The sequence below is a fragment of the Mercenaria mercenaria genome, chromosome 4, assembly GCF_021730395.1.
Source record: "Mercenaria mercenaria strain notata chromosome 4, MADL_Memer_1, whole genome shotgun sequence".
Lineage (NCBI taxonomy): Eukaryota > Metazoa > Mollusca > Bivalvia > Venerida > Veneridae > Mercenaria > Mercenaria mercenaria.
In genome coordinates, this window is record NC_069364.1 from 84,935,799 (window position 1) to 85,508,561 (window position 572,763).

Here is a 572,763-nt window from a genome sequence, read left to right on the forward strand (position 1 = left end):
TACATTAATTTATTAGTTTCTCATGCAATCACATTAAAATTAATGAAAACACAATCTTTCAACTGAATTCCCTTAAGTCATTTCGCTTTCAACCTTTTATAATGAAACAATTTCTATTTAGTTTGTAGCCTACAGAAACTGTTATAAGGAAATCCTGTCCTGTATATTCACAGAAGTTAAACAAGTCATAATCTTTAATTAACGCATGATACATATAATTGCGGAGATACTCAATTTCTTCTTTGTTTCGTCTATGACCACGTCTTGGCTGATTTTACTAATTACTAGCCAATTTAGCTGTAACTACTCTTATACATTTATTATAACAATATAATGCATTTATTGTGTCATGAAAATGAAGCTGATGATAATTTAACGTTTCATTTCCATTCAAAAGTAGGTACTAAAATATATAATTCAAGAGAGGTATCGGGTTTTTGACAACTTGTTAGTCGTTTTTATTTTGGCCCGCCTCGGCGGGACGATATAACGATATAGGAATTTTTTAATGAATATCTAACTTGATTAAAAGGTTCCCGCCAAGGAAAACGTTCTTTGCATCGGACCAGCAGTTGTGATTAATTGTAATAGGAAGAATAAATTTTCGAACCAGAGCTCTGCAATGCTTTATCGTCGTCTTAAGATCTATGGAATAAAGTCTCTTCGCTGGACCAGCTACTCTGCCTAAGTGTGACCTCTCTGTCTCTGTCACTTTGTCTTTCTGTCTCTCCCTCTCTCCAGTGGGGCTCAAATTCTCGATCCAGAGGCGAATGCTCTACAACTGAGCTATCATGGTACACGATTCCACTTTCAGTGAAGTAACTTTGTCTAATGGGAGAGCGTCCGCCTCCGATGCGGAGGGTCATGGATTCGATCCCCGGTCGCACACCAAGGACGTGAAAAACGGTACAGTTGCTCCCTTAATATGCTCAGCATTATGCGGATGAACAGGCTCTTCTATCAAACTCAGATATACGATCAGATATACATGTACTATTTTCGTGTTGATTATACACGTCAAGGGAAGCAACCGTCTGACATGTTGTAACTTCGATGAGCGTCGAAAAAATCAAGCAACATAAAATTACATTTAAGCGAACGTTCTGAAAGTTTAAAACATGTTAAAGTAACTATTTTCACGAAATTAAATCGACAACGAGCCGCATAATAGCTTATTTTACAAAGCTAAGATTGTATAGCGCCCTTTCCGTGAAAAGCACGTTAAAAAGCATTTTATTGTAAGGGCAGCATTATGTTTTTCTTACAGCACAGAAACGGAGCGATCTAACCGGAGGGACAGAGCAAGAGAAAAAAAAAAAACAGAACAAACAGAGAGCTATTTCAGATACAAGCAAGTTCAACTAACTTAGCCTAGCTCTTCGCGAATAAACAATCTGGTTCTTTCACGTGTTGTGTACAACCGATTAGAACCAGTTCTGGGCTCTTAGTTAGGTGGGAGACACGCAAGAGTAACTCTAATGCAGCTTTGATATCAGTACCTAGCACAGGAGGATGAACCAGATAGCGAACAGTTCAAGACTCTATACAAATCTTATGAATTAACCACCGACCATAGCTTAATTGGGGGAAAAAATGACGTATATTAGGAACCAACGTTTAAAAAAATCTCAGTGACAGATTTATTGTAAGTGCACTACTTGTATATCACAAAGGGCTCATCACAAATCGCATAAAATGTAAGACTTACGTACGGCATATATGTATATGATTACCCTCTGAACAAATACCGAGTTTTTTATGTTGTTTCTTGCTTCAAATTTCTTCCAAGACTGCCGCTAGAAAGGCCATATTTAACTTTGAGTTCAAAGACGTTTTTTCAAAGGCAAGTCTGTTGAAAGCCACTTCTTTGCATTTATATAACAGTAGTTTGTCAAAATTGTGCTTCCGTGGTGTAGTCGAAAGTCTCTAATAAACAGATCCTATTTTTTTCCATTTTTCTCGCATTTGCGTTTAATGGGCATTATTTCACTCGTGAAATGAACGAAAGTAGGGTGTTTATTCTGTGGACCGCTTTCCGAAATGCAGCAGTAAGAGGGTACATGACTTCAGTTACCTTGCATTTCAACACCCCTTTACTTTTCGTTTTCTTGAAGCAAATATACTCAGTTCCAAAAGAAAGTGTGCACTTTTTAAGTTTAAATATTTCAAAAATTCCCCGACGTTTTTGTTTCATTTTTTCATACACTAACTCTCAGGTATAACTCAAAATCTAAAATGCACACCACTTTGTTTAAGAACTGATTTAAATTTTGGTACAAAACATTATAAGTTTTCATGAAAATAACCGAGAAAAAATAACAGAAAACTAAGTGCACACTTTCTTTTGGAACTGAGTGTATTATATGGATAGCTTGTGGAAAATAGGTCTAAGACAGGAGTGAAAATCTAGAAACAGGGGTCCGCCCTCCCCCACCCACCTCCCCTACACACAATTTTGAGAGTGGGGTGCAGCATATGGTTTGCCCCCCCCCCCCCACCCACACACACACACTTTTAACCCCAAAAACTGATTTTCTCAGGGGGAAAAACACAGAAGATAGAGAGAAAAAAAGCCACTTTGGGAGAGCATTTAAACGTACTGATGTGGATTTGATGCGATGTCTGTTGTCACTTGTAAAGGGGAATGTTCAGGGAAAATTTGTGTAGGTTTAGCTGGCCGGTCACCTATTACCGCCTTCTCCCCCACTCTCCCTACTTTGAGTTCACTCCTACGTCACTGTAGTACTTTTTATAGTTTCAAAAGTTACAAAAGTAGGTGATCAAAGTAGGCCGTCGTTTATAAAATTGTTCACTGTACAGATAAGATATTGATTACCAATTAACAGTAGTAGTGTCGTGAGCACGAGTGCCTGTGGATGTAAGATGACTCGTGCTTTAATTAATGAATGAATGCGTATTTTATACGCTCCTATAAGGAACTTGAAATAAAAGCACCCGTTTTACTTTATTTCTTCTATTTGCTTAAAAAATCTATCACTAAATCGACTCTCGGGTTAACTTTTCCACCACAGGTTTTAGCATGATGGTAGAATAAATTGGAGTGAGACCTAGTGTTACAGTAGTAAAACCGATCCAGTCGTGTTATTTTTATGTGCTTCTATACTAAACAAATGTGGCAGGAAAAAATATCTAGTGTTACTTTAAGACCCAACTTTACCAGACTATAGGTCAAAGGGAAATAACTAACAGGGCCTTTGATTGGTTGAAAAAGTATATGGTATTCCGAGACAAATATTTAAGATTTAAAGTGGTCTCTCATTGGTGAAATATCTGTTGAATATGTTTGAAAACTGTTTTATTTCTTAAATTGAGGTTCTAAGCCATGATTAATGGAGGAAAAAATATTTGAAGATGTATTTTGCTTGAAAATTTTGCTTGTTTTAGTGATATAGTATTTCCATGAAATGTAAACAAAAATTAACTGCCGGACTGGGGGTTACTGACTTGCGGGTGAAAAAAGTGCACAAAAATGATGGTCAACATATATATTTCTGGCTGTTTTCTTTTAGGTCTTGAATAGTTCTTTCACCCTGGGTAGGTGGCATCAAAAGTTTAAATGTTAGGGAAGGGCTATAACCCAAAACATTACAATGTAAGTCTATGGGAAAACTGTTACTTCCCTTTGACCACTAGCAGTGGCTATGGGTCCGGTAGTCGGATCTCTAAACCCGTGTACGGGCTGCCTTGAAGTCTAGTAAGGTAAATTTTGCCAATAAATACTTGTAAAAAGGATTTTGGTTGTTCACAAATGCGTTATTTGAATTACCTAATTTTTCACCATCATCTTCATTAAATGTAAAACGTTCCAAATTTCAAATGTCAACGAAAAAAATCTACAGTCTAAGTATCGGGTCATCATTTTACACAAATACGGTAATAAAAGATAGGGCTTGGAGGACTGTATATAAATACTTCTGTTTTCTGTCGCCTGCCATACAGATTCCGCATAATATTGGCAATATACCTTGTTTTAATAATCCAAAATTTATTTTGAATTTTATGTAACTCGTTTAAAATTACCGTCACACTAACAACATATATCACATAACTTTAGTGTTTTTTTTTTGTATTTTTTTTCAAAAACATGCATCTTTATTTGACTTAACAGTTTTTGGTTAAGATTGGTATAGCTTCGTTTTTTCGGATATCTACTGTTCTCACCGAGTTCTTGTTATTCGGTAGGATGTTGTTGTATTTTTTTCACGATGATTTACATAAAATTGTGGGATTTCAGGAAAAGGTTTCTAGGGGCCACATTTTGAGCCATTCGTATGGCATATATCTGGTCTTGTATTAAATTATATTTCAATGTATCGACTGACTATACAATTCTGATTTCTAGCTCACGTAGGGACAATGTGAGCTTTTGTGATCGCACTTCGTCCGTCCACATGATTTCTTATGAACACGATAGAGACCACATTTTGCATTCGATTTTAATCATAAACTTTGCACACAACTTATATTGGCATAATATCTCGGTTCCTTTCGAAAACTTGCCAGATCCCATCATGGGTTCCAGAGTTATGACCCTATCTTCATAAAACTTGGTCAGAATGTTCATCTTGATGATTCCTATACCAAGTTTAAAAGTGGGTCATACAGGTTAAAAAAATAGGTCACTCGGTCATATCAAACGAAAAGCTTGTTAACACTCTTGGGGCCATGATTATGACCATATCTTCACGAAACTTGTTAAGAATGTTTATCTTGGTGATTCCTAGGCAAAGTTCGAAACTGGGTCATGTGGAGTCAAAAACTAGGTCACCACATTTAAGACCCTATCTTCATGAAATTTGGTCAGAATGTTTATCTTGATGATTCCAATGACAAGTTTAACAGGTGAGCGATATAGGGTCATCATGGCCCTCTTGTTTTTATTTTATCTTGCAAAAGATTGGCAAATAAATTTATCATGTAAAAAAATATGCGGGTGTAACAAAGGAAAAAGAAGAAGAAATTTAATAAATTGAAAAAAAGAGCATTAAAATTTGACAATACAAAAATGTACATTATGGCAAGCTTTATATATTTAGTTTACTTAGTATACATCTGATTCTTTTTAAAACATTTACTTGCTGTGCACCCTTTTTCACATATTACTATTATGAAAATCAAATATCGGCTAGCAGTCAATGTCCAGCCCGTATTTTTCTCACGCTCTTAGATATCCGTTACCCGTATGCATAGCCGCTGTCGTAATTTTACTTTTCTGAACAAACCCGAACTAGTTCCTGTATCCATTGATGAAATTACTATTGATCTGAGGGCTAAAATATCTAGAGGCTCATGTTAGTTCAATGCCGACAACTTTTTGATAAATTCATGGAAGGCGACGTGTCAATAGCCAAAATAGAGCTGAAACTATTCACAGCTATCTTTATTCGGGGGCAAATTACGCCGCCATTTTCGTTAATTTCACAAAAGCTAACTTAGAAACGAAATACACTGGTTTGAAGTAAGTATCTATATGGAGTTTTAATTGTGTATTGTCTGTGTTGTAGCAAAAATGGTCGTCTTCCACCACTTAAGCCCGAGTCTTCATTTTGGAGTCTTCTTTCGTATGTCGAATTTTTTGACCTTCACAAATGGAGAATCGGTACTCTTCAGTTTTCCGTCTGCAAAATCAGCGGAATTGTTTTAAACACACTTGTTCATTAACATGAATGTCAGTTCATGATATATGATAATTTTGCATGATTTTTTTTAGCAGATCATGTCTGGTCCTCCGGAACGTGTTTCACTTCTTTGTATCGATCAGTAAACCATTTTTTTTAGGTGAATATTGCTTAATATTTCAACAAAATTTAAGTAAATATCAGGGACCCCTAGACAACATCTAGTAGTCTTGTCTTGGCGTACAGATCCGTACAGTACTGGTAGACACTTCATAAAAATAATTGGAAGCTTTTATTGTTTTTCTTTGGACTGATGAATTAAAATAATCAGGGATTTTTTTACCTTTTAGAAACTGGGGCCCATTCATTTGGGAAAAATGGCATGTAAAACCTGAAAATTGGGAAATACAAAAAATAAGTTTTACCATCATACAACCTTTATTTCAGCATTGTTATTGTTTGATGTCATATTACAGGTCTTTTGCTTTTATACTTTTTGTCTTTTGAAAGTGTCTACTAAATTTTGTGGTATTTCTTCAGTGAGAAACTCTCAGACACTCAACGGTCAGTAAAATTTTGGGAAATTTAAACCTAAGAATTGGGAAAATAAGCAAATAACCGATTCTAGGATTACGGAAGTTCCGTATTCCTAGACAGTCCTATGAGGATAGGCTAGGATTACAGAAGTATTTAAGAGGCATCAAAAATATGTTACAACATGCATAAATGATCCTGTCAACTTACTTATTTCTTTTAAAATAACGATCCTTTTGAGCTATCATTAAGAATATAATTCTACGTTTGTCTGTTAATTTCAAAAAAATATATATATATTTAGTATGATTTCGGAGAGAAAAAAACGTATGTATATATACGGGTCTTGATTTTGCCTGTATCTTCGCGGAAAACTCTAGTTACAAGCAAAATAAACTCATAAAATTTAAAGTATTAAATTTTTTTTTTAAATCTAACTTCAACCCTCATATTTCTATAATATTTCCGCGCGCCCCCCCATTAATATAACATTTAAGATTATACTAACCCAAAATGGCAGATCGATAACACGAAATACAAGTAATACGGTAGGCATGAAAAAATCGCTATTTTCAGTTAAATAAGTAAGTTTACAACATCATTTATGCATGTCCTAACTTATTTCCATAATCCTAGCCAATCCTCGTAGAACCGGAGGCTAGGATTATGGTACCGTAATCGTAGCCACTGCCTTTCTGTTAAAATGTATCATTTTTCAGACAATATTCAGATAAGTTTATTACATTCATCTGATCAATATTTGTTTAAAAAAAAAGCCACTAGTGATTACTGTCTTTGTGTAAAAGCATTCCATTTGTCCAACTACAATAACAAATTGATTTATTGCACTTCATAAACGAATTGATTACTGGAGTGGATTCCTAGAAAAACCACTAGAGGATTGGCTAGGGGTCTGGTTACCGGACAGCAATGTGTTTTTAAAAGACATAAAATTTTGCTGATATAATTTCCAATAAGTTTGCATATTCCTTGCTTGTGAGATATTTCGGTAGGACATATTACTGACTCGCTATTGTAAGCCATTGTGAGCACCTTGCTTTATCAGTTTTGGTCCAGTGAGTAACTGGGTATTTTACATACCTCATGGTACACATTATTTTCAAATTCTTCAAAAGATGGCAGAATCATTTTTTTTTTTTTTACTAGGCTTATGTGCCGATTTCCAAGGTAACTGTTAAGTTTTGATTATGACTAAAAGATGACAAACACTACAGATAACAATTACATAAAGGAACAAAGTGATTGATTGAATAGTGCAAGGTTTGTCTGTTGTTCAACATAGTAGGAAGTATTACTGAATCTCAGTGTTTTTTTTATTACCTCCCTTTATGACTCTTTAACTGTACAAAATCGTGTGCAATATTGGATCTAGCACTTTTTTTTATATAAAGTAACTATCATGCGTATTGTCTATTTGGACGTGCTATCTATTTCTGACATGAAATTAATAGCATTATATAACTTTATGCAGTTTCAGGCCTATTTTTGGTCTCCTAGGAGATGCCATCTACAAGACGTGGGCAAGGGACTCCTAAAAGGGGTGCTCCATCACAAGGAGAACAGAAGGTTGATCAAAGGGCAGCAACCCAAAACAACAGAAATGACACTCAAGGAAATAAAATGCTTGGGACTCCAAAGACTAGTCAGGGAGTAGAGGTATGTTCCTCTGGTGATATTTGTTTTTTTTTTTAGCAGTCTGGAGAGTTATGAAGTAAAACAAAAAAATCGAACGTGTTTAAATGTCACTTTATCCTGAATTTACATATCATGCAGAAATAAATACATATTCTGAAGAGCTTTTAGTTTAAGAACATTATAACGTATTTTGTAAAATAAGATATGACTAACATAATGAAAACAACATGGAAAATACTAATCCTGTCAAAGGGTTTAAAACTGCTTAAAAACTAACCAGAGAAAAAAAAGAGACCAATATGCTATGGAATAAAACCCTCGGTATTGATCAGAAAATGCTATTAACATTTGACTCCAAAATACAACCCTGGCTTTTTTGCTGCATGTTCGTTATTACAAAACTATTGTTTGGTTTATGGGTAGGGCCTAAGTGTTCTCACAGAACTAATCAATTGGTGTTATTGAGGTGTTGAACATTTTTGGTTGGACTTGATAATTTTTTAAAGGTTTTCTAAACATTCCTGTTTCTGTATAGATTGTTAGATCAACAAGAAGATTGCAGACTGTGCCTGAGACCAGCCCGGTTATTTTAAGGAGAACCAGAGGATCAAACTTGGAACCAGTCCAGGAGAAGGAACCAGCTGCAGGAAGAAGAGCAACAAGAAAAGATGGTATATTTTTCTTCTTAAGGTCCTTAGAAGCAGGACTATTTTCTAAACTAGTCAGTACTTCGTTGCACTTCTTTTCTCACTTTTTGCAATGACTGCAAACTGGACTAGTATTTGGGTAAACTGTTGTGAAGGCTTACTGAGCACATCGTGTACAAAGCTTTTGAGACCACTCAAGATGCAGCGTCCATCTTATGTCCATCAATTCACATTTCCTTTAAATGAATTCTCTGAATCAGTTCAGTGAATGTTGATGAAACTTAGCATTAAATCATCTTAGATGGTTTCCTTCTATGTATTTATATTTGTTGGAGTTGCAAGTCAGATGTAAGACCACCATGATCTTCTTGAAAAGTGTTTTATAAGCCTTCAAGGCCTTAAATAGTACTTCTTCTGGGTTCGACAAATTATTGAAAGCAACTGACCTGCAGTATGAACTGCCTAGAATTTTCACTACTTCTGCTACAATTTGTATTCGGCCTTCAGTTCACTTATAAAATATTTGCAAACAGTGTCTATTTTTAAGTCTGTTAAAAAAGGTACATCTTGATCTGGACTACCAAGCATCTAGCTGATGTCATAATGAGGTACTCGCTACTGTAACAGAGCGGGACAGATTTTAGAGTTTCGGACAGCAAATCAACTTCCGTTTCAGATATTTAAGTTATCCAGCTTCTGCACAGCTCCATTTTAATTGGATTTATTGTCTTTTTGGTCAAATATAACACTTTCCCAGTTGGACTAGTGCACTGCTTCAGTAAGTTTCACTGGTCTGGTGCCAATTTCTACTTGAGATGATTTGTTGAACCCTGTTCTTTGCTGTTCAATTTAAAGTAAAATTATTATATATGTATTGGTACATTTTAAAGCTGATATCATTGTTTAGGAGTTAAACTATCAGCCAGTTTGAATGTTTCATTTACAGAAGTTAAGTCAGATGATACTGTTGGACCAGTAAAGTCTCCATCTACTAGGTACTCTAAACGAGCAGCTGAAAGTCCTGAAGTTGTAACAGTAAAAAAGCAGAAAACTGCTTCCATTGCTACAGTTACTTCTACAACCAGAGGTGCAGAAGCGAAAAATGACTCAGTTGAACGTGAAGACCATCAAGAGGCAGAGAAAGTAAAAGATGTAGCAAAGTCAGATGCTAAATCTGAAAATGAAAGCTTAATAGATCATCATAAAGCTGTACAAAAAAGTTTGGATAATGAGAATAAAAATTCAAAGGCGAGGAGTGGTTTGAAATCTGTGACACAGAGAGCAGGTACCACAGGGTCTGTGTCCGCAGCTGATTTGATGTCACCTAGAAGAAGCTCAAGAGCTGTGATTCCTAACAGTCGATTTAAAGACATGGTTGATCCAGGCAAAAGGAAATCTGGTAGGTATTTTAGTTTGAATTCATACTTGTAATAATCCTGGTATTATTGGTCTGAATACTTCAAAAATATTATAACTTCTGGAGATATAAATGTGATTCTCTTTTTTTCTGTTTAACAGACTTACAGCATTTGAAGTTAGATATACAAATAATTCAAAGGCTCATTACTTAAAATTTATCTTTTTTATGCACAAAACTTGCAATGTACCTTTAACTTTAAAATAGGGCCTTCAGAGCTGAATGTTGTTGGTTGGAAATTTTGCTTGTGATGTAGAATTCTTCATCCAGCTGGCTTACAGCAGGACGGTTTTCAAGTATTGGGCTCAAAATAAAGATATACATGTGCTTAATTTATTGAACCAATGTTTTAGTGTTGCTTCACAAATCCACAGGGTATGATATTATCAACATATGGATATGCTGAAAATGTAGTGAAACATGGGTATATTGATACACATTATCAATATCAACATGAAACATGAACATGATGATATGTTGACAAATATTAACATGAAATCTTGAAATATTGATGAACATGATTACTAGTATGAAGAACAGCGTCGTTGTTGTTGTTGTTGGATTTAACGTCGCACCGACACATGATAGGTCATATGGCAACTTTCCAGCTTTAATGGTGGAGGAAGACCCAAGGTGCCCCCCCATGCATTATTTCATCACGAGCGGCACCTGGGTAGAACCACCGACCTTCCGTAAGCCAGCTGTCTCCGTTGATGCACATAATTATGAATATCAGTATGACACATGGCTATGTTGATGGCCATAAAATTTATGAATATCAGCATGAAACATGTCTGTGTTGATCAACATGAAACATAGATGTAATTACATTTATAAACATAATAAATATCAAAATGAAACATAGATGTATTTATGTTGATGAACATACCGTAATGAATCTCAACATGAAACATGATTATGCTGAAGGACATAATTATGAATATCAACATGATGCATAATACATGTCTATGTTGATGGACATGTATAATTATGACTATTAACATGATACATGTCTATGTTGATGGACATACTTATGAATATCAACATGATACATGTCTATGTTGATGGACATGTATAATTATGACTATTAACTAGCTACTTTTAACACAATTTTTAACATAGATATTTGTTGATAAACACGAATGTCAACATGAAACATATGTTGTTAAAATAATTACAAATATTAACATGAAATATGTGGATATGTATTAGACAGAATGATTAAAGTGGAATTATACGCATTTTTCAAGTAAAAATCCAGCTGAAATAGATGTGTGTGTGTAAAAAGGGTGGAGGAAATTATAGCTTTTAACCCAATATACCAAACTCTTCCTGTTTCCAGTATGAAATAATAATTTTCCAAATATGACTTTTGTAATTTTGATTGGGGCAGTCTTTTTAAGAAAAGTCAAACTGCATGTAGGAGTTGCTTCCCTTCAACTTCAGAAATCTCTACCTATAGATGAGGGAGATCACAGCGTATAAGATTGAAGAAAAGAATTATTATTTTATAAATCCGATTTCTTTATTTCTAAAGCATCAACTTCAAATACTTATGCGGCATTATTTTTAATCCAACTCATTTAAATGCACAGCAACCGAAAATTGCTTTTATAAAACATTCACCAAAAAACATGCGTATAATGCCACTTTAAAAAAAGTAGTATACATGTAAATAAGTTCAAACCAGAGGGCCTGATGGCAAGTTTAACGGTTTAATTACAGTTTTACCAAAAACGTGTGGAAGAGTAGGCCTGTCTATGGTTTCTCAATTATACATCCAATATTTCAGTTATAAAGACTGAGAATGTGAAGGAAATCAGTGTTCCAGCTCCAAAGAAGCAGAGTGTTGACTATACATCAATAAATGTACAGCAACAGTGAGTATATAATTATAGACCAGCAGACTCTCAGTCACTCAATAATTTCCATTTTTTATAGGCCCGTCTCTGAAAGAGCAGGGCGTATTATGTGAACACCTGTGTCGGCGGGCTGGCGGGCATTCGGCGTCCAAAAGCATGTCCGCTCTCTAGGTCAAACAGTTTTCACCTGATCTTCACCAAACTTGCTGACAATGTTTGTGGGCATAATATCTTGGCCAAGTTTGATAAACAGCCAAATCGCCCTAGGCACTCTTGGATTATGGCCCTTGAATTACTCGAAATCTGCAAATTTAGCCTTGTCTGCCCTCTAAGTCGAACAGTTTTCATCCGATCTTCACCAGACTTGGTAACAGTGTAAGTGGGCATAATATCCCGGCCAAGTTCGATAACCACCCAAATCACCCCAGGCACGCTTGGATTATGGCCCTCGAATTACGCGAAATCTTTTTGTGATACGTTACTGAATATTTAGACGGGCATATTTGTGACAGTCTGGCACTCTTGTATACTTGTTCATTGAGCTTTTTTCCTGTACTTTCTACATATTTATATATATGTTTGATAATAGAGGTATTTAAGTGAAAATCTTTTTAATGCTTCTTTCCTTTTCTGTTATAAAATGTGTCCAAAATCTCACTTCAAAGAATTGTTTACTAAAAGGTAGGACAAAAATCATGCTTCTCAAATTTCAAATTTCCCAGTTTTGCAAAGGCAAAGAATCTTCTCAAATATAACAAAAACAATCTTTGTTTTAATTGAATAAATTGTTACAATGTATTTGAAAGATCCAGATACTCCAGGCATCACAGATAGAATGATCATGGCCGTGGTTAACATTTCGAAACATGAAATTGTTTGTTAATTTTGTTACAGTTTTAGCCCGCCCGCTTAGCTCAATAGGGAGAGCACAGCTCTACGGATCTCGGGGCAGTGAGTTCGAGTCCTGGGCGAGGCGTATGTTCTCCGTGACGATTTGATAAAAGACATTGTGTCTTAAATCATTCGTCCTCCACCTCTGATTCATGTGGGGAAGTTGGCAGTTACTTGTGGAGAACAGGTTTGTACTGGTACAGTATCGAGGAACACTGGTTAGGTTAACTGCCCACCGTTATATAACTGAAATACTGTTGAAAAACGGCGTTAAACCCCAAACAAACAAACAAACAAAATGTTACAGTTTTATCAGGCAGATTTATTTTAGCAGGAGTGTTGGTTTTGTCTTTCAAATCATGAAATCATGTTGTTATATGTAAATTGAACAAAGCATATGTTTTTCATAATCAGGGTTCGCACATACCTGTCCACGAATTTGCTGCTAATCCTTGAAAATGACTTAAACCCTGGAACTTGAATTTTAAAAATATTGCTTGCATGTTGCTCAAAACTCCCTGAAAAGTGCTCTGCCATCAATTTGCTTTGGGTAAAGAATAAATTTGATAAAAAAAAATGAAATTGAATTTAAAAAAAGAAAATATAGTATTTTGCAACTAAACGATCTTTGTGTGCACTGCTAGCAATTAATGACTATATTTTATTGTACTCACAGTACAATTTCTACCATGACAACAGTTTTGACGTTTCCATTTTACAATTGTAAATTAAAATTGGCCGTAGTTTTTTAGAAAATAAGTAAAGTTACGATGATTAGGAAAGTCAGAAGTATGTTCTAGATTACATGAAATGATTAACATCATAAACCTCGGCTAAAGACATATTGCTCACAAGAGCAAAATGCATGTGTTCCATATTTGACAAACTTTTAAACATAAAGTGTTAGAAATGAGGGAAAGTTTGCTAAAATAACAGCATAAATCTTAAGAGTTAATGATGTGATGTTTGGTTAACCTAATGTGAATCATGTACATTTTACAATGAGTCATAAATAAAATCTTTCCAAAATAGTTCATAAATGTTTAGTCTAGGATTTCAAGACACAGTTTCTAGAAAAATTGTCTTTGAAAATTTGAGAAATGCTTGAAAGTCCTTGTTTAGTCCTTCGATTTTGTCTTGAATGTTCTACATGAAACTTATCCTGGTTCCAGATTTAGTCTAACTTTGTTGTAAATAAACTTTGTTGTTTTTCAGAGGTGAAACTAATGAAATTATGGAAGAAATCATAACTGAAGAAACAAAAATTGATCCACTTGCTCAAATGAATTTAATGGACGACATGCTTGTTTTACCTTCAAGTTCAGTTGGTATGTCAGAAACAATGTCTGTTGAAACTGAAGCTGAGAGAAGTAACATAGGCTCAACTAGTATCAAAGTGATGAAATACCCTAGTGCTAAAGTAATAAGGTATCAGATTGATTCGAAAGGTATCACCAGTGTAGGATCTGATGTCATGGCTGAAACTACTGAAGAGACGGAAGACGAAACTTCTGGGGAAAGATCAGGCTTAACCCAGTCTGGTGATGATGATGTAGCAAAAACTCAGAATAATTTTTTACCAGAGGAAACTGTACCAGCGCCTCAAGTTATTGTTCTCCCAAGTGATACTGGTATGAGGAAGATAATCATTCCAAAAGACCCATATAGAGCAAGGCTTGAACAAGCCTTTGAAAAGAAAGGTGGTTCAATGGTGATTGGACCTAGCATAGGGAAAACGAGAGCAAAGAAATTAATTGTAACGCCTACTCATCAGCATGTTTCGAAGAAAGAAGCATATAGGACTAAAATGACAGAGCATGGAGAAAATAGACAGGATAAGGAATCAGTAGTTGGAAAGAACTTGGGGAAATCTGGCGTCACTTCTGTGATATATCCATGGATGCAGAAGCCAGGAATAAGCACTGGACAGATAATACACACGCCAGAAAAACGACAGAGATATACAGTGCTACCAAGAAAAGAACATAATAATGTGACAAGTGTGGAAGTCAATCCACATGGTGAGGAAGATTCCACAGAGTTAGCTGGTGGTTACTCAGGACTTAGTGATGGTAATATATCTACTGTATCATCTAGTGCTGTTAATGCAGCAAAAGTACCAAATGTTAGAGTTGTTTATGTTAAAGCTAAACAGAAGGCTGCACCTACTACCGTTTCTGATTCGGGTAAGAGGTCTGAACAAGAAAGTAATGACAGGTCTGATGATAATAGTGCTTTAAATGAACAGATTGAAAGAACACAAGAGTTTGATAAAGCTGATGATACCAGAATAGATAACTCTGAAGAGAATAATAGAGAAATTGATAAAATTGGACATTCAGACATAGAGCATACAGATAAAGACTCAGAAGAGAAAGAAGGTACAGATTCCAAAGAAGAAACAAAAGCTACTGAAGCAGCTGAAGAGATGACAAGTGTGCCTGTTGAACAAACAATCGCAAATTCTCTATGTCAGGTTATTGAATACAAACAACAACCACAGACTGCTATAGAGTATGTGCTGCTTGATAACAAAATGGTACCTATACATAAACCATTCCAGTCTGGACATCATGGTCGAGGACATACAGGAAGGAGGACTGAAGTTGTTCACAGAGTTACCCCGGGGCGAGTGGAACCTGGTGGTCAGACAGAACAGGGTGTTGGTTAGTAAACTTTTTAAAAATAGAAAAATCTTCAAACAACATCTCCTAAACCGCTGGTCGGATTTTGAAATAATTTCACACAAATGGTCGTTACGTAACCTTCTGCCAAGATTGTTCATATTTTTCCAATTCATCAAAAAACATGGCTGCCAAGGGCGTGGTCACTTTTTCCTATATGTATGTAGTAGAAACTTTAAAAATCTTGTGTGAAGCTACTGGCCCGATTTTAAAATAATTTCACACACATGGTCCTTATTTGACCTCCTACCAAGACTGTTCAAATTATATTGATTTATCTAGAAAACATGGTTGCCAGTGGGAGTGGTCACTTTTCCCTATAGTAGAAACTTAAAAAATCTTGATATGAAACTGCTGACCCGATTTTAAAATAATTTTACACAAATTTTCCTTGTATGGCCTTCTGCAAAGATTGTTCAGATTATCTTTTCCCCCAGTAAGTAAGATATCAGCATTGTCAGCTGTTTAGAGTGCTATAAATAGAGGATATTTGTTTGTTTTGAGTGAATATGGAATATATCTCACTGAAAAGTGAGAACATTTCAAATATTTTCATGAGCGCATAGTGCGAGTGAAAATGTGAAAATTTTCTCACTTTGAGGTGAGATATTCTATATTCACGAAAAGCATACAGATTATCTTTTTATTTTATGCTTAATTAATTCTCATTAAGTAAAATAATTTGAATCGAGAAATATACTATAAAGAACAAAGTGCACCTACAATTTTCAGCCTGTTTTAAGTAAATGATTTAAAATTTATACACAATGAACAAGTAGATCAGCAAAGCTATATCATTTACAGTGAGTGATATGCGTTATATCTCACTAATAGAATACAGTATTTCATCAGTTAGCATAAAATAAATATTGTTATAACATCTTTCATTTTCCATTAAGGAAGATACCATTACCACAGCTAAGGTTGCTGTAAATGTTTTTATAACATCTTTCCCCCTAGTAAGTAAGATACCATTGTCACATGTTCAGAGTGCTGTAAATATTCTTATAACATCTTTCTGCTTCCAGTAAAGAAAATGCAGCTGTCAGTTGCTCAGAGGGCTATAGCTTTCCTTTTTCAGAAAAGCAGATACTCTTGCTCAGAGTGGCATAACTACTGTTCTAACATCTTTTATTTTTATTTTTAGCTCACCTGTCACATAGTGACAAGGTGAGCTTTTGTGATCGCGCAGCATCCGTCGTCCGTGCGTGCGTCCGTGCGTAAACTTTTGCTTGTGACCACTCTAGAGGTCACATTTTTTGTGGGATCTTTATGAAAGTTGGTCTGAATGTTCATCTTGATGATATCTAGGTCAAGTTCGAAACTGGGTCAACTGCGGTCAAAAACTAGGTCAGTAGGTCTAAAAATAGGAAAACCTTGTGACCTCTCTAGAGGCCATACTTTTCAATGGATCTTCATGAAAATTGGTCAGAATGTTCATCTTGATGATATCTAGGTCATGTTTGAAACTGGGTCACGTGCCTTCAAAAACTAAGTCAGTAGGTCAAATAATAAAAAAACATTTTGACCTCTCTAGAGGCCATATTTTTCATTGGATCTGCATGAAAGTTGGTTTGAATGTTCATCTTGATGATACCTAGGTCAAGTTGGAAACTGGGTCAACTGCAGTTAAAAACTAGGTCAGTAGGTCTAAAAATAGAAAAACCTTGTGACCTCTCTAGAGGCCATACTTTTGAATGAATCTTCATGAAAATTGGTCAGAATGTTCACCTTGATGATATCTAGTTCAAGTTTGAAACTGGGTCACATGCTGTCAATAACTAGGTCAGTAGGTTAAATAATAAAAAAACCTTGTGACCTCTCTAGAGGCCATATTTTTCAATGGATCTTCATGAAAATTGGTTAGAATTTTTATCTTGATGATATCTTGGTCAGGATCAACACTGGGTCACATGAGCTCAAAAACTAGGTCACAATGTCAAATAATAGAAAAACGATGTCATACTCGGTTTAAAACTGGGTCATGTGGGGACAGGTGAGCGATTCAGGACCATCATGGTCCTCTTGTTTTTAAAAAGAATGCCATTGACAGCAGTATAGAGTGCTTTGACAACTGTTTGAACTTCTTGAATTTTTCAGTAAAGAAGATACCACTGTCAACAGCACAGAATGCTATAAGTACAGTTATATCACAGATTGAAGATGGTCAAATCCAGCATGTACGCTCTGTACCTAAAAGTCATATCAAATACACAATTGCTTCTAGACAACAGGTTAGTATTGTTGTGGTGAAAAGGTTAATTTAATACAAGTTTTATGATTCTATCCAAAGTGTGCTTTCCTCATAAAGGCAACATTCAGAGGGCACAAGTCAAGTCATTAGGTCCAAGTTCAAGGTCACACAGGTCAAAGGTCAAAAAGCTCAAAATTGTGTCCGCTTTGTCTTAATCAGTGGAAGGATTTTCATAAAACAAGTATCAGTTGTTTACATCATCAAGAAGACTTGCAGAGTACACAATCCAGCTCATAAGGTTCAAGGTCAAGGTCATACTTGAAGGCCAAAGGTCATGGTAACAACATTTTACTTACCCTGTATCAAAGCAGCATCAAGGTTTAAATTCACCTTAATTGATAGCTCTAGTTTATGAATAAATACGTAAATGCACACACTACTATGATGAAATAGAGCTTTAAAAGAAAAGAATTTGTTGTATTTAATTTCTGCAGTTATTTGTAATAGGATATAAGAGGGGAAAAAATTGACTGGTTGTAGGTGTGGATGAAAATATCCAGCTCCCAGGTAATTGTTTTTGCTATTATGTGCCAGGGCTTATCACCTGAACTGTTGCTCTTGAGCCAGATATTTTAATCCATGCTTTCAACCAGTGAATGATTATTCTTTGTTCTATCAGACATATCTCCTGCACATGCACCTTGTGCCCTGACCTTGACCTTTGAATGACAATGACAGTTTTCTGCCAGAGTCTGTCATGTGACTTAAAAGATAAATGTCTTTCTGGATCATTAGTTTGCCATTGTTAGATACGATAGACCAAAATGATGTAAATATTTCAAAATGAACATTATTATCAAGCCTAACCCAGTAAGCTTATATAAATTTGGGAGAAGTTTACCAAACAGCACTGTACTTTAACTAAGTTTTACCTTAGACACATGTTACAGCTTGTGCTAATTTCAGTAACTGATTTTGGGTTTAAAATTTGTAGAGTGCAGGATTCCTTGCAACTCGGCATTTGCATATTGTTTGATCAAGTTCTTGGGATGTTTCTTTAAATGAAAAAAATTCATATCAAAAAATGTAAAATGAGCAATATACTGTAGGTTTGACAAATTCATGGGCATGCAGTATATAATTAGGCTCAGTTTGCAATATATATTTAAGTGAGAGCTATTGAGATGCCATTGGATTTAAAGTTGTTAACTCAGGAGGGATTCTTGGTATATTCCCCATTTCCTGTTCAGTTCAGCTACATATCTGAGCCTTGCTTAGTAAAATATCATTTGCTATTTCAAGACAGGGATTTTCTGTGAAATTATTAATATTTATTTGGGACTAACTTACATAGATATCGCGGTTGTGGTAATCCGCAATATAAACTACTAATGAATAATTGGAATTCCCATATTTTCACAGTTTGTAATCCAAAAATATATATCCCCCAAAAAATAGCCAATTAGGGCAATACTACAAAATTTCCTGCCCAGGAATGATTTCGCAATATAGTCATCCAGCATTAATATATTGTTGATACACTGATACAGCTGAATTGATTACATCCCTATCAAGTCGTATGTGGAACCAGAGATATATGTCTATTACAGGGAACATCTGATGAAGAGCTAAGCGAGGAGGCGAAGACAGAGGTTCAGCAACCTAGAGGTAGGCAAATGCATTTAAATGTGCTTATAGTAACTACAAAATCATTTAACCCTTAGCCTGCTAAATTTCTAAAATGGACTGTCCCATCATTCAGTTTGGGCAATACCATTTATTATTCGAAGGGGTGTTCACTGAAAATTTACTAACTGAATAGCGAACAGTGCAGACCATGATCAGCATGCACGGATGTGCAGGCTGATCTTGGTCTGCACTGGTCGCAAAGGCAAAACCAGTCGCCGCCAGCAGACTAAGGGTTAATATTTTGGGCATTAATTTTTGTGATATCAGCAAAAATGGTTGTTCTGCGGGACAGTATGTAGAATATGCATATTATTTTGTTTGCTCGACTGCATTTTTGTTTGCTAGTCTCTCGGGCAGTTATCAAAGAGATTTTAAAAGTATAAGATTTATTTTCATGAGATCTGGCACATAGATAGAAGGCAGTAAGAAGGATATGTGTACATGAACTTGTCTGTCTGTTTGCCCATCTGTTAGTCTGTCACAATACATGGATCGTATTATAACTTTTTAAACTACAAGATATTTCTTTTGTTAAATCTGATAGATAGAAAGGGCAGTATTTTTTTTGGGTACATTTTGTTGTTTTTACTTCTAAAATTGTTGTTGCCAAGGCAACAAAAGTTAAACAGAATTTATTATGATCGCACAATGTTACATGTGTTCTTTCTAGTTGGACACCTTTACTGCTGGCCAATACAGTAGTTTGGTTTCATCTTACATACTTACAGTTATTTTATTACTTCCTTTAGTTGTACATGGCTACATAGACCACCGTGTGAGAAGTGCTAGCCCTACCCAGATAGTAGAGATCAGTACTGAAGCGTTTAACAAGGAAGTCTATGGAGAAGAGGTGACCTTGGACACTGTAACAGGTATATTTTATATACACACTGAAATCTTTATACCATGAAATCTGTCTGTAAAGGCATTGGAAATTAAAAACAGTAGTTTCAGTTTATAGATGGTTAATTAATGGATGAACAGAAAGAGAAAGTAGCAGCCTTCATAGTCAGGTTTTATAGTAGTGGTCTTTATACAGAGGTGGTCCTTAGCCGAGATTTGACTGCACTCCTTTTTATGAATCCTTGAAAAGTTATCTTCTGTTACTGAGTGATTCTAATTAGTCTGACATCTGTATCACTTGCCTGTTACTACTTTGTTGGAAGCCTTACTAGGACAGAACTCTTTTTAGCTTGACTATTTGAAGAATAGTCAGTTATTCTACTCACCCTGGCGCTGATGTCAAACTTCGGTTAAAGTTTTGCATGCAAGTATCTATAGCTAACATTTAAAAGCATATAGTTTTGAAACTTATTTTTTTCTTTTTTAAGGTCAATTACCAACCTCACTGGGTCAAGTCCGATAACTCTTGACATGTAATTTGGTCAAATAATGTCCCCTTTTGGACTTGGAAAATCCTGGTTAAAGTTTTGCATGTCAGTTACAATCTCCAAAACTAATGCAGATATTGAATTGAGACTTCACATGTATCTTCAGTGTTGTAAAAAAACTATGTAGTAGTATCAAGTCCCATAACTCTGACATGCATCTTGGACAAATTATGCCCCCTTATGGATTTTAAAAATCAAGGTTAAAGTTTTGCATGCAAGTACATTTAACTGTTATTTAAAGGGATATAACTTTGAAACTTATTTTTTCTTTTTCTAGGTCAACAACTAACCTCAGAGGATCAAGTCCAATAACTCTTGATATGTATTTCTAGCAAATTATGCCCCTTTTGGACTTAGAAAATCCTAGTTAAAGTTTTGCATGCAAGTTTAAATTACTATCTCCAAAACTAATACAGATATTGATTTGAAAGTACACATGTGTCTTCAGGGTTATAAAACTAGGTGATAACATCAAGTACCATAACTCTGAAATGTATTTTGGTCAAATTATGCCCCTTTTTGAACTTTAAAAAGCCAGGTTAAAGTTTTGCATGCAAGACTTAGTTACTATCTCCAAAACTAATGAAGATGCTGGATTGAAACTCTATAGATATTTTAACACTTAGAGTAGTATTCCTACTTGTAGGAAAATGATTCAAATAGCCGAGCATCCGCTGTCTTACAGACAGCTCTTGTTTGTATGGAAGTAATCTGTCTTGCTCATGTAATGACATTTTCTGCTTAGATCCTGCTAATGTCTTTAAAGTCTGTCTTCTCCATTGAAGTTGGAAAGTAGATGTATGACTTTAGCAGTCAATCTATCTTTTAAACTTGGCAGACACTGTACAATTCAGTCTGGCTAACCACAGATTGTGGTGATAGTTTCTTCTAAGGGTCCATTTTAGATACTCTTTTCAGTGCAAAAAATTGCTGTACTTGGAAAACCATTCCCTACCTCAATTTCAGATATAACTGACAATTGGAGAAGCTGAACTCATTTAGTTTATGTATTTGGTATGGATTTAATGCCTGTTACTAACACTAGGTTGTGTAATTGTAGTTGGCATTTTGAAGTGAACTTGAAATAGAGCTACAAAACAATATTTCTGAATTACATATTGTTTATTGTTTGTGCAAATGTAGGTGAACTGATACAAGGATCTGTGGGTACCAGTCAAGTTGAGATAATTCCACTACAGACTGTTGTATCTGTATCAGAAGCTGGGACTGTAACTTTAGACAACCAGTCTGGACAAGAAGAACCTGACAACCAGTCCATGACAGAAATTACTCAGTCTGTAACAGTGAATACTGACGATGAATCTGCTGTGATTTATACAGAAGTTGATGAAGGTAAATCCTACTTAAAGTTTCAGCCTCCTAGGCAGAGATGTTAATGTTGATGACTTCAAATCTTTGTCGCCTTACTGCTGTGGGTCCAAAACCTTGCTTGGGCTGTACTATTCTTTCATGTAAGGAAGCCGGCTTCCAGCTGACATAAGGGAAAATCGATGGTTTTACACGGTTACCTGCTCATGCCTGAAGAAATTCCTGGAAGGGCACAAGGTATTTTCCGTCACCATCAAAAGCTAGAGAAAGTCACCAACTTACCTATAATTTAAAAAAAAACATGAAGTTAATAGTTTTTAGTGCTGCCAAATCTACAGAATACCAATAAATCAGTATTTTGCATGGCACAATAGATGTATACATCTTTTTAGCTCACCTGTCACAAAGTGACAAGGTGAGCTTTTGTGATCGCGCGGTGTCTGTCGTCCGTGCGTGCGTTCGTCCGTAAACTTTTGCTTTTGACCACTCTAGAGGTCACATTTTTCATGGGATCTTTATGAAAGTTGGTCTGAATGTTCATCTTGATCATGTCTAGGTCAAGTTCGAAACTGGGTCACGTGCGGTCAAAAACTAGGTCAGTAGGTCTAAAAATAGAAAAACCTTGTGACCTCTCTAGAGGCCATATATTTCATGAGATCTTCATGAAAATTGGTGAGAATGTTCACCTTGATGATATCTAGGTCAAGTTCGAAAGTGGGTCACGTGCCTTCAAAAACTAGGTCAGTAGGTCAAATAATAGAAAAACCTTGTGGCGTCTCTAGAGGCCATATTTTTCATGGGATCTGTATGAAAGTTGGTCTGAATGTTCATCTTGATGATATCTAGGTCAAATTCGAAAGTGGGTCACGTGCCATCAAAAACTAGGTCAGTAGGTCAAATAATAGAAAAACCTTGTGACATCTCTAAAGGCCATATTTTTCATGGGATCTGTATGAAAATTGGTCTGAATGTTCATCTTGATGATATCTAGGTCAAGTTCGAAACAGGGTCATGTGCGGTCAAAAACTAGGTCAGTAGGTCTAAAAATAGAAAAACCTTGTGACCTCTCTAGAGGCCATACTTGTGAATGGATCTCCATAAAAATTGGTCAGAATGTTCACCTTGAAGATATCTAGGTCAAGTTTGAAACTGGGTCACGTGCCTTAAAAAACTAGGTCAGTAGGTCAAATAATAAAAAAAACCTTATGACCTCTCTAGAGGCCATACTTTTCATGGGATCTGTATGAAAGTTGGTCTGAATGTTCATCTTGATGATATCTAGGTCAGATTTGAAACTAGGTCAGTAGGTCTAAAATTATTAAAGTCTTTTGACCTCTCTAGAGGCCATATTTTTCAATGGATCTTCATGAAAATTGATCTGAATGTTCACCTTGATGATATCTAGGTCAGATTCGAAACTGGGTCATGTGCGGTCAAAAACTAGGCCAGTAGGTATAAAAATAGAAAAACCTTGTGACCTCTCTAGAGGCCATATTTTTCATGAGATCTTCAGGAAAATTAGTGAGAATTTTCACCTTGATGATATCTAGGTCAAGTTCAAAACAGGGTCACGTACCTTCGAAAACTAGGTCAATAGGTCAAATAATAGAAAAACCTTGTGACCTCTCTAGAGACCATATTTTTCAATGGATCTTCATGAAAATTGGTCAGAATTTTTATCTTGATAATATCTAGGTCAAGTTCAAAACTGGGTCACATGAGCTCAAAAACTAGGTCAGTATGTCAAATAATAGAAAAAACGACGTCATACTCAAAACTGGGTCATGTGGGAAGAGGTGAGCGATTCAGGACCATCATGGTCCTCTTGTTTCGAATGTCGGTATCACAGTGACGCTGCAATTGTACAAAACAAGTAGTTTTCATGATTTCGATTTGATTTTAACCATTAACCATTGGAGGAAATTTTGAAGTGTTTGTTAACAGACAATGGATTTGCTGACAATATTACCAATAAAATTTTGTGGCCTACAAGTTTCATCAAATATGAAATTTGGAGGAACCCACAGCTGATAGTTGATCCACTATATTTAGTCAGGTTTTGTCACAAAATTGTTCAAGTAAAGTGAAAGTATAATAATAGCATTCTAACTTTATACATTGAAAAACTGTTACAGTCCAGGAGAATATTGTTCCTTAAAACTGAATAGCAAACCAATTCTTTATATACAGGTAAATATAACAAACTGTATGTTATGTTACAAAAAAAAATGTAATCTTACCTGATTTGGAAGTGTAACTGTTAAAAACATATACACATTTTTTTTGCAAGATTTGCCTGCCTTAAAAACACTAACTACTAGTAACTATTTCTGTATTTGGGCCAGTACTTTTTTAATTCGAGAACATTTAAAGCTTTTAATGATTTAAAGTTTTGTCTTGTATATTTAATTAGAAATCAAATGAAAAGTGAGACTTGTGTCACAATGGCCAAGTAATGTCATGTAAATTTTCACACAATTTAACAGCATGTATAGATCAAATAATTACATTTGACTGAATTGATTTTAATGTCAACAGTTAAGGTATAGGTCCATGTTTCGGAGAAAAAAGTTCGAACATCATCAAATCATAGAAAGAAAGCATTGTTTTACATGAAAATTTAACAGCGTATAAAACAAATATATTATTCTACAAAACCATTGTCAATTTACTCATATAATGTATTGAATTCCGGAAAGGGACTGCATGAAGGGGCCACACTTCTGGACAGTTCAGCGCCTTTAAAAACTCACTATTTTTTAAAAGCTGGTACATGTCTTCGTTTTGATGCATTTGCAACATCGTGCGAGTGTTTAAACTTTACATAACTAGGTAAAACATCGTTTTTGACAATTGTTTACATTTATTTCCTTACAAATGGCATTCTTATTTAAAGGGGGACAACTCATTTAGAATATTTTAAGTATCCAACTCTGTGGGACAGAACAGTAAAACATGTATTGGACAGATAAGTTGTGTGTCAATATGCTGTTCATTTACTTAAAAAATCTGTTGTTTTGTGATATACTGCTAAACCTTAACATCATTTTACAGCAACCGGTTCATATCTATTTTTTTGCCCTAAATAGAATTCTGTATAACTAAGGTTTTGCAATAACCAAGTTTTTTATACTCATTGTTTTTTTTTACATTGGACAAAGGAGGACAAAAATATAGGATTTTAAAAGTGTTTGTTATATCTGGGATTTCTATATTTGAGGGTTTTTTGGTACATACATTATCTGAGGTAAGCATGTAAGTGTCTGTATCTGTGTTCAAGTTACATAGCTGTGTTAGAAGACCAGTCTCATAGTGCTAACATGTGATTGGGTGATTCTGAATTCAGTCTTTTTTTCAAATAGCATGGCTGCTTTTTGAAACTGATTTCTTGACTCAGCTTTTTAGCTCACCAGAGCCAAAGGCTCAGGGTGAGCTATTCTGATCACTCACCATCCCGCGTTCGTAAACTTTTACTTTAAACGACATCTCCTCATAAACCGCTAGGCCAATTTCATCCAAACTTCACAGGAATGTTCCTTGGGTGAAGCTCTACAAAATTGTTCAAAGAATTGAATTCCATGCAGAACTCTGGTTGCCATGGCAACCGAAAGGAAAAACTTTAAAAATCTTTTTCTCAAAAACCAGAAGACCTAGAGCTTAGATATTTGGTGTGAAGCATTGCCTAGTGGAGCTCTACCAATTTTGTTCAAATCATGACCCCGCCCCAGGGGTCTCTTGATTTTACATAGGAAAATCTTCAAAAATCTTCTTCTCAAAAACCAGAAGCCCTAGAGCTTAGATATTTGACATGTAGCATTGCCTAGTGGACCTCTACTAAAGTTGTTCAAATCATGACCCCGGGGTCAATTTATGACCCCGCCCCAGGGGTCACTTGATTTTACATAGGTTTCTATAGGAAAATCTTCAAAAAAATTTAAAAAATAAACCAGAAGGCCTAGAGCTTAGATATTTGACATGTAGCATTGCCTAGTGGACCTCTACAAAATTTGTTCAAATCATGACTCCCGGGGTCAAAATTGACCCCGCCCCAGGGGTCACTTCATTTTACATAGGAAAATCTTCAAAAATTTTCTAAAAATAAACCAGAAGGCCTAGATCTTAGATATTTGACTTGTAGCATTGCCTAGTAGACTTCTACAAAATTTGTTCAAATCATGACCCCCGGGGTCAAATTGACCCCGCTCCATGGGGTTACTTGATTGTACATAGAAAAATCTTCAAAATTTTCTAAAAATAAACCAGAAGGCCTAGAGCTTAGATATTTGACATGTAGCATTGTCTAGTGGACCTCTACAAAATTTATTCAAATCTTGACCCCCCAGGTCAAATTGACTCAGCCCCAGGAGTTACTTGATTGTACATAGGGAAATCTTCATAAATTTGCTAAAAATAAACAAGAAGGCCTAGATCTTAGATATTTGATATGTAACATTGCCTAGTAGACTTCTACAAACTGTGTTCAAATTATGAGCCCCGGGTTAAAATTGGCCCCGCCCCAGGGGTCATTTGATTGTACATCGGAAAATCTTTCAAATAATTTCTAAAAATCATCAGTTTGACATTGAAACATGTAGCTGATATTGTAACTTAAGATAATGGGTGGCTGCATTTGCTATGCTCAATGCCTTTATGGGATTCTACTTTTTTGTTTAGGTCTTTTTATTTTCTAAAACTAGTTTTTGATAGCATATATCCCATATAGAACATCAAAAGGAACTTGTGTTGATGCATATGTTACATGATTCTTTCCAAAATAACTGAAGTGCCTACTTTAGTGATTATCCTTAAAATGTAGGTGCCTGATATTTAGATCATGCTGTATTTATTACACTTTAAACAAAAACAGACATACCATTTTTCTTTTGTAACATATCTAGAATTAAAAGTGTACATATAATTGCAGAAAAGGGCGTGGAAATCAAGACGAATGTTAAAAAAAGTGGTTATTATACACTGTTAGTTCCCACATGTGCATAGCGGTACTCCAGTTGTGAGGCATATTTCTCGAAAGTTGTTGAATATATTTACCTTTTCTTTATACAAGTTTACTCCTGGTAGTTCCTAATGTTCCGTCGTAGTTACTGTAAAATCAGCTCCCGTTTGTGAAGTGATATTTTTGGATGATTTCATTTGCTGTTCCATGAACATGCTTTGTTTTCATCAGAATAAGTGATTTGTTTATCTGAGAAAGTGAAGGCACCGTAAGTTTCATCCGTGAAATATAGGTTTAATCATATACCGTGAGTACTCAGTCATATGAATTGATGAAAATGCTGTGTCTTGGTGTATGTTTTTCTAACTTAATTTTCAAACAAAAAATAAAGAAATTAAGACCTTTTGGGCTATTGGTTGTATTAGCAAGTGATTCCTTACCAATTTTGTTCAAGCCTAGTCAATGGAAACAAATTAATATTGGACCAGTAAAAATGGTACATGTATTATAGAAATAGTTTTGCTAGACAGTAATAAAGATTATATCTTCTTTTAACAGATCGCCATGTAGAGGAGGTTACGGAATGTACAGCAGGAACAACGGTTGTATCTTCAGATGGTAATTTGTTAGTAAGCACTGCACAAGCTACAACTGAAGATAATGTGGTCAATATAGAAGGTCTTGATAGTGCCAGAATTCCAGAAAATGCGACAGTAACTGTTGAGAAATTAGCATCGGGTGGCGAGATCGTTATTATGAAGATTAAAGAGACAGCAGTCTCCGAAACATTAGAGAAAATTAAGACATCTCAGAAAAATAGCAATGAGAGTTCTTCAAACACCAGTGGAAGCAGGGTACCATCCATTGTAAAAGCTACAGTTATTGGTAAATCACCTTCTGAACAGGATAAGAAATATCAGACTAATTTGAGAATTGCACCAGTGAAGAAGCTTCCTGAAGTGAAAATAACACCAGTCCGTGCTTATGATAAATCGGAACTACAATCTAGGGACAGATGTGAAAGCTCAACAGGGGCTGTTTCCAAGACAACAGGGACAAACACAGTAGACAGTGAGGCAGAGTATGAAGAAATGGAGGATGAGGAGGAAGAGGTAAAGCTTCACCATTATTTTGTCGTTTTGACAGGTTGTTCTTGTGTAGTATCCTCACATCTAGTTCATTTTGTAACAAAGGTTGATGATAGGCTGGTTACTGGATTTTGCCTTTTAATGGTTTTAAACTGATAACGTGATTTTGTCTTTTAATGATTGCCTGATAACTGAATTTTGTCCTTTGATAGTTAGCTGATTACTGAATTTTGTCCTTTAATGGTTGACTGATTACTGAATTTTGTCCTTTAATGGTTGACTGATTACTGAATTTTGTCCTTTAATGATTGACTCTTTACTAAATTTTGTCTTTTAATGATATTTTGCGCTTAATTGGTTGACTTATTACTGAATTTTGTCCTTTAGTGATTAGCTGATGACTCGATTTTGCCCTTTAATGGTTGATTTATTACTGAATTTTGTCCTTTAATCATTAGCTGATCACTGAATTTTGCCCTTTAATGGTTGACTGATTACTGAACTTTGTCCTTTAATGGTTGGCTTATTACTGAATTTTGTCCTTTAATGGTTGATTGATTACTGAATTTTGTCCTTTAATGGTTGACTTATTACTGAATTTTGCCCTTTAATGGTTGACTGATTACTGAATTTTGCCCTTTAATGGTTGACTGATTACTGAATTTTGTCCTTTAATGGTTGGCTTATTACTGAATTTTGTCCTTTAATGGTTGGCTTATTACTGAATTTTGCCCTTTAATGGTTGACTGATTACTGAATTTTGTCCTTTAATGGTTGACTGATTACTGAATTTTGTCCTTTAATGGTTGGCTTATTACTGAAAATAGTCTTTAAATGATTGGCTGATTAATAAATTTTGTATTTAAGTGAATTCAATTAGTTGAAGCTAAATGGAGCAAGCATATCAGATTATTATCTTATAATTAAAGCTTTAATTTTATTATTGAAGGTTTACAGGCAGTTGGTTTCCATATTTTCTATTGAAATTGAAACTAGTTCAGTATGCTGGTGGTAGAAGTCAGAAGACTAATGTAATATGATGTTTCTTTCCATTTTATTAATACTGTTACAGGTGTGTCTGTGATTTAAATACCTAAACTTACATTTGATTTCAGGAGGGAATTACAGTTGAAGAATCTGGTTCCAGTAAGGTACTGTATATTTTGTTTAAAGAATAAATAAATTTATTAAAGCTTTAGGAAAATTTTTAAACAAAATAAAAAATAAATCTTATGTATTACTACTAATCTTAATGGTAAGTTATTTGATCTACTACTTTACATCAGAAAATGCAATGTGTAAGGCAGCAATTTTGGTTGAGGCCAAGTCTAGCAAACTCCCTCTTGAAATAGTGAGTCAACCTCATGAGAAAGTGCAGATTTAATATTAATGGCAATATGGTGGAAAAGCATTTCACCCACAGTTAATAGTATTGTCCTTGGTGTCAGGTTCTTGTTGTCGAGCCCGCTTGTGGATGAGAAGGCATAGTTGTCCTAATGGCTGTTCGATGTATGTGTGTGCGTCCATCCATATTTGTTTGTCTAGACCATAACTTTGACATGCATGGAGCAATCTTGTTTATATTTGGCATTAATATTAACCTCAGTGAGACGGAGTGTCATGCGCAAACCCCAGATATCTCAAAGGTCTAGGTCACAGTTACGGGTCAAAGAGCTCGACATGTTGCCCGGGGCATCTAGTATCATATTTGAAAATATTATGAACTATTTAAATGTTAACCTTCTTCCTGCCTTCCTGCATAGCTCAATAGGGAAAGAACAGATCAGCTGATCTTGGGATCATGAGTTAGATTCCAAGGCACGGCATATGTTCTCCGTGAAAGTTTCATAGAAAGCTGTATCTGAAAGCATTGGTCCTCCACCTCTGATTCATGTGGAGAAGTTTGCAGTTACTTGTGGGGAATGGGTGAGTACCAGCACAGAATTCAGTGACACTGGTTAGACTGTTCTCCATTACATTACTGAAATACTGCTGGAAAACTTTGTGTTGTATTTTTATGTGAACAACTTTGTATTGTATATTTATGTGAACTTCGCTTTTTGCAGAGTAATCCTTATCAGGAATATATTGTTGTTCGTCTCCCTGAGGGTACAGAAGTTAAACAGTTTCAGGCTAGACCAAAGATGGAAAAGACACCTCTAGGGGTTGGTTAATAATAGATTAAACTCAGAATTGTGTTGAAGTCAAAAGGTTTTGTAAAATTAACTTTCATAGCTTTGCCAAATGGTTTTGAAACTATAGTGTGATAGTTATTCACTGGGCCAAGACATCTACTAATATGCTGATTAAAGATGGCCTGGACAAATTGAGGAATAAATCAGTACTGGAATGATTTTCAATAGATATTTTCATTGTCGATTAATTTGGACATGTTTCCTAAAATGAGCTAAATCTAGTATTAGACCTTTATTGTTGACAGCACTAAAATGTTTATTTATTAATGTGCATGTACAATGAAACCTTGTAAACAAGATCCCCTGAATACTGGAAAGCTATCCAAACAGAACAAAATTGGTAGTCCTGAAATTTGGTCATCTTTTTTGTGCCCCCCCCCCCCCCACCCGCCCCCCACACACCCCATTTTTGGAGAGGGCACTTACAGTTGCCCTTGTCCTGTCCGTCTGTCTGTCCCATTTTGTGTCATTCATGTCTCAAAAAGTATTTGACCCAGAGTCATTAGATGTCACAAGATTGTTATTCAGCACAGGAAGCTTTGCACCAGGGGTTTTAATTTGAATCTCACAGTCAGACCAGAGTTAAGGCCCTTGATTTAGTCAAAAATACACATAAAAAGGGCCTAAGTTTGTGTTGAATGTATCTCAAAATGTATTTAACCCTGTATTATGAAACCTTACAGGAATATTATTCAGCATGTGAAGTTGTGCATCATGTCCTCTTCTTATCTTTTAAATCCCTTAAAGGATTTTCAAATAACTTGGCACAAATATTTTTTCATAATAAGATGTGCAGAACACTACACTCTGTCAACTGCATCTTATACATTTGTGCTTTTGTATATCAGTTCACCCTTACATCTAAATGAAGTGGGAAAAGGAGTTTTTTTTTTTTTTTTTTTTTTTTTTTTTTTCCAAGAGAAATCTACAGTATATAAATACGGTATAAATACTATATTGGATGAAATGTGTTACATAATTGTGATTGATTTTTCATCCATAAAAAAATAATCATAGCCTTCTTGTATTACAACAGGAGGATATCACTATGGATGAGGAGGGTATGTATGTATGTGTTGACTGTGGACATAAGACAGAGAATAGAGGAAACTGGTTCAAACATAGGAGAAAACATCTTGGTAAGTGAAGCAGTTTCCTGTCAATAAAAGTCATTGAAGTGTCAAGCAAGTAGGAAAACATTCAAGGTCCAGTAGTACTAAATAGGTAATCAAACAGCACTTCCGGGCTAGTCGGATAATGGCGGAAAGAAAAAATCCTCATTTTTTTTCCAAGTTAAAATGGCATTTTCATGTTTTATGTAGGCCAGTTCCTGTTTTTATTTCATTGTGGACCTATACTTGACACTTTGGTAGCATTTTCAAGGAGAGATTTTGCATTTATAGAAATGTTAATAAACTTTATTACTCATTTGTTCATACCCATATTTTAGCTGTCACCATAGTGTTGACGTGTCGGGCAAAAAATCTCTCTTTAGAAGATACATAACCCCTACTTTCCTTGATGTGTTTGGTGGTTTTAGGTTATTGAAGAACATAAGGCTAGTAATTCTTTTTAAAATGGGCCTGGCTATGTGTTACAGCTCTCAGAAGATTGTTAATTTTATGTGGAAAATACAGCAAATTTATTTACTACTCTATAGCCTCCACGTCCAGAAGATTTTGAGCATTCTTCCGAAGTAGTTGTTTTTGCCTAAACTACTAATGTACTAACAAAGTTAAATGATTTCGTTGTATGTAAAGTGTTGGGTGTGGTAGGAGCTCCCTAAGAAAAAGCCATTTTGGCCCAAATCACTTCTTTGTGATTTAAATGAATGTAATTTGATAAGTATGGTAAAGAAAATTTGTTTGATAATTAATGAAAGAACATGTAAAAACAAAAGAAATTTACTAATTGAGTAATTGCAAGATGAAGATTAAAGTGTTAATCACTGGTCTACACATTTTCATGAATATGTTACCACATAGGGTTTCCAGTCTAAGAAGTTTACTAACAGTATCCATTCAGATTGCTCATGGTGTTTCCTTTGTAGGTATCCGTCCACATGCCTGCCCGAAATGTTCGTATAGAGCAGCGACAAGCAGCAACTTGAAACGACACATGCAGATACATGATGATGTGCGTAACTTCCTGTGTGTATACTGCAATATGCTCTTCCGACAGAAAATACATCTTGAGAGGCATCTTAAATATAAACACGAGGTAACGTCTTTGAGGGATAGGGGTAGTTTAAAGATATGTGGCTACTTTCCAGCTTTTGATGGTGAAGAAGACCCCAAGTGGCATTCTGGGTATTATTTCAGACATGGGTGGGTACACTGTAGAGCCATAAAATTTCCATAGGCTAGAAGGATGGCTTGCTCATATGAAAGAATCCTACACCCAAAGCTATGTTTTGAACCTACGGCAGTGAGAGGCAAGTAATTAGAAGACCTGGGGTGATTATTCAGAAATTACAATTAATGAAATTACAACTACATTGGTTTTCAAATGTAATTATAGATTTTTCATAATGTGTACTGCAAACATGTGCAAACTCCTAGTACACTGTGTATCTTTTTAAAGTATTATCTAAAGTGTAGCATTCTGTTCTTCAGTTATTTCAGTGAGTATGTAATAGTGGATTTCTTATTAATAAAAGCCAAAATAATGTAACCTACATGTAACTTTAGTGTAATTATGATTACAGTCTGTTTTGCATTTGTAATTGATTACATTACATGTACTCAGGAGATAGCTGTTTACTGAGTTCGATCATACCAGGGCCCAGTTGTTCGAAACATTAATCGGTTGTTAAACTAACCGCCGGTTAAATTTTGATTCAAAATACTTTTATTGGTGGGAAACACTAGCATGACATTAGGACTTTACTGTAAAGATTTTCCAGTGTTCATAATTTTTAACTCACACATATGTTTTTCTAAGTCTTCTGAAATGTCAAAAAATAACCCTAAAAGTTAATCAACCGTAAGCTTAATCGCCTGTTAAAGTTTCGAACAACTGGACCCAGGTCTTATTGGAAGTCCACAACCTTAACCACTCTGCCACAGAAGCTCATTAGGAAGTAACTGCTCATTGGAAATCGGACTCCTTAGTAGAGAGTTTACTGACTATGAGTTGCTTGCCCCTGTGGGTTTGAGACTCACAGTGGTTTGACTTCTTTTGTGAAGAAGCCACTTAGCTGTCTGCAGAAATGAGATAGAAGATAGTAGCCAGATACTAGTCTAATTTTGCCATGGGTATTGGTGAGCTTTCCTGTAGTTTTCTTCCTCATGAAAACAGCTTGAAAATATCTAAAGCAGTGTGCTTCATACACCCAAACAAAGAGTTGAGCTTGCATCCACAGAATTGTAACACCATGATTGGACATGTTTGAACTGGCACCAACTGTTATGATGGTCTCATGTTGTTAGGCAGATTCTGATTTAACTGAAGTTGAATGAACAAATATCCATTGGAAGCAATAACTTTGCAAATTTATCATTGTAGTAAGATCATTATACAGAAATGATTAGGATATTTTTCTGCCAGTTTTTACCTCAATAATGGTACCACTTTCTTCGTGTTAAACAGCTAACTTGGCAAGCAGAAGTGATCATTTCAAAGTCAGTAGTAATTTGCTTGACGTTAAATTTTGATGAAATGATGTACTGATAATCTGACTTGCATTTAATTTCAAGCATGTGAATAATGCACAAGTTTTTCTTGAGATCAAAATATTGCTTATTGTTTACTTACTAGTATCCTGTGCTCAGAAGCTTGAATAATTATGTTTGTTTATTTACCATTTTTTAAAGACAAAAAATATTATAAACAAGCTCTGTTTATTTACCATCGTACAAGAACCCAACCCATTGTTCGAAAAGAGTACATGTATCTAGATTATTAAGATTTTTTTTTTTATTTTACAGGAGAAGAATGTACAGTGTCCTTTGTGTGACTATGTGTGTTCCAGCGAAAATCCAGATCTCAAAAATCATATCAAGCGTCGACACATGCCGCAGGAAGGAGCTTTAAATGCATTCACTTGCGATGTTTGTGGACTTATGACGGTCAGTAAGAAAGACTTGAAACAACATAAAAAGTTCCATAAGAATGGGCCCGAGTTGAAACTGTTTTGCGAACACTGTAGTTTTGTTACAGACTGTGTAAGCCGGTTAAGGCGACACATGTTGATTCATACGAAAGAGAGGCCATTTCAGTGTGGCCTGTGTTCATATCGTGCAACACAGAAAGAGCATGTGTTACGTCACATGAGGTCTCAGCATGGAGTCGAGGTAGAGCGGAACCAGCGGAGATCATTACTGGAAAAGAATTATAGTAATCCCCAGGAAATTCTTGTAGCTGGTATGGAGCACACTCAAGGGGCATCACTGAGTGAAGCTGCTGAAGCAGACATGGGACCTTTTGAGAAGTCGGACTACTCTAGTACAGATAAAATATTTGCTTGCAACTACTGCTCAATGAAATTTGCAAAGCTTATCAACCTATATAAACATTTGTATGCTCAACATAAACAGGTTATGCCTGATGAGGGACCAAATGATTTTCAGTGTGTTGTGTGTGACTTCCGTACAAATAATAAAAAGAATTTATTGGTTCATATGAGAAAACATAATATGCAGGACCATTCCCCACCCACTCATGTTTACTCTTGTGTTTTGTGTAGATATATAAATCCTCGCCGCAGAAACCTATTCCAGCACATGAAAAAGAAACACGGCATCGAAATTATTATGAAAGATGATGGTTTGAATTGTTACGTCACATTAGACAATGCAGCGGCACAAGTTCAGGGTCAGAATGTCAAATCAAGTGTGATGGCATTATCCGATATAGTCACCACACAGACTATGGACGATGCCACACAAATGGAATTTATCACTGAAACTGGCGATGAAAGCACAACATTTCAAGCTGAGAAAATAACAATAGACAATATCATTCCAGATGATATGGAGTCCTATGTGGTAGCTGACTCTTCACAAGAACAAAGCATGGTCTCCCCTCAGGTATCGTCAATCAGTTCAGTTCTTCATGCCTCCGTTCAGGAACATGAAGCTGCTGAGGCCATTGAAGGACTTCAGGCTTTAGCAGAACAGGCCGGAATACTCGAAACCCAAAATATTGACAACGACATGACTTCAGAAATTGTGTCATCGGCAATAGAGATAGTCTCCACAAATGTTATGAACGAAGGTGAGGTTCTGAATGCCAGTGATACCATGATAAAAACTGAAGCTCCCTCTGTTGAACATTCAGCAGAGGTTGATGAGGGTTTTGAACTATCAACTGAACAGTTGAATCAGTTAGCAACTGGAGATTATGTTGAGATTAATGGAGAAGTGTATAAAGTTGAAATTGCTCCTGATGGTTCATAAAGTCAGTGCTAATCTATCCAGAAAATTGTCTTTTAAGATACTGCAGTAGGATTGATTATATACACTATTTAATATATTGTTCAAGGCTGATTTTTTATTTCGTTTTTTGTTTGTTTATAAAACAATGGATATGCAAGAGTATTAACTTATAGACGTCTGATTTTGTTCTGTCTTTTATAGACACATTTGTTAAACTTATATCATCAAGCTTAAGCTTTTTTTAACATAAGATTTTTGAGAGCTTTCTTATCAAAAGCAATTTAAACTAGAATGCCAAACCTTGCACAATTTGCACATAACATTGGCTTATTTTTAGTATTATCACCCTTGACCCGGTAAAGGCATACTAGGGCTTTTCCTTGGTTTGGTAAAAATAGGGATTTTTGACTAAATTTAAGTTGCTCATTGATGAATCTTCAAGAAAGTTTACACAAATGTAGACCACTACAGGAGGGTGTTTCTCACTTAACCTTCATCAAGATCACTTCAGTAACCAGAGTTATTGACCTTTTATTGCTTTTCAATCTGTTAAGTCCCTTTTAACAAAGTAACTTGTTGATGGATCTTCATGAAATTTAATACAAATATAGATCACTATAGGCTGGTGGTGCATGCACATCTGTCATCAGGATCTCTTTAATACTGGCCTGCAAAGTTGTTGCCCTTTATATGTTTTAAAATTCGTAAATTTCCACAAAAGCAAAAGTGACTGATTGATGGAGCTTCATGAAATTTAATACAAATATAGATCAGTATATGGCAGTTTTTCACCTACATTTGGTATAAAATAGGAACCAACTGTCCTGTAGTACAAACATGTAACTTTTGTATATCTGAAAAGTAAATATCTTTCAAAATACAGTCTTCTTATTTACAAAAGAACTTATTTGGTTGGGGATATAAACTGAATTAATTCACTGAGTTTGCTTGTTTTCTCATTATTTGAAAAGTAGGACAGATGGTATTTGTATTAAAGAACTATAACCCTTTCTGTACTGAAAATTTGAATTTCTTCTTTAAAATTCTTGTTTAGGTTTACTTGTATTACATACTGCCAGAGCTTTGTTTATCGCTTGTTTATCATCATTAGTGAAGTTAACAGACAAATAGACATGATTTTTACTTGCGTTTTTAGAATGATGGACCGTCTCAACTTAGATAAATGGAATTTCTTTCTAAGATTTTTGTTTAGGTCTGCTTTTCTTGAACAGTATAAGAGCTATAGCTTTAAAACTCTATACATATGTTTATGATCAGTAGTTGAGTAAGAAGGCCATGAACCATAATACTTCTTGCATGTTGCCGAATGTCAGGCACTTGTTAACAAAGATTGACATCTACATGAAGAGCTCTTGTTTAAGAATGGCAGTATTTTCACGATTGTTTCAGTTAACCAATAGGAATTACGAGACACTCGTAATATGGTTATTATAGTTTTTGAATGTTTGTTCCGGTATTAATAATGGGTAATTGCTTATATCGGTATACATACATACAGTTAGAATCTTAAAGATTCTTAGACAAGTTCATATTGTTACAGTTTAGCATATTATATAAAAAGCATTTGTACCTACAAACAAAAATGATAATACACATTTTATAAAGTTTATAAATGTCAAGGAATATGAAAACAGGGAAAATTTGGAACATGTCAAGGAATTTTATTTTATCAGGCCATCAATGGTCAGTTTTCAAAAACGCTGAATAGAGGGTTAGATGAAGGCCAATATCCTGAAATTTGTTACTGTAAAATAATGATTTGGTGTACATTTTAAAATTTCATTTCATTAATGATATGATGAAAATCAAGTAGGCATCTTTCCTTTAAGAGGTGTCGCTTTGCATTTAAATTTGAAAATGGTTATTTATGTAAAATACACAAATTGTTAGGGAAATATGATATGTGTAGGAGAAACTAGAGAATTTTATGTCTGATCATTTTGTGGGAACCCTGATTTTATGAAGTCGAATGTCTTTCAAATTGCCAAGTGCATTGTGGGAAACCAGATTTTATGAATTTGAATGTCTTTCAAATTGCCAAGTGTAGATTTTTTTCAATTCATGTCAAAAGCATGAATATGAATATGTATAGCAAGGATAATTTGAATATATTTTACCTCATGATGTATATATTTAAGGCAAAGAATTGATAAACAGTTTATCAATCTTTGAGACATGAAATATGCAAAGTACAGTTGTTGAATTCTGCAAGGATTTCATATTTTTTAGTATGTATGTACTTCCTGCTTTAAAAGCTTCAATGCAACTGTAATTCCGGAAGTAGGTTCATTAAAAGAGATTTTTGCTACATTTAAGCTGTAATTGATAGTAACAGGTCTGTGTAGTAGGTCACAGCTTCTTGTATCTTTAATTTATTAATTGAAATAATGCTAGCTGAAAAATAATTTTTTCACAATGATTCCTGTGATAACCTAATTTTTTAATATTAAAGAAGAAAAAGATCATTTATTAGTTTCGGTATTATGTATGTTTCATAGATTTTAAGTATTATAATAAAACGTTAGTGAAACTAAACTGATGGTAATTGTTGTCCATGTTTACCCATTGCCAGTCTTAATCATGTTATTGATTAAAAAAATTCAGGGGTGACACTCTGTTGAAGGTCCAGTCATTTCTTATGACCCCTTCCCACCAACCCCCTCGAAGAAGAAGGAGTATATTGTTTTGCAGATGTCTGTCTGTTGGTCTGTCTTTCGGTCAGTATGTAGACCAATCCGTTTCCGGATGATAACTCGAGAATACTTTTGCCTAGGATCATGAAAGTTGATAGAGAGGTTGGTCATAACCAGCAGATGACCCCTATTGATTTTGAGATCAGTAAGTCAAAGTAGGCCAAAGGTTAAGGTCACAGTGACCCAGAACAGTTAAATTGTTTCTGGACGATAACTTGAGAACGCTTGGGCCTAGGATCAGGAGGTTAATCATGACCAGCAGATGACCCCTATTGATTTTGAGGCCAGTAGGTCAAAGGTCAAGGTTACATTGACCCAGAACAGTAGAAGCTTTATGTACAGTGACCAAATAATTTCTGTTCCCTTTGCAGTTACTGAATGCATCAAGGGAGCATTTCGTGTTCTACCAGTTCTTGTTTGTCAGTCCATCAATCATAATATCAAGTGATGGTCAAGGCTGTGCTTGGAGGCAAAAGATAAAGTGGGTTGAATTTGGTGTCTGCTCTGATGTTTGTCTAAATAAGATGACTTGAATGCAACTTTCAGTCACGTTTGGTCAAGATCTAAAGGTTTACCGTCAGATTAGGGGTCAAATAGTAATTTGTGGCATCAAAAAATCAACGACAAATCACTGGAAAGATAAAGTGGGTTGAATTTGGTGTCTGCTCTGATGTTTGTCTAAATAAGATGACTTGAATGCAACTTTCAGTCACGTTTGGTCAAGATCTAAAGGTTTACCGTCAGATTAGGGGTCTTTGTTTATAGGGAAAATGAATCGGATCGTGTTAGAATTTACATTAGATACGCGTCCATAACGTATTAATGAATAGTGGTAGTCGGCTGTCTTAGTCTATTTTGTGATACGACAGAAAACTAGCTAACTAACCAACGGTTGACGGATGATCTTTTTATCCGTTATCTAAAACATCTATTTAATTAGTCTCTAATGCAAAATAAGTTCAAACTCCCAGGTCTTAAATGTAATCGCCAAATATATATGTCAGATTTTATTTTTCAACGGCAGCATATTTTATAGATGGGAGACGCCGTAAAAATATCAATGCTAGTGCTATATAAATATAAAAGGATGTGTCTGTGGGTACGAACCTCCTTTTTCTAGAGATTACGGGTCATTTACATTTCAGATTTGGTTGAAAATGAAAAAAATAAATAAATAAAAGACTTCATCGATATTTGCCTTTAACTTGAATCTAAATGGTTTACAGATAGCAATGTTCAGCCGATTTGTTACATTGTTTTTCGAAAACATGTTAAAATATACATTCTTCTTATATAATAATATGTATGAAAATAATTTTATATGAAAATATGGTTTTTATTGCTGATAGATATGGTCTATTGATATAAAAATTAATTTAATTATTATAAAATAACATGTTAAAAATGCTATGGTTCAGAAAATTACATATTAAACATTCATTTGATAAAAATGACTTCTTTTATTTCTAATGAAAAATCCCTTTTCCATAATTTGTAACTCCAGTGATAATTCAAGCTTGTTTAATTATCTTATGAAAATCCTTCTCTTTTATTACACTTGATATTGAAATAAACATCCAGGTGACAATACCCGGAGGCAGTAGATATCGACATCGCAATACCGGTCACCTGTTACCAATATATGTTACCAATACCAAATAGCTGTTGTCTCCCCTGATATCGATTTTCTGCAATATCGGTCATGAGGTCAATTCTTCCTCATGTATATAGAGCTCCCAGTAACAAGATGACTAATGATAAACGGCAATTTCGTTTTGCATAAAAGGGAATATTTAAAGACGGGGTTTTCGTCCAGATTCATACTACTGGGTATTGTTATAAAACACATATAGTTTTGGTATATACAGAAAAACAATAACATTGTCAGAAAAAAGCTTCTATGTTTGTTTCTTATTCACGATATACTAATTTCACTGTTGTAGTTTTTTTTCCCTTAACATTTCAGTATGTCCTGAATAACATTTTAGTATACCCTGAATTTTGAGCTAGTTTTATTACTGTTGGTCGTTCACCGTGAGAGCTGATTTCTTTGTCTGAGCACCGTTTTCCAACAGTATTTCAGTTAGCAAACGGCGGGCAGTTAACCTAACCAATTTTCATTATTTCGTGCCAGTACCAACCTGCAATGTTCTCCGTAAGTAACTGCCGACTACTCCATATGGATCAGAGATGAAGAATGAAATTATGTTTTTTACCAATCGTCACGGAGAACATACGACTCGCCCAGAGAACTCGTGGCTCCGTGATCCGTAGATCTCCACAGTCTCTATATCAATTTAGCTAAACGGGTGGCTGATAAATGGTTTCATCGTTAATTGATCAATTTGCATCTTATTTTTTTCCATAATAATGATCTTTACTTATAACACATAAGAAATGTAAATAAAAATAAATAAACAATCGGTTCCTCTACAAACAAATGTAAATTTTTAAATGGAAATGCTAAACAATCCTATACGACATCAATCTGAGTAACTCTGTGTTGAAGAAAACTTAGAAAATGGCAAGTCATGCAAAAATGGCTGCGTAGGTACACATTCTAGTATCAGACTTATCAAATGATACATTATATGAAAATAATTATACAGCTTTTCTAATTAATTAATTAAGGTTTTTAGCTCACCTGAGCAATGCTCATGGTGAGATATTGTGATCACGGACGCCCATACGATTCATGTATTAGGTGGTCAAACCACTGAATGGATTTTGATGAAACTTTGCATGGATTGTCCTCTACCAAAATTATTCAAACGGTTCCGCTTGGTTGCACATAAGGGCCACCAGAGCTACAAATAGAAAAATCTTCAAACGACATCTCCTCCTAAACCAATGGTCGGAATTTGAAATAATTTCACACAAATGGTCCTTTTGTGACCCTCTACCAAGATTTTTAAATTTTACCGATTTGTCAAAAACATGGCCGCCAGAGGGCGTGGTCACTTTTCACTACATGTACGTAGTGAAAACTTAAAAATCTTCTTCTGTGAAACTGCTGTCCAGATTTTAGAATAATTTTACACAAATTGTTCTTGTGTGACCCTCAGCCAAGATTGTTCTTTTTTTCTGATTCGTAAAAAAACATGGCTGCCAGAGGACGTGGTCCTTTTTCAACAACAATTTTTCCTCCAAAACCACATACTTGATTTTGATGAAACTTTTCACAAATGATCTCTTGGTAGCCTTCTTTCAAAGTTGTTCAAATGGTTGCGGTTCATTGCACATACGGGTCTTTTTGGTTAAAATAGGTTTTCAGCTATCAGACTTAAAATCCTTTTCTCTAGAGCTTAGATATTTTGCATGTGATACAAGGGTTTGACTCCCTACCATACTTGTCCAAATTATTGCCCTAAGGTAAATAAATGGCTACGCACCTGTGCTTGACATGTATATACTATAGGCTTTTACCTAAGAAAATTTGAAGAAAAAAAAACTAATATCTAGAGCTTGATATTTGACCTGTGATATTAGATTTGTAATTTCTACCATTATTGTTCAAATTATTGCCCTAGGTTCAAAAATGTGTGTGACATGTTATAATATAGGCTAACATAGAAGAAACCTAACTCTTACTTGCAGCCTTGTACACAAGTAAGCGCTTTAGGGTCAATGACCCTCTTGTTTGTACATGTTTCAAAACTTAAATCCCATCTTGTGTGTATTGCTAAAACATTAGATAATCATTCATATGCTTGGGGTAGGGCTGCACAAGATGATCTATCAAAATCTTAGATTTATTTTGTTGTCAGTGTGGAAGGTACGTCAAAATATTTGCTTTTCACAAAATAAGTCATTGTAAAATCAAGGTGATTCCCCTCCTTTACAAAAGATAAAATTGCTTCCTTGTTGAGAGTATCAAGGCAATTTTCTAACCTTTTTTTCAAATAGTTAAACATAACATGGACAAATGACATACCTTTCCAACAAAATGTGCAAATTATGAAATGCATAATATACTTTTTACATACTTTATTCTTTATTATACATTTGTAGTCTCTTCACTGTACATCAATATACAACATAGATCATAAAAACATTAATACAATGTACAATGTCATTCATATATGAATTATAAGAGACTGCAACAGATAAAATTAACTTCTATAAAAAGCCAGGCATAATTTTAAAACATACTCATATTTACTATTACCAGTATGATCATTAATTAAAAATTCCATCATTATATTATCTAAAATCTATTTCATTAACATTTAATTATTATTTTTTCCGTTCTTAAAAAACTACTTTAATATGAAGGTGTTGTTAAATGTATTTTAATAAGGGCTGTTCGTAAGACAGCACGCTCGAATTTTCTCAGTGCTTTACTCTGAATTAAAACTTTGACATTCTAAGTTGAAAAGAGGCACAGCCCTGTCAAATCCAAAATCAGCTCTATGGGGATCTAAAACAGTTGCTTCCAATTTATATACTTGATTGTGAGGGGCGTGTGATTTGGTATTGACAGCCTATATATTGTTACAAAAACTTGATGTATTTCATATGTGTATGTATGTTTGCGACCAGCATGGATCCAGAACAGTCTGCGCATCTGCACAGTCTGGTCAGGTTCCATGCTGTTCGCTTTGAAAGCCGGTCAAAATCCATGCTGTCCGCTTTCAAAGCCTATTGCAATTAGAGAAACCATTACCTAACAGCATGGATCCTGACGGCGCAGTCTGGTCTGGATCCATGCTGGTCGCAAAACCACTATGTTGGTTTTCTCATGACGCGGCTCATATGTTTTTTTAATTCCAATCACCAAAATGGTTATCTTTCATTTTTTACAAAGGACCGTCAGAGCCTCGCATCTTATTATTTTAACTGGAAAGTCGCCATATGTGCTTAATTTTGTAAACTTAACACCAAAAACAAAAACAAAAGAAAAACAGTCATTTTTATTTTCATGAAACGCCTTTTTTGTCAAGGAGGTTAATCAGCAGTGCGTAAACACTGCATAAAGGTCTGATGCGGATATTTCGCCTTGATAAGTCAAAATGTGTGCAAAATAACGTACAGACGTCATAATCCCAGTCAAAGGAGTACAAACGTCATAATCCCAGTCAAAGGAGTACAGTCGTCAAATTCACAGTCAAAGGAGTACAGACGTCATAATCACAGTCAAAGGAGTACATACGTTAGTCCTGTTTGCAACATGTCATTTCAAATTTCATTGATGAATGACGAACAGGAAATAAGACTTAGTGTTATGTCTGGCCATTGAGTAACAGTAACTGTTGTGTGCTGCACGTGGCACACCGTCCCATTGACAGAAACATATTCACAATAATGTTAATGTAACTCCTAAATACGTGCCAAAGTTCGATTTAGATAGGAATACATTTTATTCATTCTTTTTTTTTAGCGAGAGCTGCCGGTGTGGACCATATGACACGTCTCCTCATTACAGATTTGCGTTGACAATCACTGATATTTTGTGTAAAAAAAAACTCCTACTGATATTTTGTGTAAAAAAGGTCTGTCATAACGGTAAGTATTATTCAAAATAAATACTTTGTCATGTCCAAATTATAGCCAGCATGTAATGAACAGGCTACACATTTTATCGACTGAAGCGAATGCAATGCAAGCGGCAGGTTCAATGTAAATCCGATGCTTTTAACAATTTTTTGAAGAATCTAGAGCATGCTGGAAATGAATGCAGCATTTGTTAACATTTTGTCTAGAATCCGCAACAATTGGCAGTCGCACGATATTTTTACACGTTTATTTCTTTATATTAAAGTTAAAGGTTGATGTTGTAAATATTGTAAGAAACCAAAACTTGTCTTTGTACAAATGACATGTACAGTTTTGCCGGTTTTTAAGCATAAGTATTACACACAAATTTCAATTTACTGCAATTATCTAATCACTCTATAAGAATTATTTGGTACTTATTCTTGAAGCATAATTTATCTTCATATATGAGCCGCGCCATGAAAAAAAAACAACATAGTGCGTTTGCGACCATCATGGATCCAGACCAGCCTGCGCATCCACGCAGTTTGGTCAGGACCCATGCTGTTCGCTTTCAAAGCCTATTGCAGTTAGAGAAATCGTTAGCGAACATCATGGATCCTGACAAGACTGCGCGGATGCGCAGGCTGGTCTGGATCCATGCTGGTCGCAAACGCAAAATGTTTTTTTTTCATGGCGCGGCTCATATATGTTATTTTTATTTTACCAACGTGGATGTGGATTTGTGGATGTTGTCAGTCATGTGTTCGTGTTATTATTGTTTACCGGTAGAGAAACGTTAAATATCATCAGATATTACTAACGGAATGGTACAGGAATACTGTTAGGTAAAGGAAAATATGTAGATCGAAATTTCGTGTTTCTTTAATTAATTTTCAGTTCAATGGACAGTATCGTTCTACGATAAAAAAAACAAAACAATTTCTTTTCTATTGATCTTTCTTCTTAAAAGTTTGAAGTCGCATTTTAGTTCTTCAGGCCGATAAAAAAGGACATCTGAAATCATCATGTTCTAGCCATTTTCAAAACGAGTACAAAAATATCAAGATACACACGAATGGAAGTATTATTGTAAACTCGTAAAACGCATGCTTAGTGTAAGAAGTATAGTAATATTATTATTTTAAATCTGTCGCTGCTAGTCTCATTTCGTCCATTCTCTAACATTCATTCTTCACCTTCATATGCATGTTGTTCACTATTTGTTATCACCTACATATTTCTCTCGTTGATGAATTATACTTCTCTTTCGAACAATTTCACCTTTTTCTCCGACATATTTAAGTGTTGTTTTTTTTTTTCTTTTATTTTAGTGACACAGTTTAAAGTGACCATTTCATTACATTTTTATATATCATGTTCTGGTGGGGGTGGAGCTGCGTTTGGATGTCTATTTAGATATGGTGCCACGTTCCGTACAATAGCCTCGCCAACTTCGTCATTTACTTCATTATCATCCTGTCTAATGTCTGCTACAACAGGGTGAGCCGGTCGCAAATTTCTTTCGAAAGGATGTTGCACAGGTGCGTTGTCAAGGTGATCAGGTTGGGGTGGGGCAGGGCGAGGAGGTGGACGCGGGTTCGCTACTATATCTCCGACCAGTTCACTGATACAATTATATGAGCTACTGCTCATGTAGCGTCTCCGTCGATCAATGTAATCGTTATCTGCGTTAGGTAGGTTATCACAGCGATGATATATATTGCCAAAGCAGCACTTCAGGTCCGTACTGATATCATGAAGAAATCCGCACTCTCGTAAATCATGCTGGAAAAAAGTATCTCGTTCGAGTATATATCCTCTGCAACAAGCGTATTTTTCTGTAAGAAGATGTCCCTTTATGTGGCACCCTTCTAAAGCGTGAGAAATAACTTCATTTGGAACATCTTTGTGTAACATCACATGATCTATCAAATATTGTGCTGACCATGATAATCGGACTTCCTTTGCACATTCTAGACTGATCAAATCTCTTTGACAAATTCTCTCATAAACTCGTTTCACATCTTTTCTGTCTGGTATTGTGATATCTCTGACCGCATACAAGTCAGTCTGATTATAAATTGACCTTGGTTCAGTGACTGGTATACTCCTAACGACTGGAAAGTCGGATAATTCCAAATTAATTTCATAATTAAGCACACCATCAAGACAAAGGAAGTCGTTTATGTTCGCACCGTTCACCATCGTGATAAATGTAATTTTGTCCTTCATCTTTGTTTCATCGGGTTGCCATTCTCCAAAAGGATTCGATAACATATCAACGGGATAATAAATGTAGCCGCTATGACAGAGCAAGTATTTATTGAATCTATTAATAGATGTACACTCAAATTCCTTTTCAAGATAATCGCTTAAACATATACCATTAATACTGTGTTCATGAAACACTTTGCACCCTCTGCATATAGTGTGGGAGTATACCACTTCGGTTATAATAAACCCACAACAGCAGCCGTACACTCCATCAGCTAGAATATGTTTTTCGAAACAACCACCACCAACAACATGGTTAATCGTTTCATCTGAAATGGCATATCCTTCCTTTATTAACAGAATCATATATTTCTCCTTCGCCGTTGTATACATTTTGTTTGCAGGTCTGATATCCCATGGCCTTTCCTTTTTAATTGTGTCATAAACTGTCTGCAGTGTTTCTTTTATATTGTCCGTGTCATGTTTAAGTTTAAATGATGCCATAATTCTAGTCTAGAAATAACACTTTTTAGACGAACCTATACAAAGTTATATCACAGGCATAGTTACAAAACTCCATCAAGTCAAAAAACTGTAATTTGATAGAAAACATAAATTTCTTTATAGATGAGTGAACATTTACTTCTTTGTCGTAAATAGTATTTAATATTTTTAAGGTAGCAAGCCTGTATCATTATCTTAACCCAGTTAGCAGACTACTGAAAGTAGGGAAGATTATCAATTTAATGTCCGCGGTCAACAAGTGCACAGAGGCATTACATGTAACAATAAGAACAAAATATTTTCCTATAGACTAATAATTTGTTTATGTTGACAATCAGTAGTCGATTTCATAATGAATGAAATAGTTAAACATGATGTAACAGCTTTATCAATTAAAGTCTTAATACATAGTGATCATGCCGTAGAGTTGGTAGTAATAAGGCGACTGTATTGTTGAAGTTTTGAACCATAAATGAAGCGTTTCCTTGTTATTCAGAATGCTTTTTCTTTCAAATCATATATCTTGATAATGACTTCCGCGTACCTTGTACTTATCTAATATAGTATTCAGTTATTATTACTGATTCAGTACAGTAGGATAGAATGTTGTTGCTTATCTACTTTGTGACATATCCATATAATATATACATTGTATATGAGTTTATAATACATCATTGTTTTTATGATATGAAACAGATATATTGAAAAAAGTAAATAGTATAAAGCAAAACAGTGAACAAATAAAACAACTAAGATGAGGTACAATTTTTTACACCAGTTTTAATATTTAATGCATTATCACCCATTTACAAAGTTAGTTTTTTTTTTTTGTTTTTAATAACGTCCAGCTGTATGATGTATTATTTGTTATTTCAGATTTTCTCATAACTCTCATAGAGTTGCAAAGGACATTTTTGTATAAAGTATTGTATGATGTTTTAACTGCAATTTGTTTATGTACATTCTAGCATAAAACTGCTGTTATTGTCACTTTTCGGTGGTGTTTTAACAGGAGAGAAAACGTGTGTTAACAGAGAGATTCTCGCGCTCACGTGCTGTTATAACACCTTTTTATATATGCGAGTTCCGTGGCAAAGCGTAAACGTCATTCGGCCCCAAAACGGATAATTCAAAACGAAATGACGTCAACGTAAAAAACAACTCAGACATTCCTGCGCATTCCATGGAAATTTAATGACGTTGAGGTAGAATGTATTCATTTATTAGTTTTTCCGCGTTTTATGCTAGAATAGCGTTAGCGCATGTTCATTTCATGTTAAAACATCTGCAGAATCCCTCGGGATACGTTGGTTTTTCCGCGTTTTATGCTAGAATAGCGTTAGCGCATGTTCATTTCATGTTAAAACATCTGCAGAATCCCTCGGGATACGTTGGTCAAATGTTTCTCGCCTCCCGTGTGGTGTTTCAGCGGAATGTTTATAAATTCGTCCAGAGTAGCATTTCAGGTCTTTGTTGACTGTATGATGAGAAACGCAATTTTCAACATCATGAGAGAAGAACAACTCTCGTTTAAGAATGTATCCCCTGCAACAGGCATAATTGTCTGTTAGAAGATGACCCCATGCATAACAACCGTCTAAAACATGAAATATAACTTCATTTGAAATATCTTCGTTTGACTTCATTTGTTCTATAAGATATTGCTCTTGGCATGTTAATCGGATCTGGTTTGCTAACTTTGGAGTCATAAAATCTCTACGTAAGATTCTTTCATAAATGTTCTGCACATTTTGCATACATGGACTACTAATAATTTCACTGGTTACTTTTTGTGCAGTCTGGTATTTTCTGAATCTTAGTTCATCAACTGGAATATCACTGATGCCAGTTTGGTCATAGAATTTTGAATTCATTACATAGTTAAGCATACCACCACGAAAACGGAAACAAGCGTTGGTGGCAGTCTGTCTCTTCCTTACTAAAAACCCAGAACAACAGTAATACTTGCAGTCAAGTCTGTGATAGTTTTTATCACATCCTTCTACGACATGCTTTTTCAAACCCTCAGTTAAAATCTCTCCACTTTCAATCAAATTTATCAAATATTTCAGAGTATACTTGTGTAATTCATCCTCATACCACCGTTCCGGCCATTTCTGTTGCATCATGTCGTAAACCTCCTTGATTTCCGGTTTCATGTTCGTAGTATCTGGTTGCCATTCGCCAAGTGGATTTAATAAAATATCTACAGGGTAATATATACCACCATTATGACATATCAAGCGTTGGTTGAGGTAATGAAATGACTGACACAGGAAATGGTCGCGAGGATATTCCTTTCTGGTTAGAATAAATCCAAACCAACATACGTACTTTCCATCATCAAATTCGTGAAACTTGTAACAGCGACCAACGACGTGGTTTATGGTTTCATCCGATAAATCATGTCCGTCTTTGATAAGTTCTATCATATATTTCTCCTTCGCTGCCGTATACATTTTGTTTACAGATCTAATGTCCCATGGTCTCTCTCGTTTCATTGCATTAAAAACTGTCTGAAATTTCTTTGTTACACAGTAGCTGTATCTATCAACATTTTTCTCAGATTTACAAGCCATGATTTTTAGCTCAGAATAACATAATTTATATTGATATCAAACTATTCCAAGTTATAAGACCAGTTTATACAAACTGAATATCAACCATGGCGTTAAAACACAATATTGCTACGTTAAGTATTCAGTGTATAAAATATTCTTTAAGGTAGTTTATCGGACTTGGTTTATAATGTATTCGTTTTAAAGTGAAGTACAATGATTTATAATCAACAAAACCTTGGTTTGTTACTGACTCGGAGTATTTTTAAAATGAGATTTTTACTACCAACATGTATAAAACATCGGAATAAGTTAATGTACTTTGCATTTGGAATGATAGGAAAATAAGGATGCCAATCATTTGACCTCAAGTCATCTATCAGGCAGCAATTTCGTCCTAAGTTTCAACCCTTTCTTGGTTTCCTACCGGAGTAAAGTTTTAGCTTAGAAGTAAGGCAGTCGCACATTTTTGTTTCAAGATATAAACATAATTATTATACTTTATGTTATTTCTGTCTGACAGTATGGAATTGACCTTTTTATTCCTTACATTCACAGAATATTTGAAAAGTGAAAAGTGTCATAAAATATTGATTAAATGTGATGACCACCTTTAAGTCCTTAACTGTTGTTTAAGTCACGGATCGATGACACTTGTATCTTGTATCTAGTACACCAGCTTTTTACTGCATTCTTTTGACTTCACGCTGAATAACTTTGAGAGTAATACCGTGTTCAGACTGTACATCCGTATTTTTCTATTGACGGCTTTAATTATTGGTTAAGAGAAAAAGGCCGTTTAAATTTAATCTAGTTTGCATTTACACTAGGCAATGAAATGTGGATTTTAAGTATATACAAAAACATGCAAGAGTCCTAGATATTTATTTATAAGCATAGTTGCATTATGGGAAGTAAACATGGATGTAGAAACATGGTTGTTTTGGAAAATGATTTGTAATAAAAAAGAAAACAAACAAGGAGCCGTGCAGATATAAGAAGAAGATATAGAATTCTATTGCATCCATTGTTCATAAACACTAAAGATAACAATGCGGTATTGGTAGAGCGTCCGCTTCAAGTGCGGGAGGCTGTGGGTTCGAACCCCGGCCGCGTCATACCAAAGACGTAAAAATGGTACCAGTAGCTTCCTCGCTTGGAGCTCAGCATTAAGAGGATAGTGCTAGAACTGGTCAGCCCGGTGTCAGTATACTGTAACTTGGGGTATCATGCCACGTGTCTACGGCGTGATATTCCAGTGAGGCAGCACAATAAAGTTGGCCATAGTGCACACTGCTACAATTTAGTACAAGTAGACACCGTCGCTTATATGACTGAAAAATTGTTGAAAAAGACGTTAAACCCGAACACACACACTCACCCGCCAAAATATCAGATTTGGCGGGAAAGCCATTAACAGATTTTAAAATCGTAATATTCCACATGTGTGTTCACACTAGTGGAATAAATGTTGATTATTTTAATGTAACATTAAAACTATCAGAAAATGTAACATTAAAACTACCTATAGAGGTACATGTAGTTTCAATGTTATATTAAGTTTTCTTTTTCAATCCACTTGACCTTAAAATAATCCACATTCTGAAACACATTGTTAGTGGACGCAACTGTATTAAAACAGCAGTCCGTTTTAAACTACATACTACAATATAAATATATATATATATATATATAAAGAGCAATATCGTTTATCAAACCAGTCTAAGGTGAAACAATGATAGCGTTTTGTAAAAGCTAGTCAGTGACCCGTTCATTATGCTATGTTCAATATAACCGAGTCTGAATGATCTGCGAGTACATATACCGGTATGCTGGTATACAATTGAGCAGTTTCGCAAATAGGGGAACAACTTTTATTTAGAAAGAGTCTCTTTGAGTTTAAATATAGGAAGTGGCTGGTTCTCATTTGTAGCTGCTCGCACAGAAAGCTAGGTAAAAAAAAAGTTTCCTTTTTTCAAACAAAACTGGCACGTCGAGACGAACCGGAATAAAAAAAATACCACGCCAGTTAAAATGTATTAAATAATGATGTTCCATCATGTATTTCAAGAAAGTACATCTCGGTTGTACAGCTATCAAGGCCATGGTAGATTCGCTTTTAAATAACTCTACTTTCTAATTACGATAAAAGATACAAACCAACGGTTATTTACAGCAAAAAAAAAAAAATGAAGGAAAAAAAAAAACTTACTAAAGCGTAATTTATCATTGAAACATATACTAGTACTTTCATTTGATTAACACTGCGCGGCCATTTTTGGACTGTGGCTGTGTATCTTACCTTTTTAATGGTAAAAAGGATCATTTTCGTTTCATACCTCTACGTATTTTTGTTAAGTTGTATATCATTTGTACCATTTTGTCAATTATTATTAAATGATTGATTCATTTTCAGCTTAATGTGTTGTTGTCATTTCAGGGATAAAACATAGGAAACTTCCCCTTTACGAAGTCATCAAAGTGTGAAATCTTTAAGTTAAATATACACGTTAAACTAACCGGAAGTGATGACTAATATGTTATATCCCATGTTTAACGTGATATACAGCTCGTGGTAAGTACTGTTTTCTTAATGAAGGGTAATGATTACAACAGATAAGTAAAGAACGCTATAATATAAGAACTCCAACTGGTATAAGATAATCATGTAGACTATGCATCTCATTTGGCAATATGATTGATAAAAGGTTATTTTATAAAAATGTCACACAAGTCGCGATTTCCCGTAGATATTTACTATGACCATTGTCTCGAGGAGTAATAATTTCAAATCGGTCTAACAAAACCCCCTGTTTACGGCCCTGTCCTAGAAAACAAGGTTCTACATTGAGCAGACTATGAACTTGTCGGTCATGGTTACTGAAAGTTAATTTGCCAATAAAGTCTCTCTGCATTTTAGACATTCTTCTGGTGCAGTATTGGATGTTTCAAGAATCAGCTTGTCTTTCTGCTTAACTTTTTCCATACAGGTCGCACCAGGCCCAAAAGTTGCTCTTCTGAAGAAGACATTGACCATCTGACCTTGCTTCTTAGGTTGGGTGAAATTCGATAACTAGTTCATTAAACTTGTGACATTGTTTCTGACCATTTAGGAACCCCATTTTTAAACTTCAGATTTCAGATTTCATGCAGATAAACATTTTCACAAAGATTTATAATGATCAAGCTGAAAAGGTTGCCTCAAAAGTGTTATCAAATAATTTTCTACATTTTAAACTTATGATCTAGTTTTTTCCCATATGCCCTAGTTATAAATTAACTCTGCATTTAAAACAGAAAAACATGCCGCCATCAGATGAAAATGTGACCTTTTGATGGCTTTCTATAACTTGTTCCAGTGACCGTGTGTCTAACCTAAATAGTCCAATTTCGAACCCAACCTAGATTTGAAAGAAAAAAGAAAGATTCTGATAAAGTTTTACGAAGATCAAGTAGAAAATGTATATAAGGAATTCTAAAATTTGACCTTTTGACTTACTTTCAGATCTCAGGTAACCGAGTTTTGAACCTGATCTATATATCACAAAGATAAACATTCTGTCATTTTTTGTGAAAATCATTAATAAAATGTGTACTCTAGTGTGTTAACAAGGCTTTTTTCTATGATTTGACCCAGTGACTAGTTTTTAAGCAAAGGTTAGTCAATTTTAAATTTAATCTAGAACAAATAAAAAACATTCTGACAAAGTTTAATGAAGCTCAAGATGAAAATGTGATTCTCTAGAGTGTAAACAAGGTTTTTCTTTTTCTATTATTTGACCTAGTTAAAGTCTCAGTCTCAGATAACCCAGTTTTGAACTAGAACTTTTTCTCATAGAGACAAGAATTCCAATAATGTTGTAAAAATGAAATAGAAAATGTGGCCTCTATAGCGATAACAAGGCTTTTCTATGATTAAAGCTAGTGGCCTAGTTTTTGTCCTCGGGGTAAACCAGTTTTGAACTTAACATAGAATTAACAGAGACAAGTATTCTGTTTTATGAAGATGAAGTCAAAATTGTTGCCTCTGGAGTGTTAATAAGGTTTTTCCTATGACTTTACCTGGTGAACTTGTTATAGACCTCGAGTCAATTTCAAACTTTTCCTATATTTAATGGAGACAAACATACTGAAACGATTTCAGATAATGAAGTAGCAAATGTGGCCTCTGTTGACAAGATTCGTCTGTGATTTCTTAGTTTAAAAAAAAATCTGGAAAGTAGACTTAAGGAGGTAGGTTACCATGTTACAAGGGTAAATTCAAATTAGTTGAACCGCAACGTCTTTTTGTAGTTCGTGTTATATGAAGTTTTAATTGCTAAAATCTCAGTTTCGTTTGTCTCTGTTCCTTCAAGTTCAGTTTTTATTCAGGTTTGAAGAACATGACCCTCCAAAGGTATTTCATATGGAAAGAAGAAGGAAAATACGGATATTTAACACTTTTCAGTGTATTTTAGTTTCATTGATATCCGTAGAAGTCAGCATAATCTATAATTTTACTAGTATGCACGTTAGCTTTCTAATATAAGCTTTAAATGTATATGTCGCGGGGCTCGTGTTTCCATGGTAACGCGTTTTCTCTCATTTTTAGACAGCTATGTATAAAAATAGGGGTTTTCGACGGCTTCAGTGCCATTCTGTTAATGAACAACATGGAATATTTGGGTAATATTATTAGCAAAATACCAAGCACTATACATGGTACCCTATTTTTCTTAAAGTTTAAAGTAACCATGACAACAGAGATGTTTAAAATGGCTTATATCTTGCTTTTTGTCGTAATTTCTTATAAAATAATATTGAATAAGATTATCTTTCTAGTTGATGTAGCTTTAAAACATATTATTTCTAACGTAAGTTATATTTTCGTGTTATCTGCATTTATTCAAACACATTTCTAAGCTTAGAATACTTACAGCAGTACCCCTCGTCTGGCATTGTTCATGGAAAAATCGTTCAGCAGGCTACTATTATTCTCATGGATATGGATGAAATAAAAATAAAAAGCCGAAGCTGTGTTTCTTAAATAGACTAGTGTCAACGCTTTTGAATTTTACCTTTAGATACATAGGTCACGGGCTTCGTTTCCATGGTAACGTCATTTCAATTCAAGAATCCACAATTTTCTACTGAAATTTGAACAATTTTAGATCTTAGTTTTAGTATATAAGTAACAAATTATCAACGGAACCTGAAAAATAGGTATTACAAATAAAACTGCTAGATTTTTTATTTGAAAATGGCCGTAACAAGTAACCTCTCACCTAACTATATTCCAAATAACATTGGTTACCATCATCCATTTTCGTACATTCCGCATAACATTTCAATGTAACTACATAAAAGAAGCAAAATATTGATTATTATTCAGAGCAAAAGACTCATAAAAAATATTTCAGCAAATAATGGTTATTTGAAAATAGTTTGAATAAAGAAAATGCACAGAATTACGTACTTTCAAGATAAAAGCTATTAATTTTGCGCGGTAACTGATACGTAACGTCATGACGTCAATGACGTCATTTTAAGGCAACATTGTTTTGAAGCGTTTCTGCGGCAATTTATTCATTATTTCTGCATTATTAAACCATAAAGCGTCAGATCGAAGACAGGTCTATGATTTGTTTTCAGAAGAATGAATATACAAACACATTTAGTTTGTCGTAAACGTCGTCGTAAATCGTCACGTTAGCTTCCGGTTGGACATGCGCACATACAAATATAAAGGTAACCTACCTCCTTAAGACTTACTTCAGGTTATTCAGTTTCAGACATGATCTGGCTATCGCAATGACAAGCATTCTCACACAGCCGGATTTATGAAGGATGAAGTAGAAAATGCAGCCTCTAGAGTGCTAACAAGGGTTTCCTATTAACTGACCTATTGTCCTAGGTTTTGAATCCAGATAACCCAATAGCAAATTCTTCCGAGATTTTATTGCGGTTGCATTCAGATATATTGTGTAGCTATGCACATGGAGTCATAAATAGCCATTTTTGCCAATTTCATACTTTTTCCAACTTCGTGTCGTCAATTTATGTAATATTAGGGTAAGATCATAAATTACAAAGCAGTTATTTCACACATTTGTTATTCTTCAACTTATTCATCATATCTGTGTCGAACAGCATTTCGATTTTTCGAGAATAGTCACTAATTGCGTCAAACTAGGCAAAATTACAAGTTTACCTACATCAGTACGTGAAACACAAGCACTGATCTTCGCGCTACCCATTTCGAGCTTATTCTCAGCAGGAGTTTGGTTGCAGAAAAGGAAAACAAAAACATCGGAAGTAATTTATTCAAACGACCTTGAAATGTGTCTCTGAAACACTTGTAAAGCATATCTTTCATGGAATTTGAAAAACATAAAACTATTTAATACTTCCTTCGAAAGCAAATGAACGATGCTGAATATTTTTTCTTTGTTGTTGTTGTTTTGTGTTTCCGTGACTCCGTATCATTGACTTTTATGAAACAATCAACGGATGTACAACGATTATTAAAGATATTCAAAGAGATCTTCGGAAAGGTGAATATCACAATGGTATTGTTACTTCTTTGATAAACGTATAGTCATCTACCTGGACAGACAGGAAACATCACTGTAAACACCACACGGACGCTTAGACAGATTCCAGTTAGGATATTGACGCAATATTTTACAGATAGAATACGTCCCAAATGTCAGTTCTGTTGTAATGTTTCTGAAAATCCATAGCTTCCTTTTCATCTATCATACCCGTAGATGAATACAAGTAAACTTGTTTGTCCTCATCTACTCATTGTGAAAGTACATCTCTATCATCATCTCGTTTTCACTAATATTCCCGATATAATTAGTGCTAGTGCTGTTGCTGTTGTTTTTAGACTGTTTTCAACTTTGTAACATCATCAGTTTTATATATCAAATTCTGGTGGAGGTGGTGCTGCATTTTGATGCCTATTCGGAGCCACATTTTCTACAATTGCCCCAACAGCCCCGCCATCTCTTTCATTAACATTCTGTCTAAAGTTTTCTGCAACAGGATTGGGTTGCCTATTCATTGCAACGGGATGTTGCACAGGCTGGTTGTCGAGGTGATCTGGCGGGGGTGGGGCTGGACGGGGAGGGAGTCGCGGATTTACTGTCAGCTGGGGTCTTATTTCTAGTTTATGATAACCATATGATAACCCTTTAGGTATTTCAGCATGTCGGTGATATATACGTCCATTGTAGCAGTTTAGGTCTTCATTGATCATATGATGGGAACCGCATCTCACATCATGATAGGAAAATATATCTCGTGCGAGAATGTATCCTCTGCAACAGGCATAGTTTTCTGTAACAAGATGTCCCCATGTATAACAACCATCTAGGACATGAGATATGACTTCATTTGGAATATCCTCACCCACCATCACGTTATCAACCAAGTATTTTTCTTGCCATGTTAATCGAATTTTGTCTACAAACTTTGGACAAATGAGATCTCTTTGTATGTTTCTGTCATAAATGTTCTTTACACTTTGCGGCCATGGTCTAATTGTTTCATTTGTGACTTCTTGAGCAGTTTGGTAATTTCGGAATCTCAGTTCAGAAACTGGAATCCATATAACACCTGTGTGGTCTTGAAATTTCGGATTCATAACATACCTAAGAATACCGTCGCGAAAACGATCGAAACATTTAGTATCGACAATCTGGTTCTGTTTTAGAAGAAATCCAGAATAACAGTGGTAATTGACATCAAGTATGTGGTTGTCACTGTGACATCCGTCTACAACATGTCTTTTGATATCTTCAGAAAGCGCCTCCCCAGTTTCAATCATATTTATCAAATGTTTCAAAGTATATTTATGTAATTCGTTTTCATACCAATGATCTGGCCATTTCTCTCTTATCATGGTGTACACGTTTTGAATTTCGGGTTTCATTTTCGTTTCTTCCGGTCGCCATTTGCCAAATGGATTTGACAGAATATCGACAGGGTAATAAACCGCTCCATTATGACATATCAGACGTTTATTAAGTTTATGGAATGATTTACACTGAAAATGCTCGGCTGGGTATTCCTTTTTGGATAGTATAAATCCATACCAACAAACGTGCTTTCCATAACCAAATTCATGAAACTTGTAACAGCGACCAACCACATGGTTGATAGTTTTATTTGAAAATTCATGCCCTTCCTTGATAAGTTCTATCATATATTTCTCCTTCGCGGTTATATACATTTTGTGAACAGGTCTGATGTCCCATGGTCTCTCCCGTTTAATTGCATCATAAACGGTCTGAAGCATCCTAGTGGGACAGTCGCCTTCTTTTACCAGTGTATTGTCACTTTTTCCATGTTCAATATCCATAATTTCTAATTTTGATATAATATGTATGATAACGATATTACACAGTGAAAAGTTAAAACATTAATCATAATTTCATGACCCTCCTTTATTAGTTCTATTACATATTTCTCCCTCGCAGTTGCATCCATTCAGTGTTCAGTCTATTATCACACGGCCTTACGTCGTCATTAAGTGTCTGACAGAAGATAGGTGTCGTTTAAAGATAACCAATGGGCATCTTTCTGTGAAATAGTTTATTTCAAGATACTAACTTCCTCCTATTGAAACTAACCGTGTTATATAGAGCTATATTTACAACTTATAGTCATGCATGACGGTAATTTGTTAAAAAAAACCCATCCTTTTAGTAGTAGTAGTACACACTATGCCTAGCTATACATGTATCATATATGGCCGCATAATGGCGTACTGTTTGTAACACACATACATGTTAATTTTACGTTAACATACATTTTTCACAAATTTGAGTCTGATAAATCTTCAAGTCTACAAGATTTACAAATAGATTCTAACACTGTTTATATTACCAATATTATATTACAAGCTTAAAATTCTGCCAGGACATGAAACCTTTGTACTCTCAGTAATGTGATATCAAAACACAATACTGGAAGTAGAAAGGAATGATCAATATTAAAACCCATTTTATAGGCCGTATCAATACCGAAGTAATAGATAAATATAGAGGATTAAGAATCACACACTCATTAGACTTCTCGTTTTAATATATACGAGGGTAAATCAATAGTTGGATTGTTGGAGCAGTGAGCGGAAGGCAGTGCGCTTCTTTTTTCAGTTCGAATCTTGCATCCGTCCAAATTTGGTTCGAATCTGCATTACGTACTTTGAGTTAAGTTTTTCTAATTTGTTCTCTTGTTCTTATTTTCATGTAAAATCGGCAGTATCTTTAAATTATTCAATATCGAAATTATTGCCGTTCAATAATTCTTAAAAAATGATTGTCTTAAACTAATCATTTTTGCTTTAACCCTTATCAGGCTGGACACGACTGTTTCTGCCTTTGCGACCAGTGTAGATCATGATCAGCCTGCACATCCGTGCAAGTCTGATCATGACATGCACTGTTCGTCATTCAATCAGTATCTTTTAGTATGCACCCCTATTAACCGCCCAAATTGAAAGATGGACAAGTTCATCATAGAAATTTAGCAGGGTAAGGGTTTTAAAATATCACAGGACAGTGCAAAAACATTACACCATATGTAACGCGACGTGTATAAAGACATTATTACGTGTTAATAATGACATGTTTTAGTTAGCAAAAAAGCTGTAACTAAACCGAGAAGCCTTCTTAGAACCTAATTGAAAAATAAGAAATTAGATACAGTTTTAAAAATAAAAAATGCGGATCTGGGAATCGTACTAACGACGAAAAAGTACGAAACGGAGTGTGTTACCGCTCAGCCATCGAGGAATTACTGTTTGCGCCCGAAACGTTTGATATGAACTTACACTTGTGTTATTCTTTTGTTTGTTTATATTTCAAAACGCCTTAAAATGTGCGATATCTATTGCACGCTTTAACTTTGAAGCTAAGTAGATTAGATCATATTTTATTTATATGTTAAGTCGTTTACGTAGATAATAATCAGAAAATAAATATATAAAAGAGCAATATCGTTTATCAAACGAGGTCAAGGTGAATAAAATAAAATAAAAATAATGGAAATGAGTGCATAGCTAAAATGTCCTGCTATAACTCATCTTTCCGGACAAATGTTTTGCACAATCATTTTCAAACCCCACAAAGCAAGTCAAAAGTAAGTTAAACGAGCTAGGACAGCGATCCAAAATGAACAGAATATCGTTTTACGTCATTTGATATCACGGTTTCCTTAAATCTTTGTGTGAGACTACTGGGATACGATCCGGAGTATTGAGTCCATCAGGGAAAACATTTACTCCTAAAGTTGAAAAATGCATGACAAATCAGCAAAGAAATCAGATTCTACATAAATTATCTCACTCTAGTGATACCTAGACCACTGGCACCAGACCGGAAAGAAAACGCCTCTCTACATATTATACCCCATCCCTAGGTATACTATAAGAACCGTGGTCATGAACGGGAAAGTGCACTAACCCATTTCAATCGTACATTTCTCACATAAAACGCGCAGTTCTTCCATTGTGCACTAATTACATTGTCTCAGTATTTCATATTGCAGAGATACTCAACATATTTTATGCTTTCGTCAACGTTACAGAAAATAATTGCGAGAAATTCCCTAATGAAAATCCGATCTAGAGGTCACAGCAGTGTGCGCATGTTCGGCGAAATGTAAACAAACAAAAACAGAATGCAAAATTCTTCACAGTTTTTACAATAAAATTCAATATGATGGAAGAAATTCATTTTAGAAATGACTTTGAATTCGTACATTATTATTTTAAATTTCTGTATTGTTTATTTAATTCATATTGCACATCTATGCTGCATATTCATATTTTAGCATACACGTGTAGTTAATCGACGACTGACATACATTTTCACATCAACCAATGAATCAGAATAGTTTTGTAAACTAGACCTGAACTTCAACAGGGAGGTTAACCAAGTTTTTTTTCTGCAAGTTGAAAACTATGCGTAAGAAATATTGAGGAAACGTGACCGGTACACAATGGAAGATAAATTACCACTTGTTTAATATTCATAGTACACATTTTATGGCATTAGGTATGAAACGCGCGATTGAAATGGGTAAGTATATTTTCCCGTTCATGACAATGGTTCTTATAGTATACCTAGGGGTAAGGTAAAAAAAACAAAGAAAAATATCAAACAGGGAACGCCACGCACCAAAGACGCAGCCTCCCCAAAACGAAACCCCCAGCACGCAGACGCGTGCACCACACACACACACACACACACACACACACACACACACACACACACACCCAAAGCCAACAAATAAGGACAAAACGAACAACACACACGCACACAAAGCCAACACAGAAGACGAAACGAACAAACAAAGGAACACAGTGGGGCACCGCCTTGGAACGGTCAGTGGCAAAAACACCACTGGGGAGCTTAAACCGGTTTATGGTGCACCTAACCTCACTCTTACCCCCACCATGTTCCAAAGACATGGGACAGTGTAAATAAAAGTAATCCCCTCCAGGTGAATCTCTTACACACGTAATGGAAACAAAAAGGCATGGCATGTAAAACACAAAAATGCTCGTGTATAAATATATAAAAAACAAACCTTAAGAACCCAAAACGTATGTACTCAATGCCTTTTCAGAAGACAGAGCAACAAGAGAAACACCCTTAAGGGCCCGACGAAACAGGCCAGAAGACAAATATCAAAACAGTTCAGTCCTGGTAGGATTTAAAAACTGCTTATCATAGAGTCCTCCCCCTCTTCCGTGAGACGCAATCAAAGAGGGAAGCGTAGTGTCCAACTGTAAACGGGTTGAACACTAAACATGCGGTATGTTTCAAAACAGTTGGGTCGTTACCTCTTTTAATAAAACGTTTGATAATCTTTCCAAATACATTTGGAAAATTACCGTGACCCAAGATCTTACGAAGTTTGTAAACCACATCCCCATAAAAAACGGGTTTAGAAATACCTTCTCGCAGAAGTGTCTTTAAATTACTATTGAATTTTAAAACTAAATCAGAATTACGATAATAAAATTTAGCAAAATATTTACGCAATTTGTAATAACGGTAGCCTTGCTGAAGAAGTTTACCTGTAATATATTAATTACGTTCATTGAAATGCTTGACATGACTACACGCTCTGGCAAACCGAATTAATTGAGAAATATATACCCCATAAGATGTAGCCTGAGGTACATCCCCATCCAAATGGGGAAAATTAACAATACTAAAATTAAAATCATCCCTCTTGTCATAAATTTTGGTATGTATAAAATTGTCATAAATAGAGAGATGTAAATCTAAAAATGAAGCATCAGTATCCGAATTGTTAGTTTTAATTAACTGAAGCTCCCTAGGATAAATAGTACCCACCAATTGACCAAAAAACGGATTATCCATATTAAGAATATCATCTAGATAGCGTGATGTATTATTAAATACCGTTATAATATCTGCCTGCGTATCTGGAGAGAGGCTAAACATAAAGTCTCTTTCATAACAATATAAAAACAAATCTGCGACAAGGGGTACACAATTTGTTCCCATGGGAATACCAACAACTTGTCTAAAAACTGCATTCCGAAACATGTACAGAGGCGTTTTCTTTCTGGTTTGGTGCCAGTGACCTAGACGCTCGACGTGTGTACTACCGTCGCTGAGTTATTTCTATATACAGTACAACCTCTACAGAACAGCCCTCTCTTAAGCAAAAACCTCTCTATAACAACATCATCAAAATTTCCCTAAGCTGAAATAGACTATCAAATTTATCTCTCCAGAACAACAACCTCTACATAACAGTCATTATTTCCCAATTCGCTACGCTCAAACGTTAATAAATTATTTATCCCATAATCAAAGTAAATCGAGGGAAGAAGGGAGAACAAATACATAAATGTATTTTAGGATTTGTTGTCTGCATTGTCATATATCCACATTGTTAACACATTTCAAGCTTTAAGCTTTAACACAACAAATCATGCATGAACTTTAATACTATTTTGTTTTTAACTGAGCGAAAACTGCACATATTTATATACATTATACAAATAAATTATACTGAATAAACCTTCTTTATAATTATATCCTGTTCAACTGAACTTCAATCATATAAAATATCAATTTTTTTTAATTTCTTCACGGAAAACTTACATGTATGAATATACTTTCCCAGTCAGTGTGCTGCGAGGCGGCTATTCAACCCTAACTCCGTCGTGGGAGGGGGAAGTAGAAAGATACCAAGTCTCAAGACCAGCTACCATCTTCTGGCGGCCTGACAACCCCCACCCCACAATTTATTGCCGAAAAATATTATCCTCAGTGAAGACAATGTAGTCCATAGAAGTTCAAGTGCTAGCCAAAAGCATGTACATTCATTAAATGTATGTCTTCCGAACATATCATTTCATTAAGCTTATAATATACGAGTATATATAAATTCATTTGAATGCTTACAATGTATTTATATCTTAATGAGACTGTGATAAAATCGATTTTGCACTTTTGGTAAAACACTGTCTCTATCTTTCTATCTTACAAGAAAAAGTAACTTTCTATTTTTAAAGGATCTTTAAACGAGGCAAATGTATCATTCGTGGTACGTCAGTCCATTGTAGAACAGTTCTCTATAAGCATCAATATAAAAAACACATATCCATCCCAAGAAATCTAGGCGACAATGTATCCAGAAGAACTCCTCACCTCTTGGAATTATCTGTAAAATGTAAACTAAACTGTATTATTATCAACATCATTATCAAACTGTACCGATTTTACTTAAATCAGCTGTTACAATTAAGCCGAGCAAGTTAACCAAACACATCATAAATTACATGAGGGAAACTTTCATGAAGTGCTATGTACTGTTAACTAATACTCGAAATAACGTTAAAACTCGTATTACATTTGTTTATGACGTGGCTGTCATACTCATACTTTTATGAACATAAACATATAATTTATTTAAGTTCCTAATTTCTTTCTTTTGATAATTGTTTTCTACAATATTTCAAAATTTGCCAGGAGTTTGATGATTAATTGATATACAAATTCAATTGAAACTATTATTGAATTTTCTAGTTCTGATTGCCTCCCTTTATGCATGGCTATTGTATAATTTCGTTTTAAATATTGAAATAAATGCCAATCCAACCGTGTACAAAATGCACAACATGTATATCGACCAATTTTTTAATATCATTATTATCATTATTATTTGTTTTAACTTTTATATCTTATCAAAACTTGAATATTTTATTGAAATTCGAAAAAGCTTCCAATGGGTGGGCGGGAAGGGATCCAGTTTGTATACATGTAAGTAGTGTGTGTTGTGTCAAGCAATGAAGACAACCTCGAATGACTTAACTGACTATTCAACTCAGCTATATACCAGCTGAAATTTGCACGGAATAATCGTGCAACCTACACTTCAATAACTTTTCAATACAGTAAAATCTCGATTACTTTAAACCTAGAATAAATACATTTATTTCCTAATTCGCTACGCTCAAACGTAAATAAATTATTTATCCTATAATCAAAGTAAATCGAGGAAAGAAAGGAGAACAAATACATAAATGTATTTTAGGATTTGTTGTCTGCATTGTCATATATCGAACAACAAAGAAGGAAAGGGATTATATTATAATTTTAATGTAAGATGCAACTATTGTTACACTTCTGATAACTTTTAATCGTTTCTAAACCTAAATCGACCTTTTCACTATCACTGAACAACTGACAGTCTATACAGTAAATATCGACTTCATAGCCGTCATTATATATATATTCATAAAATATATCGGAATGTCCTAAATGCACAAAACACATGTATTTTCTGATGTTAGTAAAACTGGGATGTTCAAGGAAAACTTAAGTTGTTGAAATGCACTATTGATACACATGCAAATGATGTTAAAAAAGTCAATGTCAGAAATTGTATACAGACATAACATTTTGAATGACTTTTGCTCTTTGTATGCCTTACTGCCTTTGAACACTGAACAAAGATTTAACAAACAGCCAATTTACTGACTGCATAAAGTGTAGAACACCCATATGCAACTTTATGAAATAATACAAGTGTTATCTTGTGTTCAATTATCATAATAGATAGTATATGCGAGGCCTTTTAGAACATATCGTGATTATAAGAAGCTATTGTGCAAATCAAGTATATTCAATATTCAAAAGATACCCAGATAAATGATATAATGTTGGAAATATTGATACAACAGAAAATCTAAATAATATGATTTATAAATAAATGTGTTTGCATAAAAACGTATTTCTTTGCTATATCATAATATTATTAACACAGGTAGTGTAATTGCGATAAACATTGACAAAATAACTACAGAACTCATAAATATCGCCCTTGCCCATCGGCTTGTCGTAATACAACTATAAATCTCGGGCCTTGGCGCTTGCTCTTGTCCATCGTCTTGGCGAAATACAACTTTATATTTGCTAAATCATAATCTTAAATATATGGACCGTACAATTAAGATAAAAATTGACAAAATAACTTTAGGACCATAAATCTCGCCATTGCCCAACGGCTTGGCGTAATACAACAATAAATCTCGCCCATTGGCGCTCGCCCTTGCTCTCAGCTTGGCGTAATACAACTATATATTTGCTAAATCATAATCTGATAAATATGCGTAGTGCAATTGCGATAAAAATTGACAAAATAACAATAGAACCATAAAACTCGCCCTTGCCCATTGGCTTGGCGTAATACAACAATAAATCTCGCCCATTGGCGTTCGCCCTTGCCCTCGGCTTGGTGTGACACAACTAAATATTTGATTAAGGTTGAGAATTAGGCCTTGAGAAACAAAACTCAAACAACACCAAATCATAGAAAGAAAGAGTTGTTTGGCATGAAAATTGAACAGCATGTAAAACATGTATATTACTTTACGAAACAAGTATCAGTACACTGATATAAACATTGAATTCCGGAAAAGGACTGCCTAAAGGGGCTCCACTTCCGGACAGTTTTAAACGCCTTTAAAATCTCACCATATTCAAAGAACAGTTACACATGTTCGTTTTGATGCATTCGGAATAGCGTGCGAGCGGTGAAATTTCGTATAACAAGGTGGAACGCAGTTTTCAGCAATTGTTTATCTTTATTTCTTTACAAATGGTATTCATTTTCAAAGGGAGAGAACATTTTCCGATTATTTTGAGTACAAATGGCATTCATTTTCAAAGGGGGGCATTTTTTTCCGATTATTTAAGTAATCGTCGAGAAAAAGTTGTTTCCCTTTGAAAATGAATGCCATTTGTAAAGAAATAAAGATAAACAATTGCTGAAAACTGTGTTCCACCTTGTTATGTGAAATTTCACCACTCGCACGCTATTTCATATGCATCAGAACGAACATGTTTAACAGTTCTTTGAAAATGGTGAGTTTTTAAAGGCGTTTGACTGTCCGGAAATGGGGCCCCTACAGGCAGTCATTTTCTGGAATTCAATGTTTATATCAGTATACAGACACTTGTTTCATAAAGTAATATACATGTTTTACATGCTGTTCAATTTTCATGTCAAACAAATCTTTTTTTCTATGATTTGGTGTTGTTTAATTTTTGTTTCTCAAGGCCTACTTCGTAACCTTAATCATAATCTATATAAATAATCATAATGCAGTTGCGATAAGAATTGACAAAATAACTATGGAACCCTGAATCTCACCCTTGCCCATTGGCTTGGCGTAATACAACCATAAATCTCGCCCATCGGTGCTCGCCCTTGCCCCCGGCTTGGCGTAATACAACTATATATTTGCTAAATCATAATCTTATTAATATGGATAGTACAGTTGCGATAAAAATTCACAAAATAAGTTTAGACCCATGAATCTTACCCTTGCCCATCGGCTTGGCGTAATACAACCATAAATCTTGCCCATGCCCTCGGCTTGGTGTAATACAACTATATATTTGCTAAATCATAATTTTATTAATATGGATAGTACAGTTGCGATAAAAATTCACAAAATAAGTTTAGACCCATGAATCTCACCCTTGCCCATCAGCTTGACGTAATACAACAATATATCTCGCACACTGGAGCTTACCCTTACTCTCGGCTTGGCGTAATACAACTATATATTTGCTAAATCATATAGTACACTTGCAATGAAAATTGACAAAATAACTATAGAATAGAACCATGAATCTTGCCCTAGCCCATCAGCTTGACGTAATACAACTATAAATCTCGCCCATTGGCGCTTGCCCTTGTCCTCGGCTTGACGTCATATAACTATGATAAACAGGCTGGTAACATTGCCCGATCAGGCTTTCGACATAAAAACTAATATTTCTTGAAAAATAATGAAGATATTTTCTTATGACTTGGTCCATTTATTAAGCTTTAAAATGATACAAATTGAAATAAAAATAACTTGGTTGCCTTCAGTTTTGGTAACATTATTTCCCCTTTTCAGATTTTTATGACGAATAATTTTTGAAGTCCAAAAAACATACGTTTTAATGCTAAGTTTAAAACAAAAAATGGTTCAATAGCTTTCAGATACTCTAAATTATTGCGCTAGTACATGAATGTATACATTTTATTGTGCTTTCACTTAAAACATTATAGAACAATGTTAGTTGTAAAACAATTGTTCATACAGCTGCACTAGAAACAAAGTATTAACCCTAAATATATAGAATAAAGGTCTTGGCGCACAAGTTTGGAGCAATAGAAAGCCATTGAACCCTTTTCTGTTTTAAACATTGCATTAAAACATACTTGATTTTGACTTCAAAAATTATACATCATTAAAATCTGAAAAAGGGAATTAATTCTAACAAAACTGAAGGCAACAAAGATATTTCTAACTTAATATGCATCATATGTTATGCTTAATAAATGGGCCAAGTTTGAAAGAAATATCTTCATTATTTTTCAAGAAATATTAGTTTTTATGTCGAAAGCCCGATCGGGCAATGTTATAAATAGAGAAAAGTGGAAACCTTACAGGTCGCTCAACACGACAAAAACGAAAATGTTGCAGGCTCGGATTGATTGAGCCTGTTCATGGACGGTAGTGTAATAAGCCTGATAAATACAGATAGCGCAATTGTGATAAAAATTGACGAAATAACTATAGAACTAAAAATCTCGTTTTTGCTTATCAGCTTGATGTAATACAACAATAAATCTTGCCCATTGGATTCCCTTGCCCTCGACTTAGCTCATACAACTACATATTTGCTAAATCATAATCTATAAATATGGGTAGTGCAATCGCAATAAAAATTGACAATTAACTATAAACCATAAATCTCGCCCTTGTCCATCGACTTGACGTAATACCAAATAAATCTCGCCCAACTGAGGTTTCCCTTGCCCTCGACTTTGCGTCATACAACTGTGTATTTGCTAAATCATAATGTTATTAAATTAAATAAAATTTTGATAGCGGAATTGCGATAAAAATTGGCAAATAACTATAGAACCATAAATCTCGTCCGTGTCCATCGGACTGATGTAATACAATAAATCTCGCCCATTGGAGGCTTCCCTTGCCCTCGACTTGGCGTTATACAACTATACATTTGCTAAATCATAATCTTATAAATATGGGTAATGCAACTGCTATAAAATTGACAAATAACTATAGAACCATAAATCCCGCCCTTTCTCATCGGCTTGACGTATTAAAACTTTAAATCTCGGCCATTGACGTTTGCCCTTGCCCTCGGCTTGGCGTCATACAAATATATATTTGCTAAATCATAATCCTATAAATATGGATGGTGCAATTGCGATAAAATTTAAGGTTTAGGAGTATACCACCAAAACACAAATTTTTGATAAACGAACAACATCGTTACCAATATTTTAACTGACCTTTACATGTTCTGCCGTACTGTCCCGTACATAAAATATTCTGAACAAGAGCTGTCTCCATAGGATGACACATGCCCCCGATGGCACTTTGAATGAATAGTTATGGCCGATGTTAGAGTTTAGGACCTTTGACCTACGGACCTGGGTCTTGCGCGCGACACGTCGACTTACTGTGTCACACATTCATGCGTAGTTATTTTAAAATCCATGCATGAATGACAAAGATATGGACCGGACACGCCCATCAATGCACTATCATGAAAAATGACCTTTAACGTCTAAGTGTGACCTTGACCTTTGAGCTACGGACCTGGGTCTTGCGCACGACACGTCGTCTTACTGTGGTACACATTCATGCCAAGTTATTTGAAAATCCATCCATCGATGACAAAGATATGGACCGGACACGCCCATCAATGCACTATCCTTTAATGTCTAAGTGTGACCTTGACCTTTGAGCTACGGACCTGGGTCTTGCGCGCGACACGTCGTCTTACTGTGGTACACATTCATGCCAAGTTATTTGAAAATCCATCCATCGATGACAAAGATATGGACCGGACACGCCCATCAATGCACTATCCTTTAATGTCTAAGTGTGACCTTGACCTTTGAGCTACGAACCTGGGTCTTGCGCACGACACGTCGTCTTACTGTGGTACACATTCATGCCAAGTTATTTGAAAATCCATCCATCGATGACAAAGATATGGACCGGACACGCCCATCAATGCACTATCCTTTAATGTCTAAGTGTGACCTTGACCTTTGAGCTACGGACTTGGTTCTTGCGCGCGACACGTCGTCTTACTGTGGTACATATTCATGCCAAGTTATTTGAAAATCCATCCATCCATGACAAAGATATGGACCGGACACGAAAATTGCGGACAGACTGACAGACCGACAGACCGACGGACCGACGGACCGACAGACGGACAGACGGTTCAAAAACTATATGCCTCCCTTCGGGGGCATAAAAAGTTGTCCCCCTTTGAAAATGAATGCCATTTGTAAAGAAATAAAAATAAACAATTGCTGAAAACTGTGTTCCACCTAGTTATGTGAAATTTCAACACTCGCACGCTATTGCAAATGCATCAAAACAAACCTGTGTAACAGTTCTTTGAAAATGGTGAGTTTTTAAAGGCGTTTGACTGTCCGAAAGATGGACCCCTTTAGGCAGTCCTTTTCCGGAATTCAGTGTTTATATCAGTATCCTGACAAATGTTTTGTAGTTTTTGTAATGATAGCGTATATATTACTCTACAAAACAAGTGTCAGTATACTGATTTAAACATCGAATTCCGGAAAATGACTGCCTAAAGGGGCCCCACTTCCGGACAGTCAAACGCCTTTAAAAACTCACCATTTTCAAGGAACTGTTACACATGTTCGTTTTGATGCATTTGAAATAGCGTGCGAGTGTTGAAATTTCACATAACTAGGTGGAACACAGTTTTCAGCAATTGTTTATTTTTATATTTTTACAAATGTCATACATTTTCAAAGGGGGACAACGTTTTCAGAATATTTTAAGTACGGGACAGTACGCGAAAACATGTAATGGTCAGTTAAAAGATTGGTAACGATGTTGTTCGTTTATACAATATTTCTGTGTTTTGGTGATATACTCCTAAACCTTAACAAAATAAGTATAGAACCATAAATCTCACTCTTTCCCGTCGGTTTGGTATAATACAACTATAAATCTCAACCCTAAGCATACACCGCTCCTCGTTGACGCCGGGCTGCTTAGTCTAATCGCAACTTAAACTACATAAATCGCAAAAACAATACTCATCTTTTACAAAACGTTAAGCCTGTCTCTGGACCATATAGATGAATTTGTTGTCGGTCAGCCTATGTCTCCTCACTCTCAGTTTAGACTGTGTCCAACACTTGACTCGCCGTAAATTATTTCTCATCTTCTCATCCTTGACTTTATCATACTGATGTACTGAGTTCTTGTGTACTGATTTCATCAGCAATTCCGACAAGTTTACCACTGTGACAGTCTTTGTTACAACTTTGGGTAGATCAAACTCTAGAAAATGCAACTTTTCACGAACATCTAGCTGAAATGTAAATGTTGACGAGCATTTGCTGTCATATAATTTCTTGAGAATGTTCACTGAAGCTGGTTAAACCCTTTCGCCGGAATCAAAGTTCTTTCGGCTCCACTGCAACTAAATTTGCCATCGAATTCCCTTGCGGTCGTTTGCTCACCAGCCATTATAATCCAGTTTGTATACATGTAGGTAGTGTGTGTTGTGTTAAGCAATGCAGACAACCTCGAATGACTTAACTGACTATTCAACTCAGCTATATACCAACTGAAATTTGCACGGAATAATCGTGCAACCAACACTTCAATAACTTTTCAATACAGTAAAATCTCGATTACTTTAAACCTAGAATAAATACATATATTTGTATCTTCCAAAGGGTGTTGCTCTACAAAGGTTGCACTGTATATAATGCAAATTTGTAATTCGACATGACTTTTTATGAACGGGACCGCATCTTGTTCAGACAAGTCGTCATATTGAGGAAAATGTAATTAATAATTTCAGGCCATGTAAATAGTTAGCCGAAACAAGAGCGAGTTCACAAACTCGCGCATATAGACCAAACAATCATTTTAATGATTATGCCGAGATAAAACATATCATGCTTTCTCGAGAATACAGTGCAATGTTCATAGACTCAGTTTTTAGCTCATCTGATTTTTTGAAAAAAAAAATGATGAGTTATTGTCATCACTTGAGCGGTTGTTGGCGTCGGCGTCGGCGTCTGCGTCGGCGTTGCCTGGTTAAGTTTTATGTTTAGGTCAGCTTTTCTCCTAAACTATCAAAGCTATTGCTTTGAAACTTGGAATACTTGTTCACCATCATAAGCTGACCCTGTATAGCAAGAAACATAACTCCATCTTGCTTTTTGCAAGATTTATGGCCCCTTTTATACTTAGAAAATATCAGATTTCTTGGTTAAGTTTTATGTTTAGGTCAATTTTTCTCCGAAACTATCAAAGCTATTGCTTTGGAACTTAGAATACTTGCTCACCATCATAAGCAGACCCTGTACATCAAGAAACATAACTCCATCTTGCTTTTTGCAAGATTTATTGCCCCTTTTGGACTTAGAAAATCAGTTTTCTTGGTTAAGTTTTATGTTTAGGTCAGCTTTTATCCTAAACTATCAAAGCTATTGCTTTGAAACTTGCAACACTTGTTCACCATCATAAGTTGACCCTGTACAGCAAGAAACATAACTCCATCCTGCTTTTTGCAAAATTTATGGCCCCTTTTGGACTTAGAAAATATCAGATTTCTTGGTTAAGTTTTATGTTTAGGTCAACCTTTTCTCTTAAACTGTCAAAGCTATTGCTTTGAAACTTGCAACACTTGTTGACCATCATAAGCTGACCCTGTACAGCAAGCAACATAACTCCATCCTGCTTTTTGCAATAATTATTGCCCCTTTTGGACTTACAAAATCATTTTCTTGGTTGAGTATTATGTTTAAGTCAACTTTTCTCATAAACTATCAAAGCTATTGCTTTAAAACTTGCAACAGTTTTTCACCATCATAAGTGGACACTGAACATCAAGAAACATAACTCTATCCTGCATTTTGCAAGAATGATGGCCCTTTTTAGACTTAGAAAATCATGGGTAGGACAATATTTCTATTACACAAAAAAAATCAGATGAGCGTCAGCACCCACAAGGCGGTGCTCTTGTTTATCAATACCTTCAAAATTGGAACAGTTTTGTAGTAGATAATTCTCCCAAGTGTCTAAATTATAGAATGTATAAAAATGAATTTAAGCTTAAGAAAAATTGACTTTGTTTACCAAGAAATTTAGGTATATCTCTTTGTAAGTTTAGGTGTCTCAGCTTTAATCTACCTATAGAAAAAGATAGAAACTCTGGTATTGCCAGAGAAAACAGACTATGTACACTATGTAATAGACAAGAAACAGGGGATGAATCGCACTTTCTTTTTAAGTGTGACTATTGTGTTAAAGACAGACAAACTTATATCCCGCATAATACTTTTCAGAACCCTCATTTAGCGAATTATCGAAAGCTAATGTATAGCACTGATACAACAGTTCATTAAATTAGCTCAATTTGTAAAATTAATAATGCTGAAATTTAAACACACCGTTTTCCTTATATATGTCAGTTAGCTGAAACTCCATAGTTAATATATTATATTCCATGGCTATCCAGAATTATTATTGTTATATACAAATTACTGAAATTAGTGAACACAGAACACATAAATGACCCAGGATAGCCTGGAAAAGAATTAGTTACAAAATCTATATTTTGTTCTTGACATGTTTAGTCATATTTGTTATTTTATGTTTGTATTCTCTTATGCCCTCTAAGGCCATTAGATGAAATAAATCTTTGAAATCTAGAATAAAGCTTGTTTCATTTAGTTGATGCAAGCAGATCTTCTCGAAAGAGACACACGTTCATATTAACACAATAAACGATCAAAGTCAGTTTAGTTTTGAACATAGAATAGTATTTTGACCAGTTAAGTTTGATTTTACGGAAGTTGACATTGATTCCAAAACAATTCGAAAAGTAGCCAAGATACACATGTGTGGTTTTATGACTAACTTTATTAAGTTACTATCTCCAAAACTAATGCAGAGAACTGTTGCTGCGTTTTATTTCGTTTTAAGACATGTTGTATATTCTTGTGAATCTGAATAGCTGAAAATTGTTATCAGGTTAATTGCGATGTGTTTTTTTTTTCGTGCTTTCATCTTAAATCAAACGGTATTCAATTTGAACTGGTGAACAGACTGAGCAATCAAATCGAGTTTAGCTTAATGTATCAGTTTCTGGCAATCGACGACAAATTTGAAAAATATTCAAAAGCATAAACCGGTATCCACATTTTTACCTGCTAAACAATACACCCACCCACCACCACCACCCTAACCCCCTAATCCTTTCTTGTATTTTGCTATTAATTAGAATGTACTTGTTGTTGGAGTTTTGATGCAACCCGTCTACTTACTTTTCTGTTGCAGTTTCTTTTTATACCACCACAAAACGAAGTTACGAGGTTATATTGAAGTGAACTTGTCGATCTGTCGGTCGGTCGGTCTGTAGATACGTTGGTTTTCGTGGTTTCCGGACAATAAGTCGTGAAAGGCTTGACAGATTTAAATGATTTTGGAACACAGATGTAACATCATAGATATACAGATCAAGTTCGACTTTGTAGGTCAGTAGATCAAAGGTCAAGGTCGCAATGACCTGAAACAGTTAAATGGTTTCCGGACAATAACTTGAGAACGCTTTAGCTTAGGGTCATAGATTTTGGTACACAGGTGTAACATCATAAAGTACAAGTCAGGTTCGACTTTGAGCTCAATAAGTCAAAGATCAAGGTCACAATGACCCGGAACAGTTAAACGGTTTTCGGGTGATAACTTGTGAACGCTTAGGCCTCATGAAAGCTGACAGGAAGGTTGGTCATGACCCGCAAATGACCTCTATTGAATTTGAGTTTAGTAGGCCAAAGGTCAATGTCACAGTGTCCCGGAACAATTAAACCGTTTCTGGACGCTTGGACCAATGATCACGAGACTTATTAAGGAGGTTGATAATGACCACATGACCAGCATATGACCCCTATTGATTTTGAGGTCAGAAGGTCAAAGGCAAAGGTCATAGTAACCCGTAACAGTTAAACTGTTTCCGGACAATATCTTAAAAACCATTGGGCCGAGGATCACGAAACTTTAATAGGGAGGTTTTATCATGACCACATGACCAGCAGATGACCCTTACTGATTTTTAAGACAGTAAGCCAAATGGCAAGGTCACATTGACCCAGAACAGTATAACTTTTTTGTAGCGTTGACAGATGTAACATCATAAAATATAGTACAAGTTCAACTTCGACATTGGCGTACTTCTGTGATAAGGCCGTAAATAGTGGGGTTGAGAACGCTTTAGCGAAATTGGAAATTTTGGAAATCTACCCTTACCTTTTATCTTTTAGAGCCTTGAGTTTATTTGATTCTATAATTGACCTTTCTTGCTTTATACCTGTGTTTACTATGATTAAAGATTTGCCTTGTCGTCTTTTAATTACTATGCTGCAAATAACACGAAACAAGATAATGATTTTCAACATACAGTGACTTTTCAAACGTTTTAATAGTTCTCTAACCACTGTATCACTTATATTTCTAGTTTTCAAAAAAAAATCTCTAAATTTCCAGTATTTGCTTGAACCATCTCCGCAAATCCCTGCTTAGCTCTAATAATATTATGCTTTAGGAAGAAAAGGACATATTTATGCATACCTCCATGAACAAAGCATATCCTGGTCTGAATACATATTACATAATATACTCAGTAAAATATCAAGACACACACGAATGGTAAGATAAAGAAAACATCTTGTTCGATTTCTGTTAGTTTTCTGCAAGTATCCGACTATATGTATTACTCTTCGTATGTCAGGATCTACTCATCAAGAGAGTATTATGTCATAGATCAGTAAACTGTGCTTCATGGTTTTAACAGACTCACTAATCTTTTGATATACCCGTATTTAAGTTACTAATCTTTTCACATACTTAAGTCGTTACTATTTATTGTATTTACTGTGTGCTAATCTTTCGTTTCATAATATCTCTTTTATATATCAAACTCTGGCGGAGGTGGTGCTGCATTTCGGTGCCTATTTGGTGCAACATTGTGCATAACTGCTTCTTCAGCCCTGTCATCGATTTCATTATCATTCTGTCTAATGTTCGCTATAATATGATTCGGTCGCCAATTTATTGCCCCGGGACATTGTTCGGGAAGGTTGTCAAGGTGATCTGGTGGAGGTGGAGCAGGACGACGAGGGAGTCGTGGATTTTCTTCCAACTTTAGGTACATTGGATGAAACCCATAACATGATAAGACATCATCATCATCATCATTATCAACGGACCCTTTAGGTACTTCAGCACATCGGTGGTATATCCGTCCCTCGTAGCAGTTCAGGTCTTTATTGACAGTATGATGGGAAATACACTTCGAAAAATCATGGTAGGAAAATATATATGGTTTAAGAACGTATCCTCTGCAACAGGCGTAATGTTCTGTAAGAAGATGTCCATATGTATAACAACCATCTAAAACATGAGATATTACTTCGTTCGGAATATCTTCGCTTGACATAGTGAGATCTGTCAAATATTTTTCCTGCCATGTTAACCGAATTTTGTCTGCAAACTTTGGACAAATGAGATCTCTGTGAATGACTCTGTCATAAATGTTGTTTACGCTTTGCAAACATGATATTTCGTTTTCACTGGGGACTTCTTGAGCAGTTTCGTAATTGCGGAATCTTAATTCAGGAACTGGAATGCCATTTACTCCTGTGTGCATTTGGAATTTCGGATTCATGACATAATAAAGTATACCATCACGAAAACGGAAGCAGTCGTAATCGGCAATCTGTTTCTGTTTTAGAAGAAATCCAGAATAACAGTGGTAATTGACATCAAGCCGGTGGTGATCTCTGTCACATCCATCTACAACATGTTTTTTTATATCTTCAGTCAGCGGCTCCCCATTTTCAATCATATTTATCAAATGTTTCAGAGTATACTTGTGCAATTCATCTTCGTACCAATGATCAGGCCATTTCTCTCTTATCATGGTGTACAGTTTTTGAATTTCGGGCTTCACTTTCGGTTTTTCCGGTCGCCATTCGCCAAATGGATTTGATAGAATATCGACAGGGTAATAAATAGCTCCATTATGACATATCAAGCGTTTATTAAGTTTATGAAATGATTTACACTTAAAATGCTCCATTGGGTATTCCTTTATAGTTAGTATAAATCCAAACCAACAAACGTGCTTTCCATCATCAAATTTGTGAAACTTGTAACAACGATCAACAACGTGCTTAATGGTTTCATCCGATAAATCATGTCCTTCCTTGATAAGTTCAATCATATATTTCTCCTTCGCGGTTGTATACATTTTGTTAAGAGATCTAATGTCCCATGGTCTCTCCCGTTTAATGGCATCATAAACAATCTGAAGCCTCTTAGTGAGAGAGTCGCTGTCCTTTGCAAGTGTATTGTCATTTTTTCCAGGTTTGTTACCCATAATTTCTAGTTTTGATATAATATATATGATAATGATTTTACTAAGTAAAAAGTTATAATACTAATTCTAATTTCCATGTCCTCCCTTTATTAGTTATATCACCTATTTCTTTCTCGTCGTTGTATCCAATGCAGTTTGCAGATCTGCTGTCACATGGCCTTTCGTTATAAACTGTCAGTAGATTTTCTACCATTGTTTTGGTGTGGTTTAAAGATAACCTATCATTAAATGTAGACAATCCTTGTATTGACTAAATATAGAATCTATCCGTGTTTGTATAGCTACATTTACAATTTTATACCATGCAAAATAGCCATGTGTTAACAATAATCCAGTTTTTAGTACATTTTGTAGTAGTATACATTTATGCTATGTCTAGTTATATATGTATTACATGTGTACTGTTTTAAACCTAACATACAGTCTCTAATGTTTATATAGTAGTACACAAACATGTTATTTTACATTGACACAGATGTTGTGTATCGGAGCGTGGTTTCGCGACGGTCCGCTGCATTGTTATGCAGGATAAATAGTATATTCAGCAACCTCCGCAGATTGTACTGAAATACACAAGTAAAATATACGTTCAAATAAAAAAGGTAAACGATCAAGTTAGAGTGTAAATGTAGAGTGTTGGTGTGACAAAGTAAAGGGCACGGGATAGAATCTCAGACACTGCGATATCTTTTAAATGTGATTGATGATGCATTGGAATTTAACTGAACTTTTAAGTGATTAGATTTTACACACCTTTGAACTGAGCTTGATATTTATTTTCTTTCGTTTTATGTTTCTTTTTAACTTTCATTTTTTGACTTTCTTTTTTATTATGTATTTATTTCATATTTCATCTTCGTTCCATGAAACTATCACATCTCAGAGAATACATACAATGTAATAACATTCATCTATGTCTCACTAGCCATATCTGTTGCTTCGCTGTCAGTGTTGTTTTCTCTAGAATCGACCAGGTCTATTATTAAGCGATCAATCGCAGAAGCTACGACAATATCCCGACGCCTGTAGACGTTCTCGCATTTCTGGATATACGCACAAGCAACACGCCAATCTCGTCCAAGGAGGGCACACGTCATCGAGTCTGTGTGTGGCATTGTGCAGTTAGACGGCTTAGTTCCAGATTAACTCGGTTGCATTTAGGTCTGGATGGTAAGGAGGAAGTCGAAGCACCTCGTGGCCGCTTGCCTGTACCACGTTTTCAAGGACGCATGAAGGCTCGGGTTTATTCTGTCTAATTGCTTGTAGAAGTTGGGGACGGAGAAGCTTTGAATCAAACGTGATGCCATGATCATTCAGTCATGTCTAGGACAAAGAAAAACATAAACATTTTAAGAATTCAAGAATATTATGATCATTATTATTATTATTTCTCGTTCATCTCGTGGTGATAGTCGCCAGTAGTTGCGGAGGCCTTATACACCAGGTGTGCTTCTGTGATGAAACTCGAATCTCAGTCCCTTGCCAAGAGGAGCCAAGAGGAGTGTCTGACTGATGCTCAGAAACTGCCTGTTTTTCTACCAAGACCTTTCTTTGGCTTTTCGTCTTTTTCCATTTGAAACCCAGTCTTAGGTATCAACAGTCGTGTCCGTTTTTCAGTGCACAAAGGTGTATTAATACATTTTTGTTCAGTAGCCCCATAGAGTTAGATAAATTTTAGTGTTTAAAGCGGTAAAGAGCAGAAGACATAAACATAGCAAAGGACATGTTTGTTTACTCAACGCACTGTGTCTTATCGATAAAGTCACACCTGACTGATTTCAATTTTTTCCTCCTTCTAAAATGGTGGCCTTATACAGAATATATAGAGAAACACACAAACACCTGGTCTATTCTGCTAGCTTAGACTACTCTTGATGACCTTAGATCGCTCACATGCTGCTTGCTTGAACCGGTTTGGTAAATTGTTGTATCAATAAAATGTCTGTGAAGTTATTTTGAAATATCAACATATAGGAAAAGGTGACCACACCCCCTCACTTCGGGAGAAGTACGTTCCAACGCAAGTCATGTCTCAACGATAACATGAGACGACATCTCCCCGACAGTTGTTACGGTGTCGCTCCGTACGACATTGTTGTTTCATTAATTATGTATAATAAAGCATTGATTCTACGTTTTCATAACTGAAAAGGTGTATGAGCTATATGAAGCAATTTGGAAATTAAAACGAACTCCTTACAAATAAGCATATGTAAGTAACATAAATGTTGCAAGTTCGCAACGATAACAGAAAATTTGTGACAACGTCTCACATGCAGAGTTGCAAAGTCTCAACATTATAATTACCGTTTAAAATGCAATTTCTTCAAATCGGTGATTTTGAATGATAATCTGGTATTTGTTTAAAAATTGTCGGAAAGCATGTTATTCCTATTCCTCAGCGTATTTTTAAATACTTTTTACGGTGAAAATCGAAAAGCGGGTAACGCTTTACTCAAGGTTAACTGACTGGATTATAAATAATATATTTTGAAGTCATAATACTCTTATCCCGCTATAGCGGTTTTGGTTACGACGACGGGAAAATCTCTTAATTGCCGATGTGGTCATTGGTTCGGTTTCCGACGCGGTCATCCTTTTTTTTCTTTATTTGAATTTTTTATAATATTTAAAACAAAAACTCATATCCTAATGTTCATAATAATTATGAACAAACTTCAATTTGAGAGAAAGATTGTTTTAGCCGAATCTGGAGGTCAGTGCCCTAAAATACATATTTACATATAGTTTGTCAGTAATTAAGTTTTAAAGCCTTCTTAAGAAATATAGCATTTATTTCAAGATATGGGAAAAAAATCTTGTTCTCGGACGATCTGGAGACTAGTCCCTTTAATTTTTTCAATATTATTTTAGGGTAAAATATAAATATGTATCTCGGGTCTCCTTGAAAAAGTGTCTTTTCAATTTAAAAAGTATTTAAATATTATGGATCTGTGGCCTATAAATGCATTTCTTTTTTACAATAATGTGAACTTGGATTTGAACAGTAAACAAAATTCAAAATTTATAACTTCATATCCAAATTTAGATTTTTACTTAAAAGTATTTAGACAAGAGCTGTAATAATTGTCCGTAGCCGCGGAGCAAATCAGACAACCAGACACTAATCCAATTAGTTACCATAATATACATAAATTCTGTCAGCAATCAGTTAACTTATTGTTAAAAACGCGTTATTTGACTTTAATCTTGTATGACAATATGATAGTGATGCTTGATTGGGGTTTATCATTGTACAGATATGCAATAATTACGAATAATTGCAGTCGAATAATATGTTTTCATATTTGCCGATTACTTTTAAGTGAAGTATGTGGACAAGAGTAAAACTGCAGATGTATGTTTTAATGTGAATATTACTTTCATTGTCAATGTATTTATTTACATGTACAATATTCAAGTTCAACTCTAAATACTTCTAGTAGTGAAAATTAATATCAAATGAATTATAAAATGGAATATCTTTATTTAAACATGTAATTTAAAATAACATTTTTTTATTTAATCTGAAAAAGTAATGGCATTAAACACGGAATTACATCGACACACCTGTCTATCTAATTCAGAGACGTGTACCAGTTTAACCGGTGTCATCAGTACACGTGTACTTAGGCGGGTAAAAATTTCCAAATTAGTAAAATCAGTGATATTCAAACGTTTAGGGAAGCAAGAAGACATAAAAATAACTTATAAATAAACTCATTGAAAGAAAGATTAACTTTTCTAGTTTACTTCAATAACTTAATAAATGTTGTGCGATGAGTATAAATATGAGAATATATCATTTAAAAAGACCATGTAAAGCTTAAAATCTGTCATTTCCTACAGAAATCAATGATCGGGATAAAAATTAGTTACTTATTTCAAACGCTTAGGGAAGCAAGAAGATCATATTTCATTTTATTAAAAATTATATTGAAAGAAAATGTAAATATTGCAGATTACTTCAATAACTTAATAAATATTGTCAGATAATGCTTTTGATGTCATTTGATGTGTTAAAGTTTTTTCCCTTCTATATTTCAATAGGCGCAAATTGACCGATAACGGCTAATCGATACACTCGATAAGCTGTTATCAGGGGAGACAATTTCGCCAATAAGCCAGCAAATTGGCTTAGATTTCTGGGTATGGTAGAAAATTCGTATGTACATGTTCTCTTTTCGTCGAGACCATTTCTTGGACACATTCATAAATGACTGGATGACGTCTGAGCAAGTAACAACAATTGAATCAGTATGACAAATGTATTTATTATACCTCACTTTTGTCTACAATGATAAAATCCCATTAACCGAGAAAGAGAAATTTTGACTATCAAAAACATTTTCAACCTTTTTGACATGTGACCAAGCGAAAAATGACTGACGGGTCATGTGACCGCAGTGATATTTTGAATGTCATATAAGGGCAAATAACTGCCTCAATTTTTTAGCCAAATCATGACGTGATTGCCTCCCTTCACGGTACACGTACAGTAGTGACGTCACTATTCAATGTGAACACAAAACAATCAGACGAAGATAAGGGAAAACTAGCTGGAATGATGGGGGATATTTCGAACTTGTCACATTTGTCTAAACGGTACACAAACCATTGCATTCGAGCCACATCAATATCCGAACTCGATAGAAATGGAATCGCGGCTCGACACCTAGTCCGAGTGTCTGGACACAAATCTGAAATGTCTATTCCTAGCTACTCGAGGCATTTGTGTGACGAAAAACAGCAGCACATTTCTGACACACTGGCTAAAGCCCTGCAGAAAAAGCCAAATGTGGCAAATATAAATCACCAGGCTCGAATAAATCAACAGGCTTCTTATGAAACAGCTACTTCTGGGGTTGAGATTAGCGATCTTGACTTTCTTGATGAGATTTTTCGTGATGATAATTTATTCATTGAATTAGACAACACTGGGAAGGAGAATCGTCCCCCAAATGTGCAGCCATATGTTAGTGGCAAACCCGTTGTCACACAGGAGAGTACAAAATTATTGCATTGCAACCAGTGGTAACTACTCAGGCATCATCAGTCGCTAATAGTGTATTTCAGCAAGTCCATGATAATGCAGGAATTATGAACAATCACATGCTTGCTTCCCAAATCATAAACACCCAAATTGAACAAGCAAGGCCACCTGTCAGGTACAACATCAGTTCAAATATAAGTAACTGTGGTCAAGTACATTTCCATTTTCATGGAAAATGAACAGTCAAGTACAATAAAAAAAACAGTTTTTGAAGGAATTTTCGCATAGTTAACAGTGGAATTTTGTTCTTCTTGATATATATGATATTTTGTTTACCTTGTATTTAATTTTGTTCGGTATAATAAAACAGAATGTCACCCCTCGGCTTACGCCTCGAGTGACATTCTGCCCCCGGGTTGACAATATCAGTGTCACACACGCTGCCATATGATATTTATATATTGTCGTTCACAAGCTGAACTATCATTTAACATTATAGTCTTACGCAGATTGGAATAAAAATCTTCGAAATGGATGCATACAATCATATAATTATACAATTTTAGCATGAATTAAAACGTAAAGTCAATGCTCTTCAGTTGTTCCCTATATATTAATCTAATTTAAATACCTCGGGATTTAGACTAGCCACTAGACTGATAATAACTATATTTCTGTATTTTTCCCTTTTTGACAAATTCAATTTCATAGAGACAAAAACCAGTCTATTTTAGAGATTTTCACACAGGACTGATGTTGAAATTGATATTGGACATAGGATATAGACTGGCTGAGTTCACTACATTCAATCATAAAATTGTAAAAAGATATATCACAGTCTAGGAGCTAGTCTACTCGGGATTCTGCAAGCATTGTCGGTAACGCCTACACAATAGTGTTGTTCAGCTGAAACATTACTCATACATTTAGTTTTAAAAACTGTATACATGTTCTGCATTTCAATGTTTACATTTTACGTTACAGAGCCGGTAGAGAACCTGAAACAAAAAGTGTTTAAGATTTTAAAACTTCGAAGAACACAACAATTCTATGATTATATACGTTACTGCATTTCTTTCTGCCTCGTCTTTTTTTTCTAAAACGTGCATTTACTGAAATATTTTATTATTTCGAGTTTTTTTTATCTCCCAATTTCCTTTAAAGACGGAAATTAACGAAACCTGTGCATTTTCTAAGATCTACCATACTTCTACATCTTATAGCACCACCTTTTTACTTTCTTTTTTATTTTTAAATCATGAAAGTCGTGTAGTAACTCGATTCTCTTTTTCTTTCGCGTTTTACTGAATCGCCATTTTCCTTTCGTTAAATAGAAATTCATGGAAAGATAAGCGTTTATTTTAATCTCAGACAATTTTGCATTTTACTGCCTGTCCCTTTCTCTAAAAAAACAAAATAAAAATTGATCTTTATTTCTTCCCTCCAATCTATTTTCGCAGTGACTCAAGTATTTATTCTTGACAATTTCGCTATTTAAATACATTTGTTTACTCCGCTCGCTTTTTTTAAAAGTTGAACTTACAGTTAATTAAATCGTATGGATTTACTGAAATCCCGTATAGTTTTAACATTTTCCCCTTACTTCTGGAGAAAAGATTTTGTTTCGTTGAGATATTCTTAAAGAGTGAATGTATGATCCGCAAGATCTCTAGGATTTGTATTAATTTTACAAAAATCATTTAAAAGGACATTGTATATTCTGTGCGCACGTAGTAATTTATTACGTGAAAAACTTCCGAGACCGAGTGGCCACTGGCTTGGAATCACTTGCCTTCTTAAACATGTGCTTGAAATTTCGTTTTGGGTGTGGGATTCTCTATTGTAAGAAAGCCATCCAGTCGGCTTACAGTAGGTCGTTTGCTCCAGACGTCCGTATATGAACTTATGCTCAGAGGCGCACGAAAAGCTTAAAAGCCGCATAATTATCTTTAATTGTCTCGGAGTGACGTAAAACCCTTCATTAATGTTACAGATTCTAAAGATACCTTACAATGGTAAGATTTGCAAAACGATTTCTGAATTGAGATATACCGAAGAAATTAAAGAATTCTTTTGGACAGGCCAGAGATTATTGGAAGGACAACTTGTCAGATTCATGCATGGATTTGCCCATCAGAGGCTTGTTCAAGATTTTAAAAAGGCGACTGTATGTTACTACAATGCATCGTCATCTGAAATCAGTCTTTTTGTTCCGTCAGTCAGAGTATTAAACGATTCAGACCAAAGTCAATTGCATTTGGTAGTGTTCGTAAAGAAAATAAGAGATGTTGGAAAAGTTTTGTGTTATTTGTGTTATTTGTTTACAACAAACATAATTGTGAACGACGTGTCTTTCGTTGCTTTCCCATAGGTTTCTATGTTTTCTATTAAAATCCCAGATTCTAATTCATCACTACCAAATGCATTCTTTAGTTGGCAAATCCACGCTTGAATCTGACAAATTGTCCTCCCAATAATCTCTGGCCTGTCTAAAAGAATTCTTTAGTTTCTTCAAAATTCCTCTTTTCAAAAATCGTTTGCAATAGTACCATTGTAAGGCATTTTTGAACAATTTACTTCAAATATTTGATTTGATATTTCCCAACCCATCTTAATTCTTCCAACGCTTTATCAATACCGCTTTATTTGGGACAGCATCGTACATAATTTGTAAAACAGAGTTTTAATGGCGAAAAAGTCATGTCCCTTTTCTTAAAGACGAAAAGCTGCATTTAACGAATCTTGGAGTGCAAGTAGTGCATCTCTTTTTTTAAATACACATATCCGACACCTCTTCATGCTCCGTTTATTGCACTTTCTTACATTTCGTTTTCTAAATTTAACGACCTTTTTATAGCTTAGCAAGATGAAAACAAGTCTTCAACCTAAGATATGGAAATGCATTAAATTGTTTTCAAATAATTATAAAATGAGATCGTTTTATAGAATTTAATTAAGTCGGTGTATTCAATTGTAAGCCGCGCAATACTCCCTACACACTTTCATGATAATATGACATGGTTTTTATATTGTTATTTTAAAACATCAAAGGGCCGCGTGATGCTGCAAAAATGTTCAAACCCAATCAGGACAAGTTCTGTACAAGTAACACAATCAACATGTTCCGAGAGTTGGACACTATTTTCCAAGAAAACGTTTGCGTCCGAAATTGCTTGTAGTACAAGTTTGCAACAAAAATTAGCTTGAACAAGATTTATTTGAGTATAAAACCATTTGTGAAACATGCAGAACCAATCTTTTATGAAATTCTGCACAATTAGTTGTTTTGTCTCGTTTAAGGGCCCTAGAATAGGCTAGTTTGGTCATAATAATTAAATAATCGGCAAGAAACGAGCCCGTTCAAATACCAAAACATGCACATGACCATTTTATACCTCCAATAACTTCGACAATTCGAAATCTACGACGCTGAAATGCAAAACCGTGTGTGACGTATACATCGAACTGATGCATGCACAGTTCAAAATGCCATAGAAACCCACTTACCCGATGAAAAAATAAATGAACATGGGATAATTTTAGCAAGTATACGCCATTTTTAAAGTTTTCAACCCCTCGCTTGAAGAATGTGTGCAACAACTTCACGTCCTGCCCCTTGAATATGCATTAGTTCTTTCGCGTAATAATATTGCGCTCCTAAAGTCGCGCAATATTTCTGCTTCAAAACTCGTGCATACTTCTCGATACAAATATTGTAGCCTATAATTATTTGCTCACTTTATGTTGCTTAGTTGCGTCCTGTGCTTCAGATGAATCATTTACAGACTGTATTATAATTAAGATGCGCGCACGCAATAGTATAATTCAACTCTGTGCTACAGTACATGTTGCTTTCATTTTGACTAATATATCTTGGGAAAAGCGTTAAATGGAAAAACGAAATCAAAATAAACTACTACATACTGAAAAAAAATCTGAATTTTCAATCATATTGAGACTTACTGGCATGTTTTACTCAAATATAAGTAATGAGTTTAGCCGCAATACTTCGAAGAGTGTCAGTAACGCTTGCCTATGTCTTCGTTTAGAGTTTGTAACATCATCGGTTAGAGTGAGGAACATGATATTAGATAAATATTGAGTGTTTTCGATAAAGCAGTTGCAGAAATATATTTGTGAGACATTGCATTTAATTTATCATTGACTGGTTATAACTATTGTTTTTGAAAACGTGTAATATAATTTTTTATTCTGGAAAATAGCAAAATACTTATATTTACTCAAAAACAGACGAATGTTTTTTAAAATCTAAATGTTTTAATCAAATTGTGCGATTACTTTTAGAATAGAACCTGAATACATGTTTATGCAAAGACACAAGTAAATGTAATCAAAGTAATTATTATATATGAAAATTATATCAGTCGTGACATACTGAGCGATACCGTAACCAGCCGTCGTTGAGATGTTGTCACATGATATCGTTGAGACATGACTTGCGTTGGAACGTACTTCTCCCGGAGTGCCCTAGTGGCCATGTTTTTTTGACGAATCGAAATAATTTGAACAATCTTGCTAGCGAGTCACACAAAGACAATTATTCTGAAATTGATTGGGCCAGCAGTTTCAAACAAAATGTTTTTAAAGGTTCCGCTATATGCATATAGGGTAAAATGACCACACCCTTTGGTGGCCTTTTTTATTTCATTTTTTTTTTTTTTGACAAATCAGGTTAAATTATTTCAAAACTGGACCTGCAGTTTCATACCGGAAAATTTCAATTTTCCACTACATACATTTAGTTTAAAGTAGCTATGCCCTCTTAATAGATCATTAACTTGTCAGACTGCCTACTGGCATTGTTTTGTAGTTAAGTTCCTTTATTTACCAAAAAAGGTGTTTTCAGTACCATTGTTTGACGGGCATGTTGTGAGACAGTTTGTCGTTCTTGTCTGTTTTTTCCGTATTTACGAATTGAAGTTTAATGCGAACTTAGCATACATACACTTCGTATAAAGCTGCATGCTTCCCGGGGTATGTAATACGGCGGGGAGATTTATGCTGTCTCAGATACCTACTCTATCAAAACCGTTCTGCCGATCATGTACGTACTACTAGTATATGTCAAACTCACGACAGAAACGTCCAAAACAGTTCCTCTTAGACTTGTAAGTGGTTGTAAAACATAAAGAGTTGTTAAAATCATTACTGTTGAAAGTAAACGTAAAAGGAACTAAGGTAGTTTATTATAGTGCAACTTTAACATAGTTTACATTGTACGGGCATGTCTTTTTGCCCAAGTAGAGTTTCCGTCACTGAGGGACAGACAGATTGTAAATATACCTATTCGACAGAGCCTTGTGACCACCTAAATAGTCACCCTCAAGCCAGATATTTTAATCCACACATTCAGCCAATGAAATATTCTTATAATAATGTTCAGAATTAGTACCTGATGTCTCCAACCGTCATCAAAAGCTGTAAGTTGAAATTGTGTGTCGGTGTGACGAAAAACCAACAAAAAACAGAAATTTTATTCAGTATTTAAAAATACAGTTCATTGATTAAATACGATATTTTTTGCACGTATTTCATGTTTATTTTTCACAACATTGAAGCATATTTATTATATTATCCTTCTTGTTGTAATATTTTCTAGTCCTTTGGTATAATGGTGTCAATTTAATGTTATCATTACAATAATAGAATCGGCGCCATGCGGGAAGGAGGGGATGTTGCACATAACATTACTTCTAATGAAAAGACTCATTAAACCGCGTTCGCTATTATTTTGCTTGAATGCGCTTTATAATTTCCAAGGCACTTCCTATAGATGTCGTTATGTACTTGCGTATCATTGGGTAGTCATTTCAGTTTCATTTGATAACAATAGTATGTTTTTCTTCTTTTATTGTGTTTAGAGCCCTGCTCCAGCCCCCCCCCCCCCCCCCCTCCCCCCTCGCCCTTCCCGCTTAGCTCAATAGTTAGAGCGCATATGTACGATTTGACAAAACATATAATGTCTAAAATCATTACTTGCAGAGAACAGTATTGTACCGGTACGGAATCCATGAACACCGGTTAGGTTAACTGCAGAACCTTTTATAAATGCACTAAACATAAAACGTACCGACTCACTTATTATTTTTACTTACAATGACTAGCAAACGAGTACCTTGCGTATTTCGTATTTCATAATATCTACCTGGAACCATGCTCCTTATACACTTATAACAGTAGCCTCCACATTAATATGTAATCATGGATGAAACAAATTGAATAAAGAGGTTACTATGTCACCTTAACGAAATATTGAAAATAATAAAACGTTGTATTTCAATAGAAATGAGTCTATTCGTAGTTTATGTCGTTTTGAACATTTTGGAACATTTAAGTTTAGTACTTTTAAATTGTTGAAAACTGTCGAGACAAGTTGATCACAGAAATGTAGCTTCCCCTTTCAATTTGAACTGGTATACAGGAGGCAAAGCAATGAAATCGAGTTGAGTTTCTATCAGTCGGCAACACATTTGAAAAAGTTTTGAAAGTATAATCCGGTATCCAGTACCTATTTATACAATTCGTGATAAAGACTGGAATTTCTTTGATTTTGTGACTGCCATTTCCATGTTTATAACGATCGACACTTCCAATTTTAAGAGATACCCTGTGTAATGTTGTTTTTTATCAGTATGAATTTGGAAAGCGTAAACCTACTTAATACTACATTGTATTTTTGAAGACAAACGATCGATGCAAAGACCTCATTTTAAATAAAAGTTTTATCCCATATTGATCCGTGAATCCTTATGATTGATTTTTATGAAGCGCTCAATAGAAGTTCATTCGTCAAGATCATTAGAGATATTTCCTTATGAAAAGTGACTATTTAACAAGTTTGTCTTAAGGTTTTTGTCTTATTATATATTGCAGTTGTTGTTTGGTAAGCATAAACGTACAATAGGTCATAATATTTATAAGCCGCACTTCCTTAAACTTTCCATAAGGCTTTTAATTTCATGTTAATAACAGATAAAGCAATCTGACTTAAGGCCTATGCTCTTTTGAAATTATGAATAGGTGGGTGGGGTACATGATATTATTTCTGATTAATTTCGAAGTTACTGTAAAACAAACGTTATTCCAATGTGACAATACATCAAAACCATGAAGTGCTGAACTCTTACTTTAATTTAAAAAGTAAAGTGGGAAAAGTTATCAGTATGTTCGTGTCACAATTTTCGGGGTAAGTATTCTATGTCATCGTGCATAACTGCGAAAAACTATAACATACATAATAAAGCTAAACTATCCGTGTAAATGAGCTGAGAGCTATTTTTCTATTTCCGTTTATTACTTTTCTAAAAAACACATTACAATTTACCAGGTGTTGGCAAAATTTGTCATTTTTGTGCACATGCCTTTACACATAAAAGAAGTCCGAACTATAGGTATGGTGTGCGAGAGGGGCCTGAGCGCTTACGTAGTGCTCATTTACAGGAATTGTACTGCTCAGATATATATGAATTTTATAGGTAGATAAAAATATTTATGTCATTGTTGTACATTTGGAGCAAATCGGTCCTATTCTGAAATATGTTAATTTATATACTACGGTAAAAGCCAATCAATGAATTCCTTTTATACCGTTGAACCAATCGTGAAACAGCATCTTCCTTCTTCGTCAGCATTTAAGAGTGAATAGCACGCTTCTTTCTTTAATTTTATTTTGGCTAATTTCTGGTTTTATCTTACCACCACATGCCATTCCGCCTCCTCTTTCAAGTGACAATTTTCTAATTTTGAAAGATTTCTCTTAATATGCAAATTCATCTACATTTCTTGATATGCTTTCGGCGGTTATATTCGCCCTAATATGTGAATATATATATTTTTTATGGTATTGGACTGTAACTCCATTCAGATATGAGAACATATCTATTTGTTAAGGACGGTATGTTTCGCCCAGATATGTGAAAATATAAATTTCTTAAGGTATTTTTCGGCGGTATTTTCTGCCCAGACATGTGAAAATATATATATTTTTTTAATGTATTGTTTTGCAATGGCGGTATTTTTCGCCCAGATATGTGAAAATATATATTTGTTAAGCGGTATTTTTCGCCCAGATATGTGAAAATATATATTTGTTAAGGTATTGTTCGGCAAAATAAATGTTGCCCTTTTTCAGTCAACACTTAGTTCACTCTTATATTTTCCCATACATAGTCCTCAGGGTCAGTGCTTCGTTGTGAACAGATGCACATAAATAACTTTATCATAAATCCGCAAAGTGCAACAAAAGAAATAGCAGTATTAATTTTGTAATAATATTATTTATTTACAAGGTATGTCTGACAAATGACATCGAGAATTCTAACTTTAGACAGCTGCATTTTCAAGTACCTGAATTTTTCCACTTTGGTTAAAAAGAGTTTTTTTTCACAATAGATAATTACTGACTACAGAAGGTAATAAAAATACCATTGACCTAGAGAATGCTACAACCTACTAAACTTCAGAGTTTGTTTAAAATTATATTGAACATGTTTGCTTTAATTTAAGGTGAAAAATAAACTAGAACTCTATGATAACAAGAGCTGTCCATAAGACAGCCAAGCTCGACTATTCGAAATATTGTCACAGAAGCTGGAAATTATTACCCAAAATGTTAAATATCAAAAGAGTTTTAAGTTCAAAAGGGGACATATCAGAGTTATGGGACTTGATGCTATCAACTAGTTTTATAACCCCGAAGAAACATGTTAAGTTTCAATTCAATATCTGCATTAGTTTTGGGGATAGTAACTTGCATGTAAAACTTTAACCAGAATTTTCTAAGTCCAAAAGGGGCATAATTTGCTCAAAATACATGTTAAGAGTTATGGAACTTGACCCAGTGAGGTAGGTAATTGATCTAGAAAAAGAATAAATAAGTTCCAAATCTATATGCCTTTTAGTAATAGCTGTATGTACTTGCACGCAAAACTTTAACCAGAATTTTCTAAGTCCAAAAGGGGCATAATTTGGCCAAAATACATGCCAGAGTTATGGGACTTGACCCAGTGAGGTAGGTAATTGATCTAGAAAAAGAAAAAATAAGTTTCAAATCTATATGCCTTTTAGTAATAGCTGTATGTACTTGCACGCAAAACTTTAACCAGAATTTTCTAAGTCCAAAAGGGGGCATAATTTGGCCAAAATACATGCCAGAGTTATGGGACTTGACCCAGTGAGGTAGGTAATTGATCTAGAAAAAGAAAAAATAAGTTTCAAATCTATATGCCTTTTAGTAATAGCTGTATGTACTTGCACGCAAAACTTTAACCAGAATTTTCTAAGTCCAAAAGGGGGCATAATTTGGCCAAAATGAAGGTCAGAGTTATGGGACTTGGTGCTATCAACTAGTTTTATAACCCCGAAGACACATGTGAAGTTTCAATTCAATATCTGCATTAGTTTTGGAGATAGTAACTTGCATGTAAAACTTTAACCAGAATTTTCTAAGTCCAAAAGGGGGCATAATTGCTCAAAATACATGTTAGAGTTATGGAACTTGACCCAGTGAGGTTGGTAATTGACCTAGAAAAAGAATAAATAAGTTTCAAAGCTATATGCCTTTAAATGATAGCTGTATGTACTTGCATGCAAAAACTTAACCAAGGTGTGACGCCGACGCCGACGCCGACGCCGACGCCGACGCCGACGCCAGGGTGAGTAGAATAGCTAGACTATTCTTCGAATAGTCGAGCTAAAAATCGAATAAATCATTTCGAACATGTTAGACAATGAGAAAGCAAACATATCGTACTTATTATTTAGCATGGATGATTTGAACTGTGAATATATACTTTTTACACTTAACATTTAATTCCACGAGTACACACACATATACATATATATTTACCTTAACCCTTTATACAATAGGAATATATTTGTTTTACCTGTAAGATTAAAGCATAACCCCTCGTGAACAAATAATGCATGTGGCGTTCACTGTTGATATATAATTGTAATATTATATTTTGACGTTACACTGAAACAAACAAACCCTTTTTGCATATTCATTTATATAAAACAAACAAACAAAAACGGGAACAATGTTTATTTTGTTTGATTGTGAGTTAAACACCGAAACGACACAATGAACTTTTCCCAGGTTTTGTTGGTGATGAAAGGCTCCAGGGGTCCCTCCAGACATTTTTTGAGGCTCAGACTAGTACCTAGATCGAGACACTAACCTCAGTTGGATGGCTTCCTTACGTGAAAAGTTTCACACCTCAAGTACGTGAAAAGTTTCACAACTCAAGTGGGTTTTTATCCCACGTCAGTGATGGGCGAGGAATTCGAAGCCAGCGACCATGACCATCAGTTTTTCTTTTGCAAGTATAAAACATAAATATTCAATTAAATTTTGTAAACATAACTGACAATGACATTTACCACGTCGGAAGTTACAAATGGTTTGCCGAATACACCATACTTTTAAATACAGAAGTTTACACACCATGTGGGTCGGAAAGCACGAAATTTACGTTCTTGAACGTATATGTGAATAGTTACTTTTGAAATGTAAACAAAGGCATAAAAGTAACTGTTTTCATGTTCGTGGTAAGGATCGACTTGTGATTGTCAATGTTCCCGATACGGAATATATATGAATGCATAAACACGAGCCGTTTCATCTTACAGGACTTACAAGAACATAGTAAGCGGTTGTTTATTTATTGTATTTATGTTCTAGTAACCTTTGACACTGATTTCGAGGACAGACCGGGTTTGTGACATATACATGTCTGTTGTTGGGCTGGAAAAAGATAGATCCAAAATTTATACTAAAAGCTATATTGCATAAATGTTTCGTTATTTCTGTGCATACAATTCGGTTGTTTGAAGGTTAGAATATCAGAAAATTACAGGAAATAAAACATGTCTTTGAAAAAGTACAGATCTTTCATCATTTGTTTGGTTGGCGCATGATTACAAATTTAATGTGAGTAGGCCGTGATGTCCATGAAGCCGTGTAAAGTGATAATTTTGATGACACGTTGGTTTTATTTTGTAATTGTGAGTGATCGTTAAGTGATCAGAAAGATCGGACAGTGGGATGTTATAAAAAAGCGATGTTTTATTTAGATTAGAAAGTCAATCGTACTCTACAATAAGGAAATCTAAGGTAAAATACTCTTTTTATTTCGTTCACTGAAGAAAACATGGCGGACACAGTTTTGTAAAAGAGCGGTGCACGTGTGATTCGTGTAACATAGTTTAACGGCGTTTTCTTAGAAAGCTAACGCTCAGCTCATTTACACTGACATATCATTGATTGAAGAATATATATATTGTATATATATGACAGACTTACGGTACCAAATACTTACCCCGAAAATGTCTATGCATTTTCTTCTAGTGCACTGTTGGGACATGTTTTTGAGTGTCATTGATACTTTATAATTTATTCGGAGATACATTTTCTTATAATTATTAGTTTCTTTTTGATCCCCGTGCATTTCTCGCGTTGTTACGACAATCTCAGTTTTACATACGAATTTTGCATTGTCGAAATAGCATAGTCCTTAAGTACTTGATCTTCTAAACGAAGATCTGAGAACGACCCATTCACATACGTCTTCTGTATATTTTGGATTTCCAGTATTGCTATTTTTATTTTAACCAATCAGACAACTTGTTCGAATGTCAAAGAGTAAGAAAAATTTGCAGTCATTCCAGGGCTCGAACCCGGGACCTCTCGCGTATAAAGCAAGTGGCCTACCGATTGAGCTAACCGGGTATCTGACACATTACGACATAAGAATTCTAAATATGAAAAGTCAAGGCTACAGGTAGATTTGCAAAATGTTGTAAGTTAAGCTCTGATTGGCTAGCGAAAGGGTCGTCAGAACGAGGCTATGAATAGGTCGTTCTTAGAACCTATGCGTAGCGTAATAGGAGATGTACTTTAGTCAGATTGCAGATAAAGAAGCTGTCCACTTAGATGCTATGCATAATTTCCTGATTAGAAAAGCCACACTGGATAACCGGCTATCCTGACGCCCGCTGGAAATGTAACCCAGCTGGAAATGTAATCCAGCTGTAAATCGGTAGGTAAAGTTTTTCATTTATTTCTATTAAAACGAAGCCAATTCTTGCAAATCAACTTGACAATTTTGTCAAGGAATGACCATGGCTTATATTTACAATTTCTGGGCCAAATACGATCGTTACGTTTTGAGATATTCGCTAACAATTTCTTCAGTTTGAAAAATCCAGCAAAAATCCAAAGTTTTGCACAAATTGTTTTGTTTATGAACAACCTGTGAAAACTTTTGTCATCTGGTTTAACAGATGTGTCCTTTCGGAACACCTGTGTGAAGTTTCCGGGTTATACGTTATTCTTAAAAAAGTATAATAGCCGTTAAATAGGCATGGTCGAGAGAAAAAAGACTGTCGAAAACGGCCGCTGTAATTGAAATAGGCAGTCGTTGAAGTCATCTGTCGGCTATCGAGAATACAGCTGTATAAAAGTAAAAAACTGTCTTGTAGACTTGTTATATGCCCCGTTGTGTCTCTTCTTTATGTATATTTTGTATCTGTTTAGTCTGTCTGTGTTTCTGCGATTTCTTTCATCTTTCATTTGCGTAAAATGTGTATACTTGCAGTCAGTAAACAGTTTGTATATACTTATGTATGGTCCTTATTGTCATGTCGAGTAATTCTGGTTGATTTCATTATCATTGTCCTTTTGGTTTAGAGTCTAGAAGCTGCTTTGTTCCTTTCGTCCGTCCGTCCGTCCGCCCGCAGTGTCTTGTCTATTGTGTCGTATAGTAGAACTTTTATTTTCGTGTGGTTTTATTTGATAGCCGACTGTGTAAGATCTGGAACAACTGATACATATTAGACCTTCCTGGCAAGATCGTAAACAAGCAAAGAAGAGTTCAGATCTACCTTGTTATGATTTGATACAGTTAACAGAGATGCTTTATGGACTAAATTGGTACAATCAGGTATAAGCTGTAAAATGACTAACATGCTAAAATGTATATATTGTAATGTTCAAGCCTGTGTAAAAATGTCAAGTAATATGAATATTTCTGACTTCTTCAATGTAACTATCGGTTTGAAACAGGGTGAGCCCTTATCTCCCTTGCTCTTTATACTCTTTATAAATGATATTGCTGAAAATATTAATGTTGATGCATTAACTGAAAAAGATTTTGAACTATTGTCTATGTACATGATCTTATTTGCTGATGACATAGTATTGTTCACTACTGATCAAAATAGTCTGCAGTCACAAATAGATGCTATACATCATTACTCTGTAAAATGGGGCTTAAAAATCAATGTTAGTAAAACGAAAATATGTGTGTTTGAGAAAAGGAAACAAAATGTTTATCCTGACTTTTATATAGATAATGAAAGAATTGAAATTGTTGATAATTTTGTACATCTTGGAATTAAATTCACCTACACTGGTAGCATGGTAAATGCTGTTAAAGCACTACATGATCAAGCCCTTAGAGCATATAATAATCTCTTAAATGTTTTTGATAATGTTAGTCTTGATATTAGAACAAAGTTATCTTTATTTGATTCTATGATTGTTCCTATTTTAACATATGGATGCGAAGTATGGGGTGTTTATAATTACAAAGAGGTAGATAAATTACACATTCGTTTTTGTAAATATATACTGGGTGTTAAAAGGCAAACCCCTACCTATGCTGTATGTGGCGAACTTGGACGCGTGCCTTTATCAGTTATTTGTAAGGAAAAAGCTGTTAAGTTCTGGTTAAAAATTATGAAAAATAACGAATTACCTATTTACATGTATAATGATTTATGTAATAATGTTAATACTGCTTGTTGGGCTCGCAGAATGAATTCTATCATAGATCACCTCGGATATTCGAATATCAGATTATTCTTTGATACCAGTGTAAATTATTATAATTTGTTAAAAACAAGAATAAGGGACCAATTTGTCCAAGAGTGGAGTGTAAATGTTACTGCCATTTCAAAATTAGATAGTTATTGTAAATATAAAACTGCATTTTGTTTTGAAAAGTATTTAGATGTCATATCAAATGACAACCTAAGGAAACAAATGACTAGTTTACGATTATGCTCACATAATTTAGAGATAGAGCTAGGAAGATATGTTAATGTAGAAAGGAATAACAGATTATGTAAATTATGCAATCAAAATGTCATCGAGTCAGAATACCATTTCATATTATGTTGTCCACGTTATAGTTGCATAAGATCCAAATACCTGAGCCGATGCTTATGGCCTACTGTGCAGAAGTTTAATACACTAATGTCATCCAGTAGTAAAAAATGTATATATAGTCTTGCAAAATATATTAAAGAAGCATTTACTGTAAGAAAGAATACTCTTGAAAATCTACTTGTCTTCTGATCGAATACAATTATTCTGTTTTGTTCTTTGTCTTCTGTATATATGTTCACTTTCTCGTGTATGATTGTCTTTGCCATAAGCTTTTAGCTCGACTATTCGAAGAATAAGTAGAGCTATCCTACTCACCACGGCGTCGGCGTCGGCGTCACACCCTGGTTAAGGTTTTCGTACCAGTCCACATTTTGACAAAGTCTATTGAGATAAAGCTTTGAAACTTTCAACACTTGTTTACCATCATCATGTCCAGTTATAGGCAAGAGTACATAACTCTGTCAAGCATTTTGACTGAATTATGGCCCCTTTTGACTTAGAAATCTTGGTTAAGTTTTTCGTACCAGTTCATATTTTGACAAAGTCTTTTGAGATAAAGCTTTGAAACTTTCAACACTTGTTTACCATCACCATGTCCAGTTATAGGCAAGAGTACATAACTCTGTCAAGCATTTTGACTGAATTATGGCCCCTTTTGACTTAGAAATCTTGGTTAAGTTTTTCGTACCAGTTCATATTTTGACAAAGGCTTTTGAGATAAAGCTTTGAAACTTTCAGCACTTGTTTACCATCACCATCTCTAGTTGTAGGCAAGAGTACATAACTCCATCAAGCATTTTGACTGAATTATGGCCCCTTTTTGACTTAGAAATCCTGGTTAAGTTTTTCGTACCAGTCCACATTTTGACAAAGTCTTTTGAGATAAAGCTTTGAAACTTTCAACACTTGTTTACCATCACAATATCCAGTTGTAGGCAAGAGTACATAACTCCATCAAGCATTTTGACTGAATTATGGCCCCTTTTGACTTAGAAATCTTGGTTAAGTTTTTCGTACCAGTTTATATTTTGTGTAAAGTGTTTGACATATGGCTTTGAAACTTTTATATCTTGTTCAGTATAATAGTCTCTATCAATAGGCAAGAGTACGTAACTCTCTCCTCTTTTTTGGCTGAATTATGGCCCTTTTTGAACTTGGAAACTGGTTCTGTTTTGTATATGTCCATGTTTTGTCAAGACTATTTGACATATGTCTTTTAAACTTTAAACACTTGTTTTTATTATGATTTCCATCTCTAGGCAAGAGTACATAACTCTGACAACTATTTTGACTGAATTATGGCCCTTTTTGGACTTTCAAATTTGTTCAGTTTTTCCTACAAGTCAGCGTTTTGTCAAAACTATTTGAACTGTGGCTTTGAAACTTTTAACACTAGTTTATCAACATGATTTCCATCTGTAGGCAAGAGTACATAACTCTGTCAACTATTTTGACTGAATTATGGCCCCTTTTGGACTTGGAGATAAGTTAAATTTTTCATATAAGTCCATGTTTTGCCTAACATATAACTTAACATATTTGCCATCATGGTCACACATTGCCATTTAGTGCAAGACTAATCGAAATCCACAAATACAGGAACATTTTTTGTTTAATCCATTTTTTTGTTTAGTCTGAAAATCTATGGAAATATTTTGACCCCATTCTTCAATCAATTCTTCGAATAGTCGAGCGCGCTGTCATTCGACAGCTCTTGTTTATATTTGTAAACGGCCAAAGGCAAATGTATTGCTGATTGCCAATAAACTGAAACTGAAACTGTTATATGTTAATTAAAGCTACATGTGGCTGCCATGTTAAGAAATAACTGATTAACAGTCATGTGACATTTTGCAAAGTTCTGCTTATTTAGATCTGAAACAATCGTTTTCAATCGTTTACCTTTATACATCAACAACTTGCAGTTTTAGACCATGAATAAACTGGTATTTGTTGAAAAGGTATATATGAATAAAACAAAATGGCAGATTTACATTAGGAGCAATTAAATAATTATGTATGAGCAAATAAGATTATACAACTATCAAGCACCACACTAAGAACACTTTTCAAAACAAGAACTGGCATTTGAGATTCATTAAAGATACTGAATTCTTCAAACGAAATTCAAAGGACTGACGACCAGAAGCAATCATCTGCACTTGCAAAACCCGAGGTGAAATTACTTCCTGTAGTAGCCCGGATCAAAGCTGACAAAATGGCAATATGTACTATATTGCTTCGGTGTAACTGCAAAAATTATATGGTTGGCTTTCGCATGGTGGAAAAATGGCAAGAACGCGTGAACTAGGTTAAAATTCAGCCCGGGTGTGAAGGAATATAGTCCTAAAGCCTCTTGAAATGAAAGCGCCATTTTAAAAAATAATTACGTTTCCGTCAAATCACTGCCAGTAATACGTTTTACATACAAAAGTATTCAAAATCATCGGAGTTAATGGATAGCCTATAAATGTTAACATCCGAGTTCAACGACAGCACTAGCGGCCGTTTTCGACAGTCTTTTTTTCTCGACCATGCCTATTTAACGGCTAATATACTTTTTCAGGAATAACGTAGAACCCGGAAACTTTACACAGGTGTTCCGAAAGGACATATCTGTTAAATCAGATGATAAAAGTTTTCACAGGCTGTTCATAAACAAAACAATTTGCGCAAAACGGATTTTTGCTCGATTTTTTTCAAACTGAAGAAATTGTTAGCGAATATCCCAAAACGTAACGATCGTATTTGGCCCAGAAATTGTAAATGTAAGCCATGGTCATTCCTTGACAAAACTATCAAGTTGATTTGCAAGAATTGGCTTCATTTTAATAGAAATAAATGAAAAACTTTACCAACCGATTTACAGCTGGGTTATATTTCCAGCTGGGTTACATTCCAGCGGGCGTCAGGATAGCCGGTTATCCAGTGTGATACAAACAGGCAGAAAAACATTCGTATGTTGCCGTACTACTTTCATTAATATGTATACACTTAAAGAGGCACTTCAAAATAACTGTATTCTTCTGTGTTTCCATGATGGTAATTATACATGCTTTGCATGAAGAAAATGAGAAATAACAAGTATCTAGTTACAAATTGACAGTGACATATATTAGGCCAAGACAATGTGTGTAATGTCTTAACATTTTATTGAATAACTGTAGCAATATGTACATAAATCAGTGTCTTTAGTGAAATTTCAATCACATTTTGTTTCTACAGAGTAAGATAGTTATTCATCTATGTTTTTGAAACTATACTAAAAAGAGATTGACTGAATAAGTTTGCAGATGAAGTTGTCAAAACACATTTATTCAGGAATGGCCTAAAGTGTCAACCTGAAAACTTGTATAGCTGTAATTTACCTGTATTTCAAGAATGATTTTCATGAAGTTTTTGTGGGTAAAAAAGTAGGTCACTAGGTCGTGGTATGTCTTTAAACAGTCCATAAATAGTGCACATCAAACTTCACTTGACTTAGTGCCGTTTTAATATCGATAAACATTGAAGATTTCGTTCAATAACAAAACAACAAACAAAATGATAGATGTATATAATAAAAGGGTCATAATAACAGTAATTAGATCCGGAATTTTGTATTCGGCTCAGTGGATTTTTGCCACATAGAATCTCGCCAGGAGGACAAGTATTAGTCATAACAATTGTTTTGAACGTAATTCCAAATGCATTTAAGTATATGTCAGATATGTTCGATAATTTTTTCATAGAATCAATAGATCATAATATTTTTATATATCAACCTCTTGTGCAGGTGGTGCTGCATTTGGATGCCTATTTACATTTGGTGCCACGACTTCAATTTCAGCTCCATCATCTATTGCATCATCATTCTGTCTTACGTTTGCTGCAGCAGGATTCGGTTGTATAGCAGCTGCATCAGGTTGTCGCACAGGCTGCTGGTCGAGATGATCTCGCGGGGGCGGGGCAGGAGGTACAACTTGAGCTCTGTCACGTATCACTTTACCTACATTCTCTCGGAAATGGCCGTCACATGTTTCACTGGTTCTTTCAGGCCAAGAGTGTCGTGACCAGTCCCTTGACATTAACTTAAAAGACCCTTTAGGCATGTCCGCGCAATGGTGATATATACGGCCCCTATAGCACCTCAGGTCTTGGTTTATTCTATGGTTGGATATGCACTTTCTATGCTGGAAATATATATCTCGATGCAGAATGCATCCTCTACAACAAGCATAATTTTCTGTAAGATGATGACAGTATGTATAACAACCATCTAACACATGAGATATAATTTCATTCGGAATATCTTCTCCTAACAGCAAGAGTTCTATCAAATAACTTTCTTGCCATGTTAACTTGATTTTGTCTGCAAACTTCGGACAAATGAGATCTCTGTGTATGATTTTGTCACAAATCTTATTTACATTTTGCGAACATGTTCTAATGTTTTCAAATGTGACATGTTGTGCAGTTTGGTAATTTCGGAATCTCAATTCAGGAACTGGAATTCTTATTACACCTGTGTGATCTTGGGATTCCGGATTCATGACATAACTAAGCATTCCATCAAGAAAACTGAAGCAAGCGGTATCAGCAATCTGGTTCGGTCTTAGAAGAAATCCAGAATAACAGTGGTAATTGACATCAAGTCTGTGGTGGTCTCTGTCACATCCGTCTACAACATGTCTTTTCATATCTTCAGACAGCTGCTCTCCAGTTTCAATCATATTGATCAAATGTTTCAGAGTATACTTGTGTAATTCATCTTCATACCAATGATCTTGCCATTTCTCTTTTATCATGGTGTACACGTTTTGAATTTCGGGTTTTATTTTGGCTTCCTCTGGTTGCCAATCGTCAAATGGATTTGATAGGATATCGACAGGGTAATAAATAGCTCCATTATGACATATCAAGCGTTTATTAAGTTTACGAATTGATTCATACCTACAGCATACGACTCGAAATTCAATTCTAGTTAGTATAAAGCCAAACCAACATACATGCTTTCCATCATCAAATTTGTGAAACTTGTAACAGCGACCAACAACGTGGTTAATGGTTTCATCTGAAAACTCATGTCCGTCCTTGATAAGTTCTATCATGTATTTCTCCTTCGCGGTTGTATACATATTGTTAACAGATCTGATGTCCCATGGTCTCTCCCGTTTCATTGCATCATAAGCGGTCTGAAGCATCTTAGTGGGAGAGTCACTGTCTTTTGCCCGTATATTGTCACTTTTTCCGGGTTTATTATCCATAATTTCTAGTTTTGATATATCTCAGTGAAAAGCTGTAATACTAATTCTGTAATTTCCCTTTTCGTTGTATCCATTCCGTTTGCAGGTCTGCTGTCCGATGGACTCTTGTCATAAACTGTCTGTACATTTTCCACTATTGTATCGTTGTCTTTTTAAGTCTGTATTCTATTCTAGGTTAGGAAAAAACACTATTTCTAATTTTCTAATATCCTAGACAAGGTTATGTTATAAACGCGTATACAAGTACTCTTCACATTGACAAAACTATAAAATGATACAAAACATAAATCTTTGTAGACGAGCGAATGTCATAAATATTGTTGAATTCGCAGGTACATGTAAGATAAAAGTTATACTGTTTAAAATTGACGATATATATCGCTATATCAGGCTATCGGGAGAATACCAGCCGTATGCCGATAACCAAGAAATACACATTATCTAGCATAACATTGAAAACAATATACAAATTATTTTCACAAAGAGAAACTCGATAATTTGATTATCATAATAAAAACTAGATGTGTGTTCATAGGATATTGGTGTCCCCGCTCCCTGCCACTTGTAGACAATACAAGACTTAACAACTGTAATTTAACTGTCTTATGAAAACTGTCTGCAAAATTGGAGATTAAAAATGATTTAATAAAAAGTTCTTGTGCACGGTATTTCCTCCCATTGATGTCTATCAATATTGTCTATTTAACTGAAATATATTACATGCTTTGGCTCTGAAGGACAACAGTGCTAAAAGTTTAAGTTACACTATAAGGTATGTTATTTTGTATAGTGCGGCCTGCGCCTTTGACCGAATGAACTCATACAACTATCTAACGCCAACAGGAAACCATCCTATGACTAACTACCAAAGCTTTCTTTAATTACTAGTATATAGCAGAAATTGTTTTCAGTCTGGGTCACTGTGACCTAGACGTTTGACCTACTAGCCACCATAACAAAATGGGCAATTTACTAACCACAGGCAACTATCCTACGAAATTTTGCGAGTAGGCACAAGCGTTATGTAGTTATCGAGCAGATTATGTTTTCAGTTTCAAGGTCATTGTGCATTCTAACCCCCAAAACAACAGGGGTCATGTACCGACCATTTAGTTCAGTCTGTATATGATATAAGTTCACTTCTCTAAAATGTTGAAGCCAAAAGAGCAACAATGTCGAGCCATTTATTTGTTGACTTACCACCTCAATGACTCGAACATTTCAGTCAATTGCATGTCAAAGTTATGGCCCGCCCAAGCTCTAAAATCTATGTGCCCTTGACCTTAGAGGAAGGGGTCTGGGGTTTGCGCGCGATACTCCGCCTCCTTAGCAGACGATAAAAACAAGAACGCTCTGAAATGACCATTGACCCTTATGTATGACCTTGACCATTGCTATTGAAATCCGAGGTTTACGCACGATATTCCTTCTTTTTGAGGTGAACATTCAAAGGCAAATATAAACAAGATTGTTTCTGCATGTCACAATTATTGCGCGTCCATGCGCTAACGCCGAATACCGAACAGTCATTTGGACGACTATTTCTCGCTCACCGCAAGCGGGGTCAGCAAAAGCTGTTAAAGCCTCACCTGTCACTTTTCCTACTGCTGATACAGGTAGGGAAACACTCCATTATCATTCCAGTCAAGCAATTTAGTATACAGGTACATTAATTATTTTAACCATATTTTATTGCCTATATAAACATACAAATAGGTACAAAAAATAAAACAAAACAAAAGTAAATGGGTTGGGCAAAATCTCTTATAAACAATTACATTAAACCCTTTCAAGAATTTAGTACACATAGTTGCACACTGCGGATCACTGAACAACATGGCGAGAACACAAGTATGATGTCTATATACATATATAACTATCGGAGCAAGATTCTTTGCTTGGGAACCTTGGGATAATTGCCCAACCCTTCACGACAAGTGCGAAATCACAAAACAAAACTACCCTGGATGTTCCTTTGGTAAGTTTTGTTTGGTTTGGCGTTGTTTAAGAAGTTTATACATTTCGTAGGAAACCCCATAAGTAACTGAAAATTTTATCTTATTTGTGATTAAGTGCTTTCACATCATCTATGGGACAATGTGAACCACCCCCACCCCACCCCAACCCCCACCCCGCCCAAAATCATTGTATCACTAATGAAAATTTAATTCTAGAAACTCTGATTTCTCTTATTCCTGCTAAAATCTCATTGTGTCCGCTTCAAGTCTTCCTGTAACAATGGCAAGTTTGTGGCAGAACAAAGTTTTTCCTGTTTAAAAGGATGTGATTCGTTAACTCCAACAAGAATGATATACCTGGACAACATCGAAAATATATGGCTTAAAATTTCAACATCGGACCGATACAGTTTTGCAAAGTTGGCATTACATCGGTCCGATACTGTTTCCGACAAATAGCAGTGAGGTCTTGATACCTGTCGGGCCGATACAATAAACAAATATAGATTCAATATATCACTGTTTGCTTGAGAGTTTCTCCTTAGAACTATAAATGAAATAACTTAGAAGTTTTATACTATGGATATCTGTGATATGCATGAACAATGATTCAAAAGGAAAAATATTGACTTCCACTCTTCAGAAATGAAAAAGAAGTTCAACATTCAACATACAGTTTTAACTTGATTAGTTATTTTTCCAGATTTACATTTTATATCAAATGTAGTATGAAAAGTTTTAATCCCAAATTTGAATGGGTATCTTTAACAGGCTCGCTTCTAATGTATTTCTGTCGCAGCTCACAATTAACAAGTAAGTCCCATCCTTGCAGGCTAAATGCTAATGTCATGATTCACTAATCAATGTATAACACTAATACTGGCTTAGTTCTTGATGCATCACAGATAAGTATATATTTCACGTGCACATGTCACGTGCAGGTTATACAATCAGTAATTTAATCCCATACTGTTCTGTGGTTCTGTACCATCAGTATTGCTGAAACGGAACAACAATATATTACAAGTGTAGTCACCAGTCTCTTATAAGAAAAATCCTTATCTTAATATCATGGGTACTTGGGACCAGTCGAGCTATTCTAACTGAATGAGTCTGAACCCTCAGGCCTGTATATCTCTTGGTAATATTTTAAAAACCATTTCAGTAAGATTAATCTAAGCGCTTCAATACATAACACATATAGACACAATCAGGGCATTTCATACTTATAAAATGTAAGATAAATTGTGCTAACTATTGTACATGTGATAAGCAAGATGTTGGTATTTTCGCCTTGGATACGACGAGTGTCATCCATAAACACAGCCATTTGCTCTCTAATGGAAAAACACTGTCCTAATGTATTTGATGTGATCTAAAACATGTGACACAATCATGTAGCACTATGTACTGAGGTCATTTAAAACAGCCATGAAGTGCTGCCCTCTGATCATGTAGCATGAACATGTACATCTGTGAATCTTAATCCTGTGTACTAACATCATGTAGCATAACCAGGTAGCACTGTGTATTATGATAATGTAGCACTGTATAGTACAATCTTGTAGTGCTGTAATGTACATTCATGTAGCACTGAGTGCTATTATCTTGTAGCACTGTGTACTATGATCATGTTTCACCGTGTACTTCGATATGGCAGTAATTAGTAGTAGCTCTATGCACTACGATGATGTAACACTGTGTACTACGATGATGTAGCACCGTGTACTACGATGATGTAACACTGTGTACTACGATTAAGGAGCACCGTGTATTACGATGATGTAGCACCGTGTACTACAATTAAGTAGTACCGTGTACTACGATGATGTAGCACCGTGTACTATGATTAAATAGCACCGTGTACTACGATGATGTAGCACCGTGTACTACGATTAAATAGCACCGTGTACTACGATTATGTAGCACTGTGTACTACGATTAAATAGCACCGTGTACTACGATGATGTAGCACCGTGTACTACGATTAGATAGCACCGTGTACTACGATGATGTAGCACCGTGTACTATGATGATGTAGCACGGTGTATTACGATCAAGGAGCACTGTGTACTACGATGATGTTGCACCGTGTACTATGATTAAATAGCACCGTGTACTACGATTAAATAGCACTGTGTACTACTATTAATTAGCACCGTGTACTACAATGATGTAGCACCGTGTACTACTATTAATTAGCATTGGTACTACAATGATGTAGCACCGTGTACTACGATGATGTAGCACTGCGTACTATGATTGTAGCACTGTGTATTACGATTTAAAATGAACGAAATGAACACTTTACCAGTATTCCCATTCACTGAGTCCATATCCTTCCATTCCATCTAAGAAATAGCGGGCATATCTCTCGTAGATTTTAGCATCCCTACCATCTCCAATGTAAAACTGTCTTGTTTCTATAACCTCAACTTTAAGTGTCCTCAATTTTCCACCTGCATGAAGAAAAATAAGGGGGTCATTTCTATAAATGATCATTTTTCTATTGGGTACATGTGATGGGTTTGGACATCATTTAAACGTTAATACGATGCACAAGTAAGAAATGTTGAAAAACCACTTGTTATTTGCAAATATGTCAAATCCGGACTCATCCAAGGTGAGATTCCCTCTAAGTTACAGCATCTTGCTATAAATGTGGTTAAAAAATTAAAATTTTACTAATTTATGTTCACCTATATTACAATGGCGTGATACTGTTCTGCATTGCCTGTGCTGTCGAGTCGCATGACAGATACATACAAAAGAACAATGTCTATAGTTGCTATGTAATTATCTCCCCTGATTTCTGGATCCAAAGTACATGTCTGTTAAAAGCGGAAAAAGTAAAAAAAAAATAATTAAAATCGTTAACATGACATTCAAAGCCTTAAGCTGAATACAAACATGTTGAAATTCATGAAAAAATGTTAAGTACACAGATCTACACCTATAACAAAAATCGGGTACCTGCTTTAAAATTGACAGTAAAATTGGTTGATGGTGTCCCATCATCCCCTAAAAGATGAAACTCTAAATCATGCCAAGAAACAGGGTCCATTTCCCCAGATGGATAAAATATAAAACCGCAGTGTAATCTGAAAATAAATAACTTTTAGTGAGACGTTATGGTTATAAGCCTTGAAATATTATGACAACCCCGTGTGCGCCCGTTTGCATAAACTTTAAAGAAGTCGACTATTTCAACATTTACCTAATGCCACTGCAAGTCGAATTTATTTACTTACTGTTGTCTCTACCAATTACACAAATTATATTAAAGGTCTCTAAGAGCGGTAGTAGGACCATTTTGAATTTTTGAGATATCTTAACTTGATAACGAAGAAGTATGGGTAAGAGGTAAAGTTACCCCAAATGAAACAAGTACCTTGTTGCAATGTTTCACACATGTAGAAAATATCAATCTAAGGTAAATGTATACCTGGATGTAGTAGCGGGCATAGAGATGGCTGATATACACAGGTTGGTTCCATCAGGAAAACTGGCATACTGGATGCAATACCGGTGAAGCTGGCACCAATTACGAATATTACCTTAAACAAAACAAAACAGTTAATAAAGGGTATCGAAGCATCGAATTATTTTGATATAAATGTTCCTTCACAATGTATTACCACAAAAAAGGTATGTAAGATATTAAACTAATTTTCAATTCAGTACATTTGATTCTAGAACAGCAGTATTGTGCATTCTTTAATCATTTAAAAACTGGTACAAAATATGTACAATGTATTGTAAGAGAAAAGCATAATGGACTGCAATTAGTTTTCAGTAATAGTGTAGCTAATAATTTGAAACAATGAAATGTTCAATAAGGTGAATAAATTAGTCAGAATATAAAAACTGCAGTGAGTTAAGACGACCCTGACCTGGACCAAAAGCTTTTATCAAATACAATTTAATAAATAATTGTTGAAATTGATGAATGAAATATATGGTAATTTTGTTGTTGTTTTTTTTTTGTTTTTGTTTTTTTAAAACAGCATATTATTATTTCTCACTGACACTGAACAAGAAAATATTTGAAATCAAGTTATCAATTGAAAAGACATGAAGAAAAATGTAAATGAGCCTGTTGCACATTTAAAATCACAACACATCTTAAGCGTGAACACATCTTAAGTGTTCACGCGCGATAGATCTTTGTATAATGAGACAAAAAATATCCTCTACATAATCAAGTTCTGAGAAGGAACTAAGTTCTATATAAAACAACATGAATAAGGTCACTTCCTTCAGTGTTAAAACCGATCCTTGTACATACCATATGAGTGGTCGCGGACTCCTCGTATATCAATGTGCACTGAACCATGTCCCTGAATATCCACGGTACCAGTGGTGTCCCCAAACTGCTCATAATGGGTCTGGTGTATTCTGGAAAAATCAATAAACAGATGACTTTAGAAAATACATAATTTCTTCATGATATAGAAATAATGTGAAATTATGATTTTTTGATTAAATGCTGATCGTGAAATGTGCGTTATTTCTAGCTATATACATTGGTCAGTCAACCTATCAGGTGTTCCTTGATTCTTCACCAGTATAAACCCGTTCTTCGCGAGTAAATGGCATCTTCAACCTATTGGCCGCCAATATATTTTTGCCACGCAAGTAAGTAAGTAGCAAAAACAGCAAGGACTTCTGCAGATTAAACACAAAGATTCTTATGCGTCAGATTACAGGATTTGGTTATATGATTTATTTCATACTTTTTATTTTTATTTCATTACATTTTTAAAGCAGTGAGAAGTGGAGTGCTAACACTTCCCATGGGAAACCAAATATGTCGTGTGAAACATAAATGAAGTACAAACAAACACAGACGTATGGTTTTCAATGAAGCATATACATCAAAAAAAGAAGAGTGTAAGACTTGTGCTATATACCTAATGGTATTCAGATAGCTAGCTCAAAAGACTGCGATTACATGAACTGTTGTTACATTAAGTCATTCTCATTTAAAAAGTGTATAGCATGAACTGTACTTCAAGAAAGACATGATAAAATATGCACATTATCATCGGACGACAGAAGAAGGAAAGACTACTTCAAACCTGACATATACACGTGCATAATGCATTCGTGAAACCGAATTTGTCTTCTAAAAATGTGTTTTGAATCCTTCGATTTACTTTTATGAACTTTGAAATTTTAGCTGACGTTTATCCTTGTATTAAACTACAGATGAAAGATTTTTATCTCCAATTCACAGGGACCGAGCATTCTACATCCAGATAACATGAATTTGACTAAAATCTGATATTTTGTGCATGTGTTTCCGGGACGAGACTTGGAAAATTCCTTGATAGCCAGAATTTATGGATGAACGAGTTTGAATTATTTACTACATGAAAAGTAGGCATCAATGTAGACGTATCGAAATCGTCTTGAGGTTAACACTCTCATTTGTATAGTATAAACTACTTACGTTTTTAAAGTGTCAAAGAACTGTCGAGACCAACTTTCACGTGCGATAGCGTCGCATAAAACGTCGAGATGGAGGTCAGTATCGAAATCGAAGTACTTGGTGCACGCTTTCCACGTGAGATCAAACTTTACATCCAACAACTTCCCAGTGGATACTTGTCTGTGGGAAAAAAACAGAGATGATACCAGTAAATTATATCTCAACTGTGGTATATTAGATCTGACAATCAAATAATTTTAGTGTTTGTTTCCTAGACCAGTAGCACGCGATTTGACAGTAAAGTGAATTCATGTCTCAAAAGAGACCTCTGCTTTAAAACGAAGATACACCAAGATTATAAAAAGACCTAGCATAGCATTAAACGATGCGGTCACAAGCAACACATTATCAAGTCAAAAAGGTTGAGTATAACGGCCTATCACATATGAACTGCGAAAAGATCGTAAACACAGACTGAAGACGTCATCGGACCTGCGGATACTAATAAAGTTTGTTAATGATAATGTGGCAGTTGACCTCAATACAATCTACACTGTTTATTTTCCAATACAGGCAAATCCAATTTTGCTTTACAATAGATCTATGACGGATTATCTTTGAACACCACTGGACTTATTTGAAAATTTTATTTACTTTATGTAATTAGGCCTATGTACTTAAGCTGACAACATAATTGTGCACTTACTCTGCATAAACTGTATCTATTACTATTATTTAAATCATTTAAATACTCTTGTCCATTATGACAATATTTTCAAGGACCCTGTTGGAAATAAGCCGCAAGGCTTTTACGGGTTATCCTGTGTTTTTATATATGTCATAATTGTGCACTAGTCACCAATAATATCTGTGATATCAAAGCCGTGTTAATATATTATGTGCTGTATAAATTCAATGTATGTGATAATTGTGTCAATGTGATGTATATATTTACACGAATAAATCTATCTATCTATCTAAGCTTACCTTAGTTTCCCCTCAAACTGTATACCCCATTTCTTCATCGGTTCAACCATCCGGATATGCAGCCCACCAGCAGCATACTCGTTATCCATGGTTCCGTGTAGGGAGGTATCGGGCATGGACGGAAGTTCGAGAAATCCTAAATCAGGTAGCTGTATTTTCAAATGAGAGAAGCGCGTTATTATAAGCATGAGTACAAAAAAAAACAAGAGTTGTCCGTAAGACAGCGCGCTCCACTATTCGGCGATTTGACAGTAAAGTGAATTCATGTCTCAAAAGAGACCTCTGCTTTAAAACGAAGATACACCAAGATTATAAAAAGACCCTACTACACAGAGGGGTTAAAGGTCAAGTGTGGAAGGGGTACAGACATTCTTTATTTTGATGGAATCAAATTAAATTTCTGTTTATTTTACATTTATCTTTATTGTATTTTATTTATTTATTTTATTTATTATTATACCAGATAATGATGATAAAAATACATTTCAAGTTTCAAGTCATTACCTTAAATTGTTCTAAAAAATCCAGAAAGCGAAGATTGCCAAAAAAAAAAACTTGAAGTATGAAAGGGGCATAATTCTGTCAAAAATACAATTAGAGTTGTGGGGACACATACCACACATGCAGATGATGATTATAAAGAAATATTTTTTAATTTCAAGTCATCATCATTTAAAGTACCAAAATATGTCTATAAACGAAGCTTTCGAAAAATCTAACATGAACGTAATTCCAAGTATAACACCTTGGTGACCTTAACTTTGGGTATAACGGGCCCAGCCCCTGCATATACCTTGTTTGTATGATGGGCAATGTTTATGTGAAGTTACAGTAAGATATAAGCAATAGTAACAAAGATATGGCAGAAAAACAAAGGTTGCCGAAAAACTTTAACCTTGAAAATAACATAAGTATAACACCTTACAAGGGGAAGAAGCATTTTATAGAAATAGTTCGATGGCAAGAAACAATACACATCCGTAGCCCTGACTAGCCTATAAACCGGGCCAGTCTATTCTATAAGTACAACAACACGGTTGACCCATTTAAACGAGTTGTATGTAGTATTTGCTCATGTTTTAAATTAGGATATACCCTTTATAAGATCCAAGTTACCAAGTCATGTGTCGGTCCGTCAACATGGTCACATGCATATTGTGCCTTTCTGGTATTTTTAACAGTTTCCTAACCTTTTGCCATGCATGACATACATACGTAAAATAATATTCCGCATGATCTCTGGTAAAACTTGGTTAAAATGTTGCTAATGGAACCTACCCGTAGAAAAACAATGGTCTGCACATGGTTATTATGGCGCCTCGCAGTTGCCGTGACCAGAAACTGTCCTTTCTTATTACTTCCCGTGAGGTACACAGCATCTACCGCCTGAAGTATATATTTACCCACCAGTCCAAATAGGATGTAAAGAATTATTATCAAATTAGAAAGTTATTATATATGAAAAATTAATATTAAAACTACATTTCAAAACGATACATGTCATACCAGCTGCATTGTCCAAAGTTAAGTTTCAAGTTTATTGATAAAGTCAAGGATAATAAGGGCATACGAAAACAACAAAATAATAAGGATGGCAAAATGGCCTAAAGGAAAATGAGTAATACAATGACATGGTATTCAAGTTTTATGGTACAGAATATTCCATGAGAATACCTGTATAATTTATAGGCTAAGTGGTTTAAAATACTAGAAAAATATCTTTTTTTTAATGTGTCCACGTAGACACTTGATTGATATAAAGTGTAATTCAGCTATCTAAGACAAGTCAAATTCTATGAAATTTTACAAATAAATATTACTTGTGTACTAAGTAATGGCCACCCAAATTCCAAAACACCCATGCACCATGAAAATACAGAGGTATAAAGATAAAACCAAAATACACGTTAGTACGGTCTTCAAATAGTTAGGTTAGTGATATAAACACAATTTGCAAAGTATACATTCTATGCACGACGACGCCATACTGCTTTCCCGACGTCGCCAACATTAAATCGCCAAATAAGATGCTGTACAATATACTGACGAAAGGATAGGGTTAGGTTTTACATAAGTTCAATAGTGTAAATTCAAGGCGTGCGTACACTTAAATTGTTAATGTATGAGAATTAATGCTGACCGTCTTTACATCACGTCTCTAAATGCGTTGGGTGACTTACCTTAAAGTACTGTAGACTTAGTATTGAAATAGTGAAGATAATTTCTTCGAACGGTAGAAGAATGTTCTTAGTGAATATTTTGTCATCTCAGTTTTGAGTTTTTGTCACTTATACATGTTTTGTTATGGAACGGCCCATATATGTTATAAATGGAGAATGAGAATATTTCATACATTGTATTTCCATACCGACATGAAGTGTTTACAGAAATATGACAATTTTATCAAACTGCTTCGTTTGGGAAGTTTGAAAACATTTGGATTTTTATAATAGTTCTCCTTTAAATATTTTTTCTTTCAACTGAGAAATGATTAAACTTTAAAAGATAATGAAATTCGTCACCTAAAGTATTTTGATTCCATAAATTACAAGTTTAAGATTTCTGTCTAGTTTTACAAATCTTCCTTTTTGGTAGTTCTACTGTGAGATTCGTGCATCTAAATTTATAGAGAGTATTAGACAGTACCGATGGAAAAATACTGAAATACTTTTCGAAAACAAAATCTTCTTTATAAATACGATAATTAAGGGATCTGAAAAATATATATATCAATTCATGCGGCTATCATGTAGACCTACTATTTGCCAAATGCTGTAAAAAAATGCAAGAAACAGTCAGTGAGTCTATATAAATAGTTAATACATGTATAACATCTCATTCATATAGATTCGTCTGTCATTCTGGCTAAGAATGAGACAAAGATTCACCATGTGTCAGCCGATTTTTGATGTAAGATCAAATATTTCCATTATGAAAGTAGGATAAAATACTTCAGATGTAACTTTACATTATCACCGTCCTAGATTTTAACCTTATTTTGATGAAAGCTATGTATAGCTTCGGTTAGCTTGGGCCGATTTCTTTAAAACATCTATAAAAAAGCACCTTTGGATGTTCCTTTGGCAAAGCCTGTACTCTGTCCATTTCCTCTGGAGAATTTCTCGATTTTCTGCCCATTCCGGCGTTTTCTCCAGTCACTTTCTTGTGTTGTTCACGTTTTCTTAACCATAATAAGACTTTAAACAACATAAATTTTACCCAGAACCATTTGTTTGGTTGTGAATAAACTCCATTTAGTTTTGGTGGATCAGATCGGCTTAAAAATCTGACAATTCCTAGAAAAACAAGCACACAAAATACAGCTGTCAAATCCATTTTTGTTGTGGTGCAAGTGTAATTTTCTGCTCGTGTCAAACATCCTATGTAAATAAAGATAGCTGCAGATAACGAAGTCAAGCCAGCGAATGAGACAACTAATATTTTCTCGTTTTAAACAGCTATTTCAGAATGAATATAAAATATACTATACAGTGCATTAGGGTATGGAGGATAGGTTGATAAATTTTGTATTTAGACTTGAATTGTTGTGAAACCGATCATATCTTTCTTTTACTGGCATGCAGACAGGCATTCTGACATAGCCTACATTTTAAATGGTTGTGTTATTTTTCATATGTCATCAACTGAAAATTGAGGTTGTCCTATATTGACTTAATCAGTGTGTATGTGAAAAACATCAGTGAATTAAAAGTATTTGATAGAAGTTAAATAAATAAATAAATAAATAAATAAATAAATAAATAAAATGTGTTTGAAAAGAGGATACATTATTATTCTAATTTATAGTAAAAAGAATCTTGGGAAGTTTGTTTAGAGATAGATTTTAAACTAAAAATGGAAAAAATGACTTAAGCTATCTTGTACACCCTAAATCAGCGCAATGGTATGGGGAGAAAAAAAAACAACAAAGATTTCTGTTAAAAGCAGATTTTTTTTAAGAATATCTGTTTTTTGACTGACATACAGTAAAAAAACCCAACTAAATTACATTTTTTTGAATTGGAATGCAGGAAAAATATAGTCAGCTATCTGCTATACATTATTTAAGTACTGTATTGAAGAAAAAACATGTGAAACATGCAGCACATACCTTCGCCGGTCTCGATAGGCATGGGTGTAGTCTGTCAATAAAGGTTTACTGTCTAATCTGTGATAGTTTCAAACGTTTACTGGACAAAACAATCCACCTTTATGAAACTATAAAAAACTAAATTACCTTCTTCATCTTGAATGTTCTGTTAATTAGACCCCAAATGATAAATGGTCGCAAGACCTTGACTCGACCACTTTAAGACTACTTACGATTGACTCGACAAGCCGCGCGACTGGTCACGATGTGTGACTGTTGGACGGCTAGCTTGTTGTCCCATGATTTACCTCAACAACATAAGATCAGTAAAGACTTGATGCACAACTGTAGCAAATGCATGACAACAGACTCTGGTTAATGAAAGGTTTACGTGCATCACCGGTTTTTAAGCCGAACTCTGTTATATATACATTGTATAGACTTTATGATTACCACAGGACCAGAAATCGCAACAAGAATAGGGTTTATACAAAAGAAAGTATTGGTAGCTCTAAAACTTTACCTGTCAATCTTTGGCTGGTCCACATTTTTATTATGGCCGTGGTATGGGTTACAAGTGATTTCCAGTTGAAGTCCACGTGTTCACAAGTTAAATATCAAATAATCATTCATTTTGTGTGTGTTTTTATGCAAACTCTTAGCATTTTTTTGAAACGGGCCTGTTTTTTTTTTTGAACCATTCGATATTCTTTTTTGGTAGGATTTAATGTCGCACCGACACACAATAGGTCATATGGCGACTTTCCAACTTTAATGACGGAGGAAGACCCCAGGTGCCCCTCCGTGCATTATTTCATCACGAGCAGGCACCTGGGTAGAACCACCGACCTTCCGTAAGCCAGCTGGATGGCTTCCTCACATGAAGAATTCAACGCCCCGAGTGAGGCTCGAACCCACATCGATGAGGGGCAAGTGATTTGAAGTCAGCGACCTTAACCACTCGGCCACGGAGGCCCCCATTCGATATTAGAACCATTGGCTGAACATCTCGCTTATTTGAAAGTGTACCAACAGAGTTCAACTGGTATTAATAACAGCGCCATAAGGACTGCAACGCTCAGTGAACTCTACTTACTGGGCAGTGTTCCACGAGTAAGCACTGGAACGTTCGAAACGTTGGGAGAACTATTTCATGAACAGTATCTAGTGAACACGTCTTATTGAGCAATGATCCATGAAAATGTACTCACAGAGCAGCGAGCACTGCAATGTTGGGAAAATCTTTTTCATCAACAATGAATACTTCTCAGTGAGGTGAGCAAAGTTTCAAGAGCCAGTACCGACAACACAACGAGCACAGCGCCGTTCACACTGTTGGGACAACTATTCAAAGAACAATATTCTGCTGTGTATATCTTCTATGCATAAGCGGCGTGAGCACTGCAATGTTTATAGTGCTGGGAAAACTTATCCATGAAGAATTTTCAGAGAATACTAGTCAGCGGGCAAAATTCTATTATCAAGTACTGACGGCAAAGAGAGCCCCACACAATTCGTATTGTTGGGGATAATTTCCATTAACAATATTCAGTGAACACTGCTTAGTTAAGAAGTGAATGAAGTATTGCCATGCAATACAAAGTCCCCTACTGGAATGCACCTGATTTTCTCTACTACAGTATAACATAATGAACTGATATCTGTCAATAATGTATAAACAATATTGTACTATATACATGTACTTGGATTAAAATTTGTATATATAAAAACTTACAGTTGTTTTCAGATAACATTTTTCTTGACCGATTATCAAAAAGGTATCATATAAGTTATTTATAGTAAAAAAAAATCTATACAAGTCCACACAAAACTCTTCACCAGGTAGAGATATGTCAAAATACACCTAAAATTGAATGTAACATGCATGCTGTACCACAGAAAACTGGTCTCAATTTTTCCCTACGGCCTGTAATAAATATGTTACAATATAAGCTATTTATAGCAACAACAAAGGGACATAACTCTAAAAACAAGAGGGCCAAGAAGGCCCTGTATCGCTCACCTGACCTATTGACCTAAAGATCATCAATATCAACATTCTGACCAAGTTTCATTAAGATTTGGTCATAAATGTAGCCTCTAAAGTGGTAACTAGCTTTTCCTTTGATTTGACCTGGTGACCTAGTTTTTGCCTCCACATGACTCAGATTCAAACTTGACCTAAAGATCATCAAGATTAACATTCTGATTAAGTTTCATGAAGATATAGTCATAAATGTTGCCTCTAGAGTGTTAACAAGCTTTTCCTTTGATTTGGCCTAGTGACCTAGTTTTTAAACCTACCTGACCCATATTTAAACTTGACCTATAGATCATCAAGATTAACATTCTGATTAAGTTTCATGAAGATACAGTCGTAAATGTGGCCTCTAGAATGTTAACAGGCTTTTTTTTTGATTTGACCTAGTGACCTAATTTTTAAACCCACCTGACCCAGATTTAAACTTGACCTATAGATCATCAGATTAACATTCTGACCAAGTTTCATTAAGATTTGGTCATAAATGTGCCACTACAGTGTTAACAAGCTTTTCCTTTGATTGACCTGGTGACCTAGCTTTTGCCCCAGATGACCAATATCAAAACTGCCAAATGTATGAGGTAACATTCTGACCAAGTTTCATTAAGATTGGGCCAAAATTGTGACCTCTAGAGTGTTAACAAGCTTTTCCTTTGATTTGACCTGGTGACCTAGTTTTTGACCCACCTAACCCAGATTTGAACTTGACCTATGGATCATCAAATTAACATTCTGACCAAGTTCATCACGATATGTCATAAATGTGGCCTGTAGATGTTAACTAGCTTTTCTTTGATTTGACCTAGTGACCTACTTTTTAGACCCTACATGACCAGATTCAAATTGGATATTAGATCATCAAGATTAACATTCTGACCAAGTTTCATTAAGATATGGTCATAAATGTGGCCACTACAGTGTTAACAAGCTTTTCCTTTGAATTGACCTGGTGACCTAGCTTTTGACCCCAGATGACCCAATATCAAAATCGTCCAAAATGTTAGTGAGGGTAACATTCTGACCAAGTTTCATTAAGATTGGGCCAAAATTGTGACCTCTAGAGTGTTAACAAGCTTTTCCTTTGATTTGACCTGGTGACCTAGTTTTTGACCCCACCTAACCCAGATTTGAACTTGACCTATGGATCATCAAAATTAACATTCTGACCAAGTTCCATCACGATATGGTCATAAATGTGGCCTGTAGAGTGTTAACTAGCTTTTCCTTTGATTTGACCTAGTGACCTACTTTTTGACCCTACATGACCCAGATTCAAATTGGATATTGAGATCATCAAGATTAACATTCTGACCAAGTTTCATTAAGATATGGTCATAAATGTGGCCACTACAGTGTTAACAAGCTTTTCCTTTGAATTGACCTGGTGACCTAGCTTTTGACCCCAGATGACCCAATATCAAAATCGTCCAAAATGTTAGTGAGGGTAACATTCTGACCAAGTTTCATTAAGATTGGGCCAAAATTGTGACCTCTAGAGTGTTAACAAGCTTTTCCTTTGATTTGACCTGGTGACCTAGTTTTTGACCCCACCTAACCCAGATTTGAACTTGACCTATGGATCATCAAAATTAACATTCTGACCAAGTTCCATCACGATATGGTCATAAATGTGGCCTGTAGAGTGTTAACTAGCTTTTCCTTTGATTTGACCTAGTGACCTACTTTTTGACCCTACATGACCCAGATTCAAATTGGATATTGAGATCATCAAGATTAACATTCTGACCAAGTTTCATGAAGATATAGTCATAAATGTGACCTCTACAGTGTTAACAAGCTTTTCCTTTGATTTGACCTGGTGACCTTGTTTTTGACCCCAGATGATCCAATATCAAACTTGTCCAAGATTTTATTGAGGATAACATTCAGACCAAGTTTCATCAGGATTGCACAAAAATTGTGACCTCTACTGTGTTAACAAGCTTTTCCTTTGATCTGACCTGGTGACCTAGATTTTGACCCCAGATAACCCAATATCAAACTCGTCCAAGATTTTATTGAGGGTAACATTCTGACCAAGTTTCATTAAGATTGGGCCAAAATTGTGACCTCTAGAGTGTTAACAAGCTTTTCCTTTGATTTGACCTGGTGACCTTGTTTTTGACCCAAGATGATCCAATATCAAACTCGTCCAACATTTTATTAAGGGTAACATTCTGACCAAGTTTCATTAAAATTGGGCCAAAATTGTGACCACTAGAGTGTTAACAAGCTTTTCATTTGATTTGACCTGGTGACCTAGTTTTTGACCCCAGATGACCCAATATCGAACACGTCTAAGATTTTACTGAGGGTAACATTCTGACCAAGTTTCATTAAGATTGGGCCAAAATTGTGACCTCTGGAGTGTTAATATTCAAATTGTTGACGACGGATGGACGGACGACTGACCACAGACGACAGACACAGGGTGATCACAAAAGCTCACCTTTGAGCACTTTGTGCTCAGGTGAGCTAACAAGAGTGCTTCATGGTAGTCATCATGTGTGCCAAGTTACATCAAAATCCCTCCATGCATAAGGAAGAAATGCTCCAGACAAAGTCATTCTTGAATTTGGCATTTGACCTCTAAGTGTGACCTTGACCTTAGACCTAGGGACCTGGTTCTTGCGCACAACAATCTGTCTCATGGTAGTGAACATTTATGCCAAGTTACAACAAAATCCCTCCATGCATGAAGAAAAAGTGTTCCAGACAAAGTCATTCTTGTATCTGACCTTTGGCTTCTATGTGTGACCTTGACCTTCAAACTAGGGACCAGGTTCTTGCCCATGACACTCCGTCTCATAGGGGTGAACATTTGTTCCAAGTAATATTGAAATCCTGTTTTGCATGACAAAGTTATACACTGGACAGGAAAAATGTCCCATTGACCTTTGATCTCCAATTGTAACCTTGACCTTTGAGCTTGGGGTCCGGGTTTTGCGCAAGACACCTCATCTCATCATGGGGAACATTTGTGCCAAAAAATATTAAAATACCTTCATGTATGGCAGAGTTATGGACCGGACACAAAACTGACCCTGTTCATGCCATGTTAACATTTGACTGCCAAGTGTGACCTTGACCTTTGAGCTCGGGGTCTGAAAGTCGACATGACACATCATCTTATTATGAGGTATATTTTGTGCCAAGTAATATTTAAATCTCTTCATAGATGGCAGAGTTATGGACCAGACAGGAAAAAGACTCTGTTGACCTTTGACCTTCAATTGTGACCTTGACCTTTAAGCTAGGGGTCAGGGTTTTGTGCAAGACACATCGTCTCATCATGGGAAACATTTGTGCCAAGTAATATTAAAATCCCTTCATGCATGACAGAGTTATGGACCGGACACAAAATTGCGGACGACGGAAGGATGGAAAGACTGATGGAATGAAGGACGACGGACGGACAGAAAGTGCATTCATATAGTCCCCCAAACTGGTTTTCAACCAGTAGGGGACTAATAATGTTCCAAGAGTAAGTACCTACAGTTCCATGAGTACTGCAATGCTCACAATGTTGGGAAACTAGTCCATGAACAATATTCATTCAAATTTATTTAGTGGGCAGCATTTCATTAGGAAGTACCAACAGCTGCAAGTCACTACTAGTGAGCATTGATCCAACATTACTGCCCACGCTGTGAGGGCTGCCTTTTTTACTGTGTTGGGAAGACAACTCCATGAACAATATTCATTGAACATTACTCAGTGAGCAACGTTTTATGAGGAAGTGCTGACAATTGTGTGAAAACTAATCAGAAAGCATTGGTTCAAGAGTAAATACTGACAACGCCGTGATCACTGCAACATTGTTGGGGAAACTTTTCCATGAGCAATATTCAGTATGCAATGTTCCACGAGTAAGAACTGATAGCTACATGAACACTATAGTTAGTGAGTAACTTTCAGTAAGTTGTATTTAAGGCATTAATGCTACTAACAACATAATGAATACTTTTCAATGAGATAAGTCAGAAATTTTCAGTGAGTAGATAGACTTACAAAGTCTGTCAAGATCAAGTAATCTGTAATAATGTTAATTTCTTTCTGTATACAGACACCGATATTTTCTTAGAAAACCGTTTTCTCTGTAGGCTCATCTCAACAGTCGTTAAAGACAAAGACAAGAGATATAATTTTTTTCTGAAAGTGCTATTACAGACGATTGATTTTACGGCAAGGTGCTTTACATTTACCGACTCTAACGACTGATGCAAGTCTAGTGAGTATACTATATACTCACTGCAGTGAACAGTATTCTGCGAGCCTGACTCTGTGAGATACTGTCACTTAGCCTGACTCTGTGAGATACTGTCACTTAGAATGCTGACTACTGCTCAACTGAACATTTCTCATTAAACACAAAAATGTAAATGATTTATTTACTTATTTGGGTTTGCGGCGCACCAACACAGTATAGGTTATATAGTGCCAAACAGGACTACAAATTTTGGTTCCACATCTCATTTACATCCAAATAAAAACATGAGGTATGGAATTAAAATTTGCATACCTGCTGGAATCACAGAGTTACTGCAAAACCAAGTGTTAAGACCTGAGGCTATTAATCGCCTCTTACAATCATGCAAGGCAGTGGTTCCAATTCTTTTCATACACAGATCGTCCCAGAACCACATGTAGTGTCTCCTTTTCTATGGGGAAGTGGAGATAAATTAAGTCCTTTTAGATATATCTTAAACATACTAACTATGCAAGTCTGTACAGATTTTACTGTAGGCATTCCATAAAAGAAACATACAGGGGGTGTATGCCAGGACTGCACATACATGATGGTGAATATTCATGCCAAGTTACATCAAATTCCCACCATGCATGAAGAAGAAATGCTCTGGACAAACTTCAATTACCTCTGACCTCCAACTGTGACCTTGACCTTTGAGATAGGAACATGGGGTTTTTGCATGACACTCCTTCTCATTGAGGTAAACATTCATGCCAAATGTATACAAGATTGGTCTATGCATGTCAAAGTTATGGTCTGGACAAACTTCAATTTACCTTTGACCTCCAATTGTGACCTTGACCTTTGAGATAGGAACATGGGGTTTTCACATGACACTCCTTCTCATTGACATTAACATTCATGCCAAATATGAACAAGATTGGTCCATGCATGCCAAAGTTATGGTCCGGACAAAATCGGACAGACGCACTCACGGACGCATGCACATACACAGACCGACCAAGTGATGATTATATCGAGCTCACCGCAAGCGGGCTTGACAAAAACTCAAAGTGACATTATTATGCATCACTGTTTTTCTGTGACAGTTATTACATCACCATGTACAATTTGGAATCTGATGTAACAAAAAAGCAGTGATAGGTTATCTAAGACATGTACAAAGAAAATCTTTCCTAATACCACTAAATTATTCTCTACAAGTAACTGTCAACTTCACCATGAACAAATTAATCATTTTCTGACCATAAATATACTGATCTTTATAATGTGTAGGGGTTTGTAATAAACAAAAAACAAATCATTATATATAAAGTTTTATTTCCCTCAATGAGGTGCAAAAAGTTTAAAATACACAATGACATAAGAAACTAGAGCTATCACTAAAGGCGACAATTAATACCCCACATGCCCCTTAAAATGTTGTGATCATGACCTTTGAATTTCAAGTGTGACCTTGCACTTGGTGAGCTGGGTAGTAACTAGTAAACTTTTCAAGTTGTCTTGATAAGAATGACAACTGATTCTAGTTACATTTTATGAAAATCCACACAAATTTAAGTTATTTGATCTTTCACCTCTGTGACTTTAACCTTTATTATCTAAGTTGTAACACTTTGCATGTCATCTTGATAAGTTTAGCAATTGATGCTAATTTTATGAAGATCCTTCCAGTAGTTAAGAAGATATGATGGGAAGACAAATTTAAGCTATTCTGAACTTTGACCTGTAAGTAGGATCTTGACATTCAATTTGAACATAGTGACCTAGATCGTGTGCTCTAGGCACAAAGGTGCTTTTGACCTTCAAGTGTAAACTTGGCCAAAAGTAACTGGAGCTGTGTGCTCAAGTGTCAAGTGGTTTAGACAATATGGAGTGAATGCAAAGCTAAGCATTTTGACCTTTGATCTCCATGTGACCTTGACCTTGGACACATTGACAAAGGTTGTACACTTGTCTTGATGAAGTTATCAAGTGATGCTAATTTTACAAAATCTTCCCTGGGGTTAAGAAGTAAATGAGCAGACACAACAGATGGATCGACCAACAGACATGCGTGACTCCAATGTAGCTCCTGTATACCGGTACTTTGTATCAGGAGGTATAATGATAAGCAACCATAATTATATGTAGTACAGTTATGAACAGCAATGCAATCACATTCATCCTACATCTGTAATTCATCCTTCAATATACTTTCAGAGACATCAGATTTTAAACCAGACTGAGTGCCTTTCATCTTAGTCATTGTCAAAATTAAGCATCTCCATAATGAAATATAACAAAGAAAGGTCTCTTCACAGCTACACTTTCAAGGCAACCAATGAAAATATAAATAGATTTAAAAGTAATTTATTGTTAGTATTTATTAATAATTTTCAATGTTTTACATGACTGAAAATATTTATAACTTTAATACATTTTATAGATAACTTTAATAGATTTTATTATTGTACGTAAATTCAGCAACAAGAGTTGGTGGGTTTTGAACTTCATGTATTTGAACAGAATACTTATATATACCTAAGTATTCTCAGTGTCCAAAAATGACTACATTAGTCATTAAAACAAACTTATAAACTGCTTGAAAAAATGTTAGATATGCCCATATAATTTAAGCAATGATCAGGATAAAAAAAGACATTACACAGAAAAGATTTTCTTTTGTAAATACTATATTTGTCTTAGTCATAAGACTCTCTGATTATTAACAATTACAGAATATTTCCCAGGTATTTCTACTCATATAAAGAACTTCAAGTAGAAAAAATTTACTAATTATACTATCATATTAATATCAGTTTTATGAAAGATGTATTCTACAGATTACCATAAATAGATAAATCAATAATCTAAAATTAACCATTGCACCAAAAAATACATAACACCAGAAATGACAAAATGAGTATTAATAAGGGTCAACTATATCTAAATTAATTATATTAAAACTGTAAGTCAAAAGGCTGTGTTATCAATACCTGTATGTATATGTTATGCAAATACCAACTGTGTATACATAATAAGCCCCTACTAAAGTGTTACAGGTAAATCTACACATGTAAACCTTCTACTTTTGATTTAACTAGTAGAGTTGAATGCATACAGCGGCATTTAGTAAACGGCTTAAAATGTTCTAAATTTCAACACCTGGAGACACTTCCTGTGAAGATATCTTATATATACATGTACCCATTCCTATTTGGGTATGAAATCCACATCTCTTTAATAACAACATAACATGTATATTTCCTACTTTTGATATTCTCTGGTTGACTTATAATGAAAGTACAAAGTCACATCCTTCCACAATCTGATATTGAAACATCTCGAAAATAAAAATTCTGGAGGAAAGTTTTAGTAAAAATACCAGACATACTATATTTATATTACATTCACTTCTTTTTCAAAAATCTTCACTTTCACACACCAAATTTTAAATGATAAAATTGAATTGAGACTCACCATAAGAAAACCAACTTAATGCATTTGCTAACAGCATGGAATCAGACCAGCCTGCACATCCATTGGTTTTCTCATGGCACAGCTCATATTACATTTACTTCTTTTCCAAAAATCTTCACTTTCACACACCATATTTTAAATGATAAAACAGAATTACAGAATACCATGTTAGACTTCAGTTCTACATCAATATAAAGGCAGAAGAAACATATTTGAGCCATGCCATGAGAAAACCAACATAGTGGCTTTGAGACCAGCATGGATCCAGACCAGCCTGCGCGGGTCAGGATCCATGCTGTTTGCTAACTGTTTCTCTAATTGCAATAGGCTTTGAAAGCGAACAGCATGGATCCTGACCAGACTGCGCGGATGCGCAGGCTGGTCTGGATCCATGCTGGTCGCAACGCCACTATGTTGGTTTTCTCATGGCACGGCTCATTTACTAAGCATAGCAACATGAAAGACATAGCAAAAAGCAATACCACCATATACCACAGGGTTGTGTGATAGTACCTATACATCACAATACATGTATATTAGTTCATTGTGTTATGCATTCAAAACTTGAAGAATTACAAAAACCTTTTCAACAAATATATACACAAGAATGCCATAAACTTTGAGACGACATAAGAATATAAAAATTTTATCAATATGATTAACATGGTTTTGATAAATTTCTTGTTTCATTTGAAATCATCAAATGTTAAGCTCTGCAAGGCCCTAAACAAGACAATTCAGTGCAATATTGGTTGCAACTTCTAATTTACATAAAATTGAAACTCATGCATTTTATATTTTGTACAGTTTATCAAGCTCTAAATGTTGCACGATCACATTCAGGAAATTCTCTTACATTTTTTAAAAATAAAATCAAGAACAAAATTTCATTACTCCATCAAATCTGTAAAAGAATTGTCCATGAATTGTGACTATACTTAGCAAGGTTCAGAAATAAACTATATATGATTCCAAAGGTCTCTGATGGTGGTGGTAGCAGGTAGTAAGATCTTATTTGATTTTTTAAGACATCTTTAATAATGTTGATTTTATGGCCAAAATCTATATGACTGAGCTGCACCATGAGAAAACCAAAATAGTGCATTTGCGACCAGCATGGATCCTGACCAGACTGTATGGATGCGCCGGCTGGTCTGGATCCATGCTGGTCGCAAATGCACTATGTTAGTTTTCTCATGGTGCAGCTCATAATTTTCCCTATAAAATACCAGGAAAATCAGAATCTTGAAAATTTTACAATTTTTTATACAGAAAAATATTCATTTATGCAAATTAAGATATGCTGAAAGTTTTATAAAAAAATCCATTCAAAAATAGTCACGTTGAATTTTAAAACAGTATGGTTTTTAAAAAGGCTGAAATTTTTAATGGAAAAATACTTAATCAATTTTTTTATGATAAATTCAAAACTTATCAGAAACATTTTGAAAATTAAAAATGTTCCCAAATCAAAACCATCAGAAATCTTCAGAATAATGTAAAATAACAACAGTATTGTCTCATATTTAAAGACAAAACAAGGTAAAACAAAATGTAAATGTGGATCAAACAGTAATCGCATATGTTAATAACCTTAGTCAAACTCAAGTTAAGAAAATGGCATTAATTAACTGACAAAGAAAATAAATCTATGTACAAAATCACATCTAATCAATTCTTAAACTGTCATTCAAATATCAACTGAGAAGAAGAAGATTAAAACACAACAGACAATATTATTCAACAGACAGCACTAGATAGTTTGATCATTTACACAAAGGCAAAACATAAATTTATTACCATGTTAATTTTATTTAACAGAACATTAATAAGCTTGAAGTTTATCAGTGTTGTTATACTTTTCTGGTCCTTTGGGATCATTACATATCTGTAATAGAGTTCCTCTCATGAACTGACTCAATCAAACCGAGTCTGCTATTATCCCTCTTGATTGCATTCTTTGCTTTCCAAAGGATTTTTTTTTACAGAATTTATTAAACCTGCTTAAGCAGCCACCTTTATTAAAAATATGATTACACTATTTTGGATATATTAAAGAGCTAAACAACATGGCAATTAATTGATGTCACAGATTTATCACATGTCAGAGATTTAAACACAATGATATGGTTTTACGAAGATATCTTAAGAACACCATGGCTACATACATAAAGTAATAAACAAAAAATAAATTCATCAGGAATGTAAAATAATCAAATACAACAAGTTCTAACAAATGATGCCTTAATAACATTGCCATAGGTCTGTGGCAATGAGCAGATCTATGTCATGGTTAAACAGTTACTTGTTGTCTAACATACCATTTAGCATGAATTTGCAAATTATGACTATATCCAAAGACTTTTTGTAAATATTAGCAGTTCTACATCCATGTTTCACACCATTCTGAGAAGCCTTATTCATTGAAGAGCATATCTGCAACTCTGATGGAACGTTTATGAAATTTACATTATTTTTTTTTGCACATGTAAGCCTAAAATCTATATTTCACACTATTTGTAGAAAACTCAATACTCAAAAATCTTGTCCTGTAAATAGAAATACTATTTATGTTATAATAAATATACAAATTTTTACTGTACGATTTTTTAGTTACAATGTATAGCAAAGTCAACAATTTGTGACTGAAACACACTGTGATAAACTACATGGTTGGATATACTTTCATTTACCGCCTCGATAGCCTAGTGGTAGAGCGTCGGCTTTGAGTGCAGGAGGTTGTGGGTTCGATCCCCAGCCGCGTCATACCAAAGGCGAGAAAAATGGTACCAGTAGCTCCCTTGCTTGGCGCTCAGCATTAAAAGGGAAACTGGCCTCTTCTCTCATACCCACGTGGCGATGGATTCCATCTCGAATGATGTGTCGAGAATGATTAATATGAGTTGTAGAACTTGCTTCACTATCGACCTAAAATAAATTATGTATAAACTATACTTTCATTTAGCTTTACTTATAGATATTTCTCAAAAATATCCATATTTGAAGTACACACACACATGACATTATATGAAAAAACTTCACCTATGACCTATTACCCCAAGGAACTCTAAACACTAATTTTTAACCCAACTAATAAAAAAAACTTTTTGAAAACTCGCAAAAGAATTCAAACTTTTCCCACAATATTTCACTGTTTTTGAGTACATACCACAGACATGAAAACATACATTTTAGCCTCTGTTTGAGGTACCCACATTCATGAAAACTCCTTAACAATAAACCTATTTTTATATGTTAGTTATACACATGTAAATCAAAGAAAGAAACAGCAAAAGAATGTTTCTTAAATATATATGTTCATACCTTCAACATGATTTCTCTTGTCGTAATAAAAGCTTTCATGCAGATATTTACAATGAAACCATTGTGAAAAATTCTTCAACTAACCATTGTTAATTCAGAGCATTTAAAATATACAATGAAACCCCTATAAACAAGATCCATTGAAATAAATCATTTTAAACTTCAAACCCCTTTAAGTCGAACTTTTCACTTTGGCATCTAGAATCATCAAAATCCTCTGCAAGGAACTTATATATCAAAACTCAAATATTTCAGTCAACTGTACAATGAAAATATTTGGAAAAACTACTAAAACAGAACTAAATATAATACATTTCAAAATCCCAGTTTCTGATATAGAATCTTGATATTGTCTTTTACACTCTTTAACATATGAGATATAAAAATCACAGATTTATATTGTAAAATGTTATGGTTTTTTTCCATTATATATAAACACAATGCATAAATTTGAAACACATACCTATGTGCTATTACATCAAAAAGGACTGTCTTTCAAAAGAAAGTATGAAACAAAGAGCTTCTGGAGATCATTTCAGTAAAACTTACACTCAAACCATTCTAGAAAGACTACCATTCTAGAAAGACTACTCTTGTGAAATGAAAAATAAGTGGCCTTTGCTGACAAGTATTCTTTCAACAAAGGTAAGCTTACACCATTAAGCTTTATACTCTTATACAGCTGAATTTCCCAATAAGCAGACGTAGCTTTATTTCTTTTTTTTTTTTTTAAACTTTTTTTCATAAACCAGACAACCCTTTTTCATGTGACAGCTAACATTTCTGAATAAAATCATGGGACAATTAACAGACACATCAACTAATGAGATTGTTCCCCCTGTTGCTATGCCAACAAATCTTCGTCACTGTCATCATGGTAACTGGCGGGTGTTGTTGTCACGGTAATAATTGGATCCTCTTCATTATCATCTCCCGCAGCATTTTGAACCGTAACAACCTCCTCTTCATCACCAAATACATCATCCATTGTTCCCGTAGGTAACTGTAGAAATACAGAAATGTTTGAGATTTTGGGCTATACTTGTTATGTGTATAATTATAATAGAGATCATATTTTTTGAAATATCTGTAACGACCTGGGAAATGTTAAGAAATATGAATACAGCAGACTATTGTTTTCTTGCAACATGGTATTTTCTACAAACAGCTTAAATGTAAGTACAAATGCAAAATAAAATTCTTGGTATTTTTTTCTGAGAAGACAAGATCATTTTACTGGCATGTATTAAATTGAAAACATTTTAGCCTTTAGCATGCTGGCGGCAAGTGGTTTTGCCTTTGCGGCCAGTGCAGACCATGATCAGCCTTCACATCTGTGCAGGCTGATCGTGGTCTGCACTGTTCACTATTCAGTCAGTAAATTTTCAGTGAACATCCCTTTAACAAATAGTGGTACTGCCCAAATTGAATGTTGGACCAGTCCATTTTAGAAATTTAGCAGGGTAAAGGTTAAACTGACCATGTCATGTAATTTTCAATAAGCATGACCTTGTGTTAACACAATGTCTCCAGATGTACTCAAACGTATTACCATCTAATAACGAAAACGGGTTTACCTACATTACAGTCAATGATGATTTACCCGTGATAAAAAATGAGCAGTCTGAAAAACTGAGTTATTCTTGTCCCAGTGTTTTGATTTCTGCATAAAGATATGGTCTGTACATTTTTTTGTTGAGTTTAACATAAAACCTTCACAATTATAGGTCATCTGGTGACTTTCCAGCTTTTCATGGCGGTACACCTCTAAGCATTATTTCAGGCATAGGCTGGTACCTGTGTAGAACCTACAACCTTCTGCAAGCCAGTTGGATGGCTTCCTCTTATGGAAGATTTCTTCGAACCCAGAGCGGTGAATGGTTCATACAATTCATGGTTGAGAGATATTGTTTTTTTTAAAAGTAACGGTAAATATAATAATAAAGAAAATGAGACAATAAGCTTGAACTTGGGTCAATTTGATTTGCAGCTCAGTCATGATACAGTGAACATTTGTGACAAGTTAAAAAAGAGCACTTTTTGCTGGGGCAAACAACTGCCCAATCAGGGCCCAACATTAAGCAATCTGGTTATTGTCTTACTAACTCCCTTTAAACTGATAAAGAAGTGTACCGCAATTAAGGCCAATACTAAAATAGGCATTGCTAATCAGCAAAATGAGAAGATTGGAATGACATGCAATCAAATACTAGTACATAGCAACATGTCAAAAACAGGAGGCGTAAATATTGTCAAAGTCAAGAAAGACGGTAAACTGAATGACAAAATAACCTTTCATATTGACACTGCACAGCTACTTAAATTTCATAAGCCAACAAAGCACAACCATCTAGAATCTTTATACAAATACGATTAAAATACAGCTTTTAAAGACAAGAGGGCCAAGATGGCCCTAGGTCGCTCACCTAAGAAACACACCATAACAGTGTAAAACATGTTTGACCTTGTGATTTCATGGAAACAAATATTCTGACCAATTTTCATTAAGATTGAACCAAAAAATTGGTCTCTTGCGATAAAACAAGCATTTTCTTAGATATGACCTAGTTTTTGACCCTAGATAACCCATGTTCAAACTCGACCTAGATTTTATCAAGGCAATCATTCTGACCAAAATTCATGAAGATCAATTGAAAAATACAGCCTCTATCACATACACAAGTTTTTTCTTTGATTTGACCAAGTGACCTGTTTTTGACCTCAGATGACCCATATTCAAATTCGACCTAGATTTCATTAAGGCAATCATCCTGACCAAATTTCATAAAAATCAATTGAAACAAGAGGACCATGATGGTCCTGAATCGCTCACCTCTTCCCACATGACCCAGTTTTGAGTATGACATCGTTTTTTCTATTATCTGACATAGTGACCTAGTTTTGAACTTGACCTAGGTATTATCAAGATAAAAATTCTGACCAATTTTCATGAAGATCCATTGAAAAATATGGTCTCTAGAGAGGTAACAAGGTTTTTCTATTATTTGACCTATTGACCTAGTTTTCGAAGGTACGTGACCCTGTTTTGAACTTTACCTAGATATCATCAAGGTGAACATTCTCACTAATTTTCATGAAGATCTCATGAAAAACATGGCCTCTACAGAGGTCACAATTTTTTTTTTATTACTTGACCTACTGACCTAGTTTTTAAGGCACGTGACCCAGTTTCAAACTTGACCTAGATATCATCAAGGTGAACATTCTGACCAATTTTCATGAAGATCCATTCAAAAGTATGGCCTCTAGAGAGGTCATAAGGTTTTTCTATTTTTAGACCTACTGACCTAGTTTTTGATCACAGTTGACCCAGTTTCGAACCTGACCTAGATATCATTAAGATGAACATTCAGACCAATTTTCATACAGATCCCATGAAAAATATGGCCTTTAGAGAGGTCACAAGGTTTTTCTATTATTTGACCTACTGACCTAGTTTTTAAAGGCACGTGACCCACTTTCGAACTTGACCTACATATCATCAAGATGAACATTCAGACCAACTTTCATACAGATCCCATGAAAAATATAGCCTCTAGAGAGGTCACAAGGTTTTTCTATTATTTGACCTACTGACCTAGTTTTTGATGGCACGTGACCCACTTTCGAACTTGACCTAGATATCATCAAGATAAACATTCTGACCAATTTTCATGAAGATCTCATGAAATATATGGCCACTAGAGAGATCAAAAGGTTTTTCTATTTTTAGACCTACTGACCTAGTTTTTGATGGCACGTGACCCAGTTTCGAACCTGACTTAGACATCATCAAGATGAACATTCAGACCAACTTTCATACAGATCCCATGAAAAATATGGCCTTTAGAGAGGTCACAAGGTTTTTCTATTATTTGACCTACTGACCTAGTTTTTGACGGCACGTGACCCAGTTTAGAACTTGACCTAGACATCATCAAGGTTAACGTTCTGACCAATTTTCATGAAGATCTTGTGAAATATATGGCCTCTAGAGAGGTCACAAGGTTTTTCTATTTTTAGACCTACTGACCTAGTTTTTGACGACACGTGACCCAGTTTCGAAACTGACCTAGAAATCATCAAGGTGAACATTCTGACCAATTTTCATGAAGATCTTGTGAAATATATGGCCTCTAGAGAGGTCACAAGGTTTTTCTATTTTTAGATCTACTGACCTAGTTTTTGAGGGCACGTGACCCAGTTTCGAACTTGACCTAGAAATCATGAAGATGAACATTCTGACCAACTTTCATAAAGATCCCATGAAAAATGTGACCTCTAGAGTGGTCACAAGCAAAAGTTTACGGACGCACGGACGGACGACAGACGACGGACACCGCGCGATCACAAAAGCTCACCTTGTCACTTTGTGACAGGTGAGCTAAAAAACAGTCTCTATCGCATACACAATATTTTTCTTTAATTTGACCTAGTGACCTAGTTTTTGACCTCAGATAACCCATATTCAAACTCGACCTAGACTTCATCAAGGCAATCACTCTGACCAAATTTCATGAAGATCAATTGAAAAATACATCCTCTATTGCATACACAATGTTTTTCTTCGATTTGACCTAGTGACCTAGTTTTTGATCCCAGATGACCCATTTTCAAACTCAGCCTAGATTTCATCAAGGTAATCATTCTGGCTAAATTTCATGAAGATCAGTTGAAAAATACAGCCTCTATTGCATACACAAGGTTTTTCTTTGATTTGACCTAGTGACCTAGTTTTTGACCCCATATGACCCATTTTCAAATTCGGCCTAGATTTCATCAAGGTTATCATTCTGACCAATATTCATGAAGATTAATTGAAAAATACCGCCTATATCGCATACACAAGGTTTTTCTTTGATTTGACCTAGTGACCTAGTTTTTGACCTGAGATGACCCATTTTCAAACTCGGCCTAGATTTCATCAAGGCAATCATTCTGACCAATATTCATGAAGATCAATTGAAAAATACAGCCTCTATCGCATACACAAGGTTTTTCTTTGATTTGACCTAGTGACCTAGTTTTTGACCCAAGATGACCCATTTTCGAACTCGGCCTAGATTTCATCAAGGTTATCATTCTGACCAATATTCATGAAGATTAATTGAAAAATACAGCCTCTATCGCATACACAAGGTTTTTCTTTGATTTGACATAGTGACCTAGTTTTTGACCCGAGATGACCCATTTTCAAATTCGGCCTAGATTTCATCAAGGTTATCATTCTGACAAATTTTCACGAAGATCAGTTGAAAAATACAGCCTCTATCGCACACACAAGCTAAATGTTGACGGACAGACAGACGACAGACGACAGACAGACGCCGGACATCGAGTGATCAGAAAAACTCACCTGAGCATTGCTCAGGTGAGCATATAAATGGCACAGACACATGCAATTTTTTTAGCTAACAGTGTCATAAAAAGAAACATTTATCTCTCTTATTCCATTTTCTTCCTCAACGTGGCGGACTGGGATTTCTGGTGCAACATTTACAGAGTAGGATGGTAATGAAAGGAGTATAAGCTGCAATGAAACACCTCTTGCTTGAGTACCAATGGTTCAAAAAACCAGGCTAAATTCACATAGCCCCCGGTTAAGCTCTTTTATTTTCTATGTTTGGATTGATCAAAACTTTGGATAACTTAAACATTTTGCTCATCTCATTTCAACCTCAAGCAATGTGTGTTTTATTGTATTAAGATTTTGTTCTTTAAAGCTATTGGTTCAGCCTATTTTTGATCAGAATGGGGGATGCAAAATACATATTATTTAGTATTGCCTTTACAGGAGGTTTTAGAGGAACACGAGAGGCTAGTTTGGTGAAAAATGGCTATATTTTTTTTCAAGCTTTTATACAACTTCAAGTAGGAAAATAATTGAGCCGTGCCATGAGAAAACCAACATAGTGGGTTTGCGACCAGCATGGATCCAGACCAGCCTGCGCATCCGCGCAGTCTGGTCTGGATCCATGCTGTTCGCTAACAGTTTCTCTAATTCCAATAGGCTTTGAAAGCGAACAGCATGGATCCTGAACAGACTACGCGGATGCCCAGGCTGGTCTGGATCCATGCTGGTCGCAAACCCACTATGTTGGTTTTCTCATGGCACGGCTCATTATGTGTTATATAATGAAAATATGGTAATGTCTGTGGGCAAAGACATTCAAGGATTACAACATTTACAGTGAACAAAATACATACCCTTTGATACCGCAGCTATGAAATAATGCAACCAATATATATCTTATGTGAGCAAAATGTTCATTTTAAACAGCTACCAGAAACAGTTGGTTTTGAAAGTGTGAAACAGCTCTCTTTGGGAAATAAAAAAACAGCTCAGTGTAAAAAGCTTACTTGAACTTGCTTTGAAAGTGTTAACGACTTGGAAGTTGTTTTGAAAGAATAAAGCAGCTCACACTAACTTGCTTTTAAAATTGTAAGACACGAAGTTGCATTAAAAAAATAAAGCAGCTCACTCCTACTTGATTTGGAATTGTAAAAAGACTTCAGTTGTTTTTGCAAGAATAAAGCAGCTCATTCTAACCTACTTTGAAAGTGTAAAACAGGTCACTTTAATTGTATTGAAAGTGTAAAACAGGTCACTTTCATTGTACTGAAAGTGTAAAACAGGTCACTTTCATTGTATTGAAAGTGTAAAACAGGTCACTTTCATTGTACTGAAAGTGTAAAACAGGTCACTTTCATTGTACTGAAAGTGTAAAACAGATCACTTAATTTGTATTGAAAGTGTAAAACAGGTCACTTTAATTGTATTGAAAGTGTAAAACAGGTCACTTTAATTGTACTGAAAGTGTAAAACAGGTCACTTTAATTGTATTGAAAGTGTAAAACAGGTCACTGTAACTGTATTTAAAGTGTAAAACAGGTCACTGTAATTGTATTTAAAGTGTAAAAATGTCCGCTCTTATTTCCTCATTATTTGTGCATAACCCTGAGCTCTTTACAAACACAAAAAATATACAGTCAAACCTGTGCTAAAGACCTGTAATATAGATCACATGGCTTTAAGGTGGAATGCGCTTATTTTGAAGTTATCGGGTTTCGTTTCGAAATTTTGATTAATATAAAATTCAGCATATTCCTCATAGACTGCGAATTTTACTTTTTTGATATTTCTGTAACTTTTTTCTCTGCAAACCTTCAAAAACGACCATTGACAACCATTTTTGATGAACCGCGATTCCACGTCCATCAGACGATTTTTGTAAATCGTTCTGTATATTCTACAAAAATCGATTTGCTTGCTACTCATAATATTTTCATTTAAAAATGTCTTTAAATAATTTATGGAGATCATTTTAACGTAAACGTCGATATTTGCGTTAAAATGACGTCAGAGCGACAAATATGACGTTGAGTTTTGAATAAAAATTTTACTTCAATCTTGTCTCGTGAAAAATCCAAACGATAGAATTTGACAAAAAACTAACATGATGATGAAAATTTTATTTTCTATCGATTGAAGGAATTAAATAATAGGGTCAAAGAATTCATTTTCGCGTAAAATTACATTACGCTACCCCTACCCCCAAATCACAAGATAGCGCAATTGAGTATTTTTTGCAGTATATCCTCTTTTCTTCCATAAATCTACTATTTTATTTTTCTAAGTACAATTAAATCATAATACTCTTTAAATCTCTGCTATCTTCGGCGAAATCATTTCAGTGTAGAACTCAGATTTTAATGTTTAGATTATATTCAATCATTCAGAAAATGCGACAAAATTGACACCGCATTACCGTTGCCCTGAATTACATTACTCTATCCCTATCCCAGATTTAAAAAATAATTCCTAATTCAATGGATTTTCTTGGGATAAAGACAAACGCATTTTGAGTTCTTTACAACTGTGCAATAATTTCATTTGACATTAAGATTGAAATGATTTATTTCGCAAGTTAATGGTAATACATGAACAGTCCTGTATCGATGCACATTTACAAAAATAAATAAGAAAACGATAGAATATAATTAAAATCTTTTATTTGAATTATCTCAACCTTTTAATTTTAACAATTTCCTGTACAGAATTCCATCACAAGCCGCTATTTCGGTGACATTATCTGAGCGTAAAACTGGATACATAAAGAAATGAAATTTTATGCATGTAATAGCATAGAGACAAACAAACAGAATACAACTTTAGAAAATTTAAGGTAATTTATATCATCATGTTTGAATAAACTTTATTAATTTATTTAACTTTACTACAAATTTTACGTTTGGGAAATATTTCGACTGTTTGGAGAGTAGTCGGACACCCCGATTTTGGAGAGTGGACGGACACCCCGATTTCAAATAAAGTGCATTGTCTGTGAATACCTCAGGGGAAACAGAGTATATTTGTTATATGGAGGCTGTTGCTCTGAAAAGGTTAATTTATTTAGTAACTTGGCTAGAACAGAAACACCATCCTTTGCTAAGAGGTTTTAGCTCTCCAGATAAGTGTGTAAAGAAGGTTATCATTGAATTCATAGACACGTGATAGAAACATATTCCATATGTAATTCTTTTTTCTAACAGTAGAAACCTATCAAACACCACAAATATGGGTAAACATTCTACTAAAACTGATAAATATTCCACGAAAAAAATGTTTGTTTTGGGTTTAGCGCTGTTTTGTATGTTACGGCGAGAAATAACCTAGCCAGAGTTTCTGGATTCTGTATTCTCAACAAGTTACTTTCGACTTCACCACATAAATCAGAGTTTGAGAACGAATGATTTCTGACACGTGCCTCCTATCAAGTCGTCATGCCCTACCCGGGGATCGAACTCACGATTCATAGATCTGCGCTCCTTCTATTGAGCTCAGCGGGTGGGGTAAAAGAAAGAAAGTAGCGGTTGTGACTGAGACTCTCTGCAATTCAACAGCGGTTGATTGTTAAACATGTGTAATTCTATGTTGCCATTATCTATATGTGCGACTCAAGAATCATAACTTTGTACGGAGGACTGGAGGCTCAAACTTGCCAACCCTGCTTTCGTATTTACGAGATATTGGGATTTGTACGGGCACGTGTATATGTGTAAAGTTTCACTTTTTAATTTAATAAGCATCTTAGATGTCCAAATTCAGAATGTAACGATATTCAATATCGGAAGTTTATAAGGATACACTTACGCGTATATGTAACCTAAGGATAGTATCTCTTATATCATGATTACGGAAATTATAGAAGTTATAATTTATTTCAAATAGCGCCTGTGGTATAAAATATCAAACGAATAAAAAATAAACTCTGACCTTTAAAACCGAATTCTGCCGTCGTATATATGAACATTTGCGTAGAGCAGGTAATTTGCCGGGCAAGCCCGTGGCAACTAAACTTAAGGTCATTTTATGGGATTTGTGTGCGTGCCTGCGTGCGTGCTTTCGTGTGTGCTTAGGGAGTGTTAGGGATAATAAAAAGAAAAGATTCAAATAACGTTTACTACCGTCATACGCCTGAAATAACAAACTTTAAAATATTTGAACTTGTACAATACTGAACTATGATATTTTACAATAATTATATTTCAAGTATGAAAACTCCGAACTATATATACAACTGCATATGCATATTTTTTTTTCATTTTAGCAGTGTATTACAACGGAAAACTTATTTATTGGTATTTTGAATAAGAAAAAGATGAAAAAATAAATATATTTAAAGCGATTTTTAAAAATAACATGATGAGTATTTTACGCAAAGTTGTCGCATTGGCGTATGTAAAAAATTCTGCATTGAAACCATTTCGCACCAGTCGCCAGTTTTACAGTTATAAAGACCTCTTTTGAAAAAGAAAACCCTCTTTCTCACGTACCAAGATTCGTTTCACATCTGTAGTGAGCCTCTGATGAATGAGAGTGTACAATACTTAAGATATATCAGAAAAATACGTAAACTAAGCTATGTTGTGATTTGGGGGTAGGGGTAGCGTAATGTAATTTTACGCGAAAATGAATTCGGTGACCCCATAATTTTATTCCATAAATCGACAGAAAATGAAGTTTTCATCATCATGTTAGTTTTTTGTCAAATTCTATCGTTTGGATTTTACATGAGACAAGATTGAAGCAAATATTTTATTCAAAACTCAACGTCATATATGTCGCTCTGACGTCACTTGAACGTAAATATCGACTTTTACATTAAAATGATCTCCATAAATTATACACCATTTTAAAGACATTTTTGAATTAAAATATGATGATTAGCAAGCAAATCGATTTTTGTAGAATGAACAGAACGAAAATCGTCTGATGGACGTGAAATCGCGGTTCATCAAAAATGGACGTCAATGGTCGTTTTTGAAGGTTTGCAGAGAAAAAAGTTACAGAAATATCAAAAAAGTAAAATCCGCAGTCTACGAGGAATATGCTGAATTTTATATTAATCAAAATTTCAAAACGAAACCCGATAACTTCAAAATAGGCGCATTCCACCTTAACAAGAGCTGTCTGTAAGAATGCATGCTTGACTTTTCTCAGTGCTTGACTCTGAATTAGAGCTTTGCCAGTAAAAACTTCATAAAATTTTAACCAAAAAATTCTAAGTTAAAAAGGGGCATAACTCTGTCAAAATTCAAACCAGACTTATGGGGATTGTTTCTCCTGATGTAGACTTTGATAGTAAATAACTATTTTAAGTTTCAAGTCAATAGCTTTGACAGTAACAGAGATACTTTACTTTATCAAAAACTATAACCAACGGCGATGCCGACGCCAGGGCAGGTGCAATAGCTCTACTTTTTCTTCGAAAAGTCGAGCTAAAAACCACTTCTTTCATCTTTTATATAAACATTTATGGTGTACTTTTACATGTGAATAATGACTACCTCCAAAAACAGACCACACTTCAGCTCTCCCAAGGATGGTATTTACGACAAGTTTGCCTGTTTTACAAACATGCTTTGCTATTATTCTCATTTCAACCCATAGAAGTTAATAAAGAGAAGTATTCTAAGACAGTGAGACTAACCACACATGGTTCCTGACAATATCAGGAAATGATGCTCTTTATTTGATACAGAGTAAAATGAAAAGCAACAACATAAAAAGCAACATGAAACAGTTTAAGGCTAATTGAATTTAAGACAGTTTCTGGTCATACACAAGAGGAAAAGAAAATGTTTGCCACTGTGGCTTGAACCTCTCGACCATTTGGACTAAGTTCATTAAACTTTGGAGACCAGTCTGTTATCCTGATCAATTCCACAGTTTTCCCCCTCATTTTTTTCTCCACTAATGAAGCAAAATTATTTTGGCTTTGGCCAAGATTGAAACAAGAGCTCCAACTGGTCTTCAATTTAGAAAAATCAAAATTACCTGAGAATATTCTGGCCTCCCTCTGCTAAACAGCCCCCTCATTCTCAGGAAGCATGACTCCCTGTAAAACAATGTAAAATACTTGAAACTAACAATTCCTGAAAGCACTTCTGATGAAACTGAGATTATCAGAGATATTTCAATTTTTCCATTACCGGTAATTTCAATGCAAAATCACAATAAATCAATAGTTCGTAATAAGCTGACCTAAAGAAAACAGACAGGTGAAAGAAGTCATGGAAAAGTTCATAAATTAAGACTAAAAGAAAAATTGTTTTTATTAAATTTTCTGCAGATTAAAAATCCAGTTGTTGATGAAACATAATTTCATCCCATTGATAATATATCAGGATTATAACTGATACATGCAGTAATTTTCCTTCTGCATAAATTGTTTGTGTTGGGTTTTATGTCAAATCAATACCTACGGCAACATTCCAGCTTCAATGGCAGAGGAAGACACTAGGTGTTCCTCTTGGAATTATTTTAGGCACAGGAAACTGAATACAACCACAGACCTCCTGTCTTCTGGACAGCTTTCACACATAAGAATTCTACATCAAATATTGCAATTCAACCTCACAACTGTGAGAGAAAAAATGAGCATTCTCCACCAGTACTGACTTGTATCTCCACCAGTTACCGTACTGACAACTCCACCACATGAATTAGAGGCGGAGGACAAAAGTTTTCAGACATGCTATCATGTGTCAAATGAACAAACTCGCGACCTCTCACTTTACTGTCATGTGCTGCTACCTACTGAGTTAACCAGGTGACCTATTTAACTTATTAAGGCCGCAGATTCCATTTTTGTGTTTGTTTCACCTCTTATTGATTACCGCATGTCGTATTTATCTGTCGAAAGATAATAGACATGTATGCTGAGGATCGTAGAAATGCGCTCTACGCCTGATAGTACTGTATGCCGCGTGATGTGATTTTATGTTTGTAACAGTACTAACGATAGGACTGCTGTCAAAGTCAACCAATGAAAATATTTTACACAAAAGACTAATTAAACCCGGAAGCAATCGAAACAATCAAAATATTTATTATTTGAGCATGTATTTTCAATTTATTCATCACTAAATACTATTATACTACAGTGTCTTTCTATTTGATTCAGTATTTTTAATTTTATCAAATAAAGTATAATTCTGTTCTTGCATAATGCTATTTGTTTTTAATTTTAGCAATAGATGATATCTGAATAAATATAAAATCATCAAACAATGGCTGTTTTTCTATGTCCAATTCTTCTTGAATACTACAGTTTTCCATATTTATGTTATAATTCAATTGGCCTGTAAAATGATTTTGCAAATTAAAATAATAGTAAATTTTACATCATTGAATCGGTCATAAATTTTCATATCAGTTGTGAAAATTTCAGTTTATTCATCTGTTACAAACAGATTTATGTCCATAATATTGATCAAAGGTTGCAGAGATCTTATTGATTATTGATTATCAGTGAAAATCCACAGGCATACAGAGCAGGTAAATGGATAAGTGGCTCAGGAATGTTTTGGAAAATTGATACCAGTTATTAACTCATTCTTTACGCACGACGCATTTATGCGTCGGTCAATTTTTATCTGTATACCGCGTGCCGCTTCTAGGCGGTGTTGTTACCTACATCTGGAAACCGCACGCCGCGTACATGCGTCTTTACAGTAATAGCTCTGAATTCCGCGTGACGCTTTCAGTCGTCGCATTTCATTGGTCTTAAATGAAATCTTAATATTCTCTCTAATAAATTGGACCAATCAAATCTTTTGTTTGTTAACATTTTTAAAACATAAATAAAACCGGATGTTGTGAAAAAATAAATGCTTTCGTTGAAGAAAGCTGTAAAAGCGAGCGTCGTTTGAGTTATAATTTGTGATTTCTCGAAAGCCTGAATATTATGGATGGTTCTTTATATGATCGGAACAAAAAAAAGATAAGTAAATAAATAAATGAATAAATAAATCTCATTTTCAGCCCTGTAGTTTTTGTCTAAAATAGTTAAAATATTCATCTTTTTTCATTTAATTACATCTTCATATTAGATACTTACTTTTAAGAAATTTTCTTATTTGTTGTTTAAATCCGTGCATGATAAAATTTAGCATTTTATAAATGTTGTTAAGCCTAAACAAAATCTGATGTTTTGTGTCTATTCAACAGTCTGTTGAAATGAATGTATTACACAGCTGCATGAAATTATCTTTGTTGCGTAGCTACTTCAATTTACTTACAAAGTGCAAATTCCATACCTATTAGCACATATTTGATGTCATATGTCACTAATTAACAACAAAAGCCCAAACAAAAAACTACAAAATCAATGTTATCTCTCAAAACATCTCTAGGTATTCAGGGTAGATCGGCTTATCAGCCTCCTAGGTGGCCGACAGATAAATATCAGTAGAGTAGAAGTGGAGATAACGCTTTAGGACAGAATGAGTTAAGTGGCGATATGGCTCCAGGTATTAATGAGTTAAGGGAATACTGCAATCAAGACTCACAAATTGAGCTTTCCTAAAAAAAATACTGTGAAGTAATTAATATTAATGAGGGACTAATTTTTGTGGATGTCTTTGTTGAGTGAATCAACAAAATTAAATCCAAAAGAACATGTAAATTCACAAGCATTTTATATTCTGAATTTGAATGAAATAGCCATTTGGCACAAACCTTGAAATTTTGCACCTATGAAATTTGTTTGTTCCTTGTTTTTGGTTTAAAACCAATCTTCAACAGTACTTCATTTATGTGACAGCAGGCAGTTATGTTCCTGGATTCTGTATTAGTACAAACCTGTTCTCCTCAAGTAACTGCCAACTTCCCCACAAGAATTAGAGATGGAGGATGAATGATTTTAGACATATTGTTTATCAAATCATCACGGAAAACATATGCCTTGCCCAAGGATGGAACTCATAACCTTGTGTTTTGTATGTCTGCTCTCTCCCTACTGTCAGTATTGAGCTAACCCATGAAATTTAATTATTTCACAGTCACACATTTTCTTACTCTGGCCCGAGGTTCATACCTTCTTTCCTGTTTATGGAAGACAACCAGTAAGATACATAACACAACGGCTCCTAGGAATGTTGCTACTATGCCTATTACAGTTGTAGCAGATACACCACCCTTGCCAGACAACTGTTTGGAAGAACCAGTACCTGAGGCCTGGTTCCCATTTGCAGAGTTACCAGAAGGTACAATACTGAAATTTAGAATGTATTAATTGAAAACTATTTTTAGCACAAAGACCCTAAGGTCTGGTTCCTAGTTCCAGAGCTACATGAAGAAATAATGCCAAAATCTAAAATATGTAAATACAGAAATGTTTTGTGAAACCTGGACCTGAACCCTGGGCTCAAGTTTATAAAAGTTGAGTTTGGAGACCAGTCTCAAAATTTCAACATTTGATTGATTGTTTCTGGAAATTAATTTGAAATTGACCAATGGAAATGCTGCACTCTGAGACTGGTCTCCAAACTCAACTTTGATACCCGGATCTAAAGTAGAACAAGAAGCTGCGTTCAATAAACGCTTGATGCCCCCTGTGGCATCCTTGTCGATACAAAGCAACCTAAGTCCAAAGCGAGGTCAAGTGCATGGTCAAACTGAGGTCAGGTGATGTCTTAAGATGAGGAATGGTCACAGGTTACATCTGCATTAGTATCAAGTCATTCTAGTAAGGGGTATTGATGCTAGATGAAACGGTCCCATTTGGTTAACCAAGAGATGGCCCATATAAAGCAACCTAAGTCCAAAATGAGGTCAAGGTCAAACTGAGGTCAAGTGATGTCTGAAGATGAGGAATGGTCACAGGTTACATCTGCATTAGTATCAAGTCATTCTAGTAAGGGGTATTGATGCTAGACGAAACAGTCCCATTTGGTTAACCAAGAGGTGGCCCATATAAAGCAACCTAAGTCCAAAATGAGGTCAAGGTCAAGGTCAAACTGAGGTAGGTGATGTCTGAAAATGAGGAATGGTCACAGGTTACATCTGCATTAGTATCAAGTCATTCTAGTAAGGGGTATTGATGCTAGACGAAACGGTCCCATTTGGTTAACCTCGTACGGACAGACAAACGAAAGGACAAGACAATCACTATATGCCTCCCGCATCAGTAGATGCCGGGGGCATAAAAAATAAATTAATCTTGATCTTACAAATACAATACTTCTGTCATCTGTATGAAGGAATGAAGATTATTAATAATGTCATCTTTTAGCGAGTAATCTTAAATGTTGAAAGACTTACCTTTTATATGTGAGGCATGCATGGTTTGTCTCCCAGATAAACATGAAGAAACAATCTTTTTTGCTATATAACAACCTTGGCTTCATCTAGATAAAATTAACACAGAACCCTTCTATCACATAAGAAGCAAAATAACAAAATGCATAAAATCTAAAATTCAAAAATGTAATAAATGTCAACAGATCAATTACAGATGCTGCAAATTGTAAGCACTTCTAGATGGACACTATTTTGTGGATTTCATTACCTATATCCCACAAGAGAAATAATATTCTGATTTATCTCATCTTTGAAATATTAAATCCACCAGTTCATGTCCCTATAAAAACAACTGTTATGTTCAGAATCACAGAATTTTATGCAAACGATAGTCTGCCTGACAAAGGAAAAAGTATTTGTAATAGTTTATGGAAAATGATACACAAAATATTTTAGAAAAGAAATGAAATTAGACAAGAAACGCGGCAATGCCACGAAACCAGGTTTTCAACACTTTTCATAAGAATAAACAAGAGTGCCAGAATGTCACAATATACGCCCGTCACAGTAAATTTCTTTACTCTAGCACCTGTATTTCCAGATGTAATTTTAATTTTGTGGTTGTTTAGTAATCATTGTAATTCTTTTGTTTTTCTAAGTCCACAAAAAAACTCCTTACGAGGTAGAGATACCTTAAAATACACCTAAAATTAGAAAGTAACAACTATGTTGTACCACAGAAAAGTGGTCTTGGTTTTTCCCTACGGTCAATTATAAAAAAGTTACAATATAAGTTATTTATAGTAACAACTAAGGGAAGTTAATCTTTAAAAAAAAAAAAAAAAATACAAAAAAAAAAAATTGTAAGTCCACACAGAAATCCTTACCAGGTAGAGATTGGTCAAAATACACCTCAAAATTGGATGTAACATGCATGTTGTACTACAGAAAAGTGGTCTCGATTTTTCCCTACGTCTAGTAATGAAAAAGTTACAATATAAGCTATTTATAGTAACAACAAAGGGAAGTAATTCTAAAGAAGGGAACTGCACAAGACACTTTGTGTCATGATGGTGTATAATTGTGCCAAGTTACATCAAAATCCCTCTATGCATGAAGAAGATATGCTCCGGACAAAGTTTTCATTCTTGTATCCTTTGACCTCTAAGTGTGACCTTGACCTTAGACCTAGGGACATGGTTCTTGCGCATGACACTCCGTCTCATGATGGTGAACAATTGTGCCAACTTTCATCAAAATCCCTCCATGCATGTAGAAGATATGCTAACCCTAACCCTAACCTAACCCTAACCCTATTTTTAGTAACAATGACCTTGACCTTGATCCCAGAAACCCCAAAATCAATCTCAAGCTACAACTTTATATAAGTTTTCTATACACCAAGTTTCATCATGATAGCTCATTCCTAACTTAAGTTATTGACCGAAAACCCTTTTTTTATTTTAAGTAACAATGACCTTGACCTTGACCCCAGAAACCCCAAAATCAATCCCAGCCTTTGTATTGATATAAGCTACATACATACCAAGTTTTATTCAAATACCTTTACCGAAACAAAAGTTATTGACCGGAAACACCAGTTTGACGCCGCCGCCCATCCGCCCGCCCGCCTGACCAACGACATACCCCAATCTAATAACTCAGGTTTTCGTTGAAAACCTGGTTAATAAGTTGATAAATAATGACTAAAGTCTCATACCAACTACAGATTCTTTCATGTAATACTTTATGCTTAAACAAAATATGTGTAAATATGACACAGATGTCCCTACTTAATGCCCCTGCATGCATGACTATTACAAGAATGTAGGTCAAAATCCACAACACACACCCTGCATCCCTTGAACGAAATCCCTTCTGCCCTACTTGAGCAAGGTGCACAAAATCCTCTGGTTGATTTTGTTAAATAAAACACTACAGTAACTATCAACAAGAGCTGTCTCCATAGGATGACACATGCCCCCGATGGCACTTTAAATGAATAGTTATGGCCGATGTTAGAGTTTAGGACCTTTGACCTACGGAGCTGGGTCTTGCGCGCGACACGTCGTCTTACTGTGTCACACATTCATGCGTAGTTATTTTAAAATCCATGCATGAATGACAAAAATATGGACCGGACATGCCCATCAATGCACTATCATGAAAAATGACCTTTAACGTCTAAGTGTGACCTTGACCTTTGAGCTACGGACCTGGGTCTTGCGCGCGACATGTCGTCTTACTGTGGTACACATTCATGCCAAGTTATTTGAAAATCCATCCATCGATGACAAAGATATTGACCAGACACGCCCATCAATGCACTATCCTTTAATGTCGAAGTGTGACCTTGACCTTTGAGCTACGGACCTGGGTCTTGCGCACGACATGTTGTCTTACTGTGGTACACATTCATGCCAAGTTATTTGAACATCCATCCATCGATGACAAAGATATGGACCGGACACGCCCATCAATGCACTATCCTTTAATGTCTAAGTGTGACCTTGACCTTTGAGCTACAGACCTGGGTCTTGCGCACGACACGTCGTCTTACTGTGGTACACATTCATGCCAAGTTATTTGAAAATCCATCCATCGATGACAAAGATATGGACCGGACACGAAAAATGCGGACAGACCGACAGACGGTTCAAAAACTATATGCCTCCCTTCGGGGGCATAAAAATTACTAACACAGATAAAACAACCTGTGACTGGAGACAGCGTGCTCTATTATTTCGATGCTGGATATTGAAACAGGGTACAAGTGAGGAAGCTGGAGCTATCACTGGAGTGTCTAATGACTCCAATGTGGATGACAATATTGGACAATAGTTTAAGTCTTAGTCAAATGTATTTAGTAATAACAAAAACAGAGAGAAAGTGCAAAGACTGGACACAGATACCAGGGCAAGTAGGATAGCTCTCCATATACTTCATACAATGGAGCTAAGAAGTACAATTCTTAAGATTATAACCAATCTTGTTCTAGGAAGTGGTGGGAGGGATGTCCAAATTCATCATTTTCATATTATGAAATTGTTAAATCTTTTCTTTTTTATTAATAACAGTTGTAAGTGCGATCCTATTAATATATCAAATTCACCTCTGTTTTACTACAATGAAACTGTATTATACTGGTAACATTATGACTGGACTCGTCTCCTGCACATTTTTCACCTGTTGTGTATGTTGCCTCAATAACCCAGTCTGAAAACAAAACGAAAGATTTAGAAAGAGATTTTAAAACAAGAGGGTCATTGACCCTATAGCGCTCACCTGTGTACAAGGCTTCAAGTGCGTTTGTAATAGTACAGAGTTAGGTTTCTTCTATGTTAGCTTATATTATATACATTTCACACACATTTTTGAACCTAGGGCAATAATTTGAATAATTATGGTAGAAATTACAAATTTGATGTATGCTAAATATCAAGGCCCTAGCCATTATTGATTCAGAGAAGAAGATTTTCAAAGTTTCTTATATAAAAGCCTATAGTAAGTACATGTGAGACACAGGGGTGTGGCCATTTTTTTTACTTTATGGTAAGTATGGTAGAGTGTCAAATCCTTATATCAAATGCCAAATATTAAAGCTTTAGAGAAAAGGATTTTTAAAGTCTGATTGCTAAAAACCTATTTTTAACCAAAAAGACCCATATGTTCAATGAACCGGAACCATTTGAACAACTTTGAAAGAGGGCTACCAAGAGATTATTTGTGTAAAGTTTCATCAAAATCCATTCCCTGGTTTTGGAGGAGATATTGTTTAAAGATATTGTTGATGAAAAGTGACCACGCCCTCTGGCGGCCATGTTTTTTGACGAATCAGAAAAATTTGAACAATATTTGTAGAAGGTCAAACAAGAACATTTGTGTAAAATTATTCTAAGATCACAATAGTTCACCCTGAGCATTGCTCAAGTGAGCTAAAAGACATTCCTCCATAATTATGTACATCAAAATATAGAAAACAGTAAAATAAAAACACTTACAAAATATCAAAACTTATAATTAGATATGATTTAAGTTGATAATTTATCATATAAGGCCATAATAAATTAATTCCTAGATTATCATCCAAAATTTGTTTAAAAAGGTGGGGGGGGGGGGGGGGGGGGGCAGAATCTTATTTTTTATTTTTAAAGCAACTATACAGGGGTACAGCTGGTTTCACCACCATCATTCGGCCCTTTATGATCGAGACTGCCTGAAATAAAGTCATTGTATAGGTCTAGTAACGAGTTAGCATTGGAATAATTGCACCAAAGTTATTTCACATTGAAAAAGCGCTATGATTTTTACAACAATGCTCTTTAATCGGAGGAGTACAAGTTTAATTTGCGGCACGCTTTATCATGTTTATTTTGCGACAGCATTAAAACAAATATACTGGACCCTTCCGCGGTTCGTTAATTTTTGCTTCCATTTTTTTTTTTTTTTTTTGGGGGGGGGGGGGGGGGGGGGGAATAAAAAAGGTCAGGGTGGCATAAAAAAGAGAGGGCGGGTGGGGATGATAATCTAGGAATTAATTTATTATGGCCTAAAGTACATAGCTTTAATTCCTTTTAGCAGTATATTACATTCTAACATGGCTTAATTTGTTTGTCAGTTAAACAAAGAGTGAATTAACGCATTGTATAATCTGCAATAAACAACAGTTTACTGACCAGAGATAGATCATTTTGACCTCAAATATAATCTCAAAATACATCATGATGTCAAAATGCTGCATGACTTTCGGTTCATTACTACTTTGATGCATGAATGTGCAGCATACTTTTTCTTATAATGCTTCAATGAGCATGTTAGAATGAAAGTAAAGAAAGCATTCTTGCTGTTTATCATCTTTTTAAAAACCCTTATGGTTAAATTCCTGCACATCTGAACTCTAAACCATTGTAAATCAGACATAAAACATGAATAAAACTTTTACTACATGACTAATACAGTCAAAAAAAAAGTTATTTCCGCATTTTACAAAAATCACATGTCTTATAAACAAATACAGCCTTGAGTAAGCTTTTTAATAATGCTTCTACAAATAAAGACTAACAATGGACAATGTCTTAAGATGGTCAGAATTGGCTTTGACTCTCACACTTTTGCAAAACATTTGATACCTATAAAAACTAGGATATAATTATTGTCTTTCATGGAAGTATTTCATTGTTTAACATTAACTTAAATGCAGAAAATCCTCATCAATGTTGATTAAATTTGGCTAAAATTTTTATATAAAATATATATTATGTGTATGTGTCATGTATAAACAGTGATTTGTTAAACAAGAGGGTCATGATGACCCTGGATCGCTCACCTGAGTAATATGAGCTACATGTTTCAAATATCAAACTGATGCTAAAATATTAAGAAAGTAGGTCATATTTACGGTCAATGAAAGTCAGTTTTAAGATCAGTGTGCAAAACTGTATTTGTCATCCAAATTTCAAGGCTCTATCTTAAAAAACAAAAAAGTAGGTCAAGGTCAAAGTCAAGTGACCCCTAATTACTTGGGGTCATCAGGTAATTATAATAAAACAGTCTAGGAAATATGATCAGAAAATTTTTAAAGTATTTTTTCCTGTATAACTCATATAACAAGTGACCCCCGGGGCAGGGCCTCTTATCTCCCAAGGGGCATAATTTGAACAGTCTTGTTAGAGAACCACTAGGCAATGCTACATACCAAGTATCAAAGGCCTAGGCCTTAAACTTTCAGACAAAAAGATTTTTTTTTTAAATTTCCTGTATAAGTCTATGTAAAATTTGGGACCCCCAGGGTGGGGCCATTTTTCACCCCAGGGTAATAATTTGAACAATCTTGGTTGAGGACCATAAGGCAATGCTAAATACCAAATATCAATGGCCTAGGTCTAGTGGTTTCAGACAAGAAGATTTTTAAAGTTTTTTTCCTATATAAGTCTATGTAAAATTGGAACCCCTGGGATGGGGCCTCTTTTTACCCCAGGGTAAAAATTTGAACAAGCTTGATAGAGGACCACCAGGCAATGATACATACAAAATATCAAAAGCCTAGGTCTAGTGGTTTCAGACAAGAAGATTTTTAAAGTTTTTTTCTTATATAAGTCTATGTAAAACTTTGGACCCCGGGGCGGGGCCTCTTTTCACCCCCGGGGCATAATTTGAATAATCTTGGTAGAGGACCACTAGATGATGTCACATACCAAATATCAAAGCCCTAGGCCCTGTGGTTTTTGACAAGAAGATTTTCAAAGTTTTTCCCTATATAAGTCTATGTAAACCATGTGACCCCCAGGGCAGGGCCATATTTGACCCTAGGGGGATAATTTGAATAATCTTGGTAGAGGACCACTAGATGATGCTACACACCAAATATTAAAGCCCTAGGACCTGTGGTTTTGGACAAGAAGATTTTCAAACTTTTCCCTATATAGGTCTATGTAATCCATGTGACCCCCAGGGCGGGGCCATATTTGACCCCAGGGCGATAATTTGAAAAATCTTACTAGAGGACTACTAGATGATGCTACAAACCAAAAATAAAAGTCCTATGAACTGTGCTTTTGGACAAAACGATTTTTAAAGTTTTTCCTTTCGGTTGCCATGGCAACCAGAGTTCTGCATGGAATTCAATTCTAGCGGTTTATGAGGAGATGTCGTTTAAAGTAAAAGTTTACGGATGCCGGACGCTGGACGGTGAGTGATCACAATAGCTCACCCTGAGCTAAAAAAAAAACCTGACAGTTTTTATTGGTAGCACAAAGTCACACTGTGGCTAGTTAGAATCTCACTGTGTACTATTATTAACCTGATTCATACACAGAAAAAAGTTATTTTTCATTCACATGGACGTTGCGTAAAAATTAATTTCTATTTAAATATAAAATTAAGGCATAATTATTATAACTTTAATCTATTACCATCTTCAGTGAATTTTGCACTTGCAAAACTTCCCAATGTTCTATAAATATTCTTATTCTTTATCTGACAGATGACGCCATTTTTACACTGTGTCGAGTTGCCATTCAATAAAATCTTGTATACATTCTCATTCCCACTGTCCAACTTTTGGTCCACTTCAAAACTGAAAAAAAAACAAAAACCATTTAAGGTAATTGTTCACAATAGAAGTGAAAGCTTTCACATATCTACATTTGAAGTTCCACAATATTTTTACTTTTACAATCAAAAGGAGTGAAACAATTACCATCTGTAAGAATTTGGAGAATGGAATTATCTGAAACACTATTTTAAAAATTTTGAAAACTAAATGCATTTACAAAGCTGTAAAAGCCCCGCTGATGCCTAATATGATATCACAGAGGTGTCACACCGCTTTGGAAATTAAAGTAGCCTTTTTACATAATTCTAAGCTTTTTATCATGTTTCTATACTCTGAAAATTTAAAAGCTTATGGAACTATGCTAAAGCATGGGGCTTAAAATTTATCAAAAAAAAAAAAAATCCTATAATTGAGCCGCACCATGAGAAAACCAACATAGTGCATCTGCGACCAGCATGGATCCAGACCAGCCTGCGCATCTGCGCAGTCTGGTCAGGATCCATACTGTTAGCTAACGGTTTCTCTAATTACAATAGGCTTTGAAAGTGAACAGTATGGATCCTGACCAGACTGCGCAGATGCGCAGGCTGGTCTGGATACATGCTGGTCGCAAATGCACTATGTTGGTTTTCTCATGGTGTAGCTCATATATTTACCTTTTGTTCCAAAGGGGTTTAAGGTCAACTATTAATCCAGTTTCTTTGTCCTTCAGTTCTCCATTTGACATCTGCATGCTTTCTCTGGAAAGATTTAAAAATGTTCTTCTTTTATAATGTCTCTTAAGGTTATTAAAAAAGTAAAAGCTTCTGTACAACAGTCTGAAATGAGTTTAACATTATTATTGCAAATGCTGTGAAATCATTAAATTAAAATGGCATGAAATGATGTTTGTTTGGAGTTTCACGCCATATTTCAACAAGTTTTCAGTTAAATAATGGCGGGAAGATGACATAACCAGTGTTCCTAGATTCTGTACCAGTACAAACCAGTTCTCTGCAGATAACTGCCAACTTCCCTACATGAATCAGATGTGGAGGAAGAATGATTTCAGACAAAACGTCTCTTATCAAATCATCATGGAGAAAATAATTTCTCACTTATCGGACAGAAAAATCTCTATTTTTAGAAATGCTAGAAAATCTTATCTCACATGGGTTATCCCACACTCCTGTGACGGACTACTTCATGCACTGAATATACATACTATTTATGTAAACTAATTAAAAATCAGGTACCTTTATCTTTTCTCTCCATTCCTTATAGTGTATTTCTCGATTCAAAATTCATTACTTTATGATAAGAACGTACCGTTACGCTACAAACGATAAAACTAAAGCGGAACTTTGTTATTGTGCGTCACTGAAATGTCATGACGTCACTTCTGCTTACGAACGTCAATTGCCCGCGCTTTAAATAGTTTCATATTTTCATGCTTGTTTTTATTGTTTCTGTTGTGGTAAGTGAGAAATAGAATCCATCATTGGTGTTCGGTGAAGATCGGAAATCCCAACCCTCGGGCGCACCGCTCAAGTCTTTAACTCGGCACAGCCTCGTTTAAGACTTGAGCGGTGTGCCCTCGGGTTGGGATTTTTTGATCTTAACCGAAGACCAATGACAGATTCTCTATGTCTTTGCCTGGGAATCTAACTCATGACCCCGCAATCTGTTAATGTGATTTAAACGAAATGGCTAATTTAATCTTGTTCAGGAGTTTCGACAATATGTTACTACATGGACGAAGAATGCCTTTGATGCAATATGTTTGAAAAAAGACAACTGAACCTACTAGATAAATAGATTTGCTTGCATAAACCCAAAATGCTAAATGGCAAGGTCATAACAGTTTTTGAAAGTGAAGATTTACTGGATTCTCCTCACTCAGGAACAAACAAAAAAGTTTTGTTTTTTTTTCCAGGAAAGTGACTATTCATTCATACCTTTCTACTTTGCATGCAAACTTGGTCTTCCAGTTGAATTCATATATACAAAGTTCCTTATTTTCCTCACTGAAAACAGAAGAAGAAATAAAATATACTGGACATTTACGTGTTTAAGTGTAATTTTGGATTCAAGGATTTACCACACATACTGAAATGGAACTGTTGAAATTATTACCTAGCATTACTAAGCTTTTAATGCAAAAGCTTAAATGACCCTTTGTTACAATAGTATAAATGAGCTCTTGATACAAAATTATAAATGAGCTCTTGATACAAAATTATAAATGAGCTCTTGATACAGATGACCTTTTGTTACAAAAATATTTTGTTGCCGTTTTTCAACAGTATTTCAGTTATGTAACGGTGAGCAGATATATTAATAACCAGTGTTCCTAGATTCTGTACCAGTACAAACCTGTTCTCCGCAAGTAACTGCCAACTTTCCCACATCAATTAGAGGTGGAGGATGAATGATTTCAGACACTGTCTTTTATCAAAACATCACGGAGAACATATGCCTTGCCCTAGGATCAAACTCACAACTCCGCGATCCGTAGATCTGTGCTCTCCCTATTGAGCTATGCCGGCGGGCTTACAAAGTACAAATGAACTGCTGATACAAAAGTATAAATGAGTTTTTGTTTCAAAAGTATAAATGAGCTTTTGATACAAAAGTATAAATGAGTTTTTGTTTCAAAAGTATAAATGAGTTTTTGATACAAAAGTATATTAAATGAGCTTTTGATACACAACCCTTATGGAGGGCTTTTAATACTGACTGCTTTTTATCTCACTTATTTCATGATCATTTGATAACAAATTGCTGAGGAACCACAGGACCTTGTATCTAGGGTATAATAATGCTAAAAATATTTGTTTTTTGTTCTTCAGCTGTAAATATTTATGCAACAAACCTTTCTACAAATTCTGGAGCTCCAAAAACTGATCCACATATAAAATTGATTTTTGTAGTTGCTGAACGACCATTGTTCCTTGTGCAAGGGTTTCCTTCACCATACTCCAACACAAGAGCACCGCTTGTATCTAGAATTTCAAAACAAAGAAAAACAAGTGATCAAGTATTGCAGCAGCAATACAGAAGTCCCCTACCTATGGCTTTGACCTTTAACCGACAAGCAAAGATCATGTGTTGACACATTGTCTCATCTTGGGGAATGTTTGTGTGTAGCATTTACTTGATAATCCATCAATGCACATAAAAGTTATGAAGCAGAAACACTTTTTACTTGACCTTCAAGTGACCTTGACATTTGACCTGCAAGCATAAGTCATAATAACGTGCATACGCTACATATTGCCCTCAATTACATACCAAGTTTTATGAACCTAACCTGAATACATTTTGAGTAACTGCAGGATCCAGATTTGCAGCACTATTCCTGGTATAGGTGGGCATTCATTACAACCATCCACTTTCAGCAAGCTAGCTAGATGGTATCTCTGAAGTGTTGGGTATGTGACTAAAAGGCAGCCTTCTTAGCCACTTGGTCGTGAAAGCCCTACATTTTTATATAATTTTCATCTATAAATAAATTTAACAGTCATGAAAATGTTAAACAAATGTTCTTTTGACTGAAAAGATCACATTTTGAAGTATTTACTCACTGTTCTTGTATATCTTTTTCTGTGAATTTATTGATCCCATAACATCTCCACCACCATTTTTAAGCAGGCGACATGCAGCCACTTTTTCATCACATACAGCTGGTAAGTTAGGCCCACCAACAGATGTACAAATATTTATCCAGTATCTACAGAAACAGAAAATGATTCAAAATACATCTGACTGTTGTGATATAAGTCTTTCAATAGGAAATATATTTTTCTGGTTGTTTGGAGAAAACTTCATATATTAAAATACTGTCTTTTGTACCTTCAAATCTATTTACATGTAGGTGGGAATGATACCCAGTATCAGTGCCTCTCTGTATTACTGGGCTGGCACCTGCGCATCAATGTACCATCACACCTATGCTAAAGAATACCTGTCACTAACCCCAGTTGTTTCATTTCTGACTGTAGCATCTAAAGGGTACTTAAACTTGTGAATTAATACTGACTGCAACTGAACAAGACTTAAGCACAAGGTTAACTGCAAAAGTACTGGACAAATCTTTATTAATTATTACAAAATTATTTACTATGCTCATTTTAGATACCTTAGCTGACCAAGTACTTTTAGCAAGAGCGAAAGATGGGAGTTCAATACCCAGGCCAGTCATATGTTCTCCACGATAGTTTGAAAGACGTCATTTGTTCTCTTCCTTCTGATTCATGTTAGGAACATATGGAGAACAAGCTATTCTTGGTACATAATCCAGTGACATACTTACGTGTTCTTATCTGAATCAGTAACATTCCAGGCTCCATGAATTTTCGAGAGTATAGACAGGTCATACAGGTGATTATCTAGGACAATACTGCATGGGTTCTGCCGGGTAGGGCACACATAGCTTGTGGCCCACTCAAACACAACACTACAGCCCATAGAGGCTAGCACTACTGGCACTCCCTCACCAACACTTCTATCACATACAAAATGAATAGAGCTCTGAGCCTTTGTATCTCCTGTAAATTAATATGGAAATATATATGTTCTTGTTACCAAAATCTAGCCAAATTTAAAAAAACAGTCTTCAATAATTCGAGGTTTATGTTTTGCACTGGCAGTTAATTTTTGCCACAATTGTAACAAGCAAATTCGATGAATTGGTATCCCCTGCCGAAAGGGTTTATGGTGATGAATGGCAAAACAAGAGCTGTCACTAATGGTGACAAATGCCCCCCGCAGCACCTTGACCTTTGACCTGGTGACCCCAAAGTCAGTAGGGGTGGTGTACTCAATAAGTACTATCAGCATGTGAAGTTTGAAGGTCCTGAATGAAGTGGTTTGCATGTAAAGTGCCTTCATGCAAAAAGTTAACTTTGGCCCCTGTGACCTTGACCTTTGACCTGGTGACCCCAAAGTTAGTAGGAGTGGTGTACTCAATAAGTACTATCAGCATGTGAAGTTTGAAGGTCCTGGGTGCAGTGGTTCGCGAGTAAAGTGCCTTCATGCAAAAAGTTAACTTTGGCCCCTGTGACCTTGACTTCTGACCTGGTGACCCCAAAGTCAGTAGGGGTGGTGTACCAATAACTACTATGAGCATGTGAAGTTTGAAGGTCCTAGGTGCAGTGGTTCGCGAGTAAAGTGCCTTCATGCAAAAAGTTAACTTTGGCCCCTGTGACCTTGATCTTTGACCTGGTGACCCCAAAGTCAGTAGGGGTGGTGTACTCAATAAGTACTATGAGCATGTGAAGTTTGAAGGTCCTGGGTGCAGTGGTTCACGAGTAAAGTGCCTTAATGCAAAAAGTTAACGTTGGCCCCTGTGACCTTGACCTTTGACCTGGTGAACCCAAAGTCAGTAGGGGTGGTGTACTCAATAAGTACTATAAGCATGTGAAGTTTGAAGGTCCCGAGTGCAGTGGTTCGCGAGTAAAGTGCCTTCATGCAAAAAGTTAACGTTGTGACTAACTGGTACATTAGTCACAAATAAGGGGCAATAATTCAAATGTTTGCAGTCTTAATGGGGTATAGCCTCAACAAACATTTTATGAAAAGGGTTCATTATTCTAGGCCCTATACTTTTTGAGCTATGAGCATCACAAACAAAAAATCCACTATTCTGGCTATTTCAAGGGCCATAACTCTGTAATAAGAGTAAGATTCTCAAGAAGAATGCCAAGAGTGCAAGGCCACATCATGATAAAGACTCCTGCAAGGTTTCCTGAATTTACATCTAATACTTTTTGAGCTAGGCACATAATTAGGTGAAAAAGTGCATTTTTTTACTATTTCAGGGGCCATAACTTTAAAAATAGGGGTGGAACCAGCCAAAAAATTAGAGGTGTGCAAGTTCATACCATGATAAAGACTTAGGCAAGTTTTCAACCATTTATATTAAATACTTTTTGAGCTAGGCGCGTCACAAGGTGAAAATGTGCATTTTTGACTATTTCAGGGGCCATAACTCTAAAAATAGGGGGCATAGCCAGATGAAAAATAGGAGGTACGCAAGTTCATATCTTGATATAGACTCATGCAAGGTTTCATCAATTTATATGAAATACTTTTTTAGCTAGGGGTGTCACAAGGTGAAAATGTGCATTTTTGACTATTTCAGGGCCCATAACTCAAACAAGAGATCACAGAGTGATCTTGGCGCCCACCATTGAGCCATTTTTGAATGTTCCAAATTTCAAGACTAGCTCAAGGTCAAAATAAGGGTCAAATTTCATTTCGGTACAGAACACTGTGCATGTGGTCCATGCATGTGTTTCAAATTTGAAAGCTGTAGCTTGAGAAATGTTAAAGTAGGTCAATAGATCAATTTCAAGGTCAAAGTTCATTTTGGTACACAAAACTATGCATGTGCTTCAAATCTGGAGGCTGTAGCTTGAGAAATGTGAAAGTAGGTACTAGGTAAAAATCAATGTCAAATTTCAATTCAGAACACAAAAATATGCATGTGGTCCAAATTTGAAGCCTGTAGCTTGAAAAATGTGAAAGTAGGTCACTAGGTCAATCTCAAGATCAATGTTCATTTCTGTACACAAAACTATGCACGTGGTCCAAATTTGAAGGCTGTAGCTTGAAAAATGTGAAAGTAGGTCACTAGGTCAAAATCAAGGTCAAATTTCATTTCGGAACACAAAAATACGCATGTGGTCCAAATTTGAAGCCTGTACCGTCAAAAATGTGAAAGTAGGTCACAAGGTCAATGTCAAGGTCAAAGTTTGTTTCGGGACACAAACCTATGCATGCAGTGCAAATTTGAAGGCTGTAGCTACAGAAATGTGGAAGTAGGTCACTAGGTCAAGATCAAGGTCAACTCATATCAAGGTTAATCTTGCTTCTCAAAACTATACATGTGGTCCAAATTTGAATGTTGTAGGTTATCGACAAAAAGAAGTTTTTCCCTATATAAGTCTATATGAACCATGTGACCCCCGGGGCAGGGCCATATTTGACCCTAGGGGAACAATTTTAACAAACTTGGTAGAGAACCACTTGATGATGCTACATTACAAATATCAAAGCCCTAGGCTTTGTGGTTTGAACAAGAAGATTTTCAAAGTTTTTCCCTATATAAGTCTATGTAAACCATGTGGCCCCCAGGGTGGGGCCATATTTGACCCTAGGAGGATAATTTCAATAATCTTAGTGGAGGACCACTAGATGATGTCACATACAAAATATTAAAGCCCTAGGCCCTGTGGTTTTGGACAAGAGGTTTTTCAAAGTTTTTCCCTATATAAGTCTATATAAACAATGTGACCCCTGGGGCGGGGCCATATTTGACCCTAGGGGGATAATTTGAACAAACTCAGTAGAAAACCACTAGATGATGCTACATTACAAATATCAAAGCCCTAGGCTTTGTAGTTTGGACAAGAAGATTTTCAAAGTTTTTCCCTATATAAGTCTATGTAAACCGTGTGACCCTCAGGGTGGTGCCATATTTGACCCCAGGGAAATAATTTGAACAATCTAGGTAGAGGTCCACTAGATGATGCTTCATACCAAATATCAAAGCCCTAGGCCCTGTGGTTTTGAACAAGAAGATTTTCAAAGTTTTTCCCTATATAAATCTGTGTAAATTATAAAAATAAATAAAGGGGCCATAACTCACTTAAAAATTATTGAACCAGTCTGATTTTCAGGGGGACACAACTAGGGTACAAATACATCATTCTGACAAAGTTTGGTCAAAATCCCCCCATTAGTTTCTGAGGAGATGCGATAACGAGAAATTGTTAACGGACGGAAGGATGGACGACGGACCACGGACGCAGAGTGATTTGAATAGCCCACCATCTGATGATGGTGGGCTAAAAATAGGAGGCAGACCCAAAGAAAAATAGGAGGTGCGCAATTTCTTATCATGATTAATACACATGCAAGGTTTCATGAATCTATATCAAATACTTTTTGAGCTAGGCGCGTGACAAGGTGAAAATGGCATTTTTGACTATTTCAGGGCCCAAATTAACTCAAAAATAGGGGGCGGGCTCAAACGAAATAGGACTGCGCAAGTTCATACTGATAAAGTATCATGCAAGGTTTCAATCAATTTATATGAATACGTTTTGAGCTAGCGTGTCAAAAGGTGAAAATGTGCATTTTTGACTATTTCAGGGGCCATAACTCTGAAAATAGGGGGCAGACCCAAATGAAAAATAGAAGGTGCGCAAGTTCATATCATGATTAATATACATGCAAGGTTTCATGAATCATATCAATACTTTTTGAGCTAGGCTGTCAAAGGTGAAAAATGCATTTTTGACATTTTCAGGGGCCATAACCTAAAAATAGTGGGCGGAGCCAGTGAAAATAGGAGTGTGCGCAAAGTTCATATCATGATAAAGACTCATTAAGGTTTCATCAATTTATATGAAATACTTTTTGAGCTAGGCGTTGTCACAGGTGAAAAATGTGCCATTATTGACTATTTCAGGGGCCATAACTCTGAAAATAGGGGCGGACAAAATGAAAACCATAGGAGGTGCACAGTTCATATCATGATTAATACCACTGCAAGGGTTTCATGAATTATATCAAATAGTTTTTGAGCTAGGCGCGTCACAAGGTGATAATGTGCATTTCTGCTATTTCAGGGGCCATAACTCTAAAAAGGGGCGCAGACGAAAAATAGGAGGTGCGCAAGTCATACATGATAAAGACTCATGCAAGATTTCATGAATTTATATCAAATACTTTTTGACTAGGCGTGTCACGAACTTCGGACGGACTGGACACAACGGATGGACGGACGGATGCACGGACAAGACCAAATCTATATGCCCCCACCACTCATGGGGGGGCACAAAAAGGAATGAAAAATTTTTTTGGGAGGGGGGGGGGGGGGGAGTTGGGAGTGGGAGGGAGGTGATGTGACAAGGCAAGGTGGTGACCAGGTGTGGTACACAACTTCACAGTTTATAATAAATGTTCATGTAAAACAAAGCCCGCCTGCGGGTGCTGACGCTCATCTGATTTTTCTGTATAATGAAATATTGTCCACCCATGATTTCTAAGTCTAAAAAGGGCCATCATTCTTGCAAAAAGCAGGATTGAGTTATGTCTTGATGTTCAGTGTCCACTTATGATTGTGAAAAATCTTTGCAAGTTTTAAAGCAATAGCTTTGATAGTTATAAGAGAAAGTTGCCTTAACATAATACTACAACCAAGGAAAATGATTTTCTAAGTCCAAAAGGGGCAATAATTATTGCAAAAAGCAGGATGGAGTTTTGTTGCTTGTGATACAGGGTCAGCTTATTGATGGTGAAAAGTGTTGCAAGTTTTAAAGCAATAGCTTTTGATAGTTTAAGAGAAACAAGTTGACCTAAACAAAAACTTAACCAAGAAATCTGATATTATTCTAAGTCCAAAAGGGGCCATATAATCTTGCAATAAGCAGATGGAGTTATGTTTCTTGCTGTACAGGGTCACTCTATGATGGTGAACAAGTGTTGCAAGTTTTTAAAGCAATAGCTTTGATAGTTTGGATAAAAGCTGACCTAAACATAAAAACTTAACCAAGGGAAAAATGATTTTCTAAGTCCAAAGGGGCAAATAAATTCTTGCAAAAAAGCAAGATGGAGTTATGTTTCTTGATGTACAGGGTTTGCATTATTGATGAGTGAACAAGTATCACAAGTTTCAAAGCAATTTTTGCTTTGGATAGTTTTAGGAGAAATAGTTGACCTAAACATAAAACTTAACCAAAATCTGATTATTTCTAAGTACAAAGGGGCCATAAATCTTGCAAAAAGCAAGATGGAGTTATGTTTCTTGCTATACAGGTCAGCTTATGATGGTAGACATCAAGTCTTCAATTTCAAACAATAGCTTTGATAGTTTGAGAGAAAAGACTGACCTAAACAAAAACTTAAACCAGGCAACGCCGACGCAGACGCCGACGCCGACGCCGACAACCGCTCAAGTGATGACAATAACTCATCATTTTTTTTCAAAAAATCAGATGAGCTAAAAATGAAAGAAGTTTAATGAAACTAGAAATTGCTTTTGTAAAAAAGCACATGTCTCCCCCAATGCAAAGTCCTATAGGCAAGAAGTCAATAGGGGTCAGGAGCGAAAGTCAAAGAGACACTGATGGTTGGCTGCAATAGGGATTATCTACTTGGCATGTCCAGTCATCCCGCTAAATTTCAACACTATTGGCCTAGTGGTTCTCAAGTCACTGTTCAGGCTCCTGTGACCTTGACCTTTGATCAAGTGACCTCAAAATAAATAGGGGTCATCTACTCTGCATGTCCAATCATCTTATTAAGTTTCAACATTCTAGGTCAAGTGGTTCTCAAGTTATTCTCCAGAAATGATTTTAAATGACCAGGCCCCTGTGACCTTGACCTTTAATAGACTGACCCCAAAATCAATAGGGATCATCTACTATGCATGTTCAATCATCCTATGAAGTTTCAACATTCTGGATCAAGTGGTTCTCAAGTTATTGATCGGAAATTGTTTTCCATGTTCAGGCTCCTGTGACCTTGACCTTTGATCAAGTGACCTCAAAATAAATAGGGGTCATCTACTCTGCATGTCCAATCATCCTATTAAGTTTCAACATCCTAGGTCAAGTGGTTCTCAAGTTATTCTCCAGAAATTATTTTACATGACCAGGCCCCTGTGACCTTGACCTTTAATAGACTGACCCCAAAATCAATAGGGATCATCTACTCAGCATGTTCAATCGTCCTATGAAGTTTCAACATTCTAGGTCAAGTGGTTCTCAAGTTATTGATCGGAAATTGTTTTCCATGTTCAGGCTCCTGTGACCTTGACCTTTAACAGAGTGACCCCAAAAACGATAGGGGTCATCTACTCAGCATGTTCAATCATCCTATGAAGTTTCAACATTCTGGATCAAGAGGTTCTGAAGTTATTGATCGGAAATGGTTATCAATGTTCAGGCCCCACTGACCTTGACCTTTAACGGAGTGACCCCAAAAACAATAGGGGTCATTTATTCTGCATGAACAATCATCCTATGAAGTTTCAACATTCTGGGTCAAGTGGTTCTCAAGTTACTGACCGGAAATGGTTTTCAATGTTCAGGCCCCTGTGACCTTGACCTTTAACGGAGTGATTCCAAAATCAATAGGGGTCATCTACTTTGCATGTACAATCATCCTATGAAGTTTCAACATTCTGGGTCAAGTGGTACTCAAGTTATTGGTCGGAAATGGTTTTCAATGTTCAGGCCCCTGTGACCTTGACCTTTGACGGAGTGACCCCAAAAACAATAGGGGTCATCTACTCTGCATGACCAATCATCCTATGAAGTTTCAACATTCTGGGTCAAGTGGTTCTCTAGTTATTGATCGGAAATGGTTTTCAATGTTCAGGCCCCTGTGACCTTGACCTTTGACGGAGTGACCCCAAAAACAATAGGGGTCATCTACTCTACATGACCAATCATCCTATGAAGTTTCAACATTCTGGGTCAAGTGGTTCTCTAGTTATTGATCGGAAATGGTTTTCAATGTTCAGGCCCCTGTGACCTTGACCTTTGACGGAGTGACCCCAAAAACAATAGGGGTCATCTACTTTGCATGACCAATCATCCTATGAAGTTTCAACATTCTGGATCAAGTGGTTCTATAGTTATTGATCGGAAATGGTTTTCAATGTTCAGGCCCCCGTGACCTTGACCTTTGACGGAGTGACCCCAAAAACAATAGGGGTCATCTACTCTTCATGACATCCTATGAAGTTTCAACATTCTGGGTCAAGTGCTTCTCTAGTTATTGATCGGAAATGGTTTTCAATGTTCAGGCCCCTGTGACCTTGACCTTTGACGGAGTGACCCCAAAAACAATAGGGGTCATCTACTTTGCATGACCAATCATCCTATGAAGTTTCAACATTCTGGATCAAGTGGTTCTATAGTTATTGATCGGAAATGGTTTTCAATGTTCAGGCCCCCGTGACCTAGATCTTTGACGGAGTGACCCCAAAAACAATAGGGGTCATCTACTCTTCATGACCAATCATCCTATGAAGTTTCAACATTCTGGGTCAAGTGGTTCTCTAGTTATTGATCGGAAATGGTTTTCAATGTTCAGGCCCCTGTGACCTTGACCTTTGACGGAGTGACCCCAAAATCAATAGGGGTTATCTACTCTTCATGATCAATCATCCTATGAAGTTTCAACATTCTTGGTCAAGTGGTTCTCTAGTTATTGATCGGAAATGGTTTTCAATGTTCAGGCCCCTGTGACCTTGACCTTTGACGGAGTGACCCCAAAAACAATAGGGGTCGTCTACTCCAGCAGCCCTACAACCTTATGAAGTTTGAAGGTTCTAGGTCAAATGATTCTCCAGTTATTGCTCGGAAATGAAGTGTGACGTACGGATGGACGGATGGGCGGGCGGATGGACGGACCGACAGAAGGACAGACAGAAGGACGGACGGACAGGGCAAAAACAATATGTCTCCCCCAGAGTGGGGCAGACATAATTCTACCAATTGGTTGGTTTATTATGTACAAATCTGTGGATTTTTAATTAATTACAGGGCAATAACTCTAAGGAAAATTGACCAATCCAAAAAAAAAAACTTGAAGGGCATCATCGCAGTATTTTGGTTCATGTTCATTTCAAGTTTTATGAAATTCTACCTGCTAGTTACTGAGAAATGGCTGCGGACGGACATTTTTCACTAAATCAAGAGCAATAACTGTAAGGGAAATTGACCTATCCAAAAACAAGAGATCACAGAGTGATCTTGGCGCCCACCAATGTGCCATTTTTTGGTGTTCCAAATTTCAAGACTTACTGACTAGCTCAAGGTCAAATTTCATTTCCGTACACAACACTGTGCATGTGGTCCAAATTCGAAAGCTGTAGCTTGAGAAATGTGAAAGTAGGTCACTAGATCAATTTCAAGGACAAAGTTCTTTGTACACAAAACTATGCATGTGCATCAAGTTTGAAGGCTGTAGTTTGAGAAATTTGAAAGTAGGTCACTAGGTCAATCTTAAGGTCAAAGTTTATTTCGGTACACAAAACTATGCAAGTGGTCTAAATTTGAAGGCTGTAGCTTGAGAAATGTGAAAGTAGGTCACTAGATCAAAATCAAGGTCAAATTACACTTCAGAACACAAATCTATGCATGTGGTCCAAATTTACAGCCTGTACCTGTAAAAATGTGAAAGTAGGTCACTAGGTCAATGTCAAGGTCAAAGTTTGTTTCGGTACACAATCCTATGCATGTGGTCTAAATTTGAAGCCTGTAGGTACAGAAATGTGAAAGTAGGTCACTAGGTCAATCTTAAGGTCAAAGTTCATTTCGGTACACAAAACTATGCAAGTGGTCCAAATTTGAAGGCTGTAGATCTAGAAATGTGTAAGTAGGTCACTAGGTCAAAATCAAGGTCAAATTTTATTTCGGAACACAGAACTATGCATGTGGTCCAAATTTGAAGCCTGTACCTTCAAAAATGTGAAAGTAGGTCACTAGGTCAATGTAAAGGTCAAAGTTTGTTTCGGTACACAAAAATATGCAAGTGGTCCAAATTTGAAGGCTGTAGCTTGAGAAATGTGGAAGTAGGTCACTAGGTCAAAATCAAGGTCAAATTTCATTTGGGAACACGAAACTATGCATGTGGTCCAAATTTGAAGCCTGTACCTTCAAAAATGTGAAAGTAGGTCACTAGGTCAATGTCAAGGTCAAAGTTTTTTTCAGTGAACAAAACTATGCATGTGGTCCAAATTTGAAGGCTGTAGCTACAGAAATGTGAAAGTAGGTCACTAGGTCAAAATCATGGTCAACTCATGTCAAGGTTCATCTTGCCACTCAAAACCATACATGTGGTCCAAATTTGAATGTTACTGACAAGATTTTAAAAGGTTTTCCCTATATAAGTCTATATGAACCATGTGACCCTCCAGGGCGGGGCCATATTTGACACTAGGGGGATAATTTGAACAAACTTGGTAGAGAACCACTAGATGATGCTACATTATAAATGCCAAAGTCCTAGGCTTTGTGGTTTGGACAAGAAGATTTTCAAAGTTTTTCCCTATATAAGTCTATGTAAACCGTGTGACCCTCAGGGTGGGGTCATATTTGACCCTAGGGGGATAATTTGAACAATCTTAGTAGAAGACCACTAGATGATGTCACATACAAAATATCAAAGCCCTAGGCCCTGTGGTTTTAAACAAGAGGGTTTTCAAAGTTTTTCCCTATATAAGTCTATATAAACCATGTGACCCCCAGGGCGGTCCATATTAGTCCCCAGGGAAATAATTTGAATCATCTTGGTAGAGGACCACTAGATGATGCTTCATACCAAATATCAAAGCCTTAGGCTCTGTGGTTTTGGACAAGAAGATTTTCAAAGTTTTTCCCTACATAAATCTATGTAAATTACAGAAATAAACAAAGGGCCATAACTCACTAAAAAATTGTTGAACCAGACTGATTTTCAGGGGGACACAACTAGGGTACCAATACATCATTCTGACAAAGTTTGGTCAAAATCCCCCTGGTAGTTTCTGAGGAGATGCGAAAACGAGAAATTGTTAACGGACGGAAGGACGACGGACCACGGACGCAGAGTGATTTGAATAGCCCACCATCTGATGATGGTGGGCTAAAAAAACTTGACAGGCATCATCGCAGTATGTTGGTTCATGTTTATTTTAAGTTTATGAAATTATTATTGCAAAATTTGTTCGAAGTCAATTTCACAATTGCCGTCTAATTCAAAAGCAGTATCTTTCAAGTACATCAATGACCTCATAATCTTAATAAGGTCACCCTGCCTGTAAATCATAACTGTTGCCATTTCCAATGAGCCTGTCTTCTTCTAGGTAATTTCTCTTTAAGCAGTAACTTTGTGTATATCTGCAAGAATATTATTAGATTGTGCCAAATGGAAATTTTAAGCACTTTTTTCCAGCTGTAATAGTGGAGAAAAACCCAAGGTGCTAATGAATTTTATTTCAGGCATGTGTGTGCACCCTATGTCTTCTGCAAGCCAGCTGGATGACTTTGTCAAGTGAAATGTTTTGGCAACTGGAAAGGCTTCAGCCCACAATAGTAGTGGTGCTAATGAGTCAAAAGACGACACCTTAACCACATATTTACAAAGAACATTCTATAAAAATTACTTCATAATTTTTTTCTACCTTTACATTTTCCACCACTTTCATACATCACTTTTATATACTGCCCCTCTTTCACCACCTTGAAATTGCTTGGTTCACCAAACGAAACTCCATCTTCCTTTCGGCACACCATGTGGGAGTCGCAACTTGATGTGTCATCACTTTTTATAGGTCCACACATATTTAACAGGTATTTTGTTTCATTCTTCACCCTCACCTGGAATCATAGTAAATTATATAGGTCTGCACATGTTTAAACGTAACTTTCCTGCTTAATTTTCACTTGGAATCTAATTCATTTTTGTAGGTCTGCACATATTTAAATGTATTTTGCTCCCCCTTAACATTCACCTGGAATCAGAATTCATTTCACAGGTCTGCACATCTTAAATAGTAACAAGCATTTTCTTTCCCACTGTAGTTGTATTCCATTTTTTACAGCACTGCACATATTCATATATAGCATGTATTTTTTTTCCTCCCTAAACTGTCACCTGGAATCACAAAGACAATTCATATTATAGGTCTGCACATATTTAAATATAGCCATGTATCCTGTTTAACCCTTAACTTTTACCTGGAATCACAATTCATTTCATAGCTCTACACATATCTTAATGTAGCATGTAATTTTTTTTCACCCTTAAGGTTTAGCAGTATATTACAAAAAAAAAAAAAGGTTTTTATAGTAAATGAACAGCATCTTGACCAACAGCTCATCTGTCCAATACATGTTTTACTGTTTTGTCCCACAGAGTTGGATACTTAAAATATTCTAAAGGAGTTGCCCCCCTTTAAATAAGAATGCCATTTGTAAAGAAATAAATGTAAACAATTGTCAAAAACGATGTTTTATCTACTTATGCAAAGTTTAAACACTCGTACGATGTTGCAAATGCATCAAAACGAAGACATGTAACAGCTTTTTAAAAATGGTGAGTTTTTAAAGGCGCGTAACTGTCCAGAAGTGTGGCTCCTTCATGCAGTCCCTTTCCGGAATTCAATATATATATATGAGTAAATTGACAATGGTTTTGTAGAATAATATAAATGTTTTATATGCTGTAAAATTTTCATGTAAAACAATGCTTTCTTTCTATGATTTGAAGACGTTCGAATTTTTTTCTCTGAAACATGGACCTATATCTTAACTTTTACCCATAAACAAGATTCATACCTTTATGAAGTAATTGAAACTAACTAGTAGATGAAAACTATACATATTTTTGTACAAAAAATGTTGTTAAGGAAATGTAAGTTACAATCTACTCATCTTCAGCATAACATACTAACTTCAGGTAGTATCCCACTGAATGGTAGATGGAAGACAAGGAAAATTATTCAGGCAGAGGAAGGCACCTGGGTAGAAGCACTGACCTTCCACAAGCCAGCTAAACATCTTCCGTCTACGACAACTGTATCAGGGCTTGAACCTAAAAAGATGAAGGACGAGTGATTTGAAGCAGTCACAGAGGCCCTTATAAGCCCTGGCTTGTGTTGCTTAGCAATTGATAAATAGAACAGAAAGGAGGAATACTGTAATACCTCAGTTGGTTCTTTATGCTGAAGCTTTTTAAAGTCGTAGAAATCTCCCGTGTTGTCATGGTAACCACACACTTCACTTTGTGTTGTTTCAGTGCAGACAGTGTAGGTATCCCATTGGAATATGTACTCACAATCAGCCTTCCTAACAAACACTGGCTTACTCTGTAAACAATACAAAATCTATATGAGCCGCGCCATGAGAAAACCAACATAGTGGCTTTGCGACCAGCATGGATCCAGGATCAGGATCCATGCTGTTCGCTTTCAAAGCCTATTGGAATTGGAGAAACTGTTAGCGAACAGCATGGATCCTGACCAGACTGCGCGGATGCGCAGGCTGGTCTGGATCCATGCTGGTCGCAAAGCCACTATGTTGATTTTCTCATGGTGCGGCTCATATTTACGCCATAAATGCATTTAACCCTTACTCTGCTAAGTTTCTAAAATGGACTGGTCTATCATTCAATCTGGGTAATACAATTTGTTATTTGAAGGTGTGTTCACTGAAAATTTACAGACTGAACAGCGAACAGTGCAGACCATGATCAGACTGCATGGATATGCAGGCTGATCTTGGTCTGCACTGGTCGCAAAGACAGAATCACTAGCCAAAAGCACTTGCCACCAGCAGGCTAAGGTTAATTGACACATAGATTAAAACAAAATCATACTGACCCTACAAGTTGGGCACAACTGTATCAAAGACTCAACAAGTTTAAGGCATTCACTATGGGGTTACTATACAAATTCAACACCTTTTTTACTTTCTTTCATTTCTTTTATTATTAAAACACTAGACACAATGGTTGTAAAATAATTATATTAGCCTTGCCAGTGTGGCATATATAAGCTTCAAGACGTTTTTAGCCTTCACATATTTAAGCTCAAGTGTATTTCATACTTTAAGAGCATATGACCCCTACACACTTGTTTGTTTTTCTGAAGGAGGCTCACATGATTTTTGTTCTTATTTCAGGTTGATTAATATTCACAAAATTGAAAATAAGTATTTTGTATAAACAGTTTAAAACTGGTAAACAGTATCATGATACTTAACCTTTACCCTGCTAAATTTCTAAAATGAACTGGTCCATCATTCAATTTGGGCAATATCATTTATTATTCGAAGGATTAACTAAAATAAACTGACAAACATCCGTGCAGGCTGATCTTGGTCTTCAACTGTCGCAAAGGCAAAATCACTTGCTGCCAGCAGGCAAAGGTTAATACTGAATAAATATTTCAAATTGTACAGTATGCAGACATTGTTCTTTATTCATACTTTTGACATGTCCAAAACACTGCGAAAAAGTTCTTCTTCCAGTGACAGTTACGTTATTGTTTATTTTTACTTGGAATTTATCACAGACTGTTTGTTTAAATTCTCAAAATTTGAATTAAACAAAAAGCATTTAGTCAAATGAATTTGCAGTAACTGTTGTGTTGGTTGTAAAATCCTGTTGAATATGTGTGATGCAGAAACTGAATTTGAATTCCCAGTCAAAGGGATATTTAGTGTTCATTGTAAAACGGCTTGTGTAAATTCCCTCCAACAAGGAAGTGGTATGTCCTTAAAACTGCAGCTCTCTGATTGGTCCAAAATTTAAAGTTTATCTTAAAATCATGAATGCATCTAAAAATATACTCACTCTAAATGGTCCTGGAAGACAGGTGAAGATAACCCTAGATGTGAAATTCTTTGTGGGATCTGTATCACATTTAGAACCGTTCACATACATCAAGGTGATATCTTTCGTTGCAGTATTATATGTAGGTGATAACTTTGGTTTACCTAAACTCTGTAACAAAATCACTTTTCTGTTTTATATTAGGGAATCAATTAAAGATCATAGGCATGGAATTTAATGGAAAGTTTAACATACCTGAATTCTGACATACATTAAGTTCAATTAAAGATATCCATATGTCTTCTTAAGCTTTTTGACAGTCAGCAAATTTGTGAATATCTGATAATGCTTTGATTAGCATCGTGTTACACAAGTGATAGCTAAACAAATTCATTGAAAAAGAAGGTCTTGCTTGGTGGTCATGATGTAGTGAGATTTCAGTCTAGAAGACTTTCTTTCTCTTAATATGGTTTAAAATCACTTTGACAAAAAGTAAGTTATATGGTAATTTCCAGCTTTCAAGGTGGAGGAAGACAACAGTCATCTAATGAGGTACCTGCCAGCACCTGGGTAAAAGCATCAATTTTCCACAGGCCAGATGGATGGCTAACCCAAAGTCTAAAGACAAATCAAGCAGGACTAAAAGCTCAAAGAGACAAGGTGCAAGGCATTCCAGTCAGCCACCTAATAATATCTCATCCGTCAATGCCTCTATATATGAGTTTCATATCTGTTGGCTTTTTTTTTAATCAAAGATGTGTTAGATACATGTTTATATACAGATTTAACTTTATGACTTACTGTATGGTTTACACCATCGGAGGGTTTCACTAGGCACGCACCCGAACCAGCGGGACAGAGAATGCCAGTCATTGGAGTCAAGCTAGAGCAGACACTAAGATAGAATACTGATCCATCTACTGTCGAGTGTACAACCTGGTCTGGATCTTGTGAGAGGGGAGACAGGTCTATGGTTCTATAATCATCAGTATTTACAGAGCATTTCAACTGTAAAATACAAAATAATAAACATAGAGTGTATATTTTTATATAACAATTTCAATACAAAGAGAATAAAACATCACACTAAACCTTCTCTATCATATCTATGCTCTATGCCAAAGGCCACCTGTCAACGGAGGCCACTTGTCTCTACAGACAACTAACTTAGTATCTTTTCCTATTTAAGCATTTACAGTGAATTTTAACCTGTGACTAAAATCCATCAGAAATAAAGGCAACATTCTGGCTTTTCTTAGTGTTTGACTTAAACTAAAGCTATCACCAAAGGTGATGAATGTACCCCCTCCCCCAAAACACACTGACACAGTACATTGCAATTTTACACACACAAGATTGTATAATTATGTGGACTGTATGTATATATACTCTATGTATATCGTATGGTAAGAAAAAACAAAGTCCCATAACTCTGCAGAATATCTCTCTGAAAACCTAACATGCACCATGCACAAGTACGGTTGGTACTGATCACTTTTGTGAAGTTTCATTAAATTGTGTGCAAGGGTTCGAGAGATTAGGCACGTACAAGATTGCGTATGCAGACTGTATGTGCAGAATTGTTTTCTGAAAGAAACTAACATGCACCATGCACAATTAGGGTTACTACTGATCACATTAAAAACGTTGGGAAGTTTCATTAACTTGTGTGCATGGGTTCGGGAGATTAGGTGCGGACAAGACTGCATATGCAGACTGTACGTATACAGTATAGTAACAAAAAACAAAGTCCCGTAACTCTGCAATTTTTTTTCTGAAAGAACATAACATGCACCATGCACAACTACTGTTGTTACTGATCACTTGTGTGAAGGTGTGAAGTTTTATCAAATTGTGACAAGGGGATGGGAGTTGGTGTGCACAAGATCGTGTCTATGGACAGATGGAGAGACAAACTGACAGACACAGACAACCTGAAACCAGTATACCCCCCTTACAACTTCCTTGTTCGGGGGGGTACAAAAATACCAAGTTGCCCAAAATAGGAAATCAGACAAGCTTGTAAATAGTCCCCTGTATTAAGCATACTGTGCTGCAATTACATTTCAGTAAATCTTACAGATCAATGCCTAACTGATTTCAATAATCATACATTTTCTTCATACTGGATAGAACAAATAAATTTAATGACCAATCACATATAGAAAAATTGTTCTAAGTGAAAATTTTCATTAAATTGTAACATAAATTAACTAAATACAAAAAATGTATTCAAATAAAGTTTCCTTTTAAAAGGAAAGGCTTGCTTGGTTTTGCAATCTAGGAACTACAGTAAAACCTGCTTAAGCGGTCACCTCTAATTAGCAGCCAAGCTGTCTTAAGCAGCCTGTGTCTCATTTCCCAAAATGGTCATTTATTCTATAAATTACCTGCATTAAGCAGCCACCTGCTGTAAACAGCCACTTTTTCCCACTCCCTTGGCTGGCTGCTTAAGACAGGTTTTACTGTATATCAAAGACTGCAAGTATAGCAGCTTATGATCAGAACAAAAACAGTTCACACAAAACCAAAACATTGTGTTAAACTTGTTCTATTTAAAGTCCAAATGAGGGTTTTCCTTTGTTACTATTTAAATCCAATGGAACCGGAAGTAGTCGACTTCTCTGTCTTTTTTGCAAACATGACAAAGTGGTGAAAACATGCAGAGAAGCAGTCTAAAACCAGATATCACTTTAAACACTAATGGATTTGGCCACAACGTAAGCGCAGAAACTGAAATTTTCCTATGAGATACCCATTTGGCAGATTACATTATTTCAGGGGTGTGCTTACTATGACAGGACTGGTATAAATGTCCATAAATTCTTTACAATAGTAACTAAAGTAACTGAATATATAAAGTCAGAAATGAAACAATCTTCATTTTCAATAAAATCTTAATATATGTAATTGATTTACATTTTGTTATCATATTATTGTCACAATGTGAAACACCCCAGAATTAATAATATACTGTCATAAAACGCAAACATCCTGCCGCTTGGATATATTCTGTTTTCCAGCTTCTTGTAGTAGACACAACTACATTTGGGGAGGCAAAATAACCAAAAACAATGTACAGGCTTGTATACCACAAATTCTTACCTCTTCTTCGCAAACAAGATTTGTATGCCAGGATATGTAGTATGTACAATCTTCTGTCTCATCAACAAACATAGGACGGCCAATTCCTCTGTGTCCATTACACACAAAAGTGATAATAGTGTTCCTTTCATACTTCCCATTATGGCAACGATCGCCACCAGTCAAATTCTGTACAACAACACCATCATCAAACCATAGGTCATGGACAGCTTTTCCGGCATTGTACTTAGGTCGATTAGGATACATCCCTGACGACTGACAGACACCTATAAAATAAACAAGAGGAGCATTGCAATATTACAGGGTTTTAAGTCACAGTGACACAGTTTTATGTTGTTACTGGGCTTATAGTTGTATGATGTGCAGTGATTTTCCAGTTGGTGGTGGTGGAGGAAGAGCCCTGAAACCCCTCCAGGCAATATTTCATCATACGTGGAATGGCACCTGGTAAGAATCCCATCCTCCCATAAGCTAGCTGGATGACTCTCTAACATGACAGAATCTAACCTCCCTTGTGAAGATTCATATCTCCAGTAGTTTGGCGGGAATATGCTTCAAATTCAGCAAGCTTCACTGCTTTGTCACTAAGGCCAAAACTCAATATTAGCCACTTTGTGATTCCATCAACTGAATCCTTCTTACAAAGGTTACTTTTGCAACTTTCATATTCCTAAATGAAACCAGACCAATTCCTACATTTAATATTATAATGCCTGTCAAAGTGTTGAAAGTAACTTTAAACTTAGAGCCAACGTAAAACTTCATTTGACACCAATATGTATAGTCAGAATCTGTATCCACTCACCCGTTCTACTAGAGAATCATACTTTGTTCCTAATGCAGTGCAAAATCTCCACTGTAACACTAAAAGCATATTTCTCAATACAGCAGGAAACTCTTAATGTAATGTGTGTTAATTGATACAAACTTACCAATAGAACTATCTGCATCTGTACATTTACTGTTAGTCACTGGTCCACAAATATTGAACTCGTACAGATTGTTGTTTTTATCTGTAACTTTCCATGGAGAACCTTTGGAGGTTGTCTTCAAATTGGACAAATCAAACACATTTCCTGAAAGTACAGCTCTTCACATAAGAGGGTTATAATGCCTTGAACAGACTCAATCAAACTCAGTCTGCTGTTTTATTACATGACTGTATTCTATTGTTTCTCTGATTGGCTGAAAATGGTTCGAAAAGTAATGAGTAAATATCATATCAACTTATCTTGGGTTATAAATAGTACGATAATAACCAGAGCTGTCTGATGACAGCGCGCTCGACTATTCGAAGAATTGATTGAAGAATGGGGTCAAAATATTTCCACAGATATTCAGACAAAAGAAATAAATAGATTAGACAAACAACGTTCCTGTATTTCTTTGATTTCGATAAGTCTTCCACTAAATGGCAATGTATGAACCAATTTCAAAGTCCAAAAAGGGCCATAATTCAGTCAAAATAGTTACGTACCCTTGTCTACAGATGGAAATCATAATGATAAACAAGTGTTCAAAGTTTAAAAGCAATATGTCAAATAGTTTTGACAAAACGTGGACTTGTATGATAACAGAACCAATTTGGAAGTCCAGAAAGGGCCATAATTCAGCCAAAATAGATGACAGAGTTATATATTCTTTCCTGCAGATAGAGACTATTATACTAAACAAGTAATAAAAGTTTCAAAGCCATATGTCAAACACTTTACAAAAAATATGAACTGGTACGGAAAACTTAACCAAGATTTCTAAGTCAAAAGGGGCCATAATTCAGCCAAATTCCTTGATGGAGTTATGTACTCTTGCCTATAACTGGATATGGTGATGGTAAACAGGTGCTGAAAGTTTCAAAGCTTTATCTCAAAAGACTTTGTCAAAATGTGGACTGGTACGAAAAACTTAACCAAGGTGTGACGCCGACGCCGTGGTGAGTAGGATAGCTCTACTTATTCTTCGAATAGTCAAGCTAAAAATAGATCGAAGTAAGTGCCTGGAAAACCAATATCAACCTGATATGGTCTAAAAATAGATGGCAATATTTCCAATTTCAATCGTCCAATTAAATGAGAATACAATTGTAATAACAAGACTGACTATACATCTATTCATGTAATAAAACAATTACTGACTTTTTCATAGGTTGATATCAGGATTTATTAACCCTCAAAAAGTTATATTCATCTCGCCTTCAGCTCGGTGAATATAACTTTTTTTTGGGTTGATAAATCCCGATATCAACCTATAAAAAAGTCGATAATTGTATAATGTTGCTTCTTTGTGTTCTATGCTTCCAAAGGATCTTTTCACAGATTTGATCATAATGAGGCTGCCTCATATTTTTTATGAACATATTATAAACATTTTTTTCTAGTTAAATCCTATTTTCAAAAACTGTTAAATTCTAAAATATTTGTCATAGGTTTGAATATTTGACTAACATTGTACAAACTATTTTTGATTACCTCCCCTTTAAGCTCTGACTGTGTAAGTTCATCTGCAGTATTGATGATAGAACTTTTCTAAACATGTACATTTGTACACTCTTTATTTGAACAACTGTTTTTCACATACAATGTATTTAATCCTTATCGTGCTGGACACAACTGATTTTGCCTCTGCATCCAGTGTAGATCATGATCAGCCTGCACATCTGTGCATTCTGATCATTATCTGCACTGTTTGCCATTCAGTCAGTATCTTTTTGGTAAGCACCCCTTTTAACAGTCAATGGTACTGTCCAAATTGAAAGATGGACAAGTTCATTATAGAAATTTAGCAGGGTAAGGGTTAAAAGCCTTATGAAACTTAAGACATAGTTATATAAGCACTTTAACTTGCAAAACATTAAACTAAAATCATACAATTATGCTGAAATGGAATTTTAAAGTTTCAACCTTAATGCCTAATTCCTGGAAACATGTAATCATGTACAACATAAGTTTAAGAGGTGAAATCAATGGCATTTTTTCTTGTTTTGATATATTTGCCCATGAGTAAACATTATCATAGTGAATCTTTAGGTAGATAACAAACAGACAGTTGCAGAGAAGTTGAAGAAACAGATTCTATACAAGCAATCTAGTTGCAATACACCAGCTCTGCAAATATAGACCTTTTTTAAAAAAATGAAATTAATGCAAACACTGCAAAGTAACAATACAAGGCCAAGAGCTCTTTTCTGGTTTGAGCCAGTACTAGCCATTAAGTTCTATGGAAGACACTCAAGCAAATTTTAGAAATTTGCAGTGCATATACCAAGATTTTATCCCCTGGACTTCTAAACTGACAGTCAGCCATATAACCTGTAGACTCTCCATCCCCCCACCCACCCCTTCCCCTGCCAATTTTCAAACCTATAGAATTACCTTAAATACACTGCACAATAGAAAACACAGACATCATTGTTCCATTATTAGACTTTATGAATAATGGGCCAGTAAACATATATTTTTAGTTAACAGTTGCTGACAAGAATACTTCCAGTTTTCTTTTTTTAACTGGGTTTTAAATCAAACCAACATGATCATACATCATATGACACTTTTCGTCTTTGGATAGCAAAAAAAGATCCCGGGTGATCCTCTAGATGTTAATTCAAACACAGATGGGCTCCCGCTTAGAAACATTAATCTTCTGTAACCAAGGTGATAAAAGAATCAAACACCCTTAGTAAAGTTCTGGACCTACAGTTATGAAGGGCAAGTGGTTCCAAGTCAGTGACCTTAACTGCTCGGCTGTTGGAGCTCCCGATTCCAGCTGTCTCAAAACTAATGGCTCATCCGTTTAAATAGAAATTACTTAGCACAATACCCATATGCTGTAAAAGTAAACTAAATGTAACATTCAAATTAGTTTTACAACTTAGTTGAAAATCCTTTAGGAAGTCATGAAACTAACTGCATTACATCAATTTTTTGCAAATTAGTTTTTCTAAATTTTTGATTTCACTGGTTTTGCCAAATTGGCTAATACGTGGAGAACATTCCTCCATTGATTTCATGTTTTAAATATTAGACATTAGAAAATAGTACACTGAGTACAAGTGACAAGTATTCATACCTGTGGCTGGATTTTTGACTTGACATGTAATATCTTTACCACCACCACCACTGCTGGTATCCTCGAGGATGCATGCAGAAGCTGTCATCCACAGGAAATGATGGTCACATTCACCTACCATAAAATGACCCACAGGACTGGAATGCTGAAAGATACCAAAAAAGTTTGTTTGTAAGGGTTTGACACAATTTAGGTTATGTAAAAGCCATCAGCAGAAACTTGTTTTCTACCCGCAACTGACAACTTGGGCTCATGAACTAAAGGTGGAAAACAAACAACTGAACACATACTGCTGTACATCTGTGCTATATTTGAAAGATTTAACAATATTTGTATGAGCTGCACCATGAGAAAACCAACATAGTGCGTTTGCAACCAGTATGGATCCAGACCAGCCTGCGCCACTGGCGCCAGATCAGAAAGAAAATGCCTCTGTACATGTTATACCCTACCACTAGGTATTCTATAAGAACCATGGTCGTGAACGGGAAAATATACTAGCCCATTTCAATCGCGTATTTCATAACTAAAACACGCAGTTCAGTAAATGTGTACTATTGATATTAAACAAGTGGTAATTTATCTTCCGTTGTGTACCCGTCACATTTCTTCAATACTTCTTATCTTAGGAAAACAACGTGTAGTTTACAGTTTTTTCAAAGGTACACAAAAAACTTGCTTGAACTTCCCTGGTGAAGTTCCGGTCTAGATTACAGACACACTCTGATTGGCTGATGTGAAAATGTATGTCAGTCGTCATTTTACTACACGTGTACGCTAAAATGTTTATACGCAGCATAAATGTGCAAAATGAATTAAATAAACAGAATAGATGTATACCAATGTATGATTTCAAATTCAAAATCATATACAAGATGAATTTCATTCATCATTTCGAGTCTTATCGTAAAACTGTGAATATACTGCATTCTGTTTTTGTTTGCTTACATTTCGCTTAACATGTGCACACTGCCGTGACCTCTAGACCGGATGTTCATTAGGGGAGTTCACGCAAGTTTTTTCTGTAACGTTGACTAAAGCATAAAATATATGGAGCATCTCTGCAATATGGAATATTGAGACAATGTGACTGGTGCACGATAGAAGATAAATTATCGCTTGTTTAATATCAGTAGTACACATTTACTGAACTGCGTGTTTTAGGTATGAAATACGCGATTGAAATGGGTTAGTATATTTTCCCGTTCACGACCATGGTTCTTACAGAATACCTAGGGGTAGGGTATAACATGTACAGAGGCATTTTCTTTCTGATCTGGCGCCAGTGGCCTGCGCATTTGCAGTCTGGTCAGGATCCATGCTAATTGTTAATGGTTTCTCAAATTGCAATAGGCTTTGAAAGCGAACAGCATGGATCCTGAGCAGACTGGGCCGATGCTCAGGCTGGTCTGGATCCATGCTGGTCGCACATGCACTATGCTGGTTTTCTCATGGTGCAGCTCATATTAATACTGGTATGTAGACAGCTCTCAAAGGCATTAGAGTAGTCACAATTTTGAAATATTATGTAAAATAGAAAGAGCTTTATATATGTATGCTTACTTTATATCATAATCCTAAATATATACATAAACAATACTGTTTTAAGACTTTTGGTATGTAATATGACCATGTTTTTCTATCAGTTTAAAACTTCTAAAAATTTGTGGACCAACACTGTTTTAAGTCTCATGGCAATTTTTTCATTTGTTATGGTGAAGGCCACGTAGCACCTTGGTGGAAACATCAACCTTTGTAATCCAGCTGTATGGCTCTGTCACATGAAATAATTTTACATCACAAACAAGGTTTAGAACTCATAGCAAATGGTAGCAAGTGATTCTAATTATCCATCGCATCCACACAGCCAAATAAGCCCCAGAGAAACATTGTGCATACTTACTAAGGCATGCTTGTCACATGTGAAGGTGATATGTGTGGTCATGTTATCTTTGCCATTGCTGCACTTATCACCATTTGTATATGTGATTACAACCTGTCCATTCTCAACCTTCATCTGGTAACCACTAGGCTCTCCAATACTCTTATATCTGTAATATGCAAAAAAAATATTGTAATATTATATGCTAATAAATATCATGTTGTCATGATCACATGTGAAAATGTACACACCTTTTAATAATGTTTTGTCAGTTTTCAAAATTAGGTTTGCTTTCTTGGGTTTAAAACATCACACTGACACAATTATAGGTCATTATTTTATGACAATTTTCCAGCATTATTTCACCACAGGCGGGCACCTGGGTAGAACCACTAACCTTCTGTAAGCCAGCTGGATGGCTTCCCCACATGAAGAATTCAACGCCCTGAGTGAGGCTCAAACCCACTTTGATGAATAGTGTGCAACCTACTTTTTTGACTAATCAGAGAGAGTTATTTTTCAAACAAGAGCTGTTGGAGGACAGCAAAGCTAGACTATTCAACAGCCTTGTCAGTTGAATGAAGACAAGTAGAAAAGGGGGTATAATCTTGTAAAAATGCACAGTGCATATCAGCTTATGACAGTGGACAAGTGTGTGAAGTTTCAATCCATTCCCATTAGTGAGTACTGAGATATCAGCTTACATACACAACCTTAACCAAAAATTTCTAAGCTGATAAAGGGGCATAATTTTGTAAAAATGCAAAGTAGAGTTATGGGGCCTGTGCATTACATGTCATATTATGACAGTGAACAAGTATGTGAAGTTTCAATCCATTCCCATTAGTGGATACTGAGATACCAGCTTACATACAAAAACTTAACTAAAAATGCTAAGTGGAAAAAGGGGCATAATTCTGAAAAAAGTAGAGTTATGGGACTTGCTTAGAGCATGTCAGATCATGACAGTGAACAAGTGTGTGAAGTTTCAATCCATTCCCATCAGTGGGTATTTAGATACCAGCTTACATACAAAACCTTAACCAAAGATTTCTAAGTTGAAAAAGGGGCATAATTTTGTTAAAAAGCAAAATAGAGTTATGGATCCTGTGCAATGTAAGTCAGTTTATCACAGTGAATAAGTGTGTGAAGATTCAATCCATTCCCACAAGTGGTTACTAAGATACCAGCTTACATACAAAATCTTAACCAAATTGAACCCCCGGGCGCCGATGCGGACGCTGACGCACGGGAGAGTCCAATAGCTCTACTATTCTTTGAATAGTCGAGCTAAAAATGTGGTTTCTTATTCCTTAAGAGCAATGTGACTGTAGCAATGACTTCGAAGAACAGCTCTATACAATGAAAAGCGTCGACTGAATGCACATGCATACCAATGACCGCCACTTCATCGTATTTTAAAGGAAGCCGACACATTTTTGTTAGTCAAAGTTAGGTGGAGAATCCGACACGGCTGATTCTGCAATTCTGATTGGTCAAATGCAGATTTCACACTATGTCAGATAGAGTCCATGAAGAGAATTCTTCAAGGAAAAGAAACCTCTGTCAGTCACTCCGCTACGCTCTGTTTTCCTCCCTATTGGTTTCTTTTTCAAGAAGAATTCACTTCATAAACTCTATTTATAACGTGACAAATGATTTGAAGTCAAGCCCCAACGACTAGCCCAAAGTCCCTGCCATAATAAAGACAGTGCTTCTTCAGTGGATATTTGTAAATAAAAAGACAACATATAAAGTGTTGTTCTGTTTCATGCATAATATTAACAAGAGGGCCATGAAGGCCCTGTATCGCTCACCTGACCTATTGACCTAAAGATCATCAAGACAGTTTCATTACGATAATGGTCATAAATGTGGCCTCTAAAGTGTTAACTAACTTTTCCTTTGATTTGACCCAGTGACCTAGTTTTTGACCCCACATGACCAAGATTCGAAATTGAACTAAAGATCATCAAGATTAACATTCTGACCAAGTTTCATGAAGATACAGTTATAAATGTGGCCTCTAGAGTGTTAATAAGCTTTTCCTTTGATTTGACCCGGTGACCTAGTTTTTGACCCCACATGACCCAGATTTGAACTGGACCTATAGATCATGAAGAATAACATTCTGACCAAGTTTCATTAAGATATGCTCATAAATGTGGCCTCTAGAGTGTTAACTAGCTTTTCCTTTGATTTGACCTGGTGACCTAGTTTTTGACCCTATATGACCCAGATTCAAACTGGACTTTGAGATCATCATGATTAACTCTAGCTATCACTAAAGGTGATGAATGTACCCCCCGCATGCACTGACACAGTACATTGCAATTTGACACACACAAGATTGCATAATTATGTGGACTGTATGTATATAGACTGTATGTATACAGTTTAGTAACAAAAAACAAAGTCCCATAACTATGCAGAATATTTATCTAAAAGAATGTAACATGCACCATGCACAACTAGGATTGGTACTGATCACTTGTGTGAAGTTTCATTAAATTGTGTGCAAGGGTTTGGTAGATTAGGCACGCACAAGATTGCATATGCAGACTGTATGTACATAGTATGTTAACAAGAAACAAAGTCCCATACCTCTGCAATTTTTGTCACTGAAAGAATATAACATGCCCCATGCACAACTACTGTTGTTACTGATCACCTGTGTGAAGTTTCATTAAATTGTGTCAAGGGGATGAGGAGAGATGGTGCGCACAAGATTGTGTCTATGGATATAGTATAGTAACAAAAAAACAAAGTCCCATAACTCTGCAAATTTTTTTTCTGAAAGAACCTAACATGCCCCATGCACAACTACTGTTGTTACTGATCACTTGTGTGAAGTTTCATTAAATTGTGTCAAGGGGATGAGGAGAGATGGTGCGCACAAGATTGTGTCTATGTATATAGTATAGTAACAAAAAAATGGGTTAGGGAGATTAGGTGCGTACAAGATTGCATATGCAGACTGTACGTATACAGTATAGTAACAAAAAACAAAGTCCCATAACTCTGCAAATTTTTTTTCTAAAAGAACCTAACATGCCCCATGCACAACTACTGTTGGTACTGATCACTTGTGTGAAGTTTCATTAAATTGTGTCAAGGGGATGAGGAGAGATGGTGCACACAAGATTGTGTCTATGTATATAGTATAGTAAGAAAAAAAAACAAAGTCCCATAACTCTGCAAATTTTTTTTCTAAAAGAGCCTAACATGCCCCATGCACAACTACTGTTGGTACTGATCACTTGTGTGAAGTTTCATTAAATTCTGTCAAGGGGATAAGGAGAGATGGTGCGCACAAGTTTGCGTCTACGGACAGACCGACAGACAGACAACCTGAAACCAGTATACACCGCATACAACTTTGTTGTCCGGGGGGGGGGGGGGGGGGGGGGGGGGGTACAACAAGAGGGCCATGAAGGCCCTGTATCGCTCACCTGACCTATTGACCTAAAGATCATCAAGATAGTTTCATTAAGATACGGTCATAAATGTGGCCTCTAAAGTGTAAACTAACTTTTCTTCTGATTTGACCCGGTGACCTAGTTTTTGACCCCACATGACCAAGATTCAAACTTGAACTAAAGATCATCAAGGTTAACATTCTGACCAAGTTTCATGAAGATAAAGTCATAAATGTGGCCTCTACAGTGTTAACAAGCTTTTCCTTTGATTTGACCTGGTGACCTAGTTTTTGACCCCAGATGACCCAATATCAAAGATTTTATTGAGGGTAACATTCTGACCAAATTTCATTAAGATTGGGCCAAAACTGTGACCTCTAGAGTGTTAAGCTTTTCCTGTGATTTGACCCGGTGACCTAGTTTCTGACCCCGGATGACCTAATATCGAAGTCATCCAAGATTTTATTGAGGGTAACATTCTGACCAAGTTTCATTAAGATTGGGCCAAAATTGTGACTTCTAGAGTGTTAACAAGCTTTTCCTTTGATTTGACCTGGTGACCTAGTTTTTGAACCCAGGTAACCCATTATCGAACTCGTCCAAGATTTTATTGAGGGTAACATTCTCACCAAGTTTCATGAAGATTAGGCCAGGCTGGTCTGGATCCATGCTGCATAAAGCCAGTATGTTTATCTCGTGGCATGGCTCAAATTTTGATATTTTTAATTATATCTGGAGTGAGTATGGAATGAGTGAACATATACCAATCAAAACGCTTATTGAAATAAATTAAGACATAATCATACAAGAATCAAACTGTAATTTCTAACCATTAGCCTGCTGGTGGCTAGTGATTCTGCCTTTGCAACCAGTGCAGACCAAGATCAGCCTGCACATAATTGTGATGAAGGATCATGGTCTGCACTGTTTACTATTCAGTCAATATTTTTTAGTGAATACCCCTTCGAACAATAAATGGTACTGCCCAAACTGAATGAATGACCAGTCCATTTTAGAAATTTAGCATGGTAAAGGTTAATGCCTACTCAATGCTTACTTGTCAGTTGCTGATTCAGGTTTATCTAAATCTACCATACATGCTGCAGCCATATACGGACAGGTGGCATCTGAAACACATACAGTACAGTGTATCCATACAGCTTTAAAGTATCCTATCCAAAGATTTTCAATAAAAGCAAGTGTTATCAATAATAGTTATGAAGGCACCCTGGATACCCCCTGGTCATGGGAGTTGTACCAATATCTATCAATTTAACAAATTCTATCCAGTTTGAAATATGATTTTCTGTAAAAGTCAAAATCATGAACACTGAAGGCATTGTAAACTTATGATACAAAAAACAGAATTTAATTTCTTGAACACTGCATATAACTAAATTATAACTCTTTACTAAACTATTAACCCTTATCATGCTGGACACGACTGATTCTGCTTTTGCGACCAGTGCAGATCATGATCAGCCTGCACATCCGTGCAGTCTGATCATGATCTGCACTGTTCGCTATTCAGTCAGTATCTTTTTGGTAAGCACTCCTTTAAACAGTTAATGGTACTGTCCAAATTAAAATATGGACAAGATTATTACAGAACTTTAGCAGGGTAAGGGTTAAGCATGAAATAAAAATTAAAATGTCCTGTTAAAACTTACTTTGTTTTTGTATAAGGGATCTGCATACATTTATCAGGTAACGTTTCTTCTCTACAGTATCAGTGACTTCATAGTTGTCGTTCATCAGTTCTAAATTAGTTAGGTCGTATGACTTTCCGTTTGTATCCTGAACAGTACATGTGGCCGATTTACGCGGCGGACATACATGGTACGTTGGCCAGTCAAACAAATAGTGACAATTTTGTTCTGATTTCTCAACAAACTGCGGACCTATAAAATAAAAATTCATGTAAATTTATACAGACTGTGGACCTATAAAATGAAAAAAAAAATATCAGGATAATTTATATAAATTCCCTTTTGGTCAACGATGACGTTAGCATGACTCTGAATGAAAAACCAGTACTGGTGTCATATGAGAAGATGCCACCATGATCACTTTCATCTCCCTGTTGAACAGCTGACGCCTTAACCAACAAGCCATCACTCCCTTAAAAAATTTGAGAACACCAAAACAATATAATGTAGAACCAGTTATAAAAAACTTTTTTTCTTGTTATAATTCAGGTTGTGTGTGTGTGTGTGTACGGGTTGTAAACTTGTTTCAAATCTATCAGTATCACTGAAAACAAACTGGCACATTTTAATGGTAACTGCTACAACAACAAGAGCTGTCACAAGAGACAGCACGCTCAACTATTTCAATGCTGGATAGTGAAATTTGGCACATCTGAGAAAGCTGGAGCTGTCACTCGAGGGTTTAATGAGTCCAATTGGACAATAGCTCAAGTCTGTGTTAAATGCATAAAGTAATAGCAAGATAAAGATAAAATGTATCAAACATTAAATAAGTATAGAAGGGCCATAATTCATGGAAAGACTCTGCAAAAGTAATGCACTAGTACATATCATATCATGTATTTAATAATGTGGAACAATTATTCAAAGTTTGAATCAGATCTGTTTGGTAATAACAGATATAGTTTGAAAGTGCATCAACACTTTAACCTGAAAATTAAAATAAAAAGGGGTATAATTAATATGGTATTAGTGCTTGAGTTATGGCCCTTGTGTCAAATGACACAAAGGCAAGTAGGATAGCTCTCTATTTACTTTGTATAGTGAAGTAAAAAGGCAAGCTTGGTGAAATTTTGACCAGTAGTTTCTGTCACAAACTGACATACGGGCCTCATTGTATCTGTCGTGTAAATGCGGGTATTGCATCATCTTTTTGTATATTTTTTAGTTATTGAGGTAAATGTCAGATTTTATACATGAAATACCTCTCACGTTTTTCTGTATTTTATAACTTAAATTTCCATGTAAATTTTATTAAATTTGGTTCAGTAATAAGAAAGTTGATATTTTATAAACTTTAGTAATTCATTTTTTTCCCAAAAACCACTATAACGGGCCTTAAATTGTCAATTTCAATCCGCGCCAAAGTAGTCAGATTTCCCGGCTATATCGTGAATCCTGTGGAAAAACAAATAGTCGGAGTTCACGCATAAGCCGTGAGTCCCATGAAATTTAGTATTTGGCGGGACATTACCCTACAAATAGACTGGGCTAGATATGCCTAGCGCACACCACATTATGACATTAGATGAATCTACGTCAAATTGATTTTTCTTGCTAGAAATGTATGCTTGATCGAGGTAAGAAGTTTATTTGTTAGATTTTTGTATGATTTTTGAATTACGATTTTTATTTAGTAAATTTTTGTTCATTCTACAGAATTTTGTAACACATTTACTTTTTGGCATGTGATTTTGGCTAGTTTCGGTATGTCAGGATAATTTATTAAATTTTTCAGACTTTTGTAAATTATTTCGAAAGAGGAGTCTAAAATGTTTCGTTATTATAAGCTGTAAGATTTGTACTGAAATTTGTGTAACATGATAATTGTAAAGTACTCTTTGTCATAAACATATGTCAAACGTTTCGTTGTTAATTATGGAATGCCAATACTGCATTGCATTGTTATGTTAAATCTATGTGGCAAGTCTAATACTTTATATTATGCTATTGTAATTTGAAATTATTGTGTGCTAGTCTAAAGCATATCTAAACAGAGTCTGTTTTGTTGTATGGCATTTGATATTATATTCATGCTAGCTTTTGTATAACGTTTATTTCGCATTGCATTGTGTTAATTTGTAGTTGTAAATAATAGCTGCAGTTTATCATTTCCGTATCTATAATTTTTCATCATAAACTTTTCATATCTTTTTCATACTTCAACTTTAGACTTTTAAGTAATTAATTTTAATAATAATGGAAGTAATAAGTGACGTATTCTAATCACGTGACGTATGAACTTAGTAGCACATATATTTTGTATAAGTAGCACGTATTATTTATGGGAGCCTACAGAGGTATGGTGTACCCAAAGGAGCAGTTTTATGCCCTGACTTATTTGTTTTGCTATGAAGCTAACCATATGTTATATATTTTAGCTTCTTCCGCCAGACCACTTTTACCTGGTGATGATGTCACGACCCGGAAGTACAATACCCGAGGTTCATTTGTCTTCACTCGCCTGGACGTTATTTTCCCAGCTCGGAGCTTTCGTCCCATGGACGATGATTTTTGTTATCCTCTGAAGTCAGCTCAGGGATGCAATCACCTACCATCATAGGGAGCCAAATCGGAGTCAACGTATTCACGGTTTAAAGGGACTTTACTTGAAGATATGTTGTATTTTTGTGCTACTTAAAGTTCGTAATTAACGGAAACAACTGTGCCACATCACGTTAGTGTTAGAACTTTATATCTAGAGATAATGAGCTCAGATTTTCTTTCTTTCTTTCTTATAATCAGATTTTTTTTTCATTTATCATTTATTCATTGTATACAATCATTTTATGTAAATAAATTTGTAAATATTGTAAAGGGTGTTGATTTGTTCTGATAGTTATTGTCCCTCGTACGTCCATCCTGTCACAGTTTCAGAGATGTTTATGTAATTTGTGGATGCTGAATAAAGAAAATTGTTCAAGGACACCAGTCCATTCACTTGTACTAATAACTCAACCTAGGTGGGTTGAGGTGAGGAAGTGGGGGGTGGGGTGAATGTTTTAGCTAGAATACACATAGCAGCAACTATGTGCAGGCCACAGCCTGTGCTGCCTTTACTCAGCTATGCCAGTATATTCCTGTTTGAATGAGATTGACTTTAAAGGTCCATTACTAAGGGAAAGTGAGTTGGCAATTTTTTTCGTAGCCAGTGCATAGACTTCTGCAAGACACTAAATAATGAAGATTGGCAGGTCAAAATTTACAGAAGGTCTTTGGAACTCAAAGAAATGTATGTGTATTATGTTGAAATTTCAATGAATCGACAGAATGACCCCCCAGGTCTTTTTAACTTTCTTCATACTTCATAGAAAAATAATTGTACATATACTGCGATTTATTTCGAATTTCTACATACCAACTTTCATTTTCCAATAAAATGAAATAGTCTCTGTGCTTTTTAAAAGAAATTAAAATGTTCACTTTCCTTAGTATTGGACCTTTAAAGACACTGATTCTGGTATGCAAGGTATGTGGCCTATGGTTTGCGTATTGGGAGTAACACTGTATGTTACCTTTGCTGCCTTCCTGCTTGAGGTCACAGGAAAATCGGATGACGGTGTAGCAATTGTTATCTCCACCAGTGTAGTTTAATATCAACTGTCCACCATCATACGTCAAATTGTCGTTTGCCTTTCCTGCAAGAATAGGTTTAATGTATTCATTGTATGTACATATCAAAGACAGTGAATGGAACAGGTAGGCTATGAAAACCCTGTATCTACTCAATGCTATTTTCATATCGAAGACCTTTAACCTGAACAAGAAATTGTAAAACAGTTACCAACTTGTTTGCTTGCTTGCTTGTGTTTTGTTTAACACCGTTTTTCAACAGCATTTCATTTATGTAACAGCAGGCAGTTAACAAAACCAGTGTTCCTGGATTCTGTACCAATACAAATCTATTCTCTGCAAATAAATGCCAACTTCCCCACATAATTCAAAGGTTGAAGACAAATGATTTCCGACACAATGTCTGTTATCAAATTGTCATAGAGAAAATATGTCCCACCAAGAGATTAAACTCACAACTCCACAATCTGTAGATCTGCACTCTGCCTACAGAGCTAAGTGGGTGGACAGTTACCAACATGCCGTACCTACGGACATTTTTCACAAAGCATATTATCAGCCAATACAATGTCCTCTACCAATCAAAGCACAATTTGCAATAAAAAAAATCTACCAATAAATGTATTTCAAAATTAATGATGAGATAATCAGTTTGAGAATGTATGGAAATCTATAATTAGTAAGAAAATAAGCTTAATATGGGTCCCAGTGACTTTGACCTTTGAGAAAGGGGTCTGGATTTTGTATATGGCACATCACATTGTAATGGGGAATATTTATGCCAAGTTAATAGAATATGCACCCAAAAGAAAACCAAAAGTCTTTTACCTCCAAGAGTTACCTTGATATTTGAGGTAGTGACTCAGACCCCATTAATCTTTTAGCTTCAAGTGTGTTTCATTATTGTGACTGTTTGTGCCTAGTAACTTGAATATCAATTAACTCATAGTACAGTAACTGATAGGACAAGAAAATGTCCAAAAATCTTTAACATCTAAGTGTGATCTTGAACTTCAAAGTAACGGTCACGGTCCTGCATGTGACATTTTACCCGAGTTATGGACACAATATGAGGGCATACAGACAGATTACAAATGGAAATTCTGTACCCTTTTTTCTTTTTTGAAAAGACGGAAGACAATAACATAATGTTGATTGCAGGACCAAACACTGCTTAAATGCAATGGTAATGTGACTGCACTGCTGTAGGTCAAAACAAAGAGCTATAAAAATAAATACATCTGCAACTTGAAAGGCATATTGAACAAATCTCGCCAACCTCACGTGGCAACTGAATGAGATCTCGTTTTATCAGTGTTTTAAACAGACAGCAGATGGATAAAAATTTGTGTTGTGAAAACCTTTATATCAGATCGTTTGTTTATAATGCTAATGGTGTCTTTTTAATGTTATTAGTATTTTCTATATGGGAAAGGAATGAATTTATAAATGGAAGCCTTAGAGATAAACAGTTGTCGTTTGAAAATTAGACCTGATTCGGTTTATTACGTGCCGAACATTAACGACAGCGTAATACTTTAATAAGCATCTGTTGATTTGATCATGAGTGATCAAGTCAGGAAACACTTCAAAAGATAACGCAATGACACAAGCTTACGCGAGATTATCTCCTGTTGCCATTCTGTGCATTTTATACTTCTTTGGTCGAAAGTACATGGAATGTTGCCAGGTTCAAACAAGAGCTGTCACTACTGGAGACAAATGCCCCCGCAGCGCCTTGACCTTTGACCTGGTGACCTTGACCTTTGACCTGGTGACCCCAAAGTTAGTAAGGGTCTCAATAAGTACTATCAGCATGTGAAGTTTGAAGGTCCTGGGTGCAGTGGTTTGCGAGTAAAGTGCCTTCATGCAAAAAGTTAACATTGACCCCTGTGACCTTGACCTTTGACCTGGTGACCCCAAAGTCAGTAGGGGTCGTGTACTCAATATGTACTATCAGCATGTGAAGTTTGAAGGTCCTAGGTGCAGTGGTTCGCGAGTAAAGTGCCTTCATGCAAAAAGTTAACATTGGCCCCTGTGACCTTGACCTTTGACCTGGTGACCCCAAAGTCAATAGGGGTCGTGTACTCAGTAAGTACTATCTCACGTGAAGATTGAAGGTCCTGGGTGCAGTGGTTCGTGAGTAAAGTGCCTTCATGCAAAAAGGTAATGTTGTGATTAACGAACGAACGACCGAACAAACTAACGGATGGACAGTTGAAAACTAATATGCCTCTTTTCGGGGGATAAAAACACTATGCCCTATCAATAAATTACCTTCTTATAAATATCTCTACAACCCATCAGTACTAACTGAATACTTTAACTGTTCAGTCATATATAAATACCATCCAGATATAACAGAACAATTTTGCCGAAATCTCCAACATTTTGCTTCTCACTAACTTTCTTGGATTTCATGGTTGCACTACATCTTGAAAGTAATGTTCAACAAACAAATAAATTTTGACTTATCCTATCTTTACAATTTGATCTTTAGGAATTCACGTCAAAACAGAATTTCAATTCTGACTGAAAGAATGAAACTTAATGAGTTGACATTCATACCTGTATTTACAGGATGGAAGTTAGTATCATGTGGCTTTGTCCGACAAACTCCAGCACCAGAATCAGTGCCACATACACTAGTGTCCGTCAGATGCTTACACACACTGATGATATACTCCTCATCACCCACGGCAACATGATAATCCGATGTAGCAAGTACATTCAGGTCAAATTCATACTTGTATAGTGGATCAACTACCTTACACTGTCCGCCAGTGTTTGACTGAAAATACAAACAGGAAGCATTCACTAGCAGATCCAGAGAGATGGGGCAGGGAGATAGGGGGAAGCGGGGCTCTGTTCACTATACATACAGCTTATCATTAGCTTTTAGCTTTTCACTTTGCTTTTAAACATTTAAACTATTATATACTTTTTATACTAGCTAACTAATTAATAAAGATTTGATACTTTTTATACTAGCTAACAAATATTTATTTTATTTTGTTGGGTTTAACGTCGCACCAACACAATTATAGGTCATATGGCGACTTTCCAGCTTTGATGGTGGAGGAAGACCCCAGGTGCCCCTCTGTGCAGTATTTCATCACAAGCAGGCACCTGGGTAGACCCACCGACCTTCCTTAAGCCAGCTGGATGGCTTCCTCACATGAAGAATTCAACGCCCCGAGTGAGGCTCTAACCTAACAAATTAATAACAAGAACACAGTCAAAGAATGCCTATTAGTCTAGATATGTCAAAAGAGTTACGACACAAAACACCATAACTGGGATTGTAAAGGCACCTATCCTTTCCCCACCTCCTTATAAACCTGGATCCGCCCATGGGTTTCAAGATGTATAAAATATCAATAAAATAATAAAAATTATTTTGCCTAAAAATAATTGCTTTTATTTTTCCCGAAATTTATGGCTATCTCGTTGCTAGGTGTGTTAGCTATAAACTATCGTCGTTGTCAAGTAATCCAGTTTTCTAGTTCCTTGTCTAAACATAACAGATTAATGATAAACGCCTATTCGTCAGGGAACCACTCGAGCGTTATATTAAATCGAGAGCACGTGCAATCTTCTCAGTTGAACTAAAGGTGTATTGGCTAGCGCTTCAGATCGATGTTAAATTGCCCACCCGCCACACCCCAGTAATAATAATAATAATAATAAAAATTGTTGTATACTACAATTCATTATATTTTGTACCTTTAATTCTGTTATGACAATCTGACTGTTTTGTGAAGTATTTATGTTGCAGATAATATGCTGCCATTGGGTGCCAACTCCGGAAGTGATCAGACTCCTGGTACTTTCCACAGACATTAATTGAACGGATTCCTGGGCTACAAACAATTTGTGAAACAGACAAATCTAAAAGGATATCATTCTTCCGGACTGTTGCTTTATGAGAAATCAAAAGGACAATTTAGAATTAATACATGTATAATTTTTATTACTAAAATTCCAGTTAATCATTTCCATATTTATATACAATTATTTTTATGTCACTCCTAATTGTAAGGGCCTGGAAAAATTCTGTCGACCGTGGGGGCGATCGGGCGTGCTTTGGGACGTTTTGATGGTACGGATGTTACGGTGTATATTAAAGGTATTGCTCTAGTGCCTTGGCAATATCTGACTAGCCTTGCTTAAATGTATCATAGCCTTGCTGATGTCATAGCCTTGCTCATCATATAGTATTTGCCTCGCTTAGAATTACAGTACGTTGCCTTGCTCCATTGGTCCGCTAAATGTTCCTCATTACTTTGCAGGTAACGTCGAGTTATGGGGAATATTTAATTTACTGTGGTGTACTGTAGCCTTGCTCATTATAGTATTTGCCTTGCTTAGAAGTACAGTACGTTGCCTTGCTCCGCTAAATATTGTGGTGTACTGTAGCCTTGCTCGTTGCTTAGAATTACAGTACGTTGCCTTGCTCCGTTGGTCCGCTAAATATTGTTGTGTACTGTAGCCTTGCTCGTTGCTTAGAACCACAGTACGTTGCCTTGCTCCGTTGGTCCGCTAAATATTCCTCATTGCTTTGCAGGTAACGTCGAGTTTTGGGGGATGTTTAATTTACTGTGGTGTACTGTGGTATCCTTGCGTCCGTGTGGCGCTGCTTGTTGCTCTACAGGTAACGTGGAGCAATGACGTGGTGCTTTACGAGTACGTCTGGTTTCCTCCCGGTCGACTGGTTTTTCAAATAGCTTTCATTGGAGTGGCCATACTCTGCCAAAATATTGATAATAACTTTTATATTGAAAGGAATATTTCATAGGTTGAATTAGCACTGTTTACAGTATCTTACGTGCCGGTAATTGAAATATGTGACTGTATTCATATCTGAAATGTACAAATAAACATGTAAAAATGTGAATGCTACTTGTCTTCTGGTTATAATTTCGGGTAATAAAATAAAAGCTCCTAATCACAGAGGTTTGAGGCTAGTGATTTGAAGCTACTTGGTCACAGAGGTTTGAGGCATGTGATTTGAAGCTACTTGGTCATAGAGGTTTGAGGCATGTGATTTGAAGCTACTTGGTCATAGAGGTTTGAGGCATGTGATTTGAAGCTACTTGGTCATAGAGGTTTGAGGCTAGTGATTTGAAGCTACTTGGTCATAGAGGTTTGAGGCTAGTGATTTGAAGCTACTTGGTCATAGAGGTTTGAGGCTCGTGATTTGAAGCTACTTGGTCATAGTGGTTTGAGGCTCGTGATTTGAAGCTACTTGGTCATAGTGGTTTGAGGCATGTGATTTGAAGCTACTTGGTCATAGTGGTTTGAGGCATGTGATTTGAAGCTACTTGGTCATAGTGGTTTGAGGCTCGTGATTTGAAGCTACTTGGTCATAGTGGTTTGAGGCTCGTGATTTGAAGCTACTTGGTCATAGTGGTTTGAGGCATGTGATTTGAAGCTACTTGGTCATAGCGGTTTGAGGCATGTGATTTGAAGCTACTTGGTCATAGCGGTTTGAGGCATGTGATTTGAAGCTACTTGGTCATAGAGGTTTGAGGCATGTGATTTGAAGCTACTTGGTCATAGTGGTTTGAGGCTCGTGATTTGAAGCTACTTGGTCATAGCGGTTTGAGGCATGTGATTTGAAGCTACTTGGTCATAGAGGTTTGAGGCATGTGATTTGAAGCTACTTGGTCATAGAGGTTTGAGGCTAGTGATTTGAAGCTACTTGGTCATAGAGGTTTGTTATTAGTTTTGTGTATTCTGCAATAGTTTCAGCCATAAACAATAAACTAACCTGTAGCCTGCTGGCGGCAAATATTCTGCCTTTGCAACCAGTGCAGACAAGATCAGCCTGCACATCCGTGCAGTCTGATCATGATCTGCACTGTTCACTATTCAGTTAGTAAATTTTCAGTGAACACCCATTTGAATAAGAAGTTTTACTGCCCAAACTGAAAGACTGTCCAGTCCATTTTACAAATTTAGCAGGATAAGGGATAAACTTACCTGTAATGGGCAAGCTGCTGGTGTTTGCCAGTTAAACACATACTCACAAGTCTCTGTCTCTGACTCAAACACAGGTCCATGCTGTTAATATATATACACAATAATAATATCATAGGAATCAACAAATACAAAAGAGACAACACTTCTGAACTTTACACAGTAAGATAATAGAAAACACATCAAATTGCTATTGTTGAAAAAGGGGCATAACTTTGAGGAAACTGTACATAACATGTCACATCATCTCGGTGGACAAGTTGTACGATGTTCCCACTATCTGTTACTGAGACACAAGCTCATATACACTGCTATCGCTTAAAAGGAGCATAACTTAATAAAACTGTAAAATAGAGTGATGGAACCTGCATGATGCATGTCAAATCATCACAGTGTACAGGTGTGTGAAGTTTAAATCCATTCATATAATTTATTATTGAGATACCAGCTTAACAACATATAAAAACTTAACAAAACTGGCAAGTAGAAAAAGGGGCATTACTATGTAAAAAAGACGAATAGACTGAAATCTATGCAGTGTAAGATTATCACAGTAAGCCAATACAACTGTACTGGTAATCCACAGATAAAAGGAGTGAATTTCAGAAAAATGACAGCTACAGCAATACATAACAATTGTCAGAGTTACTTGCTCCTCTTTGATAAAGTTGAGAAGAACTATTGCATAAGGCTTTATAAAGTACTGAAACTCCTACAGAAGATATTAAACTCCAACTATCATAACTGCCCCTGTTTATTAACATTTAGCCTGCTGGTGGCAAGTGATTCTGCCTTTGCGACCAGTGCAGACCAAGATCAGCCTTCACATCCATGCAGTCTGATCATGGTCTGCACTGTCCGCTAATAAGTCAGTAAATTTTCAGTGAACACCTCTCAGAATATTAAATGGTAATGACAAAACTGAAAGATGGACAAGTTCATTATAGAAATTTAGCAGGGTTAGGGTTAAAAAGCTATTACCAGACCCGATATTAAATTGTTTGATATGATAAGAGATAGGCAGTTGTATATCATCAATAAGAGATAGGCAGTTGTTTATCACCAATAAGGGATAGGCAGTTGTATATCACCAATAAGAGATAGGCAGTTGTTTATCACCAATAAGAGATAGGCAGTTGTTTATCACCAATAAGAGATAGGCAGTTGTTTATCACCAATAAGAGATAGGCAGTTGTTTATCACCAATAAGAGATAGGCAGTTGTTTATCACCAATAATAGATAGGCAGTTGTTTATCACCAATCATCAATAAGAGACAGGCAGTTGTATATCACCAATAAGAGAAAGGCAGTTGTTTATCACCAATAAGAGATAGGCAGTTGTTTATCACCAATAAGAGATAGGCAGTTGTATATCACCAATAAGAGACAGGCAGTTGTTTATCACCAATAAGAGACAGGCAGTTGTATATCACCAATAAGAGACAGGCAGTTGTATATCACCAATAAGAGACAGGCAGTTGTTTATCACCAATAAGAGATAGGCAGTTGTATATCACCAATAAGAGATAGGCAGTTGTTTATCACCAATAAGAGATAGGTAGTTGTTTATCACCAATAAGAGATAGGCAGTTGTTTATCACCAATAAGAAATAGGCAGTTGTTTATCACCAATAAGAGATAGGCAGTTGTTTATCACCAATCATCAATAAGAGACAGGCAGTTGTTTATCACCAATAAGAGATAGGCAGTTGTATATCACCAATAAGAGATAGGCAGTTGTTTATCACCAATAAGTGACAGGCAGTTGTATATCACCAATAAGGGATAGGCAGTTGTATATCACCAATGAGAGACAGGCAGTTGTTTATCACCAACAAGCAAATTCGATGAACTGGTATCCCCCGCCGAAAAGGTTTGTGGTGAGGAATGGCAAAAAGATATATCCGGCAAAAAGTTAAGGATGTTAATAAGAAGCAAATAATTTCATTAGTCAAAATCAATTTAACAGAAAACAAATGTTTAATTAAAGAGTACATAATAAATGTATGATACTTTGATCCTGACTAAAGAATTTATTTTGAATGGGATATGCTTACTGTAATAAGCTTAGCTTTTAAAATTAAATGCAGTTAATTGAAATGTGTGCTTGAAGGTTAACTGGAACGAAATATTGTCTTCGAGTGGTTTGGCACCAGGTGTTGCTGTTTAACATGTACATTTGAACTTAAAAGAACAGATGTCCTTAAGAGAACACAGGTAAGATATCTTGAACATGGCTGAGGGCAAGGTTTGTGCAGTCACAACTTAACATGTTGAAGGTTTGAACATTTAAAAAAAAAAAAAAAAAAAGGAATGGAAATATATATATGTATATATATACATATATGTATATATTTATTCTTTTAGGGGGTGGGGGTGCAGGGGAACAGGAGAGGAAACAAAATTTCACATGTTGATTATACATTTGTAAATATTGATTGAAAATTAAAAATGAAAAAAAAGGGTAAAAGGGTGAAGTTTGGGGGGGGGGGGGGGGGGGGGGGGGGGGCAGAGGATGCATGGATCAGTGGTGGGCATGACTGGGTGGAGAAGTGATTTTTGGTTGGGGGGGGGGGGGGGGGGGGGTGGGGGTTGGAAGGGGGAGGGGGTGTGACCAAGGCAAGTGGGTGACCAGGTGTGGGTGCGCAACTTCACATGTTTATAATAAATGTTCACAGAAAAGAATGAAAGAAATTTAATGAAATTCTGCCAAATGGTAAGTTTGTTATGTACAAATATATGGATTTTTAGACAATAAAAGGGCAATAACTCTGAAGTTACAAAAGAAATCCGTATAACATTGTCTGTGCACAACCACATTATAGTGCTCTAAATTCTGTTAAAGTTTCATAGTTCTAGGTCAAATATATCAAAAGTTATGATGCAGAAATTGCCATATCTATAGATCTATTGTACCCTATATAGTTAACACTAGAAACTTCTAAGGGCCATAACTCTGGTGTTACTTGGGCAATCTGTCTGAAACTTGATGGGCCCCATAACCTCATAGTGGTGAACATGTATATGAAGTTTGTTTGAAAAAAATCTAAAATAAGGAATGATTTTTTTTTTTTAGGGGGGGGGGGGGGGGGGAGGTGTGTGATCAAGGTAAGGGGGTGACCAGGTGTGGGTACACAACTTCACATGTTTATAATAAATGTTCACAGAAAAGAATGAAAGAAATTTAATGAAATTCTGCCAAATGGTAAGTTTGTTATGTACAAATATGTGGATTTTTAGACAATTAAAGGGCAATAACTCTGAAGTTACATAAGAAATCCATACAAAATTGTCTGTGCACAACCACATTATGGTGATCTAAATTCTGTTTAAGTTTCATAGTTCTAGGTCAAATATATCAAAAGTTATGATGCAGAAATTGCCATATTTATAGTACCCTATATAGTTAACACTAGAAACTTCTAAGGGCCATAACTCTGGTGTAACTTGGGCAATCTGACTGAAACTTGACGGGCCGCAAGAACTCATAGTGGTGAACATGTATATGAAGTTTTAAATAAATACTCCCAACCATTTCCTAGATATGGCTCCAGACGGACGGACGGACGGACGGACGGAAAGACGGAAGGACGGACGGAAGGAAAGACGGACGGAAGGACGGACGGACGGACAACGCCAAAACTATATCCCTCCGACTTTCGTCCGGGGATAATAAGAGAAAGGCAGTTGTATATCACCAATAAGAGATAGGCAGTTGTTTATCACCAATCATCAATAAAAGACAGGCAGTTGTTTATCACCAATGAGAGACAGGCAGTTGTTTATCACCAATAAGAGATAGGCAGTTGTTTATCACCAATAAGAGACAGGCAGTTGTATATCACCAATAAGAGATAGGCAGTTGTTTATCACCAATAAGAGATAGGCAGTTGTTTATCACCAATGCATAATTTATATTCCTTTTCTCCTGTGCTTACTTTAAAACAACAATATATCTAAGTGGGCTGATCTTATTTTGCTGGGTATTTAGAAAAGTGTATGAAGGCAAGCCAACAAATCCACACATCACATATGATATGTACCCTTTTTTTTTATTATACACTGTGAAATAATCTGATTTCCTAGCATGAAATTTCGTGGTTTGAATTGCAATATTAATGATTTCACAGCATAACTGTACAATGTACTGTAATGTTAAGATTTTTTCTACAAACCCCATGAAAAGTATGCATATTTATGCAGTCCATAAAAAAAGAAGTTTTTCCAGTTTATTCTAAAACTATATGCTAATACCTCAGTATCTGAACAGAAAAAGTTTATCCTTGTTGATCTGTGTGCTTGACGGTCTGTTCCTTTATGACAAATATCACCGTTTCTATAGTGTATGGTTAGTGATCCATCAGTATGGGCAATCGGTTTGGACTGAATATATCCTATGTTGTAGGATTTTCCATTACTAGCTGCCTGGCAACCTCCAATTGGTCCATCTGAAAACAAGAAAAATAACCCAAATACATGTACAATATAACCTCTGTATGCAACATTTTGAAACTGCTATAAGAACAGACACCTCTCTACACTCTAAACAAAAGGGCCATAATGGCCCTATATCGCTCACCTGTTATCATTGCACTTAAGGACAAGAAAGTCAAAAAATCATAATCAAGATCAATAAATCCAAAGGACAGAAACAAGAAAGGGAAGAAATTTAACCAAAAAGAAAAAAGAAATTCTTACAAGGTACAGACATGTCATAATACACCTAAAATTGAAGGTATCATCCATGTTGTACCACAGAAAAGTGGTCTCGGTTTTTCCCTATGGCCAATAATAAAAAAGTTACTAAATAAGCTATTTATAGTAATATAAAAGGGAAGTAATTAAAACAAATTATTGTAAGTGAACAAAAGGAGGATCTGCCAAATAAAAACAAGAGCACTGCAATGCAACGTAAATGCAAAGCAATATACACACTAAACAAAGTCATATGACCTTTGGCCCCTAAGTGTGACCTTGAACTTGAAGTGAGCGATCCGAAACATGCGCTCTGCATATCGTTTCGTTGAGGTGAACATTTGTGTCAGGTTTCTTTGAAATCCTTCAAGAGGTTCAAGAGTTACAGAGCAGAAAGGAAATTGCTAACCAACAGACAGACAGACAGATGGACACCGAGGCGATAACATAATACATCCTTTCGGGTGTATAAAAAGGAATCAAGATCTTATGGTGATACAAGTTGTGTGCAAGTTTGGTTAAAATCAAATCATAAATGAAGCTGCTATTGTGCAGACAAGGTCAAAATAGCTTATTCTGGTCCTTTCAGGGGCCATAACTCTGGAACCCATTATGGGATCTGGCCAGTTCAAGAAAGGAACCAAGATCTTGTGGTGACACAAGTTTTGTGCAAGTTTGATTAAATTCAAATCATAAATGAAGCTGCTATTGTGCAGACAAGGTCAAAATAGCTAATTTTGGCCCTTTCAGGTGCCATAACTCTGAAACCCATTATGGGATCTGGCCGGTTCAAGAAAGGAACTGAGATCTTATGGTGACACAAATTTTGTGCAAGTTTGATTAAATTCAAATCATAAATGAAGCTGCTATTGTGCAGACAAGATCAAAATAGCTAATTCTGGTCCTATCAGTGGCCATAACTCTGGAACCCATAATGGGATCTGGCCAGTTCAAGACAGGAACCAAGATCTTGTGGTGATACAAGTTGTGTGCAAGTTTGGTTAAAATAAAATCATAACTGAAGCTGCTGTTGTGCAGACAAGGTCAAAATAGCTTATCCTGGCCCTTTCAGGGGCCATAACTCTGGAACCCACAATGGAATCTGGCCACTTCAAGAAAGGAACCAAGATTTTATAGTGATACAAGTTGTATGCAGGTTTGGTAAAAATCAAATCATAAACAAGAGCTGTCTCCATAGGATGACACATGCCCCCGATGGCACTTTAAATGAATAGTTATGGCCGATGTTAGAGTTTAGGACCTTTGACCTACGGAGCTGGGTCTTGCGCGCGACACGTCGTCTTACTGTGTCACACATTCATGCGTAGTTATTTTAAAATCCATGCATGAATGACAAAAATATGGACCGGACACGCCCATCAATGCACTATCATGAAAAATGACCTTTAACGTCTAAGTGTGACCTTGACCTTTGAGCTACGGACCTGGGTCTTGTGCGCGACATGTCGTCTTACTGTGGTACACATTCAAGCCAAGTTATTTGAAAATCCATCCATCGATGACAAAGATATGGACCGGACACGCCCATCAATGCACTATCCTTTAATGTCTAAGTGTGACCTTGACCTTTGAGCTACGGACCTGGGTCTTGCGCACGACACGTCGTTTTACTGTGGTACACATTCATGCCAAGTTATTTGAAAATCCATCCATCGATGACAAAGATATGGACCGGACACGCCCATCAATGCACTATCCTTTAATGTCTAAGTGTGACCTTGACCTTTGAGCTACGGACCTGGGTCTTACGCACAACACGTCGTCTTACTGTGGTACACATTCATGCCAAGTTATTTGAAAATCCATCCATCGATGACAAAGATATGGACCGGACACGAAAAATGCGGACAGACCGACAGACTGACAGACCGACAGACAGACAGACGGTTCAAAAACTATATGCCTCCCTTCGGGGGCATAATAAAGCTGCTATTGTGCAGACAAGGTCAAAATAGCTAATTTTGGCCCTTTCAGGGGCCATAACTCTGGAACCAATAATGGGATCTGACCAGTTCAAGAAGGAACCAAGATCTTATGGTGATACAAGTTGTGTGCAAGTTTGGTTAAAACAAAATCATAAATGAAACCACTATAGTGCAGACAAGAAATTGTTGACGGACGCACGCACTGACGCACACACGCACGGACTGATGACGGACGACGGATGAAGGGTGATCACAAAAGCTCACCTTGTCACTATGTGACAGGTGAGCTAAAAAGTCCTATAAAAAGTAAGGGATTTTCTCTACGTACAGTATACATACAGACTGGTGTAAATTTATATGCTGGTATCCATTCCATTCAAACCCCAACTTATGACAGCACCATATAACACCTACATAGTTCATTTTGGAGAACAATTAATGCTTGTATGGAATTCAGGAGCACTGAATATATCAACTGGCTGCCACATAGTATAGAAATACAGCCAAACCTGTAAAAAGTAGCCAACCAAAGGTGCAACACAATCTAACTGCTTTAGACAAGTTGAAACAAGAAGCTGTGTTCAATAAACGCTTCATGGCCCCGGTGGCATCCTTGTCGATACAAAGCAACCTAAGTCCAAAACAAGGTCAAGGTCAAATTGAGGTCAGGTGATGTTTGAAGATGAGGAATGGTCACAGGTTACACCTGCATTAGTATCAATTCATTCTTGTAAGCGGTATTGATGCTAGAGGAAACGGTCCCATTTGGTTAACCAAGAGATGGCCCATACAAAGCAACCTAAGTCCAAAATGAGGTCAAGGTCAAACTGAGGTCAGGTGAAGTTTGAAGATGAGGAATGGTCACAGGTTACACCTGCATTAGTATCAAGTCATTCTAGTAAGGGGTATTGATGCTAGAGGAAACGGTCCCATTTGGTTAACCAAGAGATGGCCCATACAAAGCAACCTAAGTCCAAAATGAGGTCAAGGTCAAACTGAGGTCAGGTGAAGTTTGAAGATGAGGAATGGTCACAGGTTACATCTGCATTAGCATCAAGTCATTCCAGAGAGAGGTATTGATGCTAGACGAAACGGTCCCATTTGGTTAACCTCGTACAGACGGACGAACGGACAGGACAATCACTATATGCCTCCCGCATCAGTAGATGCCGGGGGCATAATAAAAACGATGTCAATAATGGAAGTTACAGACTGGCTGCTTATTAATAAGGCAAGTAGCTGCCTTGTACAGGCGACCACTGAGGCAGGCTCTACTACTTAAAATAACTATAAAACCAACAATCAAAATCGGAATCATACCTAGACACTCCGACTTTGGGACATTTTGAACCGGAGCACAAACATTGATGTAATATTCTGTACTGTCGTCCCACATGTCTGTGGCTGTCCAGAAATTATTTCTGATGAGAGGTCGCAAGTTGTACTGTTTTCCAGCTTCATCCTGCACAAAACAGTCGGTAGAAATCGGAGTGCAGGCCAGGGCAGTGAAAAAATGAAAGATATATGTGTTATCCACTTTATGGTCAAAGGTAGGATAACCGATATCTTTATCAGGTGCACACACAAACATTATTTTCACATTCACTCTCTGACCTGAAACAAAAATTATACTTCACTAAAAATAGTCAAATAGGCTATAATTATCAGTAAATGAGCCGCACCATGAGAAAACCAACATAGTGCATTTGCGACCAGTTTTGATAACAGTTTCTCTAATTGCAATAGGGTTCGAAAGTGAACAGCATGGATCCTGACCAGACTGCGCGGGCTGGTCTGGATCCATGCTGGTCACAAATGCACTATGTTGGTTTTCTCATGGTGCAGCTCAAATGTTTTCTTCTAAATGGTTTGCAGATCCAGGGACCAGTGCTTCTTATGCACTTAAACCACTTTTGCCCTGACCCTTTAAGATAATCTTTTCTTGCGAAATATGAAGCTACTTGTAGTTCTGTCCAGTTAATATCTGTATTTAGGATGAATGTAATAATCCTTCTGTGTATAAACAAGAAAACCTTTGATTAAAAATTCATTAAATTCAGTTCGTGGCTGGCAGTTTTATTAATTAATTAACAATCAATATATACAGTAATGGCTGTAATGACAGTAGGTAAATTTTGTATTCTTTGTATGTAATTTTGATGGAAAACTATGTGCCTGTTGAGCTACTTTGCATCCAAAGAATGCCAAATTTCCAAAGGAGAACATATCACCAAATGAAATTGACAAGTAACAAATTAAACTGGTTCATTTTATCAACAATAAGATTTGAAATTTTAAACAACCATTTCCACATACAAAAATGTCTTCTATAACGTATTTGCAAAATGTTTTTGATAAAAAATATTCACTTATATATTAAGAATTGTCATATTATTAAAACAAGAGGGCCATGATGGCCCTATACATCGCTCACCAGAGTTGATCTGGCCTACTGACATAGATTTGGCCCTACATGACCAAGAGTTGAACTTAACCTAAAGATCATCAAGACAAACATTCTGCGTAAATTTCATAAAGATTTGGTTACAACTGTGGCCTCTAGAGTGTTCACAAACTTTTCCTTTGATTTGACCGGTGACCTAGTTTTTGACCCCACATGACCCAGATTCTAACTTAACCTATAGATTATCAAAACAAACATTCTGACTAATTCTCATGAGTTTCAAACTTAAATTGTGGTCTCTAGAGTGTTGAAAGTATTTTCCTTTGATCTGGCCTAGTGACCTAGTTTTTGATCCCCATGACCAGATTCAAACTTGACTAGAAAAGAATAAGACAAACATTTCTGACCCAGTTCATAAAGATTGAGCAAAAATGTGGCCTCTAAGTGTTCACAAGCTTTTCCTTTGATTTAAACAGGTGACCTAGTTTTTGACCCCATATGACCCAGATTCAAACTTGACCTAGAAAATCATAAGCCCCAAAATTTCTAAGTTTCATAACTATTGGGTCCAAAAAACTGTGGCCTCTAGAGTGTTCACAAGCTTTTCCTTTGATTTGACCAGGTGACCTAGTTTTTAATCCAACATGATCCAGTTTCAAACTTGACCTAGAGATCATCAAGACTAACATTCTGACCAAGTTTCATAAAGATTAGGTCACAAATTTTGGTCTCTAGAGGGTTCACAATCTTTTCCCTTGATCTGACCTCTGACCCAGTTTTTTGACCCAAACATGACCCCGATTCAAACTTCCTAGAGAATCATTCATACTAACATTCGATCAATTTCATTACAGACTGGGTCACAATGTTGGTCTCTAGAGTGTTCACTAAGCTATTCCTTTGATCTGATTTACTGACCTAGTTTTTGACCCAACATGACCCAGTTTCGAACTTGACTAGAGAATCTCAAGACCCAAACGTTCTGACCAAGTTTCATAAAGATTAGGTCACAAAAGTGGTCTCTAGAGTGTTCGCAAGCTTTTCCTTTGATCTGACCTACTGACCTAGTTTTTGAACCCACATGACCCAGTTTCGAATCTGACCTAGAGATCATCAAGACAAACATTCTAAGTTTCATAAAGATTGGGTCAAAAATGTGGCCTCTAGAGTGTTCACAAGCTTTTCCTCTGATCTGACCTACTGACCTAGTTTTTGACCCCACATGACCCAGTTTCGAACTTATCCTAGAGATCATCAAGACAAACATTCTGACCAAGTTTCATAAAGATTGGATCACAAATGTGGTCTCTAGAGTGTTCACAAGCTTTTCCTTTGATCTGATCTACTGACCTAGTTTTTGACCCTACATGACCCAGTTTCAGATTTGACCTAGAGATCATTAACATTCTGACCAAGTTTCATAAAGATTGGGTCAAAAATGTGGCCTCTAGTGTGTTCACAAGGCAAATGTTGACGCACGACTGACGCCGGACCATGACCGGTCACAATAGCTCACATTGAGCATTTGTGCTCTGGTGAGCTAAACAAGAGCACCGCCTTGCGGGTGCTGACGCTCATCTGATTTTTTTTGTATAATAGAAATGTTGTCCTACCCATGATTTTCTAAGTCTAAAAAGGGCCATCATTCTTGCAAAAAGCAGGATAGAGTTATGTTTCTTGATGTACAGTGTCCACTTATGATTGTGAAAAACTGTTGCAAGTTTTAAAGCAATAGCTTTGATAGTTTATGAGAAAAGTTGCCTTAAACATAATACTCAACCAAGAAAATGATTTTCTAAGTCCAAAAGGGGCAATAATTATTGCAAAAAGCAGGATGGAGTTATGTTGCTTGCTGTACAGGGTCAGCTTATGATGGTGAACAAGTGTTGCAAGTTTCAAAGCAATAGCTTTGACAGTTTAAGAGAAAAAGTTGACCTAAACATAAAACTTAACCAAGAAATCTGATATTTTCTAAGTCTAAAAGGGGCCATAAATCTTGCAAAAAGCAGGATGGAGTTATGTTTCTTGCTGTACAGGGTCAGCTTATGATGGTGAACAAGTGTTGCAAGTTTTAAAGGAATAGCTTTGATAGTTTAGGATAAAAGCTGACCTAAACATAAAACTTAACCAAGAAATCTGATTTTCTAAGTCCAAAAGGGGCAATAATTCTTGCAAAAAGCAAGATGGAGTTATGTTTCTTGATGTACAGGGTCTGCTTATGATAATGAACAAGTATTCCAAGTTTCAAAGCAATAGCTTTGATAGTTTAGGAGAAAAGTTGACCTAAACATAAAACTTAACCAAGAAATCTGATATTTTCTAAGTACAAAAGGGGCCATAAATCTTGCAAAAAGCAAGATGGAGTTATGTTTCTTGCTATACAGGGTCAGCTTATGATGGTGAACAAGTCTTCCAAGTTTCAAAGCAATAGCTTTGATAGTTTAGGAGAAAAGCTGACCTAAACATAAAACTTAACCAGGCAACGCCGACGCCGACGCCGACGCCGACAACCGCTCAAGTGATGACAATAACTCATCATTTTTTTTCAAAAAATCAGATGAGCTAAAAAGGAACCTATACTTCATATTTTCCTATCATGTAACCAGCAACAAACAATTCATTATTTAATACTACTCAACAGAAAACATATTTAGCACCTACCACTGTCCAGTCTTACACCCTCATACACAAGGGACATCACTCCAACTTCACGGAAATCAAGTCCAGTCCTTGCCTCCGCTAAACTCTCCTTTTTCCCATCTTTCTCTACACAAACTCCTGATAATTGATCATTGCTCTTTGGACATTTACTTTCAGAAATATTACCACATATATTGATCTGCAACAAAAAAAATGAGCAGCTCCATGAGAAAACCAACATAGTGCATTTGCGACCAGCATGGATCCAGACCAGCCTGCGTATCCGCGCAGTCTGGTCGGGATCCATGCTGTTCGCTAACGGTTTCTCTAATTGCAATAGGGTTTAAAAGCGAAAAGTATGGATTCTGACCAGACTGCGTAAATGCACTATGTTGGTTTTCTCATGGAGCAGCTCATATTATTGTCTTTATCTAAGCAGAGCTGTTAGGAGCACAGTGTGTTCAACTATCTGAAACTGCTAGTCAGCATAGGATGAAGATGACAGAATGACAGAAAATATTACAAAACATTTTTTTTACCTTTGTTGGGTGGGGCATGTATAATGGGGGAATGGGTGGAAGGGTGGTGATGGGTACTAAGAAACAATACAAGATTCACAAGAGTTTGGAAGTGGAAGAAAAATTTTGGTAATGAAAAAAAAATGTGATGACATATAAAACTCGAGTTATCACTAAATGTGATTTATTCGCCCATCTGCCACTCTGATACAAGGAAACTAAAATGTTGTGATCATGACCTTTGACCCTGTAAACCAAGCATATCATCTTCAGGAATAATGCTTGTTTTATGAAAACCTTTTGGAGTGAACATAAATTTGAGCTAAGGTATTTGATCTTTGACCTTAAAGTGTGAACTGAAACTTTGACCTAAAGACCTGGGTGTAAACTCTGCATGTTGGCATATTTCATGAACTTCATTCTAGTGGTTTAGAAGATATGTAGTGCACACAAATTTTAGCTCCTCTAAGCGTGACACTGACTTAATGAATCCCATCATGTACTCTGCTAATTATCTTCATGAGGTAAGCAAGCTAGTTTTATGAAAAACTTCTCAGTGGTTTAGAATATATGGAGTGGATAAAAAGTTAAGCTATGTGACCTTTGACCTGTAAGTGTAGCCCTTGATCTTGGACCCAGTGACCTGTGGTGTGGGATCCATGTTGTCTTGCTGAAGTGAGTATCTGATGCTAGTTTTATGTAAATCTTCTCAGAGGTTTAGATACAGAATGGACATAAGTTCTGCTATTTGACCTTTGACCTCCAACTGTTACATTTACCTTGGATCTAGTGACCTGGGTAGTTGCTCTGTATGTTGTCTAAAATTGGTAAACAATTGATGCTAGTTTTCAGAGAAGAAGTCATTTGAAGGTTTTTCTACATTTACCTCTAGTGGCAAAAAAAAGGGGCCAAGTGTCCTCATTTGAACAAACTTGATAGAAGTCCATGCCAAAATGCTACAGACAATGTTTGGGGTAATTCTGATCAGTAGTTTAAGAGGAGAAGATATTTAAATAAAAATGTTGACAAAGAACAACAGATGTCAGACCATTGGCATATACTAATAGCTAACAATGAACCTTTGGTTAAGGTAAGCTAAACAAGAGGACCATGATGGTCCTGAATCGCTCACCTGTTCCTGCATGACCCAGTTTTGAGTATGACGCCGTTTTTTCTATTATTTGACAAAGTGACTTAGTTTTTGAGCTCATGTGACCCAGTTTTGAACTTGACCTAGATATCATCAAGATAAAAATTCTGACCAATTTTCATGAAGATCCATTGAAAAATATGGCCTCTTGAGAGGTCAAAAGATTTTTCAAATTTTAGACCTAATGACCTAGTTTTTGACCGCAGTTGACCCAGTTTCAAACTTGACCTAGATATCATCAAGATGAACATTCAGACCAACTTTCATACAGATCCCATGAAAAGTATGGCCTCTTGAGAGGTCACAAGGTTTTTTTTATTATTTGACCTACTGACCTAGTTTTTGAAGGCACGTGACCCAGTTTCAAACTTGATCTAGATATCATCAAGGTGAACATTCTGACCAACTTTCATGAAGATCCATTCAAGGGTATGGCCTCTAGAGAGGTCACAAGGTTTTTCTATTTTAAGACCTACTGACCTAGTTTTTGATCGCAGTTGACCCAGTTTCAAACCTGACCTATATATCATCAAGATAAACATTCAGACCAACTTTCATACAGATCCCATAAAAAATATGACCTCTAGAGAGGTCGCAAGGTTTTTTCATTATTTGACCTACTGACCTACTTTTTGATGACATGTGACCCACTTTCGAACTTGACCTAGATATCATCAACATGAACATTCTGACCAATTTTTATGAAGATCCATTCACAAGTATGGCCTCTAGACAGGTCACAAGGTTTTTCTATTTTTAGACCTACTGACCTAGTTTTTGACTGCATGTGACCCAGTTTTGAACCTGACCTAGATATCATCAAGATGAACATTCAGACCAACTTTCATACAGATCCCATGAAAAATATGGCCTTTAGAGAGGTCACAAGGTTTTTCTATTATTTGACCTACTGACCTACTTTTTGATGGCATGTGACCCAGTTTCGAACTTGACCTAGATATCATCAAGGTGAACATTCTGACCAGTTTTCATGAAGATCTTGTGAAATATATGGCCTCTAGAGAGGTCACAATGTTTTTCTATTTTTAGACCTACTGACCTAGTTTTTGACCGCACGTGACCCAGTTTCGAACCTGACCTAGATATCATCAAGATGAACATTCTGACCAACTTTCATAAAGATCCCATGAAAAATATGGCCTTTAGAGAGGTCACAAGGTTTTTCTATTATTTGACCTACTGACCTAGTTTTTGATGGCACGTGACCCAGTTTCGAACTTGATCTAGATATCATCAAGGTGAACATTCTGACCAATTTTCATGAAGATCTTGTGAAATATATGGCCTGTAGAGAGGTCACAAGGTTTTTCTATTTTTAGACCTACTGACCTAGTTTTTGACTGCAGTTGACCCAGTTTCGAACTTGACCTAGATATCATCAAGATGAACATTCAGACCAACTTTCATACAGATCCCATGAAAACAAGAGCTCGTCGAACACAAAATGCCCCCCTTGATGCATTTAGTAATTGCACAAGGAACAAATTATATGCTCACTTATGCATGTTGTTCAAATTTGAAGGCTGCAGCTTGAAAAATGTGAAAGTAGGTCACTAGGTCAAAATCAAGGTCAAATTTTATTTCGGAACACAAAACTATGCAAGTGATCCAAATTTGAAGCCTGTACGTTCAGAAATGTGAAAGCAGGTCACTAGGTCAATCTCAAGATCAAAGTTAATTTCAGTACACAAACCTATGCATGTGGTCCAAATCTGAAGGCTGTAGCTAAAGAAATGTGAAAGTAGGTCACTAGGTCAAGATCAAGGTCAACTCATGTCAAGGTTCATCTTGCCACTCAAAACTATACATGTGGTCCAAATTTGAATGACGTAAGTTATGGACATGAATATTCTAAGTTTTTCCCTATATAAGTCTATATGAACCATGTGACCCCTGAGGCGGGGCCTATTTGACCCTAGAGGGATAATTTGAACAACCTTGGTAGAGAACCACTAGATGATGCTACATTACAAAATATCAAAGCCATAGTCTTTGTGGTTTGGACAAGACGATTTTCAAAGTTTTTCCCTATATAAGTCTATGTAAACCATGTGACCCCCAGGGCGGGGCCATATTTGACCCTTGGGGAAAAATTTGAACAATCTTAGTAGAAGACCACTAGATGATGTCATATACAAAATATCAAAGCCCTAGGCCCTGTGGTTTTGGACAAGAGGTTTTTCAAATTTTTTTCCTATATAAGTCTATATAAACCATGTGACCCCCGGGATGGGGCCATATTTGACCCCAGGGAAATAATCTGAACAATCTTGGTAGAGGACCACTAGATTTTGCTACATACCCAATATCAAAGCCCTAGGCTCATGGTTTTGGACAAGAAGATCAGAAACTGTTTAACTGTTCCTGGCCAATGCGACCTTGACCTTTGACCTAATGACCTCAAAATCAATAGGGGTCATCTGCTGGTCATGGCCAACCTAACTATCAATTTTCCTGAAACTAGGCCCAAGCGTTCTTGAGTTATTGCTCGGAAACCATTTAACTGTTCCTGTTCACTGTGACCTTGACCTTTGACATACTGACCTCAAAATCAATAGGGGTCATCTGCTGGTCATGACCAACCTGCCTATCAACTTTCGTGACCCTAGGCTGAAGCGCTCTTGAGTTATCATCCGAAAACCGTTCAATTGTTCAGGGTCACTGTGACCTTGACCTTTAACATACTGACCTCAAAATCAATAGGGGTCATCTGCTGGTGATGACCAACCTCCCTATCAACTTTCATGATCCTAGGCCCAAGCGTTCTTGAGTCATCATCCGGAAACCGTTTTACTATTCAGGGTCACTGTGACCTTGACCTTTGACAACCAGATCTCAAAATCAATAGGGGTCATCTGCTGGTGATGACCAACCTCCCTATCAACTTTCATGATCCTAGGCCCAAGTGTTCTTGAGTTATCATCCGGAAATGGATTGGTCTACATTCCGACCGACCGACAGACCGACCGACCGACCGACCTACCGACCGACTTCTGCAAAACAATATACCCCTCCTTCTTCGAAGGGGGGCATAAATATGGCCTTTAGAGAGGTCACAAGGTTTTACTATTATTTGACCTACTGACCTAGTTTTTGATGGCACGTGACCCAGTTTCGAACTTGACCTAGATATCATCAAGGTGAACATTCTGACCAGTTTTCATGAAGATCTTGTGAAATATATGGCCTCTAGAGAGGTCACAAGGTTTTTCTATTTTTAGACCTACTGACCTAGTTTTTGACGGCACGTGACCCACTTTCAAACTTGACCTAGATATCATCAAGGTGAACATTCTGACCAACTTTCATAAAGATACCATGAAAAATATGGCCTTTAGAGAGGTCACAAGGTTTTTCTATTATTTGACCTACTGACCTAGTTTTTGATGGCACGTGACCCACTTTCGAACTTGACCTAGATATCATCAAGGTGAACATTCTGACCAATTTTCATGAAGATCTTGTGAAATATATGGCCTCTAGAGAGGTCACAAGGTTTTTCTATTTTTAGACCTACTGACCTAGTTTTTGACCCCACGTGACCCAATTTCGAACTTGACCTAGATATCATCAAGGTGAATATTCTGACCAACTTTCATAAAGATCCCATGAAAAATGTGACCTCTAGAGTGGTCACAAGCAAAAGTTTACGCACGCACGCACGAACGGACGCACACACGCTGCGCGATCACAAAAGCTCACCTTGTCACTTTGTGACAGGTGAGCTAAAAAAAAAAGTGGGTATATATTTTATGCAATATTGGTGTAAGAGTTATGTGCGTCATAATGAGGAGCAACTATCATAAGTTAGAAGCAAATCCATTGTCTAATAACAGAGATAAAGTGAAAGTTTATCAAGTCTTTAACCAACTAGATCTGTGTCCAAAGGATACAGGTGCCCGTCACTCCTGTTACTGTATATGGTTTTATGACTTTAGGTGAAATATTTTTACAAACTTTTAGGCAATTCATGTGTATTTTTTCACTAAGTGAAGGACCATAACTCTGGCCTAGCTAAGTGAACACCAGGTGCATAACTTCAATCCTCTTATGTTTTATGGCTCTAGGTCAAGTACATTTTGTGATACATGGGACACAAATTTTTATCTATTGACTAAGTCAAGGGCAATTACTCTGGCCTGCAAACAAAATAAAACAAGAGGACCATGATGGTCCTGAATCGCTCACCTGTCCCAACATGACCCAGTTTTGAACTGAGTATGACGTCCTTTTTTTCTATTATTTGACATAGTGACCTAGTTTTTGAGCTCATGTGACCCAGTTTTGAACCTGACCTAGATATCATAAAGATGAACATTCAGACCAACCTTCATACAGATCCCATGAAAAATATGGCCTCGAGAGAGGTCACAAGGTTTTTTCATTATTTGACCTACTGACCTAGTTATTGACGGCACGTGACCCAGTTTCAAACTTGACCTAGATATCATCAAGGTAAACATTCTCACCAATTTTCATGAAGATCCATTCAAAAGTATGGCCTCTAGACAGGTCACAAGGTTTTTCTATTTTTAGACCTAATGACCTAGTTTTTGACCGCAGCTGACCCAGTTTCAAACTTGACCTAGATATCATCAAGATGAACATTCAGACCAATTTTCATACAGATCCCATGAAAAATCTGGCCTCTAGAGAGGTCACAAGGTTTTTCTATTATTTGACCTACTGACCTAGTTTTTGAAGGCACATGACCCAGTTTCGAACCTGACCTAGATATCATCAAGGTGAACATTCAGACCAATTTTCACGAAGATCTTGTGAAAAATATGGCCTCTAGAGAGGTCACAATGTTTTTCTATTTTTAGACCTACTGACCTAGTTTTTAACCACAGTTGACCCAGTTTCGAACTTGGCCTAGATATCATCAAGATGAACATTCAGACCAACCTTCATACAGATCCCATAAAAAATATGGCCTCTAGAGAGGTCACAAGGTTTTTTTATTATTTGACCTACTGACCTAGTTATTGATGGCACGTGACCCAGTTTCGAACTTGACCTAGATATCATCAAGGTGAACATTCTGACCAATTTTCATGAAGATCCATTCAAAAGTATGACCTCTAGAGAGGTCACAAGGTTTTTCTATTTTTAGACCTAATGACCTAGTTTTTGACCGCAGCTGACCCAGTTTCAAACTTGACCTAGATATCATCAAGATGAACATTCAGACCAACTTTCATACAGATCGCATGAAAAATATGGCCTCTAGAGAGGTCACAAGGTTTTTCTATTATTTGACCTACTGACCTAGTTTTTGATGGCACGTGACCCAGTTTCGAACTTGACCTAGATATCATCAAGGTAAACATTCTGACCAATTTTCATGAAGATCTTATGAAAAATATGGCCCCTAGAGAGGTCACAAGGTTTTTCTATTTTTAGACCTACTGACCTAGTTTTTGACCGCACGTGACCCAGTTTCGAACTTGACCTAGATATCATCAAGGTAAACATTCTGACCAATTTTCATGAAGATCTTATGAAAAATATGGCCCCTAGAGAGGTCACAAGGTTTTTCTATTTTTAGACCTACTGACCTAGTTTTTGACCGCACAAGACCCAGTTTCGAACTTGACCTAGATATCATCAAGGTGAACATTCTGACCAACTTTCATAAAGATCCCATGAAAAATGTGACCTCTAGAGAGGTCACAAGCAAAAGTTTACGCACGGATGCACGGATGGACGCACGCACGGACGACGGACGCTGCGCGATCACAAAAGCTCACACTGTCACTTTGTGACATGTGAGCTAAAAATAAAGGGAGACAAATTTACATGTAGGATAATATTCCTACATGGTTTCATGACTCTAGATGACATACTTTTTAAGATATATTCAACACAAACTTTTAAGCACTTTATGTGTATTTTTCACTAAGTGAAGGACCATAACTCTCATCCAGTTGAGTAAAATCCAAACAGAATAGGTGTAAAACTTCACATGCTATATAACAATCCCTTTATCATGTTTTATGACTCAAAGTCAAATACTTTTTGAGACACATGTAACACAAACTTGTAAGGCCTTTATGCATTTTTTGACAATCAAGGGCCATAACTCTGGTCTGACTGACAGAAATCCGGAACTAAATCCCAGGTGTACAACCTCACATGCTGAACAATATTCCTATTAAGTTTCATAACCCTAAGCCAAATACTTTTTGAGACACATGCAACACAAACTTATATGGCTTTTATGCATTTTTTAAAAATCAAGGGCCATAACTCTGGTCTGACTGAAAGAAATCTGGAACTAAATTCCAGGTGTAAAACCTCACATGCTGAACAATATTCCTATAATGTTTCATGACCCTAGGCCAAATACTTTTTGAGATATGTGTGACACAAAATGTTATGCCCTTTTATGCATATTCTTGACTAAGGGCCATAACTCTAGTCTGGCCGAGTAATATCTCTAACAAAACCCCAAGTGCACACCTTAATATGATGAATAATATGCCTGTAATGTTTCATAATCCTTGGTCAAATAGGTTTTGAGATTAATTTGACATAAACTAAGGCTCTTTTATGCATATTTTCAAGGGTCATAACTCTGGTCTGGCTGTATGAGATCCAAATTAAAACATAACAACTTTCCGTGCTAAATAACAATCCTGTGAGATTTGATGTTTCTGGGTCAACTACTTTTTGAGACATGCACAACACAAATTTGTACTGACAGATGGATGAATAAGGGCAACTCTATGTGTAAGTGCTGCACCAAAATTTAGGGGGCCACAAAAACCTATGCCAATGGAACTAAGATAGCTCTCAGCCCTATAGTCAATCTAATAAAACCTGTATGAGAGGCTAACTGGACAGTTAATGGTTACCTTTTATATCATAATATTGACCATAATGTCTTCTTCATATAGTCGACAATAAAGATCAGCTTTTTTTCCATGTGCAAATAGTATTGAATAAAACGTGTGTCTTTAACCCTTTTATAAAGACAAAGAAGTCATTTCTTACTTAACCCTTATCGTGCTGGACACGATTGATTCTGCATTTGCGACCAGTGTAGATCATGATCAGCTTGCACATCCATGCAGTCTGATCATGATCTGCACTGTTCGCCATGCAGTCAGTATATTTATACTATGCACCCCTTTTAACAGTTAATGGTATTGTCCAACTTGAAAGATGAACAAGTTCATTATAGAAATTTAGCAGGGTAAGAGTTAAGACTGTGGGTATAATATGTAAAGTCTTACCAAATAATTTGAACCATCCACTTTAATACTGTAAGGGTTGTCTTCGGTCCTCTTCAAGGGAGATAAGTTAAACACATAGTCACTGTTTGGATCTTTAGCCGTGCACGGCTCGGTATCTAGGTCCCTCACTAGGTGGCATGCAGCTGGTGTGTCCCATACTACTGTGTACTCACACAGACCATCCTGTAGCGGGGCACTTGGCGGTGATGTCTGAACATATATGCAAATCATGAAACAAATATTCATCTCTTGTTTTTAGATTTTCACAAAACTGATTTCATACAACCTACATCTCATATTTTTAAAACCAAAGTCACAAGCCAACCCCCAGGAAACTTTAATGACACTTGGCTACAAACTTGGCATATTTTGAAAGTAAACAAGATAACACAATTCAGGTCAAATGATAGTCACTGTGATAGAACCTAATATTTTCAAAGACAGATACACTCTAAAACTTGATTTCTAGGTCCTTCAAATAATCAAAAATTTGTTGACAAATGTGATTTTTATGAAAGGTTTTGTTCTGATATTTATTTTATACATTGTGTTCACAAAGATTGACAACTCTTGCCTCAGGCAAACACTTACTATTATAGATATCTATTAGTTTACTTCCCTTGCACATATACAACTGAGCGGAAAATGAAACAGTTTAAGACACACAGTCATGAACTTTTTCCAACAAAGACAATTAGGATATAATTTGCTCATGTATTGTTTATTGTTGCTGCACTGCTTCAGATTTTCTGTCAGCTTATTTATTGGAAAAAAATCTTTAATTAGTTAGATAATAAAATCACTCAGTATTTCATATTGAAGATACCACATTTTTGCTTTAAAGGTGGATAATCAGATTCTGGATAAGTAACGGATTTGTTTTAAACTTTAACATCTGATCATTTACACTCATTTATGTTCAGTTAGCGCTTAATACAAGTTAGGTTTTCACTGGAGATATTTTTAATAATTGGTTTTCCTACTGCAGTTGCCCGACCAAGATCGAGTTATTTTATCATAAGTATAAATGTGATAAACATACTTTACCTAAGAAAATGTATAACTAACCGATATATTGTATTATATTCGTAAAATAATTGCATTAACAATTACATATATAGATTGAATTCATTAGAAATGCAAGTTTGAAAAATTATTATTACCTCCCTTTGCCTATCTTGGTTGCGCAACCAAGATAGAATGGAAAAAAAATGAAATTCAGAAGCTACATGCATTTTAAAACCCACCTTTTGATTCAGATTGTTAAATATTTGGTATATCTATCTTATACGAATGTAAAACTCGGAATTATATGGAAATAAAAAGAAAGAGTAATTACAAATTTTTATGAAAATCAATAAAGTATACATTTCTAACAGGGATCTAACTCTAAGTAATGGGTATTTTTGTTTCTTAAATAAATCTCTAACAGAATATACAAAAAGTAAAAAATGTCACTAAATTTTGCTTAAATGTGATTGACCACCTTTAAAGGGGAGTAATTACAAATTTTTATGAAAATCAATAAAGTATACATTTCTAACAGGGATCTAACCCTAAGTAATGGGTATTTTTGTTTCTTAAATAAATCTCTAACAGAATATACAAAAAGTAGAAAATGTCACTAAATTTTGCTTAAATGTGATTGACCACCTTCAATAACAAAATGTTATATTTATGAACAGGTGTTGTAATATATGACAGTCAGGGGCGTAGCGTGATCAGTTTAGATGTTACTCAAGGGAATAGTGTGGGGGAGAGGAATCCCCTCCTCCGGCGGGGTCCAGGGAGCCTCCCCCGTGGAAATTTTAGAGAAAACCAAGAGAAATGATGGCTTCTGATGACTTTTCTCACCAAAACTATGCATCCTCCGTTTTGAACAAAATATTCACAAATGGCTCGGAATGTAAAGAAAGGTCTATAAAAGTTGATGAACGTAACAAATCGGGGTCGGGGAGAGGGGTGGGGGCTGGCATTTTGGAAGGACTTGGACTAGGCTGTTTATTTATTCAGGACGAAATTTGTTATTCACAAATTAAGAAACATGAGCTCTTTTTCCAAACTTACTTGTTGTATACAAAATTTGCATTCACTATACATTTTATTATGGAAAGACAAAAGCGTTAAACATTGCAGTAATATTATCAATGACGGTCCTTTCCGCGAGATTGCATGCGTAATCTGACATCCTTCACCAAAAACATTAACAAAATAGCCTCGTTCTAAATATTCTTTCAAAATTGGACGCCAAAACTTTCAAAAAGAACATTTAATTATAGCTTTAACTATTTTTTCTGACGTCAAAGATAACAACTCAATGATACAACTGTATAAATTATCACTGGAGTTAAGCATATTTTCAATAAAAACCAGGAACTGTATTTTTTGTGAATTATAGTTGAACGTGGGCGGGTCTTTTTGATTGTGACTAAATGATCGATATCATGACATTTATTTTGATTTTCTGATACTCCTGGAAAGCAAATCAGTTATTTTTGTAGCACACTGTCGTACAATTGAATGCTATTTTTGTGCGTTGATATGGGCATGAACCACACTGGAAGGCTTCTTGCCAATCAATCAAAAGAATCACTAGCACGATTCATGAATTTGCAAGAAGTCCCAGAAAATAGCATTCAATTCTTAAATAAAGTACACAATCATGTGTGCATACGTGTTACAAGGAAATATATGCAAATCACCTTGCAATAAATACTCTAAACTGCTTAGGAACTGATCAGACTGCTGAGCTTTGACTTATGCACAATTTCAAAACAGAAACAAGAGGACCATGATGGTCCTGAATCGCTCACCTCTTCCCACATGACCCAGTTTTGAGTATGACGTCGTTTTTTCTATTATTTGACATAGTGACCTAGTTTTTGAGCTCATGTGACCCAGTTTTGAACTTGACCTAGATATTATCAAGATAAAAATTTTGACCAATTCTCATGAAGATCCATTGAAAAATATGGTCTCTAGAGAGGTCACAAGGTTTTTCTATTATTTGACCTATTGACCTAGTTTTCGAAGGTACGTGATCCTGTTTTGAACTTTAACTAGATATCATCAAGGTGAACATTCTCACTAATTTTCATGAAGATCTCATGAAAAATATGGCCTCTAGAGAGGTCACAAGGTTTTTCTATTTTTATATCTACTGGCCTAGTTTTTGACCGCACGTGACCCAGTTTCGAAATTGACCTAGATATCATCAAGGTGAACATTCAGATCAATTTTCATGAAGATCCATTGAAAAATATGGCCTCTAGAGAGGTCAAAAGATTTTTCTAATTTTAGACCTACTAACCTAGTTTTTGACCGCAGTTGAGCCAATTTCAAACTTGACCTAGATATCATCAAGATTAACATTCAGACCAATTTTCATACAGATCCCATGAAAAGTATGGCCTCTAGAGAGGTCACAAGGTTTTTTTTATTATTTGACCTACTGACCTAATTATTTAAGGCACGTGACCCAGTTTCAAACTTGACCTAGATATCATCAAGGTGAACATTCTGACCAATTTTCATGAAGATCCATTCAAGGGTATGGCCTCTAGAGAGGCCACAAGGTTTTTCTATTTCAAGACCTACTGACCTAGTTTTTGATCGCAGTTGACCCAGTTTCAAATCTGACCTATATATTATCAAGATAAACATTCAGACCAACTTTCATACAGATCCCATGAAAAATATGGCCTCTAGAGAGGTCAAAACGTTTTTTCATTATTTGACCTACTGACCTACTTTTTGAAGGCATGTGACCCACTTTTGAACTTGACCTAGATATCATCAAGATGAACATTTTGACCAATTTTTATGGAGATCCATTCACAAGTATGGCCTCTAGAGAGGTCACAAGGTTTTTCTATTTTTAGACCTACTGACCTAGTTTTTGACCGCACATGACCCTGTTTCGAACTTGACCTAGATATCATCAAGATGAATATTCAGCCCAACTTTCATACAGATCCCATGAAAAATATGGCCTTTAGAGAGGTCACAAAGTTTTTCTATTATCTGACCTACTGACCTAGTTTTTGATGGCACCTGACCCACTTTCGAACTTGACCTAGATATCATCAAGATGAACACTCAGACCAACTTTCATACAGATCCCATGAAAAATATGGCCTCTAGAGAGGTCACAAGGTTTTTCTATTATTTGACCTACTGACCTAGTTTTTGAAGGCACGTGACCCAGTTTTGAACTTGACCTAGATATCATCAAGGTGAACGTTCTGACCAATTTTCATGAAGATCTTGTGAAATATATGGCCTCTAGAGAGGTCACAAGGTTTTTCTATTTTCAGACCTACTGACCTAGTTTTTGACCCCACGTGACCCAGTTTCGAACTTGACCTAGATATCATCAAGGTGAACATTCTGACCAATTTTCATGAAGATCTTTTGAAATATATGGCCTCTAGAGAGGTCACAAGGTTTTTCTATTTTTAGACCTAAGGACCTAGTTTTTGATGGCACGTGACCCAGTTTCAAACTTGACCTAGATATCATCAAGATGAACATTCTGACCAACTTTCATAAATATCCCACAAAAAATGTGACCTCTAGAGTGGTCACAAGCAAAAGTTTACGAACGGACGGACAGACACACAGACGACGGACGCTGCGTGATCACAAAAGCTCACCTTGTCACTATGAAGCTATTTCAATAGATACTTATTTCATTTTTCAAGTACAAATATTTAATTACTAATGTCGTCTACACATTTCCTTTATTATCGTTTCGTGAACTTAGATTTTATATTTCAGCCTAAACATGTGTCACAAGACTTTTTGTCTCTTTATCATTATTTACTTGATTTCCAATGATGTAGAGAAACATTTCACGGAAATTGTAAGTTTTGAAAATCAATGTTCATGGCAAGGACAATTGTTTTATTAAAATGCAACATGCAACTTGTAAACATGCAACAGATGGCTAAAATAACCTTGGTCTAGAAATCAATATAATGCTTACAACATTTTTCTTTAACTGCAATATTTAAAAGAGAATTTACCGTAAATGCTGGTTATGAGCATTTATTACATATGTGTATCCTAGGTTTAAAGAAATCAAGGTATATCCGTATTTTTGACAAAGGTATTGAGGTGTAGGATGTATAATTATTTCATGTGTTAAATAATTTTGATTGATGTATTTTTTCGGCAATAAATTTTGGGAACTGGGTGTCAGGGCATAAGAAGAAGGTGACTGGTGTTGAAACTCTATACTTCCCCTTCCCACGACGGAGTGATGTAGGGTTGAGTAGGTGCCTCGCAGCATAATGACCCAGAAAGTATATTCATAACGTAGAAATTAATGAACTGAAAGTTTATATGACTGATGTTGAGTGTTATACTATCATGGCAATGCGGATAACAAAGCCTAAATGTTAATTTATGAATTTGTTCTTTTTGCTCCCGTTGATTCTCTTTATGGGATAGATAATTTTTTTTTTTAGCGTAGCCAATTAGGAAATAATTAACAAATATTCAAGGCCTTCGAGTGGTTAATCATCTAATTTATAACTGGAAATCAAATCGAATGCTTGGGAATTCATAGTTGTTACAGACACAGTTGTTTATCCTTCCAAATTTTACTAGTGATGGACAATTGCCATTAAGAAGATTGTTCTTATAATAAATAGCAGCTACAGTATATATGCATCTGAAATCATATATGTATTTAGAATTTTAAATATTTTTTGTTTGTTTTGGGTTTAACGCCGTTTTTCAACAGTATTTCAGTCATATAACGGCGGGCAGTTAACCTAACCAGTGTTCCTGGATTCTGTACCAGTACAAACCTGTTCTCCGCAAGTAACTGCCAACTTCCCCACATGAATCAGAGGTGGAGGACTAATGATTTCAGACACAATGTCGTTTATCAAATAGTCACGGAGAACATACGCCCCGCCCGAGGATCGAACTCACGACCCCGCGATCCGTAGACCGACGCTCTACCTACTGAGCTAAGCGGGCGGGCAGAATTTTAAATATATTTAGATTTAAATAAGTATTTACAATAACAAGTGCAAGTGGAGCAAGAAAAAACTAAATTTAGATATTTGGATAGAAATTTTGATAGAAGAGCAACAGCAGTCTGCTGTCACAAAAAAATTATAACAAAGTCAAGGACCAAGACAACAGCATACTCATATGCTATGACATTGTCCCTACCTCCATACCCACTCCTGATCAGTTTTTTATTGCTTCTATGGAGTTTTTAGCCGTTTTATTTTTTTATTTTTGGATCTTAAATGAGACTCCGCTGAGTAACCGAGTCTGCCACGCTACACGCATGACAGTTAGGATTAGTAAATTATATTCATCAATATTACATATACCCACACATAGTGACTTTTCAGTTTTTGATGGAGGAAGATCCGGGCTCCAACTATAGGCAGTATTTCAGGCAAGGGTTGGCTCTAGGGCAATACTTATGTCTGACTGTAAGCTTGTTGAATGGCTTCCTCTCATGAACATTTCTACACCCAAAGTGAGGTTTTGAACCCATAGTGGTGAGGGGCAAACGATTAAAGTTAGTAACATTAACCACTCATCCAAAGAGACCCCTCAAACTTTAAATGAAAATGAAACTAAAACACAATACCATAGAGTATAAATGGAATTCTATGTCATTGTAATGTATCACAAGATCTCACCATATCTTGCTGATTTCATTGTCATAATTTTGCTAAGTAAAATAATCAGTTAAAATGGTACAGTTTGAAATGACTGTTGCATTTATCAAAGCCAAGGTTCCATGTTTTAGGGGGTCACCAATATTTTTTCTTTTAACTTTGGATGTCACAGCAACATGAGTTCTGTATGAATCAAATATCTGGTAATGGGCCAAAAAAGAGAATTTACTGAATCTACAATAGTAGACTGCCAAAATATATCTGAAAATAAAAATTCCGTAGCTACCTCTTTAAACAAATTTTGCCTTGAGCTAAATATTACTAAATTTAATGCAAAGTCAGAGGCAAAAACAGAATAACATCTTAAAATCAGATGTGACCCTTTACAGATGGTTTTCTGTATAATAACCACTAAAATACTTTCTACATACCAAGGTGGTATGGCGACACATGAACTCTATGTTAGTAATATAAGGCACATCGGCTGTTCCGTTGTTACAGCTTCCTCCCTTGTATACAAGTTTCAGCCTACCCTCATTCACTACCTGGAGTCTCGAATCCACACGGCCCATGTTGGGAATGTCTATCTTCTCCTGTAACAAGCAAAAGAAACAAAACTGTGTCAATACTATCAAATCATTATTCTTGCATAAAAACATTGTTTTCTGCCAATTTGGTCATGCACAAACAGGGAAAATACATGTTCAAACAAGGAGATTCTTGTGAGTGTGCACTGTTGCTGAACGTTTTGGATATGCTGTTCTGGGTCCAACATAGACAACAAGGAATCGGAAAAACCGAATGATGCTCCCCGATGCATGTGCTTGTCCCAATATTGGAAACAACGTATTAGAAACAAAAAAAACAATGGAGATAATAAAAAGAAGAAAATTGAATAAAGGGAGATAATTCAAAAACTAGGTAAGGTAGAGTTATGGTTCTTTGACAGTGCACTTCCCATCAATGGCCTCTATAATTTTGTGAAGTTTCAATGAAATGCCATTAATACTTTTCAAGTTATACTTCAGACAAGACTTATTTTGTATAATAAAGGGAGTTAATTCAAAAACTACTGCACTTCCCGTCAATGGCCTCTATCATTTTGTGAAGTTTCAATGAAATGCCATTACTACTTTTCCAGTAATGCTCCGAACAAGCCTTATTTGATAAAGGAAGATAGTTCAAAAACTAGGTAAGGTAGAGTTATGATTCTTTGACACTGCACTTTGTCTCAATGGCCTCTATAATTATGTGAAGTTTCAATCAAATGCCATTAATACTTTTCAAGTTATACTCTGGACAAAAGTGTGACAGACGGACGGAAGGACGGACAAAGCGGCAACTATGTGCACCAAATCAGTTTTAGTCAATGCCGAAAGGTCTGAGAATTACAAAAGTTTTTCATCTGCCTTTTCATTAAATATTATTTTTCAACCTTACTTTACTTTCAGTTTGCAATAAGTGCTTCCTCTCTTCATATGCGACTGCATTGATGTTTTGTATTATTACGTGTTAGATTTAGTCGCGATTTAATCCCTAACAAGAGTGCCAGAATGTCACAATATACGCCCGTCACAGCAAATTTCTTTACTCTAGCACCTGTATTTGCAAATGGAATTTTAATTTTGTGGTTGTTTAGTAATTATTGTAATTCTTTTGTTTTTCTAAGTCCCCAAAAAACTCCTTACTAGGTAGAAATACCTTAAAATACACCTAAAATTTGAAAATAACATCTATGTTGTACCACAGAAAAATGGTCTTGGATTTTCGATATGGTCAATTATAAAAAAGTTACAATATAAGTTATTTGTAGTAACAACCAAGGGAAGTTAATCTCTATGCATGTTCAAGAAATGCTCCGGACAAAGTTTTCATTCTTGTATCCTTTGACCTCTAAGTGTGACCTTGACCTTAGATCTAGGGACCTAGTTTCTTGGCATGACAGTCTGTCTCATGATGGTGAACAACTGTGTCAAGTTACATCAAAATCCCTCAATGCATGAAGAAGATATGCTCCGGACAAAGTCATTCTTGAATTTGACTTTTGACCTCTAAGTGTGACCTTTAACTTAGACCTAGGGACCTGGTTCTTGTGCATGACACTCCGTCTCATGATGGTGAACAATTGTGCCAAGTTTCATCAAAATCCCTCTATGCATGAAGAAGATATGCTCCGGACAAAGTCTGTGGACAGCGCCCACCCACCCGCCCGCCAGCCCGCCTGGGGCGTTCCCATTATACATCCCGTTTTTTAAACTGGCGTATAACAATGACATACAAACAACATTTAGAAAAATACAATTTTGATTTTTAAATCAATTTGAGACAGTTGACATGCTGACTTTATATCTTACACTGGAACTTTTAAAACTGTTTCTGTCTACTTTATATATCTATGCAGCCTATAAACTTTAAGCTTGAAGGATTTTTCCACAGTTATTGAACATTTGATGAACATAAAGGTAATTATCATATATTTTTCATTTATTTGTAGATCTCACGAACTGTGTTTGAGTTTATAAATCCAACCAGAGTTGATTATATTGATGTTTGAAAAATTCTAATTTTTGTGTAACTTTGATCGCGATGGGCAGGGTGCAAAGCAAAGTTTTCTAAGTTTAGTTACAAAATAAATAGGCCTACAGATTTCATTTACAAGAATAAGAAGAATATGGGTATCAATTTCTATTACACAATAATGTTTTGATTAAAAAAAAAAGCATTAGGAACAAATTAAACCATGAAACAACATTTGCAGGATCCCTCAGGCATTGTTGGTGCACTCGACCTACAGGCTCATGCACCAATCAATACCACAGGATTCTGCAGATGCTGTTACATGAAACAAGAGGACTATGATGGTCCTGAATCGCTCACCTGTCCCCACATGACCCAGTTTTGAACTGAGTATGACGTTTTTTTCTATTATTTGACACACTGACCTAGTTTTTGAGCTCATGTGACCCAGTTTTGAACTTGACCTAGATATCATCAAGATAAAAATTCTGACCAATTTTCATGAAGATCCATTGAAAAATATGGCCTCTAGAGAGGTCACAAGGTTTTTTATTATTTGACCTACTGACCTAGTTATTGACGACATGTGATCCAGTTTCAAACTTGACCTCGATATTATCAAGATGAACATTCAGACCAACTTTCATACAAATCCCATGAAAAATATGGCCTCTAGAGAGGTCACAAGGTTCTTTTATTATCTGATCTACTGACCTAGTTATTGACGGCACATGACCCAGTTTCAAACTTGACCTAGATATCATCCAGGTCAAAATTCTGACTAATTTTCATGAAGATCCATTCAAAAGTTTAATCTCAAGAGAGGTCAGAAGGTTTTTCTATTTTTAGACCTACTGACCTAGTTTTTCGACCATAGTTGACCCAGTTTCAAACTTGACCTAGATTTTATCAAAATGAACATTCAAACCAACTTTCATACAGATCCCATTAAAAGTATGGCCTCTAGAGAGGTCACAAGGTTTTTGTATTATTTGACCTACTGACCTAGTTATTGATGGCACGTGACCCAGTTTTAAACTTCACCTAGATATCATCAAGATGAACATTCTGACCAATTTTCATGAAGATCCATTCACAAGTATGGCTTCTAGAGAGGTCACAAGGTTTTTCTATTTTTAGACCTACTGACCTAGTTTTTGATGGCACGTGACCCACTTTCAAACTTGACTTAGAGATCATCAAGATGAACATTCATACCAACACTCATACAGATCCCATGAAAAATATGGCCTCTTAGAGAGGTCACAAGGTTTTTTTTATTATTTGACCTACTGACCTAGTTTTTGACGGCACATGACCCAGTTTCGAACTTGACCTAGATATCATCAAGGTGAACATTCTGACCAACTTTCATGAAGATCCATTGAAAAGTATGGCCTCTAAAGAGGTCACAAAGTTTTTCTATTTTTAGACCTACTGACCTAGTTTTGGACCATACGTGACCCAGTTTCGAACTTGACCTAGATATCATCAAGATGAACATTCTGACCAACTTTCATAAAGATCCCATGAAAAATGTGACCTCTAGAGTGGTCATAAGCAAAAGTTTACGCACGGACAGACGACGGACGCTGCGCGATCACAAAAGCTCACCTTGTCCCAAAGTGACATGTGAGCTAAAAACATGTGCAAACCCTACAATATTCCTGGAGGATTCAATCCATAAAATTAGATCCCAGTAAGCCAGTAGAATTTACATTTATTTTATATTCAAAGGTCAAAATCCATGAACTTATATCCCCATGAAGTACTTAGCCATTTTGGTCAAAACTGCAAACTTTTGTGCCCACTAAATTAAAAGATTTCACAGTATCAAATGAAATAGCAGCATATAGAGGCTGTCAAACCATACAATCACATTACTGAAAACAAGCAGCTAATGCCTGATGGTGTTTTGGCCAGGTTTTCTGAATTAGGTGATAATGAGTTAAAGTTTTAAAAAAAGGCATACAATAAATAACCTCCAAATTAATAACCACTACTGAAGGAAAAGGGGAAAAAAAGAAATGGACAGGTAGAAAATGAAATTAAAGAAATAAATTGGTGTAAAAAAATAGAAGTAAGAAAAACACCATTTTCAATGTTTATATCTCTGTGACCTTGACCTTTGACCCCGAAATCAATAGGGGTCATGTACACATCAAGACCAACATATGTATGAAGTTCCAAGGTCCTAGATGAAATACTTGTCCAGATATTGAGCGGAATAATTTTCAATATTCAGGTCCCTGTGACCTTGACCTTTGACCCCGTGACCCTAAAATCAACAGGGGTCATGTACACATCAAGACCAACATGCCTATGAGGTTTCAAGGTCCTAGGTGAAATACTTGTCCGGACAGACCTAATCTACAAGCCAGATTTTTCTTCGAAAACCCGGCCAAAAGTCTAGACTTCTTAAAAAAAATTTGTTTTACATCATCATTTACAATCTAATAGAAATGTTGCATCATTTTTAAATGGCCTGAACTTACTAAACATAATTATTATTATTATACCACATTTATATAGCACTCTTTTCATGCACTTGTACACGTTCAAAAGTGCTTTACAGAATAAATTGCAAAAATACAAACAAATACGTATACAAAGATAATGCATTCCACATTAACAAAAATCATGAATGAAAATAAGTATAATTTAAAAAAAAAAAAAAAAAAAAAAAAAAACAAGATAAAAAAAAAAATAAATAAATGTATCGGTCAGTTAACAAAATATTGTACAAAGAAGTGGGTTTTGAGCAGGCTTTTGAAAGCAGCTAGCGTGTCAGCTTCCCTGATCTTGACAGGAAGAGAGTTCCAAAGCTTTGGAGCAGTGCACGAAAAGCTGCGATTGCCATACATCATGGTATTAGATTTTGGCATAACCAGTGACAGCGTGTCTTGCGATCTTAGGGTCCTGACCGGTTTATACACTTCTAGCATATCCCTAATATAGGCAGGGGACTGACTGTGTAACGCCTTAAAGGTGTGGGTCAGAACCTTGTACTGCACCCTGTATTTCACTGGCAACCAGTGAAGCTCCTTCAGAACCGGTGTTATATGATTGCGACGGGGCGTCTTAGTGATTACGCGAGCTGCAGTGTTCTGGACATGTTGCAACTTGTTAAGTGTGCTGTTTGGTATACCACTTAACAAGGCATTACAATAGTCTAACCGTGAAGTAACCAGGCTGTTTATAAGGGTTTTTGTGGCATCACTGGTAAGATACCGTCTGATGTGACCTATTCTGCGAAGTTGTGCATATCCAGCCCGGCACACCGAGTTGACTTGTTGTTCCATAACCATACCGCTGTCAAATACTGTTCCAAGATTCCTAACACATTTCGTGGATTTTATCACAGAATCACCGACCTTCACAGAAACGTCATCAATGTACTTGGAGTTACGCTTTGATGTCAATAGCATTACCTCAGTTTTGTCAGCATTGAGCTTCAGCATGTTGGAATTCATCCACGAGACAATTTCAGTCAGACAGCTCTCAATGCGGTGCAAAGCTTCACTTCTGGCCACAGCCTCTATCGGCTTAAAAGATAGGTATAATTGAGAGTCATCAGCGTAGAAATGATGAAGAAGTCCATGACGTCTGCATATGGCACCCACGGGTTTAGTGTACATGATATAGTTCTTTGGACCAAGCACTGATCCCTGGGGCACACTGTATTTCATCAACGTAGGCGTCGACAACTCACCATCAACGCATACAGTTTGATAGCGGTCACTAAGATATGATGACATCCATGCAAGTGCTTTGTCTGTGACTCCAAAATGATGTTCGAGCCGGTGTAACAGTGTTTGGTGATCAATCGTGTCGAAAGCCGCAGAAAGATCGAGTAGCATGAGGACTGTTACAGAATTTTGATCGAGAGATGTGAGGATGTCATTCTGTACCTTTATCAAAGCCGACTCAGTTGAATGAAACTTTCTGTAAGCAGACTGCAGTCCCTCATGTAGCTCATTTTCACTCAAGTGCCGCTCAAGACGCGCATCTACTACCTTTTCTAAGATTTTTGAAATGAAAGGGAGGTTAGATACAGGCCTGTAGTTTTTGAGACTGTTTGGTTCAAGACCTAATTCATAATCTGAATTCTTCCTCGTACAAATTTACCTATACAGTAATTAAAGTCAGAGTTTTCATGTTCTGTGCAATACATTGAAAGTCTTAACTAGAGTAATTATTAAAGGCGATTAATATCCCAAGATGCGACTTTGATACAGGAAAATTAAACTGTTATGATAATAATATTTGACCTTCAAGTGTGACCTCGACCTTGAACCTAATGACCTTGACTGTACACTTTGCATGTCACCTTGATGAGGTTAACAACTGAAACTAGTGTTATGAAAATCCTTTCAGTGGTTAAGAAGATATGAAGCAGACTATGAGGTATTTGATTTTTGACCTCTAAGTATGAGTCTGACCTTGAACCTAGTGACCTAGGTTGTGCACTAATCATGTTGTCTAGATATGGTTAAAAACTGATGCTAATTTTATGAAATTTGTATTAAAGTAGTTTAGAAGATATGGAGTGTACAACAATTTAAGCTATTTGATCTTTGACCAACAAACCTGACCTTGACCTTGGACTTCGTGATCCAGGACAAGTGCTCTGCACGTCCCCTCTACATGACAAATAATTGAGGACAGTTTTATGAAAATTTTCAAGCTGTTAAGAAGATATGGAGCAGACACAAATTAGCATATAACCCCACGATGGACCTGTCCCGATGAGGTAAATACCTTCTGCCAGTTTTATGAAAATTTTCCATGTGGTTTAGAAGATATAAGCAGACAAAAAGTTAAGTATTTTGATGTTTGACAAGTGTGACCTTGACCTTGGACCTTAAGACCTGGTTTTTGTGCTCTAAACATTGTCTTTATGAGATAAACAACAGAAGCTAGTTTTATGAAAGTTTTCAAAGAGGTTAAGACAAGTGGAGTGGGCACAAAGTTAAGCTACTTAACCTTTGACCTTTGTGACCTTCATCTAGGCCCTGGCAACTTGGTTTGTACCCTCTACTTGATTGATAAGGTTAATAATTGATGCAAGTTGTATGAACATCTCCCCAGCAGTTAAAAAGATATAGAGCAGACACAAATTATGGCTGGACAATGGACATGCGAGACTCAAACACAACCCCCATATACTTTGTATCTAAAGGTATAATAAGCCAAAATCAATCCCACACAAAGCCTCTTGATCTAACAGTACAGTTACCTGTCCATTTTCAAACTTGGTTCTACAGATGGCAGCAAATGGATCACACCCATTACCCACAGGAACTTTGTTCAATGGCTGACATATGTTAATGTAGTACTTTGTGTTGGAACTTCCATCTATTGCCCAGTTGCCTTCACCAAGCATTGTCAGACTATAAAAGCAAAACTATGTTTAGTGTATAACAAATGTGGTAAACACAACATGATTAATTGTACACCTTCATACTCCTACCACAATCTATGAAATTTACCTTGAAATCTCATACTCCTGTCCACATTCATTACACTTAACTGCAAATCTTATGCACCTATCCCAATTCATCACACTTACCTGGAAATATTTACTCCTGCTGTACCACTTCATCACACATACCAGGAAATCTAATACTCCTATCCATATTCATCACACTTTTCCTGAGTATATTAACTACTATCCATATTCATCACACTTTCCTGGGAATATTAACTACTATCCATATTCATCACACTTTCCTGGGAATATTAACTCCTATCCATATTCATCACACTTTCCTGGGAGTATTAACTACTATCCATATTCATCACACTTACCTGGAAATATCTACTGCTGCTGTCCCATATGCATCACATTTACCTTGACACATAAATATATTCAAACTCCTATCCATATTCATCACACTTGACTCGAAATACCATACTCTGGTCTAAATGCTTCACCTGGGATACTCATGTCCATATCTGTCACACATACCTGGGAATATCACACCTCTGCAAATTTTCATCACATTTACCAGGAAATCCATACTCTGATCCCAATTCCTTACACTTACCTGGAAATACCACACTCAAATCCCAATTCCTCACACTTACCCAGAAATTACACACTCAGATCCCTATTCATCACACTTTCCTGGAAAAGCCATACTCAGACCCCAATTCCTCACTCACTCAGATCCCAATTTCTCACATTTACCTGGAAATATCATTAAATTTCCTGTATTTTATCACACTTACCTAGAAATATCATACTCCTGTCCCAATTTTTCATCTGCAGCTGTGCATTGCATTGCCTGAATAGGACAAGCATAAGAGGTACGCCACTCAAATCCATAGTAATGCTCAGACGCTGCTTCAGCTATAAAATGTGGTTGTCCTTTCCCAGCATCTTGGTCACAAATGAAGGCAATTTCTGACCTCCTTGGAGTTTTTTTGTCGTCATTGTATGGAGTACCACCAGAATATGTAAGGTTGATCATTCCATCATAGTAACGTAGTTCTGATGCTGCCTGACCGGTTACATAGGAGTTCCTGTGTTTAACAAAATGTTGTATGAAATCATAATCTGTTATTTCTTTACATTCCTTACTGTTTTAAAGGCATGTCCAAAACGTTTGTAGACATTTATCCTAGAATAAAAACCAAAGAATTTATCACAAAAATAAATGCATTGTCATTCCAGGTATATATATATATTAGGGATGGGAACGAATACTGAAATCAGTATTCGAATATTCGGTTTGCCATATTCGAATATATTCGAATATTCGGTTTGTTTTAATGGAAGCTTTAAATTCTTATTAAGTGATTGGTATATACACAATGTATTCATTTGTTTTAAGCGTGGATCATCGTACGTAACAATGTCAAAAACTGTTTGTTTCGGGTAACCTGATCCTAACTAGCAAAACCTGCCGATCCTAGCGTTTTATTTCACGATTCTGTCAGTATAATCATGAACATATTTAACTAGTTCAGTGTTTTAGCTTCAAAATGATATAAAAACTCAAAACGATTATAATTTAGACCGTCGCAATTTTATCTAGGTCGTCCAATTCAAACACGTGACGCGCTGTTGTATTACCGCCGCCATTTTGAAAATTTTCAATCGGCGTGTAAAAATCGTCGTGTAAAAAGCAAGTAAACCTCCTTCAACATGAACTTATACATCAATCATATGTTATTTCTTGATTTTATTATAAAGTACTTCGAATTTAATTCGAATACGACCGATTGCCGATGAAAACCGATTCTGTGGATGGTCTGAAACGTCGTACAAAATATTGTGAAAAGATCGACAATGTCTACAAGTTTGGTATATTGTTTTCGAAAAAAAAATCTACAACTTGTTGCATAAAACAGGCGCCAATAAAAATGAACAAAAGATAAAAAGATATCACATTTACGCCTGATACAAACTGTTAATCCGTAGCGATGACCCCAGGTAATTATGCATTGCAATTTTCTTGTTAATTGGACATCTTTGACATGCATCTGACACATTGACGCCTGTTGCAAACTGTTAAACCTTAACGATGGCCCCTGCCAAATATGCATTGCTATTTTCTTGTTAATTGGACATCTTTTGATACACGATAAACCAACATGAAATGGTTTTATTCTGTAGAATTAGCATGCTCATATTGCCCAAAACCAATGATACTTATTTTGAAATTTTTTTACGAATATTCGAATTTGATTTTCATATTCGAATATTCGACCGATTTTCGAATATTCGAATATTCGAATATTCGTTCCCATCCCTAATATATATACCCTTATCTTTTCAGGAATTTAATATTGGTAAAGTTATTTCTAAATCTCATCTAATTTTGGATTTCTTACAATAATCTTTTGAGACATTAAGTTCTGCTATTTCTAACTATTACCTTCTTAGAAATGTCAGTCAGCCATTTTTTACATTAAATTCTATCTTTTTAGAAATGCAATTCAGACAATTCAAACTTCTATCTTTTCAATTGAAAAAATAATTCAGCTGTTTTAAGACTTATTTTCTGACCTATTACTGACAATTTCAAAAATGTAATTCTGCTTCTAACATGTATCATTTTAGAACTTTAATTCAGCTATTTCTAACCCATTTCTAACACTTATTTTCTCATCTACTTCTAACACTTATCTTTCAGGAATGCATTTCATCCATAGCAATGTAAGTCATCTATAGCAATTTAATTCATTTTAAGGTTTTAGAAATGTTATTTATCTATTTCAATCTATGACTAAGTTTTCAGAAATGTAACATATCTATTTCTAAGACTTACATTTTCAGAAATGTAATTTGTCTATTTCTAAGACTGACATTTTTAGAAATGTAATTTGTCTATAAATGTAATTCATCTATTTCTAAGACTGACATTTTTAGAAATGTAATTTGTCTATAAATGTAATTCATCTGTTTGTAAGACTGGCATTTTTAGAAATGTAATTTGTCTATGTCGGAGACTGACATTTTTAGAAATGTAATTTGTCTACTTCTAAGACTGACATTTTTAGAAATGTAATTTGTCTATAAATGTAATTCATCTATTTCTAAGACTTAAATTTTCAGAAATGTAATTTGTCTATTTCTAAGACTGACATTTTTAGAAATGTAATTTGTCTATAAACAAGATAAATGTAATTCATCTATGTCTAAGACTGACATTTTTAGAAATGTAATTTGCCTATTTCTAAGACTGACATTTTTAGAAATGTAATTTGTCTATAAATGTAATTCATCTATTTCTAAGACTGACATTTTTAGAAATGTTATTTGTCTATAAATGTAATTCATCTCTTTCTAAGACTGACATTTTTAGAAATGTAATTTGTCTTTTTCTAAGACTAATCATGCAGCCACATCTTACACTAATCTTTTTAGAAATTTAATTAAGCATAGGCCGATAATTCCCGCCCATCCCCCAATCATAATAATAATATACCTTTAATCTTTTTAAAAACCTTTCTAAAACTGATCAAAAATTGCCTACAAAAATTCTTATACTTACTCATTTTGGTTTACTGGCACCTGACATATGCCAACATTGTCAATACCCAGATCTTGGCATTTGTCTGTAATTGGCCCACAGACATTGAGGTAATAATCGTGATTATTATCTGAGGCAGAGTCCACTTTGTACGATCCAGTTGCCTTTCTAAGGGGTGTCAAATCAAAACTCAAACCTTTAAATACAAAATAAAATATAAATAATTAAAACAGCTTGAGTCTGCTCACTTAATATAGTTTTACATCCCAAATGGGGTTTCAAAAAATAGTGACAAGTAATTCAAAGTCCTTCACCACTCAGCAAAAGTGAGTTCAAATCTAGAAAACCTGCTTATCCTGAGGTATTAAATAATTCCAAAACTTACAGAATTTTATAATTATACAAGGCAAGGAAATATTTTAACCTTTAGCCTGCTGGCGCAAGTGATTCTGCCTTTGAGACCAGTGCAGACCAAGATCGTTGATCAGGCTGATCATGGTCTGCACTGGTCGCTATCAGTCAATAAATTTTCAGTGAACACCCCTTCGAATAATAAATGGTACTGCCCAAATTGAATGATGGACCAGTCCATTTTAGAAATTTAGCAGGCTAAAGGTTAGATGCAAATATATGCATAAACGTTAGGCACTTACCGTCAGCATAGATTTTACAACCAGTACCAATATAATGTCCTAAAGCACAGGCTTCAGCTGTATGCCATTCAAACTCATAGAAACATTTGTCATTAGAAACCTGTATCAGAGTTGGAGCACTATCTCCCTCACCTGTAATATATACACAAATACCTTCACCTTGAATGGAAAAAGTGTGACTATGTTAGTTTATACTAATTTATTCTACATTGACTGGGAAGCTACTTAAACCAATTAATCCCTTTCAACACTTAATTCCTGATAATACCAGTATCTATCAACACAAAGGTAGGAGAGAAGAGAAGCTAGGGTGTGTAATTTTCCATTTTAAGCAAGCTGTGACACAAAAAAAAATAGGGATCATCTACTGATCATAGACAAATCAAGCAATAAAGCTTGATGGCTTGAGACCAAAACATTCTACTGCTGCATTAGACACTAATCCATTTTTTGTCTATTATTCTTTTTGTTTTTGTTGGGTTAAAAGTAGCTCTAACACAATTATAGATCATATGGTGACTTTCTAGCTTTAGTAGTGAAGGAAGATCCCAGGTGCCCCTCCGTGCATTATTTCATCATGGGCAGGCACCTGGGTAGAACCATAGAACTTCCGTAAGCTAGCTAGATGGCGTCCTCAGAAAGAATAAATGAAGAGTTCAACACCAGGAGAGAGGCTTGAACCCACGTTGGTGAGGGGCAAGTGATTTGAAGTCAGGGACCTTAATCACTCAACAACAGAGGTCCCTTCTGTCTATAGGTCACTTTGACATTGACCATTAACTTCAAGAACCCCCAAAAAGATAGTTCTCTGCTTCAGATTTGATGTGAGACTTTAGACCCAACTTGAACAGATAATTTTCAATTTATATCAGCATACTGACTTCAACTGTTTTTTGGGTCAAACAATAAGCATTTGTCTACTGACCATTGGCAATCTACTTTTTTTTTTTTTTTTGAAATCTGATGTTTTGACCAAAGCATTCTCTGCTTATCAAATTGAAATGTTTTCAGTTAGGAGGCCCCTGTAACTTCTGACTTAATGACCCCTAGACTGCAAAAGGGGTCATCCAATGATATATTTACTTATTATAATAAACTACATATATTACCTGGTTTGCAAATGAAGGTTATAGTTGACGTGATCTTGGTAGTGCCATTACATATGTCACCATTTGTATATTTGATAACTGTATTGTTTGTTTTACTGTCAACTACTGGCTTGCTCTCGTAACGTCCCAGGTTTCTTGTACTCAAATATTCTACACAAAAATGAAAAGAAATATAAGTTATACTAGTACCATAATCTTAGAAATATTTAACAAGAGGACCATGATGGTCCTGAATCGCTCACCTCTTCCCACATGACCCAGTTTTGAGTATGACGTCGTTTTTTCTATTATTTGACATAGTGACCTAGTTTTTGAGCTCATGTGACCCAGTTTTGAACTTGACCTAGATATTATCAAGATAAAAATTCTGACCTATTTTCATGAAGATCCATTGAAAAATATGGTCTTTAGAGAGGTCACAAGGTTTTTCTATTATTTGACCTATTGACCTAATTTTCGAAGGTACGTGACCCTCTTTTGAACTTGACCTAGATATCATCAAGGTGAACATTCTCACTAATTTTCATGAAGATCTCATGAAAAATATGGCCTCTAGAGAGGTCACAAGGTTTTTCTATTTTCATACCTACTGGCCTAGTTTTTGACCGCACGTGACCCAGTTTCGAAACTGACCTAGATATCATCAAGGTGAACATTCAGATCAATTTTCATGAAGAGCCATTGAAAAATATGGCCTCTAGAGAAGTCAAAAGATTTTTTATAATTTTAGACCTACTGACCTAGTTTTTGACCGCAGTTGACCCAGTTTCAAATTTAACCTAGATATCATCAAGATGAACATTCAGACCAACTTTCATACAGATCCCATGAAAAGTATGGCCTCTAGAGAGGTCACAAGGTTTTTTTATTATTTGACCTACTGACCTAGTTTTTGATGGCACATGACCCAGTTTCAAACTTGACCTAGATATCACCAAGGTGAACATTCTGACCAATTTTTATGGAGATCCATTCACAAGTATGTCCTCTAGAGAGGTCACAAGGTTTTTCTATTTTTAGACCTACTGACCTAGTTTTTGACCGCACATGACCCTGTTTCGAACTTGACCTAGATATCATCAAGATGAACATTCAGACCAATTTTCATACAGATCCCATGAAAAATATGGTCTTTAGAGAGGTCACAAGGTTTTTCTATTATTTGACCTACTGACCTAGTTTTTGATGGCACATGACCCACTTTTGAACTTGACCTAGATATCATCAAGATGAACATTCAGACCAACTTTCATACAGATCCCATGAAAAATATGGCCTCTAGAGAGGTCACAAGGTTTTTCTATTATTTGACCTACTGACCTAGTTTTTGTAGGCACGTGACCCACTTTCGAACTTGACCTAGATATCATCAAGCTGAACATTCTGACCAATTTTCATGAAGATCTCATGAAATATATGGCCTCTAGTGATGTCACAGGGTTTTTCTATTTTTAGACCTACTGACCTAGTTTTTGACCGCATGTGACCCAGTTGCGAACTTGACCTAGATATCATCAAGATGAACATTCAGACCAACTTCCATACAGATCCCATGTAAAATATGGCCTTTAGAGAGGTCACAAGGTTTTTCTATTATTTGACCTACTGACCTAGTTTTTGACAACACGTGACCCAGTTTCAAACTTGACCTAGATATCATCAAGATGAACGTTCTGACCAATTTTCATGAAGATCTTGTGAAATATATGGCCTCTAGAGAGGTCACAAGGTTTTTCTATTTTTAGACCTACTGACCTAGTTTTTGAAGGCACGTGACCGAGTTTCGAACTTGACCTAGATATCATTAAGGTGAACATTCTGACCAATTTTCATGAAGATCTTGTGAAATATATGGCCTCTAGAGAGGTCACAAGGTTTTTCTATTTTTAGACATACTGACCTAGTTTTTGACTGCACGTGACCCAGTTTCGAACTTGACCTAGATATCATCAAGGTGAACATTCTGACCAATTTTCATGAAGATCTTATGAAATATATGGCCTCTAGAGAGGTCACAAGGTTTTTCTATTTTTAGACCTACGTGACCCAGTTTCGAACTTGACCTAGATATCATCAAGATGAACATTCTGACCAACTTTCATAAAGATCCCATGAAAAATGTGACCTCTAGAGTGGTCACAAGCAAAAGTTTACGGACGGACGGACGGACGGACGGACGGACGACGGACACCGCGCGATCACAAGAGCTCACCTTGTCACTTTGTGACAGGTGAGCTAACAATAAAAAAGGGCAGAGCTGATACATAAAAGATCCACTGCTTATTTTTCATTAAAATATGTTATCTTTAGATATTTTATGTCTCCCACCACACAGTGGTGTGGGAGACATATTGATTTACTCCAGACTGTGAGTCTGTCTGTGTGTGCAGGGTTTCAGAAATCCCATGTCTGGAGCCCGGGGGCTACCAGAAAATTCTGTCGGGCTACTAAATTTTTTCAGAGCGTGCCCGCCGGGCTACCTTGAAACTCCGTATCGGGTAGCCCGGAAATCAATAATTTAGTCTTCAAATATAATTTTAATAGTTGTCTATATAATCCCCTTGTTTATCAAGAGATACATGCCCGAGGCTTTAATTATCTTACAACCTACTGTCACAATCGGCAAACAATTAACCGCAGGCAAATGTTTACAAAAACATGTGCACGAGTGATTTTAGACTGATCCAATAACATCAAAGTCACTGTTCGGTATTGTTTAAAACAATATGCAAACCAGTCTTAAAATTACGTCATTTTAGCGCCACCTGCCAGAGTGTACTTTCGGTTTCGCTGACCTCAATATTTATCGGAAGAATAGATGTTTGATTTTGAGGCAGATTAGTCCCTACACTTTTCAATTTTTCAAGTTTTTCAATTTAAATACTTGCCTAACATTCAAAAAAATCGACCATGATTTAGCAAAATATCAGAAAGTATACAGAATTTTGGACAAACATAATTTCGGATAAGTGAATATACAGTGCCAAGAAACTGAGAGACGTTATATATGCGGTTCTAGTCCGTTTATTAAACCAGACAGATGTTTAGAATCAGACAGAATTATTGTCAACTTTAAATAATTTTGAGGTAAATAACAATTCATACAGCTCTAAAAAATTTGCAAGTTTATAAAAATTAATTTGCATTCACTTTATATTGCCATGTTGCAATAACTATCAGAAGTACTCCTGGTAATATTTCTCAGTTTAAATACATCTAGTTTTATCTTTTAAAATGATAAAAAGGAGAAAAAGGAGTAATGATAATTGCTATTTAAGAGAACAAATTTTATAACAATGTGCGTATGGCTAAAATTATGAAATTTAATCATTCCATCCACTGTAGTATAGAAGCACATAGTAAATAAACCGAAATGGCCATTGCCAAATAAACTTAAATGTTCGGGCTACCAGATTAAAATTTTGGTAGCCCAATGGGCTACCAATAAATTTGCAGATTTCTGAAACCCTGGTGTGTGTCTGTCTGTCTGTCACAAAGCTTGTCCGCACTCTAAGTCGAACATTTCTCATCTGATCTTCACCAAACTTCAACAAAATATGTCTGCCAATAAGTGCTCGGCCAAGTTCGATAACTAGCCAAATCGGCCTAGGCACTTCAGAATTATGGCCCTTGAATTACCAAAATCACTCAGATTTCTTGCGTAGTTTTACCTCCAAACCGACCCTATACTACTACTAGTAGTATAGGGGTCCTTTTGGTGCCAAGAAAGCACATGCACATGTGGATTCAGTAAACAGTATATAAAGACTGACTTATTATTTAGATGATTAGGCAGTTGCATGGGAGACATGCGCTTTTCTCAAAAGCATCTCTAGTTAAATATTGATTTTAATCTTGAAAATTCTCATCAGCTATGTTCATTCAATCTGGCTAAATATATAAAGTAACTATGGATTTAAATTTATTTATTTTGTTGGGTTTAACGTTGCACCGACACAATTATAGGTCATATGGCGACTTTCCACCTTTGATGGTGGGGGAAGACCCCAGGTGCCGCTCCGTGCATTAATTGAAATAATGCAATAATTATATAATAATGATTATACAATTATTGGATATATAATATGCAATAATTATATAATAATATATACATTACATATATAATAATATATATATATTTCAAAATATATATATATGTATCTGTTTTTAGTCACAGCTAAAAAAAAATCCCCCTTACCTCTGTAGCAGATGGCAGCCCCAGGGTCACATCGTGACGCATCTCCTGTCTGTAAAATATTGTGGCAGATGTTGATAAAATATTGACCTCTTCCATAAAGGTCATTCTGCTCATGTAAAGCCATCCAGTTTATGCCTGAAGAAACAGCAAATTAGCTAGAATGTGAAAACAAAGACACAAACAAGAGACTGGCATGTATCACTGTTGGCTTATATTATGTCATCAAAGCAATGTGAAAAAGACAACAACCAGTTTGAAAGCCCCATCTGCAGTGTGTAAAGGTATTCTATAGAAAATCATGTACAGGTGTGATTGGATTTTATTCAGATTTAATAAATTTATCATACCATATCATTAAAATTGATAACTGTCTGCAACCAACAACTTCTACATTTACAATCAGGTGTGATTTGTACTAAATTTTTTTTGAAAATTCAGCATTCTGATAATCGAATACTCCTGTTATTTGAATATTTTGTCCTGACAAATAGGTTATGCAAATATCTGAAATTCACAGTACTACTTTTATTATAGGATGAAAGCACATTGTTGATCTCCAGTTATTTACACTCAAACTATTACTAAAATAACAGTTATTTACACTAAAACTGCTACTAAAATAACAGTTATTTACACTCAAACTGCTACTAAAATAACAGTTATTTACACTCAAACTACTACTAAAATAAGTTATTTACACTCAAACTGCTACTAAAATAACAGTTATTTAAACTCAAACTGCTACTAAATTAACAGTTATTTACACTCAAACTGCTACTAAAATAACAGTTATTTACACTCAAACTACTACTAAAATAACAGTTATTTACACTCAAACAACTACTAAAATAACAGTTATTTACACTCAAATTACTACTAAAATAATTTTACTGAAGCAAGAATGAGAAGCAAAGACATAAAGAAGATATGGGCATGAGTCACTGGTTGACTCAAATTACGTCATCTAAGATTGTGAAAAAATGCAAAATTTAAAAGCATGAGCATAAAACACAGGATTAACAAGTATAAATAGAATAAACTAGAGCTACTACTAACAAAACTGATATCCCTGGGGAAGATAGGTGCTTTGCATGTCCTCTTGTTTAGGTAAAGAGTTGAAGCTAGTGTTATAACAAATTTCTAGTTAAATTATGAAGCAGGCTCAAATGAAGCTTTTTGACTTTGAGCCTTGAACCTCGTGACCTTAGTCATGCACTCTGCATTTCTTGTTGAAGTAAACAGCTGATGTTAGTTTTATGAAATCCCTTTCAACGGTTTATTCATTTTATTAATTTTGTTAGGTTTAACATTACACTGACACAATTATAGGTCATATGGCGACTTTCAAGCTTTTATGGTGAAGGAAGACTCCAGGTGCCTTTCCGTGCATTATTTCAACACGAGAGGGCACCTGGGTAGAACAACAGTTTAGAAGATATGGAGCACACGCTAAAATAGATATAATATGTAAACTTAAACCTCTCAGCGTGACCTTTACCTTGGACCTCGGTATCTTAGACGTGCATGTATTTAGTTGTATTATGATGATTAACATTTATGTGGGCTTATCTGATAAATCCAGTTAACAGTTTTAGAGATATGCCTCCAAGAAGGAAAGAAAGATGGATAGTCACACAAAGTGATGCCAAATAAGCCTCAATATACTTTGAATCTGTCAGGGATGAAAAATGCTACATGGCAATCACTAAATGAATATTTTTCATTTCATCCATTTTTCTTGTCACTTACTTGAATTATAGTTCACAAGTTTTTCTTTTGTGTTGGTGTACAGCATTTTAATGATTTCTTAACTTACCAGATCTTCTAGTAAGTGGACCCAGATCATATTTTCTATCGCCAACATCGACCCTGCAGGATTCTTCAACGGGATGATCTAAGCAGGCATATCTGGTAGGCCAAGTAAACAAGTATACACACTCATCCTCGTTCTCAAACACTGGGTTACCATCCCCTGATAAATAAAATTTACATACTTGGAGACAGTGAGTTTCTGTTTTAGGCTGCACAATTTTCCTAAACATTTTTGTGTGTGTGCGTGTGTTTTGAAGGTCAACAGACCTAACTGCTTTGCTAAGAATTCTCACTTCAAAGTTAATAATAATTTTGAAACTCACAAGTTGCACTGTCCTGAATATTATCAAATAATAAAATTTTACAATTTTTAACAATGAACACACTTTGCTTAAATAATTAACTACAGCTGAACCTGCCTTAACCTTAACCCTTACCCTGCTAATTTCCTATAATTCAAATGAACTTGTCCGTCTTTCAATTTAGACAGTACCATTACGTGTCAAAAGGGGTGCTTACCAAAAAGATACTGATTGAATGGCAAACAGTGCAGATCATTATCAGACTGCATGGATGTGCAGGCTGATCATGATCTACACTGGTCGCAAAGGCAGAATCAGTCGTGTCAAGCATGATAAGGGTTAAGCATGCATTTAACTAAATTCACAAATTTTCTCTTTTAATTTCAACTTGTCTTAAGCAGTCATCTCCCTTAAGCAGCCAGATAGTGTTGCTCCCTTGAGTGGATGATTAAGACATGTATTCGACATGGGTTTATTGTCATTTTTAACAGTACTTCATTCAGTGCTCAGTTAACCTTTAAAGCTTTCCTGAATTCATTATCTAAACTAACTCAGTCTCAATCAGTAACTGACAACTTCACCACACGAATAGATCAGAGATCATGAACAAAGGTTTTAGGATGTATCTTCTACTGACCAATAGTCACGTAATACATCAACATTTTGTAAGTAAGGATCATAAATATGTTTTTTATTAAAAATTTCCAGACATGAAGAAATTTACTAGTGCCTGTATAACAACTTTGCATATATCTAAGGGTCTCAAATTTCCTAAAAATATTTAGTTATTAAAAGGTAAAACATACAATGAAATTTCTTTATTCAAACTTTTGGACTTCAGTACTTTTGCCAGAAAATTCTTCTATTATTACACTGAGTTATCAATTTTTCTGAAAAAAGGCATACTGTAGTAGTCCAAAAATTGAAAAAAATATTTCTACTCAAATATATGCTTCCATGTTCAATTTTCTCCCACAATTCTACATTTAACACACATGTACCTGCAGTCTGGTTGCAGACAAAGTTGATAACTGTCTGCCTCTGAAAATTATTATGGTGACATTTTTCTCCCCCTTTATAGGTCAAAGTCAGCCTGCCATCTGCATAACTAAAATCAAAAATAAGAAAAGTATAGACATTTAACACAGCGTTAAATGTAACTGATGCAAGAAATCCCTAGTTAAAGAATGCTTGAAACTTTCAGTTTTAAATACTTTTATTGACATTGTGGTTTAACATCTTGAAAACTGCAGAAAACTAATCTATGAATCACTTTAAATCTTACATCACATCCTGGAAAAGGGTGCCTTGCCTTCTTAACACTGGAATCATGTCATTTTATAACAGCCACTTATTTCTAAGACACACACAGATATTAAAGGTTCTAACCACTATCAACTATCATTGGCAGATCACATTCTTTTTAAAGACTCTGGCAGTAAATCTGTGATGATGTGATAGGAACATCCACATTGTCCTACTTTTTATTTATCTGATTTTTATTCAAAGGTCATATCAGCTGTGCAAATGATGTTTACATCAAATGCTATTTTTGGCTCCAAGGGTAATAAAACTGAGTTTGCAAACCAGTCTCGAAATAAAGAGACTTTGCCACTGTGCTAAGTTACAGCCAGTCAGATGCTTGCTTTTATAGAATGGTCTTCAATCTAAGTTTTTTCACCTCAGGCATTATGTCTAAATTGATGACAGTCACTATATATAACAGACTTTCTCAAAAATTCTTTCTAAGATGACACAATTTATTTTCTAATAAACAAAGAAGACTGAAACTGTGCGTTAGTATGCAACAAAGCCATGATATGTATGCCACAATTATTATGTGATAGCATTAAATGCCATAGCTGATGGCTGGAAAGGAAAACCAAAACAAGAGGACCATGATGGTCCTGTCTCGCTCACCTGTCCCCACAGGAACTGAGTATGACGTTGTTTTTTCTATTTTTTGACATAGTGACCTAGTTTTTGAGCTCATGTGACCTAGTTCTGAATTTGACCTAGAAATCATCAAGATAAAAATTCTGACCAATTTTCATGAAGATCCATTAAAAAATATGGCCTCTAGGGAGGTCACAAGGTTTTGCTATTATTTTACATAATGACCTAGTTTTTAAAGGCATGTGACCCAGTTTTCTACTTGACCTAGATATCATCAAGGTGAACATTCTCAACAATTTTCATGAAGATCTCATGAAAAATATGGCCTCCAGAGAGGTCACAAGGTTTTTCTATTTTAAGACCTACTGACCTACTTTTTGACCGCACGTGACCCAGTTTCGAACTTGAACTAGATATCATCAAGGTGAACATTCTCACCAATTTTCATGAAGATCCATTGAAAAATATGGCCTCTAGAGAGGTCAAAAAGGTTTTTCTATGTTTAGACCTAGTGATCTAGTTTCTGACCATAGTTGACCCAGTTTCAAACTTGACCTAGATATCATCAAGATGAACATTCAGACCAACTTTCATACAGATCCCATGAAAAATATGGCCTTTAGAGTGGTCAAAGGTTTTTCTATTATTTGACCTACTGACCTAGTTTTTGATCGCATGTGACCCAGTTTCAAATCTGATCTAGATATTATCAAGATGAACAATCTGACCAATTTTCATGCAGATCCCATGAAAAATATGACCTCTAGAGAGGTCACAAGGTTTTTCTATTATTTGACCTACTGACCTAGTTTTGGACCAGACGTGACCCAGTTTCAAACTTGACCTAGGTATCATCAAGATGAACATTCTGACCAATTTTCATGCAGATCCCATGAAAAATATGACCTCTAGAGAGGTCACAAGGTTTTTCTATTTTTAGACCTACTGACCTAGTTTTTGACCGCATGTGACCCAGTTTCGAATTTGACCTAGATATCATCAAGGTGAACATTCTGACCAACTTTCATAAAGATCCCATGAAAAATGTGACCTCTAGAGTGGTCACAAGCAAAAGTTTACGCACGCACGCACGCACGGACGATGGACGCTGCGCAATCACAAAAGCTCACCTTGTCACTATGTGACAGGTGAGCTAAAAAACAGGCACATATTTGGTGGATGTCATTAAGTTGAAGACACTAATCCTAAATATTATGTTAAATTCTCTTGAATAAAAGCACTGTTTGTCATTCAGATGATGTATATTATTATATCACACTTATGTAACAGACTGAAAATACTTCAGCCCTGACTGAATTGAACCCGGGACCTCTCACACCTAAGGCGGACACTCTACTACATCACTAAACAAGAGGACCATGATGGTCCTGAATCGCTCACCTATCCCCACATGACCCAGTGTTGAACTGAGTATGACGTCGTTATTTCTATTATTTGACATAGTGACCTAGTTTCTGAGAACATGTGACCTAGATATCATCAAGATAAAAAATTCTGACCAATTTTCATGAAGATCCATTGAAAAATATGGCCTCTAGAGAGGTCACAAGGTTTTTCTATTATTTGACCTAATGACCTAGTTTTTGAAGGCACCTGACCCACTTTTAAACTTGACCTAGATATCATCAAGGTGAACATTCTCACCAATTTTCATGAAGATCTCGTGAAAAATATGGCCTCTAGAGAGGTCACAAGGTTTTTCTATTTTTCGACCTACTGACCTAGTTTTTGACCGCACATGACCCAGTTATGAACCTGACCTAGATATCATCAAGCTTAACATTCTCACCAATTTTCATGAAGATCCGTTGAGAAATATGGCCTCTAGAGAGCTCACAAGGTTTTTTCTATTTTTAGACCTACTGACCTAGTTTTTGACCCCACGTGACCCAGTTTCGAACTTGACTTAGATATCATCAAGGTGAACATTCTGACCAATTTTCATGAAGATCTCATGAAAAAAATGGCCTTTAGAGAGGTCACAAGGTTTTTCTATTTTTAGATCTACTGACCTAGTTTTTAACCCCACGTGACCCAGTTTCGAACTTGACCTAGATATCTTCAAGGTAAACACTCTGACCAATTTTCATGAAGATCCATTGAAAAATATCGCCTCTAGAGAGGTCACAAGGTTTTCCTATTTTTAGACCTACTGACCTAGTTTTTGACCGCACGTGACCCAGTTTCGAACTTGACTTAGATATCATCAAGGTGAACATTCTGACCAATATTCATGAAGATCTCATGAAAAATATGGCCTCTAGAGAGGTCACAAGGTTTTTCTATTTTTAGATCTACTGACCTAGTTTTTAACCCCACGTGACCCAATTTCGAACTTGACCTAGATATCTTCAAGGTAAACACTCTGACCAATTTTCATGAAGATCCATTGAAAAATATCGCCTCTAGAGAGGTCACAAGGTTTTCCTATTTTTAGACCTACTGACCTAGTTTTTGACCGCACGTAACCCAGTTTCGAACTTGACCTAGATATCATCAAGGTGAACATCTTGACCAATTTTCATGAAGATCCATTCCAAAATATGGCCTCTAGAGAGGTCACAAGGTTTTTCTATTTTTAGATCTACTGACCTAGTTTTTAAACCCATGTGACCCAGTTTCGAACTTGACCTAGATATCATCAAGGTGAACATTCTGACCAATTTTCATGAAGATCCATTGAGAAATATGGCCTCTAGAGAGGTCACAAGGTTTTTCTATTTTTAGACCTAATGACCTAGTTTTTGACCCTACATGACCCAGTTTCGAACTTGACCTAGATATCATCAAGGTAAACATTCTGACTAATATTCATGAAGATCTCATGAAAAATATGGCCTCTAGAGAGGTCACAAGGTTTTTCTATTTTTAGACCTACTGACCTAGTTTTTGATGGCACGTGACCCAGTTTCGAGCTTGACCTAGATATCATCAAGGTGAACATTCTGACCAATTTTCATAAAGATCCCATGAAAAATGTGACCTCTAGAGTGGTCACAAGCAAAAGTTTACGGACGCACGTACGGACGACGGACACCGCGCAATCACAAAAGCTCACCTTGTCACTTTGTGACAGGTGAGCTAAAAATCTACCTCAATAGCAAGGAAGTATAAGTGCACCCTTATACTCTACCCTACTACCCTTGGACTCCACCCTCATGATAAAATTAACACACATATGAAAACTAAACAATGATTCTGTTCTACAATTAATATGGGATACCAGTATATCATTTCTTATTTAACAATCATCTAGAGTTACTTTCAGCATAGATGCAAAATATTATACCAAGAACTCATTAGCTGTAGCGAGAAAATCTGTCCCTTCTGTGTTCTATTCCAGACATTGTAACACAGCAATGTCTCAGGTTTAATTTACACAGAAACTTTTAAAGCAATTGTTATTACAAATAGATTTGTGGCAAACTAATTTCCACGGTTTTCATGATTGAATTGAGCTACAAATTTAAGTTCCAGTAAAAATGAAACTAATACAAACTTTTCACTTAACATATCTTTCTTAACTTTAAGACAAATACATAATTCTGAAAGGCAATGACCTCTAAATCGGACGAAAAATTATTTTTCTTTTAAGAATTTTAGGAAATTATTCCTTTATTTCTTAGGAATGCTTTGAAACTTAGTTACTGATAGATTATATGTTATTGAAAAACAGTAGAATTAGTTGTTTTCACTTATTTTCCACTCAAAATTTTTAAGCGTTTGTAACGGGGTACCGGAGGAAAATTCTTTAAAAAAGCTTTATATTTAACTGTGGTTAAGAAAAATTACTCTGTTGTGTATTGGTAAAGAAGGTATGAAATTTTTTATTGCTGCAGATTCAATTCCAGACTCGGACATGTGTTTTTTCTCTTGACTTCACATTTCTTAAAATAGTTTAGAAACAAAAACTCATGTTGTGATGTACTAATTATGATTAAACTTTGTTTTTAAGTACAATAATTGTCCTCACCTTATCCTTGTATGATCTGTACTTCCCATGGCTCTACCATAATCAGCATTGCTCTGTATTGTCTGGCAGGCAGGAATCTTATCTTTGTGTTCTTCATCAGGACAATCGATCCCAGCATCCGCACAAACATTCAGGAAATAATCATAGGTTGTATCCTTGCTAGAGCTTGGATCTTTCCAGCTAGTTTTATATCGTGATCCTTCAAAATTAACAAAAACAAAAATGAGTAAATTTCAGTTGCAGAACTCATGATTTGTGTCAAATGTTTCAAAATTTAGAAAATGTTTTCATTAGCTAGTAATTACAGCAAAAAAAGAGAAATATATCCATAAACGTATAGTTGTTAGGGGCATGTGATTCAAAGTCAGTCACAATAACCACTCAGACAATATAGGCCTTTAAAATGTTAAATAAAGTTCCATTTTCATTTTTCATATATCTGTGCAAAATCATTAGTTGGAACTTTTTCTCACCTTACTTAAATTTTGATTGGTGCCATTTGATTCATACTTTGCAATATCTTTTATTTTCTTTCTAAGGATGTAAGATAACTTTTTTGAAAATGCAGGTCATCAGTGTCCCAATAAAAACTAATGCTGCTAGAAAGACAAAATATTCAGTCAACTATGTTATACTTTGCTCAAAATTAGCATGGACCTACAACATTATTTGTTTGTTTGTTTGTTTTGGGTTTAAATGCCGTTTTTCAACAGTATTTTTCAGTTATGTAACGGTGGGCAGTTAACCTAACCAGTGTTCCTGGATTCTGTACCAGTACAAACCTGTTCTCCGCAAGCAACTGCCACATTCCCCACATGAATCAGGGATTATTATTATTATACCAGATTTATATAGCGCATAATAATAATAATAATAATAGATGGAGGACGATTGATTTCAGACACAATGTCTTTTATCAAATTGTCATGTAGAACATACGCCTCACCCAGGGCTCAAACTCACAACCCCAAGGTCGTAGATCTGCACTCTCCCTAAGTGGGCGGGTCCTACAACATTAGGAAAGGCAGTAAAAATACTGGTTCAGTCTGCTGTTATTTAAGTCAACCTGGCACAATTTAGGTCATAAGGCGACATTTCAGCTTGAATGGATGAGAAGGACCCTTGGGGTGCCTCTCCTGGCACTGACCAGGCCATCTTCTGCAAATTAGCTGCACAGATTTCTCGCATGGCGATGTGAGCAGGGATCAACCCAAATGAAATAAGAGACAAGTGATTCAACTCAGCAGCCTTAACTGCTCTGCCACAGCCGCCTTTGGCTCAACCTTGTGTCCAAACCCATTATATTTTGACCAAACTATTTCAACTTCTCTAAGGCAAAGGTTAGTATCAGTGACATTTAATTACTGTAATCACAATTTGTGTAAACTTTATGCGGAAACATTAAAACTGAAATACCTGGAGGTCGTCTCAAAGGTCGAAGGTCAATATCAATATCAGCATCTTCCATGGTAAGAACACAGGAATTATTATGCAGTTTGATCTCGGGACAGGCATACTCAGTTTCCCACTCTATTACATACTGACAGTCAAAATCTTTCACCACCAATGGATCCTTGCTCTGAAAAACATGTAAATTATTGATGGGCACTAAACATTTCTTTTTGTTTATTTCATTGCATCTTTGATTTGGCTGTAATACTATTTTTAAACATTACAATACTAAATTGCATTTACCAACTTCTCCTAGACCACAAGAATTAGAATCAGGAAAATGGTTTGAAGTCGGCCACCTTTACCACTTGGGCCTCTGAATTACAACCATAATAATAATGAAGATACTCTAAGCCATATTTCTCACTTTTCTCCTGTGATGTATATAGGCATCCAGTCACTGTGAAATCATTAATATTCGTGGGGGACTAATTTTCATGGATTTCGTGGTTAAGTCAATCCACGAAATTTAATCCCAATGAACTAGTAAAATTTCTTTTCTTTTATGTTCAAAAGTTTAAATCCACAAATTTGTATCCCCACAAAATTGCAGTTTTGACCAAAACCACGAAATTTCATGCCCACAAAATTAAATGACTTTACAGTGTCATCATAGCAACAAATCAGTACATACTTTATTTGGTCTTTGCTTCTTTATAAATAATAAAAATATTTACCGCTCCTCTTTCTGGGCAAATAAATATAACTGTTGTTGATGGCTTTGTGGTACATCCTGCCATTGCTTCCGAGTTTGGGGACACATATTTCAAGGTTAATCGTCCATCTGTCCCACGTTTTAGTATTTCAGTCGGTTCACCAAGACCAATAAACACTCCATTATTTTTTCTACAAGCCGCTGAACCAGCGGGGCAACCGGATGTTATAGAATCTGATGAAAAATAAATTACATCTGAGGCACGCCATGAGGAAACCAACATAGTGCATTTGCGACCAGCATGGATCCAGGATCCATACTGTTTGCTTTCAAAGCCTATTGCAATTAGAGAAACCATTAGCGACAGGCTGGTCTGGATCCATGCTGGTTGCAAATGCACTATGTTGGTTTTCTCATGGTGCGGCTCAGTCATTTATTAAAACTAGAGACATCAACAAAGGTGATTCACACCCAAATCAAAGGCTTCTTAGAAATGACAGTGTAAAATATGAAGATTAACATTTGCCTAAAAGAACTGCTTTTAATGCAATAACTTATGCTCTCCAATAGAGATTAAATCTTAAAGCAAAACTTCATAGTTTACATAAAAACATTAGAAAGCATCAACTGAATTCATCATATGAGCCACGCCATAAGAAAACCAACATAGTGGCTTTGCGACCAGCATGGATCCAGACCAGCCTGCGCATCTGCGCAGTCTGGTCAGGATCCATGCTGTTCGCCAACGTTTTTTTCTAATTGCCATAGGCTTTGAAAGCAAACAGCATGGATCCTGACCAGACTGCGCAGATGCACAGGCTGGTCTGGTTCCATGCTGGTTGCAAAGCCATTATGTTGGTTTTCTCATGGCGCGGCTCATATATATTATACAAGTACTTGCTGGAAATAAAATGAAGCAATGTTCTGTTTGCAAAAACAGTTGCAGGCATTATCTTAACAGTAAATCTTCATAAAATGGAGGCAAATAAGGACACATATTTTAAATTGTGATGATTAAAAAAATAATCAAATAAATCATTCAAATATTGTGCACTTTTTGATCCAGCTTGTTACAGGTAACCAGTAAAGCAGGAAAACCAACCTGCTTTTATATCTCTGCATACATTGATGTAAATATCTGTATCCAACTCAGATGACACCAGATAGCCTCCCTTTGTTTTTGCAAGAGGGGACAAGTCATATCTATTTCCTTGATCATCATACAGGTAACAGGGTACTTCTTTCACTGTGTTCCGTGTCGTACAGTACAGGTTTGTCTCCCATTCAAAATAGCTAACACATGTTGTGAAGTCAAGAAACACTGGAGAACCCTGGAAATAGAGTAAGGTCTCAGAATAAATGATCCATTTTCACTATTTTATGCCACAGAAGAAACACAGGCAACAGAGTTGCTTTCAGGTTTTTACCCATCTGTATAATGTTTAAAAAATACTGAAAAAGTTAAATGATAAAAGAAAACCAAATACAAAATGAATTACAATGAACGGGAAGCATACAAAAAATGTTTTTCTTTACTAATTTTACAAAACTCAAAGTGAAGAAAGCTTTTCTTTTATTTGAATCACATGGAGTATGTTTGGTGTCTTATTAGGGAATGTGGTGATGACCCAACAGGACACATTCTACGACCTCCAGGTTGAATGGCAAAACCTTGACCACAAAACATTCCTTCAGTTTAGTTTTGCGAGTGAGCCCAGTACACAAATACCTCTGATGACAATTCAAAACATGTAAATAATGCTCGATACTGAACTGACTTGTTCTAAATTGTAAAATATTAGTAATAATTAAATAACAAATTAGTGCTTACGATAGTTGGACCACATTTAAAGCTGATTGAAGTTGTCAGATTATATTTTGGATCGGCCGGGCAAGGATCACCAGCCAGGACAACCCATGATTCTCCGAGTTCTTCATTTGTTCCCCCAGGTAGACTGTCTGCACTTGCGTCAAAGTTACCCGCTGAATAGCTAGTGCCATTACTATAGATCATACAGACTGAGGATCCGGATGGGCATGTATGATCGCCTGCACCATTGGGCATGAGTGGAGAACACAGACTAAATCTGTAAGATATATTTTCGTCAACTGTGTCATCTGTCCACGACACCCATGGAAATCTGCAAATGAAGCAAATAAATCATTAATCAATGTGTTTACCTCTAAACCTAGCAATATGTTTTTGGTTTTGACCAGCAAAGATTCATAAAAGTTATGCATTCATTTCGTATGAACAGCAAAAGGAAAGGCAAAAACCCGGGTTTTAAGCATACTGCCCAGCCCAGTTGGTAATACTGGGCAATAGTGGTCAATATAATTTTAAGTTCAAACTTCAGTATATATTTCAACATTAGTTGACTAACAGCCCATATAGTGATAGCAGTGACACCCGCATGCCTAGTCCAATAATATCTGTAAAAATCTATTGAATAAACATTATTATGACGTTGAATGAAATGGCTGAGTATTCCCATTCTATCCGTAAATATTGATCCCTACTGGGTTGAGAGTACGAAGCTCGTGGATCCAAGAGTATTACCTGTTACATCTTATATTTTTGTGTTATTTGCTGTCTCTGGGTCATTCTGCATGATTTCAATGATTTTGATTAGATATACTTATGCTGCACGTTTAGTGTGTAGTCTTTAATGACTTGAGACATTACATATATACTTAGGATCTATGTTGCTTCTTCTTAAAGCTGCATACATATGTTGGATATGTCTAAGGTTATCCTCATCTTTTGAGTTGTTTCGCTTTCACTCTCTGTTCTGGGGCGCTGTATTGTTAGTGCCCGTAGTGACTGTCGTGCTGGCGTAGCTAGAGGCAAGTGTATGGTTGCATGGATAGTTGCCGATGCTGGAGTTACTCCCAGAGTTGGGATTCGTAGTTGGAGTTGCTGCAGAGCAGGTCTCCATGACCCAAGTAGGGTTGCTTCTAGTATATTGTGGCTGGGTGTGAGCCATGGAGGACATGCTCTCTTGTTGGTTAGATATCTTCCCTGACCGGTTTCATTCAGCAGTTGTGAACTTCTTCAGAGGGCTTGACCGTAATGACTAGGCAAGTTTGGTTTGCATTATGTGCAGTGTGACGCTGCATTCTGCTTATATACTCTCTGGTGCCGGTGCCGGTATGAGGCCGGTTTGGCTTTTACATGGCTTTCTGGGATACTCCTGGTGCCGGCTTGGTGCCGGTTTCCATTTCTAGTGATGCTGTGGTGCCGGTAGTAATCTATTTTTAGGTGGTACCAGTATGGTGCCGGTTTTGATCTATTTTTAGATTTTCAGATCGGTGCCGCTGGTGCAGTGATCTACTTTTGGTGGTGCCGGTATAGTGCCGGTTTTAATCTATTTTTAGATTTTTAGATCGGTGCCGGTGGTGCCAGTAATGATCTGTTATAGGTGGAGCCGGTATGGCGCAGTTTATATTAGATCGTGGGCAAATTTGATCAAGAGTATGGGGAAAACGTAGAGGATTTTATGCAAACAGGACACTTATCTTGGGTTTAGCTTAATTTTTATTTTGCAGTTTTTTTCAGGGCAAGGTGGATGCATAGTTCAGTACTGCAAGGCTGATGTACAGCTTCTCCACATATCTCTCTGGCGTGGCGACTTGTTTGTAAATCAGTTATATTTTGTTACTGTTCAGTCCGTCTTCTACATCTATATACATGATATAGTCTAGTTTTTAATGTTTCCCACTTGACTGTTATGAGGAGTTGGTCTAGTGGTTAGAATGCATTCCCAGTGGTATCATTTCCAGTGATTGGTTGTATGTACCAGGGGCGTCCTTTTTGATAGTAGATATATTGCCAGAATAGCAGCTTTATGCACGTTTCAGAAAGTACACATTCTTCAAATTCATCAGCCATCTTTACTTCACATCAATACATCTTTGTTACAGATAAGTGTTAGAACAATGCAAACTGTGAAAATATTTTCCAGGATGTCACAGACACTTTATATCAGGAACACACTGGTGCATTAATAGTATTTGATTTAGGTAACCCATTCCCAAAATGGCTAGAAAATAAGACCTTAATTAGTTTTAAAATCTTTTACTGAATTAAGAAAACTTTAATTTTGGCTATCCATACTAAGCCAATTCCATAATAATGATTTAATAATTATTATATGACAGTCACTTCCATTAAAGGGTCATAATGCCTTTGATTAAAATATGACTGCCACATTTTTTGTAATGAACATAAAACACCATTTTCTTGTAAATGATACTAAAAATCACCAGAATTCCAGCTGATAAGCCATTGATTTCCTTATCAGCTGTGGTTGCTACTAAATCAACTGTTTGATAATTGTTTTCTCATGTGTTTGTCATAGTTTTGACTATATGCATTGTTTTGATTATCTCCCTTTATGACACCGACTTCATAATTTCACGTGTAATATTGAAAGTAGCGTTTTTCTAACTATTCACTTATGCAGGCTTTCAACAGGGCTCCAGATAAGATGCGTATTAGCGTAAATTACGCTTTGAAATAATGCATATACACATGTCTGATAATTTTCAAGCGTATACAAACGTACAGGGTGTCCGAAAAGAAAGGTAACACTTTCATACTTTCGAATTAATGTTGGAGAATTTGCCTCAAAATACGCACACATATAAAACAAAGATATAAGTTTTTTTTCGGTAAAACAGTGGAGTTAATATGTCAAACAATATTATTTTTACAATTTTTTTAGTACAAAGTACCATTTGTGTCAAATGCGTCATTTCAATAATTAATGACGTTCTCAAGATGGCGGCCCTTCATCAGCTTTCACTGTTTAACTTGCACTACGAAATTGTTAATAACATTTCCACACATTTCTTCACTGATCTTCTTCAGTTTTTCAACAACATATCCGTGTCCACTGGCTTTGGTCAGTAAACAGCAGACTTCAGGTAGCCAAAGAGAAAGTAATCGCACGGCAGGGTTTTCCCTCGGGTTTTTTATTTGGGAGTCCATGGACTCCCATGGCTGCTAATTTAAGGGTCCCTATTAATTTTTGGGGGTCCACAAATTATTGATCTTGAAAATGGACATTATTACTAAAAAAAATTTATCCTAAAACCGAATGAACTTGTATCTTTTTAATTTAGATAGCAGCTGATTCAGTATTTCGGAATGGTATCTTTCAAAATGGCATGAGCTTCTCAATTCAGACTGATAACAAAAGGTGTGACAGTCTTTTTGTTATGATCAAATAGCAGTAATTACCGGCAAATAAGTGTCAACTCGTGTCAATTATGTTGTTCACAGTTTGATCTTAGTTAAAGATAATACTCGATCCTTAATTAGTATCATAATTTTTGTGATTTAGTAATATTTTTTCATCAATATACTTTAAATTTATATGAAATTAATTTTGTTTAATAGAAAAATAAACCATTCGATCTTTTACGGAACGTAACGGAAATCTTAGATTTTAGCGGTGTCAGTTAGCGCGGAGAGTAGTTTCCCTTTACCAAAATGGCGAACATCGGTAACAGAACTTGTTTTGAAGTTGGAAAATCGTCTATACCTGTGTATAATTAGCACCCACGATTCGGGGATGGTCCCAGTGGTAAAAAACTGCGCATTTTACATGGGTATCTGCGCAAAGGAAGCTTCAGTGCAAAGGAGTTTCGTGACCGATTTTGCGGGTCCAGTGGACGCAGAGGCACTACAAAATGCGAGTCCAAAGCAGTCAAAGCGCGTCAGGGACGCAGAAAACCTGCGTCCGGGAAAACCCTGCACGGGTTCAAATCAGGACTGGGTGCGGGCCAAGATTGTCCACAATCCTTCACTTCGGGGTATCATCAGGAAATCACCTTATCGCTGAAGGTTTCATGAAGATAATCTAATACAATATTAGATGTATGTGCCGTTGCACCATCCTGCATGAACCAGACATTTTGCATATTTTCCGTTCGCTTTCGAAGCGCTGGAACAAACTTGTTTTTCAAAAGCGACAGGTACCGTTGTGAATTCACAGTGTCCTTAAACACATATGGACCGATCACTCAGTGCGACAATATAGCACACCAAACCGTTAATTTCTCACTATGCAATGGTCTCTCTGTAAAACAATGAGGCTGTTCATTTGCCCAGAATCTCATGTTTTGTTTGCATACATGGTCAGACAGCAGAAAATGCGACTCGTCTGTAAACCAAACATCATGAAATGCGTCAGCGTAATTGTCGGCAACGTTAACTGCCCAGCAACAAAAATCAAGTCTTTGAACCTGATCTGTGATATTTAAACTCTGCATAATCTGAATTTTATATGGAAAAAGTTTATGGTCCTTACTCATTATGTCATGAACACAAGTTTTAGGAATTCTGGTCTCTGAGGAAGAACGTCTCACCGACTTTTCTGGGCTATTCAAGAGCATTTCCTGAAGCGAACTCACGTTTTCATCACTCCTACTGGACCTGGGCCGACCTGCTTTTGGAGCATCGCTACTGACCAATGTCGCTCAAATTTATGTACAATCTTGTAGACATGTTTCCTGCTTACATTTGTATTATTAAAATGATATTTAAACCTTCGCTGAACGTCCGTTATACATTTTGTTTCATAATAATGCTTGACGATAAAAATGCATTGATCTGATGTCAATCGCACCTTCTTAAAAATATAATGTATATTTTGGATGACGTCATGGCGTCGAAACGTCATTAATTTTGGCGCGTCATTTTAACAAGCAGAAAAAAATTCCATTTAAGACCTTTAAATTGATATAATTTTGATAAAAATAGCCCTGGATTAAGCAAAGTTATGAAAATGTTAAAGTGGTACCTTTCTTTTTGGACACCATGTACATGAAATTACAGAAACGCACGCAACAACTTTTTACAAGCGTAAACAAAATCTGAATCGCCTGGATGCTTTACATAACAGAGCACGGTCGGCATTTATTCTCCCACATTGAATGGTACTCTATAAACCTAGGTTAAACTATACATTATACACTCAATGCATGCGTAATTCAAATAGCTGGGAATTAAATTAATACTGATGGTACAATAGTGTATTTTAAAGCAGTGTCAATTTAAATTATCAACTTCTGGTGCGGAGTAAACAACAAAAATGTCTTCCTAGAATGTAACTAGGTCAAATACTTTTGGAGCTACCAAGACACAACTTTAAAATGACCAATTTTTTCCTACGTCAGGGGCCATAACTCCTACAAGACTGAATGGATCCGGACGCGAAACCCCAGGTGCGCAACTACATATGCTGACCAACATTCCTGTAAAGTTTTGTGACTCTACGTCAAATACTTTTGGAGCTAGGTGCGACACAACACTAAAATGGCCAATTTTTACAAAGTCAGGGGCCATAACTCCTACACGACTGAATGAGTCCGGACGTGAAACCCCAGGTACACCTACACATGCTGACCAACATTCCTGTAAAGTTTTGTGACTCTATGTCAAATACTTTTGAAGCTAGGCGCGACACATTCTCGGAAGGACGGACGGACAAGGGCAAATCAATATCCCCCCCCCCCCCGGAAAAGTGGGGGCATAAAAAGTGAACAAACACTCTACACATTCTTTAAACCAACAAAAATGATCCCCAAAACATAGTTAAAGGTATACTGAACTTTCTATTGGATACGGTGATAGCGAGTGTGAAGCAAAAGCAAGCCAAGGGAGAAAAAGAAGCAAAAACTTGAATGCTGAATTGAAACTGAACTGCAAACAAAACCATGGGTGTTACACCCAATAAATATGTTATAAAACTGATTTCTGTTTTTTTTTCACATTTACAAATTTTCAGGAGTAAAATTACTCTAGTCAATTTCAGATTTTACCATTTTACTCATTCACAAAAACAAAGCGAAGATTGGGCCGAGACATTTTTTTCAATGACACCAAGGATCATCCTACATATTCGGGCGTTATCATCGCTGTAAAGTCGACCACTTCGCCTAATTATTGCCTCCAGGCAAAATCTGAATTACCGTGGTTTTCAGGCTGTCTTATCTGTTTACTAAAGGTTGTAAAACTTAATGCACACACAGCGTAATACACTAGATATAAATTATCAATAAATCCATGGTTAACTCTGCCTACCCGCCTGTCAAACTTCAACCAATCGTAGCGTTAATATCCCACAGTCTTAGATGGTCGTAAATATGTGGAAATAGGTTGTTTGGGGATATCCAAGGTCGGTAAGATAAGATAAATGTAATTTTGAGTTGGCAAGATTAGTAACAATATAGCATAAGCACTCCAGGTGCTTTTTGAACCGACTATAAATTTCCACCAGTGTATAAGTTTTATAACTATAAAGGCAGTGGCTAGAGAACCGGAATCGGTTCCCTAGACAGCGAACTTATTCATCCGGAACCGGTTCTCTAGCCAAAGTACCGTGCATAGACTAGGGATCCAGAATTTTACTTCTATGCACAAAGCTGCCAAAATTCACTTTGTTTCTTTTGGTAAGTATTATGCATGTTATCATCTTAATAAATTTAACATTTCAATTTCCAGCAAGCAATGCCCTTTCGTTTATCTGTGTTTACCGTGTCTCCAAAAGTGTACTCGCCGCATACTGTCCGCCATATTGGAATGATAAATAAACTAGTATGAATGAATGCAGAAATAGTCAACATTGGAGCATGCCTAAATAAACTTGAAATGTAAAATTAAAAGGTATAAAACAAAAAAAGAAACATTTAAAACAAATTAAGTAATTTCTGTTAAATAGTATTGATCACATATCTTTAAACGTGAAATGCTGAGCTGTTACAAACTGTTCAAAGGATCCGCATGAAGTTTTAATGGCAATTAAATTATTTTGTACATCTTTAAACATGTAATTATATGACACAAATACAAATCAATATTATATTTAAATAATTTTAACATAGTACATGTTGAAAGCAAATAACATTTAAAAACGGGAAAGTGAGTTTTCACGCATTTATTCATACTAGTTTTTATCATTCCAATATGGCGGACAGTAAACGCAGATAAATGCAAGGGCACGGTAAAATTAATTAAGATAAAATGCATGACATTTACCAAGAAACAAAGTGGATTTTGGCAGCATTATGCATAGAAATAAAATTCCGGTTCCCTAGCCTATGCACGCTATGTTGTTTAGTGAACCAGTTCCGGACGAATAAGTTCGCTGTCTAGGGAACCGATTCCCGTTCTCTAGCCACTGCCAACTATAAATACATAAAACTTGTATCGAATGAATTAAAGCAGAAAAGATTTTGGTAATGTTTCTGATCAGGTTTCATTATGGGGTGTGTTATAGCGCACAGATGCATAACAGCGTACAAACATCTCTAAACTGAAAATTTTAAACTGCAAAAATTATTATGACTCAAAATCACACACATGTCGGCCGATTATTTTTTTAGTTTCCTCCTTACCCACTCAAGGCTGAGAGATCTGTTTTGTTGTGTTTACACTCGAATCCAGAAGAAAAATTTAGTAAAGTAGATAAAACAACAAAAATTTGAAGCAGACACAATGGATTTCTAAATAACATCTTCATAGTTAATTCTTCCTGGACGAAGTCGCCATTTGTAATCGTAATCATCACATGACTCTCACGTGACAATTCTTCCGGTATCCGGTAACGTACCGTACCAGGATTGATAAGATACCGGAAAGGGCCCTATTCGGGAAAAGGGCTTAACAAGTCTGCATATTATGAGAAAGTCCTGTTTAAAATACATAATTACGGCATACGTGGCAAAAGCCTTAAAATGATTAAGAGCTTATTATTATTATTATTATTACAATGTTCTGTCTTTGTGCTAGATGTAATTTTTAGGTTAATTTGCAACAATAATAAGTTTAATGATCATATGTTTTTTAACCATGCCCTTCTTTTACAGCTTGTTTTACTTTTGTTCCTTATTAATTTGTTAACATATAGTCGGTTCAAAAGCACATATAGTGCTTATGTTGTATTGTTATTTGTCTAGCCGACTCAAAATAAAATTTATCATATCTTATCTTATCTTATCTTATCTTAGCTTCCTTGACAACCGGCTTCAATCGTAACCCTAAACGGTAAAGCTCAGAGCCCATACCTGTCTCTTCTGGATTTCCGAAGGGGTCCGTGCTTGGGTCATTGCTCTTCCTAGCATACATAAATGACCTCCTATAAAATTTCAAGTCTAAATTGCGTCTATCTGCAGATGAAACTGCACTATACATGTCACTTACCTCTGTCAAACAATCACAATTACCCTCCAAAATGACCAAGTGGGAGTTGGACTGGAATATGGAATTCAGTTCCGCCAAATGTCAAGTTATCCACATCGCAAGAAGGAAACATTCTCTCCCCTAACAATATACTACCTGTATGATACACTTCTAGAACCTGTCACCTCAATAAAATACCTTGGCGTGTATATCTAAAATGATCTTTCGTGGGACGCCCACATAAATCGGTCAACAAAAAAGGCAAATTAAACTCTATAGGTCCCCCCCCCCCCGCAGGAATATAAAGGTCAACTGTAAACCACTTAAGTCCATTGCATATCAGACTCTAGTCAGACCACAAAAACATCGGGTTTTTGTGTGTTTTTTATTGCTCAATAAAATATGCAGAAATTATATAAATAAAGCCCCGAAGTCTGTTCTCCATACACACAAACCCAAATAGACCAAATGGAAGCGGTCCAAAGATGGGGAGCGCGATGGGCTATGTCCGACTTTGGCCGCACCTCTAGTGTCACTGACATGATATATAAGTCTACAATGATAGGCTAGATCACCGGCGCATTGACTCCCGATTCTCTCTCTCTCTTATGTATAAAATCTCAAATCATCTGTTTGCAATCCCCATGGAAGATCTCTTCCCCCTAACAAAGCAATCACAACATTATCATCCGCTGTCTTACAGGTTAACCTCTGCAACCACTGACTACTACAAATACTCCTTTTTCCAGGACTATAGTCCTATGGAATAATATTCCACCTGACATTCCCTTCCTTCCTACCTTTGAGCAGTTCAATGCCGCTGTTTGCAACATTGAACTTACCTCACCATTAGCATGCTCTTCACCCGTTTCTATCTTTTAAATCACTAACAAATTTTCCTTTCAATTTTATTTTGCCCGATTTTCTTTTATTTCTGCTAACAATTTTTCTAGCTTGACGCGCATGAAAATGTCTAAATCTGTAAAATTTAGACAGTAAAGGAAGATAGATAGAAAATGCCGCATTGCGCTAATCGGAAACGATTGAATAATGTCTGCATAATTTATTGAGCAATAAAAAGAAACTAAAAAACATAACTTTGGTACAGCATAGTGCAGTAAATGTTGAAAGCTTGAAAAACATCGTAAAAAAGCTGAGAAATTGATTTCTTAGTCCTTTTTTAAAACGTGTATTTTCGTTCAATAATTTGATTTTTTAGCGAAATATGTAGCTCTGATCACAAACAGCGACAGCTCTTGCTACACGTTTATTTCTTATGCCCCAGTCGTAGTGTCACGTTTTGGCCGCCACATATAGCTACGTTGGGAAACGTGGCTACAAGGTGAGCCAACGTAAAACAACGTGGCTGAAACGTGATCAAACGTGACAAAACGTGAACTGGAAATTTTGATTTTAGACATGTTCAGTATTCGCTGCCGTTTTCCAGCAACGAACTACAATGTGACAACAACGTGGCGAGAACGTACTATAACGTAGCAAAAACGTAACAGAATGTGAACATAGCGCGTCCGGCCGGTTGATATTGCCCCAAGTCATAGTGTCACGTTTTTGCCACTACCTATAGCTACGCTGTAATTTAGGCCAGTCAGACACGCAATGCGTGCCGAGTATTAGCTGCACGGGGTTGCACGGGGTTGCGAGGCAACAGCGTGACTACCACGTGGCCAGGGCGAGACGACAACTTGGCACATCGTGGCACCCGGCTGAAATTTCCAAAAAAAAAAAAAACAACAACAACGTGGTTGTCAGAAAAGGGGCACAACGGCGCGGCCTTAACGTGACATCATGACTGGGGCATAAGCTGGGAAAACCGAAACGTACCAGTATTCTCAGTTGTCGGGTATCAAAAAAACAAAGGGTCTTATTAATAGTTGGTATCGACGGTAGACCATAATGGAAATTTAAACCAACATAATAACAACATTATACATAATAATAATTTCTTCCCTCAAGGGAGAAAATGGGGTGTATTTGTTTTTGAAACAATGCCGCAGATGTTTTTGCAAACTTATTTACTGAGAAGCCCTAAAACTTTGACAATAAAGTGAGGTAATGCTCTTATTTTGGAAGGAAGGGACTCTGAACCAGATAGGAATAAAACGGTTTGATAGTTTTATCAAGCACAATGTGTGACAATGGTCTGTTGATGCGTCAAGTGTGGTGTGCTGTGTGCTTGTCACCTTCCGCTTTCAGCCGCCGCCGCTGGCTAGCCTTCTGGTGAAAAAGAAGCCGAGTGCGTAAGTCTTCCCTGCCGGTACATAGCCTCTCTGCAGACAAGCCCTTTTGCAGTGCCTCCTAGATGGCGCCACACGGTAACTGAACACATTGCGGCCTCAGGCAGAACTGCAGGGGACTCGGAGGAGGTCTGCCCCCAGACATATGGCATGCCAGGCCCACCAGTGTGTGGACACGCCCTAGTGCCTATGAACAGGTCCCCAGCTATGGGATAAATAGCCCCTGTGTTCCCAGGGTAGGGTATGAACTCGGAACTAAGGGTGAGGTAACCCCGACAGAAACCTAGAGAGTTGAAGATAGAGATCTGGGTCATTGGCACTCTCTTAACGAACCACAGTACCATGCAATATCGCAATGACTACACAGTAATCCGGTATACAGCAATGTGGTGCTGAATCTCTGAGGTCTCTCCAGGGAGATTCAGCGCCGGGCTCTGAGCCTCGACAGAGTCCGTCCACAGCTACTGGGGGTCTCTCCTTCAATCCACAACATGCAAAGAGAAGAAGGAGGAACATACCAAGGAGGAGAACCAATCAGCACCAGCCTTTCAGGTTGATGCATTGGAATGCGGAGGGTGTCTTCAACAAGAAGGCTGAACTTGAGCATATCCTCCATGAGAAAGACATCAATGTCTGTGCATTCAGGAAACTCACCTGCAACCAGAAAAATCCTTCAAAGTCAGAGGATACCAGTGTTTTCGCTGTGACAATTGGCAGACGAAAAGGAGGCATCATGGCATTGGTCAGGAACAACATCAGTGCTGTCCAGACCAACATGCATATGGATGACTCCGAGTTCCAAGTCCTGAGCCTCAGAAAGAACGAGTTCAACATGAAACTTGTGAATATATACTCTCCAAGTGACAAAGCTCTGTCCCTGGACAAAGTTGCAAATGATGAAACCAGGTTCATTATTGTAGGAGACTTTAACAGTCAATCACAAAGCTGGGAATATGACCACCTGGATAAACATGGAGACGAAGTAGAGACCTGGCAAGATGAACGATTTCCCAACTTTTTACTCCAGAAGCTATCGAACAACGTCAACCCCTGACTTTGCTTTATGTACTGATGACATACATGGATATGTCAAACGGGAAGTTGATGAGCAGCTAGGAGGAAGCCACCATTGCTCTAAGGGATAAGCTCAGTAAAGACATCAACCGGGTTGTCAAAGCCTGTATACTAAAGGCTGCTTACAGCGTCATTCCTAGGGGAGCAAGAAAGGACTATAAGCCATACTGGAGTGATGAGTTGGAGAATCTTCAGGCAAAGCTATCAGAAGCCAGGGAGGAAGCAGAAAATAATCACTCACAAGAAAGTAACCTTTCTCTACAGCGAGCTAAGGCCAAGTTCCTCAGGCACAAACTTGAAGCACAGAGGAAGAGCTGAAAAACAAAACAGCCTCGCTCAACCTACAGCGAGATGGCCAAAAGCTATGGAGATTGACGAGACAGCTGAACGATGAATACACAGGTAGAGACTTTGAAAAAGAATGGTGAACTGTTGACGGGAAAAAAAGCGGCAAACACTGCCTCCAATAAAAAGATATTGCCAACATCCCTATCAACAGGGAACAGCAAAGGGAAGCCCGAAGAGAAAAAAGGGAAAGGCAGACAAGTCAAGTGACATCAGAATGCATGAAACAGAGTCTTAAACTACATAAGCTACAGACAGCTCTCAGGCAGTTGAAGACAAAGAAGTCTCATGGACCAGATGGAGTCAAAATGGAATGCTGACACACTTAAGGACTGCAGCAATTTGAAAATTACATCTACAGCTGGACACAAGGACTACATCCACAGATATGGAAAGAGGCAGTCATGATCCCCATCCATAAGAAAGGGAAGGATCCAAAGAAGGCTGCAAGCTATCGTCCAATCAGTTGTATTGGAAAGACCATGGAGAAGATTGTGAATGCACGTCTGAAGCGGTACATGGAGACTACCTTCCTACTCGCAACACAACAAGCTGGCTTCAGCTGAGGACCAGACCATTTACCTGTCGCAAGAGATAGAGGACGCCTTGGAAGAGCAGAAAGTTATGCTTACAGCATGGTTTAATCTGCAGCGAGCGTTCAACAAAGTCTGGACTGATGGACTCCTCGTCAAACTGATGAGGAGTGGAGTAGGAGGTCACATGCTGAGGTGGATTAAGTCATACCTCTACAACAGGAGAGCAAGAGCCAGCTTAGAATATGCCAGCAGTAGGAAGTTCCTCTTGCGTCATTGTGTTCCGCAAGGCGGAGTCTTATTCCCTACACTCTTCCTGCTTTTTATCAATGACTTGGTGTCTGAACTACCGAAAGGAGTTAAGGCTGCACTCTACGCTGACGACCTGGTGTTATGGTGCAAGGAAGAACATGCAACAACAGCCACACATAGGATGCAAGAAGCCATCAACAAGCTTTCAGCTTGGGCTGAGGATTGGTGTGTCACGATCAATACAGAGAAATCGTCCATCACACTATTCTTCCTGTCGTCAAAGCAGAAGGCGGGCAAAATCAAGATGAGAAATACTTCGCTGGCTGAAACAGACGAGGCAACATACCTTGTAGTGACCTTTGACAAACGGCTAATCTGGAGACCCCACATTAGTCAAGCAAAAGGGAAGGCCCGTAGGAAGCTTGCCATAATGCGTAAACTGGCTGGAACAACGTGGGGAGCAAATGAGCACATACTCAAGACAGTATATCAGGGAACAGTAAGACCCCGTTTAGAGTATAGCTCAACTGCCTGGTCCACTTATGCCAAAACTAACCAACAGACTCTAGACAAGATTCAAAACTAAGCATTGCGGATCATGACAGGTGCTACAAAGTCTACACCAATCTCCTTCATGGAGAAGCTAACAGGTACGCAGCCGTTACAAGACAGGGGACATGCAAAGGTCCTGCTTCAAGCAAAGGAGTTCAGGTCTTTTCAAGATCATCCCATGAAAGTTGGATGGCTACACCAAAAATCGGCTCAAACGTAGCAGCTTCGTTCACGAGGCAAAGGAACTCAGTCGAGAGCTCAAAACTGAGCTGAACATACCAACGACTCCCCTAGGTAGAGAAGACATTATAAACCCTCTAGCGAATGATCTGTCTTCAGTGACTGTGAGACTTGCTGTCCCTCATCTTGACCGCGGGAAACAAGAGGATGAAGTTATTCGGAAGAGCATCACACTGGCTATGATCAATGAAGACTATCCTCCAGAAACATGGACTCATTTCTATACATATGGATCAGCCACACGCGCCATCAAATATAGAAGAGCAGGAGTTTTCATTCTCTACCCATCTGGCAAGAGAGAAACACTACATGCAGCCACATGAAAACACTGCATCAATTACAAGACAGAGACGGAAGCACTCATGAAGGCCGTCTCAATGATTGAAGACTCGGCAGAAGAAAGCTCCTCAGTCGTGTTTCTCACAGATGCACTGTCTGTCATGGAAGCTCTGATCAACAATAAAGCTCCACAGATAGCCAAGAGAATGCAGAGCCTGAGTATAACCTGCAAAGTAGCACTTTCCATCCCATTGTGAACTTGCAGGCAATGAAGAGGCAGACCAACTGGCTAAGCTAGGAGCTCAGTCAGAACAACCAACAACACCTGTGCGCTACAAGGAGAAAGTCACCATCATCAAGGCACTAACGAGACCAAGGATAGAGGAAGATGCTTTTCATCTCTTTGATCGGTCTGAACAAGTGATGCTGCTCAGGCTTCGCTCAGGGTACAACAAGCTCAATGCTCACATGTACAAGAAATACAGACTGGCACCATCACCAACCTGTCCATGTGGCGAGGAAGATAAGACTACGGAGCATATACTTCAGAAATGTAAAAGGCATGACCAGGAGCGATCTGCGACTTGGTCGATAGATTCATCAATCCACCAGAAACTATATGGAGACATTGAGTATCTGCGGCAAACCACAAGTTTCATCGAGGCTACTGGTCTGACAGTGTAGTTGCGTACGAAGAAGAAGAAGAAGATCAAGCACAATAAGTCTGAAAGTTAGAGTCTCGCCGTTTTTCACGTACATGTACTAATCCCGAAAAAAGCCAAACTCCTCAATAAGCAGTTTAAAAGGGTCATCTCAAGTCTCAGTATACATTTCAAGTCTTTAAATTTTGCTTAATTTACCAAAACAAGGCGGCATATGTATACTCTAAGAAGTTTAAACTATAAATACATATTCCCTGTTGAACGTTCAGAGTACAATCTTTCGTGTTATTCGTCATTTTGGAATACATTTGTATTGATATCATTCACATCAAATGAAGCTTGGATACCATTTACCGATCATATTTTTTATTTCTTAGAAGTGTGTACTCACATACTTCAACTGTGAAAAGATTTCGTTCTTACATCCAGGTCTTGTATGTATGCTTTTGTGGCGTCTACGGAAAATATAATACTATGTTGCTCCTTTTTCATATCTCAAAAAATGGTGGCGAAAAATTCAGAATATATAGCTTTACATGGTAATGTGTGTACTTCAGCTCTACAATAAATCGGTAAAAATGACAAAAGGCGATGGCAAGGGCATGTGTTATCAGTATGCTATTAAAGCACTTCTATCAATCGCTGTCATCAGAAGAACCGAAAGATGTATCAGAATGTTGCTTAACATCAACATGAATGATACTTGCATGTATGCTTTTTGATTTAAAAAAGGGAATATGCAACATTTAGCAACAGTTCTTACTAGAGAGAACTAGGTGTTAATACTGACGTGAAAAGTGTCAAAATTAGACTATAAACAAAAAAGATATAGAACTTTGAATATCATCTATGTCATGGTTTGGTTGCTGTGCCACTCCCCCCACTATGTCAGCCCCCCCATCCCGTCTAACAAGACATATGCATCCCCACTCCTATACTCAGATCCTCACTCCCTGTAATTACTATAAGTACTCTTTCTTCCCAGCCACCATAGTACTTTGGAATGCCCTTCCAGTACAACTTGTGCAAGCCCCCACCCTGAATCAGTTTAAACAGGGTGTGACCAAACTTGTACACAATGCTTAACATGATAGACCTGTTTTTAAACTGCTTTTATCTGTAAATCCTTCTTGTTTTTAACACTATCAACTGTATTTATACTGCAATACACACCGTGTATTACTTTTATCCTTCTATCCAATCTACTTTTAACTTCTTGTACAGGCGCGCAGCTGCACATAATACTCTCAGAGAGGAGCGCGCTGCAGTATAAATAGATAGACAGATATGAAACAGCAGCCATTTTGGGCACAGTGACATGATCATTCTTTCTTTATATGGGCATTACCATATTTGATAAATCAGTGAATAACAATTTTGTGGGCCATGGTATGATATGAACCTTAGTTTGTGTGTGAAAATGTATACCTTAAATTTAAATTCCATGTTTAATTGTATTTAACACAATTTAGCTATAAATACCATAATTAGAAATTCCTATTTAAGGGAAGGACAATGCCGTCATTGTGTCCTAAATTGCTGCCAATTCATTAAATCAAAAATATTTAGTTATGTATGTACATTGTCCGATTTTCATGTTTTTCGCAAGTTTATACTATTCATTAAAGTCTTCCAAAGTACATGCATTGTCAATGCTAAATACCCCTATAAATATACCAACTGCATAAATTAGTAAATCAGAGCTAGAAAGGGTAACATGGTAATAGGAAATTATGTTACTGCATTGAACTTATTTAAAAATGGCCGCCATAATATTAATAAGATGACATTTTATTACATTTTCTTTTCCAGTAAATTACCGAACTATTACAGTGAAATGTATCTGAGATGGCTAAATTTAGTCAAAACATGAAATGTTTGTTTTACATATAAGATCAAAATATCTTTCACTCCTGGCGATACCACTCGTGAAAATAATGCATCTGGTGTTCACTCGTAAAAGATAATTCAGTCTTACACTGAATCTATATATTCGTTAATCGTTAGGTTTTAACTATATAAAATGAGTTTAATAAAGAAGAAAAGCATCTGCTATTTTATATGCAATATTTGATTATTCAATACGATGTATTTAGAAGTATTGTGTGTGTGTTCGGGTTTAACGTCTTTTTCAACAATTTTTCAGTCATATAAACGACGGTGTCTACTTGTAGCAGTGAGCACAATGCCCAACTTTATAGTGCTGCCTCACTGGAATATCACGCCGTAGACACGTGACATGATACCCCACCCAGTTACCCTATACTGACACCGGGCTGACCAATCCTAGCACTACCCTCTTAATTCTGAGCGCCAAGCGAGGAAGCTACTAGTACCATTTTTACGTGTTTGGTATGACGCGGCCGGAGATCGAACCCACGACCTCCCGCACTCGAAGCGGACGCTGTACCACTAGGCTACCGAGGCGGTTAGAAGTATTACCCTTAATGTGACAATCACTACAAGCATTGACAAAGTCAACACAGACTGTTCATTCAAAACTGGTAAAGACAACTGTATCGAAGATATAATCCGGAGAAGCACAACAGCCAACTATAGACTTATCTCGCTAACTTTCATATGCTACTGAGGGAACATAACCTCCACTCTCTTATCTTGGACACTTTGAGAAACAGAACATCTCGACTGAATCTCTAAACAGGCACTGTTATAGACTAACAACACATCTCATTACCACCGTTCAAACCTTGACAAGAGGACTGTCTGAATGCAAACAACCAGGTTTCAGTTCTTTAGACTTTGTCCATTTGTGATGAATCAATGGCTCTTTCTGCGCTAGATAGAGAGCTTCCTATGCAACTGGAAGCAACAAGACTTAGTACTGGTTGAGAATTCAACATCAACAGAGGTCAATGTCACCCGAAAAGAGCAGTCACAGGCCGTCTTCCCTTCATAGCTCTCATACCGACGACCCAAGACATTGTGACCTTACCATTGAGGTTCTTTGACGACCACTGCCTCATATACAAACCATCAATACCCTTACCGATGCAATCAAATTTGACACCTGAAAATGGATTAAAAGAATCGCGAATCGCATTTCATGCTAAAAAAGCACAGAATTACGCGAATGAGATACCCTGTTGAGGCTAACTACTACCTACATGGGTACAATTTAGAGGTTTTCCATGGCGTCAAATGCCTTGTCGTGCATTTTAGAAAAGATATGTGATGACGAGGCCAAATGAGCGAGGGAGGGACTGGATCAGTTGGATTCTTATGACAGAACCTAAGGAGTTGTCCACATGACGTCAAGATACCAAAGGTATACAAAACATTTGATCTTTAATTGAATTTAGGTTTAACAAGTTCAGAGAGAGACAATTCCAGAGTCTACATGGTAGTGTCTCCTATATGCTCCGTAGACAGAAATAGAAAAAAAACCTTGATTTCTACAGTCATCAAACTCCGTCAAATCAACACCAGGATAAGTGTGATGACTTTTCATTTATCCCCGCAGCTATTGTAGCAAGGAATAATATCACCCGTTCGAGGTGACAGCTCGTGTCTGAAATTCTCCACAGCATCTATACACCAAAGTCGTTTTTATCACTTTTAACCATATGTATTGTAAATAACACTTTTTCTGGAGTTCTTCCAACTCTGGTTGAAATTTTGCTCTCAGATTTTAGTCACATTCATGCGCTACAACAATATATGTAAAAAGATATATACATAGAACACATGTCTCTCCAAAGTGACTCATTTGAAATATGCTTTTCTGGTTCAGATTTCTTGTGACGCGGCCATCTTGAAAAGCTATAAATTGTAGCAGTTTATAAAAAAGCATTCCTTCATATGAATGAATTTAAACGGAGCTTGATGTTTAATTTTGAGAATTTTGTACAATAAATATGGCGTTTACATTGCCCCTTTGAAGAAGACATGTTGTATTTGAATATTGAATGGCAGCCATTTTGAAATTGTTGTAGGCAGTACTTTTACCTTACCTGTAATGCGTATCATAGGCGTATGAGCAGGGGCGAGGATATATTTGATATGGGAGGGGGGCAGCATATCGTTTGCCCACTCCCTCCCAAACATTTGACAAAAAGAAACTTTAGATAAAGGAAAACATGCCAATCTGACAGAGCATTTAGACATACTGATAAAGATTTGATGTGATGTCTATTGTCAATCAAGTTTTTATTACCATTCTTTTTAATTTTTTCTTTGGTTATCCAAATAATTTCAAGGAAATATGGGTAGGTTTAGCTGTCTGGCCCACCACTGGGCCCCTTTTGAGATCGTTCCTACGCCAATGCTTAAATTCAGTTTTGGAAAGCCTGGTGCCTTTGTCCGGCTCGTCCAGATAAGACCTAAAGTTCAAGATTTATTTCCTAGCTATGTACATCATAAACCAGTTTCATTGACAGTTTATCTCCCTTCCAGCGACAGCTGGCACTGAAACGTTTTGTTGCAGCAGGAAACCAGAAAAGGTGCTGTAGTGTGTGCCATGGTATGACTTGTCAGCATTAATATTGCGGATACATATGTCATCTCCCTTCTGAAGTTGTACCACTATTGTCTGACTAGTGGTATCGTAACTAGGGGCCTCTCCACCACTTACGTACATGTAGTTGACAGGCTGGCCGTTCTTTGTGAACTGTGAATGCGAGTATTGGTGGTACAGGGACATCAACGTCGCCGAAAACACGTACGTTCCCGACACTGGGGCGACGAAATGCGGTTACTGTAGCCATGTCCGAGGTTAGTCACTACGTGGTCGAAGATGAACGTCTGATGGGCCGTAACGTTTATAAGATTTTTGTTTAATATGGCAAAGAAAGCGATTGTTTCCTCCTTATCTGTTGTCCGAATGCTTGCTTGTGTCTTGTGTATGCCTGAAATATAAATTCAGTCGTCCATTGGAGAGTTCTCTCGAAATTACAAAAATGTATGGTCAAATATTTCAAGACACGTAATGTCAGGCTCTATAAAAATATATAGTAAGTGTAGACTCCCTGAAAGCATTACACGTAGTATACACATCCAGTGCCAAACATAGCAAATCAGGCCTTGAACAAACGGAAATAGTATTGGAAAGACATTACAGACAGCTTGCTTCAAGACAAGATATTTTTTATCATTTGAAAACGAGATTAAAAATCTAGAGGTGTGGGTAATCGAAACTGATAAGATGTTGTAACACTGAGATTGGTCAGATATATAATGGATTAGAGGCAACGTATTTTGAAAATCTTCTTGATTACATACTTTTTAGAACAATATGATAGGGTTGTTATAATAGTATATATTCGGCTCGAGTGTATTTTGCTAAGTCGGATCAGACGGGGCGCGCAATGTGATCCGGTCTGGCGAAACTCATGAGATTTATCGATGTTAAAGTAGAATATAATGTTGCTTTTTCTGGTGAGCACTATTTATAGAACTGCGTCAGGTCATGAATATTAATTATCGAAAGTAGGTCGACAACATGCATGATACAGGATTTACATTACAATACGATTTTTTGGCTGTATTTAATTATGAAACACAAGTCGTTCATTTTTACTGATTTTATACAAATATATAATAAATCACCAGATTTGCCGTGTCGGCGCGCTCATTTGTCATTTTTGGCGTGTTGATGCCCTTCAAACGCACAATAAGCACTCCAATACGACAAATATAAGATATTTGTTTTACTTGCGCGCTGAGTAAACTTTCTGGAATGAAGGCGCCCTTTAAATGCACCAACACGCCGATACGCTAACACACCAACGCGACAAAGTAGCGGCAAATGCCTTTTATTTTGTCGTGTTTGAACTTTTGGTGTGTTTTCGCCCTTCAAAGCAAACATATCAAAACTGTTTTGTAGTTCTTTCGTTATGTATTCGTCATATTGGCGCACTATTGGTTGTACTGGCGTATTGTCGACAAACTACGGGTTTTGTCGTAACGGCGAGCTGGTTTGTCGTTTTGGCGCATAGTCACTCTCCAAACGTGCCAACGCGCCAACACACCAGAACGAAATGGCAGAATTCGGCTACCATAAGTTATAGGCGTTTATTTGGTTTGCAGTTTGGGATTCGCAATGCGAATATGCAAACCGCAAACTGCTTTTTGGTTTGCGGTATGAATTGAAATATGCACTTTGCGATTCTAATTACAAACTGAATTTTATCATTCTAGGTACGATTCCATTTATGAATAAATTCCAAAATATTTATGGGATTTTAGGCATTTCAGGCTTTGAAATTGAACAATCCAGTTAATTTAACCTTTTCTAATTTGAACTGCAAACTGCCAAATATTTTGTACTTTGCGATTCGCACTACACACTGACTTTTTATAGTGTAATTCATGATACATATTGAACCGTGATCCAGTTTCTCAGAATATTGCATGTTTTGGGGTAATTTGAATTGCAAACTGCAAACTATTTTACAATTTGTAACTCATCTCACTGGTACAATCCTGTTCTTCGTAAGTGACTGCCAACATCTCCATATGAAAGAAGGGAGGTTGATATCCTAGAAAATATTAGTTGTTTGCTTTGCTAATGTACAGGATGAGGCAAACATAAAGCATATTATATAATGATAGGATAGCGAAATATTCTCACCATAATGTTATATCGATTCGAAGAAAATACGCCTTACCCGCGGAATAATTTCTTATAAACCGTATCCTAAAACAATGCCAGTCGTATTTCTTACTTGCCTTATCCGCATACATTTTTGATCCTCCGGACAACTCTCTTACAAACCATTTCGAGAAATCTTATGATCAACAGATGTTTTACATACCATTTCCCGGGACTTTATGATCTTCCGGGCTATTTTCTTCTACATATGTCTTGTTAAAAGCGACACTCGTCGTCTGGGCTGGTAGACGTCTGGCAGGTTGTATCCCTGTTTGACTAACTCCTTTTTTCGTACCTTCAGGTTGACAAGCAACTTTGCTGATTTGTTCAATGAACCGTTCAAGGGAGTCTGTACGCTGCCGTTGTACAACCAACTCACGGCGGAGGTTTAGAATAAGCTGCTGTTGGTCTTTGTCCCACGACCCTAAATGCTCGATACGAACTAGATGGTTTTTAATCGTTTGCTCTTGAGCCTCGTTCCGGGTTTCTAACTGTTCAACACGTCGAAGAAATTGCTTAACGACTACCTCCATAGTTTGGAGATGATTTAGTAGAGCACCTACCTCGTTCAGGTCATTTCTTGTGTCAGCGTTTGTAGAATCGCTAACAACGAACGGTGGCAAAAGGATTGCAATAACGACCGCAAATAAAAACTTTATGATCACAGTTATTCTTCCGAGTCGATCCTTGTCGTAAGAAATATCTTTGGTCACGGTCAGCGTATATTAGATAAGGCAACATGAAACTAAACTATATTTATCAAAATAGGTCATTGTGGGTCTAAAAGACAGCAAGCACAGTGGAGTAGCTAGGCATAACCCCATTCGCCTTACACATTTTTGAGACGTAAAAAATGTAATTGCAATAAAAATAAAACCTAAGGAGACTGACGGAATATTTAAGTGTAATAAATTTCAACAAAGCTATTCTTATCATTTTGAAAGTATGAAAATCAATTTTTCGCTGGCTTCGCTATCAGATTTCCATTTGATACCAAAATATGTGCCTACAAAAAGAGATCATTTGGACAATGGCGGTTCCCTGGTTTTAGATCTGTCATGGATTTGTTACATGTATTTATTTTATCAGTAGGACATGAATGTAAGAAGCGACAGACTCGCCCGCACTCTGAGAGACATGTTGTTTTAACCATGACGAGAACTGACCAAGATTTTAACCATATATCAGTAAGAGCAGCCTGTCGCTTCTGACTATTGACAATAAATAACAAATGCTGATTGAATGGGATAAGACCGTGACTTTTATTTTAATATCATTACAGAAAATTAATGAAATAGCATGGCATATTGTATGAGATAGAAGTATCATGAAATGAAGCATGAAATGATAGATTTCTAGCCAAATTGCATAGAAACAAATTAGGCAACGCTATGATGCTGAAGCTCTAAATTTATGATAAGCACACATGTACTAGACAATGGAAGGAGAATGCAAAATTGCAAACTGTGCTAGCAAATCCAGCTGCCAAAAATCCGAGGCCAAGATGCTCAACGAATTCTCAACATCATCATAATGGACTTAAAGGAAACAAAAATATGAATCCAGTGCAAGAGAATATATAATTAGAATAAAACTGCCAAATAGATACTATATTTTTGACATGTTTATGCAGCAATATATCAGCCACGATGGGAACAAAAGTCACGACTTACAATTAAAACTTAAGTCTTTAAAATGATATTTTTAGCTCTTAAGAAGATGATATTTTGCAGCAAAATAAACAAGTCCGCTGCTGCCCTCGTGTTTACTTGATACAATATAATTATCATATTCTACAAAATAAAATATTTTCTTTACTGAATAAAAACAAAGTTTCTTTTGTTACACAACCTTAATTTTCGCCGAATCTATTTCATTTTGTTAACAGGATTATTTCAAAGGGAAGTCGGGAAACTGCGAGCCGGCTGCCTAACTCCCAACTCCTATTTATATATCTTTTTTACCCTCATCTTTTAGTTATTTATTTTAATTTGGAGGGGGAGGGGGGAGGTAGTGATATCCAAATGCTGCAAACAGAAAGGTGTCTCCACCCCCGACTTCCTTGATCTATAACATTCGTTTTTCTGGTATTAAATGAAAATTGGACATGATACAGGTCGTAATATTTAGACAAATTAAATAATAAGATAAATACTTAAATAAACTGAAAAACCGCTGAATTTCGTAGATGAAACACTTTTATATGCATGAGCAATATCTAAAACAATCCATAATGAAGCCTTCATATACTTGGTGGCGAACTTTTGACTTCTTGGAAGGAATAATTGTCTTTATCCATAAAAGGCACTGTATACCGGCGTGGCAGTATGTGGCATGACCTGGCATACTGGCACTGAAAAATATAACACGGCAGCAGAATTTTTTTTTCAAAAAATGTTAGGGTGAGGAGGTTGGGTATTTTTATACACGAAGTGTCGACTTGCCTGCTTAATAATTTGTGAAGGAATGAACCGGTTTGAAATATAAAATTGATCAAAATGACCACACCCGTGAACCGGTCGTGCGTGAAATTGATTATTCGAGGCACGTTATATTATATGGACTGGATTAGAGTAACAGAAGCCGAAACTATAGCTCTTGCGTACCTACTGAAAAATAACATAGATTTATTTCTCAAGAGAACATAAATTCCTTTAATCACGCTGTTCCCTGTCGGCCAGGTGACATTATCATTTTTTGTCGAGCCCGCTTGCGGAAGCGAAGACATAGTTGTCCAAATGGCTGTTCGGTGTATGTGCGTGCGTCCGTGCGTGCGTCCGTCCGGATTTGTTTGTCCGGACAATAACTTTGACATGCATGTAATAATCTTGTTTATATTTGGCATGAATGTTAATCTCAGTGAGACAGAGTGTCGTGCGCAAACCCCAGGTTCCTATCTCAAAGGTCAAGGTCACACTTACAGGTCAAAGGTCAAATTCAAAATGACTTTGTCCGGAGCATTTCTTCGTCATGCATAGAGGGATTTTGATGTAACTTAACACAAATGTTCACCACATGAGACGGAATGTCATGCGCAAGAACCAGGTCCCTAGGTCTAAGGTCAAGGTCACACTTAAAGGTCAAAAGTCAGATACAAGAATGACTTTGTCTGGGGCATTTCTTTTTTATGCATACAGGGATTTTGATGTAACTTGGCAAATTGTTCATCATCATGAGACGGAGTGTCTTGCACAAGATCCTAGAATTACTTCTCTTTGTTGTTACTATAAATAGCATATATTCGTAACTTTTTCATTACTGGTCGTAGGGAAAAATCGGGACCACTTTTCTGTGTTATGTTTCATGCATGTTACGTCCAATTTTCAGGTGTATTTTGACCTATTTCTACTGGTTAGGATTTTTGTGTGGACTTAGAATTTTTTTTAAGATTTACGTCCCTTTGATGTTACTTTAAATAACTTATATTGTAACTTTTAGCAATCTCTTTTTTATTTGGCATAAATGTTTGCCTCAATGAGACAAGGAGTGTCATGTGCAACTCCCAGTCCTTTTGACAGCTGGCGGGCTCGACATGTTGCCCATGGGCATCTAGTATATTTCCCCCATTTATGAACTCGACATATTCTATCTATAAATAATTTACTTAACATGGTGTTATGGGGGTCGGGGTTGGGGTTAAAGAACAGTTAACTAGTTTTTACTCCATAAAATCGTAAAAATAGATAGTGACATTCTACTTGTAACTAAGTTGTGATAAGATAAAATGTGGTTTTCTGCTGAAAAGATAACGATCTAGCTGTAGACGAATGTGGAAAATCAACATTATCGGATCATCGGGAAAAATAACGGTCATATTAAGAAAAAACTGCACAATGAGCAAGGCCCAAAGTTACACCAGATGACTTAAATTTGGCATGAAATGAGGGATACAACTGATTAACAGTCAGTTAACATATGGTCCGTTTTAAATAAAGAATTCTAAATACATACTAGTAGTCGATCATTTATTTGTCAAAGCAGAACGTTGGTTAAGGAGCATACATCATAAACCAAATAATTTAGCAGTTTATTTCTTTCCAACAACAACCTGCTCTGTGAAGTCTTGTTGTAGTAGAAACCCAGAAAAGGTACTGTAATGTGCACCATGGTACGATTTATCGGCATCAATATTGTGGATGCATACGTCATCTCCTTTATGCAGTTGGACCACTATCGTCTGGCTGGTAGTGTCGTATCCGGCTTCTGCACCACTGACGTACATGTAGCTCACAGCTTGTCCGTTCTTTGTGAACTGTGAATGCGAGCTTTGGTGGTACAGGGAGATCAGCGTCGCCGAAAAAACATAAGTTCCTGACACTGGGGCGATGAAGTTACCGCTGTGGTTATTGTAGCCATGTCCGAGATTAGTTACTATGCGGTCGAAAACAAATGTCTGCTGGACCCCGGCGTGTTCAAGATGGTTGGTTAATGTGGCAAAGAAAGCGATAGTTTCCTCATTATCTGCTCTCCGAATTCTTGATGGTGTCTTGTACATGTCTGAAATATAAATTTTGTTTGAAAAAGTAAATATTTCAAGACACGTAACACGAATGATAGGCTCTATGAATAATACACAAATCTACAGTAAGAGTAGACTACCTGGAAGCACTGAGCACACCACCAGACCAAATATCGAGAAATAGGCCGCCCACAAATAGAAATTGTAATGGAAAGATAAAACAAACGACGTGCTTCAAATATCCATCTGATTAACATTTTAAAACCAGATAAAAATTGAAGATGTGGGTAGAGGGAGTGATATATATTAGGAGGAGGGTATAAAAAGGGTAAGAGAAGAATCTAGCATCGCCATGGACCGGTCATTAACCTTTGTAAAGCGAACTTGGTGAGAGGGAGGTTATTTAAATTACTGAGTACATTGGTGAGGTTATTTAAATTACTGAGTACATTGGTGAGGTTATTTAAATTACTGAGTACATAAAAAAGTCCGATAAGCTGCTGTAATTGTGTGACAAGTCAGATGTGTAATGAACTAGAGACGGACTATTTGATAATCGTCCGAACTACATACTTTCAAAAAGAATACCTCACACCAGACTTATTTTCTTCCGGACTACTTTCTCACTTACCTCGTCTTGAAACTTGATAACCATCTGTATTTGTTTCTTATACACCGCATCAATAGACTTTCTTTCATACTCTACTCTACTATACCTTAAGGCCTTAATAACTACTCTGAAAGATGATGCACACCATCTGGGCTAATTTCTTATACATCGTATCAATAGTCTTTCTTAAATACCTACACTATCGTGAGATCATATGAGTGAACATCCGATCGTTTTCCTTACTTGCCTTAGACGTTTTGATCCTCTTTCTTGCACACCGTTTCAAACAATTTTATATTTTTATGATCATCCGACTATATGCTTACGTACCATATCCCGAGACTTTCTGATCATCCGGGCTATTTTCTTCTACATACGCTGTCTGTGCGGGTAGAATTTTGCCAGGCTGAATCCCTGTTTGGCTAACTCCTTTTTTCTTTTCTGCAGGTTGACAAGCAACTTTGCTGATTTTTCCTATGAATCGTTCCAGGGAGCCTGTACGCTGCCTTTGTACAACAAGCTCACTGCGGAGGTTCAGAATAAGCTTTTGTTGGTCGTTGTCCCGTGACTCCAAATGCTCGATACGAACTAGATTGTTCTGAATTGTTTGTTGTTGAGCCTCGTTCCGAGTTTCCAATTGTTTAACACGTCGAAGAAGTTGCTGAACAACTACCTCCATGGTTTGGTGATGATTTAGTAGAGTACCTACATCGTTCAAATCATTTCTTTTTTCAACGTTTGTAGAATCACTAGCAATGGCGAGTGACAAAAGAATTGCAAAAATGGCCGCAAATAAAATCTTCATGATCACATCCGTCCTTCAGACACGCATGTATCACAAGAATTATCTGTAATCGCTGTCAGTGTACGACAAACTTCAACAAAGATAAGACGACATTAAAATCTGATAACAATATTTATCGATGTGGGTCATGTTTTATTTTGCACTGTTAGAATGTACGGTGTTGAACCGTAATTTTCACACATACGAATTTGTCACATATTTGAAAAATTCGTTTGAATTCCTCACACATTGTGTGACAAATACGTACGAATACGTACCACATTTGTGAAAAATTAGTTCTGTACCTATACCCCCTCAAAGCAGAAACGTATACTTCACAAGTCAAAAAAGTAGAAAAACATATGTAAAGATATTGTCCTTACGAAAATTTCACACAGTCTAAACAACATTTTACGCCACTTAGACAGATCAGGGTGGGGGCATATTGTTTTTGCTATGCTTGATAGAGCCTCATTTTTCACAGGATGACAGAACATATTGAGTAGATGACCCATGCAGAATGTAGGGTTATTGGATCAATGGTCAAGGTCACAGTGGGTAAAATGTCATATTCTTCAGTACTCAATATCTATATCTTGATAATCCTTTGACACTGATACTTCTGTCCGTCGCATTTCGTGTCCGGTCAATTACTTCATGATCTTGTTATGATAGCTCAGTGATAGAGCGCACGACTTGGGATCTAAGGGTCCCGGCTTCGAGCCCTACCAGGGGCTGACGACGTCACATGTTGTGGCTAAATGCTGGTCTTTCCCAGGAAAGAAAGCCCCTGTGTATCGGTACTATACGTCCGGCACGTTAAGGATCCAAGGGAGTCTATTCGAAGACGATCTAGGGCCTGGTGCCCGGATCCCCTGTATCTTCACTCTGTCTTAAACTGTTCTCCCTTGAGCAAAACCAGTAAGGTAAGTCACCTACCCATACCTCAAAAAAAAAACTGCTCGGGATGGCTAAAAAGAATACGAAGCCTTGCAGAAGGTTTTCCGAAGATGCCGAGTAAATGGCGACGGGTTTTCGAACATCTCGAATGACTGTCAATGGTTTGCCGAAGATCCCGAAGTCGTCCCGAATAAAACATTCGGCGTCCAAATTTGAAACTTTTAAAATTTGGAGGCCGAAGTTTTTTCGATACTGACTTGGCCCCGAAGTGCCAGAACGGTTTCCAGAAGGACACGAAAGGGTTCCAGAAGACATGCCGAAACATCCGAATTTTGCGAATTCTGCTTTCGGGAACCCTTCTGGGACCTAATGGACGGCAGGTCTAACATGAAAACGTGTCGCGTGTAAGACCTAGGTCCGTAGTCAACGGAAATGGTCAGAGTGCACTTTTGATTTTTGTTGATTTTCACTACGTAAGTATGGTGATCGGCCTGTTTTGGGATTTTAAAATGACTTAAGCATAAATATTCATCATAACATCACGATGTGTCGTATTCAAAAACTGTACATATACATTGAACGTCAAGGTCACAGTGCACTTTTGGACATTTTCTTAAATGTAAAGTGTATTGATGGTACCGTTGGTCTGGCGTTCAAATCTCGGCACTGGCATTCTATTTTTCATGATTTTTTTGTTTCTTGTTTTTTTTCTGCAAATGAAAAAATGGTTGCTGGTCAATTGGTCAATAGCTTAAGTTTGCCTTGTTTTGTGGTAATATAACTTGTTCTCTTGAAAATCTAGCCAGCGTTCAGTATCGGCCAACTTCAGTGCTTTGCAGAATAACTCTAGCAGAATAGCATAACAACTTGCCAAGATGTTCACTTTTGACCTTGCCCTCCCCCCCCCTCCAAATATGCCCTTGAAATGTGTCGTTCTGCCATTCTGCTGGAGTTGTTCTGCTATTCTGCTGGTCCAGGATTTGTTCTGCTATTCTGCTGGAGTTTTTCTGTTATTCTGCTAAATTTGACCCCCACCCACCACCCCCAAAATAACCTTGCCCCCTCCCCCTCCACCCCCTCCCCCCCCGCCCCCCCCCCGCCCCGCGAAAATATTTTCTTGCTTAGATGTTCACTTTTGAACTTGACATCTCTCCCCCCCAAATATGCCCTTGAAATTTGTCGTTCTGCTATTCTGCTGGAGTTATTCTGCTATTCTGCTGGAGTTGTTCTGCTATTCTGCTAACTTCACACAGACCCTCTGTTGAACCGTAATTTTTACACACGAATTCGCCATATATGTGAAAAATTCGTACGAATTCCGCACACATGTATGACATATTTGTGAAAATTTCGTTAGTACTAAGAGGTGGTTAAAAAATGGGACTCGAAAATTTCACAATACTTACTTGTGACATATTCGTACGTATTTGTCACGCAATATGTGAGAAATTTGTACGAAATTTTCACACGTGTGACGAATTCGTTTGTACGAAAATTACGGTTCAACAGTGCGGTATGTGAAATAATATTAGGTCTGCCTGACATATTGCACCCATACATACATCATTATAGGTGGACCGGTGGTATAGTGGTAACACGCTCGACTGTCAATCCAGAGGTCCGGGGTTCGAATCCCGGTCCAGGCACTAGAAATTTCTGAGATGTCTCCCACTTAACTTAGAGGCCTGTACTGGTTCTTCCCAAGAAAGACGGCTTCGCGTGTATCGGTGCTAAAAACGTTAAAAACCAGGCTGTCTATTCGCAAAGAGCTAGGCTAAGTTAGCCTGACGGACTGTATCTAAAAAGGATTTCTCTCTATCTGTTCTGGGGGATTTATCTCACTCTGTCCCTCTGGTCAGATCGCTCTGTGTCTGTACTAGTAGAGGATGATTTCGCGCCCTGTGTGGCTGCGCTTGCTGTACGAGAGTCCTCATGAACGAAAGGCTATCTTCAAAAGTGCAAGCAACAGTGATAAACTATAGAGACATATGCAGGTACTTTGTAAAATGTGTCATTTTCAGATTTATCCGTTGTCAATGAATTAACAGCAAACTTACTCGCCGAATCGAGCTGTTTTGACTAAAAGTCTAAATTGAAAAATGTTACGCACATAGGCGTCCGATGATTACATGTCAAGTTACGTACAAATCTCTTCAGTAGTTTCAAAGTCGTTTTCTTTGATTCTTTCGCACGGGACGAAGAGAAAGACTGATAGGGCAAAATCAGTCCACATTATGTAGATAGCTCCCACCTCATTTCCACACAAAAACAAACTAACAAAAAAAAAAACCTTTAAAAAAGTCAAAATTCAAAGCAATTGGATCAAATACATATACATATCATGGGCAGTTTACGACTGCAAAACTCTAAAATAGGTAGTGAGATATACAGTTCAAATTGATTCAATTTGGTTTAAAGACGCACAGACAGAGTGTAGGATATATGGTGTCAAAACATTTTTATCGAAATAGAGGTATGGGGTATCGAATAAAAACATTTATACCTGCTGAATATCAAAGAGATACAGCAAAACCAAGCGTTCAGACTGTATTACTTGGCTCTTGCGATCATACAAGGGTAAGCCAATGGTTTCAGTTCTTTTAAATAGACTGTGTTGACTTTTTCTATTTAAAAGCAGATTTGCATTCTTTATACAGTTCAAATCGTAATAAAGAATTCAAATCTATCTTTAAATAGAAGAAATTAACGCGAAGTCAAGTAACCAATCTATGCATTTATGCGTAGATTACTTTTGCTTCATGTGTAAGTATAAGAGGTGTTCAATTTATAACTGAACACTTTAACATCTATCTTTCACATTGACATGCACGAGAATTTTGAAATGTATGTATTGTTCTGTTTTCAGCATTAAAATATCTTATAGATATACACTATAGTTTAGAAAAAACAAATTCGTTTTACGCGCGAAAAAGGGTGATGAATTTGGGAGTATTGTGCTTGGGCTTTTAAAGTTTAAACCGCATTATGATTTGGTTACAGTGACTCAGAAATAAACAACAGCAATGGAATTCAAGAAACGTTAAAAATCGTTAGAAACTACGGCAACACCCACTGTTATTCGTCATAGTTCTAGTGATCAAACTAGATACAGTCAACACTTTGATAATAATTCTTTTCAGACACAGGTCGAAGTGCCCCCTGTGTATTTTAAGGTTTCGATGGAGGCCTTGAGAAACAAAAATCAAACAACACCAAATCATAGAAAGAAAGAGTTGTTTGACATGAAAATTGAACAGCATGTAAAACATGTATATTACTTTACGAAACAAGTGTCAGTATACTGATATAAACATTGAATTCCGGAAAAGGGCTGCCTAAAGGGGCTCCACTTCCGGACAGTTAAACGCCTTTAAAAACTCACCATTTTCAAAGAACAGTTACACATGTTCGTTTTGATGCATTTGCAATAGCGTGCGAGTGGTGAAATTTCGCATAACAAGGTGGAACACAGTTTTCAGCAATTGTTTATCTTTATTTCTTTACAAATTGCATTCATTTTCAAAGGGAAACAACTGTTCCCGATTATTTTAAGTACAAATGGCATTCATTTTCAAAGGGAAACAACTTTTTCCGATTATTTTAAGTAATCTTTGAGAAAAAGTTGTCTCCTTTTGAAAATGAATGCCATTTGTAAAGAAAAAAAGATAAACAATTGCTGAAAACTATGTTCCACCTTGTTACGTGAAATTTCACCACTCGCACGCTATTGCAAATGCATCAAAACAAACATGTGTAACAGTTCTTTGAAAATGGTGAGTTTTTAAAGGCGTTTAACTGTCCGGAAGTGGAGCCCCTTTAGGCAGCCCTTTTCCGGAATTCAATGTTTATATCAGTATACTGACACTTGTTTCGTAAAGTAATATACATGTTTTACATGCTGTTCAATTTTCATGTCAAACAACTCTTTCTTTCTATGATTTGGTGTTGTTTGATTTTTGTTTCTCAAGGCCTCCATCGAAACCTTAATCTGGATACACAATCTGTAGAAACACAGTCGATTGTAACAACACTCGATAACGGACCTGTGGTCACTGGGCCGTCAGTTGCAAAACAAAACATTTTAGGTAACAATGGGGATAAACCGGTTTCACCTGAAAGAGGGCGTGCACGAAATATCCGTGTTGCTTCTAGATCAGAGAGGCGTGTGAATTCGTCTAGTCCTTATAGAAGACAGGTCGGGAATTCCCCGGTTTCTATTAATAGAATGAATACTACAGTACAGCAAGATAAACAATTAGGTCACTAGAACGGGCAGGAGAAGGTGTCGCCACGGTTCGCGTTACTGAACATACAGGGTATTGCTTCTAAAAGGACAAATAAATTGAACTCACCGGAAGTTAGAGAAATCTTTGAAAACAATGACATTATTTTGTTCTGTGAGTCTTGGACGGATGAGTCCTCAGATTTAAACGTAAATAATTTTGAACACTTTACCTTACACAGAACTGAATTCAAGAAACATAGTAAAAGAGCGTCTGGTGGTATAATTATATATGTACGAAATAATTATGTGTCAAAAAATACACTAGTTTTCAAAAGTAACGATGACATTATATGTATAAAGATTGAGGGTTCAAAATTGTCACTTGATAATGATTTATTTGTTTGTCTGTGCTATGTTGTACCTGATGATAGTAGTCGGCAATCGATGATTGATTCTAATATTTTTGATAGATTGAGTGATTTTATTACTAGCCTTGATGCAAAATACGAAAATAATTTTAATATGTTGTTGTGCGGCGATATGAACGCACGTACCTCTGATAAACCAGATTTTGTAACAGATGATAATTTTAGACACATGCAATTTTTACCTGATGATTATGTTGTTGATACGGATTTAAAGAGATATTCTCAAGATAAAGGTCGCCTGAATAATAACGGTACTTTACTGTTAGATTTATGTAAACAAACTGGACTACGTATATTAAACGGTCGTGCGGGAAATGACAATTTAAAGGGACAATATACTTTTGTTGGACACAGAGGATGTAGTTTAGTGGATTATGTTGTAGGAACACAAGAATTGTTTAAATTTGTTAAAAGCTTTGATGTGTCGGAACCAAATATATTGTCTGACCACTGTATTGTATCATTTTCATTTGAACTTAACAAACCGTTTGAATACGAAACTGACCATAAGTATGAATACGTGAGTTATAAATATGTATGGTCTAATGATCTAAGAGACGAATTTGTTAAAGGTTTATCGTCGGATGATTTTGGGCAAAAAATTAACTGTATTAATGAAAATTTAAACTCTGTAGAAAATACCCAAAACATAGATGAATGTATCAATTGTTTTTCCGAAGTATTAGATGAAGTTGCTTCTCCGCTATTTAAGAGAAATATTAAGCAAAATGGAAGTATAAATATAGTACACTCCGAAAAATCTTGGTTTAACCAAGAATGTTTTGAAAAGAAAACGACTTTTAATAAAATGTTAAATAGGTATAGAACAAATAAAAGTGAAGAAAATCGGATACATTTAGTTAATGCCAGGTCACAGTATAAATCATGCATTAGAAAGTGTAAATTTGAATATGATAAAGCAGAAACATTAAAGTTATCAAAAGCAAGATATAAAAATGCAAAAATGTATTGGGATATGTTAAAAAAGAATGCTGGTATTAAACAGTCAAGTGTACAATTAGATGCTTTTGAACAGTATTTTAAATCTGTCAATAACCCAAATAGTCAGTTTTATACACCCGATGATGATGTTCTGTACTTTATTGAAAGATATGAAAAAAATGATTTCAGCATTATGTTCGATGAATTGAATATAAATTTTGTCGAAGACGATATTTTTAAAGCGATAAGACAATTTAAGTCTGGAAAAAGTAGTGGCCCTGATTTTCTTTTAAATGAATTTTTTATACATGGTAAGCATGTGCTGGTGTCGCCTTTAACCAATTTGTTCAATAAAATGTTTCAACAAGGATATTTTCCTGAGCGTTGGTCCGAAGGCTTTGTTATCCCTCTGCATAAAAAAGGTAGTATTAACGATGTTAATAATTACAGAGGTGTCACATTACTCAGCACGTTAGGTAAATTATTTACTCGTATACTGAATAATAGGCTATCGAACTGGGCTGAAAAATATGGTGTTTATGTGGAAGCGCAAGCTGGATTTAGGCCGGGCATGGGAACTGTTGACAATATTTTTGTATTACATGGTTTAATTACACATATGCTTAACCACGGGAGACAACTGTTTTGCGCATTTATTGATTTTACTAAAGCCTTTGATTATATTGTTAGGGATAACTTATGGCTAAAAATGATTAAACTTGGCATACGTGGTAATATTTTAAACATAATACGTTCTATGTATACATCTGTCAAATCTAGAATTAGATACTGTAACATGTTAAGCAATGACTATGATACGAATGTACACTAGGCGTGCGACAAGGGGAGTGTTTGTCTCCCTTTCTTTTTTCAATGTTTTTAAATGATTTGGAGGATAGTTTCATTCAGAATGAATTAGAGGGAATAGATGTTAATATGTTCAAAATATTTTTGATTTTATATGCGGATGATATTGTTATTTTTGCCAACAGTAGTGAGGAATTGCAAAAAGGTTTAGATAGTCTTGCTAGTTATTGTGATAGATGGAAATTAACAGTTAATACTGCCAAAACAAAAATTATGATTTTTAAAAAAGGTGGCAGACTACCAAGTAATTTAGTGTTTAAGTACAATAACAGTAAGATTGACATTGTAAATAAATTTAGGCATAGTGTTCACTACGGGTGGTTCTTTTACAGAAGCCCAAAATACCATTGCAGGGCAAGCAATGAAGGCTATTTTTAAAATGAATAAATATCTATGTAGATTTGTTAACATATCGCTTTCCCATAGATTAGAGTTATTTGATAAACTTATCATGCCTATTATGAATTATGCTTGTGAGGTTTGGCGTTTTATACACGGTAATGCTGTAGAAAGAGTACATATGCAGTTTTGTAAACGCATTTTAGGCGTGAAAAAGACTACACAAAATGATTTTATACATGGTGAGCTAGGTAGGCTCTCATTCCAGTCAATGCGTTTTTATAACATACTAAAATACTGGATCAAAATACTACATACAAATGAAAACAAATATGTTAAGAAAGTATACACTTTATTGAAAAATGACTGTGAAGATAACCCTAATAAAACAAATTGGTGCTCATTAGTTAAAAATCTTCTATGTACATTAGGATTCTATGATGCATGGTTAATGCAAAGTGTTGGTAACACTGACCTATTTCTATGTCATGTGAAGCAAAGGTTAAAAGATCAGTTTGTACAAAATTGGTCGAGTAGGCTAGAAAACTCAAGTAGGGCCCTGTTTTATAGACAAATAACAGACTTTAGGTTCCAACCATATCTCAACTCTATTAATGTAAATCGATTTTGTAATAGTGTTACTAAACTGAGAGTATCATCTCATAGATTGCATATTGAGACTGGTAGATGGACTAAACCAAGTAGTACACCTTTGAATGATAGAAAATGTTTCGTTTGCGATGTCTTAGAAGACGAATTTCATTTTGTATTGGAATGTAAACTATACACTGATTTAAGAAAACGTTTTATACCAAGCTACTATTGGAAGAGACCAAATATGCCAAAATTCATTGAATTACTGAATACGGATAACATATGCTTAGCACGGAAGTTTGGAAAATTCGTAAACAATGCCTTTGAACTTAGAAAAGAAAAGTTATATGCCGATAATAATACTTATAGGAATTGATGATTGAAGAAGAGTTTGATATGTATGTTTTACTCATGTATAGTTTTATCATTTGGAATATGCATAGTAAGTCGTGCCTTTATTTTGATGAGAAAATACATATAAATTCGATCTTATTTATAATGCTGACGGTATATTGTGCTCATTATACTTGTATGTATCAGTTACTATTTATGTTTTGACCTGTGTTATAATAATTTGATCCTTTGTACTAACTCTATTGCAGTTATGTGACATTCAGATTGTTTTGGCCATAATAATGTTGATCTCCTAGCATGTGAACTTTTTTGAGACTGTGTATACTTTACATTATAACAAATGTAAAGTAAAATGTGTTTTACAAATCACAAGTTCTTTAGTTTTGAGTAATACGTTGATCTTGTATTTCGTTTCGACAAGGTCAGCGTATGATTACGTTGCTAATAAAGACAATAATATATGGTAATCATTTTATTACACAAACTACCGTGTTATAGTTTGTCAAATATGTCTATAAAACAAAGAGTTTGCAAAACTAGACTTCAAACAAAACTCGTCTGAAAATGTATCATAAGATTGTGTGGTTTGTAAAACGCATGGTTTTGTAATTTTCAATATTATTTATTTATTAGGCACTGATATTATCACGCATTAAGGATATTATTATGCAATGCATTGTAAACCTTCTCCGCACATTAACTTCAGTTGCATATAGATTTTTTGATGTACACTGTCTTGCCATATATCATGTATTGTATATCCTCATGGGCCATTTGGCCTAATGGAATATTGAAAATAAACTATCAAACTAAACTATCAACTATCATATGATATCAAAACACTGTTTACCGACAAATACAGATGTAAGCCATGATAGGAATTTCTCTGGAAAACGTCATTCCCTGTTTTGTTCTAAAATTAGTGAGCAAAGCCGCGGAAAAAGAACAAGTTTCTTGAGGCCGTATAAGTACAAGTGAGATCTGATATTGGAATACAGTGTGCTTCTTCCGTCACCTCTTCATTGACTCGTGTATATATATATATATATATATATATATATATATATATATAGTTTAAAAATCAGTTTATACAAATTTGTTTTAGCTCGATTGTGATGAAAGCTTCAAGCTTATTGGAACCACTTTCGAGTCCGCTTCCTGGAAAAACCAGTACTGGTATCATATGAGAAGTCATGGTCGTGACCCCACTGGGGCTCGAACCCACAACCCCTTTTCAAAAATTAAGTAGCAAATGGAGAATGAATCATTATTTTAACGGATCTCAAACTGTGTTACTAATAGTAAAAAAAAAACAGCTATAATATGCTTTTATAAAATGACATGATTTTTAAAGATATTTATTATTTATAAACAAAAGTATTAATCTAGAAGTATCATGTATCTATTTTACGAAAATCAACAACACAATTTCATAAGTTTATTTTCCGACGCAGTTATGTCCGTGACATCCGCAGGAGAATGACTGTCCCGCACAACTGCCAACTGGGTTGCAGATGCCTAAAATAAACAATAAAAATCTTTATAAAGTACGTTTCCATAGGTTTTGAATTGATTGATCCATATCAGAAACTGTTTGTGCTGGACACATGTGTTCCAAAGGATTTACATTTGAGTAGTTTTATATCAAAACTGTCAAGATCGCTTTATTATGTATCGTCAAAATATTCATCTTAGGTTGAAAACAACTATAATTAGATATGATACTGTATACGGCTCTGTCATTTCTACCTTATTTTGACAGAAAAGCGATGCGATTACACGAACGGGAAAATAGCAAATCTTGCCAGCTCAATAGACAGTGTTTTAGATTTAGAATCACATTTTGGATTTGGATTTAAAAGACAACTTTTCCAGTTTTTGATGGTGTAGAAATACCTCGCATTGTTCCAGACAGGAATGGACGCCTCAACGTAAGCAGTTTTGTATTAGATTATAATACTAGTAGAGAAAGGTTTTTCAATTACCTGGGTGACCGGTTGCAGGCTGAGGGGCTGGGGTACCAGGGGTCCATGTACAGTTAGGATCACCTAGTTCCACTCCGTTCGATTGGCCGTCCTTATCACTGTCCATTTGACACAATGTTTTTGTCCACTGGTGCCCGGCGTTTTTAAAGTCCTTTTCATAACATTCAATATAGTAACAAATAAAAAATATAGTAAACATGCACACGGCATATATAATATATTAATACCAGCTGAAATATAATATTATTGAATGGCTTGCCGGCCAATAGTCAAAACTATTACATGAAGTCCAAAGGGTCGTGGGAAATAGTTTTGGCTATTGACCGGCAATCAAAATTGATTTTATCATTGGTACGATGAGTTCGATTTTCTAAAAAGCAATTAACGTACCATTTCAACTCTATTTTCATCCTTGGTACGAGGAGTTCAATGTACTTGAAAGGCAATTAATGTACCAATTCAAATTGAGTTTATCACTGGTACGATAAGTTCAATATTCTAGAAGGCGAGCAACGTACCAGTCCAAACTGATTTTTGTCATGGGTATGATGAGTTGGGTCGTAATGGCCTACTGCTAACCAAGCACTTCCGCCACATGGGTTTGGTACATTGTGTCCATTCGGGATCAAATCCATGTAATATGTGTGGGCCGACGCAGACGCCACCACCAACGAGATCACAGCCAACATATACATTATCTGGAAGTAAGGTATAAAAGTAATTAACAATAATTTTTATTAGTCGTTTGTCTTGTGTTATTATCGTTCCTTCTTGACTTAAAATTAGTCGCAGGGAACAAAGCTCATCAAACCATGTTGCATCTACTAACATGCAAAGAAAAGGTAAGATTTATTCTGAGTCGACAATACATTTATTGCACGAAGTAAACACAAGTTTTACCGACTGTGATAAACAATAGTTAAACAGCATAAACATTGTTATTCAATGCCGTGTCATTCATATTCTAAGTGTTACCATTGTTATTGTATATGTCGTTATTCTTATTGTATGTTCGATATTCTTATTGTAAAAGACGTTATTGTTGTTGTATGTTCATTATTGTTTTTGTAAGCTTGAAATTCTTATTGTATGTGCGATTTTCCGCGATATAAATAGCACAGCGACGCTATACAAATACAATCACAAAACATAGAACAAGAATGACACGTTTTGTAAATAGAATCGTCAGATATTGAACAACAATGATGATTTTTACCATAAGAATATCGAACATACAATAAGAATAACGACATATACAATAACAATGGTAAGACTTAGAATATGAATGACACGACATTGAATAACAATAGCAAAGATACAATAAAAATAACGGAATATAGAATAACAATAATGACGTTTACCATAAGAATATAGAAAATGCAATAAGAATAACGACATATAGAATAACAATGGTAAGACTTAGAATATGAATGACACGACATTGAATAACAATATCAAAGATACAATAAGAATAACGAAATATAGAATAACAATAATGACTTTTAGAATATGAATGACAAAACATTGAATAACAATAACAAACATACAATAATAATAACATACATATATAATTTAGCAACGTTTGACATGCCATATATTTCTTTATTTACTAATTCTAGATTCGATCGTTACTATATTAAGACGTGTATACCTTTTATCACATGCTACATTCGAGAGACCGACATGTATATATATCTGACGTTACAGTTTTTTATTTTATTTTTTGTTTTTCTTTAAAAAATAATTACACTTAAGTTTTCTTCAAATATTTAAATGTAAAACATACCTTTGTTCAGTCTTTTACTGTTCTGAGGCAAAGATAAATTGAAAACTTTCTCCTGCTTTTATATACGTCGACGGTTCCATGAGTAGTTCATATCAGAACAGTAATGATACAACGCGATGTAACGCGATGTAACGCTCGCGATAAATGAGATCACTAAAATCACGATTTAGGTCACGTCTTGACCAGTGATTTTGTTTTGTTTTCAATCATATCGGCACGATTTATGACCATATGGCGATTTTCCCGCTCTTAAGCATGGAGAAAGACCACAATTGCTGCCACGTGTATTATTTCAAACAAAAGTGAGGAACTGTGTAGAGCGACAGACATTTTCGTAGACAGGCTAGCTGTCTTATGTGAAGGAGTACTTTAAATGATTCTATTTTCACAAAAACTTTATTGAAAATGCCTAAATTTAATGGAATAAGTGTTATTATTTAGTAGGACATGTACACAAGTAATTGTGAGCTTTTTCTTTCGTCAACGCCATTTTTATATAGTGTACACGATTTAGCTTACAAAACTTCCTTCTCGGGAAAATCTATTTATAAATAAATCGTATAAATGCAGATCTTGGTGTGTATGAACAGAGTTAAGATAATGAACTACTGACAAAGGTATTATTACGCAACTTCTCTTTCCCAGTTCCGTGATTTTTACCCACAAAGATATCCATAAGTTTAAACCAAACAGTAATTTCTGCACTTAGATCCATCACAGTTTTACCAAAAAAAAAATGATAATGAAAATAAACAAGTTAAACCAAACATTAGTTGCGTTGCTTGAGGTTAAACATTTTAGCTAACGCAAAAACAAGCTCCGCCCTTTCAAATGATTTCCAGGAATTACGTTGAACGAGTCATGTGATCGAATTCCAAGAATTAACTGAGCGTGGGTATCTGACCATTTATGTATATTTTTATTTCATTTCATTAACAATTTGATGTAAATGTTCATAAAAACAATGTAAAACCCAACCCTCCCGCCACAGTTCATTTGCTTTCCAGATTTTTGTGTGTATTTCAGGGTATATAGAAGTATACTAGACAAGATCACGTCATGGCTGGAAGACGATGTCAATGAACGCTCAAGCATTTTCTAAAGAAAGACTCTATAGACATATATTTGTAAAAGTTTCATCAAAGTGGGCAATTGACTAACCCTAACTACAGACCTGAGCCGGCACAGTGGTATTGTGCTAGACTTGAACCAGTTCTCAGCATTCCCAGTTGCAATTCTTATCATTTTTTCAAATAGAAGTCTTAACACCTTCATTTATATAAAAGACACACAATTATTTCTTATATCAGTTAGCCACTTGTATAAGTTTCATCAAAGTGGGCAATTGACTTTAAACAATTTTTGAATTATCTTCACTTGAGACTATTTCTTAAAGATATGTGTGAATCTTCTGAAAGGACATTTATGATGGGCAAAAATAATCTAGCATAAAACTACCGTTGCCGGAGCAGAACGCTGACTATTTGTTTTCATTTTGACATCTCGTAGTACTTTATCTTGAAACATACCAGCCATGGCCAATGTATGCCACTACCTTAATAAAATATAAAAAGATTTTATTACTTGTGTTTTTGTCGTTAGATAATACGTCTTGTACTCAATGACAAGAGATATCCTGAATGCTATAAGGAATGTAAAAATACATTTTGAGTGAATTTCGGTGTCTAACAAGCCCTCGCTTCATTCTTTAGTGGTTACAAGTTTTCTGTCTTCATATTAGCTAAAATGAGCATATTTTAGAAATTATGAAATTCATGGTTGTGTATCACTGCAAATAATTATCTTTGTAAACTATGTTTCGTGGAAAAGATTCTGTTTCGGGCTACTATAGTATACAGAGGTGCCGAAGTTTTAGACGCTGTTGGTAATGAATGACTGGTATCAAACTACATGTGCATATTTTCTGTGGTACTTTTCTGGGTGTTGTTATGTTATCGAAGAAGTTTCTGTGTAAAGCTAACGATGAATGTTTGCGATGTATAAATGAACTGTGTGCTCATTAGCTAAACATTCTGTCGGAAGACATTTGGATGAATCAAAATTGTGCCTAATAACTTCAGCATGTGACATATAAAAATAACACAACTGTTTCTTAAACTTTTTGTATTTTTTTCCCGTTTCAGCAAAGAGTACACGATTTTGAATATCGTTCAAGCTACATCTAATTAGTGATCCAATTAAATATTCAAGACGGGACTCGCCTTAGACAACTAAAGAATTCTCTATAAACTGTACAGATTTTGTAGGGTAAGACGCTCAGAAGCTGTCTTGGTTTACCGTACTAGTGTGTCAGGTGTTAAGACTTCTGTCTGAAAAAATGATAAGAATTGCAACTGGGAATGCTGAGAACAGGTTCAAGTCTAGCACAATACCACTGTGCCGGCTCAGGTTTGTAGTTAGGGTGAAAGCCTGTGTATTACAGTAAAGCTCATTAGGTTTAATATGTGACCTTTACCAAGTAACCAATTATGTTCTGAAAAGATTTTTCTATGAGTAGCCTTTGGCCTACTTCATAACAGATTAGACTTTGAGTTTCGTGATTTTCTTTCTAAAGAGTGAACGTCAGTGAACCCTGCAATACTGTAAAATATTATGGCACTGTTTGGCACTGAATTTACTAAACACGGTATGGACAAAAGTTAAAAAGTAAGCACATAAAGTGTACAGTTTAACATATTAACACTATTTTCTTATCAAACCTGTGAGGTACTATAATATCTGTTTAATACTATGATATTTTGATCAAGTCAATGATGTCTGTGGCACCGTTAAATGTCGCAGCCACCGATAAATGTCGCAGGGATGACGTTAAATGTCACAACCACCGCTAAATGTCGTAAAATCATCTGCCGCTATATGTCGCACCTTTAACGCTAAATGTTGCAATAATTTGCCCACCGTTATATGTCGCAACACAAACGCTAAATGCTGCACAGCAAAAGAAGACAAAATAACTAAATTAAGTTCTACCGTCATTACAGCTAAGATATTATTTTCAACTATTTTGAACCCGAGATACGATTAGATGAGTGTGTGCGTACATGCGTGAGTATGCATCGTGTGGGAAGAGCTTAGAAATTACATACTGTGTTCTGAACTACATGTTTGTTTTTCAATGTTGCCGTGCCATACATATCTTATTGATTTCAAATTTAAAGGTTTGAGTCTCCACGCGGTACTCGCCACAGTACTAAAATTATACTCAACAACTTTTCTAACTCCACACCTGGTTCTTTGCTTTAATCTCTGCCAAATTTTGACAGATTTGAATGAAAATTGGGCACATTGTTTAATGATCAGTTCAGTTAAATAAAACATAACAGTGATATCAATTGTACGTATATTCATTGAGCCATGACAGTTCTAATAAAGTAACCCAAAAATAAAGCCATAAAGCAACTCGGTGCTGGTCTCTATGCGGCAAGTAGTGCCATCTGCGTGATTAAACAATTTTGCGGCCAATATTACAATCTTCAATGGATAGAATATGATCTTATCCTGCCATAGGATACTATTCTGAGTGAATTAATAGATTTTGTATTGAAAAATATGTATTGAAAAGTTCTGCATTTGAGATTTTGCGCTACATTAGTAGTGCATAACACGAGTGCATATTTCTCGATGCAAAGTTTATCACCATTTTGCATATTCATTTTTACTTATAAAATCATACATATTTTGCTTGTTTGGCTGATAAAATTGGAAAATTTTTGAGGTAAATATACTTCTTGATTCCACGTCCTCCATTAATGTGGTGTCATTAGTGGCGTTACAAACCTGATATCAAATTAAGAATAACATGGTGTAATAGCCATATTTCATATCTTGTAACTGGATGGTAATATTTAAATGAAACTTGGTCACTTTAAAGTCATTCAAAATTAAAAACTTTTCACCGAAAGAATTTTATCTTCTTTTTTTTTTTTTTGTGGGGGGGGGGGGGGGGGGGGGTAATCGGTATTGAAGTTAACATTGATGCCTATGGGAAATATATAATTTCTTTGATTATGAGAATCTGAACTTGAGTTTCGAGAAAATTTTGCGGTAGAAAGCTGCATTATATGATTCTGATACAAATATCAAAAAGAAATCTAAAATTCCCCGTAGGGAAATGAAGAAAATCATTTTTTTTCTAGTTTTCAGGGGAGATAACTCATGAAAAACCAAAATTATCAGGGGAGGTAATCTAAAGGAAATTTTTGATAACTTCTGTCACTATATAACTTTACAATATGCACCTTATTTCTATCGTTTGACATTTTTAAAGCTTACATTATAAAGTTGTATGTACGCTTTTGGTGAAATTGAGGCCTATTACACCATATTATCCTTAAAGGTCCATTACTAAGAGAAAGTGAGTTGGCAATTTTTTTCATAGCCAGTACATAGACTTCTGCAAGACACTAAATAATGAAGATTGGCAGGTCAAAATTTACAGAAGGTCTTTGGAACTCAAAGAAATGTATGTGTATTATGTTGAAACTTCAATGAATCGACAGAATGACCCCCCAGGTCTTTTTAATTTTCTTCATACTTCATAGAAAAATAATTGTACATATACTGCGATTTATTTCGAATTTCTACATACCAACTTTCATTTTCCAATAAAATGAAATAGTTTCTGTGCTTTATAAAAGAAATTAAAATGTTCACTTTCCTTAGTATTGGACCTTTAACATGTTGATATTGGAAATATTGACGGATGTTCCATTTCAACTAAGCGGAGTTGAACATTCAGTCATTGGTTCAAAGTGTACTGCTGTGATTTGGAAGTGTCAATATTGTAGGATAAACTAGCCCAGCCTAGTCCAGCCTAGTCCAGTCTGACTCATTTAAGTAAAAGCTGCTACAAGATATATTTTTGTAATAGAATGTAAATGTATGCGACATAAAATGGCACTGGCAAGGATTGAATCCCAATATGTTTAAAAACGATCAATTATCACAAATAGATGCACGTAATGCGAACTGCACCGACCTTGATAACGCCTGTTCACACGCAAGACTTTAAACTGTTCGTATTACTTAATAATATGTATGCCCACAGCTAATTAACCTAAACAGTGTTCCTGTGTTTTGTATCATGCAATAGTAAAGAATGAATGATTCCCTATTAACTATCCATCTATATGTTTCTATATGTACCAGCAATTAGTATAAAAACGATCATTTGTATAACAATAACATGTTGAGTCTGCTGTCCTCGAAAAAGTACACGAGACCCCCGTCGGGTTAAAGCCAACACCATATTATTTTGCTGTTGAAGATTCAAGTCTATTACATAAAAAAATAATACATAATGAATTGTTTATATATATATGTCTTATAGTATAGTTAATAATACTATTAATTAAGGTAGTATGAGTGTAATGAATGGGCACTATTCCAAATGGTCTCTTGCACATTACTGTTGCTAAGTATACTGTTTGATAAATTAAATAGCACATTTTCAAGAACTTTACCCATCAGATATGTCAGTAACAAGCATTTATATATGTACCCCCCCCCCAACCACACACACACACACACACTCGGCACAACCTCGCCAGATAAAGCAATGACAGCAATTTCATTTTTATTTGCAATGAGACAACTGAAATACAAAATGTACACTTATAACTTTTATTGTTGTTCTATTTTAAACAAATCGTGTAAGTTTCATGACTATTTACCAGCTATATCTTTGAAAATTATGCAAAATGTATGACAATGTATAGTTTCGGTGAATAAAAATTTTCACAGCAAATACTGTTGCATTTCTTGGTATCTTTATGAAACTGCTATATTGTAGTTCAAATACAACTTTCATATTTTTCTAACTTACAATGTAATATTTGAATATATAAGCAATGAAAACAACATTTGGAAAATATCTGTAAGGTCCATAACTCCAATAAATGCCAATCAGAAAAGACAAGTTTCGCCGAAAAAGTACAAGAAATTAAGTACACTTTATGTATCACCCTACAGTATATATAACGTTTGATTTTGCCAACAATATATACTGTACCACATTTGCTAACATGACTGGAAAATCATGAACAGTTAAAGTCTGCAGTAAGCATGCTCTTACATTATTTGCAAAAATAGAAACATACTAAGATAAAGTATAACATGTCATTTTCATTTTTAAATTTTAATTGCTCTATACACTAGAACAATGACCATATACAATAACATGTATAAAGTTTCGTCCAAATGCATGTACATACTCAAAACTGATCATGACTGTCAATATATAAACCTTGCACCAGTGTGTTGTAGAGTAGTCACTTAGATATCGCCTGATATTCACAACTGCAAGTTTCATTTTTTTATTTGTTAAAAAATGCTGCTAGTTTAGGAATAACATCATCTAATACTTTTTTACATTTGTTAATCTTGACAGACCTTCAGTGTTTTTCACAGTTCAAATATTTCGAAGTCCATCTTCCTTACCCTGCAATGTTCTCTGCAGTTGTCAGTTTACAAATTCTAAGTGAAACAAGATGTGTTAAAGATGGTAGATATTTTGCCTTTTCAGGATTGAAAATTACAGAGTTGTGAACATCAACAGGGGAATAGTTGTGTTGAAGAAGTTCTGTAGAAGACATTCCTGTACGCTGCACAAACTTTTTCAGTGACTCCACATCTGCCGTTGCATTGTGAGCATCATAGCTGATTCCAAGAAGTTTTGACACCAGATCTTCTTGTTTATGTGAAAGCTTTGGGTATAATTTTCTAAAATTGGTTAAAGAATCTATCATAGAAACACAACATTTAAAGAACTCATTTGTCTTGTCAATAGCTAGTAAACATGACAGCAAAACTGGGAGGTCAAATCGGCGTCCATTATGTGCAATAAGTACTGCATTAGGGAATTTGTTAAGCCAACCACAGAAGTTTTCCACAGCTTTTTGTATGTCAACATTATTACCATGTTCACCGTGTACAGTCATGTAGCCTTCACTGTTTACACAAATTCCTGTTTTTCTCTTTGCATCTAGTGCAACTGGTCTAGTAGGAAATACATACTGGTTGAATGTTGAACCAGACTTGACCTCCGATGCAGCTATTTGTGTAATCTGTGGCATCTGTCCGCTGCGAACTAATAAAAGAAGCACTGCTTTTTGCTGCTAACACATTACTTGAAACTGTTTCAATAAATTAAGTTTTTATGTGGAACAAGAGGCCCACCCGCACGGACCTGTATTGCTCTACTACACTGAATGGACTTTTCTGACCAAGTTTTGTGAAAATCTGTTTGAAAGTGTGACTGGTACTACTGGTTTTACTGTAGCTGGCTACAGCGTAGAATGACTCAATTTCTGTATGTACAACTTTCTAAGTTTTAAAATTTGACCTTTAGGGTTCTGAGGTTTCATGAGTTAAATTTATCTAAAAAACATAATGTTTAGAATAATTTACTTACTCAGGTCTGTTGTTTCTATGTCAAATGTTATAAAGGTTGGATCTCCCGACTGTATCTTCGCTGGCTTAAATTTACCCTTAGGAATTGCATCTATCTGGACTTGTGACATGGCCAATACCTGGAAAAATTCAGTCTACATTGAAATGTAGATAAAACAAAATTAGTTTTTGTGGGGTCGCAGGGTTCTGAGTCACAGGGTCATGGCCAAAATGTGGTCAACCATGCCTTTATCTGAAATGCTGGAGACAAGGTACATGCATACAAATGATGAACACTTTGCCACGTATAAATGAAAATTTACTGACAATGTGAAGTTTTAATATTGAAGGTCATACATGTACATTGTCCCTAATTTTTAACAACAATAATATCAGAGGTAAAAAGATAATATTTCCAGATCAATTTGAAAAAATATGAAGTGCAATAATTTGGAAAACAAACCTGACTGATCAGGCACTCCTTCTAAAGCCTCTTTATGGCTTCCCCTACTAGCACTTATCCTTGTGGTAAAAGGCCACTTTCTGACAGTAAAAAAAGGTAAAATCTCCACACCCACTGTTTCCTTTGAAATTGCCATTATACTGATTTCACTGTTTAAGCTGTTTTAGTTGTTCTGCCAAATTCTAGCAATGTTTTGAAACAGACAGTGGGCACCATTTGAAACAAAAATATTTTAAAAAATTAACATTTAAAACAACACGTTTCTATGAAGTTAATAAGTGTTATACTTTCAATGAAGTACAAAAATTTTCATAATTCATAAATTTGGCTCTTGTGCACCTTCAGGCAGTTAAATTTTCATAGAAATGTCAGATTCCAAAAGTTTCAACAAAATATGAAAACATGAACAAGCGAGCAGCATCATTTGAAAACCAACATCTTGACTGCAAACAGCAAGGATCCGAATCAGCCTGCACATCTATACAGTCTGATATTGATCCATAGTTTGCCAGTCATCTTCCCCATCCATCAGACTGCACAGATGCATACATAGGTCTGGATTCATACTGGTCACAATGCCAGGATGTAAGTTTTTAAATGACATTGCTCATTAATTAATTTAATTTAATTTTCCATATTACCAGGGCAAGATAATGTCTGCCTTCAAGAGGCTGTAGCATGAACTCTATAATCAGGTGATTTGGTGTTTCCATAGTTGTGAGTTTTTGGAGCACGTAATGTAACTTCATGGTTTGCATGCTCACATTGTTGACAAGATGCCAAATCGATATATTGTTCAACATTAGCAATCAGAGGATCAAACATCTTTTGGAGTTTGGAACGCAGTTCAGGATCTCTTAGTGTGGTCTTGCATGGCAGGCTTCTGTGCTGAACGCTTGTAACCACAGAAGTGACCTGTACACAGGGAATGATCTCCAAACTGGTGTGGTATCAGTGCTTTTAAGTTCTGTTCCAAGCCAGTTTTATCCCCTTGATGTTTTGCAAAGACATATTTCAAACACTTTTCAATAAGAGCAATAACACTCTTGCTCAGCTTAACACTCATTTCATTGTGTAGTGAGTGCAGATGTTTTCCAACATTCTTAACAACATGATTACGATCAAATCTTTTTTCATGTCTGTGTTCAAATTTGCTTTAAGCCTAGCGATCACTGTGTTGTCACCATCTCCTTCTAAGTATTCCACTGGTAAACCATCATCTATAAATTCTTTTATTCCTTGCACACCACTGACACTCTCCATTGCCTGTGCGCTGCCTGTATGATTTCTGACACATTGATGGTTTCGATCCTTTTCACCTGGCATATTTCGCCGCCACCAGTTACACCTTCCACGCTTCCTTTGTCTTGCTACTGTTTTCAACACTTTCTTCCTATACTGTAACTTACTCATGAAAAAGGTATGTACTGCAAAGAAACAAATAAATTACAAGTATACACATCAATACATAAATATTAACACTTGACACAGGAGGATGGGTTTTCACCCTTGAAATTTGCAAAACACTGCATACTGCCTCTTAGAGTTTGGGTTGAAATGTTATTATTTTAAATTTAATTATATTAAGAATACACACATTCAAAGCAAAATTGGGCACAACGTTTTACCTCAGGTGACAAAGACCCCACCTTCTAGAGTGTGAACAAGGTTTCTATGGATTTGATCTAGTGATCCCTTTTTTAACCCCATATGGTATAGTTTCAAATTTGACCTCGATTGAGCTAAAATTACAAATGTATGAATAATACTTCAGTATTTACTGAACTAAGAGAAAATTAAATACTTCCACGTTAAACTGTCAAAGCCACTTTTATGCCAGGCGGTATCAACTGCACATGACACCCGCCTCCTTGTGCGACACGTAAACTTACTTGCCAGCTTTACTGGTCGCCCAACCTTGACAGACTTATTAGCAAACTTTTTCTGATTTACTTGACCGAAATTGGAGTTTAGAGTCTTGTAGTAGGCATTGCGACATTTAGCGTTGGTGTTGTGACATATAACGGTGGGCAAATTCTTGCGGCATTTAGCATTAAAGGTGTGCTGATTTTGCGACATTTAGCGGTGGTTGCGACATTTAACGTAAACCTTGCGACATTTAACGGTAATTGCGATATTTAACGGTGTTGCGACATTTAACGGTGCCACATTGTCTCTATAAATACAGAACGCCACTGTCAGTGCAACGTTTCGTAATTTTTGCACAATATGCCCATTTGAAGAGCGATTTTCATGGAAAAATTATTTAATGGCGACCATCTTGGAGTTAAGCCGTCGTACTGGACTTTTTCTGTTTGCATATAGAGCTTATTAGTAGTTTTTATATTACTTCCTGCTGTAACTATAACTTTCTAATTTTTTCTCGCCATATAAACAACACTACAGCATTTCTTGACAAAGATGTTAATTATGGCGACTATTTTGAATTTTGGCGGCCATTTTGAATATTTACAACCTGCTTCAAATCTACAATTTTCATACATTTTCACAGATGCACAAATGTTCCACAAATTTCTTGCACTAATAAAGCGTTATGAAGACGTCTTCAAAGGTTTGTTCTCTTCTAATATATTTAAAAAGTATTTGAGTCTTTTGACTACAAAAAGAAACGGAACACAAAAGGGAATGAAACGTTTAATGCATTATCAATTTTTACCTAGGGTTTCCCTGTACCCTAACTTTTACTGTGTTTTATGCAGTATTACATGCTTGAGAGAAAATTATAACAAAATGTTGGCATTTGACTTCAAATTAATTTTATGTCCTTATAGGGTTATACCCACTTAACCATACAAGACAATCGTGCCACAAAAAGATTTTTTTTTATTTCAAACAATATGTGATACGGTCCCCTCAAGATGGAAACGTTGTATGTATAAAATGTAGTTAAATATTTGAGTATATGAGGTTACCCCTATCTTTGAGGCCAGTCCAAAAAGGGAAATACGTAGCTTACCTTCTAGCTACCATATATTTTTGTAGATATAACCCATATGATAAATTTTGTTTATCTTCTTCATTTCATGTTCCAAACGGTATTCAAAAGTAGACCAGCTCGGTAAGGGAATAGCCATTAAATTGACAATAAAGACGCCACGCCCTAGAATCGCTAAAACGGTATATTGCGATAAGGCCATCGATCTCGGGTCGTTGTTTTGTCATTTCAGCGGTACCACTCTCACCCATTATTATTTATTTAATTTATTATATATTATTTACGTGTTTGATCCACAGCTTAATGACTATAAATTACAAAGTTTCCGGTTTGATGGAGCTTCCATTATGGATAACTGAGGATATCAAGGAATAGGGACGGTGGTCATCTAACGCCTACAAATAATATAATATACAGACAGTATAGGTACATTAGCACATGTAGTAATATTTATTCTTTACACCTAATGAGTTTTCTCATTTTTAACACTGCCCAGACAAGCGCCTTCCAGTCATAATCGTTAATGATTGTTGGAAGAATCATGTAGATGTAGGTCTACAAAGTGATATCTCATTAGGCATATAATTGTTTGTAAATATCTTAAGTTCCAATTTATAACAAATTAGCAGACATGACGTATGTAGTTACCTGTCTGCAAGGATAATCTTGAATATATGATAGTCAGTGATAGTGAACAATTTTTTCCATTTTTGTTGTTAGTTTGTTTCTTTTGTGCTTGTATTTACATTTATTTTCACAGCAGTTGTAGTTTGTTCAGTTTCCAAACGCAAATATCCTGCATTCACATTTGAGACTGTAAACTAGCAGCTTCCAAGTTCATCGAGGGCCTGTAGAATGGGTGGTAAGCTTATCCATTATCAAGAGGGCATTTCCGGTAGCCAGGAGAAGACTGGGTGGAAGCAGTGTGGACTAACTTGCTCGCCTTTGGTTGCAAGGGTAAAGCGGCATATCCAGTAAGAGAACGCAAAGAAACCTGTTGGATTATTGCAGGTGTTGGAACCACCAGATTATTTACTGTTACATGTAGGGGGTAACGATTTAAAGCGCACACCGATTAAGGATCTTAAGGCGGTAATTGTTGGGCTAATGGATTTTATTCAGAAGGATATGCCACAAGTCACCGTTATACGATCAGAAATAATTCCCCATGTCTGGGCCATGATATCAAACGGCTAAGCGGTTGAATACTTTTGCGGTAAAAAAGGTCAAAAGCAGGGAGGTTCTATCTGCACCATTTGAATCATTTCCCATTCGACGGGAATAAGTATTAAGATTGCATCTACTTGTCGCGAACGGAAAACCAGTTATTTATTGACAACATTCGCAAAGGTTTACAGGAATTTCTACAGGGAAAACAACTGGTTTTTTTTAATTATGATATATACTAGTTTACTAGTATTCAACGGAATCAAAAAAGCATGCAATCCTGAAAATATGGGCGTGACTTTCCTGCCTGCATTTTTACACATCATTCGGCCTCGCTGTCGCTTTTTGGCGGTAGGAGTGCTGTCAAGGGGAGGGCACACCGCACATATTATTCTCATAGGCCACCAGCTTCGGCCAACATATCTTTATTAGAGAGGAGGCTTGTTTTTTCGAGACTCACTGCTTTGCTGTTTGCGAAAAGGTGTCAAACTGCTATTTTGTGGCGCCTACTAGTAAACAATAATAATATAAGTTAAAAAGGTCCGGACAAGAACTAAGAGTTGTTTTGAAGTAAGCACATAATTACAGTGTAACAACAGCATGAATATAAAAAGATGGATAAGTGAGATATGCTGTAATTTGAGCTGTGTTAAACAATTTTCGTCGCTAATTTTTGCTGATTTAACCAATTTGTGCTAACTTGCTGTATTTTGCAGCTAAAAAAGGTCCAAGCCAATTTTCGCCAAACGTAGGGTAATTAACAGAAAAGTGGAGATTTGTGCAAGATATTGTTATTATGTTTATGATAAATAGATTAAAAGATTAACAAGCGGTTACTACAAAAATGTATATCTTTTGTGCTTTCACTTTTAAACAATATGAAGAAAGAATCCATAGCGATAGTTAGGGAAGCGAACAGTTTCTTTGTCTTACAGAGAGGAAGAATGCAGGATATAGTCTAATGGTTTAAGTACAGTTAGGGTAATAGCACCCTTGACTCCCGCTTTCTTCCCCTTTTTTTATTTGCCTACAAAACAAATTTGTATTCTTCATCACCGAATACTAATTTCGTGACTTTCATATCAGATTACCATTGTGTTGTTATAGATTAGGTTAAAGTGGGCCTAAAGAGTGACAAAAGTATTGAAACGCACCTGACCTTGTATAATTTTGTGTAGTGTAGTGTAGAAACTTTTAGAAATGTTCTTATCAGAAACTGTTGGCCTGATTTTAGAACAACTTCACACGTGTTTCTTGAGTGCCCTTTTATTGAGGGTTTTAAAATTACTCCGATTTAATATCATGGCCACCAGGAATTGGGGTCAATTTGTGCAAGGTGAAAATTTACGAAATATTCTTGTCAGAAACTGCTGGTCTATCAATAAATTTTCAGAAATTTTCCTTGGGCGGCTGTCTTTTAATGTGTGCAAATTATTCTGATTTGGCGAAACATCGCCACCACGGGTAAAGATAGATAAACAACATTCCTCGCCATTCTCTCCTTAACCACTAGACAAATTTTAAAATAATTCAGAAAATTGTTCTTTGGGTGACGCTTGTGTGACTCTCTTCTAAAATATGGAAGTCATCTTGATTTGACAAAAGTATAAGACTGTCTTGGCGCGGGCCAGATTTCCCTGAACTGATTTATAGAATTATTTGAGAATCTTCCCGACTGATTTTCAATTTAACTAAAATGGTTCATGAATGTCAGTCTACCAAAATTGTTATCGCCTTGAAATTAAAATTCAGGTGATCGACCGAGGTCATAATGCCCATGGTGGAATTAGATTTTAACTTGTATTTACATTTGATAGATCGGTCTGAAGGTTCGCAGCTTGACTTTTATTTCTAGAGCACTACACAAGACAATTAGGTTAGAAATGCACCAGTTGAGGTACAAATAAAAAGGAACACTAGCAACTATTTTTAAATGAGCCATAGAGAATGAAATGACTCAAACTTTATAAATTTTCAGTAAATCGGTGACATAGAATTATACATTCTTTACTGCCATGGTCCGTTCACCCAACTTAACTTCATGTAACACAGTCCAACACCTGTTCTGCCACCAGCAACTACTCTGTTTGCTCCGATATAAATGTCTTCGTTTTCTTTGCCTTCAGGATCAGTTTGGCCCTGTAGAGCAAACAGACAAGAATCACAGGTGGACTGAATAAGTCCGTCGCGGTCAGTTGAGACCTTCAGGTACTGGTTCTTTATCCAGAAGTTCGCAACGCTTACTGGATAACTAAGGGCACCAACGTGACTGAAAAATGAAAATATTGTTTCTAAATTGGAATACATATATACATACAATGTACATAGCTTATGCATAAGAAACATTAGATTTTTTTAAAGAAAATATGTACTAAATAGTGTATACTGCAATTATTCAATGCATTATAAGTTTTTGTCCCAAAATGACTTCATACATTTTCAAAAACGACGAGATGAACTCACACTGTCAAGATAATCTATCAGAAACCTATATTATAAGAAAGATACCTTCGGTATTTCATAACATACTGTAATCTACTATAACATTAGGGATTGCAGTTGTCATGCCCATACACTTGAATTGTTGTCTGTATCCCGTGTATTTCTGCATCAAACATTTGATCACCACCGTCTCCACCTTGAATTAAACGAAATTTTGTTAAGTAACTCAATCAGCAAGAATATGGTTAAAACGTGTACAATATTATGAATAGAAAGCTGGAATGTGCCAGTATGTACCATAACGCTCCAATATGTGATTTAGATAATATCACTGGCGTACTTCGGGGTTCCAATCTGTGATTTAAGATAATATCACTACGTAACATTTTAACTGCCGAAAATCTGTGTCTAATATTCATATGTAACATCTAATGCATACAATCTAGATTTAATAATATCACTTCGTAACCATTCTAGCGTCCGATCTGTGACTTAGATTGGCCATACGTGATCAAATCTGTGATTTGATATACACTGCGTACACTAACGTTCTAACAAACTAATAATACTTTCCGAACTTTATGCTCCAAAACTGTGATTTAGATAATATCAGTACGTAACATTCTAATGCTCGAAATCTGTGATCTAAATAACATTACTATGTAACATTCTAACGCTACAAATCATTGATTTAAATAAGTCACTTCGAACATCTGCGCTCAAATCTGTGATTTAGATATATCACTGCGTACATTCTGTTTCACAATTTATTTAAATATATTCACTGCATAACATTTCTAACGTCCAAAGAAACTAGATAATATATTCCGAAACCATTCTAATGCTCCAAAACTGTGATTTAGATAATATCACTACGTAACATTCTAATGCTCGAAATCTGTGATCTAAATAATATCAATATGTAACATTCTAATGCTACAATCTAATTAAATAATATCACTTCGTAACATTCTGCGCATCCGAATCTGTGACTAGATAGCTTACGGATGAAATCTGTATTAGATAAACACTACGTAACATTAATGCTCGAATCTGTGATCTCAAAAATATCACTATTAACATCTAAATGCTACAAATCTATGATTTAAATAATACACAGTACATCTACGCTCCAAATCTGTGATTGGATAACTCACTGCGTAACATTCTAACGCCTATAATTAAAAACAAAGCTTCGGAGCTTGTCTCTAATTACTCGTTCAGTTCAGATCGCGATTGACCCACGAGGGCGTTAGCCCGAGTGGTTAAAATCAACATCTGAACGATGAACCGTTTTATATAAGACGATTAATATTTTGTACTCTACAGATACACAATGCAGATTGATCAAAGAAGGTGCTTTTCATTTACCAACAAATCACTTAAATGTTCATCGTACCATACCATTGTTCTCTGATGTCTCCTATATTAAACTCCAACGCTTGGCGTTGATAGGTCACTGTACTTCAACAACTTGCAAGGCGTTTTGTAAAGTGGTTACATTAGGACAATCCTCTTAGCCAAAACACTCTCTAAGTGACAAATCCTCAGAAAATGAACTGATTGGCAGGTAATTTGATACGTTATATCGTGAAAGTTAGAGATATTTTATTTTATATGTAGCTCACTAGGAAATAAAAATTCGGTTATATAGCTTTTAAATACTTTGAAATAGGCGGGAGTCTTATTGGACTCGTTATGTTTGCCATATTACATTTTCTACCATAGTGAAAATATGCATAAGTGATAATAATACCCCTCTGACTTAAAGAATGAAAAACAAGTTTTATTTTTTTGATTTCGCCTTAACTGAAGTTGGCTGAAAAATACAACTACTAAATTATAACTTCATTACTCCGGCCTTTATCAGAAGTTAAGAAGGCGATCTTTAGAATTTTGCCCTGCAGACAAACTCCTTGTAGATCAAATGATAATATACAACAATGTAAATAATTGTGTATTCAATGGAAACATGCCGCATGGTTTATGTATCACATTTATGATATCAGACTTTTATGTAAAGTCTTTAGGGCAGAAACAGTTATATTTGAGTTCGCTGAAATATACAAATACTAAATCATAACTTCCCCCTACTCCGGTCTATTTCAGAAGTTAAGACGGCGATTTTTTTAAATCTTGCGTTGCGTACTAACTATTCCTAGGAGGTCAAATAATTATATACAAAAATGTGAATGATTGTGTATCCAATGCAACCATGTCGCATTTCTTATGTATCTCATAGATAAGCATTTATGATTTCAGACTTCCATGTAAACTTGAGCTTAATACGGTCATTCTCAGTCAGAGACGTTCTACTTTTCAAAAGCAATCAGTACAATAAGAATGCGTATGACTATCAAAGAGCGAAAAATATCGACCATATAATAGCACTGTCATGGAATACTTTCTAGTGTTTACATTCCTTATATAGTTCGTAGCCTGTACTGCGTCGTACGTGTTTTACTCGAATGTTCGTGCAGCAGGCAGCTCATCAAGTTAACTCGAATAATCACGCAGGGCTCTATCTAGTTATGTATCACTGAATTTTGTGTCCCGCTCCCGTACACGTTCTTTCAATTCCAACGAAAGGAGGGTGGTCTAGCGGTTAAGGTGTCGACCGCTTAATTCAGGGGTCGTGGGTTCGAACCCCACTGTGGTCATGACCACGCCTTCTCATATGACACCAGTACTGGTTTTTCCCAGGAAGCAGTCTCGAGAGTGGTTCAAATTAGCTTAAAGCTTTCATCACAATCGAGCTAAAATAAATTACTAGTAGTATAAACTTATACCAACGCCAGCGTCTCGAACAAAGATTGATAAACAAACTTGCGAAAAAGTCAAATCCGCTACCTATGCAATGATTATTACCGCCAGTCGACTTTACAGGTGCAACAATAAAATACAAAGCTATGTATAAACTAAACAGATGTGTTAACTTGCTCATTCAAATCCCAGGGATAAAATATCAATGTGCTACGTCCAAAGCAAGTATATTTCCTTCTAAAAATGTTATTTCAATCCTCCCTTCGACCTTGTAATTTATCTTACTTTTAGCACAGTCTGTCTGCTGCATGGCTTTCCACCCATAAGCGGCGTCATTCCAGAGATCACAGAAACGCCAGGTATACTTCCGATGGTAGCACCGGTCTGATCCAGGTCAATACACATCTCTCCAGTCTGACAACCTGAAACACGAAACTGGATACAAACTTCAACAAATTTTCAGTCACGTATACCTAAAATCCATCGGAGGTTGCTTACCTTTGGAAACTACTACTACTCGGAACTAATTTAGCTCAAAATATCCCTTAATTAGTGCATTTTCACTAAAGAAAATGATAACATGTGTATATTTGACTCGAAGTAATCATTTTTGTAATTATTTTGATGCTTTCATTACCTGTATATTGGAATGCAACAAGAACAGAACAGAACAGAACAGATATTTTATTCAGACTTGTACGTAGTACATCGTCTAATTCACATAGTTCACATATATACTGTCAACGTGAAAATAAACATGAAATAAAGGACAAGTTACAAACAATAGATACAAAATAAATATAATTAAACAAATATAATGATAATCTGATGGAGAATGAACATGAAAATTTAGGCTTCAACATTTAAAAGTGCATTTCTAATAGTAAGAGCTTCTTTAACATATCTGGATAGGTGGATAAGTTCTGCTTTATTAGTTGTATTTAAAAGTTGTATAAATTTATATACTGATGGATGTCTATAATAAAAAGCTTTTAAATATTTCTTTCTAATATCAGCGTAACATCTACATATACAAACAAAGTGGTATTCATCCTCAATATCCAAAGTATTACAACATAAGCAGTGTCTTTCCTCACGAGGAATTCGATTTCTATTATATCTGCCAGTCTGTATTCTGAGGGGCAGACCACTCATCCTAAGTCTACAGAAATAAAATCTAAAACATCTTGGCAGAATATCTAAATAACGTTCATATTCAAAAGAACATTTAACATTTTTATACATATACAAAACAGAGCTGTTTTCCAAATTAGCATACCATTCTTGTTTAACAGAGTCAATGATGCGACATTTAAATTCGCGCAAAAACATATTCTTATTTATACCGCTAGAATTACCAAACATATATGAAAATCCATAATCGTTCAAAAGCTTTTTGACGTTTGAAACCCAGTTTTTAAGACCATTATTGCTATCATCCAATGCTAAATTATACACTGTTTTTAATATTATATTATCAGTATCAACAATTTTCAACCAATACTTTATTATTCTTACATATCTATGTACATATAAAGGATATCTTCCCAGTTCACCATAGACACTGGCATTACATGTATTTGGTCTCACTTTCAGTAACTTTTTGCAAAATTTTAGATGTATTCTTTCAATTTCTTTGGACTTAGTATAGCCCCAAATTTCACATGAATAATTCAATATAGATGATACAAAAGCATCAAATAGCTGACATAATGTTTTGGGACTGAGATCAAATTCCTTACATTTATACAAAAGTACATTCATGGCCTTTAAAGCTTTACCGATCAAATGTTCTTGATTTAATATAAATTTACCCGTGTAATTAAATATAGTACCAAGATAATTAAAATCATTAACTACTTCGATTACTTGGCCATTATAGGTCCAATACTCAGTGGCTAAAAGTCCACCTCTTTTACGAAATACCATAATTTTCGTTTTCGACGTGTTTACTTTAAGACCCCAGTTATTACAGTATAAATAAAGAAGATCTAAAAGTTCTTGTGTTTCTTCTGGTGTTTTACCAATAATGGCCATATCATCTGCAAACAAAAGAAGTATTAGGACTATATCATCTAAAAGCAGACCGGACTCAGCATTATTTTGAAGATATAACTCAAGATCCTCTACAAAAAGAGAAAATAATAGAGGAGACATTACCTCCCCTTGACGTAAGCCGACAGCATATTGAAAATAATCAGAATAGTTAGAACATGATTTAACACAAGACTTAACTTTTTCGTACATATCACGTATTATTCTAAGTAATCTACCTTGTATTCCACATTTATACATTTTCAACCATAATCCATTTCTATAGATAGTATCAAAACATTTCATCATATCAACAAATATAATATATAATCTTTTGTTTTCATTTAAATATTTTTGAACTAGTGATGTAAGTATAAATATAGCGTCTACAGTAGACCTTCCTTTACGAAATCCAAACTGGGCATCCGAAATTTTGTTATGTTCATTACAAAATTTCTCAATCCGTGTATTGATAATAGTAGTAAACAATTTTGACAAACAGCTAACAAGTGTTATACCTCTATAATTATTAACATCTGACTGACTACCTTTCTTATGCAGAGGAATTATAATGCCTTCAGTCCACTTATCGGGAAAATATCCCGAATTCAAAATACGATTAAATAAATCACTTAAATGAGAGGATAAAATATCTACACTTTCAATGAAATATTCATTTAAAAGACAGTCACTACCATAAGCTTTACTACGCTTCAGTAACTTCACAGCTGATAAAATCTCGCCAACAGTAATTGGCTGATCTAATTCAGGGAATGATACATTTGGATTACTAAAATCATTATTCTCACAAAAATCTTCAGCCTCATCATTGTAACAATCAAACAGTTCATTGCTTATGTTAGAAAAATATTCTCTGAATTGTTCTAATGGTATTTTATTTCCGAGCTTGACCGAACCCTTTTTAAACAATTTCCAAAAATCTCTTGGTTTACTTTTCTTTAAATTTTCTATTTCAGACATTTTCTTTCTATAGTGAATATTTTTCTTTTTACGTAAGACATTTTTATAATAAAATTTATGATCACACAATTGTATTCTATTTTCATCAGTTTTATTGCAATTAAACAATCTCAGTGACTCTAAATATACATTTCTTGCTTCAACACAATCCTTATCAAACCAATCGGCATGATTTATCGATGTTTCTGCTTCAAAATAATTAACATTCTTAAATTTACATTTTTTTGAAAATAAGGGATCAGCGACACTGCGTAATACATCTGCAAAACTATTGAGTCCATTATTGACAGACTGTCTACTTCTACAATCTAATGTATTAACAATATTATTCAATAAAGGCAGATTAGCAATAATCCCTGAACGAAATTGTTGCTTAAAGGCATCATTCCACTTATACTTAACCTCATAATAGCTAACATTTTTATCTTGTTTATTATTGCACAATAACGACAGGTGTAACGGGGCATGATCGCTCCATTCATTAAATGATCTGATACTAAAATCATTGATCAATGAAAAATTGCGTTCACTACATAATAAATAGTCAATGACGGACGTACCGTTATGTGAAATATACGTATATTGATTAGTATCCCCTATACGGCCGTTAGCAATACGTAAACATGATGACTTACAAAGGTCTAACAATTTAATACCGTGGCTATTATGTTTACAGTCAATAGTGGCCCTGACAGGGGTAATATCTGGTTCATAATCTGAGTCATCAATGGCAGTATTAAATTTATCATTGATAATAAAATCATTTTTATTCCCTACTCTGCTATTAAAATCCCCTAAAAGATAAACAACACCCAAATTATCATATGTAAAACCATCATTTTCTAAAGTATCAAACAAATCGATGTTTAGTATATTATACGTAGGTGAATCTTCACCCCAAATTATTGTATCGTGGTGATTTTTTATTATCTGAATGCCTTCTTTTAAATGCTCTTTATAGTATAAAACGATACCGCCACTACATCTGCGTGCATTTTTATTTGGAATTTCTATAGAAATTATGCGCTACGAAACCATTAAGAAAACATTACTTGAACTATTGTCCATGATTCATATAAAAACCAAATATCGTGACTAGCTATAATATTTACAAACTCGTTACTGCTTTTCTTATCTGAAGTAAGTCCATGCACGTTCCAAGATAAAATGGATAGCTCATCTCCGGCGCATCCCTACTCCTTGACAGGCTTGCCATCTATGTATAGCGTGTCATACGCTACCATGCCCTTTTTCCTTCACTCTAGCTGCCTTCATCTTGGTACTAGCTTCTTACGTTTAGCGATCACTTCCTGTGGAAATTGTTCATACATATTAAAATGCGTACCACTTAAGTTTTTCCACTGCCTACGCAACTACTTCGCGATCCTTAAAGTATGTAAACTTTGCCACAATTGTGCGCACTTTTAAACGATACAGACTGACCTGGTGACCTGTGTACTCGCTCAAAACGAATACTGTCCGCGGTCTCCTTCGCTATTTTCAGGTTTCCTGTAGATGCTGACGTAATTTTAATTCCGTGACTTCCGGGTTCATTGCACTAGAGTTGTCCTCTGGAATGTTAGTAAATATTAAATTATTACGCATAGATTGCGATTTAAGGTAGGACACTTCCTCGCGTAAATTATCCCGGGCCTTCTCCAGCTCGTCCACCTTACCGGCTATCAAGGCTGAGCCTATGTCAGCACCGTCAACTTTATCCTCCAGCTTGGACACTCGTTCTTCAATTTTTTTGGCTCTGTCATCAATCGCCAACCAAATGCTTTTCAGTTCCTTTTCAAATCCGGACATTTGCTTTTCAAGTTGCTCTAAAGCATTGAGCTTTTTTTCTACTGCACCTAGTCTTGCACTTATACTTTGTAAGCAGTTCATAAGATCCTTATTTGAAGGTTCTTTATCATTATTTGAGGCCATTGTTTCAGCAGCAACAGAATCATCAGCAGATTGCACAATGTCTGAGTCAACTTTCAAGTCGAAAACACAGCTTTCATTTGAATCACTATATAAAACAGCATTAGTTTGGTTCAAAACATCACTTACTGAAATGTTAGAAGTATTTGAATCCAGATCCAGATCACCTGACGGGCCTCTCTGTTTGAATACCTTTCTATTGTTGATATCACCGTTGTCATTGCCACTACTATTTCTATTTTTCCTTTTTTTGTTTTTCCTATCTCCCATACTAGATTAATAAGTCACATGTTTATCTCCAATGTGGTAATATTATTATTTCCGATAAGATTTTTAAAACGCTTTAAAATCACAATTTTATCATTTTCTTTGTCCGCAGTTCAAAAGTACGTCCATTACGCACGAATATCATCACGTGACATCTAGTAGTGTAGCACATGGGGAATGGGTGATATCACGTGATTTTTACCGATATGTGATTGGTTTTTCGCATTTATGGAACGCCGTTTTCGCAATATAGCTGGCAAGCTATATGATATATAGAGAAATGCTTGTGATCTATATTCCTCTTTCATTATTTCATATAATTTATTCAACATTTCAGCAATGATCAATATTGATACTTAATTGTGCATAAGAGACTTTTTAAATGCTCTTTAATATCCTGGATTATGGTTCTGTGTTGTTTTGCTCTATATGTCAAAGTCGTCCGGGTGAATTTTTTAAGGCATGAATCACATTTGTGATAGCTTTAGTAAAGTGTTTCAATAGTCAAGGAATGTGACCAGTTGAGCTAAAAGCTGTGTTATACATGAAAGGAAAATATAGTTATTTTTGCTAAAAACAATGACTTTCAGAATTAAGAAATACCAAAGAGCTATAAAAATAAATTTAGATTAGATTAAAAATAGATTATCTCCTGTTGCGATTCTGTGTATTTCATATTTCTTTGGAAATACATATTTCATAGATCTACTTGTAAAACATGTAGAATGGAGTAATATTTTCTACATTAAAGCGTAATGGTATGAAAAAAAAAAACACAAAAAAACCAAGCTCGCTATTTATCCATAAGTTACTTTTAGACTGTGGTCACACAAACATCGATAACAATTTCTATTTCTGGTCTGTATAACTTCTGGCCGCAGGAAACCTTTCGACTTGTTACATTCTTGTTAGACAAGTTGAATATTGATACAGGTAGTTGGTGTTCTATCATATAATAACTTAAAGGATGTAATAATTTAGAACATTTAACATTTTGTCCAATTTATACGTACACATTTACAAAACACTTGCAAAACCTATTTCTGTCAAACAATTTTAACATACACTTTTTGATTTAGAAAAGAATGTCTTTCATTTATGCGCCATTTATGCGTACGTGTAAATGTATTAAAAATTACGCGCTTAACATGATACAAGTTTTAAATGATAAAACGTGATATTTTTGGAAGTGGTTACCTCTACGAACAAATCATTGCTAAATCTATATTTTATTACTACACTGAAACACCCGTACTACGGTAGGTGCTGAGTCAGTAATGGCCGGCGAGAGAAATTATAGTCAACACAGACTGTAATGAGCAACAGATTGTTAAAAAATATGGATAAACTTTCTTTTTGATTTCAGTAGTCCATAACAATACATCAAAGATTTATGTTTCTGACGCAAAACCAGTTCCAAGTATCTATAGTAATCAGATTTTCGTTACTTATTTTTAAATAACTGACAATTTCTTTTGAAACGGTAAGAATTAATATCACATTTCCTTTAAGAAGTGTTAAGTTATCAGGCATACAATTTCGTTCGACTAAACTTACTAGTCGCGTAGCAGTTTACAAAGAGTAGTTTTAACTTTATTACTTTTTACGCAGGCGTGAAGGTTAAGGTTTTTCCAGTGGCAAGAAAAGTTTAACACCAATGAAATAATTCGATCTAAAACTGTCGACCGATGAAATGAGCCGTTACAAGTCAGCATCTCTGGCAAATCTAGCAGAATGCTGGCATCTTGAGGCTGAACACCACTAAATCCAGCTGTTCTTTATTTCATATAAAATCCACTTACTTCATAACGGTTTTTCGACATTTTCTAGCATATCAGATTTCCAGAGACTTATATTCCCATAAAGAACTAGATCGCTATTTTACAAAAAGAAAAAGAAAAGGGGGTGTTAACTTTTATATAAGAAAACTACAGTTCGTTAAATACAACCCGCTGAATTTACTACTTTTCGCTTCTTTCAATTTCTCTTTTCGAGACATTAAATTCTTACGCCGCCATTTTTACCTAGCATGCGATAGGAACGTGCCGATTTCAACAGAATGCAAAGTGATACATACTGAAACGCGGTAGGGTAAAAGTAAGCACGTTGCTGTCGAGAAAATGCACTAGGAAAGGAAAAAAGATTAATACTATTTATATTTGGACTACTAGACCAGCGGAGGCTTACATTCTATTTGGTAGTGATCAGCCTTGAAAGACATTTCACAATTAGAATATCTTTTATGTCAAATACATAAATATAAATAATTGAAAGTTATCTATCATAAAACAAATGGATGCTATGGATTATAACGAATCTATCCATGCGTGTTAAGGTCAGATAGAAGGCGAAAGACGTATGTCTTTCAGACTGAAATGAGCGGAAGACATTTAACATCAAAGCCTTGAGACGTCTGGTGGTTGCGGGTTTTGGTAGATTTTTTCTGTTAAGTGTGAAAACTGAAACAGAAAGAAGTATATGATCATCTTTTTCAATTTCTTCATTTGTATCACCCACTAAGTAAGAAAGCTGATTGTTGATGTTGAAAGTTGTAATGTGATCTCAAACATATCTGATTTAGGATGTCGTGGCAAGGTCCTTTTTCGATAAAAATGATGAACCTGTTTCTGTCAATTAAGGAGATATATATTTTTCAAAACAAATGTAATTTAATTGTATGCGTAATCATATTAACTCCATGGTTAATCTCAAGCAGATTCATTCATAAAACTTAGGAAACATGGTAAATGACTAGTACCATGTTTCTTAGAAATATCATATGATAAGTGACTTATAATCCAAGTATGGTCTTAAACTATGTTCATTAATTAAAAAAAACAATTGTCAAACTTTCATCATAAACGCCATTATTTCACAAACTCAATCTTTTTTTCTAATATCTTGAGTTAGATTTGTTTCATGAAAACCTAGTGACCAAATATCAGGATGACCTCTTGTATGGAGAAATAACATATCAATGGCCAGCCAAATAACTCTTGATCACTGGCATGATTTACTGACTTATCTAGGGGTAATTTAATATCCATAGGTGCCAGTCAACTGTCCCAGAGCATTTCTGACAATATTACAATCATTTTTCTGCGAAAGTCTCTAGAATAGACAGGCATTTGTCACTATTACATAAAATAAAATAATACAACAGTTGAAATTTCTTTATTATCAGTCTAGTGGCCGGTCTAGGAGCATAATAAAGACTGCAATTTACATTCAAATCTAAAAGAAAACTGTGAAATATTAGCATGCATCAGCTTTTCTTTATAAATAGCTCACATACATTTGCGCTGTTTATAACAATATCCCTGATTTATTGGTTTCACTCTTTTGGTAACAAAGCAAATGACAAACTATAAATATATATGTATGAGAAACAAATACAAACGTGCCTCAAACCTAAGAAGATGGACTTTGCCTTACCTGACACGAATTATCTAAACTGCCAGTTGGAAATCAGTAATGTAAGCATGGAATGCAATACCTTATCATTGATAGATCTTATAATCTAAAAGGTCAGTATGAATTGATACTGGTTAAATAGAACTGCTTGATCATTGATAATTCATCCGCAATGTTCACGAATGGGACTATTTTGTGTACCACATGAACATCCTTTTGATGTGATTAGGAATAAAATAAAGATGCTATACGGATGTCAGAAATACACTTGTAACTTTGGTGAAAAGCCGCCGTCCAAAATTGATACAATGACATACAAACAGGTTTATGCTGTTTTCTGACAATAAAAAACTCTAACCATAAACGTAACCAGAGTTAGTAACGTCCTTCGTGCCTACGGCATGCTACGATGCTCTTCTTTGAATACGTGTGTAACAAATCTATAGCTACTAACCTCCAAATATGTATTTTTTAGAAAAGAACACTTTAACTGAATCGTCATTCTTTTTTAGCGTTCCGTTCTGGCTTTCTTTAGTTTGCGCTTACCCAAGTTGCACAATCCGCAAAACTTTGGGCACGTCGTCTTTGCATGATGAATGTCACTACATACATTAAAGACGGTGCTTAGCCATGCGCAGTCAGCCTTTGCATCGTCTATACACGCAGATGCTGGAATTCAACAACACGGTTATACCTTTAGAATTTTATTCATAATGCCATTTGACCGTAAATAATAGTAAATGCAGTAATGAAACATTATTGCTCATATAATTATTACTAAATGTTAGAGAACAAAACAGAATAGACAACATTGTTAGCAACAAAATAAGAATTATGATTCATACGTGGTTGATTAATGACATAGTATTTTTGCTTTATTTAAAAAACATAACATTTGAAATAACTGTATATAAATTTTAATCAAAAAGTCACTGAATGAAACAAAAATTGATTTCTTACGTTCAGGATGTCTGCATAGTTGTTTGTTACAGTTATCAATACTACAACACTCATGACAACCCTGAGATTGTCGTGCAGTGATATCTCGACCAATGAGACTTGCGGCGGTATTTGGCGAACCACCACAATTCTGCAATAAAATGCACTCATTGCTTAAATAAAAGTTCTATCGTGAAAACTTGTACATATATTTTTTGTCATGAATCACGAAATGATAGAAATTATTATGAAAATAAATAGATATTAAATATCCTGATCATATCTTGCTATCTTTACTGTATATTGACAGACTTCAATGTATATCTATGATTAAAAATATTATCACACTTTTATCTAAAAATATCTAACTAACGGAGAATAAGTTAACGGAGAATAAGTTAACGGCTAATTAACCTTTAGCATGCTAGATAAATTGTCGTCTGCTGGAATTGTCGTCTGCTAAAATTGTAAAGTTCATTCAATTTGCTCCCAAATTGGAAGAAAATATTGTCAGAGTAGCAAACAGCTTGGAACCTGATCAGACGCCGATTTAATCGGCGTTTGATCTGGTTCCAAGCTGTTTGCAAAGGCTGTTAAATTCGCCTGCAGCAGGCTAAGGGTTAACAACTACATTACTACCCCCTATAAACGACTTTATTACATATTCGTTTCTATTCCCCGTTAAGTTACACTGGTACCGGAAACGTCAATATTTTTCCATACACTGACGCCTGAATTTCATATCGGGTACGTAACGTAATTTAGTGCGTTTTTGCACTATTTTTTTATTTAGTTCAGTATTGTCAATCCTATTCAGGCTATTAAACAAATTCATAATATTTACATTACATTTATATATAAAATATTAAATATGCACTCGTTCTTCAGCGGAAGAATATTGTGCCCGTAAAGTCGCGCAATATTTCCGCTGAAGAACTCCTGCATATTTCCCGATACAAAGCTAATAAGTTATTAGTAATAACCTATAAGTACTCCCCCTCTTCCTGTTGCGACCGATCAAAAGAAAAAACAACTGGCAAGCCGATGGTAAGAAATCGTCTTCAAATTAATTATTTTGCATTACACGTGTGTTTATTTACGTTTTACAATAAGTTGAACATAAATATGTGCATTTGGTGATATAACAGATATGAGGTGAGACAGGAGGGGACTGTAGGTTTACCCTGTCCATCTGTCCGTGTGTGTCTGTCTGTCCATCCGCCAAATCTTCTAACACCCACTTTTCTTTTCACATTGACAGCTTATTAATTGTAGTTTGCGATGATATATGGGTTTTAATGGGTTAAAATGTTAGAAAGCATAGTAAATGGATCTAAACTGTGGCGAATTTACACTAGAACCCTATGGGAAATGTTTAATGATATATAGCCTCTACAATAACGCGCATTCTCCATTTTATGTGTAATAAACGTAGAAAAGGCTCGCCTGTAAACCGTATTTCTATCTTACTAGAAGCTACAGCTCGCTAAATTATACGCCCGCTTCCGCGGTCCTGGACCAATTCATAATGGCAACCATTGTTTACAAATAAAAAGTACCAGTGGAGAAAATGATTGTTATATATAATTGTATATTAGGATGCGTGAACAAGTAACATAAGTTACAGTACGGACACGAAAAATCAACCCTATATTTTTAGTTTGTGGTCTTGACTTTGGAGCAAGGGACCAGCTGGGGCCAGTCTTATCAAACATCTGATCGTATCATACGACCAAACTTTTGTCTGAACACTTTCGTTGATACTAGTAACAAAACACGTTACCAATTTCATGTGTTCAAGATTTTATGTGTAGGCCTATGGGCAGGTAGCATGTTTTCTGTATAGTGTGTCCATATTCCAAGAAAACAGATATCACAGACCTGCGATCTATTTTAGTCGTACTATGTTTGATAAGACGGGCCCCTGTGTCTTATGCGCTACACATTGACTCTTGATGGTGAATATTTGTAACAAGTTATTTCAGATTCCTTTATGCATAAAGACGTTATGACCCGGACACGAAAAATGAACCGACCCCATTTTTGGGAAATTTGAAATTTGACCTCTAAGTGTGACCTTAATCTTCGAGCTGGGGAACTGTGTCTTGTACGCGACATATCTTCTAATTATGGTGAACATTTGTGCCAAGTTATTTTAGAATCCCTTAATGCATAAAGAAGTTATAGTACGGACACGAAAACTGGACCCTTTTTTACCTTTGAGCTCTTGTGACATTGACTTTAAAGAGGAAAGAAAAAGAAGATGACGGGCATTAACTGCATATTGCCTATTTGTGTGTGAAGTTTGAGAGAGGTAGGTGAAATAGTATTCAAGTAATTGAAGGTCCAAATTTATGAGGACACATACAAACAGACCGAACAGACAGACTTAATGGTGACCCCAACTTCTTCAAACTTCGTTTCCGGATTATAATTATGAAGAAATATTACAGGAGTAAGGTAAACGCTGATATTTAAATAAATAAGTCAGTTTCTAACAGGCATACAGTCTTTTTTACGAAAGTCACAAACATTTGTACAGTACTGCAAGCAAACATGCATACAGTCAGGACATCACACCGAATCCTCTTTAATTGACGATTTTAAACAAATTGAAGGTTTTAGCAATAATTTTATTTAATTTTACCAAACTAACATTGTTTCTTTATCCACAAAACAGTGGAATTTATATGTAGATCATTCTTCAAGTAAGAAAATATGTACTTTTGACGCAAACAATATGCAATTTCTGTACAAAATCAGTGATCAATCGAGTTATATGCTATAAATTTACCTGTAATCAGACTAACAAATTATATAAAGAGACAAATCATGTTCAACTTCAAATAAAATATAAATGTACACACCATCAAAGCACATTAATCACATTTTTCCCTAACCTTTAGCTGTCAGATTATAGCTTTGATATGTGGCAACAGGAAGATCAGTGGGGAGTACAGTCGTTTATAGGGGCTGCATACACATGTATTCTACCTGGTTATTTGTGCATCCGAGGGAAAACTTTGTCGTTTGTCCAATAACACTTGAGTCTAAGAAGCATGACTACAATTGAAGGTTTTATATTAGTATAGTTTTCAGGTGTACTGGTTAATGCTATTGACATAATACACAACTACAACGTTATAGTAACAATGCCATAAAGCATTTGGTAAACGCGTTCAAAATGTTACTTATCTACAATATGGGAGAAATATTAATTCATGACACAAAAAGCAACAAACTTGAAGTAGCATATGCATATTTATAAGCATGGCTACAAAACATAATTATAATAAAAAAGACAAAAGTCATGGATAATGAAGGCCCGCGTGACTTACCTGCCCCTGTTGACACTCTACGGTATTATTGCAGTCATCTACATCACTGATATTTGAGCAACCATAACACACCAGATTCTACATGGTAAAATTGATATATAAACATATCATTACATAATAAATTAGATTGTTAGTGTAAGTATACCGCCCTTGTGATCACAAAAGAACTAGACACAAAACAGGACAGAGGACAGTATATTAAATATAGGAGCCATTATTCTTGGTTGACTTAACGTAAAAGTATTACTAAAATTCACCTGTAGCTCTATCAGATTTTCATCTATTCAAATTATATTGTTGTAACTCAAGTTTGACAACGCCTCTTACCAGAATATCTTACAAAAGCGCATACAGTCATTAACACGAATACACCTGTAAAAAAGGAGACAAAACATTAACTTTTAAATGTGTAAATACGGAATTCATGCAAAGAAACGTCGGTATGAAAAAGTTTATTTCATGGTTATACCTTACGCCACTGTAGAGGCTTACGCTGATATCGTGGCCCATAAAATTGTTGCTAAAACAGTTTAAGTTAAAATACATAAAAGTTGATGATTTGATTGCGTTATTGAAATTATTTTGTTGTAAAATACCTAAAATCATATGGTCAACAACAATTTGTTACCATTTTTATATAAAATATGTTTCGATATAATATAAAATAATATTCTTACACTTGATGTCCATCTCTTTAGTGTGAGAACAAAATCAGCTGTCGATGAGTGTATACATGAAGCAACTACGAAACATGTAAGAGATAAGGCGGATCTTCACTATATTTAGTGGACGTTATCTATTATTCTAACACGACCAGCAAATAACCTATATATACACATAGGAGAAAATCAAACAACAGCAAAGTAGTGACGTCATCCTCTATGTAGTAGAATGATTGTAGCACTGACGAAGTGTAGTTCATGTCGTAAAAAGTAGTTACCATTCAGGCCTACTGCCTTCGTGATATATTCTTACGCATGAGAACTCAAAACACTGGTTATTTTACGATGAAACCACACTTGGAAACTATCTATTTCTTAAATAAAAACCCGACCCGGCCCAAACAACGGAAATTGCCGATTCCGATTGTACGGAAACCACCGGAAACTTACTGAAAATTAAGAATGGTTATACCGTCATCTTAATGCAAATGTGTATTTTACTTCATTATGACAGAACTATAAGCAGAGTATTTAAATTGCTGAAAGGTATGTTCAATGAGGCATTTGTTACATTCTTTTCTCTTTTTTCCAAAAAGTAATGTTTTTAACATCAGACAAAATTATGTTACATATAACTCATTTTTATACGATTTTTACCTCACAAAATTATTTGTACTGCAATGTGAAACAGTATTCCAGGTATTAAATAGTTGATATTTTATTAAACGATTTTTGCATTACAAAAAAGCGGGAAAGCTAAAGCTGCGAGTAATATAATGTCATAAATAATCCAGGTGCCATCAAGGCTTGTTGTTATTTACCTTTTACGATGTAATGTTCAAATCTCATCATACTTGTAACTGACATGCAGTATTTCCTCTGCATTATTTAATTTAGTACTTGTATTAACATTTTATATTACAAATCTTTTGCGTGTATTCACTGTGATCAAAATTTGGTATTTTACATTACAAACCCATCGAATACTAGAACTGTAACAAGTCAAATGGTTTATCGCGGCCAGAAATTTGTACAAACCGGACAGAAGTTGCGAAATTGTCATTTGTGCAGGAAAGAAGCGTTTACCATAATGTCCAGTACTGGACAGGTATAGTGACCATGCACGGACACAGCAAATTTTCTCAGAGGGGTCCGATCCCCTGCCCCCCCCCCCCCCCCCCACCCGCCCTGGAAATTTTGCAATTTAGCACTTCATTTTTTGCATTCTGGGTCAGTTTTATGGACTAACCTGTTAAATTTGGGAAAATGATAAAATCAAGCTTTCTTGAAGGTAAAATTCTTAGTTTCTTTTAGATGAATAATATGAATTATGTCGGGGTCGTATGTAGCAGCAGCCGCATATACTTTACATGCAGTCCTAATGTTGCCTTTTTCGAAAAAAATATTTTCTTTCCTTCTTGTCTTCTTTCCTTTTTTAAAGATTTTCCAGAGGGGGTCCGGACCCCCGGTCCCCCCCCCCCCCCCCCCCCCGCCACCCATCTGGATCCGCGCATGGTGACATATCATGCTTTCTGTTTATGCAGGTAAACTTGTGTTTGGTTAAATTTCAACAGAGCACAATTGTCTGAACAGTGTACAAACTCAGGGCAAGGGTGGGAAAAAGTGGTAGACAATGAAAGCAGTAACATTTTTATTAAAAAAAAAATAAACAATGAGACAAACATTTCCATCATCTTTGGACGGTTCAAAAATCCCATGTGAAACATACGATAAAGCCCGAAACGCGTGAAAATGTTCCGAATGTAAATCGGGTGAAGTAAGCGCTCTATGTATAAGTTAGATTATGCGTCTAGATTGATTAAACTCGGCGAGTCTACTTACTTATTACTTGAGGATAAAAAAAAACGTGTTTTTTAAATGTTGCTCTTAAACAAGGGTGGCAGTTGAACTACTAAAAGTACAACAACAGTTAAGGTTTAGGAGTATATCACCAAAACACAGAAATATTTTATAAACGAACAGCATCGTTACCAATATTTTACCTGACCAGTACATGTTCTGCCTTACTGTTCCGTACTTAAGATATTCTAAAAAAGTTGTCCCCCTTTGAAAATGAATGCCATTTGTAAAGAAATAAAAATAAACAATTGCTGAAAACTGTGTTCCACCTATTTATGTGAAATTTCAACACTCGCACGCTATTGCAAATGCATCAAAACGAACATGTGTACCAGTTCCTTGAAAATGGTGAGTTTTTTTTAAAGGTGTTTGACTGTCCGGAAGTGGGGCCCATTTAGGCAGTCCTTTTCCGGAATTCAATGTTTATATCAGTATACTGACACTTGTTTTGTAGAGTAATATACACGCTATCATTACAAAAGCTACAAAACAAGTGTCAGTATACTGATATAAACATTGAATTCCGGAAAAGGTCTGCCTAAAGGGGCCCCACTTCTGGGCAGTCAAGCGCCTTTAAAAACTCAGCATTTTCAAAGAACTGGTACACATGTTTGTTTTGATGCATTTGCAATAGCGTGCGAGTGTTGAAATTTCACATAAATAGGTGGAACACAGTTTTCAGCAATTGTTTACTTTTATTTCTTTACAAATGGCATTCATTTTCAAAGGGGGATAACTATTTCAGAATCTTTTAAGTACGGGACAGTACGACAGAACATGTACTGGTCAGGTAAAATATTGGTAACGATGTTGTTCGTTTATCAAAAATTTCTGTGTTTTGGTGATATACTCCTAAACCTTAATTCACAACAAATCGTACGGTATGTTTTATAATCAGTAGAAGCTAGTCGTATTTACGCTTATGAGACCTGTTTCACCCATAAGTAAAGAATTCACAGGTCCATCATGAAATATTTTCCCCAGCGCGCATATACTTGTCCTATTCAATATGATCGCCGCGATCAATGAATTCATTTTGTTATATTGCAAAAAATGCTTTGCATACCTTTAACTATGATTATAAGTTGTCAACTCTTTTACAATCCTGATTTTGTACACTGTGTTTTCAACGCACCAGACGAAATCTGGTTGGTGTTTTTCAATACAAATCTTTTCGTACAGTTCTGATTTAATAACAGGCCTAAGAAGTGGTTTATTTTGATATTTTACATACAGACCCCTGCCAATTTTAATAATAATTACAATTATATGACACTTTACTCCAGCTGCAGTATTGTCTGTGTTTTCGTCCGTACTACTTTAATGCCTCATATTATTATTTATTTTAAAATTCAAAACACGTGAATAACTTTAGTAAGAATCTGACCCCTACGCTCTGACCTCTGAAAGAAATGGTCCCCAGATCCTATATACAATACTAATAAAACAAGACAATCCTCAAACTTATACCTTTAGTTTACTTGAAATAATATCAGAAAAATAAACATCATCAAAATTATATTTCATGTGGAAAAAGACACTTTTCTAAAAAGCCATGGCTCAAGGGCCAAGTTTTATCTGTAGTTCATGTATACTAAAATTACAACGTGTAGAAATGAAAGGCATTCGCAAGCAATGGTCAATATTAAACAGTCATTAATTATTATAAAAAGTGAAGGCCTATTCGACAGCTTTAGCAATTGACATGTTTCAGATCACTTGCCTATTTTAGTAGAGCTTAAAATTCCATTATAAATCCCTTTATAAATAACATTTACAAATATAACAAAAAAGAACACATTGTTAAGCTTTGCTTGGCATAAAGTAGAACAAGAGCATGTAGATAGATATAAATCCTCCCTTAAAGCACCTTTGTCAAGGATAACGACAAGAGACGTTGAGATATTATGTATGGCGAAATTATATGAAGAGCACATACTGCCCCCCCCCCCCCCCCCCCCCCCAAAAAAAAAAAAAGCGCGTAGGAAATGGATTAGTCTGGCTACCGACTAGATAATCTTTTTTTTAAATAATTTTGTTATTGGCTTGGAGCTACGGCTCCAAGCCTATGTATTGTTTTTTTTTTTTTTTGTTTTTTTTTTTGGTACCCAAGTGTGTGTTAGTATGATACGAAAAGCCGGGAAGCTGCCGCAAACCGAGATCAATATGTTACGAATTCAGTAATTGGTTGCAGGAACAAGTGACCTGTGACTTATGCTGCGCAATGCGGAAATATTGGAAGTTTTCCGATTGCAGTTGCTCTTTTGTTTGTCTATTATTAAAATGGGGGTGTACAGCAATATGAATATAACTTTAAAACGTAAGTCTGTACTATAAACTGACAACTTCTCAATTTTGACGTTTACATTATTCATGATTGAGTTTACATTTATCCATTGTAGTAATTGTTAAAAAGATTTAACGGGCAGTTGTGAAATTTGTTAGAGAACACCCCCCCTGAAAGGATGTAACCTGCCAAAAGGTGTCTCAAAAGACATTTTGCCGCCAATTTTTGACAGGACTATTATGGTTGGTTCGATTATTGTTGTAGGGGTGTTATCAAAACAAGTTAAGGAAGTAGCTCTGCAAGGTATATTAAACCAATTTTTTATTCACAATACCACCGTATTTTGTATATCAGTGTTTATATTTCTGTGTTCGGGGCCTAGTAAAGGAAATTGGTTTCCTCCCAATAACTAGAACGCTTTGCGCTAGAGTCTTAAAATTTTATATGGAGGTTGGACACCAGTAGTTCAAAACCCGAAACGCCAAGAATTGTTCAATACCCTTGCCTCTAAAGTTAAGACTGGCGTTCCCATGGGAACAGAAGTAGAAAATCGCAATCATGTTTTGCATAGAATCTTATGTAATGACCCCTACCCACACTTGTCCAGTTATGTAGACTATGCCAAAACCAGCCAAGCCTTTATATAGTATTGGCTCTGATTATCTACCAGTGTTTTGAGAAGAAAAAGGACATAATTATACAAAATTGAATAACCTCAGGAGTTATCTCTTGTGAACAAAACATAGGGTCTGAACACAGATTAGAAATGGATTTAAAACTGCAGACCTGAAAGTAACTTTTGTGAACCAAAAGTTAAAAACATTAGTTAACATAATAAAGCACCATCTTTTGATACGATTTTTAATAAACACATAAAGATGGAGGGGTGTGTCCTTCTGGAAAATAACAAATAAGACTATTTCATCTTAGTTAAACAAAGGTAAAATAGCTCTAAAATGTAAAATGGAAATGATTATACAAGTCATGATTCAGTGGTAATGGAAAAGCAAGAACGCAACCATGTAATGATAGATTTTATTTCCATTTATTTACAAGTGAAGTATTTAAAAAGTTAATAATCAAATTAATGAGTAACTGGAAAATAAGTCCCCAGAAAACTGCAAAATGCGTATCAAAGTTTTTGTGGCCCAGTATGGTAGCACTGGAGGGACATTTGACTTCTGAACTTCTCACTTGCAAGTTCTCGACATCTCACATCCAGCTTCTAACTTTCGCACTTCTGACTTCTAACTTTCTGACTTCCGACTTCTACCTTTCCAACTTCTTACTTCCAACTTCGTCACTTCTAAGTTCTAACTACCTTGCTTCCGACTTCTGACTTCCTTCCACTTTCTTCACTTTACCTTATAACTTGCAAACTTCACCTTTCTTAATTACAGTTTCCACGCTTCGTACTTCTAACTTATTGACTTCTGACTTCTGATTTCCAACGTCCACACTTCTTACTTCCAACTTCCCCATTTCTGACTTCTTACTTGCACTCTTTCAATTTCCGACTTAAAACTTCTAAGTTCTATCTTCCTGATTTCTGTCTTCTAACTTCTAACTTTCAAACTTTTTATTTCTGACTCCAACTTTCATCTTCTGACTTTCGACTTTCACACTTCTGACTTCCAACTTCTGCACTTCTAACTTCCTGACTTCTGGTTTCCAACTTCAAAACATCTGACCGTTCCAATTCTCCCTCTTCAGAAGTCGGAAGTAAGAAATGCGACAGTTAGACGTCAGAAGTGCCGAAGTTAGAAGTAGGAAGTAAGAAGTCCAGAAGTTGGAAGTGAGAATTGCAAAAGTTAGAATTTAGAAGTTGGAAGTACGGAAGTCAAGTGTCCCTCCAGGGCTTCCATAGCCCAGTCTCTGCATTCTGTAACTTACGGGAGTCTATATACCGAAATTCAGAAGAATTGAAGTATGACAAACTGTTTAGATCAATTGTGTTTTTACAAATGATATAAAATTGGATAAACCGGAAACACTGGCATGTCCAACTGCCGCGGTTGTTGCCGATAGAATAAGGTTCTTTTATCCAGTACACCAAAGAATCCTCAGGTTGGGATTGTTTCGTCTTGGTTTACAAACTGTTCATAAATGATTTAATAAACGAACTTAGGACAAGTTACTATGGGATGCGCAAACTTATCCGACGGGTACTACAGCGTTAGCAGACGACATACCTTTGTCAGACCTCTCAACAACAAATGTTAAATATTACATACTCTTACCGACTTCATTGATCATATCAGTATGGCTATTTCATTTGGCAACCGTTCCCGAACGTTAACGCAACTACTATTTAATCTTAGCCCGGAACGCCTAACCCAGACCAGGAAATAAAATAACCGCGTGACCTTTTGTCTGATTTGGATAAAAGTTTAAAATGCCGCTATGACGAGCTAAATAAATGCCTTAATCCGATTATAGCAGCCTCTTTAGTAAGTAAAATATGTATCTCGATTCTACTCTATATGGTTTTGAACTATGGTCTAATTTGAATACAATTTAAGTAAGTCAGATTATGAAACTTCAGAGATTAGTTGCAACTTTTAAAAAAAAAATCATTTAAATACGAGGACCGTCATGCGTTCAATTCGGTTTATAGAGTACCATAATGTATGGCTCGTCCTTGCAATAGAAAGCAACGTAATCCTAATTCCTAAGCAATTTTCAGTCATTCATCAAGTACTAAACGTCAACTAATAAAATTACACCTATAAATATTTGTATCTTTTGTAACATATTTGTCCAAGAATCCTATTAAATGATACGTTTCTGCCAACTTTAGGGATGAAATGTTTTAGTACGGCGTACACATCCTTAATGTTGAAGTATTGAGTAAAATCTATATATAAAGTATATATGCTATATGTTATTATTTGGTTTGTTTATTTGTTTTCTTGTTATCTAAATCTTTATTTGAAAATGGAACATTGTTTACAGACGATAACCCCCCCACCCCCACCCCCTCCCTACCCACTGGTGAGGGGGAAAGGAAAATATGAATGAAAGCGGTCCTACAGTGCGAGTTAAATTAGAAATATTGACTATTGGTCAACAAGAGAACGTGACTTTGACTTTAAAGCTATGAGTATAAATATATAAACACTAAATTTATTATGTGACTGATATAAGATGATATCGACACGATATCATTCGTAATTATATTAGCCTATCGTCGGTTTCCGGTGGTTTCCGTACGATCGGAATCGGCTATTTCCGTTGTTTGGGCCGGGCCGGGTTTTATTAATATTTCTCTAGCACATTTGGTCCTATTGGTCTTTTGCTCCTCGGTTAACACGCGAGGCACACATCTGGTACAAACCTTTCTTAAGCCCAAGTGCTTAGTGAGAATCTCATGAGATCTCTCATTTGTCATGAGCGGAGCGGTGGTCTAGTGGATAAGGTGTCGGCCGCTCAATCCAGGGGTCGTGGGTTCGAGCTAGTATAAACTAAAAACTAAAAGAAAAGACGCTCGGACACCGTGTACCTGGCGTCTTCATCAATTAGGCGTCTTACAGCAGCAATCTTCTTTGACGTCACACAGCTGTTTTGGACCTGTCAGGTCGAGGCCTGTCTTCAAAGACTGCCTGACCATTTTTAAATTTACGTAGCCATCTGTAAACATTTTTCTCTGATACTGCACACTCCCATATGAAGTATACAGTTCACTGAGTATCTGCCTTGCAGGAGTTTCTAAAGAACAACGTACTTAAATGTACGCTATAATTTCAGATTTTTGTTCGCTTTTCATTGCTGGATGTATTTTGCTTAATGTATATGACTGCACCTTATACAAAAATAAATATCTCCGAAACGGTACAATAGTTTTCAATAAAACTTCGCAGGATTATATAGATGTCATTCATGTATCATCCATGTAAATCTACGGAAGCGCGCGATTGTCATTATTTTTCGGCGAACGCCGTCTAAGAACGAATTCGTTACCTATGCCACGTGACCTGAGTTTGCAAATCAAACTACTTGATAACGCATTATAGATAATTTATCAAAATGGAAGATTTATGCAACACTCTGCCTGATTGGACGAGAGTGTCAATTTCTTTCACTCTGTTGATTGTGCTACGCTGAGTGAAATGTAGACTAAACGACGCTGTTTTAAAGCTAACTTTGGCTCAGTATATTTAGCAAGAATATTGATATATCTCAAAATGATAAGTAAGTTTAATAAATATGATAAAACCTGTTCAAATACCAACATATATCAAATTAAAGAAAGAGCTGAATACGGTCTACGTATCACATGAATAAGGGTGTGATAAGAGTCTTTTATGTAGAGAAGTGCTTTTTAAAAGATTTTCCTTGTTACAATTGCCGTCTGTATATAAAAAGGTTTCTTGCTTTTGTGACTTATTTAGATTGCATATTAAAATGAGTACTTGTTTGCTTTGATATATTTGTTATAAATTATTTAACTGATTTATTATATATGAACATTTTTCTTTAGTATGGTATGCAAATATTGAACTCAGTTGAAATCTGTTTTATTATGTATATGCTATATAATGACTGAATCTCATTACACTGAAATGAAGGTACGCTGCATACAGTTTATCTATGTGATATGACTACGGTCAAACTTTGCTTATGAAACAGAAATATTGAAATAATTTCAATTGTATTTTTTGCTTGACCTTCACTTTTTTATAGGTGTGACGTCATTGTCCAAAGATTCATGAATAGCGAATATGCATTTGTTAAAGCGGGATCAGTTGGCCTATTTTAGAAATAAATAAAAAAAATAAATAAAAAAGTTCCTTTAATTGATTTTTCTCATGTATTCTAATCAAACTTGATTTGTAGCATCTTTATTAGGCCCGCAGCCAACTTTGTTCAGCTGGGACATTTGACCCCTTTTAGGGGATGCTAGAGCTAAAACTAGAAATGCCTTTATACAGCGTCTCATGAACAGCTTGGTGGATCTTTGCCATACTTGGTCTGGAGCATCATTATAAGGTCCTCTTCCAAATTTATTTATATAGGAACTTGGGCCCTATTAGGGACCACTATAGCTTAAAGTAGATATGCCTTTCTTCGCATTAACCACTAAAATGTAATGGATTTTTATCAAACTCGATGTGTAACAATATCGTAAGGTCTCCTGCTATTTTGTTACAAATGGGGATAGGGACCAATTTAGCTAAAAATATAAACACGTTAAATGACCTCTTCTCATGAACCGCTTCATGAATCTTCATCAAACTACTGCTGTAATTATTCGTCTAAGGATAAACGAAACAAAATTGCAACCCTACGAAACCTTTGCAAAAAATTAAAAGAGAACCATTTAAATTGTTAAAGTGCGGTGTTTAGTTTTGCAATTTGAAAAATGTTAGATGAAAGATGAATGTTAGATGAAAAATTCATAAACTTCTTTCCTTATTACAATTCGCCGACCATCATTTTTAAAGATATTTCTTGTTAGAATAACCCTCGTATTTTATATATCCATAACATAACATCTCGACCTTATTTTTCATCTTGTTCTGGTGGCATAGCATCCAAACTTCTATCTGACGACAAAATATGCCTTCTTGATAATTTCATCTCTTTTTTCCATGTAATAGCATCTCTTACATTTTAGCTGGACTATAGTTCGACAAAGCTTGGTAAAAGTGTTGATGTACTTACTTTCACCTTAATTATATTATCATTTGAATTATCTGCTTCAAACATAAATTGTTTTAAGGTATTAGACCCCTAATAGTAATGTTTAAAAAATGGCATTTGATTGGTATATTCTTACAGTTGAGCGTGCTTCGCACTATGTTGCAACTTTTAAACAACTTTTACCGTGTCGTTTTTTTATAAATTTTGTATAATTCATGGTATTTTCTCAAGCTCAAGTAGAGACAAATTTCAAAGTGATGGCCTTTATCCAAAACGTTTGTTGAGAACTCATTTTACCATTATTTTTTTATAAAAGAAACACCAAACTATTGGTAAACAATTATAAAACTTAAAATAAAACTGTCAATATCATTTTTTCTAGGGTACCTCAAGTAAACGGATTTAATGAGACAGAATTCTAACTCCAACATTGAAAAATTAAGGTCGAATCCTGCGGGTCTGTTTTGAATTTTGCTCACTTCATTCAAAAATAACCTTGGGACAGAAGTAAAACCTACCTACATTTCTTCCACAATATGTAATTTAAAGAATGAAGGCAAAATAGAGAACTTTTAGCGCATATAACTCAGTATTTTTAAAGATGTCTAACTCTACCCCTTCTGTTTCGGAGGTAAATTCACTATTAACAGCAAGAAATCACTTATCAAATGAAATTTTCCCACTTTTGTACAATAAATCAATAATAAGTCTTGAAAGAAGTAAAAACTTACTAGAAAAAAAGGAAGTATATCCTGGTGACGTCACATTGAAAACTACCTAATACACTATTAGTGACTATACTGCGTGAAAAATACCAGATATATAACGTTTGTTAGAGCCCTTTTAAAACTACAATCAAAGTGTTCGTTTTACATAATATTATAAGAACAAATGAATTTCGTCTTTGTATACTTCCACGGTCAGTAGTTTGTACCATTTAAAGAAATAGATTTAATTACATTTAATTTTTTTCACTGAAAAAAAAAGAGTCGCATGAGTATTGAACGCCAGCCGCCGATGAAACAATCCGCCAGGCAACCACTACTCTAGATATTCAAATTACAATGTATTCATAACTAGTAGTGGTTCTATAAGCAACTCATGCTGACTTCCCTAATCAACAGACGAGTCTATAAACTGAACTCTCAAACGTTAAAACCAAACTATAGTATCAAAGATATCATGAATGTTTTATAACAAGCCATCAACAAATATTTAAAAACAATTAAGAATAATTAAAATATTTTGAAAATTTTACTTCCGTTGGATTTTACAGAGTGATATGTATAAAGATATGTATGGAATCCCGTAATTTCGCAACTGATGAGATATTATAGGTGTCGTACAAGATTCAAAGGTCATTACAAAATAATGTAAGCTTGTCCAAACAGCTATGTATGGTGGAGCACTCCCATCCTAGAGGCACGGCGTCAGTGCAGGTATCAAGAAGACTGTGGAAGAGAGAACTAGAGAGAAAGGCATCAAGTATAGTGGCAAGCTCGGACTACATCTGTGACGACTGCAGGTTAAGGTTGGTGTGCAATGTTACTAGACAGAGTAACAGTGTGTTATCGATAGAAAAAAGGCGAAAATGCCCGAGAGAAGGTATCAGCTTTGAGTCAGAAACAACTGTGTTGGTGTTGATGGGGCTGTTTACGTAATAAAAGTAGCACTTCATGGAAGCCTGAAAACACAATAGTATTTCATTAACCTTTCTCATGCGATATCATCCAATCAAAAGATGCCTTACAAAGTTAGTTTCCCAGTCTAAAAAAAAACTTGTAATTCATACGACGTATTACTGACTGTAGAGAGCTTTTTGACTTCCGGGCAAAACGAGCTTAATACGGCTGCACCGAACAAAGAGTAACCTAGAAAATCTTTATACTAGGCTCATTTCATTGTCACGAAACCCCGTCAATGTTTTTTTTTATATCGCGTTGCTACTTTTTGTGTTGCGCCGCCATGATGCCGCATATGCAACATTTTGCATTTTAATCGGTTTAGATGTGGAACTACAGGCGGGGTACAATATTTGACTTGTTTAATTCAATGATAATGAAAAGCACATGAACTTGATTTTTTTACTTGCCTTATGCATTACAAGATTAACACCAATACTGAGTATAACATATTTTACTATGAAGTGCCACGAATTTCTTGAATACAGAATTTCATAATCAAATTGCAGTATCTTTATGTTCTTTTAAACTTTGAAAGTTAAGGTACTGTCAATCTATCCGTTCATATCAAACACCACACATGACGACAAATCGCCTTATGGTATGTGTGTAATACAACAAAACAAAAAATTGTTCACGCGAAAATGAGATCAATACATTTTGTAGGCAAGATGACAATTCATTTTGCCCTTTGCGCAGTTTCCCTGAGCACCTGTATGCACACTTCATTTCTTTTTTAAAGTTTAATTACTGCATATATCATTCAAACGCAATCTGTCCGAGGATATCGCGTTAAAAGCTTCCATTTTTTTGTACTACACAGTACACATCTCAGCTAGTTTTTGCTGAGTAAAAATCACAAAGTTTAATCCTGTGTTTCCGTGAACATTCTGGCTTAATGGCTCACTTTAATTTGTCGCACTGGTTAGACTGCGCATTACAGAAGTGTCGCTTTGACATAAGTAGTTCCGCATTGAAGGTAAAAGACTTTGGTTTTCACAAATCTTTTAACAGCACCTCATGAACTACCAAGGTCCAAACTTTAACTGATCCAAAGCAAAACGCAAATGTCAGAATTGCTGGTCATGTTGCTCTGTTGAAATTGCACTAATTTAACGTTGATGTATTGAACACAGCAGCAGGTAGACAGCCTGTCACGTGATGGCTGTATACGATATCTCCTGAACTGGTCACTGTCTTGTTCCTTAACAGCTGCAAGGTATACGTCTGTGAAGAAGTGGCTATACTGTACATCCTGTTATGACCCCTGTTGTGTTCTTTAACAGTATTAGTATGACAGCCCTTCGGGTGGTAGCTCTCCTAATCTGACCCTGTCTTGTTCTTAAACAGTGGCGAAATGACAGCCTGTCGGGCGGTAGCTTTACTATATCTCCTGATCCAACTCTGCCTTGTTGTTAAACAGTGTGAAGATGTTAGTCTGTCAAAAGGTAGCAATATTGTACCTCCTGATCTGATCTCTGTCTTGTTCTTTAACAGTGAAAAGATGACAGCCTGTCTGTTGGTGGCTTTACGATATCTCCTGATCTTGACTCTGTTTTGTTCTTAAATAGCTGCAAGGTTACCTGTCAGGGGGTGGCTATACTGTATCTCCTAGCTGCAAGGTTACCTGTCAGGAGGTGGCTATACTGTATCTCCTAGCTGCAAGGTTACCTGTCAGGAGGTGGCTATACTGTATCTCCTAGCTGCAAGGTTACTTGTCAGGAGGTGGCTATACTGTATCTCCTCATTTGGCCTCTGTCTTGTTCTCTAACTGCTGCTAGCAGGGGATGGTAAAGTAGTCCCGAACTTCTTTTGTGCTGTAAGCGGAGTGCCTGTGGAGAAAGACCTGCTCTCTTCAATCTTGGGTCTACTTGCGTTATTTCGTCGTCTGATTCAGTCGTGTCGTCTGAGATCTCTGAAAAAATGACATTTAAACACTACGAATATAGTCGTAACATACGCATATCAAACTTACATATTTTCTAATCTCCAATGCAAAAGCTTTTATTTTATAAAAGGAATGTAATATAGGTGTTTTTAACAAACAAATGAGATTGGGTTTGTTCCAAAATGAGCATTTTTTTCTATTTTCTATTTTTCTGTTGAGAATCAAATTAAGCAGGTTATAGAATAGCTGCAAATATCCTTCCGCATGTTAATTCACTTTCCTAAACAGTTCTGTTTCGAAATATGAAATAACATAAAAAGAAAGTAGAAAAAAAATAAAAGGAGTAAATAAACAAAGCTATCATAAACGTGTTATATAAAGTGCAATACATACGTATCACAGGTATTGGAAGTCTTGGCGTTGGTTTGAAATTACTTTTTATCTCAGGCTCACTGCCACCGCAGTACAATCCCATAATTCCTAAATGAGGGGAAATTATTCTGGCAACCAGTTTCTCTAACTCTATAGAGTTATCTGTGTATGGATACTCGTGAACACCGTGCAAAACTAACAACATCTGTTGTGTAGCGGGAGATTTCGGATCAGACTGTGAAAATTCTTGCAAAGCGTCTGGAAATTTGGAAATAAATACATGTAATATGCACTGAAATTAATTGAGAACAAAACTGTCAACTTTTACAGGAGTGTATACTTCGCTTCTTTAAAATTGGAAATCATAATGAGCCGTGCCATGGGAAAACCAACATAGTGGGTTCTGCGACCAGCATGGATCCAGACCAGCCTGCGCATCCGCGCAGTCTGGTCAGGATCCATGCTGTTCGCTAACAGTTTCTCTAATTCCAATAGGCTTTGAAAGCGAACAGCATGGATCCTGACCAGACTGCGCGGATGCGCAGGCTGGTCTGGATCCATGCTGGTCGCAAACCCACTATGTTGGTTTTCTCATGGCGCGTCTCATTTACGCATGAACGATTTGAGGAACTGAATCAAACCACCAGTACGAAAACCTCTCTGCTTAGTCTTGAACACTTGGACAAAACCCGTTTAAAAATGTTCCGGACTGTTTAAACATTTCGCCTGATAAACAATTTTGCGAAAGCGTTTGCCACTCGTCAGACAATGGTTTATAAACATGAATGGGTGAGCCAGGTAAAACTTACTGATTCCTTTTTTTAATTTGCTAGGTCTTTAAGTTATGCAGTATTTCAAAATATTTTAAATGCACGGTTTTTTTATATAAAGTGCTGTCTTGTTGAAGTGAACAGGAAAATTGTTCATATTTAACTTTTCACTAAATTCCTTATTAGTTCTAGGTGATAATAATTACCGAGTAACAGTTAAAAATCCTACCTTTAACAGGTAATTTGAGAAGAACTGTGTTTCTAAATTCCAGTAAAGCCACCTCTCTTACCGTTAATGTTTTCGTCTGAAAAAGGAAATGATGACAGTTATAAGCAACTGACTGTCCCTGAATGTTCACAATTTATTATTAAGTGTCCCTGTGTGTTCATATCAATCACTTTCTTTCATTTAATTGTTTTACATGTAAGAAGATTAAATCTTTTGCAGCAATATTCATTCTTTGAAAAAGTTATTTGAAAAAGTTTCAGTTTTATCTTATTTAAAGCAGATAGGCATATTTTTATTCACATCTTTTGTATTATTATTATGTTAACAACTGATATTTTTAACACTATATATACAGTTTTACATAATTCATTTTATTTAATATGCTTTACAATTTACGTTTTCAATATAACTTCTTCTCGGCAATATATGACCTTTTTGTGACGATTCACCGTAAAATCTAACTCACTCATTACATTTTTCATTAAAGTTTTCAATACGAATTTGAATTCTGTGTGTAACCAATCAACAGTTATAAAGCTTGCCAGACTGAAGACATTTGCCGGACTGTTTAATGTCACTGCAACTTCTTTCTGCGTGTACGATACCAAAATGTCAAAAGAACGACCTTCCTATCGCATTTAAGTTACTAAAGTAGTTTGAAGTGCTGAAAATGTTTCTTGAATACCTACTTTCACAGGGTACAAGAGTGCTTGCAACACTGGTAAGATTTCCCCGTAGAAATAGTTCCACTCTTCTCCCAATTTTGTTAATAGTGACATTCCTAAAATTAGCAAAAACTATACTAATAATATGTCCATATGCAGAGGAATAATATTGTACGCAAGGTCGTACAATTCTCTATGAAATTTGGACCAAAGTGCCGCCAAGCAAATATAAAAATCAAGACAAAATTTCATTAGGTTTTCAATGCGAATACTTTTCAAAAGTTTGAAAATAAGCTTGCGTGCAGGCTGATCAATGTCTGCACTGTTCGCTATTCAGTCAGTAAATTTTCAGTGAACACCCCTTTGAATGGTAAGTGGTATGGCCCAAATTGAATGATGGACCAGTCCATTAAAGAAATTCAGCACGCTAAAAGTTAAATGAATAAGAAGATTGAAAATAAGCAAGTGTCTCCGCACTTCAATTCTCATTATTTTGCTCCAACCTTAGCTCAAACGTAACGTTTTAACGTTACGCTAACCGATGGCGATATTTTAACGTCTGTTCTGCTGGTAAAATTATGCTAGTTATTATAGGAAAAGATTTGCCCGATCATTTCCTTGTGTGTTGGTCCATCATTCAGTTTGGGCAGTACCACTTATTATTCAAAGGACGTGCAGGCTTTTGAAAATTGATAAAACAACGGAGAAACCAGATGGCTATAGAAAATACAGCATTAATTTAAAGATATACCTGTTTCATGTTTAATGTTTTCTCTCAATATAACCATTCCCTTTCTTATTAGTTTGTCCTGAAAATAAGACAAAAATCAATGTTAAATTACATCGTATATAAGTGTCTTATTCAAAGCTATCACATTTCTTTCTTTTTATAGGTCAAAGGGCGATTCATCAGATGCTTGAAAATGACAGCGTTCCATGTTACAATATTGCCATGCTATTATATTTCCTCAAACAAAGCGATAATCAGTATTTTCCCGATTCTACACGGAAATATTTTTTTCTTCTCCATAATTGTTGGTGTTTTCACGGAAAGCTTTAAAATGTGTGCAATTTCTTTCAAGTCAGACAAATTGCTCTTGCTGTGTAGGAAAATAATTTTCCTCTTAATATGAAGCTTTTCATTACTCGTGCCTTTGTAATGATCATTTAATCACATCATTCAACAGACTAGAGAAATTACTGCTCACCTTATAGTAGTCATAGATCAAAGGAGCCGCTTCAGTCGTCATTAGGTTCCTGAAATTGTTTGAATTATTCATGAATGGTTCACATAGAAAACATTAATGTCTATTGTACAACTACTGTTACCGAAATTCCGTATTAATAACAAATTGTATTCTTGATCCTTTTTGGACATGTGTAGCTGGTTGTGGCGTTTGAAAGTAATTGTACATTGGGTAGATATGACCTCAGAAGAGTTTCATAAAGGGTTCCTGTTAAGGTAGTGGGCCCGTATTGACAGTCATCAATATCCGATCACATTTTCTCGTGTGCTTTTTAGACATCATAAGGCCATAAAAGAAACAGTTTTTTTAAAACAGGAGAATTTTGAAATGACATTCGGAAGTTGAAATTACGGGTACACTACATGTATATACTAGTATTGTAACGATAACGCATACATGATTGTGTCAACGTTATTCTGGTATAAAAATGTAACAAGTAAAAAAAAATGAATTGTCCATCTCCATGAAATGCGTGGGAATGTCAGCCATTATTGTATTGATCACGTTGACGTCTATCCGTTATTGGACAATACTTCTTTTACGCTTACAGCTGGCTTACGGAAGTTCGGCGGCTCTACCCAGGTGCCCGCTTGTGATGAATAATGCACGGATGGGGCACCTGGGGTCTTCCTCCACCATCAAAGCTGGAAAGTCGCCATATGACCTATAATTGTGTCGGTGCGACATTAAACCCAACAAAATAAATAAATTTACGCTTAGCCACGAAACACGCATATCTAACAAGAGGGCCATAATGGCTCTATATCGCTCACCTGTTATCATTGCGCTTAAGGACAAGAAGATAAAAAAGTCATAATCAAGATCAATCAAAAGAATTATGAAAAAATATAGTTGAAATTTTCCATATATGTCAAAATACACCTAAAAATTGGAGGTACCATCCATGTTGTACCACAGAAAAGTGTTCTCGGTTTTTCCTTACGGCCAATAATAAAAAAAGTTACTAAATAAGCTATTTATAGTAAAATAAAAGGGAAGTAATTAAAAAAAATATTGTAAGGAATCGAGATCTTATGGTGATACAAGCTGTGTGCAAGTTTGGTTAAAATTTAATCATAAATGAAGCTGCTATTGTGCAGACAAGGTCAAAATGGCTAATTTTGGCCCTTTCAGGGGCCATAACTCTGGAACCCATTATGGGATCTGGCCGGTTCAAGAAAGGAACCGAAAACTTATAGTGACACAAGTTTTGTGAAAGTTTGATTAAATTCAAATCATAAATGAAGCTGCTATTGTGCAGACAATGTCAAAATAGCTAATTCTGGCCCTATTAGGGGCCATAAATCTGGAACCCATAATGGAATCTGGCCAGTTCAAGAAAGGAACCAAGATCTTATGGTGATACAAGTTGTGTGCAAGTTGGTTAAAATAAAATCATAAATGAAACCACTATCGTGCAGACAAGAAATTGTTGATGCACAAAAATAGCAAATTCTGGCCCTTTAAGGGGCAATCACTCTAGAATGCATGATGGGATCTGGCCAGTTTCTAAAGGAACCGAGATATCATGCCAATACAAGTTTTGTACAAGTTTGATCAAAGTTGCTTGCAAAATGTGGTCTCTATTGTGTTCACAAGAAATTGTGGACGGACGGACGGACGACGGACGAAGGGCGATCACAAAATCTCACCCTGTCACTACGTGACAGGTGAGCTAAAAATGTTCTTACAGCAAGTGCGCGCGAGAATCTCCGTTAACACACGTTTGCTCTCCTGTTAGAACACACCCGAAAACGACAAAACCTGCAGTTTTATGCTAGAATGAGGCTTTGCAATCGTGATATTACGATGTTTACTCTATAGCCTTCAGATAATACGCTCGTCCTCAGCACGGTACTGTTCTCATACACTTTCACCAATCGACATTTCTTATATATAACATTATTTTATTGAAACAGAAGCGATTGTAGAGTTTGATTATTGGCGATTGAAAATGACTCGTGAATGTGGACACTCAAAAGAATACCAACACCAGGCTTGCATTCAAAGGTGAAATTTTGTCAGCGACAACTGTAGGTCAGATAATCTTTTAGGTTTTAGTACCACTCTTTTTTGCTAACAGAGCGACACGCAAATTCAAAATAGTATGAATATTATGTTTATGGTGTGATTTTTTTGACAGCGCGAATACGGCAGATGTATTACAACTCATGAAATAAAAATGAATCGAAAATTATCAATTCTACAATATATCACCCCTTTATATGCGGTTCTAGCTGAAAATAATGATTTCCCCCTGACTTCCACTGATTTCTGAGGAGAAGTTGTCAGCTACTTTCGGAAAACAAATAAGACTTTAGTAACGATACGGAATTACAGAAAAAAAGAAAGAAAATATGACAGCCGTTACTGCATCGAACCTTTAAAATCATTTTTAATACAAGCATAATTGAAATCAGGCAAAACAATCGGTTTCAAGTTCTCGTTTACGTCATTCAATAACAAACATTTATCATTTTTGAGTAAATTATGAACAAAGCTATCTTTAAAAATGATTATTGTGTCCAGAGCTCGTATTTTGCGTTCAGAAAAGATGAAATATTGCCAATTTTATTGGATTAAATTTCACAAATCTTGATTGAGTTCCCGAGTCACGAGAATCAGTCCTGTCAGAACAGCTGCAAGTGTAAGACGAGGAAGTATCTTGCAAAACATAAACTCATTCATTTTTCAGGTCATCGACTGGGTGAAAATTGTAAAAAAGTTACATTCTCTGTACGGTTAAATTAAAGATCCAGAATCGGTTTGAAAAGAAATTGCGTCGTCAGCGACACATTCCACGATAATATTATTCAAATAAAGAAATGTTACAGTTTATAAATTGCAACTAATTACCGAACTTAAACAATAAAAAACTTAACGCATTCGTAGAAAAAGCACTTGTCTGTCATGTTTATAGTATATGCATCATTAACCATTACCATAAACCCGTTTTTATGACATGCATGCTTTGATTTCCATGGATTCTTTGATAACGAATAGTAGAACAGAAGATTTCTGTGATTTTTTTTAAATTATCATGAAAAACGATATACTAAACATTTATTGCAGAATAAATGAACTGCCCAAGCTACGTTGACCAAATTACATGTTACATATTTTAAAACGATAAATTTGCCAATATTTTTAAGCTGGTAAACGAAAATATTGTCTTTAACTATGAAAAATCCGTCAGAATCCAAAGTAAGCAGATTTTCGATAAAAGTGGTTTATTGTAGGTACATAAAATTGGCCATATAGTTTACATGACTTGTTATGAGCTGTTTTTCTGCATTCAAAAACATGTATCTTTATTGAGTTTTACCTGATAGATTCTTGCAAAGTTGAAAGTTCATTTTCTTGTAACTTCTTCTTCTGGAACAAGTGGACAACAGCCGCCGACACACTTTAAAACAGAAAATGAATACTATCTGTAAAAACACTACTATATGTATTCTGTAAAAGTCAAAAATATACAATACTGCATATAAAACATTTACTTAGTATTATATGGATTTTGAACAGAACCCTGATCATTTTGTTATATACGTATACCTAACTTATTTCAGGTGAGGGCCGTCTTTAATGTTGGAATTAACTTGTGGTCAAACCCGTTTGCTTTTCACTTAAATCAGCTTGCCATATGTGTATTTATTGTAATGTGTTATATGTACCCATGTACTGTATATTATGAATTTATATTAGCAATAAAATATAATTAAATCAAATAAAAAGTCGCACTTTTTTTGTCATTACTGTATCAGTGAAGGACATCTGTTACCACCTTACCGTAAATGTTTACAATAGAGACTATTGTAAAACTGATTCTGTCTCCATATGTATTCATGGTAAGTTTACAACAGATGTTCAAGTTCTAGAACAAGTAATACAGCTTACTAGTGAACAAATTACATAAAAAAGTAAGGTGGTAACGTTTACCGTTTACTGACCAGGTTCTAAAAGAGTGTAACATTTACGGACAATAGGTACAGATCCATTTTCATCTGGAGCAGTAACAACAGTTTAAACAGAGAAAAACATGACAGTCAGAAATGCCCTCGAAATGCTTTCTATCTAACAATATCTGCTCCATAAACTTACCGGAGTTTGACGAAAGTATACAATAATTTGCATTATTACATACTCGTTTCTATTCCCCGTTAAGTTACACTGGTACCGGAAACGTCAATATTTTTCCATATACTAACGCCTGAATTTCATATCGGGTGCGTGACGTAATTCAGTGTGTGTTGTTGCACTATTTTTTCTATTTAGTTCAGTATTGTCAATCCTATTCAAGCTATTGAACATATTTATGATATTTACATGATATTTATACGTGTAGATGTGTATGTAATAAAAAGGTTATTATCTTTGCATCGGGAAATATGCACTCGTTCTTCAGCGGAAAAATATTGCGCTCCTAAAGTCGCGCAATATTTCCGCTGAAGAACTCGTGCATATTTCCCGATACAAAGCTAATAACCTATAAATATTGTACAACATATTTTTTGTCGCGACTTGAAGCTATTTGTTTGCGGATAAGCTGTCTTCTGGTTAACTTTTATTAGTATCACCATCTAATATATTAATAAAAATGCAATAAAAAGAGCATGAAAAGAAGATATTTATTGTGTGACATGGATGCATGGATGCAGTGTTATTTTCATCTGATCTAGATATAAATATTGTAAAAATGGAGCATTGGGAATAAACTTCTAAATTGTTGAAGAAATCAAAAGTCTACGCGTTCACAAATATTGAATTCCAAACAACGTGTTGTTCATTCAATATTTATGACTTGTGTCCCCTTAAATATACATGTTATGTTTCGAAAACAATTCTGAACAGAAACATTGCTAGAAATTTACCTAGGACTAGTATCCGCACTTATTTTGTAACTTTGGAGCTGTCAATTACCTTTTAAAGTCGGCATTTGTCAGTGGAAAATCATTTGCCCTGCTTGATGAGAATAGGTGTCTCCCCAGTCCAGCGAAGGAATCCCTGTGTATATGGTTCCTGATTGCATCACTTATATTCGATATACTGTGTCTGAAATAAATAATATCGGAATTTAGAATACAAGTAGATTTTTCATGACAATTCTATAAATGAATATGTCGAACTTCGAAATATTCATGTAATAATAGGCAACTTTCTTAAGACACTATTCCCATGTTATGAGTATATATCTATAGTGATAATTTTCAATATAAAGTATTCAAACTAAATCTTTTTACTTTAATAAGTATTTGTCTGCAAATACATTCCGGTCCAAGGATCGATTGTAACGTAAGGGAAAATATGGGAAGATTCAATAGAAATTATTTTTCAGCCGTCAAAGTTATGACAAAATCAGGATAATAATATAGGATGAGAGCTTATATCATGTCTTGCTTTTCTATCTCGACTTTATATGTAACACTTATGTCATAAAAAAATCGAAATCCTTATTTTGTCTTTTTTTACAATGTTAAGGGGCATGTGTAATAAACAGGCCCTATAGTCATTCACGTTCGATACTTTAACCTACCAGCATGAATATTATTTGAGCCGTGCCATGAGAAAACCAACATAGTGGGTGTGCGGCCAGCATGGATCCAGTCCAGCCTGCGCATCCGCGCAGTCTGGTCAGGCTCCATGCTGTTCGCTAACAGTTTCTCCAATTCCAATAGGCTTTAAAAGCGAACAGCATGGAGCCTGACCAGACTGCGCGGATGCGCAGGCTGGTCTGGATCCATGCTGGTCGCAAACCCACTATGTTGATTTTCTCATGGCACGGCTCAAAATTTTGTCTGGCCTGTGTTTAATTCGCATTACTTCCTAATACAGCCGCTTTGTTTCTCACGAACTAATAATTTCCACTGCGCTTTGAGAAAAGTTTTTTTTCAGGTTAATGACATTATTCTATTGACATATTCAATTAAAACACTTTAAAGTCATACTGTTGTAAAAAAGTCAATGAACGTATGTTTTCAAAATGGCATTGAAAAAGATCATAGATGATTAAGCTGCTACGACAGACATAAGGTATACTATAGTGTCATCACAGAAACATAGGTTTTAGATTTCTAGTTCTAACGATTTCCGAGTTTTGTGGTTTACCAGGAACTTAGCAAGTTTCAAACTTACAACTTCAATGGGTCCTGGGGTGGGACAACTGACTGAAAGTGATCTTTCACCAGCAAAACATATCTTGCATGGTAAAAAACAATGATTATTATGTAACTTAATTTACAAGATTAGCCATGGCGTCAAATGTCGGGTATAATAAACATAAATCACTGGACTCGCAGCAACAGTTTATCCTATTATAAGGAAATAAGCAAAGAACTTCATGACAGATAAAGTCCCATAGAATTAAATAATATAAACAGTGATAGTATATTCAATATACAAATATAGCAAAGGAATTATACATAAAATGTGTACATACGATTGCAGCATTCCGTACAAAATATACAAAATATTTTTTTATCCTTGATATAGTCTGTAGCCTATTACATCAGTTATAATGCATAACTTAAGTAAGTATAAAACATGATATCTCTAGATGATGAGTCGATACCCGTTTACATTTATGGATATCTAAGTGCGGTAAGAATTATGATGTACTGAATTACTTTGCAGATTAGTAACATGATCAGCTGTTTTATACTGAGTAGATATCAACATTTTCCCCGCAGGACCGTGAAGACTTTCAAATGATACGGAAATATAATTGCGTTATAATAAGCATACATTTCGTAGATTTTAGATTGTCATCACCGTCGTAGTCGTCGTCATCGTTATCGTCATCATCGTCATCATCAACATCATCTTCAGTGCCGTCATTGTCATCATCAAATTTGATTTATACTATTATTGTTATCGACATCATTGTCAGTGTTATCATTAACATAATCAGTTTTGATTATGCTATTATTATAACTGTAAGTATTGCACTTTTTGTTCTTATTATCATCATCACCACCACCATCATCATAACCTTAAAACATGATATGTGAATCAGAAGCAATTGTTGTCTTTCTTCCTTTTGTATGTACCGTGGTATGAAGAAAGCCTGAACTCCACACTTCTAATTTTGTACTGGGTCTACTCTGGGATATTTCCGTACTATAGTGTATGGAAAAGGTAAATTTGGAGCACAAAACAAGTGCAGATAAAATGATAAAAATAGTTTGTACGTGCAACTAATTCAACCGTGCAACACCCCATTCGAAGACTTCCAGTGCATGTGTGACCAGATAGGTTATGATTTAATTTCAACATGCAAATACTGGAATGGAACTATTTACTAAAGGTAAAACCTGTGAACTATAGTATTAAATGGTTCGGAGAACTATGAAAACAACATTTACAAATTGGACTGATTATTATACAAACTCACAAATCCCTTTGGTTTTCTTTAGTACGGTTTATGAATGTTTCATATCTTAACACCCCGGTTGATTCAACAACAAGATAACAGAATTGTTGGTACTTATAACAATCATGTCTTAACGACAGTCACTTGAAAAGCTCATCGACGGAGAAGACGATGCATTGCTTATCAATGGGGAAAGCTTTCAGATACCACCACATTGTCATTTTTTTAGTCTAAAGAAATATTTATATAATGTCTGAAAACACCAAGAATCCATGTCCTCGCTATATCATAAAGTATAGCAACGCTCGCCGAAGATTTGTAGAAGAAACATTTTGTACACAGTTTACAGAATGTTTTAATAGATATAAATTTTTGAATACTACAAGTAACATACTGAATCAATATCGTTTCGTATTTTAGCAACAACCGATAACAAAAGAAAGAACTTTCTAAATATCGTGTAAAAAGACTTACATAAACCCTTTAAATTCCATTATACATATAAGTTCATGTTAACAACAGTACAGTAGCATCTTATACTGTTAGGAAGGTGGTTTCAATTGTTTATAAGTTAAGAAATACTAAGTACACTTACGCACTTTCTCCGAAGTAAACACTGGATAAAATAGCTATCTAAAGTGTTATTTAAGTGTTTATATATTCATATAATTTAAAAATCAGGATAGCACTGAAGTGTTTGAGAATGCATTGAAATCGTCTTGACTATGGTAGTGAAACGCTGTGTAACTTTGAATCGAATTCAGAGTAAATAGGTGAAACAAAAAAAGCTCTAACGGAACACTTTATAAAAGGAAGTTTTTATAAAAAACGTTTTTTTATACGGTGTCCCTTTAGAGCCATCGGGCGACAGAGCGATAATACGGTGCGAAGACTCGAATATATGATGCGATTGCGCAATAGTACGATGAGGAAAACTGAAAACATGATGATAAAGTGAGAAAATGAGAACGTATGTGAACACATTCTCGCAACTGAATTCCGAACACACTACCACGTAGCTCATATACCAAGGCAGTTTAAATGCACATTTATACTCTACCCTACTTCATTTGAACCTTAGCTAGTCGCGTCATTAGAATTTGTTTGCCAGTCGTAAGAACAGTTAAAAGAAATTTGCGTGTTCTCGCATTGCCTGACAAGGTAACTCTTACATCAGATGATCTTTTTGTAAACTATTTTCTTAAACTGCGGTAATTTGCATCAAGTGACAAAGTCTTAATCACACATGCCGCTTTTACAGAAGAAAGAGATTAGATAAAATATAAAGTATATTAAGCTGAAATAATCATTTGCAACAAGTACGTACAATCGTATAAAAATTCTGTATGTATAAATATAGAATAAGAATAGTTGATAAAGTGTGTACATACGATTGCTGCATTCCGTACAAACAATTTTTATCCGATTATCATAGTCTGTAGCCTATTGAAACTGTAGACAGCAAGTAAGTATAAAATGTAAATTCTCTAGATGCGTCGATACTGCTTTACATTTATGGATATTTAAGTACGCTGTGGATTATGATGCACTGAATTGTTTTGCAGATAAGTGATTACTGCCGAGTAAATAAATAATCAACAGTTTCCCCTCAGGGTCATGAGGACATTCACATGATACGGAACATAATTGAATTATAGTTAACTTTGACTTTCGTATATCTTATCATCATCATCTTCATCGTCGTCGTCATCATCATCATCATCGTCTATGTAGTCGTTGATATCATAGTTAAGTCGCTCTCGAGCCCAGTTCCTCATAAAATCAACACTGGTACCATGCACTTTGGCATGCGGTAAAGCCTCCGACCTCAAATATCAAAGGTTCCGAAGGACTACAATCACCACAGTTACAACGTTGGACTGATATTTACACAAATTCACAAATCCTTGTGGTTTTACTTTTGTTTATGTACTTGTAAGTGTTTCATATCTTAAATATCCGGATTGATGAATCAATGCGATAAGAGAATAATTGATTAACTTTTACAATTAAGCCATTAAGACACCCACTTAAAATGTGAGAAACTTGGAAAGTTTGCTGACGAAACTGAAATACCGAGAAAAATGATGCACTGTTTACCGAAACGGCACATTGGGAATTTCATTCAAAAAGCTGAAACAAAAATATATTAACTATGACAGAGCCTTCGTTACAGGAGTGTATCATTCATTAGCTTGAAAATTCGAGTTACTGAGTCGAAATTCCGAGACTTCGATTAAGTTACTGGAAATTTTGACTCAGTAACTCGAATTTTCAAGTTAGCAGCTACCTACATACAGTAAGTATATGTAAAGGTCCCGTCCAAACTTAGGTTCGGGTAGCTCTAGAGTGTCATGTGTAAGTCCTAAAGGTTTTCTACCCAGTTTAAGCCTATATGACAGGGAAGAATAAAAATACCATACATGAATGTGTAGTTATGAGTGCAAGCTACACTTCAAGACAAAGATCGGGTAACTTGATATCTCTAGATTTTGAGGAGAGGTCATAGAAGATGACCGGGTAGTGCGCGAACTTAGAATATTTCATTATTTTTACCATGTTCGAGCCCCTGCCACCGGAACATAATATTCTGCCAAATGTAGGTATATATCCTGATCCAGTTTGCATAATGGAGTTAATACTTTAGAAAATAGGTAAGGGTAGGTCATACATTGACGTATGCTAGTATATGTTTGATTCCCTACATGCTGGGTAAGATATATGGATGCAAAGGTAGATGTATCCACTTCGCATATTTACTATTTAAGCAGCCCATTTAACATTTTTAACCTTTGACCGACAGACAGACAGACAGATGTTCAAATTTTGCAGCTAAAAAGGCGAGATACTAAGTAAAAATTTTAAATTAGTAAGTCGAAATAACGAGTTTCGTACGTCTAAATTTTGAGTTACATTAGTCGAAATTTTGAGATGCTCAGTCGAAATTTCAACTGAGTATCTCGAAATTTCGAGTTTATAAATAGATCGCATCTGGCACTAATGTTCTTCCGTAATACAGAGATATTTTATCAGTAAAACATAAAGTACAAGTGCATTCATTCTTTCACTCTATTTTATACCAAAGATCTACGACATGTGTGGCAGACAGTAAATAAAGCTTCTACACAGTTTGCAGACCAAATGAATATATATAACTACTGCATAGAACATACTGAATCACCCTTGCTTCACTTTTTATTAGCAAATGATAACAAGAGAGAGTACTTTCTAAATTTAAAAAAAATAATTCCTTTAAATTCCATTATACATAATTGAGCCGCGCCATGAGAAAACCAACATAGTGGCTTTGCGACCAGCATGGATCCAGACCAGCCTGCGCATCCGCGCAGTCTGGTCAGGATCCATGCTGTTCGCTTTCAAAGCCTATAGCAATTAGAGAAACCGCTAGCGAACATCATGGATCCTTACCAAACTGCGCGGATGCGCAGGCTGGTCTGGATCCATGCTGGTCGCAAAGCCACTGTGTTGGTTTTCCCATGGCGCGGCTCATATTAGTCTCTATAGTATAGCAGAATAGTAAATCATATGCTTCATTTATTTTACACTTTATTTGATTTAAGTTTAAAATTGTTTATCAATTTTAAATATATTACCGACTGAATTTAAGCAATTTCGAAGAAAAATCGTTATACCATGAAAACAGTGAATAAATAGAAGTATATATATTTAATAATACCAAAATCGGAAAAAGGATGTTTAAGAATGCAATATATCATTGGAAAAGTATTGCGTTACATGTCGGGTATCGCGTTTGTTTGTAAGTTTATTTAGGGCTGCTGCCGGAAAATCAGATGGGCCACTACTCCAGAAGACAGAGCTTCTAGTAAATGGAAAGTGCAAGATACAGAAGCTGCTCCAACTCTAGAAGCTTCCCTGGTTCTTTTGCGTGCCAGGTATAAAGCGACTATACACGGGACTCGTCTCCCGATGTCAATTTTAGTTGGAGGAGCGCAAGGTAAAATGTTACCCATTTTCGCCCCTTCTCCCTGTAATTTGGTGAGGGATGTAATGAGAAGATATACGATGCGATGGTGCTATAATTATGAAAACTTGAAATCACGATGAGAAAGTGAGAAAGCTGCAGAAAAGCTATCTTGCAGCTGAACGCCCTGTTGCCTAACTGGTCCCTTAAGTTCGTCACGTGATTGAGTCATAAGAACTTGTGTGTCAGTCCTCAATAAAAGTAACTGAAGTAATTTGCGTGTTATTGATTGCTTCTATATTAAATATTCTCCGTCTAAACTATTCTCTTAAATTGTGGTTATTTGTATCAAGTGACAAAGCCATAATCACATATGGTGCTTTCAATATAGTGAAAAAAGTTTAGACTGTATAAGAGATAATATTGTTTAAATATATATTCAGTTGAAGTAATCATTGGTAGTAGGTACGTTCAACTGTGCAGAAAAAAAAGCTTTAAGGTACACATAAAGCAAACATTAAAGTGTACATACGATTCATACCGAAGAATATTCCTCCAGCCAATAATCGATAGCGGTCAGATTTTCTATATAGAAATAAGAAGGGCATGTACACATTTTACTTAATAACAAAATTACTAAAAATAAGAAACCTTAGGTGCAAACATATTACCAAAGTTCAACATTTGATTCATCACAAGGTTTTTTTAAATTAAATTTTATCTTAATTTTTGATTCGTTCTTCGCATGAAGTTTGATGCCATCATTTCGTCATTTTTCCCTTCTTTGTTTCCATATAAAATGTGCAAAAATCTCATACATGCGTTTCTTCAAAGCATTTTTTGTATAAAACCATTGATATGAAAGCTTAGGTGCAAGAACTTTCCTACTCTCATTGAATTTATCTTTTGAATGATATTTATTTCATTTTTGTGAAATAAAAATTTGATTCGTTCTCAGACGGTTTATTTCCACTAATTTCGAAGAAAAATTAACTTCAGCGCGAAGTTGTTGTTGTAGCGTCATAAGCAGACGATATTATAGTATGCCGCGTGAACATGCGGTATTGTGATCAAAAGGTTAAAGTAATGATTTAATCATTTAATGTAATTTTACTTCGCGAGTAATTCGTTTTGTGTTAATATCACAAAAACAATATAAGATAAATATTGCATTCTAAAAAGAAAGAGATGCGCATTTCTTCTTATGTTGTTGTTCTCACCTTATTTCATATACATTTTTTGTGTACAAGAATGTTTTTGCAATGTAAATAATATCTGCATTTAAAACAGAATTGAATTTTACTTCAGTAACTTAATGATATATTTTTGTTTTCGTGAACATTTTACCTGGTTTCATGATCTTTTCAGTTATCATAAATGTCGTCGTGATAACTTACATTCATAATTTATTGTACATGTTCAATTCAAGATAATTTTACATGAAACAAATTTATATATAGAAGTAATAAAATGTTGTATGCATCACGCATAAATCCTTTTTATTGGACCTGTAATAAAACTTGCCAATTACCTCTAAATAAGGAACGTTAAAACAACACAGACGTTTATAATACTGATAAGGCAATAATTGCGTTCTGAATTTAATACGGGTATTTGTTTTGTAATTACAAGGTAAAATTATCATGCGATTTTAATCTTTTGCATATTTTTTATTTTGCAAACAGTTTTCATATATTGGTGGAATATGTGTAGTTATATTAAAATGAATAATGTCTGCCTGAATACGGCAAAATACCTGTACCACGCTGATTGCCACTATCTTTTCTTTTTTTTTTAAATTTTACAAACATACCATAATTTTCGATTCATTAAACTTCCTATTTTGTCTATATGTCAAGAATTACTGAATTGATATACGTGTGATGTTCAACCATTTCAGATTAAAATAATTCAAAACCTACACCTGTGTAATTATAAATTGTAAACAGCTGTTTAAAAAAAAAAAAAAACAACAAAATAACTTACGTATGTATTTTTGTGACATAAGAATGGACGTGGTAGTGGCAGATCATATTTCTTAAATATATATGTCAGATTTTATTTTTCAACGACAGCATATTTTATAGATGGGAGACGCCGTAAAAATATCAATGCTAGTGCTATATAAATATAAAAGGATGTGTCTATGGGTACGAACCTCCTTTTTTCTAGAGATTAAGGGTCATTTACATTTCAGATTTGGTTGAAAATGAAAAAAATAAATAAATAAAAGACTTCATCGATATTTGCCTTTAACTTGAATCTAAATGGTTTACAGATAGCAATGTTCAGCCGATTTGTTACATTGTTTTTCGAAAACATGTTAAAATATACATTCTTCTTATATAAGAATATGTATGAAAATAATTTTATATGAAAATATGTTTTTTATTGCTGATAGATATGGTCTATTGATATAAAAATTAATTTAATTATTATAAAATAACATGTTAAAAATGCTATGGTTCAGAAAATTACATATTAAACATTCATTTGATAAAAATGACTTCTTTTATTTCTAATGAAAACCCCTTTTCCATAATTTGTAACTCCAGTGATAATTCAAGCTTGTTTAATTATCTTATGAAAAACCTTCTCTTTTATTACACTTGATATTGAAATAAACATCCAGGTGACAATACCCGGAGGCAGTAGATATCGACATCGCAATACCGGTCACCTGTTACCAATATATGTTACCAATACCAAATAGCTGTTGTCTCCCCTGATATCGATTTTTCTGCAATATCGGTCATGAGGTCAATTCTTCCTCATGGCTGCATTCCGTACACATTTTATCCTGTAAAGGTAGTCTATAGTCTGTGAAGAAAGTATAAAATGAAACTGATACTTGTGTACATGTATGGATATGTATGTCCGCTGAGAATTATGTATACAGATTAGTTACACGATTTAGCTGATTAATGCTAAGTAGATATCAATATTTCCCCCGCAGGGCCGCGAGGACATTCAAATGATACGGAAACGTAACGGCGTTACAATAAAATTAGACCTGCGTATATTTTAATGTCATAATTATCCTAGTCGCCGTAGTCGTCGTTATCATCATCATCATTGTCCAGATTTTACTGTTGTTGTTGTTATCAATAGTTTTATCATTCTCATCATTATCATACAGCTGAATCAGAAGCTCATGATATCATGTGCTTTGAGTTATGTAGAAAGCGTTACATTCGTCTTCAAGGAGGGCCCTAGATAACTTTTGTATGTATTTGTTTTGAATGCTTGTATAAATGTGATGTGTTCATTTGTATAATTATAATATTATATTTGTATAATAAAACATGATTAAACAAAATTAAGTCGCCCCAGCCATGGCACCGTACACTGACTAAGGCATGAGGTTAAACCTCCGACCTCCGTATCAGAGGTTTTGGACGACTACAAACACCACAATTACAAAGTTGGTCTGATTATTACACACACTCACAAACCCCAGTGGTATTGCTTGTGTTTATTTGCTTGAAAGTGTTTCATATCTTAAATATCCGGACCGATTAAACAATCGCTAACAAATGAATGAACAAATGAATGATAATTGTAACAATAAAGTCACTGATACAGTCGCTGAAAGTGTGAGAAATTTTCCTGACGAAGAAGACGACCGGAAAAAATGATTTTATCATGTTTATCAAAGGGACATTTTAAAGATCACATCACAATGTTTTTATTAAAACAAAAACTGGAAAAAAACCTCCGTAAAATACATAAAGTACGGAAGAGCATTAATGCCAGGAATGTAGGGCCTACTATTTCTAAACTCGAAATTTCGGGTTGGTGGGTCTAAATTTCGAGATATGTAACTTGACTTTCTGACTTAGTAACTTGAACACCTGACCAAGATTAGGTATCTTCTGTATACTAGAGGGTCATATAACATGACTGGACAGCGTTCGCTCTTTATAAGTCACTATTTTAAATTTGATTCAGCCGGGAAGGTTTTCGACCCAGTTTGAGCCTACGTGGCCAAGAAATATAGCAATGTCTGAAGTTACATAAGTCCTGGCTGCCCTTCGAGACAAAGATCCGGTAACTCGGTAGCTGTGGATTTTGACAAGAGGTCATAGAAGGTGGCAGGGTAGTGTTCGAACTTAGAATATGTCATTATTTTGACCATATCTTGAAGGTTTTCGACCTAGTGCGCGCCTCTACCACTGGAACATAATATCAATGTAAATGTAGGTATATTTCCAGGAAGTCTGAAGTTGTTCTAAAAGCTTAGGGATGTCAAACATTGACATATGTATGACAGTATATGTTCAAGTCCCTACATGCTGGGTAAAATATGGATGTGTAGGTGGATGCATTGACTTTACATTTTTACTATCTACGAGCCAATAAAATGACTTTAAAAGTTGTCCATTAACACTTTTAGCCGTTGACAGACGAACAGACGTTCAAACTTTGCAGATAAAAAGGCAAGATACTATATTGAAATTTCGTTCAAACTTCGTTTACTAAGTAAGTAGGTCGAAATTTCGATTTACATCAGGCAAAATTTCGACGTCTATGTCGAAGTTTCTTGTTAGTATAAGACTTACGTACATGTGTATCTCGAAATTTCGAGTTAATAAAACGCATCCGGCACTAATGCTCCTCCGTAATAAAGAAAATCACGAATTCTTTGATAGATGTAACACAAAGTTCAGCTGCATTCATTCTATTTTTACACAAAAGATTTACTGTGTGAGGGACACAGTAGATAAATTTTCTACACAGTTTTACAGACCGAGTGAATATTTTATTAAATAGATACAGCATGGAAGATAAGAAATCACTCTTGTTTAATTTTTTATTAACAGTTTTAAATTTTGAGAGAAAAAAACTTACAAAAATCCTTTAAATTCCATTATGAGTATAAAAGTACTGTGAAAACAGTACATGCATCACTTAACTTACTACTTATTTGAATATGGTTTCAATTATTTATCAATTAAATAGTACCGTGTGCACTTATGCATTAGTTCCATGAAGGATGTTGATAAGATAACATCACTGCGTTATAATAAACTTACACCTTCGTAGATTTTATTGTAATCATTATCGCTGTTGATGTCGTCGTCGTCATCATCATCACCGTCCTTAATGTCGTCATCAAATTATTATTGTATAGTTGTTGTTACTATTTGTTTTATTGTTGTTCTTTTTAATGTTATCAATCGTTTCATCATCATCATCAACAACATCACCATCATCTTCACCATTACCATTAGCATAAAACATATATAGCTAAATAATTTTACCTTTGTCCATTTGGTGTGAAATGAGTTATGAAGATTGTTAAACATCACAGTTACAAAGTATAATGTGACTGGGTGGGATATCATGCCACGTGTCTACGGCGTGATATTCCAGTGAGGCAGCACTATAAAGTAGGGCATTGTGCTCACTGCTACAAGTAGGCACCGTCGTTTATATGACTGAAAAATTGTTGAAAAAGACGTTAAACCCGAATACACACACACACACGCACGCACGCACGCACGCACACACACACACACACAGAGTTACAAAGTTGAACTGGTTATTACACAAGCTCACAAGCCCCTGTGGTTCTACTTCTGTTAAACTTGTAGGTGTATCCGGGCTGACAAAATAATTCGATTAGAAAGTCCTTTACTTGGAAAGTTTATGACAGAGAAGACGTACTGAGAAAAATGATACATCGCTTATTAAAGGGACAAGTTTTCAAATGACAGCTTTTTAAAAATGAAAGTAACGGAAATGAATTATATAAATAGAAGTCAAGAATCAATATTCTTTAATTTGATAATCTATATGTTTAATATATAGAGTACAGCTACATATTTCTGTGCTCAAAGGACAGCACATGCATTTTTGAAGAAGTTGTCAATAATTTATTAACATGAATTAACATTGAGTGTAACACTTAAGTCCATGCTGTAACAGAAACAGTTTGCAGATCAATATAAGTAAGACAAAAATGTTAATTGGCCGGTTCCTGATACAGATAGCGCCGACGTCACTGGCGTTACTCGTTGCAGCTATTTTTGACTAATAGATATAAAATATAGGTGATTGATAAAACCGTCTTACGATCATCTCAATTTACCTGGGAAAGCAAATATATCTAAATATTTTGTTACATGATCAAAATGATGTCTTTTGATTGGTATAATATTAAATAGTCGTAATTATTCCGCAAAATAAATACGTGTAATTAAGGCTGGTCGAAAGGTGCATTTATTTGAGGATTTTACGAAAATGGAAATAGGGCATTTAAAGAGCTTCAGTTTTGATAAAGTAAATTGATATACCATCAATTGTCGTCTAGAGCAGGAAATACAAAACAGTTAACAAGGCAAAGGTTAGAAGATTATTAATAAAACAAACATCAATGTCAGACATACACTACAGATATGCTCATGCACGTTGTATGTTTTTGGTGTTTTTGTACAAAACAATATACTTACATGATCTTGAAACAAGTATACAAGTTGAAATGTGTACATTTCGAGAAGGGCGATTAAAATTCATTTTTAGACTGTAATTTTCAGCTATTCGCTGACTTAAAATCAACTTGTTTTATTTCGATAACATTCAAAGTGTTGGGTTTCTTCATTTAATGAGCATTTATTCTTTATGCATAGTAGTAGATCTCAAGATGATTAGTTTCAAGGTAAAACTAATGATCAAAAGCTGGGAAATTGACTTTGAAGTCCTTCGAATTAACAAATATAAATTTTACAAACGCACATTTCTTTTGTACTTATATCACCAGATACAAAATATATGGAGGGTATACTGGGGTCACGCATGTCCGTCTGTTGGTACGTCCGTCCGTCTCGTATTCTTTACCGCTAGGATTTTCTTTAAACTTACATCAATTGTTAACCTCATCAAGACGACATGCTGAGAGCACAACCAAGGTCACTAGGATCAGGATCAAATGTCAAATAGTTTTACTTCGCGTACGCTCCAAGTTGTCTAACTCGCTTGAAAGAACATCGATTGTTTACTTTTACCAAGACAATGTGCAGGGCGCACAGCATGAGGATACCAAGTCCAGGGTCAGGGTCACACTTTGAGATCAAGGGTCAAATAACTTAACTTCATGTTCTCTCCATATCTTCTTAACCACTGAGACTATTTTCATAAAACTAGCACCGATTGTTAACCTCATCAAGGCGACCTGCACAGTGGACAACCCAGGTCATTAGATCCTAGGTCAAGGTTACACTTGGAGGTCAAGGGTCAATTAGCTTTAATTCCTGTCCGCTCCATATCTTCTAAACGTCTGGGAAGATTTTAATCAAAATTAGCATCAATTATTTAGATCATCAAGACAACTTGCCGCGTGCATAACCCAGGTCATTAGGTCCAAGGTCAGGATCACACTTAAGAAAGATAAATTTGTGTCTTCTCCATATCTTCTAAACCACTAAAGGACTTTTATAACATTACCGTCAGTTGTTAATCTCATCAAAACGACTTGCGCCTAGGCCACAAGATCCATCGTCAAGGTCACAAAAGAAAATCAAATGTCATGATCGAAATATTTTACTTCCACTGTATCAAAGCGGCGCCTGAGGGTATTGTCGCGCTTCAGTGTCACCATCGTACTGTCGCGCTTCGCCATGGCACTGTCGCGCTTAACCATCGTTCTGTCGCGCTTCGCCATGACACTGTCGCGCTTCACCATCGTAGTGTCACCATCGTACTGTCGCGCTTCGCCATCGACCTGTAGCGCTTCACCATCTGTGCTCTGTTTATATAAGGACCGGCTTTAATTAAATTTTGTATTGTATAGTATTGTCTACTCTGTCCAATGATCAAACAATTAGAATGCTTTTCGCCACGGGTATTATTAAAATGAATATCACCACACCTGATTTATTTAAATGAATATCACACGGCAGCTGTTATTCAAACGAATATCATCCGGGTGTGTCAGAATAATTTGTATATTTGATATATTGATAACGTTACACATAAGCACAGATAGTGCTTGACTCCCTTTTCATGCTATCATTGCTATAATTATATTTGAATTGCTGTAAATAATAGGATTTGGGTCATTTATGGACGATTTGGGTTAATTACAGTGATAGCTGGATCCCAGCAGCACACGTTATATTATATACAATAGTTAAAGGGAACCAGTAATTTGTCATAGGTTAAAGGTCAGTAATTCAAATCCTTCTTTGTTTTATATAAAAAACGACAACTTCAGGTCGTCTTCACGTATCTTTAGAGAACATCACTTTTTCCTGCACCTATTTTTCATGAAAGTTCTATCACAAATTAACGAAAAAATTAAAAGGAAATAGGGGGTTATGTAGTTCCTAGTGAAATGCCAGTCAGTTGTGGTCTGCTACCCTAAAAATGGCGCATATTTGCTCTCGTCCGCGCAATAAACACCTACTTCCGGTTTCGATCTGCAAAACTTGCCATGTGGGGTGTATGAACAAGAAAACCGTCTCATTTCATGCAGAATGTATTCTAGTAGTGAAAAATGGTGATTAAAGCACTCGTTCTACACGAATTTGCGCAAAAATGGGAAAATTAGGATCTATTTATTATGGACTTCTTTCGATTACACCACGGAAGCACATTTTCGACCGAATTACTGACCTTTTTTCTAGAGCAGGTACTCCTTGTAAAATATTAAAATTATGTTCGATTTTGGACCAATCAGAAACAAGTTCTATAAATAGCACCAACCAAAGCTCACGTCTGCTAAGGTATAAATAGGTAGATGGATGACAGAGAGATCATTCGGTATCTAGCGATAGAAGAAGACACATCGAGGATTCAACTAATAATTTATGCCAGTATCTTGATAAGGAAGCTATTGCAACTACCCTGTCAGGACGGATAAATTATTAGAAAGAAGACGTTCATAGGCTAAAGAAGAGTTGCAGAATTTCAAGAAGGTTTCGAGCTATAGGGCCAGCGCATAGGAGTTTTACCTTAACGGTAGTTGAATGCTATAGACGATAGCAAATATAGACTGAGCATCGGAATGCTGAGACACAGACCCAGGGTTTGGTAATCTACTGAGATAGTAGGAGAGTTTCAGCTAATAGACGGTTCAGCGTTATTGGCGAAGTACAGCCAATGCATCGGGGATATACCTATATGGTAGTTGAATGCTACATGTGATAGCATATAGGCGCTGAGCATCCAGGAGTCATATAGAGTTGCAACTTCAATTAAGAGGACAGAGGCCGAGCATCTATGCGATAGGACTCGTAGGTTGTTGATTCAAAGACATTGTCTGATGGGAACTTCAACAAAAAGACCAGTCAAGTATAGAGTCTCCAGTCTATAGGAGTTTGAGCTTATTGCTATTAATTGAAGATTGTTAGTTTGAAACATTTAGTGATTAGCCTGATCCCTGAAATTATCTAGCTCATAATTGAAATCATTTACAAATCATTTGTACACGAATCATTTAGACAAGGTAGCCAGAGGAAAATTTATGTATGAGATATTTAGTCTCACAAGCTAAACGTTTTATCAAAGGACATTCTATATCGTTTGTCAGCTAGTCTTAGACATAGTCACCTTAGCGATTGGACCCATTTCATTGTTCAAGATACTAAAGGCGTAGACACTTTCCTGGGTCATATAACTCGTATTCTGACACTGTCTGAAAACAACCTTAGTATTAAGTTTTGGTCAAGTAATGCTTGTACAGTTTTATTAAACGAAAATAAAAACATAAATTTCTAATAGGGATAGAACTCTGTGTCACAAGCCTTTTTGTTCCTTGACTTAAAGACATTGATTCTGGTATGCAAGGTATGTGGCCTATGGTCTGCGTACTGGCGGTATAGGCCATTGATGGACTAGCTTCTGTTTATCAAAATAAGCTACTGTATAGCTACTGTGCAGTACATAGATTGCATGTGATATTTCTCTCCTTTATAGCAAACAAGTTCTTACCTTTATAACGAGTTTAGAAAGCCTGATTAAATTAGGGCTAAACAAACAAAGTGATAAGTTATAGCTGTATTTTTGTTTTTAATAAATCAAGTTTTTTTACAATAATATCTCATTATTGCTGGATAGCTTTGTTTCAGTTACAGTGAAATTGTTGATATTGTCAACACAAATCTATAAATTCTTTTACCCGTTTAGCTCAATCTGACTTAAGTACTTGATCTTCTAAACGAAGATCTGAGAACGACCCATTCACATACGTCTTCTGTATATTTTGGATTTCCAGTTTAGCTATTTTTATTTTAACCAATCGGACGACTTGTTCTAAAAGTCAAAGAGTAAGAAAATGTGCGTTCATTCCAGGATTCGAACCCGCGACCCCTCGCTTACAAAGCAAGCGGGCTACCGACTGAGCTAACCGGCTATCTGACACACTACGACATAAGAATTGTAAATATCAAAAGTCAAAGCTACAGGTAGATTTGCAAAATGTTGTAAGCTAAGCCCTGGTTGGCTAGCGAAAGGGTTGCCAGAACGAGGCTATGAATAGGTCGTTCTCAGATCCTATGCGTAGCGTAATAGGATATGTACTTTAGTCAGATTGCCGTTTAGCTGTATTTAGCTATGTTAAGATTCGATATTTGTTTTAACGACTCAATAGAATACAGCCATTGGTCAATACTTTATTCAGTATCTGTCTTTTTGTCTGTCAATCTGACTAACTCTTTGCGGGTTTAGATCTAAATTTTGCTTTTTTGTTTGATTTGGGTTTAACGCCGTTTTCCAACAGTATTTCAGTCATGTAACGGCGGGCAGTTAACCTAACCAGTATTCCTGGATTCTGTACCAGTACAAACCTGTTCTCCGCAAGTAACTGCCAACTTCCCCACATGAATCAGAGGTGGAGGACTAATGATATCAGACACAATGTCGTTTATCAAATAGTCACGGAGAACATACGCCCCGCCCGAGGATCGAACTCGCGATCCCGAGATCCGTAGACCAACGCTCTTACCTATTGAGCTAAGCGGGCGGGCTTTAGATCTAAAAGGTAATAATTATATATTTAAAGTAAGTACTTTAAAAAAAACATTCACAATTACGAATTAGTTTAAAGGCAAGTCGCATTACATTTTTACTTATTTAACCAATGACTGTGGCTCTAAGTAATACCTCAGAGGTATCAAACTTTATAATGATATTGTCAAATAAAAAGAAATACGGATTATCATAAGGGTAAATGAGCACGATGGCAGTCATTGACGCTTTGGAAACTTATTTTGGATATGTAATTATCACATAACATTACATTACCAAAAGCTGCATCTTCCAAACAACTCGCACAAGACTTTAGTGACTTTTTCATAAACAAAATAGACAAAATACGGACAGACATAGCATCCGATTTTGTATCTGACATTTCAGACGACACTGAACAAATAAAAATAACAAAATCATGACAGGTTTGTTTCGTGTTGAGAAAGCGATTGCTCTCCTTTAATAGTGTATGTTTGAACATAATATATGGATGATCTTGTTGTAATTACTATTCCTTTTAATCTTTTACCAATGTATTTACATGTATATATATGTATGTATGTGTTCTTTATGTCTTTGTAAAGCACTTTTGAACGCACATATTTTTTATGAAAAGAGTGCTATATAAATGTGGTATAATAATAATAATATAACCCAAAGGAATTAGAGACTTCTCCGACGAAACAGCTTCGGTTTTTTCCAGTTTGTACTGGTGTCGAGTCTTCAATATGGTATAGGTCCAAACCGGTCGTGAAAGTGTCTTTATTAGAGTTTGGATGCCATTCAAGATTTCTTAGGGGTAGATGGAATAGTGCACCATAAACGTATGGTATGAGTTACGGAGTACGGTCTCGTCAGAGATGTAGTCAAAACCTGAAACGGATTGCAAACGGTACGCTGTATTTTATATGGTATGTAGTCTATGACGTTGTTGGAAACATATTCCACACATGAAGGAGATACAATTCCAGAGAAGATAAGCTCCTTAAATTTGTTTTATAGGACGTAGCATCCAAGTCATAATTTTCATACTGGTCGCTGTACCCAACAGGAATGGCAACAAAAATATATAAAGTTATATTGAGAAAGGCCACTATCTGGTATGTGAAATGGGTCGATTTTCCGTATTGATATACTTCCACTCAAGATGACGGAGAGTGTCGTTGTAAATGCTGAAACCATAAAATCATAAGAAATTCGTTCGAATATTAATCTACTTCATGTTTATGAAAATGTTGTTGCATGGGTGATTTGTGATAAGTTATATGATTATAATTTTTTATATGGAGGATGCGGAAAGTGGAGAATATGTTGTTATTTTTCGGCAGCGTGCTATCGTTATTTATCATTTTATTTCCTCAAATACGGAGCATATATATTCAAAATATCATCAACTATTAATGCAATAATGTCACAGTATTCCATATGCACAAGAACAAAATGCCATTGAAAGTTATCATCTAGTTGAATCTAATTAATTGTTACAATTTTCATTTTACATACATGTCAGACAAAAAAAAAGCAAGGGTGTTAATTATTAAATTATAAAATTCTGTAACAGTCCTCGTGCTACTCGATCTTTCTGCGGCTTTCGACACGACTGATCACCAAACACTGTTACACCGGCTCGAACATCATTTTGGAGTCACAGACAAGCACTTGCATGGATGTCATTATATCTTAGTGACCGCTATCAAACTGTATGCGTTGATGGTGAGTTGTCGACGCCTACGTTGATGAAATACAGTGTGCCCCAGGGATCAGTGCTTGGTCCAAAGAACTATGTAATGTACACTAAATCCGTGAGTGCCATATGCAGACGTCATGGACTTCTTCATCATTTCTACGCTGATGACTCTCAATTATACTTATCTTTTAAGCCGATAGAGGCTGTGGCCAGAAGTGAAGCTTTGCGCCGCATTGAGAGCTGTCTGGCTGAAATTGTCTCGTGGATGAATTCCAACATGCTGAAGCTCAATGCTGATAAAACTGAGGTAATGCTATTGACATCAAAGCGTAACTCCAAGTACACTGATGACGTTTCTGTGAAGGTCGGTGATTCTGTGATAAAATCCACGAAATATGTTAGGAATCTTGGAGCAGTATTGACAGCGGTATGGATATGGAACAACAAGTCAACTCGGTGTGCCGGGCTGGATATGCACAACTTCGCAGAATAGGTCACATCAGACGGTATCTTATCAGTGATGCCACAAAAACCCTTATAAACAGTCTGGTTACTTCATGGTTAGACTACTGTAATGCCTTGTTAAGTGGTATACCAAACAGCACACTTAACAAGTTGCAACATGTCCAGAACACGCCCCGTCGCAATCATATAACACCGGTTCTGAAGGAGCTTCACTGGTTGCCAGTGAAATACAGGGTGCAGTACAAGGTTCTGACCCACACCTTTAAGGCTTTACACAATCAGTCCCCTGCCTATATTAGGGATATGCTAGAAGTGTATAAACCGGTCAGGACCCTAAGATCACAAGACACGCTGTCACTGGTTATGCCAAAATATAAAATCATCATGTATGGCAATCGCAGCTTTTCGTGCACTGCTCCAAAGCTTTGGAACTCCCTTCCTGTCAAGATCAGGGAAGCTGACACGCTAGCTGCTTTCAAAAGCCTGCCCAAAACCTACTTCTTTGTACAATATTTTGTTAACTGACCGATACATTTATTCTTTTTATCTTGTTTTTAAATTATACTTGTTTTCATTCATGATTTTTGTTAATGTGGAATGCATTTTCTTTGTATACGTATTTGTTTGTATTTTTGCAATTTATTCTGTAAAGCACTTTTGAACGTGTACAAGTGCATGGAAAGAGTGCTATATAAATGTGGTATAATAATAATAATAATAATAATTATGTCTACAATGGTTACTTTAAATTCCATATATGTCGTGATATAAAACGTTTAGCTGATACTCATGTACTATGTATTTTCATAAAGTAAGTGTATATTCCTATATTCCGATTCACAAATTTAGTTTCTGACACTACTATTTTATTACGAAAAATATAGAAACTTGTCAGACTTACATTTAAGAAAACCTAAGAAGATTTAGACATCAGAATAGGGGAATAATATAGTACCCCAGCACAAACTTCCTACAGGAAAAGCCACACTCAAAGCCGCAGATACAGCACTCCATTAACCTTTTAAGTGTCCGTACTCTACTAATCCATATTTTCAATATTTGTTTCGCGTTTCAAGAATGAAACTCTTTTAAAATAAGAAAACATCTTGTGAAACCTATGCCGTTTCCATATTCGAGAAGAATCTACAAGAAATTTAGGCAGGACAATATCCATCCTTTTGTGTTCTGTTTAGGAGTTTTCCCTGTCTAATTTAGACGTTCAAATAAATATGATATTACTTATGCAATATACATACAGTGATTGCAATTAGATTGTTTCATTGCGGATTTTTTCACATGTATTTCTCACCAGATATAAGACTAGTATTGTCCTTACAACAGACAAAACGAAAAAAGAAGATATACCGTATTTTTTCCCGTTTTAAGCCTGCGGTGGGTTTAGCTATTCAAGTAGGGCAAAGCAGCTAATAAAATTAATGTTACTTTTTAGCGACTCGCGGTTGTAAAGTTCTATAATCCGATACTTTCAAGCAAGCCTAATATCAGAATGACTTTTAGCGTACAAAAACATTAACAAAAACAGTATGTATTTCTGGCATGGCTTAACTCGCGTAAGCACAAAAACTCAAAATTGAATTATTGCATAACTGTATTGAGCTTTACTTTGAGAAGTATGGCAAACATTCGCTTATAACAAATCAAATAACAAGGATAAATATCAAACAAGGAATGCCACGTTCCAAAAAACGCAGCCTCCTCAAAACGAAACCCACAAGACGCAGATATGCACCTACTTCTGACACACACTCGCACACAAAGCAAACACACAAGGAACATACAAATAAAGGAACACAGTGGGACACCGCCGGGAGAAACACCACTGGGGAGCTGAAACCGGTGCGCACTTAACCTCACTCTTACCCTGACCATGTTTCAAAGTCACGGGAAAGTATACATAAAAGTAATCCCCGCCAGGTGAATCTCAAACACACGTAATGGAAACAAAATGCATAGCATGTAAAACACAAAAATCCTCCTGTATAATTATATAAAAAGCAAACTTTAAGAACCAAAATCGTATGTAATTAATGTCTTTGCAGAAAACAGAGCATCAAGGAAAACACCCAATTATGAAGGGCCCAACGAAACAGGCCAGAAGACAGAAATAAAAACAGTTCAGTCCAGGTGGGATTTAAAAACTGCTTATCACAGAGTCCTCACCCCTTCCGTCAGACACAAACAAAGTCATACACACGTGAATGTAAACTATCTATACTGCGAATATTCCGTTTAGTTTCAATAAACAATGTTTATTTGTATGTCAATTTTAGCTTGAGCTTCACAAAATATTGAAGCTTCTTTAGAACTAGCTTGATTGGTGTCTAAGGAGCTATAGTCATCACGTGACTGCATTAGGGATCGAACCAGCAACATTTTTCCACTCCACTTATATACAGTCTGAGAGTTTCGTTTTCATGAAATAATCTTTATTTATCTATTGAGTTGGTTCCTGTAGGTGTAGAATGCTGATAGCTCGACACCAAACACGTTTACACAATTAATATAATATTTATATTACAGACAAGTCTGCCACAAGATGTTTGGGATATTTTTTCAGTCAGTCAGGTTTGAATACAATATAATTGCAGTGCCTTGTCATTCTATAAATATTATATTATTATTATCCTATAAATATAATAGATCATGCTGGTTATATTATATCACATTTGTAAGACGAAATTCACAAAAACGGATAATGCATATAATATTATCTAGAGCGTTAATTGATCCTAACTCTCCTAGATTCAATGTGATTTTGATACAATCTATTCACCGAGTCTGAAAGTGTAATATGGTCTCTGTAAAACTGAAGTTTTAAACGGTGGTACTTCAAATTCCTAATCTTGTATTATTCTGTAGTTTATATTAAAATGTCATTTTGATACGTCTCAAAAGTCTATGAGGAGTGCAACGTGGTTATCTGAGTCCTTGTCGAGACGGTATATGTGTGCAGAAGTACAACGTCGGACTCATGGTCCAAATGTTTCAGGTTCGAATCCCGGTGAGAGATCCAGATCAGAGCGATCACGATGTTTCAGGTTCGAATCCCGATTAGAGATCCAGATGAGAGAGATCAAGATGTTTCAGGTTCGAATCTCGGCGAGAGGGGAATTTGACCGCTGTTATCCATATTCCCGTTCCAAAAGCAACACCGACAACAAAAAGCTCTTATTTCTCCTAAGGTGGCATCTTTGTCTATAAAATAATAGGAGTATAAATATTTATTCCATTAATTTTGTCGTAACTACAATGATAATGGCCCGCCCGCTTAGCTCAGTAGGTAAGAGCGTTGGTCTACGGACCGCTGGGTCGCGAGTTCGATCCTCGGGCGGGGCGTATGTTCTCCGTGACTATTTGATAAACGACATTGTGTCTGAAATCATTAGTCCTCCACCTCTGATAATTCATGTGGGGAAGTTGGCAGTTACTTGCGGAGAACAGGTTTGTACTGGTACAGAATCCAGGAACACTGGTTAGGTTAACTGCCCGCCGTTACATGACTGAAATACTGTTGAAAAACGGCGTTAAACCCAAAACAAACAAACAAAAACAATGATAATGATAAGTACGTTTGTCTTTTGTATATGTGCAATTAGAGGTATAGTAAATAACAAGGACTTTCACAGATTCTGTTTTGGATCCTTCCCAGAAAACATTGGTATGCCGGATCACTGATTATGATATTGGCCTGACATTCAACCAGTATCAGACAGTATTACATACAGTCACACGTTTCTATTCCCCGTTAAGTTACACTGGTACCGGAAACGTCAATATTTTCCCATACACTGACGCTTGAATTTCATATCGGGTGCGTGACGTAATTCAGTGTTTGTTCTTGCACTAATTTTTTTAATTTAGTTCAGAATTGTCAATCCTATTCAGGCTATTGAATAAATTTATGATATTTACATTATATTTATACGTGTAGATGTGTATGTAATAAAGTCGCGCAATATTTCCGCTGAGAGCTCGTGCATATTTCCCGATACAAAGCTAATAACCTATAAGTATCAGATACCAACATCTAACCACTATATGCCGGAATCAGTATCTCCTCTTCGAACTGAAATGTTACCAACAATATTATTGTAAACCGTATTGGTCCGATATCGGCCTTATATGTAATGTTTGCTGTTACGTAAATCGTAATGTGTTAAGCAGATGTTCACCAGGTTAGAAACATAGATTTTATTATATTTACATGATAATAAATCCATGGACTTGTTATATATTTTGTACATTTACAGTGACGGCGGTTTTTCACAGCCCTCATTAATATCTACTAGCTTTTGCGTTGCCTTAATACATACGTTCATTTGAAAATATGAACATATGTCCATCTGTCGTGAAGTGATAAAGTCGTAAATCTGCAAAACAAAATGTCTAACTACTTTGAGAACCAAAATATGGATGAAAGATTGGCAGATCAAGAATTCGTTGGTATATATGTTGACGGACTTGTTAATGATATCATAATATATATGAATAATTGATGAAACAGATTACCTTCTTGACTAAAAAAAAAAATACTTGCTGAAAAGATAGTCGATATCAATATCAGGATAAACTTTTAATCTGTTCTAATGAAAGTCATTCTCGCATACCAGAGGTCTACCGTGGTTCCCCGGGATTTTGACGAACATCTGATGGATGAGAATGATGAAAGTAAAAAACAAAACTACCAATTTATAAAAGTATTCTTCTCATTTCAGTTAAAACAGAGCGAATATTTATTCAAAACTGCATTAGGGGTTGAACAATGTACTTTTGCATATATATCGTGTTATCTTGATGCACTGGTCGATAATAACAGAGTATTTATGCATTTGAAAGTTTACTTTGACATAGGTTTGACAGCCATGCAGCTATGCATTTTCTGTAACATCTAAAATTTAAGGTTATGAGCTGCAAACTTGAAAATATATCTATAGGAAAAGTCACTGGCGCCAGATCAGAAAGAAAATGCCTCTGTACATATTATACCCTACCCCTAGGTATTCTATAAGAACCATGGTCGTGAACGGGAAAATATACTAACCCGTTTCAATCGCGCATTTCATACCTAAAACACGCAGTTGGGTAAATGTGTACTATGGATATCAAACAGGTGGTAATTTATCTTCTATTGTGTACCGGTCACATTTTTCAATACATCTTATCTTAGAAAAACAACGCGTAGTTTATAGTAATTTCAACATTACACAAAAAACTTGCTTGAACTTCCCTGGTGAAGTTCCGTTCTAGATTACAAAACCATTCTGATTGGCTGTTGTAAAAATGTATGTCAATCGTCATTTTACTACACGTGTTCGCTAAAATGTGAAAATGCAGCAAAATGTGCAAAATGAATAAAATATACAGAACAGACGCAGACCAATGTACGATTTCAAATTAAAGATCATATACAAGATGAATTTCATTCATCATTTCGAGTTTTAGTGTAAAATTTTGATTTTTTTAAAATCTGTTTTTGTTTGTTTACGTTTCGCCAAACATGTGCGCACTGCCGTGACCTCTAGACCGGATGTTCATTAGGGAAGTTCAAGCAAGTTTTTTCTGTAACGTTGACGAAAGCATAAAATATGTTGATAATCTCAGCAATATGGAATATTGAGACAATGTGACTGGTGCACGATGGAAGATAAATTATCGCTTGTTCAATATACTAGGTACCCATTCACCGAACTGCGCGTTTAAGTTGAGAAATGTACGATTGAAACGGGTTAGTGCACTTTCCCGTTCATGACCATGGTTCTTATAGAATACCTAGGGGTAGGGTATAACATGTACAGAGGCATTTTCTTTCTGATCTGGCGCCAGTGGGAAAAGTGTGATGCTTCGACCAGTCTAGACATATACTTGAGATAACGAAGGCATTAAAGCATTTTAAACATAACATAAAACGAAGAAAAAAAGTATAACTGAGTCATGGTTCCGTATCGTTTCAGTGTTAAAAAATGGAGATAATTATTGGAAAGAATGAATTTGCCCGCTTTGTTGGTTTATATTAGAATCGATGACAGTCAGTTAAAGCTCCTTTCTCTTTACTGGATCCAAAAATTACATAAAATCCTATAGAGGACTGAATTTTCTCATAGTTATTTCTGACTTTCTCCGAAACAGAATTTTGAATTTTGCATAGTGTGATGTTCATCACTGTTTTGCTATATCTTGTATTATGTAACGCTTGTACAATCAGTCGATACGTTTTCGTATTTGATGCGGTAACTACTCAAATGTAAGGCTCTGTCTTTCTTTTCTCCTAGATCCTACCGAAACGCACTGAGGGACTCAGATCCTACCGAAACGCACTGAGGGAGTGGAATTTTGTCTTGTTGGTGTTTGTTGGTATTTAATCATAAATGTCAGAGTTTTCTGGACAGGGATTTATATTAATACACTGTCTTGTCTAACAAATTGATAATAAAGTTTAGGTTGTCGTGTATACAGTTTAAAGTATACTTTCTGTTAATGATGTCCCAGAAGAGCAAGGTGATAGAAGATGTTCGTGGTTCTTGAAGTTTTGAAAATTGACAATCAAATGACTTAACAGAGGTAGAGACTACCTCTTTAACGAAACACATTTAGTTTGTTAAAAGTTTGAACTAGTGTAGGTACATCAATTTGATATATGCCCAGACCTTGAAAGTGTCTTAATTAGGGTCTGGTATTCAAAGGGATATAAGCTCTCACTTTAAAAGAAAGATGACTGAACGGGACAGTGATTCAGGGGTTGTATTTGGTAGAAATGATAGTGCTCTACAAAACGTACAGGCGTCATGTCTGATGTGGGCTACAGCGACCGGTCTCTTAAGGTCTACACTCTATACTTCAAAAGAAACAACTTTTACGTATGGTACATTCTGTCTAAATATAGTCCCTGAAATTGCAGGTAACACTTTCCACATATGCCTTAGAAACATAGATACAATCCAAGACAAGATAAGCCTCTGAGGTTTGTTTTCAGATTATCTAAACAAGAGGTCGTAGTATCCAAAGATATGAGCCGTGCCATGGGAAAACCAACATAGTGGGTGTGCGACCAGCATGGATCCAGACCAGCCTGCGCATCCGCGCAGTCTGGTCATGCTCCATGCTGTTCGCTTTTAAAGCCTATTGGAATTGGAGAAACTGTTAGCGAACAGCATGGATCCTGACCAGACTGCGCTGATGCGCAGGCTGGTCTGGATTCATGCTGGTCGCACACCCACTATGTTGGTTTTCCCATGGCACGGCTATTATTAATTTTGTACTAGCCGCTATCCCACACAGGAATAGCAACTAGGAATGCCACCATCTTGTATCTGAAACGGTGCCGGATTTCCGTACTGCTGTGCTTAAGCATTGAAGATGACGGAGAGCGTCCTCCGAAAATGAAAACTTTGTCTAGATAATTCAATTTATAAGCTGAAACAGGAGTTCATTTATAAGATATTCTTTGGGATATTTAATATTTTCATACTTAATGAAGAATGTGGCTGCCAAACACGTAATATTTAGGTCATATACGTAAAAATGATTTATTTTATGGATGATGTATAAGTTATATAATTATAATTCATTATATGGAGGACATGGTAAGGGAAGAATTTGTTTTTGTGAGGTTATTTTGATGCATTTGTATCATTATGTATCATTTTAATTCCTCAAATACGGAGTACATATAAACAAAAAAATACAATTGAATAGATAAAGAAGTTACTTATTGTCATAACCTGTATGCACAAGAACAAATTGCCACTTAAAATTATCTACCAGTTGAACTTAGGTCATTGTTGCACACCGCAGAAATGTCTAAAAAAGCACGAAGTAAGGGTGTTAATTATTACTACATTATCACATATCGTGTTACAAAACGTTCAGTTAAATTGATCAAACAAATGCCTCATGTACTATGCATTTTTATAGTTTCAGTTCATAAAAGTGAGTGCATATTAAAATTCACAAATTTAGTTTCTGACATTAGGGTTTTAATAACAAAAATTTACCACACTAACCTTTTAAGTGTCCGTACTCCACTTTGCAGATAATCCATATTTTCAAGCAATCCTTGTCTCTCGTTTCCAGAATAAAACCTTTTTTTTATTAAGAAGCCATGTTCACAAATCTATGAAATCCCTGCAAGAAATTATGATAGAAAAATATCAATCTTGTCACTAAGAGTGTTCTCTTTGCGAGCTTTCCAGTCTTAATTTTGACAGCTAAATACAAATTGCAATTACTTATGTAATATACAGAGATTGGTCGCATTTATATTGTTTCATTACGGAAATTTTCTTTACATATATTTCTCACAAAGAACTTGTGTTGTCCTTACAACTGACAAGACGAAAATAGAAGTTATACCGTATTTTCTCTCGTCTTACATCAACAGTGTGTCAAAATACTTAAGTAGGGCAAAGAAGCTAATAATTAATGTTACTTTGTAGCGACTGGCTGTTGTAAACGTTTTATAATCCCTCACTTCCAAAGCATCGTATAATTGCAATTATCAATATCGTAATGACTTTTAGCGTATGTGTGCAATGCAATTATTTGCTATTTAAACAAGCATATTATGTACAAAGAAACTCAAAATTAAATTATCGCTTAATCATGTTCAGTTATACTTGCAGAATTATGTCCAATATCCATGTATTTATAAATCAAAAGCATACATTCGTGAATGTAAACTTTAAAGAAAACATTCCGTTTTGTTTCTTATAATATCATATTTGGCATATTGATCATTCAAAAGTGATGACTTAATGCAAGCTATTTCAGGAAAGTGCTGATGAGCATGCATGTTATATTTAAGCCAGCCGATTACGTTACTTGGTCCTCCATATCCAAAATTCATTAAAACTCCATATCAGTATTTATTCTCCGAGTTCGTAAGTGGAAGATATGTCTCAGTAAAAATATTAATATAGTAATTTAAGGGCGGTTACTCCTAAATCTAAATCTAAATGTTGAATTATTTTGTAGTTTAATAAAAAAGGCCGTTATGATACGTATCAAAAGTATATGAGAATTGCAATGGGGTTGCTTTTTCAAGCACTTTCTCGTGGAGGAACATTAGTGCAGAGTCCTCTCAGGTTCGAATCCTGGCTAGAGAGGAAATCAGTGACCGCTGTATTTACGTTCCAATGGCGCGATTACTGGTGTGAAATCCTGGAAGCAGTCATCGAACGTACTTAAGTTGTGAAAATTTGCTTTACATTTGATTTTCAGCTCATCATGACTTCCGCAGGATGTGGGCTGCAGTAAGTGCAATTGCGATCAACATCTTATCTCGTGCGCACGATATCTTATTTATATATATTAAGGCCCTTTGTGTGTGCATTAAGGTCATCAGTAAATCATACGGACAAGTTGTTAATTAGGGTCCCGCCTATTCCACTGTTATAAAAACTTCCCACAAGAACATGTACAAGTTTATTACATCAATTGGGAAAGCAATGCATATAATTGGTCATCCTATCTTCAAAATCAAATTAACATAACCAATGATGCATACTGCATGTTAGAACAGTAACAAATTTCAGTTCGACTGATTAATTCGCGCAGAAAAGTTGCATGTATGAATTAAGGGAAAACAAGGAAAATCGTTTAATATATGGGGCGAAGTATGGAAGCCCTGGAGGGACAATTGATTTCCGTACTTCCCACTTCTGACTTCTAACTTTTGCACTTCTCACTTCCAATTTCTTGACTTCCTACTTCCTACTTCTAACTTCCGCACTTCTGACTTCTAACTTCCACACTTCTGACTTCCAACTTCCCGACTTTCGACTTCTGATTTCCAACTTTCACACTTCTTACTTACGACTTCTTGACTTCTTACTTCCTTCTTCTAGCTCCCGCACTTCTGACTTCTAACTTCCGCACTTCTAACTTCCAGACTTTCGACTTCTGATTTCCAACTTCCACTCTTCTTACTTCAGACTTTTTGACTTCTTACTTCCCTCTTCTAACTTCCGCACTTCTGACTTCTAACTTTCGCACTTCTGACTTCTAACTTCCTGCCTTTCGACTTCTGATTTCCAACTTTCACACTTCTTACTTCCGACTCCTTGACTTCTTACTTTCACCTTCTAACTATCGCACTTCTGACTTCTAACTTCCACACTTCCGACTTCTAACTTCCTGACTTCCGACTTCAAACTTCCGCACTTCTGACTGCCAACTTTCCTTTTTTGACGTCGGTAGTCAGAAGTGTGGAAGTTGGAAGTCGGAAGTATGAAGTCAGGAAGTTGGAAGTCAGAAGTGTGGAAGTTAGAAGTCAAAAGTGTGGAAGTTAGAAGAAGGAAGTAAGAAGTCAAGAAATCGGAAGTAAGAAGTGTGGAAGTTGGGAATCAGAAGTCGAAAGTCGGGAAGTTGGAAGTCAGAAGTGCGGAAGTTAGAAGTCAGAAGTGTGGAAGTTAGAAGTAGGAAGTAGGAAGTCAAGAAGTTGGAAGTGAGAAATGCAAAAGTTAGAAGTCAGAAGTGGGAAGTACGGAAATCAATTGTCCCTCCAGGACTTCCATAGCATGCGAAGCCTACAGACTATTTTTTTGTCAAGGACTTAAATTTATTTCTTTGCATCATCACTGGTTTTTTGCTGCCTTTTTTATCAGTTTCCGTATTTAAATGTCTATCTAACCCTGCAAACATGTGAAACGGTTATAAGTATAATCTAAACAAAAACAAAAACGGTGGCAGCCGTATGTTTTTACTAATGATCTGAATTCACACAAAGGTCCTTAATAGATATTGATAAGATGACCGAGAAAAGATGTTGATCGCTCGAGATAATATGTTAATCGCTCAAGATAATATGTTGATCGCTCGAAATAAGATGTTGATCGCTCGAGATGATATGTTGATCGCTCAAGATAATATGTTGATCGCTCGAGATAAGATGTTGATCGCTCAAGATAAGATGTCGTGCGCACGAGATAAGATGTTGATCGCTCAAGATAATACGTTGACCGCTCGAGATAAGATGTTGATCGCTCGAGATAATATGTTGATCGCTCAAGATACTATGTTGATCGCTGGAGATAAGATGTTGATCCCTCAAGATAATATGTCGTGCGCACGAAATAAGATGTTGATCGCTCAAGATAATATGTCGTGCGCACGAGATAAGATGTTGATCGCTCGAGTTAATATGTCGTTCGCGCGAAATAAGATGTTGTTCGCTCAAGATAATATGTTGATCGCTCGAGATAAGATGTTGATTGCTCAAGATAATATGTTGATCGCTCAAGATAATATGTTGATCGCTCGAGATAAGATGTTGATCGCTCAAGATAAGATGTCGTGCGCACGAGATAAGATGTTGATCGCTCAAGATATTATGTTGATCGCTCAAGGTAAGATGTTGATCGCTCAAGATAATATGTTGATCGCTCGAAATAAGATGTTGATCGCTCAAGATAAGATGTCGTGCGCACGAGATAAGATGTTGATCGCTCAAAATAATTTAATCCTAAAAAAATAATTGCATGTCCTAAACATACCACCGTAATAATCCCCTTTACATCTATAACAATTTATATGCAAATGCTTCCGAGGCCACAATATTGTCAGACTGTCTACGTTTACATGTTCTTTTTCTAACCTTGTATGTAAACTATCAACGACAAATTGATAGGAATGGACATTAACAATGATATTGAATATACAATAAGACGGATGCAACGACAGAAAATTGCTTTGGGAATAAAGAGGATCCAATGAATTTACGATTACCATGACCGAAAGATACGTCTGACGTAATCCTCATTACAGCATAATCTCTCTAGCGCGACCATTTTAGAAAACTGAGTGTTTACAGAGGTTCATACTATTGCAAGGTTAATTCTTTCTATAATATACACGACTTTGCAGAGAGGTATTTACACAAATGGTGTATCATTTAAGAGAGGTGGCACTATATACAAGTTCTTAAGATATCAACATTAATGTCGTGTCTCTTTTAGGTGCAACAGTATTTAGATTTTGTTGCCAAATTTGAAGAAAATAATGGAGCTCTGAGTCATGTCTTGAGTTATACTATGTTTTAAGTGATACATGGATATATTGAGAAAAAAAAAACAACCTTATATCTATTACACGGTATACAGCTGAAGCTTGGTCTATGAAAATTAAGTATAAATATCTATTCCATTCATTTTGTCAAAAGCACACTGTTAATGATTAATACGCTGACCTTTTGAAGATGTCCAACTATGGATACCGTTAATAAAAAGGACAGATGATATCTTAGGATCCTTCCAGCAAACAATGGTATATCAGACATAGCGAAAAAATGATTATGATGTTGGTTTGACATTAAGCCAGTATCAGATATTAACATCTGTCCACTACATATCGAAAAGCAAAATCGGAGTGACTATACGTCCTCAGCAAAACTGACATGGGACCAGTATTGAAAACCATATTGGTCCAATATCAGCCTAATATATAATGTTTGCTATGCTGTAAATCGTAACAGAAATGCAATCTTTACTGACCCAGAATTCAATTGCATATATATGAATGGACATATTTATGACGTTATAATGTATATGAATAATTAATGAAATAGATTACTTTCTTGCCTAAACAGAAACTGAGTTACCCAAACACCTGCCTTACGTGCGGAAATTACAGCCCATATCGATTTCAGAATATGCTTTTTGATCAATTCTTGTGAAAGTAACAGAAACAAAAATAGAACGGCGGATTAATCTGATTCAGTGAAAACTGTCATGTTGATATTCTTGCAGTCTACAGAATACGATAGTTATAGGTTTCACCGCTTCGCGGTTTCAACCTAAAAACCAATAAATAATGGTATTTTTAAGATATCCGTTGAAAAAGAAAAGGACAAATATCCAACAAGGAATGCCACGTTTCAAAAATGCAGCCTCCCCATATCGCAGCCCACAGGATGCGGATGCGCACACACACATACACACACACGCACACTGTTTTGCATATTACCTGTCAATGGCACGTTTAGTTGTTTGTCAACTATCTATTTGATTTATATTATGACCTTTTATCCTACATGTAATACAAACAACCTAATATTCTTTTTATTCACGACTTGTTTATGGTTTTAAACAATTTTTACCCCTTTGATGAAATTATCCGATATGTCTTATAACTCTGCTGTCTAAAACAACCTTTGTTTTCAATTTTGGTCAAGTAATAATGTGAGCATTTAGACTTATTTATGTTCACTGAGTGCTTAATGCATGTTCGAGTTTCACTGAAGGTATCATTAAAATTTAGTTTTCATATCCTGGTTGCCAAACTTATTTTAGCAAAAGTATAAATTTGATAAACATACTTTGCCATAGAATGATATAAAAATAAGCTCAATTGTATTATATTTGTCAAATACTTGCATAAAATTTGACAGTTACATATTTAGCCAAAATTAATTAGAAATTTCAAAAGTTATCATTACCTCCCTTTTGCTAACCAATGTAGACGGGAAATAAATGCATTCCGAAACGACATAGATTTTAAAACTGCCTTTTAGTGTAGACTGGTGAAATATCCCGATATCTATCAAATGGAAATTTAGAAGTAGAAATTATATTAAAAGAAATACGGAGTTCATTAAGTACTTGAAAATCACATAAGTGGTGTAATTACAAAAATGTATTTTCTATAAAATTATCTAACCCTGTGTATTGTGCCTTCTTTATCTATAACATATTGTACGAACATTTTGACCATCTTTACCAACATGCTGTCGATTTCGCACGTAACTTATTCTCGATGACATGTGTAATCCTCAGTGAAGATATTTCTAAACGTAGAAACGTGAGTTTAACCATGTTAAAATTTCTGTGCATGAAATTGTATCATATTGATAATTGATGTCTAATGGATATCTTTGTTTCAGTTACAATGAAACTGTCAATAATGTCAACATAAATCTTTAAATTGTTTTGCCCATTTAACTGATTTATTATAGCCATATTTAGCTATGTTAAGATTTAAATTTCATTCTCATTGTATAATTGCTTTTAAGGCCTTAATCGAATCGATTAGTTGAATGCAGCCTTTTTCATAACTCTTTGCACTCACTGCCTCTCTGTATCACGCTGGCCATAGCTTTCGCAGAAGCGGTGGTTCCAACGCCGCGGCGGTGGAGGATTCGTCGCAGAAGCGTTGGATAAATATTTCTTGCATACCAGACGGGGATTTCCGGTATTTTTACCAGTGCTGGAAAAATCCATCTTATGACTCTCGTGCTGTAAATGACGTATTACGAACTACATGTATGTAGAAGATTTGTAGTAATTTACATTTTATTTAAAAAAAACGGAATAAAAAATCAATACCTTGACAGTTCCTATTTGTTCCTGATAGTATATTTCTCGATTCAAAACACGTTATTTTATCATAAATTCATAACGTTACGCTGCAACTGATAAAACAAAACCGGAACTAAACATTGTTATTTGTTTTGAAACGTCATGTAGTCTTTCGTGTTTACGGACGTTGGTTTCCCGCGCTTTGCTTAAATACACTGCCATAAGAAATAGTTCTAAAAAGAAAGCCGTTCGATTGATTTTATTTTCATTATTATTTCTTGAAATCGGTATTCAAGAAAAAGATTCTGTCACTGGTTATAGGTGCAGATGGAAATATCCGGCTCTCGGGTAACTGTTTAGGCGGTAACTCGGTAGGAACCTCGTTACCGCCTAAACAGTTACCCTCGAATCCGGATATTACCATCTGCACCTACAACCAGTGAAAGAATCTTATAGTCTGGCTGACTATCATTGGTAAGTTTTCTAAGTTTTTCCATATTTTTTCACGTTTGACTGAAAACAACCAGTGAGACAGGAGCCCACATGTGTACTCTTCTAGCAACAAATACTTGTTCAGTGCAATTGTTTTGTCATTAATGTAAACATTTCTGTACAGTTTGACGAGGGACTGCCGTTTTTGTAGAATTTCCATCAAAAATGGTAAAATTTTGTACAAAGCGACCCCTGAGCACGTTTGCATCAAATCGTAAGTATGACACTGTCAAGCAATAACTATTTCTTCGTAATCGGTGAATTTTCATTGCAGGCATATAAAATAATCGATCAAAAATGATTCCAACGCAGTGTGCGGTGGGTACAATTGCAACGCATTACGGTGTGTCCGATTTCTTTAATGTCCGTTTCGGTTTTCTAAATGAACTAAGCTGCACTTCTAACGAGATTTCACTTTGGTATCACCATTACATCACTCTGACACCAGAATTGCAAAACAGTCTCAACATTAAATAGAAATAGAAATAGTATAATATTATTACATGACTCTGTATACATACCGCCGGTCCATATAGTTTGTGCTACGCCAGTGGTTCCTTTTCAGCATGCGCTCATTGGGCTAATACATGTAGGGGCCTTAAGTCTAAAATTAAAAAAGATATGCTGTAAAAATAACTTTCTGATATAATGTAATAAAATACTTATTTTCATTAGTTTTGACTGTTGAGCGGAACGCCCCTCAATAAGTTTATTCTAGGGACTTGCGCTTCCATTTTCTTTCGAATATTAACATTCGCCCTATTCTTTCTCTTTGAAATTTTTGACGTTCATTTCGTATGAACAGCAAAAGGAAAGGCGCGAAGTTTACGTCATCGCTGCTTAGTGATAACCGACCGCTGTTTTGACGACGTCAGCGTATAGTCAGGGAGAACGTTCTATATAATTTATGACGTCGCAGTTATTCCGTGTGTTGAACAGAATGGCCGGGAAGCTGATTTTAATGTTAAATGCAAAAAAATATGTGCAATTTATAACAGTATCTTGTTTACAAATGGAAAGGAAATATAATGTAAATATAAGAAATGAAACTATTTTTTTCGGTGTTCATGCGAATTTAAACATGAATCGCTAGCGCGATTCATGGGTTTGCCGATCCTATTCTGTCGTTCATTTCGCATGAACACCGAAAAAAGTCATTTCATTTCTTAACTGAAAAATATGTTCCCGATAATCATAGAATATTCAACCATCAACTTTCCTGTTTTTACGAAACTTTATTTATCTGTGTACATATTTACTAAAAGTGACATTCTTATTGTATTGTTTCTCGAATGTATAAAATAAAATACTATTATTCTTACTCTCCGTTAAATTCATATCGCGTGCATATTTCTCGATACAAAACAAGTAAGCTATAAATATTCCATATTTACAGAAAATGTTAGTATTCTAACAATTGTTCGAAAGATCTACTACCTAAAAATAATCGCAAACATTTTTTGTGGGCAGCGAAGCGTGACCAGGGATTTACCATACCACAAATTTACTGTCAAAACGCTTATCCGAAACCGAAGAACAAGTAGTTCCGTGTCTTCTATAAATTTTACGTAATTCAAGTCTGTTTAACTTTCAGAATGCTTCTGAGATTCAACTTTATCAAAAAATGCATTGCATTAGTACATATTTGTCGTAATCTATACTTTATAACAAAAACAACGCGTATTAAAATGAGCATGCTTGCTTTGATCACATGACCAAAACAATTCTTCATCACGTGACCAAATTAAACTATAAATAACCTAAAAAATCGTATGCGTACTTCAACAAAACATCAACCAATACATAGGTGGAGCCTGACTGAATAACTAATTATATATTTTTGGCCTTAATTTAATAACATAAAGTACCAGGGGGTTTGAATCTCTATATGCACCCCGTCTGGGGGTACTATGTAAGGCTTGACGGCACTGATACGGACAATAGAGATAAGATAATCTCAGGGGAAACGTGTATATACATATTCAAATCCTAAAAATAAGTTCCAAAAGAGATGGCGTTAATTATCAGGGGGGTTTGAGCTTGTATATTCACCCCGTCTGGGGGTACCATGTAAGGCTTGACGGCACTGGTACGGACAATACGACCAATATATCCTCAGGGTGAAAGGCGCTCTCTATTAAAGTTGTTAAGGTCGGGCTGCAACTATGAATATCAATATCATTTCATAGAAACAACATAGTATCAGGGGCTGATTGTCTATACTAGACATACCAAAAAAGCCCGAAAAGGTTTTTATTATTTCAAATTTTATTATATTACCTTATTATTTTAAGTTAATTTAAATGTATTATATATATGTTTTAATTATATTGTTCCTTACTGCAGAGCTAAAAGGCCAAAAACTTAATTATCAACCAAAAACTTATAAATTATTCTAATTTTATACATATACATAATTTTAAGCCATATAAAGGCTAATTTTAGGCTGCAATTTTAAAACAGGGAGACATATCCTTGCACTCACTTTACATTTCGGCCAGGATGGTCAGCTGTTTTTACTAAATTTGTTAAATTTATAATTTTAAATTAAATTTTTAATCTTTTGGCACAATAAAAATAAGAAATAAGAGTCTTTGTGTTTTCGTTTTTCGGCAAAGGCCGACTCTGATTTTATCTAATTTTAGCTAGTTTCAACAATTTTAACCAAATTTTACATAATTTTTACTTATTTTACATAGGATAGAAATAACATAAATAAAACTGTAATAAAAGAAATCAAGATGTAATCACTAATAGCAAAAATTATTTCAAACAAAGTTAGGCCAGCATTTGTATATAGATGTTAGAGACCTATGGTGGCATAAACAACATACAGAACAGGGAAACAGGTATATGATAGAAGCCACCATAGGAAAATCCAGTAGTGAAGACGTATAGTAAACAAGCAGACGACGACAGGCAACTGTTAGCATGCAACAGGTATTCAGGTAAAATTTTAGTTAAGAATTATATCACGAAATTTAGATGCCCCGTACCCCGCACTATAATCTTGAGTCTGTTCAGCGACCCTAACTCAGTGCCAACATGGCGGATGTAAAGCCGGTACAATTTTTTTCTGTGTATTTTCGATGTATAAAGAAAAGTTTCGGTTGTTATATCTGTCTCCATTGATCAAGTATACATTTATTTTAAAATGTATCGTGTTAAATATATCAACCCTTGTGTTTTCAGCTGGAATACCGACGAACAAGGCAAACTATTCAATGAAAATTTTTACAAAAAATCTTAAAAAATACTTATATGCTTTTGATGCCACTACTATTTTGTTGTTTGAAAGCAAAAATATACTGCTTTATAGGCCCTTTACACTACGTTGTTCTGACAAACAGAATGAAAAATGCACTTGTCTGCCGGCAAAAAATCACTAGTTGGACAAGTTGGACATTGGAATTCCACATCCCTGCAGGGTTGGGTGGGTCACAGAACTTCGAGCATCTATAGTTCATACATAATGCAAAGACGAACAGCTATGTTTCCGTTTGGTTAGGTGTTTATCCATTCTAAGTTCGTATTTATCCAGCACTATTTCCTATACCAGTCAGGAATTAGCCGCAAATCTAAACCCACCTCATAATCAATACGATTTTTAAGCTATAAAATGAATTTCAAACTTTGATACTGTTAAACATTGTCAAATATATGTTCATTGAACTAATACAGTTGATAAGTAAGGTCTTAGTGCAATTTCTGGTACTTTAAAACGGTTAGAAACATAAAACATGTTCATTTTGAAGACTACTTGAGTACATTTTAATGAATTCCGGCGACATAAAGTGACTTGTCGATTAAAATATTTAGTACACAAAACATGTTATCGATACATGATATTATGGCTATCAAAAGTTTTACGCTAACATTGCACACTTCCATAAAACATGAAAAGAGACAAGGAAATTAACGACATACATCGTCTTTCTGTCAGCCATGTTCGCACTGAGTTAGGGCCACTGAACAGAGTTAGGATTATCCGGGTACATAGTTTGTAAAAACGGCCGATTTTCAGTAAAATTACCTGGTAAATTTCATACAGCGCGATCGTAAATAGCTATTTTGTGTTAAAAGAAAATAAACTGAAATTGCTATGAACATTAAATTTAATTTTATGGCTAGAAAATGAAGAAAAAAATAGAATAGAAAAATATTTAATAATGAAAAAATGCCACAAATTCAACAAGAGGGTCATGATGACCCTGGATCGCTCACCTGAGTAATATGAGCTACATGTTTCAAATGCCAAACTAATGCTAAAATATTAAGAAAGTGGCATCATTTTACCATCAGTCAAATTATTGATTATAACTACAACTTTTTTGTGAAGTTTGACAAGTCCATTAAAACAGGAATATAATTACATTTCCCCTCGATTTTTTCACTTTTTTTGTTGGTAAAACAATTACTTCAACGACTGTCCGATATTGTAGGAACAGAAAAATATCCAAGGATTTTTTTGTCCCACAGGAACGAAAAAAAAAAAATAAAAAATTTGAGGGTGTCCCAATACTTGGGGAAAATATGGTATTTCTATTTTAAGCTCTAGTTGCCCCTAAAAGGGGACAAGTGTCCCCAACTGAACAAACTTGGTAAAGGACCTTAATGGGGCTCCAGACAAGGTTTGATGAAGACCCGTCTGGCAGTTCATGAGACAAAGTTATTTATAGGTATTTCTATTTTTAACTCTAGATTCCCCTATAAGGGGTCAAGTGTCTCCGACTGAACAAATTTGTTAAAAGACCTTATAATGATGCTACAAATCAAGTTTGTTGAAGATCCAACAAGTGGTTTATAAGAAGTTGTTTAAAGGCATTTCTACTTTTTTTAATTTTAGCTACCCATAAAACGGTTTTATATGAGATTGAAATTCGGCGATCACGCGGGAAATTTCCATAACTGAAATGTGCCCGTATTTTTTAAACAAATAATTATGCGCCACACCTTGCCTTTAACAACGATATAAATTTTAAACCTGTGAGATGTATATCTGGTAAGTTACATGAATTTAAAAGAAAGCCGCTTCTTTTTTTGCAGGGAGGAAAACTGAGCATGTGCCGACTAGCACTGACTGCCGTCCATTATTTAAATAAGAGCTTCGCCAAGCAGGGCAACAGACGCCCGAAGGGTTATATCAGAGGATGGGAACAAAATTTAAAGAACTTGACTGTTGAAGCCCAAAGAACATGAACAACAAAGGGAAGAAATTCAAAAAAAGAATTCTAAGTCCACAAAAATATCCTTACCAGGTACAGATATGTCAAAATACACCTAAAAATTGGAGGAAATATCCATGCTGTACCACGGAAAAGTGGTCTCGATTTTTTCCCTACGGCCAATAATAAACAAGAGGACCATGATGATCCTGAATCGCTCACCTCTTCCCACATGACCCAGTTTTGAGTATGACGTCGTTTTTTCTATTATTTGACATAGTGACCTAATTTTTGAGCTCATGTGACCCAGTTTTGAACTTGACCTAGATATTATCAAGATAAAAATTCTGACCAATTTTCATGAAGATCAATTGAAAAATATGGTCTCTAGAGAGGTCACAAGGTTTTTCTATTATTTGATCTATTGACCTAGTTTTCGAAGGTACGTGACCCTGTTTTAAATTTTACATAGATATCATCAAGGTGAACATTCTCACTAAGTTTCATGAATATCTCATGAAAAATATGGCCTCTAGAGAGGTCACAAGGTTTTTCTATTTTTATACCTACTGGCCTAGTTTTTGACCGCACGTAACCCAGTTTGAAAACTGACCTAGATATCATCAAGGTGAACATTCAGAGCATTTTTCATGAAGATCCATTGAAAAATATGGCCTCTAGAGAGGTCAAAAGATTTTAATAATTTTAGACCTACTGACCTAGTTTTTGACTGCAATTGACCCAGTTTCAAACTTGACCTAGATATCATCAAGATGAACATTCAGACCAACTTTCATACAGATCCAATGAAAAGTATGGGCTCTAGAGAGGTCACAATGTTTTTCTATTATTTGACCTACTGACCTAGGTTTTGATGGCCCGTGACCCAATTTCAAACCTGACCTAGATATCATCAAGATGAACATTCTGACCAATTTTCATGAAGATCCATTCAAGGGTATGGCCTCTAGAGAGGTCACAAGGTTTTTCTATTTCAAGACCTACTGACCTAGTTTTTAATCGCAGTTGACCCAGTTTCAAACTTGATCTATATATCATCAAGATGAACATTCAGACCAACTTTCATACAGATCCCATGAAAAATATGGCCTCTAGAGAGGTCAAAACGTTTTTTCATTATTTGACCTACTGACCTACTTTTTGATGGCACGTGACCCACTTTCGAACTTGACTTAGATGTCATCAAGATGAACATTCTGACCAATTTTTATGGAGATCCATTCACAAGTATGGCCTCTAGAGAGGTCACAAGGTTTTTCTATTTTTAGACCTACTGACCTAGTTTTTGATCGCACATGACCCTGTTTCGAACTTGACCTAGATATCATCAAGGTGAACATTCAGACCAACTTTCATACAGATCCCATGAAAAATATGGCCTTTAGAGAGGTCACAAGGTTTTTCTATTATTTGACCTACTGACCTAGTTTTTAAGGGCACGTGACCCACTTTCAAACTTGACCTAGATATCATTAAGATGAACATTCAGACCAACTTTCATACAGATCCCATGAAAAATATGGCCTTTAGAGAGGTCACAAGGTTTTACTATTATTTGACCTACTGACCTAGTTTTGAGGGCACGTGACCCACTTTCAAACTTGACCTAGATATCATCAAGATGAATATTCTGACCAATTTTTATGGAGATCCATTCACAAGTATGGCCTCTAGAGAGGTCACAAGGTTTTTCTATTTTTAGACCTACTGACCTAGTTTTTGACTGCACATGACCCTGTTTCGAACTTGACCTAGACATCACCAAGATGAATATTCAGACCAACTTTCATACAGATCCCATAAAAAATATGGTCTTTAGAGAGGTCACAAGGGTTTTCTATTATTTGACCTAGTTTTTGAGGGCATGTGATCCACTTTCAAACTTGACCTAGATATCATCAAGATGAACATTCAGACCAACTTTCATACAGATCCCATGAAAAATATGGCCTCTAGAGAGGTCACAAGGTTTTTCTATTATTTGACCTACTGACCTAGTTTTTGACTGCACATGACCCACTTTCAAACTTGACTTAGATATCATCAAGATGAACATTCAGACCAACTTTCATACAGATCCAATGAAAAATATGGCCTCTAGAGAGGTCACAAGGTTTTTCTATTATTTGACCTACTGACCTACTTTTTGAGGGCACGTGACCCAGTTTCAAACTTGACCTAGATATCATCAAGATGAACATTCAGACCAACTTTCATACAGATCCCATGAAAAATATGGCCTTTAGAGAGGTCACAAGGTTTTTCTATTATTTGACCTACTGACCTAGTTTTTGACGGCATGTGACCCAGTTTCGAACTTGACCTAGATATCATCAAGATAAAGGTTCTGACTAATTTTCATGAAGATGTTATAAAATATATGGCCTCTAGAGAGGTCACAAGGTTTTTCTATTTTTAGACCTACTGACCTAGCTTTTGAAAGCACGTGACCCAGTTTCAAACTTGACCTAGATATCATCAAGGTGAACATTCTGACCAATTTTCATGAATATCTTGTGAAATATATGGCCTCTAGAGAGGTCACAAGGTTTTTCTATTTTTAGATCTACTGACCTAGTTTTTGATTACACGTGACCCAGTTTCGAACTTGACCTAGATATCATCAAGATGAACATTCTGACTAACTTTCATAAAGATCCCACAAAAGATGTGACCTCTAGAGTGGTCACAAGCAAAAGTTTACGAACGGACGCACGGACGGACGGACGCACGGACGACGGACGACGGACGCTGCATGATCACAAAAGCTCACCTTGTCACTATGTGACAGGTGAGCTAAAACATAGAGTAAAGCGGGATTGTTAAATATAATGAGCACAGTGTACGTATATAGAGAAACACGTTTATCGAAATAGCATGCAAACAATGTATGTGCAGAGCCCATTATACCCAAGGTCAAGCTCACCAATGTGTTATACTTAGGTTATTTTTAAGGTTAAAGTTTTCGGCAACCTTTGTTTTTCTGTCATATCTTTGTTACTATTGCTTATATCTTACTGTAACTTCACATAAACAGTGTCCAGTATACAAACAAGTATGTGTAAGGGCTGGGTCCATTATACCCAAGGTCATAGTCACCAAGGTGTTATACTTGGAATTATTTTCACGTTAAATTCTTTCGAAAGCTTCGTTTATAGACATATCTTTTGTACTTTAAAAGATAATAACTCGAAATTAAAAATATCTATTTATAAACATTGCTGTTTTTTTAAAACAAATAAAAAATTAAAACTATTTGAATTCATAAATTTTTCATGCATTTTGGCTTAATTTTCTGTACTCTGGACTCACAGACTGGAAAGCAAATGTGCATCAGTTTTGGAATCATTTCTTTCAACTAGTGAATAAATAGGTTATAAAATCATGTATCTTGTCAATCTTATTTCTGCAGATAGGATAGCCATACAGTGGTTTCTTAAGGGCCGTTTCTTAGACAATACATGTAGTTAGGTGAGGCATTGCCACTAATCGTATCAATTTTCACGTTGTCTCAATAAACAGCTTTTGTCCTTTAAATGCTCATGAAATTAAATGACATGCATGGATTACTAGGGAAACCACAGATATTTTCTGAAATCTGGGCAAAAAAGTACAAACTGAAGTGTTTATATCAAGGATTCATATGAAGAATGAACACAAATTGATTCTTTTCAGTTTAGTACGTTTTTTTAATTCCTGTTCTTGAATAAAATATAATTACAGCAATATTTATTTGATTTATACATTGTATGTAAACATAATCATGTACAGGTTTTTTTTCATATTTTCATAGTCAAAAAATGATTATATGTTAAACAAAATCAATTCATTGTCTTATAAAATTGAACTTTTCTGTCAATTAAGGTAAATAAATGGGCACTTAATCAATCACCACAACGACACAAGCTGATTTGAGATAGATCAATCTGACTAAAGTACATCTCCTTTTTTACGCTACGCATAGGATCTGAAAACGACCTATTCATTGCCTCGTTCTGACGGCTCTTTCGCTAGCCAATCAGAGCCTAGCTTACAACATCTTGCAAATCTACATGTAGCATTGACTTTTGATATTTACAATTCTTATGTTGTAATGTATCAGATAGCCGGTTAGCTTAGTCGGTAGGCCACTTGCTTTGTAAGCGAGGGGTCCCGGGTTCGAGTCCTGGAATAACCGCATATTTTTCTTATCCTTTGACAATCGAACAAGTCGTCTGATTGGATAACATAAAAATAGCAATAATGGAAATCCAAAATATACAGAAGACGAATGTGAATAGGTCGTTCTCAGATCTTCGTTTAGAAGATCAAGTACTTTAGTCAGATTGGAGATAGATCTACCAAGTTTCAATTGTATCTTCAATGCTTGATTCAATTTTTTTCCGTACGCCGAATCCAGGCTTTATTCTACGTCTTCCTGATAACTGACAGTACGCCATCACTTCCGGTTTATCAAACGTGCAGAACTACCTGAAGATACCAAGTTTCAATTGTATTTTCACTGCTTGATTCATCTTTTTTTTCCGTAGGCCGAATCCAGGCTTTTTCCTTCGTTTTCCTGATAATTGAAGTTACGTCCTCACTCCTGATTTATCAAACGTGCAGAACTACCTTAAGATACAGAGTTTCACAAGCTGATTTGAGATACCAATTTTCAGTTGTATCTTCCCTATCTAATTCATTTTCATTTTTGTCAAGCGAATCCAGGCTTTATCTACATTTTCGCAATGTAAGGCAAGTGAACGTCTGTGTGCATTGAAAAATCAAATGAAACTTTACGGAAAGCTTATAAAAGCTTATGAAAGTTTATATGACTGATCTAGTCTCTTCAGCTTATTGTTGTCAAAATCAGCAATAAGTATAGTTCCGTCTGGTAACTGACAGATGTCTGATATATTACACACTTCAGAATCAGATTTCTCCTTTACATCAAATTTACCATATAGCTGTGTTTTGTATTTAGGAAGCGGAGCACGATTATCCCAAGACGTCTGTGAGGATGACGTAGATGCACGTGGCTGGCTCACATGTCTGTCTGTGGTTACTAGTGAAAGTTGACCAACGTTTATAGGGATATCTGTAAAAGTCCCAAACCTTTAAGTGAACTAAGGTATGGCTCGACTTTCGGGTCGATTCTAAAGTTAATAGCATCTTTCTGTACCTTCTTCGAGATATGAAGAACTTCCTGCACAGCATTACTAAAAAACATCTTGCCCGTTTTGACTTGTACAAAGAGATCGCACTCATTATCTCCCTTGAATGACTCTAGCTTCTTCAACATGTCCTCAGCTTTGATTTCATGGCAGCAAGACTTTTTGTGTCCTGTTCGCAACTGCTTACGATAATTTCCGCTTTATCATGTAAAGCATCGAGAGCTTTTTCCTCCAGGTCATCAAAGTACTTATTTATGTTCTTTCTAAAATCAGCAATAATTTTCTTGACAGCTTTTCTTTCATTCTCGATACGAGAAGTATCAGCTTTTCGGTCTGCAAGTACTCTAACGGCACCGTTCAGGAGGGCACGTGTTTTTTGTTTGATAGTTTGGTACTCTGCTTTTCTGTATACCCTTAGCCGCATCTATCAAATGCTTGGTTTTAGTACAGTTGCTGCAATAATAAATGAGAAAATATTTTAGATATAGGCTGATAAAACATGAGATAATCAATGTCTAGTGAGATTTTATATAAAATCTCTATCAACATGCTTGAATTTGGTAAGGCCAAAAAATTAATGCTTAGTTTCTCAGGCCCCGCCGCATACGATATTGACCTGCTATTGATTTAATTTTTTTATCAAAGAAAAATTGCCGAAATTCGCGAAAAGAGATAATTCAACAGAACAAAATAAGGACGAAAGAACGAAAATAAGTGGTTAAAAGGCGTCTGGTGTTCTGTTTGTTCTATAAACGTACATTATGCATTGATGAATCGTGCCAAAACGAAACTACAAAATTCAAGTTGATATCTTTTTATTGCATTGAGAACAATTATATAAAAGAAGTGCTTGTTTAATATGGGTCAGTTTCAGTGTTCGGTTTCACGCCCGTTTTTAGCATTATTTCAGTTATAGTGCTTTAGGGTAGAGCGGATTTTAGGGTATAGAGGCTAGGTTGATAAATTTTATATTTAGACTTGAATTATTATATAACTTTTCATATCATTCCTTTACTGCCATGCAGACATATGTTTTGACATACATTTTATATGTCTGTTTGTTATGTTAGTTTTTATATGTCATCAAATTAAAATTGAAGCTATCTTCTACTGACTAAATCAGTGTGTATAAGAAAAATTTAATGTCAGTGAAGGTAAACTATTTGATACATAATTATTCTGATTTATAGTAAAAAAAACTCTTGGGAAGTTTTAGATGTTGATTTTAAACTTATATTGGAAAAAATAACCAAAGCTATCATGTACACCCTAAATCAGCGCATGCGTAAACAATGGCATGGAGAGAAAAAATCATAAGAATTTCTTTTAAAAGCTGAAGGATTTGAAAAGAATAGCAATTTTCTGTCTGATATACAGAAAAAAACTACTAAATTTTATTTTTCTTTGTATTGGAATGCACGAAAAATCAGTTATCCGCTTTATCCTAAAGCACTGTATATCAGGCGGTCAGTCCACCTAAACATCACTCCAGGGGAAGACCATTACTAGGACCTAAAGTCTGTAAGCAACTACGTACTTTTGCACATAAAAAATCCTTGTTAGAAGCAGGGCTCGAACCTAAGACCCTGTTTCAGTCAGAAGTTTTAGAGATTACAAATCCAGGACTGTATCCCCTACACCACGAATCCGGGCTTAATATGGGCTGTCGGACATCGGTTGAATAAATTGAAAAACATCATCAAACATATTAAATACTAACTTTCATGGTGCTTTCATTCCAGTTTCTTTAAATAGAAAATTTGTTACATCTCAATTGTCACGTAGTGACAATGTGAGCTTTTGTGATCATGTTTTGTCTGTCGTCAATTTCGTCTGGGTCAATGCTTCAACAATTTCTTGTTTAATATATAAAGTAATTTTCTCAAAATAAACTGAGTGTCAAATGCAACCTTTAGAACAAGTATTGTTTTATACCAAAATTATTATCTACGTAAGATGCAATGTCTTTAAGTGTGTTAAAATAGATGTACAGCACTGGATTCCATATGAAACGGACAATGTCGTTAATAAAAAAAAGAAAAGAAAATTTCGGAGAAATATTGGAAAGAAATTCGCCACGTGAAACTCATGTTTGAAATGATATATATATTTTTCGCATTTACGGTATTAACATTTCGCAATCAGCATGGCTAAGCGGTCTACATACCTATGCTCGAGAACCTTGCACGAGCTACAGCAGATGACATCATGGTCTGCACAATAAATGTTGATGATTTCACCAGGATGTTTCAAACATCGTTTCGTCAAGTTTAGACTGGGCCACCTTCACGAATTGGCTTTGGCCCAACAATTGGTGTCTCGTGTGTAGCGGAAATCGGTTGTGATTCCTAACACAAGAGTTGTGATTTTCCCCTAGACTCCCATTATGAAAAATTGCGTGAGGTCCAAAGTCCAATAAGCCTAGCAAAAATCAAGCACATCTTTTTATTTGTTGAATTCTCTAAGCATATTCTAAAGTTTTGAAAAATCAGGGTTGAATCAAATTCTACACTGTAGAAAAAACATCGATCCGAACGTGCAGAACTACCTTAATGGTACGTCATGTACGTTCTTGATGAACGCTTGCGAGTTATCTCTCTTTATATGATTTGTAGCAAAGCAGTCGTTTTTGTTTTACCTTGGATCTGAAGATTTCAGCTTCAAGGGTCTGTAACTAACCGTAGCTTTGTGATTAAATATAGACCCCTCACGTCTGGAAAATTACTTCCTTAGTTATTTTTCAATGCTGAAACAGAAAGTCCAAACTTTTTGCTTGACATTTTGAAATCCTGTGGTAAACCTCCGAAAAGAAAAGGATATTGTAGAAAGTCTTAACTCATATAACGCAGCTGCTCAATGCCATTTTGTTATGGTATGCTACGCATTGGTCATTGTATTGTACATTAGTAAAGTTGGTATGTTACATGATGTAAGAGTCGCATGTGGTCAGCATTTAATCAAACGATCGATATTGTCAGTTGATATTTTGTATTTATTTAGGGAAAATATTTCATGCGTTCATATAAACAATGATAATTGAGGTGTATTTTGTACGAAAGAACTTGGTGTAATTTCTTGGCAGTAGATTTAGTAGCATTATTATGGTTCAAGACAATAAGCTTACTTCTCGTGTATGTATTCAACAGAATGGAAATCAATAGTGTATTATTACTAAACATTCAGTTTCTATTTCTGTCTAATGTCAAAGTAATTTTATTGACCTACCCCAATCGAAATCACGGAAAAGGTGTTGTTTAGTTAAAAGTCCATAACGAACATTAAAGAAACAAGATACACCGTGATGCGTTGCAACTGTACCCACCGCGTTTGAATCATTTTTGGCCGATTATTTTATATGCCTGCAATGAAAATTCACCGATTACGAAGAAATAGTTATTGCTTGACAATGTCATACGTACGATTTGATGCAAACGTGCCCAGGGTTTGCTTTGTACAAAAGTTTACCATTTTTGGTAGAAATTCTACAGAAAAAGGTAGACCCTCGTCAAAATGTACAGAAGTGTTTACATTAATGACAACGAATTGCACTGAACAAGTGTTTGTTGCTGGAAGAGCACACATGGGGGCTCCTGCCTCACTGGTTGTTTTCAGCCAAACGTGAAAATTTTGGGAAAACGCATTAGAAAACTTACCGATGATAGTCAGCCGGTCATATTTATCCGCCGCTTCTGCGACGAATCCTCCACCGCCGCGACGTTGAAACCACTGCTTCTGCGAAAGCTATGGCCAGTGTGTGTATGTACATCTGTGTGCCTAACTCCTTGCGGAGTAAACTGATTTGCAGATTTGGTATATACGTAACAATGGCCGTTAAAACACGTGAATACAGCCATTGTTCAGAACTTATTACAATATATGTCTGTCTGTCCGCCGGTCTGTCTGTCTACCTCTATGTAAGTTTAGGCCTACAGAGAAATGAGTAGATAGGCGTTATTTAAAAAAAAAAAAACATTAACTATCACTGATAATTTCCAAAATGTTTAATGTTCGTGGTCACTGATATTACGAATTACTAACGGCAAATTGCATTCCATTAAAGCAGCGACATCAAGTACAACTTAAGAGGTTAAAATTTTATAAAGCGTGTAAATAAAAACATGTCTTTGAAAATTGGTCTGGTATATGTAATACAATTCACATTACTTAACGAATGTAGAGACTACTTCTTTGAAGAAAAAACCTTTAGTTTGTTGGCGTTTATACTGATGTCTTCAATATGGTATTGGTCCAAACCTGTGTCTGTATTAGGGTCTGGTATTCAATGAAGTATAGATAGACCCACAGAATACAATTAAGATGTCGGAATGGGGCAGTGTTTCATCTGTTGTATGGAGCAGATGGGTAGAGCACTATATATCTTGCAGGCAACATATCTGATGTGGACTTAAGAAGAGCTATAGTCCAAACATCATAATAAACGGTACACTGTGTCTTATAAGGAATAAGAGTCCCTGGACTTCCAGAAAACACCTTCTACAGATGCCTTAGATAATAATCTCCTAATCTCCTGAGATTTGCTTTTTAATGATCTAGATATAGAACGCAGCACCAAGAGTCATTTTTATACAGGTCGCAAAAACGAAATATCAGTTATCATACATTTTATGCTTTTCGTATTTATGAAAAATTGGGGTTGCCATATTCATAATATTTAGGTCATAAACATAAGATTTGTTATATGGATACTGTGCGATAAGTTATAAATTATAATTAGTTATATGGGGGATATGGTAAAAGGAAAACATATTTTTTTGCGGTTACGTGATATCATTATGTATCATTTTATTTCCTCAAATGCGCGATGCATACATACAAAAACTATTTTCAAATATATCATTGTACTCTGTATGCGCAAAAACAAACTGCCATTTAATTACAGTTTTCACTACGCACACCGCAGACATGTTAGAAAATCCCGAAGCAATATAAACAATATTGTGTCGTGATATTAAACGTTCATCTGAATCTCATGGGTTTTATTACTGAAAATATAGAAAATTGTCAGACTTACATTGGAGAAACCTAAGACGATTTAGACTTCTAAATGTAGTTTCTGACTATGAAAATTACAGAAAATTGCCACACTAACCTTTTAAGCGTACGCACTTCACTTTGGAGATAATGTTTTCAAATAATCTTTTCAATCAAGAGACCATCTTCAGAAATCTATGTCATCACTATATCCAAAAGGAATCTGCAACACATTTAGACAAAACAATAACAATCTTTGTCACATAGTGCGTTCTCTGCTAGTCTTTCGTCTAAATACACGGTTACATTACTTATGCAAAATTCAGACAGTGATTGTATTTATATTGTGTCATTACGTTTTTTTTTCAAGTGTTTCTCCCCAAATACAAAACTTTTATTTTCCTTAATATGACAACACATAAATAAAAGGCATTTTCTTTCGTCTTACGCCTACGGTAAGCAGGTAACGTTAATGTTACATTTTAGCGACTCGCGGTTGTAAACTTGTTATAATTGATGCTATTAAGGAATTTCTATATGATTTTAGCGTGTGTGTGCAGTGTTTGCTATTTAAACAAGTGTATTGTACACATGTCATGCTAAACTCGCGGAAGCCCCGAAACTCAAAAATAGATTATCGGTTACAACTGGAGAAATATATAAAACATTCGCATACTAAAATATCAAAATCGTACATACCTGAATGTAAACTATCTATATAGAGGATATTCCGTTTAGTTTCAAAATATATTTATTTGTCAATTTTAGCTTAAGCTTAACAAATATTAAAACTTCTTTAGAACCAGCAATGCTTGGGATCGAACGATGAACTCTAAGCGTCAAACACGTTTTCATTCCACTTATGTACAGTCCGAGAGTTACTTTATTCCTGAAATAATTTTTACTTAAGGTAAGGTAGTTCTGCACGTTTGATAAACAGGAAGTGATGGCGTAACGCCATTTTTCCGGATTCGGCCTACGGAAATCAAAATCAGTTTATGAATTAATGGCAATCTTTGATAAATTTATCAAATTGTAACAGTTACAATCTTTCTTAAGTTAAAATTTGATATTAAAACATCTGACACGTTAAATAATTCAAAATAATGTCTTCAAATTAGCTTCAAATAGGCCGTTCACTTTAATCATGGCCAACTATCTCAGAAATAAGCACATGGACCTATACATTTTATTTCACTATATTATAGGCCATATGTTTATTTACGACTGTAAGAAGTTCATTAAAATCTACATTGTGGAAAATTTTCTATTCGCGAAAATATTGTGAAAGCTGCTTTTTTCCCATAGACTCCCATTATGAAAAATTGCGTGAGGTCCAATTTTTTTAAAACAGTCTAGCAAAAAAACCAAGCACAGGACCCTATCCTTTTTATTTGCTGAATTTTCTACGTATATTCTGAAGTTTTGAAAAAAGTTTAATCAAATTCTACATTGTAGAAAAAAGTTCGATCCAAACGTGCAGAACTACCTTAATTGTTGAACTGGTTCCTGTGTGTCTAGAATGCAAGAGGCTGTGAAAGCGATAGCTTGACACCAAACACGTTAAAAATTTAAAATGTATGTAATATTTATGTTACGGTTTAGCCGGCCACAAAATGTTTGAGAATAGGTTTAATTTTGTCAGATATAAGATAAATGTCTTCGTTTGAATCTGGATATAATTAGTGTTTCAAGGAATCTAATACATACCGTGTGTTTAATGGCGAACAGTCAACGCTGTTGTCTGTCTTAAAAATAAGTTTGACAATACTATTTGTAAGGAATATGCACGAGTTCAAGATGGCGGCGACCTACTGGTAATCGGATGCCTGTGACAGTACCTTTGCATTCATTACATACTCAGTCACGTGTGAACCATAAGTATTCCTTCTCTTGAGAAGGAACAATCAAGCGCACGACACTGTCCTCTATATTAGCTGAATTTCTGTCGGATACAATGATGTTTTTGTTTCAAACTTGTGATTTTACCATATAGTTGAGATAATCACGGTTTTCCCAGGATGCGGACTACGGTATATTTAATTGCAAACGACAAAACTTTACTGTGGTATCACTATAATCTCCTTTACATCTTTAATAGTTTTATATGTAAATGCTCCCGAGGCCAGTTTAAGGTATAGTCAGATTGTCTAGGATTAACTGTTTGTTGTTCTAACATTGTATATATATTTATAAATGAACAACGAGAAACAGTATTGTATATATGAGACTGATACGGTGACAGAAAAGTGCTTTAGGAGTAAAGAGAATTCAATGTTCTTGTCATGTTCTTGTGTTGACCATGTGATTACCATGTCTGTTTACAGTGGTATCGTGCATATTTCACTTTAAATTAAAAGCGTATCGACATCGAAAATTTGTTAGCAAAATCGGAGAAAACAATGATCTTTGTAGTCATGTCTTAAGTAATTTTTAGTTTTAAGTGATTTATAGATGTACAAATGTATTTTAAAAAAGCAACAACAGCAACAACAAGGCACTATTCCTTTTGCGGCGGAATCTTGGTCTATGAGATGAATTGAATATGAAATCTGGTTCATTTATTTTGTCATAACTACACTTGAAATGATAAGTACACTTTCCGTATAGTAAGTAACAAGGACTTAATCAGATGACAATTTGGATCCTTCCCAATAAACATTGTTATTTCAAACCTATATATTTTTAACCAGTTAGAAGCTTTTCTTTCTATCACGTGACAATACAATAGAAACCAGTATGGTACTGTGTGTCACATTTTCTTAAGTATATAGTTACATCCGAAATCTACAATCCACAAACTCCATTTTTTTCATATTGGACTCTAGTCCAAAAAAATCCTTATCTTTTTCATATTGTACGGGGCAACTCTTCCGATTCCTTATAAGGAGATTTGAAGTTACTTCCCTTGTATATAGCGACAGCAGTAAATTGTTTTGAAAAAAAATGCGATAACTTTCTTATTTTTGAACGAAACATGTTAGTGGAAGCTCTCAATTTCTTAGTTAGAACGTTTCCTATCCAATTATCATGTTTTCGGTTCAAAATTTCACGAAAAGTTGTTTTCGAAATTGTTTGCACCGAGAGTAGATCTAAATGTATAGAATCTATGTGTTGTCAGAGAAGAACGTATTTTTAATTAATGTGTGTTGTTGCTTGCGAGTAAAAATGTATGAAGTTCTGTTTTCTACATCTATCTTTTATGGTGTGAAATAAAGAGGTAATTTAACAGTGTTGAGTATAATACTGAATTCAACTGGACTCTGTACGAATCCAATAGAATTCAGTATTGTACTCAACACTGTTAAATAACCTCATATTATATCGGACCAATATCGGAAAAGTTATATTATGATATTGGCCTGACATTCAGTAACAGATATCAGCATCTGTTATATCGGAAAGAAAGGCGATTAAACGTCTTCAGTAAAACTGACAAGGGACCAATATTGGAAACCATATATGCGATAATACTGCCTTTGTCCTTAAAATGACTTATCTATTTTTTTAACATTTACAGTGACAGGCAGTTATTCATCACATATTTACTAGCTTTGTCTTGCATTAATTGATCAGTGCATGCGAAAATATTTACACTTGTCCGTCTCTCGTGAATTGCTAAAGTTGTAAATCTACAAAACACAACGTCAAACTTTTATCAGAACAAAACTAAACAAAAGAACATATGGATTACAAATGGCAGAAGTACCACCTTTACTGATCCATAATTCAATTTTGAATATGTTGACGGACATTTTTATGGTTTTATAATACATATAAATAATAAATGAAATAGATTACCTTCTTGCCTAAATAAAACCTGAGTTATCCACAAAGCCGAAATCGATTTCTGAATGTGTTATTAATCAGTTCTTAAGAAAGTAAAAGATAAACTACCCATTCATAATATTCTTATCATATCAGTTGGACCCGTGTTCATATTTATTCAAAACTGCTTAAAGTGGAATAAAATCAAGGTTAAACATTGTGTTTTGTTTATATATCGTTTTATCTTGATACATTGGTTTATCATAGCTGTGCATTGGTGCATTTCAAACAAAATCTATAAAAAGATCCCTCCGAAGCAACCAAGCAAATATTAGAAAATTCTGTTTCATGAGAGGCGATGGGAAGTGCAACATCCTTCACACCTACCCACACTCCTTCACCCCACCCCCCACCACCCCCACACACACACACACACACACACACACACAAACACTCACCCCAGCACCAACGTAAGCGGAACTATGGAAGCCGTGGAGGGCCACTTTTGAGTTTCGACTTATGTTTTTTTTTAACTTTTGAGTTATGACTTTCGACTTTTGACTTTTGACTTATGAGTCGCGTATTTGTTCCACGTGCATGCCTCATGATGGTGGACAAGGAGATATCAGACTAAGTAAGTTCATTTTGTCTTAGTTTCTTTCCTGTATTATTAGCGAAATAATTGAAAGTGAATTTTTGAATGATAGAACAAGTTAAACGTAGAATAGAAAGGAGAAAGAGGGAAGAAATGGGAATGTCTCGGGTTGCTAAAAGAATCTCTTACATTTGGATATGTATGTCTGTACATGAGTGAACATAATCATGTTACTCTGATCAGAAAGGGCTGGGTTTCAAAATAGAACAGTGTCCAAGTCAATTACGAAATTTAGCAAATTATTAAGAAGATCGTTTCGACAACGGTTAAAGATTCTGCATTCAAAAAAGAAGTGGAAATTAGTTTCAGCCTGTCCACATTGGTACAATGGTGTGAGATAAATATCTTTTAGGTAAAGATGTTGATTCAGTTCACTGCATTTGGTTCGTAGTCGAGTATGGAGCACCTGGAATTTCCTGTTTCTTTGGTAGCTCCGGAGACAATGTGACCACATTCATTTTGAATTTTGTCGAGTTGATCCATTACATACTTGGTACAATTGCCCTACACTACGTCTGCGTATTCGAGTATTGGTCTTATGAGAGAAATATATATGGTTTCAAGGGAATGACGGTCAAGTGAGAATTTCAAAATACGCATTATGTATACCCTCTTCTTTTCTACAATGAAGTTGATATGAGAATGACATCAATAATCATTTGACAGGAATACGCCAAGATGTTTATGTTCAAAGACATCGGGAATAATCTGGTTAAACATTCAAAGAGAAGAATGAAGTTGAAAATTTTGTTTCATTGAAATTACACGGGTTTCTGATTTGGAGGGATTGAATGTTACAAGCCATTTTTCTGCTCATGATGAAATTGTTTGGAGCAGATTTGCCGCAGTGTCCGGTTGCTGAACTATGATATATATACTGTATAGTCTTGTATCATCAGCAAACAGGCTGATGCATGATCTAATTTGTCATTGATAAAGATAAGGAAAAGAAGAGGTCCGAGAATTGAACCCTGTGGAACTCAGCTTTGAGAAATGCCAGTTAGATTTGACTCCTGGCAGAACAACGCGTTTACGTCTGTGTAAGAGAGAATCTTGAAACCACATGTGAAGAGAACCTGTGATTCCTGCTAATTTAGTTTACATAGTAAACCTTTGTGCCAGACTTTGTCAAAGGCCTTGCTTATATCGAAAAAGCAGCAGGAACTTCTAGACCGTTATCGAGTGCTTCACAGAGAGTATCGTATATGAAAACAAGTTGATTAAGCTGTACAGGAGTAAAAAGCAAGAATCATGAAGATGGTTAAAACATGCTTGAAATTGAGGTGTTCAAGAACGTTTTCAATAGTGTTTAAGAGATAGGTTGGACGATATAGTTATTTAGAAAAGTGGCATCATCTTTCCTGAGGATTGCACTAACATGGGCTTCCTTTCACGTGGCTGGCACAGTAGAAAGCTGAAATGAAGCATTGAAAAGGTCACAAAGAGAAAAAGATGGTTCATGAGAAACCTCTAGTAGAATTCTGTTGCTTATACCATCATGAAGTACGGCCTTGTGAACTGTTAGTGACTTAAAGACATCTTCAGTTTCTACTGGAGAAAGATTAATTTCATTTGAAATAGTGGTAGAATTGGTAAGACCGAGATTGGGTAACTCTATATTTTCGTCATCAATGTATTCTTTCAAAAATCCCATGTTAGACGCTGTGTCCACGTGCAGGAAGACCAGGAAGACCACATTTTTTAATTCGATAGTATATCTCATTCGGTATACCGGTATATCGCATGCTACCGTGAAGGGATCCCGATTTTCGTCGCTTCGCGAATCGATTCCCTAATAATGAAACAGTGGCAAATGCAAACGGAGAAGTTTCTGTAGGAAAACACATTTAAGCAATAAAATATGTAGGAACATGTAGGCATCAAGTCATACAGCGCAGACTTATCTCTCTGTTACAAGATTGCATGCCAAACTGGCTTCCCCGAATCTCTCTGCCCTATATAAACGTACGTTTTTCTGTCATTTATATCTGAGCGGAATTAACTATCATGGAGTCTCAGCATCTTTTACACTTAATACATTTTTTTTCAAAATACTTTATTAGAGGTTTAATCATATTAAATCACATTGTGAATGTATTTCTAGATGTCTAATGTGTAAATACAGCATTCAAACCGATTTCTAAACAATAAAATAAAAACAGTCGCAACGATGCCTGATTTTATTTCTGAATTTTAAAAGTAAAAGCATTTTATATAAATGGAAATTCCCATTTGAAGGTCTGCTAACTTTTAAATGTATCCATTGAGTTGTTTTTCTTCCATTTTCAGGACAAAAATATTTGATACTTTGTGTCGTGTTTAGTGAAATGTTACAATACGGATAAAAGGAAGGCAAACTCGAAAAAGTTCGATAGGCATCCGAATTAACTTAAAAATCTAAAAATTAATATCCATATTTACCCCTGTCACTGCCATCGGAAGATTCAAAAGATGGCAAAGTGGCGTCTATGACTTCGAAAGCCATTAAAAAAACCTGACGTCAGTAATTATGTTCATGCTTGTGGCACCATGAAATGTCTCAACACCACTAAATGTCGCAACCACTGTTAAATGTCGCACTTCCCGTTTGACACTACGACTTATATAATAAAAAACAATTCCTTGTGTATATTTTTTATTTAAAACCGTCTTTCCTGGAAAGAACCAGTAAAGGCCTCTTAGTTAGGTGGGAGACACTCAAGAGCATCTCAGAAATTTCCAGTGCCTGGACCGGGATTCCAAACCCGGACCTCCGGATTGACAGTCCAGTGTGTTGCCACAAGACCACTGGCCTAGAAACTAACAGCAAAAAAAAGAAGAAAAAAAAAAAAGAAATGAAAATACCCTCTCGTACCTAAAATAAGGAAATCTTCGTTTTCTGCAGCTACACTGGTACAAAACAGTAAGACTGTTTAGGTTAACTGGCTATGGGTATATAATAAGTGACGCGAGCAGATAAGAGTCTCTCTTGTACATCCCTTTTTATAAACTGGCTTAACAAGATCGGTGCAGTTCACATTATTCGTATGTGCATCGAACTGCGATTTAATGTCTTTCAACCTGTCGTGTTCGGTTCTTTGGTGGCAAGGCATTTTAATGTCGCATATATATCTTACATTTTCCCAATAACAAAAATATACTTTGCAGCAGCTTTTACTGAAATGAAATAGATTGGTCTGGACTGGCTTAGTTTAGCCTATATATTTGATAGAAGCCACACGCTTTTTATACGCCCGAAGGAACGTATTATATTATGACACCGGTGTCCGTCTGTCCGTCCATTAGCAGTTTTGTGTCCGCTCTAACTCTTGGTCCCCTTGAAGGATTTCGAAGAAACTTGACACAAAAGTTCACCACATCAAGACGACGTGCAGAGTGCATGTTTTGGATGGCTCGCTTCAATGTCAATATCACACTTAGGGTCAAATGTCATATGACTTTGTTTCGAATCCACTCTGTAACTCTTGAACTGGATTTTAATGAAACTTGGCACAAATGTCCACCACATCAAGACGACGCGCACTGCGCATGTTTTGGATGGCTCGCTGTAATTTCAAGGTCACACTTAGGGGTAAATGGTCATATCTTTGGGCGTATATTGCTCCGCATTGCGGTGCTCTTGTAATCTATTGCTATCGTGAAAGAAAGTTCACGGTCGGCAACTGTCTAAAACAAATCTTCTTTTTTAGTAAAGTACGGTGGTATGAATAGGACGCACACTTATGTTGTTTTTTTTTTTCACTTATCACCAGCAACCACAATAAGATGTCTTGCGACTGAACCAGAGATTTTCAGCTTACTTCGACGCGTAATTCGGGTTTATTATAGCGGTTTTCTCAAACTATATAAGATAGTTATGCATCATTTAATAGTGGCATATTTAACATCCGGTTCTAATGCCGTAATACTGTTTCTATTCAAAATATCCTTCTTAGAAGACAACGATGATGTCAATTTATAAAATTTATAAATATCCGTTTTATTGTACATGTATATGAATTACCAAATAATAGCGTGGGCGCATTTTTGTTAATTTTGCTCTTTTACCTTTACTTTTCATCGCTTTTTGTATCTATTCAAATCTTTTGACTACCTTATTTATGAACAAGAAGCTGGAGGTCGCAAACTTTTTCTTCTTTATTTGAAGTGCTGCAGTTTATGTATACGCTCGCTGTGAAATTCTAGGTAGTTTTCTCTAGCAGTAAAAACGGCTGTTGATTAAACGATCAAAATACCCTCTTATCCACGATTTGAACCAATAATCTCCTGGTGAGGAGACGGACACTCCGATGCAAGAAGTTCACCTATTTTACATCTGGCGATCCCTATGCGTAGGGGATCACGACAACATATGTTACAAGTTATTTCTTGATCAAAGAATGTATGTAGTTTATATGGAAACATAGTTTCGTATTAATGCACTCGCGACACTAAAATGCTACTGTCCCACGCACATTTTTATATGCAACTCGCAAGATACGATACGATGCATAACATTTTTATGCACCGCGCTAAAAAATAACGCACGTGGTATTATATATTCTTAACCATTTCAAACCATACAAATTCAGTTTTATACTGTGCTGTAATTCATTCATTTTTTCCGTACAGTATGAATTTTCAAAGCAATTTAGACCTTGAGTTTTCACGAGTTATTATCTTTATCAAGTCCCCTAAAGCCGAGTATCTACACATACCATAAATGCATGTGTTCGAAAAGATATTTGACTAAAAATGCTGGCTCAAAGAAATATAAAATACAGCTCTTTGGCTGGATGTGACGAATGACAAAACGGAATTGCCCAAATGATATCATTGGAGATGACCAAGTCAAAAATATAATTAGTTGACATTTCTATGCATGAACTGCCCATAAAACTGGCTTATTGTCAAAATTTTGACCTGGGAATCGACAAATCAAACAGGTTTAAAGGTCCGGTTGTACACGTAGCCACGATACGCTGTGTCGTGCTTATCCGTGGTTTAGCGGAAGATCCCGAGCAAAAAGCGCCCTCTGGTGCTAGAACGTGACATGCTACATGCTATGTTGTATTCGGCTTAGAGACATGTGAAGTGCAAACCTAGGGATATATAGTGGTCAACCGTTCAATTGTTCGAATGAGCATCTTTTCACGAGAAATGTGTATAACAGAAACGAGAAGCAATAACACAACTTATAAATGTCTAATTTTGGATAGAAAAAATCGCAATACGTTAGCGCATTCGCCAAAGTTAAACTGGTTCATCCATACATTGCAGGAACCAGTTTATTTCTTATCGTCTGCGAATATACAACACAAATGCATGCATAATGCACGATGTAAGTTTACCACCTGCCAATGCATCGAATGTTGCATGTCACACTGCAGTATGTCCAAAAACAAGATAAATATTGCAGACCTATGCAGAAGGTCACATGTAAATTTACTAATAAACTACTGATATAGAGATATGGGCATATAAGAATGCAAAATACATTTTCAAATGTCAAAATGTCGATGCCACTGTGTAAAATAATGTCTTACATGAGTGCGAAAGCAACATGCAATTTTTGACTTAATATTGTTCCATAAACGTGCATTTGACATTGGAACTATTAACAATATTACATTAAACAATCATATCTAGTGGTTGTGATAAGGTAAAACGTTTAGAACTACAAGCTGGCACAATTTGTGTCGGACATTAGGTTTACAAGATGACTGAACAGGTTGCAAGAAGTAAGGTTGCATATATTATGCTACACTGCTATATTCATTGGACTATATGAGGTGGAAAATTTGACATGAGCGATACTGTCAGATTCGATATGAATAAATTAATACCAACGCTCAACGGATCAAACAAACTACCTGGAATTTCTTACCTGATTCTGTCAAACTGTTCTATAGGCCTATATAAGTCCATTTCCAGCAAAAACTTTTGTCAAGTCCTTAAAGAACTTTCAAAATATCTGTGTTAGCATAGAAGCAACAAATTCTTGTAAAACCTTTTGAAGTTTTGAGATTGTTTTCCCTATTTTTGTTTGTTTCACAGGTCAAAGTGTTTCAACGAAAATATACAAATTATATGCTGTAAAAGTATCTTCGTAATTTGAAAAAAAAATATCGTACTACCACACCACATCAAGATATTTATTACATGACTCTTCATATAAATCACCGGTCTATAGTTTGTAATATTGACCTTTCAATAGCTCTACACTGGTGTGCTTTGTTAATGTCAAAATTTGAAGACATGAAACCTGCGAAAATGTATTTATGACGTCATGTAATAAAATACAAAGTGAGTGGCTTGTCGATAAATTGTCAATCACACATAAAACACTGACATGAAATTAGTGTATCAAGCAGTGAACCTTAATTTTGGGGAAGGGAGATCAAAGCTCCTCACGTGCTGTAGTACAGGAGACAGATACAAAAAATATAACCCCGTTTGGACTACAGAGGACAAGAAACAGAAAGAAAACTTGAAAATCTCAATATACTGGTATTTTTTATTATATGTGTGTGATGAGAATCGTAGCAAGGTTTTTTGCGTCAGGCGTAAAAGGAAAGAGTCGCACGTATATCTTAAGGCGCATGCATGCTTTAAAAAGCCGTACCTACGTTATTCAATGCGTTATGTATGCTACGAAAAGTCGCAAGTACGCTTTTAAACTTCTTTAAGTCTTTCGTAAACCGAGCATGCACATATTTTTTTTTCACAGACATCAGTCTGAAAAGGTTACGTCCCATGTTTACTAAATGCATATAAATCAACAACGTTGAAGAAGTGGCGGAAGATGATGTAAGCGCATGTGTGCCGATGCGCTCCAAGAAAAAATCATTTTCTTTAATTTTCGAAACCTCAGCTACGGCCTGTCGGATATGGGCCATGAGGTGTCATCCCAGAGTTGAAAATCTTGTTTGAAAAGAAATCAACATGGTAAATGAGGAAGGCATAAATTGTAACACAGCACAGCGGTGCGGTGCAACGACCCGGTAAGCCTGATGAACTCGTACAAAACATGTTTGACACAGTCTTACACAATTCACTCATCCTTTATAAATCAATCAACACGTTTTTCCCGAGGCAATGCCTATGTTCAGTTCACATAGCACGTTATGACTACATATTGTTATTGTTGGCGCCAGCGCGGATATATTTAAAGTGGTATGTACATTTTTTCTTCCTCTATTTTTTTTTCTCTATTTTCTTTCTGTTTCTGCCGTTCTTCTTTTTCTCTTTTCTTCCGATACATATATTACTTATTCATTTTGTGTTTACCACACGTTTTTCCTGTGATAAAAATCGTGCAAATTCGACTGTAGTGTAAACAATGGAAACTATTTATACAGAAATAGCTTATGCAACTGCTTTCTCAGTTCTGCGGATTGATAAAAAGAATAATACATCAGAATTTTCATAGTTTTAATTGATTAACTCGGAATGAAAGCATCGGAAGAGAAACCATGATTATACTCAAACTGACGTAGATTGCCGACCAGTCATAATCGGAAATCGATTGTTGGTTGTAACGATGTAGATGTAGACTGGTAGATATGATGGAATTTCCGCGTGTACATGTTCCTATTTTCTGAAATGAACTATAACTATGGAAATAGCCAAATTATGTTTTGTGCAAATGTATTTTTAATGGGAACATTGTTGATCGCGCAAACAACCTCGCACGCACGAAAAAAGTGTTTTTGGAGGCGCATGGTATAGCTTCCTGCCCCAGGCCCAACCCCTATCTATCATCAAAATGTATTGTACAAAATTCGAAGAAAATGTTTATTTGAAACTTCCTTATTACTTACTGAATGAAACTTTTACAGCGTCTTTTGACAAATATCAAAAATATTTTGGTCAAATTTCGAGGGTTTTCTTATCCTAGAAGTGAAAACAGTCAGTCTAGAATCTTTTTTTGTAAGTTTGGTCGTGAGTTTTTCTACCGATTGCCAAGCCTTTTGTATAAGTGTTGTTCCAATGAAAACACGTGTTTTAAAGTAACTTTGATAGTTTTAATTGCAAGTGAGACATTTATGTTTAACAAAGTCTTATTTCTTTTTTAGGTTGTGTCTTTGTGGCAGAGATAAAGTGGTGTATATAAGATCATAGATGGGTCCACGTGGTTTCAGATTTCTACTGTAGTGTTAAAAGGTGCGTATGTTGTCTTACTTTCTGTGTTTGAAATTTCTAAAGGTAACACTACGATAAATATTTGTTTCTGTTTTCACACACCCCTTTCTGTATTTCGTACCCTTATGCTGCGTTTACACTTAGCCACGATGCCCACGATTTATAGAAAAGCTCGGAACTCCACGATTTATTGCACGATTTTTTAGCTCGACTATTCATAGAATAGTAGAGCTATTGGACTCGCCCATGCGTCGGCGTCGGCGTCCGCGTCGGCGTCCGCGTCCCGATTTGGTTAAGTTTTTGTATGTAAGCTGGTATCTCAGCAACCACTTGTGGGAATGGATTGAAACTTCACACACTTATTCACTGTGATAAACTGACTTACATTGCACAGGTTCCATAACTCTGTTTTGCTTTTTTACAAAATTATGCCCCTTTTTTGACTTAAAAATTTTTGGTTAAGGTTTTGTATGTAAGCTGGTATCTCAGTAACCACTTGTGGGAATGGATTGAAACTTCACACACTTATTTACTGTGATAAACTGACTTACATTGCACAGGTTCCATAACTCTATTTTGCTTTTTTACAAAATTATGCCCCTTTTTCGACCTAGAATTTTTTGGTTAAGGTTTTGTATGTAAGCTGGTATCTCAGTACTCACTAATGGAAATGGATTGAAACTTCACACACTTGTTCACTGTCATGATCTGACATGCACAAAGCAGGTCCCATAACTTTATTTTGCTTTTTTTACAAAATTATGCCCCTTTTTCAGCATAGAAATTTTTAGTTAAGTTTTTGTATGTAAGCTGGTATCTCAGTATCCACTAATGGGAAAGGATTGAAACTTCACACACTAGTTCACTGTCATGATATGACATGCAGTGCAAAGGGTCAATAACTCAACTTTGCATTTTACAAAATTATGCCCCTTTTTGAACTTAGGAGTTTTTGGGTTAAATTCTTATATGTAAGCTGGTATCTCAGTACCCGCTAATGGGAATGAATTGAAACTTCATACACTTGTCCACTGTCATGAACTGATAAGCACTATGCAGGTTCCATAACCCTATTTTACTTTTTTACTAAATTATGCCCCTTTTTCGACTTTCTTATTCATTCAAGCGACAAGGCTGTTAAATAGTCGAGCGTTGCTGTCCTCCGACAGCTCTTGTTTATTTCTACGCTTTGTTACTATCTGCAGCGTTTTATTACGAAACCATCACAATTCTGATTGAGATCTGCCACGATTTTTTTTATTTCTACGCTTTATTACTACCTGCAGCGTTTTATTACGAAACCATCACGATTCTGATTGAGATCTACCACGATTTTGTTTTATTTCTACGCTTTGTTACTACCTGCAGCGTTTTATTACGAAACCATCACGATTTTGATTGAGATCTGCCACGATATTTTTATTTCTACGCTTTGTTACTACCTGCAGCGTTTTATTACGAAACCATCACGATTCTGATTGAGATCTGCCACGATGTTTTTTATTTCTACGCTTTGTTACTACCTGCAGCGTTTTATTAAGAAAGCAACACGATTCTGATTGAGATCTGCCACGATTTCATCACGTTCTTTCAAGTTCTCTTACGATTACCACAATACGGTATCACGCTTTGTCACGTTCTGTTTAGATCCCTCACGTTATCAAGTTTTGTTAAGCTCTACTACGATTTATGGCCACTATTTGACCAAGATCGACACGTTTGAGCACGATTGGAATATAAATAGGAATCATGGATCATCCTCACATTCTTTTCAGAGATTCCAAAGAGGAACGAGATATGCATCAAAGAGATGAGCAAGATGCTTGATTTGCAATTTTCATCATGGTATGCCTATAATAGTTACTCGTCGGCAGCAGCAAGGGACGGAAGTGTAAACGTAGCATTAGTAAGGTAAACGAAAATCTAGATAATGATATAAAATGAATGACCGACGTTCAACTAAATTAATATTTGACCAATATTTGGTTTTTAGCTCATCTGATATTTGGGGGGAAAATGATGAGTTATCATCACTTGATCGGCGTCGGCAATATCAGATTTCTTGGTAAAGCTATTGCTTTGAAATTTGTAACTGTTGTTCACCATCATAAGCAGACCCTGTTCATTAATAAACATAACTCTGCCCTGCTTTTTGCAAGAATTATGACCCTTTTGGACTTAGAAAATCATGGGAAGAACAATTTTTCTATTATACAAAAAAAAAAAAAATCAACAAAAAAGTTGGTTGTCGAGGCGTTGCCATGGAAGTAAATACTTTAGAATAGTTTTAAAGCCCTGCTGCCGTCCTACCTTTTAACCTTGAATTGTCACTAAAAAGCATGAAAATCCTGACTATGAACAGTGGTGCCTGTCAAAATAGAGTCTATTTTATAATAATTCTATATGAAATACCTGTGGTTATGCGTGCTAAACTGTGGCACGTGGCGGTTAACTGTTTCCTATTGTAATCATGGGTTGCATACACACAAAGGAATTTGAATAGCAGCGTAGCAGGGCCTTAAATACAAAATGAGATCAGCCGGTGTAATGAAGTATTTTGACCCCAATAGAATAACGACCCCCCGGTCATTATTCTATAGAAAATGTGACTCCTTTCCTGTAAAATATTGACTCCCCTTATAAAAAACTGACTCCCTTTGAAAACTCTATAGAATAACGACCCCACGGTCATTATTCTATAGAAAAACTGACCCCTCCAAGTAAAATACTGACTCCTTAAAGATGACTCCCTTCGAATCTCATAGAATAACGACCCCGGTTATTATTCTATAGAAAAAGTGACTCGTTCCATGTAAAATACTCACTGCCGAAATTACTACATTCGAACTCTCATACAATATCGATTCCCGGACATTATTCTATTTAAAAAAGTTACTCTTTCCGTGTAAAACACCGGCTCCTAAAAAGACTTTCGACGATAATATCTATTAAAAAGTGATCCCCACCAAACCTAACGGACAATTTTACTAGATCTACAACTCTAATACCCTCCATTGCCAATAGTTAACATTTTGATTGTACTACTACTACTGGTGCCGCTACTTCTATTGCTATTACTACATGTACTTCTTCTTCTTCTACTACTACTACTACTACTACTACTACTTCTACTACTACAACTCATACTACTACAACTGCTACTACTGATACTACTATACCTGCTTCCACTTATACATCTTGTACATCTACCTCTTCTTCTCCTGCTGCTCCTGCTGCTACTGCAACTGCAACTACCACTGCCACTACTACTACTACTACTACTACTACTTTCTATTGTTGCGGTTACCGTACTTTACTGCCACTGCTAAGTATTGCAATTTCTATTAATACTAAGTTCTATGCTAGCAGTTTCTTGTGCAGTTTTCTTCTGAAGAATTACTTCATACCGAAGTTTGCAGGGATTATTGACACTGGCGTGTTTTGTGAACGTATTGTGAATTGTTATTTTCCTGAAAAAAATGTATACGCCAAGATACAGCGTCTAGAAATAGAATCCCTTTTCCCGTTGCGGAATGCTCTGGTTTCTGTGTCAAGTGATGGTATCTGGGGCTAATGGTCAAACGGAAGGACGGACGGACGGACCGTTGAAGGGCAAATCTATATGCCCCCCTCCTCCGAGTGGGGGCATAAAATGCAGCAATTAGGCCTTAGATACGTGAGTTATCACTAAATTTGACCAAATGACCGGGGGTCGTTTTTTATGGGAGTCAATATTCTTCGTGAGGTTCAGTTTACTTCACGTGGGGGAGTCATAGTACTATGATCTGGAGGTCATAATACTATGACCGGGGGGTCACTTTTTCTATAGAATAATGACCGGGGGGTCATTATTCTATGGGGGTCGAAATACTTCATTACACCGGCGCGCTTAGCTCGATAGGGAGAGCGTAGGTTTACGGATCGCCGGATCGTAACGGGGGCGTATGTTCTCCGTGACGATTTAAAATTTTTTTTAAAAGACATTGTGTCTAAAATCTTCGTCCCCCACAATTGATTCTGTAGGCAATTTGGGGGCATATTTGGGGAAGAAAGGTTTGCATGATCATAACCAGGAACACTGGTTAGGTTAATGAAATACTGTTGAAAAATGGCTTATGTCTGCCAATATTTTGAGAAAAGTGACTTCTGATGGCTTTTTTTGTTAAATGTGGGGAATTAGTATAAAAGTGCCCTTTGGGGGCAAACATAAAATTTTAAAAGGGGGGCTGTCGCCTTCTGGGTTTTAATTACGTCAATGGGGTAAAGGTAAAAATAATGATTTACAAATAAACTATGCCGTATGCTTTTTTTTTTTTCATTACCACTAAAGGGTTTTTTTAATATTGTGTCTCAACCCCCTTTGTTTTTGTCAATAAATGATGAAAAAAAATTAAAAAAATATATATATAATTTTATATAAATTATATAGAATAATTTTTGGGGAAAGTGGCTACGATGGGGTGTTTTACTTGACATGTTTTTTAAATCTTTATATGTGGATAAACCGAGAAAGTTTTTGGAACTGTCTACCCAAGGGTTTTTTAATGTTTTTTAAAGGGTCCAGACATGTAAAGGAAAAACTGAATTTTTAAAAAAATGACTTCTAGTTATTAAAGGTTTAGAAAAATAGGCGAAATTTTAATATTATTAACATTTTTCTAACCCAACTGTTTTATTCCTTTCACCCAAAAATTTTGACAGATTTGAATGAATTTTTTCACAATTTTAAAATTTGGTTATTTTTTATAAAAAATAAAAAAAACGTCATCCCTGATGTAAATTCATTTAACTGAAAGGGTAACAATAAGGAAACCCCTAAATTAAAAAGTCACATAATTAGAAATTCCAATAAGTAGTATACTTTGATTCTATTAATTCAATGAAATTCAAATTATATATTTGATTTTTTCAACTCTGTTAAGTTGAAATAAAAACTCCGTTATATTTTCAATATGAACTTTTAAATTTTTATCAGGTTTATGAGTCTTAATGACACCCCTTTAATAAAAAATTGATTAATCCGCAGATGGTGTAAAAGAAAAACCCCCCGCCCCCAGTTTTTTCATTCTGTGACTTTACTGGAAGGGTGGGGCCTTTTTAACGGGACACTAATTGATATCGCCATTTGATTGAATGGTCAAAAATAAGTGTCAATTTTCCCTTTAAAGTCTGTAAAAATTTGGCAGAGTAAAAAAAAAAGCCCGGTTTTGAGTTAAAAAATTTTTGAGCAAATGTTTTACAAAATGACACTGCAAATGCATTTCTTGCTTTCAGGAACAAGGGAAATTTTAAATTTTAAGTTGAATGACTATAAAAATAATTTTTACTATTGTACACCTTTTGAAAAAACTGTGCGAAAGAGAAAATATAAAGGGTTTTGGGAAAAAGCTATATGAACGGGGAAAATAAATTTACATATAAATGTATAAAATTTCAGAAAATTTGTTAAAATCATTCTGTCATGTTTCAAACAAGTATTTTAGTCAATCAGTAGGGGCAATTAAGGATCGCGGGATCGTGAGTTGGGCGGGTTTTACTTGGGGGAAAAAGGCTTAGTTTATTTCAGCGACTCAGAACACTTTTAGGAAATTTGATCGCCGTTAAATGACTGAAATCTGTTGAAAGGAAAATATAATTTATTGGAATCTTCCAGCCCTAAAAAAAATGATTTCAAATTGGGATGATTTTTACAGATTTTAAATAAATTTTATGTAATTTGTCCGCGGTGTGGTTAAATTGACCATTTTAGAGAATAATGAAATACTGGTCAAATATATGTCCCCTATTTAAAATAAAGGAAAAATTGTAGGTTTAATGTTTTTACCTAACTTTCCTTGTTGGTAAAAAAATTTTTTTTTATCGGCAGGCATTTATCGTTACATTTTAGTATTTGCAATAAAAATAGCACTTTCAAGAAGGATTTTTTTCCCCCGAAGCTTTTAATGCGAATTTTTTCATTTTTTCTGAAAATTTTAGCAGGGGCTATTTTTATTTCGATTTTTTTATCGTTGGTTGGTTCTACATTTACTTCCCGTTTAAAACAAAAGTTGAAAAAAAATCAGATCGTAAAAAATTTTTAAAATCTGAACTTGGTTCAGACAGGTGTCATTTATAACATTGTGAAAAAAAGCTTGTGTCTTTAAACTGATTTAGTCATTCAGAGTTTTACAAACAATTGTAAAAAAAAAGTATAAAAACATAGAAGGTTGATTTTGAATCTTTTATAAAAGTAACATGGGCTCATTTAGTGAAATACGAAGTTATCCCTCCCTATTTTCAGTTTTGACAGATGATGGGTTCAAAATAATCAAATGATGAAGTATGGGGGTTTGATATTAAAGAGATATACAATGCGAAAAAAAAATTCCTGCAGGATGAGAAGGCTGAAGAGATATTTGAAATTTAAAAAAGGGGTTTATAAAAAACAAATAATGCCGATTGATATTGGGCTAAGACGTATAGCATTGAAGTGTTTATGGGGTTATTGGGTTTTTTTTATATAAGGGAAAAGTTATTTCTATATGGGTGTTCATTTAGATTCGCACTGAAACTAATGACAATTATTTTTTTTTAAAGTTTAAGGGTAAATGCGAAGCTCACATTTGTTTATTTTATCATCAGAGATTCCTTTTTTTAAACCTTGCCTTTCTCGGTTCTTCACCAACCCTCACTCGGAAATCTAAAGGTTTTTTTGCTCCCTTTTTCACAGTCTAAAGACAATTACTAAAATTTGATATAATCAAATTTACTGACAATTATCAAGCCTTTTTTAATTATGCTCTGTAGAACCAAATTTAAACAAATAGTTTCAAAATTGGGAGATTCGGAAACACATGAAAAAGGGGTTACCAGTTTTTAATAGTAATGTTAATGTGCAAAGAAATTTTTTTTACCTGATTCAAAAAAATAAAAAGTACCTTTTCACGCTAAAGGAAAGAAAAAAATTAAGAAATAAAACACAAAAAAAAACCCAAAAATTGGGTTATTAAAATTTATATTTTCACTTTGTATTGGTAGTATTTTTAAACGCCCACAATTCTGAAAATTTCCCGCACAAGCGTACACCCCTGGAAAAAGTTTTTATGAAGCATGGGTATTTGATAAAAGCTTGCGAGAATTTTCAATTCACAAACAGATTAATCAAAAAGAGTTTTCTATTTTTGTCCCTTTAGTTTAGCTTTCCCAAGGGGAAAATTTAGTCGTCAAGAGTTAGTACAGTCAAAATATGTTTTTTAGAGATCGACGGGACAAGAAAATTTTGGGTTGAGTATGGTCAAACAAACTGAAAAAACATTATTGATTGACGTGAGTTTGAGCCAAAGTAGTAAATTGGAAATCCCAATTCGAGCAAAACGAAGTGGACTGTACTAGCTTTCAAATATTTTTACTTATGCTTCAAAGACAAAATTTTAAAGGGAACCAACCGCCTTAGGAAAATTTTTAGCCCGAAAAAGGAAGTTTTAGAAAACGAGAAAAAAAACTTCCATAAAGAACAAAATATCAGAACGTACGAAAAGTTAAGCTATTCTAAAGAAATAACCTTTGTGTTTTTTTTTTGACAGTCTCAAATGCAAAAAAAAATTATTTTAAATATTTTTTTTTACTTTAGTTCTAATATCCCCAAAAAAAAACAAGTTTTTTTTAGGAATGCAGCAAAAATGGGGAAAATCTGAAAATTTTAACAAAATGCACTTATTGCCCTTTTACCTTGTTTCTTGTAACATTTTAGACCCCTTTGAAGGCGACAGCCCCCCCGAAAAGTTTCCCAATTTTTATAAAGTTTAAAAATGAATATGGCGTCGGGCATTTAACAAAAAATGCCAAAAAAGGCAATTTTTAGGCCTCTTTTTTGGGTATATAGGCAGACTATTAAACCCATAACAAAAAAAAAGAAGAGAGATTTAAGCAGAGCAACATTAGTTTTCTGTTTTCTTGCTTGTAGGTTGTGTTCAAGTGACAAAAAAGTTAAGTAAAAGAAAACGTCAGGGGGGTGTCTTTTTAAATATGGAAATTAAAGTATGTATTTTACATTTTTTTATCGGGGTTTTTTTAGGCAAATTGATTTATTTTTTATTTGCTTCAGTTTTTCCCCAATGTTTTTGTTTTTTTATACAAAAAACAGTGTTACTAGGGAAAAACGTACATCCTTGTGTATGGTGCTATAAATGAATGACTGATTCTGTAATTTTGTTTAAGGATTGCCTTATTGTTTTGTCTTTTCGTCCGCCCGGAGCCATAAGGAATTATTTGGGGGAGTTTTATTTTAAAACTCCATATACATTTTAAACCCATTGAGTTTTTGCGGCCCCCCCAAGGGGTCGTCAGACTTTTTTTTTAAATTTAAAACAGTTTAGATCATAATGTGGTTGTTTTACACCGATTTCGTTCAGATTTCTTTTTAAATAAAAAATTATTCCCCTTTTTAATTTGAAAAAAAATCCACATTTTTGTAATAAAAGCTTCCCTTTTTTGGGTAGAAATTTCTGGTCCCCCCTTCCCTTGATCACACCCTCTCCCCCCCCCCCCCCAAAAAAAAAAAAAAGATTCCTTATTTTGATTTTTTTAAAAAAGTCATATACGTGTTCCCACTTAGTTTTTGGGGGCCCATCAAGTTTCGACGTTCCCCAAAGTAACCCCAGAGTTAGGGCCCCTTTTAAAAGTTGTGTGTAACTGTATAGGGTACCTGCAATTTCTGCTCATAACTTTTGATATATTTGACTGATCTGTGAGACTTAAACAAAATTTAGAGCACTATAATGTAGTTGGCATCACAATTTCTACGGCTTTATTTTTTTTTAAATAAAAGTTATTTCCCTTTTAAATTTTCTAAAATTCCCAAATTTGTACATAACAAACCCACTATTTGGCAGAATTTATTAAATTTCGTTCATTTCTTTCCCCCCGAAATTTATTATTAACGTGTGAAATTGTTCACCCACACCTGGTCACCCACTTGCCTTGGTCAAAAACCCCCTCCCGTCCCCAAAACCCCTTCTCCCTATCACCCCTAAAACATTTTAGCTCCACACTATGCGGAAAATCGGGGGGGGGATATACTCACCCCCGGAGTCGGGTCGGCGTGCCCCCCTTTTTTGGGAGTCTTTCGGCAACCTTTTTTTTCTGTCATAGCTTTGTTACTATTGCTTATTTTACTGTAAACTTCACTAAACATTTTTCCCGTATAAAACAATGTATGAGTAGGGATGAGCCCATTAATCCAGGTCAAGGTCACCAAGGTCTTTACGAGGTTTATTTTAAAGGGTTTGATTTTGGCAAACCCTTTTTTTTTTGTCATAAAATTTGTTACTTTTGCTTATATCTTACTGTAAGTTCTCATAGACAAATATTCATTTTACTGTCAAATCCCCAAATGGTGGAGCGCGCTGTCTTACGGAAGCCTTTGTTTTTTCATGCCTTACTTTTTTTTTTTTTAAAACCTTTCCCATGAATATTTATCCCATGCAAGTTGTACCACTCCCCACCTCGCATTTCAATTAATGCATTTAATTTTAAAAGCTAAGCTTATTACAGTAACATCCATTTAAAATAAATTCTTTAGTCAGGATCAAAGTTCATACATTTATTAGTAAATTGATTTTGACTAATGAATTATTGTTAACATCCTGATTTCTTGCCGATATATTTTTTGCCATTCCTCACCACAAACCCCTTTCGGCGGGGATACCAATTCATTGACTTTGCTTGTTTTTCTTGCATTTTAAGTTGTGTTTTAGTGGCAGTCAAGCAAAACTTTACAGATCATGGACAAAGGTGTTGTTAGATCTGGAGCACAAAGGGTTTAAGCTATTTTCCTATTTTCTTTGTCTGGGAATTTCTGAAAGCAAACACTAGAATTAGATTTGTTTCTGTTTTTAAGCATGCCTTTTTGTGCCGCCATGCGTGGTGGGCGAAATATAGATTTGGTCTTGCCCGTCCGAGCGTCCGTCCGTCCGTCAGTCCGAAGTTCGTGGACGGCATATTTAAAAAAGTATTTGTATATATTGATGAAACATTGCATGAGTCTTTTTTCTGATATGAACTTGCGCACCCCCTATTTTATGTCCAGCATCTACTGATGCGGGGGCTTTATGTGATTGTCCTGTCTGTCCGTCCGTTTCGTTAACCCGTTCGTTCGTCCGTCCGTCCGTACGAGGTTAACCAAATGGGACAGTTTAATCTAGCATCAATACCCCTTACTAAAAATGACTTGATACTAATGCAGATGAAACCTGTGACCATTCCTCATCTTCAGACATACCTGACCTGAGTTTGACCTTGACCTTGAACTTGACCTGTGTTAGACTTAGGTTGCTTTGTATCGACAAGGATGCCATCGGGTTTGGCTCCCCCCCCTGTTTTTAGAGTTATGCCCCCTGAAAAGTCAAAAAATGCCATTTTCACCTTGTACACTCTAGCTCAAAATATTTGATATACAATCCATGAAACCTTGCATGAGTCATAATCATGATATAAACTTGTCTCCTCCTATTTTTAATCCCCGCCACAAGTGGTGGGGGGTTATAGGAATGGTCTCCGTCGTCCGCCCTTCGCCCTTCCGCCCGTCCTTTCCGCCTGTCCGTAACACTTCGTGCCCGCTCCATTTTTCCCTAAAGGATTTTCATAAAATTTTGGGTCAATGATACCTCATCAAGCGATGTGCAGAACCCATGAGCCAGCCTTGTTGGCTCAGTGTCAAGGCTACAACTCAAGGTCAAAGGTTTGAGCCTTCCACTTTGTGTCCGTTTATATCCCCTTTAAAACCATTGAAGAATTTTATAAACTTGGGTAAAATTGACCACCTCATCAAGACGAACTGCTAAACCCATGAGTCAGCCATGCCGGCTCTAGGTCAAGGTCACAACTTAGGGTGAAACGTTTGAGCCTTAATCATGATATGAACTTGTCCTCCTCCTATTTTTAATACCCGCCACAAGTGGTGGGGGGTTTAGGAAGGGTTTCTCCGTCCGTCCGTCCTTCCGCTGTCCGTACACTTTCGTGTCCGCTCCATATTTCTAAAGGATTTTCATAAAACTTGGGTCAATGATCCCCTCATAAGACGATGTGCAAAACCCCAGGGAGCCAGCCTTGTTGGCTAAATGTAAGGCTACAACTCAAGGTCAAGGTTTGAGCCTTCCACTTTGGTCCGCTTTATATCCCTTTAAACCCCTTTTGAAAGAATTTATAAAACTTGGGTGAATGACCACCTCATCAAGACGAACTGAAAAAACCCATGAGTCAGCCATGCCGGCTCTAGGTCAAGGTCAAAAACTTAGGGTGAAACGTTTGAGCCTTCAAATTTTGTATCCGCTCTATATCTCCTAAACCCTTGAAGATTTTCATCAAACTGGGTCCAAATGATTCCCTTCATCAAAGCAATGTGCAGAACTTATGAGTCAGCTATGCCGGCTCAAGATCAAGGTCACATCTGAAAGTCAAGGTTTGAGTTTTCCTTTTTGTGTCTGCTCTGTATCTCCTAAACCCTTTGAAGGATTCATATGAAACTAGGGTCAAATGATCACCTCTTTTAAAACCATGTGCAGAACTTATGAGGCAGCCATATCGGTAAAGGTCAAGGTCCCCCAATTAGTGTGAAGGTTTGAGCCTTCCTTTTTGTGTCCACTCTGTATCTCCTAACCCCTTTGAAGGATTTTCATCAAACCTGGGTCAAATGATCCCCTCATCAAAAAATGAGTCAGCCATGTCAGCTTAAGGTCAAGGTCAAATTTCAATGTCAAGGTTTGAGCTGTGTATCTCCTAAACCCTTAAAGGATTTTCATGAAACTTGGGTAAAATGTCACTTCGTCGGGGACGTTGCGCAGAATTCATGAGTCAGCTATGTCAGTTAAAGGTCCAAGGTCACGCTAAAGGCCCAAGGTTTACCCTTTCACTATCGTTTAGCACTGGCGGGGGATTTTTAGCTGTCTTCAGACTGGTCTGTTTATTTTGGTCTGCCCCAATTTTTAGAGTTATAGCCCCTGAAATAGTCAAAAATGCCTTTTTCCCCTTGTGACGTGCCTAGCTCAAAAGTATTTTATATAAATTGATTAATCTTATATGGTCTTTACCCTGATATGAACTAGTGCCATCTTATTTTGTCTAGCTCTACCCCCCAGTTTTTTAGAGTTATGGCCATGAAATAGTCAAAATGTACAGTTTCACCTTCTGACGTACCTAGCTCAAAAAGTATTTTATATGAATTGATTAAACCTTGTATTAGTCTTTGTATGATATGAAACTACGCACTTCTTGTTTTGTCTGTGTTTAGTTAGTTATATAATATTTCATGGTCAGACCCGTATTAGTGTTTTATAAGTTATATAATAGTTCAGTGGTCAGACCCAGTATTGTTGTTTTATAAGTTATATAATAGTTCAGTGGTCAGACCCAGTATTGTTGTTTAGAAAATTGTATAATATTTCAGTGGTCAGACCCAGTATTGGTGTTTAGTAAGTTGTATAATATTTCAGTGGTCAGACCCAGTATTGGTGTTTTGTCAGTTGTATAATATTTCAGTGGTCAGACCCAGTATTGGTGTTCTGTAAGTTTAGTAAGTTGTATAATATTTTAGTGGTCAGACCCAGTATTGGAGTTTAGTAAGTTGTATAATATTTCAGTGGTCAGACCCAGATTTGGTGTTTAGTAAGTTGTATAATATTTCAGTGGTCAGAACCAGTATTGGTGTTTAATAAGTTGTATAATATTTCAGTGGTCAGACCCAGTATTGGTGTTTAGTAAGTTATATAATATTTCAGTGGTCAGACCTAGTATTTGTGTGTAGTAAGTTATATAATATTTCAGTGGTCAGACACAGATTTGGTGTTATATAATATTTCAGTGGTCAGATCCACTATTGTTGTTTAGAAAGTTATATAATATTTCAGTGGTCAGACCCAGTATTGGTGTTTTATAAATTATATAATATTTCAGTGGTCAGACCCAGTATTGTTGTTTAGTAAGCTATATAATATTTCATTGGTCAGACCCAGTATTGGTGTTTTATATAATATTTAAGTGGTCAGACCCAGTATTGTTGTTTAGTAAGTTATATAATATTTCAGTGGTCAGACCCAGTATTGGTGTTTAATAAGTTGTATAATATTTCAGTGGTCAGACCCAGTATTGGTGTTTAGTAAGTTATATAATATTTTAGTGGTCAAACCCAGTATTGATGTTATATAATATTTAAGTGGTCGGACCAGTATTGTTGTTGGGAGTAAATTATTATTTTTCAGTAGTCAGACCCAGTATTGGTGTTTTTATAAGTTATTTTAATATTTAGTGGTTTAGACCCGGTATTGGGGGTTATATAATATTTCATGTGGTCAGACCCAGTATTGGTGTTTAGTAAATTATATAATATTTCAGTGGTCAGACCCAGTATTGGTATTTTATCAGTTATATAATATATCAGTGGTCAGACCTAGTATTGGTGTTTAGAAAGTTATATGATATTTCAGGGGTCAGACCCAGTATTGGTGTTTAGTACGTTATATAATATTTCAGTGGTCAGACCCTGTATTTATCTTTAGTAAGTTATATAATATTTTAGTGGTCAGACCCAGTATTGGTGTTTTATAAGTTATATAATATTTCAGTGGTCAGACCTAGTATTGGTGTTTTATATAATATTTAAGTGGTCAGACCCAGTATTGTTGTTTAGTAAGTTATATAATATTTCAATGCTCAGACCCAGTATTGTTGTTTAGTAAGTTATGTAATATTTCAGTGCTCAGACCTAGTATTGGTGTTTTATATAATATTTAAGTGGTCAGACCCAGTAGTGTTGTTTAGAAAGTTCTATAATATTTCAGTGGTCAGACCTAGTTTGGTGTTTAATAGTTACATAATATTTTTAGTGGTCAGACCCCCGTATTGGTGTTTAGTAAGTTATATATATTTCCCGTGGTCAGACCCAGTATTTGTGTTTTATAAGTTATATAATATTTCGTTGTTCAGCCCAAGTATTATTGTTTTATAAGTTTTGTAATATTTCAGTTGTTTGTTTAGTCAGTTATATTATATTTCAGTGATCAGACCCAGTATTGTTGTTTAGAAAGTTATATAATATTTCATTGGTCAGACCCAGTATTGTTGTTTATAAGTTATATAATATCTCATAATATTTCAGTGGTCAGACCCAGTAGTGCCGTTTTATAATTTATATAATATTTCAGTGATCAGACCCAGTATTGTTGTTTAGTAAGTTATATAATATTTCAGTGGTCAGACCCAGTATTGGTGTTTTAAAAATTATATAAGATGTCAGTGGTCAAACCAAGTATTGTTGTTTAGTAAGTTATATAATGTTTCAGAGGTCAGACCCAGTATTGTTGTTTTGGTAAAATTATAAATATTTCAGTGGTCAAACCATGTATTGGGTGTTTTATAAGTTATATAATATTTCGTGGTCAGACCTAGTATTGTTGTTTAGTAAGCTATATAATATTCATTGGTCAGACCCAGTATTGGGTTTTATATGATATTTCAGTGGTAAGACCCAGTAGTGTTGTTTTAAGTTGTATAGTATTTCAGTGGTCAGACCCAGAATTGTTATTTTATAAGTTATATAAAATTTTAGTGGTCAGGCCCAGTATTGGTGTTTTATAAGTTATATAATATTTCAGTGCACAGACCCTGCATTGTTGTTTAGTAAGTTATATAAAGTTTTAGTGGTCAGACCCAGTATTAGTGTTTTATAAGTTATATAATATCTCATAATATTTCAGTGGTCAGACCCAGTATTGTTGTTTTATAAGTTATATAAAATTTTATTAGTCAGACGCAGTATTGTTGTGTAGTAAGTAATATAATATTTCAGTGGTCAGACGCAGTATTGGTGTTTTATAAGTTATATAATTTTGTCATTGTTCAGACCCAGTATTGTCTTTTATAAAAATTTTGTCATATTTCAGTTGTTGTTTTGTAAGTTTTATTATATTTCAATGATCAGACCCCAAAATTGTTGTTTAGTAAGTTATATAAATTTCAGTGGTCAGACCAGTATTGGTTCTTATATGTTATATAATATTTCAGTGGTCAGACCCAGTACTGTTGTTTAGTAAGTTGTATAATATTTCAGTGGTCAGGCCCAATATTGTTGTTTAGTTAGTTATATAATATTTCAGTGATCAGACCCAGTATTGGTGTTAAATAAGTTATATTATATTTCAGACCCAGTATTGTTGTTTAATAAGTTATATAATATTTCAGTGGTTAGACCCAGTATTGGTGTTTAGTACGTTATATAATATTTCAGTGGTCAGACCCTGTATTTATCTTTAGTAAGTTATATAATATTTTAGTGGTCAGACCCAGTATTGGTGTTTTATAAGTTATATAATATTTCAGTGGTCAGACCTAGTATTGGTGTTTTATATAATATTTAAGTGGTCAGACCCAGTATTGTTGTTTAGTAAGTTATATAATATTTCAATGCTCAGACCCAGTATTGTTGTTTAGTAAGTTATGTAATATTTCAGTGCTCAGACCTAGTATTGGTGTTTTATATAATATTTAAGTGGTCAGACCCAGTAGTGTTGTTTAGAAAGTTCTATAATATTTCAGTGGTCAGACCTAGTATTGGTGTTTAATAAGTTACATAATATTTCAGTGGTCAGACCCAGTATTGGTGTTTAGTAAGTTATATAATATTTCAGTGGTCAGACCCAGTATTGTTGTTTTGTAAGTTATATAATATTTCAGTGGTCAGACCCAGTATTGCTGTTTTATAAGTTATATAATATTTCGTTGTTCAGACCCAGTATTGTTGTTTTATAAGTTTTGTAATATTTCAGTTGTTGTTTAGTAAGTTATATTATATTTCAGTGATCAGACCCAGTATTGTTGTTTAGAAAGTTATATAATATTTCATTGGTCAGACCCAGTATTGTTGTTTATAAGTTATATAATATCTCATAATATTTCAGTGGTCAGACCCAGTAGTGCCGTTTTATAAGTTATATAATATTTCAGTGATCAGACCCAGTATTGTTGTTTAGTAAGTTATATAATATTTCAGTGGTCAGACCCAGTATTGGTGTTTTAAAAATTATATAAGATGTCAGTGGTCAAACCCAGTATTGTTGTTTAGTAAGTTATATAATGTTTCAGAGGTCAGACCCAGTATTGTTGTTTGGTAAGTTATATAATATTTCAGTGGTCAAACCAAGTATTGGTGTTTTATAAGTTATATAATATTTCAGTGGTCAGACCTAGTATTGTTGTTTAGTAAGCTATATAATATTTCATTGGTCAGACCCAGTATTGGCGTTTTATATGATATTTCAGTGGTCAGACCCAGTATTGTTGTTTAGTAAGTTATAAAATATTTTAGTGGTCAGACCAAGTATTGTTATTTTATAAGTTATATAAAATTTTAGTGGTCAGGCCCAGTATTGGTGTTTTATAAGTTATATAATATTTCAGTGCACAGACCCTGCATTGTTGTTTAGTAAGTTATATAATATTTCAGTGGTCAGACCCAGTATTAGTGTTTTATAAGTTATATAATATCTCATAATATTTCAGTGGTCAGACCCAGTATTGTTGTTTTATAAGTTATATAAAATTTTAGTAGTCAGACGCAGTATTGTTGTGTAGTAAGTAATATAATATTTCAGTGGTCAGACGCAGTATTGGTGTTTTATAAGTTATATAATATGTCATTGTTCAGACCCAGTATTGTTCTTTTATAAATTCTGTCATATTTCAGTTGTTGTTTAGTAAGTTATATTATATTTCAATGATCAGACCCAATATTGTTGTTTAGTAAGTTATATAATATTTCAGTGGTCAGACCCAGTATTGGTTCTTATATGTTATATAATATTTCAGTGGTCAGACCCAGTACTGTTGTTTAGTAAGTTGTATAATATTTCAGTGGTCAGGCCCAATATTGTTGTTTAGTTAGTTATATAATATTTCAGTGATCAGACCCAGTATTGGTGTTAAATAAGTTATATTATATTTCAGACCCAGTATTGTTGTTTAATAAGTTATATAATATTTCAGTGGTTAGACCCAGTATTGGTGTTTAGTAAGTTATATAATATTTCAGTGGTAAGACCCAGTATTGTTGTTTTATAACTTATATGATATTTCATTGGTTGTTAAGTAAGTTATATAATGTTTCAGTGGTCAAACCCAGTATTGTTCTTTAGTAAGTTATATAGTATTTCAGTGGTCAGACCCAGTATTGTTCTTTAGTAAGTTATACAATATTACAGTGGTCAGACCCAGTATTGGTGTTTTATATGTTATATAATATTTTAGTGGTCAGACCCAGTATTGTTGTTTAGTAAGTTATATAATATTTCAGTGGTCAGACAAAGTATTGGTGTTTTATAACTTATATGATATTTCATTGGTTGTTTAGTAAGTTATATAATGTTTCAGTGGTCAGACCCAGTATTGTTCTTTAGTAAGTTATATAGTATTTCAGTGGTCAGACCCAGGATTGTTCTTTAGTAAGTTATATAATATTTCAGTGGTCAGACCCAGTATTGTTGTTTTATAACTTATATGATATTTCATTGGTTGTTTAGTAAGTTATATAATATTTCAGTGGTCAGACCCAGTATTGTTGTTTTATAACTTATATGATATTTCATTGGTTGTTTAGTAAGTTATATAATGTTTCAGTGGTCAGACCCAGTATTGTTCTTTAGTAAGTTATATAGTATTTCAGTGGTCAGACCCAGGATTGTTCTTTAGTAAGTTATATAATATTACAGTGGTCAGACCCAGTATTGTTGTTTTATAAGTTATATAATATTTTAGTGGTCAGAACCAGTATTGCTGTTTAGTAAGTTATATAATATTTCAGTGATCAGATCCAGTTTTGTTGTTTTATAAGTTATATAATATTTCAGTTGTTGTTTAGTAAGTTATATAATATTTCAGTTGTCAGACCCAGTATTGTTCTTTTATATGTTATATAATATTTCAGTGGTCAGACCCAGTATTGTTGTTTAGTAAGTTATATAAAATATCAGTGGTCAGACCAAGTATTGTTGTTTTATAACTTATATAATGTTTTAGTGGTCAGACCCAGTATTGCTGTTTAGTAAGTTATATAATATTTCAGTGGTCAGACACAGTATTGGTGTTTTATAAGTTGTATAATATTACAGTGGTCAGACCCAGTATTGGTGTTTTATAAGTTATATAATATTTCAGTGGACAGACGCTGCATTGTTGTTTAGTAAGTTATATAATATTTCAGTGGTCAGACCCAGTATTAGTGTTTTATAAGTTATATAATATCTCATAATATTTCAGTGGTCAGACCCAGTATTGTTGTTTTATAAGTTATATAAAATTTTAGTAGTCAGACGCAGTATTGTTGTTTAGTAAGTAATATAATATTTCAGTGGTCAGACGCAGTATTGGTGTTTTATAAGTTATATAATATGTCATTGTTCAGACCCAATATTGTTCTTTTATAAGTTCTGTCATATTTCAGTTGTTGTTTAGTAAGTTATAAGATATTTCAGTGATCAGACCCAATATTGTTGTTTAATAAGTTATATAATATTTCAGTGGTCAGACCCAGTATTGGTGTTTTGTATGTTATATAATATTTCACTGGTCAGACCCAGTACTGTTGTTTAGTAAGTTGTATAACATTTCAGTGGTCAGACCCAATATTCTTGTTTAGTTAGTTATATAATATTTCAGTGATCAGACCCAGTATTGGTGTAAAATAAGTTATATTATATATCAGACCCAGTATTATTGTTTATTAAGTTATATAATATTTCAGTGGTTAGACCCAGTATTGGTGTTTAGTAAGTTATAAAATATTTCAGTGGTCAGACCCAGTATTGTTGTTTTATAACTTATGTGATATTTCATTGGTTGTTTAGTAAGTTATATAATATTTCAGTGTTCAGACCCAGTATTGTTCTTTAGTCAGTTATATAATATTTCAGTGGTCAGACCCAGTACTGTTCTTTAGTAAGTTATATAATATTACAGTGGTCAGACCCAGTATTGGTGTTTTATAAGTTATATAATATTTCAGTGGACAGACCCTGCATTGTTGTTTAGTAAGTTATATAATATTTCAGTGGTCAGACCCAGTAATAGTGTTTTATAAGTTATATTATATCTCATAATATTTCAGTAGTCAGACCCAGTATTGGTGTTTTATAAGTTATATAATATTTCAGTGGCCAAACCTAGTATTGCTGTTTAGTAAATTATATAATATTTTAGTGGTCTGACCCAGTATTGTTGTTTTATAAGTTATATAATATTTTAGTGGTCAGACCCAGTATTGCTGTTTAGTAAGTTATATAATATTTCAGTGGTCAGATCCAGTATTGTTGTTTTATAAGTTATATAATATTTCAGTTGTTGTTTAGTAAGTTATATAATATTTCAGTCGTCAGACACAGTATTGTTGTTTTATAAGTTATATAATATTTCAGTGGTCAGACCCAGTATTGTTGTTTAGTAAGTTATATAAAATATCAGTGGTCAGACCCAGTATTGTTGTTTTATAAGTTATATAATGTTTTAGTGGTCAGACCCAGTATTGCTGTTTAGTTAGTTATATAATATTTCAGTGGTCAGACACAATATTGGTGTTTTATAAGTTATATAATATTACAGTGGTCAGAGGCAGTATTGTTGTTTAGTAAGTTATGTAATATTTCAGTGGTCAGAGCCAGTATTGGTGTATTATAAGTTATCTAATATTTCAGTGGTCAGACCTAGTATTGTTTTTTAGCTCATCTGATTTTTTGAAAAAAAATGATGAGTTATTGTGATCACTTGAGCGGTTGTCGGCGTCGGCGTCGGCGTCAGCGTCGGCGTCGGCGTCGGCGTCTGCGTCGGCGTTGCCTGGTTAAGTTTTATGTTTAGGTCAGCTTTTCTCCTAAACTATCAAAAACTAATGCTTTGAAACTTGGAATAAATTGTTCACCATCATAAGCTGACCCTGTATAGCAAGAAACCAACTCCATCTTGCTTTTTTGCAAGATTTATGGCCCCTTTTGTATTAGAAAATATCAGATTTCTTGGTTAAGGTTTATGTTTAGGTCAATTTTTCTCCCAACATCAAAGCTTTGTTTTCTTGGAATATTTTTCCATCTAGCAGCCCTGTCTCAAAAAACTTCATCTTTTCTTTTTGCGAATTTAGCCCTTTTGGCTTTGAAAAACATTTTCTTGGGGTTTGTTTTTTTTTTAGGTCAGCTTTTTAAACTTAAACTATCAAAGCTATTTCTTTAAAATTGCAACACTTTGGGCACCCATAGGCGACCCTGTACAGCAAAAAAACATAACTCCACCGTTTTTGCAAAATTTATGGCCCCTTTTGGCTTAGAAATTAGATTTTTTTTGGTTAAATTTTATTTTAGGTAAACTTTTCTCTTAAACTTCAAAATTTGCTTTTAAAAATTTTCAAACTGGTTTTCCCCCCTAAAAATGACCTGTCGAGCAAATCTCCTCCTGCTTTTTTCAATATTTTTGCCCCCTTTTTGGTTAGAAAAATTTTTTCTTTGGTTGAAAAATTTTTGTTTAAGTCAATTTTCTCATAATACAAAGCTTGCTTTAAAATTGCAAAGTTTTTCACCCTATAAGTGGACATGACATCAAGAAACATAAACCTCTTCCCCCTTTTTTCGAATGTGGCCTTTTTAGATTGAAAACAGGGTAGGACAAATTTTATTATACAAAAAAAATCGAGAGCGTCAGCCCCGCAAGGGGGTGCTCTTGTTTTAAGTGTATTATTTTTATTGGTCAGACCCGTTTGTTGTTTAGTAAGTTGTATAATATTTCAGTGGTAGGCCCAATATTGTTGTTTAGTTAGTTTTAATATTTCGTGTCGACCCCTTTGGTGTTTAAAAAAGTTTTATTATATTTCAGACCCCGTTTGTTTTTTAATAAGTTATATAATATTTTAGGGTTAGCCATTTTGGTGTTTAGTGTTTTATATTTCGGGAAAAACCCCCGTATTGTTGTTTTTTAACATATGATATTTATTGGTTGTTAGTAAGTTATTAATGTTTCAGTGGTCGACCCGTTTTGTTCTTTGTAGTTTTAAAAGTTTTCAGTGGCGACCGTATTGTTCTTTAGTAAGTTTATATATTACGTGGTCAACCCGTTTGGTGTTTTTAAGTTTTAAAATATTTCAGTGGTCAGCCCAGTTTGTTGTTTTGTAAGTTATATAAATTTCAAATGGTCAGACCAAAAATATTGGTGTTTTATAAAATTTATAAAATTTCAGTGGTCAGATAGTATTGTTGTTTTATGCTTTTATGATATTTCATTGGTGTTTGTAAATTAAAATGTTTCAGTGGGCGACCCCGTTTGTTCTTTATAGTTTTTAGTATTTTTGGTCGACCCGTATTTTTTTTTGTAAATTATATAATATTCAGGGTCGACCCCGTATTGTTTTTTTATAAGTTTTATTAATTTTAGTGGTACACCCGTATGTGTTTGAAGTTTTTAATTTTTCAGGTAGATCGTTTTTTTGTTTTATAAGTTATTAAAATTTCAGTTGTTGTTTAGTAAGTTTATAATATTTCAGTTGTCAGCCAGTATTGTTCTTTTATATTTATATAATTTTTCTTGGGGAGACCCAGTTTTTTTGTTTAGTAAAATTATTAAAAAATCAGTGGTCAGGGCCCCCTTTATTGTTTTTAACTTTATTAAGTTTTATGGTCAGACCCAGTATTTCTGTTTAGTAAAATTTTTTTTTCAGGGTCAGAAAAGTATTGGTGTTTTATATGTTTTATTATTTTCGTGGCAGACCCCGTATTGGTGTTTTGTAAGTTAATTTTTTTTCAGTGGAAGACCCCGCATTGTTGTGTGAATTTTTATAATATTTTTGTGGTCAGACCCGTATTAGTGTTTTATAAAATTTATAATTCCATAATTTTCAGTGGTCAGACCCAGTATTGTTGTTTTATAACTTATATAATATTTCAGTTGTTGTTTAGTAGGTTATATAATATTTCATTGGTCAGATCCAATATTGGTCTTTAGTAAGTTATATAATATTTCATTGTTCAGACCCAGTATTGTTGTTTCATATGTCTGTAATATTTCAGTTGTTGTTAGTATGTTATATTATATTTCGTGATCAGACCCAGTATTGTTGTTAGTAAGTTATGTAATTTTCAGTGGTCAGGACCCAATATTGGTGTTTTATAAGTTATATAATATTTCTTGGTCAGACCCGTATTGGTGTTTTATCAGTTACTAATTATTTCAGTGGTCAGACCCAGTATTGTTGTTTAGTAAGTTATATATATTTCAGTGGTCAGACCCGGTATTAGGGTTTTATAGGTTATATAATATTTCATAACTTTTCAGTGGTCAGACCCAGTATTATTGTTTTATAAGTTATATACTGTTTCAGTGATCAGACCAGTATTGTGGTTGGTAAGTTATATAATATTTCAGTGGTCTGGACCCAGTATTGTTTTTAGTCAGCTATATAATATTTTCAGTGGTCAGACCCAGTATTGTGCTTTAGGAAGTTATTAAATTTTTCAGTGGTCAGACCCAGCTTTGGTGTTTTATTTAGTTATATAATATTCAGTGGTCAGACCCAGTTTGTTATTAGTAAGAATATATATTTCAGTGGTTCTGACCCAGTATTGGTGTTTTGTAAGATATATAATATTTTCAGTGGGTCAGACCCAGTATTGTTGTTTAGTAAGTTATATAATATTTCAGTTGTTGTTTAGTAAGTTATATAATATTCCAGTGGTCAGACCCAGTATTGGTGTTCAGTAAGTTATGTAATATTTCAGTGGTAAGACTCAGTTGGTGTTTTAATATGTCTTATTATAAGATCATTTCAGTGGTAATGACTCTAATATTGTTGTTATTGAACTTAACATGTATGTTTTCCAGTGGTCAGACCTAGTATTGGTGTTGTTATATAAATATTTAAGTGGTCGACCCAGTATTGTTGTTTAGTAAGTTATATTATTAATTCAGTGTTCAGACACTGTAATTTGTGTTAGTAGTTATATAATATTTCAGTGGTCAAAACGCCGTAATTAGTGTTTTTATAAGTTATATAAGATCTTCACTATTCAGACCCCCAGTCTTGTTGTTTTATAAGTATATAATATTTCATTTCAGACCCAGTATTGGTGTTTAGTAAGTTATATTAATATTTCAGTGGTTCAGACCAGTATTGTTGTTTTATAAGTTAATAAATATTTCAATGTTCGACCCAGTATTTTTGTTTTATATGGTTATATATATTTCACGTTGTTTGTTTAGTAAGTTATATTATATTTCAGTGGTCAGACCCATTATTGTTGTTTTGTAAGTTATATAATATTTCAGTGGTCAGACCCAGTATTGGTCTTTAGTAAGTTATATAATATTTCAGTGGTGACACCCAGTATTGTTGTTTAGTAAGTTATATAATATTTCAGTGGTCAGACCCAGAATTGTTGTTTAGTAAGTTATATTAATATTTCAGTGGTCAGACCCAGTATTGGTGTTTTCTAAGTTCTATAATATTTCATATATTTCACGTGGTCAGACATAGTATTGTTGGTTTTATAAGTTATATAATATTCTCAGTGGTCCGACCCAGTATTGTTGTTTTAGATAGTTATATAATATTTCAATGTCAGACCAAGTATTGGTGTTTAGTAAGTTATATAATATTTCATTGTTCAGACCCAGTATTGTTGTTTTATAAGTTCTGTAATATTTCAGTTGTTGTTTAGTAAGTTATATTATATTTCAGTGATCAGTCCCAGTATTGTTGTTTAGTAAGTTATATAATATTTAATTGGTCAGACCCACTATTGTTATTTATAAGTTATATAACATTTTAGTTGTTCTTTAGTAAGTTATATATTATTTCAGTGGTCAGACCCAGTATTGTTGTTTTATAAGTTATAGAATATTTCAGTAGTCCAGGACCAGTTTTGTTGTTTAGTAAGTTATATAATATTTCAGTGGTGAGACCCAGTATTGGTGTTTTATAAGTTATATTAATATTTTCAGTGGTCATGACCCTGGTATTGGTGTTTATTAAGTTATATACAATACTTTCAGTGTCAGAGCAGTATTGTTGTTTTGTAAGGTGATATAAATTTTTCAGTGGTCCGACCGGTATTAGTGTTTTATAAGTTATATAATATTTTCATAACATTTCAGTGGTCAGACCCAGTATTATTGTTTTATAAGTTATATAATATTTCAGTGGTCAGAACCAGTGGTCAGACCCAGTATTATTGTTTTATAAGTTATATAATATTTCAGTGGTCAGAACCAGTATTGTTGTTTAGTCAGCTATATAATACTTCAGTGGTCAGACCCAGTATTGGTGTTTAGTAAGTTATATAATATTTCAGTAGTCAGACCTAGTATTGGTGTTTTATTAGTTATATAATATTTCAGTGGTCAGACCCAGTATTGTTGTTTAGTAAGTTATATAATATTTCAGTGGTCAGACACAGTATTGGTGTTTTGTAATGTTTTATAATTTTCAGTGGTCAGACCAGTATTGTTGTTAGTAAGTTATATAATATTTTCTGTTGTTGTTTAGTAAGTTATATTATATTCAGTGGTCAGACCCAGTATTGGTGTTTAGTAAGTTATATAATAGTTCAGTGGTCAGACCCAGTCTGGTGGTTTATTTGTTATATAAATTTCAGTGGTCAGACCAGTTTGTTGTTTAGTAAGTTATTTAATATTTCGTGGTCAGGACCCAGTATGGTGTTTTGGAAGTTATATATATTTCCAGTGGTCAGACCCAGTATTGTTGTTTAGTAAAGTTATATAATATTTCAGTGTTCGGTTAGTAAGTTATATAATATTCCAGCGGTCAGACCCGGTATTGTTGTTTAGTAAGTTATGTAACATTTCAGTGGTAAGACTCAGTATTGGTGTTTTATCAGTTATATATATTTCCAGGGTCTGACCAGTATTGGGTGGTTAGTAAGTTATATAATTTATTTCAGTGGGCTGACCCAGTATTGTTGTTTTTTTAAGTTATTTAATAAATTTCAGTGGTCCGAACCAGTATGGTGTTAAGTAAGTTATATAATATTTCGGTGGGTCTGACCCTGTATTGGTGTTTAGTCAGTTATATAATATTTCAGTGGTCAAACCCAGTATTAGTGTTTTATAAGTTATATAATATTTCAGTTCTTGTTTAGTAAGTTATATAATATTTCATGGTCCAGACCCCAGTTTGGTTGTTTTATAACTTATTTAATATTTCAGTGGTCCAGACCCAGTAAGTGGTGTTTTGTAAGTTATATAATATTCAGTGGTCAGACCCCAGTATTGGTTGTTTTATAAGTTTATATAATATTTTCAGTGGTCAGACAGTATTGTTGTTTATTAAGTTTATATAAAATTTCTGTGGACAGACCTGGTATTCGTGTTTTATAAGATGTTAAATATTTCATAATTTTCAGTTGTTCAGACCTGTATTGTTGTTTTTAGATGTTATATAATATTTCAGTGCCGTCAGACCCAGTATTGTGTTTAGTAAGTTATATAATATTTCAGTGGTCAGACTCAGTTATTCTTATGTTTAGTTCAGCTATATAATAATGTCAGATGGTCAGACCCAGTTTTTGTGGTTTAGTAAGTTATATATAATTCAGTGGTCAGACCCAGGTTTGGTGTTTGGTTAGTTATATAATATTTCTGTGTCAGACCGTAGTATTGTTGTTTAGTTGTTATATAATTTTTCAGTGGTCAGACCCAATGGTGTTATTTTATAAGTTATTATAATATTCTGTGGTCAGACCCAGTATTGTTGTTTTTAAGTTATATAATATTTTCAGTGGTCCGACCCAGTAGTGGTGTTAAGTAAGTTATATTTATATTTCTGACCTGTATGTTGTTTAGTAGTTATAATAATATTTCAGTGTTTCAAGGCCCAGTAAGTCTTGTTGTTTTATAAAAGTTTATATATATTTCAGTTGTGGTTTTAGAAATTTATATAATATTTCGTGTCAGACCCAATATTGTTGTTTAGTAAAAGTTATATAAATAATTTCATTGTCAGACCCAGTATTGTTGTTTTATAAGTTTCTGTAATTTTTCTGTCGTTGTTAGTAGTTATAATTATATTTCAGTGATCAGACCCAGTATGTTGTTTAGTCAGTTATATTATTTTCATTGGTCAGACCAGTATTGTTGTTTATAAGTTATATATATTTTTCAGTGGTCAGACCTGTATTGTTGTTTTATAATTTATATAACATTTCAGTGTCAGGGACCCAGTATTGGTGTTTATTAAGTATATATATTTCAGTGGTCAGGACCCAGTATTGGAGGTTGTTTTTATGTTATATACTATTTCAATGGTCAGACCAGTATTCGTGTTTTAGCTGTTATATAATATTTCAGTTGGTCAGGACCTGTATTGTAGTTTTGTAAGTTATATAATATTTCTGTGGTCAGACCCAGTATTGTTGTTTAGTAAGTTATATAATATTTCAGTGGTGAGACCCAGTATTGTTGTTTTATAAGTTATATAATATTTCAGTGGTCAGACCCAGTATTGGTGTTTAATTAAGTTTATAATATTTCAGTGGTCAGAGCAGTATTGTTGGTTTAGTAAGTGATAAATATTCAGTGCCAGACCGGTTATTAGTGTTTTTTTAGTTATATAATAGTTCATAACATTTCAGGGTCAGGACCCAGTATTACTGTTTTTAAGTTATTTAATATTTCAGTGGTCAGACCAGTATGTTGTATAGTCGCTATATATACTTCAGTTGGTCAGGAGACCCAGTATTGGTGTTTAGTAAGTTATATAATATTTCAGTAGTCAGACCCAGTATTGGTGTTTTATAAGTTATATAATATTTCAGTGGTCAGACCCAGTATTCTTGTTTAGTAAGTTATATAATATTTCAGTGGTCAGACCCAGTATTGGTGTTTTGTAAGTTATATAATATTTCAGTGGTCAGACCCATTATTGTTGTTTAGTAAGTTATATAATATTTCAGTTGTTGTTTAGTAAGTTATATAATATTTCAGTGGTCAGGACCCAATATTGTTGTTTAGTAAGTTATATAATATTTCATTGTTCAGACCCAGTATTGTTGTTTTTATAAGTTCTGTAATTTTCAGGCGTTGTTTAGTAAGTTATATTATTTTTCAGTGATCAGACCCAGTTTTGTTGTTTTGTAAGTTATATATATATTTCATTGGTCAGACCGTATGTGTTTATAAGATTATATAATATTTTTCAGTGGTCAGACCTAGTATTTTTTGTTTTTTATAAGTTTATAACATTTCCAATGGTCAGACCCAGTATTGGTGTTTAGTAAGTTATATATTTTTTCAGTGGGTCAGACCGTATGGTGTTTTATATGTTATATAATATTTCAATGTCAGACTGTATTCGTTGTTTAATCAGTTTATATAATATTCAGTGGTCAGGCCAGTATTGTAGTTTAGTAAGTTATAGAATATTTCAGTGGTCAGACCAGTATTGTTGTTTAGTAAGTTATTTATATTTCAGTGGATGGACCCGTATTGGTGTTTTAAAAAGTTATATAATATTCAGGGGTCAGGACCCAGTATGGTGTTTATTAAGTTATATAATATTTCAGTGGTCAGAGCAGTATTGTGTTTAGTAAAGTGGATATAAAGATTCTCGTGGTCAGACCCGGTATTAGTGTATTATTAGTTATATAATATTTTATAACATCAGTGGTCAGACCCAGTATTATTAGTTTTATAAGTTATTATAAATATTTCAGTGATCAGACCCAGTATTGTTGTTTAGTCAGCTATAATAATACTTCAGCGGTCTGACCCAGTTTGGTGTGTTAGTAAGTTATATAAATATTTCAGTAGTCGACCCAGTATGGTGTGTTTTTTAGTTATATTAATATTTCAGTGGTTCAGACCAGTTATTGTTGTTTAGTAAGTTTTATAATATTTCCGTGGTCAGACTCAGTATTGTGTTTTGTAAGTTATATAATTTTCAGTGGTCAGACCGTATGTTGTTTAGTACAGTTATATATATTTCAGTTGTTGTTTAGTAAGTTATATGATATTCCAGTGGTCTCAGGAGCAGTATTGGTGTTTAGTAGTTATATAATATTTTCAGTGGTCAGACCAGTATTGGTGTTTTATTAGTTATTTATATTTCAGTGGTCCGGACCCAGTATTGTTGTTTAGTAAGTTATATAATATTACACGTGGTCTAGAACCCAGTTATGGTGTTTTGTAGTTATATAATTTTTCAGTGGTCAGACCAGTATTGTTGTGTAGTAAGTTATATATATTCAGTTGTTGTTTAGTATGTTATTAATATTCCAGTGGTCAGACCCAGTATTGGTTGTTTAGTAAGTTATGTTATATTCAGTGGTGAGACTAAGTATACAGTGTGTATAGCAGTTCCGAATCACCTAACAGAAAACGTTCAATATGTCAAACAGAATTGTGTCCTTTGGGGTTTAGTGTTCATATGACAAGATGAAAAAACAAAAGGTATAATATCATTTCTGGGATTACTAGTTTGGTCATAGGGTACATACTGATTTTCGGCGAAAATTTGCAAATAATTGCCATTCTAAAGAAAAATATACAGAATCATGAAAAATAAGCAATAAACATTTCAAAACATAGCCATGACTGTTTATTTCCATCTGCAAAAAGTTATTTTGAAAATAAGGAAGTCTTCAATTTTATATGAGATCATTTCCAAACATAATCAGTTAAGTAGTTCCGAATCACTTTTTACAACATTTATCTCCCCTGCAAAAACAATATAACACGCAACTTCTCAAAAGTTTGTGGTATTATTCATGTTACTAAGGGACATTTAGCTGACAAAACATTTACATTTTATTGGCAATATGTGAAGAAAAAATTGAAGTGATTCGGAGCTGCTTTAGATTCGGAATACCTTGACACACTGTAGAGATAGTTTTATTTCTGATATTGTACTTTCGCCTGAGAGTGTGCTCAAACATTTGAAAAATTTGAATGTATCAAAGGCTTGTGGCCCAGATGATTGTCACCCTATGTTTTTAAGACAATGTGCAGAACAGTTGTATAAACCTTTAAGTAAAATTTTCCAAAAATCTGTATCTACAGGGGTGTTACCTGAAGACTGGAAGGTTGCAAATGTTACTTGCATTTTTAAGAAGGGAGATAAATCTTCACCAGGAAATTATAGACCCGTATCTTTAACTTCAATTGTTTGTAAAACTCTTGAAAAGCTTATAAGACAAGTAATAATAAATCATCTGACAGAACACAATCTGATACCTGATTGTCAGTTTGGCTTTAGGAAAAATCGTCATACTATTTTACAACTGTTAGCTGTACTTGAAGATTGGACGGAGGCTGTAGATAAATGATATTCAGGTTGACACAATATACCAAGACTTTCGAAAGGCTTTTGACAGTGTTCTCCATCGTCGTTTACTTCAAAAGGTGGAAGCTTATGGTATAACTGGTAACATTTTGAACTGGCTGACTGGTACTGATGATAAACCCGGACAGATGATAAAGTCGAACACCTTGGAAATATTCGATTGCAAACGGTTATTTATAAAATTGAACACACCATCTAATAGTTTCCACTTACAACACCAACTGGTGTAAACAAAAACAAAATTGGTAAATATTCTGTATAAAAAAATGACTTACATAAATTTGTATAAAAAATTTATCCAAAATTACTGGGGAAGAGGGCGTTTTTTGCGCATGCTCACTGTCAAAACATAAAGGCCTGACATTTGTTAACTTTTCATTACTTGATCAGGAATGACTGTTGCAGCTTTTTGGGGAAAGTTTCAATATAATAATACTAAGAAAATTTTGTAAATGACAAAGGGTTCGAATTTATCATCAGTCAACATTCATAAAGTCCCCTTTTTACATACCCCTTTCAGGCCCTCACTTCGTGTAGTTTGCTTACTAAATATAAATTTGAATTATGTAAAGTTTTCAGCAAAGGTTAAGCTTTATTTTGATACCGACCATTGATTTCAATTTGCAGAAATAAAAAAGTTACAGGTAAAAAACCTCATTTTCTGTTCGGGTTTATCATCTGACAGTACCAGTAAAAGTTTTTTAAATGGTCGAAGACAACGAGTAGTATTAAATGGACATAAATCAAATTGGAACTCAGTAGTATCTGGTATTCCTCAGGGATCCATATTACGGCCAATTTTGTTTATTATTTTTGTGAATGATCTGCCAGATGTAGTTGGTTCTGTATGCAAGATGTTTGCAGATGACTGTAAATTATATCGTAACATCACGTCAAGGCAAGATCAGCTAGACCTGCAAGATGATATCGCACATTTATGTGACTGGAGTAAGGACTGGTTGTTAAAGTTCAATATACAAAAATGTAAAGTTGTTTCATACGGAAATGAAAAAATCCGAAAAGACTATACTATGCCTGATGCAACTGGAGTAGAGCATAAACTGACAAGAGATAACTCTGAGAAGGATTTGGGAGTACTGTTTACTAGTAAACTGAACTTTGAGCAACATATAAGCAGTTAGTGAATAAAGGAAATAAAATACTTGGTCTTATGAAAAGGAAATTTACGTACATGGATAAATCATTGTTTTTGACATTGTATAAGGCATTAGTTCGCTCCCATATCGATTATGGTAACTTAGTGTATTATCCAGTTATGAAAAAATGTAAACAGCTGGTTGAAAATCTACAAAGACGGGCTACAGCACTAGTTCCTGAAATTAGACATCTTTCTTATTGTGAGAGGTTAAAGGAATTAAATCTTCGTTCTTTAGACTATCGTAGAAGTAGATATGATACGATCCAGGTATTTAAAATAATACACAAGATAGATGATGTAAACATGAACACTTCCTTCAGTTTTGCTGGAAATAGCGGTACAAGAGGTCATAATTTGAAACTCTACAAACCAAAAGCCAAAAAATCATTACGGTTAAACTCCTTTGGACATCGCACTATAACAGTATGGAATAACTTACCAGAGGAATTAGTCAACAGTGACACTGTAACTTCATTCAAATCAAAACTGGACAAATACTGGATATCTAAACGATATGATGTTTCTCAAGTATATTAGGTTTAGACTAGACCGGAGGCAGAGAACAGTTTTTATGAGGTATTTCAAGGGGACTTATTTTAGCTAAAGGGCTATGGAGTGTCCCCAGAAGACAAAAGGTAGACAAAAGGTAGGTAGGTAGTAAATATCAGGGACCCCTAGACAACATCTAGTAGTCTTGTCTTGGCGTACAGATCCGTACAGTACTGGTAGACACTTCATAAAAATAATCGGAAGCTTTTATTGTTTTTCTTGGACTGATGAATTAAAATAATCAGGGATTTTTTTACTGTTTAGAAACTGGGGCCCGGGGCCCATTCATTTGGGAAAAATGGCGTGTAAAACCTGAAAATTGGGAAATACAAGAAATAAGTTTTACCATCATACAACCTTTATTTCAGCATAGTTATTGTTTGATGTCATATTACAAGTCTTTTGCTTATATACTTTTTGTCTTTTGAAAGTGTCTACTAAATTTTGTGGTATTTCTTCAGTGAGAAACTCTCAGACACTCAACAGTCAGTAAAATTTTGGGAAATTTAAACCTAAGAATTGGGAAAATAAGCAAACAACCGATTCTAGGATTACGGAAGTTCCGTATTCCTAGACAATTCTATGAGGATAGGCTAGGATTACAGAAGTATTTAAGAGGCATCAAAAATATGTTACAACATGCATAAATGATCCTGTCAAGTTGTCAACTTACTTATTTCTTTTAAAATAACGATCCTTTTGAGCTATCATTAAGAATATAATTCTACGTTTGTCTGTTAATTTCAAAAAAATATATATATATTTAGTATGATTTCGGAGAGAAAAAAACATATGTATATATACGGGTCTTGATTTCGGCTGTATCTTCGCAGAAAACTCTAGTTACAAGCAAAATAAACTCATAAAATTTAAAGTATTGAATTTTTTTTTTTTAAATCTAACTTCAACCCTCATATTTCTATAATATTTCCGCGCGCCCCCCATTAATATAACATTTAAGATTATACTAACCCAAAATGGCGGATCGATAACATGAAATACAAGTAATACGGTAGGCATGAAAAAATCGCTATTTTCAGTTAAATAAGTAAGTTGATGTAACAGGCTGAAAATACTTCAGGCCTGACCGGGAATCGAACCCGGGACCTCTCACACCTAAGGCGGACACTTATGGTACCGTAATCTTAGCCACTGCCTTTCTGTTAAAATGTATCATTTTTCAGACAATATTCAGATAAGTTTATTACATTCATCTGATCAATATTTGTTTAAAAAAAAAAAGCCACTAGTGATTACTGTCTTTGAGTAAAAGCATCCCATTTGTCCAACTACAATAACAAATTGATTTATTGCACTTCATAAACAAATTGATTACTGGAGTGGATTCCTAGAAAAACCACTAGAGGATTGGCTAGGGGTCTGGTTACCAGACAGCAATGTGTTATTAAAAGACATAAAATTTTGCTGATATAATTTCCAATAAGTTTGCATATTCCTTGCTTGTGAGATATTTTGGTAGGACATATTACTGACTCGCTATTGTAAGCCATTGTGAGCACCTTGTTCTATCAGTTTTGGTCCAGTGAGTAACTGGGTATTTTACATACCTCATGGTACACATTATTTTCAAATTCTTCGAAAGATGTCAGAATCATTTCTTTCTTTTTTTACTAGGCTTATGTGCCGATTTCCAAGGTAACTGTTAAGTTTTGATTATGACTAAAAGATGACAAACACTACAGATAACAATTACATAAAGGAACAAAGTGATTGATCGAATAGTGCAAGGTTTGTTTGTTGTTCAACTTAGTAGGAAGTATTACTGAATCTCATTGTTTTTTATTACCTCCCTTTATGACTTTTAACTGTACAAAATCATGTGCAATATTTGATCTAGCACTCTTTTTTTAGCTCATCTGATTTTTTGAAAAAAAATGATGAGTTATTGTCATCACTTGAGCGGTTGTCGGCGTCGGCGTCTGCGTCGGCGTTGCCTGGTTAAGTTTTATGTTTAGGTCAGCTTTTCTTCTAAACTATCAAAGCTATTGCTTTGAAACTTGGAATACTTGTTCACCATCATAAGCTGACCCTGTATAGCAAGAAACATAACTCCATCTTGCTTTTTGCAAGATTTATGGCCCCTTTTGTACTTAGAAAATATCAGATTTCTTGGTTAAGTTTAATGTTTAGGTCAACTTTTCTCCTAAACTATCAAAGCTATTGCTTTGAAACTTGGAATACTTGTTCACCATCATAAGCAGACCCTGTACGTCAAGAATCATAACTCCATCTTGCTTTTTGCAAGATTTATAGCCCCTTTTGGACTTAGAAAATCAGTTTTCTTGGTTAAGTTTTATGTTTAGGTCAGCTTTTATCCTAAACTATCAAAGCTATTGCTTTAAAACTTGCAACACTTGTTTACCATCATAAGTTGACCCTGTATAGCAAGAAACATAACTCCGTCCTGCTTTTTGCAAGATTTATGGCCCCTTTTTGACTTAGAAAATATCAGATTTCTTGGTTAAGTTTTATGTTTAGGTCAACTTTTTCTCTTAAACTATCAAAGCTATTGCTTTGAAACTTGCAACACTTGTTCACCATCATAAGCTGACCCTGTACAGCAAGCAACATAACTCCATCCTGCTTTTTGCAATAATTATTGCCCCTTTTGGACTTAGAAAATCATTTTCTTGGTTGAGTATTATGTTTAAGTCAACTTTTCTCGTAAACTATTAAAGCTATTGCTTTAAAACTTGCAACAGTTTTTCACCATCATAAGTGGACACTGTACATCAAGAAACATAACTCTATCCTGCTTTTTGCAAGAATGATGGCCCTTTTTAGACTTAGAAAATCATGGGTAGGACAATATTTCTATTACACAAAAAAAATCAGATGAGCGTCAGCATCCGCAAGGCGGTGCTCTTGTTTATATATAAAGTAACTATCAATCATATTGTCAATTTGGCCGTGCTATCTATTTCTGACATGAAATTAATTAAATAGCATTATATAACTTTATGCAGTTTCAGGCCTATATTTTTGGTCTCCTAGGAGATGCCAGCTACAAGACATGGGCAAGGGACTCCTAAAAGGGGTGCTCCATCACAAGGAGAAAAGAAGGTTGATAAAAGGGCAGCAACCCAAAACAACAGAAATGACGCACAAGGAAATAAAATGCTTGGGACTCCAAAGACTAGTCAGGGAGTAGAGGTATGTTCCTCTGGTGATATTTGTTTTTTTAGCAGTCTGGAGAGTTATGAAGTAAAACAAAAAAATTGAACATGTTTAAATGTCACTTTATCCTGAATTTACAAATCATGCAGAAATAAATACATATTCTGAAGAGCTTTTAGTTTAAGAACATTATAATGTATTTTGTAAAATAAGATATGACTGACATAATGAAAACAACAAGAAAAATTCTAATCCTGTCAGAGGGTTTAAAACTGCTTAAAAACTAACCAGAGAAAAAAAAGAGACCAATATGCTATGGAATAAAACTGTCGGTATTGATCAGAAAATGCTATAAACATTTGACTCCAAAATACAACTCTGTCTTTTTTGCTGCATGTTCATCTTCACTTTCTTCCTACATACTGTATATATAATGTCATTTATTTGTTAACAATTGTAATGATCTTTGTAGTGTACCATGACTTTTTTCAGATTGTTATTTATATTTTTGTTGTAAATAATGTGTATATTATGAAGAGGCTCATTTGGAAGATCGGGTTTTTACCTGAATTCGTTGCCTCTTAAAGTCTTTATTATTATTATTATAAAACTAATTGTTTGGTTTATAAATAGGGCCTAAGTGTTCTCAAAGATCTTATCAACTGGTGTTATTGAGGTGTTGGACAGTTTTGGTTGGACTTGATAATTTTTTAAAGGTTTTCTAAAAATTCCTGTTTCTGTATAATAGATTGTTAGATCAACAAGAAGATTGCAGGCTGTGCCTGAGACCAGCCCGGTTATTCTAAGGAGAACCAGAGGATCAAACTTGGAACCAGTCCAGGAGAAGGAACCAGCTCCAGGAAGAAGAGCAACAAGAAAAGATGGTAAATTTTTCTTCTTAAGGTCCTTAGAAGCAGGACTACTTTCTAAATTAGTCAGTGCTTTGTTGCACTTCTTTTCTCACTTTTTGCAGTGACTGCAAACTGGACTAGTATTCTGGGTAAATTGTTGTGAAGGTTTACTTGAGCACATTGTGTATAAAGGTTTTGTGACCACTCGTGGCGCAGTGTCCATCTTATGTCCATCAATTCACATTTCCTTCTCTGAATCAGTTTAGTGAAAGTTGATGAAACTTAGCACTAAAGCTTCTTAGATGGTTTCCATCTATGTTTTTATATTTGTTTGGGTTGCGAGTCAGATGTAAAACCACCATGATCTTCTTGAAAAGTGTTTTATAAGCCGTTTTAAAAGGCCTTAAGTAGTACTTCTTCTGGGCTCAACAAATTCTTTGAAAGCAACTCAACCTGCAGTATGAACTGCCTAGAATTTTCACTAGTCCTGTTACAATTTGTATTCGGCCTGCAATTCACTTAAAAAACATAAAATATTGGCAGACAGTGTTTATTTTTAAGTCTGTTAAAAAGGGTACATCTTGTTCTGGACTATCAAGCATCTAGCTGATGTCATTATGAGGTACTGTAACAGAGCAGGACAGATTTTAGAGTTTCCGACAGCAAATTAACGTCCGTTTTAGATATTTAGGTTATCCAACTTCTGCACGGCTCCACTTTAATTGGATTTATTGTCTTTTTGGTCAAATATCACACTTTCCCAGTTGGAAATGTACTACAGTAAGTTTCATTGGCCTGGTGTCAATTTCTGCTTGATATGATATGTCAAGCCCTGTTCTTTTCTGTTCAATTTAAAGTATAATTGTTATATATGTATAGGTACATTTTAAAGCAGATACCATAGTTTAGGAGTTAAACTATCAGCCAGTTTGAATGTTTCATTTACAGAAGTTAAGTCAGATGATACTGTTGGACCAGTAAAGTCCCTATCTACCAGGAACTCTAAACGAGCAGCTGAAAGTCCCGAAGTTGTACCAGTAAAAAAGCAGAAAACTACAGTTACTTCTACAACCAGAGGTGCAGAAGCAAAAAATGATTTAGAAAATCTTGTTGAACCTAAAGTACATCAAGAGGGAGAGAAAGTAAAAGAAGTAGGAAAGTCAGATGCTAAATCTGAAAATGAAAGCTTAATAGATCATCATAAAGCTGTACAAAAAAGTTTGGGTAATGAGAATAAAAATTCAACGGCAGGAAGTGGTTTGAAATCTGTGACACAGAGAGCAGGTACCACAGGGTCTGTGTCCGTAGCTGATATAATGTCACCTAGAAGAAGCTCAAGAGCTGTGATTCCTAACAGTCGATTTAAAGACATGGTTGATCCAGGCAAAAGGAAATCTGGTAGGTATTTTAGTTTGAATTCATACTTGTAATAATCCTTGTATTATTGGTTTGAATACTTCAAAATTATTATAACTTCTGGAGATATAAATGTGATTCTCTTTTTTTCTGTTTAACTGACTTACAGTATTTGAAGTTAGATATACAAATAATTCAAAGGCTCATTACTTAAAATTTATCTTTTTTATGCACAAAACTTGCAATGTACCTGTTCAGCTTCAAAGTAGGGCCTTCAGGGCTGAGTGGTTAAGGTTGCCTTCTTCCAATGCTGTGGGTTGGAAATTTTGCTTGTGATGTAGAATTCTTCATCCACCTGGCTTACAGCAGGACGGTTTTCAAGATTGCTGCAAGTCTTATTGGGCTCAAAATAAAGATATACATGTACTTAAGGTATTGGACCCGTAATAGAATACCTCCTTTTTGAAGAGTATTCAATTCATACCATAAACCTACCTTGACTGCAATTTTCAGGGGTGCGTAGGTTCAAGCCCCACTGGGACCCAATTTTTATTTCCATATTTTCCTTTTTTAGCTCATCTGATTTTTTGAAAAAAAATGATGAGTTATTGTCATCACTTGAGCGGTTGTCGGCGTCGGCGTTGCCTGGTTAAGTTTTATGTTTAGGTCAGCTTTTCTCCTAAACTATCAAAGCTATTGCTTTGAAACTTGGAATACTTGTTCACCATCATAAGCTGACCCTGTATAGCAAGAAACATAACTCCATCTTGCTTTTTGCAAGATTTTTGGCCCCTTTTGTACTTAGAAAATATCAGATTTCTTGGTTAAGTTTTATGTTTAGGTCAACTTTTCTCCTAAACTATCAAAGCTATTGCTTTGAAACTTGGAATACTTGTTCACCATCATAAGCAGACCCTGTACATCAAGAAACATAACTCCATCTTGCTTTTTGCAAGATTTATTGCCCCTTTTGGACTTAGAAAATCAGTTTTCTTGGTTAAGTTTTATGTTTAGGTCAGCTTTTATCCTAAACTATCAAAGCTATTGCTTTAAAACTTGCAACACTTGTTCACCATCATAAGTTGACCCTGTACAGCAAGAAACATAACTCCGTCCTGCTTTTTGCAAGATTTATGGCCCCTTTTGGACTTAGAAAATATCAGATTTCTTGGTTAAGTTTTATGTTTAGGTCAACTTTTTCTCTTAAACTATCAAAGCTATTGCTTTGAAACTTGCAACACTTGTTCACCATCATAAGATGACCCTGTACAGCAAGCAACATAACTCCATCCTGCTTTTTGCAATAATTATTGCCCCTTTTGGACTTAGAAAATCATTTTCTTGGTTGAGTATTATGTTTAAGTCAACTTTTCTCATAAACTATCAAAGCTATTGCTTTAAAACTTGCAACAGTTTTTCACCATCATAAGTGGACACTGTACATCAAGAAACATAATTCTATCCTGCTTTTTGCAAGAATGATGGCCCTTTTTAGACTTAGAAAATCATGGGTAGGACAATATTTCTATTGCACAAAAAAAATCAGATGAGCGTCAGCACCCGCAAGGCGGTGCTCTTGTTTCTAATAAGTTTTTACTTCTTTCAAGACTTATTATGGATGTTTTGTACAAAAATGGAAAAGTTTCATTTTATAAGCGATTTCTTGCTGTTCAAAGTGAATTTACCTCTGAATCAGGAGGGGTAGAGTTAGACATCTTTAAAAATACTGAGTTACAAATGGTAAAAGTTCTCTATTTTGCCTTCATTCTTTAGATTACATATTGTGAAAGAAATGCAGGTAGGTTTTACTTGTGCCCCCAGGTTATTTTTAGCTCATCTGATTTTTTGAAAAAAAATGATGAGTTATTGTCATCACTTGAGCGGTTGTCGGCGTCGGCGTCTGCGTCGGCGTTGCCTGGTTAAGTTTTATGTTTAGGTCAGCTTTTCTCCTAAACTATCAAAGCTATTGCTTTGAAACTTTGAATACTTAATCACCATCATAAGCTGACCCTGTATAGCAAGAAACATAACTCCATCTTGATTTTTGCAAGATTTATGGCCCCTTTTGTACTTAGAAAATATTAGATTTCTTGGTTAAGTTTTATGTTTAGGTCAACTTTTCTCCTAAACTATCAAAGCTATTGCTTTGAAACTTGGAATACTTAATCACCATCATAAGCAGACCCTGTACATCAAGAAACATAATTCCATCTTGCTTTTTGCAAGAATTATTGCCCCTTTTGGACTTAGAAAATCAGTTTTCTTGGTTAAGTTTTATGTTTAGGTCAGCTTTTCTCCTAAACTGTCAAAGCTATTGCTTTAAAACTTGCAACACTTGTTCACCATCATAAGTTGACCCTGTACAGCAAGAAACATAACTCCATCCTGCTTTTTGCAAGATTTTTGGCCCCTTTTGGACTTAGAAAATATCAGATTTCTTGGTTAAGTTTTATGTTTAGGTCAACTTTTTCTCTTAAACTATCAAAGCTATTGCTTTGAAACTTGCAACACTTGTTCACCATCATAAGCTGACCCTGTACAGCAAGCAACATAACTCCATCCTGCTTTTTGCAATAATTATTGCCCCTTTTGGACTTAGAAAATCATTTCTTGCTTGAGTATTATGTTTAAGTCCACTTTTCTCATAAACTATCAAAGCTATTGCTTTAAAACTTGCAACAGTTTTTCACCATCATATGTGGACACTGAACATCAAGAAACATAACTCTATCCTGCTTTTTGCAAGAATGATGCCCCTTTTTAGACTTAGAAAATCATGGGTAGGACAATATTTCTATTACACAAAAAAAATCAGATGAGCGTCAGCACCCGCAAGGCGGTGCTCTTGTTTAAATGAAGTGAGCAAAATTCAAAACAGACCTACAGGATTCAACTTTAATTTTTCAATGTTGGAGTTAGAATTCTGTCTCATTAAATCTGTTTACTTGAGGCACTCTAGAAAAAAATGATATTTACAGTTTTATTTTGTGTTTTATAATTGTTTAACAACAGCTTGATGTTTCTTTCATCAAAATTAATGCTGTAATGAATTCTCTGCAAACATTTTAGATAGTGGCCATCACATTGAAATTTGTCTCTACTTGAGCTTGAGGAAATTCCATAAATTATACAACATTTACAAAAAACGGCTCAGTAAAAGTTGTTTAAAATTTGCAACACTGTGCGAAACATGGTCAACTTTAAGAATATACCAAGCAAATGCCATTTTTAGCTCATCTGATTTTTTGAAAAAAAATGATGAGTTATTGTCATCACTTGAGCGGTTGTCGGCGTCGGCGTCGGCGTCGGCGTTGCCTGGTTAAGTTTTATGTTTAGGTCAGCTTTTCTCCTAAACTATCAAAGCTATTGCTTTGAAACTTGGAATACTTGTTCACCATCATAAGCTGACCCTGTATAGCAAGAAACATAACTCCATCTTGCTTTTTGCAAGATTTATGGCCCCTTTTGTACTTAGAAAATATCAGATTTCTTGGTTAAGTTTTATGTTTAGGTCAGCTTTTCTCCTAAACTGTCAAAGCTATTGCTTTAAAACTTGCAACACTTGTTCACCATCATAAGTTGACCCTGTACAGCAAGAAACATAACTCCATCCTGCTTTTTGCAAGATTTTTGGCCCCTTTTGGACTTAGAAAATATCAGATTTCTTGGTTAAGTTTTATGTTTAGGTCAACTTTTTCTCTTAAACTATCAAAGCTATTGCTTTGAAACTTGCAACACTTGTTCACCATCATAAGCTGACCCTGTACAGCAAGCAACATAACTCCATCCTGCTTTTTGCAATAATTATTGCCCCTTTTGGACTTAGAAAATCATTTTCTTGCTTGAGTATTATGTTTAAGTCCACTTTTCTCATAAACTATCAAACCTATTGCTTTAAAACTTGCAACAGTTTTTCACCATCATATGTGGACACTGAACATCAAGAAACATAACTCTATCCTGCTTTTTGCAAGAATGATGCCCCTTTTTAGACTTAGAAAATCATGGGTAGGACAATATTTCTATTACACAAAAAAAATCAGATGAGCGTCAGCACCCGCAAGGCGGTGCTCTTGTTTAAATGAAGTGAGCAAAATTCAAAACAGACCTACAGGATTCAACTTTAATTTTTCAATGTTGGAGTTAGAATTCTGTCTCATTAAATCTGTTTACTTGAGGCACTCTAGAAAAAAATGATATTTACAGTTTTATTTTGTGTTTTATAATTGTTTAACAACAGCTTGATGTTTCTTTCATCAAAATTAATGCTGTAATGAATTCTCTGCAAACATTTTAGATAGTGGCCATCACATTGAAATTTGTCTCTACTTGAGCTTGAGGAAATTCCATAAATTATACAACATTTACAAAAAACGGCTCAGTAAAAGTTGTTTAAAATTTGCAACACTGTGCGAAACATGGTCAACTTTAAGAATATACCAAGCAAATGCCATTTTTAGCTCATCTGATTTTTTGAAAAAAAATGATGAGTTATTGTCATCACTTGAGCGGTTGTCGGCGTCGGCGTCGGCGTCGGCGTTGCCTGGTTAAGTTTTATGTTTAGGTCAGCTTTTCTCCTAAACTATCAAAGCTATTGCTTTGAAACTTGGAATACTTGTTCACCCAAACTGACCCGTATACAAGAACATAACTCCATCTTGCTTTGAAGATTTAGGCCTTTGACTTAGAAAATCAGATCTGTAAGTTATTTAGGTAACTTCTCCAAACTGTCAAGCATTCTTGAAACTTGAATACTTTTCCCGCAAGCTGACCCTTTACAGCAGAACATAACTCCATCTGCTTTTGCAAGATTATTGCCCTTGACTAGAAAATCAGTTTTCTTGGTTAAGTTTTATGTTTAGGTCAGCTTTTATCCTAAACTATCAAAGCTATTGCTTTAAAACTTGCAACACTTGTTCACCATCATAAGTTGACCCTGTACAGCAAGAAACATAACTCCATCCTGCTTTTTGCAAGATTTATGGCCCCTTTTGGACTTAGAAAATATCAGATTTCTTGGTTAAGTTTTATGTTTAGGTCAACTTTTTCTCTTAAACTATCAAAGCTATTGCTTTGAAACTTGCAACACTTGTTCACCATCATAAACTGACCCTGTACAGCAAGCAGCGTAACTCCATCCTGATTTTTGCAATAATTATTGCCCCTTTTGGACTTAGAAAATCATTTTCTTGGTTGAGTATTATGTTTAAGTCAGCTTTTCTCCTAAACTATCAAAGCTATTGCTTTAAAACTTGCAACAGTTTTTCACCATCATAAGTGGACACTGTACATCAAGAAACATAACTCTATCCTGCTTTTTGCAAGAATGATGGCCCTTTTTAGACTTAGAAAATCATGGGTAGGACAATATTTCTATTACACAAAAAAAATCAGATGAGCGTCAGCACCCGCAAGGCGGTGCTCTTGTTAAATCATTACTATTAAGGGTCCAATACCTTAATTTATTGAACCAATGTTATAGTGTTGCTTCACAAATCCACAGGGTATGATAGTATAAACATGGATATGCTGATAATGTAATGAAACATGGATATATTGATACACATTATCAATATCAACATGAAACATGAACATGATGATCATGATATGTTGACAAATATTAACATGAAATTTTGAAATATTGATGAACATGATTACTAGTATGAAGAACAGTGTGTCTCAGTTGATGCACATAATTATGAATATCAGTATGACACATGGCTATGTTGATGGCCATAGAATTTATGAATACCGGTATCAGCATGAAACATGTCTGTGTTGATCAACATGAAACATAGACATAATTATATTGATAAACATAATAAATATCAAAATGAAACATAGATATATTTATGTTGATGAACATAATGAATCTCAACATGAAACATGATTATGCTGAAGGACATAATTATGAATATCAACATGATGCATAATACATGTCTATGTTGATGAACATACTTATGAATATCAACATGATTCATGTCTGTGTTGACGGACTTGTATAATTATGACTATTAACTAGCTACTTTTAACACAATTTTTAACATAGATATTTGTTGATAAACACGATGAATGTCCACATGAAACATATGTTGTTAAAATAATTACAAATATTAACATGAAATATGTGGATATGTATTAGACAGAATGATTAAAGTGGAATTATACGCATTTTTAAAGTAAAAATCCAGCTGAAATAGATTGTGTGTAAAAAGGGTGGAGGAAATTATAGCTTTTAACCCAATATACCAAACTCTTCCTGTTTCCAGTTCGAAATAATAATTTTCCAAATATGACTTTTGTAATTTTGATTGGGGCAGTCTTTTTAAGAAAAGTCAAACTGCATGCAGGAGTTGCTTCCCTTCAACTTCAGAAATCTCTATCTATAGATGAGGGAGATCGCAGCGTATAAGATTGAAGAAAAGAATTATTATTTTATTAGTCCGATTTCTTTATTTCTAAAGCATCAACTTCAAATACATGTACTTATGTGGCATTATTTTTAATCCAACTCATTTAAATGCACAGCAACCGAAAATTGCTTTTATAAAACATTCACCAAAAAACATGCGTATAATGCCACTTTAAAAAAAGTAGTATGTAAATAAGTTCAAACCAGAGGGCCTGATGGCAAGTTTAACGGTTTAATTACAGTTTTACCAAAAACATGTGGAAGAGTAAGCCTGTCTATGGTTTCTCAAATATACATCCAATATTTCAGTTATAAAGACTGAGAATGTGAAGGAAATCAGTGTTCCAGCTCCAAAGAAGCAGAGTGTTGACTATACATCAATAAATGTACAGCAACAGTGAGTATATAATTATAGACCAGCAGACTCTCAGTCAATCAATAATTTCCATTTTTTATAGGCCTGTCTCTGAAAGAGCAGGGCATATTATGTGAACACCTGTGTCGGCGGGCGGGTGGGCATTTGGCGTCCAAAAGCATGTCCGCTCTCTAGGTCAAACAGTTTTCACCTGATCTTCACCAAACTTGCTGACAATGTTTGTGGGCATAATATCTCGGCCAAGTTTGATAACCAGCCAAATCGCCCTAGGCACTCTTGGATTATGGCCCTTGAATTACTCGAAATCTGCGAGTTTAGCCTTGTCTGCCCTCTGAGTCGAACAGTTTTCATCCGATCTTCAGCAGACTTGGTAACAGTGTACGTGGGCATAATATCTCGGCCAAGTTCGATAACCACCCAAATCACCCCAGGCACGCTTGGATTATGGCCCTCAAATTACTCGAAATCTTTTTATGATACGTTACTGAATATTTACAGGGGCATATTTGTGACAGTCTGGCACTCTTGTATACTTGTTCATTGAGCTTTTTTCCTGTACTTCCTACATATTTATATATACGTTTGATAATAGAGGTATTTAAGTGAAAATCTTTTGAATGCTTCTTTCCTTTTCTGTTATAAAATGTGTCCAAAATCTCACTTCAAAGAATTGTTTACTCAAAGGTAGGACAAAAATCACGCTTCTCAAATTTCAACTTTCCCAGTTTTGCAAAGGCAAAGAATCTTCTCAAATATAACAAAAACAATCTTTGTTTTAATTAAATAAATTGTTACAATGTATTTGAAAGATCCAGATACTCCAGGCATCACAGATAGAATGATCATGGCCGTGGTTAACATTTCGAAACATGGAATTGTTTGTTAATTTTGTTACAGTTTTAGCCCGCCCGCTTAGCTCAATAGGGAGAGCACAGCTCTACGGATCTCGGGGCAGTGAGTTAGAGTCCTGGGCGAGGCGTATGTTCTCCGTGACGATTTGATAAAAGACATTGTGTCTTAAATCATTCGTCCTCCACCTCTGATTCATGTGGGGAATTTGGCAGTTACTTGTGGAGAACAGGTTTGTACTGGTACAGAATCGAGGAACACTGGTTAGGTTAACTGCCCGCTGTTACATAACTGAAATAGTGTTGAAAAATGGCGTTAAACCCCAAACAAACAAACAAACAAAATGTTACAGTTTTATCAGGCAGATTTATTTTAGCAGGAGTGTTGGTTTTGTCTTTCAAATCATGAAATCATGTTGTTATATGTAAATTGAACAAAGCATATGTTTTTCATAATCCGGGTTCGCACATTCCTGTCCACGAATTTGCTGCTAATCCTTGAAAATGACTTAAACCCTGGAACTTGAATTTTAAAAATATTGCTTGCATGATGCTCAAAACTCCCTGAAAAGTGCTCTGCCATCAATTTGCTTTGGGTAAAGAATAAATTTGATAAAAAAAATGAAATTGAATAAAAAAAGAAAATATAGTATTTTGCAACTAAACGATCTTTGTGTGCACTGCTAGCAATTAATGACTACATTTTATTGTACTCCAAGTACAATTTCTACCATGACAACAGTTTTGACATTTCCATTTTACAAATGTAAATTAAAATTGGCTGTAGGACTTTAAAAAAAACTGTTTTTTAGAAAATAAATAACAAAGTTTCGATGATTAGGAATGTCAGAAGTATGTTCTAGAATAAATGGAATGATTAACATCATAAACCTCGGCTAAAGACATATTGCTCACAGGAGCAAAATTAATGCATGTGTTCCATATTTGACAAACTTTTAAACATAAAATGTTAGAAATGAGGAAAAGTTTGCTAAAATAATAAAATAAATCTTAAGAATTAATGATGTAATGTTAGGTTAACCTAATGTGAATCGTGTACATTTTACAATGAGTCATAAATAAAATCTTTCCAAAATAGTTTATAAATGTTTAGTCTAGGATTTCAAGACACAGTTTCTCGAAAAATTGTCATTGAAAATTTGGAAAATCTGCTTGAAAGTCCTTGTTAAGTCCTTTGTTCTACATGGAACTTATCCTGGTTCCAGATTTAGTCTAACTTTGTTGTAAATAAACTTTGTTGTTTTTCAGAGGTGAAACTAATGAAATTATGGAAGAAATCATAACTGAAGAAACAAAAATTGATCCACTTGCTCAAATGAATTTAATGGACGACATGCTTGTTTTACCTTCAAGTTCAGTTGGTATGTCAGAAACAATGTCTGTTGAAACTGAAGCTGAGAGAAGTAACATAGGCTCAACTAGTATCAAAGTGATGAAATACCCCAGTGCTAAAGTAATAAGATATCAGATTGATTCAAAAGGTATCACTAGTGTAGGATCTGATGTCATGGCTGAAACTACTGAAGAGACGGAAGACGAAACTTCTGGGGAAAGATCAGGCTTAACCCAGTCTGGTGATGATGATGTAGCAAAAACTCAGAATAATTTTTTACCAGAGGAAACTGTACCAGCACCTCAAGTTATTGTTCTCCCAAGTGATACTGGTATGAGGAAGATAATCATTCCAAAAGACCCATATAGAGCAAGGCTTGAACAAGCCTTTGAAAAGAAAGGTGGTTCAATGGTGATTGGACCTAGCATAGGAAAAACGAGAGCAAAGAAATTAATTGTAACACCAACTCATCAGCATGTTTCGAAGAAAGAAGCATATAGGACTAAAATGACAGAGCATGGAGAAAATAGACAGGATAAGGAATCAGTAGTTGGAAAGAACTTGGGGAAATCTGGCGTCACTTCTGTGATATATCCATGGATGCAGAAGCCAGGAATAAGCACTGGACAGATAATACACACGCCAGAAAAACGACAGAGATATACAGTGCTACCAAGAAAAGAACATAATAATGTGACAAGTGTGGAAGTCAATCCACATGGTGAGGAAGATTCCACAGAGTTAGCTGGTGGTAACTCAGGACTTAGTGATGGTAATATATCTACTGTATCATCTAGTGCTGTTAATGCAGCAAAAGTACCAAATGTTAGAGTTGTTTATGTTAAAGCTAAACAGAAGGCTGCACCTACTACCGTTTCTGATTCGGGTAAGAGGTCTGAACAAGAAAGTAATGACAGGTCTGATGATAATAGTGCTTTAAATGAACAGATTGAAAGAACACAAGAGTTTGATAAAGCTGATGAAACCAGAATAGATAACTCTGCAGAGAATAATAGAGAAATTGATAAAATTGGACATTCAGACATAGAGCATACAGATAAAGACTCAGAAGAGAAAGAAGGTACAGATTCCAAAGAAGAAACAAAAGCTACTGAAGCAGCTGAAGAGATGACAAGTGTGCCTGTTGAACAAACAATTGCAAATTCTTTGTGTCAGGTTATTGAATACAAACAACAACCACAGACTGCTATAGAGTATGTGCTGCTTGATAACAAAATGGTACCTATACATAAACCATTCCAGTCTGGACATCATGGTCGAGGACATACAGGAAGGAGGACTGAAGTTGTTCACAGAGTTACCCCGGGGCGAGTGGAACCTGGTGGTCAGACAGAACAGGGTGTTGGTTAGTAAACTTTTTAAAAATAGAAAAATCTTCAAACAACATCTTCTCCTAAACCGCTGGTCTGATTTTGAAATAGTTTCACACAAATGGTCGTTACGTAACCTTCTGCCAAGATTGTTAAAATTTTTCCAATTCATCAAAAAACATGGCTGCCAGGGGCGTGGTCACTTTTTCCTATATGTATGTAGTAGAAACTTTAAAAATCTTGTGTGAAGCTACTGGCCCGATTTTAAAATAATTTCACACAGATGGTCCTTATTTGACCTCCTACCAAGACTGTTCAAATTATATCGATTTATCTAGAAAACATGGTTGCCAGTGGGAGTGGTCACTTTTCCCTATAGTAGAAACTTAAAAAATCTTGTATGAAACTGCTGACCCGATTTTAAAATAATTTCACACAAATTGTCCTTGTGTGGCCTTCTACAAAGATTGTTCAGATTATCTTTTCCCCCAGTAAGTAAGATATCAGCATTGTCAGCTGTTCAGAGTGCTATAAATAGAGGATATTTGTTTGTTTTGAGTGAATATGGAATATATCTCACTGAAAAGTGAGAAAATTTCAAATATTTTCATGAGCGCATAGTGCGAGTGAAAATGTGAAAATTTTCTCACTTTGAGGTGAGATCTATATTCTATATTCACGAAAAGCATACAAATTTTCTTTTTATTTTATGCTTAATTAATTCTCATTAAGTAAAATAATTTGAATGAAGAAATATACTGTAAAGAACAAAGTGCACCTACAATTTTCAGCCTGTTTTAAGTAAATGATTTAAAATTTATACACAATGAACAAGTAGATCAGCAAAGCTATATCATTTACAGTGAGTGATATGCATTATATCTCACTGATAGAATACAGTATTTCATCAGTTAGCATAAAATAAATATTGTTATAACATCTTTCGTTTTCCATTAAGGAAGATACCATTACCACAGCTAAGGGTGCTGTAAATGTTTTTATAACATCTTTCCCCACAGTAAGTAAGATACTATTGTCACATGTTCAGAGTGCTGTAAATATTCTTGTAACATCTTTCTGTTTTCAGTAAAGAAGATGCAGCTGTCAGTTGCTCAGAGTGCTATAGCTTTCCTTTTTCAGAAAAGAAGATACTCTTGCTCAGAGTGGCATAACTACTGTTCCAACATCTTTTATTTTCAAAAAAAAAGGATGCCATTGACAGCAATATAGAGTGCTTTGACACCTGTTTGAACTTCTTGAATTTTTCAGTAAAGAAGATACCACTGTCAACAGCACAGAATGCTATAAGTACAGTTATATCACAGATTGAAGATGGTCAAATCCAGCATGTACGCTCTGTACCTAAAAGTCATATCAAATACACAATTGCTTCTAGACAACAGGTTAGTATTGTTGTGGTGAAAAGGTTAATTTAATACAAGTTTTATGATTCTATCCAAAGTGTGCTTTCCTCATAAAGGCAACATTCAGAGGGCACAAGTCAAGTCATTAGGTCCAAGTTCAAGGTCACACAGGTCAAGGGTCAAAAAGCTCAAAATTGTGTCCGCTTTGTCTAAATCAGTGGAAGGATTTTCATAAAACAGGTATCAGTTGTTTACATCATCAAGAAGACTTGCAGAGTACACAGTCCAGCTCATAAGGTTCAAGGTCAAGGTCATACTTGAAGGCCAAAGGTCATGGTAACAACATTCAACTTACCCTGTATCAAAGCAGCATCAAGGTTTAAATTCACCTTAATTGATAGCTCTAGTTTATGAATAAATACGTAAATGCACACACTACTATGATGAAATAGAGCTTTAAAAGAAAAGAATTTGTTGTATTTAATTTCTTAAATTATTTGTAATAGGATATAAGGGGACAAACAATTGACTGGTTGTAGGTGTGGATGAAAATATCCAGCTCCCAGGTAATTGTTTTTACTATTATGTGCCAGGGCTTATCACCTGAACTGTTGCTCTTGAGCCAGATATTTTAATCCATGCTTTCAACCAGTGAATGATTATTCTTTGTTCTATCAGACATATCTCCTGCACATGCACCTTGTGCTCTGACCTTGACCTTTGAATGACAATGACGGTTTTCTGCCAGAGTCTGTCATGTGACTTAAAATATAAATGTCTTTCTGGATCACTAGTTTGCCATTGTTAGATACAATAAACCAAAATGATGTAAATATTTCAAAATGAACATTATTATCAAGCCTAACCCAGTAAGCTTATATAAAATTGGGAGAAGTTTTACCAAACAGCACTGTACTTTAACTAAGTTTTACGTTAGAGCTTGTGCTAATTTCAGTAACTGATTTTGGGTTTAAAATTTGTATAGTGCATGATTCCTTGCAACCTGGCGTTTGTATATTGTTTGATCAAGTTCTTGGGATGTTTCTTTAAATGAAAAAAATTTCATATAAAAAATGTAAAATGAGCAATATACTGTAGGTTTGACATATTCATGGGCATGCAATATACTGGTATAATTAGGCTCAGTTTGCAATATATATTTAAGAGAGAGCTATTGAGATGCCATAGGATTTAAAGTTGTTAACTCAGGAGGGATTCTTGGTATATTCCCCATTTCCTGTTCAGTTCAACTACATAATTTATCTGAGCATTGCTTAGTAAAATATCATTTGCTATTTCAAGACAGGGATTTTCTGTGAAATTATTAATATTTATTTGGAACTAACTTACATAGATATCGCGGTTGTGGTAATCCGCAATATAAACTACTAATGAATAATTGGAATTCCCATATTTTCACAGTTTGTAATCCAAAAATATATATCCCCAAAAAATAGCAAATTAGGGCAATACTACAAAATTTCCTGCCCAGGAATGATTTCACAATATAGTCATCCAGCATTAATATATTGTTGATACACTGATACAGCTGAATTGATTACATCCCTATCAAGTCGTATGTGGAACCAGAGATATATGTCTATTACAGGGAACATCTGATGAAGAGCTAAGCGAGGAGGCGAAGACAGAGGTTCAGCAACCTAGAGGTAGGAAAATGCATTTAAATGTGCTTATAGTAACTACAAAATCATTTAACCCTTAGCCTGCTAAATTTCTAAAATGGACTGTCCCATCATTCTGTTTGGGCAATACCATTTATTATTTGAAGGGGTGTTCACTGAAAATTTACTAACTGAATAGCGAACAGTGCAGACCATGATCAGCATGCACGGATGTGCAGGCTGATCTTGGTCTGCACTGGTCGCAAAGGCAAAACCAGTCACCGCCAGCAGACTAAGGGTTAATATTTTGGGCATTAATTTTTGTGATATCAGCAAAAATGGTTGTTCTGCGGGACAGTATGTAGAATATGCATATTATTTTGTTTGCTCGACTGCATTTTTGTTTGCTAGTCTCTCGGGCAGTTATCAAAGAGATTTTAAAAGTATAAGATTTATGATCTGGCACATAGATAGAAGGCAGTAAGAAGGATATGTGTACATGAACTTGTCTGTCTGTTTGCCCATCTGTTAGTCTGTCACAATACATGGATCGTATTATAACTTTTTAAACTACAAGATATTTCTTTTGTTAAATCTGATAGATAGTAAGGGCAGTATTTTTTTTTTGTATATTTTGTTGTTTTTACTTCTAAAATTGTTGTTGCCAAGGCAACAAAAGTTCAACAGAATTTATTATGATCGCACAATGTTACATGTGGTCTTTCTAGTTGGACATCTTTACTGCTGGCCAGTACAGTAGTTTGGTTTCATCTTACATACTTACAGTTATTTTATTACTTCCTTTAGTTGTACATGGCTACATAGACCACCGTGTGAGAAGTGCTAGCCCTACCCAGATAGTAGAGATCAGTACTGAAGCGTTTAACAAGGAAGTCTATGGAGCAGAGGTGACCTTAGACACTGTAACAGGTATATTTTATATACACACTGAAATCTTTATACCATGAAATCTGTCTGTAAAGGCATTGGAAATTAAAAACAGTAGTTTCAGTTCATAGATGGTTAATTAATGGGTGAACAGAAAGAGAAAGTAGCAGCCTTCATAGTCAGGTTTTATAGTAGTGGTCTTTATACAGAGGTGGTCCTTAGCCGAGATTTGACTGCACTCCTTTTTATGAATCCTTGAAAAGTTATCTTCTGTTACTGAGTGGTTCTAATTAGTCTGACATCTGTATCACTTGCCTGTTACTACTTTGTTGGAAGCCTTACTAGGAAAGAACACTTTTTAGCTTGACTGTTTGAAGAATAGTCAGAGTTATTCTACTCACTGATGTCAAACTTTGGTTAAAGTTTTGCATGCAGGTATCTATAGCTAACATTTAAAAGCATATAGTTTTGAAACTTATTTTTTTCTTTTTTAAGGTCATTTACTAACCTCACTGGGTCAAGTCCGATAACTCTTGACATGTAATTTGGTCAAATTATGTCCCCTTTTGGACTTGAAAAATCCTGGTTAAAGTTTTACATGTCAGTTACTATCTCCTAAACTAATGCAGATATTGAATTGAGACTTCACATGTATCTTCAGTGTTGTAAAAAAACTATGTAGTAGTATCAAGTCCCATAACTCTGACATGCATCTTGGACAAATTATGCCCCCTTTTGGATTTTAAAAATCAAGGTAAAAGTTTTGCATGTAAGTACATTTAACTGTTATTTAAAGGGATATAACTTTGAAACTTATTTTTTCTTTTTCTAGGTCAACCACTAACCTCAGAGGATCAAGTCCAATAACTCTGATATGTATTTCTAGCAAATTATGCCTCTTTTGGACTTAGAAAATCCTAGTTAAAGTTTTGCATGCAAGTTTAGATTACTGTCTCCAAAACTAATACAGATATTGATTTGAAAGTATACATGTGTCTTCAGGGTTATAAAACTAGGTGATAGCATCAAGTACCATAACTCTGAAATGTATTTTGGTCAAATTTTGACCCTTTTTGGACTTTAAAAAGCCAGGTTAAAGTTTTGCATGCAAGACTTAGTTACTATCTCCAAAACTAATGCAGATGCTGGATTGAAACTCTATAGATATTTTAACACTTAGAGTAGTATATTCCTACTTCTAGGAAAATGATTCAAATAGTCGAGCATCCGCTGTCTTACAGACAGCTCTTGTTTGTATGGAAATAATCTGTCTTGCTCATGTAATGACATTTTCTGCTTAGATCCTGCTAATGTCTTTAAAGTCTGTCTTCTCCATTGAAGTTGGAAAGTAGATGTATGACTTTAGCAGTCAGTCTATCTTTTAAACTTGGCAGACACTATACAATTCAGTCTGGCTAACCACAGATTGTGGTGATAGTTTCTTCTAAGGGTCCATTTTAGATACTCTTTTCAGTGCAAAAAATTGCTTTACTTGGAAAACCATTCCCTACCTCAATTTCAGATATGACGGGTGTAACTGACAATTGGAGAAGCTGAACTCATTTAGTTTATGTATTTGGTATGGATTTAATGCCTGTTACTAACACTAGGTTGTGTAATTGTAGTTGGCATTTTGGAGTGAACTTGAAAAAGAGCTACAAAACAATATTTCTGAATTACATATTGTTTATTGTTTGTGCAAATGTAGGTGAACTGATACAAGGATCTGTGGGTACCAGTCCAGTTGAGATAATTCCACTACAGACTGTTGTATCTGTATCAGAAGCTGGGACTGTAACTTTAGACAACCAGTCTGGACAAGAAGAACCTGACAACCAGTCCATGACAGAAATTACTCAGTCTGTAACAGTGAATACTGACGATGAATCTGCTGTGATTTATACAGAAGTTGATGAAGGTAAATCCTACTTAAAGTTTCAGCCTCCTAGGCAGAGATGTTAATGTCGATGACTTCAAATCTTTGTCGCCTTACTGCTGTGGGTCCAAAAGCTTGCTTGGGCTGTACTATTCTTTCATGTAAGGAAGCCGGCTTCCAGCTGACATAAGGGAAAATCGATGGTTTTACACGGTTACCGGCTCATGCCTGAAGAAATTCCTGGAAGGGCACAAGGTATTTTCTGTCACCATCAAAAGCTAGAGAAAGTCACCTTGTGACCTATAATTAAAAAAAACCCCATGAAGTTAACTGTTTTTAGTGCTGCCAAATCTACAGAATACCAATAAGTCAGTTTTTTGCATGGCACAATAATAATATCTGTCATGTGTTTACGAATCGGATAGAAATATCCGTCCCGAGGGCACCTGCGCATTGGGCGGTAATGAGGCTTGAAAATCTTCTTGTACAAAAACACATGGCCTAGGGCTTTGATATTTGGTATGTAGCATCATCTAGTGGTCCTCTACCAAGATTATTCAAATTATCCCCCTAGGGTCAAATATGGCCCCACCCCGGGGGTTACATGGTTTATATAGGCTTATATAGGGAAAACTTTGAAAATCTTCTTGTACAAAACCACATAGCCTAGGGCTTTGATATTTGGTATGTAGCATCATCTAGTGGTCCTCTACCAAGATTGTTCAAATTATCCCCCTACTGGTTCGAGTCGTAAATTCGGCCAGGTCGTAAATATTCGGCCACCCACTTTAAAGCTTTTTTTCGAGCCAGATGCTCGAGAACGCATCTGTGTCATCACAAGCACTTGCGTTAGCAATAAAATCGGCAAAAAACAGTAAGTTGAGATAAGTAGAAAAAAAGTTGTCCTTCCTTACAGTTGTGTACTCTAAATAGCAAATATTTTGTCTCGCGGGTCGCGTGACGTCATTGCACGCGCTCGTTTATGCTGAGGCCCGGAAAGGGTTTATTCAAATCTAAACTTTATAACACGAAACGAAAATGCACTAACTAGCATAAAACGCGTTTAAAACAAAGTAAATGAATATATAGTCCATCAACGTCATTGAATTTTCATGTCTACGTTGTTTTTTCACGTTGATGTCATTTCCTTCTGAATTATTCATTTCGGGGCTGTAACACGTTTATGCTTTGCCATGGAACGCGCATATATAAAAAGGTGTTATGACAGCACATGGGCGCGAGAATCACTTTAATCTCCTGTTAAAACACCCCCGAAAAGTGACAAGAACAGCAGTTTTATGCTAGAATGTGTGATAAACAGTGACGTAAAAACTGAACTACGTCATGCTGCTTTGAGAAGAATGACAGGGCCGCCTTTTAAATCTCTGATGGCAAATATTTCCCACAAGGTATGCTACTGAAAATTGATTGCAGTAATATTGAGAATAGAAAGATTTGTCTGTAGCATTGATTTATTTCCTAGACAATATTGAAAATATAACCAACTTTATGTTTAAAAAGTGGCCGAATATTTACAACCTCTAGAAGGCAAAATGTGGAGGCTAAACCCGTCCGTTATTTTAAGCGCTACTTCATTGTTTACCATACTGTAAACGGCCGTTAATGATAACAATCAATGTTGCTTGTATTAAGGCACATATGGTAGAAATTTTGTACAAATCACTTGTATAATGAAAGAAATATTTATGAAAAACCACAAAAAGTGGCCGAATTTACGACTTGAACCAGTAGGGTCAAATGTGGCCCCGCCATATAGGAAAAAAAGTTTAAAAATCTTCTTGTCTGAAACCACAACACTTAGACCTTTGATATTTGGTTTGTAGCATTGTCTTATGGTCCTCAACCAAAATTGTTCAAATTGTGCCCCTTGGGTGAAAAGAGGCCCTGCCCTGGGGGTCCCAAGTTTTATATAGACTTATATAGGAAAAAGCTTTAAAAATTTTCTTGTCTGAAACCATATGACCTAGGCTTTTGATATTTGGTATGATGCATTGTCTAGTAGTCCTCTACCAAATTTTTTCAAATTATGCCCCTGGGGTTAAAAGAGGCCCCGCCCTGGAGTCACTTAGTTATTATGTGAGTTATATGTATAGGAATAAAAAAATACTTAAAAAAATCATCTGATCCTATTTCCAAGACTGTTTAATTATAATTACCTGATGACCCCAAGTAATATGATGTCACTTGACTGACCTTGACCTACTGACCTTCTTTCTTGTTAGCTCACCTGTCTCGAAGTGACAGGGTGAGCTATTGTGACCGCTTGATGTCCGTTGTGCGTAGTGCGTCGTCCGTCAACAATTTCTAAAAAAATCTTCTTCTTGAAAACCGCTGGACAGAATTACACCAAACTTCACAGGAATGATCCTTGGGTGGCCTCCTTTCAAAATTGTTCAAAGAATTGAATTCCATGCAGAACTCTGGATGCCATGGCAACCGAAAGGAAAAACTTTAAAAATCTTCTCAAAAACCAGAAGCCCTAAAGCTTAGATATTTGGTGTGAAGCATTGCCTAGTGGACCTCTACCAAATTTGTTCAAATCATGACCCCGGGGTCAAAATTGACCCCGCCCCAGGGGTCACTTGATTTTACATAGGAAAATCTTAAAAAATCTTCTTCTCAAAAACCAGAAGCCCTAGAGCTTAGATATTTGACATGTAGCATTGACTAGTGGACCTCTACTAAAGTTATTCAAATCATGACCCCGGGGTCAAAATTGACCCCGCCCCAGGGGTCACTTGATTTTACATAGATTTCTATAGGAAAATCTTCAAAAAATTAAAAAAAATAAACCAGAAGGCCTAGAGCTTAGATATATGACATGTAGCATTGCCTTGTGGACCTCTACAAAATTTGTTCAAATCATGACCCCCGGGGTCAAAATTGACCCTGCCCTAGGGGTCACTTGATTTTACAAAGGGAAAATCTTCAAAAAATTTCTAAAAATAAACCAGAAGGCCTAGAGCTTAGATATATTTGACATGTAGCATTGCCTAGTGGACCTCTACAAAATTTGTTCAAATCATGACCCCCGCCCCAGGGGTCACTTGATTTTACATAGGAAAATCTTCAAAAAATTTCTAAAAATAAACCAGAAGGCCTAGATCTTAGATATTTGACATTTAGCATTGCCTAGTAGACTTCTACAAAATATGTTCAAATCATGACACCCGGGGTCTAATTGACCCCACCCCATGGGGTTACTTGATTGTACATAGAAAAATCTTCAAAATTTTCTAAAATAAACCAGAAGGCCTAGAGCTTAGATATTTGACATGTAGCATTGCCTAATGGACCTCTACAAAATTTGTTCAAATCTTGATCCCCCAGGGTCAAATTGACCCAGCCCCAGGGGTTACTTGATTGTACATAGGGAAATCTTCATAAATTTGCTAAAAATAAACCAGAAGGCCTAGATCTTAGATATTTGATATGTAACATTGCCTAATAGACTTCTACAAACTTTGTTCAAATCATGACCCCCGGGGTAAAATTTGCCCCGCCCCAGGGGTTACTTGATTGTACATAGGAAAATCTTCCAAAAAAATTCTAAAAATCATCAGTTTGACATTTGAAACATGTAGCTCATATTACTCAGGTGAGCGATCCAGGGTCATCATGACCCTCTTGTTTTTTAAGGTACAGCCTTGAAATTTTGATGGCGTACACAGTTTTGCACACAAATCGTAAAACTGAATTTCATTGACCATGAATGTGCCCTACTGACTTTCTTAATATTTTATCATCATTTTAACATTTGAAACTTGTAGCTCATATTACTCAGGTGAGCGATCCAGGGTCATCATGACCCTCTTGTTTCAAAATGTATCACATTGATGCTGCAATTGTACAAATCAAGTAGTTTTCATGATTTCGATTTAATTTTAACCATTGAAGGAAATTTGGAAGTGTTTAGTTTAAACAATATTTTATTATTTTTAAGCAACATACACATAACATGTACAACAAATTTTTACATGTCAAAATTCATGGATTGGAAAACAAGCTGATAGCTTATGTAAATTCCTTTCCTTTGGACAATGATTTGCTGACAATACTACCAATAAAATTTTGTGGCCATGTATTTTTTGTTTTCAATATTAATTTTGATGTAATTTCATATATGGGTAAATGTTATTTTACAACAAAAAAATGTAATCTTACCTGATTTGGAAGAGTAACTCTTACAAAACATATACTCAATTTGTTTGCAAGATTTGCCTCCCTTAAAAACAACACTGTAACTATTGCTGTATTTAGGCCAGTACTTTTTTTAATTCAAGAACATTTAAAGCTTTTAATGTTCGAAAATTTTGAGACATGTGTCACAATGGCCAAGTAATGTCATGTAGTTTTTCACACAATTTAACAGCATGTATAGATCAAATAATTACATTGATTGAATTGATTTTAGTGTCAACAGTTAAAGTCAATTTACAGCAACTGGTTCGTATCTTTTTTTTTTGCAGTAAATACTGGTTTCCAAGTAGTTTCCAGACCGAAATCGCTATTTTTTGCCAGTAACTTTCAAACAAAATATAGTAGAAATATAAAATTTTCACAGAAAAAAGCTAGGTTCTTCGTTAACAACATGCAGAATTCGTATTACACTTGCGTTCATAACACATATGTAGATGAGGCCTCAAACGGGGCAATTAATTCCATTAATATCGCAGTCAGTCCGAGTAGTTTTCCGGACCTTTCATTGTAAAAGCAAAGATTTCCAATTTCGTTATATATATTCAAAATTAAAACATATTTCTAAGGCGTGATGATGATTTCAAAAGTATATTTTAACAATTCAGCAAATACTAGATTTATAATACGCTCATTACAGTTATGTCTAATTACGTTTGAATGACGTTTGCAACGTCACGTTAAAATGACGGAACATATTTAGCGGACTGGTAATATTACAAAAAAGAAATTAAGAACATTTAATATAATTAACAACTTTTTAGAAAAAAAAGAACCTGACCGGTCTCAAAATTGGTAATCTAACGCGCTGACCACTCGGGCATGGACACTGCTGTTAAACATTTGATTGATAGACGGTATCATAGTAAAATCCCTGTCTATTTTGGTTCCTATTTTAAATCGATAATTTAATGCCGTACTATAGTGAATAGGTCGATTTTTTCTGACATTCATTGTTTTATTTTATTATTATCTGAATGTTTTTACTGTATCGTCTGAAAATGGGAGCACAATTGACTGATGTTAACCTTCAAGGGGCCTCAATTTCTGTGCATGCGCACTGTAACTGGAATTCCCCTGAAGTTCACAATCTCTTGTGTAAACATTACATCGATGTAAGTTAAAACAACCGGGATATTCAAATAATAAATAAATTCGGTAATGCTAGGTTTTTGCGCTATGTATAGGCAACAAAATCCTAGATGATATGATATTGTTACATAAATGCTTTACGATGGCATAAAGTCTATTCATCACGAAATATAAAAGGTCCGGAAAACTACTTGGGTCCGGAAACTACTGGGAAACCAGTAGTGTTCTGTATTTATAACCAAGGTTTTGCAATAACTAAGTTTGTTATATACATTGTTGTTTTTTTTACATTGAACAAAGGAGGACAAAAATATAGGATTTTTAAGATGTTTGTTATATCTGGGATTTCTTTATGGACAAATTGGCTATATTTGAGGGGTTTTTTTTGGTACATACATTATCTGAGGCAAGCATGTAAGTGTTTGTATCAGGGTTCAAAGTTACATAGCCGAGTTAGAAGACCAGTCTCACAGTGCTAACATGTGATTGGATGATTCCGAGTTCAGTCGTTTTTCAAACAGCATGGCTGCTTTTTGAAACTGATTTCTTAACTCGACTTTTTCACTTTTTATCCTGCAGTACCACGGTGTTTAATCAAATCTATATCTTGCAGATGAAACTCTTTACCTAACTTTATGGTAAGCATTTAACTTTCACTATATGTTTTGGATAAACAAGGTATGTAAGATTTGTCGTGACCTCATTTATCATTTAATTAATGCTTAAGTTTACCTTTATTTTATAACTGAAATGATCTTATGGAACATTTTAATGTTGTTTAAATGTAACATGCCCTGTATTTTTCTAAGTTTAAATATGGCAAATAAGGTGTTTTTTAGCTCGACTTTCGAAGAAAAAGCAGAGCTATTACACTCACCCCAGAGTCAGTGTCACCATCGCCATTTGTTAAAGTTTTTGATAATGTCAAATATCTCTATAACTATCAAAGCTATTGACTTGAAACTTTCAATAGTTATTTACTATCAAAGTCTACGCCTGGAGAATAACTCCTCATAACTCTGATATAAATTTTGACAAATATGCCCCATTTTAACTTTGAACTTTTTGGTTAAAAGTTTTTGATAAAGCCAAATATCTGAGTTACTATCAAAACTTTTGACTTGAAACTTAAAATAGTTATTTTCTATCAAAGTCTATACCAGAAGAAATAATCCCCATAACTCTGATTTGAATTTTGACAGAGTTATGCCCCTTTTTAACTTAGAATTTTTGGTTGAAGTTTTATAAAGTGTTTACTGGCAAAGCTCTAATTCAGAGTCAAGCATTGAGAAAAGTCAAGCATGCTGTCTAACAGACTGCTCTTGTTCATTTCCTGTTATCTCTGAAGAAGGTGACGTGTCCTAAAATGTTTTGTTTATATATGTGATTCCTTGTTTTTCGAATTTCTTCTGCTGTTTAATCAAATGATATTTAGTATCAGCATACTGTTTACGTAAATGAACATTTGGAAACACTTGCTTTGTTGTAACTATAGGTAATGGGTGACTGCGTTTGCTATGCTCAATGCCTTTATGGGATTCTACTTTTTTTTAGGTCTTCTTATTTTCTAAAACTAGTTTTTGATAGCATATATCCCATATAGAACATCAAAAGGAACTTGTGGGGTGTAAACTTGTGATGCATATATTACATGAATCTTTTCAAAATAACTGAAGTGCATATATAAGTGATTATCCTTAAAAATGTAGGTGCCTGATGTTTAGATCATACTGTATTTACTACACTTTAAACAAAAACGGAGATACCATTTTTCTTTTACACATCTACCAATAAAAGTGTACATATAATTGCAGAAAAGGGTGTGGAAATCAACACAACTGTTTAAAAAAATGGTTATAATACTCTGTTAGTTCCCACATGTGCATAGCAGTACTCCCATTGCAAGGGTGATTTGTGAAAGTTACTGTAGGGATAATACACGTTTTTTTGTGTATTAACGTCTGCAGAAGCCTGCGGGATTGTGACCGAGACCGAAGGTCGAGGTCACAAACATATCCCAAGGGCTTCTGCAGGCGTTAATACACAAAACAAACGTGTATTGTCGCTATTCTTGCATAAAAAAACATTACACGACGACTAAATGCATTGTTTTCATATGTGATGACTTGACGATTCCGGTACATTTTTAGCTCGACTATTCGAAGAATAGTCTAGCTATTCTACTCACCCTGGCGTCGGCGTCGGCGTCGGTGTCAGCGTCACACCTTGGTTAAGTTTTGCATGCAAGTACATACAGCCATCAATTAAAGGCATATAGCTTTGAAACTTATTTTTTCTTTTTCTAGGTCAATTACCAACCTCTCTGGGTCAAGTCCCATAACTCTGACATGTATTTTGAGCAAATTATGCCCCCTTTTGGACTTAGAAAATTTTGGTTCAAGTTTTACATGCAAGTGACTATCTCCAAAACTAATGCAGATATTGATTTGAAACTTCACATGTGTCTTCGGGGTTATAAAACTAGTTGATAGCAGCAAGTCCCATAACTCTGACCTTCATTTTGGCCAAATTATGCCCCCTTTTGGACTTAGAAAATTCTGGTTAAAGTTTTGCGTGCAAGTACATACAGTTATTTCTAAAAGGCATATAGATTTGAAACTTATTTTTTCCTTTTCTAGATCAATTTCCAACCTCACTGGGTCAAGACCCATAACTCTGACATGTATTTTGAGAAAATTATGCCCCCTTTTAGACTTAGAAAATTCTGGTTAAAGTTTTACATGCAAGTGACTATCTCCAAAACTAATGCAGATATTGATTTGAAACTTCACATGTGTCTTCGGGGTTATAAAACTAGTTGATAGCAGCAAGTCCCATAACTCTGACCTTCATTTTGGCCAAATTATGCCCCCTTTTGGACTTAGAAAATTCTGGTTAAAGTTTTGCGTGCAAGTACATACAGCTATTTCTAAAAGGCATATAGATTTGAAACTTATTTTTTCTTTTTCTAGATCAATTTCCAACCTCACTGGGTCAAGACCCATAACTCTGACATGTATTTTGAGCAAATTATGCCCCCTTTTAGACTTAGAAAATTTTGGTTAAAGTTTTACATGCAAGTGACTGTCTCCAAAACTAATGCAGATATTGATTTGAAACTTCACATGTGTCTTCGGGGTTATAAAACTAGTTGATAGCAGCAAGTCCCATAACTCTGACCTTCATTTTGGCCAAATTATGCCCCCTTTTAGACTTAGAAAATTCTGGTTAAAGTTTTGCGTGCAAGTACATACAGCTATTTCTAAAAGGTATATAGATTTGAAACTTATTTTTTCTTTTTCTAGATCAATTACCAACCTCACTGGGTCAAGTCCCATAACTCTGGCATGTATTTTGGGCAAATTATGTCCCCTTTTGGACTTTGAAAATTCTGGTTAAAGTTTTACATGCAAGTGACTATCTCCAAAACTAATGCAGATATTGAATTGAAACTTCACATGTGCCTTCGAGGTTATAAAACTAGTTAAGAGCAGCAAGTCCCATAACTGATATGCATTTTGGTCAAATTATTCCCCCTTTTGAACTTAAAACTCTTTTGATATTTAACCTTTTTGGGTAATATTTTCCTGCTTCTGGGACAATATTTCGAATAGTCGAGCTTGGCTGTCTTACGGACAGCTCTTGTTTATTTACCATTCTTGTTGTTCTTGGAAACGGTAAACATGTTTTAAGTATCCATAACCGGGGCACACATAACAACAACACTACTAAAAGCGTGATTTGAAGGTTTTTGATCATCTTATTTTTATTTTTAGTTATTACAAACGTTACATTACACATAATTTTGCATATAACTAAAAAATTTGATAAACAGGAACACAATTATTTTAAAAATAACAACTTTACATTCGAATTATTTTGAGTACGAACAAACAGAGTACAGATGAGTACGAAGCTAGTGACTAGCTTTCGAGGTTTATTATATGAATTCTGCGAACAATCAGGTAAAAACAAACCGACTGATACTAACAAAAATCATTAATATAATACCTAAAAACGGGCAATAGCACAAATTACACATGATACTTATTTATTCACAGTTATTTACAATAACTGAACAGACACTTTGTAAAGGGAGTAAACTCTAAGAGAAGCTAGTGCGTACATTGATGGGGGCAGTACGTTTGGGGTTGGAAACTGATACAGCTAAACATACTGGATTACATTGTATCTATAATGCTACAAGAAGAGGTTATTATGGAAGAAACAAGATGCAGATGCCAAATATCAGTCTGCGCAGAAATACATACATACGTCCCTGGCAAAGCATTTCAAAAATAAAAATCATGTATTAACAGCACGTGAATTGCCTTGTTTGCACACGATTTTTCTCCCATTTATACATGGGCAGATCCAGTGAAAAAAGTAGTTTTTATGCAAGAATGAATATATTCACCTTTAAAGTTTACTGCTGGTAGTTCCTTATGGTCTGTGGTAGTAACGGTAAAATCATCTTTTTTTCATACGAATAAGTGCTGTGCTTATCCCAGAAAGTGAAGGCACTGTAAGTTACATCCGCGAAATATAGGTTTAAGTAATATAAATTGATGAAAATGCTGTGAGTGTCTTGGTATGTGTTTTTCATTTTCAAACTTAATAAAGAAATTAAGACTTTTTGGGCTATAAATATCTGAACAAAGGCTGTATTAGTCAGTGATTCCCTACCAATTTTGTTCAAGCCTAATCAATGGAAGCAAATTAATATTGGACTGGAAAAAATGGTATTATTGAAATAGTTCTGTTAGACGGTAATAAACATTAAATTTTCTTTAAACAGATCGCCATGTAGAGGAGGTTACAGAATGGACAGCAGGTACAACGGTTGTATCTTCAGATGGTAATGTGTTAGTAAGCACTGCACAAGCTACAACTGGAGATAATGTGGTCAATATAGAAGGTCTTGATAGTGCTAGAATTCCAGAAAATGCGACAGTAACTGTCGAGAAATTAGCATCGGGTGGCGAGATCGTTATTATGAAGATTAAAGAGACAGCAGTCTCCGAAACATTAGAGAAAATTAAGACATCTCAGAAAATTAGCAACGAGAGTTCTTTGAACGCCAGTGGAAGCAGGGTACCATCCATTGTAAAAGCTACTGTTATTGGTAAATCACCTTCTGAACAGGATAAGAAATATCAGACAAATTTGAGAATCGCACCAGTGAAGAAGCTTCCTGAAGTGAAAATAACACCAGTCCGTGCTTATGATAAATCGGAACTACAGTCTAGGGACAAATGTGAAAGCTCAACAGGGGCTGTTTCCAAGACAACAGGGACAAACACAGTGGACAGTGAGGCAGAGTATGAAGAAATGGAGGATGAGGAGGAAGAGGTAAAGCTTCAGCATTATTTTGTCCTTTTGACAGGTTGTTCTTGTGTAGTATCCTCTAGGGGTGGGCGATATACCGCGGTAGACCGGTTATTGCGATGTTTTTTCCGACGATACGATATTGCGATATGATTTTCGAATACCGGTTATTTTATAACATTAAGTAACACTAATGTAAACCAAGAAGATTCACAAAAAAAATCCTTTTCTTGCCAGCACGATTCAACTTTGTTTTCATTTTTCTCCTTTCATTTCCGGTGCAGGTAGCAGACTGGTTTACAGCTATTTTACGGACCCAATTCCACATAATAAAACCAATAAGAAAATTTAGATAAATATAATTTCGTATTTGTCAGCGACTCATTAGTAATTTTTCTATCAACTACAATTTATTATTCATACAACAGCTATACCACTTTCCTCGTTTATAATCGGTGAATTGAGCAACCTGTGTTATATGATTGTATCCGTAAACCGAATGTAGAGCTGCACAATAAACTAAATAATATTTTGACGCAGTCTACTTTCGCTTTTGAATATCCGGTAATCGGCGTCATAGCATGATAGCAACATGTCGGTCTTCGAGATTGTTGAAAACAAAGGCAAAATCATCAACAGTTAATAGTAATGTGTATGACAAATTGACAATAGTCTCCCCATAATCTAGTCAAAACTTTTTATTTTTTTATTTACTGGTATTTTTATTTATTGAGGTGGAGCAAACACTCGTGTTGTTGATACTAGTCATTTTACTCATTTTTAATTGAACAAATTTGAAAAAAAAACAGTATGATTCATCATGTTTTGTTCATTAAATAACTGGTACAATATATCCCAGTATATTGCAATATCCACATACAATATTGCAATATATCGCAATACCAATTTTCGTGGCAATACCCACCCCTAGTATCCTCACATCTAGTTCATTTTGTAACAAAGGTTGATGATAGGCTGGTTACTGGATTTTGCCTTTTAATGGTTAACTGATAACTTGATTTTGTCTTTTAATGATTGCCTGATTACTGAATTTTGTCCTTTGATAGTTAGCTGATTACTGAATTTTGTCCTTTATTGATGGTAGACTGATTACTGAATTTTGTCCTTTAATGATTGACTCTTTACTAAATTTTGTCTTTTAATGATATTTGCCCTGTATTGGTTGGCTTATTACTGAATTTTGTCCTTTAGTGATTAGCTGATCACTGAATTTTGTCCTTTAATGGTTGACTGATTACTGAATTTTGCCCTTTAATGGTTGACTGATTACTGAATTTTGTCCTTTAATCATTAGCTGATCACTGAATTTTGCCCTTTAATGGTTGGTTTATTACTGAATTTTGTCCTTTAATCATTAGCTGATCACTGAATTTTTCCCTTTAATGGTTGACTGATTACTGAATTTTGTCCTTTAATGGTTGGCTTATTACTGAAAATAGTCTTTAAATGATTGGTTGATTAATAAATTTTGTATTTAAGTGAATTCAATTAGTTGAAGCTAAATGGAGCAAGCATATCAGATTATTATCTTATAATTAAAGCGTTAATTTAATTACTGAAGGTTTACAGGCAGTAGGTTTCCATACTTTCTATTGAAATGAGACTAGTTCAGTCAGCTGGTGGTAGAAGTCAGAAGAGTAATGTAATATGATGTTTCTCTCCATTTTATTAATACTGTTATAGGAGTGTCTGTGATTTAAATACCTAAACTTACATTTGATTTCAGGAGGGAATTACAGTTGAAGAATCTGGTTCCAGTAAGGTACTGTATATTTTGTTTAAAGAATAAATAAATTTATTAAAGCTTTAGGAAAATTTTGAAAAAAAAAATCTTATATATTACTACTAATCTTAATGGTAAGCTATTTGATCTACTACTTTACATCAGAAAATACAATGTGTAAGGCAGCAATTTTGGTTGAGGCCAAGTCCAGCAAACTCCCTCATGAAATAATGGGTCATCCTCATGAGAAAGTGCAGAGTTAATATTCATGGCAATATGGTGGAAAAGCATTTCACCCACAGTTAATAGTATTGTCCTTGGTGTCAGGTTCTTGTTGTCGAGCCCGCTTGAGGATGCGAAGGCATAGTTGTCCTAATGGCTGTTCGATGTATGTGTGTGCGTCCGTCCATATTTGTTTGTCCGGACCATAACTTTGACATGCATGGAGCAATCTTGTTTATATTTGGCATTAATGTTAACCTCAGTGAGACGAGTGTCATGCGCAAACCCCAGATATCTCAAAGGTCTAGGTCACAGTTACGGGTCAAAGGGCTCGACATGTTGCCCGGGTCATCTAGTATCATATTTGAAAATATTATGAACTATTTAAATGTTAACCTTCTTCCTGCCTTCCTGCATAGCTCAATAGGGAAAGAACAGATCAGCTGATCTTGGGATCATGAGTTAGATTCCCAGGCACGGCGTATGTTCTCCGTGAAAGTTTCATAGAAAGCTGTATCTGAAAGCATTGGTCCTCCACCTCTGATTCATGTGGAGAAGTTTGCAGTTACTTGTGGGGAATGGGTGAGTACCAGCACAGAATTGAGTGACACTGGTTAGACTGTTCTCCATTACATTACTGAAATACTGCTGTAAAACTTTGTGTTGTATTTTTATGTGAACAACTTTGTATTGTATATTTATGTGAACTTCGCTTTTTGCAGAGTAATCCTTATCAGGAATATATTGTTGTTCGTCTCCCTGAGGGTACAGAAGTTAAACAGTTTCAGGCCAGACCAAAGATGGAAAAAACACCTCTAGGGGTTGGTTAATAATGAATTAAATTCAGAATTGTGTTGAAGTCAAAAGGTTTTGTAAAATTAACTTTCATAGCTTTGCCAAATGGTTTTGAAACTATAGTGTGATAGTTATTCACTGGGCCAAGACATCTACTAATATGCTGATTAAAGAAGGCCTGGACAAATTGAGGAATAAATCAGTACTGGCATGATTTTCAATAGATATTTTCATTGTTGATTAATTTGGACATGTTTTCTAAAATGAGCTAAATCTAGTATTATACCTTTATTGTTGACAGCACTAAAATGTTTATTTATTAATGTGCATGTACAATGAAACCTTGTAAACAAGATCCCCTGAATACTGGAAAGCTATCCAAACAGAACAAAATTGGAAGTCCTGAAATTTGGTCATCTTTTTTTGTGCCCCCACCCCCCAACATTTTTGGAGAGGGCACTTACAGTTGCCCTTGTCCTTCTGTCCGTCTGTCTGTCCCATTTTGTGTCATTCATGTCTCAAAAAGTATTTGACCCAAAGTCATTAGACGTCACAAGATTGTTATTCAGCACAGGAAGCTTTGCACCAGGGGTTTTAATATGAATCTCACACAGTCAGAGTGCATCATGCAGGCTGTCTAGCGTCCCTAAAATTCCTACTTTTTCCTATTTTTTTTCAATTCGGCTAAAATTCCTATTTTTTAAAAAAAAATCAAAGGAAATTCCTAAAAAAGTCCTATTTTTTCACAAAAATTCCTAATTTTTTAACTTTTTTGCAATGATCAAAAAAAGAAAATGTTTTAAATGTTGTTTAAAAATTCTTCTAAGTCAGAAAAAAACACTTTAGAACAGTTCAAAGCAGTTTACCAGTGGTAGATCTCTTTTCTGTAAATAAAGCACTATTTGTGAGTTACTTTTATGCCAATCACATAACGGTAAGCACATTACATGGTCTTTAAAGTCCATATTTTAATTTGAAAATTCCTAAATTTAGCCCTAAAATTTCCTTAAAATTGTACCAAATTCCTAATTTTAGCCCTATTTTTTTGTACAAATTGCCCTAAAATTAGCCCTAATTTTTTGTCAGGGTATGCTAGACAGCCTGATCATGTCCTCTTCTTATCTTTTAAATCCCTTAAAGGATTTTCAAATAACTTGGCACAAATATGTTTTCATAATAAGAAGATGTGCAGAACACTACACTCTGTCAACTGCATCATATACATTTGTGCTTTTGTATATCAGTTCACCATTACATCTAAATGAAGTGGAAAAAGGAGTTGTTTTTTTTTTTCAAGAGAAATCTACAGTATATAAATACAGTATAAATACTATATTGGATGAAATGTGTTACATAATTGTGATTGATTTTTCATCCATAAAAAAATAATCATAGCCTTCTTGTATTACAACAGGAGGATATCACTATGGATGAGGAGGGTATGTATGTCTGTGTTGACTGTGGACATAAGACAGAGAATAGAGGAAACTGGTTCAAACATAGGAGAAAACATCTTGGTAAGTGAAGCAGTTTCCTGTCAATAAAAGTCATTGAAGTGTCATGCAAGTAGGAAAAGGTCCAGTAATACTAAATAGGTAATCAAGCAGCACTTCCGGGCTAGTCGGATAATGGCGGAAAGAAAAAAATCCTCAATTTTTTCCAATTGAAGTTTCATTTTTATGTTTTATGTAGGTCAGTTCCTGTTTTTATTTCATTGTGGACCTATACTTGACACTTTGGTAGCATTTTCAAGGAGAGTTTTTGCATTTATAGAAATGTTAATAAACTTTATTACTCATTTGTTCATACCCATATTTTAGCTGCCACCATAGTGTTGACCTGTCAGGCAAAAAATCTCTCTTAGAAGATACATAACCCCTACTTTCCTTGATGTGTTTGGTGGTTTTAGGTTATTTAAGAACATAAGGCTAGTAATTCTTTTTAAAATGGACCTGGCTATGTGTTACAGCTCTCAGAAGATTGTTAATTTTATGTGGAACATATAGCAAATTTATTTACTACTGTATAGCTTCCACGTCCAGAAAATTTTGAGCATTCTTCCGAAGTAGTTGTTTTTGCCTAAACTACTAATGTGCTATCAAAGTTAAATGATTTTGTTGTATGTAAAGTGTTGGGTGTGGTAGGAGTTCCATAAGAAAAAGCCATTTTGGCCAAAATCACTTCTTTGCGATTTAAATGAGTGTAATTTGATAAGTATGGTAAAGAAAATTTGTTTGATAATTAATGAAAGAACATGTAAAAACAAAAGAAATTTACTAATTGAGTAATTGAAAGATGAAGATTAGAGTGTTAATCACTGGTCTACACATTTTCATCAATATGTTACCACAAAGGGTTTCCAGTCTAATAAATTTACTAACAGTATCCATTCAGATTGCTCATGGTGTTTCCTTTGTAGGTATCCGTCCACACGCCTGCCCGAAATGTTCGTATAGAGCAGCGACAAGCAGCAACTTAAAACGACACATGCAGATACATGATGATGTGCGTAACTTCCTGTGTGTATACTGCAATATGCTCTTTCGACAGAAAATACATCTTGAGAGGCATCTTAAATATAAACACGAGGTAACGTCTTTGGGGGATAGGGGTAGTTTTATTACTTGGCTACTATCCAGCTTTTGATGGTGAAGAAGACCCCAAGTGGCATTCTGGGTATTATTTCAGACATGGGTGGGTACACTGTAGAGCCACAAAATTTCCATAGGCTAGAAGGATGGCTTGCTCATATGAAAGAATCCTACACCCAAAGCAATGTTTTGAACCTAAGCAGTGAGGGGCAAGTAATTAGAAGCAGACCTGGGGTGATTATTCAGAAATTACAATTAATGAAATTACAACTACATTGGTTTTCAAATGTAATTATAGATTTTTCATAGTGTGTCGTGCAAACATGTGCAAACTCCTAGCACACTGTATCTTTAGCCCACCATCATCAGATGGTGGGCTATTCGAGTCACTCTGCGTCCGTGGTCCGTCCGTCCATTAACAATTTCTCGTTATCGCATCTCCTCAGAAACTACTGGGGGGATTTTGACCAAACTTTGTCAGAATGATGTATTGGTACCCTAGTTGTGTCCCCCTGAAAATCAGACTGGTTCAACCATTTTTGAATGAGTTATAACCCTTTGTTTATTTTTATAATTTACATAGATTTATATAGGGAAAAACGTTGAAACACTTCTTGTCCAAAACCACAAGGCCTAGGGCTTTGATATTTTGTATGTGATATCATCTAGTGGTCCTCTATTAACATTATTGAAATTATTCCCCCAGTGTCAAATATGACCCCGTCCTGGGGGTCACAAGGTTTACATAGACTTATATAGGGAAAAACTTTGAAAATCTTCTTGTCCAAACCACAAAGCCTAGGGCTTTGATATTTGTAATGTAGCATCATCTAGTGAATCTCTACCAAGTTTGTTCAAATTATCCCCCTAGGGTCAAATATGGCCCCGCCCCGGGGTCACATGGTTCATATAGACTTATATAGGGAAAAACTTTTAAAATCTTCTTGTCCATAACCTACAATATTCAGATTTGGGCCACATGTATAGTTTTGAGTGACAAGATGAACCTTGACATGAGTTGACCTTGATCTTGACCTAGTGACCTACTTTCACATTTCTGTAGCTACAGCCTTCAAATTTGGACCGCATGCATAGTTTCGTGTACCGAAACAAACTTTGACCTTGATATTGACCTAGTGACCTACTTTCACATTTTTGAAGGTACAGGCTTCAAATTTGGACCACATGCATAGTTTTGTGTTCCGAAATGAAATTTGACCTTGATTTTGACCTAGTGACCTACTTTTACATTTCTCAAGCTACAGCCTTCAAATTTGGACCACGTGCATAGTTTTGTGTACCGAAATGAACTTTGACCTTGAGATTGACCTAGTGACCTACTTTCACGTTTCTGAAGCTACATGCTTCAAATTTGGACCACATGCATAGTTTTGTGTTCTGAATTGAAATTTGACCTTGATTTTTACCTAGTACCTACTTTCATATTTCTCAAGCTACAGCATTCAAATTTGAAGCGCATGCATAGTTTTATGTACCAAAATGAACTTTGACCTTGAAATTGATCTAGTGACCTACTTTCACATTTCTCAAGCTACAGCTTTCAACTTTGGACCACATGCACAGTTTTGTGTACCGAAATGAACTTTGACCTTGATTTTGACCTTGAGCTAGTCTTGAAATTTGGAACATTCAAAAATGGCTCAATGGTGGGTGCCAAGATCACTCTGTGATCTCTTGTTTTTCAAGTATTATCTAAAGTCTAGCATTCTGTTCTTCAGTTATTTCAATGAGTATGTAACAGTAGATTTCTTACTAATAAAAGCCAAGATAATGTAATCTACATGTCATTATAGAGTAATTATGAGTACAGTTTGTTTTGCATGTATAATTGATTAGATTACACGAACTCAGAAAATAGCTGTTTACTGATTATGATCACACCAGGTTTGTTTTGAAGTCCACAACCTTAACCACTAAGCCACTGAAGCTCATTAGGAGGTAACTGCCTATTGGAAATGGGGCTTCATGGAAGAGAGTTTACTGACAATGAGTTGCTTACCCCTCACAGTTGTGGGTTTGAGACTCCCAATGGTTTGACTTCTTTTGTGAGGAAGCCACTTAGCTGTCTGCAGAAATGAGAGAGAAGATAGCAGCCAGATACCAGTCTCTGTCTGAAATTATGCCATGGGTAGTGATGAGCTTTCCTTTAGTTTTCTTCCACATGAAAACAGCTTGAAAATATCTAAAGCATTGTGCTTCCAACACACAAAATAAGAGTTGAGCTTACAGCCACAGAGGAAAGAATTGTAACACCATGATTGGACATGTTTGAGCTTGCATCAACTGTTATGATGGCCTCATGTTGTTAGGCAGATTCTGATTTAACTGAAGTTGAATGAACAAATATCCATTGGAAGCAATAACTTTGCAAATTTATCACTGTAGTAAGATCATTATACAGAAATTATTAGGTTATTATTCTGCCAGTTTTTACCTCAATAATGGTACCTTTTTCTCAGTGTCATGCACCTAACTTGGTCAGGGCAAACAGAAGTGATATTTTTAAAGTCAGTAGTAATTTGCTTGATGTTGAATTTTGATTAAATAATACAGGTCTGATTCATGTATTGATAATCCGACTTGCATTTTATTGAGCATATGAATAATGCACAAGTTTTTCTTGAAATCAAAATATTGGTTATTGTTTACTTACTAGTATCCTATGCTCAGAAGCTTGAATAATTCTGCTTGTGTTTTTACCATTGTGTAAAGAAAAAAGGTTATATTATTAACACAAACTCTGTTTATTAACCATCGTACAAAAGCACAATTCATTGTTCGAAAAGAGTATCTAGATTATTAAGATTTTTTTTTATTTTACAGGAGAAGAATGTACAGTGTCCTTTGTGTGACTATGTGTGTTCCAGCGAAAATCCAGATCTCAAAAATCATATCAAGCGTCGACACATGCCACAGGAAGGAGCTTTAAATGCATTCACTTGCGATGTTTGTGGACTTATGACGGTCAGCAAGAAAGACTTGAAACAACATAAAAAATTCCATAAGAATGGGCCCGAATTGAAGCTGTTTTGTGAACACTGTAGTTTTGTTACAGACTGTGTAAGCCGATTAAGGCGACACATGTTGATTCATACGAAAGAGAGGCCATTTCAGTGTGGCCTGTGTTCATATCGTGCAACACAGAAAGAACATGTGTTACGTCACATGAGGTCTCAGCATGGAGTCGAGGTAGAGCGTAACCAGCGTAGATCATTACTTGAAAAGAATTACAGTAATCCCCAGGAAATTCTTGTTGCTGGTATGGAACACACTCAAGGAGCATCACTGAGTGAAGCTGCTGAAGCAGACATGGGACCTTTTGAGAAGTCGGACTACTCTAGTACAGATAAAATATTTGCTTGCAACTACTGCTCAATGAAATTTGCAAAGCTTATTAACCTATATAAACATTTGTATGCTCAACATAAACAGGTTATGCCAGATGAGGGACCAAATGATTTTCAATGTGTTGTGTGTGACTTCCGTACAAATAATAAAAAGAATTTATTGGTCCATATGAGAAAACATAATATGCAGGACCATTCCCCACCCACTCATGTTTACTCTTGTGTTTTGTGTAGATATATAAATCCTCGCCGCAGAAATCTATTCCAGCACATGAAAAAGAAACACGGCATCGAAATTATTATGAAAGATGATGGTTTGAATTGTTACGTTACATTAGACAATGCAGCGGCACAAGTTCAAGGTCAGAATGTCAAATCAAGTGTGATGGCATTATCCGATATAGTCACCACACAGACTATGGACGATGCCACACAAATGGAATTTATCACTGAAACTGGCGATGAAAGCACAGCATTTCAGGCTGAGAAAATAACAATAGACAATATCATTCCAGATGATATGGAGTCCTATGTGGTAGCTGACTCTTCACAAGAACAAAGCATGGTCTCTCCTCAGGTATCGTCAATCAGCTCAGTTCTTCATGCCTCCGTTCAGGAACATGAAGCTGCTGAGGCCATTGAAGGACTTCAGGCTTTAGCAGAACAGGCCGGAATACTCGAAACCCAAAATATTGACAACGACATGACTTCAGAAATTGTGCCATCGGCAATAGAGATAGTCTCCACAAATGTTATGAATGAAGGCGAGGTTCTGAATGCCAGTGATACCATGATAAAAACTGAAGCTCCCTCTGTTGAACATTCAGCAGAGGTTGACGAGGGTTTTGAACTATCGACTGAACAGTTGAATCAGTTAGCAACTGGAGATTATGTTGAGATTAATGGAGAAGTGTATAAAGTCGAAATTGCTCCCGATGGTTCATAAAGTCAGTGCTGATCTATCCAGAAAATTGTCTTTCAAGATATTGCAGTAGGATTGATTATATACACTATTTAATATATTGTTCAAGGCTGATTTTTTGTTTTCGTTTTTTGTTTGTTTATAAAACAATGGATATGCAAGAGTATTAACTTATAGACATCTGATTTTGTTCTGTCTTTTATAGACACATTTGTTCAACTTATATCCTCAAGCTTAAGCTTTTTAGCCCACCATCATCAGATGGTGGGCTATTCAAATCACTCTGCGTCTGTGGTCCGTCCGTTTGTCATTCCGTCCGTCCTTCCGTTAACAATTTCTCATCGCATCTCCTCAGAAACTACCAGGAGGATTTTGACCAAACTTTGTCAGAATGATGTGTTGGTACCCTAGTTTTGTCCCCCTGAAAATCAGACAGATTCAACAATTTTTTAGTAAGTTATGGCCCTTTGTTTATTTCTATAATTTACATAGATTTATATAGGGAAAAACTTTGAAAATCTTCTTGTCCAAAACCACAGAGCCTAGGGCTTTGATATTTGGTATGAAGCATCATCTAGTGGTCCTCTACCAAGATGATTATGCCCCCCTTCGAAGAAGGAGGGGTATATTGTTTTGCAGATGTCGGTCGGTCGGAATGTAGACCAATCCATTTCCGGATGATAACTCAAGAACGCTTGGGCCTAAGTTGATAGGGAGGTTGGTCATCACCAGCAGATGACCCCTATTGATTTTGAGGTCAGTATGTCAAAGGTCAAGGTCACAGTGACCCTGAACAGTAAAATGGTTTCCGGATGATAACTCAAGAACACTTGGGCCTAGGATCATGAAAGTTGATAGGGAGGTTGGTAATGACCAGCAGATGACCCCTATTGATTTTGAGGTCAGTATGTTAAAGGTCAAGGTCACAGTGAGCCTGAACAGTAAAACGGTTTCCGGATGATAACTCAAGAACGCTTAGGCCTAGGGTCACGAAAGTTGATAGGGAGGTTGGTCATCACCAGCAGATGACCCCTATTGATTTTGAGGTCAGTATGTCAAAGGTCAAGGTCACAGTGACCAGGAACAATAAAATGGTTTCCAGGCAATAACTCAAGAACGCTTGGGCCTAGTGTCAGGAAAATTGATAGTTAGGTTGGCCATGGCCAGCAGATGACCCCTATTGATTTTGAGGTCATTAGGTCAAAGGTCAAGGTCACATTGGCCAGGAACAGTTAAACGGTTTCTGATCTTCATGTCCAAAACCATTGGGCCTAGGGCTTTGATATTTGGTATGTAGCAAAATCTAGTGGTCCTCTACCAAGATTGTTCAGGTAATTTCCATGGGGTCAAATATGGCCCCACCCCGGGGGTCACATGGTTTATATAGACTTATATAGGAAAAAACTTTGAAAAACCTGTTGTCCAAAACCACAGGGCCTAGGGCTTTGATATTTTGTATATGACATCATCTAGTGGTCCTCTACTATGATTGTTCAAATTATTCCCCTAGGGTCAAATATGGCTCCGCCCTGGGGGTCACATGGTTTACACAGACTTATATAGGGAAAAACTTTGAAAATCTTCTTGTCCAAACCACAAAGACTATGGCTTTGATATTTTGTAATGTAGCATCATTTAGTGGTTCTCTACCAAGTTTGTTCAAATTATCCCTCTAGGGTCAAATTTGGACCACATGCATAGTTTTTTGTTCCAAAATAAAATTTGACCTTGATTTTGACCTAGTGACCTACTTTCACATTTCTCAAGCTACAGCCTTCAAAATTGAACCACAAGCATAGTTTTGTGTACTGAAATGAACTTTGATATTGAGATTGACCTAGTGACCTACTTTCACATTTCTGAAGGTACAGGCTTCAAATTTGGACCACTTGCATAGTTTCATGTTCCGAAATAAAATTTGACCTTGATTTTGACCTAGTGACCTACTTTCACATTTCTCAAGCTACAGCCTTCAAATTTGAACCACGTGCATAGTTTTGTGTACCGAAATGAACTTTGATCTTGAGATTGACCTACTTTCACATTTCTGAAGCTAGAGGCTTCAAATTTGGACCGCATGCATATTTTTGTGTTCTGAATTGAAATTTGACATTGATTTTTATCTATTACCTACTTTCACATTTCTCAAGCTACAGCCTCCAAATCTGATGCACATGCATAGTTCTGTTTACTGAAATGAACTTTGACCTTGAAATTGATCTAGTGACCTGCTTTCACATTTCTCAAGCCACAGCTTTCAAATTTGGACCACATACACATTGTTTTTTACCGAAATGAAATTTGACCTTGATTTTACCCTTGAGCTAGTCTTGAAATTTGGAACATTCAAAAATGGCTCAGTGGATGGCGCCAAGATCACTCTGTAATCTCTTGTTAGGTTAATAGGTTAAAGGTCAAGGTCAGATTAAACCAGAATGGTAGAACTTTTGTTTACAGTGAGCATATAATTTCTGTTCCTTGTGCAATTTTTAAATGCATCAAGGGGGGCATTTCTTGTTCGACGAGCTCTTGTTCAAATTATTTCAGGGGTCTAACGGGAAAAACGTTGAAACACTTCTTGTCCAAAACCACAAGGCCTAGGGCTTTGATATTTTGTATGTGATATCATCTAGTGGTCCTCTATTAACATTATTGAAATTATTCCCCTAGTGTCAAATATGACCCCGTCCTGGGGGTCACAAGGTTTATATAGACTTATATAGGGAAAAACTTTGAAAAACCTCTTGTCCAAAACCACAGGGCCTAGTGCTTTGATATTTTGTATGACATCATCTGGTGGTCTTCTACTAATATTGTTCAAATTATTCCCCTAGGGTCAAATATGGCCCCACCCCGGGGGTCACATGGTTTATATAGACTTATATAGGAAAAAACTTTGAAAAACCTGTTGTCCAAAACCACAGGGCCTAGGGCTTTGATATTTTGTATATGACATCATCTAGTGGTCCTCTACTAAGATTGTTCAAATTATTCCCCTAGGGTCAAATATGGCCCCGCCCTAGGGGTCACATGGTTTACATAGACATATAGGGAAAAACTTTGAAATCTTCTTGTCCAAACCACAAAGCCTAGGGCTTTGATATTTGTAATGTAGCATCATCTAGTGGTTCTCTACCAAGTTTGTTAAAATTATCCCCCAAAGGTCAAATATGGCCCCGCCCTGGGGGTCACATGGTTCATATAGACTTATATAGGGAAAAGCTTTTAAAAACTTCTTGTCAATAACCTACAACATTCAAATTTGAACCACATGTATGGTTTTGAGTGGCAAGATGAACCTTGACATGAGTCGACTTTGATCTTGACCTAGTGACCTACTTCCACATTTCTGTAGCTACAACCTTCAAATTTGGACCACATGCATAGTTTTGTGCACTGAAAAAAACTTTGACCTTGACATTGAGCTAGTGACCTACTTTCACATTTTTGAAGGTACAGGCTTCAAATTTGGACCACATGCATAGTTTCGTGTTCCGAAATGAAATTTGACCTTGATTTTGACCCAGTGACCTACTTCACATTTCTCAAGCTACAGCCTTCAAATTTGGACCACTTGCATGGTTTTGTGTACGGAAACAAAGTTTGACCTTTACATTGACCTAGTGACCTACTTTCACATTTTTGAAGGTACAGGCTTCAAATTTGGACCACATGCATAGTTTTGTATTCCGAAATAAAATTTGACCTTGATTTTGACCTAGTGACCTACTTTCACATTTCTCAAGCTACAGCCTTCAAATATGGACCACTTGCATAGTTTTGTATACCGAAATGAACTTTGACCTTAAGATTGACCTAGTGACCTACTTTCACATTTCTGTAGCTACAGGCTTCAAATTTGGACCACTTGCATAGTTTTGTGTACCGAAATAAACTTTGACCTTAAGATTGACCTAGTGACTTACTTTCAAATTTCTCAAACTACAGCCTTCAAACTTGATGCACATGCATAGTTTTGTGTACAAAGAACTTTGTCCTTAAGATTGATTTAGAGACCTACTTTCACATTTCTCAAGCTACAGATTTTGAATTTGGACCACATGCACAGTGTTGTGTACGGAAATGAAATTTGACCTTGAGCTAGTCAATAAGTCTTGAAATTTGGAACACTCAAAAATGGCACATTGGTGGGCACCAAGATCACTCTGTGATCTCTTGTTTAAACATAAGATTTTTGAGAGCTTTCTTATCCAAAGCAATTCAAACTAGAATGCCGAACCTTGCACAATTTGCACATAACATTTGCTCATTTTTAGTATTATCACCCTTGACCGGTAAAAGCATACTAGTGCTTTTCCTTGGTTTGGTAAAAATAGGGATTTTTGACTAAATTTAAGTTGCTGATGAATCTTCAAGAAAGTTTACACAAATGTAGACCACTACAGGAGGGTGGTACTCACTTAACCTTCATCAGGATCACTTCAGTAACCAGAGTTATTGACCTTTTATTGCTTTTCAATCTGTTAAGTCCCTTTTAACAAAGTAACTTGTTGATGGATCTTCATGAAATTTAATACAAGTATAGATCACTATAGGCTGGTGGTGCATGCACATCTGTCATCAGGATCTCTTTAATACTGGCCTGCAAAGTTGTTGCCCTTTAAATGTTTTAAAATTCGTAAATTTCCACAAAAACAAAAGTAACTGATTGATGGAGCTTCATGAAATTTAATACAAATATAGATCACTATATGGCAGTTTTTCACCTACATTTGGTATAAAATAGGAACCAACTGTCCTGTAGTACAAACATGTAACTTGTGTATATCTGAAAATTAAATATCTTTCAAAATACAGTCTTCTTATTTACAAAAGAACTTATTTGGTGGGAGATATAAACTGAATTAATTCACTGAATTTTCTGCTTGTTTTCTCATTATTTGAAATAGCTTTGTATTGACCAGCAGGAAATTTTTTTGTTTTGGAGCAAAGTAACAGACAATTTTTAGCCTGCCTGTTTTATTGTTAAAATATCTGCAAGGTAAAATTGTCTCTTGGTTGTGTGTATTGCCATTGGCATTGGTTAAGATTTCTGTTTAGGTTCATTTTTCTTGAAATTTTTTTAAAGAGTTATCGTTTGGAAAATTTGGAGACTTGTGAAAAATCATTCGATGATTAAATAGGACAGATACTACCTGTATTAAAGAACTATAACGCTTTCTGTACTGAAAACTTGAATTTCTTCTTTAAAACTCTTGTTTAGGTTTACTTGTATTACATACTGCCAGAGCTTTGACACTTTGAACGCTTGTTTATCATCATTAGTGAAGTAAACAGACAAATAGACATGATTTTTACTTGTGTTTTTGGAATGATGGACCGTCTCAACTTAGATAAATGGTATTTCTTTCTAAGATTTTTGTTTAGGCCTGCTTTTCTTGAAAAGTATAAGAGCTATAGCTTTAAAACTCTATACATTTGTTTATGATCAGTAGTTGAGTAAGAAGGCCATGAACCAGAATACTTCTTGCACGTTGCCGAATGTCAGGCACTTGTTAACAAAGATCGACATCTACATGAAGAGCTCTTGTTTAAGAATGGCATGAACAGTATTTTCACGATTGTTTCAGTTAACCAATAGGAATTATGAGACACTCGTAATATGGTTATTATAGTTTTTGAATGTTTGTTCCGGTATGAATAATGGATAAGTGTATACCTTGAATTGCTTATATTGGTGGGAGACCAATTTTCGAGATTTCATCAATCCACGAAATTAAGTCCCAACAAATTAACAACAACAGAGCTCCAGATAAGCTGCGTATTTGCGTATTTCCGCAATTAAAATTGCCGAAAACCCAATTGAATTCATACAGTGTGCGTACTGAAACGCAAGTAAAATTCCTAATACCCAATTCGTAAAAAATTGCTTGCGTATCGCATTTTCCTTATAACTAGAACGGGTACGAGACTTTAACACTAGATTTGACTGACTGGTTATACGTTACCGCAGAACAGGTAGCAATTTATCGGAAAAATTATAGGGCCATTCAGTCGGCAGATCTGTGTTATTTGGACGCTTTGTAAACAATGCCGATAAAATGTAAAAGAGGTTGCAGAAAAAAACATTGTTGCAGCACAAACAAACAAATTAGTGGGATACTTTGCTGTTCAACAATGACAGTTATTTGTTTGTGACGATGTAGTGTCACCAATACTGGATGACATCTTTTAGGAGAATGCATATTGCGGTAATCGTTCGCGATATTGTGGATGAACTGATCTCTGACTGCATTAAAAGTGAAAAAGAAAACAACAGTATGAAACATTCACTACAATTTTAAATACATTTTTGTATTAAACATTGAAGAGCCCCATTAAAATACTTAGTCAGTCCTGTTTAATGATATATACCATGTATACTGTAAGCAAAAAATACTCATTTGTTAGTGCGAGATTGGTAAAATACCCAATTGGTTTAAGCAAATACCCAATTACTTTTGGAAAGGCTGGGTAATGATATTATTTTTACCCAATTCAAATTTCCAATACCCAATTCAGACAAAAAGTGATGGGTAAATACCCAATTGCACCAAAAGCTTATCTGGAGCTCTGCAACAATTTCCATTCTTTGTAATTCAAAAGTTAAAATCCACAAGATATTTTATGCCCATAAATTGAAGTGTTTTCACAGTATACACATGAAAATCAAGTTGTCAGTTTAAATCTGAAATCTACCCAGTCACATACAGTTACTCAGACAAGTTCATATTGTTACAGTTTAGCATATTACAATATTAAAAAGCATTTGTACCTACAAACAAAAATGATAATAGACATTTTATAAAGTTTATAAAAGTCAGGGAATGTAAAAACAGGGAAAATTTGGAACATGTCAAGGAATTTTACTTTATCAGGCCATCAATGGTCAGTTTTCAAAAATGCTGGTTAGAGTGTTAGATGAAGGCCAATATCCTGAAATTTGTTACTGTAAAACAATGACTTGGTGTACATTTTAAAATTTCATTGCATTAATGATATGATGAAAATCAAGTAGGGATCTTTCCTTTAAGATGGCCTATAGAGGTGTCGCTTTGCATTTAAATTTGAAAATGGTTATTTATGTAAAATATACAAATTGTTAGGGAAATATGATATGTGTAGGAGAAACTAGAGAATTTTATGTCTGATCATTTTGTGGGAACGCTGATTTAATGTCTTTCAAATTGCCAAGTGTTGATTTTTTTTTTTCAATTCACGTCAAAAGCATGAATATGAATATGTATAGCAAGGATAATTTGAATGTATTTTACCTCATGATGTATATATTTAAGGCAAAGAAATGATAAACAATCTTTGAGACATGAAATATGCAAAATACAGTTGTTGAATTTTGCAAGGATTTCATATCTTTTAGTATGTATATGTACTTCCTGCGTTAAAAGCTTTAATGCATCTGTATTTCTGAAAGAGATTTTTGCTACATTTAAGCTGTAATTGATAGTAACAGGTCTGTGTAGTAGGTCACAGCTTCTTGTATCTTTAATTTATTAATTGAAATAATGCTAGCTGAAAAATAATTTTTTCACAATGATTCCTGTGATAACCTATTTTTTTAATATTAAAGAAGAAAAAGATCAATTATTAGTTTCCGTATTATGTATGTTTCATAGTTTTTAAGTATTATAATAAAACATTAGTGAAACCAAACTGATGGAAATTGTTGTCCTATGTCTAACCATTGCCAGTCTTAATCATGTTATTGATTAGAAAAAATTCTGGTGTGACATTCTGTTGAAGGTCCACCCATTTATTATGACCGCCCCACCCCCCTCTCGAAGAAGAAGAAGAAGGGGTATATTATTTTGCAGATGTCTGTCTGTTGGTCTGTCTTTCGGTCAGTATGTAGACCAATCTGTTTCCAGATGATAACTCAAGAATTCTTCTGCCTAGGATCATGAAAGTTGATAGAGAGGTTGGTCATAACCAGCACATGACCCCTATTGGTTTTTTATTACCAGTAAGTCAAAGTAGGCCAAAGGCCAAGGTCAGAGTGACCCAGAATAGTTGAACTGTTTCTGGATGATAACTTGAGACTTGAAACCTCTCAGATTTGTTCAAATTAGGGTACTTGACCTGTTTTATTATGCTAAACACAGTTGTTGCCATTCATGATTCAGTGTGTCATATTGTGTCGGTTTGCCGTAAAATCTAACTCACTTAGTGTGTCATAAATTTTATACATTAAAGGCTACTAGGGCCATATTAATATAAGGCAACTATGGCCATGTTATGTTTATTGTATGTTTGACGATGTACATATGTACTCTTCAAAGTAAATTATCTGTTCTATTCTGTTCTGTTCCATGTCCTCGGTATAGCTGAAATATGCAAAAGAGGTGCATTCCTCAATGATTATTAAGAGATTTATTTCAGGACATTACTTATTATGTTTATGATAAACCTGCTGTTACCTAGTCTATTTTAAACTGAGTCATACGGTTTATGTCTAGAAGGTACTTCCCCTTTTAAATAGTAACAAAATTCCCCATTGATATATGAATGTGAATGAAATTTATCATTATATATTAAGAAAAGTTAACCGTTGTTTTGCGTTGGAAGATGTTCACTGACATTTAAACCTGCTTTAATTAAGACAGTTTTCTTAGCTTTCCATTCACCAAGTCTGATTCTTTCCGTGGAATATCGCTCCCTGTCGCGTAGGACACCCACGATACACTCCCATTATCGCCCGTGGGTAATTTAGTTACCATTTTCGCGTTTTAGGTTGTACCAAGTTTCCTATGTCGCTTCGTGATTTGATAAAGATACTGTGACCGTTATCAACTCTCGTTCATAAGAGATATTTTCTAATGATACTCGTGAACTGTTTTACATAGGTTAGATACAATTAAAAAGTTGAGGCCCAGGTGGGCCATTTTCAACAGAAAAACCAGATAAGCGTCCATAACATATTAATGAACAGTGGTAGTCGGCTGTCTTAGTAATTCTATTCTGTGATACGACAGAAAACTAACCAACCGTTGACGGTCTTGTGTGTATTTCTAAAACAGTAGATTAAATCATTCATATGCTTGGGGTAGGGCTGGGCAAGATGATCAATCAAAATCTCAGATTTATTTTGTTGTCAGTGTGGAAGGTACCTCAAAATATTTGCTTTTCACAAAATGAGTCATTGTAAAATCAAGGTGATTTCCCTCCTTTTTTACAAAAGATAAGATAACTTCCCTGTTGAGAGTATCAAAGGCAATTTTCTAACCTTTTTTCAAATAGTTAAACATAACAAGGACAATGACATACCTTTCCAACAAAATTGCAAATTATGAAATACATAATATGCTTTTTACATACTTTATTCTTTATTAATAGATCATAAGAACATTGATACAATGTACAATGTCATTTATATAAGAAATATGACCAACAGATAAAATTGACTTCTACTATAAAAAGCCAGACATAATTTTAAAACATACTCATATTTACTATTACAGGTATGATCATTTATTAAAAAATTCAATCATTAGTATCTACAATGTATTTCATTAACATTTTATTATTATTTTTCCCGTTCTTAAAAAACTACTTTAATATGTGGGTATTGGTAAAAGGAAAGGAATTTACATAAGCTCTCAGCTTGTTTTCCAATCCATGTATTTGATCCGTAAAAATTTCTTGTATATGTTATGTGTATTTTGCTTCGAAATAAAATACTGTTTAAACTAAATGTTTTTAACAAGAGCTGTTAATAAGACAGCACGCTCGACTTTTTTCAGTGCTTTACTCTGAATTAGAGCTAAAAAGAGGCACAACCCTGTCAAATCCAAAATCAGATCTATGGGGATCTAAAACAGTTGCTTCCAATTTATATACTTGATTGTGAGAGGCGTGTGATTTGTTATTGACAGCCTTTATATTGTTACAACAAGAAAAAGATTGTCGGCGAATTGTAGTAAGCCAAGAACTTTATGAGGTTTACATATCGTGTTATTCTATTATTTTGCAAATAGCAATACTAAACACCACACTTAACAACAATTTAAATGGTTCACATTTAATTGTTCACAAAGGTTTCGTTTGTGTGCAATTTTGTTTCGTTTATTCCACGACGAAAAATTACAGCAGCTGTCCGGAAGGCACATCTCTACAGAGAAGACTCTAATCACACCCTTGTTCATGTGATACGGAGACCGTATTCAGCTCTTTCTGTTAATTGATATATGTTGGTATTTGAACAAGTTTTATCATATTTATTAAACTTACTTATATTTTTTTAGATATATCAATTTTCTTGCTAAATATGCCCAGCGAAACTTAGCTTTAAAACTGTGAACAGTGTCGTTTAGGATAAACGCTTTGTCTACAGTTCACTCAGCGTAGCACAATCAGCAGAGTGAAACAAATAGACACTCTCGTCCAATGAGGCAGTGATGCATAAATCCTTAATTTTGATAAATTATCTATAATGCGTTATCAAGTAGTCAGATTTGCACACTGAAGTCACGTGGCATGGGTCGGTCAAGGTCACGGATTCGTTCTTAGTACGGCATTCTTCGAAAAACTTGATCTCTTTCAGATGTGTATGTATGTTTGCGACCAGCATGGATCCAGAACAGCCTGGGCATCCGCGCAGTCTGGTCAGGTTCCATGTTGTTTGCTTTCATAGCTGGTCAGGATCCATGCTGTTCGCTTTCAAAGCCTATTGCAATTAGAGAAACCATTAGCAAACAGCATGGATCCTGACCAGGCTGCGCGGTTGCGCCGTCTGGTCTGGATCCATGCTGGCCGCAAAACCACTGTGTTGGTTTTCTCATGACGCGGCTCATAGATATGTTGGTTTAATTCTAATCACCAAAATGGTTATCTTTCATTTTTTTACAAAGGACCTCCATGATAAAAAATATCGGATCTGTCTTTAAATCACTTGCTACCGTGAGTTTGACACCTTGATTTGGGTGTAAGATTGTTTAATGTAGCCTATGAAAGCCATCGGGCTGACTGTCCTAAAGCTGCTAATGTTTGACGTCGTGGGAGTGTAATAAAGCCATTACATAAATTTTATTCTAACACGATCCGATTCATTTTCCTATTAAACAAAGAAGGCAGAAAACAGTGAATTATTATACAACAAATCACTGTTCTGACGTCACAATTATTATGTCATGGTGTCAAACGGCATAGCGGCGCGCTGGAAAAGAAACCGATTGAAAACGGGCAAATATTAAATGAATGTCGTCAAGTATTAAATGAATGTCGTCAAGGATGTTCTTAAAAATCCTTGGTAACGTGTTAGAATCGAAATAATATATCTCATTTAGTGATTTGCTCTTGAATAAATCATTGTTTGTCGTTCAGATGCATATTATTATATCACTCGGGCTGAGCCCTCGTGATATAATTCCTTCACATCTGAACTCAAAACAATGATTTATTCAACGACAAATCACTGGATGAGATATATTATTTCTTAATTATTTTATGCTAACAAAATATTTTTATATCTCATCACTCACACTGTGAAAATATAAAATCTATATTTTCACACTGAGATATAGCTCCGTCACCTCATACATTGTGTATTGATTTTAAATTCTTTGCTTAAAACAGTATGAAAATTGTAGTCGCATTTTTAGCTCGAATAGTCTAGCTATTCTACTCACCCTGGCGTCGGCGTCGGCGTCACACCTTGGTTAAGTTTTTGCATGCAAGTACATACACCTATCATTTAAAGGCATATAGCTTTGAAACTTATTTATTCTTTTTCTAGGTCAATTACCAACCTCACTGGGTCAAGTTCCATAACTCTAACATGTATTTTGAGCAAATTATGCCCCCTTTTGGACTTAGAAAATTCTGGTTAAAGTTTTACATGCAAGTCACTATCTCCAAAACTAATGCAGATATTGAATTGAAACTTCACATGTGTCTTCGGGGTTATAAAACTAGTTGATAGCACCAAGTCCCATAACTCTGACCTTCATTTTGGCCAAATTATGCCCCCTTTTGGACTTAGAAAATTCTGGTTAAAGTTTTGCGTGCAAGTACATACAGCTATTACTAAAAGGCATATAGATTTGAAACTTATTTTTTCTTTTTCTAGATCAATTACCTACCTCACTGGGTCAAGTCCCATAACTCTGACATGTATTTTGGTCAAATTATGCCCCCTTTTGGACTTAGAAAATCCTGGTTAAGTTTTACATGCAAGTTACTATCTCCAAAACTAATGCAGATATTGAATTGAAACTTCACATGTGTCTTCGGGGTTATAAAACTAGTTGATAGAATCAAGTGCCATAACTCTGACATGTATTTTGGGCAAATTATGCCCCCTTTTGGACTTAGAAAATCCTGGTTAAAGTTTTGCGTGCAAGTACATACAGCTATTACCAAAAAGCATATAGCTTTAAAACTTATTTATTCTTTTTCTAGGTTAATTACCAACCTCATTGGGTCAAGTTATATAACTCTAATATGTATTTTGAGCAAATTATGCCCCCTTTTGGACTTAGAAAATTCTGGTTATAGTTTTACATGCAAGTTACTATCTCCAAAACTAATGCAGATATTGAATTGAAACATAACATGTTTCTTCGGGGTTATAAAACTAGTTGATAGCATCAAGTCCCATAACTCTGATGTGCATTTTGGTCAAATTATGTCCCCTTTCGAACTTAAAACTCTTTTGATATTTAACATTTTGGGTAATAATTTCCTGCTTCTGTGACAATATTTCGGATAGTCGAGCTTGGCTGTCTTACGGACAGCTCTTTTGTTCTTTATAGTATATTTATGTCTCCCCCAGGAGACATATTGTTTTTGCCCTGGCCGTCCATCCGTCCGTCCGTCTGTCACACTTCATTTCCGAGCAATAACTGGAGAACCATTTGACCTAGAACCTTCAAACTTTATAGGGTTGTAGGGCTGCTGGAGTAGACGACCCCTATTGTTTTTGGGGTCACTCTGTCAAAGGTCAAGGTCACAGGGGCCTGAACATTGAAAACCATTTCCGATCAATAACTAGAGAACCACTTGACCCAGAATGTTGAAACTTCATAGGATGATTGGTCATGAAGAGTAGATGACCCCTATTGATTTTGGGGTCACTCCGTCAAAGGTCAAGGTCACAGGGGCCTGAACATTGAAAACCATTTCCGATCAATAACTAGAGAACCACTTGACCCAGAATGTTGAAACTTCATAGGATGATTGGTCATGAAGAGTAGATGACCCCTATTGATTTTGGGGTCACTCTGTCAAAGGTCAAGGTCACAGGGGCCTGAACATTGAAAACCATTTCCGATCAATAACTAGAGAGCCACTTGACCCAGAATGTTGGAACTTCATAGGATGATTGGTCATGAAGAGTAGATGACCCCTACTGATTTTGGGATCACTCCATCAAAGGTCAAGGTCGCAGGGGCCTGAACATGGAAAACCATTTCCGATCAATAACTTGAGAACTACTTCACCCAGAATGTTGAAACTTCATAGGATGATTGTACATGCAAAGTAGATGACCCCTATCGATTTTGGGGTCACTCCATTAAAGGTCAAGGTCACAGGGGCCTGAACATAGAAAACCATTTCCGGTCAGTAACTTGAGAACCACTTGACCCAGAATGTTGAAACTTAATAGGATGATTGGTCATGCAGAGTAGATGACCCCTAACGATTTTGGGGTCACTCTGTGAAAGGGCAAGGCCACAGGGGCCTGAACATTGAAAACCATTTCCGGTCAGTAACTTGAGAACCACTTGACCCAGAATGATGAAACTTCATAGGATGATTGGTCATGCAGAGTAGATGACCCCTAACGATTTTGGGGTCACTCTGTGAAAGGTCAAGGCCACAGGGGCCTGAACATTGAAAACCATTTCCGGTCAGTAACTTGAGAACCACTTGACCCAGAATGATGAAACTTCATAGGTTGATTGGTCATGCAGAGTAGATGACCCCTAACGATTTTGGGGTCACTCTGTTGAAGGTCAAGGCCACAGGGGCCTGAACATTGAAAACCATTTCCAATCAATAACTTGAGAACCTCTCGACCCAGAATGTTGAAACTTCATAGGATGATTGTTCATACAGAGAAAATGACCACTATTGTTTTTGGGGTCACTCCGTCAAAGGTCAAGGTCACAGGGGCCTGAACATTGATTACCAGTTCCGATCAATAACTTGAGATCCACTTGACTCAGAATGTTGAAACTTCATAGGATGATTGAACATGCAGAGTAGATGACCCCTATTGATTTTGGAGTCAGTCAATTAAAGGTCAAGGTCACAGTGGCCTGTTCATGTAAAATCATTTTTTGGAAATAACTTGAGAACCACTTGGCCTACAATGTTGAAACTTAATAGGATGATTGGACATGCAGAGTAGATGACCCCTATTCATTTTGAGGTCACTTGATCAAAGGTCAAGGTCACAGGAGCCTGAACAGTGACTTGAGAACCACTAGGCCAAGAGTGTTGAAATTTAGCGGGATGACTGGACATGCCAAGTAGATGATCCCTAATGCAGCCAACCATCAGTGTCTCTTTGACTTTCGCTCCTGACCCCTATTGACTTCTTGCCGATAGGACTTTGCATTTGGAGTGACATGCGCTTTTTTACAAAAGCATTTTCTAGTTCTCGATTCAAATTATTGTACTTAATGAGATTTCATAACGTTATGCAGCAAAAAAAAAAATATAAAAAAAATGGAACTTTATGTTGTGTGCGTCTTTCTTAACGTCACAACACGTCTGACGTCATGTCTGTTTACGCGCGCCTGTTTCCCGCGCTGACGTTAAAAATTGTTGCAAAATGCACATTTCAACGTAATTGAACATAAAATAAAAAGAAAATTCGTTTGTTTTTCGTGAATATGGAATATATCTCACCTCTAAGTGAGAAAATATTTGAAATTTTCTCACTTCTCAGTGAGATATATTCCATATTCACGAAAAACAAACAAATATCCTCTTTTTAATACGCTAGTGTAATAAAGCTTCAAAAATGACGTTGACGTTGTGTACTTATAGGCGACGTTGAGGAATTTACTTGGACTATAATAGGTAAAGAAAGAAGAAAAATTGATGTTTCATGACGAAAAGCTTATATGTGATAAAAATATTATGTTTGTGTCTTTCTACATTGAATTTATTAAACTCATTGAATAAACTTGATAAAATGCTCGGCAGAGCCTCGCATCTTATTATTTTAACTGGAAAGTCGCCATATGACCTTAATTTTGTAAACTTAACACCCAAAAGAATAAACAATCTTTTTTTTTTTTATGAAACCCTTTTTTTGTTGAGGAGGTTAATCAGCAGTGCGTAAACATTGCATAACCGTCTGATGCGGATATTTCGTCTTGATAAGTCAAAACGTGTGCAAAATAACGTACAGACGTCATAATCCCAGTCAAATGAGTACATACATCATAATCCCAGTCAAATGAGTACATACGTCATAATCCCAGTCAAAGGAGTACAGACGTCATATTCTTGCATACCAGATGGGGATTTCTGGTATATTTACCGGTGCTAGAAAAATCCTTCTTACACCCCGGGGTGTAAGATGACTCTCGTGCTGTAAATGACGTATAACGAACTACGTATATGTAGAAGATTTATATAGTAATTTATATTTTATTTAAAAAACGGAATAAAAATTCAATACCTCGACAGTTCCTATTGGTTCCTGATAGTATATTTCTCGATTCAAATCACGTTATTTTATCAAAAATTCATAACGTTACGCTGCAATGGATAAAACAAAACCGGAACTAAACACTGTTGTTTGTTTTAAAGCGTCATAACGTCTTTCCTGTTTATGGATGTTGGTTTCCCGCACTTTGTTTAAATACACTGCCATAAGAAATAGTTCTAAAAAGAAAGCCGTTCGATTGATTTTATTTTTATTATTATTTCTTGAAATCGGTATGCAAGAAAAAAATTCTGTCACTGGTTATAGGTGCAGATGGAAATATCCGGCTCTCGGGTAACTGTTAAGGCGGTAACTCGGCTGGGAGCCTCGTTACCGCCTAAACAGTTACCCTTGAGGCCGGATATTCCCATCTGCACCTACAACCAGTGAAAGAATTTTATAATCCCAATCAAAGGAGTACAGACGTCATAATCTCAGTCAAAGGAGTACAGACGTCATAATCACAGTCAAAAGAGTACAGACGTCATAATCACAGTCCAAGGAGTACAGATGTTGGTCCTGTTTGCAACATGTCATCTTATTTCAAATTTTATTGATGAATGCCGAACATGAAACAAGTGTTTATGTCTGGCCATTGAGTAACAGTAACTCAACGGTTGTGTGCAGCACGTGACAGAAACATATTCACAATAATGTTAATGTAACTCCTAAATACGTGCTAAAGCTCGATTTAGACAGGAGTACATTTTGTTAATCCCCCTCCGTGGCGGAGGGATTATAGGAATGGTCTGTGTCCGTCCTTCTGTTCGTCCGTCCTTCCGTCCGTAACAAAATCGTGTCCGGTCCATATCTCCTAAACCCCTTGAAGGATTTTTATGAAACTTGGGTCAAATAATCACCTCATCAAGACGATGTGCAGAACCCATGAGTCAGCCTTGTCGGTTCAAGGTCAAGGTCACAACTCAAGGTCAAAGGTTTGAGCCTGCCATTTTGTGTCCGCTCTATATCTCCTAAACCCCTTGAAGGAATTTTATAAAACTTTGGTCAAATGATCACCTCATCAAGACGATGTACAGAACCCATGAGTCAGCCATGCTGGCTCAAGGTCAAGGTCACAACTCAAGGTCAAAGGTTTGAGCCTTCCATTTTGTGTCCGCTCTATATCTCTTAAACTCCTTAAAGGAATCTTATAAAACTTGGGTCAAATGATCACCTCATCAAGACGATGTGCAGAACCCGTGAGTCAGTCATGCCGGCTCAAGGTCAAGGTCACAACTTAGGGTCAAAGGTTTGAGCCTTCCATTTTGTGTCCGCTCTATATCTCCTGAACCCCTTGAAGGATTTTCATCAAACTTGGGTCAAACGATCACCTCATCAAGGCGATGTACAGAACTTATGAGTCAGCCATGCCGGCTCAAGGTCAAGGTCACAACTGAAGGTCAAAGGTTTGAGCCTTCCATTTCGTGTCCGCTCTATATCTCCTAAACCCCTTGAAGGAATTTTATAAAACTTGGGTCAAATGATTACCTCATCAGAACGATGTGCAGAAATTATGAGTCAACCATGCCAGCTCAAGGTCAAGGTCACAACTAAGGTTTGAGTCTTCCATTTGGTGTCCACTCTGTATCTCCTTAACCCCTTGAAGGATTTTCATCAAACTTAGGTCAAATGATCACCTCATCAAGAACTCATGAGTCAGCTCAAGGTCAAGGTCACAACTGAAGGTCAAAGGTTTCAGCTCTGTATCTCCTAAACCCCTTGAAGGATTTTCATGAAACTTTGGTCAAATGATCACCTCATCAAGACGTTGTGCAGAATTCATGAGTCAGCCATGTCAGTTCAAGGTCAAGGTCACAGCTAAAATCAAAGATTTACCCTTTCACTATCCATAGCAGTGGCGGGGGATTTAGCTGTCTTTCAGACTGCCTTGTTCATTTTTTTTTAGTGAGAATTGCAGTGTTCCAGATAATTTTTTGACCCCATGGGTAATTACCCTCACTTTTCAGAAGATGGGGGTAAACTCAAAATTCCAAACTCGGATAAAGGGTAATTTTAACAATACTTACCGTTACTATAGAGACAAAGACAGACATTATAACAACACCATAAACTGTCCTTTTCAGTGAGTTTTATCCAAGGGTACGATTTTTTCCAACTTTCAATGGTAGATTCTGTGACAGCCACATGCGACTTTTTATTTTTTAAAACGGCAGAAATAATGTCTTCGATTATTGGTTGCACAAAGCTCTTAGTCGGTAGAGGTGTTTTAACCACAAAAAAATTATCAATTTTTCTCTGTTTTGATAAAAAATAATGTGCCTACTTTCGTTTTAATACAACGATCAAACGCTTGATTTTGGTAAGTAAATACATAAAATTTCTAGAGCGCCTAGACGATGCAGATGTTCAAGTAGACTAGTTTATGGTTTCTAAGACAGGTAGAACGTTTTAGCGAAGTTAATAGTGGTTACCCGTCGCATTGTTTATACGGAAGTAGTGATCAGCTGTTTTCAACATGTTTTCATTTACATATAATTAAGGTACGCTTCAAGTTTTAATGTCGTGCGTAAGTTCAAAGTCATGTACGTATAATGTACGCATCAAAATGAAATCATGTGCGTTTTTAGTTGATTTTTATGCGTAAAATACGCCGATACGCAGCTTATCTGGAACACTGAATTGCCGGTCTGGATCGTATGACATGTCTCCTCATTACAATATGCACAGGCACCAGTATCGGACCTGGGACAAAGAATATGGCCTTGTTTTTCATCCTAAATGAGTTCAAAATGAAAAATATGTAATGAAATATGACCCCCCTACAAATGATACCTATGTCTACTGAAGGCCAGAATCACGAGAATCGAGCCTGCGAGCAATGGGTTCACTTCCCGGGCCATTGTGAAATAAATTCTCTAGACATTTGAACAAACTACCTATCACTATTTCACATGTACATTTAGCTACAAAATGAGACCGACCCCAAGTCTCTAGCCCTCCCCGTTCATGAAATATCTATCAGAAAACGAGTGACTTTCTGCTGCAAGCTCCAGGTAGACAGAAATGTGGCACAACGAAACGGTACGAAATCACGGACTAAAAGATGTTTGTCAGCCTAGCACGGGTCAAATTCATTTGCCATTAATAACAAGTATTACTAAATATGTAAATCATGGTCACTCACCACCGTCAGTAGCATCTACTATACGTGATATTTACTTTTTTATTTTTCCGTCGGTCTTTCAATTGTATTCCCCGCCATTGAAACCGATACGATAATATCCGAGTAATTTTGCACGAAACGTTGCGATTCTGTCGGAGGTGTGTCGCTATTGGCCAATCAGAAATTGCGTTTAAAAATACCTAATTGAATTCTGTTCAATGGCGTAGCATTCAGTTGAAAGACCGTGGAAAAATTCGAAACGCCAATATCGCGTGCTTGAGATGCAACTGACGATTGTGAGTGGCTCTAGTTTATATATTTATTTATACTCTTTAGTATTTTTTATTGAATTTGAGCCGTACTCGGCGGACAACCATACTTTAGTCTATGTTTACGTACCGATTCTTTGTGCCGCATTTTTATCTACCAGGGACTTTCAGCAGGAAATCACTCGTTTCCTGATAGATATTTCATGAACGGGAAGGGCTAGAGACTTGGGGTCGGTTTCATTTTGTAGCTAAATGTATACAGGAAAAAATGATAGGTAGTTTGTTTAATTGTCTAAAGAATTTATTTCACAACGGCCCGGGAAGTGAACCCATTGCTCGCAGGCTCGATTCTCGAGATTCTGGCCTTCAGTAGACATATGTATCATTTGTAGGGGGGGGGGGGGGTCATATTTCATTACATATTTTTCATTTTGAACTCATTTAGGATGAAAAACAAGGCCATATTCTTTGTCCCAGGTCCGATACTGGTGCCTGTGACAATATGCAGTTCAAAAAATGTCTCACTGATAATTTGTGTTAAAGTTTCACAGTGACACTGATATTTTGTGTAAAAAATAAGTATTATCATAGCGATAAGTATTATTGCAAAGTAAATACTTTGCCACGTCCAAATTATAGCCAGCATTGTATGAACAAGCTACGCATTAAAAAATTAATCGACTGAAGCGGATGTTCAATGTAAATTCGATGCTTTTATTTTTTTTTTTTTTATTTTTGAAGATCTAGAGCATCATGGAAATGAATGCAGCATTTGTTTACATTTTGTGCTTTTTTAACATACATATACCAGTATATATTTTCATGAGATTCGCCAGAACCCACAACTGTTGACAGTCGCGCGGTATTTTACACGTTTAATCCTTTGCATTAAAGTTAAAAGTTGATTTTGTAAATATTGTAAGAAACCCAAACTTATGGAAGCGTCCTGGTGCCAGCAGAGAGATTTAAATTTGTCTTACGTACGACTTACTATCTCCTTAGTTAGTATCTCCTACGTAGGACTTAGTATCTCCTACGTAGGACTTAGTATCTCCTATGTAGTACTTAATATCTCCTACATAGGACATAGTATCTCAGTTAGTCCTACGTACGACTTAGTATCTCCTACGTAGGAGTTAGTATGTCTCCTACGTAGGACTTAGTATCTCCTACGTAGGACTTAGTATCTCCTACGTAGTACTTAATATCTCCTACGTAGGACATAGTATCTCCTACGTAGTACTTAGTATCTCCTACGTAGGACATAGTATCTCCTACGTAGGACTTACTATCTCCTATGTAAGACTTAGTATCTCCTGCGTAGGAGTTAGAATCTCCTACGTAGGGCATAGTATCTCCTACGTAGGACTTAGTAACTCATACGTAAGGGTTCCTATTTTGCGGCGCTGCAACGTTCTGTGGTCCTACTTGCTTTTCGGGTACATGTGTTAATTGAACATTGCTAGTTGACTTTTTAATTGTGTGCTGATAAAAGGCATTTATTGCAATATTTAATTTATTTTCTAAACTATTTATATTCTTGTATTTTATGTGTTGTCCCGAGAAGGGGCTTACATAAATAACTTTTCATTGAATTCAGTGAAATAATCTCTTTACCACTGTTTCTAACCAATAACAAAGAATGAATTTATATAGACCTGATTGCATGACACGATTATCAATGTTCTATAAGATTTAGTAAGTTTCAACTAGTCAATTATTCTTTTTTCTAGTCACTCTGATCAAACAAAATTGTAAAGCTCTTATATTAAAAAAATGGCCTCTACTGTGAAGAGCGATAAAGGGGAATAAATCATGTTTACCAAGTTACTCGTCCTTAATTTCTTCTCTCTAGGCATAAACTTAACAAAACAAAGGATAACCATATTTAATGACTGAAACCTACAAATTCGCCGTGATATTCGGTAATTAAATCATTTTACTGTCAAAAAGTGCTTCACTTTATTTAAATACTAGCTATTCTATTCTTCCTCTTTTATACAACATATACAATATATAGAAGATACACACACCATGTTAAAGAAAGCAAAACCGTCGGACCACAAGTTGATTTGACATTAGTTTTTCGGAACACTATTATTGAGTGTATTCTCGGGAATAGATCTACATCTACATCTACGGGGATACTCCCAACAATCAATTTCTGATCATAACTGGGAGGTCGGGGCATTTATTAAAAACATGTTGCTATGTTACATGATACATGATATGCATGTGTTAAGAGAGTAAGAGCAGTAATATGTACAGCTTTGTTAAAAATAAAAACAGGATGATGACATTAGTATGTATATGCGAGTCTAGGTCAGATGTGAAGCACTGAAGGTTCACACTGTCCTTGATGTTATAAGGCAAGGCGTTCCAGTATCTGATCGTGCGGGGGGGGGGGGGGGGGGGGGGGAAGGAGTTCATATGATATTGTGTTCTTGAAGATGGAATGATAAAGTTTAAATTTCTAGAGGCTGCCAGGTGGTTATGATCTACAGAGACGAGGTTGTGTGATATTTTATGGCAGTGGCTAGGTAGCCGGTTCCGGCTACCTAGACTAAAGGTCTAGGTAGCTGGCTCTATATACATATCGTATATGAAACTGAAAAGAAAAAGGTTGCCGGCTTTTTTTAACTGTTCTATAAGGATTATAAGGATCTTTTTTTAGTTAAAAAAAAATACTTTTTTTGTGATTTATTTTTTATTATTTGGTTAAATCTTTTAAATTTTGCGATTTACGCACTTATTTCATATCGGGGGAAAAATTTTGTTATGTTAGAATGTACTCAATAAATTTCAAGTACAGTGTTAATCTTTAAAGAAAAAAAAAAACATTTAAAAAAAGATAAAAAAAGGTATCATCGTAAAAAAATTGCGGCTTATGAAATAATGGCGTTTGTCTTTCCCTATGCCTTTTTTAAGTGAAAATTTTAAAGTATTCCTCTTTCGCACTTTTGTGCGCCTTTATTAATTAAAAAATTACTTTTTAATTTCTTCGCCGGTTTGCTAAAAAGTAAATGATTTTGTTGGTATACACAAATTTTAAAGTGCAGTTTTTCTTGTTCTAATGCTCCCATTTAAGAATTTAAGCTTTGATTTTTCCCTGTTGGTATGAGAAATATTCAAAACAATCTGGTGAGCTCTTTGCACCTTTTATCTATATGAAAATTTTTTCTGCCAGGATCCCTATGGGTTACGTATTTTAATTGGGGCGGCGTTGTTTTATGGCGTTTTTTTGATGTTTTTTTGATCCAAAATTACAGAAATTTAAAGATTTTAGAGAAGAGAGAGAGGAAAAGGGGGAGAGAGAGAGAGAAGAGAGGAATATTTGAATTTCATATGAATAATGAGCTTGTGCAAGACCCACATCCTAGTGAGAGGCCAAGGTCATTTGCCGAGACGGAAATTTTTGTTGTTCTAGATCGGGTATTTAACACTGGGCGTTCAATTCTCGCATTGCCTCTGTCAGGGTTCCCACGGTCAGGGGAAAATAAGAAGATGTCCTTTTAAATGGCACCCCTTTTAAAAACGTGAGAAGTAACTTCATTTGGAAAATCTTTGTGTAACTCACTGATTATAATTTTGTGACCAATAATCGGACTTTCTTTGCCATTTGATGATCAAAAACTCTTTGAAATTCCTCATAAACTGTTTCACATTTTTTTCTGTCTGGTATTGGATTCTCTGACCGATACAAGCCCGTTTGATTATTTGTGAATTGGTTTAGGGGGTATATCCCAACGACTGGAAATCGGGGAATTCCCAAAATTTAAATTTTAATTAAGCCCCATCAAGACAAGGAAGTCGTTTTTGTTCGCCCGTTCATCATCGTGTAAAAGTAAATTTTTTCCTTCATCTTTGTTTCATCGGGTTGCCATCTCAAAAGGATTTGATAAATTATTAGGGAGAAATCATTTTTTTAACTAAAAAAACAGTGCTTTTTCGACTTCTTTAACCGTCTGTACGAAACTGCGTTTTAGACAAAAAAGGTTAAAAAAAAATGCTTTTAGAAATTTTAAAAGAATTTTTTTTATCTAAAAATCGTCTTTTTCGAATTCTTTAAAGTCTGTACGAAAACTGACGTTTGGACAAAATGGTTAAAATTAAAAAGCATTTTAGGAAATTGTATATCCCTTTCGCAGCCTTCGTATTAAAAAATATTAAACGTCTGATGGCCCCTTTCACGTTCCGTAGAAACAAAATTTTTTACACGAAAATTTTTTGAAAATTTTTCTGAAATGTCAAGGTCTGCGCTCTAAAATTTCGATTTATATCTTACATCTGAGGCATATACTGACACTCTCAGACAACATCAAAAATGACTTTTGAGCGATTTGATGAAGTTCCAAAATTATCAATGTCCCCTCGGCCCTTTTACGGACTCCTGTGGGTTTGTGTTTATCCAGAGCTCAAATACTTTTTCCACAGGTGCCCGTCCAGTCTTGGTGCCATATGGTTGCACCCCCTCAAAAAAAAATTTTTAGAAAAAATAAAAACCCACTGTTTTAAGCCTAAAACGAAAAAAAAAAAATTTGATTTTTTTCCCTACTGGATATATACTCATATATACATGTATATATGAGTATATAGGGGAAAAAAATTCAAAAAAAAAAAATTTTTTTTTTTCGTTTTAGGCTTAAAACAGTGTTTTTAATTTTTTTTTGAGTGGGTGGCACCCATATGGGCACCAAGACTGGACGGGCACCTGTGGTCCTAAGGATATCAACTGGATAATAAATGTAGCCGTTATGACAGAGCAAGTATTTATTGAATCTATTAATAGATGTACACTCAAATTACTTTTCAAGATAATCGCTCAAACATATACCATTAATACTGTGTTCATGAAACATCTTGCACCTTCTGCATATAGTGTGGGAGTATACCACTTCGGTTATAATAAACCCACAACAGCAGCCGTACACTCCATCAGCTAGAATATGTTTTTCGAAACAACCACCACCAACAACATGGTTAAAATCGTTTCATCTGAAATGGCATATCATTCCTTTATTAACAGAATCATATATTTCTCCTTCACCGTTGTATACATTTTGTTTGCAGGTCTGATATCCCATGGCCTTTCCTTTTTAATTGTGTCATAAACTGTCTGCAGTGTTTGTTTTATATTGTCCGTGTCATGTTTAAGTTTAAACCATAATTCTAGCCTAGAAACAAACCACTGTACTGTATTATCTCAAACCATTGTACAGCATTTATGAATTTGGAAAGCACAAAACTATAATAATACTACTTTTGAGAGCAAATAAACGATCAATGTGATGACCTTTTTTATATTTATCAGTTTATCCAATATTGATCCGTGACTCCGTATCACTGACTTTAATGAAACATGAAATGGAGGTTCATTCTTCAACAGTTATTAAAGATATATTCTTATGGAAGGGGAGTATTTTACAAGTTTGCCATACAGGTATTGTTATTTTTGAACCAACGCATAGTCCGTTACCTGGCCAGACAAGAAATTTCACTATACACACAGATGGTTAGATGGAATCCAGTTTGGATAAAGACGTATATTGTTTTACGGATAAAATACATCCCAAATGTCACTTCTATTGTACACTATTGTATACAACTACTATTCATTCTCTGTTTAATTGTTCTCATTTACTGATTATAAAAGTACATTTCTATTACTGATCAGTATAGAGCATTTCGATTTCATTAATATTTCGAACACATTTAAAATACTGTTTTAGCTGTTGTTTTCAATTTTGTAACATCATCGATTTTATATATCAAATTCTGGTGGAGGTGGTGCTGCATTTTGATGCCTATTTGGTGGCACATTTTCTGCCCCTACAGCCCTGTCATCTCTTTCATTATCATTCTGTCTAAAGTTTGCTGCAGCAAGATTTGGTTGCCTATTTATCACGACGGGATGTTGCACAGGTTGGTTGTCGAGGTGATCTGGTGGGGGTGGGGCAGGACGAGGAGGTAGTCGTGGATTTGCTGTCAGCTGGTGGGTCATGTTGAGTTCCAGATAACCTAACCAATTCCCCTTGGGAATTTCAGCGTGGTGGTGATATATAAGTCCTTCGTAGCAGTTAAGGTCTCCGTTGATCATATGATGGGACTTGCACTGCCTAACATCATGATTGGAAAATGCATCTCGTGTGAGAATGTATCCTCTGCAGCAGGCATAATTCTCTGTGAGAAGATGTCCCCATGTATAACAACCATCTAGAACATGAGATATGACTTCATTCGGAATATCCTCACCCAACATCACGTTATCAACCAAGTACTTTTCTTGCCACGTTAACCGAATTTTGTCTGCACACTTTGGACTAATAAGATCTCTGTGTACGATTCGGTCAAAAATTTTCGTTAGATCTACGTTTTTCATACATGGTTTGATGTTTTCATCAGTCACTTGCTGAGCAGTGTGGTATTTTCGGAATCTTAGTTCAGGAACTGAAATACGTCTAGGTACCTGCATTCTAAATTTCGGATTCATTTTGTACTCGAGCATACCGTCACTCAATAGCAAGCCATTGACAGCAGAGTGTTTTATCGTTTTTAATTGACTCTCTGCTAGAAGAAATCCAGAATAGCAGTGATAATCGTCGTCAAGCCTGTGATAGTCATTATCACATCCGTCTACAACATGCCTTTTTATATCTTTAGTCAGCTGCTCCCCATTTTCAATCAACTTGATCAAATGTTTCAAAGTATATTTATGTAATTCGTTTTCATACCAATGATCTGGCCATTTCTCTCTTATCATGGTGTACACTTCTTGAATTTCATATTTCACATTTAATTCTTGCGGCTGCCATTCGCCGAATGGATTCGACAAAATGTCGACTGGGTAATAAATTCCTGCATTATAACATATCATGCGTTGGTTGAGTTTATGAAATGATCTACACTTCATATGTTCAAGGGGGTATTCGTTACTTGTTAGTATATATCCACACCAACAAATGTACTTTCCATCATCAAATTCATGAATATCGTAACAACGACCAACAATATGGGAAATGGTTTCATTTGAAATTTCATGTCCTTCCTTGATTAGTTCTATCAAATATTTCTCCTTCGCTGTTGTATCCATTTTGTTTATAGACCTTATGTCCCATGGTCTTTCCCGTTTAATGGTATCATACACTACCTGAAGTTTGCTTGTGATAGATTTGCTGTATTTTTGTGTATTATCATGTTTACTGGGTTTACAACTCATATTGTATTTTACAAATAATAATAACAAAACTAATATAATTCCATTCCAAATTATAACACCAGTTTATATAAACTGAATATCTAAAACTCTTTTAAACTTATTATAGTCCGTTTTATTCGACCTTGCGGGGCGGAGTTAATCTCTGACTTGTGCAAATAATGGTAATCTTAAAGAACGAGCAAAATATGTTGAGCAATATAACTGTTTAATTCCGAAATCTTCGGTAACCAACGACTAACATTCAACGCTACATTGGTTACATGTACTACATATCCTGCACAATAAGTAATAGATACAGTTACTCGTTTTTCTTCAAAAGTGTCCTCTTACAGACGTAAGAAGCCGTTTCGCTAGGACGAACACCAATATTGTCCGAGGCGAAGCCGAGGATAAAATTGGTGTTCGTCCCAGCGAAACGGCTTCTTACGTCTGTAAGAGGACACTTTTGAAGAAAAACGAGTAACTGTATCTGACTTATACGACGATAACTGTACAGAATATATTAATGAATGAATAAATAAATGAACAATTTTTTTTTGAAAGATTAACATTAAATTATTATCGTGTGCCTTTCTAAATATACTGTAACAACTAGTGGTATAACCCGAAATTTTCGTGCTTTCAAATTTCAAACGTGTGGCTGTACATGTGTTTGTACATTGGCATACATCACTACACGTGATATACAAGTTTTTAAAAATGGCAGACGCTTTTTTGACGAGGAAACGAACGAACAGGACGAAATCCTAGACCTCTTAGTACCATCCTTGACTGTTTACATTGAGGCATCGGAGCTCCGTTGCTGGATGTGTCATTTTGTAATGTAGGTATGATATATTTTATCTGTTTATGAATATTACGTTTCAACTAAACAGTTTAAGGTTCAAGTAAAGTCTTTTGAAACCACCCCTCGGATGAAGTTTTGTTTTAGTTTTTTTTCCGCCGCATAGGCTTGGTCTATCATAAGAATGCAACAAATTGTCTATAAAATAGAAAAAACTATTGACGGTTTTTCCCCTTTTTGGGCAACACTTTTGTTTATTGATTTCTTGTCGTAATACAAATGACAGTCGTCGGGACCGGTGTCATTTGACAGAATGGTAACAGACCAGACGATTGATACCAGTGATTCATTCAGCTGGCATTGGTAGGGGTTCATTTAAAAGTTTTACTAGCTATTGTTGCCCTAGTGTCTGTGCATTGTTTCAAATCTTGTTTCAAATATTGAGAGCATTGATGGTAAAATACATTTTTTTAAAAAACACGCTAAAATGTTACAAAATGCGTTTTATGATCGTCACCTGTACATGGTAAAATGATAAAAAATATTGGCTATATTTAACCAGGGGCGGAGGAGAATGGGGTTTATGGCGAATATCTAAAGCCAATCCACTGGAATGTAAGGCTTTAGCTAGGGATAATGATCGTGGAAAACCTGAAATATATGTACACACTTTATACATGTTTTAGGATTTTTGGTCAACATTGTCATTCAAGTCAAATTACATTGACACAAATTCCTTCCCACATCCTCTCCTCCGTCACAAACCACTTAAATATGCGCGATATTGAGTATTTGAGCAAGAATAATGGAAATCATTTTAATTCACAGCGTATGTGTTTGAAGAAAAAGTTTAAAATATGGATTACATACCTGAAATCAACGTAGTTGCCTTCAGCTTCTAGAACACGTGTATAATGCTTAGCCTAAGCCAAAAGTCTTAAGTCAAAAGTCATAGGTCAAAAGTCGAAAGTCATAACTCAAAAGTAAAAATCACCCGTAAGTCAAAACTCAAAATTGGTCCTCCACGGCTTCCATACGGAACTCTATTGTATTGAATAACCTTCATGACCCCAAAAGACCAGTAAAATGTAATAACGCTTGACATTTGAAAGATGACTTTGACGATAGATTTGGCTATGATACTAGTATATTGCAGCCAGCTTTATCTTTAAATTACATATAATGTTGACATTGGTGTGAGGTGTGACCTGGTTGCTAAGTATTATTATTGTATTACTTAATTTTAGATTTCATCATAAGTCAAAAGGTTTGATGTATTTCATTTAAATTTAATTTTTAACATATACTAATTTATTTTAGGTCGATTGTGAAGCAAGTTCTACAACTTATATTCTCGACACCTCATTCCTGATAGAATCCATTGCCACGAGGGTACGAGAGAAGAGAAGCCAGTTTCCTTTTTAATGCTGAGCACCAAGCAAGAAACCTATTGGTATCATTTTTCACGTCTTTGGTATGACGCGCCCGCACTCGAAGCGGACGCTCTACCACCAGGCTATCGAGGCTCCAATGTATATACATAAATAATAAAATCAATTCGAATATCCTTTCGAAGCATAGAACGCAACTAAGCAAAATAATGGCAGTCTCGATTTGACAAGCCCAAGTGTTTTAGGATTTTAGGATTTTTGTTTTCTACAACTTTTTTATTATTTTGACATATTTAGCATACTGTGAAACTCTAGCAGTGCTTTCACTTCTTATAAACCTGTTATACATAACTTTGTCTTCATAAACAAATTTTAAACTTTTATGCTGAATTATTGCAAGATAAAGATGTTAATTACACATGTTTCAAATTTTCTAAATTCTAGATCTTGAATAGCATTAGGTTAAAACAAGTAATTAATAATTACACACTATTTCTTCGCTTAAACATGTATTCTAAAGGTATAGAACGCATGCGTGCGTGTGTGCGTGTGTTTGTAAACATATGAACAGTGAAAATCTTTTACTGCTAAGTGCTTGTAGGTGCAGATTGGAATATCTGGCTCGAGGAGTACTGTTAAGGTAGTGACGAGGCACCGCCAAGTTATCGCCTACACAGTTACCAACAACTGTATATTCCGCAGTTGCAACCAGTGACAGATTCTTTATCTTTCATACCATATTCTTTAAATAATAGAAGAAACAAACTCTTTTAAGCAATATTTTCTTACAGTAGCATATGAATTTAAGCATTTGCTAATAATTACGATTTGTTATAACGTCATTCACAGCAAAAGTCAATCCACAGAGATTTTTGCAATCACCGGTGAAAACTCCGGACATGTATTTTATTGTGTAAATAAATATGCTTTACGTTTAAATTATTCAATGTGTACATATTGTATAATGGATACGAGTAAACAGTGAAAAATGTATTTTTGCACTTTATTATTCCTTTCTGACAACTTAAAACTATTCAAAACAATAACATTTTTTTCTAAAAATTACATTAACATATACTGTCACACTTGTATATATAAAGTCCATGCTTAAGGGACTAATACAGTGGAGATGATATGTGGGTGACCTTTGTGCAAAATGTAAAATAAGCCTAAGGTTTGCCATGTTATGGAAGAATAGAACAAAGGATTCTAAAGAATGTTTCCTTACGCTGCAATTTATACTACTTGAAACCATAGAAGGAACGAATATGTGTAGTTTTTCTACAACAAAATGTAAATACAAAATGAATAAACGTAAATGACAAGTTATGGCTTGAGCTTTGATAATCAAAATACTACTTAAAATATGTTGACTGCACGAGTGTACAACCTCTGGTTTTGTCTTAATTGTTGAAAATGCAGATTTATATTTATCACCTGCACCTCCACTCTTGAACCACTGCATGTATAGAAGATGAGTAAGATTAAAATTCAACAAATAAACAACAAACATTCAATAAAAGATACGTAATAATGAGATCAACATCTTTTGTAGACAAGTAGTCGCTAATTTTGACAATACGATCATTTTGCCCTATACACAGTATAACAACCGTAAGCCCTGACACACATTTCTCTTCTTATTTAACCGTTTACAATTACAATGTACTATGAGCCGTTCTTTATTAAAATGTTTATGTGCGTTTCATCCTGCTACCGACTTACAGTAAACATCATAATGTGTAATTGTTCGTTTGCATGAAAACTCTTTGTTACGGAATCCTGTTCGTGCCACTTTAATTCTCGCCGACAATGCATTGTCTCCTTGTCCAAAAACATATATACAAGCGAGCGCGAGCTTTTGAGTCGGTAATTATCGTCTTTATTTTCGCATGTTTTTCTTAATTACGGTGGTATCTTTAGGACATGCATTTATTTTTTTAGATTAAATTATCTCGCGCGCACGACATCTTATCTCCAGCGCACGGCATCTTATCTCGAGTGTGGACTAATTGATCGATATAATTCTTTCTGTGTTTTATTGTTCAATATACCGAAATAAATTTCTAATGATGCTATTTCCCTTTTTTAACCGTGTCACAGAAAAATTCATCCACGGTACTACAGTAAGAAATAATCCCTATCACCGGGCGACAATGCGACCGTGTGAGATTTTTCTAATTCTCGCAACTGTGTATCATTTTTAAGCGGAATTTCAATTTACCAGTGCGAAAATTAAGAAAGACAGGCGATAATTAAGTCGATAATTATCGCCCTTTAAACCTCGCGAGGATTGTTAAATCTCGCATGTTTTGAAACACGGCGACAATGCGATAAAGTGTCGGCTTTACAGTATCTGCTGAGCTGACTCCTGTTTAGTTTTCTAACAGCAGAAATGTGATAGCCTGTCATGTGGTGGCTATACTATATCTCCTGATCTGGCCCCTCTCGTGTTCTCTTACAGCTGATAACAGAGGGTAATGTAATAGTCCAGAACTTCGTTTGTGATGTAAACGATGTCCTTGTGGGGAGAGACCTGGACTCTTTAATCTTTGGTCTACTGGCGCTAATTCATCGTCTGATTCAGTTGTATCGTCTGATATTTCTGTAAAAAGGTTGTTTCAACAATAAGCCAATGATATTGTTTCTAACAGCATAACAACGTTAGCTAAATTTAAGAATATTTACCAGATACAGCTCGTTTCCCAGGAAAAAGATTGACTCTCTTATATTTGCATAATATAAAAGATCACCCCAATACCATAAAACTGTATTTCATGAAATAATCAGTAATTTCGTATTGTTTATCAGCTGCTTTACACATGCTGTTTATCATCTGCTTTTTTAACGGTTCAGAGTTCAGATAAGCAGAGTACAGTAGTAATGAATTAGGCGTCATGAGGCAATTTACATGATAAGTGACGTCATAATGTTCTCTCACCGGTTCGTGCGTCACCACTGTTTATCGCAAAATATACAATGCATGACTCATTCTTTCTTTCACTGATAAAAAAAGTCCAGTCATGTGGGCTAAGTGATTTTTATACGTTTGTGATACACAAAATGCAACTAATAAATTCAGTACACGTAATAAAACTGACAAAAAATCTATAAAATGTTTATAATACATACGTATCACAGGTATCGAAAGTCTTGGTAATGGTTTAAAATTACTTCTTAACTCAGGTTCACTGCCACCGGAATACAATCCCATAATTCCAAAGTGAAGAGGAGTCGCTCTGGCAACCAGTTTCTCTAACTCTATAAAATTGTCCGTGCATGGATACTCGTGAACTCCATGCAGAACTAACAGCATCTGTTGTACAGCAGGTGGTACTTGCTCAGACTGCGACAGTTCTTGCAAAGCTTCTGGAAATTTAGAAATCATATTCTTCAGTACAAAACCCTCTCCTGCTATGACATTACTCTTTAAAAATGTCCCCCGATGTTAAAAAATTTAGATTGATATGCAGTTTCTCAGAAGTCTTTGCCATATGTATGCTAATGGTTTATAACGAAAAGCATGGATAAATCTGACTGATTCCTTTTTTACCTGTACTAGATCAATACATTATGCATAGCCAGCTTACAATATTTAAAACGTATGTGGCCGGAAAATCTTATGATTTTTGGTCTTACTGTTGTTGTTGTGGTGGTGGATGAGTTGGTGGTTTTAACCTAACAGGAAAGCTGGAAGCTAGATAACATTTAAGTACTAAGAAGTACATTAACATTTTACCTTTAACGGGCAATTTGAGGAGAACCGTGTTTCTAAACTCCAGTAAGGTCACTTGTCTTAATGTTAACGTTTTCGCCTGAAATGGAAAATTTATTCATGAACAGATATACATTATTCATAAAAATAATGTCATTCGCGTAATGAAGCAATGAACTTAAAATTGATCGTTTAGTTTTCAACAAAGATGACATTAACTGCCTTCCTTTAACTGTAACATTAAGGTTATATAGCGGCTTTATTAACCACGTACTGTCAAACCTGTGTTAAAGACCACCTCTGAACAGAGACCAGCTGGCTCTAAAGACCGCTGGTTTTGATTCCCTTTGCACGGAGTATCCCCGTATTCAGATTCATTCCTTTCTATATTTCTGGCCATGATCCCAGATTCCCTATGAAACCAGTAGCAGAAGAAGTTAAGGGTTTTACATATTAACAGACTCAAACAAATTATTATTTTGCCTGGTTGCGCTCTAAGCTTCTAACGAATATTCTAACGTATGTGTGATGCTAACTCACATTTTTAAAACGCGCAAAATTGAGGTAATTTGTAAACTATTAAATTCTCCCAATTCCTTTCTGTATGTAATAAAAGAAAATGGCAACTGGATGGTCTTCTTCCTATTGTCTTAAAACATTTAAAGGGTTGATTTAAGCTCTAATATTTGTTTGGAAATTTCTAAAGGAAGGATACCTTTTGTCGTAGGGTAAGACTATGCAGCCTTTGTTCTTATAATTGTTAGAAAATCTCTCTAAGATAAATACATACTTTCACAGGGTAAAGGAGTGCTTGTAACAACGGCAATATTTCTCCGTAGAAATAGTTCCACTGCTCCCCCAGCTTTGTCAATAGTGTTTGTCCTAAAACAGCAATAATCATTTAAGTTAAATGACCATATCCTGAAGCACAGCAATATATAATCTTGTTCGCCGGTTTATGCAACTGATTTTCAAACGTCAAGATAAAAACGTGATCGTTACTTCCAGACAGTAATAATATCAAACAGGGGTACTCATAACATATACTATTTGGTATTTCAATTATTTTCTTTCTCAAAAGTATGAAAACAACATCTCTTTGTAATAAGACTAAATAATTACTAAAACAGATATTAGGGAATGTGACGCTTTAGGTTCTAAAATCCATATCGGTATGCAAATCATACTTGCAACTCATGCAAGTACCATGCTTTCTGGCCTAAATGGTAGGTACACCGCTTACTGTTCATTTTTATCGGTACGAGCTAGACTTTGAAAAATCACTATTACGATCAAACAAGAAAACGATTCCTCTCTTGTATTCTTTTTTTTGTTGTTGTTGTTGTTGTTTGGTTAGGCCTTTGATGAAATATCCGAGTAGAGCCCGTAATAACAATGGCAGAAGGTATTTTTAAAATGGATTCCTAGATATTAGTGGAAGGAAATTCAACATGAATAAATGAATGACTGAGATTTATACCTATTTCGTGTTTAATCGTTTCTTTCAGTATAACCATTCCCTTTTTTATAAGCTTATCCTGAAAATTAGGCAAAACTAACGTTAACGTATATTATATATGTGTCAAAACAATCACAAATATTGTATTTTATTTTAGATTAGAGGATAGGGTCACCAAATGCTTGACAATGTGACAACGATTTGTTCCATTAATTCCCTGTTACAATACTGCAACAGGATTATCTTTCGTAGAAAATATCAGCATCGGAAATATCTCTTGTGACAATCTGTATCGTTCTGTTCCTTTTACAAAACATGTAATTTTTTCTCCATTACTCCGAGAGATTCAATCCATCGATCCTCTCAATTGCTGTTCTTACGGAAAGACTTTAAACCTGTGCAATATCTTTCAAGTGAACACTTCTGTTTTTGTAAAGAATCGCTTTCCGCCCGAAACTGAGCTTCCCATTATATCATTTTTATTGATGGATTAGTGTCTAAACAGAACAGCTAGGAATAATCACTACGTACTTTGTAGTAGTCGTAGATCAAAGAGCCCGCTTCGGTCGTCATAACGTTCCTGAAATTTAATTTGTTGAGAGCTTTACATGTTTTGAGTAATTGCTAATATATATATATCCGCTTGCAAGTACTTGCTCAAGGCAAGAATTGTCATTCTTTGTGGTCCATCTTTAAATTGAATATTAAAACCTCAGTTATTGATATAAACAAATCTTTCATAGATTTTCATCGTAAAATTAATTTTTATCATTTGAAGGACTTTGAAATCAATTCCAAGACTTTATTTAATGTCTTTCTGTCATTAGAAAATTAGGTTCTATCTCTACGACACTTTTTGTTAAAAACAATTCCGTAAGCAACAAGAGCAGTAAAACGTTTGATACGCTTTTGAAATGATTAATAAAATCATTGACAACATTTCGAACCCTTTAACGAAAATTACTGATACCAGGGCTTACTTCTTTAGGCTATTGCTCAATAGCAAATATCCATTTTGTATAAAACTTTGTTCTAAGAGGATATTGTTTTTTAACCGAAATGTGTACGAGTAGCTTAAACAAAACTTTTAGAATAAGTGGATCCAAAGCCTTATTGTCAAAAATTGAGAAATGTTTCTAAGCTCATGGAGGATTATAATGGAGATCAATGTTTCAAAGACAGCTGCTTACATAAGGCGATTACATGTTAGAATTTTTGTCTTTTCTAATGCAATCCTCTTGTAAAATACGAAAACCACATACTTTTCCTATCACCCAGGGGGATGAAAATTCTAGAAATATAAAGATTCTCGCCATGGTAAAGAACCTATATTCTAAAGCTCTGTTTGAACATGTGTCATGTCAAACAAGAAACAAATTAAACCATGCTGCTTGACTGAATGCATTTTATAATTCATTCAGTTACCAGTTTGTAAGCTCAAGTCAGCTGTCTGTCTTCAGACAGTCTGTAGTAAATTAATTTTTTTTTGACTATCGATATTTACTGAAGTTAAGCAAGCAAACATCCTGTAAGCTTCCATAAAAAAAACTGCACCATGCAATACCGTTTTATCATGAAATGCCTGTTTGCATTTATTTAAGAATTAAATGCTATTTTCTGTACGTTTAAAACATTGGGACTTTTTGCAAGTCCATTAATCACGCTACTGATTTTAGATGACTTGAAAGAAGTCCCAATATCGTGTCCTTTACCTCAGAAACACTAGTTTTACTGCTATAATTTAATATGATTTTTCATAGGTGTGCAATTTTGAAATATTTTATTCGAACGACAGCATTTTTTCCTGTTTTTATTCTGTACATTTAAAACATTGGGACTTTTTGCAAATCCATTAATCACGGTACTGATTTTAGATGACTTGAAAGAAGTCCCAATATCGTGTCCTTTACCTCAGAAACACTAGTTTTACTGCTATAATTTAATATGATTTTTCATAGGTGTGCAATTTTGAAACATTTTATTCGAACTACGGCATGTTTTCCTGTTTTTATTCTGTTAATGACGACAGATCGCTCGTGCAATCTCTTTTAAAGGGTCAACATTGGTTTATGTTTGATATGCATTGGTCTGAATTTTAGTTTTTGCTTGAACATGCTAGAAATATGTTCGTGTAAACTGCTGAGCTGCTCATGTCTGTTATCAAGCCTTTTTACAAATGTTAACTGGTGGATTTTTAAGTACTTAAGTTAAAATTTTAATGGAGATTTATTTGATGAATAAATCATACCAAAACAAAATGGATTAGTTATAATTATCTTTGTACATAACTGATATTTTTTTAATTAATATAACTTTAATTTTCCCCGCCGTCACACTCCGCAGTTTATTCAATTAGAACACAATGTTCATATTAATGTCCTATGTCAGTTTTATCATTTGTAGGTTTATATATTGAGTTAAACAATATACTCAAAGGCTTTCAAAAAAACCTCATCGATACATTTGAAAACAAGAGCTGTCTCCGTAGGATGACACATGCCCCCGATGGCACTTTGAATGAATAGTTATGGCCGATGTTAGAGTTTGGGACCTTTGACCTACGGACCTGGGTCTTGCGCGCGACACATCGTCTTACTGTGTCACACATTCATGCATAGTTATTTTAAAATCCATGCATGAATGACAAAGATATAGACCAGACATGCCCATCAATGCACTATCATGAAAAATGATCTTTAACGTCTAAGTGTGACCTTGACCTTTGAGCTACAGACCTGGGTCTTGCGTGTGACACATCGTCTTATTGTGGTACACATTCATGCCAAGTTATTTGAAAATCCATCCATCGATGACAAAGGTATGGACCGGACACGCCCATCAATGCACTATCCTTTAACGTCTAAGTGTGACCTTGACCTTTGAGCTACGGACCTGGGTCTTGCGCACTGCACGTCATCTTACTGTGGTACACATTCATGCCAAGTTATTTGAAAATCCATCCATCGATGACAAAGATATGGACCGGACACGCCCATCAATGCACTATCCTTTAACGTCTAAGTGTGACCTTGACCTTTGAGCTACGGACCTGGGTCTTGCGCACTGCACGTCGTCTTACTGTGGTACACATTCATGCCAAGTTATTTGAAAATCCATCCATCGATGACAAAGATATGGACCGGACACGCCCATCAATGCACTATCCTTTAACGTCTAAGTGTGACCTTGACCTTTGAGCTACGGACCTGGGTCTTGCGCACTGCACGTCGTCTTACTGTGGTACACATTCATGCCAAGTTATTTGAAAATCCATCCATCGATGACAAAGATATGGACCGGACACGAAAATTGCGGACAGACCGACAGACCGACAGACTGACAGACCGACAGACCGACAGACAGACAGACGGTTCAAAAACTATATGCCTCCCTTCGGGGGCATAAAAAAAGTTTTACCAAGAACATTTCCTTAAGTATATATTTATGAAATATGCAATATGAATAAACATATTAAGGCGGTAATTGCACTGCACTAAACAAAGCATGAATTCTGCATATGAAACTCACTCAAAGTCGGATTAATTTTATTCCGATATGCAGATATTCGGTCTGCGGACGTTGCTATATGTACATTGGCCAGTAGCTCAACAGATAAAACTTCATCTTGCAAAATGTCGACGTGTTTATACATATACATTCATTTTGAGAATGACAGAACGTTTTATATAAATTCAAAATAAAAGACAACCTTTCGTTTACCAGCCTTTATGTATTTACAACTTATTTTGTATACATACGTAATCTTAATTCATGCATGGGTTATATAGAGAATTGATAGTTCCATTATGGAAGTTAAAATTGCAGTTGCTTTGTGTTTTTTTTCTCTTTTGAATAAACGAGTTAACTGCAGTGGTTTGTTTGTTTGTTTTGGGTTTTAACGCCGTTTTTCAACGGTATTTCATGTAACGGCTGGCAGTTAACCTAACCAGTGTTCCTGGATTCTGTACCAGTACAAACCTGTTCTCCGCAAGTAACTGCCAACTTCCCCACATGAGTGAGAGGTGGAGGACGAATGATTTCAGACACAATGTCTTTTATCAAATCGTCACGGAGAACATACGCCCCGCCCGAGGTAATTGCAGTGATATATATATATACGGGGGTTGTCCCAGAAAATCGTGAACTTTGTTTATTATTTTGATAATAAGCCACGCATCAAATAATTATTTCAACTGGTGTTATTTCAATGTATACTCTCTAGGACTATAAAGTTTAAAATTAAGTATCTGTCATATTGTTCGAGTATTTTTTAAATAATGAACGTCAGTCAGTGCTAGTCGGCGCGCACTCAGCTTTCCTCCTACAAAAGGAAGCGGCTTCTTTTCCAAATTCATGTAACTTTCCCGATATAAATTTTACACGATTAAAATTTATATCCTCGTTAGTGGTTACGTGTGGCGCATAATTATGTTGCGTTTCAAGTCTTTGGCGACACTTACGTTAAAATAGTGATATAACTCTGAAAGTCACGGTCGCACGTACTTTCAGAAATGATATGTTTGCGGCGCAGAAAGTTTTAAAAGCAATTTGTCTCCCTCTCTTTGAATTACTTACACAACTTTCCTTAAAACGTTTGTACCACGTAAAGACAAGTGTCCTGCTTATATTTGCCTGACTTCCAGAATTTTTCACTTCCCGTTTTGTTTGTGAAGGAGCCACAACGCGACCTACACAATATTTTATTAATACTTCATGCGCCGCGAACTTTTCATTTTCTTTAAAATGGTGGTGTAAATTTGAAAGTGACGGTCGGAGGAAGAAAAGGGCGTGCGCCGACTAGCACTGACTGCCATCCATTATTTAAAGAATACTCAAACAATATGAGAGGTATTTAATTTTAAACTACATAGTCCTGTCGAGTATACATTGAAATATTTCATGCTTCGCTTATTTTAGAAATAATAAAAAAGTCTACGATTTTCTGTGACAACCCTCGTATTTAGAGGCCTTTTGGTAAAATTTAGTTACCACGGGTCATTTTTCTGTCCTCTTTCCAGTGATTTAGAAAAAAAATCAAGATTATTTAGTCTTACCTGACAGCTTCTTGCAAAGTTGAAAGTTCGTTTTCTTGAAATTTCTTCTTTTGGAATAAGAGGACAACAGCCGCCGACACACTTGAAACATAAGTATTATGCGTGAGAATACAGTGACTGTGCCAACAGCGTTATAAGAAAAAAAGGTTACATAAATATTAATTTAACAGCAGACAGGAAATCGGAGTTGGTGGCAAAAATTACAAAATGTAATAAGTCTATACTGAGCGGTATCAGCGTACACTTTAAACGAAATGTTGTAACGTTTGATTTAAACCTTTAAACCGTTTGTGACAAGTGAAAACAAGGTATCGTCACTGCATATGCTTTATCTTTTACCACAACCTTGATTGTAACATGTGTGGTAAGACTGTCACAGTTTGCCGGTTTTTTTTTTTCGAAAAAGAGTGTATCATCTACAAATTGCTGATTAAGCTACCGTAACGGCGATGTAACTCACGTGCAAGTACAAAGTTCCTGAAATACCTATGATCCTATTAACCTAATATAACAGTTCTGCATGATATGCTAATGAAAAAAGTCATGTGTGCAGCCAATCAATGGAAGCTTCCCTGCTTTGACTAATATACATGAATTAACAGTTTGGCTATATGTATTAACAGTTCCATCTACATAAAATGCCGTTTATACTTCCTTATCGATTGGGCCATTACTGCATTTAGTAATAGATATTTCAAATTATAAAACCAATTATTACCCTCAGACCTGTTACTTAATATCGGATTCCAGGTTTGGCACAAAATCATTTATGTTCAATTCAATTCAATTCAATTTATTACTCTCATTTCATGATACACATGATAATATGAGGCAAAATATAATATTGACATATAATATCAGTGAGGCTAAATATTATACATTTAACATGGTTATACAAAGGCAGATGTTCCTTTCAACAGAATATATATAACCAAAAACATTTCATTTGTAGTAATGACAATAATGCCTGGCAAAAAGTATACATATATCACCACTAGCATAAATCACTGTATTCAAAACATCACTCAAATATTTTAATAGTTTCCTTAATAAACATACATAGCTTTCTATATTCAACATGATTGTGTAAATTGGTTGTCATTAATTTTTCAAATGATATGATATTAGGGTTCCTTATGTATTGTGGTTTGATAAATTTTTTTCTTGCAATATTTAATGCTGAACATTCTAAGAGATAATGAAACTCATCGCCAATATTTTGATTACATAATGTACATTTCCTTAATTCTAAAGGGATTCTATTCAACAACCGGTTTCTATAGGCAGTCTGTGATTTCTTGTTCTGAATTTAACAATATACTTAAGATATTTTGTTTGTGTACTGATCAGATATTCTTCAAAACCAAATTTTGTTTTAAATATCCTATAATTTTTACAACTACTTGAATTTTCAATATTTGAATACCATTCATTTAGAAATAAATCACGTAATTTTTGCTTTATAGTCATATAAAGCCATTTACCATTTGGGAATGTTTGTGTTTCCCATACATTTATCATTCCACTGCTTATCAATATATCTTTAACATTTCTAATCCATAAATAATGTCTTACGTTATTTACATTTGTTTCCTGGAAATGACTTAAAAGTATGGCATACATATCCCCTGTTAATTTACTTTCATTTGAGCTAACAAGTTTTGACCAGAATGATACAATCCTCGATTTGATGTCAATTGATATTGGTGTAACACCTGTTTCACCGTAAACAATATTATTTGCCGTACAATTTTTCACATTCAAAATATACTTTAAAAATTTCAACTGTACCCTTTCAATTACATTTAAGTTTCCATATCCCCATACCTCACAACCATATAAAAGTATAGGTTTTACAGTTTTTGAAAACAGTTCAATCTGCATGTCAAGCGGTAGACATAACGCTTTAGACTTTTTAATCAGACAGTACATTGCTTTCGTTGCCTGCTTGGCTATCTCTTTTTTAGCATTGTAAAATGAACCACTTCGGCTAAATAAAATACCTAAATACTTGAATTCTGAAACAGTTTCAATACTTTCACCTTTATACTTAAAATCATATGCTCTTTGTCTACCTCTTGAAAAAACAAGAACTTTTGTCTTTGACGTATTCAAAGTTAATTTGTTATCATCACAATATGATTCATAACATTCAGTGCTGATTGCAAATCTGCTGCTGAGTCAGATATTATAACCGTATCATCAGCGTATAAAATAACAAACAGTTTAATATAATTGTTAATATCATTTTCTATACCATGTTTATGACATTTTACACCATTTACTAAATTACTGTTTTTAATGTAATCATGCAAATCATTAGATACAAGGAGAAAAGCAAGGGCGATAAATTTTTCCCCTTGTCTGACTCCGATATTACAAGGGAAATAATCAGAGTTAAAGCCATTTGAAAAAATACACGATTTTGCTTTGTCATACATATTTTAATAACTCGTAGAAAATTTCCATTTATATTATCAACAATAAGTTTAGCCCAAAGTCCATTTCTCCATATGGTATCAAAAGCACTTTTTAAATCGACAAAAGCGCAAAATACATTCTTTTTACTGTGTTTTAACAATTCAACTAAAGTACTAACAGTAAACATGTTATCAACTGTGGAGTAACCCTTTCTAAATCCAGCTTGAAATTTGTTTATTATATCATTATCAGATGTAAATTTTTCCAGTCTTGAATTTAATATCGCTGTGAAAAGTTTTCCTAAACAGCTTAGTAAGGATATTGGTCTGTAATTTGCAGGATCTGTGATTTCTCCTTTGTTTTTATAAATTGGAACAATTTTCCCTACAGTCCAAGAATTCGGCACAACTCCAGTTTTAAATATGATATTGAAAAGTTTAACCAGTACATGTTTAAGTTTCGGAACAGTGGCCTTAATGTATTCATTACAGATATTGTCAACACCGCTTGATTTGTTATTCTTTAAGTTTTTTACTGTTTTCTCTAATTCCTCCATAGAAATGGATTGATTTAGATCCTGATTAATGTTATCATCAGTGACATCTATATCAACATTATTTTCATCAACATTTGCATAATTACACTGCCTGAAGTATTCATACAAGTCATTTAATTTCGCACCTGATCTATTTGTTTTTCTGCCATTCAATATCTTCCAATACTGTTTAGGTTTTGAAAATTTCATTTTCTTCAGGTTTTCGGCATTTGTCCTCTTATAAACTAGCAAATGCATTTTTTAACGATGACTTGTATGATTTACTTTTACATTGCAGGTTTCTTTTGTTTTCATCATTTTTACGCAATTTGTACAAGTATTTGGCCCGATGGAAGTTCTTTCGTGCCACTTTACATTCCTTATTAAACCATTTATTATCCTTATCATATTGTATGTCATTTACATGTAGCTTATGTTTACACTGACCAAATGTTTTACTAGCACTACTATAAATAAATTCGAGAGATGTTCTACAACATCATCGATTTGCTTTTCAGTAACACTATTACAGTTTTCAATGCGGCAAAGATCTGTGTATATATTTTGTACAATAGAGTCATCAATGTTATCACAATATAAATTTGACTTAAGAGGGTCCCAGTTTTTTACCTTATTTACATATAATTCTGTATTACTTTGTTCTTCTACTTTAAAGTTTAGTGAAAGCTCTAAGGGATTGTGCACATCTGACAACAAATGACAAAAATCAGCTACCTTTAACTCACAAACATGTGAAAATAAACTAGACGTGCATAGAAAATAGTCAACTGTACTGACCCCTTTACACGTAGTTTTCCCCTCTATGTCCCCATTTGTTCTACCATTAAGTAAGTACAGATTGTTATACTGCAAAAATTCTATAAATTATAGACATAATTGTTACATGAATTGTCACGATTTTTTCGTTCAAGTCTAACACAGCCTTTATCGAAATTATCTAATTCCATTTGAAAATTATAATACACCTCATCTAGGTCGATTTCGTGAAAAATGTTAAAATCAGCATTTATATAATCTTGTAAATTTTTTGTTCTAGCATTCCAATCCCCAAATAAACACACTGAAGAAAATTTATCAGAAAATGAGTTAAATTCATTTTGAATTTCAGTGAATGGATCATCGATGGAAAATTCGGAATTTTCTGGTGGCAAATAAACTACACCATACAAAATATCATTATGATTTATCAATGTCTTTGAAATAACAAACCATAATACCAGTTTACTTTCACTTTCAATCACAGTGATGTATTTGTCAATATTTTGTTTGACAGCTAAAGCTAAACCACCGGACTTTCTTTTAAAGATGACTTTTCTGTGCTTGTAATAAATGTTAAAATTTGGTAAATTGACCGTATCTAAAGAGTCCATTTTGGTTTCTTGAAAACCAACAATATCATACCTCTCAATAAATGTATTAAATTCAGGGGCAATTTGTTTGGACTTGAGGCCACATACATTTAAAGAAAGCAATTTCAGATTATAATCCGGTGTCTTATTTATACAGCGTTTGACACATTGATCAGAACTCTGACTATTCGCTAATAATACATTGTCATATAACGGTTATTCTCCCCGCCTGTCCTAGTAACCGTCATTATTAATGCACGAAACCGTTGAATCAAAATGAGGCTCGTCCTCATTCTCATTAAACAAAGTTTTACTCATCGTTTCATCCCGAGGTCTCTTGAAATTGTCGTCCTCCAGTGGAGATCCAGCTTTCTGTTTATTATTGCGCACTGAAGATGGTGGCTGCTCCCCTGCGTTCAGGGCATCATATCTATTGGGCGTCCTGAAGTCGATATGTGGTGACTGACTTCTAGATGCTGGTATACGTGCATTAAAATGTTTTCTTGAACGGCTGGCGTTCGAATTTTCAGGCCGGAAATTTATATCCATTTGACGATCGGGTGCGAGAGGCGGTTTTGCATTAATTGCTTTTTCGAAAATTTCTTTGTCTAAATTATATACCCAGCCATTTACAGTCAATTTATCTTTTACTAACGAGCATTTGTTTGATTTAACCTGTTTATATTTTCTCAAAATCGGGAACAGTTTGCGGCGATTTTCTTCTATTTCGTGTGGGTATTGTTCATTTATATAATATGTTCCCTTTTTGATGTTCAATCTAACACCCGCATCTCTAATTATTTCTTTTTGTTTAGGAAATGTAAATTTTGCAATAATTGGCCTTGGTTTTGTAGATTTTCTGTCGGGGCCTCCTAATCGGTGCACCCGGTCAAATTGTATGTCGCTCACTGTTATGTCATTCCTTGTATTTACAGTTGAGTCGTTTTCCACATGGGTTTCTAAAAAATCACGCAATACCTGTTCACAGTCCTCCTTTTCGACCCCGTTATTTTCATTTATACCAACGAAAATTAAATTGTCACGCATGCTTCTACACTGTAAATCGAGAACTTGCTGCTTAACTTGTGTATTCTCTGTTGAAGTTTATTTACCGTATCATGTAGACATTTGTTTTCATATTTGATGTCGCATATAGTGGATGAACAATTTACTTTGTGATTATTAAAGTCATCAGCAATATTGCTCACAGATTGGCAAAAAGACTCCATCTCGTTCAGTTTTGAATGAATTACAGTGTTTTCACATTTTAAGGTTATAACATCGGATCTTACTTGTCCAATTTCTTTCTGGATTAAGCTCAACTTCGATACACACTCTTCTATTGATTGAAGTCGATTATCTAACTTATTTATGAGATCCACGATGAAAGACTGATGTATACCACTATTTTGCAAACCTTGTGTTGGTGACTGTATCTGAGAATGATGCTGCTGATTTGGCGGCTGAAAAGATTGAGCATTGGGATAAGGCCCTTGGTAGGGTGGGACCATGTATGGACGACCCTGGTGGTAGCGAATGTTGACGTCTTGGATACCATCACTTATTGGACAATTGAGCATATTGGGTGTAAATAAACCGTGAGTATTGTTTATAATCGGTTGCTGAAGATTTTCAGTTAGTGGGGTTTCAATGTTATTAGGCTGATTTTGACTCAAATTTTTAGTCATTACCCCGCCCACGGTAAAATGACAATAAAACTTCAAATTTACCCTCCCCCCCCGCCCCCCCCCCCCCCCCCCCCCCCCCCCCCCCCCCCCCGCCGATGTGCTACAAACAAACCCAACTATTACCTTGCAAACTCGGCATTTTTCAGTGGAAAATCATTTGCCTTGCTTGGTGAAAATAGGTGTCGCCCCAGTCCGCTGAAGGAATCCCTGTGCATATGGTTCCTGATTGCATCACTTATGTTCGATATACTGTGTCTGAAATGAATAATATCGCTCGTAATTTGAAATGTTTTCATTGATGAAATATGAGAGATAATATTGCGTAGTTCAAATTACGTGTCTCTTCCTAACACAGAGAGTTTGCGTGTGCCCGCCGTGTTTACGCTAAATAAATTCTAAATGAAGTCACTCATCTCTTATGTAATGAAAAGTACATCAGTGCAATACTTGAAGATTTTGAACGTAAGATCTATTTACATGTTGTTCTAGAAACCACACGTCTAAACGTCAATGTAAGGCATCTTAAGTAGTGCTTTTTTCTAATCATTTTGTGAAAATGTTGACTGCACACTTTGCTGGTAAAACGACAATACAAAAGCTTCTGTAGTCCAACATGGTATCAGTCGTAACATAAAGATACATCTTCGTGCTCGTTGTTGTTTTCAAAAAGCATACTTGTTTGACCTTGAAACAAACATTAATGCATTGTGTTAATATGATAAAGAAAATATCATGCTGTTTCTTGGGGTAATATATAGTAAATATGTACGTGTTTCAAAGCCTAGACTGTAAAATTCCTCTCTGAAATGATGACACGTCAACAAGAATTACGATTTTCGTGTTGAAAGCCACTAGCCTGCAAAGACGTTGATCGCATCAAACGTGAGTTTGTTTATAAATAAGGATTTATTAATCTCTGTATGCTACAAAAATAAATCTAAAGTAAAATAGGACGCCAGGATCCGTAATATTCTGCTGATAAAACCAGACGTAGAAACATTAGGAAAAAGAACAATATACATGTATATATCATACACATTGAATTATGAATGAAAGTATCAAATAATTCACGGGAAGAAGTTTATTTTAGATTTGATGGCCTCTAAAGTGGTTCGACATAACCCATGTGAACAAAATTGAAAAGTCCATACGAGGATACTACAGACCAAGGCTATGGAAAATCATTCGAGGAATCCGGTCAAATGTTTCTGTATTTTTAGCTTTTGTGTTCCTTTTGTTATGTACATGTCCATATTTTTTGTATTTCTATATTGATGATTCATTGTTTACTGTAAAGTCTGACCTAGTTTTGAGACATCATGTTTGTCAATAAGTTATTTATATTCTATGCTTTTCCAGAAGGTTCTATCACAAATACCGATAAACGGGGTTTTACAACTATTTTTTAAGTCTGAATAAGTCTGCGTTTTTCCAGAATTTTCTTTTTATTTTTGGTGATACATGAAAGTTCTGGAATATTCCATGATGCTCTAAACAGGTAGTTGTATGAGGTCAGGTAGAACCTAAGTAAGATCTTATTAAAAACATTCCTGTATTTCTTAATATCAAGATATTACAAGTTTGACGTTTAACATTTGACGGATATACATTTACAATGTGGATTTAAAAGAAATATCTTTGAAGAGAGGAGTTATATTCTTTGGATATACTAACTTCAATTTGGATTTTGTGAGGAATTTGGAATTAATACTGACTAGATCTAAATTTGAGTAGGATTTGGACTATTCTTGCATAATAGAATTGGACATAACGGCTACTTAATATTTGCAAGGTATTTTGATATAAAATTTGATACTGTTAATAGTTACTGGTTTGTTTTTCTGTTACCTTTAGTATTTTAAGGAACAAGCGATTGTTTCCTTTTGATGTAACACGTAAACATCAGAATAATTTTGAAGAAAAAACATGAAAATTACACGACAAGTTTAGTGGAGGTTTATCCAGTGGTTAATGAGAAAAAATGTAAAAATTGTTTTCTGTTTTCAGCCGTGACGGCCCTGGACAAGCAGAATCATATGAACATTTCTGAGAGAAGTCCTTACAATGATGTTACATACTTCATTTTGGTTTAGCAACGACAAAATGTGTTCTGTATTCGCGCTTGCAACCCCTAAAAGGAGTTAAGTGGAACCATTTTAGCAACTTTCAGAAAAGATTATACAAGGATGCCTCAGGCAAATTTTGATTAAGACATGACAAGAATTTATTAAAGTTTAATAATGTGTGTATATATATAGCTCTAGATGCTCCGAAAATAAGGGGACAAGTCTGCTCAGAAATGTCACATAGCAAGTTTGATGGATGAACATCAACCAATTCGTAAGCAGAAATTATTCAAAGGTATTTTTATTACACTATGTACGCTATGTAAATTATGTAAATTGTGGACGATGGACAGCGGACCCCGGGACACCAACATATTCTAATAGCTCAACCCAAACATTTGCTAAGAAAATTGCATCAGCTAAGTTCGATATGATTCAAGTATTATACAAGAGATATGATTAAAAACGATTATCATATTAAATTGTATCATTTCCATTTTAAAATGAATATGTATATCTAATTATATGTATTTCTATCGCAAACAATTTATTGTAAAGGTTTCCTGTTTACTGATGTCAAATTAATATATGATCATAATTCAAATACGCTTTGATGATACGGTTGTTTAATTCATAAGAGAAGGTAGTAAGTTTAAATTATATAATTGTGTAACTAATCATCACTCTGGTATCTTACTGTTAGATATTTATCATATAACAGGGGAATTTTACGATCAAATAAAAGCTGAATTGACATTGCACGAAAGATGTATACGGTTTATAAAGTCTCCTGGGACTGAACTATTTTTTCGGCGACGCCGTCTAAATTTGTTTTCGTTACCTATGCCACGTGACTTCAGTTTGCAAATCAAACTACTTGATAACGCATTATAGATAATTTATCAAAATGGAAGATTTATGCAAGACTCTTCCTGATTGGACGAGAGTGTTAATTTCTTTCACTCTGTTGATTGTGCTACGCTGAGTGAAATGTAGACAAAGCGTTTATGTCCTAAACGACGCTGTTCACAGTTTTAAAGCTAACTTTGGCTCAGTATATTAAGCAAGAATATTGATATATCTCAAAATGATAAGTAAGTTTAATAAATCTGATAAAAACCTGTTCAAATACCAACATATATCAAATCAAAGAAAGAGCTGAATACGGTCTGCGTATCACATGAATAAGTGTGTGATAAGAGTCTTTTATGTAGAGAAGTATTTTTTAAAAGATTTTCCTTGTTACAATTGTCGTCTGTATATGAAAAGGTTTCTTGCTTTTGTGACTTATTCAGATTGTATATTAAAATGAGTACTTGTTTGCTTTGATATATTTGTTATAAATTATTCAACTGATTTATTATACATGAATATTTTTCTTTAATATAGTATGCAAATATTGAACTCAGTTGAAATCTGTTTTATTATATATATGTTATATAATGACTGAATCTCATTACACTGAAACGAAGGTACGCTGCATACAGTTTATCTATGTGATATGACTACGGTCAAACTTTGCTTATGAAACAGAAATATTGAAATAATTACATTTGTATGTTTTGCTTGACCTTCACTTTTTTATAGATGTGACGTCATTGTCCAAAGATTCATGAATAGCGAATATACATTTGTTAAAGCGGGATCAGTTGGCCTATTTAGAAATAAATAAAAATAATAAATAAAAAAAAATCCTTTAATTGATTTTTTTTTCTCATGTATTCTAATCAAACTTGATTTGTAGCATCTTTATTAGGCCCGCAGCCAACTTTGTTCAGCTGGGACATTTAACCCCTTTTAGGGGCTGCTAGAGCTAAAACTAGAAATGCCTTTATACAGCGTCTCATGAACAGCTTGGTGGATCTTTGTCATACTTGGTCTGGAGCATCATTATAAGGTCCTCTTCCAAATTTATTTATATAGGAACTTGGGCCCTATTAGGGACCGCTATAGCTAAAAGTAGATATGCCTTTCTTCGCATTAACCACTAAAATGTAATGGATTTTTATCAAACTCGATATGTAACAATATTGTGAGGTCTCCCGCTATTTTGTTACAAATGGGGATAGGGACCAATTTAGCTAAAAAATATAAACACGTTTAATGACCTCTTCTCATGAACCGCTTCATGGATCTTCATCAAACTACTGCTGTAATTATTCGTCTAAGGATAAACGAAACAAAATTGCAAGCCTACGAAACCTTTGCGAAAAATTAAAAGAGAACCATTTAAATTGTTAAAGTGCGGTGTTTAGTTTTGCAATTTGAAAAATGTTAGATGAAAGATGAATGTTAGATGAAAAATTCATAAACTTCTTTCCTTATTACAATTCGCCGACCATCATTTTTAAAGATATTTCTTGTTATATATGTTTTCTGGTCTGTTTTACTAGACCCTCAATGGTTTTTCTCTTTATACCCTGTCTTCTGCAAAGGCATCGAGTACATGAGTTTATGGTCCACTAAGCTTGCTTTTTATATACCTTTATATGAAAACTTTAACGCTTTACAAACAATGACTTCAGTTTCAACTATCTGTGTTATTAGCCTGACTATCTGAAGAATAGTTAGAGCTACTCTAATCTTTTCATCCGAGAATCGGCGCCGTCATTGCCGTTGCACCTTGTTTAAAGTTTTGCGTTGAAGTTTATATCTCAGTAACAATTTCTTACATTCAACTGACATGTTGGACATGAATGCAGAATTTTCGTACTTTATCTTAACCTCACCAATGCATGTCAGGGTGGGAAAGAAGTCTGAATAATTATAAGGGAATAAACAATTATTTTTCACGTTTTGTAATTCATTTTTACCACGGACAAGGTGATAGATTTGAATTTCATGGTCAGATTATTTACCGGACAGTTTGTAACATGTTTTTTCCGACTTTACAAATCTGTCATTGAAGATTCTATTCGATAAAACAGTCTCCTCCTGTTTCTTTCAATTGACTTAGTAAATCAACAACAAATAGATCACGAATCTATTTCATGAAATATACCTTACAGAACATGTCACGCTCTTGAGTGTAACCTTTTTACGGTAAGGCTTCAAACATTTATCAACATAACAGTCTGGACAAAATACAGACAGCGGTGGTATAACAGATGACGTTTTTCTCGCTGCTAGTCTGATAAGTGTTCTAAATGTTCTAACAGGTGTAATGTTTATGTCGCTTTTACTTCAAAAAAATAATAAAGCTATTTCATTCCTAAAGGTCTACTGGTCTGATACATTTGTTTGTTAATTCAGTGAGCAATTAAGCAAAATAATTGAATCATTAGGCATCAGGGATGTTTTACCAAATAAAGTATCTTTACGTGTTAAGTGGGTAACTTTAATAAACTTGGTAATTGCTGTTTAATCAAAGGGTTGTTCCAATAGACAACAAGTCAAATGGTTTATCGCGGCCAGAAATTTGTAGAAACCGGACAGAAGTTGCGAAATTGTCATTTGTGCAGGAAAGAAGCGTTTACCATAATGTCCAGTACTGGACAGGTATAGTGACTATGCACGGACACAGACAATTTTCTCAGAGGGGGTCCGATCCCCTGCCCCCCCCCCCCCCCCCCAGGAAATTTTGAAATTTAGCACTTCATTTTTTGCATTCTGGGACAGTTTTATGGACTAACCTGTTAAATTTGGAAAAATGATAAAATCAAGCTTTCTTGAAGGTAAAATTCTTAGTTTCTTTTCTAAATAATATGAATAATACCGGGGTCGTATGTAGCAGCAGCCGCATATACTTTACATGCAGTCCTAATGTTGTCTTTTTCGAAAAACATTTTCTTTCCTTCTTGTCCTCCTCCCCTCCCCCCTCCCCCACACACACACCTCTGGATCCGCGCATGGTGACATATCATGCTTTCTGTTTATGCAAGGGTGAGCCGTCTCAGCAGCCAGAGCTTCACCCGCACCGTCCTTTCCGCACCCTCCCCCACACACACACCTCTGGATCCGCGCATGGTGACATATCATGCTTTCTGTTTATGCAAGGGTGAGCCGTCTCAGCAGCCAGAGCTTCACCCGCACCGTCCTTTCCCTGTGCGTCTGTCGTGCCTTCTGCTCATCAGGTACGGCCAGGGTTGCAGTCATTACCTGCTCTCTTCTCTTGAACTGCCTCAACTGCAACCGCAGGTATGCCGCTCTGAGTCTTAGTGGTACTATCATTTCTCTGGAGAGACGAATAATGAAAACATGCTGGAGATGGCCAATATATATAACCATCTGAAAAATGTTTTGCCCATATCAAGGCCGCCGCACGGCAATGGTGCGGCAGCTGTAGGGTTGTAGCGCGATGATTGCTCAATATCCGTGCGATTTCAAGGGTACTGCACGGGCAGCTGTGCGAGGGTCGTGCGAAGGTCCCACCAGTCTTCAATCTCCGACGATTTCTTTTGGGCACCGTGTCACCGGAAAATCGGCTCGCGGCGGCCACCTAACGATGCCACCTACGACATGTCTACGGGCTTACGATTGTTTTCAAATTTGTATAACTTTTCGCTAAAGGCTGTGGAGCCCGTGAATCCGTACGAAACTCGCAGTGCCGCCTCTCGCCACCATACAGAGGCCGCAAGGAAAAGAGAATACGGGCAGTCTACGGGCTCCGCAAACGCACTGCAGGCCAAATGCGAACTATGCATTAAGAATCACGGATATTTATTATTTTGTTCTTTCTAGCGATATTTATCTAAATTAATCTAATGAGCTGTTGGGTTCACTTGGACAATGCAGAATTAGCCTACATGTATGTTAAATGCTACATGTAGTAGTTGATTTTACACATTTTTGTCCATCAATACCGCTAGTTATTCGTTAATGTCATGTTTCAAATACAAATGTATTCAACAACTGAAACTTGGAAAACTAAATTTTATGAATTACTTAGATTTTTTTACTTAGATTAATTGGATACATTTTTTATTCTTGCAAGAAACATCCTTTTTCTTCTTCTGTCTCCTCGGAAAAGAATATGTCTTTAACAAGGTAGATGCCTGAACGTTAACATTGTTGTGGGACTATTTGGTCATGACTTACTTTTAAAAAGATACATTCAGGTCGAGTAACGGCAAAACATCTCTTACCTGAAGGGTTTTTACACAGAATACAATGTTTTATATGAAAAAGATTCCCAGAACACGCGACGTAAAGGTAAAGGTAAATGTTATTTACCCTCGCTCAAGCGACACTATTTTAAGAACAGTTAAAACCAATTATACATTACCCCCAGCAATTTGCTGGTAACCATTTACAGCTGGGTCGACTGAAGCAATCGTGATAAAGTGCCTTGTCTAGGGACATACCGCAATGTAGCCAGAAGTCGGGAATATACTGGTTTTAAACTGATTTTCCAAATTATCTAAATAAGTAAGGTAGTTTCCGCTTCTAAACATGTTTTAAGGTACCAAATTGTTTTGTAGGACAAACTGGTTAAGAATAAGTACAACCTTTGAACCCTTTTGAACTTTATATAATTTCACTGTTCCGTAACAAACGTCCATTTAAAGCTACAGTCACACATACGGATATGTCCGTGCGTTGAGGTACGGTGCGGATAGGATTAGTCTGTGGGTGTATAACTACGGAGCAGTACGTCTTAGTACGGGAAAAATGGTGAGAAACAGGAAACAAACAAAACAATACAGGACGCGAATAAGTACGGATAGGTACGAGGTACTACGTTGAATTATGTTTTACTGCGCCTTGCAACTCATCGAGTGCACTGACGGGTCTGCGGTAAACTACGTTGAACTATGCTTAAGTACGAGCAGCCTCAGATAACTACGTTCGGCTACGGCGAGGTACGTAACAGCACGGATAACTACGTTTAAGTACGTTTAACTACGGATGAATAAGTTTCAGCCAAGTTGGACTAAAGTCACGCTCAAATGGCTACGGTTCGCTCAAACTTTTGTGCATGTTCAAAAGTTGGAGAAACGTGCAAGTTTGGAATAAGTTTTGAATACGTTTTGACCACGTTTTGGTACGGATTAATACGAATGACTACTCTGAGGTACGGCTCAGGTACGGATCGATATTTCTGTTCGTAGGTAGATGTAGCTATCCGCGCCGTATGTGTGACTGGGGTATTAGGAAATGACAACCAATTAGACAAGTTTCCCTCATATCTTAGTGTTTTAATGGATAAAAAATAAAAGGGGTAAGAAAATGGAGAAACACTACAAAAAAATGGTATATATAAACATGTGGAGAAACATGCTGGCCTTTTTCACCCCCGACCTACTAGTATTTAGACAGAAGTTCAGTTTTCAGAAATTCGTACGGCAAATGATCAGTTTAAAATTGGACCAGTTCGTTTCAGATTGCGGCGTATTGCCGTTTTACCACTGGCAACCGGCATTCGTTTGTTTTCCAGACACCACCCGAGTCTATCCGAAAATAATATATATATGTCATAGTTTTCTCTTTCAACATTCTTTTTGGCTAGTTGCATAAAGAATAAATCATGCACCTTTTAACCTGAGTTTTAACAAGCATTTTACATTTTTGAAAAAAAGTCCACTAGAGAAAATACTATTGCAAGAATGCCTGGTTTTGGCCCTTTTGAAGGTTAACTTAATTAGAGGCAGACCGAAGAGACTACTTAAAATATATATTTATCTTGTTATTTTGCGAAAATGAAAATAGGAAAAAAATTGATGCGATGGTGTATCAGCATAAACAAAGTAAGATGACACACTGCGTTGACTCGAGAACAACATACCACCAATTGTCATTAGAAGGAGGAAATAAAAACAATTAACAAGGGAAAGGTTAGAAAATTATTTATGAAACATCAATGTCAAAACACACAAGATGTACCTCTTCCCGCTCGTTGTATGTTTGATGTATTTGTAGAAAAACAACTTACCGGCTTGGCGAACGACAAAATATGTGTATTTTGTTGTGGTTTGGAATGAAACGTTTTTGTTAGATATATCTAAAGAAAAAGTTGGCTACCTTCGACCATGCTCGTGAGATATCCTCGTTATGAAGAAGACATTATAAAACTTTAAACTTTAACGAAAAAAATGTAAAATAAAGGAAATTACGGCGACTAACCACTGAGTCCGTATATTATATCGGGGTTAGAAAATTTAAAAGAATATTACCTCTTTTATTTGTTTTTGCTATAAAAAAAATCTTTTTTTATCATTTTAACTTATTACACGCATTCGCAGCATAAAAAATTTCCAGTTCACTGATCAATACTTATATGTTGTTGTTTATTGTATTATGCAATTGTATGTATAAATAATTTGGTATGATATTGATAACACAAAAATAAACATAAAATATCGCTGAGAGCTTTGCGACCAGCATGGATCCAGACCAGCCTGCGCATCCACGCAGTCTGGTCAGGATCCATGCTGTTCGCTTTTAAAGCCTATTGGAATTGGAGAAACTGTTAGCGAACAGCATGGATCCTGACCAGACTGCGCGGATGCGCAGGCTGGTCTGGATCCTTGCTGGTCGCATACCCACTATGTTGGTTTTCTCATGGCACGGCTCAATTCAAGTTTTGAATATGTTATCTGTGTTTCAGGAAAAGAGATTTTATGACAAGTACCTTGATTTCGCAATTATTGCATTAAACATTAGGTCAGTTTTGTTATTGTGACCCACTTATTTCTGTCTTTGTTTTCGTTCATAAACATATCATACCAATAAAATAGATAGCGGCAATAAACAATATGTCATATCACAACTGGACCTGTCATGGGCAGCTAATAGTCAAAACATTGTAAATATAATTCCAGTTTTGAGTGGAGAGATCATTCTGACAAAAAAAGGAACAAATACGGGACCGTGCACTAAGCTGTATTAGTGGTGTTAATAATACAGGGGCTGTAGCTTTTTCAACACACACACAAAAGTTAATCACACTAAAAGAGTATTGTGACATCACCATCAGTCCGTCATTGCTACAACTTTTATTGCAAATTATTAATCAGCACACAGCAACTGTTCTCTAGCCTAAACCATGTATATTTTGTACGTATGTTGTACAACGTAAATGATACACTAACTGTTGAGTGTATCGCATATTCTACTTGTAACGAAACAAAATATTTTGTCGTAAATTTTAAACTGAAGATATCAATAGAACACATGTTGTAATCACAATCTTGAGTGTAACATTGTTTACGGTAAGGCTGAAACGATTCCAATGGTTTCATGGTAAATGCTTTCAAGAGCTATAAATCTTAGAATTTAAGAAGACACTTTATTACTGGTCTCTGACACTTCGATATTCGTTGCGAATGTTATAAAAAAAATACCAGACTAACCTTTTAAGTGTCCGTACTCCACTTTGCAGAAAATCCATTTTTTTTCTTTCAAATAATCCTTTCGATTCAAGAAGATTTTTATTCAAGAAACCATCTTCACAAACCTAGGCCGTCTGTACAATATCCCACAATAACATTTCTGGAAAAAAAACTGCAAGAATGTCAATCCCGCTAAGTATGTTTTCGCAAGTTTCTCCTCTAAATGCAAGATATTATTACTTATATAGATATTTGTTGCATTTATGAATTTTGATGGCGGCACATTTTACATTAATTTCCAACCACACACAACACTTTTATTGTCCTCACATCTGACAAAACGACAATAGAAGATATAACGTATTTAAACACTTTATACGCCTCTCTTAAGTTTATGACGTATAAGTTTATGGCATATTTAAATTACTAAAGTAGGACAAAGAAGTAAACCCTAAACGCTAATAATGTTACTTTTTAGCGACTCGCGGTTGTAAATGTGTTATAATTTGATACTTTCAAGCAAGATTAAATTACAATTGTATATGTGCAGTAGTTTTGCTATTTAAACAAATATTATGTATTTCACCCGCTAGAGATATTGGCGATAGCGGTTTTCATTTATAATTGGCTAATAATGACAACATTTACGTAGTATAAAATGTAAACCATTTATATATTATATTATTTTGATTTCATCTCGAGCTTAACAAAATATCGAGAGAGAAAAATGAGTCACTATAAACAGCATGACCGGTATCTGTCATGACTACAGCGAGGTTCAAACCGGCAACTCCCAATGATGAGCGGAAAACTCGTTATCACCACAACGCACCTATATTACCAAAATTCTGTTTTGATTTTATACAGCTTCCAGCAGGTATAAAATACAATACATTGTTAGAAGTTGAAGACGCACAATTAGGCAACAAACATATTTGTTTCCAAGTACATGTATATTTATTTGCACAGTTAATTTGGTCAGTCATAGACTGACATGTCCACGTTACGATGTGATTGATAAGAAAATACCCAAGAAAATACACTGTCACATCATTTAATATAAACAAACATTATATGCAAATAGAGTTATAAACCGCTTGTATCGAAGCAATGCGTTTTGTCATATTTCAGTTACTGAACTACATTAGTATCATGTTGATACTGTCTATATTAGCCGAAAAGGTAAGTGCCGACGGGCACGAATCTTTAAATAGATACATAATTTAGCACGTTTAACAGTCATACTAAGTAAGTCATTGGTTTTTGTGAACTCTCGGCTATGAAACATTTTTGTTAAAGTTATTGTATGTTTGTTATTGTTAGTCAATGTAAATAATCTTATTCTTATGACCACGTTAATGCAAAGAGATAAAAAATAAATATATATTATGTATCTCTACTTCTTTGGTTCATGTTATAGGATTACGCATGTTAAAAGATTGAATTTCAACATTTCACCTTTAAACTTGAAATTGAACTTGTTAATTTTATTTTATGTCTTCTAATTGTGGTTGAATGTCTCAATTTTCGTTTTGTTTGTTTGTTTGGGTTTAACGCCGTTTTTCAACAGTATTTCAGTCATGTAACGGCGGGCAGTTAACCTAACCAGTGTTCCTGGATTCTGTACCAGTACAAACCTGTTCTCCGCAAGTAACTGCCAACTTCCCCACATGAATCAGAGGTGGAGGACTAATGATTTCAGACACAATGCCGTTTATCAAATAGTCACGGAGAACATACGCCCCGCCCGAGGATCGAACTCACGACCCCGCGATCCGTAGACCAACGCTCTTACCTACTGAGCTAAGCGGGCGGGCGGTCTCAATTTTCTTCTTGGATGTTGCCATACATATATCCTTTGGAATGTCGCCTTTGTAACAAGGCTTTTACACTGGTAAGTCATGAATGAAAGTAGACATCATGTATCAAGAGTTTCGATACAACAGAAAATGTATGGTGACTGATTTCTGCACGTGTTGTTAGTCATTGTGTCTCTCAAGGCAAAGCGATATCTCAGCGTTCGTTATTGTTTCTATTTATAAAAAAGGTGACCATACTGGTCCTTCTTATTACAGATGGCTAACTCTTTTAAATGTTGTTGCTAAGATTTTTTCAATAAATTTTGTTAAAATGAGAATGTGTTAAATGACGAGAAATACGGCTTTAGAGATAAAAGTAGTACCATAGATTGTTTCATTCTTTTACATGCAATTTTTCAAAAGTAGTTGTTAAACACGGCCAAACTCTACGGTGTCTTTGTTGACTACGAATAAGCCTTCGATACAGTTATACATGAAGCTTTATGAATAAAATTAGTGCAGTCTGGAATCAGCTGTAAAATTTATTAAAATGATTAAAATGATAAAGCCATTTATCAAGATGTTAAATCCTGTATAAAAGACATAGAAATAATGTCATATTCACATGATTTTGATAAATTACTCGGAATGAAACAAAAGGAGCCACTCTCTCCTCTTTGTGAATGATATAAACAGTATTGTTGATTTCTCACAACTTTCAAATTATGATATAAGCTTGTTATCTATGTATATGTTACTGACTGCTGATGATATTGCATTATTTACTACCAATCCTGATAGTCTTCCGCTCCAAGTCAGTAATCTTCTTGAATATTCACCCAAATGGGGGTTGAAAATAAATGTTAATAAAACTAAATTTGCATATTTAAAAAGAGAAAATCTAGAAATAATTACATATGATTCATAAATGGAGAACATGTTGAAACAGTAGACTCGTTTTGCTATCTTGGTGTGAAATTTACTTATACATGTACTATGTTAAATGCTATGAAAATTTTAAATGACCAGGCTCCCAAAGCATATGATAACCTGCTGTCCGTATATAATCGAATTAAGATGGACATTAAAACAAATTTGTCTTTGTTCGATTCTCTTGAAACTCCAATAATTCTGTATTGTTCAGAAGTATGGGGGATATAATATTACAATGAAATCAACAAAACTCATCTCAGTTTCTGTATAATTATTCTAGGGGTTCGTCCTCAGACTTCCAGTGCTGCTGTAGAATCAGAATATCATTTTCTGTTATGATGTCCATTTTACAGAAACCTTCGTCAAAAGTACGGTATTGATCATTCATTTGCATGTATAAATAAATTTACTAGAATATTATCTTCAAACAATAATAAGATTATTAGAAATACAGCCAAATATGTACTAGTATATTATGCTATGCAATTAAGAAAGGAAAACAGATATTGCTGCTTCTGAGTAACTTAAATATAGTTAGAACTTATATTTTTTAAATCTATATTTTGTGATATCTTGGCCATCATTTTTGTATTTGTAAATGGCCAAAGGTATATTGTATATGCCAATATGCCAATAAATCTGAAACTAAAACTGAAAACTGATTACAGACATATTGTATATTTAAACATAATTTTGAGTTAGAAAACTATTTACATTTAGTACAAGAAAATAAATATAGAATGGTTTTATCTAGATTTACAATAATTGAAATATGGCGGTACCACAATTTACCGCAAGAATAGAGGCTATGCAAATGTCCGCATTACAGAGATCTAAGAATGAAATATCTCTAACCGTATTATTGTACTTGGCCGACTGTGTCTATACTGTATAATCTTTTGTCGTCAAAGTCTAAGAAAACTGTTTGCACTCTTTCTAGATTTTTATAGTCTACAAATAAGAAACATGTCACTTGAGAAAAGTTATCAATTAGGTTAGCCCTTGAAAATTATTTCTATCTTTAATGTTGCAGTTGACTAATATACTCTTCAGAAAATGTTAAATACTATGTCTCAGTGTATTGTATAGTTATATTGGCTATAAAACTTGTAATATGTTAATTAGATTCGTATATTCGTTTGTTTTATTCTGTGAATTTATCGAGAAGGCTTTCGCGACATAACGACATTTTTCAATATGTTGCTGTGTTAACAAAACGCTTGAATTTAAAACACAACTGTCATGATGTGGTCGTTATGTTGACATGATATCACAGTGAATAATTAGAACATGTACGGGTTTGACAGAATGTGTTTTGTATCATTATCATTATATCAATTTGTTGCCTCTGTCTCATCAACAGAATGATGGTGTCTCAAACTTCTGTTTCATATTGGTGTGGGCGATAGAAGACACGGTGAAATGAGCTATTGTGTTGGTGAAACAACAAAAGAAACAACGTTATATCACTTAAGCAACAGAACAAAGGTAGCAGAGATTAGTCAACATACATAGTTCATCTGTACTCGGTCTTCATGAGGACTAGTTATATGCATGAAGGGTCAAAAAGGTGAAAATCCAAAGAATAACAAGAACAATATTCAATAAGAATAACGAGACAGACAATAACAATTTCAAGATATAGAATTTTGAAAACAAGCTTTACAATAAAAGTAACTAAATATAGAATATCAATAATAAATTGTAATAATAAGAACTTGTAGAGTGGTATTTGCTTCTTCAATGTGTTATCTGACAGATAATATGCTTTATACGAAGTGAAACGGTGTTCCGTTAGGGCCAGCGCCTGCTCCAAGTGAACGCGAAGGGCGAAAGTACGACGGTACGATGGCGAAGCGCGACAGTACGATTGCAAAAAGCGACAGTACGGCGGACTGTCATCATTGTACTGCCGTGCTTCGCCATCGTACTGTCGTGTTATCACCATCGTATTGTCACGCTTCGCCATCGTACCGTCGTCCCTTCGCACTTCGCGTTCATAGGGAGCTGGCGCTGGCCCTAATGGAACACCATAAAGTGAAGATATCAACATTTTAACTGATGCATTAATATAGTACTCCGTTTAAGTTAACAAAAAAAAACGCATCGAAATAAGTAAGCGAAACGGGAAAAACACGTTCAACCTTAATTATTCAAGTATATGACTTGAGTCAATTGAATATAAATATCTAGCCTATTAATTTGGTCACCACAACAATTATGAATATATAGAGAAATTTCAGTAATTTGTATATTAAGTGGGGTGTTGTTACGCAAATGATTAAATTGGTGGTATTTATGTCCCTTACCAGCAAACATACTATAGTATATCAGACCAATATTGGCAAACTGATATCCGTTTATGAATGAGATACCGCATTTCAGAAATTAACATTTAAACTTTATCTTCGGAAACTTTCGTTTGTGGCAAATAATTTTTCTACTGTTGTCGATGTCATACGAGTCTTGACTCGTACACAAACTTAAGTATTTCGACAGAGGGGTTGATTAACGCTGTTTATTTAATTAAAACTTTGTAATTAATTCACTTATTCGAGGTATGCAATGCAGTATAAAAAGTGCGTGGTACATCCGATATTATACATCCACCCGGCCGCCGTGTACACCAAGCCACCGTATACACTAAGGAAACAAAATCGAACCAAAATAGCATCTATTTATGGAGCCAATATTCTGAAAACCGTATCGGTCCGTTCTGTTGTAGAGCAAAGGCTATGATAAACTAAGTATATAGACGATTTTATTATATTTATACGATAATAAATCCATGAAATACTGCCTTTGTTCTTAAAATGACTTGTTATCTATTGTTGACATTTACAGTGACAGGCAGTCATTCAACGTCCTCTTTAAATATTTACGATGCCGTATCTTGCCTTTATAATATATGAGCCGTGCCATGGGAAAACCAACATAGTGGGTTTGCGACCAGCATGGATCCAGACCAGCCTGCGCCTCCGCGCAGTCTGGTCAGGATCCATGCTGTTCGCTAACAGTATCTCTAATACCAACAGGCTTTAAAAGCGAACAGCATGGATCCTGACCAGACTGCGCGGATGCGCAGGCTGGTCTGGATCCATGCCGGTCGCAAAGCCACTATGTTGGTTTTCTCATGGCACGGCTCATATGTTCACACAAAACCATGCTTATTTCCGTCCGAAGTTAAATCTTTGCAAACAAAAAAACCAACTTGAAAATACAACCAATACAAAACAAAGGTTTTTACAAGAGATGCAGATGAAAAATCGTTAGAAATTCTACATTTACTAATTCGAAATATGGTACATTCGCATATGCTTGCATAAAAACTACTTTTTTCACTGGATCCGCCCATGTATTAACGGGAGAAAAATCGTGTGCAAACAAGGCAATTCACGTGCTGTTAATACCCGATTTTTATTTCTGAAATGCTTTGCCAGGGACATATGTATGTATTTCTGCGAAGACTGACATCTGGCATCTGCATCTTGTTTCTTCCATAATAACCTCTTCTTGTAGCATTATAGACACAGTGTAATCCATAGTATGTTTAGCTGTATCAGTTTCCAACCCCAAACGTACTGCCCCCATCAATGTACGCACTAGCTTCTCTTAGAGTTTACTCCCTTTACAAAGTGTCTGTTCAGTTATTGTAAATAACTCTGAATAAATAAGTATCGCGTGTAACTTGTGCTATTGCCCGTTTTTAGGTATTATATTGTTGACTTTTGTTAGTATCAGTCGGTTTGTTTTTACCTGATTGTTCGCAGAATTCATATGATAAACCTCGAAAGCTAGTCACTAGCTTCGTACTCATCCGTACTCTGTTTGTTCGTACTCAAAATAATTCGAATGTAAAGTTGTTATTCTTAAAATAATTGTGTTCTTGTCTATCAAATTTTTAAGCTATATGCAAAATTGTGTGTAATGTAACGTTTGTAATAACTTAAAATAAAAATAAGATGCTCAAAAACCTTCAAATCACGCTTTTAGTAGTGTTGTTGTTATGTGTGCCCCGGTTATGGATATTTAAACATGTTTACCGTTTCCAAGAACAACAAGAATGGTAAATAAAAAATTTTACCGGAATCGTCAAGTCAATCAATATGAAAACAATGCATTTAGTCGTCGTGTAATGTTTTTTTTATGCAAGAATAGCGACAATTTCACGTTTGTTTTGTGTATTAACGCCTGCAGAAGCCCTTGGGATATGTTTGTGACCTCGACCTTCGGTCTCGGTCACAAACAATCCCGCGGGCTTCTGCAGACGTTAATACACAAAAAACGTGCATTATCCCTACATTAGAGATGTTAATATATCATTGTTAAATAATTAATCCCAAAGTATTAATAAAACAAATTACCTTCTCTCCTAAATAAAAAGTACAACTAGCTGTTCGTATTCAGCTTTAGCGCATAAATGATAGTCTATACCGACTTGAATCAATTCTGATGAAATACCAATTTACAATAATATTCTTATCGTATCAGTTGAACCGGAGTTCAAATTGATTCAAAACTGCTTAAGATGAAATACAAACAAGTTGCAACAACGTATTGTTGCTAATATATCGTTATCGGTTGATTATAGCTCTGCAGTGGTGCATTTGAAAGTTAAATGTAACGAGGTTAAACATGTCAACGGGAAATCGGTGCAGAAATTCGTTTGTTATTTAAAGTCAAAAGTATTTAATATTTTATAGTAAGAGCCTCTATACTCTATAAAATTTTTTAAATCTACTCTAAATACTGAAAGGAACGCTGAAGGTGGTAAATTTTGTCAAAAAGCAAATAGTTAATTACATTAATGGAGCCTGCCTTTTGATGTACACAAACATTTAAGAAAGGCAAGGATTAAAAAGATATGAAAAATAATAAAAGTAACATTGAAGTTGAAATTAGTTTATTAGTTTGGTATCAGGAGCGTTTTATGTGAAGAAGAAATAGGTAGCAAAGTTTAATAATATTTTTGAAGGTTATAAAGGGTCTTGGTCAGTAGTGTAAGGATTAGTAGTGTAAGGGTCAGTAGTGTAAGGGTTGTAAGGGCTGTTAATGTAGGTAGACAAGAATTGGGGTACCACAGAAATTTTAAACAAGCATACAAATGTATAAATTTGACCCATTCTTTTTTGCTTTTTGGTCATGTATATTAAAAGTCACAGACGTACGAATTTGACCCATTATTTTTGGTCATGAATATTAAAAAAGGCACAGAAAGGCTTTAGCAAAATTTAGAAGTGGAGCTCAAGACAGCACCAACTGATTCTGAAATTGTAAGGTAATTATATGTATCGTATGTCTTAAGAAAATGTCATTATTGCAAAAAGGTAGGCATAGATATTGTCGAAATTGAAAGCTTACTTTTCCTTTGCATTGTTGTGTTAGGCAAGATCCTTTGAAAGAGTTCAGGGATTTTATTATCTTTATATTAAAAAGCTGAACATTATTCTGTTAAACAAGAGCTACCAAAGCCTGCAATCTTATCTTGGAAACACGCAGTCATGAACGATTAGTTTAATATTTCTAAATGTTTTATAGTACCAGACTAGATTGTGTGTGCTCTTTATATCTGAGCCGTGCCATAAGAAAACCAACATAGTGGCATCCGCGCAGTCTGGTCAGGATCCATGCTGTTCGCTAACAGTTTCTCTAATTGCAATAGTCTTTGAAAGCGAACAGCATGGATCCTGACCAGACTGCGCGGATGCGCAGGCTGGTCTGGATCCATGCTGGTCGCAAACCCACTATGTTGTTTTTCTCATGGCACGGCTCATATGTGTAAGATTTTCTTAAATTGTGATTGTATCTTAACAGCCGTGTGATTTATAATGTATACACTATTTGTCTCCTATAATTCTTTAATATCTATTTAACATGATTTATATGTATATGCTGAAGTGTGCACGGATAAATAAATAAATAAATAAATAAATAAATCCAGACATGTACCTTATGAAAACCTACCTGTGGTATAAAGAAAAGTACATATTACTGTTTGAAACTTGGAGGACTTAAAGATTTTTTTTTTATAATTTTATCATATTTTTCTTACTTTGTAAAGTTTGGGTACTATTTATATCATGGGGAAAATCTACAGTATTTTTATTACTTTCAGTTTGACATATTTTACCACATTATGTTTGTTGTAGCATTGATTTCATTTTTTTCTTTATATGTATTTGAATTGTTGTATCAAAACTGAGGAGTTTATTAAACCAGAAGTTCACGCATGTCTCAACCTTGTCGCGTTTACAGAATCGAGTTATTTTGACGTTTACATACGAATTTCTGCTCTGATTCACCGATGAATCGTCAAATTTAACTTTCGAATGCACCAATGGACATCTATAATAAACCAATGCATCAAGATAATCAGATATATCAACAAAAATACGTTGTTTAAGCTTGTTTACATTTTACCTTAAACAGTTTTGAATAAATATGAACTCTGGTTCAACTGATATGATTAAAATATTATTATAAATTGGTGGTTTTATCTTTACTTTCATTGCAATTGGTAAAAGGCATAATCTGAAATCGATATCGGCTATCAGCCATCATTCCTGCACGCCTGCTGCATGCGAATGGAGCATTCGACTTTATTTACGGAAGAAGGTAATCTGTTTCATTAATTATTCATCAACATCAAAAATATGTCGATGGACATGTATCTTGTTCTGAATCATTAATTAACCTGGAAGAATTTCTGTATATTGTTTATCCATGTCTTGTTTTATTCATTATTTATATTTGTCTTATTGTATATCTATCTTTGTTATACATGTGTTGGGGATTTTTTTCATCATTTAAAGTTTCGGCAAGTCACGATGAGTGGAAACACGTATGTTTTCATAATTTTAAAATAACCTGTCAATGTAAATATGGAAATATATGGAACAAGTCTTTTAAGAACAAATGCATTAATATATAACGGATTTATTTGTGTGTATTTACAATAAAAATAGTCTGGAAGCTAAGTTAATCGTATATAATCTGTTGAAATTCCATTTAACACAGATACTATTTACAAGGCTCCTAAAATAGAATTTACGTTTATTCTAGTTATATATACCCCAGATCTCCATTTATAACAAGATTGAAATATGTGTGGAATTTTGATGATATGCATTAAAGTCGCCGCAAACAAATTGATTTAAGCTTAAAGAATTTCTATTTTTAAAATCCACTAAAATTTATCTCAAAATAAAGAAGTTTTCTGGCTTTAACAAAACTCTTTATTTTATTTTGTTTTCTTTCTTTTTTCGGTGTAAAACTACTGTAGAATTTATCAGTGACATAAAATTCGCTGCTTCAAATTAGTGAAAATATTATATTTATTTTTTCATGTAGGGATACACATTTTTAAATAATCGGAAATTCTTTCCGAAATATACTTTAGTATATAAATACCAACGGGTACTGTGGGCACTAGAATGGGTACTATGATGGTTTATAAATATTCTCACATATGTATTCCTTATACAACAAAAATAAACAAGCTAATCGCGTCCTAAAACAACTTTCTGTGTTTTATTCAGTACTGTTTTTCAATAAAAGATGAATATTCTTACTTTTATTGCGAACCATTAACCATTAAATGTGTATAATATACAAGGTAAGAACAACAAACATTGTGGCCATTCTGATTACTATCAACATACAAACTACAAAATGGCCTCGGGAATATTTGCATATCTGTTGATGTATGCAACGATATCATAATAACGTCTTCGCTACAACCAGCTCAGTTCTCTTTTTTTCTGTAGACGACTCGGCTACATGGTTGTCTTTTCGTCTGTTTTTTTTCTTTGAGAGGGTGGGTCGAATAACAAAATAACTTCATAGATTGGTTCAATGATAAAAGTGGTGTATGTCACTTATAATTGTGTATTGATGGTACAAAGATAAACTGGTAAATTGTATACGCCTGGATTTCATACAGTGGTAGCAAGAGAAATGAAAAGTATTTGACATACGGACAACGAAGCTCCATAATCTCGGAGAATTAAGGAGGATCAATGCTTACGATGTACGATGCCCACTTACACATAAGAAAGCAATTTTTTACCATCTTTCTTAATATACACTGCATCAACTCATCATACTTTTATGTTTTGACAACCGCAAGACTTAATTTTACTGTCTCAAAATGGCACGATTTTACGTTATCTTTACAAATGGCTCAATCTTACTGTCTTTACCAGTGGCTTGCTTTTACAATATCGTCACAAATGACTCTTCACAAATGACTCAATTTTGCTGTCATCACAAACGGTTTGATTTTACTATGTCTTTACAATTGGTTTATAAGCTACGGTGAGTATTTTTGTATTCTGTATAATGTTGAGATAGAATTATACGACAATGCATTATCTTACATGTCATGCTTACATACCTTTCGTACACAAAACACGTACTCTGTAGACAACATTTACATTAATATACATTTTGTATTGGAAAATGTACTTGGTGCGAGTTCAATCCATCGTGGTAACAATATCTTGTATTTTCTAGACGTACTGTACCAAGGAATCTTTTCAATAAATAACTGAATAAATGCTAAAAAGTAAGCCGGTTAAAAAGTGAACCGAAAACTTAAATTGCCACTGATCTGTGTGTGAGAGGAGGGGTGGGGACGGGATGCTGGCTCAAAACCCGTACAAGTCGCGACTATGTTTTATGAACGGTTACCAGTTACGCCCGATTTTGATTCATAAGTAACTTATCTTCAATACTTAACTGAACTTGATCTACAGATACAATATAAAAATGTACTCTGTATAAATAGTTTGCTTTTTATAACTAAACAAACGTGCGTGAAAGTTTGCCAAGTTTATCTGAATAAAGTATATGCGATAAACAAATTTTCAGTTCCACTATCTCCCGTAAGAAATTATGCTTAATTTAAAAAGCAAATATACTGGTTGTACATATAGGCTAAAAGTCATTCCGGTATTGATAATTGCAATTTAATATTGTTTGAAACTATCAGATTATAACACTTTATAAGCTGTTACTTCTTATGCTTTTGCCCTACTTTAAAAATTTGAACTTAATTTTTATAAACTTAAGGCGAGTAAAACGCGTCTAAATACTGTGTACATTCTGTTTTGTTTTCGTCACTTTTTGTCTAATTCAAGTGCTGATATATGTAAAAAGCGCCATTACAAATGTCTTTATATTGTATAAGTAATAGAAACTTGTATTTAGGCATCTAGTTTAGATCTTAGGGAACTCGCATAGAGAACACAATTGTTAACATAGATTGATATTTCCCGGTCTCAATTTGTTGCAGATATTTCTCTCAACGTCATAGTCGGATACAGATGGCATAGATTTGTGAAGATGGTTTCCTGATTTAAAAAAGGATTTTTTCTTCTTAAAACGAAAGGATTACATGTATATTACTTGTGAAGGAAAATATGGATTTTCTGCAAAGTGGAGTACGGACTCTCAAAAGGTAAGTCGTGCTGATACTCGGCAATTTCCGCGTGATTACGTATTCTCGTTAAGTAAATCGGCATTCTTCGGACGTATATGTAGCTAAGCATGTTCATGGCTTTCCGTAAAAACCGGAAAATGCCGAAGTCATATATGGAGATCACGTAATTTGCCGATTGCCATTACGGGTGTACTCCAGTACCAGCGATAAACTATTTTATTCAATCTTCTTACTTTCTTAGAATTATATCAAGTGCACTTGAAGGCATTCACCATAATGATAATATTTAACCCCACTGGTAACCGTTACAACTTTACCATAAAAATGTTACACTCAATATTGTGATAACAACACATTGTTCTTTTGATATCATCAGTGTAAAAGTTACGAAAAACTTTATGTTTTGTTACAAGAAAAACAAACAATACACTCAAATTTAGCGTTGCATTTACGTTTAGACAACACAACAATTGCCATTTTTAATGACTACAGAAATGTGACTGATAGTGTTGTCACAATGCCCTTGTAGCGTCTGCGTATCAAAATAGCTACAATCCTTGGGCACAGTTTGGCGCGCGGTTCAGTAATTGCTTCGTTTACCAAAGTAATCTCTCCGTTCAAAACTGGAATTATATATATATTTATAATGCTTTGGCTACAAGCTGCCCATGACAGGTCCAGTTATGTTATGACTATTGTCACTGTCTGTGTTGTTTAACATGTTTACAACTAGAACAAAGAAAGGAATATTTGGGTCACAATAACAAAACTGACGTTCCTTACACGATCAAATACTTTTAATATACTCCCTATCTTCAATGCCAGTTGTCAATTGAAACATATGCAACATTGTTATTGTTTGAAGTCATTATTTCATGTGCCATAAAATATTTTAAATAGGTCAAAAGTTTTACTGATTAAATTACCACTCCAGGAAACAAAAGCAGCAATTCTATTTCTACAGCAACATTTTCTATCAAAATATCGAGGATAAATGAATGTACATTTTAAAAATTTAAAATTCTTCAACACGATTAACACGAGATGTAGCTTTTCACAGTCATATGATACGTTTATTTACGTTTATTATTTATAGATTTTTAATTAGTAAATTTGCTTTATCAGTAAGGTACCAGATATTTGTACATAAAAGACAGCTCATATCCAGCAGTATGTTACAAAAAATAAGTTTTAACATCAGTTAACAGGAAATATTTATGTGAAAAAAAAGCGTGTGATGAGATAATCATTTCATGTAGTCAAATAGATTTATAACAGGAAAAGCAAATAAAGAGGTAAATATTTCCTTGTTTATTTTTGTTACTCCGAAATACTATTATGTTACCTTTAAAGTTTTTAATGCTTTTGTTTAGTTTAAGAAGAGGATACTTCACGGACGTGGTAGAATGTATCTAACTTTTTCTGTAGATATATCTTACAGCAATCGGCCATGATTGTTTCAAAGTCATGTCACTATGTTGTTATGTACAAAACAATGTTACATTAAAACACACAACGGGCGAGAAGACATCGTGTGTCCTTTTTGAACATTGATGTTTCACAATGATAATTATAACCTTTCTCTTGTAAATTGTTTTGTATTTCTTCCCTCTAATAACGATTGGTGGTATGTTGGTGTAGAGTCATTGGAGCGTGTCCGTTTATTTTGCTTAGGCCGACACATCGTCGCATTACCTTTTTCCTATTTTCATTTTCGCAAAATAATTAGATAAATGCACATCTTCGGTAGGTCTCTGATTAGGTTAACCATCAAAACGACCAGAGCCAGGCATTCTGGAAAAATATTTTCTCTAGTGGTCTTTTTTCAAAAATGTAAAATGTTATTTAAAGCTAAGATTAAAAGGTGCATGCTTTATTCTTGATGCAATTAGCTAAAAAGAATTTTGAATAAGAATACAAGGACATTTCAATATCCCCTTACATGCACTACCCAAGGGATGTTATCGCGGCGGAACACAAGAACGCTGGCAGAACCAAATGGACCGCACAATACGACCAAAATTAGACTCACCTCAGCGAAACGGCGTTACAATAGGATTTTACTATGAAAACCTGATAAACTTGCTGATAAACGGCACAGATTAAGGTGTCGGCCCGGTACAATTTCTCCTTCTTTGCTGTATAGTAAAACAAGCACTTTTGGACATGGATTGTGAATTTCACAACAAAATTGCAGCATTGACAGCTCTGTATTTCTGAAGAGTAATACTATCCCAGTCAATATATCACAGAAAAACACCACCATCAACGATGAACGTTTTTGCTACACATCAAAGTATCTAGTCCATATTTAAATTTCCCACTGACATCTGTCATGGCCACCAGTCTGGTGTAGTTTTTTAATCCTTCCGCACAGAAATGTAATCCTGAAAAACACACATAAAACAACTGTTAAAGACATCAGAAATGACAAAAATGTACACAGTATCAATAAATACATTTGGAATATAACATGTCAAAGTAGGGATAGCGTTAAATTGGGAACTTCAAAATTTCAAAGAACTACTTTCTAGGATACAACGACCCGGAAGTACTTCTATACCGGGGTGACACCTAAATTAATACATTAATCAGGTAAACGGGTCATGAGGTTACCACACCGTCCCTAATGCGATTACTTATTACAGTTTATGTAGGTCATTCTGACAGTTGAAACTTTCATTACTGGCACAGCGCCGTCATTTTGAAACCTCGATTTCAGTGTAGAATTCTTTCATATGAGGAAGTGGTCTAAATTGCTTGTACCCAGATGTCCGCAGATGCCTATAACAATATCCTGAACAGGGCCTTTGGGTCATTTTCGACCTTTCAGTGCAGAAATTGTTCACATGAAGTGATCGTTACGGCTTACAAAAGGCCAGGGGTTCTACCCAGGTGCCCGCCTGTGCCTATAAGTACTCCATCATCGAAAGCTGGAAAGTATAATTGGCTGACAGTTTACCTCGGTAGATCAATTGAGCTTCTGGAACCTCAGGTAAAGTTGATGACCGTCTTACAATAGAATATACTCGCGGCCACACGTTGAAAGGGGTGCAAGTGATTTGAAATCATTCTTATTCTTAATAAGAATACAAGGACATTTCAATATCCCCTTACATGCACTACCCAAGGGATGTTATCGCGGCGGAACACAAGAACGCTGGCAGAACCAAATGGACCGCACAATACGTCCAAAATTAGACTCACATCAGCGAAACGGCGTTACTATAGGATTGTACTATGAAAACCTGATAAACTTCTTGTCTTTTTAAAAACAATCTGCTTCAAATAGTCAAGAGAAATTTCTTGTTACAAAAGATACAGCCATTTTTTATAAATGTATTGAAATATAAGTGGCGTATATGATTATTGCAGTTTAAAGTAAAACAAAATTTTAATAACATTAGTAAACGGCACAGATTAATACATTAATCAGGTAAACGGGCCATGAGGTTACCGCACCGTCCCTAATGCGATTACTTATTACAGTTTATGTAGGTCATTCTGACAGTTGAAACTTTCATTACTGGCACAGTGCCGTCATTTTGAAACCTCGATTTCAGTGTAGAATTCTTTCATATGAGGAAGTGGTCTAAATTGCTTGTACCCAGATGTCCGCAGATGCCTATAACTATATCCTCAACAGGCCATTTGGGTCATTTTCGAACTTTCAGTGCAGAAATTGATCGTAACGGCTTACAAAAGGCCAGGGGTTCTACCAAGGTGCCCGCCTGTGCCTATAAGTACTCCATCATCGAAAGCTGGAAAGTATAATTGGCTGACAATTTACCTCGGTAGATCAATTGAGCTTCTGGAACCTCAGGTAAAGTTGATGACCGTCTCGCAATAGAATTTACTCGCGGCCACACGTTGAAAGGGGTGCAAGTGATTTGAAATCACTTATCTAAATAGTTTTACCAGTGATTTTTTTTTATTTCAGACACAGTATTTCGAACATAAGTGATGCAATCAGGAACCATAAACACAGGGATTCCTTCAGCGGGCTAGTGCGACACCTGTTCTCACCAAGATCAACAGATCTTCCGCTGAAAAATGCTGGCTTTGCCAGGTAAAAGCTTGCGCCAAAGATATAAAACTGAGTTTAGGGATCAATCTGAGAATGATAATTTGTCATTGGTTTATTTCCAAAATGTGCTCAGAAACAGTCAATCAAATGCTGGATGTCAAATAGTTGACATTGAAAGAAAACAATGTAACATGTTTTATTGTTAGCGCCCGTTCTTACGACCTGCCTGTAAAGAACATTACACAAAACATCTGTGAAGCCGGAAATAGGCAGGATAACAGCATATAAAAGGGTTCAGAAAGTATACATGTATTAAGAATTGACGAGATTTTCACGGCGAGAAAGCTATCTTATTTACTAGATGTATGTTGTCTTTGGATTTATTGGTCCAGATGAATACAAGTTAAATAATTGATATAAGGGCAATTAAAAATTTAGCATAGCATCGTGAACAAGACTTGTCGTTCACTATTAAATAGATTTCACTGTTAATAATATAATTTATAGGCGACCCAGGAAATCAGCTCTTGACATATTTCCCAAAAAGACTCTGGTCCCTTTTTAAAAATTCAGATAAGCTTAATCTGAACAGTTACATGCACTAGACATATTTTGTAACTCCACAGTCCCGTAACATTGACAGAAGAGCAGTAGCATCGTTCGTTCGCTGCTACAAGTATGAGACAATATGTACCTTTACCGAATGCAGGTAGCAGTTGTGCTACTGGCAGCACTCATTTGTATTTATTTTTTAGCGTGTCGGAGGCTGTTGTTCACTTGTTCCAAAAGAAGAGGCTTCAAGAAAACGAACTAACAACGCTGCAAGAAGCTGTCAGGTGAGACTTAAGAAAGACAAAACGCTAGTTCAAATGAAAGCCACATATTATGTAGATTATGATGACGTTCATACTTTAGAGTTCAGATTATGCTTTCGGCCACTTTTTGTGGGGGTGAGGGTGGGTCAGATAATAATGTAGGGATGTAATATATTTTAACAAGATAAAACTTCGAGGTGAATAGAAAATGCATCGGGCTAACAGGTTGTTCAGAATTATTCAAGAAGTCTTTAAAACAATCAATTATCTGTAGACTTTGTGTAATTACTTACAAAAATAGCAAATAAGACTAGTTCATAAACAGACGCTGCAAACTGGGAATTCAATTATTCAGCCACAGTAACCAAGCACATACTTTATTCAATCAGGTTTTTCTCTGTTGAAATAGATGGATGTCGATATCGGCAAGATGCCTCTACACATAGATTCAGATTCGTACAGTTACAGTAATACAGATTACATGACATTATTTCTCGTACTCGGAGATATTTTTTCATTTTTTCTTAGAACTTTCATCCTACAGACTGACAAGGTTTTTGTGTAACTATGCTACACCAGGCTGTAATTGCTTCACGTCAGTAGCTGTTCTCAAAGCATACATTCTGCTTTATACTTCTCCAAGACTGAAGTATTAATCGAGACTTGTGAAATTTAAGAGGATAAAATTGGCATTTTGGCTTTCTTTAAACACATAACCATTCAATAAATGGTTCAAATATTATTTTATGACGTACATGAAAAACTGTTTTAGTGTCTTGTGTTTCATTTTTTTTTAAATGTCGGATATGGGTTTTAATGCCGCTTTTTTCAAACATAATTGTTCTGCTCAATAAACGTCTAAACAGAAATCAGAATTTGAGCATGAATTGTTTCAGACATCGTTTGTCAAATTGTCACGGAAAACAGTGCCTTACACAGTGTTGTCTTCCGCTCAAAAATGTACGAACTCCTTCTTTCTATCAGTACTGCTAGTGTATAAAAGAGTGATTGATGAATAAACAATTACATTAGAAAGAACCCTATATTAAAACGTTCTCCTTAGGTCATAATAACCAAAGTACGATCAATTTCAGGCAGCACTGGCAATTTATCTGCTGCCAAGCGTTCTAAATCGTAAATAATAATACATAAAAGTTACTTCGCTATTTCTGACTCCTAAATTTGCTTTTTTAGTAAAATAGATTTAACTACTTGTAAACCTTTTGATTTCAGGAACCTAACGACGACTGAAGCGGCTCCTTTGATCTACGACTACTATAAGGTGAGAAGCAATTGTTCCTAATTACAAAGACACGGATTTAATGAAAAGTTCCTTATCGAAAGGAGAGTGGTTTCTACACAGCAACAGTTAATTTGTTTGACAGAGAGAAATGACACTCGTTTTGTTTCTCCGTAAGAACCAAAACTAAGACGATCAATGGATTGGATTTCTTGTAGGAGATAAACAGTAACTTTGTAGTAGCTAGAAGATACAAATTCCCACAGGCTGTATGTTTGAGGAAACATAATACCATTTAATAATACTGTATCGGTGGATGAATGGAAGAAATTTCTGTCAGTTTAATATAGTTTCTTGCTTGATGACACTGGCTGCTAACCTACCAGTATAAAATTAAAGAAACAACATTTGTATTTGTTTTGCATAGCACAGATATAAATATACAATGGAATTATGCAACCCTCCGAAGAAAATGGGGTAAATTAATTGCAGGTTTGTCTGTTGGTCGGTCGGTAGAGCATTTTGTTTTCTGTCAGTTACTAAAGAATGCTTGGGCTTCGGGAGTCAAACTTTATAGTATGATTGCCTTTGGTCAGTAGATGCCAGTTATTGTTTTAAGCATTATTAGGTCAAAGGCCAAGGTTAATTCCAAAATTGCAAAAAGATCAAAGGTCAAGGTCACAGCATACAAAATTACATATACAGTTGCCGCGAACAAGCCATTGTGGTGGTATATATATTTTACAAACAACTCTTTTTTCAATATTGTTATATTTTCAGGACAAGCTTGTAAAGAAAGGAATGTTTATATTGAGAGAAAAGATTAAGCATGAAACAGGTATATATTATTGTACAGTTTAATTTTTAATTTGTTATTGCAATTACCTGAGAAATTACCGGTAGGTCAGCGTTGCTTTATCAATTTTCAAAAGCACAGAAAAGATAAAAAGTAATGTTCGTTGTTTGAAACATGAATTAAATGATTGGTCAAGACTTTCTCAACCAAAACTAGTATATTTCCCTGCTACTGCTAGTAGTGTCGTCTTTCAGCGGTTGCGCGAATAAAAGTATACACATTACCTGAAGAATCATTCATCCATGAAATATCTAAAAAAAAAAAAAGGTTAGCAGTTCCGTCGTTTTTGAATGCACTGCCCAAGAAGTGATAAAAAGATGAATTTCAAAATAACACAACAGGTCACAGAATAGAATGGTCATAATTTGATTTCTCTTTCAGGAAAGTCACTGTTAACAAAGTTGGGAGAAGAGTGGAACTATTTTTACCGAGAAATCTTGCCAATGTTGCAAGCACTCTTGTACCCCGTGAAAGTATGAACACCATCTACATAGATTTAAACTTGATGCAACCAAGTTAAAGTCGCTCATGTGACATTTTGATGTCGTACACGTACAAAAGAATGAAACTGCTTTAGATAGTGTGGCAAATTTCGTTTTAAAACTATGGGTGGGCTTAACTCTAATGATGACCCATCTGATCTTTCGAAAATAGTATATAATTAAGTTTTTCAGTGTCAATGTTGACAACACACAGGCATGGGTCTAACTATATATGTTCAAATGATTAGAAAGTTTATGATAAATGTTGTTGCAATAATTTTAACTTTCTTGCATATATAATTCAAAGGAAATGATAAATGTCACAAATTCAAACTGAACTGAACAGTCGAGTGAAAGTTCATTACTGATCATCTTTGTAAATGATGTATAAGTGTGTTTTTTTATTTCCGAGTTACATTTGCAGGCGAAAACGTTTACAATAAGGGAGGTGACTTTACTGGAGTTTAGAAATGCTGTTCTCCTCAAGCTACCTATAAAAGGTATAATTACTTATAAATTCAATCTGACTGACGATATATTATTTACTTTCTGTGTAAATCTTGTGTTTGTACACATACAGACAACCAACAACACAGACAGGCAGGTAGTCGCACAGTATTTTAATCAGGTTTCAATGCTAAGATCTAAAAGCATGATCTACAAAAATGGTAGAGAAATAAGAAGATCAAATAAAATGAAATGTTCAGTTACATAACTTTGAATTTATTTTCAATATTCTTCAAATAGTATTAAATATCGAGCCAAGGTATGACTAGTCTCTCAAAGACCTAGACAAAAGATACAGCTTATGATGAGTTACATACAGTGCTACCTTTACCCCAACCGCTACATGGAAAAAAGTGAATAGGTAAAGAAGTCTATAAAGAACTTTGCAAAGATAGTTAGTATGGTTTGGCCATCCATACTTGTCTTTGTATACAATAATGTTAACGGTGGCAAAGACTTTTTAGCAATTACCAATGATTAAAGAATTTTTTCAGCAAACTTTTTTTCATTTCATAGGGAAGCTTTTGGGTAATTTTGTCCCGCTCACGATGAGTTTTTAACGAGATATTTTGTCCTTACCTAAAGCTTTATTCATGATTGTATTATCACTTAATATCGTTTGTGATTTACAGAAGCTTTGCAAGAATTCATACAATCAGAGCCAGTACCACCTGCTATACAACAGATGCTGTTAGTGCTGCACGGAGTTCACGAGTATCCATACACAGATAACTCTATAGAGTTAGAGAAACTAGTTGCCAGAGTGACTTCCCCTCATTTAGGAATAATGGGATTGTATGCCGGCGGAAGTGAGCCAGAGATTAGAAGTAATTTTAAACCACCACCGAGACTTGCTATACCTGTGATACGTATGTATAAAAGACAATTTATCGCAAGCTTCTCTCATTTCTTAATATCTTCTAGTATCTCTTTTGCATCACTAATGTTTGCTTGTTTATTAACGAAAAAATACTTGCTACGATCAATTAAAACCACAAAAACATCATAACATCCGCGAAACGTAGTTTTCTTTTCCATAATCACTTCTAAATTTGCAGAGCCTACATATCTGTATCCTTTTCGCTGTAGTAGTCAGTGACCTGAGTTTGTCACATGATATGAATAAATACTTTAGTAATCTGTTATTTAAACGTTTTCTTGCACAGAGATCTCAGACGACACAACTGAATCAGATGATGAAATAATGCCAGTAGACCAAAGATTAAAGACAGCAGGACTCTCTCCGCAGGCACACCACGTACATCACAAACGAAATTCCGGATTTCTGCACCACCCTCTGTTGGCAGCTGTAAAAGAACAAGACAGGAGCCAGATCAGGAGATACAGTATAGCTACTTCCTGACATATTGTCATCCTGTCACTGTCATAAAACAAGACAGAAGCAAGATAAGGAGATACTGTATAGCTACTTCCTGACATATTGTCATCCTGTCAATGTCATAAAACAAGACAGAGGTCAGATCAAGAAGAAGTGTTTCCACCTCGTGAAAACAGGCTGCCAACTTGCCGCTGTTACAGAACAAGACAAAGGGTCAGACCAGGAGTTGCATTATAATTACCATCACCATCAGGTTTCCATCTTGATGCTGTATTAATGTAGCAGTGTTCATTGAGGCATTCATGAAGGATTCAGTGGAAATGCGTTACCGTTCCATTCCATTCAGCTAAATAACGCGATCTTCATATCGCCAGGGATTCTGCTCATTTTGTTTGTGTTGTTCAAAGTCTGTTGCTCTGGACGGGTTATAAATGACAACGAACAGGTCTTTTCGGGAAGAAAATATTCTTAACAGGGAGAGTTTTTTTTCTCTAAAGCTGTTGAAAACTTACAGAAAGTATAACAGACAGAATCTCTTGTGTGCAATGCACAGCTTCTGGTTTCAATAACGGACAAGACGATGTAATTTATATCCAATGACGGCAGTCTATATATATACTGTAGGACAAACATAAAAGCCATGAGGGAATGCTTTTATGGAACTTTGTTTAAACATAAATTATTTTACTTAGACTGCAACTTCATCAAAGATGCACAAAACTACAAAATCGTGCTATAGCTGGTCAATCTGATTGTTAATGTGTCATGGATTTGTTTGAAACTAGTAGTAGAACACGTGATGTTCACTTCTGTAGCTTTTAGCAGGATAAAAGACATAACAATACACTGACGTATGAAGTTGTACAAACTATCACATAGCAATGTCTTCTCCAATTTGTGATTCAATAAATTATCACTAAGAAAATTATTCATGGTTTTGTGTCAATAATTAAATCAGTCAAACAAATGAAGTATGCGTGCGAGCTCCAATGCTTTTGTGTATTGCTTTTTACTTGCCTACAAAATATATTGATCTCATATTAATGGCTTTTCTTAACAAAGAATGTTCAAGTGTGTTAAAATGGAAGGGCAAAATAATCTAGTAATTTACAGGGTCAAACAAATAGAAATGTGCTTATAGAGGTTTGTAGATCTAGCATACTTTGGAAGAACTGAAGACTCCAGATATTAAAAGTTGTGAATTGTCTACCAACACATTTTGCAAAATACTTCATCTATATTAGACATTTATTTTCATATTACACTTGCTAGAGTACTTTCAAACAAATGTCATTGTATTAATGATTCAAAGCGGTGATGTATACATAAAGGATCGCTCTTATCATTCCGTAGCACAGGTCATATAATGTTATCAATGCGGCATACCATAATCAGAATTGTCAATAACTTGCCATGTATGAGACGAAATACTTATCATTTAGGAAAACATAGTAGTTGAGCAGTTCGAAAAACGCTTATTTATTGATATGAGTGGCCAGATTGCTTATTAAAAATAGTAACATTTTATTTTTTGACAGAGTAATACTATGTATTATTATTCAACAAATAAATATTAGACACGATATTCGATAAATTAAACAAATGATATTAAACAAATTAAGCTTATTCCAAACTAAACTGAACCAGAACGAGAAAAATAGGGCCAGTACGAAAATAAAGGACCATTTCAGAATTCAAGCATTTTGACTGGTTCTAACGAGAGGGCCAATATCTAGAAATTACTCCCGTTTTAATTTTTTATTTCTAAAGACGCCATTTTCATGTAAAAATTATACAGTTACAATAGTGTCCACGTGTTGTACTAACATTTTCATGTATAACATATCTGTGCTAAAGACGCAGACACGACAAGCGACAATGCGATATGACTTTAAGTAAATGGCGCTCCGCATTATGGAGTGTTGTTTCGCATTGCCGAACGTCGTATCGCATTGTCGTGTGTCGCAGTTAGCAAAACTTCAGAGCACCACATACGACAATGCGAAGTGACATCGAGATAATGCAATATGACATCGCAACAATATTCCGTCACATTGTCGTACGTCGTATCGCAATGTCAAGCGTCGTTTCGCATTGTGGTGTGTCGTATTGCATTGTCACGTTGCCATCGGGCTTTGTCGCCATGTCACTTCGCATTGTCGTGTGTCGTATTGCATTGTCACGTTGCCATCTGGCTTTGTCGCCATGTCACTTCGCATTGTCGTGTGTCGTATTGCATTGTCACGTTGCCATCTGGCTTTGTCGCCATGTCACTTCGCATTGTCGTGTGTCGTATCGTATTGTCACGTTTCCATCTGGCTTTGTCGCCATGTCACTTCGCATTGTCGTGTGTCACCATCTTAGCGCGACGGACGACATTACAACTGGCACAAACAGGATTCCTTATGTAGGGGGATGTAGAAACCTCGATCGAATCCGCTTATACCGAGATACGAATCCAAGACATCTGGATTAGTAGCATGGCAATGTACCGCTTTGTACCGCTTTGCCTCAGCCACTCCAATGAAATCATCCTCAGCTTGAATATGATATATAATATTAACATATCGAAATAAAATACAAAATAGTATAAGTTTTAGGACTTGGAATAGCCTCCATGGATATCTATTAACAGGGTTGCTCTCAAAAAGAACATACTTTAACAAAAATTGATATTTCTTTCATATTCTTCACGGATATTGAGATGGCATAGATTTGTGAAGATAGTTTCGTAATTTAAAAACTTAAAAAAGATAATTGTGGCAATTTTCTATAATAACTTTTGCACTAAAAGTACTAGTGTCACAGGCTAAATTTGTGAAGTTGAATACATGTTTGTATTCACTTTATGTACTGGAATTTTGAAATTATACAATCTGACCTATGTTCAAACCATCCACCCCAAACAAATTCTGAAACATTGGTCCATTCAGAAATATTTCTTTGAATATTTGAGCCTACATCCCTTTGAAGACCAGATTCTTTCAAGAGATTGGGCCTAAACAATATTGGTGACTCAACACTAGTGAAAACTTTCACAAACTTAATGTGTTTCTTCAAAAAAGTAGTCTGTAATTCCCTGCTTTATGTCATTTGATTGTTATATACATATACCCAATCATTTTTCAGAGCCTCAGTTACTTTAGCAGTGCTTTATTACCTTAATGCCGTGCAACGTTGTATTTGACAAGCACCGCTCCTACTTTGAGGTTGCTCTTCGGTGATATTAGTAAAGATGGAATGCAACTTGTTCGTAATGTCGATAGGCTAGAAATTGTCAATGATTGTATTTTTAAACCTACTTTAAATCTAATTATCACCCTGCATATCTAATCTAGCAAGAGTTAGAAAGACAGTTAGATAGACAGACAGGTACAAGGACAGACATACCGACATATACTTTTATGGTTTTATTTTCAAAATTGCTATTGTTCATTAGATTAATTTCTATAAAGCTCGTAAAAACAAATATATAATGACTGTCTGTGAATCTTAACATATCTAAATATGACTACAATAAAACAGCCTAACATGCTTAAGCATTGATAACATCCACAGTTTTACTGCAATTGAAACAAAGATATTCATTTGACTAGATACAATTCACCCAAGAAAGATATTTAACATGGCTAAAAACTCACATATTTGTATGAATATCGTCTCTGTGAAGTTAGCAGAATAACTCCAGCAGAATAACTGCAGCAGAATAGCAGAATAACTTCAGCAGAATAGCTATTCTACTGGAGTTATTCTGCTGGGATTATCCTGCTAGTCTGCTATACTGCTAACTTCACAGAGACATAAAGATCTTATATTTGCAGAAATATGTTTTTTTTAATATCTTATCGACGAAGATAAAATATGTCAGCGAAGTTTAAAATTAGGTAAATAAGTTTAATTGCTTTTTACTGCATTTTGTAATTAACTCCCTTTAATGTGAAAGTACTTAATATGCTCCGTATCGTTATTATTATATGCGTCCATTGTAAGTGTACTTTGGTTTTATCTGATGAATTAGTTAGTATTTATAAATATAAACATTCGTTTGGAAATGTGTACAAAATTTATCTAATACGTCGTGTATGCAAAGTAAAAGTAAACGTAGCTTTCTTTTTATCATACCGATACTTAAAAATATTGATTTGCAATTTATCATAATTTATTAACGTTGCTGTCGGTTTCAAATATAAATGAGCCGTGCCACGAGAAAACCAACATAGTGGGTATGCGACAAGCATGGATCCAGACCAGCCTGCGCATCCGCGCAGTCTGGTCAGGCTCCATGCTGTTCGCTTTTAAAGCCTATTGGAATTGGAGAAACTATTAGCGAACAGCATGGATCCTGACCAGACTGCGCGGATGCGCAGGCTGGTCTGGATCCATGCTGGTCGCATACCCACTTTGTTGGTTTTCCCGTGGCACGGCTCATATATACATTTGTATAATCTATTATGATGTCATATGAAGACTTGCCTTTAAAACAATATATATGTATTTTCCTGGTGATTGTAACAGTTTGATTATCTTAACGACTTGATTGTAGCGATTATCTTAACGACTTGATTGTTGCGATTATCTTAACGACTTGATTGTAGCGATTATCTTAACGACTTGATTGTTGCGATTATCATATACTCTCTTATTTCATTGTTTAATCAACCCGGATATTTTAGATATGAAACATTTACAAGTAGACATACGAAAGTAAAACCACAGGGATTTGCGAATTTGACCATGTAACTTTGGTGTTCATGTTGCTTCAAAACCCATAATTATGTTTCTTCACGCAGTAGTGTATGGAGCCAGTATTTGTGGCTAAAAGGGTGACTTAACTAAGATAAAGTGCATACTTTGTCCATAACTTAATGCACGCATAATGAAGATTCTGACTAAGCTATTAATGTTTTATTATGAAATTGGCGGTGATGATGATGATGATGATGGTGATGATTTTGAAGATGATTATAAAACTACTGATTATAACAACAAGAGCAACAACAATATTATATCTCTCTAATATATATTCCCTTTACAGTGACGTAGACACTTCTGTGCGTGTCAAGCACACAGATTGTTATTGGAAATAAAAAGGAAATCGGTCCAATAAAAAGGGAAATGAAATGTATCAGTGATGAAAGATCATAGTAGGGGTGTTCAAATTTGCTAACAGCAATGAGGGTTAGAAGGGGTGGGATGTCAGGTGGGAGACTCTTCAGTAGGACTATAGACCCAGGAATAAACTCATAAAAGTCAGTGGTGATAGGAAAGTAGATGATGATGGCGTGATTTTCTTTTTGGACGGATGAGATTGTCTTCTATGGGCATCGTATCTGGGTGATTTGAAATGTTATACAGAAGAGAAAGTCTGGTCTAACACTAACACTATTATAATGAAATAATTTGATTGATTGATTGATTGATTGATTGATTGATTGATTGATTGATTGATTGATTGATTGGTTGGTTGATTGATTTCAGTATATAAGATACATGGTATGGTACAACACAAATTAAAACAAATTTCAAATATCACATATACAATGACTAGGAATTAAAACATATTGAAAGACAATTAAGAATCATTACTAACATAAAATACCAATAACTGTAGAAAAAAAAATGTACCAGGACATGTATTCATATACCCAGGATGACACAAAAAAGATGAATGTGAAACCCCTTATTTCCATTCTGGTCCTGAAAAATAAACTATTAGTAACAATAATTAATAATAAAATTTGATGATGATGATGATGACAAAGCTAATGATGTTTGTGATGATTACTACGACGATGGTGACAAGTAAGATCTAAGGTTATTATAACGCAAGTTTGTTTCCGCATTATTTGAACGTCCTCAAGCCCTGTGGGGAAAATGTTGATATCTACTTAATATACATCAGCTGATTCATGTAACTAATGTGCAAAACAAATTAACACTGTACTTAGATATCCATAAAATTAAATCGATCCATCAAGAGAAGTTACTTTTTATCCTTACTAAACGCCTTATAATTGATTCAATAGGCTACAGAATATATTTGCAGGATTATATTTTAGTTCGGAATGCAGCAATCGTATGTACACATGCTATGCACTTTAATTTTCTTTTGCTATATTTTAAACATAAAATCATAGGAATTTACTGTCGATGTGTTGCTTTTATACATAGATACTGGACTTTATCATTATTCCTCCTGGAGGTCTTAAAAAAGATATATGTTAATTAGCACCAAGCTTTAAGAACTGCCTTTTTACTTTCATATTAATTTTGACATTTGAAAGGTAACTACAGCCTAAGATAATATTACATATTAAGAAAGAGGTTACAATGTGTTTTGTTCCATCAGGTTATACGAGAACATGTCATTTGACATTTGTCTTATATACCAGTACTCAGTGGTTTCACTATATCTATACGAAATCGATCTCAGACTCATTAACAGAGTGAATATAAAACTAGTACAAGTTCATAATTCATTGCTTATAAACTTGCAACATAGGTTTTGCAGGAGGAAGATCACTTTTAAGTTGCCCCTCCTCACTATCCTTTGGAGTTGTAAGCTTCAAACTTGGTAAGGTCTCGGCAATCAATGAAACACAGAAATCGTGAAAACTAGAAGTCTGCTCATGAAAACAGTGTCTGTGCCATAATGTTAGTGAACATGTGCGTTTACCATAGTCACGTTTGTCGCACGATACAGTTGGCTGATACGTCAGATAGATAATGTATTATAGAGCCATTGTTAAATCCTTATTGACTTTTTCATGCCATTATCATTTCAGAATGTTTTAAATTAAGTATATGTCAATACGATAATGTCACTTACCTGGAAACGAAACATGTACTGACACTCTTCAGATATTTGTGTTGGTACCGTAGAAATTATAGTTCGTGAAAAATAAAAGGATGGGTTCTTTTTTTATTTTAATGATTTTATAATAGGCAGTTTTCTTCAGACAATATTTGCAAGCTGGAATCTGTATCTATTTTGAGACAGTTTATGAGTGGAAGGGGCATTTTCTAATTAAAGTCACCTTTTGTTCTAACAAATATTTGCGAAAGAAACTACTCTTTATACATTTTGGTCTAAAGATTGATTTTATCGTAAGGGTTCAATACAAGTAATTATCAGCCGTTATGACAATGTAAGGATGAAAATATATTATATGTTGCTGTGAGCTTCCGTCATGTCTAGCTATGATCAGCTATGATCATATATTTATGTCAGTAAAAATTCGTTCTTGTACATATATATTTATCGTTCTTTAATGAAGTCAACTGATCCATTTTCATTATTACAATATCATAATATTAAAGTTCCTTCTGTCCGTTGTTTTATAGTGTTGAATGTGCATGTGATTCAAAGTTTAACATTTACTATATAGTATTGGCAGGGAATTACATGTACTATTTATTTCTTTCAGACACAGTGCATCGAACATAAAAGGTGCAAGCAAGAACCATATACACAGGGATTCCTTGAACGGACTTGGGCGAAACCTATTCCCACCAAACAGGGCAAGTGATCTTCCACTGAAAAATGCCTGCTTTACCTGGTAAGAACTGGCCCTAAGGTTATAAAGACAAGAAATAAAATGCTATATTGTGATAATGTGCAAACTACCAAACTCTGTTCGGGAACAAACTGGTTTCCAAACAACCTAATGTGTATGTTTTAGCACTTGGGATACCTTGTCAGGCTATATTGACATTTTAAATATGTTATTTTGCTTCAGGAAACATAAAATGTATATCTAATACTGCTAAGGAAAAAAGGTAAGAAAACGTATTGAAAATGTATGACTCTCGTAGATTGTTGGCTTGTTCACATTTCAAAAACGTCTCAGACACCCTGTTTACTCCATTATCATGTTTTATTATACTGCTGAGTTAATAGTTACTGACCTTTTTATCAATAAAATATTTACTGATTATTATCTACTGAGTAGTTTAGGTGTTCAATAGCAATAAGCCGCGGCAAGAAATGTTCTTTAACTTCTTACGGAAGTTTAAATTTTCAATCGCAATTTTCTCACTTCTTCCCTTTAACGTCAAGAAGGAATGACTGAGAAATTTCGTGACATGACAGAGACCTATAGAAAGCATTTATAAACTTCTGTTATTCTCTCCTGATTTTCTACTGCTGAGGGATATACGTATTGTTCCTATAGAAAGTATGCAAGGTCTACACAATGTTTGGGAAATTACTTTATATGAGATTTGCATTAATATAACTTGTGTATTGTGTCAGCCGAAAACACATTACTGGAGAAAATAAGTTTTAAGATTAAAGAAGTCTATAAATAAATGCAATAAGGACCAGCTGATAACATGTACAAATGACGAGTCAATAAGACTTGTTAATTGTTAGCGGTCGTTCCGTGATAGGTAGAGCGGACTGTTAATAGAAGTGGCTGCTAAACAACTATTCATTAACTTCCACTGTGTGCTCTTCCTTCACGGAATTAACATACACTTCACAACTGCTATGAAAATGTAAATGATAGAATATTTGAAAAGGATTGTATGTACTCACTAGTCTGTTATATCGCCATATCTAATTCTTCAATCGGTTATAGGTACACTTCTTTTTAAACGGTATCTGTTACCGCCTTACTGTTATTATTACAATCAACTTAGTGGTAAAAGTTTTAAAGTTTATGATTTTAGTACAACCTGCTTTGACTTGTGGCCGACGTTGTAACAATTTGTGTGTTTTTAACACTAAAATCATTGACAGGATAAGTTTTGTAACTCTTACAACCGTCTCGATTGTAACAAGAACGACAACAAGTGTAACATTTACCGACTGCATTTGGTATTACAGGAAATATTCATTTTCTATTTCAAGCGTGTCAGCGGCTGTAGTCCACTTGTTCCAAAAGAAAAAGTTGCATGAAAACGAACTTACAACGTTGCAAGAAGCTGTTAGGTAAGGGTTAAACTTAAATTGTTGTCAGATTAGAAGACCAGAAACGGTCCTTGATAATTAGTCCTGTAAAATCTTGGAGCACTACAATAGAGCTGACGTAAGTAAAATTGATTATAAGATTTTTTTTAAAAAAAAAACTTGACAAAGATTGATTTTAATTCTCATTTCAAAAGCTTCTCAAGCATTTTAATGTTTTGTACTTTACAGAGAAGCCTTGCTCAGAATCCGTTTTCAGTCTGATGAACCAAACGCTATTTCATAAAAAAAGTTTGAAAAAATCTCGAGAAGATTTCACTTTTATATTTAACCAGTCTTTTTATAGCCTGTCGCTTGTAACAGATCGAAAGGACAACAATATGTAACATTTCTTTTAAAGTTACAGTTACGATCCCTTTCAGGAAACACTGTCAACTGGGTGGCAACATTTTCTTTTCCCAGTGCCCAAACAGTACAGAAATACATATCGTTTACTTTTGCCGTGGTTTTCAGACTACTCGTATATTTCCTATCTGACTGAAATTATTCTCACAACCTTCAAATCATCTTTCAGGAACCTAATGACGACTGAAGCGGCTCCTTTGATCTACGACTACTATAAGGTAAGCACTTATTACTCTTGTCTGTTTAAAAGTGTGACTTTATCTACGAGTAATGGAACGCTTCATATTATCCATTTAGCCTGCTGGCGGCAAGTCATTTTGCCTTTGCGACCAGTGTATACCAAGATCAGCATGTACGTCCTTGCAGGCTGATCATGGTCTGCACTGTTCGCTACTCAGTCAGTAAATCTTCAGTGAACACACCTTTGAATAATAAATGAATGATGGACCGGTCTATTTTAGAAATTTAGCAAGGTAAAGGTTAAGAGGAAAATGATTTCTACACAGCAAGACTTGAGAGAAATTGCACACATTTTAAGTTTGTCCATAAGAACAGCAATTATTGGATTAGATCTTTCAGAGAATAGAAATACCATCTTATAGAATCAGAAAGATACTCTTTGCCACAAACCATATTTCCTGATTTTGTTTGAGGACATACAAACCAATGGCAATATTGTAACAGGACTTTTAAGGAAGCAATCAATGTCTTAAATTTAACAGCATTTCAGGCATCATGAAGTACCTTTCTCTTATTCAATAATGAGAAACAATATTTTTGTGACACGATTGTCTCTTTTCAGGACAAACTAATCAAAAAGGGAATGGTTATATTAAGAGAAAAGATTAAACATGAAACAGGTATAATTATTGTTATTCTGACGTTAATATCCAGTACCTCATGTCACAGTCATTATTGTAATTGCCCATGAAATTACTAGAAGTCATTTTTCAAAAGCTAAGAAAATAGAAATAAGTTGTGGTTATGTATTATAGGAGGATAATAATAATAATAATAATAATAATAAAGCCTTTATTTAACGAGGAAAACTCATTTGACGAAAAACATCAATCTTCCATGAGGCCCTCAAAACAATACATAACATATACATCTAAAATATTTACATGGTACATTGTAACATATAGAAGACAGACAAGTGCATTTAATACCAGTATTTTGTTTATACTATAACTATACGAAGTGCAATATTAGAAATATTAAGTATTATGATTGTGTGTTGTGCCAAGCTATGTATAGTGATTTGAATTGCCCTACTGATGATGCTCTTTTATATGACTTGGTAAGGAATTCCAGATAGTAGCACCAGAATAGGTAAAACTTTTTTTAAATAGTTCAGTTTTCGGTCGAGGAAGGTAAAGCTGCAAATTAGAATCTGACCTCAAAGTTCGAGCATGTATGTCATGTATATCACAGCTAAATGTAAATGAATTTCTGAGGTAAATAGGTGCTTGATCGTTTAGACTTTTGTACATTAAAACTGCTTTTTGAAATATTACCCGCTCCGGAAAAGTCATCCAGTTTAATTCTCGAAATAATTCAGCAGAAGGGGTATCGAAGTCTTTATCAAGAATTAGGCGAGCTGCTCTTTTTTGAAACTTAACAATTTTGTCTTCTAATGAATTAGAACAGCTTCCCCATATTACACAACAGTAATCGAAGTGAGGCAGTATGTAAGAGTTATAGAACATTTTCCTCATATGTACAGAAAGATATACTTTGATGCGAGACAACAGGTATAAAAGTGAAATGCATTTTTTCAAAATATTATCAACATGTGTATTCCAAGACAAATCATTTTCAATAGTAACGCCGAGTAACTTTTCTTTCGTACTGCAGTCTAGAGTTATAAAATCGGCCAATGCTTTCTCAACGAAAACTAACCAATTTTATGCTGCAGAAAATAGATCAGAACACATTGTGTCGGTTTAGGATTCGAGTGAAATCCTCAAACAAAAGTATCAAGGTGAATTAGTTTAGAAATGTTAAAAACAACCAATAACAGCAGAATTTATAATGCATAATATATATGTGAGTTAGTGTATCAACAAGCAAACTTTGTAACTCAACCATAAATACAGGATGGTAGCTATAGCATAAATGTGTGGAGCGCTGAAAATACAAGATACATGTATTGCATTTGAGTTATCCAAAATATTTGTTTAAGGAATCATTTTCATTGGCATTAAAATATAAAAGTATTAATACTCGAGCCAAAAAAAAGATGTGTTCAATATTTTGATAATGAAACTAAAATACCAAATAGCTTTATAACCCGGACCCTGTTGATTTTTTATTATTATTCACCAGCTTAAAAGATAACGACTTGATATGCCACTTGTCTTTAAGCATTCGCTGATACTTATTTTCTTGCTATTTCAGGACAGACGTTGTTAACAAAGTTGGGGGAACAGTGGAATTATTTCTACGGAGAAATCTTGCCGGTGTTGCAAGCACTCTTGTACCCTGTGAAAGTATGTATCCACCTTCTAGAGATTTCCAAAATAATTATTAGAACATAAGGCTGCACTCTTGTACCAAGAAAAAGTAGGCACCAACCATGTGGAAACTAACAAACAATCAAAATAAATACTTAAAGTTACCCAGTTTAAAGATAAAGGAAAGGCGATTCATGCCGGTCACTTTAGAATAGTACTCGCAGGATGGAACAGGAGTGGCTTTAAATAGTTCGGGAAAATATTTTATCTCCAATGCTTTAAAACAATGGGTTGCCAACCCATTATGTTTAACAACAGTCCATCTTACATTTCGGTCAGAGTAAAATGTTAGGAATTGTAGAGTACAGAACTCAGAAACATACATACCTGGCTAGTTCATAATTAACTAAAAAAGACAAAACGACGGGAGAGGGTATTTATACCATGCATATGGAAAGGTAAACAATAAAATGAAAGTTAATTGCTTAAAGCTCGTGAATGACATCACTTTTATATGAGCCGCGCCATGAGAAAACCAACATAGTGGGTGTGCGTCCAGCATGGATCCAGACCAGCCTGCGCATCCGCGCAGTCTGGTCAGGATCCATTCTGTTCGCTTTTAAAGCCTATTGGGATTGGAGAAACTGTTAGCGAACAGCATGGATCCTGACCAGACTGCGCGGATGCGCAGGCTGGTCTGGATCCATGCTGGTCGCAAAGCCACTATGTTGGTTTTCCCATGGCACGGCTCATATATGATATATGACTGTTTATAAAACTTCATTAATTTCCTTTTCAGACGAAAACGTTAACAATAAGGCAAATGACCTTATTAGAGTTTAGAAACATTGTTCTCCTCAAATTACCTGTAAAAGGTATGAATTTCATAGATTTGCTAAATTTTACTATCTATTCTTTTTTTTTACATGTAAAGCTTATCCGTTTGTTGAGGAACTGACAGACAGACAGACATTGAAACAGACAAACAATAATAACTAGAAAATGCTTTTGTAAAAAAAAGCGCATGTCTCCCCCAATGCAAAGTCCTATAGGCAAGAAGTCAATAGGGGTCAGGAGCGAAAGTCAAAGAGACACTGATGGTTGGCTGCAATAGGGATCATCTACTTGGCATGTCCAGTCATCCCGCTAAATTTCAACACTCGTGGCATAGTGGTTCTCAAGTCACTGTTCAGGCTCCTGTGACCTTGACCTTTGATCAAGTGACCTCAAAATAAATAGGGGTCATCTACTCTGCATGTCCAATCATCCTATTAAGTTTCAACATTGTAGGTCAAGTGGTTCTCAAGTTATTTCCAAAAAATGATTTTACATGAACAGGCTACTGTGACCTTGAACTTTAATAGACTGACCCCAAAATCAATAGGAGTCATCTACTCTGCATGTTCAATCATCCTATGAAGTTTCAACATTCTGGTCAAGTGGTTTCAGTTATTGATCGGAACTGGTTATCAATGTTCAGCCCCTATGACCTTGACCTTTAACGGAGTGACCCCAAAAACAATAAGGGTCATTTACTCTGCATGAACAATCATCCTATGAAGTTTCAACATTCTGGGTCGGGAGGTTCTCAAGTTATTGATTGGAAATGGTTTTCCATGTTCAGGCCCCTGTGGCCTTGACCTTTAACAGAGTGACCCTAAAATCGTTAGGGTTCATCTACTCTGCATGACCAATCATCCTACGAAGTTTCATCATTCTGGGTCAAGTGGTTCTCAAGTTACTGACCGGAAATGGTTTTCAATGTTCGGGCCCCTGTGACCTTGACCTTCACAGAGTGACCCCAAATCGTTAGGGGTCATCTACTCTTTATGACCAATCATCCTATTAAGTTTAACATTCTGGGTCAAGTGGTTCTCAAGTTACTGACCGGAAATGGTTTCAATGTTCAGGCCCTGTGACCTTGACCTTTAATGAAGTGACCCCAAAATCGATAGGGGTCATCTACTTTGCATGTACAATCATCCTATGAAGTTTCAACACTCTGGGTCAAGTGGTTCTCTAGTAATTGATCAGAAATGGTTTCAATGTTCAGGCCCCTGTGACCTTGACCTTTGACGGAGTGATCCCATAATCAATAAAGGTCATCTATCTTTATGACCAATCATCCTATCAAGTTTCAACATTCTGGTCAGGTGTTCTCTAGTTATTGATTGGAAATGGTTTTCAATGTTCAGGCCCCTGTGACCTTGACCTTTGACGGAGTGACCCCAAAATCAATAGGGGTCATCTACTCTTCATGGTCAATCATCCTATGAAGTTTCAACATTCTGGATCAAGTGGTTCTTTAGTTATTGATCGGAAATGGTTTTCAATGTGCAGGCCCCTGTGACCTTGACCTTTGACGGAGTGACCCCAAAATCAATAGGGGTCATCTACTCTTCATGACCAATCATCCTATGAAGTTTCAACATTCTGGATCAAGTGGTTCTCTAGTTATTGATCAGAAATGGTTTTCAATGTTCAGGCCCCTGTGACCTTGACCTTTGATGGAGTGACCCCAAAAACAATAGGGGTCGTCTACTCCAGCAGCCCTACAACCTTATGAAGTTTGAAGGTTCTAGGTCAAATGGTTCTCCAGTTATTGCTCGGAAATGAAGTGTGACGTACGGACGGACGGACAGGGCAAAAACAATATGTCTCCTGGGGGAGACATAATTACATCAAGTTATGCACACTACATCATACGTATATATGTTATAATAGGACGTTAAAGTAGTTATTGAGAAATAAAATGATGAAATACCATATAAAATGTGGCTGATAAAATTGTTTTTAGTTATTACATAATCATTTAATTTACATTATCTTCATATAAATACGGAACACAGATTCAATATGCCATTAAATAATTCAGTCTTTACAAAGCAAACGCTGCTTTGAACATGATGTGATTCGTTACTTGTTTCTGCGACAAGAAATTAATCCAGTTGGGAGAAGAGATCTTCTGCTTTGCTCATCAGGGATTTCATATTTTAACAGGAGTCAGATCTTCTTAACATACGATAATTTTAACGGTGGCAAAGAATCTAGCGAAATTCAATATGTTCATAATAAACTTGTACAAAATTTGGGAATGAGATTCATCCTGACAAGAAAGTTTCAAAGGGAGTTTGTATGGGGAAGTTGTGCTTAAGTTTAAGTGTTTTCTTGTATGTATTATAACCTAATACAGTATATTATTTACAGAAGCTTTGCAACAACTGTCGCAATCCGAGCCAACATCACCTGCTATACAACAGATGCTGTTAGTCTTGCACAGTGTTCACGAGTATCCATGCACGCATCAATCTATAGAGTTAGAGAAACTGGTTGCTAGAGTGACCTCCCCTCATTTAGGGATAATGGGATTGTATTCGGGTGGCAGTGAGCCGGAGATCAGAAGTAATTTTAAAGCATCACCAACACTTCCGATACGCGTGAAAAGTATGTAGTAAAGACAATTTATCCCAAGCTTCTTTTACTACTTACTAACACAGGGATCCGTCACATGCTATGATAGAGGGATAAAATTTCTTTTAAATATATTTTTATGAAATTCAAGAAAAAAATCACATATAAGCCATATACATGTATAGAGACAAGGTGCGGGGGTGGTAACATGGTGAATTTCAATTTTTTCACCCACGTTCTTGTACCCCATGCTATCGCGCAAGATTTTGGTAATAGCCGACTCATAACTACTGAACTACACGAGCAAAGGATGATATTAACAGAAAATGTATACTTTTCCCACCTTAAAGCGTACCACAAAGTCGTAAATTATAATTTCCATATGCTGACAGAGCCGTGTTTACAACTTGGACACAATTGCGTAAAGCATTAACACGGTCATGTCCAGATGTAAACTGCAATAAATTGCGGTAGAACTTGGTGAAACAAGTTATCATTCATAAGAATGTTAATAAATACACTAACTACAAACATTTACATACCTCTGAAATCCCTATCGGGGAAGAATACGTGTATTTTTATCATAACTGACAAACATTTCTTCTTTTCCGGTAATGACGCAAGAAAGGTCACATGATCATTTTTTTGTATCGGTCATCCAATCAGAAAACAGGTTTCATCAACAGTTAGACGGCTGTCAACATGGAGAGAAATACAGGAATTTAGAACGAGAAAGACAAAATACACGTATTTTTCCCCGATAGAGCTTTCCGAGGTGTGTAAATGTTTGCAGTTAGTGTATTTATTAACATTCTTATGAATGATAACTTGTTTCACCGCTATTTATTGCAGTTTATACCTGGACATGACCGTGTCAATGCTTTACGCGATCGTGTCGAAGTTGTAAGCATATGGAAATTATAATTTACGACCTTGTGGTACGTTTTAAGGTGGAAAAAGTATACATTTTCTGTTAGTATAATCCTTTGCTCGAGTAGTTCAGTAGATATGAGTCGGCTGTCACCAAACTGTTGCGCGATAACATGGGGTACAAGAACGTGGGTGAAAAAATTGAAATTCACCATGTTACCCCCCTTGTCTCTATATATGGTTTATATGTGAATTGTTTTCTTGAATTTCATTAAAAATATATTTAAAAGAATTTTTACCCCTCTATCATAGCATGTGACGGATCCCTGTGCTTACTAACATATTTTAATGAAAGATAGTTAATGAACGAAAGAACATTTACTAGTGTCAATTAAGTCATAGGAACATGCTGGTGTTCTTGAAACTGGAATGTTTTAGTGTATGTTTCTTTTTGATAGCCACTTCTAAGTTGGCAGGATCTATATTATGTTTTTTGTTGTTGTGTTTTTCAGTTGTAGGATTGTTTAGTTCTTTCTATTTTTGTTCAAACACAATCTTGTATGGCGTTGCCTCGCACTGTTGTTTTTTTTTATGCCCCCGAAAGGAGGCATATAGTTTTTGAACCGTCTGTCCGTCTGTCAGTCTGTCGGTCTGTCAGTCTGTCCGCAATTTTCGTGTCCGGTCCATATCTTTGTCATCGATGGATGGATTTTCAAATAACTTGGCATGAATGTGTACCACAATAAGACGACGTGTCGCGCGCAAGACCCAGGTCCGTAGCTCAAAGGTCAAGGTCACACTTAGACATTAAAGGATAGTGCATTGATGGGCGTGTCCGGTCCATATCTTTGTCATCGATGGATGGATTTTCAAATAACTTGGCATGAATGTGTACCACAGTAAGACGACGTGTCGCGCGAAGACCCAGGTCCGTAGCTCAAAGGTCAAGGTCACACTTAGACGTTAAAGGATAGTGCATTGATGGGCGTGTCCGGTCCATATCTTTGTCATCGATGGATGGATTTTCAAATAACTTGGCATGAATGTGTACCACAGTAAGACGACGTGTCGTGCTCAAGACCCAGGTCCGTAGCTCAAAGGTCAAGAGCACACTTAGACATTAAAGGATAGTGCATTGATGGGCGTGTCCGGTCCATATCTTTGTCAACCATGGATGGATTTTCAAATAACTTGGCATGAATGTGTACCACAGTAAGACGACGTGTGGCGCGCAAGACCCAGGTCCGTAGCTCAAAGGTCAAGGTCACACTTAGACGTTAAAGGTCATTTTTCATGATAGTGCATTGATGGGCGTGTCCGGTCCATATCTTTGTCATTCATGCATGGATTTTAAAATAACTACGCATGAATGTGTGGCACAGTAAGACGACGTGTCGTGCGCAAGACCCAGCTCCGTAGGTCAAAGGTCCTAAACTCTAACATCGACCATAACTACTCATTCAAAGTGCCATCGGGGGCATATGTCATCCTATGGAGACAGCTCTTGTTTAGATTATAAAAATGTTTGATATTATGTAAATATAAGCAGGGCAAAGTAAAAGTGTTTTTCACTGTGAAATGTGTACTATCAACATTATCATTGGTCATGTTACATCTAACGAGACAATGACCCTACTGTTTATTTTCTACTTCTATTACAGAAACCTCTGAAGACACAACTGAATCAGAGGACGAGATAATGCCAGTAGACCAAAGAATAGGGAGAGCAGGTCTCTCTCCGCAGGCACACCGCTTACATCAGAAACGAAGTTCTGAACTACTACATAACCCCCTGCTAGCAGCAGTAAAAGAACAAGACATGGGCCAGACCAGAAGATTTAGTATAGCCACTATCTGACAGACTGCAATCTTACCGCTTTTAAAGAACAAGACATGGGCCAGATCAGAAGATTTACTAGTAGTATAGCCACCACCTGACAGACTACAATCTTACTGCTGTTAAAGAACAGGGCATTGGCCAGACCAGGAGATTTAGTATAGCAATCATCTGACAGCCTGCAATCTTACCGCTGTTAAAGAACAAAACAAGGGCCAGATAGAAGAATTAGTATAGCAACCGCCTGACAGACTGCAATCTTTCCTTTGTTAAAGAATAAAACAAGGGCCAGATCAGAAGATTTGGTATAGCAACCACCTGACAGACTGCTATCTTACCGCTGTTAAATAACAAGACAGTGGTCAGATCAGGAGATTTAGTATAGCCATCACCTGACAGACTGCAATCTTACCGCCGTTAAAGAACAAGACATGGACTATATTAGAAGATGTAGTATAGCAACCACCTAAGAGACTGCAAACTTATCGCTGTTAAAGAACAAGACAGTACCAAAGTAGAAGACATAGTATATGCGCCACCTGACAGGCAACCTTCTTTCCTCTGTTAAAGAATAAGAGTGAACTTGGTCAGGAGATTTGATAGAATTACCACTTGACTGGCAACCATCATGTTGCTGTGTTCCATGCCAAGACAAAGTTGCAAGACGCTGCCAAACCACTCTACTCCCTGATGCAATCTGTCTTTCTGTCTATTAATTCTGATACCAGTGTGTTGTTCAGTTTGTTCCTTTTGAGGGGTTATGATTTAATACAAAACTGGTCAGTTCGGGGAGGCAACATTCGGCTTGGTAAAGAGGTACATGTTCAATGTACATATTTCTTTTTCAAAAGCGAAAGTGTAATCTACAGAAAGTATTTTCTGTGCAATGCACATCTGCTTGTGTCATAAACGGTGAAGATGCTGTAATTGATATTCAGTTACGACATGCTAACTAAATCCACAAAGTAAAAGTACAACTCAAGTGTGTTTTAGTTTCTTAAAGGTAGTCAAGACAATCTCATTGTCGAGATGTCATGGATTTATTTGAGATGTTTTGGTGAGAAACAGCTGAACAAAAAGACGTGATTGAATAATGCAAATTTTACTTCAGTAGTTTCTTGAATGATAACAGACACACACAACAGTACACGTTGTATTGTCAGTAAAATTCTTTATGTTTAGTTCAGTAGTATTATTTGTTATCATATTAATTTGTAATGTCCTTTAATCTTGTTCAGCGACTTAAAATACATCATAAACTAAAAGCTCATTGGGTCTCATTAATTAACTCTGGGTACGACGTACTATAATTCTCCATTTTGTTAAATGTTACCATTGATATGACTCGTGCTGTATCTTTGGCCGTCCAGATGAAAATTTCGCTTTTGTTCAAGAACCACATATAAATCATAAATCACCCTAAAAGTCTCCAGGGACGCTGTCTGCATTTCAATAATATCTTTTATCAGAGTGGCCAACCCACTTGACTTCTGGATACCGTACACATGGAGGAAACGTCTCGATTCAGGTAAAGTTTTGCCTATGTTTTCCTTATTTCTTGATGGATTTTCACTTTTAAGACACAAGTCAAAGACAGCAAAATGAGTGCTTTCCTCCTCACTAAGCATCTGCTATAAATTCTCGGTACTTTTCTCAAACACTTCGTCTAGTTTCTTTTGTATATAACGTCGAAGTGTTTGAGAAAGGTATTGAGAACTGATTGCAAACGTTTCGTGCGGAGGAAATCACTCAATTTGCTGTCTTCGGCGCTCATATGAAAATTCGTCAAGTAATAAGTGTACAATATCCATAAGTCACGTGAGTTGGCCACCGTGTTTTCTCTGGTATAAAGAATAATCGTAACTACTAACCGTATACGTCCATGCATTGTAACCTAAATCGACATAGGAATATCGTTTATTTACATGTTATCGTATTCTACGTAAACTGATATTTTATGAGTAAATCATCTGAAATGAAAACAATTACTGAACATGTATATGTATATGTGAACAAACGTTATTGTTTGAAATCGTTTAAAAATGGATAAAATTAAAGGATAAACAATATATATGGGCCATTCCATGAGAAAACCTGTATTAGTGACATGATATAATTATTGTATAATAAGTAAATTAGAATAGAGGAAAATCATAGTTTTTCCTGTCTTCATGTAGAAACTATAAACTAGTATATTGTAATTCAGTTTTCTAAAACAAATCAAATTCTACAACAATTTATAAATAAATGTTTCCCAAATTCCAGAACACTTATGCACCATTCCAAAACACTTACTCACCAACAGAATACAGAAATTTACAGAGAAAAGGTCCGTGATGAAACCAAAAAATAAACGATAAAGCTATTTTTCAGTATAATCGTTTTAAACGGTCCCTAATTATTCAAATGTACGAATGTAAGTAAGTGATTTGCATAATTTGTCGCATAAATAACATTATATATACACGCCATGTACGACGACGTCATGCTGCTTTTACGACGTTCTTGACATCACGTCTCTAAATGCGTTTGGTGACTTACTAACAAGCATTGAAACTTTTGAAATAATGAAGATAATTTCTTCAAAGTTTCATATTTGAAAGGTAAAAGAATGTTCTTCATGAATATTTTGTTATTTCAGTTTTACTTTTTGTCATTAATACAGGTTTGGTCATTGAACGGCCCATACACGTATCAAAACGAAGAAGTATCAAAACCAGAATTCAGATACAAAGAAATAATATCATTCACTGATACAGTTTAATAGTCTTTAAAATGCACAATATCATTAAAATATTTTTTTAAGAATGATTTCAAAAACTAGAATTGTTAAAATAAACGCATTAATTCTTTGACTGTATAGTGAATAAGCTGGCAATATCCAAATTCCGCAGTGACATGACTAGTATGTTTTTCAATGAGTGGTTGAATTTAATACTTACATGAAAGGTAAGATGTCATTTTTACACTACAGATTGAAAGATACAAAATATGTTGAATGCCATGAACTTCAACCACAACAATACCGAAGAAGGGAACACTGGGATTCAAACTTCAAAATGTAATGTAGAGTGAAATTTTCAGTGCATAACAGACGACATTGAAGACAAACCTGAGGCATATAAATGCTTTTAAAACTTGTCTGAAATAATTAAAATCTAATGAGATTCTTTGGAAGCATACAACGTAAGTCAGCAGACTGATAGCAGACTAGGTTTGATTGAGCCTGTTCACCAGAGGTAATGAAATTAGCAACACCCTCAGACTTTAGTAGAATCCTATTTCACAGATACCAGTGAATGAACTACATGATCCCAAAGGACTAGAACACACTGAGTCTAGGTAAGGGCGGACCTTTTACGTCCGCCATACGGCGCTATAATAACATTTATCAGAAGATCAGAAAGTAACCAAGCAAAATCAAGGAAGTCTATTCATGAGAGGTACTGAAAGTTGCATCACTCACCACGCCTCCCTAGCACCGGCTTATGCGGAAAGCTATTAAACTTAAACATTGGATGGAATCCATTATTCCAAAGATTCAGAAAATATAAAAATACTGAGTCAAGGTAGAGAGAGATTTTTTTAAATACTATTGTTTTGATAGTTATTAAGATATATGAAGATTCTACGGAAACATGGAACGCAACAAAGCTGATATTCTATCATCCGATCTTTTGAATTTCTCACAGAGTACATCAGATGCAGAAACTCTCATTATACAACTTTAATTGACAATCATGCGCCTTTGTGTTCCAAAACCATCACATTAAGACCATCTTGTCCCTGGTTCTCGGAGGAGTTCGACGACGCCAAACATTTGAAACGTAAACTAGAACGTAAATGGCAGACTTCAGGACTCACCGTTGACCACTTAGTGTATAGGAACCAATGCACAGTCGTTAACAAACTGTTGAAAAAGGCAAGAACTGATTATTACTCAGAGAAAGTAGAATCAAGTGAACGAGACCAAAAACGTTTGTTCAAAATAACGAAACATTTATTGAACGGTCCAAGTGAAGCTGCACTTCCATCAGGCAAGAACCCAGAAGTACTAGCACAGGAGTTCAGCGATTTCTTCATAGATAAAATAGAAAAAATCAGAACTAATATTGCATTCCAGGATCAGAGTGAATCAGTAACTCCATAAGACGGACGCATAGCACTATGTGATACCGCGCGTTTGGCTAGTTTCAGTCCAGCAACAGAGGAGGAGGTGAAAAAGCTTGTTCAACAGTCAGCTAATAAGTCATCTGAATTAGACCCTATTCCTACATGGCTCTTGAAATCTTGTATAAACGAACTCCTCCCAATATTGACGAAAATTGTTAACATCTCTCTAGAATGTG

General features: G+C 35.5%; 10 protein-coding genes, 1 long non-coding RNA gene and 1 pseudogene across 20 annotated transcripts; 3 read left to right on the forward strand and 9 right to left on the reverse strand.

The window, feature by feature from the left end:
• Nucleotides 1-5,081: 5,081 nt before the first annotated feature.
• On the forward strand, nucleotides 5,082-474,225 carry LOC123552342 (uncharacterized). Of its 3 annotated transcripts, none has more exons than XM_053541855.1 (16): nucleotides 5,082-5,479; nucleotides 435,335-435,521; nucleotides 436,234-436,369; nucleotides 437,285-437,734; nucleotides 444,414-444,501; nucleotides 446,598-448,048; nucleotides 449,283-449,416; nucleotides 450,987-451,044; nucleotides 451,807-451,929; nucleotides 453,596-453,805; nucleotides 463,872-464,425; nucleotides 466,149-466,184; nucleotides 467,090-467,188; nucleotides 468,577-468,679; nucleotides 469,582-469,751; nucleotides 472,598-474,225. In XM_053541855.1, the coding sequence occupies exons 2-16, from the start codon at nucleotides 435,366-435,368 to the stop codon at nucleotides 474,065-474,067; spliced, it is 5,238 nt and encodes a 1,745-aa protein (XP_053397830.1). In that variant the 5' UTR covers nucleotides 5,082-5,479; nucleotides 435,335-435,365; the 3' UTR covers nucleotides 474,068-474,225. The 3 variants fall into 3 exon arrangements, with proteins under 3 accessions (XP_053397830.1, XP_053397829.1, XP_053397832.1); XM_053541854.1 differs by lacking the exons at nucleotides 435,335-435,521; nucleotides 436,234-436,369; nucleotides 437,285-437,734; ... (10 more) ...; nucleotides 469,582-469,751; nucleotides 472,598-474,225 and adding exons at nucleotides 7,666-7,850; nucleotides 8,365-8,500; nucleotides 9,423-9,875; ... (10 more) ...; nucleotides 32,221-32,390; nucleotides 34,100-38,104 and having other exon boundaries at nucleotides 5,093-5,479; XM_053541857.1 differs by lacking the exons at nucleotides 435,335-435,521; nucleotides 436,234-436,369; nucleotides 437,285-437,734; ... (10 more) ...; nucleotides 469,582-469,751; nucleotides 472,598-474,225 and adding exons at nucleotides 7,666-7,850; nucleotides 8,365-8,500; nucleotides 9,423-9,875; ... (9 more) ...; nucleotides 32,221-32,390; nucleotides 34,100-38,104 and having other exon boundaries at nucleotides 5,093-5,479.
• LOC123552343 (uncharacterized) lies at nucleotides 102,143-112,206 on the reverse strand. The gene is made up of 9 exons (XM_045341931.2): nucleotides 111,915-112,206; nucleotides 110,127-110,234; nucleotides 108,849-108,997; nucleotides 107,883-108,041; nucleotides 106,716-106,825; nucleotides 105,873-105,984; nucleotides 105,401-105,528; nucleotides 104,739-104,886; nucleotides 102,143-103,426 (listed from the first exon to the last, which is right to left on the reverse strand). Exons 1-9 carry the CDS (start codon nucleotides 112,182-112,184, stop codon nucleotides 103,378-103,380), a joined length of 1,233 nt encoding a protein of 410 aa, XP_045197866.2. The 5' UTR covers nucleotides 112,185-112,206; the 3' UTR covers nucleotides 102,143-103,377.
• LOC123552344 (cation-independent mannose-6-phosphate receptor-like) lies at nucleotides 120,496-255,090 on the reverse strand. 2 transcript variants are annotated; one of them, XM_045341932.2, is made up of 44 exons: nucleotides 254,918-255,090; nucleotides 247,344-247,653; nucleotides 246,615-246,843; nucleotides 245,535-245,746; nucleotides 244,822-244,984; nucleotides 243,406-243,604; nucleotides 238,517-238,623; nucleotides 237,218-237,373; nucleotides 235,402-235,536; nucleotides 231,204-231,353; nucleotides 230,095-230,226; nucleotides 229,463-229,637; nucleotides 226,692-226,985; nucleotides 225,697-225,850; nucleotides 218,372-218,533; nucleotides 211,288-211,497; nucleotides 202,379-202,556; nucleotides 198,634-198,927; nucleotides 194,927-195,120; nucleotides 190,675-190,755; nucleotides 187,258-187,480; nucleotides 184,632-184,754; nucleotides 181,078-181,308; nucleotides 180,465-180,534; nucleotides 176,010-176,157; nucleotides 174,107-174,251; nucleotides 170,977-171,120; nucleotides 170,045-170,310; nucleotides 167,741-167,947; nucleotides 166,961-167,110; nucleotides 165,312-165,473; nucleotides 163,788-163,983; nucleotides 152,916-153,150; nucleotides 152,188-152,333; nucleotides 151,476-151,605; nucleotides 150,559-150,627; nucleotides 149,278-149,361; nucleotides 148,479-148,642; nucleotides 144,680-144,783; nucleotides 141,589-141,674; nucleotides 140,363-140,539; nucleotides 137,320-137,380; nucleotides 132,186-132,200; nucleotides 120,496-126,981 (listed from the first exon to the last, which is right to left on the reverse strand). In XM_045341932.2, the coding sequence occupies exons 1-44, from the start codon at nucleotides 255,085-255,087 to the stop codon at nucleotides 126,823-126,825; spliced, it is 7,200 nt and encodes a 2,399-aa protein (XP_045197867.2). In that variant the 5' UTR covers nucleotides 255,088-255,090; the 3' UTR covers nucleotides 120,496-126,822. The 2 variants fall into 2 exon arrangements, with proteins under 2 accessions (XP_045197867.2, XP_045197868.2); XM_045341933.2 differs by lacking the exon at nucleotides 132,186-132,200.
• Nucleotides 266,260-269,162, reverse strand: LOC123553042 (C1q-related factor-like; annotated as a pseudogene).
• Nucleotides 272,455-274,429, reverse strand: LOC123553043 (complement C1q-like protein 2). Its single transcript, XM_045342796.2, has 2 exons — nucleotides 273,903-274,429; nucleotides 272,455-273,000 (listed from the first exon to the last, which is right to left on the reverse strand). Exons 1-2 carry the CDS (start codon nucleotides 274,375-274,377, stop codon nucleotides 272,531-272,533), a joined length of 945 nt encoding a protein of 314 aa, XP_045198731.2. The 5' UTR covers nucleotides 274,378-274,429; the 3' UTR covers nucleotides 272,455-272,530.
• LOC123553551 (temptin-like) lies at nucleotides 284,431-285,683 on the reverse strand. Its single transcript, XM_045343257.1, has 3 exons — nucleotides 285,509-285,683; nucleotides 284,991-285,141; nucleotides 284,431-284,523 (listed from the first exon to the last, which is right to left on the reverse strand). The coding sequence occupies exons 1-3, from the start codon at nucleotides 285,677-285,679 to the stop codon at nucleotides 284,444-284,446; spliced, it is 402 nt and encodes a 133-aa protein (XP_045199192.1). The 5' UTR covers nucleotides 285,680-285,683; the 3' UTR covers nucleotides 284,431-284,443.
• On the reverse strand, nucleotides 289,087-295,362 carry LOC123553044 (uncharacterized). The gene is made up of 5 exons (XM_045342797.2): nucleotides 295,291-295,362; nucleotides 294,209-294,326; nucleotides 293,236-293,884; nucleotides 292,327-292,390; nucleotides 289,087-289,206 (listed from the first exon to the last, which is right to left on the reverse strand). Exons 1-5 carry the CDS (start codon nucleotides 295,360-295,362, stop codon nucleotides 289,087-289,089), a joined length of 1,023 nt encoding a protein of 340 aa, XP_045198732.2.
• On the reverse strand, nucleotides 304,240-317,703 carry LOC123552345 (uncharacterized). Its single transcript, XR_008370714.1, has 6 exons — nucleotides 317,557-317,703; nucleotides 316,880-317,251; nucleotides 316,536-316,604; nucleotides 313,563-313,692; nucleotides 313,149-313,271; nucleotides 304,240-304,399 (listed from the first exon to the last, which is right to left on the reverse strand). It is a non-coding gene; the product is annotated as an uncharacterized LOC123552345 (long non-coding RNA).
• Nucleotides 329,402-388,971, reverse strand: LOC123552346 (proline-rich protein 5-like). Of its 5 annotated transcripts, XM_045341939.2 has the most exons (11): nucleotides 388,867-388,971; nucleotides 373,939-374,021; nucleotides 366,638-366,758; nucleotides 339,105-339,236; nucleotides 337,510-337,590; nucleotides 334,146-334,194; nucleotides 333,689-333,746; nucleotides 332,962-333,053; nucleotides 332,273-332,348; nucleotides 331,295-331,531; nucleotides 329,402-330,928 (listed from the first exon to the last, which is right to left on the reverse strand). In XM_045341939.2, exons 3-11 carry the CDS (start codon nucleotides 366,673-366,675, stop codon nucleotides 330,732-330,734), a joined length of 960 nt encoding a protein of 319 aa, XP_045197874.2. In that variant the 5' UTR covers nucleotides 366,676-366,758; nucleotides 373,939-374,021; nucleotides 388,867-388,971; the 3' UTR covers nucleotides 329,402-330,731. The 5 variants fall into 5 exon arrangements, with proteins under 5 accessions (XP_045197874.2, XP_045197870.2, XP_045197878.2 ...); XM_045341935.2 differs by lacking the exons at nucleotides 366,638-366,758; nucleotides 373,939-374,021; nucleotides 388,867-388,971 and adding an exon at nucleotides 350,348-350,412; XM_045341943.2 differs by lacking the exons at nucleotides 366,638-366,758; nucleotides 373,939-374,021; nucleotides 388,867-388,971 and adding an exon at nucleotides 342,945-343,100.
• Nucleotides 474,226-503,495: 29,270 nt separating the features above from the next.
• On the reverse strand, nucleotides 503,496-529,522 carry LOC123552349 (proline-rich protein 5-like). 2 transcript variants are annotated; one of them, XM_053541860.1, is made up of 9 exons: nucleotides 529,106-529,522; nucleotides 518,872-519,003; nucleotides 512,735-512,815; nucleotides 508,212-508,260; nucleotides 507,702-507,759; nucleotides 507,012-507,103; nucleotides 506,246-506,321; nucleotides 505,681-505,875; nucleotides 503,496-505,111 (listed from the first exon to the last, which is right to left on the reverse strand). In XM_053541860.1, the coding sequence occupies exons 1-9, from the start codon at nucleotides 529,141-529,143 to the stop codon at nucleotides 504,915-504,917; spliced, it is 918 nt and encodes a 305-aa protein (XP_053397835.1). In that variant the 5' UTR covers nucleotides 529,144-529,522; the 3' UTR covers nucleotides 503,496-504,914. The 2 variants fall into 2 exon arrangements, with proteins under 2 accessions (XP_053397835.1, XP_053397833.1); XM_053541858.1 differs by having other exon boundaries at nucleotides 505,639-505,875; nucleotides 529,106-529,513.
• Nucleotides 529,523-537,626: 8,104 nt separating this feature from the next.
• Nucleotides 537,627-551,446, forward strand: LOC123552347 (proline-rich protein 5-like). Of its 2 annotated transcripts, none has more exons than XM_045341945.2 (10): nucleotides 537,627-538,431; nucleotides 541,112-541,276; nucleotides 545,199-545,327; nucleotides 546,041-546,121; nucleotides 547,334-547,382; nucleotides 548,121-548,178; nucleotides 548,578-548,669; nucleotides 549,103-549,178; nucleotides 549,818-550,012; nucleotides 550,352-551,446. In XM_045341945.2, the coding sequence occupies exons 2-10, from the start codon at nucleotides 541,239-541,241 to the stop codon at nucleotides 550,546-550,548; spliced, it is 915 nt and encodes a 304-aa protein (XP_045197880.2). In that variant the 5' UTR covers nucleotides 537,627-538,431; nucleotides 541,112-541,238; the 3' UTR covers nucleotides 550,549-551,446. The 2 variants fall into 2 exon arrangements, with proteins under 2 accessions (XP_045197880.2, XP_053397836.1); XM_053541861.1 differs by having other exon boundaries at nucleotides 537,635-538,431; nucleotides 549,818-550,054.
• A 4,997-nt stretch (nucleotides 551,447-556,443) lies between these two features.
• On the forward strand, nucleotides 556,444-570,762 carry LOC123552350 (proline-rich protein 5-like). Its single transcript, XM_045341948.2, has 9 exons — nucleotides 556,444-556,600; nucleotides 557,952-558,083; nucleotides 559,379-559,459; nucleotides 560,010-560,058; nucleotides 560,643-560,700; nucleotides 562,241-562,332; nucleotides 563,096-563,171; nucleotides 565,504-565,740; nucleotides 568,239-570,762. Exons 1-9 carry the CDS (start codon nucleotides 556,590-556,592, stop codon nucleotides 568,433-568,435), a joined length of 933 nt encoding a protein of 310 aa, XP_045197883.2. The 5' UTR covers nucleotides 556,444-556,589; the 3' UTR covers nucleotides 568,436-570,762.
• The last annotated feature ends 2,001 nt before the right edge of the window (nucleotides 570,763-572,763 follow it).

What these genes read in the sequence shown, in the direction of transcription:
- LOC123552342 (XM_053541854.1), top strand. Translation starts at nt 7,695, where the DNA reads ATGCCATCTACAAGACGTGGGCAAGGGACTCCTAAAAGGGGTGCTCCA. An exon ending in AGAGGTTCAGCAACCTAGAG is followed by an intron (nt 19,193 to 19,962) that starts GTAGGCAAATGC and finishes TACTTCCTTTAG; the next exon opens with TTGTACATGGCTACATAGAC. An exon ending in TGGAAAAGACACCTCTAGGG is followed by an intron (nt 30,141 to 31,206) that starts GTTGGTTAATAA and finishes GTATTACAACAG; the next exon opens with GAGGATATCACTATGGATGA.
- LOC123553043 (XM_045342796.2), bottom strand. Translation starts at nt 274,377, where the DNA reads ATGAAGATTTTATTTGCGGCCATTTTTGCAATTCTTTTGTCACTCGCC. An exon ending in TCAGAAAGTCTCGGGATATG is followed by an intron (nt 273,001 to 273,902) that starts GTACGTAAGCAT and finishes TTTATATTTCAG; the next exon opens with ACATGTACAAGACACCATCA.
- LOC123552343 (XM_045341931.2), bottom strand. Translation starts at nt 112,184, where the DNA reads ATGGATTTGACAGCTGTATTTTGTGTGCTTGTTTTTCTAGGAATTGTC. An exon ending in CAGTTTGAGGGGAAACTAAG is followed by an intron (nt 108,042 to 108,848) that starts GTAAGCTTAGAT and finishes TTTTTCCCACAG; the next exon opens with ACAAGTATCCACTGGGAAGT. An exon ending in TACTGTCAATTTTAAAGCAG is followed by an intron (nt 104,887 to 105,400) that starts GTACCCGATTTT and finishes TTCTTCATGCAG; the next exon opens with GTGGAAAATTGAGGACACTT.
- LOC123552346 (XM_045341935.2), bottom strand. Translation starts at nt 350,400, where the DNA reads ATGTACTGTTTTCACAGTACTTTTATACTCATAATGGAATTTAAAGGA. An exon ending in ACAAATGCCGACTTTAAAAG is followed by an intron (nt 337,591 to 339,104) that starts GTAATTGACAGC and finishes TCTGTTTTAAAG; the next exon opens with TGTGTCGGCGGCTGTTGTCC. An exon ending in CACTCTTGTACCCTGTGAAA is followed by an intron (nt 332,349 to 332,961) that starts GTAGGTATTCAA and finishes TTCCTTTTTCAG; the next exon opens with ACGAAAACATTAACGGTAAG.
- LOC123553044 (XM_045342797.2), bottom strand. Translation starts at nt 295,362, where the DNA reads ATGGAAACACCAAATCACCTGATTATAGAGTTCATGCTACAGCCTCTT. An exon ending in GCAGACATTATCTTGCCCTG is followed by an intron (nt 294,327 to 295,290) that starts GTAATATGGAAA and finishes GAATTTTTCCAG; the next exon opens with GTATTGGCCATGTCACAAGT. An exon ending in ACTGCAGAGAACATTGCAGG is followed by an intron (nt 292,391 to 293,235) that starts GTAAGGAAGATG and finishes TTTGTATTTCAG; the next exon opens with TTGTCTCATTGCAAATAAAA.
- LOC123552344 (XM_045341932.2), bottom strand. Translation starts at nt 255,087, where the DNA reads ATGATTACGATTACAAATGGCGACTTCGTCCAGGAAGAATTAACTATG. An exon ending in TGTCTGCAACCAGACTGCAG is followed by an intron (nt 237,374 to 238,516) that starts GTACATGTGTGT and finishes TTTATTTATCAG; the next exon opens with GGGATGGTAACCCAGTGTTT. An exon ending in TTGTAAAATCTATGCTGACG is followed by an intron (nt 229,638 to 230,094) that starts GTAAGTGCCTAA and finishes TTGTATTTAAAG; the next exon opens with GTTTGAGTTTTGATTTGACA.
- LOC123552350 (XM_045341948.2), top strand. An exon ending in ACGTTGCAAGAAGCTGTTAG is followed by an intron (nt 559,460 to 560,009) that starts GTAAGGGTTAAA and finishes ATCATCTTTCAG; the next exon opens with GAACCTAATGACGACTGAAG. An exon ending in CCTCAAATTACCTGTAAAAG is followed by an intron (nt 563,172 to 565,503) that starts GTATGAATTTCA and finishes TATTATTTACAG; the next exon opens with AAGCTTTGCAACAACTGTCG.
- LOC123552347 (XM_053541861.1), top strand. Translation starts at nt 541,239, where the DNA reads ATGGATTTTCTGCAAAGTGGAGTACGGACTCTCAAAAG. An exon ending in ACGCTGCAAGAAGCTGTCAG is followed by an intron (nt 546,122 to 547,333) that starts GTGAGACTTAAG and finishes TTTTGATTTCAG; the next exon opens with GAACCTAACGACGACTGAAG. An exon ending in AAAGATTAAGCATGAAACAG is followed by an intron (nt 548,179 to 548,577) that starts GTATATATTATT and finishes TTTCTCTTTCAG; the next exon opens with GAAAGTCACTGTTAACAAAG.
- LOC123553551 (XM_045343257.1), bottom strand. Translation starts at nt 285,679, where the DNA reads ATGTTGGCTGTGATCTCGTTGGTGGTGGCGTCTGCGTCGGCCCACACA. An exon ending in ACAAAAATCAGTTTGGACTG is followed by an intron (nt 285,142 to 285,508) that starts GTACGTTGCTCG and finishes TGTTATGAAAAG; the next exon opens with GACTTTAAAAACGCCGGGCA. An exon ending in GCCTGCAACCGGTCACCCAG is followed by an intron (nt 284,524 to 284,990) that starts GTAATTGAAAAA and finishes TGTTTATTTTAG; the next exon opens with GCATCTGCAACCCAGTTGGC.
- LOC123552349 (XM_053541858.1), bottom strand. Translation starts at nt 529,143, where the DNA reads ATGGATTTTCTGCAAAGTGGAGTACGGACACTTAAAAG. An exon ending in AACGATTAAACACGAAATAG is followed by an intron (nt 507,104 to 507,701) that starts GTATAAATCTCA and finishes TTGCTGTTTTAG; the next exon opens with GACAAACACTATTGACAAAG. An exon ending in CACTCCTTTACCCTGTGAAA is followed by an intron (nt 506,322 to 507,011) that starts GTATGTATTTAT and finishes TTTCCATTTCAG; the next exon opens with GCGAAAACGTTAACATTAAG.